At 42.1% G+C, this 529838-nt stretch overlaps 1 long non-coding RNA gene across 3 annotated transcripts; it reads left to right on the forward strand.

Annotated features, from left to right (window-relative positions):
• The first annotated feature begins 155907 nt into the window (after window positions 1-155907).
• LOC142831009 (uncharacterized) lies at window positions 155908-486697 on the forward strand. 3 transcript variants are annotated; one of them, XR_012906593.1, is made up of 5 exons: window positions 155908-156043; window positions 237760-237855; window positions 355056-355169; window positions 408810-408900; window positions 486640-486697. It is a non-coding gene; the product is annotated as an uncharacterized LOC142831009 (long non-coding RNA). The 3 variants fall into 3 exon arrangements; XR_012906594.1 differs by having other exon boundaries at window positions 355060-355169; XR_012906595.1 differs by lacking the exon at window positions 237760-237855.
• The last annotated feature ends 43141 nt before the right edge of the window (window positions 486698-529838 follow it).

Consider the following 529838-nt stretch of genomic DNA (forward strand, 5'->3'; position numbering starts at 1 on the left):
TCACTGTATAGTGTGGAATTGAGTAGATTTATAATTTTAAAGACTAGAAAGGACCATTAGATCACCTAATTGTGCCTCGTGTAAGAATTCATAGACTTTCATCCAGTTATTCCTGCAGTGAGCCCAATAATTTGTGACTTAGGCTGGGAGCATACTTTCCAGCAAGGCATTATCTCTTGATTTCAAGGGATAGAGATGTTTGTTCTGAAGTTACTCATGCCACTGTCCCACTGGATGAAGTAATGTAGATATAGCAAGTACAAAATATAAAAAGTGTAGCAGCAAATAAGGAAGCTCTTGTAACACAATCTACTTCTGACACAAGAGGAAATAGGAACGATCAGAAATTTGGGATGAGGTACATTTGGCCTTAGGAGATTTCCAGCCCAGGTCTGTAGACCTAAAATTTCAGGAAAGGGACAGATAGACATGCAAACTTTACTTTGTAGCTCTTGATTACATAGTGCAGATATGAGAGTTTTAACCTTCATTTTGGAAAGATATCCAGACATTTGAGTGTCTAATTCACAGAATCATAATCCTAAAAATGGAGGGCTTAAAGGGAGCTGTAGAGGTCATCTAGTCCAGCACATGCATGGAGGCAGCACCAAATTACCTAGACCATTCCGCACAGGTGTTTGTCCAATCTGTTCTGGAGATTCCACAACTTCCCTTAGAAGCCTTAGCTATTCGTACAGATGGAAAATTTTGCCTAATATCTAACGTAAACAACTCTTGCTTCAGATTCAGCTGATTAGTACCTATGCTACTTCAGGAGAACGATTGATTACCATCCTCTTTATAATAGTCTTTACTGTACTTTATGTACTTAGACTGTCATCTGGTCCCTTCTCAGTTTTCTTTTCTTCAGACAAAACATGCCAAATATTTTTAACAGGTCAGGTTTTCTAAATGGTTTTTGTTCTCCTCTAGACTCTCTCCACTTAGTCCACATCTTTTTTAAAGTTCTCCAGCTGAGGCTATTATGTCTGATGGGTTCTACGTCCCAACATCTTCCACAACCACTAAGATTTTTTTTAAAAACTCCTGGAAGCACTTGCTTTCTATTGTCTCCTCATCACATAATGGCCTTTAAGAAGAAAAGTTAAAGTGGAAGGAACCTTGAAAGGTCGTCAACTCCAGTCTCCTGCCCTCATGGCAGGACCAAGTACCATCCCTGACAGATTCACCCTACATCTCTAAATGGCCCCCTCAAGAATTGAGCTCATAACCCTAGGTTTAGCAGGCTGATGCTCAAACCCCTGAGCTACACCTCCCCCTGTTGAATCCACTTAGCATCCGAGGTCTCTTCCCTCTAATTGCAATGACCTTCTGCTGGCCTCAGAGAATTTATACGTGAATTTATATTCCGCAACAGCCATCGCAATTGAGCAGTTTTGTTGTTCTTCGCTTAGAAAATCATTTAGGTCCCACATTTTGTTGTTGGTTTAGACAATGATCTAGTTCCACAGCTGTGTCCCTGGAAAATCTACAAATAGGCTGCTTGAAAATGTTATGTTGAAATGCAAAGCAGCCTCACAGAGTGTCTGAGGCGTAAATCTTTCACCCCTACTCTAGCATGCAGTCAATATTATACAAATGACAGATGCTCTACTTACAGAGAACTGCGGTTATCCTTGAATTAGCATTATATGAATCCACTACACTACTAACAAAGTTCTTGTTAACTATTTAAAATGGGGGTTCTCAACCATTTTCTTTCTGGGGAACCCTCAATATGCTGTAAAAATTCCATGGCCCACATGTGCCATAACAAATGTTTTTCTGCATATTCAGGTGATTAAAAACCAGCAAACAGGGCAACTGCTCAGGGCCCCATACCACAGGCTCTAGAAAGCTAGGTTGCTTGGGCTTCAGTTTTCAGCCCTGGGTCCCAGCAAGTCTAATGGCAGTCCTGCTCTCTGCTTCATTTTTGTGTATGCCCTGAAACTGGGTCCTGGAACCCTGGTTGAGAACCACTGGTTTAGAGGGACACTGCTATCTATTTCTTCAAGATTTTTCCTTTCTATTTTGCCCTCCGAGAATTTGAAAATTCACTTGGTTTCTGTGATGGATTTGCCTTCTCTTTACACAGTGGGGTTTTTTTTTTTTGCTACTTTTTTGCTACTTTTTTCTGTTTACTTGCTGCAAAATACCATCCTCTGGCAATGTTTTGCATGTTGTGCACTAGCATGAACATATCACGAATGATGGATGTAAAGACATATGCAACAGCTAAGCCAGATTGTGGCTTTTTGCTGCAGGCTTCATTGTATGTGTGAAGGGCCCATACTGTAGCAGAAGCCCTCAAAAGATATTGTGGCTGACTTGTTGAGAATTCATGGGTTGCCGCTGCTGGAATGGGTGACGAGCCACTCAATGAAAGGAAGTTGTACTTACCCACCACTCTTCTCAGGGCTGGCCTTAGAGAAAATATCACCTGGGAAAACCTGAATTGTGGTTCTGCTGTCCTTTGCTGCCGTCCCAGACTCCCCATCCCACCCCCATTTCTTCAGCCACTGCTGCTGCACCACTCATCGCACCCTAGCCCCTTCTGTGAGTTGCACTCCAGGCCCACCCTACTTCTTGCCTCTTAATCCTGGCCTTCCCTCCTCCTGACCACATCATCCACATGTAGGACCAGCCCTCAAAGACACATGGGACATCCTGATAACAGACTGTGTGCAACCTGGGAAGCAGGAGGAGGGGCTTCCTGGGAAGACAAGACGAGGAGTTGGGAGCACTGCAAGGGAGGCTGGAAGTTGAGGGCAGAGGGAGGGGACCCCGGGAGCTGAGGGTGGAAGGAGGAACCCCATGGAAGCTGAGGCACAGGGTCTGGGTCCGCTAAGACTTACTGATCTCTTTGCACTGCATATTTTTAGCTCTTTTCCCTTCCCAACCTGGAGGAGGCTGGCAACTTTCCAGCTGAGATCCTACACTCACCTTCCATTGGCTGCCATCACTTTCATTCAGGCTGCCCATGGAAGGAGGAACAGCACAGCCGGGGAGGGTGCAGGGCAGGGAGAAGATCCTGCCAGCTCTCAAAATGTGGAGGCAGAACTTGGAGCCAGGCTGTGAAATGATGAAGGTCTTTGCCAAATGCAGTTAAAAATATGCAGCATTAGGCTTGCCTTCCCTTTTAAAGGAGTGTTACAGTTGTGGGTTGAGGGGCTTTTTTATTTCAAATTTCCTGCCAACAGCTGTGATTGCTTATGCGCCATGAGGAGGGTGCTGACTGGGTCACATACACTCTGCACTGATCTTTTCTGTGTGTCTTTTTTTGCATGTGTGGGATTCCGCACAGAGGGAGACATGGGGCGGCCAACAGGGAGCCTCCTCCTCGATCAAGGAAATGGGTGCACCTCCCAGGCAGTGAGAAGGAGCCCAAGCCACTTGCTTGCCTCTGCTGCACCACTCCACCCCCCTGACTACAGCACCATTGGCACAGGCGTCCGGTTTGCTCTGCCCCAAGTCTGGCCCTGTCCCATGCGATAGATAGGCTCTGAGAGGGCTGGAGTCATGGTCAGTGTGAGACTGTTAAGTTAGAACAGCCCCATCTCTGTAGCCATGAGTGTCCGGTATGCTGGGCGGGGGAAGGCTTTGCTTTCCCAAACCACCAGGCATAGCCCTGCCCAGAATGCCTGTGGTAGGTGTCCGGGGAGTGGAATGTTGCTACCTCCAGTGCCTGCCCTCCCAATGCTCTGGGGCTGGAGAGGCTGGACCAGGCCACGCAGCCCGTCGTCCTCCCTTCCTCCGTGCTCCAGGGCCAGAGAGTCTTGGCCAGGCCACGGGGCACGCCCATCTCCCTTTCCCGGTGCTCTGGGGCTGAAGAGGCTATGCGGGGCTGGGCTGGGCCACATACCACACCCACTCCTAGGTCTGGGGAGGCTGGGACCATGCTGTGTGCCCTCCATTCTCCTCCTTCCCCGGGGCTGGGGAGGCTGGGGCAAGCGCATGCCCTCCTACTGCCTTCCTTTCCCCAAGGTTGGGAGGGGGGAGTGTGCACATGACACACTGCCCTACCTGCCCATCGGGGGTGGGGAAGGGGCAGGACTTCAGCAGAAGGGGCAGGGTTGGAGGTGGGATGCATCCCCCAGCCCTGCCTTCACCAACCGCCCATGTCCCTAGCTGAATTTTATTATAGAATCCTAGGGCTGGAAGAGACCTGAGAAGGTCATTGAGTCTAATCCCCTGCCCAAATGAGGACCAACCCCAACTAAATCAGTCCATCCAGGACTTTATCAAACTGGGACTTAAAAACCTCTAGGGATGGAGATTCCACCACCTCCCTAGGTAACCCATTCCAGTGCTTCACCACCCTCCTAGTGAAATAGATTTTCCTAATATCCAACCTAGACCTCCTCTACGGCAACGTGAGACCATCGCTCCTCATTCTGGCATCTGACACTAGTGAGAACAACCTCTCTCAATTCTCTTTGGAGCTTCCTGGTAGTTAAAGGCTGCTATCCAATCCCCACCCCACTCTTCTCTTCTGTAGACTAAATAAGCCCAAATCTCTCTGCCTCTCCTTGTAAGTCAAGTTCTCCAGACCCCAATTATTTTGGTTGCCTTCCACTGAACTCTCCAATGTGTCCACATCCTTTCTGTAATGCAGGGCCCAGAATTGGACACAGACCTCCAGATGTGGCCTCACCAGTGCTCAATAGAGGGGAATAATCTTTTCTCTAGAACTGCTGGCAGTGATCTTCCTAATGTACCCTAATATGCCGTTAGCCTTCTTGGCTACCAGGGCGCACAGATTTGCATAAGTAGGATGGCTTCTTGCACCCTTTCCCCCCTTTACACATCCATGAAGAGCCACTGTAATTGGCCCTGTAGGTCTTTAGAAGCAGGTCTGAGCCCAGTCCCGCATTGCAAGGAGTGCATAGGAATGTACAATCCAGTTCTCAGCTTGCAGTGTAGAGTCCATCAAGAAAGGCACGTTTCTTAGAACTATACTTACAATATACACACTTTCCTGTCTATGAAGCATTTTTTCCTTAAGTCAGAATACTAAGATAAGTGCAAAAGAGATACATCACTTACCGTGTATCTCAAAATACACACAACCAGCCAGAAATGGAAGGCACTTCCAAATACATAAAAATAGATTACTTTCAATTTCTTCCTCCCTGCATATCACTGTCTGAAATTTCTTGTAAATACCAACTAACTGGATTTTCTCACCCCCACAAAATTAACATTTGTATTTCAGGAGCATTGCTGGTGGTTTGCTAATATTTGGATTCGTTTAGCTTATTTATTTTAATCACTTAAAATTCCTTTTTGGCACCACAGAATTAAGACACAAGTCAGTGATGGAAAGACACTGGAAGAAAATGTAAATGTAAAGTTTAATGCAAAATACAAAGACATTTCTCAACAGAGTTATTTTCTGATCCATACTGAACAATGAAATGGATAGACCAAAATGTAATAATTTGTTCTTAGGATATGAATTAGCCGCTCTTTCTTGCCCTTTTGAGATCAGCTGAACACTACAGTTACAGGATCTAGATGTGTTCTGTTTGGGACAACTGAGAAATCTCAATTCCCTATCTCCTTAGTTGTACTGCAAATCCTATTTAATTTTTCTAGGTGGATGTGCTGAGTGGTGCAAGGTGTGTAATGGATGTACAGGTTGGATCTCCCTTATCTAGCACACCCAACCAAAGGAATTTGCTAGACCAGGGGAATTTGCCAGACCAGTGGTCCAGGCCTCTGGGCTCTCCTGGGGTGTCCTTCCTGGACCCTGGGCCTGGACCACTGCTCCCACCTGCCAGCCCCACTTGGGCTACCATGGCTCTGCTGCCCCCGGCTGCTGGCCCTGCTTGTGCTGCCACCTGGGCTCCCTGCCCCCAGGTCACTTGCCCTGTAGGCTGCTGCCCTGCCAGGCTTGTCCCGCTCCTAGCTGCTGGTAGCTTCTGCAGCTGGGGCTCTCTGGTCCAGGATTCTTTGGTCTAGCAACATTCAGGCTGTGTCTAGACTGGCAAGGTTTTCTGCAAAATCATCTGCTTTTGCGGAAAAACTTGCCAGCTGTCTACACTGGCCGCTTGAATTTCCGGAAAAGCACTGACGATCTCATGTAAAATCATCAGTGCTTTTCCGGAAAAACTATGCTGCTCCCGTTCGGGCAAAAGTCTTTTTCCGAAAGACTTTTGCGCAAAAGGGCCAGTGTAGACAGCATAGTACTGTTTCCCGCAAAAAAGCCCCGATCGTGAAAAAGTCGATCGGGGCCTTTTTGCGGAAAACTGCGTCTAGATTGGCCACGGACGCTTTTCCGCAAAAAGTGCTTTTGCGGAAAAGCATCCTGCCAATCTAGACGTGCTTTTCCGAAATTGCTTTTAATGGAAAACTTTTCCGTTAAAAGCATTTTCGGAAAATCATGCCAGTGTAGATGTAGCCTCATGGTCTGGCAGATTTTCTGAGTTTCTGTGCTAGATAGAGAGAAGCTTATTTTAATGTTTACATCAGATGAGTCGTTACTGAGCCTATCCCAAGTAAGACCTGAAGGAAGGCTAAGCAGAATGAGTTGATTTATCAATTGCTTGGCACTCAGATGTTGTCTACTGTGAAGACTGTTGCGTCTGGCAGGATTTAATTATACAGTGCTTCCTTTGGATATGAAGTGGTCCAGAGAGGCTTGAAGTGGAGAGAGTTATGTACCCAGATGGCCATCTCTTTGCAGAGACAATTAAAGGGTGTGTTACAGGCCTACCATAGTCATAATTAACTTCCCATGCTCAGGCATCGTTTATGAAATACATTTCCTATCGTAGAGCAAATCTACTCTGTCTTGACTTTAAAAACATTAAAATTCATTTTCTTTGTATTGGACTAAAAATTCCTCTGATATTTGAGGATGTTCTATTCATATTCATAGTATAGTATAGTGAATACAAATGGTACAGTCCATATGTAAATCCTAAACCAAGTCAAATTATGGCAGATGAAGGGGAGTTAACACAGCATGTCATTACCAGGGCCTTTTACAAAGCCCTGTTCAGCCATGCCACTTATTAATTAGCTTTAACATGTCTCAAGAACCAAATTAAAGAGCAGCATGGAAACAGCTTCTGGATATGGAGTGAGGCTGCAATGAAGAAAGAAACTTACCAAAGACACAGAGGAAATGGGGCTGATACCATCATCGATTCTTTCTTCACTTCACACTCCCCTTCTCCCATGTGTGGAATTTTATAATAGCATATAGAAAGGATTTTGGGAACGAGGGGATATTTTTAACATTCTGCAATGGCAGGACTGTACATGAAGATTTCAGCAAGATACAAAAAAATGTTGTTTAATATGTGCCTCTATTTCAGTTATATTTGCACTCCTCCCAACCAATGTGAGTTGGCCATGATATAGATAGATATATTGATGACAAAGGTAAACTAAACAAAAGATCTGTGACATAATATTCCATATGCCTTTATAGAACTATGTTTATGATATGAATGTGACATAATTGAGATGTGCTTGATGCAAGATGGCTCAGGTGAGACATCACTGGAAAAGTTATGATTTATTGAATGAGACTATCCAGTTTGTAGGCATGTATTGTTTTTGTAAATGAAGTTAGGAATATTGACCTGTGTCTCTGTATTTCATATAGTTCCTTTGTGTCACTTACTCCCACTGCTGACACTTCAGGCACTGTAATGGCAAAGCAAGACAGAGCTTAATGGACTGTTAATTGAATTGGCCTTCCTGTGGACACTCCATAATGCTACTGACGCAGAGTCAGGTGACCTGGTCACCTGATACTCATCAACTCCCTGGTCTGATAAACTGTTCCATGAGGGTGGGGGGAATCAAAGGTTTCCTGCCATATGGAAATTCTATATAAGACAGGGAAGAAAAACAATGATTGTCTTCAGCTGGCTTTACCTTTGCCTTCCCAACCCAAAGGGTACTTGAAAATGCCTGGAAACAAAAGGACTGTAAGTGAAAGGGCAGAAGGAGAACTGCCTGTGAAGGACTCTATTTGTAGTACCTTGCATGGATACAGAATTTATATCTGCATCTTTAGCTGCAAAAATGAGCTGAGGATATCTGCATCCACACCTGTGGCTATAAAGTGGATAGCCACAGACTTGCAGGGCTCTATCAATTTGTGTTAGATTCCACTGACATAGGTACAATAGTATTCAGCATTTCAATCAAGCATAAGGTGAAACCAGAACTGATACGTGCAGAGTGACAGATGTTATTTTGGAACAGTCATTCTAAAGGACATAAAACAGGAGGGTTTATGACTATTCATGAAGCACAAATGTATTAATGGAATTCAGGATTGGTTTGCAAAATATAATTCACTTTAAAAGGGGCTACATTCCTAATGAAGTTCATTCATCTAAAATAATCTGACCAACACTGATAATTTCCTTTGTCGCTCCAGTGTGGATCCACTGAGAGAAACAATGTATTTCTTAGCTTGAAGAACCCATTTCCTTTAAGTCAAAGGTCCTTGGTTGTTTTTGCAGACCTTATCCAGGAACTGTAGCTACAGGAAGAGCAGAAGACTGAACTATTCTCTGGCCCAAAGGTAGGAATTGCTAAATTGCTGTTCTGCAGAGTTAGAAACACACATTTAAAGTATGTATGACCCGAGAGGTGATCAGTTGTTTTTTATTTGGGTTTTGATTTACCTTGCGTCAAAGTTTAAGGCTATGGTCCGAGTCCAAAAAATATTTTGTTTTACTCGATAGAAGTCTTGCAAGAGCACGAAACATTATCTGCAACTGAAGCAAAAAACCAAACATTCTTCTAGCATAGCTGGTACTAAATCCATAGAGGAGGGGGTGACATAGGAAGAACAGGAACCAGATCACGCCAAGGTCTTAGGCTTCATGAACACTTGCAGATGCAAAGCAGGAAATTAGTCATCTTTACCTGTGTGTTTGTATTATCAAAATAGATATTGGCTATCAAGTTAATGTGTTTAGAAGATTTATAAAATGCATGCGGGATGCTACATGCTAATTTATAACCTCTGTAGTAAACGGTGTAAGGTTATGTTGAGAGTTTGCACTGTAAGCCTCTAATTGTGTAACTCACCAAACAGGAAAAGAATAATTAGATGAGGTAAAATGCACATCCTGCATACAAAAATGGCCTATTAAAGCAAATGAGGTATTATCAAAGGACAAAGGCCTTGTTGACTGCATTCCTAAACACGTGTGGGAAGGAGGAACCAATAGATGGGGGTGCTAGGCATCTAGTTTTTGACTGGAACACCCAGTCAAAAATGGACACTGGGGGCTCTGGTCAACACGACTGAGTAGGCCATTAGACATCTGGTCGGTGGTGCATTGGGAACCCATGGGTAAGGCAGGCTCCTTACCAAGCTGCAGTCATCAAGTTTCTGTGGCTCCAGGCACTGGGACAGCCAGGGACAGGAGGATCGCACTCCCAGCTGGAGCCCTCATCTCTCCATGCCTCAAACTTCTGCTCCAGCATGGAACCTTTCACCACACTTTTAGCCCCTCATTACTGGCCCCACTGGAAGCCTGGGTGGGAAAGAGTGAGTGACTAGGAAGGGAGATGGTTCAAGGGAGGCAGTGAAGCTTCTCAAAGGAGTGGGGTCTTGGAAGAAAGTGGGGTCGAGTGTGTGACTTGAAAGTTGGCAACCCTACCCATGGAGGAACTCATCCCCATCAGTTCTGGAATCTGGAGAGGAGGGAATAAACATTTCAGACAAGGAGGAACTGGGGGTCTCTCATGCTGTCTGCACTCTGTGGTGACAAAGAATCTCCATACTTATTAGCATCAGTTAACCCTGAAAAAACATCTAAAGCTGAGAGATTATTACATCTCTATCACCTTTTAAATTACATACTGAAAGTGCATGTATTTTGCCTGCTTTGACCTGTACATAACTCTTCTTTCTTTTTCCTAGTTAGTAAACACTTAGCCAGTTTATTACAGAATTGTCTATGGGCATTGCTTTGGTAAGATATCTAAGGTACAAGGAGTGAGTGATTAGTTTATTGGGACTGGGAGAACCTGAATATTTTCCATCTGTGATGTATGTGACCATTTCATCACGTAGTCTGACTAGCCTGGGTGGGAAGATATAGAGCATCTAGGGACTGCCTGGGACTCCACTATAAAATTACTCTGGTATTTTGGAAATACACTATTTTGTTACTGGGTAAGTGGAATCTAATAACAGAACATACAATTGGTTTGGGGTGTCTGCCCTATGGTTGGCATGCTCAGTCATGTGCCATTCCAGGCAGAGCAGAACTCAACCTCTTTCCATGCTGAAACCTCTGAGAGGGGAGGTATCTGAGATTTTATTAACCAATCTCCAATTCAGAGGTGTTGTAATTGACTATTGCTCCCTTAATATTTCTGAATCTTTACATTTGCAAAAAACATGCTCTTTAGGCATCTGAATAAGTGGTGGAAAGAGAAACAGTAGCATTTCAGAGAAGTGAAATCAACAACAATAACTTCATATTATTTAGCTGTGCACTAGCATAGCAGGGATTGGACATATTGCTTGCAACTAAAAGTAATTATGAATTCTATTTGCCCCTAATTGAAAAGTATAGTTCAGTGCTAATCACACTGCTTTGAAATTAGCTTTGGTATCAGAATGTATGAAGCACAAATCCATCGAGACAACATCTAGCACTCTTACTGGTGCTTCTTAAAATCTAATGTTCTCATTGTTGTTCACCAGTACTCATGATTACACTGTACAGATTCATGAATGGCTATGAATTCTTAAGTCTCAAATCGGACATTCATTGTTAGATTAACACCTGTTTCTTTTCTCTTTGGGAATATCATAGAAATCTTGTCTCTTCCAATTTGAAATTGAACACATTTTCTGGAGAAATCTGCACATCAAAAGAAAAGGAAGGTTTCCTGACTCATTCATGTTTTGCCAAGAAATGTATGTCAAAATAATTTCTGGAATCTGCGGTAGCTGTTCTCCAAAGAGTTAAGCAAAAATGCTGCAATTGTTTGCATGGAAAAACCACATAAATCTGTGCTGAAGGTGCAGATAGTTGCCAGGGACAGCATAGCGTAGGATCAGCCTTGCAACATCCAGAGAAACATTTCTTTAGAATCATTACCCATCACTGTTGAGTAGCTAAATCCCTTCCAGTCAGAGATGAGCAACAATAAATTAATGCAGAGCAAGTCCTACTAAAATGAAAGGGCTGACTCACATGTGTAAAGTTAAGCATGTGCTACAGCTTCTGGAATAAGGAAAGACTTAAACACGAGCATAAGTGTTCTCGACTAGGGTCAATATTAGTAAGACTTTTACATGCATGCATCAAGATGAGAATATAATCCTTAGCAAAATATGATGATCTCCACTGGTAATAAATGCTCAGAAAATGTTATCCAGAAAGCACTAATCTTTTTTTCTATTTAAGCAAAGGATATATTTTTCCTCTGTGCCCGCTGCCATTAAGATTATGTACAGTGCTATATTTTAATAAGAAATTGTTAAAATTCATATTTGAATGGCCTAGCAGCTGGTCTAACATTTGTCACGCTAAGATATGTAGCTCTCCATAGCAGACTGACGGGCTGCAGTTGGAATGACTGAACCACTAATAGTTTTCAATATAATAACCTATCTTTTGTTTATACCCTAAGTGTGCATTTTTAAAAATAATATATTTTATTAAAAATGAATGATTTTTTCAAATATATTAGAGAAGGAGACATTCATTTTTCCCCCTGAATGGGAGTTGAGCAAATAGCTCATAACAAATAGCTGAAGAAATATTTAATCATTTTTCTGTTCTTGAATTATCTGTAAACAGCAGCTTTGCTGGGTGCATTCATTATGCTATGTTATTCACCAAACAATCAATGAAAATACTTGTTGGTCTCTCACTTGTTTGTGGGCAATTTCTGAGTCTTTGAAAGTGGTGCTGTTTTGGTGGGCATAGAGCAGGGGTGGGCAATAATTTTGATGGGGAGGGAGGCACTCCAAAATTTTGCAAAGTGGCCAAGGGCCGCACTCTTCCATGATAATGCCGGAAGAGGTGCGGGGTCTGGATGGAGGTTAGGTGCCAAAGCGAGCATGGGGTAAGGGACTGGGATGCAGGAGGAGGTGTGGGAGGGAGTTTGGGTGAAGGAAGCAGCTGGACTTGGGTGCAGGGATTTGGTTTGTGACCTAGGACAGGGGATTGGGGTAGAGGGGTTTAGGTTGTGACCTAGGGCAGGAGGGGGTTGTGACCCGGGACAGAGGACTGGGGTGCAGGGGTTTGGGTTGGGATCTATGGCAGGGGATTGAAATGCAGGGTCTGGGAGGGAGTATGGGTTCAGGAGAGGGGCACAGAGTTTGGGTGTGGAGAAGTGAGGCAGGAATTGGAGGCAGACGGTTGGGAGGAGTGGGATGCTGGGGAGCAAAGGCAGGCTCTGGTCAGGAGACCTACCTGAGTGACTCCTGGCCAGCAATCCAGCAGGGTTCTCAGACAGCTTACCTGCCTGCTCCTCCTCCGCACAGGCTGCAGGGGCCATGTAAGTTGGTGACTAGGAGTGTGAGGGGCGGGTTGGAGTGGGGCTTCATGTGCTGCCTGGTTTTCAAACAGGAAGCTTCTAGAAACCCACCAATGGGATTGTACTGGGGGCAGGAGCAGCACGTGAAGCACCACTTCCCCTTCCCCCAGGCTCGTAGCTGAGAGAGAGAAATGGCTGTGGCAGCCACTTTTCTGAGCAGGTGTGTGTGTGTAGCCAGACAGGAACCCCCTCCCCCCCCCCCCCCCCCCCCCGTAACATCCATTTTTGCTTTCCTGGAGCATACAGGGCACACAGAGTAGTAAAAGCCTTGTACAGAAGGCCTGGATATGGCAGGCTCAGTGACCCTGAATGGCTGTAAACAGAGATATGCCAATTGCTGACCAAGAGGCTGCCGAGGAGTGCCCTTGACTGAAACCCATATTGATACGAACACACAGCCATCCGCGGGGGGAGGAATCTCTCACCCAGTAAAAAAAAAAAAGTCCAGTACTTACAATTTAGTTCTCTCTCTTCCAAGTGTAAATTAACTTGAAACTTGCTTGTAAGAACTGGCGTCACAAAGACGGACCAGTACAATTTGGCATCTTAGATAAGAAAGAGGATATGGGCCCCTATGGGTATAAAGATGGGTCCAGAAGCACATTTACTCTGAGTGTCAATCTACCATCTGTCTGCTGGTTGGGTTAGGTGTTTGACCTCCCGAGGTTCCACGGGGACACCCACCTCGTATTCGTCTTTCCTAGGAATTGAGGGACTGGCCCTGGCTTGACCCGCTGGAGTTGAGAGGCATAGAAGGGGGTAAAAATTGGGATGTGGTCCTTTGTCTTAAGTGTACACACAGACTTAGAGCTCTTTAAAGATTAAGCTGTCACTTGGTACCATTATTTCTATTTTCTATCTTTATTTTCTTTGTAACCATTTTTAAGATCTATATTTGCCAGCAGTTAAGAAATAGAGCAATAGCCATTGTAACCATATGATTTATAAGCTTCTTTAATAAACCTGTAACTGTTTAAGCTTTAACCTGACTCCTTCAGTTGCTGTAACAGAACCAAGCACAATTTAAAAGACCTTCAGCCGGTCATAAGGGACAGATATAGGAAGAGCTTGGGCGTTTTGGATCGTGTCCCTCCCAGGGGACAGATCCGTTGGGGCATCTCTCAGTCTTCCCTAGACTGCCCGCTGCGCAGGGATCATATATCCTAGCAGTTGAAATCTGAGATGTAATAAGCTCTCCCTATAAACTCTGGGGCATCTGTCAGCCTGGTGGCTGCCCTCCACGATGGGACCCCGGTCCTAGCGGTAAAGGCACGGACGTTAAACCTTTTCTCGGTAACACACACACTGCCCTGACCGTCGGCTGACAGTGTGTGTGTGTGGGGGGGGGGGGGGGGGGGGGGAGAGCGGGGAGTGTGGGGCAAGCAGTAAGTCTGCCGGAGGCTCTGTGCTGCATCTATGGTCTGGATCTGGTTGCTTGGTGGGCTGGATCTGGCTATGGGGCTGTATTTTTGCCCAGGTGTAGGGAATCACCTCATATGTTTTGGTTCTCTAATTAGATGGGTTCTATTCTCAGCTCTACATTAGACATCTGGGGGACCTAGTGATAACGATTTAGTGCCTGATATTACATAGTGTATGAAGTGCTGTCAGCACCTCACAGCAGAAAGCACCCCCTTAAAGCCTCAGTTTCTCTATCTGTAAAATGAGTATAGTGACACTTCCCTACCAGCAGTCAAAATGCTTTGAGATTCTAGTAGTATTAATAATTTTGTGTTGTTGTTGTTGTATTATTGTTGTTGCTTTTATTATTGAAATACCTATGGGGCTTGAGGGAAGCTTTACAGACTCTCAAGGAAATGCATTAAGACTTTTCAGCCACTAACTAATTGTTCTGGGATTTTATTTTAAGAATTTAAACTAAATTGTTTAGATAGCCTTTTCAATTTAATTCCTCCAAATCCTCAGCGTACACTTTAAAATTTGACATCTCGTCATCTGAGGAAAATGCAGCCAAAAACATTGGATTGCCTTTTTGGAACATGTTGGGTTCCTGATGCTAGAATTTCTTCCTGCTTTAATCTGTCTGGCTTGAGGGCTCTCGAAGTGTTAAAATTTAATACAAAGAGGGTAAGGTGGATTCTCCAAAGCCTCTTAGAACTCTCAGAAGATAAAGCCTGAATCTCAGACAAGAGGTTTTTTTAAAGTATTGTATAGTAACTCTCCCAAAAGCCGAAAAAGCAACATGCTCTGAATGCTCAATACAAGGAAGGTCATTGCTCTCTGACTTGAAATCCTGTCTTCACAGGTAAAGCCAGAGCATCTGAGATGGAGGTCCACAAGGTTACACTCTGAAATAATGGGAAACTAATGGGTACATTTTCCTCTTGTTAAGTTTTGTGCCATCCCCTCCATCAGTGAAAACTATATATAATTAAAATTACCTCTTGTTTTCATTAATTAGCTATATATTGGATTGCTATTGAAGGAGAAACCACAGGAGAAACTATTAATTTAGCTTTTGCTGTGGAGGATATGTGACATGGGACAAATCCTTTCCAGGTTAATTGTCTACCAAAGAATTTAGCTGGGATAGGAATCTCACTATGGATAGTTCATATTTTATTCAAACCAGGGGAAATAACTCCTTGCTTTGGAGTTTAGAAATGTAGCAATAAGCTACATTCTCAGAGACTTAACCACTTTCTAGTTTTTTGCAGATCATTTGACTACACTGCGTCTGCATACAATGCATGCTTCTAAAGATATGTAAATCGGTACAAGAATAGGACCCAAGTGTGGAGCTGAAAGTCAGTGTTGAACTTTTGGTACAAATGTAATTATATTAACATATATCCATATGCTGATTGTCTCATTTCTAATGGTTGAACATTTAATGTCAGCATTTTATTTTTTTTCCTAAATAGTTTTCCTAAATGAGTCCAACAACATAACAAAGGCAGTTTAAAAATCTGTGAAAAATATTTTGGTTCATTATGGCCCCAATGGAAAGCCCACTGAATTAAACGATATCAGTGAGCTTTGGATTAGGCCCTGTGTATTTACCTTCTTGAATTCAGATCAGTAAAGAACAGTTTGACTCAGTTCAGAGATCATTATTTGAAGATGTGTTTCAAGAGACTTTAAACTAAAAAATATGTTCATAATAAGCTCTAAATCTAGCTTATCTTGTTTTTTATACATTCCCTATTAGTGTGGTATCTGATGCTTGTTGAAAATCTAATTGCATAATTTACTTTTTTATTTTATATTTTATTTTTACTTTAAAAAAGATTTTATTATCAATATATTAGAGTAGAGCAATTTGGGCCTAGGACAAGCTAAATCTGAGTGTGCAGATCATTTTCATTATATGTGCTGTCCTCATGGTGCTGTTGGAGGAGCCAGAGTCAAATTCCTGCTTTACCAATAGGAGCTGTGCTGTTGGAATGAAGAGAAACCACTAGCTTCCTCAATTAGGCCACACGGCCTTTTGAAAATCTATCTCCACTGTTTTCTTCTCTCATTTATGTCTCTGAGAAGAGCTGTAAAGGAGGCAGTGAAAGCTGCAGCCAGTTTTTATGCTTGGAGAAGAGTCAGCAGCACTTCTTTCCAGAGAGGATCAGGATTTAACATTGCTCTTTGGGGCGCAAACTGTCAACTTGTTCTGTGTTTGTACAATCTGCTGAGGCTTTAGTTGCTGTCACAATATGAGTAAATGATAATGATAAAGCTGTGACAGTTCATTTGCAAATGAATCTACCTCATTTTTTTAAAATTGCATTTACCTGCTTCTGGCTGCTAAAATATCTTTTTATATTTGAGAACACGGATTCACAAACTGGCCACACCATCCCAGCATACATAGATGATGCCACTTCCTTGTTACAATTGTCTGCATTTTTTTACCTTATGCAATTGCTTTCCATGAGGTTTCAAGGTCCTTGTCTCCAGTTTGTGTCTTGTTGTCTTGAAATCTTTTTGAATGATGACAAACTTTAATTTAATCTTTCTTCCCCAAACAATAAACAATCACCTACATCAAGTTTTCGGATCCACTTTTAGTAGCCTTCCTATGTTCCTGACTTTTTATAGTGTGTTTTATTGTCTGTCATCTCTTATGTTGTCTTCTGTGTCTAAGAACCAAATGATCACACAAGTGATATCAAAGCTTCCACCAATATGATTTCTCTTCCAACTGAACAGAATAGGGACCATAATATATTAAGGACAATATGTCAAGGCTATATCTAGAGCACATTAAAAGCATTTTATTCTAAGACTGAATTTTCTTGTGGAAGATATATGAAGAAAATACAGATTTTAATAGTAAGACTTTTAAAATGGGAGATCATTCTGGGGGAAAAATGTTTTTCTCTTAACTGGAAAACAGTATGGTATAATATAATTTGCACTGCTGGTGACAATCTCCCAGTAAACAATTTAGCACTGATGTCTTGCAAAATGAGCCCACTAGTTTACATTAACAATGTAATGCAAGGCAAGGCATGGTATAATGAAATTTAAAAACCTTAAAATGAGTAATTGAGTCAGGAATCTTGCCTTTGAAGTTTAGAGAAATAATGTTGTAATAAAGCAATTAGGAAATGCAAAATTATAATTCCATTGCTTTTTAAGCTTTATTTTAAAGTTAGGGCATGATTTTTAAAAACCAAGATGTCTATTTTGTGCACACATTAATGACACTTTTATAACAGTAGAGGTTTTTTCCTGACAAAATTTTCCTTTACACTCATGTACCAGTTAGTTGCCTTCTCTACCACAGTGGCATTTGCATTGCAATGGTTCAGGAAAGGTCGTGGTTAAAGCACTGGAATGAGACTCATGACATCTGTGCTCGTTTTCTAGCACTCACAGACTTTCCATGTGACCTTGGGCAATTCACTGTGGGCTTGGCTACACAATCTGGCAATGTGCACCGTGTGGTGTAATATTTAAAGCTCTCTAACATATTGCACTTCAGTAGCTCCTGCTGGTACGTACTGAAAGTTAACTATAGGTTGAACCTATCTAATCTGGCACCCTGGGGACCTGACTGGTGCTGAACAAGAGAATTTGCTGGACCCTGGGAGGTCAGTATTGTCTAGCAGCATTACCCACACTTACAAGAATCCAGTAAGCAGTAAAAGGCATTTAAGGAAAACTTAGAGCTCAATAACATCACAGAACACTGAGGCTATGTCTAGACTGCAGGCTTCTTTCGAAAGAGGCTCTTTTGAAAGCATCTTTCGAAAAAGCCTCTTTCGAAAGATCGCGTCTAGACTGCAGGCGGATCTTTCGAAAGAGAAATCCGCTTTTTCGAAAGAGAGCACCCAGCGAGTCTGGATGCTCTCTTTCGAAGACGGCCTCTTTACATTGAAGAACGCCTTCTTTTGAAAGAGGAACTTTCGAAAGAAGGCGTTCTTCCTCGTAAATTGAGGTTTACCGCCATTGAAAGAAAAGCCGCGTTCTTTCGAAATAATTTCGAAAGAACGCGGCTTGAGTCTGGACGCAGGGGAAGTTTTTTCGGGAAAAGGCTACTTTTCCCGAAAAAACCCCTGAGTCTGGACACGGCCTGAGAGACTGGTGGCTGTAAACAAACTTTATGGGACTGTGGAAAACTTGGCCTCAACCACGATAAGCAGACATCCAGCTAACTAAAATCAAGCCGGACCACAGATGATGCCAGACCCGAATGTGCCAGACTACAGAGGTTCAACCTATAATGTGCTTTAATGCTTGATGCATACTACATTTAAGTGTACCAGAGAATAAGTGCACACCAGAAGGGTCTACCTGGGCCAAGTAACATGCAATACATTAGAGCATTTTGCAAATCACACTTGGGGCTGCTGAGGGGAGTGGAGTGGCAGGAAAGGGAACAGTTGCCTTGGGGACCAGAAATTTAAAAGGGTCCAGGGCTCTGGGCCCTTTAAATTGCTTCTGGAATCCCATGAGGTAGTATCTGGGCAGTGCTAAGGCCTGATTGGTGGAGGTGCAGGCAGGAGCGGCTTGAGGAGAGCTGCTGGCAACTGGCGCCCTAGGCGGAATGCACGATCGGCGCCCCCACCTCCATAGCCCTCAATGGCGTGACGTCATCAACTGCCAAGGTTGCCTACATCCACGGGCCGCCCCTGGGTGCAGGGCAGTCCTGGAAACACTGAGGATTGGATACCCCTAGTTCTATTCCTTCCATCTGAGGCCACTCCCCTTCCAGGGGCCCTGTGCTGCCCTCCTACACATTGCTCAAGGCCCAGCAAGTTGTCTGTCAGTCTGCTCTTGTGCACATTATCTCACTCTTTAGACAAGCCCTTATTCTTTCTGTCTCTCAGGTCCTCATCTGTAAAATAGCGATGGTAGTAATAAATGCCTATCTCAGATGGGTGAAGTGAGAGTGACGAGGTCCTGGAAGCAGATACTGAGTTCTTTGGAGGTGTGACGGGGCGAGGCAGCCCCGCACTGAACCTACAGGGCCCAGCCAGGGTTACCTGGCTGCAGAGGCCCCTCCCCCACAGCCCTACCGAGCATGCCCGGGCTGCAGCTATAAAAGCCTGGGCTAGGACTCAGTCGGGGGGAGACAGCCGAAGGAGAAGGACCAGAGAAGGGAGCTCTCCCTCAGCGGTTGCCAGGGACTCCAGGAGAGGCTGGAAGGAAGGCGGAGGCGAGTTGGTGCCACCCGGAGACTGCCTGCCGAGGGGACGCCGGCCTGGAGATCACAGCCAGCTGGGCAAGTCCAGGGGAAGGAAGCCCGGGGATCCAGGTAGGAAGTGGCCATGGGCAAGACCGGGACGACCCCGCCGAGGGAGTGACCTGGTACCTGGGACCCGGTGGAGTAGGGTGGGCCCAGGTCCCCTTACCTGGGGTGCGTCCCCGCTACAACGATAAACTGCTTTGTGGACTCGGCCTTGCTTAAAGGGCCAGGGATAAACTGCTTTGTGGACTTGGCCTGGCTTAAAGGGCCAGGGATGGACTGTATTACAAGGGTGTTGGGGACCCAGGCGGGAGGGGCCCGCCACAGGAGGGCAGAGACCATCTTTTTATTCTGTTTATGCATCAGAGCACAGTGGGACTGTGGTTCATGACTGGGGCTCTAGTATCTAAATAACCATAAATCTGGGATATTTCATGATGAAAAGCCTTACTATTTCCAAATGTACACTACCATGATGATATTTTATGCAATAAAGACTGTGTGCTGCAAATCTATTTCTGGAAGATTTTTACTTGAAGACATAGCAATGTTGCACTTTTCTGCATATTTCCTTTTTAATCTCAATAGCAATAAGTATAGTAATTACCTTTCAGAAAATTACGTGTTCAAAGGGGGCTTAATTGTATAAAGTCAAGTATATATATAAGCTGATAATTTGCTTACACAAGGCCTAAAGCAGAGCCAATATTTGAATAATTGCGGTTGGCTGGGAGCCTATTATTTTGTAAAAGAGGCACAGTTGGCATTTCTACCATGTATATTTCTCTTCCACCTGAATGACAGTGTTTGTGTAAAGCATTCATAGAAAAGCTCAGACGGAACTGTGGATAAACAATAAACTAGAGCTATTCCCTATAGGGGATTTGGAGTCATAGCTCATTAAATTCATTGACATAGTACAAGTTATTCTTTTATCATATAAAGCACAGGTAATTTTTTCTGGGCTCTGATTCATGCAGCATATACAGTTTATACCAAGATGCACAACTGAAAATACTTAATCAGAATTATAAGGCATAATGCTATTACTTTGAAGTTATATAATGTCTGAACTTGCTGAATTATTCTGCTTTATTTCACTTCAAATTGTCAATGATTGTCATTAGAGAGCTTGTAGATCCTCTTCTAAAATTACTGTATATGCACGGATTTGATTTACATTCTTGTTTTTTTCTTTTTTCTTCCTTATTACTGTGTGCTGACTGTTGTCAAACCATCAAGAGATTGTTGACACACCACTTTCAATGCAAACCATTCTTTTCTCTTGAGAGAGCTGTATTATTTTGTTGTATAAACTTACAACTTACATTTATACTACATATACCAATACTGTCCCTAGCAGAATGTTATGGAATGGCTGTAATGACTCCACAGTATATCACGCAGTCCTGCAGTCGTTGCTTATTTAATTTATTGATTTACATTTTGGTATTTTCTTGGAACCCCAGTCTTGGACTGGGAGTGGGACCCCTTTATACTACGTGCAATACAAACACAAATATGTGGTATGACTGCAGGATCAGCCCTAAGGTTGTATGGTACTTCACTTCTTGTTATATGGTGAGTGTGGGTTGGCTTTTGATTTTTTTTAATCCTATAATTTCCACTCAAAAAATCATCTTCCCATCTGAAGCTTTTTGTGCAATGTAATCCTATGTGATAATTTATTTTCAAAGTCAGAGTATTATTGCAAAGATATTGGTCCTAGGATATTAGAAAGACAAGTTGTGTGAGGAAATACCTTTTTTTGGGCTGACTTCTGTTGGTGAGATTGTGTGACTTGAAAGCTTGTCTGAGTTCTGTCTTGTTTGGGTCTGGCAAAATTACTCAGCTAACTCCAAGGTGGAATAGTTTATTTAGCAGACGTAGTTAACACATATTGGGCATGTCTGCATTAGTAAATAATTTTGAAATAAGTAAAATCAAAATAATTCTGGAAATAATGAAATTGAAACGGCGTGTCCACACTATGGGAGAGCATCAACATTGCTCAGAATTATTTCAAAATAGTGTGTCCACACTGATTGCAGCCTACCTCAGATTTAGAGCTCCCCGTAGCACTCTGGGGAGGGCACCAGGAGGGCAGATGTTTCCTGTGGCTGCTTGGTCAAGCAAGCTGCCACGTGTGCTTTCAGGGGCTCCTCTCTACGGCCGCATTTCACACATCACTCCCCTACTGCCAAACGGACACAGTGTGCTCTGGTTGCCCTTGCGGACACCACAGCACTAATACCTTAGAGCCAGAGCTACTGGAAAGCAGTGCCAGGTTCACAGGTCTTGTGCTGTGCCTGATGGTGGGATAGTTTGTCCAAACTATCCATATGCTGCTCCAGCAGGAAGACGATCAGCCTGACCTGGAATTGCTGATGTTCCTACTGCCGCAAATGCCCCTAAATCCTCTGGACAAGGATGGAGAGAGGCCAGTTCTGACTGGTGGGACTGTATCATCTTGCAGTGATGGGACCACCAGCAGTACCAGCTTCATGGAGCCCTACGAATGGCTTACCGCTGCCCTCAGACAACAGGACACCTGATTGTGACCTGCCATCCCCCTTCAGAAACATGTCGCCATCGCCCTGTGGTACCTTGCCATGCTGGTGGGCAGCTACTGTTCGGTTGGGAACCAATCTGGCATGGGGAAATCCACATTTGGGGCCATGCTCCTGCAGGTAGCCAAGACTATCAACAACATCTTGCTGCAGAGGCAATGGGCAATGTCAACACCATGGTGGAAGGCTTTGCCGCCACGGGCTTCCCCAGCTATGGGGAGGGGCATAGATGGTACCATATCCCCATCCTGGCCATTGACTACTATGTTTCAGACTATATGAACAGGAAGGGGAACATCCCGATGGTGTTGCAGACTTGAACGTTGGGTGGTCGGGGAAGGCACATGATGTCTGCATCTTCCAGAACTCATGCCTGTTCCAGAAGATGCACAATGGCACTCTTTTCTCTATCAGCACCATCAAGGTCAGGGATGAGGACATGCCCAGCTGCATCCTGGGCAACGCAGCCTACTGCTTGCTCCCCTAACTCATGAGGCCCTACAAAGGCAGCCTGGACCCCACCAATGAGCACTTCAATGACAGGCTGACCAGATGCCGCATGGTAGTGGAGTTTGCATTTGGCTGCTTGAAGGAGAGGTTCAGGAGACTCCTCACTCACCTGGACCTCAGTGAGCTCAACATCCCTTTTGTGGTGGCAGCCTGCTGTATGCTCCACAACCTATTCAAGAATAAGAGAGACTTTTCTACCAGGCTGGGGGGGCAGAGGCTGAACAGCTGGCCAGGGCTTAGGATCACATTGAGGAGTGTACAAGCGGGGTGTTGGGGGATCTGTGTGTGAGTGGCAGAGGCTGCTTGCTGGAGAGAGTGCTACCTGGTTCTCCCTTCTCTTCCTCCCCTCTGCAAATTACCCTGCAGGGGATTGGTCTCCTCCATACTGCTACACTAGACTGGATGCTGCCTGAGTGCGGGCATGAGCCTGTGTGGTGAGTGGCACCGTTGTGTAGTTCCATGATGCCACTCCTTAGTGGTGGCTTGTTGTGGGAAGGTGTCCCATCAGAGAGGCAGGCAGGCCTCTCCAGGGACCTTGTGAGAGAGACTGAGGGGTTCCTGAGTGAGAGTGTCGTGGGGCTGAGTGCTCCAGACTGGTGCTCTATGTGCACCCACATGCACAGGTTGTTGTGTGATTCCCCCCCCCCCCCAAAGGCCCAGTATACCAAGTGAGGAGCTCAGAGCCCCTTACAGCCCATCATCTGCCCCAGAGTGAATATAGGGAAAGTTATAAAACTCACCAGAAGTGCCTTCCCCGGGTTTGTCAGATGCTTGCGAGAAATCCTGGGAGGAGGGGACTGGCTCAGGGTTGAGGAGCAGCTCCTGGCTTGCATGCATGGTTACCTGGTTGGCCTGCTGCTCTTCCTCCTCCTTGCTGTCATCATCCTCCACAGCCTTGCCCTCATGGCAACTGACACCAGGCATGTCATGGCTGGACTCAACAATTCCGGGGAGGGAGGATGACCAGCCCTCCTACCAGGATGGCACTGAGCTGGTCATAGTAATGGCATGTGTGAGGTACCACCCCAGAGTGTCTACTCTTCTCCTTACCTTGTTGTAGGCCTGCCAGAGCCCTTTTATTTTCATGCAGAGTTGGTTGAGGGTCCATGTGTGTCTTTCTTTCCCCAGGCTGGCAGCTATCTGGCCATAAACATTGACATTACTTTTTTTGGTGTGGAGATCCTGGAGGTTGGTCTCCTTACCCCAGATGTCAATGAGATCCAGGATTGCTGTACCAGTCCAGGGCAATACTCTCTTGCATCTGTAGTCAGGGACAGCTGAGAGTGTTGCAGGAGTGCTGGCAATCGCGTGGGGCTCAGAGGGAGCGTTCGGGTCTGCCATGGCTCCTTTGATGGTGCAGTGTGGCACGGGGCTGGCAAATCTCTCCTCGTGCCACAAGCCCTTTTCCTGCAGCCTGCTGCTTTAAAAGCTCTGCAGGAGAAAGGGAGCAGTAGAGCTGGCATGTGTGGCCACACTACTGCTATTTGAAAATAACAATTTTGAAATCAGCATTATTCCTTGAGAAAAGCAGAAGTTCAGATTTCAAAATAACTAGCCTGTTATTTCAAAATAATGGGCTTGGAAGTGTGGATGCACCACTTATTTTGAAATAAGAGGGATTATTCTGAAATAACTCCCTAGTGTAGACCAGGGCATTCCGTCCACCTCATATTTAGCTTTGGAAACATTTCAACCTTTTTCTGTGTCCATCTATATACATCCTACTTAACCTTAGCAAAAAGAAGAGGGTTGTTAGTCTTGTATCATTACTTCAGACGGGGCTAGAAATGGATGTATGCAGTAATTATTGAAGCAAGCTGTTACCTCAAATAGTGGGTCAGTTAGAGATAGAATCAAAGGAACTAAATTCAGAAGGGAGGAAATTAATACTGCTTCAGATTTATTAGAGTTTATTTTAAATCCTGGCAGTACACTGAATCGTTCTATATAGATCAGTATCTTGAGGATACACATTTCATTACTGGAGACTTTTAAAAGTTTTCCATCCAGCTATGGTCCAGTCATCTTAAGTTTTCTCTCACACAGGGTGAATTCTATTGAGCTCCTGAAAAAAAGAGAATCTGCACTTTCCTTCAAGGCAGATGATATTTTTAACAGAGAGGGCTGTTTTTAGTTAGAGTGGTGGCCCAAATCTATGAGTTGCTCATATGGTGATGTCATATGAATCTTTCTCCATATGTGGTCTAGCAGAACATCCTTTAGGAGCAGGGTATGACAGTGAAACGCTGCAACCCATTTGTGTGGTGGATATTGTCACCATGGTGGTTACAATTAAGCTTTCTAAAGAACCTGCCATGTTGAGGTACCTATCTAGCTAATATTCAGTACTTAGTCTCCATCATTGTAGCATTTGAGAACCTCACAATCTTTGCTGTATTTACAATAGCCGTGTGATATAGGGAAATGCTATTATCCCCATTTTACAGAGTCACACAGAAGCTAAATCACTTGCTCAAGGAAGTCTGTGGCAGAGCAGGGAAGACATTGTCAAGTGCTCCCTAGAAAAGAAATGTCTAAAAGAGGTGATAAGGTGGTACCTTCTTTCCTCAATATTTCTATTCTCTTTCTCAATATTTATATGATCACATACTCATTTGGATGCTTCTTATTCTAACAATCATGACATAGGGACCCCTGACTTAACCATCTGCTCAGTTACTGCCATTTCTCTACCAGCTTGTGGCAGGATGCACTTGCCTCACAAGGGGCAAGAGAGGGTGTCAGCTGATGGTCAGGGCAGTGTATTTGTGTGTGTTACACCCGAGTCTTCAACTGCTGGGACACAAGGTACCGTCGCAGTGGGCAGCCTAGGGAAGGCTGTTGGGCACCCCGAGAAGTTTAACATCTGTGTCTTTGACCGCTAGGATCGGGATCCCTTTGTGGTGGGCAGCCAACAGGCTGACAGACGCCCCAGAGTTTAAAGAGAGAGCTTATTACATCTCAGACTTTGACTGCTAGGATACATGATCCCTTCGTAGCGGGCAGCCTAGGGAAGGCTGAGAGATGCCCCTACGGATCTGTCCCCTGGAAGCGACACGAACCAAATGCCTAGCTCTGCCTGTATCTGTCCCTTATGACCAGCTGGAGTTCTTTTAAATTGTGCTTGGTTCTATTACAGCAACTGAAGGAGTCAGGTTAAAAGCTTAAACAGTTACAGGTTTATTAAAGAAGCTTATAAATCATATGGTTACAATGGCTATTGCTCTATTTCTTAACTGCTAGCAAATACAGATCTTAAAATGGTTACAGAGGGAAAAGGATGATAGAAAATAATGGTACCAAGTGACAGCTTAATCTTTAAAGAGCATAAGTCTATGCATGCACTAAAAACAAAAGGACACATACGGGTACAATTTTTACCCCCTTCTGCTTCGCTCAGTCCCAGCGTGTCAGGCCAGTATCGGTCCCTCAATTCCTTGGAAAGACGAAATACGAGGTGGGCATCCCCGTGGAACTTTGGGAGGCAATACACCTAACCTGACCAGCAGGAAAAGGGTGAATTTGCACTCAAAGTGAGTGTACTGCTCGACCCATCTTTATACCCATGGGGTCATGTATTTCTCTTTCTTATCTGTGATGCCAAATGGTACTGGTCCGTCTTTGTGATGCCAGTTCTTACAAGGGAGTTGTGAACTTAATTTACGCTTGTAAGAGAGAGAACTAAATTGGGAGTACTGGGCATTCTTTTCTCAGTGGGAGATTCCTCTCCTAGGGATGACTGTGTGTGATCGTGTCAATATAGGTGCCAGCCAGGGCAGTTCTTGCAGCCTCGAGGTCAGCTTATTGCCTTGATCACTCTTTCTCATATCTATGTTTTCAGCTTACCCAGGGTCAGATGAGCCAGCATATATGGGCCTCTTGTCAATGCTTCAAAGACTATGCTGATTTTTATTGCTCCTTCTCTGCCCTGTATGCAAGCACCTCAGAGGGGCAAACAAATGGATGTGACAGAGGGGTGGCCTGTCTGGCTACAGAGGGTTAACTCAGTACTGAGAGCCAAGGAAGCCATGCCTCTTCTGTCTTACTGGACATGCTCCAGCTTCACAGATATAAAAGAGCCAGCTCAGCTCATTTGGGTTTGATTGCCAGAGGAAGTGGATCTGCACCAGCGCAAACCCAGATATAGAGTCTCCATAACCCAGGATGCAGGTTAGAAGCTCTCCAGAGGCATCAGGAAGTTCATACACCCCGAGAAGTGGACCATTCCAAACTAGGCAGAGGAAACAGAGACCTGCACCACAGCTATGGAGGTAGCGGCAGGAAGTAGCCTGGCAGAAGGTGACAAATAACCAGGCTGTGAGCCAGTGTGTTTCAGTTGGAGCTCAGTGACAGTGGCTGGAGCTGTAGCCACTAATAGAGCCCTGGGCTGGGGTCCAGTGGAGAGGGAGGGCCAGGACTTCCCTGCTGGGAAATGTAAATGTAAACCCTTCCCCTGTCTCTAACCAGGAGGCCTTACTGCCCTGGGAACTGGAGCAAACTTATTGACTTGGGCCAATGGACCATCTTATCCTGTGAACCCTGGTGAATTTATTGACTCTGGCCATTGGGCCTCACTATCCTGCCGATTAGGGCGAGTTTATTGACTTTGGCAAGGGGGCCACACAGTCACAGGGCTAAGGGTGGACCTATAGACATGGGTTGGGGAGAACAAACCAGAGAACTGCATGCGTGATCCACAAGAAAGACAGGCGCACTCACCCCGCACCGAACGTTGTCATCCCTAACTGTGTCACTATGCTCTGCTAGCTTTTGTTAAAATAACTTTTCTGTTTTCTGGTAACCAACTAACCAACCTTCTTGGTCTTAGTGTCACTTTTGCCAGTACTCAATAAAGTGCATGTTTTTTTTAATGGATTTCATTAACAGGTTGAAACAGTAACTATTAATCTTCCAAACTCAGGAGAAAAACCTAAAACAAAAAACAAACAAAACCTTCCAATAGATTTTGGTTTCTGGGAGAGACCCACAAGGAAAGAAAAAGTGATAACCCACTGTTAATGGATCCAGTATCAATAGTTCATTATCCAAATGTTAAATGGACCTTTTTTATTGACAGGCATAAAGCATTAGGTCTGATAAATGATCTAAAAATAAGACCAAAGTCAACAATAGTCAATCAAAAAATTGGATCTGAGCTGCAGAACAAAAGGAATAATCCAGCTCTCTGGAGAGGGACCACTCCAAACATCAGAAAGAATTAAGTAGTTTAGGTCCTTTGGAAAGGAACAAAAATACCTGTATATGACTGTAGGGCAGAAACAACAACCAACAGCAGAGAGAAGGGAACAATTAAAACAGCTCCTAAAGTCTGAAGAGCGAAGGCTATGGCTGCAAACCTTGGTGATGTCTTAGAATGATGATTGTGTTATAAGGAAATGAATACCAGGCAATTAAGAGAAGCAGAAATGAATAGAGGAGATTATTTTACTGTAAATAGATGCAAAGTGGAAATAAACAACAGCTGTGAGGAGAGATTGAAGAGACTGGGGGGTACGTCTACACTAGCCCCCTAGATCGATCTAGGGAGGCTAATGAGGGCGACTGAAATTGCAAATCAAGCCCGGGATTTAAATATCCCACACTTTATTTGCATGTGTCTGGCTGGTCGCCATTTTAGAAATTGACTAGCCTGAAGTAACTGCCCGCGTCTACATGCAGCAGTGAAACGGGATTCCGATTTAAAGCCCTAACTCGAATTAACTGGTATTCCTTCTGCAATGAGGTTTACCAGCTAATTCAATTTAGGGGCTTTAAATCGGAATCCCATTTCACTGCCGCGTGTAGATGTGGGCAGTTACTTCGGGCTAGTCAATTTCTAAAACGGCGACCGGCCGGGAACATGCAAATCAAGCCTGGGATATTTAAATCCCAGGCTTGATTTACAATTTTGATCACCCTCATCAGCCTCCCTAGTTCGATCTAGGGGGCTAGTGTAGATGTACCCAGGGACTTTTTAGCTTGGAAAAGAGAAGACTGAGGGGGGATATGAGAGAGGTATATAAAATCGTGAGTGGTATAGAGAAAGTGAATAAGGAAAAGTTATGAGGAGTCCTGTGGCACTTTATAGACTAACTGAAGTGTTGGAGCATAAGCTTTCGTGGGCAAAGACCCACTTCGTCAGATGCAGATAGTGGAAATTTCCAGAGGCAGGAATAAATATGCAGGTCAGGATCAGGCTGGAGATGACGAGGTGGATCCAATCAAGGAGGATGAGGCCCACTTCTAGCAGCTGATCTGGAGGTGTGAATTCCAAGAGAGCAGAAGCTGCTTTTGTAGTTAGCAAGCCATTCACAGTCTTTGTTTAATCCAGAGTTGATTGTGTCAAACTTAAAGATGAACTGTAGCTCAACAGTTTCTCTTTGAAGTCTGGTCCTGAAGTTTTTTTGCTGCAGGATGGCTACTTTTAGATCTGCAATTGTGTGTCCAGGGAGATTGAAGTGTTCCCCTACAGGTTTTTGTATGTTGCCATTCCTAATATCAGATTTGTGTCCATTGATTCTTTTACGTAGGGACTGTCCTGTTTGGCCGATGTATATAGCAGTGGGGCATTGTTGGCACATGATGGCATATATTACGTTGGTAGATGTGCAGGAGAATGTATCAGTGACAGTATGGCTGATCTGGTTAGGTCCTGTGATGGTGTTGCTGGTGTATATATGTGGGCAGAGTTGGCACCGAGGTTTGTTGCAAGGATTGGTTCCTGAGTTCGAGTTATTATGGTGTGGTGTGTAGTTGCTGGTGAGAATATGCTTCAGGTTGGCGGGTTGTCTGTGGGCAAGGACCGGCCTACCTCCCAAGGCCTGTGAAAGCGAGGGATCATTGTCCAGGATGGGTTGTAGATCACTAATGATGCGTTGGAGAGGTTTTAGCTGGGGACTGTAGGTGATGGCCAGTGGTGTTCTGTTGGTTTCTTTCTTGGGCTTGTCCCGTAGCAGGAGGCTTCTGGGTACACGTCTGGCTCTGTCAATCTGTCTCCTCACTTCCTCGTGTGGGTATCGCAGTTTACAGAATGCTTGTTGAAGATCTTGTAGGTGTAGGTCTCTGTCTGAGGGGTTGGAGCATATGCGGTTGTACCTCAGTGCTTGGCTGTAAACAATGGATCATGTGGTGTGTCCGGGATGGAAACTGGAAGCATGCAGGTAAGTATAGCGGTCGGTAGGTTTTCGGTATAGGGTGGTATTGATATGACCGTCACTTATTTGTATCGTGGTGTCCAGGAAATGGACCTCCCGTGTAGATTGGTCCATGCTGAGGTTGATGGTGGGGTGGAAGCTGTTGAAATCATGGTGAAATTCTTCCAGAGTCTCCTTCCCATGGGTCCAGATGATGAAGATGTCATCGATGTAGCGTAGGTAGAGAAGGGGTGTAAGTGGACGAGAGCTGAGGAAGCGTTGTTCCAGGTCAGCCATAAAAATGTTGGCGTATTGTGGGGCCATGCGGGTGCCCATAGCAGTGCCACTGGTCTGGAGGTATATGTTATCACCAAATCTGAAATAGTTGTGTGTGAGGATAAATTCGCAGAGTTCAGCCACCAGTTGTGCTGTGGCATCATCAGGAATGCTGTTCCTGACAGCTTGTACCCCATCTGCATGTGGGATGTTTGTGTAGAGAGCCTCTACATCCATGGTGTCTAGGATGGTGTTTTCTGGAAGATCACCAATGCATTGTAGTTTTCTCAGGAAATCCGTAGTGTCACGAAGGTAACTGGGAGTGCTGGTGGCGTAGGGTCTGAGCAGAGAGTCCACATAGCCAGACAGTCCTTCAGTGAGAGTGCCAATGCCCAAGATGATGGGGCGTCCAGGATTTCCAGGTTTGTGGATCTTGGGTAATAGATAGAACAACCCTGGTCGGGGCTCTAAAGGTGTGTCGATTTGTTCCTGTGTTTGTTTAGGGAGTGTCCTGAGCAGATGGTGCAGTTTCTTCGTGTATTCCTTAGTGGGATCTAAGGAAAGTGGCCTGTAGAATTTGGTATTGGAGAGTTGTCTGGCAGCCTCCTTTAGGTAGTCAGGCCTGTTCATGATGACAACAGCACCTCCTTTGTCAGCCTCTTTGATTATAATGTCAGAGTTGTTCCGGAGGCTGTGGATGGCATTGCGTTCTGCACGACTGAGGTTACCAGGCAAGCGATGCTGTTTTTCCACAATTTCTGCCTGTGCACGTCGGCGGAAGCATTCTATGTAGAGGTCCAGACTGCCATTTCGGCCCTCAGGAGGAGTCCATGTGGAGTTCTTCTTCTTGTGCTGTTGGTGGGAAGGTATCTGTGTGTCAGTGCACTGTTCAGTGTTGTGTTGGAAGTATTCCTTGAGACGGAGACGGCGAAAGTAAGTTTCCAGATCACCGCAGAACTGAATCATGTTGTGGTGGCGGGGCAAAAAGAGATAGAACAGATTCTTCTGTCGAGCTGAGTGTGTAGTTGGAGAGATTGACGATATTGCTGGGTGAGTTAGGGGTACCATTGTTGTGGCCCCATGTGGCAGGTAGTATTTTAGACAGGAAAAGTTATGTACTTGTTCTCATAATATAGGGGCCACCAAATGGCAGGTTTAAAACAAATAAAAGGAAGTTCTTCTTCACACAGCGCATAATCAATCTGTGGAACTCCTTGCCTGAGGAGGTTCTGAAAGCTAGGACTATACCAGGGTTTAAAGAGAACTAGATAAATTCGTGGAGGTTAAGTTCATAAATGGCTATTATTAGCCACTATGGGTAAGGAATGGTGTCCCTAGCCTCTGTTTGACAGAGGGTGGAGATGGATAGCAGGAGAGAGATGGCTTGATCATTACCCATTTGATTCACTTCCTCTGGTTCACCTGGCATTGCCCACTGTTGGCAGATAGGGTACTGGGCTGGATGGACCTTTGGTCTGACCCAGTATGGCCATTCTTATGTTCTTATTACAAAGGATAATCCTAGCTCCTGCTGTGACCTTATGTTCTTACTTGCAAATACCTATTTTCTTAAAAGGCTACTGTCTTTACAATAGGTTGCCCCCAACAATTTAGGAGGAGGAAATACCCCAAAGAATGTGCAAAGGGAATAAAAAGCAAGGTGACGCAGAGGGCCATGTTTATAGTTGCAGTAAATTATATGGGATGAGCTGTGCATGGCTTGACTTGGGGTGTCCATAGTTCGTTCTTAGGGTACGTCTAAAACTGCACGCTAATTTTGAAATAAGCTATTCCATAATAGTTATTCTGAAATAGCACATTTACACTGCTTAGAAGCCTCAAAATTAGTCTGAGGCAAGCTTCCCTAATGTAGACATGCCATCTCAATTTAGAGCCCCAGGAGGCACTGGAGAGGAATAGCTTAGAATGGCTCTGATGAGGGGCTATTTCAAAATAGCAGCAGTGGAGCGTCTGCACATGCCTTATTTTAAAATAGCTATTTTGGAAGATGTGTTATTCCTCATAGAACGAGGTTTACAGATTTAGGAATAAGCCGTCTGTTGTTCTGAAATTATTTTGAAATAACTGAATGACTGTGGTGATGCTCGCATTATTTTGAAATAATGCTATTTATCTCAAAATAATGGTTCAGTGTAGGCACACCCTTCCTCTCTCTACTGGGTATAGGAGACATGCCTGTAAAATCTTAGCAGACTGGCTTTGTAGCCTTTTACACCTGTTATAAACAAGTCTGACTGACTACATCAAGGTGACAGGTGGGAAGCAGTAAACCCTCTCTGTGTATGATTTAAAAAAATTAGTTTAAGAATCTGTATTTACAGGATTGTGTGCTCCGTGCTATTCAGAACTTTGTTATCCTGTATTTCTAACCTTCATTGGCAGTTTGATTAATTTTAGTACAGTGTATCATTTGTATAATCATGTCATATTATATGTTTATTTGGCAGATGTTGTAAGATGAGAACTTTTAATGAAAAAAACTTTGTGATGAAAATGTTGATTTTTTTTTTTAAGGGGAGGGGTTAGGGGGAATTCCTGACTCAAGACTCTTTCCTCAGAGTCCCTATGGAAGATGTGCATTTTTATGATTAAATCCAATTTGAGACACAGCTTTCTTCTTATTTATTCTAGGCTATAGCTGCTGTTCTAGATGTAGTTCTAGATGCAACTGCTGATTGTAGAGGCAAATGCAATACATATTGTTACTTTTTATCCACACTATCTACAATGTGCAACTTACCATACAAATCATCATTTCACCTGGAGAACACATTTGAGCTGTTTAATACTTGATCAGTTCCCTGGAATTTGCTATTCAACATAAAATTGAACAAATAACTGCATTTTGGGTCAAGCGAGTGATAAAATGAAATCATCCATATATCTCAAAGGTAGGCAAACTTTAACACTAATAATACATAACATAAAACTATCTGAATAAATGTCTAATTTTGGTATTCAGTTCATTGGCTTCTAGTCCTTAAAAGATTAGTTTCATAAATATATTCTGCAGTGGTGTGGAAATTATTACCTCTGGAAGTATAACACATTTACAGGAGAGCCCTTTGAAAGATTCAACAATATGCTCTTCAATAATATGCTTTAGAGATGCTGATCTTGGATAAGTGTATCTGGGCCAGTCATACTGATTGACATATGGGAAGGTAAAGAGAACACAAATAGCACAGGAGCCATTTACCCTAATAAAGTTAATTTATGGTTCCTGTGGCAGTATGCAATAATTGAAAAAGGTTTGTTGTTATTGTTCTGGGCCATGTGCATTCTAACAGTAACTGAGGGAGGCAAATTTGCTTTTTGATTGCTATAATGCTGGTTTGAGATAATGTGAGTTTTGGAAAATCATTTATTCAAAGCATGTTCTCTGAGTTATATATATGAAAATATACACTAATCAGTCATCCCTTACATAGCAGTGTGTGAAATGGTCAAGTAATATTGTGTGGGACTGAAACAGTCTCCTACAGGCCAAAACACACAATGGTCAGCACACATCAGTGGGATACGAAGGTCCTCAGAAGCATCTCACAGGACCAGGCCTTCCATCCCTTTCTAATTCATGGAATATAGGGTCTTTTCTGCACCATTGAAGTCCAGGATTGTTTCTGGTATTGTTTTTAATAGAAACAGAGTCAGAGCACCAGGGAACCTGAGCTTCCAGGCTTCCAGCCCATTGGCAGTCCAACTGGCAGGCTACTCTTGAGCTGGGGCTCTGGGACTTGTCAAGCAAACGGCTAATATACTACACCTGAGATCTCTCACTGAGAACAAGAACTTCTCTCTGCTACAGGGGCTAAACAATACATTGAAGGGTGGTGATAGTAGGGAGGAACAGAGAGACAAGTTGGATGTATCTCTGTTTTCAAATGACAGCATACAAAAGATTTAAAGGAATCTGCTGTATTTGGTAACTTTGGCCAGTGCCAAACCAGAGAATTTGCCAAAACATGGAAGATCAGTATTGTCTAGCATCATTGCCAACATTTCCACTGCTTACTCAGGGAACAATCTTCCCAGCATACATTGCTCCAGGCATTACCAACATGGTTGAAGTGTGTGGCGCTTTGGTATCACTGCTTATTCAAGAAGGGCCAAATTCTGACCACAGAGTCACTTACACAAATCTCTAGAAGTGGAGATGTGCTGTGTGCATGGATATCATGGAAGAACTGGGCTCTAAAGTCTTGGAATATTCAGTTATGAGCAAATTTCAAATTCGTAAGTCAGAGTTTAAATGTTTCCTGAGTTCTAAAACAATAGCAGAATTGATAGGACTAACAGTGTAAAATGATTTTTAAATAGTGACTACCCCATTCTTCAGTTGGTAATGATGGAAGTTTTAGCCAGAGACAGGAAGCCCCACATTATGAACATTTAGACATCAGAAAAATCTCCATTTTAAAGCACTCTTCCATTTCAAAGGCTGATAAATCACAGCAGCTAAAAGTCACATAGAATCAGTTTAGTCTTTTATTCTTGAATAACTTTGTGATTTCATTCTTTCCTTAGTTCCAGAATGTAGAAGATTTACAATAGTCATATGCAGTGCATATAGTATATGAGAGCATTAAAATATACCGAATTGAATCACATATTTTTTCCTTTTGTCATCCATCATCATAAAAGGCTGTCACGAAAGGGATAAAGCTCATGGAAAGAAAAAGAATTATAATGCAACTTTTGAAGAGAATAGTTTTGTATTTATTAGAAATTGGTTAGGTTCGTATTGTAGTTTATACAACCATAATCAATTATAAATCCTGGCAGCATTTCATATGAAGAATTTATAATTTCTTCAGGGCTTCTGTAGTGAGCATCAAGGACAGACAACCATTTACCATTTTTTGAAGATCTGTTTTGCCTCTGTTGATTCTTCAATAGCAATGGCATTGTCATAGTTCACTTTTTACTCAAATGTTAATGTTACTTGGACTTGCTGATATTTTTGAAGGCAAACAATACAGAGCATTACTTCCTTCCCAGCATTGTAAAGATTCTGGGTGAAATTGTGGCCTACTGAAGTCAACGGAAAAATTACCACAGAATTCAATCGAGTTAAGTCTTCATCTGCTGCATTATGATGTCCATAGCAGTACTTCATATAAAGGTAGAACAGTTAGACCCGTACTCAGAGCACACTCTGTAGTTGGAATGACCAAGCACTTGGCAATGGGTAAATGGTTTAGGACAGGCAGGATTCCTCTGTAATCCGCCTGAATATTTATTATGCCGCAGTTTCTGTTGCCCCTCACAGATTCACCACCCGCAGGCAGAAAGACTGAATCAGCAGGGCTGTCCAAGTCTTGTCCTTTCTGTTCCAGGCTGTTTGTGACAAGGCAGCTTGTACCTTGCATGCAATGGGTATTGTGTCTTAAATGCTACTAGCAATTTAGACAGATGAGAGAAAATGCTTCTGCCTCTGCATTACTGTTTCTGAATTTAAAGAAGGAAATTTCCATCACTCAGTAGATAAGAGTGGAAAACTGTTGCTATAGAGAAAACACCTTTTGTGCAACTAGATAAGGCCCTATGTTTTTACCACCCCTGCACTCCTGTCATCCAAACTGCAGTGCCATAAGTAGAGGTCAGACTATCTTCACTAATCTCTTTTACACTACACATCTCTAAACAACCTATATCTCATTTCAATTCCATTCTTTTTAATTAGATGTCACTCACTTTTAAATTCAGTTCAATCTAACCAAGTTTCTATGAAGGAATATCAGATGAGGGTCTGGCCCTTACTGTGAAAATTAAACAGTCCAACTAATCTCTAGTTTTACAAATTAAAATTAGTTGAAAACACATGAAATATATTCTACTACATCTCAAAGTTATCTTAAAGTTACCTTAAAATAATCAGCTTCTGACACATCCTCTTCTACAAAATTGTGTCATGTAACAACTCTATTATTGGATGACTCTCCACGGAGGGTTAGTCATGATGGGCATAAGGTGCATTAAAGTGTTTTTTTGAAATAGTATGCTGAATGCAATCTGATTTATGAATGTAGGCGGAAATTAAAGTGATATGCCATAGCAAGTTATTTTTGTTTTTGACTTATTATATTTCTAACTGTCATAAAACAAAATTGTCTTTTGATTGTTGTAATATGCATTGAAATAACCTGTAGGAAATTTATCTTCCAGAGCTTATGAAATCATTTTTTCCCCCACTAAGAATGAATGTGTTGTAAAAGTAGTTTGCCATCTGAATATTTCATATGGGAATTAAATGAAATTGCAGGCTGTACAGTTAGGCTGGGTCACATGTTAACCAAAGAAAGAGGGAAGGGCAAAAATTAATGTTTCCCCTCCATAATATTCACCTTGTTTGTTCGTTATGGGGTAGCTTCATGGTTCCAGCATCAATGATTCCTAAAAATGCCAGTTAACGAGGCCTAATTGGTCATCTGTTCCTACACACTGGAAAAGAGAGGCAGGCTCTTCTGTAGAGTGGTTAAAGTACTGTACTGGGACTCTGGAGTTCAGGGATCAGTTTCCAGCATTGTTAGACACTTCTTTAGTGGTAATGTCAAGTCCACCATCATCACGACAAATCCCAAAGCACCATCTGCATCAATCTCTAGCTAGGTCCTTCAGCTGGTCTGGCTAGATATTCAGTTTATGTCCATCACTGAGGATCCTATCACATTCCCACATGACCATCAGATGTGTTGTAACATTCCATGGTAAACACAGTTTGCAATTTGTTGGTTTTTCCATTCTAATAATTTGTCCATACCATGAAAGATGCCACAACTGAGTCAATTAGTATATCACTGGGTGTGTGTGTGTGTGTGTGTGTGTGTGTGTTTGCGCGCGCGCTTTGCTCCTTGTCTCAGGGCTTGTCACCAGGAGTACTTATCTTGATGTAATGTGTAGAGTAGTGCAGGAAGTTCATAGTGCTTGGTGCACATCAGTAAATATAACACTGACCACACGTGTATTAATTTTGTGGTGCTTGTGGTACATTTATGATTATGATATTGTGTTTATTACTGATCCTCTGACTTGTGTCACACTATACAGTAACAAGAGGTTGCTTTCAGTACTAACAGGCTTTCTGCATGTGTTTGGAACAAATAAAGATTATTTTTCAAAAAACAGAGTTTTGATTAACAAAATCACGGCAGAAATCTGTGCAATTTAAAAGCAAATACATAAAATGTAATAAATAAATAGAACAGAGCTTAACAAGGGGAGAAAATATTGATCTTCATTTTGGTTGTCCATAGTGCAATCATGCTTTGCCTCTCACAGGTTAGTGTATTTGTAGCTGTGGTTGTTTTTTCTGTTCTCTGGGGTGGAGTGGTAGTTTGGATGCTGCTTGTGGTCACATTCCCAGGAGATCCAATATCTCCTGTCCGCTCCATGCCAAAGCATGTTGTAGCTGGTATGGTTGGTCGGTCAGTCACACACAACAGAGGAGAGTTGCTTGGGCTGCTTGCTAAGCTGGACAATCAGGAAAAAGCATTTCAGAAATTCACAAGATTTTAAAGGGCAGGGTGGGACTTGTGGTCTTAGTAACTGGTGGGCAGTAGAGTGGTTAGAGTCAGGCATTGCAGGACCATGAGGGTCAGCAGAGGTAACACAGTGTCTACCCTCACATTGCATCAACCTCAGTACACCATCCCTGGCTCATGGAGGAGGTGGTCTAACTGCATCCTTGTAACAGAGTTCTTACATGGATGGGAGACAGACAGAAGTGTAAACGCATTCACAGGTAGGTTGACACAAGGCAACTTAGGTCTACTTAATACATAGTGTAGACGAGGCCTCGTGGCCTCTGTATCTCAATTTCCTATATTTAAAATTGGAATAATAGTATTTCTTTTCTCCCACCCTTTGCCTCTCTTGTCTATTCAGAATGAGAGTGGTTGGCAGGGAGTGATGCTTATCCCGTGTTTATACAGCACCTAGCATAATGGGGCTCCTAATTTGAGTTGTGACAGGGAGGTGCTACTGTAATACAAATAATCTCCCTAAGGTAGGATTGTTCCTTGTCTCCTTTGTCAAGCCTGACTTTAAAATGACTCAGGCGATAATGTTTCTTCCACTTATTGCATTAGCAAAAGCATAGTTAACTGTGGGCCAGATGTAGAAATGTAGACGGTGTGTATCTATTTTTATTGGTAACATTTGCACAGGTACACCTTAATGACTAAACATAACGGTTTGGACTAGGGGATGCTATAACATGGCAAAATTACAGCCCTAGTTTAAGCCCAGGCAGAAGCTGTTGTCCAAAAATCATTTAAGCTTTTGCTTACACAATGGAAAGTTCAGAAACACTCAGCATCAGGTCCACTCTGCTGCCATTAAAAGGAATAGGAGCACTGCGAGGCCAGGTAAGTGCTTTGGGGAATCCTATTTTTAATGTTGAAGGAAATGCCTAGGATTTAACTGTCTGAAACAACCGCCCCCCCATCTCTGTAACCCCCAGGAGCTCAGTACTGGTCTCCCATTGCCAGACGTGGTGGTGCACAGTGTGCAAGGATGGGGGAGGAAATGTGGTGCATGAGGAGTGCCCAGGTCTGGGTGAGGAGATCCCCCATTCCAGGCTGGTCATCATCCTCAAGCAGTGCCAGGAGGACAGCCTGCATAACTGCGCCACAAGATGCAGCAGCAGGTCTAAGAGCCAGTGGCTGCTTCGCAGCTGGTCCGGCTCTATGGTGGAAGTGCTGTGGCATCCGCAAGGGTAACCAGAGCATGCGCTGAGGCGTGTGCTGCCCCTAAAAGAGTTAGGAAATGGGGAAGAGTCTGAGACATGGGAATAGAGGGGAGCCCCGTTAAACTCAAGCCTCAGGCTCAGCTCCAGAAAGTGACGGCCGTCCTGATGCCCTGCCCGAAGTGTTTCCGGGGGCCTTAAATGAGGTTCAGACTCCAATCAGTGTGCACACACTATTTTGATATAGATCTGCAGTATTTTGATGGGGATTTGTAGTGTGGATGTGTCATTTCAGGAGTAGTTATTCCAAAATAACTCATTTTGAAATAACGCTGTAGAATAGATGTGCCCAGAGATGCCACAGGATGACTCATTTTTAAAGTTACAGACTAACATGGCTACCCCTCTGAAAAATTCTGTTTCCCTTTTTCGGAAACAGATATTTTTTTATTTGTTCCTTCCTATGAACAGTTTTGAATGTTTGTCTTTTCAGCACCACGCAGGCTGAAAGAGTTTTCAAAAATTCAGAATTGCTCCTGGGAAGGAGAGAGTAGTTTCCTGATATCTGTAGTTAGGAGCAAGTTCAGGCCTCCCCCAAAATTTGATTTGTCCTTAAGATAGCTGGATGATTTTGTTTGTTATACTCAAGGGTGTTTTTTAATATCTGCCAATGAATAGTGGTTGTCCCTGGTCCCTCAGGCAGCCCGCTTCCCCCCTTCTCCTAAATGACTCCGATTGTGTGTGCCCAGATTGGGACACTGAATGGGTTTCTAAGGTACACAAAGGAACTAATTTGGTCCTGCTGGCAACTGTGCTCATGCTACTTCATTGGGACTTGCCAAACATCTTTCCTTCTGCAATAGCACTTCAACTACCCCGATGTCAAGTCCACATGGAATTCGGTGCAAAGGCACTTGTATCCCTTGTGTTCTATTGGAGAGTCTTTGAAGCCAGTGGGGCCCAGGGCTGCCACAGGAGTCTCATTGCAGGATCAGAGCCAAGTACTGTCCCCAGCTGTGATGGCTCAGTTGGGGTTCCCCCCGATCCTGCACCCTAGTAGCAGCCAAAACAGTCTCCACCAGTCAGCAGAATAGAGAGGGGTTTATTGATTTTCCAGAATACAGCACAGCATAGACGTGATGTGGCAATAGGAGGGGGGGCTAGGATGCTCCAGACCCCTTAAGGAGGGGTGCCTGAGCCCCTAGTCTTCAAGCCCCCTCCCTAGGCTGTCTCCATCATGTTTCCAGACCCAGATTAACTCTTCCTCCCCCCACGTACTTCCTTTGTTCCAATCTCCTTCCCTTCCCCCAGTCAGAACCAGTCCCCTGCTGGGCTGTGCTCACAGACAGGGCCAGTCGGGGACAGCCTAAGCCTAGCGACCAGCAAGATGCCCCACTTCATCACACCAGCACAAAGTGCTCACACCTCGAACAGTTCATACACATGCCTCAAATTGATCATGAGCACTAGGTACCTGTGCTGTAAGGGATGAGAGTCTGGCCACACCCCTCAGAACCAGGCATATCCGGAGTCCAAAAACAAAATCCCAGTCTCCCATATAATTTAAGTAATCCAAGGCAGTGTTCTCAGTCATGACAGTCTGTCCCAGGGGGCACTACTCAGAATTCCAGTGGCACAATGGGTCTCCCCCAAAACAGCCTCTCCCACATACCTTCAATGTGGGCTTGCAAGTGGCTCTGTGCCTGTGACACTTAGAGCTGCCTTTACTAAGGAAATTCTCACCGGGCAGTGTAGGTCTCACCCACTGTGAGCAATGGGAAGGACGAGTCTGAATGGTCCTTGAATGTTTCCAATGCTGGGTCACCAGAAGCCTTCTCTGCAATTTGAACCTTTGCCTTCATGACACAGGTCAAGTATAAACTTAATTTTAATGGTGGATGTTATGTATCATGGACCAAATCAAAATGGACTGATTTATAGTCTCTAGGAAAATGACATTACAAAGAACCTTCCCAAGTGGTACGAGAAGGCAGCTGGCCTAAGAAATTATTATTCTGTGTTGCCCAGTGCATATCATGGCTAATGAATTAAATCAAACCACCTAAGGTTAAAGCTGTTTTAGAGGTGTAAAAATGCACTGAAAATGAGTTTTTGTATTAAAAAATGTCATGACTTGGCTGGTGTGTTTTGCTTCAGCCAGAAACATAAATTAAGTAAGTAGATTGTTATGTTTATATTTATAAGACAAATGCCATTACATTGGGCACTCTATAATCTAAATGCCTCAACAAATCTCCAATTATTTTCACACTTCCATCGTAGCTGAAGTGGATTTTCATAATGCAGCCGTGTCATGAATAATATGATTCCCAAATATTGACTTTATTATTGGAGATTTTATGGTAAGATTACTCATTGAGAAAAGGAATGCCCATCTGAACAGTGGCAACTGATGCAGAGACCTGCTGCTGTAGTGAAATATGGGGAGGTGTATGTGATGATATCCATCGCCATTGTAATGATAATCCCTTCAGTATATGTATTTTTTTTTTAAAAAGAGAGAAAGTGTGTATGTGTCCATTTACTGTGTGTTGGAATATGGTTACACTGTGCAGATAGTGAAGCAGAATAAAAGACTCATGTTTTTCTTACCAGCTCAGTACAATTTATTGTGTAAATTATAACTCCTTATTATACAGAAGTTGTTCTGTGACCTGTCTATAAATATGATGAGCCAGAGCCTCAGCTGGTATGAATGGGCATAGCTAGTTAGCTAGCTGATCTGGTTCAGTGGGCATACAAACAGAAATGCATGTGCACAATAATAGCTTGACCAAATTGAACAGAATGTGTCAAACCTGTTGTGTGTTCAAATTTAATAAGTCATGATGTCAAATAACTAACTCAGCTGAAGTTTTATTTAAATAAGACAAACAGACAATACTTAATACAGTACTGCACAGAATACATAAAAGGAAACATTCATACCAAATCCAAGGCTGGAGAAGTGAGGAAGCCTATTTGAATTCACTTCTGACAAACTCCCTCTAAAATTCACCTCTTACTTGTTCAAAACCAAAATCCTGGCTCATGATTGGTCTTGTTTTGAATCACTAAGTTATTTGTAACTAATCTATCACTACTGAGACTGTTGGTGACCACAATCAGCACTTAATATTTAAACATTAATCCATACATCAATATTTTGCTGATACATTGATTATAGAACACACCCTACTTCACCACATTCCTCATCCATTTTGTCAATCACTAAAATTATCATTGACAGCATTCATGAGAATTCCTTATCAGTTACTTCATTTGTCCATTCCAGCCATTTGTCCGTTCAAACAGTCATAACAGCCATCTCTTTCTATACAATGTGTGTGTTTGCAGAAGAGACAAAGAAAATGAACTATAGATCTTGCATGGCTTTTCATGATATCTGGTTTACACAACTGATAAGATAAATACTTTCCACTATTTTATCAATTACAAAAGATATCTATAACCAAGGCATTATGATACAAATCATCACAGTAATTCCTGATGAACTAAAATCACCTTTCCTTGATGATTATTCTATTAATTACAGAAAACCGTGCCCCCTATAGGTTACCAGTGGTTCTGTTGTGGTCATTTCCCTATGGATTAAGAGTTTAGAATAAAAAGGACACACAATCCGTTATTTACTCAGGTTATGTCTATACTATGGCACTATTTCATGATACTTCCAGTATCCCGAAATCACTATTTTGCATTTTTTAAACAAGCTTGTTATTTCAAAATAGCTTTAGAAATAACGGGCTTGCTATTCTGATGTTCCTGTAAAACTTGTTCCATGAGGATTAAAGGACATTTTGGAATAGTGCTCCTTTTTGAAATTTGGCACTGTGTAGACAGTGCCAAATTTTGAAATAAGTTATTTTGAAATATACTTGAAGTAAGCTATGCAATCTGTGTAGCTCAAATTGCGTATCTGATTTTGAGCTATGGGTCCAGTGTAGACACACCCTCAGAGGTTAACGGCCAGCTCCGATTCAACTGATTGATAACACACTAGGGTCAGCTAAAACTCAGAAATAAAACCCAAGATGACAACATTATTTTTTTTTCAAAATATTCCCCTCCCCCTTTTAATATTAGAGTCTAGCCAGCACCTTTGATTAACACAGAAAAGATTCTGGGATGTCTAGAAATGATGAGAGTGTAATATAAGTAAAAAATATTAATATTTACTAAGACCACATTACATTTATTCTTTTTATCCTTTTTTAAGGTGTTTTGTTTTGGTTCTTTTGCTGGGAGAAAGCAGTGCCAAGATAGCTGTTCTTCACATTAAGACATAAAAAGGGCACTAAAAAGTGCTTCTAAGAACAGTGTTTTTCTCTCCCTTACAATTTGTTGTACATCTTTGTCAAACTGCTTTGCAATCCCTTAAAGAGCATGCCAAGTCTTCTCTTGTATCCACCCTCAAATGTATAGACCTGAAAGAAAATTTTAGAAGCTAAATGATAAATAGACGTAATGCCATACATGGTTATACTAATATTTGTGTGATTACCACGAGTGATAAACTACTCTGCTACATATTTCTATTATGTACTTAAGTGAACTCTGATGAAAATGGTTTATTAATGTTTTCACTTTTAGGCTTTTACTTTTTATTGATTGATTTGATTTTTAAAATAGTGTGCTTAGCAAGATAGGTCTGGTATAATTCCCTATTTATCTAAATCCCTATAGTTCAGATTGCATAGGTGTTTCCATTAAAATGTTTTTTTCCTGAGGATTATAACTTGGGAGCAAATGATCTTATCTCAGGATGTTGTGTGATGCATAAGATAGTTCATCGTGGGAGCCACTGTTCTTTTTCTTGCTTTTGTTTTATAACATAAATTACCGTACATTGCTATTTGGTGCATGGACTATTTTTTTAGTAGAATTAAAAAAATAAAAATACTTTTATGCTCCTATAATTGTACAAAAATTAGAATACTTTAAAGCTTAGTATTGCCGCTGATGAATTCTTTGTTTAGAACCTGGGGAAAGTGAGCTGTTAGCAGAATTTGAATACACCCCAATGGTTTTCAACAAGTGTGCTAAGGATTTTTTTTTAACCATGTGAGTTTAATGTAAAAGGAAAGCAGTCACATTGAAATGATTGACAGTGCTAGTTCAGAATGATCCATTCTGGACTGTCAAATGAGCAATCTTTGCATTAAAAAGGATTTACCCACCAGACCATAATAGCTTCTTTCAAAAGCTGTTTCCACTGATCAATTTAGAAAAATGCACCTTCTGAAGAATGCCAAAACATTAATGTTAATGGAAGCCCTATTGCATTTAGAGACAGAAAGACATGGTAGACTAATAGACTTATTTGTGTGCATCTATAACAAACTCCAATCCTCAACTAGCGCTTGTGTGCATGGGGACACACTTCTCAGGAAAGTTAAGGTGGAGCATGGATCAGTGTTCACGTCACATGCCTTGTGAATATGTGGTCCAAAGATTGTGATGAGTCCTGGTCATGTGACACCCAAGGCACGTTGTGTATTGCTGTGAAGAAGAAGGTGAATCATTTGAAGATGTAGGTCAATGTTCATAAATTAAAACACATTAAAACTCCATATAGAAAGTCTTACAAGTGACTGCTCCTTGAAGCAAGATCTCTCCTGAATGAGAGTGTCCACTCAGGGGCAACACACTTGAATTCATTTTCATTGGCCGTATGCCTTTAGATGGTTCACGTAAGTGCTCTCATGTAGATATGACCCCCAATTCTTGATCTTAAGACTCTGGTCTGAGTTCCCTCTTGGTGTCTCTGTCTAGGTCAAGTTTTTCAAATGATAGCCCATCACTTGCATCTACGCAGTTTTTAGGTAAATAGCACTAGTGTACAAATGATCCTGTGTCTCCACTAGATCCCCCAGTGACTTTGGTTTGGTTTGGGGTGGACCCACAGTGTTCTAACAGGTGAAGAGGCAAATACTTTCTTGATGCAAGAATTTGTAAGAGGTCCTGAGACATTTTCCTCCCTTTCACCTCACTTCTGTGGGTTTTCCCAGGGATGGGAGAATGATATGAGCTGGGCCTCCCATATATTTTTTCACTTATTTCACAGAAATACAACTATATGTGCACAAACAAAATGGAGATCACAAAGGGCAAGTGATGCCACTTCCTATGGTGTCATCTCATTGATCACGGGTAGCTCACATTTACAAAACATACTACCATTTTATTGGTACTGAATAGTGACCATTATTATTTAGGAGTGGGTTGATCTGTTCTCTCTTGTCCCTGTGTATGACTTCCCAGTCTATGACTTCCCTCTGAAGCTCATATTTACATTATAAATGGTCCAAAACTGAAATCATGGGTCCAAATACTCACCAAACCATGTGAAATTCAGACCTGGAACTGAATTTTACTGTGTGTGTGTGTGTTCACATGTATAGACACATACTCTGGATCTGAACAAGCAGATGTAAAGGCTTTGGAGGTCTTCACATTTGTGGTCTGAATTTTATAGTGTAGGTTCATTTGTGATTCTGTCCTATATAGAGTCTTATTATACAGTGCTCTTTGCTATACTATCTAAGACCATGCTCCTCAAAAGGAATCAATGGATGTGAGATCCTTAAACACTTTTAAGGATATGGGCCCAAGAACCTTCCATTAGTGTATGAAGTCAAAGTGACATGAATACCCACAGTCAAATATTCATTCTCTCATCCTCTTCCCCGGGGGAGAAGTGTGTGCAAGAGAATGTTTTGTTTTTTCAGTATTGTTTTGGTTTTGTTTCCTTTAACATACATGCTGTTCTGTGTTTGTCAAAGAAATGTGCCTTGCACTCAGAGAGTTTATGGGAGAGTTGATTCCCCAGTTTTGGACAAGCCCCCAAGAAAAATCTCTCTCCGACATAGATGGGTGTTACCCTCATTGTATACAGTTCCATTGTGCCAGAAGAGCAAGGGGGGAATTTTGGGAGGGTAGCAGTCATGTGCTCTGGGACATGGCTTGCTTTTCATCCCATTTCCCGGACTCTAACAGAGTGAGGAGAAAGTACGAACATTTCACACATGCCTCTCTCACCTGGCTGGTAAGCTCCCTTCAAGCTCCTTTGCAAGTACTTTGTCCTCACTCCCTTAGTATCTGGGGAATGGGATGAAAAGCAAGCCACATCCTGAAATGCATGGCTGCCACCACTCCTACCCTCCTGAAATAGCGCCCTGAAGAAGAGCAAAGTTATGAATGAGTGGAGTAGTCAGCGTGAATGTGGATGAGTCAATAATCCTCTAATGACTTTAAATACAGTTCTTTTGAAACACTATAGTACTGGCAGGTATAACTTTTTTTGGTGCTGCTTAGATAACTGAGAAGGACGGAGTGTTTATGCAGTCCCTTGTTTAGCTAAAGCTACTTTAATTAAGGTATTCAGAAAGACATTTCATCTTGAGATGAGTCATCCATTTGAAGAAAACAGATTTCGGAGTGAGTAAATAACCCTTCTGCCACAGTCATCATTACAATAGCTAGTAAACTGACATTGCTTTGCACTCTACCCTGTTCTTCAGTTCTATTGTTATAACACTGGTCAGAGGTGATCTCTCAAATGGCAAGGATTCAGCAGAAGAGAGGAGTTGGTTAGAGGGGACTCTGAACATATTTTTTTCTTCTATACATATGCTCATTTTAGCCTTCAAACACAATTGTGATTTTGGCTTTTTTTTTTTGTTTTAACTTTAAAACTTGACATTTGAAAACTGGATTCCTTGGGCCAGGTTCTCAGATTGCCCAGGGGCCCAGCAATCCTGTTGGCTCCCCTGAACAGAGAATATTTACAGTCAGATTAGTGGCAAGGGGCTCTCTCAAGCTCACAAACTCAAGCCATTGAAACTATGGCAATCTGAGGTCTCAGATACCTTTTGTGGCTGCTGCCTGACGCTAACTCCTGACCTGATGCCCTGCCAGAACCAGTTCCGGCTGGCCTTAAATGCAATTCAGCATCCAATCCGTGTGGACGCGCTATTTCAAAATTCATTTTGTGTCTAGATGCGTTATTTCAAAATAAGCTATTTTGAAATAAGATATTTCAAAGTAACGCTGTCATGTAGACATACTGTAACACATCGGGGAAAACCATGGATAAAACCCACTTCCTTTGTTTACATGTGTCCAGTATTTTGTGGAATTGCCTATGATGTCTACAGTGATTCAATGATAAAACATCAGTAAGTGTAATTCTATGTTACCTGACATCTGCCATTGTTCAGGATACCCTCCCTTGCTTTCTGGGTCCCTCTGCTGAGTGCGTATACACACACACAACGTACAAATCAGAGCACATTGTCTGTAGTTCATTATGTTCTGTCTTGTCTCACTTCAATGCCAAGATGCAACAATAGAAATTATCAACTACATCAGACTAATGGTATAGTTCAGTATCTTCTCTTCAACAGTGGCAAATATGAATGTTTCAGAGGAAGATATGAAAATCCTAGTTTTATACGTATCTATCTCTGGCTCTACATATTTAATGTCCCTTTATTCCCTACCTTCCATAGTCCCTTTCTCTAGATCCCTACTTGGCAAATTTTGATTTGACTTGACCTGCTCATGTGCCAGCAGGCTTGTGCAATCTTGGCAAGTCATGAATGACTTACAACTACTATAGCAGAACCTTTGCGTCAGGCAAACTGACTGGGCATGCATGACAATAGTCAGTGGAATGCTAGATGGACAGTGGCAGCCAAATGCAATACTCTGTAGATCTGGGTAAAAGTTTATGGACAAAACTTTTTCACCAGAAATGCATATTCAGGTTAATGAAAGCACTGAATAAATCCATGCCCAAATTTGTTGAATTATTTACGTTTAAATAAACCCTCAAAACAAATACAAAAAAATCTTAACATTTCATTCTGGCATTTTTTAAATGAAATATTTCAATTTTTTTATTCAAAATGACTTTTCATTTCAAATTTTGCTTCAATTTTATTTCAGATGGGTAAATAAACATCAAAAAGTAAATGCAACATTTTGTTTTGAGTTGAAAAAATGTTTCTTTTGACCCAAAACAAAATGGTTTTGGCTATTTCCGTGAATCAAAAAATGTGGATTTTTTTGCCCTAAAAAGTTGATTAAGCCAGTGTGATAAGTGGGAGGGGTAACACAATTTTCTGGACATTTAAGCCTTTGGTTAACTAAAGTCTTCACCGTGGCTAACTTTTGAAATCTAATCCTAATTGCTTTATTCCCTGACTCAATTCAGGTCTCCCAGGCTCTCTCCTGGTCGCACGAAGAGTGGAACAGTAAGGTCACTGCTTCCAATTCAACAGCTCACACTGGCTGTGTCTACATTGGCATCCCTTTCCGGAAAAGGGATGCTAATGAGACACATTGTAATTGCAAATCCGCAGGGGATTTAAATATCCCCCGCGGCATTTGCATTTACATGGCTGCCGCTTTTTTCCAGCTTGGGGATAAGCCGGAGAAAAGCGCTAGTCTAGACGTGATTCTCCGGAAAATAAGCCCTTTTCCGGAGGATCTCTTATTCCTACTTTCAAGAGAGATCCTCCGGAAAAGGGCTTATTTTCCGGAGAATCACGTCTAGACTGGCGCTTTTCTCCGGCTTATCCCCAAGCCGGAAAAAAGCAGCAGCCATGTAAATGCAAATGCCGCGGGGGATATTTAAATCCCCCGTGGATTGCAATTGCGATGTGTCTCATTAGCATCCCTTTTCCGGAAAGGGATGCCAATGTAGACACAGCCACTCTGTTTTCATTGGCTCTCCTTGCTTTATGCCAATTCATTTCCTGCTTCCCTAGCATTCCTGGAGACTCTCTAGGACTCACGTAAGATAATTAGGGTTAGGTTTCAAGAGTTAACCACTGTGAAAAGAGTTTAGATAACTGAATGGCTGGAATGTCCTGAAAAGGGTATTGACCCTTGCATTCATGATAACCAGTGAACTGAAAAATCAGTTACTTGCACATCTCTAGAGCTGTGGTTTGGTCTGACCAACAAATTCAGCCCATACAGGAAAGGAGTCAGTCAGACTCAGGACATGTCTACACAGGAAATGATGTTTACAGGTTAGCTTGCCTGAGCTAACCTGAATCCAGCTAGCATGTATAACAACAGCTGTGAAGTCAGGGGCTTCAGTGTGGGCTAGCAAGCTCAGTACACATGTAAGGCCCACAGGCTATGTCTAGACTGGCATAATTTTGTGGAAATACTTTTAACAGAAAAGTTTTTCCATTAAAAGTATTTCCACAAAAGAGCATCTAGATTGGCAAGGATGCTTTTGCGCAAGAGCATCCGTGCCAATCTAGACGCGCTTTTGTGCAAGAAAGCTCCGATGGCCATTTTAGCAATCGGGCTTTTTTGCGCAAAAAATTAAGGTGCTTGTCTACACTGGCCCTCTTGCGCAAGAATTCTTGCACAAGAGGGCTTATCCCTGAGTGGGAGCGTGAAAGTATTTGTGCAAGAAGCACTGATTTTGTACATTACAAAGTCAGTGCTCTTGTGCAAATTCAAGCGGCCAGTGTAGACAGTGGCTGCTTTTGCGCAAAATCTTGCCAGTCTAGACACACCCACAGTGTACTGTCTTAATTGCTATTATTACCAGCCCTAGCTGGATTTGGGCTAACTTGGCTAGGCTAGCCCACGCCTAGCTTTTGTTTTCCCCCATTCCTTCTTCCTTTCCAAGGCTAGAGAAAGGTTTGCTGTGTGTTTACTTCTCTAAAACATTTTCTTGCATTGCCTTATGACTAGATAAATGGAGCATGAGTTTTGAAAAGCCTGACCCCTTCCAGCCTGAAGTAGCTGACAATATTAAATATTTCACATCCAAAGTACACAATGAATTTACTTCTCCTGATCCAGGCAGCCTCAAGGGTGTGAAGATAGTGGTTCTGGAGGGAAGAAACAAGGAACTGAATGATGCCTTTTTGTGAATATTGCTCAGAACACATTTACAAGCCCTGGTTAAATCAAGCCCTTTATCCACAGTCCTTCTGAAAGAGACAAGCTTGTCTCTCTTGCCAACCGAAATTGACCTGATAAAAGTGTTGCCTCACCCATCTTGTCTCTTAAAATCTGTTGACAGTGGCAACCTGTGTCAACCAGCTCCTTCCTCAATTCAAGTCCTAGATATTTTAAAATACCACCCACATGGCAAGAATTATAGCAAATGAGATATGAGGAGCTTTTTCTCTTTAACAGATTTGTCTAGTGTAAAGGGTGTACTTTTGGGAGCCAGGATAATCCACTAAATCTGCCCCTCCCCCATTAGCAAAAATGAATCTAACTCACAGAATGAGGTTAAAGGGTCTTTGCACCTGTGGAAAGTTTGCTCTTCAGAGGAGTGGTTTGTGACTCTGGGCTAAAGTTCTGGATACCCAAATGCGCCAACCTTGGATTTATCCAGATTCCATCTCTTCCATTTTATGTGCATAAGATCTTTCTGGTTTTGGACGATCAGTGACCATATCTCTCATCCTCCCTTGCTAACTAGAGTGTCAGAAATACAACCATATAATTACAATGTGACAAACTGCCTGGTTTTTGTGGCTGTGCTTCAAAAGTGATAAATTAAATGCATTAAATACAAGGCAGGCAGTTTAGTTTCCCTGATGAGTTGTGATAACTATCAGCCAGCTAAGAATTAAATGTATGTCTGGATGCAGAAGAACAGATAAATATTTATGTATTTCAATGAGAGGTAAAATAGGATACATAGGGCATAGGCTGAAGCTAAAGAATACTAATAGGGTTGGCTTGTAATGAGATTATATGTCTTATAAGCACTAACAATTATATTCCCATTACTAAAATATACAGTGAGAATGAAGATGATTATACTCCAGCCACTGTGGGACTATGAACACGTTAGAGCACGCAGTGGAATCAGACATATACTTTACAAGTTGGTGTCTGAACCTGGGTCCTCATGCTGGTAGAAACCTAGAGTATTCCCAGAGAATTTGGAGCAGCTACAGCAATGTAAAACTGTTCAAATCAAAGCAGAAACAGGAGCTTTTGAGTTTATATTTTGAGAAAGAGAGCTCAACGCAGAATCACTCTCATACAAACACAGCTGTGGCTGTGTAAGATTTCATTTTCTTGAAATTTAACAACCACTTTGGTGGAGTAAATATGCCAATACTGGCATGTGGGGCTTGATTTTTAGCTGGCTCTAGCCTTGGCTTCCAATATGATGGCAAGAAAAGATTGTGCCTCTATCCTTACAGCCATTTGGATTGATGGTGACTAGGCAGTGGTTGTACTAAGATACTTCCCTGTCCTGCTAACCCATATGATATACCACATTCTTGTGCTCCCCATACCTATCATCTGTTTAGACTGTAACTCTGTGGGGCAGAAACCATATACAGCCTCTTCCCAACTTACAAACCGGTTACGGACCAAGCAATTGGTTGTAACTCGGTTCGTTCGTAAGTCGGACCCCCATAGAGTTACACGTGACCGCACTGTTCGTAAATGCGGAGTGCGTTCGTAATTCGGGATCTGCCATTTATGACCGCTTTGGTCGTAACTGTGAATGGTCATAAATTGACTGTTCGCAACTTGGGGACCGGCTGTATTTCTTCCATGTTTATACAGTACCTGAGACAGTGAAATCCTAGGACATGACTGGGGCTTTTAGCTGCTACTTCAATACAAATAATAAGTATTAATTAATAACTACCTGATTGCTGAGTCTGATCAGAAAGTTAGACATCAGCAGTGATGCAAGTAACTGTGTCTGTGATGCTCTATAGACAAGTTTTTAAAAATGTAGGTAATGTCTTCGTAGGGATAAAACCCTGCAGCTGGCCCAGATCAGCTAACCCAGGATAACATGGCCTAGGTTTCAGGGCTGAAAGATTGCCAGGTAGACGTTCATTTTTTGAGGAATTATGGTTCTTGCTCAAAAGGGGTTTTTTTTGCACAAAATGGCCCCGTTTACACTGCGTTTTTTTCCTCAAAAACCTCTTCTGCAAAAAGGATTGGAAGAGAATATGCAAATGAGAGCATGAGAAATACTAACGAGTGCTTCATTTGCATTTCCCTTTTCCACAAAAATGATGCAGTGTAGACGGAGCCTAAGAGTGGAGTGTCCCAGAGCTTAGGCTCCATGCCCAGCTGTAGTTGTGATGTGAGGCTTTTTATCCCCATGTTGGCATACCCTTAGAGGAAATTTCACCCATAGGACCAGGAACCATAAAGCTAGATTGTGTGCAAGAGTGCTAGAGAAAATGTGCTGATTTTGCTATTTTCTTTTTTGGGTGTTTTCTGACCTATGCCTGTCACCTTTGATTCTGCTACATGTCCAGTAGGCATTATCCTTCTTCCTGCACATTCAGATGGATCAGGCTCTGTGTAGTCATGTTACATGAAGAATTCTCATCTCTTGCATGCTAGTTCATCAGAACTCAAATGTCTTGACCTTCAGGGGATGCCACAAGGCCTGTCTCAAACAGCAGGGCACTTCTTTATTTAGCAATAAAATGCCAGGAAAGGGGTGTCAAATGCTAATATCTATGAAAGCCTATATTGAATAGAATATCCAGCATGATCAAGTGTTCCCCATGAAGCTGCTTTGATGCTTTACAATAGGAGTTAACTTTTTCTTTTGAATTTTTCCTTAATTTTATATGTACTACTGCAAGAGACTCTGGTTTTGATCGATCGATCTATCTATCTAATCAGTGAACAGAAGGCTGCTGTTATTCCATGCAACCACTAGTGGAGGCTGTGCACTGAATACAGGTAAATCCCCATCCTTTTAGTCACCCATTTCCTTACTCTTAAGCAGAGTGAAGAATAAACATGTCCGAGGAGACGTGAGTATAAACCAAACCCGCAGTGTACAAACAAGACACTTATCTATGTGCTCCATTGTTTGGCTTCACTCCTGAAATTTTGCACGTGGAATTTGGCAGCTGCACAATAGAATATTATAACATAGTAATAATATATTAATGCTATTGCTTTTCAGTTGCCTCAGTATTTAAATAGTACACTATTACCTGTCCTAATCAGAGGAAATTCTGTAATGATATAACCTGTTTATCAAAGTCAAATCCAGGATGTGTGGGATTGTAACGGGGCTAGGCCTTAAGGCCGAAAGGGCCCTAGAGAAGTTCCCCAAGTAGCGAGAGTGGCTAGGAAGAAGCAAGCCAACCAGGGGCCAGGAGAGACTATATTAGAAGATGGAGGATTTATGGCAATTCATTTGCAGCCTAGACCTGGAAGGAAGAATATTAGGGATGGTTGGCTGACAGAACCAAGGACAGGTCAGAGTGGGGAGCTGTTTAGAACATTTTCTCCAGGAGGAGAAGCCCTGGAGGCATCACTCTGATATGGAGAGGGGAAACAGACTGAGAGAACGGACTGGACTCAGAGACATTCTGGACTGGGATGGGCCCCTGGTAAAATATACCAAGAGACATTATAGGGGACACCAGGATGGATGAATTATATACCTCAGAAGGGGTTGTGGTTTCACACAGGAATGTGACCTTCAGTTGGAGGGCAGAGTATCCAAAACGGGATTTTGAAAAGACCGTGCAGGCAAACATGCTCAACCAGACAGGGATGCTTGCGGGAGGTGAGTGCTACCATGTAACAGGGGTAGTTATTGTTTGTCTGGGATTGATCGGTAAGGATATGTCAACACTACAGCGCTGTTTCGAATTAACTTAATTCGAAATAGTTAATTTGAATTCAGCTAATTCAAAATAACACATCTATACACAAAAAATATTTCGAAATAGCATTTTGCTATTTCAAAATAGCACGTCCACACCGAGTGGACCCTGACCGAAGTTAAGGCTGGCTGGAAGCAGTGCGGGCAGGGCATCAGGTTAGGACTTAGTATGTGGGGCTGCTGCCTGAGGCTAAATGAGCTCCATGCTTAAAGGGACCCTACCCCCACCCCGGAAAGACAGTTCTCAGGCTTCCTTGCTTGTTTGTCTATCTTGATGAGGGACAGCAAAGCAGCCCTGTCTTGGAGTGCCCTGATTGCCCGCGCTCGGGACACCACAGCACTTGGCCACATGGAGCCAGAGCTGCCCCTGGGCACGCCAATGTGTCTCGTGGGGTCGTTGCCATCAGCCCGGATGTACTTTCTGCAGGCTGCCACCCGGGGGGTCCATCGGGGGACTGTCAGGATCCAGGAGGCCCTGCCGGAGAGTGTCCACCCCGAGGAACCCTCAGAGCCTCCCCGGTCCTCCCCAGCAGGGGCTCGTGCCCCATTCCTCCCTCACATCCTTCCACTTACCCCTCCCTAGCCCCCTTCCTGATGTCAAATAAAAGACACGTATGTTCAAAAATAGAAACTGGGTTTATTGAACAAATCTGGGGGAGGGGGATGAACCTCTGGGGAGACTGGGAAAAGGATGTGGGAGAGGGGAAGAGAGAGGGTGGGAGAAGGGACGGGGAAACCTGGGAGGAGGGAGCTAGAAGTGGGAAGCAAGGGAAAGAAAGGGGAGGAGAAGCTCAGGGCTCAGGGCTGGGGGTCTCGCCAGACCAACTTGACTTTCATGCTAACCTGCTCCTGGGTTTGCATGTGGCTTTTGGTGGACAGGCTGGCAGCTATCCTGCCATAGACAGACACGTTTCTCTGTCTAGTATGGAGATCATGGACATTGGGGGCATCCCCCCCAAACCTGAATAAGGTCCATGATCTCCAGGAAGGTGTCTGCCTTCTCCAGCCCCTGTCATGCTTCTGGGAGCTGGCAGACTGTTCCTTGGGAGTGGTGGAGGGCTGGCTGCCAGTGGCTTGCTGGCTCATATTTTGGGGCCTCTGGGTAAGGGGCTCCGGTGGCCCCTGCTGGCTCTGGGCTAGCAGTCTTGGAGCTGGCACAGGCACTGTGGCCAGGGTCTACTCCTTTAATGACTCCGGGGCTGGGGGAGAGGAGAGTAAGTTTTCCTGGTTGTGCCCAGAGTGGCCACCAGGGCTCCATGGGAAGGACTGGAGGCCCCCTATTTCAAATTAAGTGTCTACACAGCACTTAATTCAAAATAGTTATTTCTAATTTGGTGTTACTCCTCATAGAATGAGGTTTACCAAATTTGAATTAAGCGCTCCGCTATTTTGAATTAATTTCGAAATAGCAGTTTGGATGTATAGATGCTATTAAAGTTAATTAGAAATAACGGTTGTTATTTCGAATTAACTTTGCAGTGTAGACATACCCTAAGGCATTTACTTTACTTATGGCACTGCTCAGACTTCATACATACAACATAATTTTGAACTTATAAAAATCTTCCACTTTGTTTAACCCTTGGTATACTTCAGGCAAATACAAAATTCAATACATTGTCCTTCTAAGTATGAATAGGTGAAAATTTTCCAACATTTTTCCAGCAGAGAAACCTGTTTAGTCATATTCCCACTTTTCATGGGGAAAGTGTCAATCTGAAAAAATTTCAATCCTTAAAAATGTTGTCAATTTCAACATTTTGAGAATGGAATAATAGATTTTTCTAGCTTCACAGTAACTTTATTTTGAAAATTATTTGATACACTTAAACATTTAGAGCAATAATGGAAACAAAACATTTTGATTGACCCTAAATGATATTTGATTGAAAAACTCATTTGTAAGGAAATTTCAAAATTTGATATTTTGTTCTGATTTGGAACAAAAACAAATATAGAAATCACAGAATTGCCTGTAAAATGGAAATTCTGATTGCCACATAGCTATACTGTAGAGTAATCCTTTGCTGGCTGTCTGGAAAACAGCTGCATTTTAAGGGTTGTTTTAAAGTCTTATGGGGAATTCATGGAGTCCATTTCCCATTAGAAGTAGGCAATTTTCCATGGCAAATTGGAGAAAAATGCAAGCACCAAAGGGGGCTCCTGTCATGGTATATTCCTGCTTTTCTATTGTTCTCATCACTGTAAGCAATTGTTTTCTCTCCATCCCTCTGCTGCTCATACAATGAGGAGGCTAGAGGGAGCTGCTAACTAAATTGCTTCCTACACTTGGAATATTTGTGTGTGTCAGACAAAATCTGATTTAAGCATAGTTCTAGTCTCTGTAGTGTTGATTTAAATCAAATCAATATATCTGTTAGCGGAGACATGATAGGAAGTATATTTACTTTGCTGCATCCTCTAATGACCCTGTCATTTAACGGCAGCTCCAGGCGCATAGGTAGGAGAGGAGCAACTGAATGAAAATTGCTTTCATGACAGAATGTTTTCCTTTGGCTCAGATACACAACTGTGTTTTCAAAAAGAAGAGTGACCCTCAATCTGCAGGTGGAAGCAGGATTGTTTGCCTGGCTGTTGCTTCTACAATTTTTTTAAAGATGTCATAAACCCAATTTTACCATTTTCATAAGATTTTTGGACTGAGCCCATATTATTCCTAGGGCTGAAAAAATATTGATTGCTTTCAATGGATTTTTTTGGGCAAATTTTGATGCAGGAATTTAAGATTAGCAGATAGCCAATGTCAGCTTCAAATTTCACTGGCCATTTTAGGTTGTCTCTTAGACAAAGAGAACCCAATCTAAGAGGATATTAGAGCAAGTTTGGGTGCTCATGTTGTAATATCCTGAGGATTTGTATTTTTAAAAGTGCAGTTATATGTACTACTCACTCTTTGCTAGCCTTTAGGTAGTGAACAAAGGCCCTATTTTAGAATACTTCAGAAAGCTTTCCTCCTCAAGTTGCCCCTTATAAGGGAACTTCTGTTCATCTTGGATTCAAGATTCACTAACTATAGTTTGGTATCTGATTTTAGTAAACACTTGTCTTTTTGCTACTTTGGCAAATAAACCAAAAACCTATTCCTCAAGTGTTTGCAATGATCATTCAACCTATAAGTTGGCTTCTTCAATAATATTTCTCAGTTTTTTTCATCTTCGTAGAATTGCATGAAGGTGACAAAGTCAGCATAAGATGGAGAATCAGGATACAGATTTGGGAAATCCTATTCAAATATCATCGCTCCTATCGAGATTTCTTATGTGGCTGTGTCGGGTTCAGGATGTGCATTCAGCAAGTTCTCTTCTCTGGTTTAGCATGTCTGTGATCTTCCGTTCTGATGACCCCCTGTTAGTGGGTCTCAGCAGGGGAGCCAACAGTCTTGCTGGGCCCTTGGGGAAAGTGTGTGTGTGTGGGGAGGTGGCTCCATGTGCCTAGAAGGCACATGGAGGCCTCAGGCAGAAGCGGTGTGGCAGTTAATCCTTAGTTGTGCTGGTACTATGTTGTCCCTCTTCCCCACCCCTCCCAACCTCAGTACTGGCTGGAGCACGCCCTGCCGAACCTCCACCTCCAGAGGCAGCCCTAAGAGCCAGCAGTATGGTGGCAATTTACAGGGTCTGGAACTCCGGGTGCTGCCACTGAGCCTGGGAGCCCTGAGCCCTTTTGGAGCATTGGGTCCTGGGCTAACAGTCTCCTTTGCCCCCACACAGGTGGGCCTGTTTTTTTGAGTTACAGGAAGTTTTTTCAGTTACAGTGCTCAGGCCAAAACACTGTCTGCATGTTAACCAAAATAGAGCCAATCTGGGAGATACAGTCCATTGGCGCCTATCTCAGTAGCCCTCTGGTGTCTCTATAGCCATCCCTGGACATTAGTCTTTAAGTAGATAAGCCCTCATATGGAGCCGTATCCTCAGGGCATCCTCGCTGGAGACATGACTTTCCCATGTCTCTCCTCCAGGCTCAGGCCTTGTTCAGTCCCAACAGCCAACCAGGAGCTCCCTCTACACTACCAGGTTATTTCAAAATAATAACTCCCCAAATAACTGTTTTGGAATGAGCTTATTCCTCTTCGCAAGCAGGAGTTACTGATTTGAAATAACAAGCCCATTATGTCGAAGTAACTGGTTAGATGATATGGACGCTTGTCTTGTTTTGAAAAACGGGGAGTTATTTAGAAATAATTTCCCAGTGTAGACATGCCCTCAGTGCCCCCTGGTAGCTGCTATCAAACTGTCTTTGGCTCAGACCTAGCAGTCAGCCAGGTGCATCTTGTTCTTCCGGTCCCTGTCCACACTGAGCTTGCCGTGGTCCAGCTGCTCTTCAAGGCAGCCAGGCTTGCAGTCATTTTTGATTCTCTAACACCAAGCAGCAACCAACTACTGTTGGGTCCTTCAGTTCCTTTTATATGGTCCTCCTGGATTCCGACTGGCTGTTTCTCCTGCAGCTAGTCTAGCTTGCCTGGAGGGTTTCTCCACTGCTCTTTTCCTGAGATGGGTGTGGCAGAGCTCTGCGGACTCCAGCAGTATCACAGTAGCTTTGGGCAAGACCTTTACTCTATCATAGCGTTCCTATCTATAAAATTATTTACAGTCTTCACAAGTGGACATTTGATTAATTAATATTAAGAGAGCATCTTTGAATGCAATTCATCCATATAGGGAGCACTTATTAAGTCCTTTATGTCACTTGAACTCTGTATGAAGGGTGAATTTTATTCCATATGAGAGCTGAGTGGTACTATAAGTGATTAACTACACTTCCTTGATAATGAAATTTAGCACCAAGAAATTTAAATTCACTTCTCAAAGAAGAAACAGGCACAGGCTGTGCATTTAGCAAGGGCAGAATTTTGGGAGGGTAGAGGGGACAGCAGCCATGCGCTCCGGGACGTGGCTAGTTTTTCATCCTGTTCCCCGGATGCTGAGGGAGTGAGGGGAAAGTGCTTGTATTCCGTGCATGCTTCTCATGCCTAGCTGTCCAGGGAACAGGATGAAAAGCAAGCCAAGTCCTGAAGTGCACAGCAGCTGCCCCCTCTACCCTACTGAAATTCTGCCCTTGGCATTTAGCTTTCATAGAAAAGTATATACAAAATAGAAAGAGAAAATAGAAAGAAGCCTCATACTCCTGGTAAAAATCTTGGGTGTTAAAAATTTGAGCAAATGAGCTCTTGCCTCAAACTCTGCGTACTTGGCAGTTCTCCTACTTTTAGGTTCACTTGCAATTTTCATATATCATTGGGTCATAAGGATTTTTTTTTACCAAATTCCCTTACCCCATAGATTCAGCCAGATGAGGACACTATTATTATGCTTTCAATATGGACTCAAAAATTGCAAGTTAGACCATTGGCTGGTCTATCTAGGCTGTAACCCCTGCCTATCACTGATACTTTGAGGGAGATGAAACAAAGCAGTTCTACCCATATAGGCATAGATCACTGAAATAATGTCATAAATGAAGATCTAGAGGCCAAATATTCTCCATTGTCTCGTTCTCAGCTTCCAGATCAAACACAGTTCATAAAATGCATTGCTAGAAATGTCCTTGTGAACAAAGATAAACATGACTTCATATCTGAATTCTCAGAGAATTAATATTTACTGTCTGTTTTATCTAGACTTTTTCTAACCATTATCAGTGATACAAGATCCCATTATAAGGATAATGATACCTTTGTATTAAAGGACTATATATTTTTTACACAGCAGTTACCTGTACATTCACAATTACTGTTACGTTTTTTGAAGGTCCGTGACAGGGCATCAACCCCACACTGGCCCTTTAAGGGTTAAAACCCAGCCCTGGGAGTGGGCTGGAGTGGTGGAGCGAGCAGCTGAGGCAGAGACAGCCAGTTCAACTCCAGCTGGGGCTGCATAATAAGGGTTCCTGGAGGGGTGGAGACAGACTCACTCTTACTCCAGCTGTGGAGCAGGAGGGACCTAGCTGCTAGGGAAGCTAGAGGCTTCATGATTTAGAGCAGGATTGGGAGAAGGCAGGCAGAGCTAGGGAGTTCTGGCCAGGCCAGGCAGTCCTGAGAGTACTAGTGCTACAGGGAGGCATCCACATCCCCTTGCCAATGGTGAGTGGCCATTTCAGACTGAAGTTTGCCCTTGTGACAGGGGCTAGATGAAGACTGGCAGGGAATCATTGAGGCAAGGTGGGCACGGGGGATGGGGGGCTTTCTGATGGGGACGACACCTGGAGTGTGGGGGCACTGCAGTAGGGCAGTACTAGGAGGGGGGAATGCCACAGCCTGGAAGGGACATGGGTCCTATAACAAGGTAGTAGAGCCATCAATAGGTAACAGCAGGTAAGACACTAGCCAGAAGGGGCGCTCCAGTACTGAAGAGCTAATTCCTGAGTGAACAGCAGGAGGTGCTGTGGTGGTGAGTCACACCCTGTTACAGGGTCCATATGTTCATATTTATGCAACTGGTTCATCCATGTTTAAGTTAAGTCACCAGATTTCATGTAATTGTTGACTTTCTGAATAAGTACAAAATGCCACATAATTAAGACCAGGTTTCAGCACAACAAGATTAATTGAAGTTGTCTCTCATGAAGTTGAATGTGATAAGTATATTAAAAGTGTCATATGTATCTATTGATAGTCAAAAGGCATTGGTGCCTGGTCTCTCACACTCATGGTGAATGAGCTTTACAAACCCAGATCCTCACTCCTATTTCTGTTTTGAATTTATACAAGGATCATTTCTTCCCAAACTAGTTTTCTCTTTCTATTTTTTATGTAAGTTGCAGACGTTCAAGCAATGTGTATATTCTAGTGTTTTGAGTTCTGTCTCCTGGACTAATCAGAATAAATGCTTATTTCCAAGGCCCTGATTGTCATTTAGGTGCCTAAAGATGCAAATAGGACCTTAACCAGCTTAAATGATTCTGAAAATTCCACAAGGTGCCTAACTCCCATTCAAATCAATGGGAGTACGTACCTAACCATCTCAAGCACTTGAGACATCTGGTAGGATGTTCTAGCTATCCCATTAAGTCCTCAGCATAGAAAAGATGGTTATAGGAGAGCCAAAAAATTTCATATTTCCCCAGACACTGATTGGTAGAGAATAGCATTAGCAATCTTTTCTGGGAATGTACTTGGAGGAAAATTTCCTATAAATAGTTACTAAGGGTTTTATTTTAAGCATCTGTACCAGACATTCACTTCCCACTGAGCTAACTGTGTTTCACTTCCCAGGGGCACCTTAAATTAAGGCAGCATGTTATTGACCTTAACCTTCCTGTTGAATTGCCTTTAGTTACCACTCTCTGGTAACTCAATTTGTGTGGGTTTAGGCTTACCCTGGGACACATGGGTAAGACCAAGTGCATATGGCTTGTTTGAAAGGGAAACTTGTTGTGTCTGGATGTTTATCCATGACGTCTGGTGGTCATTATGGTGGTAATAGCAAGTCCCAGGGGAAAGGCTGCCATTGGGATGTCAGTTCTAGCTGTCCAGAATCTTCATTTTATTTTGTATTTTTCTGCTTGTTGCGCCTCCGTGTGGTGTATTGTCCCATCTAGTGGCACTGAGACCATTTAGCAAGAATGAGTCCGATTTATAGCCATGGCTTATAGTTGGCTTTTAGTTCATGCATCAGAGGCTCATACGTTAAATTCCAGAAGTCCCAGGTTTGATTCCACCTGTCAGTGTTACAGTAGGAAGAAGAGGGTTAAATTATGGACCTGGTTTGTCCGATGCACACAGGAATGATAATAGCTTAAAGTCTCTTAACTGGTATGTGTTTCAAAACTACTTTTAAAGTCCTGAATAATAAGGCTAACATTTAAAATAAATAGTGCTAGGATGGTCAAGAGAGCTTAAGGGACTCAGGTAGCTGATTTGCCATTCAATCACTGAAAAGTCAAAGGAACTTGGGCTTTTGAAAATCCCTCCCTTAGACTCCTGAACAAGGGTCTCATTTTCATAAGTACAGAACTGTCAGAAGTTTGCAAAGGCACTAACAGCTATTGGGTACCTTGTTACCTTTTGTACCTTTTGAAAACCTCTGTTAACTTCAATGGGGAATGCTGGATGCTCACCACTCTTGAAAATGAAGACACTTAATTTAGAAACTTAAATGTGGATTTGGGAGCCTAGCTTTAGTTTTGAACCCTAAGTTTTTTTTTTTTGTTTAACTTTCCACAAAGCTTTAGACCTATATGAGGCCTTGCCAAAAATATTCCTGCCATTTCTGTCCCTTCAGTTTCCTGCTGACTCTTCAGAATATAAACAAACCAGAGTGTGTGTCTGAATCATTCAGTGCCCATTGAAGTATGCAGCTCTCATACATAAGGGAACTAGGAAATGAATGCTGACACCTTTCCATTGAAATCTAGATTGATAATTGAAATAATTTATTACTTTGTAATCAGAAGCATTAGAAATAGGTGCAGCGCTTGACCTTGTCCTTGTCATGAACTACTGAGGTGTGCATCTATTCCATTTACAAACACCACGATCCTTTCCTTGTGGAGAATCACACTGAGGTAATGCTGTTGGTCTGCTGAGGAGGAGTTTCTTCTCCCCACTGTGCCTTTTAACTGGCTATTTTGCTTAAGGGAAAAAGTTATTTTTAACTAATGACATTCACAGTTTTGTATAACCAAGGCTAATCTGAGTGTTGAAATATCGTACGGGTTGAACCTTTCTAGTCTGACTCTCTGACCTGGCAACATATGTGGTCTGGCATGATTTTAGTTAACCAGATGTCCACTTACCATGGATGTGGCCAAATTTCCCATGGTCCCATGAAGTTTGTTTACAGCCACTGGTTCTGTTTGTCAGTGTTCTGGGCTGTTTAGCTCTAATTTATCCCTAAATGTTTTCTAAAAGCCCACTAAAGCAGTGGAAGTGTGGATCATGCTGCTCGACAATATTGACCTCCCATGATGTGGCAAATTTTCTGGTTTGGCACCAGTCAGATCCCAAAGGTGCTGGACTACAGAGGTTTAACCTATAATATATTTTGTAATAACATTATAGTTAATATCAACCTGGTATAGTTGCTGTCTATTTCCCCCCTTATTATTTGACAGGATCTATAGACTTGATTTGACCAGAGTATCTGATCTGATTTTTTTTCCCTTTTAAGGAGTTATTTTTTAGGATGGCTAAGGTGCAGAAAACATGTCAAAACCACTAACTCCCAAAGGCTACTGGTGATGCTAATGGACTGTAAAATGGGATGCCCATGCATAATTTAATGTTATAAATCCTTGGCAGTGAGATTACTTTCCTTAGTACCATTCAATCAAGATATAATGTGCTTTATCTTAGAGCCTCCTGCCTAGAGAAAGGGACAGAATTAGGACCATTACAGAAGTGCAGGAATATAGTTGTTTAAGGAGAGAGGGAAATGGATGGTGAATGCTATTGCAAAAGTATAAGTAGGTTAAAATTATTTTTGTTAGTTCAGGGGGGATAAGTCCATCAATGGCTATTTGCCAAGATGATCAAATGTGCAACATTATGCTCTGTGTATTCCTAAACCTATGAGTGTCAAAGCTGGTACTGGACAATGAAGGGGATGAAGTACTTGATTGCCTGGTTCTGTGTATTTCCTCTGAAGCATCAGGCACCAGTTACTCTTGGAAGTTAATATATCGGGCTATGTAAACCATTAGCCTCACCCAGTATGGCTGCTATTATGTTCTTATGCTGATAAACAGCTATACTAGGACTTCATGCTACTCAGCCAACACATGGTGGCCATGACTCTCTTCACTGTTCCAATCTATGCTATTTAAAGCTGGGGCAACACATGTTACAGGAAAAGAAGAGAAATATAGGAGAATGGGGTTACAACGTTGAAAGAAAATAGAGCTGTGCTTTGGAAAAGGCTGAGCCATCCAAAATGATTCCCCCCCCCCTCCCCAGGAAGAGTGACTCCAGCAACCAGAGGCCTGGGTGCTCAGCCTGCCCTCAGCTATGGGGGATGGAGAGGCCAAGCAACCTGTTGTAATTGGGCCCAGCAGAGATGGAGACAAACACAGCTCTCTGCTATGATAGTTGAGGCTAGCAAACTGAAACCTGAAAGAGAGACTTTGCATTGGGGATAGGAGGGTGACCAATAGTTAAAAGGACAGAACCTTCTAGCCTAGTATGGGAAGGCTGAATGACCCAGCCCTCTGGCCTTGGACAGGTAGGGAAGCAAAGATACTGGGCATGGAAATTCAGCAGTCCATTGGAAAGCTTTTGTTAATTTAAGTGGCAGAAGGTGAATTAATGCCTTCTAGGAGGGCAATCAAGAAACAGTTGTTTTGATATACCCCAGAAAGTTTTGGCTTTGCAAAAAAGGCTCCCACCTCCCTCTCCCCTCCCCCCCAAAAAAACTTACACTGAGGGAAAAATCTTTGACCAGCCTATTAGAAAATATGCATAATAACAGTTCTGCTACTGTTGCAGTCTCAATCCTGTTCCCATTGGGGATACTGGAACCGAAGTCACTGAGTATCTGGAGGAGGGTCAAACTGAACATATCTGCAAAAATACCCTATGCTACTTCAACTTCCATTGACTGATGGGAGTTGAGGGCATATATCTTTTGGTAAGATCTGGTCACAAGTGAATTCTGTTGGCTCAGTTTACATTTTGTGGGGTCCCATTTTGTTGGCATGCCTGACCTACAACATTGATTATCAATCACTAGGGGTAAGTCTGTATTACATTCCTCTTTTGAGAGAGGAATGCAAATGCAGATGAATGAAATTGCAAATGAAGCAAGGATTTGAATTTCCCATGCTTCATTTGCATAATCGCATCCAGGTGCTATTTCAAAATACCCTATTTTGAAAAAAGAAATGCTGTGTAGACGCTGTTATTTTGAAAGAAAACCCTTCTCTTGAAATAACCCTTAACCCTTATAAAATGAGGTTTATTTCGAAAGAAGGTTTTTTTTCAAAATAATTGCATCTACACAGCATTTCTTTTTTTGAAATAGGGCATTTTGAAATAGTGCCTGGACACAATTATGCAAATGAAGCGTGGGAAATTCAAATCCGCACTTCATTTGCAATTTCATTCATCTGCATTCCTTTCTCAAAAGAGGAATGCAATGTAGACATACCCTAGCAGACATGATAGCCATTTTCAGGTATAAGGAGGAGGGAGAAAACTTGTTCATCTTGGCCTCTGGGGATAGAACAGGAAGCAATGGGCTTAAACTGCAACAAGGGAGGTTTAGGTTGGACATTAGGAAAAAGTTCCTAACTGTCAGGGTGGCTAAACACTGGAATAAATTGCCCAGGGAGGTTGTGGAATCCCCACCTGTGGAGATATTTAAGAGTAGGTTAGATGTCTATCAGCGATGGTCTAGACAGTATTTGGTCCTGCCATGGGGGCAACGGACTGGACTCGATGACCTCTTGAGGTCCCTTCCAGTCCTAGTATTCTATGATTGATTCTTATTTACATTTTCTCCTCTGTGGCATAAGGAAGACATTTGCAGCTGCAGTTGAACATTTCTAAGGCTTGTTAAAATAAAGGCTTAAAGGACTACCTACTATGTCTGCTATGGATTTGCTTTAAGCGGACATAAATAAATGTTCACTATAAACTTGTATCTCTACCTTAATAGATCTTGTTGAAACATTTAAAGTAACCAATGTTTGGTTGTTCTGAAATTTTAATTAGCATTTAACAAGAAAGCAATGGTGCATCCAATTAGAGATCTAAACAATAATACATACACAGACATTTTCCAGCAATTATAATTGGTAACTAGCTTACTGTGGGTTATCTAATAATAAAATGAGAAAACATTGAGAAAATTGAAAGCACTGATGCAAATGAATTATACATTTTGACTTTTCAGATTCATTGACCATGTTATCTAATCTGTCAAGAACAGAGAAATCCCAAATTATCCTAAATACATACTCAAGCAGACTAAATAATCCCTAAAGTGCCACATGTCAATATCTGAAAGCTTTAATGGCTTTTGTGAAAGAAAATCCTAACACAATGGAGAAATTTGCAAGACAATTTGAGTGAGGTCCAGTGGCACAGCAAAGCAGTTGATACATTTCTCTCCACTGATCGGTGTCTATTTGGCAGATTGGTTTTTCTTTTTTGTATGTTTGAGACAGTAACACTAAACACTAGTATTGGAGGTGCATGTTGAAGCTATCCAATCAACTAGCTCCACATCTTTCCCAGGAAGAAAAATCTCAGCCCAGTTGGAAAGCAAAAGGCTCACTTTGCCTTTGTTGTAGCATTAATGACAGCAGGAGATAGGCGTTCCAACTTCTGCAAGCTACAGAGTAAATGAAATGCTTGCCAGAGAAGACTATGGGCTGGCAAAATTGCTCAGTTGGTTTTTAAGTGAAAATTGAAACCATTCTTCTACTGGATGAAACGGATCATTGAGAATAATAGGACTTACAAACAGGAAACATGCCCAAAATTGACACTTGAAGCATAGCAATCATGAGTACACTATGGCTGTGTCCAGACTCAGGGTTTTTTTCGGGAAAAGTAGCCTTTTTCCGAAAAAACTTCACCTGCGTCTAGACTGCAGCCGCGTTCTTTCGAAATTAAATCGAAAGAACACGGCTTTTCTTTCGACGGCGGTAAACCTCATTTCACGAGGTGTTCTTGAATGTAAATAGGGCTTCTTCGAAAGAGAGCATCCAGACTCACTGGCTATGTCTAGACTGCAGGCTTCTTTCGAAAGAGCCTGTTTCGAAAGCATCTTTCGAAAGAGCCTCTTTCGAAAGCATCTTTCGAAAGAGCCTCTTTCGAAAGAGAGCGTCTAGACTGCACGGAGAAATTTCGAAAAAGCGGCTTGCTTTTTCGAAAGAAAGCATCCAGTGAGTCTGGATGCTCTCTTTCGAAGAAGCCCTATTTACATTGAAGAACGCCTTCTTTCGAAAGAGGAACTTTCGAAAGAAGGCGTTCTTCCTTGTAAATTGAGGTTTACCGCCATCGAAAGAAAAGCCGCGTTCTTTCAAATTAATTTCGAAAGAACGCGGCTTGAGTCTGGACGCAGGGGAAGTTTTTTCGAAAAAAAGGCTACTTTTTTCGAAAAAACCCCTGAGTCTGGACACAGCCACTGGGTGCTTTCTTTCGAAAAAGCGGCTTGCTCTTTCGAAAGTTCCGCGTGCAGTCTAGACGCTCTCTTTCGAAAGAGCCTCTTTCGAAAGAGGCTTGCAGTCTAGACATAGCCCAAAGGAGTAATTCTAATTTTGATTCAAAGTTCATCTATTTATATCTTCCTCATCTGGACAGAGAGTAAGTTGAAAGTATTCAAGTTCTATTAGGCTTTAAACGTTAGCTATACATCTGGACAGAGTATCTCCTAAAAAACTTTCTGTTTATTTTTCAGTTCCACCATCACCCTCAGCCCATGCACAACCATTTTTAGCACATGCTTTTAAAATATTAGAGATTACAACCTAAAGACACCGGACATTCTCAGTGTTTAGTTGTGGGTTTTTTTATGGAAATATTCTCAAAACACTATTGGCATGATTCTCTTCTGGTTTTATGCTATTATAAACCAGGAGTGACTATTGAAGTCAGAATGTTTGCTAGTGCAAAAATGGTGTATTGGGAGAGGAGACTCAGATCTAATATTTGGCTAGGTCTAACCAAAGAAGGAATTTGGTTTGAACTGCTAATAAATTCTACAACTGCCCACCAGTGAAGTTTTGAAGGTTATGGGGCACTTTAGAATGCAAATTGCAATTCATTTTTTTTCTAAGGTGCCCCTCCTGCTAGAGTTCCTAAGGGCACAGAGGGCTGGAAAAGCAAAGGAAGAAATACAGCTGTGATATGAAGCCACAGATCCTTTGTCTGCACTTTTGCTTGCCCTGGAGGAGCGCTCAGGAAAGGCTCAGTCCGTGATGGTATAGAGCAGGGGTGTAGGGCTTAATTGCAGAAGAACTTTGTACATGCAAGTTTAGGGGTGGTGAGACCTGCATTTTTTCCCCTCTTTCCCTTTTCCCTATATCTGATGAGCCAGAAGCAAGTCTTTGGGAACATATGCCATTTAAGATAAACCTTGTTGCCAGTATAGCAAGAACAAGTATAAGAAAGGTAAAGGGCAAGAACACAAACAATTCTGTTTACCCTAACATACTGATCACGTAAACAAAGCCAAAGGACAAGTAGAACTAGATCAGAACCTGATCAATAACTAACAGCTAAGCCATACATCAGCACATGAGTAACCCCTGGAAATTTCCAAACTGCAAGACAACTGTATTTAAGGCTGCACCAAAGTACTGAAATTTGGACCTCGCCGATGGGCTTCGGGTACTGGCACCTTGGAAGCTGAGACAAGCTCCCACTTCGTCCATAGCCAACTTGGGATCCCTGGCTAGCAGGAAGGGATGTAAGATATGCTGCTTCTTTGTTATGCTGCCCTTCTAGTTAAGGAGTGCAGCTGTTAGCTGTCAGGAAATAAACTACTTGTGTTTGACAAATACCTGTGTAGCATCCTTTGTACTTTGAGAACCCAGTGTCGGACCTGAGACTTACTCTTGCAGACAAGGGGTCTTAAACTAAACTTAAGGCCAGTGGCAGTCCTCAAGTCAGTGGGGAGTCGGGTATCCTTGCACCCCTCCATACATGCCAGCCTGTGTGATTACCCCCTGTGTGTCTCCCTGTTTTGCCTGATACCCTCAGGTGATTGAAAATGCTCCAGGGCCACCATCTGCAGCACAATGGGGCTTGGGCAGTTCCTTGCTGGCACATCCCTGTGGCCTGGGGAGGTATGTGCAGAGCTGTCTGGTGGCAGTTACATAGGCTTTAATAGGATGCTCTGTGTTGGCTTGATTCTGTGCTAACACCAATGGTGATTGGTGAAACTCCTGCTGAGTTCAAGAGAAACAGAATTAGTGCTCAGTGATGCTTTTTTGAAAGTTCTTCCCCTAAGGCTCTGAATAAGTAATGGTAGATGCAGGAACTGCAATGATGCAAGAAGCTAAATAACTTTATGCATACAGTACACCTGGAATTGTGAAACATTTTCCTTGAGATGCTTGCTTCCACTTTTCTCTTCACAGTTCCAATAGGTTCCCAGAATATCCCAGCTAAGAACTCTAGCGGCATATATTTCTATAGCAGCTGTCACTTTGCATATCATCAGAGAAGGTTTTTAGAATAAAATATAGATTGTCATTCTGCCAGCAGGTATGATAAATTAACCGATTTTTATGGTTGTACTTATGGAAACTTGTGAAGAGTGCAACTTCATACAGCTCTTATTGGGTAAATAGTGTATTAAAAGAACATCAGGGGTTTGAGAATAAAATGCAAATTAGGAAATACTTGCTTAAGGGTCCTCAACACCTGGCTATCAAGCAAGTAATCCAGCAGGAGCACTATTATAGCTTAATATGCTTTGTGTGTGCAATAAGAACAATTTCTTTTGTTCTATATTCTTTTGGAGCCTTTATGTTCTCTTAATGTACTTTGTAGGGGGCTAATTTCCTTCACTTTCCTTTGGTTTTAAAACCAATGTTAGCAGAGTTATTTCTCTAAATAGCTGGAAGGATATCTACTTAGAATGGCTACCTAGAAGGGTAGCAATGTTAATCTGTGTATCCCTCTTGCAAGAAGTTATTAGCACTCTGCTTTAGTGCTTGATCTCCTTATTTCCCATAGAGGGGGCTCTGTTAACAGACAGTTTTGAATACTGGGAATGTAATTTCACTCTAATGTTCATGTTGATACGATCACACACCAAGTGGGATACAAGATCTGATGGATGAAAAAGTGAAGTGTGCTGCCTAATAGAGAATTCAGAGGTAGTGGTTCATAAAGTCTTTCCCAATTGGCAATCAGATGATACCGTGAGTAAGACAACCATTTGTAGCACTGCATGCAGAAGACAAGATATTATTCTTTCATTCTGAGGCATATAGCAGAGCAAAAGTATTACATAAATAGTTTTTTTTCCCTCTTAAAGTCACTTCATTTAATCTTGTTTGTTAAAACCATAGGGCTTGAGTTAAATATTGATAAAGGATAATAAAATTCTGTTCAATCTATTCTATTTAATCCTTCCCTTTCTAGGGGTTTTGAACTCATTAGATTACTTTTGTCATGAGCAACAAATCTCCTTGAGCTATTAAATTCCATTTCTCATGTACAAATTTTGGTTAAAAGTAATAAAGATGACCCTCCAGACCTGTTAGCTAATCCAATCTGTCCTAGTAGCAGGTTTGTACAGAGTATCCTTCAGTACATTATCAATGTTTAAAAAAATTGTGAAACTGCTTTCGTCATTTCAATTGACAGAAGATTTGTGTTCTAGATACTAGACACTTACTTGACTATACAGTTTATCATCTCTGGAAAATTTCATTCTATTGTATCTCCATATACCCTCTTGCACTATTATTCTTATTTAAATCTTTGTAGCCACGAATTAAACCTTGACCCCATTGAAGTCAATTGGTGCTTTGTCATTGGGCTTACTAGGGATTTTCCAAGTAATATGGCACAATTATATTGCTTCTCAGTTGCTAAGATGGAAGCAGGAGATTAACTAATCATAGGTTTATAGAATAGATAGCTATATTGATTTGCTTGCATTTAATCTTCTCTTTACTATATTTCTTTTTCCACACAGCTGAGGCTTGATTCATTTGTCAGGAATGTATGCTCTAAACTGCCAAATGTTTTAATGTATCATGTTCAAGGTTGCAAAATATATAATTCATACATTCTTTATAATTCAGTGCCAAGAGTTCTGAAAAGATCTCTTTAAGTCCCGTTCCTTCTAGAGCTGTGTCACGCTTTAGCCTGAATGTGAACTATAAACAATATTCAACAAAGGACCTGATTTTGCTTCCATTGAAGTCCTGTGGCTGAATTTCCATTGATGTCCATGTAAGCAGAATTGGACCAAAATATGCAGGATAAGCAGGTGCATAGGTTCATGGTGGGTTGCTTTTGTGTGAACATTTAGAAATGTTATGAGACTTTGGAGCTGAAGGAAAGTTGGGACCTTTGCCCTATAAGCTTTCAGCCTTCGTAAGAGTTGTTCCTATGAGCTGGACGCATATCTGATACTTTATATATTTAACGGAGTGCATAATGTGGTGATTATTAGAGCTGAAATGTTAATTAACAACATTGTTCATCAAATGCTTTGTCAGATGGCAGTTGACCATCTCTAATCATCATACGACTTACAGTTTATAGGGCAGAAGAGATTAAAGTTTCTATTTTTAAATTTCACACCAAAAGAAATCACCATTTTATTCTGGGCTATTTAACAGACCCGAAGTATTTTATTTACATGAAGATGGGCAAAATGGTTATTTTTAGAGCTAAGTATGTATTCTCTCTGGGTAGATTATGCAATGGATGTAGGCTGTATGGCTCCAGGAATAACTGCAAGCACATAGCAATTTCACTGAGTTGTATTTATGAATCAAATCTCTCTTCAGAACTTTTTACTCTATGGATTGAGCTACTGGGATGTTCATGACTGTCTAAAGTACAGCTGTAGACGCTTCAGGAAATGCTATATGTTGCGTTAATTTATTGGTGTAAAATTAACATAAATACAATTAGAAATAATTTGTATTTTTCTCAATATTTGTCGCTGACTTAATTTTTATTTTCTAAGTTGATTTCCCTCTCAGTTAAAAACTTTAGTTGATGGCATGTAGCATTCAAATGTGCAATCAGATTCTGAATTGAATTGCTGTTGACTTATATTGTCTGAATATTTCATTTTACACTTCAGTCCAGCTTGCAAGAATTAAATAAACATCTACCTATCTATAGCAGGGATCGTAACATGTTGATAATATCATTCAAATTAAAACAGTCCTTCAACTGTATGGTCTAAATGGTCTTCTCTGGTCCCCTACATATATATTTTTTTTTCCAGTTTGCCAGTAATTGTTTTCTTCCAGCAGGGTGCATTGTGGTAGTGCAGTTCACAATTCTCCCAAACATCAACTCTGCTTAAAGGTAGTGGCTTTTGTTTTTGCAATAGGTGCTTTTCAGGGAAATCATTAGCAAACATTAAAGAGAAGGCATTCTGTCATTTCTGTAAGATATGCAAAGAATGACTTCCAGCTGAGGCAAGCTTAGCAGGAGCTCTAACAGATTCCTACAAAAAGAATCTGTCTTGGTTACCTATAGAACTGATGTTGTCTGCAGACTCAGAGGACCCTGATTCTGTGTAGGGTGTGGTAATGGGCAGGACCCAAAACACTGAGATGAGAACTGTTCAAGCTGGTTATCTTTCTTCATGTAGGACTGTTTGTAGGGCTTCTTTAAAATGAGTATGGTCAAAAAAAATTCTCAAAACAGTTTAACAGGAAATTGGGATACAGGAAGAAAATACTTCTCAATGTGTCTACTTTCTATGGAAAATTTTAATTTCATCGAAACACTGAGAGTACATCTACACTGCAATGCTATTTCAGGAGACCAGAGGTATCCCAAAATAGCTACCCCATGTCCTTTGAACATGTCTACTATTGTGCAATATAGTAGATGTGCAATTTCAGCATCCTCATAAACCTCATTGAACTAGAGATAAGGGATGTATCAAAATAGTGTTTTATTTCTAAATTTGGCCGTGTACATGAGTATCTTATTTTGAAATTTGCATAGTATAAATTGCATATCTTATTTCAAGCTAAGGTTGCAGTGCAGATGAACCCCAAACAGTTTCCCCCAAAATATGTCATCCAAAACCAAAATACAGTAAAACTCCGATGGTCTGGCATCTGACGGTCCGGCACTCCTGATGGTCTGGCACCATCAGGAACCCAGAAGTGCTCCGGGCAGCCGGACCATTGGAGCTGCTCTGCCCCCAGCTTCCCCAATTCAGCTGCTGCTAAAACTGACCAGCGCTGAATCCGGGAAGCAGGGGGCAGAACAGCTGGAGTGCTGCTGGGTAGGTCCAGTAGTACTGCCCCTGGGGGCTGCGAGACCAACCCAGCAGCACCCCAGCTGTCCCGGATTCAGCTGCTGCTGAAACTGACCAGGGCTGACTCTAGAAAGCCCAGGGCAGAGCAGCTCTGCCTCTGGCTTTCTGGAGTCAGCCTCTGATCAGTATCAGCAGCGGCTGACTTGGGGACACCTGGGGCAGAGCAGCTGGGGTGCTGCTGGGTTGGTCCAGTAGCACCGAGGAGCGGTGCTGCAGGACCAACCCGTCAGCACCCCAGCTGCTCTGCCCCAGGCGTCCCCAAGAGCAGCTGGGGTGCTGACAGGTTGGTCTCACGGCACCAAGGGTCGGCGCTACTGGACCAACCCAGCAGCACCCCAGCTGCAGGTGTCCCAGATTCAGCCGCTGCTGAAACTGACCAGCAGTGGCTGAATCGGGGACTCCTGGGGCAGAGACGGACTATCAGAAGGGAGAGCTATGAGGGGGTCTGGGGTAGCATCCCCCCACCCCACCCCAGACCCCTCATAGCCCCCCCTTCTGATAGTCTGGCATATCTGATAATCCGTCACCCCCTGGGTCCTAAAGGTGCCGGATTATCAGAAGTTTACTGTATTTTATTTGGATATGATTTCCCAGTACCTTGTGGAGACTGTAGTTTAACTTATCTCATGCCATCCTTCTCTATGGGTCTGGCTCTCTTGGTTGGAGTACATTTTCCAGAAAGTAACACCTTCCCTTTCTAAGGGTATGTCTACACAGCAGTGTTATTTTAGAACTAACATTATTCCAAAATAACAAAGAACGCATTTACACTACAAGCCTTTATTTTGAAAAAAAAATGTTGAGTTGGAAGACTTCTTACTCCAATTCGTGGTAACCTTCATTTTACAAGGAGTAAGGGAAGTTGTAGGAAGAGTATTCTTTCTTTGACTTCCTGCTGTCGAGACAGTGCCAAAAGCTGAATTAAGCTATTTCAACTTCTGCTACGCAATTGATGTGGGAGAAGTTGCGTAGCTTATTCCGACTTCAGCCCTGCAGTGTAAATGTGCCCTAAGAGACGAGATCATGGGACATGCAGTATAAGCAGAAGGTGCAGCCCACAGAGGAGCATGAAGCACAGGAACAGCTTGTCAGAATAAACTTTAGTTTAGCCAATACACTTAGGTATCCAAATCCCTGCTGAAAAATTGAGTTGATATTCAACTCTTCCATTTTCTTGTTAGCTCCATTATAATAATGTCTCAGCATTTATAACGGCCCCATCACTATAAACACCATGTCTGAAATAAAAGAATCACTAATTTCAGCCTGGTATGGTTATACAGGCAGTCCCAGAGTTACGCGGATCTGACATGTCAGATCCGCAGTTACGAACGGGGCCCTCTCCCTGGTCTCCAGCAGACTAGGGAGAGGAAACAAAGCGGCGGAGCACGCGGGCAGCGGACAGCCCAGACGCGTCTGGGCTGCCCGCGTGCTCCGCCTCTTTGCTCCCCGTCTCCCTGGTCTGGTCAGCGGCGGCTGACTTGGGAATACCTGGGGTTCTTAAGTTGAATCTGTATGTAAGTCAGAACTGGCGTCCAGATTCAGCCGCTGTTGAAACTGGTCAGTTTCAGCAGCGGCTGAATCTGGATGCCAGTTCGACTTACATACAGATTCAACTTAAGAACAAACCTACAGTCCCTGTCTTGCACGTAACCCAGGGATTGCCTGTAGTTTTACAGCATTTTATTAAGTTGAATCCTCTTGCTCACTGTGGTTATTCCACAGTTGAAGTTCTTTCACTGAGGCCTTGTCCCCTCCCCCCATTGTATCCCATTTGAAGATGTAGAAACCAAGCACTTGATACTATAAAGTGAATCCAGGAATTGATTGGGAGCACATGAAGGTTGCTGCATGCTGAGGTGACTTGCTCTCTCCATGTAGCCAGCCAGATCTTTGGTGCAGCTGTTCCCTTCTAGCCCAGGCAGAGCACAGCACAGCAAAGATACAAATGACAAGAGCCACTACAGTGATCTTCCACAGTAACTACTTTGTGTTAAAATCCCTGTTCACTGTGCTGCTTTAACCAGAAGATAATCATTCAATCTGGGCATCCTTGTGTCAGAAAAGCCTCAGCAGCCCAGGAATGTACATTTACCTTAAAAAAATAATACCCCATGTTTCAATCCTCAGAGTCCCAACACACTCATCCTGACAATATCCTTGTGAACGGGAGTTAAAAATTAGTGGCATGGGGGGATTGGAGGAGGGGCACCAATTCTCCTGTCATCCCTTCTGCTCGCCTGCTGTGCCTCCTCTTGCCACCACCGCTGGAACCTCCTCCCCATGTCTCTGCCCCCAGCCTGACTCTCCTCCATCTCCACCGATGGGTTAGTGCGTACGGGGGCCCAGCCTCAAACTGGAGGAGGCAGGGGAAGATGTGGTACAAGCTCCCCTCCTCCTCTCAATGTTTGACTCAGCTGTGCGCTAGGTTCGGGCCTCTGTCGTGTGGCAGTGTAGGGTAGAGGAACACAAATTTTGCCTTTGCCCCGGGCATGTAACACCCTTGCTATGCCTCTGGTTATAATCCCAACTAAACTGATAGGGAAGCACAGGAGTTGAGGGCCAGAGGTCTACTGATATTTGTGTGTTTATGAAGCTGTGTCTATGGATTAGGCCGCCCCATGGCTAGTCTTGCACCACCTGGTTATCAATGTAGAGCAGAAGTCCTAGTTCAACAGGATGAGTTGCCTCTTTCATGCACTGTTACCTCTTTCTTGATAGGTTGACACTATAGAAGGGATTAGAAGGGATAAAAAGAGGTAAGAAGTTCTCTCTGAGCATCTTCTTGGCCTCTCAGGCCAAATTTAGCCTGACTTCTACCTGCATTTACCTCTCTTCTATGCAGTTCACAACCTGCCTCAGTTTCCTTTGTTGTTAAGGCATTTGCTTGAGTTGCAGAAGATTACCCCTCTCGCTAATCTCTTTGGGTATATTTACACAGCTCTTTGACATTCAGGGTGTTCTAAAAGTTGACTATAATATATTATTTCAAGAAGAAAAGAAACATTAGAAAATTCTTAGAGAATGTTCTCCAGAGAATATTCTCACATCACTAGGTCTGACAAACCACTGACCCCATCCTGTGCATGTTGTTCTCGAGGAAGAAATGTCCTATTTCCAGATCTTCTCTTTTCCAACAGGAAAATGTTGATGTGTCTCCTCCCCCTCCATGTTTTCTCCGGAGGGTGGTCAGGCAGCCAGCTACCCAGTCTAGTACCAATCATATTTACATGGGTATGTTAGGTTCAATCCCTACACTTGTGCATGAGGTGTTTGGAGAAGGAAGGCTGGGAGTCTTGACCCACCTCTTTGTGGCAAACGTTCTGGCAAGAAAGCAGTGCAGAGATTCCTGGGTCTCATTTAATATTTTTAGTGTTCTAGCACCTTCCATAGAAGATCTCTTTGTGTGATGGTTTGTAGGCAGGTCATTTCTTCTAGCAATACTCTTCCATGGGAGAGTATGGAAGGTTCTTCCTCTATCAGTTGTGGCAGGGTCAGTCCCATTCCTGGGCCCCTGACCACTGTTCAGCCCACTGTCTAGAAGTCACAGTAATATAGCTTACTCACCTTGGTTTGAGATTTGTTGTCTCCCTGTAGTCTTTTAACAAGATCGATGCTGTTCTCTTGGTTCCTCCGCTGCCTTTCTCTCTCCAAACTCCTCCTCCACAGCTTTCCAAACTCTCTGTTTTTAAAACTCCTTTTCAATTCATTCTCACATCTCTCCAAACTCCTTCCCAGCTCTCCCCTCACCCACAGGGAGGGTTCTTAAATAGGCGTCCAGGCAGCCCCAATTGGTTTCACCTGGGCCTTAATTGATTTTGCAGCTGCCCTGTCTCAGCTGCCCCTAATTAGCCAGGATTGCTGACTCTCTCTGCCTCTTTTCCCTTCCCTCAAGCTCTTTAACCTTCTGGACACCAAATAGTCCGTCACACAGTAAAAGTTCAGGGTTGTTTCCTTAACCACATGAGACTTTTAAAGGTGTCATGTGACCATTTTACCTATGGAAGGAGTAGGTTCCAAGGTAAATTTTACCTGCTTTGCCTTTCTTTTCAGCATATCTAGTTTTTGTACCTTCATTTGCAGCTGTAGAGAAAATGAGCTTTGTGAGTGTGAAACCAGCTCCGAATTGAATCATATGTGGATTAACATTTATATACTGCAAACTGTTTCTTTTATTCAATGATTATGCACAGACTCTAACAATATATGCCAATACATGTAAGTAAATGAGAGAATGCAATTAAGAGCAGTGAGTTTTTTGCATCTTGAACAATTCAGTCCTAAGTGCTTTATGCTTTAAAAACCTTGGCTTTGCAAAGCCCATGATAAAATATTGCTTTTTATGGCCTCTGAATCAAAGATTCTTGACAGTCTAATAATGGGCTACTCTGCTCCTTGTGACAAACATATTGCACTGGCAGCTATTAGATATTGCTTCTATCATTGCTGCAGACATTGATTAAATTTAGGTTTATATTCACATTCTTTGCATATAGTGCTGCAAGACAGAAAGGACAGGCACTTGGATGAAATAAATTTAATTGCAATGCGGAGGTGAATGTTTGGGTGGATTTGGAGCCTTGAACAAGGAGGCTCTGAGCAATGACTTATTACGAAAACACTGAGCGGCGTCTGAATTTACAACAAGGACATTTCACTTTCTAATGTGGCCACACTTCAGTCTTCATTGCTGCAGTGATTAATCCTTGCTCTATTTCTATCAATGCACTTGCTGTTCAAGACCCAGAGCTTGCCCAACAAGATGAATCTAAAGGTGGAAAGTCAACAGTTAAGGCAGATGTTACTATGATAAAAACAGGTTTGGTGTATAACTCCATGGCTACGTTTACACTGGCATGATTTTCCGAAAATGCTTTTAACGGAAAAGTTTTCCATTCAAAGCATTTTCAGAAAAGCATGTCTAAATTGGCAGGATGCTTTTCTGCAAAAGCACTTTTTTCGGAAAAGCGTCCGTGGCCAATCTAGACGCGGTTTTCCGCAAAAAAGCCCCGATAGCCATTTTCGCGATCGGGGCTTTTTTGTGGAAAACACTACTGTGCTGTTTACACTGGCCCTTTTGCGCAAAAGTCTTTCGGAAAAAGACTTTTGCCCAAACGGGAGCAGCATAGTATTTCCGGAAAATCACTGACAATCTTACATGAGATTGTCAGTGCTTTTCCAGAAATTCAAGTGGCCAGTGTAGGCAGCTGGCAAGTTTTCCCGCAAAATCACGATTTTGTGGAAATACTTGCCAGTCTAGACACAGCCCATGTGCTTTTAAGGCAGTATCCTGGAAGGTGATAGAGCAGCGGTGAGCAGCTTTTGGGCTGTATGCAGCCCATTGGGGTTTTGTGTGTGGCCCACAACATTTTGTTTACAGGTGCCCACACACAGGGGTGTCAGATTCTGCTAGTTTCCATCCATGTCTGTTTTTTCCTACCCCTATTACTGAAGTGACATGCACATCGAGCAAAGAAGAGGTAAAGTGAGGTGTGTGCGCACGATGCTGTGAGAACCATGCTCTCCCTCTCCTGTGCATCCAAAGCAGTGCTGTGGTTTCATTGGCACACCCCACAAATTCTACATATGTAAGCACAGTTAGTAAAGCTACCCTATCCTGGGAGCCCATCTCAGTTACTACAATCTTGCATCCAACTGAGATGAAGGAGGGCCACTCACGTGGGCCACTCACTAGCCTAGGTTGCCCCTCACCGTGCTAGACATTCTGGCCCCAGTCTAGTGAATTGCTTAGGCATTGACTTTTGACTTCCTTGTTTGGAATGGGCTTAGATCAGTGGTTCTCAAACTTCTTGGCCTGTGGACCACCTGGCTCAATGCAAATCTTTCCATGGACCACTAGTTGCTAATGGAAACTCCTCATTAATTACATAATTATACCTAAGCTATTTTGCTAGTGCTGCAGCTGGGGAGAATGGTTTAATTTAAATTATTAAACAGATTAAGTGTTTTAACTTTCTCATGTTACTTTATCACACTTCATTTTAAATATAGTAAAATATTTATTTATGCCCAACAAAAAGGGTTTAAAGGGGTTGGGAACCTTTTTTGGGTCAGAAGCCACTGACCCACAGAGAAATCAGCTGGGGACCACATAAGTGAGAAGCAAAAAATGTCTCCAAAGAATCCCAACCCTCACTGATGTGACCCCACCTTCTCTGGCACTCCAGCCCCCTGGGGCAAAGGGAAGGGACAAGGAGGACTGAGGTTCAGGTCTTCCTATAAGCCAGATTTAATTTCTGGGGTACCAGAGTTAGTGGATGTTGTGGACCTCCTTATGCTCTGGAGTGGGGACAAAAATGAGAGGTTCAGTGTGTGGGACAAGCCTGTCAGCAAGTGGGATAGTGATGGGGGTGCAGGACCTGGGCGGGAGGTGGGATGCAGGAGGGGATGAGGGTGCTAGGTCTGGGTGGGAGGTAGGGTGCAGAAACAGGCTGGGAGTAGGGTGTCTGGACAGGGGGAGAGAGCAAGAGCAAGGGAGGGTGCAGTGTGTGGCCAGGCGGGAGGGTTCAGGAGCAACAGTGGATGCAGAAGCAGGGTTGGGGTAGGTGTCTCGCCAAGGGGAGGTGCAGGAGCAGAGGAGGATGCAGGAGGGGATTGGGATAAGGTATCAGGAGGGAATTGGCAGGAGCAGGCAGTGGGGAGGGTGTCTGGCCAGGAGCAAGGAGGGTGAGGAGCGTGGCCAGGAGGGGGAAGGAGCAAGCTGGGGGTGCAGTGTCTTGGCAGCAGGAGGGAGTGACTGAGGGCGATTAGAGTGCGGGGGTCTGTGCATGAGGGGGGAATGCCTATCAGGATTCATGCTTCCATTGCTCCCAATGGCTGGTGGTTTGTAGAGAGCTGCTCCCCTCTAAGACTGTGCTACCAGTAGCAGGAACTGTGTCTATAATATATTGCTACAAGATGTAGCAGAATCCTACAGGCTATTGTTCCTAAACAGAAAACCAAATGTTTAGAAGTGGTAAAAGAAGGCGGGGCGGGGGGGGGGGGAAGAGAGGGGGCTCCTCTGTTATCCTTTGCACTGGCTTTCTGTTTATGGCAACCCAGGTGGTACCTTGCCAGCACAGGAAAACCTGAATGGTGGTTTTTTTTTTTTGCTGTGGTACAGAGCAAACTGGGGGGTGGGATGCACTGGGCACAATGCAACAGTGAAGTATTTCTTGGTTTACCAGCTCCTGGGTGAGGGGTGAAGGTGGGGGATAGTCTAAGCTTCTTCTGGCTGCATCACCCCCGACCACCTGAGCAGACAGGCAGCCCCCTCCCCTGGCTTGTGGAGGAGCCCCGTTCTGCGTGGCTGCCCTATAGAGCAGCCCTCGATGCCTCAGAAATGCAGCTGCCTGCACCACTGAGCAGAAGGCAGGATGGGCAGGTTCTGCAGGGGGAAGGACTTCGGGCTCCTCTGCATGCTTCCCCAGCCCTACAGTACGACGGCATCATCCCTGCCACTTCCATGGCCTCCCCAGCAGCCAGCGTGGCACCTCTCCCAGGCAGTACCAGGAGGTGGCGAGGCCCATGGGCAGATGCCATGGTGCAGCGTGGGGAGGGGGATGCCAATCGGCAGTCTAGTAGAGCCAGCTCCTTGGACTCAGGGCTGGATGATGGGTTGTGGTGGTGCTAGAGGCCTCCTGACAATGGTGCAGCATGTGGGCTGCTGCTTCCCCATTGTGCACTGCCGCGACTGCTGCCCAGGTAGCACTGGCCAATGGAAGCAGTGGGGAAAGCCTCACTGCCATTCCCCCAGCGGGGGAGGGAGACGCGGGCCTCCTGCCTCCCTCTCCTCCCCTTCCCCTCCACCCCCATGCCATGCAGCCGTAGGCAGCACGGCCTCCATACTGTGTATGTGTATGGGGGGGGGGGCTGAGCTCAAGCCATGGACCACCTAGAAGGCGGCTGTGGACCACTAGTGGTCTGCGGACTGCAATTTGAGAACCATTGGCTTACACGTTTTGCAGGACTGGGGCCAGCCTGTTCAGCACTTTGCAAGATCAAAACCTTTCTTTGCAAAGGATCATACGTATGTTTTTGACACTTCCAATCAGTGTCGGTTTTTATGCGGCCCAGAAATTTGGCTGCAGCATATATGGGTTCAGATAAAATTGATTCCAAAGTGAATGTCGGAGAAAAGAATTTCAGTTTTACTTGGTTTTGAACCTAAAACATCTCCAGTTTTCAAAGAACTGGGCTTGATATTTTTGCAAAAGATTTGTGAGGCTTACTGAGTCTTTGAGTGCACCTGGTCTGAGCCTCAAATTTGTAGTGTAACCAAACTAGTGGGGTTTTCATGTGGTTTGAAGATGTATTGAAAGTGTTTTGTGCAGCCCTGGTTTTGTAAAAGATGTGCATTTGCAGAATTCCTTGTAGACTTCAACCCTAATATGCATTTTCATATAGGCCTCTACTGCATGGATATTTTGAAATAAACTACAGTATTCCAAAATATCTTATTTCAAAATAGCACATCTACATTGAACAGAAGCCTCAAAATTAGTCTGAGGTCTAATGTAGACATGCTATCTCAATTTAGAGACCCAGGAGGCACTGGAGAGGAATAACTTAGAAGGGCCATGGTGAGGGGGTATTTCAAAATAACAGCAATGGAGCATGTACACACACCTTATTTTGAAATAGCTATTTCAGAATAGGTGTTATTCCTCATAGAATGAGGTTTACAGATTTCAGAATAAGCTGTCTGTTATTTCAAAATTATTTTCAAATAACAGAATGACTGTGTAGATGCTTGCATTGTTATTTTGAAATAATGATAGTTACCTTGAAACTAGCTTATGTAACCCATACGTTGCAGGAGCAAACACCTGTGTGTTGGTTTGAACACCGTCATGTGCTCATACATTGGAATCTGCAGGTATAGAGTTGACAAAGTATATTTGCAAATCCGAACTCTTGTGCAGTCAGGTGTTTGAACTGATAAGTGCTGTACAGGTATCTTCACATGTAAAATGCAGGTGTATGAGCATGCAATTTTGTATTCACACAATTAGAGACTAGGAACTGAAAATAAGGCCTCTTTTATGTTATAGAATAGCTATAGAAGACTCCATTCATTCAATTAAAAAAGTCAGCGTTTTTTTTGTTTTGATAGGCCTTCAAGCCTGTTTTTTGAATAATAACACTGAAGCTGTAATAAAGGATTACATTTTAGAACAGTTTAAATCCTATATTGTATTTTTATTCTGATATCACTTGAAACAGTGCTTGATACTCTTAAAATACATAGGTATGCATAAGAACTGTCAAGTAAATATGTTTTAAATTAAAAATACTGACATTAGGTTTGATGGGTTCCGCAAATTAAACATCTCTCTGATGTTTCCATGGCAATCAGGCCTGGTAGTAGGGTAACACTTGATGGATTGTATATGGAATATGTTAAGAAGACCATTTGTGGCTTCTTTCTTGCTCTCATTCCAGCTCCTGGTATTGAAAATCCATTATCATAGGATTTAGAGATCCTTATACTTCATAGAGCACCTTTTGGATTTTCTGTCGCTTTTTAAAAAAATGAATTATTTACCATTTTGGGAATCTGCTGCACATAATGAGACTCTGGGGTCATTTAAAAGGCTTTAGTCACCTGGGCCCTTTTAAAATCACTAGGCCCCAGAGCAGCTGCCTTCTTCTCCTTCCCCCATTGGAAGGCCTGCCATTCCCACTCCCTTATCCTTATGAGGCTTTCAACCACCTTTTCCTATCCCTGTGTTTCCATGCACTCCCCCCGCCATGTAGCCCTACACCCTTTGCCTCTCTACTCCTGTGGCATTGCTTCCCTTAACCAGTACCCAGTCCTCCTCCTTTCCATGTGTCCCTACTGCTCTGTCCCCACATTTCTCTGCATCCACTTAGCCTACCACTTCCCCTATAGCACACCCTCCTCCCCTGCCCTGCTCATATGGCCCTACACTTCCCTCCCCCATGACCCTGTGCCTTCATTCCCATTCAGGCCCTGCCCCAGTCTGTTCTTCCCCATGAGCCCTTTTGACTTTGTCTGACCCCAAGTAGCCTCACACTGTCTCCCATATTGCTTATCTCTTGACCTGGCTCAACAGGTGAAGCAGATATGCTCTTTCTCTTCCCTACGGGTATGTCTACACAGCAACATTATTTCAAAATAGTGTTAGTTATTTCGAAATAAACTTAGTCCACATCTAAACAGCAGGCAGTTATTTTGAAATAATGTTGAAATACTGTCAAGCTGGAGGACTTCTTATTCTGACTCCTGTAACCCTCGTTGGACGAGGAGCAAGGGAAGTTGGAGGAAGAATACTCTGATTCTAAATAAGTGCTGTGTAGATGCGCCTAATTTCGAAATAGAGCACTCTTCCTCTGACTTCCTTTACTCCTCATCCAACGAGGGTTACTCCTCATCCAACGAGGGCTACAGGAGTTAGAGTAAGAAGTCCTCCACTTGATAGTATTTTGAAATTACTGCCTGCTGTTTTGACACGGACTAAGTTAAATAATTCTAGTTATTTTGAAATAATGTTGCTGTGTAGACATACCGTATGGTAGCTGGCTAACCAGGAGCAGCTGCTTTGTTCTAGCACCACAGTGCCCTCTGAAGGGCAACTTGTGAAGTATTTTAGACTGGGAGAGAGTTTCTGGGAAAAATTAAATGTGCGGTACATGAAATGAGCACTTGTACAGTGGTGCAGAATTCCCCTACGAGTATTCTTTGCTTGTTTGCATATGTTCAGACAAGTTGGCTGTTTGCAAACACAGCAGAAAGGAGGAAGCAGGCGTTCTGGGCAGACGCTTCTTCGGTTGTGGCATTCTGCGAACTTCTCTTGAGAGCTATGTGGTTCCATCTGAAGCAAAATGTACCCAAGTTCACCTGTGTCTAGGTGAACTTTGTTCCCCTTTAAAATATTTGCTTATTGTTTCTTCTCTTTGATCAGGCAGTGAGAGCACTGGATACTTGTGGCATACAAGATCTGTATTGCCAATATGTCCGTTTCCACCCAACAGAGGAGGAGAGACAGATCTAGAGGGAGCTGAATAAAATACAGCTCTCTGCAGTGGTTGTAGCTTTACAGGTTTGGGTTACTGTTCTGTTGCCAGAACAAAGTGAGGATTTTCACTGGAGATGGGTGGAGTATAGATTGCCCAAACATTTAAAGGAGCAGCACATCACACTAGGAAGCACAAGAATATATATTGTGGTAACTTGATTCCTTTGGCTCCTTTTGGGTGTCTTTTTAGTTTGAGTAAATGTGCTGCTACCTCTTATTTCAACAAAGCCAATTCATCCACCCTGATTTTTAAAACAAGGGTCCTATGAATAAACAAATGTACATGGAATTTCAATGTGCTAAATGATTTAGAATATGAATCCACTTTTGCTTATTTGCCTAACAAGAGAGAACATGAAAACTATAAACTGTTCTGCTTGAATGTGATTAATTTATTTCACTGTCTCTTATTTCTAACCCCCTAACACATTCTACCTACGGCATGATGTTATGTCTAAATACCATTTATCTGAAAATTACTTATGTGCATAGCAGTTTATTAGCATGGAGGCATAGATTTATTTTTAGCATGAAGGGAGTGGTAAAATGTATATAACTTGTTCTGGGAGATCCATTAGCCACAATTTACAGAACTGCTACCACAATGTATTAATTGTGTTAATCTCAATGAATAGGGGAGGCATTTTGGTTATTGGAAGTGGTACTGGATGTTCATGATACCTGATCTCAGAAAACATCTGATGAATGGGATATGCACAAATTTAACTGTTCTTCGTTTTGATTGAAGTTAAAGATTTTGCAATATGTTAAGGAAAAATTGCTGCCCTACCAAATCCCTTTTCCTTTAAACATCCAGGGTGTCCAGAACATCCAACACTCTGGTCATCGGAAGAAGTGGGTTGTGTCCACGGAAGCTCATGATACCATCTACATGTTTTGTTAGTCTTTAAAGTGCTACCAGACTATTTGCTGTTTTTTAAGTTTTTCTTGTTACAGACTAACTCGGCTACCGCTCTGAACCTCTTCCGTTAGCTTCTTCTTCTTTCCCCAACCCCATTTTTATCTTGAATTGTGTAATTTGCAATCAACCAATTTAAGTCCAATCTAAAATCCAGTGAGTCAGTGGAAATCTTTCAAATGACTTCAAAGAGCATTAAACCTGGATCCTGAAAAGTTAAATTTTTGCCAATGAATCTTCACAGAATTAGGACTTTCACTGTGAATAATTTTCACGGTTAGTCATGCAAAAAAATCCCTGTGAGTGTGTACTTTGTAAGTGAACTACAACCAACCTAAAGATGGCCACTTTTCATTCTCATTCATTACCCAAGCTGGTTCCTAGTAAGCAGAGTATTACATAAAGAACAGATATCCATTCTTACAGCCCAAATAGTGGGTATGACAGGACTCTAAAGAGAAGTGTTTTACTCTTTTCTCCCCTCGGTGGTGGTGGACATTTTTCAGGAAGTTTGGAAAACAACAGAAAAGTCCCGTCTAGTACTGACCCAGCTTAAGCGGAGTCAGGATTGAAATAATCATCAAGGCAATGTACCCCAGAAACACCTGTTAATAATCACATGATGGCCAAATTATGGCCACTTTTTTTCACACTAATACTTTGCTTCACGTGTTGTTTTATTGACCTCAGTCTCAATGTGAATAAATCTGGCACAGTGTGGTCCATAAGTGCTTTAAAGCACAGATATAATTTAAATAATGTAATTATACATATTTACCCACCTTTATAATCTTGCCGGTCAGCAAGTTTTCACTTTATTTGTAAAAGTCAGAGGTTAAGTGTATCAATGGCTATTAGTCAAGATGGTTGGGGGTTGCAACCCTATGCTCTGGATCAGTGGTTTCTAACCTTTTTATTCCCTGGACCGGCAAACCCATTCACAAACTTTTGGTGAACTGGTAACATGTTATTTGCATATTCATTATGCAAAAAATGAATATTCAAATATGAAAATGTTACTAGTCTGCCAAAAGTTTAACTGGATTTGCAGGTCCACGGTATAAAAAGCCCTTGCCCCCAGACCCAGCCCTAACCCCTAGAGTCCCCCACTCCTCCACTACCCCCTAGCTCCAGCCACGGACCCCAGAGTCCCTTGCACCCAACGCTTGCTAGTGTCAACTCCCCATCCCAAATACCTCAGTGCCCTCCATCTCCAGGCCCCTCAGTACCAGCCTTGCTCCCATAGCCCCCTCACTACTAGCCCCACCTCTAGAACCCCCCAGTGCCAGCTCCCACCCCAGATGCCCCAGTGCCCCACAAGTCAGCCCCCTGCCTCTCATGGCTCCCCCACCCCTTAGAATTTCCCAGTACTAGCCCCCACTATTAGGTTTGCCCCCAGAGCCCTCAGTGCCTGTCCTGCCTACCCCCACCCATCACCTAGCCCTGCACTGCCTCCCAACTGCCAGCTGAGTGCTGCTGCCCAGGTCATGGCTGCTCTAAGGCTGTTGTGCTGGGCTCTGCTCGGCTCTCCTGCTGTGCAGTGAACTGCATTTCCATGACCAAGATCCCACCCGGTGCTGGTTGGCTGAGAAGTGGGGCAGGACACGCCTCTCTCAAGAGCTGCGGTGGGAGGTTGAGGCACTTGGTGGTGTGCTCTAGCCCCAGCCCCCAACAACCAGTGGTTCGTGGCTGGGCACTAGACTGTGGCCTGGTGGTTGGGAACTGCTGCTCTGGATGACACTACATCTCCAACTGCCAGAAGCTGAGATATAGCAAAAGGGGATAGATCATTTGATAATTACTCTGTTCTGTTAATTCCCTCTGAAATTTTTGGCACTGGCCTCTGGAAGCCAGGATGCTGAGGTATTTTTTTCTGACCCATGGTGATCACTCTTATGTAAGAAGAAATAATTGCCGCCGACAATAACTTTTTTCAGTCTTTCTGAAGAGGCAAAGAAGTGAATTCACAAAGGATACATTTAATCTCATAAATTCTGTATTTGCTTGCCATATTCTAAGACACTTATTTTTTTCACGTTTATAGCTGTCATATTTTAACATTACCAAAGAACATCCAAATGCTAATTACAGCTTTTTTTATGTCTCCTTATAGTTAATGTCATTCAGAAAATCAAATCACTTGGAAAAAACTGAGGAACAATTCCACAATTAGAGAATTTCTGTGTAAACAAAATATTCTGTATAAAGATGAATATTCTGATTTGTCAGATCAACAGAATAATGATTATACTAAGTGAAAAAATCTAACAACTTGTTTCTTTACCCCTTGAATGCTTTTGTGAATATAATAAAGCTTTTTAATGTGGAAGGGGTAGTTGAATTTTTTTGATCATTACCTTATTGTGCAGTACAAATCAACTGCTGCTGATAAATTTGCAACAAGACTTTCCTTGAGTGTTGATATTTGTAAGGATATTTCTTTTGAAAATCACGTTGTCGCTATTTGAAGACTGGGAAACAAGACACTACATTCATGTACATTTCTTAGGTAGAGACCAATTGATCTCTGTCTAGGTGCTGGTATAACCCTCAGTTACTATAATCTCCCATATCTTTGAGGCTATGTCTACACTACAGAGTTTTTTTGAAAAAACGGCTGTTTTTCTGAAAAAACTTCACTTACGTCCACACTGCAATCACATTCTTTTGAAAAAAAATAATCAAAAGAACAGAGGGGTTTTTCTGACATTGGTAAAGCTCTTTCTATGATGAAGAAGCCTTTTTCTGAAAGAGCTCTTTCGGGAAAAGGCATGTGCGGATGGGGAAGTTCTTTCGAAAGAGGAAAAAGCACAGGTGCCTTGGTGGCCACTCCATCCATAGTAATCACAGATTAAATGTGAAACAGAGTCCATTCAGGGTGGATGCTATCTTTCGAAAAAGCAGATCGCTTTTTCGATGCCCTTGGGCAGCGTGAACACTCTGTTTCAGAAAAAGTTTTTTCAGAAGATCTCTTCCACAAAAGCTTCTTCCGAAAGAAGCCTGCAGTCTAGACGTAGCCTCAGGAGAGTTTGTTTGTCTGTGCATCCTCCTAAATGGAAAGAGCTAGAAAAACTTAAACAATGAATAGTCTAGCAGCACCTTAAAGACTAACAAAACATGTAGATGGTATGAGCTTTGGTGGGTACAACCCACTTCTTCAGATGAAAGGAGTATTAAAAGTCCAGTTGCAAAATAAATAGGATATGGGGAGAGGAGAAAGAAGGGAAAAATAGTGAATTAGAGTGTTCATGTTACATGTAGCTGATAGAGAGGGTGAAAATTGCTCTTAAGTACCCATTATTTGTTTTTTTTAAGTCATCAGGATGTGGAAGGTTGTGTGCTAGCCAGGTAATGTCATTATTCATACCTTTGTGATGGGCCCCAAACATGTAAATGAAGTTAAGTTCCAACACTTCCCTGTGTATTTGGCTTGTGGAATTGACCTGTAACAACACGGTGACTTTGAGATCCGTTAATGAGTGCCCGGGCTGGTTAAAGTGTTCTCCAACAGGTTTCTGCGTTTTGCCTTTCCGGATATCTGATTTGTGTCCATTAATTCTTTCCAGTAGAGACTGTCCAGTTTGGCCAATATACATGGCAGAGGGGCATTGCTGGCATTTGATGGCATAGATCACATTAGTGGATTTGCAGTTAAATGAGCTTCTGATTTGGTGGTTGATGTGGGTTGTGCGAAAGAGCTAGGACCATCAAATTTGATATGCAGCTTCTTCTTATCATATCATAACCTTATCAAGGTCAGGGTTTGGTTGTGCCAGGAAAATGGGATGTTTCCATAATGGGATTTCCCCAAGCCTTGTACCCCCAGGACCCTTTAGGGAGGAAAGGGGAGGAGGGCTCAGCTCACCCCCTTCCTATTCATACAGGGATGCATAAAACCATACGCAAAAGAGACAATCACCAGGCAGGTGAAGGGGGCTGGTTGGGCACATCCCACACCATCTGGGACTGCTCCAGCCATGAGCATCTTATCCCCAGGTGCCCTTTACTGATCATGGAGGGGGATTGCAACTCCTCTCCTCTCCCTCAATTTGTATGGGAACATTGCTCACTGTTTCCCCAGGGGAAAGTAAACTGCACTCCTCTCTCTGGCTGGGAAGCACAGGAGGTGGACAAATCTGGACCTGTCCCAACTGGGAGACATGGACCCTTCTCCTGGCTGTGCCCACTGGAGCTGCAGCAGCCATGAAGAGGCATGTTTCACCTGGCTTCAAGCTGCTACAGTGAGAGAGAGCTGGGGTTGTCTTCTCTTCCCCAGGGAAGCCTGAATACTGAACCCCTCATCCCCAGCTCCACCATTTTATTTTCCCCAAACCAAAAATGACTTGAGTTAAGGACCTGAATTCCAGATAATTCTTCTAGTTTGCAATCTATTTCACAGTTCAGATGTCTCTCATGGAGATGGATCCATCAATTTACATAGGGATTTATATTCCTCCTCCCATTACTATAATAGCTGATGCAGTTCACATACTCCACTTAGGCATTGTCCTTACAGGACATTTTGTTGGTATAACCTAATATGTGAATTTATATAGATATACCAGTCTAACCTCCTTGTGTGGACACTTATCCGGTATTCATCTGTAAATATCAAAATACTTCACAAATGGTGGTTAAGTGTCAGTGACTGGGATGTGGGTATTCATGTTTATTGGCTGGAACAGGAATTGGTCCCCAAGAATAAGAACGTTGGGTCAGAGTCAGAAGCCAGATGCCTGAGTTGAGCATCAGAACCAAAGACAGAGGCCAGAGCTGGGTTTACCAAAGGGAGGCAAGGCAGGGAAAGACTGGGTTTGCAGCAGACAGTATCAAAGCCCAGAGGTAAATGCTTTGAGCAGCCATGGAACAGCTGCTGATCTGGGCTTAAGAGCAGATCTGCTGAGTCTTCCAGCCAGTCAGTCAGGTGGTGTAGCCAATTGGAAACTAGGTGAGACTGTACTACCAAGAGGTTGAATGACTTGCCCAAGCTGACAAGAGATATGTCTACACATCAAAGAAAAAGCTGCAGCTGGTTCAGGACAAGCTCATGGAGCTTGGACTCTGTAGTTATTTCATTGCTATGAAATACACTTCTGGGCTGAAGCCCAGGGTCCAAAACACTCCTACTCCACAGGGTTTTAGAGCACCAGCCAAACAGGTGTTTTTCTTTGATGTGTAGACCTACCCAAAGGGCTTCGGTGAGTGAGCTGGGAGCTTGTTCTCCCAAAGCTATCTCTGTTTGCCAGACCACAGTGAGATTCCTGAGGCCTTTAATTATCTACCCAGTTCAATAGCTCAGTGCTTAGATGGCCTCCATCACGGCAGCACATGGCTCCCCATACCCTAGCCTGGTAGGAAGGTTCACAGCGGCGTCCATAGGAAGGTTCACAGCAGCATCCATACTTAATTGAGTTTCACATCTATTCATAAGAATATGAAACACCCTCTCACTAAGTGTTTCCCTCCCTGGCTATGTCTATACTACAAAGAAAAGTCGGAAAAAGATACGCAAATTGCAATTTGCAATTTGCGTATCTTTTTCCAACTTTTCTTCTGAAAGAGGCTTCTCCAAACTTCGGCACATTTACACAGTGCCAAATTTTGGAAAAGCCACCTCTTTTTGCACATCCTTTATTCCTCATAGAGTTAGGTTTACAGGGATGGCAAAAGAACACATCTGCTTTTCTGAATTTTTTTTCGGAAAAGCGGAAGCATTCCTCATATGAGGCAGTGCTTTTCCAGGATACCTCTGGTATCCTGGAAAAGCTCTGCAGTCTAGACGTAGCCTCACTTCCATATGTTATGTGGAGATTATTCTTAATATGGGGACAATTTTAAAAATAGTTCCAGAAATCAAGCTAATGCTGCACAAAGCCTGAAAAATAAAAAGTTAACAAGGATGGGACTGATGGGAATTTTGGGGGGATCTTTAAACACAACCACAGGAGATTCAGAACGTTCAGTCTAAATACATGAATCTATCTATCTAGGCTCTGTAGCCCCATGATGTTCTCTCCAATCCTGAATTATGAATGTTTATGCTTTTTTTCTACCTTGAAATCCAAGAAAGAAACAAGGAGAATAAAAAGAGCAAGAAAGAAATCCTGAAGGAAATGGATAGAATTAAGGCATGTAAACAGCCATAATAATAGAATATGAACATTCCAATTCTCTTTGTGAACTTATTTTTAACTTGTCCAGCCATTGGCACGGTAAACATTTATAGATTGGAAGAAAGTCCTACACCAAGCTTATTATCTGTACCTGCGTGTTGTGGGCCAAGTGGAAGCAAAAAAGAAAGAAAGGGGAAAAAGTTCATGGAAGAGACCATGATTTAATATGCTCTTTGGAGAGTTGCATTTGAGAGGATTGATGGAAAAAAGTCAACATAAGCTCCTTATCCTTAAAAGAGGAATCCTTCGTGATAGGGATGAAATCACTGTTAGACTTCTTTCTACTTCTTTAAACTCTCATGCCAAATACGAATACCTGGAGGGCAAAAACATACAGGTGAGGTGAACCAGAGATGCAATGCATAGGAACAGTAGAACTGTAACTTACCTAGACCCAGCTTTTTATATTGAGTTAGAATGAGCTGAAAAGCAGACAGGGAAACAGTGCAAGGAACCAAAATCTTTTTATCCTTTCATGGATTTCTCAGTAGGATCAAAAGTAACAAGTTTTGATTCATTCTAGTACTGTTTATAATGAAATTGCCAAATAGGCTGGAACAACAATCAGCCCATCAGACTGATCAATTTCTGTTTGGCTGTTTCACAAACTTCAGTGGGCAACTTGCTGTTACTGAAATTTGAAATAATTCCTTGGGAAGCTATTTAAGGACTGTGGGACGGATTCTGAACTTCCAAGCCTAAAAGCTGCATGTAACTCCACTGCCTTCCATTGAGGTACCCTGATTTACACGTTGTTCCTGACATCAGAGCATGCTTTAAGATTTTCTTTTATTAACATTTTAGCATTCATGCCTCAGAAAAAGCACAGTTCCTATACACTCAAAAAACTCCACAGTATGGAACATTTTGTTTTTCATTCATAATGGATCAAATCTCCATCCAGTGTAAGTAATCATCATTGCTTCATTAACTCAATGGAATTCATGCCAGCTGAGAATCTGGCCTCATAGACTTAATGATCTACAATAAATTAAAATCTCAGTACATACTGATCGAACCAGGAAATATATGGTTTAATGTTTAGATAAGGGAATATGCAAGAAGACAACGCTTGCAGAAAATAAAGTATTTTAAAACGACTACACTAGATTTGTGTACATTTGAAGAGGAGATGCAAACAAGTCGTAGTGTATTCTTTTGGGTCTATTATATTTATCTGGAGAAACATAAACAGTTGATCTTCTTATCCATAACAGAAGAACACTATCCTGTGTATCACAGTTTATATAGCACCTGTCAGGACATTTGATGTTAAAACAAATTTCTGAATGAACACAAGCTTTAGTTGAACTTGTCATTTGTTATCAGTGGATCTTCTTTAGACTCTTTGTAACTTCTGTGTCATTCAGAATTCTGGACTTTCCTGTTGCGTAAGTGGCAGCTCATATCATCCCTGTTGCCTGTTTACAGTATTTATTAGATCTGGTAGAAGTTTAGAACCAATGGTATAGGTTTGGATGAAATCAGATGGGGTATGTCTAGACTACATGGCTCCGTCAACAGAGCCATGTAGATGAGTTTACTAGACATAGGAAAATGAAGTGGCGATTTAAATAATCGCTGCTTCATTTACATCAAAATGGCCTCCGCACTGTGCCGATCATCTGTGTGGCAGCACAGGGGGACAGTCAAGTGAAGCCTTTGTTGACTGCTCTGTTATGCCTCGTGAAGTCAACTTTGACATTAAGATAATCAGTATAAAATAGAACAAAAATATTATCACAATTCCATTTTTGTCTATGGTAAACTTCTCAGTTCATCTTTTGTTGACTGCCACTATAAACCAACTGCTTCTGATAAGACAGTATGAAACCATATCACTATAGTTTCTTCAGGTTACATGTAATAAGATGTCAGCAAATGTTCGTATAAGATTTCATACTGGGCCTAAGCCTTCTTCCATTGGTTGGGTGCAGGATCCACACAAATTTTAGCCTAAATCTTCAAATCCACAGTAAACAGAGGCAAGATTTTGGGTGTACTAACTATGGCAACAGATTAACGGTAGGTTTTAATCAAAGGGGAAAATGAGTTAAACTCAAGGAAGTCAACACTTCATTATAGAGTGGTTCTCAACCTTTCCAGACTACTGCATGCCTTTCAAGAGTTTGATTTTTGACTTGTATTGCCCCAAATTTCACCTCACTTAAAAACTTACAAAATCAGAGAAAATTGCAAAAGTGTTACAGCACACTATTCCAGAAAAATTACTTACTTTCTCATTTTTACTTTCTCAAAATTACTTACTTTCTCATAAATAATGTAGAATATAAATATTGCACTTCCATTCCAGCATAAAGTATATACGCTGGAATGGGTGACCCTGTGGGGACAGGAGCGTTGCCAGCCTAGGGCAGGTAGAGTGTGGAATCTCGGGATATAGCAGGGCCGCTAGGGAGAGCCCCTGGCAACTGCAGGGCTGCTGTGCAGAGCATGAAGCTCTGGACATGGAGCTTCTGGGGAGTGTCCCTGGCAGCAGCAGAGCCATAGGTTGGAGTGTGGAGTCCCCATTCCCAGGTGGCAGCAGGGAAAAAGTGGAGCCCAGGGTGGCAGCAGAGCTGCACGAGGGGGAAATGAAACCCCCCAGGTAGCAGCAGGGTGGCCAGAAGGAAAAGTGGAGTCCCTAGTGCATTGACCTCCCCTGGTCCTGCAAATTCCCTGGTCAGGGATCAGTGAGGTCTCGAGGGTGCCGGACCAGGGAGTTTCAACCTGAATTGATTTTCCTAGTGCTTTTTATGTAGCCTGTTTTAAAACTAGGCAAATATCTAGAGGAGTAGATGTACCTCCTAGAAGACCTCTGTGTACCCCTAGTTGAGAACCACTGCATTAGAGGAACTGATGAATTCTGGAGCAGTGTGAAAGACACAATAAACCAGTCCACCTGACACATACCTCATTTCTTCTATTGTTACAAAGAACAAGGCATATCAAAAAGCTTTGCTAAAGTTCAAGTACCTTTCCAGAGAATCTAGGCCTTTATGGATTTTTGTATTTAAGCGATGTAGTGATTGCAGTGATTTCTAGAACCATGTGATTTTTAGGCATGAGCAGCCAGCTAGTTAATTCTCTCCTTGTGTATATTGCTTCTGAAAATACAAAGAGCAAATTAAAAAAGGGGTTAGCTTGGCCACTGGAAATCCAGTGTGACTTTAGCATTAGATGCCCAGAAATTTCCTTTATCTATTTGTTTCCCTGAAAAGCTGAATAATTTTTGTTTTGGCCACTATATGAGAATTTTGACCAGTGATGATAATTTACATTTCTTTTTGATTGTGCATGAGAATATGTAACTAGAAACTTTATTTGACAGCGAAAAAAAAGCTTTCATGAAATATATGACATTCTAATATAGTTTATTATTTTAATACCGACTATTAATAAGGACGAGAAAATCGAAGTTCTTGTATGTATTTGGGGTGTGAATAATCTCATAAAGATAACTTTTAATATAATAGCCAAAAAAGGAGAACTTGCAGTTAAAATATTTAGTGTAAAATTGTGGCCTTATTAAGTTCATGGCAAAATTCCCCTTGACTTCAGTGGTGTCAATATTTTGCCCTTATTGTAGACCAGCCATACAAAGTGTGGAGTGTTTTTAGTTCTCATTGATGCCAGTAGTAGATGAGGATATTTAGTGCATGGCAGGTTGGTGGACTAGGCTTTCAATAGGCTATTTTAATGCCAGCGTGAGGAGGGGAAGCTTGTGAAAAAATTAACATTTTAACAGAGCTCCTATGGATTATGGATTTTGTGGTACTCGTGGGGTATGAGTTGGAGCTGCATGTATTAAAGAATGGGCAACAACAAAATCCTTTAGGGAAATGTACATTGTAGTATTTTGTTAAATGGCAGAACTTTATTTCATAAGTATCACTTTTAAAAGCGTGTGAATGGCTATTATGGCTAGAAAGGACCACTGTGGTCATCTAGCCTGCCCTCTTTTATCAAACAGACAATGGAATTTCACACATTATTTTATTCCACTGCATTATTCCACTTGTAGGTTTAATGTTTGTCTAGGATGTGGCTGAATGGGTCTATCTCGCTTCTTGTGTATTTTGCTTGGGAAATGTGTCGTAAAGGACTCTTCTGTCTTATAGCTGACTGCATCATCTATGTATAATGGTCCTGAGCCTTCAAAACACAATGAATAATTTTATGTGTATGAAGAATCCCATTGACTTGACAACTCTACATCTACACTGCCCTCTCTTGCGCAAAAAATATGCAAATGAGGTGAAGTATGGAATATCGCTGCACCTCATTTGCATAATGAATTAGGCTCTGTTTTTGCACAAGAGCCATTCTTCTGCTTTTTTAAGGAAGAATGGCTCTTGTGCAAAAGGGGAGTTTTGCGCAAAAAAGAGCCATATAAACAGCTCCTTTATGCACAAAAATGGAGCCTCATTAATTATGCCAATGAGGCATGGCAATTTTTTTGTGCAAAAGAGGGCAGTGTACACGTAGCCTTGGACTTTTAGTTAGGTAGAGGCAGGGCACTGGAGTAAGTCAGAAATATTAAACAACTGGTCAAGGAATAATTATGGGAACTTAAGTAAACATATCTTCACTCAAATGCCACCAAAAAAAGCTTAGCTAAGGGCAGTAAACAGTTTTCTGTTCCATGACTACTACTAACAAAACACATCCACCTGGCTTTGATTATTTTTGTGTACTGTCCTATATAAAAATAACTATTGTCCTTCAGTGTCCCCACATGAATGAAATTATAATTCAGTTTCACTTAGACTTTCAATGTATCGAACCCCAGGTGTTGAGCTGTTAGGTATTTGGTATACATTTATCCATCTCATGTTGTCTCTGGGCACCTGAGGTTATTTCGCTGGCGTATGCTGTTATTTGGATCTGTTCCACGGATGACTGGCTCATCAGTCTTTGAATGTAGTATATTTGTATTACCAAAACAAGAAAGGAGAAAAGAAGGAGGGAGGAACTACACCAACAATGTGGATTCCTACAGAGCTATATAATCAAAAGTATTTTTTTCTTTTGCAGACGTTCAAAAAGAGGAAAACAATGTTCTTGGAGTTTTCTGGCATTTCCATTGTTTTAGGTTATTATTCTCTATTGGTTGTTGTCAAATAAAAACAAATAAACAAAAAAACCCTTAAAAAAAACTGCAATAATATCCTGCATCTAGTTAATTTTTTTCCCCTGCTGTGACTCATTGCTTATTTCTTTTTAGTTTTTTCACTCTCGTTCGCATGGCCTGCTGGGCCAATTTTTTCCTTAAATAAAACACTTGCATTTTCTTGTGTTGTGTGTATGAAAAGGAAAGTTATACCACCAGTTCTGATCTCCATTGCACTGGAGTAGAACAGACAGAGCACAATTCAATGGAGTTACTCTCCTGAATTGCTTCACTGCACAATGGGCTGAATCTGACCTGTAATGTATACTATAAGTCCTACAGCTAGACAGCTCTCTGGGGAGCAGCAAGGAGAGATGTTATGAGTCTGTAGGGAAAAAAAATATGAAAGCTGCTCTCTCAGATCTGCATCCTATGTAATTTGCCATTGGGAAATGCTGTGGATGTGGCCATAATCAATCAATTGGTTAAGTGACCAGACCAGAGAAGGAGAAAAGAAGGTCATAAATGTTATTCCCGAAAGAATATTGTGCCATTGCCCAGTGCAGAATTTTTCAGGAATTCATGTTTTTGGGCATAATTTCCTTTCCCCCACAGAAATGGGCTGCACACAATTCAGTTTTTTCCAAATTTCAGTTGTGTTGATGTACCTCCCAGACTTCTCTCAAGTACCCCTAAGGGTACTCGTAGCACTAGTTGAGAAACCCTGGTATAGTGAATGTGGTGATTCTGGCTTTTACTGCTTAGGAGTTCTCGATCAAACAGATGAACTCTCTAAGGGTATATCTACACTACCACCCTAGTTCGAACTAGGGTGGTAATGTAGGCAACTGGAGTTGCAAATGAAGCCCGGGATTTGAATTTCCCGGGCTTCATTTGCATATTGCAGGGCACCGCCATTTTTAAATGTCCGCTAGTGTGGACTCCGTGCCCCGCGGCTACACACAGCACGGACTAGGTAGTTCGGATTAGGCTTCCTTTTCCGAACTACCGTTACTCCTCGTGGAAGCCTAATCCGAACTATCTAGTCCGTGCCGCGTGTAGCCACGGGGCACGGAGTCCGCACTAGCGGACATTTAAAAATGGCAGCGCCCGGCAATATGCAAATGAAGCCCGGGAAATTCAAATCCCGGGCTTCATTTGCAACTCCGGTTGCCTACATTACCACCCTAGTTCGAACTAGGGTGGTAGTGTAGACATACCCTAAAATATATAGTAGGCTAGCCAACTAGCCCACCATAAGACGGGATTTTCAGGTCTTCTCTCCTGAGCTCTCTTGCTCTGTCTCTCTCTCTCTCTCGCTCCCCCTACTGCCTCCCCCCTCTCTCTCAGCTCTCCTCTGCTTCCTGCCTCTCTCTCTTTATTTCTCTTCTCCCCCTTCTGCCTCTCACTTTCCCTTTCTCTTCTCCTCCTCCTCCTGCCTCTCTCTCCCCTCTCTCTCTCTCTCTCTCTCTCCCCACCCCCTTCCCCTTCCCTCCCACCCGCCATGGTGCTTGGCTGAGTGCTGCCTGCTCAGCCGGGTTGCCGCGAGGGAGGGGGGTGGGGCATTGACGTACACGGCTAGGGGCAGGGCTGTGTATGTCACTGCCCTCCCTTCCCCTTCCACCCCCAGGGGAGCCCAAACAGCCCCTTGTGCTGCTGGCGGCCCGGCTGAGGGGCGCAGCACTCAGCTGAGTGCCACAGTGGGAGGGGAAGGGGGCGGTGACGTACACGGCCCCGCCCCCTGGCAGTGTATATCACCGCCCCGCCCCCTTCCCCTCCCTCCATGGTGGCTCAGCTGAGTGTTGCGGGCTCAGCCATGCCACCGTGGGGGAGGAGGAGCGGGGCGGTGACATACACGGTCGGGGGCGGGCTGTCTACGTCACCCCTCCCATGGAGGAAAGAGAAGCGGGGCGGGGCGCCATGCAGGGAGGAGAAGGTGGACCACTCAGCTGGGCCCAGGGTGGAAAGTGGCTATTTGGGGTCCGGGGCCCAGCTGAGCAGCGCAGCGCTGGGCCGAACTGCCACGGAGGGAGGGGAAGGGGGACGGGGCGCTGACGTACACGGCCAGGGGCGTGGCCATGTAAGCCAGCGTTACAGACTCACAGACAATGGGCTACTATTTATATGATATGAGAATGTACACACTTTTAAGAACTGCCTGTTTATAATCAGACCCTGGGCTGAGCATAAATTGGAAGTGGAATATTTAACTTGAGATTTAAACACAGAAGGAGAAAGAGAGAAAGAAAGTTGCCTTATTTTCTGCTGATTTGCCTTCATGTCCATTCTCTCAGTTCTCCTTCCATGATCTTTGTTGCTCCCTTTTTCTTCCTTTTCCCCAGACTACCTTTGTTGTTGCTTCCTTGCCTATAGGCATCATGATATGGCCTTTGATTGCATGATCACATAACTCAAGTCAATCAGACCTTCCCTTATAATAAATATTTCTTCTACAATTGTGGGTTACCACGTGTTGATTCAGCACTGTTTCCTAAGGAATCTTGCTGCTGTTAGAACCTCACTCAGAACCAACGTTGTTCTCTCTCCAGAGGAGTGTGGATGTAGTAATAAAATTAACACTCCTTTGAGCATTAGTGGCTTATGCTTGGGTGCTCTTCAGAGGGGAATTAGTTGTGGAGAGCAACTGCAACTCAACTTCTCCCTGGCTGACACACTGCCTAGCCCAAGACTGTCATTGTGTAGGTGGTGTATAGATGATTACAATAGCTAGGGAGATCTTGCAGTGTGAGATGCCCTTCCCCCTCCTGTTGGTTTTGGGGCATTACCACCCTATTATGTATCTATATTTATACCTTTTACTCACATTGGTGTGCACACACTCATGTGCATCATCTCATTGGGCCAGATGCTGATACTAAAAATACTGGAATCAATTAGACTAATTGTGGAGTCAGATACTACACAGTAGAATTGAATGGTAAAGAGTATTATCATAGGACTGGAAGGGACCTTGAGAGGTCTCCTAGTTCAGTACCCTGCACTCAAGGTAGAACCAAGTATTATCCAGATCATCCCTGACAGGTGTTTGTCTAATCCACTCTTAAAAATCTCCAGTGATGGAGATTCCACAACCTCCCTAAGCAATTTATTCCAGTGTTTAACCATCCTGACATAAGTCTTATTCCGTATGTCCAAGCTAAACCTCCCTTGCTGAAGTTTAAGTCCATTAACCTCTGAGGATATGACAAGAAGCAAAGAGAACAATTTTTCTTTGTCTTGCTTACCACAACCTTTTATGTACTTTAAAACTGTTATCATGTCCCCTCTCGGTCTTCTCTTCTCCAGACTAAACAAACTATTTCTTCAATCTTTCCTCATAGGTCATGTTTTCTTGACTTTTAATATTTGTTTCATTCTTTGGCATTTCTCCAACATGTCCACATCATTCCTGAAATGTCATGCTTAGAAATGGATGCAATACTCCAATTAAAGCCTAATCAGCACAGAGTAAAACAGAAGAATCACTGCTCGTCTTGCTTACAAAACTGCTGCTATTATATCCCAGAATTATATTTATTTGCTTTTTTTGCATTAGTGTTACACTGTTGACTCTTATTTAACTTGCCCCCCAGATTCTTTCTGCATTATTTCTTCTGAGACAGTTACTTCTCATTTTGTATGTGTGGAGTATGTTGCATTTTTCCTTATTGACTTTCATTCCTATTAATCCTATTAACCATAGACCATTTCTCCAGTTTGTCCAGATGATTTTGAATTTGAATCCTATCCTCTACAGAATTGGAAACACCTCCCAGTTGCATATTGTCCGCAAATTTTATAAATGAAAACAAACAACGTTGTTTAGAAAACATGCTATTATGTAAGTCATTGATGAGAAATTGAACAGAACTGATCCTTGTGGGACCCCATTTGATAGGCCTTTCCAGCTTGACTTTGAACTACTGATAACTATTTTCTGGGAATGCTTTTTCAAGCATTTATGCATCCACCTTAGGGCTACGTCTACACTACACTGTTATTTCAGAATAAGCTATTCCGGAATAGTTATTCAAAAATAGCTTATTTCGAAATAGCACATCTACACTGCAGAGAAGGCTCAAAATTAGTCCGAGGCTTCCCTAATGTAGATGTGCTATCTCGATTTAGAGCCCCAGTAGGAATAACTTAGAATGGCCCTGCTGAGGGGCTATTTTGAAATAGCAGAAGTGGAGCGTCTACACACGCTGTATTAGCCATTATTCTGAAATAATTTTGCTTTGTAGACACATCCTATAGTAGCTCCATCTAGGTTCTGTTTCCCTAGATAGTTTGTGAAAGTCATGAGGTGTTATCAAAAAACGTACTACGATCAATATATCCTACATTTACCACTTCTCCCCTATTTCTCTTTCAAAAGAGCTATTAGATTGATTTGACATGCTTTTTACTTGACATCCATGCTGACTGTTAGTTATCTAATTATCTTCTAGGTGTTTGCAGATTAATTGCTTAAATAGTTGTTCCAGTATCTTTCCAGGTACTAATGTTAATTGGACCAATCTGCAATTCTTAGGGTTGGCCTTATTCCTTTTTTTATAAATTGGCACAATATTTGCCATTTCCCTGGCATTGTTCTTGTCTTCCAGTACTTCTAGAAGATAATTGATAATGGTTCCAATATTTCCTTAGTTGGGTCCTTGAATATTCTAGGATGTATCTCATCAGGTCCCGATGACTTGAAGGCATATTTGTCCAAGTAGTTTTTAACTTACTTTTCATTTTAGTCTCTTAACCTGCCTCATTTTCAGTAATTTTCATTGTTAGCTGTCCAATTGGTACTAAAATTTTTGATGAACTCTGAAATGAAGAAGTAATTTAGCACTTCTGCCATTTCCACATTTTCTGTTTTTATTTTCCCCCTTGTGGAGTAATGGGCCTACCTTTTCCTTGGTGTTCCTCTTTTTTCCTATTGTGTTTGGAGAATGTTTTCTTGTGTCTTTTACATCACTAGATAATTTAATCTTATTTTGTGCCTTGGTCTAATTTTTCCCTTACATACTTTTATTTTTTATTTATATTCCTCCTTTGTAATTTGACCTATTTTCCACTTTGTGTAGAACTCTTTTTTTTTACTTCGAGATAATTGAATATCTCTGTCTTTTGATATGCTTTCTATCTTTCCTACACAGTGGGATAGTTTGCTCGTATATGCACTTGCTTAATGATGTCTCTTTGACAAACTGCCAGCTCTATTGAGCTGTTTCTCTCCTTAGACTTGCTTCCCATGCCATCCTACCCACCAGCTCCCTGAGTTTGCTAAAGTCTGCCTTCTTGAAATCCATTATCTTTATTGTGCTGTTTTCCCTCCTACCATTTCTTAGAATCATGAACTATCACTTCATGATCACTTTCACTCAGGCTACATATCAGTTTCAAATTCTCAACCAGTTCCTCCCTATTTGTCAAAAACCTATAACAGCTCTCTCCTCTAGTGGCTTTCTCCACCTTCTGAAATAAAAAAATGTCTCCAATACATTTCAATAGTTTGTTGGACACTCTGTGCCCTGCTGTGTTGTTTACCCAGCAAAGGCCTGAGTAGTTGAAGTTCATCACTACCAGGTCCTATACTTTGGATAATTTTGTCGGTTATTTACAAAAAGCCTCATCCACTACTTTCTTTTTTCAGATGGTCTGTAAGGGGGTGTCTACACTGCACTATAACTTGATGTAAGATATGCAATTTGAGTAATGCAATGTGTGTATCTTATTGTAATGCTATTTTGAAATAGCTTATTTCTCCATTTGGTGCTTTCTACACAGCACCACATTTTGAAATAAGCGCTATTCCAAAATATCCCTTACTCCTCATAGAATGAAGTTTATACAGACATCGGAATAGCAAGCCGTAAATAATAGGCTTTAATAGACCCCTATCATATCACCATTTTATATGCATTTTATCTTTATGCATTGACTTGCAAGAAGTCTGTCTCCTGTTTCAGTCTCAACCTCAATCCAAGTGTATACATTTTTTTATATATAAAGTGACACCTCATCTCTCTCTTTTCTGCAGGTCTTCCTGAGTAAGCTATTTCTTTGTATAATAATATAGCAGTTGTGTGTTATCCTACCAAGTCGCTGTAATGCCAGCTATATCACAGTTGTGTTTATCAACTGGCTTTACTAGCTTTTCCTGTTTTTTCCTCTTATTTCTTGAATTATTATACACACACCTAAGATACTGATTTGGTTCTCCCCTATGTTTTCTCATCTTTCCCTGATCTCTGCTATAACGTCCCATTGCTTCCCCCCCCCCCTACCCACTGCCATTTTTCAACCCTTTTCTGAGGTCTACATGTTTTTGCCTCCTGCCTTCAGCAAACCTATTATATACACTTCTGACACTAGGAGGTGCCATATGTAACATTCTTTAGTTAAGCCTACAAGGAGCATATCTGGCAGTGCCTTAGGATCACATTGAAAACACATCTCTAGTATCAGTGAGACAACTAGTTCAAGAAGCACTCACCAGCGCAAGTAAAGTTTCACAATAGATCCACTGCATTTGATGACAATGTAGCTAAAATACACATTTTCTTTTAAAAATTGTATTGCTTATTTTAAGAGGAAAAAAAGGTGGAAGGGAGATAAAAGGAAGCAAGGAGGATGTACGGGTGGGTCTTTTTGAGAATTCCATAAAATATTAAACATGAGCCAAAGCTGTGTGATTTGAACAGTAACAAAACCTTGCTGATTGCAGTGGAACTACACATGAAATTAAGTGCTACCCAATGGTGGCAGAATCAAGTGATAAATATTTTCCCATCCTTACTCAGCGTACACACGTGCATATATGAAGGCCAATGATAGCTCTGATGCAAAGCTTAGATTTTTTTTAAATAAGTCTAATATGAAACTTTCATCAAATGTGAACACCAAAATCAGTATGTTAACTTTTGATTTCAATTACTCGTGTCTAGCTGAAACCAATCAGGCATTGTGGGTTGACAGATCTCTGGTCGTTTTATTAGTTGTTTGCATTAGAGTCCTATAAGTTTGTTTAGCAGTATGCAATGAACATCTGAGGTGAACAACTGTTCATGGATTTTGTTCAATCTATAATTTGAGTTAGGGTGAGTATGTGGGTGGGGGGGAGAAAGAGGGGAGACTGAAGGTCAGAGGTCTGTAGCACAGCAAACAGGAAAACAATGGGATTCATGACTAGCAGTGATGGGGAAGCCCTGGGGCTCAGTTCAAATAAGAACTTCAGAACTAAAGGCTTGCATTGATTCAGGAGGTTCAGACATTTCCACAAAGAGTTGACTTAACGGTGGTGGATATCTCCTGAAAACAAGGATTTTAATGATACTCTTGTAGTTCTGTTTTTGGAGGAAACCAGAAAGCGTAAAGTCATGAAAAAAATCAGGAAATATAGGTTATGCAGTGTATTTAACTTCAAATTGAGTGAAATCCTAGCCCTGCTGAAGTGAATGGAAAACTTCCACTGATTTCAATGGGACAAAGATGTCTCCCAATGTTTTTGTTTAGTCAGCACTTTCCCCCAGAATCCTTAATCTTTTCACTTAGGGTACATTGTAGGGTTTTTTTTGAAAGGTATACAAATTGTGCTAGCATTTGTGCTAGCATTTGCATATCTTCTAGGTTTTTCTTTTCAGGAAAAGGATTTTCCAGTATTTGGTCCGTCTACATGGGGCCAAATGTTGGGAAACACTCCTCTTTCAGAAGCCCTTATCCACCTCATTTTACGAGGAATAAGGGGACTTCCGAAAAAAGGTTTTTTCCCGACATTTGGCCCCGTGCAGATGAGCCAAATATCGGAAAATCCTCTTCCAGAAAAAAAATGAAAGAAGATATGCAAATGCAAGCACAATTTGCATACCTTCTTTGAACCTCTCCCCCCCCCTCCCACACACACAGTGTAGCTGTACCCTTAGTTTTTAAGAAATTGGTGTAATATAACCAGTGGTCTTGGGGCACCGCTGAGAGGGTCAAATCAGGGCAACTTGCTTAGAACCCGGGCTACTTACAGGCCAAAACTGGAGTCTTCCTCTATAAGACACTAACCCAGTCACACACAGCACTTCAGCTGCCAGTCTGGTTATCAAGAAACTGTACAAGCAAATCCCCTTAGACGCTCGAGCTTTACCTGTGCCACAACCTGTACCACACCTTACACAGATGAGGTTATGAAGAGCATCTCACCAACTCTGAACACATTCTCCCAGTCCCAAAGGACCAGCCACAGTCCCAAGTCAATTTATACCTCAGATCTTACCCAAAGGAACATGGAGCACCAATCCTTTAGAATCTAAAAGCTAAGGGTTTACTAATAAAAAGGACGAAAATGTTGAGAGTAGAATTGTTCAAGAACGCACGTTACATAAATCAATTATCAACTTCCTGATGCAGGTGCTTAGCAGAAACTTAACAAACTAATAGCTTAAAAGTCTCTGGAGTACATTCTATGTTAGAATAGGTCAACTCTCTTTCCTGGCCCACTATCCTTAGCAAAGGTGCTTCTGGAGTACAGAACAAGAGTTAAGACAAAGATGGAGGCATCCCCAGGATACTTTTATAATCTTGCCCATGTGAAATCCCTTGTTCTCCTGAGTAAAGCTACCACTCAAAATGGACCTGATCACATGATAACCATCACCTTTTTAGGCACAGAACCACGGGCTGCCCAGGTATGTCCTCCTTAGGCAAGGGGCCATTGTATGCTCCTCATGTCAATTTGGCAACGCTCAAGAGCCATTGTCCATGCAGCATTCATTGGACCACCACCCCTGGCAATAGATGGGTGACATCTGGTGTTATCTCCCAGACAGAAAGCGCAGAGCCCATATTCATAACTTTTCACACAAAAATCATGCATGCATATGAGCAGCACAATCAGAATCTGCAAAGCATGAGCTTTTGTTGGACACCTCACTTGGCCCACCTTGCATAGAGTTAGGGGCAAACACATAACAGTGGGTGCAACAATGATCTGCCTGCTCATATTAAAATCCAATAACCTGACACTAGGTCATGCCTTGGCCTTATGTGGCCAAACAGGGGAATAGGAGAGAGAGTAAGGACTCACTGTATCTTCACCCAACACTTTGGCAAACTGCACTAGGGATACTGCTCTTAGGGGAATACAGACTTTCTACCCTAGAGAAACTGATTAAGGAGAAGGAGCAAGGAGTGAAGGGAAAGAGCCATAGATGCACCTCTAATGCCAGTCAGCAGAGCTGCCCGGCCACCAGAGACGACCCTTGCCTGCCAATATCGTGTGTGTGTGTGTGGTGTACAGTGATGGCATCTGACTTCAGCAATGCTTCTAAGCACACTCAGACTATGTATGCTCAGTACAAGTGAAGTAGAAGATCTAGGGGGAGGAGGGAAAGGGCATGTGACCAGCATGCTCCCCTGACATGTTGCCTCTACAGGTGACACTGAAGAGTATCTTTACTCCAAAAGGCCATAACTGGGAAACCACAGGAGGCATTGTGACTCAGAAGTTCTCTTGGGGCAGTGTGTCTCAGAACATGCCTAAAGCCACAATCTAGCATTAAACCCATTACTGTCCTTAGCCCAATCCTCCTCCTATTGAACACAATAGGAATAGTCAATGGGAGGAAGAGCAGATCAAAAGACCTATTAGCTTTAAGGTACTATGCATGTACTGTGCACGGTAGGTACCATGACTACCTACTTCTCATTTAAGATGCCTTCACTATTGAAATGATTCCAGCAGCTGGAGAAACAAAATAACTCTCCCAATGTGATAGGGCCTAGTAATTTGCCGAGATTAATTTTGCACTTGACATGGGGTCAACCCAGGGAAAAATCCCACTTGGGAGATATTCCTGCCCCACTACTTCATGTTGTTTTGTATTGATTGCTCTCAGTGTTAGTGAGGTGCAAGGGACCAAGCAGTGTGTATTTTCCTTCACTGGGAAGACTGCAGGAGGGTTGGCCTTCCAAACCCGTAGCAGGGCTGAGCATGGCAGAGAAATCCTAAAGATCTGGACCAACTGCAGCAGGTTGGGGCATGTGCGTGGGGGCTCAGTGACTCTGCACTTCTTTTGGACAGCACAGCTGCCTTTGTCATCTCATTGACTCACAACTTATATCTGCCCTAACATTTCTCAAACCCCGGATTTTGTTGAAATCAGCTGGAGTTTTACAATGGACTTAATTGGGACAAGGACTTTGCCAAAAAAAAAAGGGATCTTACATTCTGTGCTACAGCAGCCCCGAAAACTATTTTTCTCAGCTCAAGTGGGCCTTTGCCATGGCAAAGCCATTGTTTGTGAGAATCTGTTCCTTTTATTTATTGTGGAAAGCAGTTTAAGCAGAGTACTCATTGCCAAGCTGTTGAAACTCTTTATTTATATAGCCTTGAAACTCTTTTTATGCTTACCTACGGGGTTGTCTGCATAGCACAGCTATTCATTCCAAGGGGGTGTAAATTGTAGCATGCTCTAAAGTATGGCCCTCTCTCTGATCCAGGTGGACCATGCTGATGCATTAATGTAACGCTGGTTCAAACGTGGCTGCATCAGTGTGTACTGGGTACTTTTTACAGCACACCCGTAGGGGCTAGATGAGGCAATTGGAACACACCACTTTGGCATGCTTTACAATTGACATCCCTTGCCAACTTTCTGTTTTGGAACAGGCGAAAGGCTGCATGGTGTTCCTTAGCTAAATGAGTCAGCTCTAGTGACAAGAATGCAAACCTACGACTGTTTATATTCACAAGAAGAATGCGTCCTAGCCCCACGGTAGTAAAGCATTTATGAAAGTGTATATATATAAATGCTCTGCCGAGTTCAGGCTTTTTGCACTTTAATCCTCTCCCAAAGACCAAGTCCTGCTTCTCTTATTCTCATGGGGAACTCTGATTTCACTGGGAGCAGAACTTGACCAAATTGTGTCAGCTGTTCAGCAGTATGGAATTGTGAAGCTTTTCTTTTCATGTTACAAGCAAATTCCACAATAATTGCCCATTACACCATGCATGTAATTCCCATTAATAGAGGCATGCAATCTTCATTAATATGATTGCATGTTAAATATGTATATTATAAATGCAGTGCTCTTCCCCCCTTGAAAGCCATTTAAAAACATAGATCTGAATATGTCACACATTTCTTCAGTGTTTATTGATTAGAAGATTTACCCAGTGTTGCTCGGATCCTTAACTCAATTAATTTTTGGTTATTGAACAATAAAATTAAAATATGTATGTTTCATTTAAATTATTGCTCTTGGGTGGGGTTGGGGAGGAGGGGTTCAGGATGCAGGCTGACCTGAGGAGAGAGGACAACCCCAGCCCCCTCTCTCCACAGCAGCTTGGGGCCAGGTAAGAAGCACCTCTCCATGGCCACTGCAGCCCTAGTGGGCAGAGCTGGGAGAGGAGTGCATGTCCCCAGTTGGGGCAGGTCCAATTTCATATGTCCCTTGTGATGCCAAGCCAGAATGAGGAATGCAGCAAACTGTGCACTTTCTCCTCACTCCCTGACAAAGGGGAACAGCCGGCAATGTGCCCATATGAATGGGGGGGGAGGGAGCTTCAGCCCACCTGCACTTCCTAAGAGGCTCCTGGCAGGGGAATCTGAGAGCTTGGGTAATCCTAGACAGTGGGGTGGGGTTATCAGCCTGGTCATTCTGTCTCTTTTCTATATGGGTACGTCTACACTGCATCCCTAGTTCGAACTAGGGATGCAAATGGAGACAACCGAAGTAGTTAATGAAGCGGGGATTTAAATATCCCGCGCTCCATTAACATGATCTCGCCGGCGCGCTAGTTCGAATCACAGCTGATTCGAACCAGGAAGTGCGCGCCGGGACGCATTAGTTCGGACTAAAGCCCTTAGTCCGAACTAATGTTACTCCTCATTTTTTGAGGAGTAACATTAGTTCGGACTAAGGGCTTTAGTCCGAACTAATGCGTCCCGGAGCGCACTTCCTGGTTCGAATCAGCTGTGATTCGAACTAGCGCGCCGGCGAGATCATGTTAATGGAGCGCGGGATATTTAAATCCCCGCTTCATTAACTACTTCGGTTGTCTCCATTTGCATCCCTAGTTCGAACTAGGGATGCAGTGTAGACGTACCCTATGATATTACAAGAAGCAATCCTATTCCAGACACATCCCATTTTCCTGGCACAACCAAACCCTTACCTTGCTTTTAGTTATAAGAGGAAGCTTCATACCAAAATTGCTTTAACCATTTAAGAGGAGTTCTTGAACAAACAGGTAGATACACCGGTTTACAGACAAACTTTTTCAAGTATATAGTAGAAAACAAAGTAAACTTTGCACTGTAACTGTATAATACTGATGGAATACAGCTCTTCCTACCATTAGTCTTTTCTATATTCTGATTAATAAATAGTGCCCTTTTCAGGCATAGTCCTCTTGCTGTAAAATATTATCTGCAGTATATATTTTCCTCTATTACTTTCTAATTAATTTCAAATTTTCTCTCTCTCATTTCTCTTTGTAACTTTCTTGTTATGAAAAGCCCCTGTTCTGAGAGGCATGAATGGCATAACTTCTTAGCGTTAGGGTTGACAATTCTCCCGTACCGGATACCATTGCCTCAAACAATGTCCCATCAGGAAAGCTGGCAACCCTACGTTGAGTCCGGGCTTACACTTTTAACAGGGGGAAGCGCTTTACTTTATTTCCAGGTTGTATTTACAGCCAGAAGCTAATTACACAAGACTAGATATTGCTGCTCTTAGTTACCCGGATGTAAATCTGGAGTAATGCCACTGGTTTCCAATAAGTCATTTCAGATTTATACTACAATAACAGAACTGAAACAGGCCTGTAGTTACCGTGTAGAGAAAAAAGCCACATGGATGGCCAGTAAAGGGAATGTGGTCACTATTTCAGTAAACTGAATAGAAAAACAAGTTATTCAAGGTAAAAGATACATTGCTGCAGCTTTTAATAGTATTTCTTAAACATTGATAAAAAACATGTGAGATGGTGATAAAGAGAGGACAGATTTGTTTAACTGTGGCCATTGTGAAGGAATGTGCTACCTCTTTAGGCAGCAAACTGGACCCCACAGGTAGAGTAACTTGGGTTGTAATCAAGGTGGCCTCAGGCTCTATAAACAGGAAGAGGAAGGTGGTCAAGAGGAGGAAGTAGAAGTTGTGCAGGTTAGGGGAATCGCAGATGGTAGTATGGCAGCCTGACTGGAGCTTTTGTTTGTAGATCCTAGGTAGAGAGACTGATCCTGGACTCTGAGGTGAGGACCTTTTGAATGGTTAACATGAATGGCTCCTGTCCTGAAGCCCTGTTAAAAGAGTACATACTATTTTGGTAGCCTGTGTTTGATTCTCCTTCCCTTTGTCTTTTCAGGGCTGATAAAGTGAACCTATTGCTGTCACAGGCAGGGAAAATTAATGTGGAGCACATAGGTACGCTATGCTGGGCTGCAAGAGAGTGGGCAGGGACTGCCTGCACCTTTACAGCTTCAATACACTTAGCTGCCACTTGGGAGCACCAGAGGGGGCATTTTAGTGTCCTAAGTCAGACTGACCTTTTAAAACGGACTCAGAGAGACTGAAGAAGGTGCTAAATGAGCTCCAGGGAAGCCATCCACAGCTCCCAGGAACCATAGAGATGTAAATAAACTTTGAAAGTAAGTAGAAAGTGGGGTGGGGTGTACAACTGACACACTGAAAAGGAAGGTGTTAAAGAGCTGTGTTGGGCCAAGGTGCCCTGCCCCACTGCACTTGCAAAGCATGCACAGGCTGGAGGAGTAGGTTTAAAAAAAGGAAGCAGAATACTTAGTAACTGGCAGGCCATGGAGGGTAGTTTTGAAGGAGCATCGCAAGAGCTCGCTAGCTCTGAGATTGGGTGATTATGGCCTTGTCAGGGCTGTTCCCCACTCTGAGTGCAGAAGATGGGGGCCCAGAAGGGATCTTAAATACCTTGCCTCTATAGGCTTTGCTTATAAAATCTCCCCAGAGTCACAGCTTTACTAACTTTGGGGGATAGCTCCCACCATCAAATGATTTAACCCTGAAAAACAGAAAGGAGCCCTTGAATTCCTTCCCCCATGGACACCCCAAGCTCTTTTGCCCCAAGATAACTTGAACAAGAAGCAAAAAGCACAGAAAAACAAACAGTATCTCTATCTGACTTCCATGGCTAGACTGACACATATAGGGCTCCTGTTGCTTTTCAGGACACAAGAACCAAATCATCGCCTTAAAAAGGTGATTTTATTAATAAAAACAAAAAGATATACTTGATAAATCATACTCAGTTGCTAGGTGTTACAGAGCAACTAAGAAAAGAACAGATAAAAACCACAAAGAATCAGAGTTCTTTGAACTGTGACTTAAATGGTGAGTGGAGGGAGGGAAGGCATAGATTCACACAGAGAAGTTTAACCAAACAACCAAAATAAAGAAAAATACCCCGATTGTGACTAAATATATGTTTCCCCTCTCCTCATGATCTATGCTGATTGGCAGGGCTTGACAATCTCGCCTGTGGTGAGTAGATTACAACCCAGAAGAGCCGGGTTCGGGCGATCTGCACATGCGCAAAACGATCTGCGCATATGCAGATTGCCGGACAGCACGGCTGGTGAGCGGAGCTCGCCGCGGCTGGCCGAGCCCTGCTGATCGGTACTTCAAGGCCTAGTTCATTCCCATGTCCAATATTTCTTACAGCCATGGTAATTCTGATTATTGCATCCACTTCCTCCAGCCTTCAACTTAGAATTTATTTTTCACAAGGAGAGCAGACAAGGTATCTAAATAGAATTCAGATTTCAGCACTGTATCCCCATTGGTTCTTCTAGACCCCGCCAACATCCTTACTAGCTACTTGTGTTTAACCCCTTAGTCACTGGTTGCTGAGTAGCACTACTCCTATCCATCACATGCCTTATGCCCTTATTACGCCAACAAAGGGTACGGCTAGATTGCAGGGTTTTTGGGGATATCAAAGGTATCCTGAAAAAACTCTGCCATGACCAGGGAAGACATTTGCTCTTCTGCTTCTTTTTTCGGAAGAGCAAACATGCTCTTTCAGAAGCCCCTGTATTGATTGTTCTACAAGGAAGAAGGGAGCTTTCAAAAGAGGGTTTTTTTCGGACATTTGGTCCAGTCTAGCTGGGCCAAATGTCAAAAAAGCCTCTTCCAACAAAAGAACTGGAAAAAGATTCGTAAAATGCAGAATGCATTTTGCATACCTTTTTCTGACAACTTGTAGTCTAGCCGTACCCAAAGAGGGTAACTGTGCTTGTCCAAGTTTAGCCTTTATGTTGATGACCATTTCTTTTCCTGTTAGAAAGTGGTTGGGGGGAGGGAGATTGGGGCAGTTGTACAGCACTCCAGAGTGCAGAAGGTTGGGCCCTAGATTGGAGCCCATTGTAGAGGGAGAACCTAGTTTCCCTTCTCATCCCCTAAAAAGAGACAACTACCAAAGTCTCTCGTGGTAAGGAATCTAGTTACAGGAAGACCTGCAGATACAATGGCCTGGAGCACGCGACTCCCATCCAAGGGGAAAGCCTTGAATTTCTTGTTTAATTCTGAGGATATGGAGTCCTCAAACCTACCTTTTTGGTGTATGTATAAAAATTAGATGTCTGGTAAGTTACTGAGGGGATAGATTGCTGCAGTGTGGAGTAGAAGTGATATAGGGGGATGTCTGGGGTGAAGACAACCTGCCATACCCCTACTGAACCATTATATGTTGTGACAGTTTCCTTCACAGTGAGTGATGCTCAAAGGCTTTGTATACACTGGATTTTTCCTCCTTGGAATAATCTAAGGTGTGAATGTAAACCAATATAGGTATTCTGGGATAACGCTGCATATAGACATTCTAATTCTGGTATAAGAGTTTCTTTGGCATAGTTTCTCTTGTCAAGGGTTTAAGCTAAATAGGAACCCCCCCCCCCCACACACACATATATAAATTAATTCGAACTAAGCTAATTCGAACTAGTGCATCTATACCTAAAAACTAGTTCAATTAGCATTTTGCTAATTTGAACTAGCATGTCCACATTGAGTGGACCCTGAACCGAAGTTAAGGCTGGCCAGACCAGTGCCAGCAGGGCATCAGGTTAGGACTTAGAGCGTGGAGCTGCTGTCTCAGAGTGGCCACCAGGGAAACCTGGGGAGGGCTAGCCTCCCACTAGTTCGAATTAAGTGTCTACACAGCCCTTAATTCGAACTAGTAAGTTCGAACTAGGCTTAATCCTCGTGGAATGAGGATTACCTAGTTTGAACTAAGCGCTCCGTTCGTTCGAATTAAATTCGAACTAATGGAGCACTAGTGTAGCGCCTATGAAAGTTAGTTCGAACTAACGTCTGTTAGTTCGAACTAACTTTGTAGTGTAGACATACCCTTATTGTTATATATATTTTTATGCTCACAAGTTGCCAGAGATATCAGCATTTTAGCTTGGATGTGGTAAAACTACCAAAACATGTTTTAATCTTTGCCAGACACTCTTCTAAAAATCCATACAGGAAGTTTTCATCTGAGCAACAATTTTGCTTTTCTGTCGACTATTTCAATGAAGAGGTGTATTTCTCAGTGCTTGGATCTTGCAACTGTGAGACGGACTTTGATCTCGTTTACTCCAGTGCCAATATAGAGTATCTCCATTTCAGTCACTCCATTTTGTACTGAAGTTGGAAACTTTTTGCTGAATTGCCATGCTGCAGCTAGGATCAGAATCTGGCCTTTTGCTCTGTGTGTGTGTGTGTGTGGGGGGGGGGGGGGGAGGGAGAGGGAGAGTAAAAACACGCACGCTGTAGTTCATATCCTGGGTATGTTTTTCATGTGTATAGAGTCTATGAGAAGCTCCGTAACCCATCTGTCAGTAGCTAGGATTTGGATGATAGAGTGGCCCTGCTAAATTTAAATTGAGTTAATGTGACAGCAAGAAAGTCTTTCAGTTGTTGGTTGAATATCATTAATTTTGATGTAACATATTTCTTACTAATGGGAGAATTTATATTTTCAAAAAGCAAGCAAGGACATAAACAACTACTACAACATCAATATTTTGAAGGGAGCACTCCATATGACTACCATTGCTATTATTTTTATTGATTAAGTTTTAAAAGCCTTATTCTCCATCCCTCTTTCAGGCTAGGAAAGCACAGTGAAGTGAAAATTAGCATCATTGCAGCAAAAATGAACTGGCAATTGTAGGAGTAATTTTGAAACATTATATATGGATGAAGTGAGAGCTGTGTAATAAAAAAGAGCCCAGAGAGGACATAGAAGTAAAGCAGTTATGGGGATTATAACTTATATACAACTCACAATAATTATTTATGAATGCAGAAATAATTGGACTTATGGGCCAGATTCACTCCAATTAAAGCTGGTGTAACTCTATTGATTTCAGTGGAGTAATGCCATTGGGGATCATGCCCTTTGTGCTAATACAGAGAAAACTTCAAAGGCAAAATCTTAAGTTCCCCTGGGGTCATCACTGGATGGGGGAGTAGCAACTGAATGGCGATTGCTAGAAATAACTATGCTTATGGAGCTCATCTAGCAGTCAAAATTTGTGGGGGGCTTCAGAAGTGAGTGACATGACTCTCATGTCTCCATGTACTGTGTCCACTACTGTCCTGCCTCAGGGTGCCAGGGAAGGAGGCTGGATGCACTAAAAAGCCCACAAAAGTTTCAGGCAACTTATGAGGGATCTCACGTCTGCTCTCCTTAATGCAGTGGTCACCAACGTGGTGCCCATGGGCGCCATGGCACCCACCGGGTCATTTCTGTGCGCCCACCGAGTGATCAGGGCTGGCCCCACTCCTGAGCGCGCGGTGCAAGTGTTGTGCCAGACCCTGGGCGCACAGCGTATGGGTGGTGCCGGCCCCGGGAGCATGGCATTAGGGCATCCCCACTCCTGGGCGCGTGGCTCAGGAGTGGTGCCGGCCCCTGGCACGTGGCACATGGGCGCTGCCAGTTCCTGGGCGCGCGGCACAGGGGCTATGCTGGCCCCGGGCATGCAGCGCATGGGCAGTGGTGGCCCCACCCTCAGGTGCACAGCACATGGGCGCTGCCGGTTCCTGGGCACACGGCACAGGGCCGGCGCAGGCCCCGGGCATGCAGCACATGAGCGGTGGTGGCCCCGCCCTTGGGTGCATGGCACATGGGCTGTTCTGGCCCTGGGCGTGCAGCACATGGGTGGCCCTGCCCCTGGGCATGCGACACAGGAGCGGCGGTGGCCCCAGGAGTGTGGCGCATGGATGGTGCCGGCACCGGGCGTGTGGCGTATGGGTGGCCCCACCCCCAGGCATGTGTGCGGCCCCACTGTCGAGTGCATGTGTGGCCCCACCCCCGGGTGCCCTCCATGTGAGCAGCCCCGCCCCCAGGCGCCTGGTAGCCCCAAAAGGTTGGGGACCACTGCTTTAATGTGTCAAATCAGAACTCTATGAGAAAACACAATATAAAAAATGAGATCTAACAGGCAGATGTTTGAGGAGAATTCTGCCCTCAGTACTAAGAATCTATCTTGTTGACCCATCACAGTTAATATAGTATTTCTAGTTTTCTTTTAACTCTGACAGATAACCTGTTATCCTTCATGCAGGAAGAATGAGGGCACCTCAAGTCTATAGCACCTCTCGGTCAATGTTTTCTTTAGAGAGAAGCCCTCAGCTTCAGCCATCATGCGTACAGAAGACAAGAAACGAGTTTGCAAGATAGCGGGAATGATGATTTGTTGTTTTGCTTCAGTGTTAAGGACTGATTTTTGCCTTCTAGGAAATGTGAAAACAGTAACTACCAAATTTTAATTTCAAATTAATTAATATGGCCCATTTCAGTAGAAAAATAAGTATTTCCTATGAACATTTCTTTATAGAATTCATAAAAAAGAAAAATGTATGTAAGATTCCCACTAGGAAAGATTTGGCTGATTCATTTTGTGCAATAAAAGTATGTTCTATAATCCATTATACATCATTTTTGCTTTATATGTTGTGATTACAGTCAGTCTTGAAATGTAATTGTATAACTAAATGATGCCAATATTAACACTCTATGGACATAATGTAACAGTTTAAATGATCAAGGTTCTGTTACAACCTAGACAAATTTAGGCTAGTTTCAAAGGGGGTGGGTGACAAAAAACCACAGATAGGTATTAAAAATGGTGAGACTAAGGGTTTGTCTACATTGCACCATTATTTCAAGATAACTAGAGTTATTTTGCAATAACAATGTGAGTATCTACACAGCCATTCTGTTGTTTCAAAATAATTTTGAAATAACGGATGGCTTATTCCAAAATCTGTAAACCGCATTCCATCAGAAATAACACCTATTCCGAAATAGCTATTTTGGAATAAGACGTGTGTAGATGCTCTACTGCTGCTATTTCGAAATAGCCCCTTAACAAGGACATTTTAAGTTATTCCTCCCCAGTGCCTTCTCGGGTTCTAAATCGAGATAGCATGTCTACATTAGATAAGCCTGCTTCAGACTAATTTTGAGTCTCCCTTGTAGTGTAGATGTTCTATTTCAAAATAATCTATTTCCGAATAACTATATTGGAATAGTTTATTTTGAAATAGCCATGCAGTGTAGATGTACCCTAACTGAGGATTAGATTTTGGCAGAAGGACTGGAAAATTATAATATAGCCATAGAGCAAAAAGGAGAGATAACAGTGGGGAAAATCTGCTCAGCATCTTAGAACCCTTGTACAAAAAAAGGCAAGGGCTATGGAAATAACAAGAAAACTGGAAGTATTAGCAATACACTAAATTAAGACTTAATTGACAGCAGAGAGAATGCATCTCATGAGTGGAATATTGATATGGAGGGTGTAATGGGTGGCACTCACTTCCCAAGAGTGCACCAATCTGGACAGGTACATGTGCCTGCGCTCCCTGAGTCTGTCAGCTTTTTTGGCTATTCAGCCTCCTGGCCAAGTCACACCAGGTGTGAATCAAGCCCTTTCTGAAGTACACCTTTAACAAGGGCCCATCCCAGTGTCCTCTTGTATAATGTATTTGAGTTTGTTTCTTACTCAGAGACTGTGGTGGTGCCTCCAGGACTTCTTTTCCTGGAGACTGCTTCCTTGCCCTTACCTCAAGGCTTCTATCTCTCCATGGTGCTGCTGCTCACTCAGCTAGCCAATCAGCAACATGCTATACCTCTTCAAGGCTCTAGAGACATTGAACTGACTCTGGTCCTGCAGCTTCTTCTTATAGGCCTTCCCTGATAGGCTGGTTCCTCCTGCAGCCACTCTAGTATCCTGGAGGACTTCTCTATGGTCCTATTTCTGGGACAGGGTGTGGCAAAGCCGCAGGCCTCCAGCAGAGGGTTTACGGCCTGGTTCAGCCCATCACAGAGGGAAACAGCTTATTTAGGAAGGAAAGGCAGGGGAAAAAAAGAGAAAAGGTGTTGAATTATACATTAATGACATATAATTTTCTTCTAAGGTTCAGAAAAAGGTGAAAGGCAGATCTGTTGAATGTTTCTGGTGAAGATAAAAGGGGGAAAACAGAGGTGAGGTCATAGCAGAGGTCTACTACTGACCACCAATAAGGGTGAGTAGTTGGCTGAGGTATATTTACAGTATATAAATATCCAGAACATAAGAGCTGATGGTAATAAAAATCTTTAACTACCCAGATGTGTTGGAAAAGTAATATGACAAAATACAAATTGTCCAATAAGTTCTTGGAATATACTGGTTATTTTGTTTTGGAAGGTGGAGGAAGTAACCAGGAGAGCAGCCATTTTAGAATTCATTTTGACTAATGTAGAAGAATTGCTTCTCAATCTGAAAGTGGAAGACAGTTTGGGTAACAGTAATCATACAATGATTTCATGATTCTAAGGAAAGGAAGGAATGAGAGCAGCCAAATAAAGACAATTGATTTTTAAAAAGCTGACTTTAATAACTCAGTTAATTGATTCATGATATCTCCTGGAAAGCAAATTTAAGTGATAAAGGAGGTAAAACTACTTGGCAGTTTCTCAGACAGAAAATAATAAAGGTTCAACCTCAAACTATCGCCATCTGACTGAAAGAAAGGAAGAAATAGCAAAAGGTAATTATGAATCCATTAGGGGCCCTTTTAATGACCTGAAAATCAAAAAAGGAATCCTATCAAAAGTGGAGAAACATGGACAAATTACTGAAGAGTAATTATAAAAGATTAGCACAGCATGTAGGGAAAAAAACAGAAAAAGCTGAGTCACAAATGAGTTACACCTAGCAAGGGATGTATAAGGCAACAAGTTCTATAAATACATCAGTAGTAAAAGAAAGGTTAAGGAAAAGTTTGTCCTCTATATAGTGAGGAAGCAAAGCTAATAATGGATAACCTTAATACTAAGCTGTTCAATGCCTATTTTTGCATCAGTCTTTGCTAAAAGGGGTTAATGGTGAGTTGTTATAATTTATTATAACAAATATTATATATATATAACAAATAATATTAACAAAGCAAGCCAAACTAGGGAAAGATTATAATAGGTAAATTACATGTAGTCAGGTTGTCAGGATCTAATGAAATTCATGCCAGGATGCTTAAGGAACTAGATGAAGCAATCTTGGAACCCTTAGGGTATGTCTACAATACCCTCCTAATTCGAAATAGGAGGGTAATGTAGGCATACCGCAATTGCAAATGAAGCCCGGGATTTGAATTTCCCGGGCTTCATTTGCATAAAGCCGGCCGGCGCCATTTTTAAATGCCGGCAGTTCGAACCCCGTGCCGTGCGGCTACACGCGGCACGGAGTAGCTAGTTCAGATTAGGCTTCCTAATCCGAACTAGCTGTACTCCTCATTCCACGAGGAGTACAGCTAGTTCGGATTAGGCTCGTGGAATGAGGAGTACGGGCTTCATTTGCAATTGCGGTATGCCTACATTACCCTCCTATTTCGAATTAGGAGGGTAGTGTAGACATACCCTTAGTGATTATCTTTGAAAACAGAGTAGGGCAAACATAGTACAGGTTGGACCTCCCTTGTCTGGCACCCTTGGGACCTAACTGGTCCTGAATGAGGGATTTTGCCAGACATGGAGAGATCTCTCCCAACATGGTCCATGCTGAACTCCTGCCCCCATCTAGGGCTCCAGCCTGGCACTGCTGCTGTCTGCCCAACCGTGGCTCCCCAGGCTGGAGCTCCCTAGCTGCTGCTGGCAGACCCCAAGCTCTACTACTGTGGCCAGCACTCTGCAGCTGCTGCTGGACCCTGAGCTCTATGCCTGGAGCTCCTCAGCCATTGCCAAATCCAAGCTCTGCGGGCCTGGCCTGGAGCTTCCAGGTTGCCTCTGGGGACGGAGCTCTGTAGCTGCTGCCAACCCCTGCTACCTCCCGGCCACAGAGGACAGAACTCTCCGATGTACCACCTGCCCCTCCGCACTCCCCTCCCCCCACATGGGGCTTCCATCTGAGTCACTCTTCCCCTGCAGTGCTCCTGCCCCACTCCCTATACCTGGGCTCTGTGGGCTATGAACATCCCTGGTCCTGCCAGACCTTGACTGTTTCTGGATCACAGATTTCCGGTTAAGGGAAATACAACCTGTACTTAGCTTTAAAAGAGGGAATAAAAAAGACTGTGAGAATTATTCTGCTGTATTGTTGTTGAAGTATGGTATTACCATTGCTGTACAAGAACCTGTCCTCTTTCATACGTTTTCAATTAGAATGTAGTTCATAAATGCACAAGGCTTCTGCAGATGTTCACCGAGTGCTAGAAAAAAAAAAGATTTTTCTTTTGTATCTGTAGTACAAACACACTGACCCTCTGTTATGCAAGACTTCCCACTCTGGTGACTACGCACACTTAATCCAAGTTGTGCTCTCACAAATGCGAGTCTTTTATAAAATGGAGTGAAAGGAATGAGGGGTGGGGAAGGAAAAGCAGGCAGACATTGTTACCATGGCATCTAACTCTTGCACAGATTCTCTTCTATCATAGATCCACTGCAAGTGGGGAAGTAATCAAAACTGAATACAATACAGAAGATTTCTGAACATGACTTTAAGATGGGGGAGTGGAGCCACCTCATCCAGCAACAAAATTGTTATCTCACCAAAAGAAGGTTTACTCCCAGGCTTTATTCAGCAGCTTTAGTGGGCACAAAAGGATTTTATGTAACTATGGAATGTCCATAGATTTGCCTGCATTCTTGTCACATCTAGTGCCAGAGTTAAATTCCTGCTTGACAATGCTCAACGAGGGCCTCTCTGACATATCACACTGATGAAGGAGAGAGGAGTTACATAACATTTGGCACATAAGTTCCTGGTAAAGTTTAAGGGATTGGCTGTTCAACCTACTAAATGGACTGTGCTTTTCTCACTGGATCATGCTTCAGCAATTGCATTCTTTGGAAGCACTTACACCAGAACTTGCTTGGCATAAGACAAAAGAGATGACTGGTTATATTCTAAGAATGGTGTTAAGCAGAGCTCAGGATGTGCAGTGGGGCACATCTGTTCTCCCAGACTTTTTCTTGGGTGGTTGAAATGAAGTGTGTCATGAGTAGGAGCTGCAAAGGAGAATCTGGTTTACCTGGACAGCGAGGAAAGGGTTAAGTTAACTTGGAGCTGTACCTGAGGGATGTGGTTTTGGGCATTCAGCCAATAAAATACAGATGAGGAATTTCAAACGAGAGGTTGTTTTTCTTTGTTCTGGAGCAAGCAGCTGTTTTCTCCAGGTACAGAGCAGAAGAGATGGACTCTCCTAGGAACAGTCTCCTTGAATTCATTACAATGTGTAAGTAAAGAAAAGTTTAGCTAGTCCATCAGGTTTTATTTATTTTTCCTTGTTTGGGGGTCTGGAAATCATGTCTGAACTGGTTAATTTTGTCTCTCTTCTCTTTTGTAATTAAGAATTTCAGCGCATGGAGAGTCCCTGAGTCTATTTCAGTTTATGGCTTTTAACACCCAGTCATCTACTATGCTTGCAACAGTGGTTTTAACAATAAAAGTGTTTTTCTTTTTGTCTTGGTTAACCAGTACTGGTTGTTTTTTGTGTCCTTAAACCTATGTGCCTAAGGGAAACCTAAGTGAAATCATGTTACCTGGGGGAAGCAGAGCCCCATTGTTCTCTGCAGATTATCTGTTTGTTTTCCCCCAACTCCAAGCAAAATGGACATTGGGGCAGGAGGAGAAACTGTTTCAGGGAATGGATTCCAAGTGGTTTCTTCCCTGGAAAAGGCTTATATAATATTTTTAGAGACGCTTGGTAGTGGCTGTGATCAGTCTTTTTTTTTTTTTTAAATCTCAGGTAAACAGACTGGACATGTTTGTCTCTGGGAGTTACCGAGACAGGTTCTTACAGAGTTTATTCTGCTTGCCAGCCCCCATCAGCTATACTCGAAGTGCCAGGTTGTGGAATTGAGCTGTGACAAAGTGCAATAATAATACTTAGCTTTTTTCATGGCCCAGAGAGAGATGAAATGACTTGCCTAAGGTGACACACTAGACCACTGTTAGAACTAGGAATAAAACTCAGGTCTCTGGATTGTCAGTATAATGCCCAGTCCTCTGGAGGCTTCAGAGTGAGCTTGGGTTCTATGTCTACAAAACATTTGTGTGTAGGATCTTCATCAGGCACAGTCAGTCAAATTTATTCATGTGGGGTGGCTTGGGATGCTCCTATTATTTGTTATAAATTTTAATTTTTACGCATACAACTAAAATCAAGACAAGCACACAGATATTAAGACAACAATGATGACATGAAAAAATGAGATGGAAATGTATGCAAGTATATTATTAAACTATAATAATGAAAAAGGAAAAAATAGCTGGTATGGGGAGGCACTTTTCAATACTTATTGAACATTAATATGTAACTTCAATGCCATACAAAAATGAACTAATCTGTGTAACTCACTTTTTTCAACTGTAAGATTTCACAATATCACTTACAGAGGTAGCAACATCTAAATCTCTATCTTCTCATGTTTAGTCATCTCTGAATATTTTATTCTTCTACCAGTCCACGACAACGCTCTTACTCACTTGAAATAGTATCTTAACACCATAAGTAGTCCTAATGAAGTCAATGCAATTACTCATGGAAGAATGTGCTATTCTAGCTTGAAATAAAACCCACTCTAAATAAAAAACAACAAATGGTCTGGTAGCACTTTTTAGACTAACAAAACATGTAGATGGTGGTATGAGCTTTCATGGGCACAAACTAACTTGGCTAACCCCTGAAGCTTCTAAATAAAAAGTTGAAGTAGGGATGGACATGACCTAGAAAGTTCATATCTGAATCTTGATCAGACTTTCCTAAATGTGTTTGTGTGGAAGTTTATTTGGCTCCCTTCTAAAGCAGTAAGCTAGTTTGATAGAGAGGTGTCTTAGATCTAAATCCACAAAGAGCCACAAAGATTGTGAATGCTCAGTTTGGTCCTGCTAACATTATCAGATTTTACAAAGATTGGAAATTCCCAGAACATCTTGATTTGGACACACCTAAAAGTTTTGTCTCAGTAATGTCAAGCACAATATAAAATATGCTGTGCTAAATAAACGCTTGGCTACCAGGGGTCTTTAACTCTATCTGCTATCATATGTGAAAGCTGTGAACTTAACTTGCATTCTCTTACCAAATTTTAGCTAACATGAATTAGGAACATACCCTTTTTTTTCATACTGAGACATCAACCAGGAGCCTGAGCTGGAGAAGGGCCCCATTGCTGACAACCTTTAATGGCAATCTCAGTAAAAAATAATCCATTGTCGCTGAAGTGATTCATATGTATAAAGGCCGGAAGGGATCATTTCATCATCTGCTCTGACCTATATAGCATCAGCCATAGTATTTCACCTGGTTACACCTGCACTGGGCTCAGTAATGTTGTATTGTGGATATTTATAATTATTTTGGAGGCCTGAATGGAACAGGAACTACATGGAATTTATTTTAATCTAATGCTTAAAAAGCAATTCAAATGGACAATTTCCACTGGTTTTTATTTTAATTTCCTTTTTCTTCTCCCTATTTTTCCTAGATTATTCCTTATATAATACAGGTCAGACCACAGGAGGGCAATTCTCAAAGTACTGCTAACAAGTCATTGTATTTCTTCTAATCTGCATGCAAAAGATCAAATCATTTAATAATTCAGGACACAGTTTTATCTGTGTTGAAGGAAGCCTTCAAAGCAATTTAAACAATTGAGAATGATATATAATTAACTTCACTAAAATAGCAGAATAAAAAATTATTCACAAGTCTGGGTGCAAGGCACCAGCTATTAGCTTTAGAAAGTCAGTCTGTATTTCCACACTCAAGGCTCAGTGACTGTATGTAATAATGAGAGTGGGAAAGTAGAATGGATGGTGCTTTGTCTCCATCTTCTCAGTGCACCTGCTAGCAGGGCTTTAATTATCATACAATAATTCCTGGAGTCTGCCATGCTTCCCATTTGGGGCTCTGGGCTTCAGGTGGAGAATGGGGGTGGGGTGTCTTGGGGCTTTAGCCCCATGGTTTGTGTGTGTGTGTGTGTGTGTGTGTGTGTGTGTGTGTGTGATGAGATTTGAGGCTTTAGTCCCATGAGAGCTCTGAGGCTTGGGTCTCTAGCCCAAGAGGAAGCGCTGGGGCTTGGGGCTTCTGCCTTATGGGGCATGGGCTCTAGTTTATGGCTCTGTGGGGCTTGGGGCTTCTGCCCTGCAGGTTTAAAAATATTTACCAGAACTCTGCTCAGGACAGCTCTTCCTGAATTTCAGCTCTGCCTGCCAGCACAACTGAGCTAGTTCAGAAGGGAAAATAAGCAAGCAATGCCACAACCGGGCTAATAAAGACTTCCTTGTTTAGTGGAGCAAGAGAGAAGCTCAGAATCACAGTGTGTTTCCTGCCTACTCCTAACACAGAGGGAGTTACGGTGCTTCCATTACTCCGATGGATTGCAGAGTGCCCAGGGTATATGGTGATAAATGTACATAATGAGATGATGCACTGAACTTCATAACTGGTACTTAGCAATAACAGTAGGTGTCTCACAAATGTTTGTTTGAAGATGTAAATAAATTGCCTTTCCATCATGTCCAAGCCCTTTCTGTGTCCACTTCCTGTCAATATTCAACCCCGCTGATTTTGGGGCACAAATATTTGGTGACAGTGAATTTCAAGTTGTTTCACACAGGGTTCTTACGTAAGCACCTATTTGGTCTTTTTTAACATATCCTTGTACCTCATATATATGCAGATTTGGGCATTAGTCCTTTACTCACACTGAACAGCTTATTATTATTATTATTAATATTTAATTAATTTACCACAAATTATTTGCCATAATGCCCATAATACCATTTTTTTTTCATGGACCTGAACCCTATTGTGCTGTAGGCTGTATGAACATGCTACAAAAAGATGGTCCTTACCCCAAAAGACCAAGAGACAACAGATTGATGCAGTTGGACTAATAAGTACAAGAAAACAATGGGACACTTATTGGTCAGAATGACAGGCCATGGTATTAGAGCTCCAACAGCTGAACAATTGTCACATTTTTAGTAGGTGAAGTAGCATTTTGAAAGAGTGTCATGAGGTATCATTGTGGAGGTTTACAAGGGCTCCTCTCAAGCCTGAGGAGCAGCATGATGTTCTGGGGTCATTCTCAAGAGGCAGCCAAGATGATAGTAATGACACTTAGATTATCACTCAATAAGGGAACAGAAATATCACAGGTATGGCAAAGCTAAAGCAAAAAAAAATTATTTTTTTAAAATTGTTTGGAATAGTAGAATAGGATGTTTTGATCACTGTCCTTGATCCAGAGGAACAATTAGAAACAAAGTCTGGTAACATTGTGTATACATTCTGTTACAGAGCAGCTGCTTCTGTACTGATCCATAGAGGATATGAAGTGTGACAGTCCTAAGCTATAAAGATTGAGCTCAAGCTAGCATGCTACATGCTGTTACATCTGGAGGTCTTGGGGTTTAATTCTTTAAAATGGTGATTTTAACATTTGCTTTGTCATGAGAATGTCAAAATACTTTATTACTAAAGCTGCTTAATATTTTTAATTAGAGACTTGCTTCTTAGATGAAAAATGCTCTTTTTCACAAATGAAAAGTTTTGCAGAATTTTTTTTTAACATTTCTGATTTGGGGATGAAAATTCTGAAAATTTAAGCATTTTATAATTTTTCTTGTCCTATTTTCCTTGTCCACTCTTTTCTCAGCCACACAACAGAAACATGGTAAAAATATTGGGGAGGAAACTAAAAATAACACAAAGTATTTAATTTTTTATCAAAAAATTGGAAAAAACTGATTTTTTTTCCATGGAAATGATTGAGAAATTGAATTTTAAAAAATTATTTTTTGTGGAATGTATTTATAGTTTTTCCATCCTTGATGATAATTAATTAAACTTCTCATCACCCTGTAAAAAACTTCTAAAAACTGGGGGATAGAAAATTAAGGCCAAGTTTTCCAAAAGCCGTCCTTATGCATGAGTAGTAGAGTTTCTTGAAGCCTGACTAGAGATACAATTGCCCAGATCTTCACAGGTTTCTAGACACCTATTTCTCATTGATGTTAGTGGAAGTTGGGAGCCTAAATACTATTTTAGAATCTAGGTCAGTGGACCTCATCTTCAGGAGTTTAGCATCACTTTAACTGAAGTCAATGGGAACTACAGTTGTTTAGCACTTCTGAAAATCAAGCCCAGCATATTTCAAGATAGATATAAAAAAGTGAGAAGGTAAAAATTAAAGGCAAGTTGGAAAATGTCAGTGAATGACACACAATCAGACCTTGATTGCACAAGTCGGTGGCCTAGTTAAAAATAGAACCCAACTGTGCTAGACTCTTAACTCCCACACCCCTCATTAAACTTCCTCTCATGGATGGAGTTAACACTAGCACTAGCAGTCTGCCTCTTAAAGAAAACAAGACAAATGCAGCTAAATTGGGAAAGAGAAATGAGTCACAAATATTTCTAGAAAAAATGGAAGGGTAATAGTGCTAACTGGCATGGAAAATGTAAATTCCACTTCATGGATCAAATCCCAGTGGACAAGGCTGAGATTTTATGCATAAAGCGTACAAAACAAAACATTCATAACATTGACAGGAGAAAGATATAAGGAACCATATTCATAGCTTCTCACTGTTTCATATGTCCCTCTCTATTCTCTCATCCTTCCCATTCCATCCCACCACTCTTCCATCACCTCTCACCCTCCTTACTCTCCTTTTTGCCATCTTCCATTCTCAGTTTTATGCTTACTCTCCTAGGGCACATTTACACAGCAGCATTATTTCAGAATAACTGATGTTACTCTGAAATAACAAAGTGAGCATCTACACAGAGAGCCCATTATTTCAAAATAGTATCAAAATAATGGGCATCTTATTCCAGATTCTGTAACCCTCATTTTCTGAGGAATAATGCCTATTTTGAAATAACTATTTCAGAATAGGGTGCATGTACATGGAGCAGATGGAGTGTAAGTAGCCTCCAGGAAATCACACTGTTGCCCTGGTAGCCACTCTGTCAATGCAAGGGGTAGGCCCCAGACCCAGCATGCGCCAGGACTGAGCTGGGCTGCCTGCCCGCTCAGCTTCTCATACACCTTGAATGCAGAGCCACAGCAGGAGTAAGTCCCAGACCCGTTGCAAGCCAGAACTGAACCAGGCTTCTTCCAAAAAAATTACTGGCCGGGAGAGAGGGAGAGGGAAATGAATGTAGTCTATAGCATTAACCTAAAGGCTTTTGCTTCTCAGTTAATTGGTTAATTGACTATACTATTACATCCCTAGTTCAGGTAGTTCTGTTGAGCATGCTCCATCTCAAGACAGAGTTGAAAGGGGCATGACCCAGCTCAGCAGGAGAAGGCTGGGGAGGAGTACAGACCTTTCCCTGAAGACTTCTGACTAAGGGGATAGAGAAGCCTCCCTTAGGGTACAAGCCAGTAGGCTGAACCTATCTGGGGCTGACAATGTTTTCTTTTTTTGTTGCTGTTTCCCCCCCCCCCCTTCTCTGGGGCTAGAAGATAAGGAAGGAAAGCAGTGATAGGAAGTGATCCAGGAAGGAAAACCCAGAGGTCCTCCCAGACCCTGAGAGGAAGGGAAACCCCAGTGGGGCTAGACCCCACTGATCCTCCTGGGGTAGGTGGGCCTGAGCACTTCTGTCATTGCCTCAATTTCTAGGTGGGTGCTAACCACTAGGCCATTGAGCCCACACAGACACTGTTACAGTGCCTCTGGAAACACAGGTCTTGACATAAATACATTTCTTGGTCTTTTATGTTATCTGTTGGAAAAGTGGAGTTATAAGAATCTTACTGGAGGTGCTATTTCCTCAGAATTGTTTTTTCAGATTAAGGAGGAGGAATTCAAGGGCAAATTTGGTCCAAGAGGTTCAGATAAGTTTCAGTTGGGCTTCTTACCTTTCAAGTCAAACCTCTATACTTTTTGAGAATTAATCATTAGTTTTTGATGTCACAAGAAACAAGTTTGACAGCATCAGCAGAAAATTACCGTTTTAGAACATTTTGACACAACAAGTAGCAGTGAACTTCTGAACTTGCAGACAACTGAAAAACGGCATGAAAAGATTTTCATGAGATAGCAACAATGAAAATTCACTTTAAAGCTGACATGAAGCTTTTTTAAAAAGGATGAACACTTCACCATCTATGAAAATCTGACTACACAGGAATAATTGTACGCTTTCTATACAGAAAGAAACCTTTCTTCTGCAGAATTAGAATAAATCTCTCATGTCAGAAATTTAAAGCCGTGGTAAAGTTCTGTATGACCCATTTCTTTCTATGTCTTCTTTTGTTGTTTTTCTGCTTATTTGGGGAGGGGGGGTTGCTTTGAAATTCCTTCAGTGAGACCCACCATAGATGTCAGAATCAAAATGATAACAATATGAATGAAGATTGAATCTTTTCAGTAGGGGAACCCAAAAGTACTGTACAACCACCTCCCTTTCCCCCTCACTCCATTGTCTCTATCCCTCTAAGTCTTGTGATTGGTGGGACCCAAGGATCAGACCCTTTATGGTCTATACTGTAATTTACTGTATATAAGGCATTAGAGCTTGTATTTTCATTGACTACATAAAAGCACGAAAACAGTGGCATGTTCATGGACAACTATACATGGTTAGGATGACCAGATATCCCATTTTAAGAGGGATAGTCCTGTATCTGAGCTTTAGAATCATAGAATCCTAGGGCTGGAAGGGACCTTAGGAAGTCATCAAGTCCAGCCCCTTGCCCAAAACAGGACCAATCCCAACTAAATCAACCAAGCCAGGGCTTTGTCAAGCCGGGACTTAAAAACCGCTAGGGATGGAGATTCCACCACCTCCCTAGGTAGCCCATTCCAGTGCTTCACCACCCTCCTAGGCTATGTCTAGACTGCAAGCCTCTTTCGAAAAAGCGCGTCTAGACTACAATACGCGGATCGGAAAATTGATCCACTTTTTCAAAAAAGAGCGTCCTGACTGCTGGACGCTCTTTTGAAATTAAAAGCCACCCAGAACCGCTTCTGCCAGGGCATGGGGGCAGCATTTCCTTCCGGGTGCTGCTGCCTGACCTTTGCAGAGACGCGTGGTTAAAGGGACGCCCCTGAACACCCATTGCTCTGCTTCTGCAGCTGCCTTTGCTGTCCCTCTAGGAGGTAAGCAAGGCATTGCAGTGCTGGTTTGGAGTGCTCAGCTTCCTGGTACACCCCAGCAGGTTTTTTGTTTGGAGGTTTTTCTGTTTTAGACCCGTTTTTTTGGTATGGAGCCAGAGCTGACCCTGGGCAGGCGATGGCCCCACACCATCATACTGCAAGTGTTGCTGCATCTGCATGACACAGTCATGAGGCTACTTCCCCATCTGCACCCAGACCAGAGGTACGAAGGGATCGTCCATCATGCAGCCCCACTGCCCTTGCCTCCAAACTTCTTTGTGGACAGGTGTGTTTGTAGGCTTGACACCAGCTCTGACTGGTGGGACCGGCTCGTTATGGAGCTCTGGGATGACCAAGAGTGGCTACGCAACTTCCGGATGCGAAAGACCACTTTCCAGGAGCTGTGTACCTGGTTCGCCCCTGCTCTGCAATGGCAAGACACCCATCCCCGTGGAAAAGAGGGTCGCCATTGCCCTCTGGAAGCTGGCAACCCCCAACAGCTACCGCTCCATGGGACACCAATTTGGAGTGGGCAGGTCTACTGTTGGATACATCCTGATGGAGGTAAGTCATTGTCTGGGGACAGTCACAGTTTGGGGTGGAGAGAAGGGAGACTGTCAGGAAGGGCAAAGTGGAGTGGGAGTGGAAGGGAGCTCCTCCACTCACCCTGAATTGTTGGGAGGGGAGTTCTGAGGAGGGGATTCCCAGGGTGTTTGAGAGGGAAGGTGGGTGGTGGGTTCTCCTCCTAAGAGATAAGGCACCCCTTCTAACATTTTGTTGTCTGTCTCTTTCTGCAGGTGGTGAGGGCCATCAGTTCGGAGCTGCTGAACAGGCTCGTCTGTCTAGCAGATCTGGACAGCGTCGTGGCCGGCTTTGCTGCCCTTGGCTTCCCGAATTGTGGAGGAGCGCTCGATGGGACACACATTCCAATCCGAGTACCGCCCCATCGAGCAGCCCAATTCATTAACAGAAAGGGCTACTTTTCTATGGTCCTCCAGGCCCTGGTCGACCATCATGGCCAGTTTTCTGACATTTGTGTTGGGTAGTCAGGGCGGGCACAAGATGCCCGCATCTTCAGGAACTCGTACCTCTATCAGAGGCTTCAGGCAGGAACATTTTTCCCGCATCACGACTTTGCGGTTGGGGATGTGCACATGCCGGTGTGCATAGTGGCTGATGCCGCCTACCCCCTGATGCCGTGGCTGATGAAGCCCTACACCGGCCACCTGGATGCGAGCAAGGAGCAGTTTAATACTCATCTTAACCGGGCTCGCAACCAGGTGGAATGTGCGTTCGGATGTTTAAAATGGAGATTCCGGTGCTTGCTCACACGCCTAGACATGGGGGAGCGCAACATCCCTGAGGTGGTGGCCGCATGTTGCATTCTCCATAACCTGGTGGAGAGGAAAGGGGAGGCCTTCCTACCAGGGTGGGGTACAGGTGCTGATGGTCAGGAGAGGCACTTTGCCCAGCCCCGGACAGCTGCTATCCGCCAGGCTCACCGGTCTGCTGTTTGCATACGGGAGGCCCTACGGGAGCAATTCTCAATTGGAGGCCACTGACTCTACTGAGGGGCTTCTGCCTGGGGACTGGGCCCTGGCCCAATAGAAGCTTCCCTCCACAACCCATCTCCTGACCCTGTTTGGAGAAATAATAAACACCAGGGTTTGTCTGGGTGCGGGGGTAGTGTCCTTTCTGGGCCAGGGCCTCTGCCATGCAGCCATAAATGTCCGCATTTCGCTGCCTGCTTTTTAGGGCTTGTAAGGCCTCCTCCTCTCCCCAGAGCTCGAGAAGGGTCTTGAGCTCTGGCCCAGACCATGATGGTGCCCGGTGTTTGGAAACAAACTGATTGGGTCCCCAGAAGGATCTCTAGAAGGGCCAGGAGAGTCTTGGGGCTGGGACATGCTGCACTTAACCAGCCGTGTGCTCTGGCTGCTTTGCTGCCACAAGTGGCTGTGAGGGTGCCTGTCCCTTTAAAAAATGGCTGCAGACAGGAATCAGAGACATGCAAGACATGCCCCAGATTGTCCACCAGGGCTTCTTCCTGGAGGCCATTATTTTCAGAAAAATGGCCTCCCTGCGTCCACAATCACTTATTTTCGATGGATCTCCATCAAAAAAGGCATTCTTCCTCGTGCAATAAGGTTTACCGCTGTCGAAAGAAAAGCCGCGATCTTTCGATTTAATTTCGAAAGAACGCGGCTGCAGTCTAGATGCTGGTGAAGTTTTTTCGAAAAAAGGCTATTTTTTTTTAACAAAACCCTTGAGTCTGGACACAGCCCTAGTGAAATAGTTTTTTCTAATATCCAACATAGATCTCCCCCACTGTAACTTGAGACCATTGTTCCTCGTTCTGCCATCCGTCACTACTGAGAACAGCCTTTCTCCATCCTCTTTGGAATCTCCCTTCCGGAAGTTGAAGGCTGTTGTCAAATCCCCCCCTCATTCTTCTCTTCTGTAGACTAAATAAACCCAAATCCGTTAGCCTCTCCTTGTAGGTCATGTGCTCCAGCCCCCTAATAATTTTTATTGCCTTTTGCTGGACTCTCTCAGTACATTCACATCCTTTCTATAGTGGGGGTCCCAGAACTGGACACAGTACTCCATACGTGGCCTCACCAGAGCTGAATAAAGGAGAATATTCACTTATCTAGATCTTCTGGCAACGCTCCTCCTAATGCAACCTAATATTCTATTCGCCTTCTTGGCTACAAGGGCACACTGTTGACTCGCATGTTCCTACTTTTGCCTGCAGATGTCTCTACTTTTGAAAAAAAAATGGGCCAATTGTCCTTCATGTTTGGTCTGAACCCACCAGTACTCTCATCAGTACTGGTGGGTTCTGCTGCTGGCCAGTGCCGTGCTCACCAGCTTCCCACCCACCAGTGGATAGTGTATGTGTGGGTATCTAGTAGCTGATGATGGGGTTGGGAGCACAAGGCTGGTAGCTCGGCACAGCGGCAGCTAGGGGGAGGGAGGACCTGGACCCTCTCCCTGTTGTTCCATCAGTGCAGTGCCTGCTGCTGGTGAATGGGTGCTGGTGGTGGCTGGTTGTGTATTGCTGCCCAGTCATCAGCTCTTTACATGCTTGCCCTCTCACTGTCATCTCCCTGCTGCGCCCATTCATCCCCAGCTCTGCTGCTTCTCCATATCCCTTCTCCTTCAGGCAGGATGTGTTCCGTTCCACATGCTGTATGGAGAACAGACCCTGGTTGGATCATTCAACTCACCAACAGCCTGGCTGGCAGGCCCCTTCCTTCCCCCACTGCCTCTGGCTGGGATGGACCTCAGGGAAAGCTCAAGATCTTAGGGCCCAGGGCATTGGTCAGGAGGAGCCAAGCCCTGCATGTGCCAAAGCCCTGCACAGAGCTGCCATGAGGAAGCTACTGTGTCCATCCACAGCAGACTCCCCAGGCAAGGGCATAGCATCCTCTTCACACACTGCCCCTGCCGTAGATTCTCTCCCCAGAGCATATTGGGCTGCTTTGTCCCCAAGGCACCATCCCCTGCTGAGCCACCTCTCTGGGCAGGTTCACAGAAGCTCCCTCAGACAGATTCTCTGAACCCCAGTGCACAGTGCATCCTTCAGGCTTAACCCAGGGGTGGGCTGCTATATTTTCCTGCACCTCTGAAAGTGCAGGAAATTGAAGCTGCCATGGATCGCTGTTCCCAGACAATGGGAGCTACAGGAAGAGGTGTCCTTCTCCTCTAACCCTGGAAAACCACTGCCATTTTATTGCCTGTTCCTGGCTTAACCCCTTCTTTCCTGTGCTGTAGCCAGGGAACAGGAGGCAGCTGGGTTATGTCAGTGGCCAACAGCAGCTTAGAGATGTTAGCTGCTTTTCTACGCTGTACAAGCAAGATGGGACAAGCTGCTTCCAGCCACAGGAGAACAGGGTGGGGTTGGGGGGAGGGAAGAAAATGACCTCTCCAGTGCACAGGTCAGGTCATCCTTACCTCTCATCCTCACCTCCCTGAGGCTGGAAGCAGCTCCCATTCCTTCCCTCCTACACAGTGCTGAAAGGCTGCTGCTGCTCTTCTGTGAACCCTGACAAAAATCTATGGAGGGCTATGATCTTGTGTGCTACCCTTCCATAGGTTGCCTCGAGAAGTTGTAGCACCAGGAACCAGGAGAGGTGGGTCCATTCTGGGTGCCCAGCTAGATGTGGAGAGTACTGGGCAGGGAAGGTTCAGGCAGGCCAGTCAGTCACCCTCCTCCCTGTGTAAGAGACATGTATCGGAGTGTGTGTTTGTCACTTCTCCCCCTACCTTAAAGATAAGAAGGTAAATAAAAGGACTCCAGCTATGCAGCATTTTTAACAGGTGCTAAGTCAACTTGATGTTAATTTGAATGTTTGTACTGCATAGATCTGATTGACTATCTTTGAACTCAATTGAGTACGAGTAATTTTACCAGGTGTCCTTGTCAAGGCTTTTTCCTCACTCTGGCACAATAAATGCAGAAGTGGGGGCCTGTAAAAGTACCTCAAACCCTTATATTTCCAGGCTTTGGTATAAAATTTTTCTCAAAAATCTTAAAAAACAAATTTTGGGGATAAAAATCCACTGCCACCACCCAAGTAATGATAAGGAAACCAGGGAGAGACCACTTGGGAAATCTCAGCCCCTAAAGTAAAACCAGGACACAAAAATTAACCAATACCAGGTTAATAAAAAGAAAAGAGAAAGAACTTTTATTATCCCCACAATATTCCTGTTACAAGCATAATGACTAGATGGAAAAGTCACCAATTAATAAACTTATGGGAAAATACAACTATGGGCCGAAACTTAGTTTAAAAAAAAAAGAGAAAACCCCATTTTTAAATGCACAGACATCAGATTCCCATTCCCAACCCATAAAACAATAAAACCTAACAAATATATTTAAACTTTACCCTACTTACAGATAGTGAAGAGTCTTTTTTTGGAGACAGACATGATGTCTGTCTCCCTCAGTAGCTGGAGAGAAACTGCCTAGGGACAAAGGAGGGAACCCCTCCCCCCCCAAAAAAATTCCTTTGTCCCAGTTTGAAATTCCTATGTACATTCTTATTGGCTGACTCTACCTGGCTTAGGTAAGGGGCATAGTTAACCCCTTAGTCCCCAGGCTGCTGGCTAACCATCATGATCACCCACATTCAATATAGGGAAATATGGTCACCTTAGTTCTGAGTTGCTTCAGAGAATTCTTTGCCAGCTGTCTGAGTGGTGGGTTTTGCCAAAATATTCATGGTCTGACTGACCCCATGTTTGAGGCTGGGAAAGAATGTTCAATGGGTCAGATTTGCAGAGACCTCAGGGGTTGGGTGGGCAAGGTTGCTTTCCTCTGCAGCATGGGACATAGATCATTTTCTGGTTTCAGTAAGCGCATATAGAGGATTCTCTATAGCTTGGCACTTTAAATCATGATCTGAGGACTTCAGTAACTCAGAGACTGTGGTCTATTACAAGAGTGGATGGATGAGGTTTTGTGGCCTGCATCAGGCAGGAAGTCAGACCAGATGAACATGATGGTCCCTTCTGCCCTTGAAGTCTAAGTAAATGAGTCCTGCCTTTTGGCTCGCTCTTTGACTCCTGACCCCAGTTCTCACCCATATCTTTGAACCTTGATCTCTGACTGCCACTGCACTGACTGCTAGGCATGTCTATCCTAGATAAGTATAAGGCTATGTCTAAACAACGAGGCTATTTTAGACAGAATATGTACTGTGCCACATTGTTCTGGTTGTTCCTGGGCTTGGGTCCTCCCCTGCCTGGTGAAGGAGATCTTGTATCCCGTGGACTTGCCTCACATTTAGAGGCTCCAATGGATATAAGTGGAGGTGTGGGATCCACAAGGCTCAGTGATGGGGATCTGAAGCCTTGGCCCTCTGGCCGGTTCACCAGCTGAGTTCCAGATGTTAGAGCACAGGGGTCTGTAGTCTTAGCAAAGTCTGGTCCGAGCTAGATGCTGCAGGCAGAATCAGTGCTGCAGCCAGGACCCCTGCAGCACCCTTTTTCAGCATCTCCCCAGGTGAGTCTCTCATTCTCTGTTGTCTCTCCCTTTTGGAACTGTCTAGCTCAGAGAGGTGGTACGTCAGTGCAAGGGTGCAGCCCCTGCCCAAATTGGGGAGGATGTGAGTCTGGCTCTCAGCTCAGTGGGGATGTCAGTCCACTCCTCATGTCCAATAATCAGGAAATTGACTCTGTTCTCAGGTCTGTCAAGGGGGTTGATTGGTTGGCCTCTTCTCCCCTTTCTGGCATGTTGTTCCCACATGGCTCTCTGTTCCCTGCTCCTACCTGCTCGCTCCTTCTTAGCAGCCTCATCTGCCTGCTTCCCAGCCCTTTGATCCTCCCAGCTGCTGTTAGCCTGCCAATCAGCAGTGTCTGGCAGTGCTTGGATTAATCCTTTGGTTTCTGAGCTAGCATGTGGGAACATATATCCTGTGACAGTCTCCTTTTGAAAGTTCCTCCAGCTGGCGTGGTAGGGTGGGATCTCAGTGACCCAGGCCTACTTTCTATCCCCTCCTGTCTCAGTGTGGGGTTCTACATCCCATCAGAGGGACCCTGAAAGGCATAGACTCTTCAGGGCCTTGGCCACCTGGTGACAGGATCACATGGAGTGGAGCTGGCACATCACCATGACTATGATGTCCTCCAGTCTCAAGAGAACAAGGGCATGTCAGAGATTTGGAAGCCCCCAGGAATCAGGGAGGATTAATCATAGAATCATAGAATCATAGAATAATAGGACTGGAAGGGACCTCAAGAGGTCATTGAGTCCAGCCCCCCGCCCTCAAGGCAGGACCAAGCTCCGTCTACACCATCCCTGACAGATGTCTATCCAACCTGTTCTTAAATATCTCCAGAGAGGGAGATTCCACCACCTCCCTTGGCAATTTATTCCAATATTTGACCACCCTGACAGGAATTTTGTCCTAATGTCCAATCTAAACCTCCCCTGCTGCACTTTAAGCCCATTACTCCTTGTCCTGTCCTCAGAAACCAAGAGGAACAAATTTTCTCCTTCCTCCTTGTGACACCCTTTTAGATATTTGAAAACCGCTATCATATCCCCCCTTAATCTTCTTTTTTCCAAACTAAACAAGCCCAGTTCATGAAGCCTGGCTTCATAGGTTAATGGCAACTAGCACCTTGATATAGACTCCACTTCCAGATACCCCACCCCATTGTAGGAGGAGCTCCTGCCTCCATTCCCTCCACTTCCCTATTCCTTAACAATATCTCATCAGATTTATCTGTGTGGTTGTGGTGGCCGTGTTCTTCCATTCCCATTGCATTTCTGGCCCCACAGAATAGCAGGGCTCCCTACAGTGAGTGGAGTATCCTTGGTACCTTGGTAAGGGGTTAATCCTAAATGGAGTAGGTGGAGAAGGAGAGAGACAGACTCATCCTCCAGGTGTGGCCAGTCTCAGAAGACTTGGTGAGTTTCAACAGGGCTGCCAGTATCCAGTGGGGGACAGTCTCAGATGGAAGGTGGATCATTTCTTCAGGAGTCCTATTGCCTGGCTTCTGTCAGTGTCACTTTTCCATTAGGCCCTATTTCCCAGCTGGGTTTCCTTACCTCTGGCATATCAGCAGTTTTTAAAGCCAGTAAATCAGCTCCCTGACTAGCTGGTCAATGTCCTTGTCTGGGTCACTGGTGGACGGTCACAGCTAAACCACCAAGTTCCCTAGTTTGGGGAACTGTGCTGAGTTCTAATGGAAGGGAAGGAGAGGGGGCTCCATTAGCATTCTACTGTCAGCTCCCAATCTCCCCTGGGCCAGGCGTCTTTCTCCCTCAAGTCCCTCTGCTAGAAACACTGAGGGGAGATGAACTAGAGCTAGACCCTCAGCTCCTTCTGCCCCCAAGGGATAATGGAGCATAGGACTTGCACCCCCAGCTAGTCCAGGAGGACCCAAGGCCAGGCATGAACCTGGCTGGTGCAGGGGTTGTAACGATCCCCTTAAAGTCCCAGGATCTCACTGAACCAGGAGAAGAAGAACTTGACTCATGTCTATCTCATTCCCTGCTCTGATTCTGCCTATCCAAAGGAACCCTCCTACCTCCCACTCACAACCCCTACAGTTGCAGGTCCTACAGCATATTGGAGCCAGTCTGCTTTTGCCTAGCACCAGAAAGTTAGGGTCACCATCTCCCAAATTCAGGGAGGGGAATGGTGAATCAGAGCAGGACTACCCATTTCACGAGGAGTAACGGTAGTTCGAACAAGGAAGCCTAGTTCGAACTACCTAGTTCGTGCCCCGTGTAGCCGTGCTGCACGGGGTTCGAACCAGCGGGGTTTTAAAAATGGCGGCTCCCTGCTTATGCAAATGAAGCCCGGGAAATTCAAATCCCGGGCTTCATTTGCAAGTGCGGTATGCCTACATTAGCCCGCTAGTTCGAACTAGTGGGGTAGTGTAGACATACCCTCAGAGACCTAGATCTTGGTATTTACATCAGATACGGTTTGGATGGTTCACTGTTTGATTTGAGTCGCCTTACTGCAAAGACCAAGACACTGGAGAGGCTTATCACTGAAGCACTATTTGCTGATGACTGCGCCTTTATGGCACACCAAGAAAACTACCTGCAGACCATCACTGACAGATTCTCTGAAGCATCCAAACTGTTCAGTCTCACAGTTAGCCTCAGAAATACAGAAGTCCTCTTCCAGCTTGCACCAAACAGTGCTCCTCCACAGCTATGCATTGGTATCAGTGGTATACAACTGAAGGTAGTGGACAGCTTTAAGTACCTGGGCAGCACAATATCAAGTGATGGATCCATTGACAAAGAGATTACAGTGAGGATCCAGAAAGCTGGTCAGGCACTTGGGAGATTGCGTATTACAGTTCTCCAGCACAAAGATATTCTCCTTTCAACTAAACTCAAGGGTTATAATGTCGTGGTCCTCACCTCTCTCCTGTATGGCTGTGAAACATGGACCCTGTACCGTAGGCACAGCAAGCGGATGGAGCAGTGTCACATGAGCTCCTTACGATCAATCATGTAAGTACTCTGGCAGGACCAAATTACTAATCAAGAAGTGCTTGATAGAGCTAGTTCCACAAGCATTGAAGCCAAGATCCTCCAGACCCAGCTTTGATGGTCTGGCCATGTTCTCCACATGGATCACAAGGCAGCTGTTCTATGGGGAGCTGGAATGTGGTAGTCACAAACAAGGATGCCTGAGGAAGAGAGATAAGGACAACCTGAAGACCAACGTGCAGTGGACAGGCCTTCAACCTCAACAATTTGAACTAGCTGCTGCAGACAGGACTAATTGGCGTTCTCTTACGAGGAACGCAGTGACAAAGTTTGAGGACGATGGCTGCCAATGCCTCGTAGCTGCATGTGAAAGACGACATAGAGCTGTGTTCTCTCCTGTCCTGACAACTGGAATCCCATGCCCTATCTGTAACCGCATGTGTGCTTCGACCTTTAGGCTCAGGAGCCACATGTGTTTCCACAAATGAAATGCACAATATGTCTTCCTTGGCTTCCAAGAGACAACCAACAACACCAACACTGCTCCCACAGCGCAGCCCCTACTGTGGCCAGGTTTAGGGAGCCCCCAGCTGGGCAACATGGCCCTCAATGCAGCCAGCCCATGGGATCTGCCATCCTGGCAATGCAACCTCAGCCCCAGGGAGTTGCTGTCCTGGCACCACGACCCTCACTGGTTTCTGCAGCCTCCACACACCCAGCTCTGTTCCCTGAGTCCCTCCTCACCCCCCCAACCCTGGTTCCAACACACTCCCCACAATACCCCCTGCCCTGATCCTCTTCTCGCCCACAAACCCTGACTCCAGCACCCCTCCCCCCACCTCCAGACCCCTCCCCTGAGTCCCTCTTCACCCACGAACCCTGACTCCTGTACTGCCCCACCTCCAGCCCCCTGCCTTGAGCTCCCTACATCCGCAAGCCCCTGTTCTGACTTCTACACTCTTCCTCCCCCCTCCCCCACACCCAGCCTCGACTGCTTAAGAACTTGAGTGATGCCGGCTAAATCTTTTAGGGTATGTCTACACTACCACCCTAGTTCGAACTAAGGTGGTTAATGCAGTCATACGAACTTGCAAATGAAGCCCGGGATTTGAATTTCCCGGGCTTCATTTGCATGTTGCCGGGCGCCGCCATTTTTAAATGTCCACTAGTGCGGACTCTGTGCCCGCGGCTACACGCGGCACGAACTAGATAGTTCGGAATAGGAAGCCTAATCCCATTATATAAATCCCCCCTATATAAATCCCATTCAGCCAGGGCTGATGGAAGGTCAGTGTTGGAATGGAATGTGAAAAATTGTATATAATTTGGGACTGTTGTGGGGGTAACTAATCATGCTACACCTAAATGTGGGAACTGTAAAACATGCCACCAGTGCTTGCAGGAGAGACACCACCATCATGGTAAGAAGTCTCGGAAGAACAAGCCTCCCCCCTTCCAGAGTTGAGTGAACAGATCTGGGGGAAAGGGTTAAAGGACTTGAGTCAGCCTGCTTCACACCTGCCAGGTGTGAGCTATAAGACTGGCCCAGCCTGCACCTTTCCCCCTTTGTTTTAAGGACAGACCTAAAGCAGACTCCCTGAGGAGTCTTTTCTTTTGCTAGTCCAGTGAAAGCTGGATTCATTTGGCAGCCCAGCTGGTGGCTAAAGAGTTGAAATCACTGAGAGCTGAAATCACTGGTTTGGCTGAGATCCAGACCTATTGCAGCCAGTGAAGTGGTGGCGACCAGCGGCGTGGCGTGGAGCGGCGGCAGGCGAGGAGCGGCCATCAGCGGCGTGGCGTGGCATGGCGGCAGGCGAGGAGCGGCCATCAGTGACGTGGTGTGGAGCGGTGGCAGGCGAGGAGCGGCACCAGCGGCGTGGCGTGGAGCGGCGGCAGGCGAGAAGTGGTGACCAGTGGTGGCAGCAGACGAGGAGCGGCGGCAGGTGCCCAGCAGAGCGTCCAGAGACGTCGGACGAGACAGCTGGTGGAGTGTGGAGGAGTTTCATACAAGGTGCTCCCTATCTATTCCTCCACCCCCATTTCTACCCAGGTTGGGAGGTGAAACCCTGCGGGTGAACTTTGGGACTCTGGGTGGCATGGACCAGGGACAGAGACTTTTGGGGTGTCGGACTCTTTGGACCTCGAGCTATTCTTGGCTGGGGTGGGGGCTTGGCTCATGTTTGGGTTATGAACTCTGTTTGTGGTGTTTTCCCCAAGTTAATGATGTATGAATTCTCTCACTGTTTCATTAAATGTTTCTTTCCTACACTCAGTCTCAGTGCTTGTGAGTGGGGAAGCCTTGCCTCTCAGAGGTGCCCAGGGGTGCGTGAATTTCCCAGATAACTGGGTGGGGGCTCGAGCCGATTCTTTGTGAGATTGACCCCAAGATATTGAACCCAGCCATGGTTACTGCCAGGCCTACCTGGCAGAAGGATTACAGATAGATAGATAGATAGATAGATAGATGGATGGATGCAGTTTTATTGTTGTTTTTTCTGGGGAATAGCTTTCCTGAGAAAGGGGGTCATAAATTTAGCTCTAAATGCAATTTCACGATGTTACTACTATTGACACAGTTTGATGTTAATTGGTTAAAAGTCAAGAGGCATTCTGTAAGTATGATGCAGGACCTATTAGGAACTGCTTTTTCATGTTAGATGCCCAGTTTTCTGTGAGGGCTGTAGAGTTATCTAGGCACTTCTTCACTTCACTGCAGTACTTTTCAATCAACACGCAAATACATCCCTGTTTTCCCAAAAGACCAAGACTCCAGTGCTTCCAATGCACAGAAGGCTCAGAGTAATACTCCCTGTTTCCCATTTATGAAAGAATCAACTTGATCTGAGCGTCTGCTTTCTGGGGTTCAATCATTTTTCATCTTCCAATTCAAAGAGCATTATTTATAATCTTTTTGGAAATTCATAAAAAATGCTCAATTTTATCCCATTTAACTTCCAGAAATAGATGCTCTACAATGCACTTTCTCAAATTATGTGCGGGTGGAAGGGGAGCATTTCCTGCGGGAGTTGACAACCCAACCTTGCTCATTAACTCACACTGAGCAAAGCCACCAGAGCCCTTCTTTCACATGAGCTACCCACACTCTCTCTGTTCCCCTTCCTTCTCATAGCAGAGATGTGGGCACAGCTCAAAAGATGATAATGGGAGGATATGGCTGAGGAGTGAAAGAGAAAAATGGTAACAAAGGGTCGAATTTTATTTATAATAATCCTGATAGATATAGAAACAAGGGGCTTTATCACCTCCTTTAATACCACTCCATCTACACTGCAGCTGGGAGCAGGCTTCCAACACAGATAAATGCGAGGTCTTCTTAAGTGACTTCAGGGGGTAGCCGAGTTAGTCTGTTACAGAAAAAAAAAAACAGCAAGCAAGTGCTACCAGACCATTTGCTTACTGTTATTTTTCTTCTTAAGTGAGCTTGCTAAAAACTAGCAGTTTACCAGGGATGCAACTTGAGCTAGCAGCCTTAAGCCCCTGAGCCACCACAGTGTTTGTGATCGCACACTAGATTTGCTCAAGGCTTGCCATGTCTGTCTCCTCAGGCTAGAAAGTGTCGACATACTCTGAGAATATTGCCCCATCCCCATTGTTTGCATAGGGAACCACATGGAACCACATTGATTCAACTCTCGTGCATGAACAGAATTGGAGGCATGTATGGGCTGCAATATACTATGGTGTTCAGCTCCATCATAGAAACCTGCACAGTGGGATAAAGCCTGGCCTTAGTCTGAGGTTTCTACTAGACTTTGCTTCCATATACAATGGATCCTCAAGCCTGCATTATCAGTTACTAGAGGACTACTAGGTTTTGCCTGGGGCCAGGGCCAGCCCAGGATGGGGGAAGGAGTGTACCGGCTGCCTGCTGGCTTCTCCTCAGGACTGGCCCAGAGGGGTGGGGGGCCATGTGATATGGTCAACTGGGGGCAACCATGGGGCAACAGGGCCATGTGATGGCCAGCAGCTGCTCCTTTGGGCAGACCAGGATACTGGGGACTGTACTGCCAGCTAGTGACTGCTCTATGGAGCTGGGGTGCTTGCTGCCCCTTATGGTAATTCATCAGCATAACTGTACCCCATGCCTGCTGCCCCCCTGTGGTCATTCTTGCATATAACTATCCCTGCTATCACACCCCTCTCTTTCCATTAGATGCAAAACAGTTGCATTTCTGGCACATCCCATTGTCCTGGCACAACCAAACCCTGACCTTGCTTTAAGTTATGATAAGAGGAAGCTGCTTTTCAAATTTGGTAGTCCCAGCTCTTACTGTTTAGGAGTAGTTCTTGAACAAATGGACTCACCGATGGATGGATGGACAGACAGACGTATAATTTTAAAATATTTAGTATGAAGATGAAGCAGTCTGATTGCCATTCAGCAGCTTCATATTTATCCACACTAGGTTCTGCCTGTTGTCCTCATGAACTCCTTGTGGTAAGGATGGTCCCTTGCAGAATATCCAGGAAGCAGTGATGGATTATACTGCTGATGGGGGAAGAATTCCAGTCACCAACTCACATGTACTCCTTCTGGGTATGTCTACACTACAGCGCTAATTTGAACTAACTTAGTTCAAATTAGTTAATTCGAACTAGCACAGCTAGACCTAAAAACTAGTTCGAATTAGCATTTTTCTAATTCGAACTAGCGCGTCCACACTGATTGGACGCAGGGGCGCATTTAAGGGCACCTGAAACCAGTTCTGGCAGGGCATCAGGTCAGTAGTTGCGTTGTGTGGCTGCTGTCTGAGGCTATCTGAGGCTTGTGCTTAAAGGGACCCCCCTGGACAGCCGGTTCTCAGCTTTTCTGCTTGCTTGCCAACCTCGCCGAGGGACAGCAAAGCATTGGTCTCTGTGCCCGTCTGTGTCGGTGCTTCCCTTCGGAGACGCCGCTGCAGGTGGCAACATGGAGCCAGAGCTCGCCCTGCACCTTCTGGTGCACTTTCTGGACTTGCTGCTGCAAGCCTGCCAGCAATGGCTCAAGGCTGCCTGGCACCACCTGGTGCACGTCAGCCCCCTGCCTCTCCGCCTGGTCGCCCTGGGGGCCATGGAGGAGCTGCGGCGGCGCCCGGACGCCGGCGTGCCCCGCTGCATCTGGCATCTGGACACCAGCAGCGACTAGTGGGACCACATCGTCCTGGACCACTGGGAAGACCGACAGTGGACCCAGAATTTCAGGATGAGGAGGGACATCTTCCTGGAGCTCTGCGAGTGGCTCGCCCCTGCCCTGCGCAGAAGGGACACTTGCATGAGGCCCGCCATCCCCCTCCAGAAGCGTGTGGCCATCGCCCTCTGGAAGCTCTCCACGCCAGACAACTACCGATCCATTGGGAACCAGTTCGGTGTGGGGAGATCCACCGTCAGAGCAGTTCTCATGCAGGTACGGCACTCATCGGCCACTGGACCGGGGGGGAGGGAAAGGGGGCTGCAAGGAGGGGATGGGCCACCCCAGGGAAAAAAGGGGGGGAAGGGAGGAGGCTAAAGTGCCCCGCACTGGTCTCTCCCGGCCATAATACACGCCGCCCGGGGGGGGTTTGCTTCCGGGAGTGGGGCACGGGGCACTGCCAGGGCACGAACACTCCCAGCCACCTGGGCGCCCCACTGATTCGTGCTTTGCTGTGTCTCTCCGCAGGTGGTCAGGGCCATCAACCAGGTGCTGCTACGCAGGGTGGTCCGCCTCGCCGACCTGGACGCAGTCATCCGGGGCTTCAGCGCCCTGGGCTTCCCCAACTGAAGGGGGGCCATCGACGGGACGCACATCCCCATCCGTGCCCCGGAACACCAGGCCTCCCGGTACGTCAACCACAAGGGGTACTTCTCTGTGATCCTGCAGGCCATGTGTGACCACCGGGGACAGTTCACGGACATTAATGTGGGCTGGTCTGGCAAGGCACACGACGCATGGGTGTACCACAACTCCTCCGTGTGCCAGAGGCTGCAGGCCGGGACCTTCTTCCCCGACCGCCACATCAGGGTCAGGGATGTGGACATGCCCGTCTGCCTGGTGGGGGATGCCATCTACCCCCTACAGCCGTGGCTGATGAAGCCCTACACTGGGCACCTCAATCCCTTCCGCCAGGCTTTCAATGCCAGGCTCACCAGGGCCCGCGTCGTGGTGGAGGGGGCCTTCTGGCAACTGAAAGCCCACTTTCGATGCCTCCTCACCCGTCTGGACCTCGCCGAGCACAATATATCTCCTGTAGTGGCAGCATGTTCTGTGCTGCACAATTTGTGTGAGAGAAAGGGGGAGGCTTTCCTGCCAGCCTGGATGGCTGAGGCTGACTGCATGGCTGGCCACTACGCTCAGCCCCGCACCGCCGCTGTCCAGGAAGCCCACCGGGGGGCTGTCCGGATCTGGGAAGCTCTGCGGGAGAGCTTCCTGGTGGAGGAGGAGGACTGAACTCTCCCTGCATGCCCCACTGGGGCCTTCTTCCACCCTCCCCACCTTCCCCTTTCCCCTTCCTAACCACCCTTCCTAATGTCAAATAAAGACACCTGTTTTGGCAAACATCATCTGTTTTTATTTAACATAAGTGGGGTGGGGGGATGGAGGAGTGAGGGTGGGAGAGGGGAGGGGGAAACCTGGGATGAGGGAGCTGGAAGAGGGTGGAAGGGAGGAAGGGAAAGGAAAGCTCAGGGGTGGGGGTCTGGCTGCCCCTCCCATATTGCAACAATGCGGGTGAGGGAGCGTCGGGGAGGAATGGGTGTGGAAGTTGGGGCAGGAGGGACGGGGGCTGCGGAGGAAGCAGGAGCAGGGGGAGCAGGAGCAGGAGCAGGAGCAGGAGGAAGCAGGAACCGGTCGAGGAGGCTCTGGAGGTGGCCTCTGAGGGCACGGCCCTGCTCCTCCAGCGCCTCCAAACTCCGCTGGCGCAGCCGAAGGTCCTCCTGGACCCAGTGGTCCTGGATGCGGAGCTGGTGATCCAGGAAGCGGAGGTGCCGCTGCTGGTACTCCTCCTGGTTCCTAGCTCTCCTGCTGGCCCGGGCGCGGGCAGCTGCTGCAGGCGGGGTGGTGCGCCCTGCAGGTCCAGGTGCTGCGGCTGTGGTGAAACAAGAGCAGCGGTCAATTCTCCCTGGGGCCCAGGTGGGTGAAACCCAGCCCCCCTCTGCAAGGCCAGGACCCCTGCATGACACCCAGCTGCTGCTCCGTGGTGGGCAAGGCCCAGGCGCACGGGCCCTGGGCTCCTTTCCCTTCAGCCCCCCGTACACATAAGGGGAGCATGATGGTACTCACATGTGGAGGCCTCCCCGGCCTCGGACGACACAGGCGAGCGGCTCAGTGGGGTGCCTCAAGGGTCCTGGGTCCTGGGCAGGCTGCCGACAGGCTCCTGGCTCTCGGCGTCCTCCTCCTCCTCCTCGGTGTCAGGGAGTGGTCCCTCTGCCCCGGGGTCAATCACCACCCGGGGGGCAGGGATGGCGTGAGCCCCCAGGATGCGGTCCAGAGCCAGAAAGTGGGGGCAGGCCTCCAGGTCGGCCCCTGGCAGGCAGTCCCGGGAGTAGGACTGCCGCAGGTCCTTTATCTTGCAGCGGACCTGCTCCCTGCTGTGGTGGTGGCATCTGGCGGCCAGGCTGGCAGCCATGCAGCCGTAGACAGCCACATTCCTGTGGCTAGTGCGGAGATCGTGGACATTGGAAGCTTCCCCCCAAACCTGGATGAGGTCCACGATCTCCGCACTAGACCACGCGGGCGCCCTCCTCTTGAGGCCCCGGGCAGGCTCCTGGGAGCCGCCAGGCTGGTCCCGGGAAGAGGGGGAGGGCTGGGTGGCATCGGGTGGCTGGCTCATGGGGTGTCAGGTGCAGGATCTGCTGGCACAGTGCTGGCAGGCTTGCAACTCGCACAAACACTGTAGCCAGCCCGTTCCCCTTTAAGGGCTCCGGGGCCGGGAGGGGGGTAGTAGAGTTTGCCTGGTGTTGGCCAGAGTGGCCAGCAGGGCAAGCTGGGAAGGGCTAGCCTCCCACTAGTTCGAACAAAAGGGCTACACAGCCCTTAGTTCGAACTAGTAAGTTCGAACTAGGTGTTAGTCCTCGTGAAATGAGGTTTACCTAGTTCGAACTAAGCGCTCCACTAGTTCGAATTAAGTTCGAACTAGCGGAGCGCTAGTGTAGCGCCTATCAAAGTTCATTCGAACTAACGGACGTTAGTTCGAATTAACTTTGTAGTGTAGTCATTTCTGTGTCCAAACCTGCCTGCTCAGGAAAAACTTTGCCCCATAAAGATTAAGTTAAGCAGAAGCTCATGAGGAAAGGAAGAAAAGTTATATTAGAGGTCCTAGATGCCAGGGTCCTCTGGACAGACCATTCCAGTACAGATAGTTGAGAGAGAGCTGTCCTAGAGACCAAAAAGTAGCTTTTCCCCTTAGGACATTGGTTTACATTTCCTGAAGGAGGAAACTAAAATAAGACTCACGTCCTATCTTTAGTCACTGAAAGCAGTATGTTGTAGCATATGCCACAACCTTCTAATAAGACATTTTCTCCTCTCCCAGCTCCAGCCAGAGAATGTGGGTTCTGCTCCTTCTGCCAAGAAAGATTAGTTCATTTCTGGCTGCATAATGGCAGCAAAAACTTGAAGCCAGGTGCATTTTTGTCAGATTTTATGTTTAATTATACAAATTGTGTATGGATCCACCAGTCTGCCTCTCCCAACATCATCAATCTCCCTAAAATGCAAGTGTCCTACAATCCATTCTAATTTATATCTTAGATATTAGACAGTCCCTTTAATTCATTCCCCTCAATACTCCTGTTAAGAAGCCCCAAGACACCAATACAATAAATGACATCAAGATATTTAAGTACTGCCCTGAGTCCTGAGACACAATATGCCAGGTAATCATCTAATGCTCTAGGGCAGGGGTCTCCAAACTTTTCAGCCCGAGGGCCGCATTAACTATCAAACAGCAGTTCGGGGGCCGACTACACACTTGAGGTCCAAATAAAAAACAATCAAAACATGGATGTTGTTTTTAATTATGTATTTAATATTATTTTATTCAGTTATTATTTAATAACACATTCATACACTACACATGAACACCTGTATTAGTGTGAATGGTGAAATTGTTTCCTGGATGCCAAAATAGCAGACATTTCTGGCTTTAGATTTGTTGTCCCTAACATCAACAGTGACCTGAGATTATCATCGGACAAGTTTGTTCTCAAATTGTTCTTCACGTATTTCATTCTTGAAAATGTTTGTTCACACAGGTATGTTGTTCCAAAGATTGAAAGGTACCTTGATGCAAAAGTTTTGACATTAGGAAAGTCTTCCTTGGGCAAAAACTGGTAAAAACCCACCAGTCCTATTTTGAACTTGTCCCTAAGGAGGTCATTTGCTTGCAACTCAATGACTTCCAGCTGCAGTTCATCTGGGCAACTGGCCACATCTGCTTCAAATGGGTTTTGAAACAATCTCACTTCTTCTGCCTTTGAATCCAAAAAGGTCTCCACGGGCCGGATGAGAGGGCCTCGCGGGCCGCATCCGGCCCCCGGGCCGTAGTTTGGAGACCCCTGCTCTAGGGTGAAGCTGTTTAGTTACTTGCACTGTATGACTGTGTGATCCACTGCATCTGCTAATTAGAGCTGAGCTTATTAGGATCATCTAGCTATTAACTTACTTGGTAGTCTCATATTTTCTTTTCAACACTGGGTACCGCCTTTTATATGATTATAATGCCCACTCTACCACCCATCAAAGGTGTAGCCTGATCTAAGATTGCTTATAAATCTCCAGTTACCCCCTTTAGGGTTGACAGGTTTTATGTCCCAGGGTCAAGCTCAGTATTCAATTATTCTATGGTTGGGAACCCAGAGGTGTATAGTCACTCTGTAGGAACTCTTGTATATTTAGTTAATTACAGGCAGTCCCCGATTTATGCGGATCCGACTTATGTCGGATCCGCACTTACGAACTGGGCTTTTCTCGCCCCGGAGCTCACGGGCGGCGGGTCACCACCCGTGTCCTCTGGGGCGAGAAAAGCTTCTCCCCCCAGCAGACCAGGCTTTTCTTGCCTACCCCTGGGGTAGAGCAGCTGGGGGCTGCCGGGTTGGTCCCGCAGCGCTGCTCCGGACCAACCCGGCAGCACCCCAGTTGCTCTGCCCCAGGCTTCCTGGAATCAGCCGCTGATCAGTTTCAGCAGCAGCTGACTTGGGGACGCCTGGGTTTCTTAAGTTGAATCTGTATGTAAGTCAGAACTGGCATCCAGATTCAGCCGTGGTTGAAACTGATCAGTTTCAGCAGCGGCTGACGCCAGTTCTGACTTACATACAGATTCAACTTAAGAACAAACCTACAGTCCCTATCTTGTACGTAACCCGGGGACTGCCTGTAATACATTTAGCACAGTCACAAACACCCCAGTTTCATAAGATAGATAGGGAATGTAGATCTATAGTTCCTTATCATATGCTCACACTATTCATTCTAGAACAACCTGAGATGCTAGCCATCATCTTCCTCATCACCTGCACCTTCCCCATCATCACCAGGGGTACGTCTAGATTACATGACTCCATTGACGGAGCCATGTAAAGTAGTTTACTCAGCATAGCCAAAGAAGCGGGGATTTAAATAATCATACATTAAAATAAAAATGGCCGCTGTGCTGTGCCGACGATCAGCTGATCTGGCACAATGCAGCAGTCTAGACATTGCGTGGTCAACAAGGGAAGCCTTTGTCGACCGCTCCGGTATGCCTCATGAAACGAGTCTTCCCTTGTCGTCTTTGCGAGAGGGAATTCTCCAGGTAAAAGAGGAATAAATATGGGACCCTTGTGGTAAATGGCTGTCTGTAGTGTGTGTTTGTGTGTGTGTGTGGGGGGGGGTTATTTGCTGTGTGCTGAGCTTGTGTTTCTCTATTTGTTTGTTTGTTTGTTTGTTTGTTTGTTTGTTTGAAGGAGCTTCTAAAAGGTTTGAAATCTAGAAGCCTCTGTTAATTGGCTGAGTCTCAGTCGGGGGGGGGGGGGAGGCGGGGCTACCAGGGCTTTATAGGCCTGTGAGTCAGTGACCAGGGAGCTTGCAAACAGGAACAGCTAACAGGGAGTTTGGAGAGGGAGGTTAGAGGGCACTAGTGACTTCTGACCTTCTTTAAACATAACTTTTATAACAATCTATATTCCAGACATTTAATAAGAAGCCCAGTTTATACTTAAACTTATTTATAAGAAAAATGGAGACAGAAGCCCAGCAGCAGAGTGGGAGCTATCCTGTTTATTGCATCGAGTGTAACATGTATGATTACCTGCCCTGTGGGCGGGTGGCATATGTGTGCACCCTTGGAAAGAGCTCCTGACCCTCAGAGACCGAGTTTGGGATTTGGAGGCTAGCGTGGCTGAACTGGAGGAGCTAAGGGAGGTAGAGAGATATGTTGATGAGACTTTCCGGGACACTGTAGTACTGTCCCACCTCCAGTCTGAGAGCCCTAGTGCTCTTAAAGAGGGTGAAAGTCTCAAGGGAATAGAGCATTCAATGGGAACAGAGGGAAACCATCCTGTAGTTGGGACCCTCCTTCCAGAGGATGTTGTGGTATCTTCTCGCACTGAGGATACCTCTGAGGGGGAAGGAATGCCACTTATTAGGAAGAGGCAGGTGTTAGTAGTGGGTGATTTGATCATTAGAAACACCCGTTGGGTTTGTGATGACCGGGAGAACCATATGGTCACTTGCCTGCCTGGAGCGAAGATTGCAGATCTCTTGAGGCATCTAGATAAACTTATGTGTAGTGCTGGGGAGGAGCCGGAGGTCGTGGTACATGTAGGTACCAATGACATTGGGAAGAGTAGGAGAGATGTCCTATAGGACAAATTTATGTTGCTAGGAAGGAGACTGAAATCCAGGACCTCTATGGTGGCATTCTCGGAAATGCTTCCAGTTCCACGCACAGGGCCAGGTAGGCAGGCAGAGCTTTAGAATCTCAATGCGTGGATGAGACCATGGTGTAGGGAAGAGGGGTTGGGATTTATTAGGAACTGGGGACACTTTTGGGAGAGGAGGAGCCTAAACAAGAAGGATGGGCTCCACCTAAACCAGGGTGGAACCAGACTGCTGGCACTAAACATTAAAAAGGCCGTAGAGCAGTTTTTAAACTAAGAGATGGGGGAAAGCTGATTGGTGCGGAGATGCACGTAAATTGGATGGAGACTTCTCTTAGAGGAGAATCCATTGATAGAGATTCTCTAAGCTGTAGTCAGAAAGAGAAGAGGGGAGAGGACAAACCATGGGCCAGAGCAGACAAACCACCACATAGAAAGGAATCCAATGCATCAGGGAAGGGCAGACAAATAAGCAGTGGCAAATTTTTAAAGTGCTTCTTCACAAATTCTAGGAGTCTGACTAATAAGGTGGGTGAACTAGAGTACCTCGTATTAAAGGAGGAGATTGACATAATAGGCATCACTGAAATTTGGTGGAATGAGGAAAATCTGTGGGACACAATCATACTGGGATATAAAATATATCGAAAGGATAGAGCAGGCCGGGTGGGTGGTGGAGTGGCACTGTCTGTGAAAGATAATGTAGAATCAAATGAAATAAAAATATTACATGAATCAACATGTTCAATAGAATCACCATGGATAGTAATTCCATGCTCCAATAATGAGAATTTAGCAGTTGGGATATATTACCGACCACCTGACCAGGACAGCGATACTGATATTGAAATGCTGAGGGAGATTAGAGAGGCTACCAAAATAAAGAACTCTATAATAATGGGGGATTTTAATTATCCCCATATTGACTGGATACATGTCACACCAGGAAGAGAAGCAGAAAGAAAATGGCTTAAATGACTGCTTCTTGGAGCAGCTGGTACAGGAACCCACATGGGGAGAGGCAATTCTCGATTTAGTCCTGAGTGAAGCGCAGGATCAGATCCAGAAGATAACCATTACAGGACCGCTTGGGAATAGTGACCATAATATAATAACATTTAACATTCCTGTGGTGGGAAGAACACCTCAGCAGTCCAGCACTCTGGCATTTAATTTCAAAAAGGGGAATTACACAAAAATGAGGAGGTTAGTTAAACGGAAATTAAAAGGCACAATGACTAGAGCCAAATCCCTGCAAGCTGCATGGAAAAGTTTTAAAGACACCATAATAGAGGCCCAACTTAAATGTATACCCCAAATTAAAAAACTTAGCAAGAGACCTAAAAAAGAGTCACCGTGGCTTACCCACCATGTAAAAGAAGCAGTGAGGGACAAAAAGGTATCTTTTAAGAAGTGGAAGTTGAATCCTAGTGAGATAAATAGAAAGGAACATAAACACTGTCAAATCAAGTATAAAAATGTAATAAGAAAAGCAAAAAAAGATTTTGAGAAACAGCTAGACAAAAATTCAAAAAGAAATAACAAAATGTTTTTTAAGTACATTAGAAGCAGGAAGCTTGCTAAAAAACCTGTGGGTCCCCTAGACAATCGAGATATAAAAGGAGCAATCAAGGATGATAAAGCCATTGCGGATAAACTAAATGATTTCTTTGCTTCAGTCTTCATGGCTGAGGACGTTAGGGAGATTCCCAAATCTGCACCATCCTTTGTGGGTGATGATCTGAGGAACTGACACAGATTGAAGTATCATTAAAGGACGTTTTGGAACAAAGAGAAAAACTTAAAGTTAACAAATCTCCGGGACTGGATGGCATTCATCCAAGGATTCTAAAAGAACTCAAATGGGAAATTGCTAAACTATTATCTGTGGTTTGTAACCTATCCTTTAAATCGGCTTCCATACCTAATGACTGGAAGGTAGCTAACGTGACACCAATATTTAAAAAGGGCTCTAGAGGTGATCCTGGCAACTACAGACCGAAAGTCTAACTTCAGTACCGGGCAAATTAGTTGAAACAATAGTAAAGAATAAAATCATGAGGCATGTTGACAAAAGTCAGCATGGTTTCTTTAAAGGGAAATCATGTCTTACTAATCTATTAGAGTTCTTTGAAGGGGTTAACAAACATGCAGACAAGGGGGATCCAGTAGATATAGTATAATTAGATTTTCAGAAAGCCTTTGACAAGGTCCCTCACCAAAGGCTCTTCTGTAAATTACATTGCCATGGGATAAGAGGGAAGGTCCTTTCTTGGACTGAGAACTGATTAAAAGACAGAAAACAAAGGGTAGGAATAAATGGTAAATTTTCAGAATGGAGAGGGGTAACTAGTGGTGTCCCCCAAGGGTCAGTCCTGGGACCAATCCTTTTCAACTTATTCATAAATGATCTGGAGAAAAGGGTAAGCAGTGGTTAAAGTGAGAGGTTAAAGTGACTGGGATTTTCAGTTTAGAAAAGAGGAGACTGAGGGGGGATATGATAGAGGTCTATAAAATCATGAGTGGTGTGGAGGGGGGCCGATAAAGAAAAGTTATTTATTAGTTCCCATAATAGAAGAACTAGAGGACACCAAATGAAATTAATGGGTAGCAGGTTTAAAACTAATAAAAGAAAGTTCTTTTTCACACAGCGTGTAGTCAACCCGTGGAACTCCTTGCCAGAGGAGGTTGTGAAGGCTAGGACTATAACAGAGTTTAAAGAGAAACTAGATAATTTCATGGAGGTTAGGTCCATAAAAGGCTATTAGCCAGGGGATAGAAATGGTGTCCCTGGCCTCTGTTTGTCAGAGGCTGGAGAAAGATGGCAGGAGACAAATTGCTTGATCGTTGTCTTCGGTCCACCCTCTCTGGGGCACCTGGTGCTGCCCACTGTTGGCAGACAAGCTACTGGGCTAGATGGACCTTTGGTCTTACCCAGTATGGCCGTTCTTATGTTCTTATGACAGAGCTGTGTCTAGACTGCCGCGCTGTGCCGGATCAGCTGATCATTGGCACAGCACGGTGGCCATTTTTATTTTAATGACGGGGGATTATTTAAATCCCCTTTTCTTTGACTATGCCGAGTAAACCCCTTTAGTAAACTGACTATGCCAAGTAAACTACTAGTCTAGACATACCCCAGGGGCCATCATTTTGGCACCTCCGAAGGGCTACATCTCTTTCTCCTACTGCCCCTAGCCTGGGATGCTACTTTTATAATATGTTCTGATGACATGGTTATTTTTTATACATATTCAGTAGGGGATGTTTCCTTTTCTCCTTATTTGTATTTCCTCACCTTACTGATGGTGAAGAGTCTTTTCCCCATTGATCAGTAGGTCACTGATCTCAACTTATCACATACATCAATTTGTTACCATAGGACTTTTGTGGTTGTCTATCACATTTGTTATTTCTGTCCTTTCCCATTACTCAACCTACTCTTAACTGGTTATTTTGGGTTTTTCTATGTAATGATGTACCTGCTAAGTTTGGGGTTATTCTTGTCAGTCCCCATGAAAAGTCCCTTTATCTTACCATCTATACAGGTGAAAGATCCCAAACATAAGTAAGTCATGTTTGCTATCTGAGTGAATGGTCCCAGACAAAGTACTGACTTTGCCTTAACTGAACCTATAGGCTACGTCTACACTGGCCCCTTTTCCGGAAGGGGCATGTAAATTTCATGAGTCGTAGTAGGGAAATGCACGGGGATTTAAATATCCCCCGCGGCATTTAAATAAAAATGTCCGCCGCTTTTTTCCGGCTTTTAAAAAAGCCGGAAAAGAGCGTCTACACTGGCCCCGATCCTCCGGAAAAAGTGCCCTTTTCCGGAGGCTCTTATTCCTACTTTGAAGGAATTCCTACTTTGAAGTAGGAATAAGAGCCTCCGGAAAAGGGCACTTTTTCCGGAGGATCGGGGCCAGTGTAGACGCTCTTTTCCGGCTTTTTTAAAAGCCGGAAAAAAGCGGCGGACATTTTTATTTAAATGCCGAGGGGGATATTTAAATCCCCCGCGCATTTCCCTACTACGACTCATGAAATTTACATGCCCCTTCCGGAAAAGGGGCCAGTGTAGACGTAGCCATAGGGTGTGGCCTGTAGGTCCCTTGTGTTACAGCCAAATTTCCACTATAAACCTACTGTAACTTATTATAATGAACATATAAACAAAACCATAGGGAAAAAATAAATCTGTATATCTATAGGCAAGCAAGCAGGGTCATTTTGAACTTATGAGAGCTAATTCTCAACTTATCTGAGTGTTAGATTGGGCTGAGAGCCTGCTATCATGGTGTATCTTTAATCAAACCTATGTGAGCAGCCTATGGTAGTAACAATGTTTAGCACTCATTTCAAACAGTGCACACACAGTAATTTATTAATCCTCACATCACCTCAGTGAGGGAAGTGAATATTTATTGACTCCATTTCACAGAGAAGGAAATATTGGGAAAAGTAATTTGATAAAAGCTAATGCACAAACAACCTTATGGGTCACAGTGAAGTCAATGCCAGAACTCCCATGGAATTCAAAGGTAGCAGGATCAGGCCCCTGTAAAGTACTAATTAAACAGATGACTTTAGACAGATGTTTTAAAGTTCTCTTGTCCACTGGCAGAATTTGTACAGCAGTGTGCATGTTATGGGCCTGCCTTGTGTTCTCCTTTGCTTCTTCCAGTTTTCTCTCTCTTTTGTACCTCACTGCATGCATTAAGCAGAGTTTAGGATAATCTTGGATCTATTCCAGATATTTTTGACTAAAAGAAGGTGGTTGTGTAGAAAATAACATTGCTCCTACTTAGCACACATGTTGATCTCAATGCGCTTTAAAAAGCAAGTAGGTATCATTACCCTAGGTGACATAAGCAAAAAGATCCCCATTAAAAAGTTAGCATTCATCTTCACTTACAGGGAAGTGACATATTTGGCTATTACTGATTATATTATTCTAATATTGAAAGTCTCTGGTATGTCAATGGCTGCGGGGTGGAAACTGAGGCTATATGCTGCTTTTATTAATGGGAATCACAGTACTGATCACCGACCTCTAGCAAGAATAAGTTTTACACCATTCATAAAGCAATTTATAGAATTCAAGCTCGCTTTTCATTCATGGTAAGAAAGATCAAGCTTCTTGTGAGTACAAGTAAAGACCTTCCCCTCCCAACAATGTATACAACTAAATGTAGCAAACACTCAAAATACTTTGCTAAATGCAGAAGGGTGGTGAAGCAGAGACATTGCACTCAGGCTCCAGATTCAGGAGACCCTACAATTGTATCCGCACCAATAAAGCCCCCGGCACAGTGCACAAGTGATGAATCTCTAATATGAAACACACGTGGCATGTCATTACTGAGCACTCCTAGCAGCACCACCTGCAGTTTCCTCACGGACATTTTGCATGATGCTAGTAATAGGATACTGAACAGAAATCCTCTATAGACCTCCCCAGGACCACGCTGTGGGAAAGGATTGCACTTTAGCTGCCTTCATGCTGCCAGGTGATGTGAAATAACAAAGTAAGCAGTCAAGATGAGCAAACAAATAGGATATTAAAGAGCTTATTCGTATATGCTGCCTTCTTCCCATTTGTCACTGTTTCACCCCACTTGCTGGTGCTGCTGCTGCTGAAAAAGATTCTCTCAATGAAATAGCTTCCAGGCACTATTGGCTTTCAGATACTACAAGTGAATATCAATATCTGTTTTGCATGGCTTAAATGTATTTTAAACAAGACATTTCCAAACGATTACAGTGTTGCTGTGGTCTCTGTTCTATAGAACACCAGTTGAAGGTCTGTCAGTATTTCCAGTGTACTCTGAGGTTCATCATTCTATTGTAAAAATTCATTCTAAGCTGAAAACTGGAATGTAAAAGCTCAGACTGGGAACACTTTTTTTGTTTAACCATCTAAATAATTTAGCAGTCAGTGAACTGAGTGCTAATAAAATATTGCCCCCTACCATGTAAGAGTGTAAGACACTGGGAAGTAGAAAAGCTATTTCAAGTCCATATACACAAACCTCTTTTGTGTCTCTCTTAAACAGTGGGAATGTGAGGAGAAGGTACCCAGAGAAGAGTTTTAGTTGCTATGAGCCAGTAGGTTCAGATGCTCCCCACACACCTTGGTTTGCCTCCCTGACTCTTTCCCAGACAATATGTCCTGTTATAACTTCTACTTTCTGAGCACTTCTCCTGCCTCTTGTGGGCCCCCCCCAAATTTTGCAGGATATAAGGCAATCACATATAATGTTCTATATACTGACCCAAGTCCCCTAAACATGGGCACATAAAGTTTTCAGTGGCCCAAATCTTCTACTGTTCCTTTAACCCAGTGGTCCCCAACCATTTGAGGTTGCTAGGTGCTAGGGGGCATGGCTGTTTGCCCGCTGGGCACCAGGGGGCGGGGACACTTGCGCGCTGGGGGGCGTGACGGGCGGGACCCCCCCCCCATAGCCGCATGCCCGGGGGAAGCCCCCCCAAGCACTGTGCGCCTGGGGCCGGCGCCCCCCCTCCAAGCACCGCGTGCCCGGGGCTGGCATCCTCCCCCAAGCGCCGCGCACCCAGATTGCGGGCGGCCAATCTGCGGCACTTCTGGGGCCGGCGCTCACTGTGCACCATGTGCCCGGGGCCGGCTTCGGCACCATGCATACGCCACGTGCCCGGGGCCAGGCCAGCCCCGAGCACTTGGCGGGTGCACACTTGGCGGGCGCACACCGTGTTGGGGACCACTGCTTTAACCAATTTGCAGCTGGAGTAAACTTAGGTGCCCTGAAGATAGATGCTTTGCCCTTCCTATAATTGATAGAAAGACTCTAGGGCTACATGTACATTGGCAAGATTTTGAACAAAAGCGGCTGCTTTTGCGCAAAAACTTGCCGCCTGTCTACACTGGCCGCGGGTTCTTGCACAAGAACACTGACGTTCTAATGTGTGAAATCAGTGCTTCTTGCGCAAGAACTATGATGCTCCCGCTCAGGAATAAGCCCTCTTGCACAAGTGTTCTTGTGCAAGAGGCCAGTGTAGACAGGCAACATGAATTTCTTGCGCAAGAAAGCCCGATGGCTAAAATGGCCATTGGAGCTTTCTTGCACAAGAGAGCGTCTACACTGGCATGGATGCTTTTGCGCAAAAGCACATGCCAGTGTAGACGCTCTCTTGCGCAAATACTTTAACGCAAAAACTCTTGCGTTAAAAGTATTTGTGCAAAATCTTGCCAATGTAGATGTAGCCTAGAGGTTTCCAGGGGCTAGACCACTAAAGCTGTGGCTTTCAATCGTAGGGTCATGGAATGTGAGGCACTGGGTCTCGTTGCTGCTGGGTGACCAGTGGCTACCCACCTCTCCTAGCAAAGCAGGCTACACTATGTCCTAGAAGTGGCCAGCAGCAGGCTTGGCTCCTAAGTGGGGGAGGTGGAGCTAGTGCATAGAACTCCACTCTCTCCCCCCCCCCCCCCCCATCTCTAGTTCTGAACTCCCATTGGCTGGGAACCTGCTGCTGGCTGCTTCCGGGGTACAGCTTGGTCTGCAGTGCCAGAAGGGGAAGGAAGCCTGCTTTAGCATGCACGCTGTACCTCTGACAGGGAGTCGCTCAAGGTAAGCCCTTCCTATCCCAGCCCTAACCCCCTGCCTAATCTGAAGCCCCCTTCAACATCCCAAAGCTCTCATTTTCAATCCCACCCTGGAGACCACCCTCTATTCAAATTATGTTGGGTTGCAGGCACCAACAATTTTCTTCAACTAGGTCATGAGAAAAAAAGTTTGAAAACGACTGCACTAAGGCATAATAGGGTAACAATACACCTGAGCTGGTGTGACAGTCCAGCAGAGGGCAGTGGTGATGCATACACACTAGGTAATTGGAAAACTCATCTTTTAGTATTGGGGGGGGGGGGGGGGGGGTTAAGTATTCTCTTTATTTAAGGTCTGCATATGTTTCAATCCTTTGGCATTTAACAGATAATAAATTATATGGGATAAATATGGATCATTATGCAAAGTAAATAATTTCTGTGGTTATGGGTCTGATTGTGCAAGCTCTCACTGAAGTCAAAATTGAGGATAAGCTATATGTCCCCCAGCCCTGTGGGAACTTTGAATAGGTTAAATCCACTCACTAATCAGCCCTTTAAGCTGCCAGGCCTGGGAGGAAGAGCTGGCAGCTGTGGCTTATCCTGTTGCTGGGAGGAGAAATGAACAGCTGTGCTTCCTCTGTGTGGGAGGCCCATAGGAAGGAAACAGAGAGTAGTAGGAAAGAGAAAGGAGAGTAGCTTTTTACTTTTTTCCTGCTGTAGATGAGTGTTAAGTGCTGGCCTAAGAGGACCATGTTTCTACTGGAAAATACAACTACAGTAAGATTTTTTTTAAAAATTTTTTGTTTCTGGAGAGAAGGGACAGCTGACTCACCTGTGCTGTTGTGTTTGGGGTTTGTGGCTTGTGGCTTGTGGCCACCGGGGTATCTCAAGATTGACTTTTCCAATCTTGAACAGAGGGTCAAATAGCAAATGAAAGAACAAGATGCTAGACCCATTAAAGACAACCTAAATACTTAATTAATATCTGAAATACTGTTTTATAGAGATGTTCTGTGATTCCAAATGGGAAGGGCTCTGGTCTCTGAGGCTACTTCTAGAGCCTAGGGCCCAAGCCCCATTTCCCAGGGCAGAAGCTGAAGCCAGTGGGATCCCACCTTTGGAGGTGGGGGTTAAGGTTACAGGTCCCCTGCCTGGTGCCAGAGTCCTGGGGCTGTGGCTTTGGCCTCTTTCACCTGGGGTGGTGGGGCTCAGGCTTTGGGTCTCAGGGCACTCAGGCTCAGATTTTGGACCCCTCCCCCCCCGGGTCAGGTAGTAAATGTTGTCAGAAGGGTATCATGGTGCAAGGAAGTCTGAGAACCCCTGGCCTAGTGGATAATGGTTTGGGAGTTGGAAGGTATGGTATCAGTTTCCACTGGCTCTAACAGAGAGTGATCTTGGGCAATTCACTTCTCTTGTTTATTTCTGTCTACCTTTTCCCCCTTACGTTTAGACTAGAATGTATTCAGATTAGTGACTGGTTTCTCATGGTTTGTACAGCACCTAGGAAAATGGGCACTGATCTTTGTTGGGACTCCTTGCAGGCTACTGCAATGCAAACAGATATGTACAATTGCATTGTTTTTATTATATGTACTATATGTTACGTTACTGCCATGACCATTTATGTTGGCCAATTAACTGCTGTCAGGCACATCTATTCAATTTTCACTTACAGTTGTGGCATTTTCAAGGGTAAAGTAGGTCTCCTTTTCACACACCTGGACATTCTGGTTGGAAGTGCCTGATTCTATCCCCTCCCCACTGAGTTACTAAGTATTTACAACTCCCACTGATTTTAAACCAAAGCTACAGAGTTCAGGATGTGTGTGTGGGGGTGGGGAGAAACCTGAATCCTAGAGATGTGTGTGTGAGTGCAAATGACCTTTTTGGAGTTCTTTGAGCACTTCTGAATTTGGTAGTGACAAAAACACTTGTTTTGCTATTTAAAATTGTCTGGTCATTACTCCTCAGTGTGAGCATAAGATAAGGCCTTAAGTACAGAGGTCAGCAAAAAATACAGTGAGAATGCTGGGGGGAGGGAAAAATTTGCACACCATGGGCTTTCTGACACACAATACACAGTTGTCACATTTGCTACAGTTGTTTTAGTCACCCTGAAATACAAAATATTCAGGCTATATTTGTTTCACATAAATTGAGCACCATGAGCATTCACCTTGTAGGAGTTGGGTTAGTCTTAAGAGTCTAGAAAGGGGATCCGGAAAAAAGAAAATAGAAGAAATAAAACATCAAGTTAGAAATCTGCATTGTAGCAGTACTTAAAGCTTGTACAATTGCTAGGTAAAAGAAACATGTAAGAACCGTTCACCTGGAGTGTCTCACTCAAATATCACTGACTATGGCATGATCCGCCTGTTACGTTCTAGTTGGAAGTTAGGTTTTTCATCCCACGTACGTTACCTTACAAAATGTGTGTACTTAAGTTAAAGCTCCCCTTGTTTTAAAGCAGTGGTTTTCAAACTTTTTTTTTCTCATGACCCAGTTGAAGAAAATTGTTGATGCCTGCGACCCAACATGACTAGAGTGTGGGCTCCAGGTTGGGGCTGAGGATGAGAATTTTGGGGTGTAGGAAGGGGCTCTGGCTTTGGGGGTCATGGTTGGGGAAGAAGGCGCTCCTGCTCAGTGGTATAGCTGGGGGAGCTAAGGCAGGCTTCTTGCCTCTCCTGGCGTGTCAGACCATCCTGCGCCCCAGGAGCAGCCAGCAGCAGGTTCCCAGTACTTGGTTGTGACCTATAGTTTGAAAACCACTGCTTTAAAGGGCTAGGATTAAGGACTTTCAAGCTGTAGGTTGTACATAAGATTTGATTCAATAACATCTGTTTGAAGCCACTTTTATGGTGAATGGACCACATCCAGCTCTTCCTTAAGCTGGTGCAAGACCCATTAGGCTTCAACAGCTTTGTGTCTGCTTACCTGAGGGTTGACCTTTCTTTTACCTCCTCAACAATGCTATGGTGTAGAATTCAGGCTAGCTGTACTCGAGTGCTGTGCTGTTTGAGTTATGAATGTGAAAAAAGACTACAGTTTGCAATTCTCAAAACCTGGCTTCAAAGCTATCGGTTCATAAAATGATGCAGCTGTTTCCATTAGTATGGAAATAAGACTGCTGTGGAGCACTGATTTTTCACAACTTGTTGGGAGCAAAGGGTTTGGAGGAGTTAGGTCAGAGCTTTATAACTATGTGTTTAACAAAGCCCTACTGCTAGAGATAAGTGTATGAGGACTGTCCTGTTTTTCAACCAACTTTTGAACGGATGCAAGAAAGGTAGAATAAGACTTTTTGGCCAGTTGGAATGTGAATGTTTTATCTTGTAAAAGGAAGTAGAATCACACTTTACATTTCTACAGATTCTAGTAATACTAAGTTTAACATTAGTTTCCAGAAAAAAATTAATAAAAAAATCTTCCCCATCCCTGCTTTTTGTTAGGGGGACAAATCATTATAAATGGAAATGTTTCATTTTTGTGTTTAAAGAACTTTGAAATGTTCAATGTAAAAAATGGGGAAGACTTTTGCATTGCCTATTTTTCCTTTGGAAGTTTTCTTTGGCTGAAAAGTAACTTAGACAGTGAATTTTCCCTCCTAATTTTAAGAGAATATTTTTTAAAAAAACAAATGTAATAGGTATTTGAATAATTCTACTTAATGCATATTATTGGTGGATGATGGCTGTACCAAAAAAAGCCTTGTGAAAACTAATATAAAATTATATTCACAAGTTTAATCTTGGAGGAAAATGCAGCTCCCTTTAAAACTTCATGGCAGTAGCTTTGATTTAATAAGGCTGAACAAATAAATCTTGTATAGCTAAATCCAGGGTTCTCTCCACCCTTACGCTCCATTTTAAATTTAAAGTCTGTATAGAATCTGCTTTGTCTCTGCCTGTGTCATGGATCATGCACTTTGCTGTTAAGTTTTCTTCCTAGGCCATTTACTTTTATGGCTTAATAACCCATTTTTGCCCTATTTGTCATTGCTGGTAGGAGACATAGGCTTCTGTTCCCAAGTGCCATTTCCTCCATAAGAGCAAGGAGGAGACCTGGGAAATTTTTGGACACTTCACCTTGCTTTGTTTTTATCAGCAGATTTGTACAGCTGAAGAAACATCTGCAACTTGGAATGAAAATATCCTTAGCTCTAATTGTTTCCTAAACCCTATAGGGATGGAACTGCTGTAAGGTACCCATAGTACATGGAAATCTAGTACGGATTGTACCTCCTTAACTGGAACTCCTTGGGCCGGCAACATCTATGGTATGGCATCGACCACGGGTGTTCTTGGACCACAGAGTCCCAGAACAGGGAGGTCTGGTGGCAGAGCAGGAGGGCTGTAGGGGGCACCGGCAACTCGGGTAGGAGGTTCCCCAGTGTCAGGGAAGTGGAGGAATGGGTGGCATGGTGGGGATCTCCAGCCCCAATCCCAGCGATCACTAGGGCACTTTGGCCCCAGCCACAGAACTATGGCCCCAGTCCTCCACTTTGGCCCTGGCTGTGGCACACCAGCTGCGGAGACAGGTGGCTGCAGATCTCTGCCCTGGCTGTGGAGCTAGCAGCATCTACAGAGCCCCAGAGGATTGGAGCAGCAGCAGGGGCAGGCTGTCAATCTAACCTGCTGACTGGACAGCTCAGGAGGGGAGGGACCAGTCAGAGACCAGTTAAGTCCCGAGAGTGCCAGACCAGCAAGGTCCAACCAGTACTATTATTGAGTTTTCTCAGTGTCCAAACCTCGAAGTGCTCTGTACACCTTTAACTCTGTGTGTCTGACTTAATGAGGACTCAAGATTGTCAAGTAACAGGCTCAATTGGAATTATTTAACCGAAGATCCTCTCTTGTAGATTAGTACAGAATAGAAACATTCACACCCTTTGATGTGATAAAGAGCTGGCTGTCTCTCTCCTTCATTGTAACTGGAGGGACGTGTAGCTTCATTCCCTAGCTAAATTTCAACACAAGTATTAGTTATCAAACAGACTGTATGCCAAAAAACACACTTTCTGATGTCACTTCTGTACTTTCTTAGTTTACCTAATTTGTGTGAAGGCATCATTTACAATGGAGAGGACTAATGATTCTTCAAAATGTCTTTCAGTGGGTGGGCCTTTGCCCACAATCGTTCTTCCCTATATGTTGTAAAAATCATCCCTTATCGGTGCTTCAGAATATAAACTTAAGGGGATGGTTTCCAGATTAAGCTTATGTCTACACTACCAAGTTTTGTTGAGAGAGTTTACATCAGCACTCCAAAATTAATAAAAACAAAAATCACTAGTGGGTGATCACATTTGCTCTCTGAGACAGATTGTGTCCCCACAAGGGGCACCATCGTCAACTGTGAGTAGTGCATTGTGGGTATATATCCCACATTGCAGTGTTGTGGGAAGGGAGAGCTGATCCCTGGGCATCTTGGGATTCCTTTGGTGTTCTCTCTCAGCTGCCGGGAGCAGCATCATGAGTAGCTCTGTGATTTCTCTGTGCTGATTGATGTCAAAGCAGCATGTCTCTGTCCCCTTCTCCCTGCAGCAGCAATTCTGCCGTACACTGGGAACACAGCAGCAGGCAAACAGGAGCAGTCCAATGACTTGCTCTTCTGTCTCCAAATGGAGGAGTACACTCAGCTGTCAGATACTTCCTGGAATTTTGAGGGGGAGGGGCACATGCCTTTAGGGTAGCAAAGATCAAAACCGAGCAGAGCCATCAGGGCAGGCATTGTGGGATACTGAGCCTGTTACTTGAGCCTGTGGGAAGCCCTTTCTATCAACAAAACAAACATCAGCATCTAAACTGGCTCTTTATTGACAAAGGAACTGGAGGCAAAGGCTTATAAGGGTGGAAGCTTTTTGTTGCTGAAACTGGTCATTTTCCTTGACACAAGTTTCATTGCACTGTGTAAGCTCTCACTATTTTTGTGACCAAAAGGCAATTTTGGCAACAAAACTTGGTAGTGTAGACAAAGCCTAGTTTGATAGGCAATGAGATATAGTTAGATGGTTAGATATAGTGAACTGTATAGAATTACTTATTTATCATGGACCAGTCGTCTTAACCTTACAATTCAACCGACTTTGCTAATAGTAGCTATTCCATACTCTATATAGATGAATCAGATGTACAGGAAGGAAGAGAGAATGGACCAGATGAGTTGATAATTATCGGCCTTTAATTTGTATTGCTCCAAGAACAAGTGTATCTAGCAAAAATCTGTCAAGTCTAAAGAAGAATGAGAAATCCCCTTAATAAATTGGCCTCCTGACAGCCCATTTTGTGCTTCAAGTTGATTTAAATCTCCTCCCTGAAACACTGGCTAACACCTCTTTTTGTGGAATATAGGCCACACTCCTTAAGTGATTTCCAAGAGAGGTTATCAAATTAACATTATTTTTATTGAGCAAATAAGCATTTCTGAATCTGCCAAATGGTATTCCTTTTAAAGTCTGAAGATTCTAACTCTGCACTAAATCATTCTTTCTAGAAATAAAGTTGTAGGTCTGATTCAGTGCTAAGTCAAGGTAAAGGCTGATTACATTAGCTGATGAATCTGGACTTTAGCTGGTGCTAGGTTGCAGGTTTTTTCCAAGGGAAAAGGGAGTTAAGTGTGTGAGTCCCAATGAATTGCAATGGGATTTGCAAACTCCCTTGGAGTCTAGAAAATTGTAGCCTATATTTCTACAGCCTGTATACGGGAATCTTGGCCTCCCTTTCTTATACAGTAGAATCTCTGTTGCGAACACCTGAGGAATGGAGGTTGTTCATAACTCTGTACAAAAACTTAGTTTTATTAAAAGTTTACAGCTGAACATTGACTTAATGCAGCTTTGAATCTTTACTGTGTAGAAGACAAATACTTCTTTCTCCTTTTAAAGTATGTTTTACACAAGTAGCATACTATATTTACTATTTTTCTTCTCTGCTGCTGCCTGGTTATGTTTCGCTAATTATGATGCCTCTACATTCCTTTCCATTACTCATTCCATCCTTGATTACTCATTTAGTTGCTTCCCCCACACGTGCCTCATGTTGTCACCATAATGATACAGTACTTTCTCTAAATGCTCTGTTGCAGGGGAGGCTTACTACTTTCTCTTTCATGGTGCTCAGAGTAAGTCAGTTGTCTCTGATGTGTTTTGTTTTTATGTTCTGTTTTGTGAATTTACTAAAAAAAACACCCATCATGACACATTCATGTCTTATGGTGGCTCCATGTCATTACGAGGTTATTGCTGTAAAATTATCCCTCTCCCAATTCCATCTCTGATGCCAACATTTTAGACTGCATGATCTCTATTACAGGGTCTCTACTGGAATCCATTCAAATTATGGTACATCTTGGATCACCATTAAAAACAGCAGGTGCACTAAAATTTATACGTGCGTGGGTAGGTGACGGTTTGTTCAGAGTATGCTGAAAGCTAATGTTAATCTTAGTAATTACATTGACTGTGAAGGAGTTAACCTATGAGGGATTAATGGAACTCCAAGCATTGTAGAATGTTCCATCTCTTTATCAAGTGAGCTAAAGATATAAAGGGGAACATGGGAAAGTTGTAGGGGGGGGGGGGGCAGAAATAAAACAAAAAGTCGTTCTCATAGGATTCGAGTGCCCAATATTTTAGTAGGAGAGCACACAAAGGTACCAGACTCCTTCACATCTCATAATCTTTGTAAATATTCAACTAAAGTGTGACTACCTTTTGTCTCTAGTTTCTTAAACACTTGGGCTGTCATTTGATAGATGGTTAAAAGATTTGTGGTCTGTCTTTGGAGAAATGCATTGATAATTCAGGGACCACAGCACTGGTATCTGTGCACTTGTGAGGAGGTAAATTACAGTAGTGTTACTCTGTGTTTTGCTTGTATTATGGGTAATAATGTGGAGAGAACCACTGTTGATACTAGTCACTATTGGATGAAAAGGAGCAGGAACTGGTTTGTCTGAACTTCATGTGCCAGTCCTCACAGCTGAGCCATCACAGGTTAGGAGGGGGAAGAGAAGGTTGCTGCATCCACTTGGGAGGAGACATGTGTGGCTCCATTGAATTACCTCAGTCTAGTTCAAGGCAAATTTAGTGCTCATGGAAAGGGTGCTGACTGACTGTTAGAAATAAGTCTGAACACTCTGGATGTGGTGAAAACAGGCAAGACGGTTTATTACATGTAGCACTGGTGGAGTACTACCAGGGGTTAAGCTGGTTAACACTGATTAATCAAAACATTACAATAGTTCATATAGGGGGCTGATGGACGGAGGGGAAATGATTCAATAGCAGCAAAATGAAATGAGCACATAAGCTAAGAGAGATTACATAGCATCTCCTCCCATTGTTAAACACCTTATCGCTAATAGAGGTAGTTATTCCTAACAAGCTAAATAAGACAACATAAACAAAACAGACAATTTAAGGGCAACTTTTGTCTTTTTGAATTATGATGCGTCTACAAAAGGATGGTGTCACCGCACGCTGGCGTGATCCTTGGGTCATGGGCCCATTATCTAGGATTAAAGAAAAATAGTAAGAACGGATCACTTTCACTAACATTAACATTGGTTTTTTTTTTTTTTTGGTACCAGATGGTGTCTTATCTGGTGAGGCCCCTTGGAATGCAGTTACCAGGGCAACTATGCCTTTCCCAGGGTCATGCTAACTGCCTGTGCTGTTAAGTTTACAGTCCTGTCCCTGTCTCAGATTTTAGGGTTGAATAGAGGGTTCTTAGCGAAATACCGTGGGCTGCCTCAGTTTATCCTACACTGACAGCCATACAGAATGACATTTTCAAGCTAGTTCCAGAGTGAGTCCTTACATCTAGTTCTTCACTAATGTGGTAGGATCACTGCTGTGGATGAGTGAGTAGTTGTCTTCCACCTTCTCAAATTTAGAAGAAAGCTATACACTGTTACAGTGGTTGAGGCACAAGGGATATGGTGTGTGCATTTGCTAGGAATTAGATATGGATCAACAACTCCTTTCACATACATATAGAAAAGCAATCTGATGGTTACAATGTGCATCTGCCATGGTGGGTTGATGAAAACAGTGCCCTAAGAGATGGGGGATTTCTTTAATTCCTCTCTCAGAAGATGAACATAGGAATGCCATAATTACATTGCAGGCATTATTGAGGGAAACACAATATGGCATATGTTATGCAAGAGATCCGTGCTACTTAATCACACTCTCACAAACAGACTGATCTGCTGAATGTCCCTGAAGTTAATGGATCGACCCTCTTGGACTTCATTGGGCTTTCAATCCGACTCCTTTTGCTTGAATTTCTATCACAATTTTTTCTGTGCTCTAGCTTATGTGCAGGTTGTATCATTTCACTTTTTCCTGGGGGCAATTCATGAATAATTTTTTGCTGGTGGAAATGAGGTGTTATACAGAAGTATTCTGTATTGAATTTGTAAAACATGCAAGCTAATAGCAAACAAATTGGTATGCTGTAGCAGGAGAGACCTGCAAAAATAGCTCTCCAGGTCCTCAATGTACTCTGAATAGTTTAAAACGTTTGTTTTTCCCCATTCTTTTTTACCCATCACTATAACTGAACTCATGTCACACAGCATGATGCATACTTAATGGGAAGAAGGTGCCCACCACCACTGGGAAAGTAAATAAGAGGTTTATGAGCTTAGAAGAACTACAGTGATACTGTATGTAGCAATTACAGTGCTTTTTTGCTTGAAAATGCTTTAAATAACTACTCTTCACTGGGCACCTGGAAGGTAGATGGTTATTATAAGATTAAACTAATGATGAAGGATTGAAAAGGAAAATACTCATCTTTACTCTGCTGGAGGTTGTGCATAGTACGCTAGCTGTTTCTGCTGGCTGGCAGGTGCCAGGTTAACTTCTGGAATAGGCTGCTCCGTCAACTAGGTTAACACCATTTGTTTGGGATCAGGGTTGCTGGAATGAAGAGGCCATTTAGCTGAAAAACTGTACAAATCCCATAACCAAACACTCGTGTGAACAAAAGATGAGTGTTTGGTCATAGTAACAGGTAGGATGCAGGTGGAAAAGAAGGAAGAGATGCTGGGAAAGAAGACCGATGGACAGGGAGGAATAGGGCAAAATAGAACTATTTTAACTTGAAGCGAGGCCATGCCTTTTTCACCCAAATATGCATATGCAGTGGGAGCTTTTTTTTCCTCTCCTTTCTATACCTCCTATTCCTATGAATGTTGGCGTGCCCTTTTATTATAGGTTATATTAATAATCTCAAATGAACATAGGCATCAATTCATTGCCATGGCACGCTCGTGATAAAACATCTGGCCCATCATATATCGTCCATAGGCCTAAAGCCTCATGCTATTGGCAGAAGTTAATGTCTTGTGTTGAATAAGTCACTAAGTTCCTCGTGTTACTGCTAAATAAAGCTAAAGCTAACTGTGTGCTACAATAGCTCCATGCCCATGCTGGTGTGTAGCTATGTGTACCAGTGAGAGGCTCTGGCAGGGGAGGAGGCAGCAGAGAAATAGCCCAGTAGTGGCATGGTCTTGGAGCATTTCTCCACAGAGGGAAATTTGGGCAGCAGGAAGCTGCCACAATTTCCTGCAGCAAGAAAAAGCTCCTGTAATGAGATGCTGCTGCTACTCCCCCCCCCCCCCCCCCCCCAAAAAAAAAAGCTGTACATAGGGTGGTGTTGCCTGGAACAGTAGAAAGCCCTGTAGGATGGGGTGGGCAAGACACAGCATGCCAAGCCTTTGAATCTGGCCTCTGGCCTGCCCCACTGGGACCCTCCAGCAGGGAGTAGCCTCAGACCACTCAAACCATGTGGCCGCTCCATGTGCCTTTCCATGCCACTCATGGGGGTAGAGAAGCTTTGTGCACTGCTCCTGCCCCAGCACAGTCTTTCATCTCCTCTAGGCCAGAAACCTCTCTTGCTGCTATACCCCCTCCTGGACCTTGCACCCCAATCCTCTGCCCCAGGTCATAGCTCTCTCCTTCACCCAAACTCCCTCTGAGACCCCATGCCCTCTCCTGTACCCCAGTCTCCTATTCTGAGCTCTGTTTGGCACCTAAACTTGATCCCAGACACCCCCCCCCATACAAAAGTGAAGCCCTTAACCACTTACCACAATCTTAGTGACCCCCCCCCCCCATCAAAATTATTGTCCACCCCGGTGTAGGATGTGTCCTGCGGTACACATCCATAGCCTTCAGGCATGACTCACCTAAGCCACACATCAATGTCTACACTGATATTCATGCTTATGATGGAAGGAGTAATCCTTTTTATGAATACAATATGCTACCAAAAAAAGTGTGCAGTGGAGACATAGCCTTAGAGCTATTGCTCCTAGCTCTTTACAGTTTCTCAGATCTTTTGTATCAATTAACCTAAGTGAAGCTTTCTTTTTTTCTTAATCATAATAGCTAGAGACTTTTTCAAATGAAAACTATTTTAGGAAACAAAATACAGGTTGGACATCCCTTCTCTGGGATCGCTCAGGTCCCCAGGGTGCCAGACCAGGGATTTTGCCAGACACGGTAAGGTCATTTCTGGCCCCCCTGGCCCAGGCTTCCGGATAGATCCCCACCTGATGCCTGCCCTGATACCCCACTGGGCTTCCTGACCCCACTGTGGCATGCCAAGCAGCTTGTTGCTGGCAGCCCACTGCCCTGCTGGCCCTCTACTGGGACTTTCTGGTCCTGGAACATGTGGCGTTTGGTGCATTACTTTGCAACTACAAGACACGATGCTCCTTCCAAGAGGTTTACCAATTCACACCAGTCCTGCATTGCACTGCATGTAGAGAGACAGCTGCACCTGAATGGTGTTCTATTGAACTCAATAGGGCTCTGCATGCAGTGAGTTGCAGGGTTCTGGCCTAAACAGAAGCAAACTTAGGCTAACCAGAATCATGTGAATGGGGAGTTCGGTAATTCAGCATTAAATTTTCACTTGGTGAGGTTTTAAGAAAGGTGGCCAGGTATTCCTAGAAGACCAAGTGGAGCGGGAGTAGCAAATGGCAGGGGAGTGCTGCTTACTGAAATCTAAGCAGGCCTTAGCCATATACCAGGACTAAGCAATGTGACTAGAATACAACTGATGTATGAGAGCAGCTACAGTAACTTTATTATGTGTATAGAGTGGGACAAGTCATAGATATCAACATGTGGAATTGAAGCAATAGATGAGAACATGCCTTAGGTTCTCTTCACTATCTGCAACTGAAGTTTTGGACATAAAATTTAAATATATTATTCATTGCTTCCTTCCACATATGGTTGGGTTTCCCCATAAGAGCAGTCCTTGTCCTGCAAAGCTGAGGCAGATGAAAGAATGTTACTGTCTTCAGAGATTGCTGATTGAAGGAGCATTGAGCAGCAATGTTTCTCAGATGCTATGGGAGCTAAGTATTGCATCCCTGTGCATTAATAAGCATATGTTTGTTAGTGCTGGAAATGGCCTTAAGCCTTCGTTGGGGGCAATGTTGTCCATGTAGGCCCTGATCCTAAAGCTAATGAAGATTTCTATTGATGTCAGTGGGCTCTGGATTTAGTTGATTAAGCTTAAATTGAATTGGTACGCTGTTTATTGCATTTACGCACTTTATGGTGCTATTCTGGGAATATTTTTCCTGTGTAGCTGCAGAGAAGGCTGATAGACTTAACAGTTTCAGTTTACTTTGTGTACTATAGATGACTACTCTCTAATTTACTTGGGGATATTTTGTAGGTTTGCTTAAACTTAATGGCTACATCTAGACTGGCATGACTTTCTGCAAATGCTTTTAATGGAAAACTTTTCCATTAAAAGTATTTGAGGAGAAGAGCATCTAGATTGGCACGGACGCTTTTCCGCAAAAGCACTTTTTTGCAGAAAAGCGTCCGTGCCAATCTAGATGCGCTTTTGTGCAAAAAAGCCCCGATCGCCATTTTTGCCATCGAGATTTGTTTTGCGCAAAAAAAGCCCCAACTGTCTACCCTGGCCCTCTTGCGCAAAAGGACTTTTCCCAAACGGGAGCAGCATAGTATTTTCGCAAGAAGCACTGATTTCAGACAGTAGGAAGTCAGTGTTCTTGCTGAAATTCAAGTGGCCAGTGTAGACAGATTGCCAGTCTAGACACAGCCAATGGGATGACTTCCACAGATGGAAAAACTGATACTTGGCTACCTAAAAAGGAACTCTGTTTAGAAACAGGAGCAAATTTTGAGGGACAGAATTATAAAAATATAAGTTGCTTCATAGAGCTCATTGTATTGGTTCTAGAAACTGCAGAAATTTTGCTCTGCAACAAGTCTGTCTGCTTAGGTAAAGATCAAGCTTTCACACCTGAGTACTATGTTTATGAAGCATAGTAACTGGGCTAAGTTTACCTATCAAGTCAATAGCTGCACCTGGGATAACAATGGCTTCCTCTGGGTAATTAAAGCTCTGTTGGGGATAGTGTTTTTACCTGTTGGCACTTGAGTGAATAGTGCAGAACACTCAAAGGGTTAAATCTTTGTTTTGGACTATAGGGTGAACCTCTCTAGTCCAGCATCCTTGATACCTGGCCAGTGCTGAACCAGAGATTTTGGCAGTCCATGGGAGGTGAATATTGTCTAGCAGTATTATCAACACTTCCAGGCTGTGTCTAGACTGCATCCCTTTTTCGTAAAAGGGATGCAAATTAGACGTATCGCTATCATTAAGAGGGATAAGGGATCTTTCGTAAAAGGCTTTATTTTCCAAAAGATCCACGTCGAGACTGGCGCTTTTTTCCGGCAAAGCTCCGAGCCGGAAAAAAGCGGCAGCCGTTTTTATGCTAATGAAGCGGGGGAGATTTAAATCCCCGCTTCATTTGCAATAGTGATACGTTTAATTTGCATCCCTTTTACGAAAAAGGGATGTAGTCTAGACACAGCCCCACTGTTTACTGGGCTCTGAGAAGACATTTGGGGATAAATTAGAGCTAAATAAAAGTACAGAAAACTGAGAACTGGGACTGATGGCTGTAAAACTTTATAGGACCGTAGGAAACTTGACTACCCCTGTAAGTGAACATTTTGTTAACTAAAATCATGCTGGACCATGAATGTTGCTGTGCCAGAGAGTGCCGGACTAGAGAGGTTCAGTCTGTAGTCTCTTAACAAGGAGCTGGGGGCATTAATGAACAGCAGTGGACGACGACTGATTGATGCTAAGTGGGGATTTCATGCACTAAGGCCCCATGGTGCAACTGGATATGGGAAGATGGACTTGTGTTGTGATGAAGAGCTAGCTATGAAATTTTACATGGATTCAGGTGCCCTACAGAATGGCATGGATCTAACCATAGAATCGGAACCTGTATTGAGAAATGCTAAAAGTCAATTAACTTTTCACTGTGATGCTAAATAGTAATCTCTTGATTCACATTGTAAATATCCAATTTAAGAGGTTTTGCAAGATGGAAGGAAACAACTGTCATTCAGAATGGATGAAATGGATGACAGTGCACTCTTTTTTATACTTCAGATGGGTGGATTTCCCTAGTACAATAAATTTAAGCATAAGCAGTTCTGTGTGCATACGTGGGGACCCCTTTGCAGATTGCCCATTTTCTTCTGGGGTAACAAGATCCCAAAGATGCCATGTTTTACCTTCAGTTGTATGTGTGATCTACAATATTTGGTCAGGTGTGTGTGTGTGTATATTTAAAATTAGAAATAACTGTAGGATCAGCTTGTACTCTGTGGTGTTCAAAGGGCAGACAATGCAACATCCTCAGTTATTCACAATGCAGAAAGTGCATCCATTTACCTTTTCATCTTATACTGTTCAGATCCCAGTGTGATTATATTTCCATTTGTAGGAGACTTTGATGTTTTATCCCCCTCTACCCTAGCAAAGAACTTCATGTGCTGCATACCTTTTTTTATTTTATCCTAAGAGGAAGGACGCTCCATGTCCAGAAGCCATTATGTAGGCAATGAACTGTAGCTAAAAATTATTAGGGAACATTTTTAGCATAGTCCACAGGAGATTATTCACACAACTCCCATTAACAATGTTCAAACAAGTGCTTGTAACTCTCCGCTACCCATATATGCACAGAAACTGCCAGCTGCATTCATCCAATTGATTGTACTTTTCCAAAGATAAGGACTGAATGCTTAGCCAAACTAATTTTCTCTGCACCAGGGTAAATGGGGGGGGGGAAATATTCCTTCCCCTTCAAAAGCAACCACTTAATATAATGTTTTAAAAAAAAAACTCAAAAAACCTTGCATGTACTCCATAAGTCCCTGTGTGTTTAAATTATAGAACTGGAAGGGAATTCTAGAGGTGTCAAAAGGTCCAGTCTCCTGCACTAGATCATCCCTGAGAGATGTCTGTCTAATTTTCTCTTAAATATTGCCAGTGATAAAGATTCCAGAACCTCCCTAGGCAATTTATTCCAGTGCTTAACCACCCTGACAGGAACTGTTTCCTAACATCCAACCTAAACTTCCCATTCTGAAACTTAAGAGCATTGCTTCTTATCCTATCATTGGAGATTAAGGAGAATTATTTTTCTCCTTTCTCCTTTTAACACACTCTTAGATACTGAAAGCTATAATCATGTCGCTTTATCTCCTCTTCCAGACTAAATAAATCCAATTATTTCCATCTTCCCTCATAAGATGTATTTTTTTCTAGATCTTTTAAGAATTTTTTGTTGCTCTTCTCCAGTTTGTCCAAATCTTTCCTGAAATGTGGTACCCAGAACTGGACACAGTACTCAAGTTGAGGCTTAATTAGCACAGAGCAGAGTGGAAGAACTAGTTTTCACATCCTGCTTACAACACTCCCACTCATCTCAGAATGATGTTTGCTTGCTTTGCAATAAGTGTCACACTGTTGACACAGGGTATGTCTACACTACCACCCTAGTTCGAACTAGGGTGGTTAATGTAGGCATTCAAAGTTGCAAATGAAGCCCGGGATTTAAATATCCTGGGCTTCATTTGCATCTTGCCGGGCGCCGCCATTTTTAAATCCCAGTTAGTGCGGACTCCGTGCCCGTGGTAACACGTGGCATGGAATAGGTAGTTGGAATTAGTGCAGACTCCGTGCCCGCTTAGTAGGCTAACAAGGTATAACGGTAGTTCAAAAGCCTAACGGGGATTTAAAAATGGCAGCACCCGGCAAGATGCAAATGAAGCTTGGGATATTTAAATCCCAGGCTTCGTTTGCTACTTCGAATGCCTACATTAACCACAGTAGTTCAAACTAGGGTGGTAGTGTAGACATACCCTCATTTATCTTGTGGTCCACTATGACCCCTTAATACCTTTCCATAGTCCTCTTTCCTATGTAGCCATTTCTCATTTTGTATGTGTGTACCTGATTTTTTCTGCTTAAGTGCAGTACTTCGCATTTATCTTTATTGAATTCCACTCCCATGTTGACTTCAGACAGTTTGTCCAGATTACAGTATTTTGAATTATAATCCAATCCTTCCTAACACTGACAACCTCTCCAAGCTTAGTATCTTCTGCAGATTTTGTAAGTGTACTATGCCATTATCTAAATTGTTGATGAAGATATTGAACAGAACTGGACCCAGCACTGATTTCTGTGGAACCCTATTTGTTATGTCCTTCCAGCATGACTGTGAAACATTAGTAACTATTCCCAGAGAGTACTTATCCATCAGTTATGAGACATGCCGGTTTCCTTTTTTCCCCTAGGATCGTCACTTCAAGGAGAACATTATTAAAGTTACCTATTGCTATGTGAATGTGTATCTGCTTCCACTCTAGCCAGGCTGTACTACAAGCACCTCAGACAGTTCCAATTATTACTAATTATAGGCAAGACTTTTATAAGTGTACAGAGCAGTTAGGCCTTGATTCTTTTGACTTGAAAAGCATGTGCAACTGCCCTCTGAGACATTGGCAATCTTTGAGGTTTACGGTAACGTTTACTGTGATGAGAAGCCTTTCTGGGTACCTGAGGACTACCTCTGAGCTCACAATTCTGTCTCTTCCTAGGAATATTTCTGTGACATTGGAGAATTTGTTGAGGGGCTCAATTGCCATGTAGAATAATTGACTTTGAATGGGACTCAAGTGCTTTTGAAAATTTTATCTGTAGTCTCATTGACTTTCAATAGGGCTTAAGCTCCTTACTGCTTAAACCAATTTGATCGCTAGTGAAAATCTTACCCTTTGTCTTCACAGTAATGCTATTTCTTTTAGAACAAAAGAGGCAAACTTTTTTTTTTCCCTCCCTTTTCAGTTACACTGGTGCAATACCATTTACTACTTGTACATAGCAACACTACTGAAAGCTGAAGCTGGCCTAGAAAATGTGCTAGGAAGTATATTAGACTTCAAAATATGCTTGTGGATTTTTTTCCACCCATTTCTAAGAGGTTACATCTGATGCTATGTTAAAGCATATATTAAAGGAACACATCAAAAGATCTCAGCAATGCATTTAAAACAAACTTGTTATGCTTTGCCCTTGTAATCGTGATACTCTGCAAACTAATCTCAGTATATTTCTATTAAATTCTACAGCAAAGGGCTCATACTGCTCTACTTATCTTGCCTTATTGATTAGATAGTTATAATTGTAAAGTCTTAAGATAATGACAGTTCAGTGAATCTTAAGGGGAGAAGTGCTTAGTTCATATAGTACCATGTACATCCATTCCTTACCAGAAGAGGTGCATTATATTATTAATCAATGCAGATTATGTTCTTATGTTTGGTCTAGTTTATCAATCAGCTTTTCATTAAAGCATCTGGATAGTTCCAAATGATGCTTTGGTGTGCATGAGTGTGTTTTACAGGCTAGATGCTTTTCTGTTAAACCAACCTATGAAAAATGAGATCTTTGGCATTCCTATCCAGTTACTTACTGCTTTGTGATGAATCCGAGCTACTCAAGGTATTTACGCTAATCTGAACAGTGGAAAATGTTAATCTTTGACTATCCAGCTAGAAATTAAAGATTCCAGCACTCATTCCCAATAGAACAGAGGCTGATGTATGATTTCCACGCTGGACAGTATCAGTGACTGAAACACCTTCCTCATGCTGTATGGCACTAGCTAATACTTTTTCAGAGGAAAATAACACTTTCTGTCACTGAAAGGAACTTCATGCACCATGAGGCATGTCCACTCTAGCCTTAAATCCTGTATTCAGACTTGAATGTGGAATATACCTTTTGCCGTGAACAAGAATCTCACACTTAGAAGCATGGAAAATGATTAGTCTCAGAGCAAGGATGGTGTAAATAATAGCCATAACTATATAGCTCTTATTCAAATCTAGTCCTTATCAGAGCCAGGAAATCCTGGCTGATTTCTATCTTACTAAAACCCTGCCCTTGCAAATAGCCCTTGGCATGTGCATCCTTTTGACTCTAATGGGATTGCCAGTTGGGGCAGGGAGTTTCTGCTAATGTTACAGCTGGACAATTTTCATCTGGAATAGTTTTTTCAACAAAAAAATACATGTTCAGCAACACCTAAATGTTGTGTCAATATCACTGACTTGTACATGTCAAAACTAAACAACTCTCCCACCCAAATCTTAGTTGTTGTTCAAAATAATACTTTTTAAAAAGTAGAATGAAGTAAAAATGAAAATTTTGATCAAAACACTGCACACACAATTCTTCTCCTTGCCCCCCCCCCATCCTCTGCTTCCCCCAGAGCTGCAAAAAAACCAAGATGTGCTAGTTAGCGCTGCATGAACATCTATGTAAAGGCTAATGGACTAAAATATCTGTATGAATTAGTAGTAGCTCAAACTGGAAACGACACCATTAGAGTCACTCTGCTTACAAAGCCTGAATCTTATCTTGCTTACCATTGCTTCTCAGCACCGTTGTCTCGCTATGCACCAGATCATCCACTACTGTAAACTAGCATCACTCCACAGAAGTCAGTGGAAAGCTGATGATCTCAGAAGATGAGGATGCAGCCGAATTGATGGCAGTGGCGTAAATGCAATTATTTCAAAATGACTGAAAGAGCTTCTTTCATTTGATCCTCTTGGTTAAAAAGGTGTTCATCTTAAAAACTGTTCTCATGATTTGCATGCAGGTCAGTGCTTTGGAATGTTTGAAGGATCTATTGTTTGAAAAGTTTGCTATTGGAAGTTTACTAAATTGTCCATATCTTTGAATAATTTTTGGTTTCCCCGTCTTTGACTACTGCTTATGCCTCATTACTTGAACAAGAAGTTGATTTTATTTTGAGCTGAGTTTTGTGAGTAAGGGCTGAGGAGGAAGTGTTGAATAGGGGGTCTTTATTGTCACTGGTGGGATTAATCATAATACATCTAATTTATTGTACTAATTTGTGAGTCAGCCTTTCTTCAGGAAAGAATTATCTTAACGCTGCCCCTTAAGCCGCAAATCATAGTGCATAAGGAAAAGCATGGAGACACTTGACTAAGTAAGGTATTGGAAGTCACTTAAGGGCTGCTTATTGCTCCTTGACCAAGCATTAGCATCAACATTGCTCTTTACTCAAGGCCGTAGGTCATACTGCCCCATACATTGGGCTATCCACATAAAAGGGAATAAGAAGTCCAGTGAGGAAAAGGAGCATGTGAGCTAGAAATGGAGCAGAAGTTATCAGATTTACAGCATATCCCTAATGATGATGATACTCCAATAAACGTTGCATGTTTATATTGATAACTTTGATCTCTTGTAGCAGCTGAGAACTGCTTCTTTAATAATGTTTTCCATTAGTGACTGGTTCAGTATCATGAAGCTGGTTCACAAATTCTTCAATTATTTATAAGTGGTATTTATTGGGGAATGCTATATGGGGATTGTAAATTACTGATTCATATCTCTGTGAGGACTGATTTTTAGCAATAATAGTCAGGAAATATGTATCATTTACAAAACTCATGGGTTTAAATGTGTGCATTCTAAAGGATTCCTTTCTGCCCACAATTGGATTGAAGTTGGGGAACAAAAAAACGACAAAATAAATGAGAGGCTGAGAACTAATACAAACCACAAAGCTTCCAAAGAGCAATTAAACACACAGAGAAGTCAGGTAAAATCACTCAACCTGCAACTTTCTCTAGCTTTTGTGTCTAGGGTCTGTTTTGTACCTAGGGAAAACACTCAGCTATGTGAACATCTTTTGTAAATTCTGAAGAACCATTCTTACAACACTTAATTTATCAGTTGTCTTGGACTTAAAATTAGGCTTTCCACGAATTCTGCTTTCAAGGCCTTACACTCAAAACATGCCCTTTGCTCATGTTTTTCATGTAGAGGGGGAAAAAAATGTTACATCAAATCAGAATATTTCTGTGCTTTGTTTCTCTTCTGAATAAAATAGCATGGCAACTGGACATAAAAGATTTTTTTTAAACCCTCACTAACATGACTAATCAAAGGCTTCAAGTAGTCCCTGTGACCCTAGGACCTCTTAATACCAACATGCAAGGGCAATGAGGGGGAAGCTGTGACCCACTGGAGCTCCACCTGGATCTCCTGGCTGTCCCCTTCCCCCACATCAGGTGCCTGCCTACTTCCTACTCCTTCACCTCTTTCCCAGCATTTTCAGAGCAGTTGAATTACCTCATGCTATCCCTACTCCCTCTCAGAACTGAAATACTGGACTCTGCTGTTGGCAATGTTCCAGTGCTGGGAGGGAGAGGAGTGGGAACAGGGCACAAATCAGGCGATCCACGCACTTTGGAAGTGCTGGGATGGGGGAGGTGCAGCTAAGTGCAGCACTCTGGTGTCCTGGTGTGAGGAAGGGGGGCAGACAGGGAGGCCATGGGATCCCAAGTGGCATGTCAGTGGGCTGTGGGTTGCTACAACCCACTGAAGTAAAGAAGGGCTACTCATGTGGCTCACCCACCATTCCTAGTTGCCCATCCATAGGGAAGGGAATGCTGAGGGGTTCCAGGGATCGCTCTGTGCTTAATGTGCCAGGTCATAGTCCTGGCACCTCTAGGTCTGGCAGTTCATAGCTCCAGGACCTGGGCTTGCTGCATCAGGTATGCTTGAGTCCTGGCATCTCTTCCATTACAACTTAAGCACTGATATTTTTTTGATCTGGAACATACGTTCTTAATCAGCAAAGGATCATGTGAGGTCTTGAATAAAAGTCACTGTCACTGGTTATCTGTGTCATGGAACATACATATGGATGTTTAATAAGATGTTATACATGTCTGTGTACATAATATAAATACATATAGCACAAAGGCCATGTCTAGGTACAGGTTACTAGCAAAGAAACACAGGTTTATTTGTGGACCAAAAAAAAAATCTAATTGGTGCCTTACACATAAATTAGTATGGTATAGTTCACATTCAGTGGGTCTCCTCCCACCAGCCAACTGCATGCTAGTGAAGGATTGTAAGACCTTCAGAGAACATTCGCAGGAAGACACAAATGGAGGTTGTAGGATAGTGCTATTTTGACATACTCATCAAAGAGTTGGATCTACCACACTTGGGGGAACCAAAATAACCTATTCACCAAAACATGCACTGACTTCTTGCTAGTCTTTTTCTTTCTTTTCCCTGTGTTATAATTTGTATGAAGTTGGCTTTGAAAACAACCAACTCGTCTTTAAATGTAGGGCAGTTCCATTCAGCATTTTCTTCAACCAGGCTCCAAGGGCTTTTTTGTCTCTGTGAAAAATGGTCTTGGGTTTTGTGCTGAAGATCAAGCAAGGGGCTGGAGGAACGTAATCCTTTTTCCATGCTGAAGCCATAATAAGGGGCAGTGGCAAAGTCACAAAACCGTCCATTGTGTTGCCAATCCCCTATGGAGGATCTACATATTCTATTAATAGATTCATTCTTTACACAGAGTGATGTACCTGCTATTTAAAGTTGTGTCTACAAGGCAATTGCAGGGGCTGATTTCAGCTTCTGTGGACACGTCTTGGAGGTACTGGAGCAGTGGAGCTGCAGCAGAATACACTTCAACATGAGAAGCCTACCTGAAACCTTGTGTAATTATTCCTGTAGCTAGCCTGTGCTCAAGGCTATGCTGCCACAGTTTTGCTGCTTCAGTAGTGAAGAGAGCTAGATTGCAAGAGAGCTGGGAACTGTAATCATACTGCCTATAGATGAGCTCTTAGAACATGATTTTGCATAATTCAGATTGCTTCTGTCAGAAATGGTACAGAACAATGGCTCTGGAAAGATGTACTAATTCTCAACCCTTCCCCAACTGGGGATTACTTACAAATTTTAAAATAAGAGACCATTAGACCTAATCTGCATTCAATTATATGGTGGTGGTAATTTGTTTATCGGTTGTGCTGGGGTTTGAATATTATAAGCCAAAGAAACAAGTACGCCAAAGAAATAGGGTATTGGGGAAGACATTTTGGTTGGGGAACTCTTTGTGGACCTCTGTACTAATCTGATGGATATTCTGAAAAGTGATTTTACAAAATTGGGTCACTTGCTAGACTTTCCTTTTGGAAGACAACAGGGGCAAATGTTCAGTCTTATCAAAACATGCCAATTGGACACTAAGAATGGAAAAAACATCAATTTGTGTTAAAATATTTCAAAATAAGAAAGTTTTATCCTTTTATGTATTGGAAGATGAAATGTCCATGCAAATACAGTTGGTAAGATTTGTCGCAACAAAACATTGTGCCTGATTTGAAAAGAGATGGTTTCTGGGTGGGTTTTTTATCCCCCTGTGTAGAGAACTTCAAATTTGGGAGTCCTGTTCAGATTCAGAATAAAGCCAAATTTCAATATCTTAGTCCTTTCATGAAACGTCCATCCCCACAGCTCTACGAAAAAAACCTTTAGAATTGAGACCATTATGCTACCTCTTTCATTAACCTATTAAAATGCACTGGTCAGTTACGTAAGATGCACATTCTCGCAGGGGAATCAAACATAGCGATGCAGCCGATGATCAGCTTAGCCCATATGTGTTAAAATACCCTTTTGTCCTATCGTTAATCTTTGTTTCCTTATAGCAATCCTTACTCTTGAATATAATCTCAAAGCTCGGTGGGACATTTGGTTTCTCTTTGTATAAATAACTGGTGGATTTAAGCAGTCTTTGTATAGGTCTGTTTTGAATTTCTTCATATATACCTCTCCTATGAATGGATGAATATGCTTTTAATATCTGCTTTCAGATAGACTGGGGTGATCTGTCTGTTTTTAATGGGATATAGAAAAAACAAAGGCACTTGAAGGAAATGTGGAAGCTGAACAACCCAACTACACTATGTATTTGTAGGGGAGGAGGTGGTGATACTTGGGAGCCCCAGTCATGGCCCAGAGCCAACTGTACATATCCCAATAAATGTACCCCTTTTCCTTGAGCAAGGATGAGTGGAGGAGTGTGTATCTGTCTGCGGAGGAGAATGGATCTCTGAGTCACTTCTTTTCTTTCCATCTCCTGGTGCAGTCTAGCTATCTACTTCCCCTTGCTACGGTTGTCTCTTTAGAGACTCTTATATACAACATCTGTTCCATTTTTGTTCTATTTCATGTACTCTTGCACTGTCTTGTCAAAATGGCTCAGAATATCTTTGACCTAGGGTGAGATTCTACTCTGTAACACTTGTTAGAAACCTGAAATGACTCACTTAAGTGAAACTGATCTGAATCTATTACTTTTTAAACATTCTTCTCTTCAGAACTGTTTTTGTAGCTTTTTCAGCAGCAGACCTTTTTCCTTTCAAACCAGCTTGGCTTTCCTTAATTGTTCAAGATTGTATATGAATGTGATTTTAATATCCACATTTGAGCAGACTGATGTGAGGGTGTTCAGGGGCTATTGCCACTTCTGTAACTCTAAAACCAGTTTTCATGTTCTCACATCCCAGTTCATCTTTTCCTAGATGAAGTTCGGTGAATTAGTCTAGTGTGTCCTAACGTTTCCAGACCACTGTACTCCTTTTTAGCAATCTGATTTGTCTTGAATACCCCCCAAGTTTCACTTGACTTAAGCTAGTGGGCTGTGCTCACGAAAGCTCATGATACCATCTACATGTTTTGTTAGTGTGGCAGCACTTTATAGACTATTTGTTTACGTTGACTTTTTAAAAATCAGTTATTCGGTGACACTTTTTTTTTAATACTATTACTGAAAAATGGCCTGCTTTCTTGTTTACCATATAATTATAAAATAAATCAATTGAAATCTAAACCAATCTTTGTCTGTGTGGAAAACGTAGTTTCTCCTGTCTTATGTAGCCTGTTGGAAAACTAGACAGATATTTACAGTACAGGGTAACCTCTGGTAAATCTCTACATGCCCCTGGGGTACGCATACCACGGGTTGAGAACCATTGAATTAGACAGTGACTACCAAGGTAGGCGGCCTACAGATGGTAGGATATAACTTGGTGAGTATACCTATGACTTGCACCTAAGTTCGAACTCCTATGGAAAACTGGGGGTCAGACTGAGACGCTAGTGGAGCGGTAGTTCTTCTGGTGACTCACCCTGATTATATTTAGATTGCATGATTTTCAGAAAGTCAGCATTTAATGCTCTCCAGTAAAAATAAAGGTGAAGGAAAGCTTTAGATTTCATTATTTTTATTTGTTTTAAGTGGAATCCTGCTTCACGGGGGTTGTTACCTAAGAATAAAGACAACCCCATGAAAAGGGAAATTTTGGACCATATACATGTTTGCTGTGTTAGAAGGTCAATGCTAATATCCCCTGTTAATAGTGGCTTTCATAGCCTGTTCCTTGTACACACAGAATAATACAAATAGCTAGAAGATGGTCTCCATGAGCAACTAAAGGGCATGGGGAGACCTGCTTTGCTCAGCAGTGCCCATAATAGCTTTTTTTAAAAACATTATCTTGTCAACCAATATCAGCTATCTTCCTCCTTCTACCCTCCCTTGCCTTCCCCACTCCCATGTAGAGTCTTATTGGCTGGCTTTTTTGGACTTTCTTTGGGATTCTGCATTTCAACATACCATAAATCTGAACAGAAACTAAACCAGAAATCTATTAGGCAATATCTCTTATTCCTAAATAGGCCTTCAGCTCTAAAATGTCTGTTTTATATAATTTCATTTAACTATTGTTCTAATTTTCTCTAGTAATCTTCGTTACCTAGGACACACAAGCCATTCTCCCTCCTGCCTTTCCCTTTTCTAAGCAACCTTATGTTCCTGCCAGAAGGGCTTAAGTAACAAAAATCCCTTTTTGAAGCTGAATATAGATCTTGTTTGCTCACCTTTTTGCTCACATTAAATAATGGGCTTTCTCAGATTTTTGCTCACATCAGATAATAGATGCGAAATAGCCCCATTTAGCACTGCCACCCCTGAGAGAATGGGATTCAGAAATGTGCCCCTGAGACAAAGTTCACTTCCAGTTGTACCAAGCAGATTTTTTGTGATTAAAAAGAGGCAGTGCAGTTACGTTGTGGGCATTATTGAAAGCTTGCAAAATGCAGCTCTTTCTCTGCCATGAACAAGTGGTGTTGGCCAAATATTGGCTAACACTTTTAATTTCAATTGCACGCACAATGCCCTTGAACTAATGAGGTCCCACTGAGTAGTTCCACAACTGGCAGTGAAAGTATCCATGTGAATTTGTATGAATGGAAAGCTCCAAGTTAAGTAAACCATTAACATGTAATGGTTTCCATTATGGTATTTGGCCTTTTCTTGCTACTGTAAAATTTCAAGTCTACTTTCCATTAGAGGCCCACTTTGGTGGCATAGCATAGTATTTGACCTTCTATAAGACTGAAGAGAAGGTGTAAATCCAGAAGCATGGAATTTAGATAGTGTTCTAATTTCATACTAATGCTCAGAGCTTCTCAAGCACTCTTCTAGAACCACACATCCATTTAATGACTAATGGACTGCCATGTACAAAGTAATAATTTGTTTTGTTGTTGTTTCTTGCTAAGGCAATCATATCATTCATTGAGTGGGATGAGTCTGTGTGGGGGAAGACTGTTGAAAACTGGTTTGTTAGGGTAGTGTGTGGATTGTTTCATTAACCTTTTTGTTTGATTTCAAACTTGCACCCAGTTTCCAATCTTTGGGAAGGGTGTCGGGTGTTCGATTTCTACTGACCTGATTTTCCTGCCCTACTTAACAGTTGTCCTATACACTATCCCTTCATGAGGCTGAATTTAAAGGTGCCAGTACTAGTAGTTGGATCATTCAGAGAATGGTACTCTGATAAAGAACCTCTCATCTATAATCAGAGTAGCTGAAGCCTCAATTAAAACCAGGATCCCGAAGGGCTCAATCCAAAATGCCTATGGTTATACAGAGAACATGTGGCAGAGTTGAAAATAGAAGCCAAATCTTGTTCCTATCAGTGGCATAACCACAATCTCATTATTCCACTGTTACTAGTTTTTTCACGCACAAGTCTTCTTTGGAGATGTAGTATCCATTGTCTGGACTGTAAAGAGCGAGTATTTTCCATACACATTTTCAAGACACTTATGCACAGGGTTTTAAAAAAATGTTCATAAAAATTATCTTAATGGAGGGAAAGGGAGGAATTTTTGGGTTTCCATTTGAAAAAAAGACTTTTTGGTGGTGGTAGTAGTACAGAGAGGCTGTCTTTTTTTTATTGTGGGAAGGGCAAAAGAGTTTGACAGCTTTCTGCCACTTCCCAAAATCGTGAGAACTGTCACCTGGCAGACAGTCACAGCAGAGGGGCCCAAGGTAGAAAAGACACAGACCTGCAGGCAATCTGATATTTATTTTTGAGAGAAGCACATGGCAATCTCCATATAGTTAGGTTTTACCTTCATGCATAGATGATGCAAATTTGGGTAGGGAGGGGTCCTTGTTTGGGTTACTGGTCTTTCTCAGCAGTTGCCTCCACCAACGTCAGAAGACAGGACATGGCACTCCTTCCATCTGTAGCTATCAGGAAAAGAGGTAGAACACCGTTACTTTGTGTGTGCGTTTCTTTTTTTTTTTTTATCCAGTCCTCCAGTTAGTTAATCCATCATCTTTCCTTCAGTCCCTTCCCTTAGGGAATAAAGCGTTGGTTGACTTCCATCAGAGTGGGGTGTTTCGTCAATAATTTAGCTCTGATAGATGGACTGTGGGGGAACCTAGCAGGAGGTACTGTGAGGCTCTCCAGCATCTTCTGAACATATAGCACTTGCAAAAGGGAAATTCGTAGACTGGAGGTGAGTCATCCAGGGTGGGTTGAGGTTGGTTGATGGGATTGTAAGGGGGAGCTCAAATGGTTGACATCTCTGCTTTTTCTTCTGGATTGAAAGTAGATGTTAATCTATGAATGCTAAAAACTCTCACTTTATGTAAATCATAATGAAATGCTTTTAAAGCAAACAAAAAAGCTTTTAAGCTCACCCTTAATTCCAGTTTACAACATTTGTGAAACTGAGACCAAATATTGCTTTATTGCACTTTAACGGCTTAAAGTACAATGATCAGTTCCCCAGACCTTTAAATTTTCAACTGTCTTTGCCTGGCATTCATCTGTATGTGAGCAAACTTGTATGCTGACACCTTGCACTTAAATTGCATATAAATGGCATACAGCTACTATAACTTTCAGAAAACATTTGCTTCTTAAATATGTCATACCAGCCGGTGTTAGGTGTCAGCATTTGCACCCATAAAATCCATTTCTCTACATGGCCAGACAGTACATTATATGCAATTCAAGGACTGAAAAGCCAACTTTCTGCTTTCAATAGGGTATATGTAGCCTGAACTTGTATGTTTGTGCACACAGTTGAATTGTGGGTGCAAATCCAACAGTGGTCCAAGTGCTTTGAATTGAACCCACAATTCATCTTTGCAGGTGCCTTTTTTTAAGTTGGAACTGAGTGTGACTGAAATCTTAGGCCTGACTTTTTTATTCAGTGAATCATTCTGAGAGCTCTAACCTGTTAAAATATTTAATCCTTTCTGTTACTTAATCATAGGTTGTCATATTGCATATTAGCCTTTATTGATTTCTTATTGGATGTTCTTATAAAACTAGGTAGCTGCAGAGAGGATTCATTTTAAGCCATCTCTGCCAGATGGCAGATTTTTATCTTTAAATCACATGCAGCTCAGTCAAGGGTGTTCATGGTTTTTAGTCTATAAAGCAGTTGCTGTAGCTTGGATCAAAGGTGGAGGGTAGGGGAAGAGCTGCATTTTCTGATTACCTTGAGTACTCCTGCTTTGATCAGTGTGTGATTTCAAGAGACTGTTAACTTACTATTTATCTTTTATTTCCATGGTAGTATTGTAGGTGATCTTAAATGGTGATTATTTGTCATGCTCATCAGTGAATCTTTTCTATACTGTTGAAAAGCCTGGCTTATTAGAATAGATTTTGTTCCATATTGGAAAAGTGTAGCTTCCTAATTTAATACTTTGGAGTTCTTTTAATTTAGTAACCTGATCTCTCTCTCCCCCCCCCCCCCCCCAGTGATCTTTTTTAAAAAATACGCTTAGTGTGTTGTAGCAGAGTCTTGCAATGTGAAGTAGTGTGGGTCAGTGCATTGGTCATTGGACTGGGATTCAGGTAGGTAACATGGTTTTGCCATTAAATCTGTGGTCTTGGTGAAGCCATTTAAATTGCTCCAGAAAATTTTAGATGGATGTCTTTTTGTGGTTTTTGAGGTACTGTCTAGCAGAAAGCTGATAGTGTCTTAAAGATCTACCCACAAACCTCTATTTAAATGTCTGCATCTGGAAACCGATGCTTATCCACCATGGTAAAATGCTATAAAAAGAACTTAGTACTATTCTTGGTACAGCAAAACTCTGATGGTCCGGCACGCCTGATGGTCCGGCACCATCAGGAACCCGGAAGTGCTCTGGGCAGCCGGACCATTGGAGCTGCTCTGCCCCCAGCTTCCTGGATTCAGCTGCTGCTAAAACTGACCAGCGGCTGAAGCCGGGCTAGAGCAGCTGGGGCGCTGCTGGGTAGGTACTGTAGCGCTGTCCCTCGGGGCTGCGGGACCAACCCGGCAGAACCCCAGCTGTCCCCGATTCAGCCACTGCTGAAACTGACCAGTGGCTGACTCCAGGAAGCCCGAGGCAATGAGGGGTCTGGGGCCAGACCCCTCATAGCCCCCCCCTTCTGATAATCCGGCACCTTTAGGACCCAGGGGGTGCCGGATTATCAGATATGATGGACTATTGGACATTTACTGTACTACTAAACCAATGACATAGGACTGTGTATTAAAATCTAAGGGAAGTCAGGTGCATGCTGACTTCATCTCACTGAGGCACCAATTGGGTAATGTATTTCTACTATGGGTTTATAAATTGAATGTATGGCAATCAGGTGATCAAATGCAGTATTTAAGTGTCTTCAGAGTAGTCCTATAAAGACTTAATGATTGCTCCAAAGTCCACTCAAGAGCACTTCCATTGATCTCAAAAGATTTTAGATCAGGCACCATAATCTGTTGACTGAGAAAAACATGTTCAGTGCCTGCAGCTGTCACAGTAGAATGTTTCTAAATCACTGTTCCTCCTCCTGGCCTGGCCAACTCTTTGCTGGCACAACCCCACAAGTGTCCAAGGGAGGGTCTTTGCAGTGGAGGTGGGGTCACCCCCAAATATTGTCTAGCTCTTTGTAGAACTGGCAAGTCATTGGCTCAACACTAGAGCAGCAGTTTTCCTCCCACGTCTTTTGGTAGGTTTTTCACAGCTCCTTTGCTTTGATGCCACACTGAAGTGCAGCCTGGTCATGGCCCCTTTTGGTCATGTATCTTTATCTGCCCTTAAGTATCGTAATTCCTGTGGCAGGAGTGCAGGTGGGTTAGACAGCCTCCTCTCCCCAAATGCTGGTGAGGTCCAGCACCTCCACATGGCTCCAAATAGGGGATCATCTGGTGTGTGGCGCAGACACGGTCACCTGGAAAGATGAGCAAACAGGAAGAGGACTTGCCAAATTCCCAGGGAAATAGAGTGGGCCTGAGGATTGGTCATCGAGAGGCAGGGCAGTAGATTTCCAGCCGATGGCCAGAGAAGCCAGAACAGGCATTGCGGGACAGGCACTGGAGGGCAGTCACAGCATTGTAATACATCAGGGCATTCACACTAGCACTGCAGTGCTGTAGCTGCTGCATACAAAGCTCCCTGTCTCTCACCAAGGTGATGTTCTTAGTACACACAAACTCTGCAGTTGGTACGCTCCAAGTGCTTTGCCAGTGTGGACACCTCACCTAATTTACAGTTCTGTAACTTTCCAGTCTAGACAAGGCCTTTTTGTTGGTGATTTTGGCTGGAGGATTAGGACCCATCTCTAGCGCACAGATGTGTGAAAAGTCAAGGAGACTTGTTTTGGGGAAAAAATGTGAGGCAGAAAGTGATGGTAGCACCGTTTTATTACTAACCGGTAGCTGTGGAGCAGCTATCCGTGCTCAACATATGAAAGAGAGAATACCTATGCATCTTTCTTAGATTATATGCCTGACAGAGAGGAGGCAGTTCCAGTGTTCTCATAATCTAGTCAGCAGTCACAATAAAAGGAGAACATCAAACTAAGGAATTCTTAAGTTACTTAAAAAAAAAAAAATCAAAGCCTTTCAAATCTAAAACTGGATTCCTATCTAATGAAACTGACAGCCAAACAGATTGCTGGCTATTATATACTGAATCAAAACCTAGTCCCATCTACCTTTATGCTCTTGACTGGTTGAAGCTTGTGGTAAGTGCTTCGGTAATGCAGCTATTCATTATGGGGACAATAAGTAACTGTCATTCAGCTGCATTGACATCAGAGACAAACGAGAACATCTCCATCAATTATTTGTTGGAAAATAAATAGACAATGCAATCAAATGCAATTACAGGATCAACGCTTCCTACTTTGAAAAATAAGGTTTGGCTTTGTCCTGACATGTTTTCCTGTCAATGTCTCAACCTCATTCCAGCTGCTATCTGACGGCAAGAGACCATTATACCTGAACAACATTCTATTCCCTGACAACATCTCTTAAACAAACCAATCGCTCTGATGTTCCTTCCTCCTGAGTGTCCTTTACTGTACTCAGAAGAGCTGTCTTTCACAATGAAGTATGTGCAGGGCAATTAGTGTGGCTGAATCTGCTACCTTGACTAGGAAAGTAAAGTTTTGACGCTTCTACATAGACTCCCAGAGCTCTGACTTGAGAGGTACAAAATGTCATCTTTTATTCACAGGGTCTAGTGGACTTTGGCCATGTGACAACATTCCCATTCATTTTCCAGTGCATAATCATTAACAGATTGATGTCTGCCTTTTGTGTAGCAGTTTGTTTGATCACAAAGTGTCTTGTAGAAATCAAAATGCAGGACAATGTAGCACTTTAAAGACTAACAAGATGGTTTATTAGACGATGAGCTTTCGTGGGCCAGACCCACTTCCTCAGATCAAATAGTGGAAGAAAATAGTCACAACCATATATACCAAAGGATACAATTTAAAAAAATGAACACACATGAAAAGGACATATCACATTTCAGAACAGGAGGGAGATGGGGGAGGGGGGGAGGAAGGAAGGTAAGTGTCTGTGAATTGATGATAGAGGTGGGGAGAGTGGGATGTTTGTGAGTTAATGGTATTAGAGGTGATAATTGGGGAAGCTATCTTGGTAATGGGTTAAGATAGCTTGAGTGTTTGTTCATTCCTTTTTGGAGAGTGTCGAATTTTAACATGAATGCCAGTTCAGAGGATTCCCTTTCAAGTGCAGATGTAAAAGGTCTTTGTAGCAGAATGCAGGTGGTTAAGTCATTGAGAGTGTCCTTTCTGGTTAAAATGGCAAGAAACTGTTTTCTCTTTGTGATCTTGTCTGATATCTGTTTTGTGGGCATTAATCCTTTGGCGAAGTGTCTGAGATGTTTGTCCAATGTACATAGCAGACGGACACTTTCGGCACATGATAGCATAGATTATATTTCTGGATGCGCAGGAATGTGTGTTCACTTGGTTAGGTCCAATAATGGTATCAGCAGAATGAATATGTGGACAAAGCTGGCAACGGGGTTTGTTGCAAGGGAAGGTACCAGGGTTGGTATTAGTGTGGTATGTCCTGTGGTTGTTGGTAAGAATCATCTTGAGGTTAGGTGGTTGTCTATAGGAGACTATGGGTCTGTATCCCAGAGCCTCTTGGAGTATGGTATCCTATTCCAGTATAGGCTGTAGTTTATTGATAATGTGTTGGACAGGTTTAAGTTGGGGGTTGTAGGTGATGACAAGTGGTGTTCTATTGTTGGTTTTCTTGGGTCTGTCTTGAAGTAGATGGTTTCTAGGTATTCGTCTGGCTCTTTCAATTTGCTTTTTTATTTCTCCGGGTGGGTAGTTGAGGTTTATAAATGCTTGGTAGAGATCGTGAAGCTTCTGGTCTCTGTCAGTGGGATTAGAGCAGATGCGGTTGTATCGAAGGGCTTGGCTATAGACGATGGATCGTGTGGTGTGTTCTGGATGGGAGCTGGAAGCATGTAGGTAACTGTATGAGTCGGTGGGTTTTCTGTAGAGAGTAGTGTCTAATTTTCCAGTGTTGATTTGTACTGTGGTGTCCAGGAAGTGGATCTTTCCTGTAGAATGGTCCAGGCTGAGGTTGATGGTGGGGTGTAGGTTGTTGAAATCTCTGTGGAATATCTGCAGTGTTTCTTGGCCATGCGTCCAGATCATAAAGATGTCATCGATGTACCGTAGGTAGAGAAGGGGAGAAAGGGGACGGGAGTTGAGGAAACGTTGTTCTAGGTCAGCCATAAAGATGTTAGCATACTGTGGGGCCATGCGTGTACCCATGGCTGTGCCGCTGATCTGGAGGTATAAGTTGTTCTCAAACTGGAAATAATTGTGGGTGAGAACAAAGTTACATAGGTCTGCTATCAGGTTGGCAGTAGTGTCCTCTGGGATAGTGTTTCTAATTGCTTGTAATCCGTCTTCATGTGGGATGTTGGTATATAGAGCTTCTACATCCATGGTGGCAAGGATGGTGTTATTGGGGAGGTTATGGATGTTTTGTAGTTTCCTTAGGAAGAAACCCTTCGCAACCAATACCCCCCGCTATCTCCGAGACACTACTGACTTCCTAAGGAAACTACAAAACATCGATAACCTCCCCAATAACACCATCCTTGCCACCATGGATGTAGAAACACTATACACCAACATCCCACATGAAGACGGTATATATGGTTGTGACCATTTTCTTCCACTATTTGATCTGAGGAAGTGGGTCTGGCCCATGAAAGCTCATCATCTAATAAACCATCTTGTTAGTCTTTAAAGTGCTACATTGTCCTGCATTTTGCTTCAGCTACCCCAGACTAACACGGCTACATTTCTATCACTATTGTAGAAATCAGTGATTTTTAAATTTGGCTTCAGTGCCACCCCTCTCTCTAGATAAAGGCAGGGATGAGCATTGCCAAACAGAAAGGCACTGTCATAATCCCGGATGAGCGGATGGCACCTTGGGAGCGCTGTAGCCAAACAACATAAATTAGACCCAAGGCTGCTACTCAGTAATAGGGAAGCACTGAAATGGAGCCAGAATCAGAACTGCGTCCAGATACTCTGTATCTTCCTCTTAGGGTATGTCTACACTACAGCGCTAATTCGAACTAAATTAGTTAATTCAAACTAAGCTAATTTGAACTAACGCATCTAGAACTAAAAACTAGTTCGAATTAGCGTTTTGCTAATTCGAACTAGCGCGCCCACATTAAGTGGACCCTGAAGCAGGGTTAAGGATGGCCGGAAGCATTGGAGGACTTAGAGCATGGAGATGCTGTCTCAGGCTAGCCGAGGGCTGTGCTTAAAAGGTCCCGACCCCCACCCCGGACAGACAGTTCTCAGAGGTGCCCTGCTTGCAAAGCAGTCCTGGCTTGGAGTGCCCACACTGGGCATGTCACAGCACTCTGCCATCAGCCCGGCTGCACTTGCCGCAGGCTGCCATCTGGGGAGAGGGGGCAATTGGGGGGCTGCAGGAGAGCTTCCACCCCCAGAAGCCTGCAGAGCCAGCCCAGTCCTCCCCATCGGGGGCTCGTGTCCCATTCCTCCCTCACCTCCTTCCACTTACCCTTCCCTAGCCCCCCTTCTTATTGATGTACAAAATAAAGATAATGTGTGTTCAAAAATGGAATGGGTCTTTATTGAACAAAACTGGGGGAGACTGGGAAAAGGAGGTGGGAGAGGGGAAGAGAGGCTGGGAGAGGGGAGGGCAACTAAAATGATCAGGGGTTGGGAACAGGTCCCATATGAAGAGAGGCTAAAGAGACTGGGACTTTTCAGCTTAGAAAAGAGGAGACAGAGGGGGGACAGGATAGAGGTCTCTAAAAGCAGGAGTTGGGTGGAGAGGGTGCATACAGAAAAGTTCTTCATTAGTTCCCATAAAGAAGGACTAGAGGACACCAAAGGAAAGGAATGGGTAGCAGGCTTCAAACTAGTAACAGAAAGTTGTTCTTCACATAGCAAAGAGTCAACCTGTGGAACTCCTTGCTGCAGGAGGCTATGAAGGCTACAACTAGAACAGAGTTTAAAGGGAAGTGAGATCAAGTCATGGAGGCTGGGTCCATGGAGTGGTGTTAGCCAGGGGGTAGGAGTGGTGTCCCTGCCCAAGGTTTGTGGAAGGCTGGAGAGGGATGGCACGAGACAAATGGCTTGGTCGCTGTCTTCGGTCCATCCCCTCCAGGGTCCCTAGGGTTGGCCTCTGTCGGCAGACAGGCTACTGGGCTAGATGGACCTTTGGTCTGACCCAGGACGGCCATTGTAAGCTCAGGGTTGGGGGTCTCAGTGGACCCCCTTCATTCTCTTGCACACCTGCTCCTGGGTGGCCAGGCTGGCAGCTATCCTGCCCAAGCCGGCCACTTTCCTGTGCCTAGTGTGGAGATCATGGACGAGGTCCATGATGTCCACACTAGCCCAGGCGGGTGCCCGCCTCTTGCGGTCCCGGGCAAGCTTTTCTCGGAAAAGCGATGTAAATTAAACACTTTAAAATGGTAAATGAAGCCTGGATTTAAATTTCCCATACTTCATTTGCATAATAGAGGCCTTGGTTTTTTTTGGAAGGGGGCTTTGATAGAAAAATGGCAGTTTAGTTAGGGATCTTTTGAAAATAAAACCCTTTTTTGAAAGATCCTGTACTCCTCAAAAAATGACATTTACAGGATCTGTTGAAAAAGGGTTTTATTTTTGAAAGATCCCTGTCTAAACTGCCGTTTTTCTATCGAAACCCCATTTCAGAAAAAACCGCAGCCACCATTATGCAAATGAAGCATAGGAAATTTAAATCCAGGCTTCATTTACCATTTTAAAGTGTTTAATTTACATCGCTTTTTCGAGAAAAGGGATGTAGTCTAGTCACACCCTGAGATGGGAATTGTATCTGGGTGGCAGCTCAGGCTGGCTGGCTGATTACTACTCAGCATGCTAGCTCTAACAGAGCTTGTAGAAATAACATCTCTGTCCCACCGAATGCTTCCTTGCAGACCCAGTCAACACACTGGCACATGTGGTCTGTGCAACTAAAGCTGGCTCAACAATAAGAAAATACATCATTGCTATATTTTTGACTTCATTTTTATAAATGTCCTTTATTTTTTTAAATAAGCACAACTGTACTAAGTAGAGAAAATGAAACTGTAGCAAGCAACAAGCACTTGAATATGACCGTGTCCTTCCTGGGGCTATATCACTTCCCTTGTGTCTCTTCTCTGCCACACCAACTTGCCTCAAGAGTTGTCAAGAAGTACAGTTTGCCTGACCATTGTGACTCCCTTCTTGGATTCTCTAATTGCACCCCATCTACCTGTCTCTTGGGCTGAGAACTCCCCCCCCCCCCATTCCTTTTTGTTTCTAGACTAATTTGTTCCTGTTTTCAGCTGATCCAAACACAGATAAATTGGCCAATGGAGTAAATCTTGTCTATGCAGAGTCTACTCGACTTATTCAAAGGGGAATTTGCAGTGTCCTTGACACAGAGTAAGAGAGGCCCCTACCCATCCTCTTGACCTGCTATTCCCTCCCAATTCTTCCCATTGCTCTTGTTGGGGAAATGGTGTTGAGACTTTCCCTGCTCCCTAGCAGGAGCAATAAGTAGGTGCCCAGTTGGCTGCTGCCCTTGGGCAATGGCCACTGTTCCTGTTTCCCTGGGAGTATTCACACTGCTGTGACAGGCTAGTAATTTATACGATGCCTTGGCAGCCTTTGGGACTGAAAGCCAAGATTTTCAAAAATGGGTGCTCAAAGCTGTATTTTTAATTGTAAATTTGGGCACCTACATAGGTGTGGGCTTCAAGTTGAGGAATAAACACACCAGCCCCAATGTTAAGCTTTACAAATATTGGCACTCCCTGGCTTCCACAGTGGCACAAAAAATGCACAGGTATTTCTAGGGTAGCCAAAACCACAAAGTATTTGTTTGGCCTAGCAATGAAAGACATATCCACCAAGGAAACGGATAAGCAGGAGTATTTTAATGTGTCTAGCAATCTCCCCCTCCTTCCCCCATCAGTGTATTTGCAGTGTTAATTCCATAGCTGGAGCGGACATACCTTGATTCAAGTTTCCCTGCTGTCCCCCGGGTTTGTGTGTGTCAGGAGCAAACACTCCCATTGGCTTCCCTTACTCCTCACAGGACCAGGAGTACTAGGCTTCCCTTACTCCTCACAAGACCAGGAGTACTAGCCATCGACAGAGGCATCTTCTGAGTTTGACTTAGTGGGTCTTAACTAGACCCACTAATTCAAACTCTGGAAGATGGACTGCAATAGCATCAATCTTCCCCGGAGTGTAGGTGTGGCCTAAAAGCAGGGAGGGGAGAACCTTTGGTACAGTAGATACTGCTTGAATCAGCCGGGATTCTGCAACTGTGTTTCTAATGGAGGTTGTTGTAAACCCATCTATCTAGTGATGCGGTTGATCCACATTCATCTTGTTAATCTGAAAATATAATGAGCAAGTAATTTTTTTTATCATTTAGTGCTATGAAATATCATGCAAGGCTAATGATATTTTATAGAGATAAGGTAATATCTTTGATTGGACCAGCTTCTGCTGGGGAGAGAGACAAGCTCTCAAGCTGAGTCACACATTTGAAAACTTGTCTCTTTCACCCACCTTGTTTCTGTAATCTCCTGAGACTGATACAGTTACTGCAATGCTGCATATACATTTTTATGTTTATTAAAACTGGCAGTGGAGTTCAGTACTCACTGTCCTTAATCCAGCTGTGCTGTTCTGTGTCCTCGCTATACTCCACACTGAATCTTGTACCTGCCAGTCTGTTGCACAGTTATCCTGATGGGTTAGCAGTAATTGGCACTTCTTCTGTCAAGATTGCTTCTCCAGATCGTGGGTCATAATATCAACTCTCATTAACATCTTCTCATCTGTAACTGTGCCTAATGTAGCCTTTAGGAGCCATTCTCCAGAGGCACACATAATTAATCTATTTTTAATTCTGAAGTGGACATTGTGGTCTCAGCAGGTATGTCTACACTACAGAGCTTTTTTCGGAAAAATTGTAGTTTTTTCTGAAAAAACTTCACTTAAGACCACACTGCAATTGTGTTCTTTTGGAAAAAAAAAAAAAAAAAAAATTGAAAGAACAGAGGGGTTTTTCCGACAGCGGGAAACCTCTTTCTATCAGGAAGAAGCCTTTTTCCAAAAGAACTCTTTTGGAAAAAGGCATGTGTGGATGGGGAAGAGGGAGCTCTTTTACAAAAAGAGGAAAAAGCACAGGTGCCCTGGTGGCCATTCCGCCCATAGTAAGCACAGCTTACATGTGAGAGCTTTCACAGTGTGGATGCTCTTTCAGAAGAAGTTCGTTTTTTTTTTTTTTTCAGAAGATCTCTTTTAGAAAAGCTTCTTCCAAAAGAAGCCTGCAGTTTAGACCTAGCAAGACTTTGAGGAGCATGGAGATGGAAATATCTGGTCTCTGTTCCAGATTTCCCATGGGCTCACTCTTACATGCAAAGTGTCTCAACTTTCATCCCTCTACTCCTTTTATCAACTGCTGTAGGACCCTGCTATGAATGGTACTCGGTATATGCTACTGTTTTCGTATCCAAATATCTTCTGTTACAAAACATAACTAAAGGAGGCCTGCCTTTTAAATCTAGGATGACTGGTCTTTCTGTGAAAGAAATCAAAAGAAAAAGGTCACAGATTTTTCATGATGATAAAATCTCTTAATTGGAATTTTCTGAGGCTTTTCAGTCTGCAAACAGTTGTGAATCATCCCTTGCCGTGGTATGCCTCACTGGAGGGGCTCAGAGGGAGGAAATTCTCTTATCTCGCCCTCTCCCCACTCTGCAATTTCCCCCTCAGCCCATACTATCCAATCAGGAGATGGTGTTTGCCCCCTGCAAATAGACTATGGGACCTTCCCTGACTGTGGTGTATCCCCTGTGATCTGTGTGAGCCTAAGGTTACCTTAGTAGAGTCTTTTCCCCTCTTTCCATAGGGTCTTGTTCCAAGTACATTGGAGTTAGTGGGAAGTCTTCTTTTTACTCCAGTGACCTTTGGATGCTGCCTCTCAGCTTTGTGGCAGAATAACTCCACTGGAGTCATAGTCCCAATGTCTTCCATAGCCGTGAATGTCCTAAGCCATCTTGAAACCCTGCATCCTTTTTGTCATCCCATGCAAAGGGCTCCAAGGCCAAGATAATACCCTGATTTTTCTTGTGACAGGCTGTGGACTCAGAGGGAAAAAATATTTGTGCCTTCCCCAAGGAGTGCAGGGAAGTGTGCAGTTTATTGGTGTGGCACATTGGGCTCTTAATGTATTCTTGCTGCTGTTAATGGCTGGGCTCTTGATGGTCTCTCTTCATATATAAATCATATCAGAGTTTTTATCAAGGTGTTTAAGGTTTCTTTTTATATTGCTAGTAAAAATATCAATAAATATATTTTAAAATGGCTTAAATGAAGAGCATTCATATCCAAATATCTCTGTATTCCACTCTGGTAATATCCTGTTTAGAAGCTAAATGACAATAAAAGGGCACAACTTAAGGAATTGGAAATCTGTGCCTTTAATACACTTGAACCTCTTTAATGTGACAACTCTGGGAAACCAAGATATTCTGGATTAAGGAATTTGCCAGGCCAGGGAGGGTGTTGTGGGGTCTGGTCATGGAGGGAATGGGCACTTATTTGGTGCCCCTCTACCAGGGGCACATGTGGCTCCATGCTCCCAGGCACTACCCTCCACCGTCACAGGAGCAGTGGGGGGGAAAAGCTTCAGAGGAAGTGTCACTGTGCTGATATTCCCCCAGTTGGGGGAAGAGGGAGCAGCAATGCGCAGAGCCAATTTCTCCTCTGCCTATTAGGGTCCATTCCAAAGGTGTCCCAGGGACGCCTGGAGTATGGACGTACGTGTGTATTCTGATACTTTTAAAATGCTTATTAACACTTTTATTCTGTTCATAGTGAACTAAACTAATGGAGATATAATTTGAGAAATGAAGGGCCTAAATATTTTTCATATCAACAGTGACTGCTTTACTTGCGTACTAAAAAAGCGCCAATTCTTTGACACTAATGCCTTCTTTACTAAACACCCCCTATTACATACAAATTCCAATTCACTTTCACCTTCTGCATTAAATCTATTTTTTATGTTCAAACAAGTGATGTTATTACTATTCAATAGCTTCATTAAATTACCTAGAGTTCCTTAATGCCAATTTTACAACCTGCTCCTGCTCATGCTGTCAGGGGAATTGAGTGCTTAACCACTGAAACAAAGGTTTGCCAGATCGGGCCCATGATGATCAAATATCTCATATGGAGCTATTTTTGCTCCAAGCAATGAGCTGATACAAACAACAATTTGCACAGCCCTGGCCTGCTGTTTCCTGGGTTGAAGTCACACTAGCAGGAAGGCATATTGCTATGCAACAAATGTCTCCTCTGGAGTTTCCAACAAGACCTCCCATGGGCTCTCCTGGACTGCATTAAGATGGATTTCTACTGGCTTCATTGGACACGGCCCTTCTTCAGTAAGCTCTGCTATGTAGCATAGTTAGGAAGAGCTCTGTGGATGCGCTTAAAATTCCTTCTGGTTTTGAAATAGAAGAGATTTCACAGATGTTTTGTACCTAGCAACCCCAGGAGAACAAGTGATCTCTGTAGAATCAAAAGTGCGCCTGTTGTGGTCATACTCACTGAATGACATGAGCCTGTGTCCTTGCAAATCTAAACTTTCCATTGGAAGGGTTGGGCCTGTCTTTATGTAAATGACATTAGACTATATCAGTCTGGGACTTGGAAGATCTAGGTTGTATATTCAGTTCTGTAACAGATTTCCCAGTTCTGTGGGCAAATCTCTTGCTTTACATGGCTATGCTCCTGGCTCCCAGTGAATTTAATGGCAAAACTCCCATTTACTACAAGGGGGAAAAGATTGCATCCTCTGTCTGTTCCCCATTTGTAGAATGGAGATAAGGAACTTACTTATTTTGTGGAACATTGTAATTTTAGCTACTATCTATACATAGTTTTATATTAAATTTCCATAATTTTTGGAGGATGTTAATGGATTAAAAGCTTTCAAAATATTTAAAGTCAATTTGGTTACCTAGTAAGCAAAAGGAAAATCAAACCCAGTGTTTCGGCACTGATAAACTCCAATGTATAATTCCACTCTTTATCTCCAGCTTTAGCATTACACAATAAAATATGGAACTAGACACTCCTCCTTCCCTCAACAATGTTCTCTCTAATCTTCTCCATCCATGTGCAGAACAATTTTTGTGTGCCAAGGCGCATGTGCATGTGCACCACCAACAGAAACCTAAAAACCTCGCTGTGGGCACTCTAATCAGCCAGGCGGCATTTGAATCCCTCTTGACCGGCTGTACATGTTTACTGCCCCCAAACACTAATGTAAAATTGAGGAACAGCTGTTAGGCATGCCAGGAAATTGAGATCCAACTTCTTGTTTTTAAGAAAATAAGACTAGAACATAATACAAGATCTGTGACCGTTTTGTTGTGGGGCGGGGTGAAACCTTATGGGTTGAATTAAAACTCAATTGAGAATGAAAGGTGTAGGGGATTATGTTTATAGTTGTGCATGGGTGGGGGGGGGGCGCGGAAGGACGTGTGAAAAAATAAATGAATTTATATAGTAATGTTTTTGGTGCAGGGAAGGATGTACTTTTGGGAAGACATCACAGAAATTGACAATAGATAAGAATGGCAAAAAGCCAGACCAGAACCTGCAAGCACACTATGTGCCTGGAAAAAGCTAGAGCATGTTTTGAGCCTGTTGTTGGCTAAAGAGTCTTAGCAGCTAAGAAATGGATCCATTTCTTCTCTGAAGCTTCTGCATTCAGAGAAACAGAGCCGTATATATTCCTTGTAAATAATGAAGATTGCATCAAAGAAAATACCAGCAACTTCAATTGCTTCTTCCAAATGGAATATTGTCCAGACTCTGAACTTTGACTAGTTGCTTGGATCAAAAAGAGGTATCATTATATGAGTAAATGCCTCAGCAGCCACATACATTATGATTGATAAAGGCATGGTGAATTAATTACCTGAAGTAAAACCTCCTTAAGTGTAAAAGTCTTAATTCCATAGGAATGAGGCAATTAAAGTTGTAGGCCTTTTGCCAATGATCTTCATTTGCTTTAACAGAGTTTATTTTGACTTTTTATGATGCTTGAAGACTTTCTTGCAATTGTTATTTAAACTCCCTTTCTAGGCTGCAGAATCCTTAATAGAAATTGGCTCACTTCTTTGATAGCAATAGTTATTCACAGAAAATTGGGGAAACAATATTCCAAATTCATATTGATGCAAGAAGTCATGGCTTCATTGACTTGAGCGGAGCTGAGAGAATGCATTATATCTGAATGTTTGAGTCATCTTTGTCTCATGAAAAGTTTCTTACATTTAAATAGAACCTGCTTTTTCACATCCATTTATATTCACTGTTTCAGTGCAACTATTACAAATGTGGTGTAATTTGAATCATGGTTCCCACCCTGATTTGAGTTTTACCGATATACAACTATTACTGGAATAGCAGTAAATGCTCTTCTAGCTTTAGGGTATGTGTGCACTTCTAGCTAAAAGTGTCAAGGACACATACCTGTGCTAGCTTAGAGCTAATGAACTAATATAGCTTGTATCTGTGGTTGCAGGAGGACTAACCAACCCTCTAATGCTCTATGCAGGAGCAGACACCCAGCCCCTCCTGCCCTACATGCTGCCTATGGCTGTACCCTATTTTTAGTATGCCAGCTTGATCAGAGGTAGCGCAGGTATGTCTTAAAGCTGGAGCTGGAAGTTCCAACACAAGAAGCGTAGAACTAAAGAGGTACTTACTTAAGTTGCCTTAGGCTTCCTGCTATAATAAAAGGCAAGGTAACACTACCATGAAAAAAAATACCTTATTCCTGGAACTTGATGGTGGCAAAGAGGAGAAACCAGGAAGGATGGTTTTTGCAGGTCAGTGTTCTCCGTTCAGCACTGTGGTGGTGTCATTATATATATTAGTGTCCATAAAATGCTAAATGCTTTCTGACGATTTAAGAAAGATATTCCCTGGCCCAATGAATGTAGGGACAGAGAAATGTGAAGAATTAAGGGGATCAGCAATACTTTATATACAAGTCACTCAACACATTGTAAGAAGTGTGGAAGATTTGTGTATTTGAGGGACTTAGTTGTGGACAGCGGTGAAAGTGTCTGAAATTTCTTACAGGTACTGTCCCATTGCAACTGGGCCCCTGCCAGCTCTTTATAAAGCTCCCTGCTGGGCATACCCACTTACCTTCATCTCTGGTGTGGACAAGATAATCTTGTGAATGAACTGTACTGATGCATGTGCTCAGTCTCTCTGTCTCTCTGTCTCTGTCTCTCAAAAAAAAACAACCCAGCTCCAAACACACACGAGAGAGAGAAACTATAGAAATAATGGAAATCCACACTGGCAAGAATTTCCAGCTTTGTAGAGTTGGTCAGATATATTCTGTTATTTCAAAAGTTGAAAATTGGATTTAAATGCTGATGTATACAGCATAGGATTAATCAGTAACACTGACTATTTCAAACCTACTAAAGGTTGTACCTCCAATAACTGGCACTTTCTGGTCTGGTAACATCCTTTGTGTGGTGGGACCATGGATGCTCCAGGACCAGAGAGCCGAGGGCCAGCCAGCTGGGGCAAGAGGGTTGACAGCCTGGCTGGGGGCAGCATGAGACCAGGGCCAGAACCCTCTGGCAGCCACCAGCAGCCTGGGGCAGTGCAGAACTGTGCTGGAATCCCCTGGCAGCATGGGTGGGTACTTGGCTGGAGCCTCGTGGCAGCCCCTGGAAGATGGGGGCGGAGGTCAGAGCCTCATGGCAGTACAGGGCCAGAGTCCTCCGGCACCTTCTTGGAGCATGGGGCTAGGGCTGGAGCCCTGTGGCTGCCTTCAGATGCACAGGGCTGGAGCCCTGTGCCAGGAGTCAGAGCCTCTATTGTCCAGGCAGCCAGCAGCAGCTGGGCAAGCAGCCCAGCCAAGGTGGGGGAAGGCGAGGAAGGATGCCTGCTGGGGCAGTGTGCCAGGAGCAGGTGATGGGCTTGGGAGCCAGTGGCAGGAGACCTCCCCAGTCCAGCAGATTGTCTTGTCCCCATGGTGCCAGACCAAGGAGGTCCAATCGGTAGCTTATTACGAAACCAAACTTGTAATTGGTTTTCCAACAAACAAAGTAAAGAGCTGACTTGAGTTTGATCTGGTATGAGGCTGATTTGAGTTTACCTTTAATGATCTTTAAGTATGGCATGGTTAGGTGGTGGTAACTCACCATGTAATACGAACGTTAGCTTATATGTAGCTGGTCGTAAGTTACTGGTACAAAGCTCAGTTTTTGTTCTAGGTATCCTTATTTTTCTTACTGGAAGCTAACTGCCTTGTTTTTCGGTTATCAGCCAGATATTTGAAGTAGCTGAATTATATTAAATATAGCAAATTCTGGCTTCACAAGAATGAGGCTTATAATAATTGAAGCAAAATGCAGGACAATGTAGCACTTTAAAGACTAACAAGATGGTTTATTAGATGATGAGGTTTCGTGGGCCAGACCCACTTCCTCAGATCAAATAGTGGAAGAAAATAGTCACAACCATATATACCAAAGGATACAATTTAAAAAAAAATGAACACATATGAAAAGGACAAATCACATTTCAGAACAGGAGGGAGATGCGGGCGGGGGGGGGGGGGGGAGGGAAGGAAGGAAGGTAAGTGTCTGTGAGTTGTTGATATTAGAGGTGGGGAAGTTAGATGTCTGAGAGCTAATGGTATTAGAGGTGATAATTGGGGAAGCTATCTTGGTAATGGGTAAGGTAGTTGGGGTCTTTGTTCAATCCCCCCCGGAGAGTGTCGAATTTTAACATGAATGACAGTTCAGAGGATTCCCTTTCAAGTGCAGGTGGTTAAGTCGTTGAGACAGTGTCCTTTCTGGTTGGAATGGCAAGAAATAGTTTTTTCATTGTGATCTTGTCTGATATCTGTTTTGTGGGCATTAATCCTTTGGCGAAGTGTCTGAGACGTTTGTCCAATGTACGTAGCAGACGGACACTTTCGACACCTAATAGCATAAATTATATTTCTGCATGCGCAGGAATATGTGTTCTTGATCTTATAACTCGGTTGGATCCAATAATGGTATCAGTAGAATGAATATGTGGACAAAGCTGGCAACGGGGAATATGTGGACAAAGCTGGTCCCTGTTGCCAGCTTTGTCCACATATTCATTCTATAGAAAGGATGTGGATGCATTGGAGAGGGTCCAAATGATTAGGGGACTGGAGCTCAAGATGTGTGAGGATAGACTGAGGGATTTGGGTCTGTTTAGTCTTCAGAAGAGAAGAGTGAGGGGGGATTTGATAACAGCCTTCAACTTCCTGAAGGGAGGTTCCAAAGAGAATGGAGAGAGGCTGTTCCGTGGTGATGGATGGCAGAACAAGAAGCAGTGGTCTCAAGTTACAGTGGGAGAGGTCTAGGTTGGATATTAGGAAAAGCTATTTCACTAGAAGGGTGGTGAAGCACTGGAATGGGTTACCTAGGGAGGTGGTGGAATCTCCACCCCTAGCGGTATTTAAGTGTTGGCTTGACAAAGCCCTGGCTGGGTTGATTTAGTTGGGATTGGTCCTGCCTTGGGCAGGGGCTGGACTTTATGACCTCCTGAGGTCTCTTCCAGCTCTGAGTCTGATTATCCAAGCTGTTTAAGGGAATTGAATACAAAACTCTCCTTTTAATTTTAACATGAACTAGATATCAAAATCTCCAAGCTGGCTTCACAAAATCTCGACCAGGAAGGTAAAGAACCTTATTTAATTGTAAGTTCTCTTGGTCAGGGCGGTCTCTTCTGTCTGCATTCATACAGCACCTAACACAGCAGTGCTGGTGTGTGACTAAGGCGCTGATGCACTATTACAATACAAATATCTGATCTTTTTCCTCTACTGCTAATTTACAGCATTGTACTTGCTTTCGTTTGCCTAGATAAGTTATATTAGATGTTAATTGGTGCCACACACCAATTAGAAACCCAGGAGCTCATTGCACGTCCTATGAAAACTAATTTTGCACATGGATAATTGCCATTCTACTGGATTTATTATTCTTAACAGAATTACTCAGCTTGTATTAAAGAAAAACCTTCAGAATATGGTCTATGAATGTCTATGCAAGCAAATCAAATTAAACACGGACAGGAGGTTTAGTGTCCAATTTAAAAATGTGTAAAAATGAACAACCTTGCACCTGTGCCACCCACTTTTAAACTCTTATCCCATGCACATTATTTTTCAAAGCGGAATCCAATAACTCTCACGTGGCAGTAACCTATCAGAATATTACAGTGAATGAAGAAGGGCGTTGAACTTGGTTTTTCACTCATCTGTCAAATGGGGAGGTTTTTGAGGAAATTTACGAAAGCTGCTTTTAAACAAATTAACTTAGCATCAGAGGATCTTTTTTTCCTCAGTATGTTTATACTTCATAAAGTCATTTCCTCTTCCTTTCTTTGATTGTTGGTGCTGAAGCTTCACCTCTTTAAATATTTGTGTGTGCTTAGCTTTAAACAGAGTAATCCTACTGAAGTCAAGATGGTAAAGATATACTATCCATATAGGGTTCTATCTCTTTCTTTAATAAAAAGCATGCTTTCAGGGGAGATTTAAATCAAGGGTGGGAACCTTCATTACTGGGCAGAGGAGACTGTTCCAGGTATTATGAAGGAGGCACTATGAAGATAAAATTGAGAGGAAGAGATGAATGGTGGGGAGGTAGGCATAGGAGCAAACAATGAGAAGTAGGACTGTATGCAGCTGTTACTCTGTGGTAAAGATGAAGAGAGATCTTGAGTTTTATCTAGTTAATAGAGAGATTGACAGCAGGAGGCCACTTGCTCGGAGTGAGGGGGAAACCATTCTGTTGATTTATTCTGTTAGTATAAATTAAGAATAGCTCTTCTGCTGCCAGTGGAGTAAAACTGGTGTGAGATCAGAATCTGGCATCCTTCATGAACTCTGAATTCACTGTAAATATGTATAACTTTGCACGCGCTCTCATATTGATTTTTTTTAAATGAAATGAAGTCCCTCCATGCATTTCAAGAGTGAACTTCTAAAATTAAAATTTCTTTAAGGTACATTTAGCCTTAACAATTATTGATTTTAATACAATGAATTTGGCTTCCATTTGTTTGCCTCCAGTGATTTTTCTCCCTCCCCTAGATAAAAACACTACCGTAGACTACATTTTATTCTTTTAACCTTTTCTTGGCTGATGGAAACCTCAGGCTTCAAAGAAGAGAGGCTGAAGGAACATAATGAGCTTTGAAAGACTTTCTGTGGAAAGTCTTGAAGAGAAGCAGAAAAAAATCGTGGGAAATGAGGGAGGCATGGAAACCTGCCCTGGTTCCTGCCACTGTGTCCTCTCCTCATGACCTCACCTAGTGAGCTAACAAGGAGCCCTAACTCTCAGAAGGCTGGTTTCTCAGACTATACTACCTTATAAGGCAAACTGCCTTAAACCCAAATATCCTAAGCTCCCCACCTTTCAAGCTTGACCCAAAACATTTGGCATTCTGGGTATTTTGGGAGTTTTGGGCTAATTACAGTTGTGAATAGAATCATAGAATACTAGGACACGAAGGGACCTCAAGAGGTCATCGAGTCCAGTCCCCTGCCCTCATGGCAGGACTAAATACTGACTAGACCATCCCTGAGAGATATTTATCTAACCTACTCTTCAATATCTCCAGAGATAGAGATTCCACAACCTCCCTGGGCAATTTATTCCAGTGTATGACCACCCTGACAGTTAGGAACTTTTTCCTAATGTCCAACTTAAACCTCCCTTGTTGCAGTTTAAGCCCATTGTTTCCTGTTCTATCTCCAGAGGCCAAGATGAACAAGTTTTCTCCCTCCTCCTTATGACACCCTTTTAGATATCTGAAAACCGCTATCATGTTCCCCCTCGCCCCATCTTCTCTCTTCTAAGCTAAACAAACCCAATTTTTTCAGCCTTCCTTCAGAGGTCATGTTCTCTAGACCTTTAATCGATCTTGTTGCTCTTCTCTAGACCCTCTCCAATTTCTCCACATCTTTCTTGAAATGCGGTGCCCAGAACTGAACACAATACTCAAATTGAGGCCTAACCAGCGCAGAGTAGAGAGGAAGAATGACTTCTCGTGTCTTGCTCACAACACACCTGTTAATGCATCCAGAATCATATTTGGTTTCTTTGCAACAGCATCACACTGCTGACTCATATTCAGCTTGTGGTCCACTATAACCCCTTTCTGCCGTACTCCTTCTTAGACAGTCGCTTCCCATTCTGTGTGTGAAACTGATTGTTCCTTCCTAAGTGGAGCACTTTACATTTGTCTTTATTAAACTTCATCCTATTTACCTCAGACCATATCTCCAATTTGTCCAGGTCACTTTGAATTATGACCCTATCCTCCAGATTAGTCACAACCTCTCCCACGTTGGTATCATCTGCAAACTTAATAAGCATACTTTCTATACTAATATCTGAATCATTGATGAAGATCTTGAAGAGAGCCGGTCCCAGAACAGACCCCTGCGGAACCCCACTTGTTATGCCTTTTCAGCAGGATTGTGACCATTAATAACTATTCTGAGTACAGTTATCCAGCCAGTTATGCACCCACCTTATAGTATCCCTATGTAAGTTGAATTTACCTAGTTTATTGATAAGAATATCATGCGATACCTAGACTTTAGTAAGGCATTTGATATGGTATATCTCACATCCACCGCTTCTCCCTTATCCACAAGACTCATTATCCTATTAGAGAAAGCTATCAGATTGGTTTGGCATGATTTGTTCTTTACAAATCCATGCTGGCTGTTGCCTATCACCTTGCTACTTTCCAAGTGTTTACAGATGACTTCCTTAATTACTTGCTCCATTATCTTCCCTGGGACAGAAGTTAAACTGTCTGGTCTGTAGTTTCCTGGATTGTTCTTATTTCCCTTTATATAGATAGGCACTATATTTGTCCTTTTCCAGTCTTCTGGAATCTCCCCTGTCTCCCATGATTTTCCAAATATGATAGAGGCTCAGATATCTCCTCTATCAGCTCCTAGAGTATTCTAGGATGCATTTCCTCAGGCCCTGGTGACTTGCAGGCATCTAACTTTTCTAGGTGATTTTTGACTTCTTCTTTTTTTTTATTTTACCTTCTAAATCTACCCCCTTCCCACTAGCATTCACTATGTTAGGCATTCCCACAGACTTCTCGGTGAAGACTGAAACAAAGAAGTCATTGAGCATTTCTGCCACTTCCAAGTTTCCTGTTACTGTTTCTCCCTCCTCACTGACCAGTGGGCCTACCCTCTCCTTGGTCTTCCTCTTGCTTCCAATGTATTTTAAAAAAGTCTTCTTGTTTCCCTTTCTTCCCATAGCTAGTTTGAGCTCATTCTGTGCCTTTGCCTTTCTAATCTTGCCCCTGCATTCCTGTGCTGTTTGCCTATATTCATTCTTTGTAATTTGTCTTACTTTCCATTTTTTATGAGACTCCTTTTTATTTTTAGATCATGCAAGATCTTGTGGTTAAGCCAATGTGGTCTTTTGCCATATTTTCTATCTTTCTGACAATCGGAATATCTTGCTTTTGGGCCCTTAACAATGTCCCTTTGAAAAACTGCCAACTCTCCTCAGTTGTTTTTCCCCTCAGTCTCAATTCCCATGGGACCTTACCTATCAGCTCTCTGAGCTTACCGAAATCCATCGTCTCTATTTTGCAGTTCTGCCTTCTACCCTTCCTTAGAATTGTGAATTCTATGATTTCATGATCACTTTCACCAAAGCTGCCTTTCACTTTCAAATTCTCAACCTGTTCCTCCCTATTTGTTAGGATCAAATCTAGAACAGCTTCCCCCTGGCAGCTTTATCAACCTTCTGAAATAAAAAGTTGTCTCCAATGCAGTCCAAGAACTTACTGGATAGTCTGTGCCTTGCAGTGTTATTTTCCCCAACATATCTGGATAGTTGAAGTCCCCCATCACCACCAAATTGTGGGCTTTGGATGATTTTGTTAGTTTAAAAAAAGCCTCATCCACTTCTTCCACCTGGGTAGGTGGCCTGTAGTAGACACCTAGCATGACATCACCTTTGTTTTTAATCCCTTTTAGCCTAACCCAGAGACTCTCAACACTTCCATCTCCTATGTCCATCTCCACCTCACTCCAAGTGTGTTCATTTTTAATATATAAGGCAACACCTCCTCCCTTTTTTCCCCGTCTATCCTTCCTCAGCAAGCTGTACCCTTCCATACAAACATTCCAATCGTGTATTATCCCACCAAGTTTCTGTGATGCAAACAATGTCATAATTGTACTTATTAGCACTTCCAGTTCTTCCTGCTTATTTCCCATACTTCTTGCACTTGTATATAGGCATCTAAGATCTTGATTTGACCTTGCCTCCCAGTTTTGCCCTGACCCTCCTTTCTCTCTGCCGTTGTAGCCCACGGCTCCCTCCCATTTCCGACCCATCTCCCAGGTCACCATGTTCTCCATTTACCTGTGGGCTTTGCTCACCTGTCCCTGTCAAACCTAGTTTAAAGTCCTCCTCACTAGATTAGCCATTCTGTATCCAAATAGGGTCTTCCCCCTCATCGTAAGGTGGACGCCATCCCTGCTTGGCAGTCCTTCCCATTGTCGAGGAAGCCAAAGCCCTCCTGACGACACCATCTTTGCAGCCAGGCATTCATCTCCAGGATGCACCTGTCTCTGCCCAGGCCCCTACCTTGGACAGGAAGGATCGAAAAGAATACCACCAGCGCTCCCAACTCCTTTACCCGTGCCTCCAGAGCCCTGTAGTCACTCTTGGTCTGCTCAGTGTCACATTTCACGGTATCATTAGTGCCCACGTGGATGAGTAGCATGGGGTAGTAGTCAGAGGGCCAGATAATCCTCGATGATGCCTCCGTAACATCTCGGGTACGGGCCCCTGGCAGACCGCGTACCTCCCTAGATGAAATATCAGGGCGACATATGGGCTCCTCCATCCCCCTCAGAAGAGAGTCTCTGACCACCACTACCCTACGTTTCCTATTCACAGTGGTGGCAGCAGACCTCTCAGCCTTGGGGGTATGGGGCTTCTCCTCCTCCGGTGTAGGGGGTGATTCCTTATCTCCTGTATAAAGAAGAGCTTAACGGTTTCCTAGTATCACAACGGGAGGGTTCGGAGCAGGGGTGGAGCAATGCCTGCTGCCAGAAGTAACCAGCTGCCACTGTCCACCCTGAGCCATCTACTTCTCCACCAATGGTGTGTCCACAGTCCTGTGTACCAGGACAGCTACCTCAGCTGTCTCCTCATGAACACGGTCCAGGAATTTCTCATGGATGCGGGTGCTCCTCAACCTGGCCATCTCTTCCTGTAGCTCTGCCACCTGCTGCCTGAGAGATTCCACCAGCAGGCACCTTTCGCATTGGATGATCTCCCCAGCCTGGATATCAATAAGTGGGAATTGCAATCCACAGTCCCTGCAAAACCACACCAGGATCCGGGTAGAGGCATCCATGCTCAGGTGCTCTGTCTGGCTACAGGTGCCGGTGGAGGAGACAGAAGCAGTGTTGGCACAGATGTTACGGGTCTTCCTGACCATCCTAGGCCTCCCTCAGTCAAACTCCCTCTCAAACTCCCCTGTCTGCAGCTCCTGTCCCACTTAGCTCCCTGGTTGCTCTGCCTCTGGCTTTTTAAGCCTGCGTTCCATGCCCGGCCTGCCCCCTCATGAGTCACATGGGAAGGCTGACCAGATGCAATCAAAAGAGCAATTGAGGGAACAAAGGGTCAGGCACTCAGTCCCAACTGCCACAGCAACTGAAACTGCAGTTACCTGAAATCGGATTCAGAATTCAACAAACAAACAAATTTCGAACAGTTGAGCAAACTCACTCACACCAAAAGCGAGTACACTCACCAAGTAGCTATAGTTGAAGTGGTGTGTGTGTGTGTGTGTGTGTGTGTGTGCCCACGCCCAGCCAGATAGATCAGGGATCACTTGTGGACCCATGAAATGGACAGCACAGACAACAGAAGTGATGCTATTCCCATGAGGAGAAATGAGACACAGATGCAAACGGTGTGCTAAAATGAGTCCAGTTTCCTTGGATTTCAATTGGTCTTGAATGACTTAACCAAGGCCATGCATGAACTCAGTGGCAAAGCCAGAAATCATGGGCACCAATTTCTACTCTAACAAGAGGGTGCTAGACCCTTCTTCCCCGCCCCCGCCGTGCTCTGCACTGGCTCCACCCTACCTCTTCTTGCACTTGCTCTGCCCCACTGATCCCTCTTCCCCTAAGTCTCTGCCTTGTCTCTTTCCACCCCTTTCCCTGTGCACGCTGCATCCTCACTCCTTCCGCTTTCTCCCAGTGCCTCTTAAAGCTATGAAAGAGTTATTTTTTTGGTGGAAGGAGGCACTGGGAGGGAGGAAGAGGTAGGTCAGCAGGGTTACTGGTGAGCAGAAAGTGCTGGTGTAAGGGAAGTCCTGGAAGTGATGGGGCCTTGGGTGGAAGGCTTTGGGGGTGGGCAGCCAGCCCTCAAAGCCACTTGGACCATGCCCCCGTGAAGTCCATAGTGTGATGCCTTGGGCTTCAGCAGTGATCAAAAGGGCCCCTGCTGCAGTAATCATGGTGGCAGCCAGGAGCCTGGGCTGCTTTTGAATCGCTGGGCCCCAGAGCAGCTGCCATCCTTTAGCTTACCCCATCAGTGGGCCTGCTTGTCCTAAAGCTACACAAGAAGTCTGGAGGAGCAAGGAGCTGAATGCAACTCTGAACCCTAATACTACTGTTGTCACCACTGGCTCACCCTGCCCTTCCAGGAATGTCCATTGCCTTCATCACATACTTCTCCCTGTGACGAATTGCAGGTCGTGTTTGTGGGGTGGGACTTATTAGAATATGACAAAGTTTAGTGTTTCACTGGCATGCTTCTTTGAACTCAAAGGCCTGATCTACACTGCTGAATGAGGTCTATGTATGGCAACTTACGTTAACCTAACTATGTCAGCGTCCACACTATAGACTTCCCCAAAGGATGCAAGTCCCTCCCACACTACGTCTCCACAAGAGGTGTAAGGCTATGCCAGATTCCTTACATCAGCTGTCCTTGTTAAATTCATGGCTCTGTGCAGCAGCCTGAATGCTTGGCATGGGGGTATGTGTGCCCCACACATTGCCCTTGTAAGTCAGTAGAAGCACTTGGGGTGGGGACATGCACCACTGACAGATGTTGGGTACTGTGGATGTGAGACAACTTGACCTCAGGCAGGTCGACACCCCTAAGACAGAGGGAGGCGAACCTCCAGTGTGCCAGAAGTTCATCAGGGTTAGCCTCTTGTGGGCTGTCTGACGGTTTGTTTACCCAAGAATCCACAGGCAGCTTACCCTGATGAGCTGCAGCTAGCCCAGGGGCCAGAGGTTCCCCACCCCAGCCCTAAGGCAATGGCCACAAGCAGGTTTGTTACAGCGTAACCAATAGTTAACAGGACAGCAATACACCTCATCCTTGTTCAAGTCCACATGCTGATTGCTTATCCTTGCTTTGTCTCCCACGCCTTGGGATGAAGGTACAGAGGCTCAGGGAACCGCAAGAATGTCTTTTGTTAACACTGTGACTTGTACGGATGGAACTCAATTCTTGCGGCTCCTATTTAGGTGCACGAGAAAGAATAAGGGTTGAAGAAGCTGCTTCCAGCTTGCTTCCCTCCTTTCAAGGATACTGCACAATAGAGGCAAGGGGACTCTAGACATGGCCATGGCCCCTGAACCCTCTCAGAAGGGGAAAGGATGATGATATTTCATAACTTGTATATCAGCCAAGTGAAAGAGATGGATTTGATCCAGCAAGGTGTGAGTATCCCTTCATTTCTCAGTGAAATCAAGGAGAACCGTGGAAGCTAATGGCATAGAGTGTACACTTACAAAGTTTGCAGGTGATTCAAAGCCTGGAGGGGTTTCAAGAAAGTGCTCTGGACGATAGGGTTGTAATTCGAAATGGTCTGTGGTAAATAGGATGAAGATCAATAAGGACAAATGCAAACTACTTCAGTTAGGAAGGAATAATTAGATTCACACACACAAAATGGGAAGTGGCTGTCTTTGGAAGGAGTACTGAAGAAAGGGATCTAGGGGTCATAGTGGTCCACAAGCTAAATATGAGTCAACAGTGTGACACTGTTTCAGGAAAAAAAGTCAACATCATTCTGGGATTCATTGACAGGAGTGTTGTGAGCAAACATTCTTCAACTCGACGTGCTGATTAGACATACTACCCCAGTTGAGGCCTAATTCTGGGTACCATGTTTCAGGAAAGGTGTGGAAAAATTGGAGAAGATCCAGACAAGAGCAAGAAAACACGGTCTGAGGGAAGACTAGTTTTCTATGACTTTTATCTTGGCACTGAGTTGCTGGAACTTACGGAATAATTGGAGACTCATTCTCTGCCATAGTTTGCTGTAAAAGTGGAGAGAAGATGGAGGATTATGCATCCATTTCTGGGAAGCAAGTGAAGAGGAGGAATGAGGAGTAAGCATAGAATCTTTCTCAGAGAGAAATCAAGGATTTGCTAGTAATTTAATTTCACGAATTCCCAAGTTAAAAACCAATAATCTCATTTAGCTCACATTTAGCTAGCTTTTCTCTTTGCATACTTGTAAAAGTCACAACTCTGCCATTTCCCTCTTCCCTCAAAGCTGTCTTGTCTTGGCAGTCTCACAGCCATCCCCTTTCTTTACAATTTCTCCACTTCCCAGTTTCTTTCCTATTGGATGCTTTCTTTGTATTCTGTCACTTCATCCAATTTTCGTATGTCTCCAGTTGTAATTGAAGTGTACCGGCTGCCAGTCTCAGCAGAGCCATTTTACCTGGTGGCTCCGTCTGACAGTGCCATTTTTGCCTTATACACCCGATAAACTGGATTTTTTTTCTTTTGGTCTCCTTTTCACTCTGGCGTTGGAAGTTCTTTGCTTTTTGCTTTAATGCTAGACAGCTTATTTTTGGTGTTGCCTGTTTTTTTGCTTGCTCTTCACTTTCAATTTTATTTTTGAAAGCATGCAGTAATTTTTTGTCTGTCTATTTTACTTTTCCTTTCTATATCTTGCTTATGAGCCTCTATCAATTTGTCTCCACTTTGATTTACTTGAGTTGTTTTCTCTGCACTCCTTTTCTGTCTTTCTCCTAGAGATGTGAAAACTATTGAAATAGCTATCTGTGATGCTGAAGTCCATGAAAATATCCTTACTCTAAGAGGAAAGTTAAGGAAATCAGACAAAATAAGAGCATTACAAAGAAACTATCCAAGAATTCTAAAGTTAAATAACTCACCACTTAAAACCACAGCAAGCAGAATTCAGTCTAGATGATCTAATGTAGTAATTGGGAACATCTTGATTTTTTTTTCACTGAGATTATACTTATTTCATATCTCAATTCTGGGAGTGTATACAAGCAATAATAGGATAATGCAAATGTTGCTTTTACTTCTTCTTTCAAAGCTTTTCTTCCACTGACATTCCCATTTATCTTACTATAGGAGGGAAAAACTTGAGAGAAGCATTTGAGAAGTTTGTTGAAATTGTCCCGTTTGTTATGAAAAATAGACAGATAATGGAAATCAATATTCACACCAGATTATCAAACCAGATTATCGAAGGATAGGTACAGGCTAGAGAATACTTCACTCTTCCACCCCCAAACATACTCACAATTGTAGGCACAAATGCAAGTTAACTAATCTAAAGTCAACCACTAAACATGGAGAAATGGAGGGAGCACAGCAAAAGATAAGTTGTCCCAAGTTGCTGTCCAGCACCGTATATATTACTGTTTCAGTATAGGTTGAACCTCCTTCACCTTTATGTCCTAGACTTCCTCTTTGCATGAACAACACCACAGCTGGTAGAGGAAGAAAAGATAGCAGGAAACAAATGTTCTATATAATGGAAGTTCTAGGAAAGCCACAGAGGTATCCAAGGAAAGTAATACTGATGATTTAAAAATTATTTCCCACATGGAGCCTTCTATTCCCCTTCCAAATTCATTTAACAGCTCTTATTCATATATAAGAACCTAGGGATATTTAGACTTCCAATAACTAACCATTTGTCTGCTGGAGATATCCTTTGTAGAGATGCCTCAAAGTCCGTAGAACTAGATAACTTACATATTCAGTGGGGTGGGATGTTTGCATGTCCTGAGTATCCCTGCATCCATCTTGAGCCATACTGTGTCTGGTTCATTCTCCTGCACATCTACTAACATAATATATGCCATCATGTGCCAACAATGCCCCACTGCTCTATACGTCAGCCAAACTGAACAGTCCCTACATAAAAGAATCAATGGACACAAATCAGATATTAGGAATGGCAACATACAAAAACCTGTAGGGGAACACTTCAATCTTCCTGGACACACAATTGCAAATCTAAAGGTAGCCATCCTGCAGCAAAAAAACTTCAGGACCAGACTTCAAAGAGAAACTGCTGAGCTACAGTTCATCTTCAAGTTTGACACAATCAACTCTGGATTAAACAGACTGTGAATGGCTTGCTAACTACAAAAGCAGCTTCTCCTCTCTTGGAATTCACACCTCCAGATCAGCTACTAGAAGTGGGCCTCATCTTCCTTGATTGGATCCACCTTGTCATCTCCAGCCTGATTCTGGCCTGCATATTTATACCTGCCTCTGGAAATTTCCACTACATGCATCTGAAGTGGGTCTTTGCCCACGAAAGCTTATGCTCCTACACTTCAGTTAGTCTCTAAGGTGCCACAGGACTCCTCACCACTTTTGCAGATTCAGACTAACACGGCTACCCCTCTGATACTGGCATCCATCTTATAGGTGAAGAAGAAAATGGCTCACCCAGGTCTATGCAGTGAGAAAATAGCAAGCAGGAAATAAATCCTTGTCTCTAGACCACTCCTTCTGTGCACTGGCCCACCTGGTCAATCTCTCAACATATTTACTACCACTTTTAAATTGCTCTTCAGATTGCTCAATGTTACGATTTTCAGGCACAGCTCAGCGATAGCTATTCATGAAGGTTAGTACAGTATTCACAATCTTGAAAAATTGTACCTAAAATACTAATATTTTAGGTACACCCGGAGACGCGGAGCGGCTTTTCTCAGCAGACACCTCAGCTTGAGAATAAAGGACAGAGGGAAGTGAGGTGTGGGAGAATAAAACTGAGCTCTGGAGAAATGTTTGGCTAGAGTTTCCCCTACAATATGTACCAGTTCCGACTTACATACAAATTCAACTTAAGAACAAATCTACAGTCCCTATCTTGTACGTAACCCGGGGACTGCCTGTATTCTAACAGTAGGGTTTCTTGCTGCCTTACTTTTCATTCTTCTTTCACACTAGAGTTCTGATGGAAGAAACCATCTTATCAATTTTTCCACAGTTTCTTCTATTAATAAAACAAAAACCTAATCCCATTTTCATAGGAGATGCATTGCTTTCTTGTGTTGGGATATTTTTTTGTTTTCTATGTTGCTTTATTCTAGATATACCTTTTTGAAAAGACCTAAAATCACTGCCTGATCTGGTGTGTGGGGATGTTACCTATCCCAGAGACTATTTTCTGAAAACAGTCAGTTGATCAAAAAGTCTAGTGTCTTTGGCCAAAACAGGTCCTCTTTCCAACTGTTTCAAGTTATGCTTTCTGCCAGTTATGCATGTAACTGTCTTCTGGTGCTGAAGAGATTTGTCCATGTTCTTGTTTTCAATGTGTAGCTTACTGCATAAATGTATGTTCCATTTGAAAGGAATTTAGGAGGAGGAGGAATGTCTTATTGAAAATGAGGTGATTACCATCTAATAACTTTGTCTGAGTTTCACACAGTATTTCTTCAGACTTGGTGTATTACAATCAGATTAGTCTCCCAAACACTTAAAAAATTACATTATTGTCAATGGGCAGAATTCAGTACTTTAAAATGGAGTTGGGCTGAATAAATGTCTATTGTCAACGCTGTCCAAGTAGATACTTATACTGTAAGAACTATTGATGAAATGAGAAAAATCTTGTATGATAATGGCTGTGATGTGCCTTTCCCTTGCACGACCACAAGTCTTACCCCAGGTGGTATTTCATCTCTTACAGTGACTGCCTTCAAAATCAACAGATATTCAACCTATGATGTCAATACATTCAAAAAGACATGAAAAACATTTATTAGTCATGGATGTTAGAGGCTCATTATCTAGTTGGTTTCCTGGAACCCACCATGGATATTTAAGTTCTCCTAATTACCCATATTTTAGCAAATATAACCAGTGGGTTATATTCATTTTTACAAACCCCGCACCCTCCTGCGGGGTATACTCGGGTGCAGGGTATACAACCATTTTTTTTTTATTCACCTGGTAGTGAGCGCTCCCTCTCCCCTTCCCTCGCTGCACAGCCTCCAGGCGGAGGAGTGCTCCCCCTGCCACTTCCTGCAACTGCACAGAACCGGGAGATGAGCACTCCCCCGCCCGGAGGCTAGAGGCTGCGCAGCTGCAGGAAGGGGCGGGGGGAGTGCTCCTTCACAGGAACTGAGGGATGAGCACTCCCCCACCCGGAGACTGGCGGCTGCGCAGCCTCAGGAAAGAGCAGGGGAACACTCTCATTCCCCCACCTGGAGGTTGTGCAGCCACCCAGGGGGTTAAGTGCTCCCCAGTCCGGAGGGTGGCTAATTCTGCCCCCCCCCCCCCCCGATCCATAGAAACCCCCCCTCCCCTGCACAATTTGAAAAAAGTGACTTGTATACCCTGTGGGTTATACTCATGCGCGGGGTATACAAGATTTTTTTTTTTTTTTTTTTACTCAAACTGCAAAAACTGTGGGGTATATTCAGGTATGGGGTATACTCAGGTGCGGGGTATATTCGCTAAAAGATGGTAACTACCCTGGTCCTCTTAATACCTGAAGTATTTGAGGTAAGACAGCCAAGTTCAAGTACTTGGAAAGCTACTGTAACACATTTCTTAAAAATCAGTTTCTCAGAACCTAAAGGATAACAAGGTTATAAGGAATAACCAGTGTAGGGTCCAGAACAAATCATACCAAACCACTTTTTTCCATTTGCAAGATTATTTGTCTAGTGGATAGGACATATCTTGGTCTTAGTGAGGCTTCTGACAGTCCCACATTTCTGACATCCTCATAAGGAAAGTAGGGACATGGTATCTAACTGAAACTGGGTGGAAAACTTTTTCATTTCAAAATAGCTATCAATTGTTCACTGTCAAACTGCAGGGATGTATTAGAGTACCCAAGGGAGCAGCCTGAGTCTGGTACTAGTCAATATTTTCATTTCATTTCATTTTTGCAGAACCTTGATGCTACAGGTTGGACATTAGGACCTAACGGATTCTGAACCAGGGAATTTGCTTGACTGGAGAAGGTGGCTGGGAGATATGTAGGGAACCAACTCTGCCAGCTGGGGGTGAGAGGGGGAATGAGGGATTACCTACAATCCCTGAAGAGCTGCTTGCTGGGTTGCTGGCCCAGCTGTTGCTGTCCTGGCCAGACTGCCTGCCAGGCTCTAGCAGCCTGCACTGCTTGGAGCTGGCTCTGATCAAGCTGCCAGGTGCTGCCAAGTGCTTGGGCTCTGGTCCCAGTCCCAGTCCCATGGCAGCCTACAGGCTTTGGTCCCACTTCTGTGGGCTGTCTGGGGCTCTGGCCCCATGCTGCCAAGTGTTGCTAGGGCTGCTGCCAGTCCTGGTCCTGGTCCTGCTGCCTAGAGCTCAGACTTTTGTCCTGAGGCAGCCTGCAAGCTCTGGCCCCACTTCCATGGGCTGCCTGTGGCTCTGGCCCTGGTTCTGTGCTGTCCCAGGCCTAATCCTGCACTGCCTGGGGCTGCTCCAACCTGGTCCCAGGCCACAGGGTCTCAGGAGTCACCAGGAGCAGCTGCTGCTGCTGCTGGAGGCTGCTGCCAGCTGCAGCCTTGTTGCTAGGGGCTGTTGCCAGCACCAGTCCCGGCCCACTGCTTCAGCCCGGCCCCTCCGCGATTGCCCTCCTGTCATTAGGCTATCAGGGTTCTCTTATGAAGAAACATCTGTGGATGTTGCCTGACCAGAGAATTCCGGTTTTAGGAGGCGCAGACTGTATTAACAATTCACAAGTCTGAATTCTAAGACCATCAGGTGCTGGTTTTTACTTTTAGCACAATGGCTGATTAGAGTTCAAAAATGTTATACAATTAAGTATTGAACTGCGCTTCAGTGGTGCTGAGAAACTAGCTGTTCAGGGAAAAGGGCCCTAAAAACTAATGGCAAGTGTATTGAGAAGTGTGGGTGTGGGGTTTTTTTAAACTAAGAGATTGGGTGACGGATAAGGCGTGCCTATATTCTGTACTGTGTAAGAAATATTCAGATGCTTACTGTAATGGATGAAATAAGGACTCACTGAAAGATGTTTAACTTCTGAACTGCCAACTGCCACAACTGTCAGTAGAAATGATTGAACTTGAAATCTTTTTCCTCTGTCAGGTAAAGTGAGTAGCATAAATTTCATCAGTAATTGATATATCAAAACCAGAATGTATCGTGACATTAATTGTAGGAAAACTTTTTTTATCCATCACAAGGGAATTTCTTTGCTTTATTCTGTAAAAGGAAACAGGTTTTGAGAATGAGTTGGTGAATGCATACGTATAGCATTTCACCAGGTAATGAATGAAGAAATGGACCAACTTTTCACTGTATACAGAGCAGTTACACATTTTCTTTCTGCACAGTGCTGTATCAATAGTATTTGGATTAAGATTATTTGAGTAATTGTCAAAACAGGTCCAAATGCAACCTTACATTGTGATTAAATTCAGCTATGCAACGCAGATGATCCCACGGGGTTGTAAGAACTCAGGAGGACAAGATTAGAATTCAAAATGACCTTAAGAAATTAGAGAATTGGTCTGAAATAAAGATAAAATTCAATAAGTCACATGGCAAGTGCAACACTTAGAGGAAAAATCAAATCCACAACTACCAAATGGGGAATAACTTGATAGGTAATATTTTGGCTGAAAAGGGTCTGGGGGTTATAGAATAAACTGAAACAATAACATGGTGCAGTTGAAAAAAGGCAAATAGGGCACCGGAGTGTCATAAGAGAGACAGGGGAGATAATGTCCTGCTGTAATTGGCACTGGTGAGGCCTCATCTCGAGCACTGCTCAGTTCTGGGGGCCACTTGTTAAGAAAGCTATGGACAAATTGGAGGAAGTCTAGAACAAAAAAAAAATGCTGAACTGTTTAGAAAATCTGACCTGTGAGTGAAGATCTTGGGGGCATTTTTAGTTTTGAGAAAATAACCACTTACATGTTCAATTGTTGTCATAAAGAGAATGATGGTCAATTCAGTATGCCCTCTGAAGGCAGGACAGGAAGGATATGTCTACACTACAGTGTTATTTCAAAAATCTTCTTTCAAAATAGTTACTTCAAAATAAGTTATTTTGAAATAACGCGTCTACTCACAAAATGCATTTCGAAATAGCGCATCCACACAGAGTGGACACTGAATCGCATTTAAGGCTGGCTGGAACCAGGTCCAGCAGGGCGTCAGGTCAGGAGTTACTTTGTGTAGCTGCTGCCTGAGGCTGAGGCCTGTGCTTAAAGGGATCCCCCCAGACAGCCGGTTCTCAGGTTTCCCTGCTTGCGTGCGTACCTCGATGAGGGACAGCAAAGCATTTTGTCTCTGCGTGCTCTGATTGACCTCACTCAGGACACCACAGCAACATGGAGCCAGAGCTGCCCCTGGGCACTTTGATGCTTCTCGTGGATGTGTTGCTGCAAGCCTGTCTGCACTTTCTGCAGGCTGCCATCCAGGAGGTCCATCGGGGGGCTGTCAGTATCCAGGAGGCCCTGAGGAGCACTAAGAGCCTCCCTGGTGTGCCCCATGAGGGGCTTGTGCCTCATTCTTCCCTCACGTCCTGCCACTTACCCCTCCCTAATGTCAAACAAAATACACGTATTTTACACAAACTCTCTTTATTTAACACAACTAGGGGGGAGGAAATGAAACTCTGGTGAGACTGGGGAAAGGAGGTGAGAGGGGGAAACCTGGGAGGAGGGAGCTGGAAGGGGGAAGAGAGGCAAGAAGGGGGGAGGGGAGGCTCAGGGGTGAGGGGTCTCACAGGACCAACTTGCTTGTAATGCAGACCTGCTCCTGGGTTCACATGTGGCCTTTGGTGGCCAGGCTGGCAGCTATCCTGCCATAGACGGATGCATTCCTCCATCTAGTGCGGCAATCATGGACGTTGGGGGCATTTCCCCCCCCCCCAAAAAAAAAACCTGAATAAGGTCCATGATCTCTACCCTGGACCAGGAAGGTGCCCACCTTCTCCAGGCCCTGGCAGGCTCCTGCGAGTTGGAAGACTGCTCCTGGGGAGTGGTGAAGGGCTGGCTGCCAGTGGCTTGCTGGCTCATATTTCGGGGCCACTGGGTCAGGGGCAGTGACTGCTGGCTCTGGGCTGGCAGGGTTGAAGCTGGCACAGGCACTGTGGCCAGAGTCAACCACTTTAAGGGCTCCGGGGAGGGAAAGGAGTGTTCTTGGTTGAGGCACCCTGGGAAGGCTGGAGGCCCCCATGTCTACACAGCACTTATTTTGAAATAGCTATTTCGAATTCAGCATTATTCCTCGTGGAATGAGGTTTACCAAATTTGAAATAAGCGCTCTGCTACATCGAATTAATTTGGTAATTAATTTGGCTGTGTAAACTCTAGTGAAGTTATTTCAGAATAACAGCTGTTATTTTGAAATAACTTGGCTGTGTAGACATACCCGAAGTTACTTAATAGCCTAGATCTCCCTAGATGTATATCATTAGATTGTTTCTAAACTATGTGGAATCCCTGTCATTGGAGGTTTTTTAAAAACTGGTTGGACAAACACCTGCCAGGGTGGTCTAAGGTTTACCTGGTCTTGTCTTAGCACCAGACTGGATGAATAGATGACATCTTGAGATCCCTTCCAGGCCTAGATTTGTATGATTCCATAATTCTATTAATATGGTTATAATGGTCCCCTTGAAAGTGAAGTTTGTAAGCTTCTAATTAGCTAAAAACACCTTATTTAGAACAAATAGAAGTTTTGAATGAAACACAATCTCATTTAAAATATGATTGGAAAAAGTCCTTGTTTTACAAAATGTCAAAGCAAAGCTATCTCTCCCCCTCCTCCCCGTTTTTTCCAAAGAATGGCAAAGTGAGAGAGGGAAAGAAATTTGGCTTTGCTTTATTCCTAAAAGTTTCTGTGAATTCAAAACTGAAAAGTTATTCTTTGAAATTGATAAATTTTTGAAAATTTTCATTCTAATTAAATATAAGCATTGCTTTTTAGCCAGCAATAGTAACTAGTGTAGTTTAGATGACTTTTTTAGTGTTTAAGTCTTGCTGCAATGCCTACAGTTATGTGAATTAATGTCTTGAATTGAGTGAACAAGTCGGAACAAATACTTTTGTGTATTATGTTTACTATAGTAAACACTATAAATAACTTATTTAGCTATTTAAGGCTAATCAAAATTAACCAACACAGTTTGAATTTTAAATACTCATTACAAGCTGCTCATGAGCAATTTGCGCATTAAAATTATTCATAGACAATAACTGGCAGTTTTTTTTGAATAACAAATCTGAGAAAATTGTAGCTGCTGAGGTACTATTTAATGGTCAAAGAGGTTGAATTAATGAAAGAAATAACTTGCCCAAATCATCATCTCAACCTTGCAAACACTTATGCATGTTAGTAACTTCATGCCATGAATACCATTGAAACCAATAGAGCTAATCATGTGCTTAAAGTAACACTTTGAGTGTTTGCTGCACTGAGACCAACAAGCTGAGCTCCAAACATAAGCATGGTACCCAGTTGTGATATGAACTCAGGGGACCAATAGATTAACCAGGACCATGGGCAAAGTGGTAGAGGGACCAGCTCTGCACTCCAAGGCAGGAATGGGATTGGAGCCTCAGGCAGAAGAAGCAGGGCTGGGACAAGCCTTTCCCAGGCAGCCCTCAGTGCCGTCTAGACTTCACTGCACCATCAATGGAGCCATGTAGATGAGGATTGTAGGCAAAGGGAAATGAAGTGGTGATTTAAATAACATGGCTGCCGTGCTGAGCTGACAAACAGCTGATCAGCTGTTTGTCGGCTCAGAGCGCTAGTCTGGACGCTCCCCTGCCGACATCAAAGCCCTTTGTCGGCAGCCCCGGTAAACCTCTTCCCACGAGGAATAACGGGGCTGCCGACAAAGGGCTTTGATGTCGGCAGGGGAGCGTCCAGACTAGCACGCTGAGCCGACAAACAGCTGATCAGCTGTTTGTTGGCTCAGCACCGCAGCCATGTAAATTTAAATGAAGCGGCGATTATCTAAATTGCCGCTTCATTTCCCTTTGCCTACAATCCTCATCTACATGGCTCCATCGATGGAGCCATGTAGTCTAGACACAGCCCTGGTACTTCCCAGAGCATGTCCTATAAGGCTCTGGCTGTGATTTAAAGGACCTGGGGCTCTGACGGTGGCTGATTTTAAAGGACCTTGGGCTGAAACGCTGACACCCTGTACCCACCTGTTCCAGCCAGCCCATCTGCTTGCGTCTTTCAATGCTCACCCTGGGAGACCTCTGGCCATTGTGGAGCCATGTTCAAAGGATCCCACCTGCAGGTTGTGTATTGAGCCCTGTGTAAACTCAAACCACACCACGGACCGCAAACAGACAGGCTGTGGGTCTCATGTTGAGTAGCCCTGCATTAGATTGTGTTATACCTATCTGTGTTACATTAAGGAGTTCATTATTAAATATTTGTTCCCTATGTTGGTACTTAGTCTGTGACTGAGTGACTCTTATCCTTACAGTACACTAAATAGATATACTGATTGAATTCTGAGTCTACAGAATGACAAGGATTTAAAAATAAAAACATGCTTGTGGCTCTTCTGAGCCTTCTACAATTAATCAATATCCTTCTTGAACTGGAGGTAGTATTCTGCCAATGGTCACAATACTGGCAAATACAGAGGTAAAATAACCTCTCTACTCAGATTGCCATTAATTACATTATCCTTCTTTAATTCCTCAATGAGTCCCATAGCTGCTTTATTGTATTGTGTGGGTTTGCTCCTAGGCAAACAGAACTATAATTACCCAAGTCATTTTATTTACCCTTTTAGAGCAGGAAGAGGACATCATATTGCCCCTCCCTAAAATATAACAAAGCTGTAGTCTTAGGTTTAAACCCATCCTACTTGTCTGTCATTCATTTGTCTGCTTGTCCTCATTAAGTTGTTAATGCACTGCTGAAGACTATTTTCGTAAAATACATTCATTTCTTTTCTTTGGCTCACAAGGGGTTGCTTGACATTTGCCAGTTTGATAAATTGAGCAACTGTTTTAAAAGATGCCTTTAATTGAAAAACTATACTCGATATTCATTAATCTCTTATAGATAGTCCATTGCAAGTTTGCAAAAGAGCAGATCATGCTTCAGGGCAACCATTAGAAATTTTTTTTTCCATTCTAGTAATGAAGAACAGATGAGATGAAAGCCAGGTAACTGACCTTTAAAATATAAGGCAACAATACACACATGATGAACAAACTGCAAAGTCAGCTTAGTAAGACATTTTTCTTTGCAGCATAAATGCTGCCTTTAAATTCCATAAACCAGCGAAACAGCGTTCATTGCCAGTTCCAGATCAAACTCCTTCACAATAATGAATTGGGAAGAGGTGTTTATTAGCTGAAAGGAAATCAGATTTTCTACATCACAAGTTAATATTTATTTTTGTAATGGTCTGCTTTCTCAAAGATAGAGAAATCTAAGGCATACTGAGTTGTACCAACAAGATACCATGGGTCATATGTTGGATTAATTCATAGCGCTAGTCAAGTTTAGCACAAGTAAGTTTGTTAAACAATTCCCATCGTACTATTTTCTCGAGGTAGCTGGTTGTGTGGCTTTTTTTTAAATTTGTGATCTTTTTTTCAGTGAAATCTCAAAAGTACTGATTCTTTCTCTCCTCCCCTGTATCTTTAATCATAGTTATGGCTTGCCTTTGCAAGTGACTAGCTACTTTTCTTTTACAAGAATTTACAAGGAATTTAAGCCTTTTATTTTGTAACTGATTTCACAGGGCAGATTCAGGAGTAAGTCAGCTGTCTGTCAATTACAGACCCTTATTTGCCTATCAATATATAATTCACTATATTGCCTATTTTCTGCACTGATTTACTTGTTCCCAAAAGTGCCCATACTGTTGCCATGGTGTTAGTCACGGCTCCCAGCACTATGCATAGTCTTTTGCAAATCTATGTTCTTCTAAAGTACTCATCAAAGAGAAGTCAATCAGTCTGCACAGTCTCCCTCCTCGGTTAGCATTTTTACACAGGTGAAATCTGGTGTGGAGAGGAAACACTAAGGCTGAGGGGCAAGGGATGGTGGAGAGTCACAAGGTGGGCACCTGTGCATGAAAAGGGAGGGGGTCTAAGGCCCCTTGGAAAATGAATGCGATGAGCCTGGTGCTGCCATGTTCTGTCAGCACTTGGATGCTGGTAAGATGGCAGGTGATGCTGGGAGTAGGTGGGGAGGGGTAGATCAGGGTGGACTGGGATTGCGGCTGCAGCTTCCAGACACTTAGCCAGAGCCCTGCTATGGCCAGCAAGAAAAAGTGATACCACCTGATCCCACTAATGAATGCAGGTGCTGGCAGTTGGGGGTCAAGCCATTTCCCCTGCTAACCCTGTAGTTGGCCTGTTCCTCAAGACTCCCCTAACCCTACCCCCACTGGCCTAGTCTAGTGCTCCCCACACCTTAACTCCACACAACGGGGCTGGCCTAGGGCCCTCTGTATGACAAATGCACACTGAAACATGAGCCCTCCAAATGTGCATGTCCTGGAGTGATGGCCCTGATTTGCCATACCCAAGGCACGGCTCAGCCCACAGGTCATATGGTCTCTTAAATCCTGTTTTGGTGAGTGTTGATTTGAGAGTTCCGTGATTGTCTTGTGTTACCTACAATTACATGTGTTCACACAGGAAACTAGAATTAAGTCCTGGTCCCTTTGGAGTAATCACAAAATCTCTGTTCATTTCAGTGGTGCCAAGATTTTATCCTTTAGCTCCTTAGTTTCTCTCACCTCAGAAAACCTACCTTGTGACCAATGTGCAATCAAAACAGTGTATTTGATTTAGAATACCAAACACTTCAAATGAATGGGTCTCAAATTCTATAGATGAAAAATATTCAGCCAATATTTTAAAGAAACAAATTTGTAAAATTCCCAATCTTTGTAGATGGAACAGGAAAAAAAGTAGAACTTGCTGAATTGGATTACTTAACTGGAGGCAAGCAACTGTACTGTGTATTTCACTTTGTTTTGCACATGTAGATAAATACTTTTGCTGTCAGATTTACCATTCTTAAGTAGTTCCTCTTAATCAGTTAAACACCATACACAGCTTTCCTAGTTTATTGTGATTTGCAATTTAACAATACATATGCAGATGAAATTAGCGTTTTCAAAAATAATTATAGTTGCTCCTAGGAGGATTAATAGCTAAAGCCTGCCTTGCTTCTGTTGAGTTTAATTTAATTTTGATGTGTTTATTAAAGGAGGAAATTAATTATGTTTAGTATTGTTTGGCAGTTAATGTGCACACACATGAATACATGTTTAGTTACATTGAGTAATAGGGTCATGTGCAAATATTTATTTTTATGTCTATTAAGCTACAGATATAGACAGACTTGTTGAGAGTCTCTGGGTTAGATTAAAAGGGGTAAAAACAAGGGTAATGTCATGCTAGGGGTGTACTACAGACCACCTACCCAGGCAGAAGAGTTGAATGAAGCTGCGCTTTTTTTTTTAACTAACAAAATCATCCAAAGCACAGGATTTGGTGGTAATGGGGGATTTCAATTGTCCAGACATCTGCTGGAAAACTGAAAGCTGGGCACAGATTATCTAATAAATTATTAGATTGCATTCGAGACAATTTCTTTCTTCAGAAGGTTGTGAAAGCTACTGGAGGGAAAGCTGTTCTTAATTTGATTTCAACAAATAGGGAGGAACAGGTTGAAAACTTCCAAGTGGAAGGCAGCTTGGAGAAAGTGATCATGAAATGATAGATTTCATGATTCTAAGGCATGGTAGAAGGAAGAAGAGCAAAATGGGGAGAAGGGATTTCAGGAAGGCAAATTTTAGTAGATACAGAGAGATGGTAGGTAAGATCCCATGGGAAGCAAGACTAAGAGGAAAAACAACTGAAGAGAGTTGGCAGATTTTGAAAGGGACATTATTAACGGCCCAAAAGCAAACTCTTCCATTGCATAGGAAAGATTAACAAATATGGCAGGAGACCAACTTGGATCAACCAGAAGATCTTATGATCTAAAAATCAAAAAAGAGTCCTGTACAAAGTATAAACTAGATCAAATTACAAAGGATGAATATAGGCAAATAACTTAAGTATGCAGAGGCAAGATTAGAAAGGCAAAGGCACAAAAAGAGCTCAGTCTAGCTAGAGATATAAAGGGTAAAGGAAGACGTTCTACAAAAATATTAGAAGTAAGAGGAAGATCAAAGACAGGGTCAATTGCTCAGTGAAGAGGTAGATACAATAACAGTAAACTTGGAAATGGCAGAGGTGCTTAATGACTTTTTACAGTTTTCACTAAGAAGTTTGATGGTGACTGGATGCCTAACATAGTGAATGCTAGTGGAAATAGGGTAGTTCTAGAAGTTAAAAAATGAAGAACGAGTTAATAATTACTTAGAAAAGCTAGATGTCTGCAAGTCACCAGGGCCTGATGAGATTTATGTATTTATTTGAAATATTTTTACCCCACCTCTATTAAAATATTCGAGGCGGCTCACAATTTTTAAAACACAATATCAATGTATATAAAAATTAAAATACAAGACCCCAGAGGGACATAAAACCTACTAAGACATCTTGAGCGGAGGGACACACACACCAACTCAAACACCAATAAAAACATGAGTAAAAAGGGTGGGTTTACCCTGATGCTGAAAAAATGCTAATGTTGGCACCATGCAAATGTCCCGGGGGAGAGAATTCCACGGCCTGGGAGCAAAAGCTGAGAAGCCCCTTTTCCAAATATGACCGGATGCCAAGGATCTTATCTGCAAAGTGGTTCATGAACAGATCACAGTGGGGAGCCAAGTATTCCTCTATTTTATCTTGAGTGCTAGACTGTAAAAGGCCCCAGACCACTCAAAACAGTTGTTCTGGACGGCATTGTGTGAATGTGATATTGGTAGAAAAGTAGCTTTTCTTCACTGTCAGCACAGCTACAGAGTAAGCTTGCAATTCACTCTACCCTGCAATCTATCAGACTTAGCTCTAGTTCTCCTCTGGTGGTGTTCTAGCCATCACACAGACCATTTTGCTGCCTTCAATTCCCCAGAAAACCAGGGAGCAAACTTGGCTTGACAAGCCCAAAGAGGGCACTTAGGAGAAATCATGTCAATCACCCAGGCTACCTCACTAATCCATATATCAACTTAGGCATCGACAAGGCCATTTGCCATGATGGCTGAACAATCCCTCGGGGACCTCAGGAAACCCTCTGGCTCCATCAGCCGCTGAGGGCAGACCATCTTAATTGGTCCCCTGCTCCTGCAGAAGGGAAGGTCAACAGATAAACTTGACCAGGTAGTGATCAATCCATGACAAAGGGACTGTAACCACATCCCTTATCCCAAGAACTTATAACCCTTAGTCCAAAAGACCAGATTGAGCATATGACCTGCAACATGCATGGGGGCAATTATTTCTTGGGATAATCCTAAAATTGTCATGGTATCCATAAAATCTTGGGCCAGACAGGACAGCCTGAGTATGAATATTAAAGTCCCCCAAGACCAGAAGCCTTAGGATCCTCAATGCCACATCCAAGACCACCTTGGACAGCTCAAGCAGAGCATCTGCTATACAGTGACAGTAGTCACCCTACCTCCCCAACCATTAAGCTGGAGCTGATGCTGAACCAAAATCCCAACCGGGCACAATTGGGAAAGGTCAACGCCTCCCTTCACTTCCAACCAGGTCTCAGAGATACAATGCATCCTAGAGTACTCAAGGAGCTGATAGCTAAATGTTCAGATACCTTCTCTATCAACTTTGAAAAGTCATGGAAGTGGGGAGAGATTCCAGAAGACTGGAAAAGTGGAAATATAGTGCCCATCTATAAAAAGAGAAATAAGAATTCAGGAAACTACAGACCAGTCAGTTTAACTTCTGTGCCAGGAAAGATAATGGAGCAAGTAATTAAAGAATTAATCTACAAACATCTGGAAGATAAGGTGATAGGCAACAGCCTGCATGGATTTGTAAAGAACAAATCATGTGAAGCCAATCTGATAGCTTTCTTTGATAGGATAACAAGTCTTGTGAATAAGGGAGAAGAGGTGGACGTGGTATGCCTAGACTTTAGTAACACATTTGACATGTTCTCGCATGACCTTCTTATCAATAAACTAGGGAAATACAAACTAGATTGGCTACTATAAGATGTGTGAATAACTGGCTGGATAACCATTCTCAGAATGTAGTTATTAATGCTTCAGTCATGCTGGAAGGGCATAACAAATGGGGATCCACAGGGATCTGATTTGGGACCGGTTCTCTTCAATATCTTCAACAATTTAGATGATGGCATAAAGAATACAATTATAGAATTTGCAGATGCCACCAACCTGGAACAGGTTGCAAATGCTTTGGGAGAATATGGTCAAAATTCAAAATGATCTGGACAAACTAGAGAAATGGTCTGAGTTAAATAGGATAAAGTTTAATAAGGACAAATGCAAAGTACTCCACTTAAGAAGGAACAATTAGTTTCATACATACTGCATGGGCAGTGATTGTCTAGGAAGTACTGCTGAAAGGGATTTAGGGGTCAGTGGACCACAAATTAAACATGAGTCAACAGAGTGACACTTGCAAAAAAGCAAACCTGATTCTGGGATGCATTAACAGGAGTATTATGAGCAAGACACAAGTCATTCTTCCGCTCTGTTCTGTGCTGATTAGGCCTCAAGTGGGGTATTGTGTCCAGATCTGAGCACCACATTTCCAGGAAGATGTGGAGAACGTGGAGAAGAACAAAAAAAAAAGATTAAAGTTCTAGAAAACATGACCAATGAGGAAAGACTGAAAGAATTGGGTCTCTTTAGAAAAGAGAAGGCTGAGAGGGGACATAACCATTTTCAAGTATCTAAAAGGGCGTTACAACGAGAGAGAACAATTTTTCCTCCTCCCTGGCATCTGATGGTAGGATAAGAAGCAATAAGCTTAAATTGCAGCAAGGGAAGTGTAGGTTGGACATTAGGAAAAAATTTTCAGGGTGGTTAAGCTCTAGAATACGTTCCTTTGGGAGATTGTGGAATCTCCATCACAGGAGATATTTCAAAACAGGTTGGATAAACATCTATCAGGGATGATGTAGACAGTGCTTGGTTCTGCTATGAGGGCAGTGAACTGGACTCAATCTTTTGAGGTCCCTTCCAGTTCTAGGATTCTATATTGGTTAATAGTCTGTGAATAATACTTCTCCAGTACTTTTGAATGACATGCTGTAGTTATGATTAACATGTTGTCATTCACAACCTGAAAGAAATTAGTGTTACTACATTATAATGGGTATGTTTATACCATATCGTACAGGGGAAGTCTAAAACATTTAGCAAAGAATCAGACATTGTACATAAGATTTAGATTAATTTACAGAATGCTGTAGCAGGGCTAGAAATCACTTGAATTTGTATCTGACTCACCTCTTGGTTATTGTTGATTTAGGCCAGTGAAGTCTCGTAGTGGAGAATCAGGTCTCATGTGTTGGTATGAAGATTCTGTAGAAAGGGGCTGTCTGCTGATTCCATTCTGGGGTGTGTCTAGACTATAGGTTTTTGTGAAAAAAGTGGCCTTTTTTGAAAAAAACTTCCCCTGCATCTAGACTGCTGCCATGTTTTTTCAAAAGTAAATCAAAAGAACGTGGCAGATTTTTTTGATTGCAGAAAACCTCATTTTACAAGGAATAACATCTTTTTTCAAAAGTGCTCTTTCAAAAAAAAAAAAAGGCATTATTGAATGCGAACTGTGCTTTTTCAAGAGCGCATCCAGACTGCCTGGGTGCTCTCTTTTGAAAAAGTAGCTCGCTTTTTCGAAAGTACTGGCTGTAGTCTAGATGCTGTCTTTCAAAAGGGGCTTTTAGTCTAGACGTACCCCTGGAGTGTGCCAAAAATGACATTGGTAATTAGGTGGAAGACCAAGATAAAACTCTTCATAGAAATGAGACAGTTGTGGTGTTTGGGTGACATGTTGTATGTTAAAGCCTTGTCTACATTGGCATCAGCATGTAGAATGCATCTAGCTACAGAACACAGTGAAAACCAGGCTGCATCCACACTAGGCTATAGCTACAAGCAGCAGTGAAAAGCTCTGGCAGGGGAGAGATAAGAGGGGAGACTGTTAGTGGGAGGCTCTTACACACTTTCCCAGAAGTGGGACACTATGCTGCCTTTTTTTTAAAAGCAGCCTAGATATGGATGTTACTGTCTGGAGTTGTGTAGGGCATGTGCCTAAAGGTTTTTATTCTGTGCTGTGGCATCCTACCGGTGTGTGATCACAGCCTACAAGCTGAAACTACCATTTGCAGTTCTCTTGTAGGAGCCCTATTTGTGCAAGGAAGGGAGACTTCCCCCTACATTTGATCCTTCTCCATGTCCTCCCCAGTGCACCTGTTTCCTGGCTTATTCAGAAATTATGGCAATGGAGGGCATGATGACAAGCCACTGAAACTTAAGCGAGTTGTCTGATAATCACTCACCAACCTTTACTAAGCAACTGAAACGAATTTATCAAAATAGCAGTGTGCCTAAGCAAAGAAGTGATTTGGTCATGAATTTCTACCTCTGTCTGGAGGCTGACATCCCTAAAGATTGCTCAGACATGCTATCTCCTTCATGGATGGTGAGGAATGCTTTCAGCAATTCAGGTTGTCAGCAAGGGAATGAGAACAACTCCGGCACCCATGTGTATCTGTGTTCCGAAGGGCCTTCTGCTGAGCCTCCACCCTGTCACCAAGATAAACTTTGCCTTTTGAAGAAACAAGTAAAGGAAATATTTTCTGACCCTGTGTGCTCTCACTCTAGACTGTCATGTGCGATTTGATCAGATTGCCATGCATAAGCATGAATCTTAGAGCCAATCATCAACATCAACATTTAATTCCCAGTGAAATCAATGAGAATTGAGAGCACTCGGGTACCTTGCTGGATTGAGTCCTTAGTGGTCCTGTAAGTATTTGGTCATTTGAAAACATCTTGCAGCAGTATTTGAGCTAATAATCTCCAGCAGCAATGATTTCCACCCCTTGACTCAATGTTATATGAAGATGAAGTATTTGGTTTAAATGCATTGTCTATTAAGACAGCACTGATTTTTCTGAAATTCTGATGAGAATGGAAGATGGCAACGTTAAACAACAAGAGATAGGCAAAGCGTTTTAGGGAACCATCCCATAAACACCTTTTCTAAATCTGGCCCTTGTGAAGTAGAAATGAAATGAGGGTGGGAGGAAGAACCAAAAAGAGGCTAATGTTCAGCAGATCAGATTCTTCGCTCATGTACCATCATGTAGCTCCATGGTATTTCTGGTCTCTTTTGCAGTTTGTGCTCTCACACAAGTGCATTGCAACAGTCTGAGAGAATTATAGTCTGTTTGCACATTTCTGTGTGGCAGAAGTAAGTTAATTCATGCATGGATACAATGTACACTATCAAATTATTATGCATGCTGAATATATATAACAAAGCTATTCTAAAATGTCGTAGATTCAGTAGATTCCAAGGCCAAAAAGGGATCATTGTGATGATGCAGTCTGATTTCATATATAAGCCAGGCCATACAACTTGCTCACAATAATTCCCGGAGGTATCTCTTGGGCGGGGGGGAGAATCCAATCTTGGTTTCTAAGGTGTCAGTGATGGAGAATTCACCACAGTGCTTGGTAAATAGTTCCACTGAATTTTCCACCGATTAATCTCGCTTAAGAATATACGATTTATTTCTAGTTTGAGTCGCAACTTCTAGCCATTAAAAACATGTTGAAACTTTTTCTGCTCATTCGAAGAGCCAATTATAGATGTCTACAAGGGGAATGAATATTTAGAGTATAATCAAGTGACCCCTTAACCTTTCCGTTGTTAGACTTGGCTCCTTGAGTCTATTTAGCTTATCGGTATAAGGAATATTTTCATTTAATTCTTTCATTTGTATGATTCTTCTCTGTATTTTTAATTTCCTAACATCTTTGAATTCTGGGCTCCGGATTTCAGCAGTAGTCACACAAGTGCTAAACAGAGTAGCCTTTCTCCTCCTATTTGAGAATCCCCTCTTTTGGATCCAGCGATATCTATTATACAAGCAACAGTAATTAAATATGCATGGGACAGTATCCCATCTGTCAATGCATATCATTTGTGTACACTCAATGTAATTTGCTGCAGACTGTGGCTATCCTGCTTCTTTGCTTTTCATCCTGTAATTTTGTGTGTGTGTGTGTGTGTGTGTGTGTGTGTGTATTGGGAGAGAACAGAATCAAGCCTAAGTAATGTTTTTAAAATCCTGTGATTCATGTCATTCCACCCCTCATTCCTTTGGGCTAGCCAGAGGAATATAGCTTGGGACTTTTCCTACAGCACCTCTGAGATGTGGCAGTAATTATAGCAGCAGCAGGATCTTTGGTGCAACTGGAAGACATGACAAAAATACCAAATGGATAGAGTATTTGTTCCTGGAATAGATTCACAACATGTAGTGCCATCTCTGGGTTGGAGAAACTAGCACAGATTGATGAGAGATGGTTGCTATGCAGACCTCAAATGACCAGCAGTGGGAAGAGAATTTCAGGAGAGGGAAACCATCTTTTTGGAGATATGTGCTGAACTAAAAATGGACCTACAGCAACAATGTACCAATATGCAGTTGTCTAGAGCCATTGAGTGGGTAGCAATCACCATGTGCAAGCTGGCAGCTCCTGGATGTTACTACTGGAAAATCTCGAGTATAATGTGCACCTACGTATAGTGTGCACCCTGAGTTTAGACTCTTAAAAATCATGAAAAAACCGAACACCTGTGTATAATGCGCACCCATTATATAGGAGAACGATAGGGAAGGAACGGGAAGGAAACCTGCCCCCCGCCCAGCTGCTGGCACGCCAAGCTCGTACCTGCTCAGAGGAGGGTGAAGTATGGATGGGTCCAGAAGCTATGGAGCTCATCTCCCCATGCAGCAGCTTCACCCACTGCCTATGGACAAGCCTTACAGATGGTATCATGGTATGGGTATTGTGGGCCCAAGTAATACAGCTTAACAGTTCTCAGGAGGTTATTGATGGCTTTACATACATGGTATTCCCCAGCTGTACTTGTGCATTTTATGTGCACTAGCTTAAACAAGGGGTTGATCAACATGACCTGAGAGTGTGGACAGGGAGAGGAGGCACAGATTTTAAACAGACTGTTCAGTAACAGCTGCAAAGCTATGTGGGACAGTTGGAACACTACCAAAGCAACACACAGCAGCAATGAGCACCCATGAATCACAGACCAGATTAAGTTGTTTCACAGCAGAATTTAGTTTTACTTTCAAAGAGGATTGCAGAGTATTTGATAAATGTGGAGTCTGCGCTACAATGAATTGCATTAAGTGTACACAAGTGTTTGCACTTCTTGAGTTCATCCACTTTGTAGATTAAATCCTCCTTCTAGACACGCCATTGATGTACGATAAGAGACAACAGATGGCTAAAATAGACAAATAGCTTGTAGGCAGGCAGGACAAAGTACCCGTGAAACTATTAAGTGTGGAATACTAAGATGGAGTGCCAACATGTCCATTGTCTAGCCAAGTCGAGATTGAGGTTCTGAGTGTATGGTCATTACAGATCCCCTGGCATTCATTTCAAGACAGAGCACGGACAGTCAGCTTCTAACTTACAATTGCCTTGCTACCAGGATAAGCACTTCTTCCCTTCCCCTCCTCTCTGCTCCTTTTTTTTTAACTGAAGGAAAATGGATTCTTCCTACAGTGACGTGGGTGTGTTCCAGCCCATTGGAGGGTGAAGAGATACCAATCCATGCACCCTGAAGAGCATTTTTATAACCATCCTGGATTAAAATTACTCTACAGCAGTAAGGCAGTATTTATTAACAATGTTATTTAGGTGCTCCCGAGAGCAGTAAGATTCTCCCATAATAGAATGCTCCAGTGGAAGCTGGACACAATGTATTCTCAGAGGTTGTCCCTTGAGCTGTGTAGTTCTTAGCCAAAGGGGTGGAGAATGAACAGGCCTGACTGCCTTTAAGACAAAAACCAGAAGCCATCTTGCGTACTTCCATAGCTTTACTCTAACTCAGGAAATCAATTTGAATCTGAAAGTGAAGGGAGAATCTGAGTGATAAAAATCCATGGATTGGGAATTGTTCTCATATAGTAATTGGGACCACATAAGCAGATAGATCTATACTTTGAGGCACATGTACTACAATAATTGCAGCAGCGTAATTACCTACACCCAATTCAAGCATTGGTTCCATGCAGAGAAATCTGTGGTCATGTAGTGCTTCACTGACTTCAAAGGAGTTGCATATGGGTGTAGGGGCCTTCGCATCTGTAGCAGCTGGCTGGATTGAAGCCATAGGCAAGTATTTCTAGAGAGAATTCCAGTACAGAATAAAGAACCTTGGACTTCTATTGCAGTTATGTAGTGAAGGAGAACCAGGTGACTTAAGTTTTTGTAAGCTTTAACCTTGAAGCTTAGAAAAAACTGTTCTTTTGATACTATAGATCTAGACCATAAATATGATTTTGTATGAGAATAAATTTCACTTTTTCTTGTAGTTTAGCGTCCAGTTCTGCAGGCCTTTACATAAGCAAATTTCACTAATACCGGATGTTAAACTCATAATCTGTAATTAATTAGGGACAGTTCTGTCTATGCCATGCTGCAGACAAAAACTTTGGACTGCTCTGTAAATATATTATCTACTGTACCTGGCCAATGATTAGTGCTCTGTTTTATCTACTCAGTAGCTTATAGAGAACCCAAAGAAAAAGCTTTAAATACACAATTTAGCAGATGTAGATATCAAATATTCTGTCTAAATAATGGTTTAATATAGTTCGTGCTAATAAAACAAAATAATACAGATCATTAGAACCCTAGTTAGTCCCTCCCTCCACGCCCCCTGCCAGGCCAGTCTACTTATGAATTCAATTATTTTGATGTCAATTTTAATTTTGTCTTTGAAATGCTATTTTCCATTTAAAACCTTCACTTTTTTTTTTATTCTACGGTACTTTATTTTCTCCAGAAATACCAGATTGCAGATATAAAGCAAAGGGTTAAGTCGCATAACTGGATGTGGATGGATTCACATTAAAACCTATTATAAGGGTATAGTATATTTTTGTCATGAGCATGGTCTAAACCACGTGTCACTTCCTGCTGCCATTACAATCCTTGTCATAATATATAAATCTTAAAACCAGCAACATGGCTGGCTTCTCCTCTCCCTTCTGCCCCCATTCTCAAAGTTATACTCATAGACTTTTTAAAAAATGCACCAGATTTCTAGATTGTTGGAGGGGAAAGTACTGTTTGAATTTCCATTATGTTGTAATTGTAGTGGGAAGGGATATGAGAAGTAGTTGTGGAACGTTCCTGGAGGGGCTGGGGAAGAGTGGGCAATAAGAGGATTCTTCCAAAGGAATGCAGCTTGGCATGTGTTGACTTTCCATCCCTTATTCCCCGAAACGTGGCAGAGAAATCTGTACAGTACAGTAAATAAGCAGTTTATTCTAAGCCACCCCACCAGTTAACACAGTCTCGTTGAAAAAGGAGGTTAAAATTCTCCCACCACACATACATACACTCAGTTTGAGAATAATTTAAAAAACAACACATAGTCTAGTAACACCTTAAAGACTAACAAAACATGTAGATGGTATCATGAGCTTTTGTGGGCATAACCCACTTCAGATGACCGGAGTATAACAAGTCCAGACCCAAGAATAAATAAGGGAAAGGGGGGGGGGAGGGGAGAAACAGACAGTTCAAATAGTTACAAGAGGCTGTTAAGAACCATTAGCACCTCCGTTATTTGGATGGTTGGTTAAGTCATTAAAAGATGGAAGATAGTGTGCAAGCCATCTTATATCCAGGTTCAGACCATTTGCATAAGAATTAAACGTGTGAATGAAGTTAAGTTCCAATCCTTCTCTGTGTATTTGGCTTGTGGAATTGGTCTAAAACAAAACAGTGACTTGGAGATCCATTAATGCGTGTCTAGGAAGATTCAAGTGTTCTCCAACAGGTTTTTGTGTATTGCCTTTTTGGATATCTGATGTGTCCATTAATTCTTTCCTGTAAAGATTGTCCAGTTTGGCCACTATACATTGCAGTGGGGCATTGCTGGCATTTGCTCCTAAGTCACATTTACACTTTCTGTAATTCAGAATGGGTCTGACTGACTTGGATTTAGCATGGGAAAAGTTGATAATTAGCAATGTGGGCACTAGCATAATCTTCCATAAATAACTTTCTTTCAAAGGAAGTCTACTAGCTATTTCAGAGTGGTATTCTATGGCTGAAGTCAGACTAAAATATTTTATACAGGATTTTTTTGAACAGTAGAGAATGAGTATATGATACCATTGTAAGTCCTATGAGAATAATGACATGGTTCTTTTGATAGCTTTCTAGTATGAAAATACCTCAACATGGCTCATATAGTAAATCTCTGGTCTCAACAGGCAAAGACAATAGGAATGGGAAAGAGGAGATTTCAGACTATAATCTTGAATGTAACATCAATATGATGGTGGTGTGTCCAGCTGCTAAAAAAAAAGTGATTTTTGGTTTTTGCTACTGACTTGCTTCAAAACTGTGGGCATCTGACTGACCTACTTTATTAATCTATTGTTGGGTATGATGTATTGCCTGGATTTGAGATTCTTGGGTGAAAGATATGTGCAATCATTATGCCATTATTATCTTGTATGCTACATTCCTCATGATATGTCTCAATCAAGCAGGAGATCCCCTCTTGCATCCTAGAAATACCAGAGACATTGTCTAAAAATTTTCTTAGGGACAGATCTTCATTTTTTTTAATTCCTCCTAAACTTTGGGAATTCAAGATTGAGTCCCTGAAATGCTAACACTCTACCCACAAAAGGCAAAAAACCTACTGAAATCTTAGCTGGGCACTTCAAAGGACCAATACTTTAATTTAATTTGAGTAGTTGAGAAGTTTAGTAGTTGCTGTTTTCAAACAACATGAAAAACAGAATCCCCTGTTGGAGGGCACTGGGGAGGAAAGAGCTACTTACTAGCCTCAGAAAACGGACATGGTTTCCTATTAATACGTGCCACAGTAATGTAGTGGTTCAGAATTTTCCGTTCTTATCTTCGCAAGCAAAATGGCTACACTCAAATAACCCTGGCTACATTTATGCTGTCACAAATGAGCCACCCAACCCTATAGTAGTGAGTATGAGTGTACAGGTAAATAGACTAAGACTCAAGTGTAGACTTTCTCAGCTGGACTCAGACCCAAGCTCCCTGGTTCCAGCCAAAGTAGGAACATTTAGCCTGCCAATTTTAGCTCCACGGCATGGGCCCCCCAAATCCAATTTCTTGTTTTGTTTAGCATTACTTGAAATACTCAAATGACTTGACTTGTCTTGATCCCAGAACAAATGTGGAGACCTGGGTTCTTTGCTTTTTATTGATTATTCACCAAAAAGGGATCTATATGAATATCATGTCTTTAAGTTTAACTCTCACCGTGTCGTCTTCAGTGTTTTATCAAAGTGTCCTCTCTTTAATTTGGATCTATTTCTTTATTTTTCAGCGTATTTTTCATTAATTTCTCAAAATCATGTCTTAAATTGGGAGCATAGAGATTCTAATTTCCCCCCATGCTTTGGAAGACCACTTATGATCATGTACACCTATGATGAGATCCATTGTAGAAAACTGTACTGTCCCACCCTATCAAATGGACAAAATTTTTAAAAAATGGCCACTGATTTTGGATGACTCAGTTCTTCGGTACTCAACATGGGACAGGTTGGGTATGAGTGTTTTCAGATGTACTGAGCAATCTAGATGTCCTTCTGAAATCAATGGACCAGTAGGTGTGAACAGCTCAAGTTATATATGATTCCGGGGAAAACTACATACAACTTAAACACCTTTTTAATGCAGAGTAGATGGAGTCTGGCTCCAGATCTGAAGTCAGTAGATTGGGTCTGTCTCCTGTTTGTTATAGCTTCGCTGCAGTTCATTCATCTCACCCTCACTTAACAAAACTGACTGTATTATCTAAAAGTATTTTGGATAGATCCTTAGGTGGTGTAAATCTGCAAAGGTCCATTGAAGTCAATTGGGATGATTTGCATCCTTAAAGTTAAGCAAAGTGTTTCAGAGGTTTTTCTGAGTCACTGCTTAATTAAAGACTCTGGATGATAAAGTACATTTCTGAGGGTTTTTTCCTTTTCAGAGTATAAAAACTAAGCAATGTCAGACAAACATGAGTGAGGTCTCCTCTTGGGAACAGAAGAGGGCATTTAAATAAGGGATGAGCAAACTATTCAGTTGTTTATAATAGCTCCAAATTCATGTGAATCAATAGATTCAGAATAGTTTCAGTGACTAATAGCCCAACTCATTCTTGTCTCTGACAGACCCTCACCTAAGTGCTATAGTCTACCGGGGAAAGAAAGTAGCAAGTGGATTTTATTTTAAAAATAGATTGTGGAGAGGAATGACCATTTTTGTTTGTCATGAGGATGCAGAGATTTATGATAAGCTGTAATTATGTAACTATCTTATATTTAAATACTCCACAGTGTCCAAACTCTGAGGGCATCTGTAAGTATTACTTCATGTGATCAGAGTTGACTAAGAAATCCTCCTTTCTGCTCCTTTGGTATGTCTGTATTGGATTGTATTCTGATCTCAGCACTGCTAGGTGCATTGCCACCTTCCTGTTATGCTGTGTACATAACTTCAATAGCATGCAAGCATGATGGTATATAACCAGTTGTCTGTAGTTCAGTGTGAACCTTTGGAGCCAAATTCTGTTCTGACTGCTGTTAATTATTATTCTGAAGTGCCAAGTATGGATAATAGAATATAAAAGTGGGTGTACTGAGACTTGTTGTGTGGCTCTGAAAGGAGAGTTTTGACCTAGATGTTAGGAATTAATCATGACTACCGTATTTTAGTTCTAGCATTCTAACCTACCACAGTGATGAAAACTTTGCTAACCCAAAGATTTAGCAAGAAACATTTTGCCTGAATTTAGAGTTGGAGGGGAGGTCATGGTAACATGCCATTGTATTTGGATATATGGTGGTGGGGTAGAACACTTGTCTATGTAACACAACCTGCATTCTTTCCTTTGCAAATTAGCACAACTGACACAATCTTGAAATTTCTCCACTACTAGTGGCCAAGGCTATCTTCTCCCATAGAAATGGGAAAGGAAGTAGTACAACTCCCTACTTGTGGATCCTCAGGGTTAAATAGATTCCAGGAGAGGCCAGGGCCACCTGATCAGAGACCTCTGGGTCCCCTAGCATACTGGCATGGAGTTGGAGGAAGGCTATCAAGCATTGGTCCTAGCTGGGGTATTCCTCAGGTCCTTGGTGGAGTTAAGCACAAAAATCTTATTTCTAATTTATCCTATGCAGGGCTTGAGGGGTCACCAGAGAGGTAGTGCCGTGGAGGTGGCTGAAACTGCTTTGACAGTGGGAGGGAGGAGAGCCATACATAGAGGCTCCCTCCAGTGCAGATCGGGATGGGGAGGAAGATCCAGGTCATTCTGAGTTAAATTCTTTCCCAATAGGAATTAAGAGCTTTTGAGACTCTTGCTAGATTTGTGTCCCCATAAAGACTATTCATGATGTCTGAGGGAGTTATCCATTTGTTTGGCTCAATGTCTCCTTCAGAATTTACAATATCTATATTAGTAATATTTTTCATTTTTTGGTATTTTCACCCTCTAAGTCAAATAATCAATTTACTTCCATGTTTGTGAGCACTGTCCATTGTCTTTATCAGGGTTTTGAACAGGAAATTGGACAAATAATGTTACATTGATATTTTTGTCCCATTTCTCGCCTCTCAACTGTATGGATGTTTATAAATGGCCAAGAACAAAAAAGAATCAAAACATTACCACAAGTGCACATACCTATGCAGCAATTTAGTTCTAGCATTCATGGTCAAAAAAGCCCTCGGGAACACTATTAAAATGAGGTTTAACTGAGAGTAGAAGCTGCAATGTATGAAGCAGCAAAGGTTATGAAGAATATCCAGATTTATCAGCAATAGCTCAGAATAAGATTCGTTATCTGCTTTTTTGACAGCCAATCTTCTCCATATCTTCTATGTCATATATGCTCATTACACTGAATAATGCACTTGGCAGGGTTCAATAGCACATTGTTCCTCCTGAAAAAGACAGATGGGTATTCAGTAGGTTATATCAGATGGGTTGTTCCCCAAAAAACTTAGAGAAAAAACATGGATCTGTTCAAATGGCCTGTCTTTAATATCCCAGTTGGCAATTAAAAAAGGCAATTTTGGTTTCCCTGCTGACTTGTTCTGTTGCAGCTGTCTTTCTGTTGTACTATTGAAGTCTTCAGCAGTGTTTTGCAATGGTAGTTTTCTTCAGTAAAACTTTTTTTAGTACCATTATTGAAAATATTTAGGAAAAAAGTATCAAGATATAATGGCTTTTTAATAAAACTGAAGCAATAGTTGGCACAATTTTCACTGGAGTCATTGTGATTTATTTGGACTTCTTCTAGACCCCTCAGGCTCAGATGGGTTTGATTCCCTGAACTGAGCTCATTATGGACTGAGACATTATTTTGTGACTGAAGTTGAATCTGTTCTGCTGTTCTTCTAATTGCTCTTTATTGACCATTACTTGTATTCCCAGTGAACCTTCCTATCCACATGCAACTGAATTGCAAATAAGAGGGACGGATGTGTATGATTCTATGATTTCCAGACAGATGCAGGTCTCGCTCATTAGGTAGGTGATCAACTACTTATTTCAAGCCTCTTTACCATTTTTTATCAGGGATGGTTCTATTTTATGTGATCTGCCTGTTTTAAGTTATTTTTAGGTACATGGATACTGTTTGTGTGCTAATCTCCAATCATACTAAATTCTGGGTTTGAATAAGGTTTGACCCCAATTGGGTGCACCTTTTTGCATCATTCCCATATTCTAAATGTGTGTCAAAATATGCCTCTGAAATGAATCTAAGCTTCACTATCTGCATTCATTGAAGCCTATTGCATGTATATTGTTCACCTTGAATGCCTAAGTATACTGCCATTTTACAGTGGCCCATCGACATAAAACTATTCTCTTCATGATCAGAGTTTACATTCCCTAACTGATAGGGATACATACCTAGTTCAGATTTTCAAAGAGATTAAACAACACAAGGCTGCTGAATGATTCATTCCTTTGCTTCAGTCAGAGAACAATGCCCAGTAGAATTGCTAAAGGAAGCTTTCTTGGTTACTTATTTTAGAGCTCCTTGGCTTTTCCCTACAAATGGAGCTCTGACTGTAGCTCCACTGAGCAGAGCTATGTTGCCAACATTCGGCTGAGAGCCTGCCTTAAATGTTCTGCCACAGCTGGTGACACACAATGTAAAATGTTTCCCTCTTCCTCTTTCCCCACCCCTGAAAAATTGACTAATTTCATCCTTTACCCACTCTCCTATCTCTTTCCCCTCCCAATGTCTCTTGAACTACCATGCTTCTCCTTCCCCATTATCTGTGAGGCTGCCTTAGATGACTGCTGTAAGGGAGCAGAGGGAAATTAATGGGTGCTCTTGCGGCTTTTGCTGACAGTAATGAAGACATCCTGTGGTCTCTGGCTGGAATGTGATGTGCTGGGTGATTAAAGAATGGCCTGACTTCACTGCTAGGGAGAAGTCTTCTGTAGCTTGCTTCATAGCTGGGAAAATCAGTCTACCTGATGCTGTGGGTGAGAACAGGGCTCAAGTACTCTCCAAATATTGCCTCTTCAGATTCTGGCCTCACACTGGATGACTTAAGTTAGCAGGAATATAACTGTATTCTGGTTCCAGAGTTCTCATGGAGGACAGCCCTGACCTGGTCCCTAGTTCTCTCCTCCGTTTTGTAACTCTTGTGTTGGGTGTGGTGTGTTTCCTATGTGCTGGTAGAAGAACATAAAAAGGAATCCTCCATGCAGAACTGTCATGGTAGTGGCAATTGCAGATCAGTGTGGGATTGAACCCAGTGGTCCAGAACTCTACTGATGTAAATCTGTGTGGGTCCACTACATTCAGTATAACTATACTGACACCAGTTGAATACCTGGCCCACCTTTCATTTTTTATACCACCTGCAATTTTGTGCCCACAATCAATAGATCGCTTTTTCAGACAGTTTCTGAGGAAAAAAAGACTGTTTCCTTAAGCCACTGAAGCAGGGCTTGGCTATTAAGCAATTTCTTCTTGTTTCTCTTACCATACATTGATTATTTGAAAATTGTAAACTAGAGTAGTGGGCAAGCATTCACATGCATGTGTGCAGACCCTAAATGTAAAAAGATGCATCTCTTAGCTACCCAACACCTATTCTAAAATAATGATTTTATAGATTTATTCGATTCCATTTGTCACTGATAAAAGAAACAGTATCTCCCTTCACTTATTTTTTTGGGGTTGTCTTTCATATAAATTATTCATCAAAATATGAACATGGTTTTTGTTTTGGTTCTTAATTTTAACATGAAAAATCTTGCTTGAAATTGATATAGAGTTCAGCTTAAAAGGAAGGTTCTGATGAGCCTGATGAGACATCAAAATTGATACCACAAGAATCTGAAACTACCACACTTATCACTTTAAATTACTACACCTCTACTGTGCCATTAGAATGCAATATTTCCTCTGTAATCCAGTGAGAGGGACACTTACAGAAGCATATGTTAGTATATTAACTCACTAGAACTGGACAATCTGCTATGTAACTGATGGATTTTTCTGATTAAAAATTATATTGAAATTTGGTCCCAAACCTATTAAATAATTGGCATTTTATTTGTATAATTAAACAAAATACCAGTTTTAACAGTGAGGCTAATAGCCATCAGAACAGATTAGGAATTTCTCCACTGTTTCAGTCCTGCATTGAATATAAACACATTTATAATTGAATTCAAGAATACATCTTTTAGAAAAATATTCAATCTAAGGAACTAGTAGATGAGATTCTAGAGCCAGAAGAAGATGAAACTGGATTATTGGAATGGTCTCTTCTGTTCTTACCTCTCTGGAGGGGAAAAAACTTGACAGAAAGGAATGACTTTGAGAGTAAATGTCTGTGAAATCCTCATAATGCAGTTCGTATCATTGACATAGCTTTAAATGGTAAAGTAACACAAGCTGGTCAGAAAATGGGGAGGAGGGAGAGTCTGAAACATTTTGGATCTATTTCATCAAAAAAAATGTGTTCCGTGGACATTTTCTGACTGGCCGTAGGCATTACCCATACTTTTTTTTTTCTTTTTTTTTCTCCCCTCTGAATTTTCTGTCTATTTTAACCTGAAAAACAATGTGGTCCCAGTTAGATTTAACAAAGATCAATGAAACTCACCTGACTTCATCTCTGAACCACCACCCTCTTGCTCACAGGATAACTCTGCCCCACAGGCCCAATCTTCCCTTCCCTAGTGTAATCTTTTGGGTTTCTACTGTATCTTAAAATCTGGATGGGAAAATAGATCCTGGCATTTCAAAACTGAGAATATTAAGCCCCAGCTGTGGAAAGCACCTTCTCTGGGGAAGAGTATTTGATCGTGTGATTTACGTATGTGAACTTCAATGGGATCCTAACTCATGCTTATATTTAGGCATGTGCTTACATTATGCCATAAATAAAGATGGATTTAAGCATGTGCTTAAGTGCTTTCTTAAATCACAACCTTGCACATAACAGTAAGAAGAAAATTCTTGAGTGTTTTAGGTAGAGAAAAATTAAACATACAAGCAAAGCAGCGCATCAAAGACTTGGACTGTAGAGGATAACTTTTGATTGTCTGGACAGAAGAAAACCCAGATGGTTTTGTGAAGAGATTGTAGTATTAACTTTATTCAGTTCACTTGATCAAATAAAAAGATTTTACAATCCTAGAGAACCCATGTTATTTAATTACATAGATCCTTTAGGACAATATTTTCTGTCCACAGAGTGAATTTTAAATAAAAAACACACCTTAATCTTTTCCTACAACTTCAAATGGTTTCCAGGGGCCTGTTTTATGTTTGAAATTCCATAATAGCTGAGGAGAAAATTAAAATATAGATAACAGATCCATTTGGTTGGTTCCCAGGCACAAAAGCACAGATTTGGTGTGGAAATCAAATATGCCTAGATTAGAACAGTCAGTGATTTCAGTGTTAAAACAGTTAAGGGTGAAGAAAGTTAGGCATGTTGGAATGACATTGAATATAGCAATGTTATTGCATAGTACACTGCCCTCCTTCTTGGCTTGGAAAAAAATGATTTCAAGTAATTGAAGATAGTTGATTGGCTTTAAGCACAACACTGAATAAAGGGTGGCACCTAGTCTGACCCACTCCGGTAGTAGTCTCTGGGGATTTCAGTCACAACTTGTGACAGAGGAGTAGTTCATACCAGGTGTGAATTGTACTTCTTCCTAACCACCGTCTGCACCAGTGGGTTGTGGATGCTGTCTTGGCTTCATGCACTTCATGCTCCTTCCTCTCCCCTGCTTCAGGGCAGCAATGGGACTAGAACTCAGATTTGCTAATTCTGGAAACACTGGACCCTGTCACTTGAATCACTCCACCCCAGTTCCTTCGCCTTAGAGGATGAAGACAGATAGCTATCTGGGCAGATTGAACTCAGTCCATGAAGTGGCTGTGAAATATGTACACATTTCTAGATGGTGTTGCAATGTTACAGAGAAATTGAAAGCCTGAGGTGGAATGCTGGCCTCACCAAAGACAATGAGCCAGCACTTCATCCCAATAAGTGTTTAAGTCTATGCACAATTATGTGTGTAAAAATACATATCTAATGTATCCCCACATTACTAGGATTGAACATGGAAACTGGATTTTTGTCAAGCACCTATCTAGTTGTACATATAGTAGGGTGGTTGTTTTTGACCTTCCCTAAAATGACAATTTTAAAAATTATAGTTAGAATTGGAAAGTGGCTTAGTTTCTTGTATCTTCTATAGAAGTGAATACTTCAACTGAATTGCTGGCTCTAACTTACTACAGCAATTCTCTCCATCTGCTTCAGCAAAATGGCACTAGTGGGACTATTTGTCTCTTCTGCTGTCACTGAAGTCTGTACTACATCAAACACTAGTGCTTTCTCTATACTGTGTCAATGGATCATGCACTTAAAGTACAGACCCAAAATTGGCAAACAGTAGTAATGACATGTTCTAGGCTATGAGGCTCCTCTGGGCTAGATAACCTATCAATGGATATATAAAAATTGTGTGTGTGTGTTTTATTTATATAAAATAACTGAAAAGCATGATTATAATACACTTTCCATAACATGAATTCTTAATGCTTGACATGCAGGCACAGCTCCATATTTTGGCATTTTTTTTATCTCCAATGGGCTACGTCTACACTGCAGGCTTCTCGTGCAAGAACTTTTTGCGGAAGAGATCTTCCGCAAAAAGTTCTTGCACAAGAGCACATCCACGTTGCCATGTGATTTTGCGCAAGTCAGCATCCACATGGCCATGTATGCTCTTGGGCAAGAAAGCGCCGATGGCCATTCACAGAAACCCGTATGGTGATGAGGTACAAAGCTGCGTAAGACATTGTAAATGAAGTACACTGTGGTAAATGTACTTGAGTGTGAGAGGTTTGAAAAGGGAAACTCACAGTGAGGGAGCATGCCCTGTTATGCTGATGTATGATAGAAAGTTAGAAACCTAGTTATGGTATGTCTCTTAAAAGATGAACGAGGATGGAACCTGATAAATTCTCCAATATGATAAAAGCTGTCATAAAAAGAAGGATGTTCAATTGTTCTCCATGACAACTAAAATATAGGGTAAGAGGAATGGGCTAAATCAGTAGAAAGGGAGATGGAGCACCTGTGCTTTTTCCAATAGGTGTGTCCATCTACACGCACCTTTTTGCGCAAGCATTCTTGCGCAGAAAGGCTTATTCCTCATAGAAAGAGGAATAACACTTGCACATAAAGCCCTGTCTTCTGATAATCTACTGTACATTTTGTTGCACAAAAATGCGCTTGTAGTGTGGATGCTCCACGAGTTTTTGCACAAACGATATTTTTGCGCAAAAAGTCTGCAGTATAGACGTAGCCTCAATGTGTAGCTTTAAATACCTTGTTACAGATATGTAACAATTGTTAAACGAAAGGGCACAGAATGCATCTAAACCCAATAAATATCTAGACTTTTTTCTTTACAACTATGTAATCTGAAGATTAAATAACGTTTAAAGGCTCACAACAACTTGGACTTAGTTCTCCATGAATCTCATTTCATCCTTAATGTACAAAAAAAATCCCGTATTTTGAAATAGGGGTTTACAATCCATTGGATTACTGACCTTTACAAATGTTGCATTCATTGAGCGTAGGCAATGTGCGCATAATCTTTGTATATGTACCGAGAAGATGGAAACAGGCAGTGTCTTTATTCTGATTTAGTGCCCAAGCCATGCCTCTCCCAGCTAGCTGCTTCCTCGGGTTCATTCCTGTATGATTTGATTACTACTTATGCTTCACCTAAGTTTTTTCGCAAATAGGTCTTAGATAAAAGGGCTGGAAGGGATGTCAAAGTTGTCAAATATGACAAGTATGCTTCCTCACTCTGAATTTCTCTTTTTAAACCTCTCCACGCTCATGTACATTTACCACAGTGTACTTCATTTACAATGTCTTATGCAGCTTTGTGCCTCTTCACCATAAGGGTTTCCCTAAGCTTCAGTGCACTCCTAGGAATAGGGTGGGATAAGAGGTGTAACCTCTGACATCCTGGCCTGTTTTGCTTTTCTTTCGGCCTTCTTTCCACTTCCTGTCTCTCACTGGTGACAGTGGCATGTAGATTAGACTACCCGGCATAGGAGGCATACCTGGGAGGTCGACAAATGCCTTTGATGTCGACCGCGGAACGTCCAAACTACTGCGCTGAGCCGACAAACAGCTGATCGGCTCAGCGCGGCAGCCAGGTAAATTTAAATGAAGCGGCGATTATTTAAATCGCTGCTTCATTTTCCTATGCCGGGTAGTCTAATCTACATGCCTCTGTCGCCAGAGGCATGTAGTCTAGACGTACCCTTTTTACCTGTCCTCAGCACTGGAGCAGAATCTCCTTGCTAATCAGTTAATCACATGGTCCTAATCAATTATCTCCCCAATTTGACCTCTGCATGGAAGCTTACAGAATGGTTAGTCAGCCTTAGGCTGCTTCCACTCTAGCATCTTTTCTAAACCTTTTCTCTTTGGTGCTGGTTGTTCTCTGGACTCACTCCAATTTGTCCATCTTACCTAAAGGGGGGCACTCATATTAGAGACACTACTCCAGCTGCGGGTTCACCAATACCAAGTGGTGGGACCACTATCTCATGTGTCCCATATGACATTTCTGTTAATACACTGAGAAAGAGTAGCCCTTTTTACAATTACATGACATTACTTACATGCAAGCTGGGACTCACTATAACTCCCAGATCCTTGTTAGCATTACTAGCACCTAGACAGTTATTCTCCATTTTCTAGTAGTGCATTTGATTTTTTTCCTTCATACGTTTAGAACTTTCTGCTTGTCTGAATTTTGTTTTATTGCATTTAGACCACTTCTTCAATTTGTCAGTCATTTTGAATTCTAATCTTTTAAACTTCTTCCAGTTTGGTGTAATCTGTGAATTTTATAGTCCTATAGCCACTCCATTATTGAAGTTATTAATGAAAATATTGAGTAGTTCCAGGCCTGACCTCTGTGGGAAAATATTAAATGTCCTTCTAATCTGACGGTAAATCATTGATGTTTGTTCTTTAGAATACTAGAGAATTAGCCCATCATGAAATGGGATTTTCAGGTCCCTCCTCCACATTGGTCTTCTCTCCTGAGCCTCTGGTCTCTCGCTCTGTATCTCTCTCTCTCTCTCTCTCGTTCACTTCTCCTCCCTCTCCTGCCTCTCACTCAGGGGCCATGGAGCCCAAACGGCCGGGCTGCATGGAGTGTGCGGAGTCCAAATTGTCGCTTGTGCTGCTTGCTCCCACGCGGAGGCCTGGCTGAGCAGCGCAGAAGTCAGCTGAGCGCCACGGCAGGAGGCGAAGGGGGGGAGGGTGGGCTGTGACATTCACGACCAGGGGGTGGGACCTGGAGCAGCTGTCATGCCACACGTCACCGTCCCACTTCCCTTTGCCTCCCACCGTGGCGCTTGGCTGACTTCTGCGCCGCTTAGCCAGGCCGCCACGGGGGAGAAAGCGGCGCAAGCGGCCATTTGGGCCCCGCACTCCCCATGCAGCACGGGCTGCTCAGAGGGAACAGCCAGCATTTCAGGCAACAGCGCCCCCCAGAGGGAGCAGCCAGCATTTCGGAGTTAGACTCTCAGACACTGGGCTACTATATATATATATATGATGGTCTTTCAATTAGTTGTGCACCTATTTTATAGTAATTTCATTTAGGCCACATATCTGTAGTTTGCTTATGAGACTGTCATGTCAGACTCTTGAAAGCGTTCTACATATTAATATTTCTCATTCACTGCTTCCCCACTATTTATTTGGCAAATAAACCTGTCTTAGAAGGAAATTAGGTTGGTTTAGTTATGACTTATTCTAGACAAATCCATGTTGGCTATTTCTTATAAACCTATTGACCTCCAGATGCTTACAAATTAATTGTTCAACAGTTGGTTCCAGTAGCCTTCCAAGTTGCAATGTTATGGTGAGTGGTCTATAATTTTCTGCGTGTTCTTCATTCCCTTTTTAAAAAAACAGGTACTATGTTTGTTTTGTCTAGTCTTCTGGGACATTGCCCATCATCCAAGAGTTTCATGGTTCTGAGTGCTTTAGCTTGTTCCACAAGAACCTTAGGGTGAATTTCATCAAGTCCTTCTAACTGATGTACATTTAATTTGACCTATTATTTACCTATTTCAGCTTGAATGCCTTTCCCCTTTTTTGTTAAAATTCACATGGACTGATTTCCTTTTGTCCAGGTGGATGCTCTGTGCTCTATCTCTGAGCACACTTTCTCCTCCCACATTCCATTCCAGAGGATTCTTTTTTATTTTTTTTATTTTTAAATGTCTGCATTGTTTCCTCAACTACTTTGATTACAGGAGGAGGTTCATCAGGATATGTTGAGCTTGTCAAATAAAAATACTCTACTGATTTCACTTCCAACTTAAAATTTGTGCCACTCATGTATTCCCCAGCAATACCTACCCCAAACTGAGAGTTTGGTGGATTTTTCCAAATGGCAGTTCCCCAAAAAGTCTCATACACTGTCATTGATGCCAGTCATCTTTTGCCACTTGAATCTGTGCATTCATATCAGGCAGGAGTATTTTACTTTTGTACTTTGATCAGTCTGTCTTGGTGCTGATATGGGCATCGTGTTTTGGTATTGATCAGGTTTTGTGTTGTTGTGAGGTAAGAATTCAAACTCTGCCTTTTCCCAGGAGTTAATCTTTACTATCTGTAGTATTGTTTGCAGATATTCTCTGGTTTATTACTTGTGCGGAGGTCTGCAGTTTATAGCTTTTGTTCAGTTGTCTTGAATTCCCCTTGGGTTTCATGGGCTTTCAGTTTATATCCATACTAATGGATTCTGAAGATAATTGCTAGTTTTTTCTCACTTCACGGTTGGATATTTGGCTACTATAAGTTGTCATTTAGATCGTACGTTGGCCTCTTTTGAAGGTTTGACTTGTCACACCAGAATCCCATCTATCTGATGATCTGTTGAGGTGAATCTGATTCTGAGTCAGCCAATCTGGCCTTGGCCAACTCCATCACCTTACTTGTTTGTGCTTGAATAAGGTATTTATGATGCCAAATCTTTTTCAATCATAAATGGCATGAGTTGCCACTCTCTACTGTTTGTCTTGCTAGACCCACATTTCCCAATACAAGGGAACCATTCTGAGTAACTCTCAGGACCAGGGTATACATTGCAGTGACTTGGTACAACTGAGATCTCTCTATGGTGAGCAGCTGATAATTCCATCTCAATATCACTGTAGAACTTCTCACTCTCTTTATCATTACAGTTGCTAATGTGGCCATTATCAGTAGAAAACAATTCCTTCAAAAGGTTGGGCTACCACTGGCATGGGAGTGGTGTAAGGAAGAGATGTATGATAGCGCAGGGCCACCCAGAGCCACCTGTTCTCTCCTTCTTCCCTGTCAGGAGCTGTCAGTTAAGTGCCCAAATCCCTTGCTCCCTCCCACACTCTTGCATTTATCCAGCCTCTCTTCTACCACCAGCTCACTCCTGCATCTACTTCCTGCCCAGATATCACACCCAGCCCACCCCATGGCACACTGAACTGCTAATTTTTGGACCCATCCTGGAGTCTATGGGAACCCACAAAATCTAATAGCTCTGGGCCCTCAGAATAGTTTATCCAGCCCTGGTGGGGACCTGTTTAGAAATTCAGAACTTGTGAGGGTGGTGGGAATACACAATTCTTTGGATCTCCTGAAGTGGTTAGAAAGGGAATAATATGAGGACAGGAGATTCATATCACTTTGAGTCCTATTTTTTAAACTATTAACAATGAATAGAGATAAGAAATATTTGACTCCTCTGCTGAAGTGTTGAATAATAAAGCATTTCTGGAGCTACTTCTGAGTGCAAGATTAGAGTTTATTATGGTGTCTCTCCAAGACTTGTCCTTTTTTGAATTAAGTGATTTATCCCAACATATATTTGGTTTTTAAAAGTCTCTTGTATAATTGACTTCCTTTCACACCACAGAGGCCATGACATGTTATCTGAACAGCCTATATATGAATTTCTCTGGTACAGAAACAACTCGAAGGGTCAGATCCTCCAGTGTTGTAAATCATTTGAGCTCCAGTGAAACTGGTGGAGCTATAATAATTTACACAACCTGAGGATATGGCTTTTAGCTTTTAACCTCATATTCAGTACGTAGTCAGAATAACTTTAAATCTGCAAGTGACATGGTAAATCAATATAACTCCATTAACGGTAGTCCAATTATTGAGTAAACCAGCTCAGGGAATAAATTACCACAGAGTGATGACAGAAAACCTTGAACATTGCTATTAATGTTACCAAATACGATGCTGCCATTGTTCATTCAATTACATGCATCTCTGATGTCGGAGGTCATGGCAATGTTGTTGCTCAGATGCTATGATGGTTTGCGAATTGTAGTATATTGAGGAAAAACTCTACAATAGCAATAAATATCCACATTACTTTATTCCAGCAACAAATTCATCAAATTTCTCTTTACAGTTGGTTAGTCAGGCATGTTTTGTGTTCATGGTATTTGGTACTATATTGTATGGCAGAATTAAGTTAAGTAGACATGGTGGTAGTGTAACAGATTTCCCAGTTTATTCCTTTCTGTGAGAGAACTAGGCTGCATTGCTTTAATCAAGTTTTTTATTTTTGTTGCTTAAATTTACACAAAGGGAAGACCATATCCTAATATGGCAATATTTTATATCCAATACTTTTTATTGCTTTCAGACAACACAATCATGGTAGTGATTGCCTCATGTCACTTAGGTCAACTTACCTTTCTCTTTGATGCAGCATTGCGATCTGCAATGTTTTCTAATGTGTTGTGTACTCTAATTCTGAATGCCTTAAGTCATGGGGATTTTCAGACTTCTCTGGAGAGGATGATTCTACCACCTGAAGCAACACTTACTGGGAGCAACAATCTGACTGAAGAGGCTGGACAGCCTTAGGGTTCAGAGGAACATTAGATTCCCCTCCTTGTTTCTGAAGGAGGTGAAACAGGGAGGTCTATTCTGTGGGGGAAAGCATGTGTGAAGTATTTTCCATAGAGGGTCTTTGTAAAGTAACTTCCTATTAAGTACAGTAGAAAATGCTGTGTTGTCCTGTAACCACTCAGGCATATTGCTCCTTAATTCCACCTCAGCTTCTTCTATAAATAATTAAATCCATTTTAAACCAGATTTGGAAAACAATCAAGAATTGCAAATATCATACACCTGGGGCAAAGTTAATCATTTAATTTTTATTCCCTGTTTTTTTCACCGAAACTTTCAGTGTTTAAAAATGTCACTTACTTTTTTTTTTTTTTTTTTTGCTATTTACTTTGCTCCTATTAATCAAGAAGAAAACTTTGGGCACTAAAGATGTAATAGGTAATTCTGAATGAATTTAATTCTTGTGATCCCCTGAGTGACATTATTAATTATACGAGTATCTACAGTTACACATTTTTACCCAGTCTTCAAACAAGCCCTGAATTTCTTTGTAATTTCATACCAATACAACCCTATTAAAGTAAAAGTGCTGGTGATGGGGTCATTGTTTTAGAGGGGGAAAAAAAAAAAGAGCTTGAGAGCTCTTGTCAGCACCTGGTAAAAATTATTATTGAGGGAATACATGATATACTTTCCTCTGAAATACCATTGTTTCATTCCCAGACCTGCAAGGTACAATTTCAAATTACAGCATTTCATTAAAGTCTGCCAGAAACAGCCTGCCCTGAGTTTGTACCAGCCCCACTGTGGCAGTTCTTTCCTAGAATACCATTCTGTGGTGCAAGAACATCCTCTCACATGAGTGATGTTATGTTGACCTTTCAGTAGAATGCCAAACCAAGACAGAATACTGGAAAATGTAGAGCCAACCTTTCATCTAGTCCTGGGCAAAATGGACAGTTTGCACAATGGAAAGTAGTCCCTCTTGACACCAGCATACATATTCCAGCTTTTGAATGGTACACTAGAACTTACCATCTGCCTTTGTCCTTGAGAATTTGCAACTGAACTAAAGAAGCAAATCCACAATTCGTCTTTACTACTTTATAAGGTTAGTGCTGTCTGACAGCTGTTTATAAATGTATTACCTTTATTTCATTAATAATCCTTGTGGTGAAGTGTTATTTTTGAGTTAAATATTTGAGAGAACATTCATGCCTGATGTCGCTCCATTGAAAGCAATGGGACCAATATGGCTCTTTTGCTCTCTGGCCAAATAAGTGCTACAATTCTTGAATCAGGGAAACAGGTTTAACTTTCCAAAAATAGGCAAGGCTGACATGTGGTATAATGAAAATCCACAGCAGTCAGGCAAGGGTCCATTAAAGGATAGGCTTTAAATGCACAAAGCTTTAGTGATGTTGTCACAAGATGGCAGCACAACCTCCAGTTCTTTAATGCACACTTGTCCTCACTCTTTAATGAAGTGCTCCCTTCCCCCCTGCTGCTATGCACCATAATGCAGTCCTTAATTGACATCCTTAATACCTTGTTAAATATGTTGGTAATACAACAGTAGAAATGAACACTAAAAATCAACAAGCCCCGTGCCTCAAGTACCCAAAAACCTTGTATTTTCTATGAAACCTATTTTGTAATTTCATTGATCAAATTAAAGCTTTAGCTGTGCTGCAGTGACACAATAGGCTATTTCTGTGACAAATGGTTGTTAAAGTACTATAACTAGGAACACCAAGCATTATCCCCTACTAATTAATATTTGCCAACTGCCATAAAGTTGATGAATAGTGCTAGACAGCCAGAGGGCTGAGTTTTTTGTGAATGACAGAGGGGGAATGTATGCCATGTGGCTGCTTTGGTAATTGTCTTCTCGCAGTATCAAGTTCATCTGGGTCTCTTATGCACAGACAGTTCATTTCTCTCTATCAGTGCCACCTCTATCTACATTGAGTTTGCAGACAAATATGTGCTATAGCAGTGCAGAGGTGGCAGGCAGCTTCATAAATGACAGGAGAGGAATTGCAAAGTACTCATTCATCAGACTCAGTTCCATATTTTATTCGTTATGTGATTGAGTTATGCCAATTAGTCCTTTGCTTTTCCCAGGGTTGAAATCATTGCATTGTTGCTCCCTCTGAATTGCTACGGAGTATTGACCATGTTTACATTGGTTGAAAATCCATATATTACAAACCAATGTAAGACTAGCTGTTTGTTTTCCAGAACTTGCTCCTGTCTGGTGCTGAGTACGCGGGGCCCTGATCCAGCAAAACACTGAAGCATGTGAGCAATTTAATGGTGATTAGTAGGATGATTCCTGCTCCTTGTAAACAAATGATTTGCTGGATCAGGGTTTAGAATGCTCAGGTCCTAATAAGCTTGTGCTCTATAGGAGATTCTGAATGATGTAGGCAAAAAAGTCTTGCTTTAGGCACCTTTCTTAAGTTACATGAAAACAATTGGACCAGAAGTCCATTCCCTACTGAGTGAGGATACATTTGAAGACAGCCCCTTTGCCAGTGAACATCCTGCATAAGATGCAAGACAGACCCAACAGGTGAGAATCTTAAAAAGAGGAGAGGAGGGCAGGTCTGGGAGACCAAGTGAGTTCATGGCTACTCAGTGAAATAGGTGTCCATTGTGGCTCTGATTCCCCACTCCTGAAACTGACCGCCAGTTCTGACTTACATACAGATTCAACTTAAGAACCCCAAGCTTCCCCAAGTCAGCTGCTGCTGAAACTGATCAGCGCTGATTCCAGGAAGCCTGGGGCAGAGCAACTCTGCCTCGGGCTTCCTGTAGTCAGCGCTGGTCAGTTTCAGCAGCGGCTGACTTGGGGACGCCTGGGGCAGAGCAGCTCGGGTGCTGCTGGGTTGCTCCAGTAGCACCGCTCCTCGGCGCTACTGGACCAACCCGGCAGCACCCCAGCTGCTCTGCCCCAGGCGTCCTGATTCAGCCACTGCTGAAACTGACCAGCAGCGGCTGAATCAGGACCTGGGGCAGAGCAGCTGGGGTGCTGCCGGGTTGGTCCAGTAGTGCCCAGAGCGGCGCTGCAGGACCAATCGGCAGCGCCCCAGCTGCTCTGCTCCAGGGTCCAAAACAAAAGCCTGGTCTGCTGGGGGGGGGCACACTAGCCACGCCCTCCCCCCAGCAGACCAGGGACACGGGGAGCAGAGCCACAGCGGTGTGTCACGCCTCTGAGGCTTTGCTCTGGCAAAGCCTCAGAAGCGCGGGAACCCGCCCGGTGCCCCTGGTCTGCTGGAGACGGTCTCCAGCAGACCAGGGGCACCAGAGCAGCTTACGAACGGGGCTTTCTCGCCCCGGAGCTCGCAGGTAGCAATCCGCTACCAAAAACTCCGGGGCGAGAAAGCCCCATTCGTAAGTGCGGATCCGACATAAGTCGGATCCACGTAAGTCGGGGACTGCCTGTAGTGCTCCTTAGACCACTTAAAGCAAGAGATAAGAATGAGGAAGCTCTACAGCCTAAACAGAGAGCTAGCTGGCTTTATAGTGCAAGCTGTAGAGGGTCCTACACAAATCTCCAGAGTTCTTGGGTTCAAATCCACCTTCAGGTGGTTACATAGACTCATAGCGGACTAGTGTCACAGGGGTAGCCTTGTTAGTCTAAATCTGCAAAAGCGACGAGGAGTCCTGTGGCATATTACAAATTAATAGATTTATTGGAGCATAAGCTTTCATGAGCAAAGACCCACTTCATCAGATGCATGTAGTGGAAATTTCAGAGGCAGATATAAATATACAGGCATAAGAAAAGAGTACCAATCAAGGGTAAGGCTAGAGATAATGAGGTCAACTCAGTCAGGGAGGATGAGGCCCACTTCTAGTAGCTGATGTGGAGGTGTGAAAACCAGGAGAGGAGAACCTGCTTTTGTAGTTGGCTAGCCATTCGGTCTTTGTTTAATCCTAAAGTGTTGGTATCTAATTTACAGATGAACTGTAGCTCAGCAGTTTCTCTTTGAAGTCTGGTCTTGAAGTTTTTTGTTGCAGGATGGCTACCTTTAAATCTGCTACTGTGTGTCCAGGGAGATTGAAGTGTTCACCTGCAGGTTTTCTATATTACCATTCCTGATATCCGATTTGTGTCCATTTATTCTTTTATGTAGGGACTGTCCAGTTTGGCCAATGTATATTGCAGAGGGGCAGTGCTGGCACATGATGATGTGTATAACATTGGTAGACTAGGCCGTAGTGGACTAGAGTTTCTAGGCCAGGGCACCAGTGCCAGGGTTCTGTACCCCTTTTCTGCAGGTTAATCCTGGGACCTAACCATTAGACCACCCCACTGCCAGGGAGACCTGTCCACACAGGATTTTTCGTATGGTACTAAGAATGGGCACACAGAGGCAATGGGATTCGATACCAGTTGATGCATCACCAAAATAAAAGTGAATGTATATTCCAAGTGCTAGGCACAAAGAACCCAAAAATTAAATGCTAGTTAAGTTTATTGTGATAGCAGGGAGAAAAAAAAATCTTTCACTTGTAATCTGAACAATCTCCAAGACTCAGTTAAAGTAGACGAACTCCAGGATGTTGTTTTATAGGATTTTTTTCTTCAGTTTACTGCACTTCAGCTCCCAGAAGGCAAAATTTAAATTACTGATGAATAGATTAAGGGATTTTCCACCACCTGTTGAAATATTATAAACAGCAGATGTTGGACATAGTTATAAACTTGAATACTTAAGGTTCTATTTATTTGAGCTTTCTGAGTGATCTAGTAACTCAGATTTCTAATGATTTAATGAATTTACCAAAAAAGGAAGTTCTCTAAAATCTCTGACTGTTCCAAGCAGAGAGAACTCTGACTTAATTGCAGAGAGAATTATTTTTCTGGTGCTAACTGAATACCATATATTTGTAGTACTTGCTCAAGACAAAATGCTAGCAGCGAGCCTCAGATGATACAGTATCTTTTTCCATTTCTTCACTCTATGGGAATTTTGGCATGTCATTTGGGGTAGAGATAGGGAAGGTAGAATTTTTCCTGGATAACCAACCAATGCTTTATTTAAGACCACATCAAATTAACTTTTTTTTGTGCATGAACTGACTTTTGTTTATTGTAGAGAGTAAGTGATGTTTAAGTTATTGGCAACAATTGTGTAACTGCTTGAGAAATTACTGCAATTGCACATGCACAACTTAGCTGGCAATGTGAAAAAGTTAGTTTGCATGCAGTTGTAGTAATTGTCAGTTAGGTATGCAATTGTGTGTGGTCTTTTTTAGATTTTTTTTTTTTAAATAAGGTCATGTGTGTCTATTTCTTATGTGCCAAGAAGCAGGTCATTATTTTCTAAAACAAGATATTTTTGTGGCTGCTGTTACCTCCCATATTGTATCTATACTGTTACCAATAAAAAACACAGGCATCTCATAATAAGCACAGTGAAAATGTAACATCTAAACTATAATGTATTTTACATCCTGGGGAAAAATAAATACTTACTAAATCATAATACAACCCTAATTCGAGCTCTAATAGTTTCAAAATCATTCACCAAATACCTATACTTTGCAAATGGCTCCTGTCAAACATTTTTAAATACAGTGTTTGCCTTTGTTACTACCAATAACATTATAGGGTTAATAATACCTTTTCACCATTTATTCAACTTTCCTGGGAAAATCACCACAGTAGAGCATCTAGAGATATATTTGACTCTGGAGCATAATACCCATTTTATTTATTTATATATATATATATATAAAATAAAAGCAGCATGTAGTCACCAGTATTTTGGAACCAAAAAAGTTATAATATTTTGTTAGACTATTTAAAATTTCAATATGATTCTCTTGTATGTGTTTAGATGAGTCATTCAATTGCTAATAGTGGTAGAATAGCTTTTTTTTTTTATATATAGTGTCACAAAAGGAAGCCATTAGTACAATGCTACAATATTGTCAGTGTTTCCTAGGGATTTGTGGACCTGGATTGAAGAAAAATGAAACCAGTGCATTTAATTTATTACTTGTATTGACTTTTCGTATTACTTCAGAGCAGGAATATTTAAAGAGACATCAGCCAATAATTAAAAGGGAAGTTCTAGAATTGATGTAGGAAAACAAAATGCCAAATTTGAAAGTCATTGTTGTTAAAATACACCAACACTATTAAAATGAAAAAATATACAGGTTGGACCTCCCTGGTCCGGCACCCTCAGGGCCTGACCGATCCCAGATAAAGGATTTTGCTGGACCAAGGGAGGTCATACTTGGCTCCCTGCTACTGGCTGCTCCCAACTGTAGTCTAGCCACCAGCCCCCCAGCTTGCTCCCTCTCCCCAGCCCAATCCTTGCCCCGATGGCAGCCCAGTTTTCCCCCTCCTCCGCTAAGCGGGGCTCCAGCCTAGTGCACCAGGGTCCTAGCAGCCACTTTCTGGTGACTGAGCTCCTGGTCCCACAGGGCAGCCCAGCTGCAGGAAGCCTAGCTGCCAGCCCTTCACTGGACCACAGATGTTGATAGACCAGACAGTCCCGGTTTATACTTAGCTTTTCATCTGTTTATTTACAACTCTATCTAATGTTTGAAGGGGCCAAGCAGGCTTCTCATTTACATGACAAATAGAAGAGCTTCTCCTAAGAACAGAAATGTGCTGTTTTATACCACAGAATTGCCATGGAAACTGAAAGTAAATCTAAAACTAGCTAGGACTATGAATATCTGGTCTGTTGCATTAAGCTCATGGTGCTTCAAAGCTGAAATCCAAAAGTTTGCAACTGCTTATCCATTGTGGGAGATGGATATACAATAGGAGCACTCTATACTTCAGTTGGATATGACGTACTCAGAAGTACCTTTCTTTACCTATCTGGCTGCTTTAGTGAATGTACAGCTGTTTGCCTAGCTTATGTTTCTGTGTCGAGTTAGTCAGTTTGTGCAGTTGTGGGTTTATTCCATTATTCCATTATAAGTCTTGGATTAATCTTTGAGAATGTGGTGCTAGATATTTTGTTAGTGGTGCGTTTGTTGTTGGGGCAATGTGTTGATAAAGGGACATCATATACTTGGAGAGAAACTTTCAAATTAACTTTATCAGACATGGTTTTTCCAAATTCTTCCTTCTCTAATATTAAAGTTTCATTAAAATTCTAGGCCAAGATTTTCAAAACTAAGAAAGAAAAGATACATTGCTAAATAAATGAGACCGTTTTCAAAAATACTGATCAACCAGTGGACTCTAACTTGCATGGATGCCATTTCCCACATTCAAAAAAATATAAAATAGTATCTGAAAGTCCCTAATCCTCCAAAGACAGATGCCTATTGCCTATTTTATGTATTGTACGCAATGCATAGACACTTGTGTAAGCCTTTGAAGTATTGGGAATTTATTAAGATTTAAGGATTCCTTTTATACTTTTATTTGTCAGTCTCTGAATTTTTTTTACTGATGAAAATTCCAACTTCTCTATCTTTGAGCACGTGTATAGTATGGGACAAAGTCTAATTAAGATACGCAACTTTCATTGTGTAGCTTAAGTTGAAGTCGCTTAACTCAGCTTTTGGCACTGTCTATGCTGCAAGAAGTTGATGGAAGAACACTCTCCCTTCTGCTTTCCTTACTCCTCATGAAAGCAGGTTACCAGCATCGACCGGAGTGTCCATCTTAGTTCAAATTAACTAGACCCGCTAATTAGAACTCTGGAAGATTGACAGCAGCAGCTCCTCTGTAGTGTAGACATATCCTTGATGATGACCCAGGATAAAATTTTCAAAGCTGCTGACTAATTTTGGGTGCATAGGCACTGACTCTGTGGGTGGTCCAGGGTTGGAGTAGCCAAGGAAAAGAGTACTCACCACCCACCATTTCCTCTCATTGCCTCCAATTCCTGCCAGTAATCTGTGGTTTAGAAACATGCAAGTGGTTCTTGGGGAGACCATCTGGGGCTTAAGGGAAGGGATAGAATGCGGCCATGGCCTGGAATGGAGCAGGGGCCAATCACCCCCTGGGAACTGAGAAGGTTGGCACCCATATTGTAATAAATCTAGTATTTAAAATACAAGGGTGCAACACAGTACTCAAGTCAGTGGCAGAGCACCAATTGATTTCAGTGGATGTAGGTTTGTATCCCCAAAAGATAAATTCTTCTCCCCTGTGTGTGTCTCTTGAAATCCAGATTTCCATGTGTGAACTAGACCCTGGATATGGGCAATGCCCTCAGCAGTAGAGAATGATGCTCTTCTAAGGCTTCTACTTTCCTATTTTTAAAATACTGTTTATTTAAGAAAAAAAAGTGTTTAAAAAAATCCCAACCACTTGTAGCCCAAGGTCCAGTGTGTTTCAGCAGCAGCCCTGGGAACTACAAGTTGTGGACTACAAACTGCGGCATGTTCGGAGAACTTCCTAGTTCCCGCCAGGATGTGCCCTCTGCCCCCAGCAGGGTCTCAGCAAGGACTGTGCTAGAAGCAGCACACAGGCTGCATGCTGAGAGAAGAGGCTGCTGAACTGTTTTCCTGTTCTATGTTTTTTACAGAATAAAGCCTGTTCCTGGTGATTTGTCGGAGTGGGTCTGGTCTGAGGTGCACTCACACATACACAACGCAGAGCACACCGAGCAGCCTCAGGCCTAGCCCTCCCCCCACAGTGGTGTAAGAAGTCACAAGCTTCCCCTATGCTGAATAACCTCACACTGGGCTCGCCAACAGGAGGGGTTACACACTTTTGCTTGATTCCCTTGTAAGTGTGGTCTTCAGTATACAAATAAATTGGTTCATTACAGGCTCTTGTTTTTGTCTTCCCTCTTAGTAGGCAAAAGAAACATGGTAGCTGTACTGCACATTCTCACTAAGAAGGGTTGAATTCTCAGGTGGTCTTCCTGCTGTTGATCACACTTACCTTTTGCTTTCAAGCCTGAATGAACTGTACGATGGGTTTGACAGTAAAAACAGCAACACAATTTTATAGTGTGGGTGTAGTGAGCAATAGGTATTTTGCTATTTCATAATATCTAGTGTGCATATTATAAGGAATTCTCTCCATTTCAGGGTTAATTGTTGGTTTCTCTCGAAGTATCTGACCTTTTTCCTTTGGTTATAAGTGGGTCCCTTTATATTCTGCACAGAAATGTCACCAAGATTTAATTCATTTTCCAAATGCTATTCTGTCAATTCTGGCTTCAAATCCAGCAGCGAGGTCACATTCTACCTTGGAGGCTGAATCTTGCTTTCAGATCAATGCATTTTGGGGGGCAAGATCAGGCTTTCTTTCCAATGTCAGAAGGGGAAATAAAGTAATGATCTGTCTGACTAAGGACAATACTGTGATTGAGAAACGTCAGTTTCCTTATCTTGAAAAGGAGCCACAGGCTATAGAAGTCAGAACCTTCAAAATAGATTATTAAATTAAGAGCTTAAATTATTCTGTTTTAAATTAGTTTAAAATCTATAGGTCCAATCCCCAGCTAGTATAAATAGGACTTGACCGATTTATACCACTGGAACATCTGGTCCTTTTATTTAAAATATTTAAACTAAGGGCATTCCAATGAGATTAAATATATTGTCAACAAAATCCTGGGCAGAAAAGAGGAGCAGAAAAGTGAACTCTTGTTCATGAGACAACATATAACTTAGGCTCTTACTAAGTTTTGTAGTTTTGATGGTGCCATTTGCTCTTCATTATTGCTATTCTCCTCTTTGCCAGATCCACAGGGGATCTGAGTCTGTTATAGCTCTAAACCATGGAGCTGATTTCTTTTAGTTTACATTGTAGCTGCATATGGTCTTAGCTCAGGATGTCTAATGTCTGAATGCAAATAGTGGCAAGAATGATGGTCATTACAGTTGTTCCTTGGCAGCAGAGGAAATAAAAGGACCATTTCTATCCCGTAATTTGCATCTTAACCCTGGTCTACAAAGGTTTCTCCTTTGAAACAAGAAATGGTACATCCACACTACCAAGCCCGTTATTTCAAAATATGGAGCTGGTTATTTTGAAATAATTCCTGCTTTCCAAGAGGAATAATGCTTATTTCAAAATAGTGGTAGTGTGGATACTCCACAGTGGCTATCATATAGTAGCCCAGTGTCTGAGAGTCTGTAATGCCGAAATGCTAGCTGTTCCCTCTGGGTGGTGCTGTTGCTGAAATGCTGGCTGCTCCCTCTGGGCAGCCCATGATGCATGGGGGGGGGGGGCCGTGGAGCCCAAATGGTTGCTTGCACCACTTGCTCCCACGCGGCAGCCTGGCTGATCAGCGCAGAAGTCAGCCGAGTGCCACGGTGGGAGGCGAAGCGGGGGCAGGGTGGTGATGTGCGGTGTGACAGCGGCTCTAGGCCCTGTCCCCTGGCCATGAACATCTTCTCTCCACCCCCCTTCAGCTGCCGCCGGGGTGCTCGGCTGACTTCTGTGCTGCTCAGCCAGGCTGCTGCGTGGGAGCAAGCGGTGCAAGTGACTTTTTGGGCTCCACGCCCCCCATGCAGCACAGGGAGTCCGGAGCCCAAACGGCCATTTGGGCTCCGCAGTCCCCCAAATGAGAGGCAGGAGGGGGAGGAGAAGTGAAGAGACAGAGAGAGGCAGGAGGTGGAGGAGAGCTGATGGGGGGGGGGGGGGGGGCAGGGAGGGAGGTGGAGGAGGAGGACAGAGAGACACCCCAGAGGCGAGACCTGAAAATCCTGTCTTATGATGGGCTAATTGGCTAGTTTCAAAATAACTACTCCACAGAGTCATTCAAAGCACTCCCCAGTGCTTCCTGGGGTTCTCAGTCAAGATACCATGTCTTCAATAATGGAACTTGCCTCGGACTAATTTTGAGACTTCCCTGTAGTGTGGACACGTTATTTTGAAATACTTACTTTGAAACCATAACTCCTGAAATAACTATTTCAAAATAATTCCCTGGTTTAAACATGTCCTTAGTAAATTTCTCTGGGTGTGATGAGGGGATCTCTACACACATTTATCTGGAGCCTTTCTGAGGCAATCCATTTGACCAATGTAAGATATCTAATGTAGCTGTCCAGTTATTATAAAGCAAATCCAGGTTATTGAAGTCCTTTTACTATGTTGCTTGTGATGTGCTACAAAGCCAGCCTGGTAAATTAGGGAAAAACCCGAACGTTATATGTGGTGAACTTAGATTGTGTAAGACTGCTCACTGAGAGATCTCTCGACCTCCTATCTGGCTAGCAATAAATATGTCCTTATTCTCCATTGTCCTATATCTTGCACAGTTGTTGAGACCCGTATAATATAAATACAAAATGCTACCAAGTAAGAAAGATAGTATTCTTTGCCCACTCTTCAAGGTTATAAAAAATTACTCAAGTACAGGGCAATTGTGAATAAAGTTTTTATTTTTGTTTTAATTGTCTTAAGTGACTTCCTGTAAGTAATTTTGTATTTAGAGGATTAAACTTAAACTAGCATTTTAACTTCTTTTATTTTCAGCTTGTAGTAAGAGTATTGTATGTTCATCATGTCCAATAGTTGATCACAGCACAAGGGCCTGCACTGAAACCAGAAGGTATTTTTAGCAGAACAGCATAGTTAGAAGGACTAGGGGGATGAGAAGGCCTGTGATGTTCCCTCTGACATTTGTCTTAACTGAACACCTTTCTCTGCATTACATTTTATTAAAAGGATGGCTTATTTTAATATGAGAACTTTTATTGGAACATGATCTAGAAACTTAAGTAAAACTCTATTTGTATCATTTTACTTTGCTGAAAACAAAACCGTAAACCTGACGTTTCTCAAGCTGTGCTTCTATTAGCAACCTAACCATTAATTCAGGAACCATGTTGCTTTCAAGCATGTTTATCCTATTGTTCCTATATCTAGCAACATGATGGTGCATAACAGTCTAAATGAACCTGGCAGTTTTGAATTATAGTATTAGCTAGGCAAATGATATACATTTATCTCCTGAACCTCACTTGATTCTAACAGCAGGAAATGGAGGACTGTTGAGGTCTCGTCATACGCTCCTCAAAATATAGGTAATTTATTTAATGAGCTTTCAGTAGCATGCATTATGTGGCTATTGAGAGCTCACCTACAATGAATGTCCTTAGTAGTATTTTTCTAGTTTCTTGGTATATAGAGTGACTAAATAAAAATACAAGAGGCTTACACAATTAAGTCTATATTACATTGCCAAATAGAAAAGCTTGTCAAATACCAATGGAAATATTTTTCTTTCTAATAGGTCCCAGACTGATTTTTTTTTCTCTCAGACCTGAAGTCACATAAAAGTATTACAAAATACAGGACTATGTAGCACTTTAAAGACTAACAAGATGGTTTATTAGTCTTTAAAGTGCTACATAGTCCTGTATGTTGTTTCAGCTACACCAGACTAACACGGCTACATTTCTACCAAAAGTATTACATTTATTATAGTAAAACAAGCAAAAACAAACACTCCCTGAGAAATTTGAGGGATATAAACCATCATACTACAAGCATAAAACTATTGTAAGAGGAGGAACATAGGAAATACCACAGTAGATATGAAACAGTGTATTTTACCCCTTATCCTATTGTAAAGGGCTCCACCCTTCTTGTGAGAGCCTCTCGGTAGCTGAGGGGAGTCTTGTAGTCTCTATGCCCAGCTGTCTGAGCAGTATGGGACCAGGCTGCTTCTTTCCCCCTGTTGTGGCTGCTAAAGCTTGCAGGGGGGACCCAGGCCTGCCCACTCCTCTGGCTCACAGCACAGGGACTCTATAAATTGCAGTTACCTGCTGAGTCTCAAAGAGGTCAGTTGCTGTCATGTTCCCTGGGCCACTTCCCTGGGAAGCTGCTCTGCCCAGCCCTTTCTCTTGGGCCTTGTAGTCAAGTACTCCCTCTCCAGGGTTCTGCCAAGTGTTGTCATTGGCTTACCAGCTAGTCTTCAGCCATTGGACCTGGTTCTGACCAGGTCTGAAGTTCAGCTCCCACTCAGAGCTGTCCAGAGTGGTGCTGTTCTCCCAGTCAGCCCTTAAGTCTGCCTGGGTCGAACTCCAGCAAGGAAAGGGCAGGCCTTGGTCCAGCAGCTTCTCTTATATTGGCCTGGTGTGCCCCTGATAGGCTGTAGCAGAAGCTGCCACTCTATTCTGGTTGGAGGACATCGCTTCTGCTCCTGTCATTGGGCAAGGTGTAGAAAGGCCTCCAGCAGGAATGTTGGGGCCTAGTCCACTCCATCACACCTTTCTTCAGCAGTGGTCAGTACCAGATCCTCCAGACGAAGGTGCAAGAACCATGTGGTAGTGAGGGGGAGAGTGTCGGATAATCTGCTCCTCATGTTAGACCTCACCCTGGTCTCTAGTTAGTAACGTTTGTAAGCCGTACATCATGAGGTATAAGACCCTTTTCAAAAATATTCTTAGAATTTTTTTTTGTTCTGTTAACTTACAGCACATAACAAAATAGGGTCCTGTTCTATGGCTAAGGCTCCTGGAAACTGCTATAATAAAAATAATAGACATAGTCCAACCACCCTCGTCCAGATTGGCCATTCCTAATCCGTTCTGGGCTTTCCAGGCAGCATAAGCATTGAAGTACTGTAGGTGGTAACTTGGATCTTACAGGCAGAGAAAATTGACCTCTGAAAGCTTAGTTTTCCTCCCATTTACTTGAAGCTGCATCTGGAATAATGCAAAATCCTTGTCTGTAACTGAGACCAGAGTCTGGATCTTAATTTTCTTTGTTAAAAGTATATTCTGAAATGTGGAGTGCCTCCTCAGCTCACATAAATAATTGCTGTTGCTTTGACTTCAGTTGATAGATGCTGGCAGTTTACCCCAGCTGACGACCTGGCTAAATGTATCTGCTATGAAGAGTCCTTCCTCAGTCTTTGAGTTTCACGTAATGCCGTTATTCTATTTGGCCTTATAGCATTTTTTATTTGTGTGAGTGCAACAGTAGACATCTTCGTCATGTACTCATCACAATTTTTCAGTTGAAGGGGAGTCGAGAAAGTTACAAATTCTTCAATGTGTTAATGCCAAGTTATTGATTGTCTCTGTGTCAGACACTGGAAATGTTTAGAAATGGATCTGAGGGTGAGCTGATAAGGGGCTTTTCAAGTTATTGCTTTGACATTTTACTTAGGACACATCATTTATCTCTGTGTGTCATTTGAAAATGTGTTCACAAAAGTACTGAATGTAACAAGAAGTCTATTTGAAAGGGCCTCCTCTATTTTATGTTAGTGTGCAAATACTTCAGTATTTCCTTTAAAATTAACGTTTGTTTGATTGGAACTTGATCTTTGGAAATTCTGTCTCTCATAAAATTGACTAGTTGGAGTTATCAAACCCACTGAAGCATAGAAAATTATTGTTGATCAAATAAATTTAAAATATAAAATGCAATGAGAGGCAACTTCTCTTCCGTATTTTGCCTTATGTCATCTTGATTCCTTGAAATCTCAGTTAGTTTGTTTGGTTCGAAATAATGATGGCAGAGTCCACAAAGCTAAGAATGCGTCTGATGAAGTGGGTCTTTGCCCATGAAAGCTTATGCTCCAATAAATCTGTTAGTCTATAAGGTGCCACAGGACTCCTCATCGCTTTTGCAGATTCAGACTAACACGACTACCCCTCTGATACTTGAAAGCTAAGGATGTAACTTTGGTTCATTAACTCCCAAAGGAGTCGAGGCTATTTGAACTTCTTTAATCTCAAACATCTGTCATTGTTATATGATGCACTAACATCTTCTGTTATAGACACATTAAACTTGCAGTGATGTAAGTCTTTTTTTCAGGAACATAGTTTTGTATATTCCCTGAGCATCTGATAGGGCAAGTGAGCAGGTAACTTCTGTCTCATGCCCAAAGTTAAAAAAAATCTAGGATTAAATTGACATTGCATACATACAGTACGTAAGCAATTGTTCTACGTTTTTTATGGTACCTTTCAAACCATATTGATCCAAGTTCTAAAGATGACTCATATGCCACTCCATGTTAGTAGTATAGGTCAGAACATAGTGTGTGGAGTATATCAAGTGGACAGTTGCTCAAGCAATATAATTACTTCATCTTGTATTATGTTCCGACCAACATCCAGTTACAGCTGACAATTTGAACAGTAAATTAATAAAGTACTTTAGAAGTTAATATAGTAGAAACTCATTTATGAATGCATCAGTGATGGAAGCTGTTCATAACAAAACAAAGTTTGCAGATGATACGAAGTTGGGAGGGATTGCAAGTGCCTTGGAGGATAGAGTCATAATTCAAAATGATCTGGGCAAACTGGAGAAATGGTTTGAGGTAAATAGTATGAAGTTCAATATGGACAAATGCAAAGTACTCCACTTAGGAAGGAACAGTTTCTTTCACACACACAAAATGATGACTGTCTAGGAAGAAGTACTGCAGAAAATTCTAGGGGTCATAGTGGACCACAAGCTAAATACGAGTTAACAGTGTGATACTGTTTCAGAAAAAGCAAGCCTCATTCTGGACCGCATTAACAGGAGTGTTGTGAATAAGACGTGAGAAATCATTCTTCATCTCTACTCTGCACTGATTAGGCCTCAACTGGAGCATTGTGTCTAGCTCTGGGCACTGCACTTCAGGAATGATATGGAGAAATTGGAGGGGGTCCAGAGAAGAGCAAGAAACCTGATTAAAGATCTAGAAAACATGACCTATAAGGAGGAATGAAAATTAGGTTTGCTTGGTCTAGAAAAGAGAAGACTCAGAGGGGACACAACAGCTTTCAAGTACCCTTTAGGTGTTCCAAGGTGTAGGGAGAAAACTAATCCTCTTTAATATCTCATGATGGCATGGGCATCTGGTAGCCAAAATGGGGGAAGGCTTTGCCTTTTCAAATACCAGGTGTTGCCCTGCTCACACTCTATCCCTAGAATGCCGCTTTAGGCATTTTGGGGGTGCAGTGTTGCTGTCCCCAGCACCCACCCTCCAAGTACTCCAGAGTTGAGGCTGCACTGCACACCCTCCTCCCTGCCAGGGCTAGAGAAGTTTCATTGTGCAGCATGCCTGCCTGCCTTCCTCCCCTGGTGCTCTGGGGCTGGAGAGGCTGAGGAGAACATGTGCCTGCCCTCTCCCCTCCTATCCCCATGACTGGGAGAGGTGTGCTGCCCCACTTCCCTGTGTGGGGAAAGGTTGGGGCCTCAGCAGAAGAAGTGGGGCTGGGGGCTTGCCTCTGCTAGCCCTGCCTTCACCAACTGCCCATGCGTGATAAGAAATATTTAAGAGCAGGTTAGATAGATATGTTAGGAATGATCAAGATGATGTTTGGTTCTACCATGAAGGCAGGGGACTGGACTTGATGACCGCTTGAGGTCCCTTCCAGTTCTGATATTCTATGATTCTATTAAAGTTTTTACCAAATATTATAATTGTCTTCTGTAAAGACTCAGCTGTATTAAGTTAACGTTCAAAGGGTGCTTCCCCTTTTTTAAATTTAAATTGCACAGTACTGTACTGAATTTGCTTTTTTTCCCCTACTTGATTGCATAATTCCAGTTCCATTATGAAGCCTGTGGATGACTGGTAAGTTTGTCATTCTGATCAGAACTCTGCTGTTTTACTGCACTGCTAGTGCTAACCACCCATGGCAGAGTTCCACAAGCTTGACCTTCTTACTGCAGTACAGTTACCGCAACTGCATTGATCCATTCAGTCACAGGCAGTGTTATGTATGGACAGCAAAGAGGTGCTATTGACACATTAAGAAAATAAGCTTTCCCTTTGTGGCCTGATCTCTCTTCCTCCATTTTACTGAAGCAAAGCTCCCACTGATAACTATTTTTGTATTAATATGACTAGCAACTACTCTTTCAAATTTTCATTGTATGGCTCTCTTGGTAATATTTCTCTTTCATATATGTTTAAATGGTTAGCCTGTGAGGATGGAGCACTGATAAGGCAGTTATTTGCTGAGCTTCACAATTTGACCTATTGTACAGTTCTTATGATCTGAAACCAAGGTTTTTCAGAATCTGAATTTCCTTGAATGTTTGCATTGTTCTTGTAGAAAAATAGAATCCGAGTTAGGGATGTGGCTTCCTCCAATACAAAGGGCTTTGTTCATGAACTTAGGCAAACCTTATTAAAGTTACCAAACTGCTGTAAATTAGTACAGAATTCTTACAAGGATAGAAATAGTCAATGTTACTTGATTGGAATTAAGTAAAAAATACTGTACTATGTCAGGAACTTTTTTCTTCCGTGTTTTGGCTCTTCTAATCCTCTTTGGAAGTCAGGAGTATAGACCGAAACAGTAATAGATTTCAGTATAGTTTGCAGTCAGGCTTGGCTTTAATTTTAGGCTAGAAATTCAGGTCAGACCTTACTTTAGCTAAACCACTTCTTCTATTTCTAAACAATCAACCTCGTAATCCATAAAGGCATTTAAGCATGTGCATAATTCGAAGCTGATCCATTGACTTCAATTTTTGTAAATGTGCATGTGCTCAAATGATTGGATGGATGAAAGCCAAATAGTTTTGAGGTCTACTGCACTGTTATGCATTGGTTCTAAGAAAAAGCTGACGCAGAGAAGAGTTGGTAGGAGGCAACTATTCTTTATTTCTGGGACCCAATGACGTGATGTGAATCGGGGTTACCAAACATTAACACTTCCATTCAGTTTTTTGTGCACAATTTGATTATAAATAAAAGAAATCAAGCTAGCTTCAGTACTTCTGACCCTAAGGGTACATCTAGACTATGGCATTATTTTGGCATGCTTCCGGTGTCCCGAAATAGCTATTCTGCATCTTGACAACATGCTTGTTATTTTAAAATATCTTTTGAAATAATGGGTGTGCTATTCCAACATCCCTATAAACGTTGTTCTATGAGGATTAAAGGTGATTTCGGTGTTGCATAAAATAGCCTCTGCCTGAACTTACTTGATTTTATGCATGCATTTTCTGAAAAATACACTAACTGTAAGGTCTAAGGTTTTAAACTGCAACTCAGTATAATCTTTGTCAAACTTGGTAACTCAGCAACTGTGCTTTATAGGTTCAGAAACTTACTGTAAACTGCAACTTTGTAATCTGTGTAACTCTCAGCCACTGTTTGTAACTTGCTCTAAACTGCGTTCTCCCCTGAATGATGGAGAGTGTGTGTTAGGAACTACAAGGCTGGAGCACATGGTGATGAGTCATCAGAGATTGCTGCTTTGCTGGATAAAGGGAAGACTGAGCATGCTCCCTGGTGACAAGCTGGATGAGTTACAGGCCATTCAGACACAATATAAGGAGGGTGAGCACACGTGAGACTCTTCTCTCCCCCCCCCCCCCATGCTCCTGAGAAGGTCTCCTTGCTATAGCCAGTGTCTTACTTGTCCCAGCTCCCCAGCCATGATGAGTAGACAGACCCTCAAGGATCTATATGCCTTGGCTCCTTCTGCAACCCATATGCCTGTGTGAGTGCCTAAGGGCAGGAATGAATGCGTGAATGGGTCTGTGTGTGAGAGCTAGTTCCCTCTTGAGTTTAAACCTTTGGTGGCAGCACTGTATCTTCTTTAGTATATACCTTTAGTGGCAGCTCTATCTTCTTTAGTTTCTCAATAAACCCATGCTAGCGTAACCCTGGGTGGTCTCCAGTGGGATTTTTTTGGGATAATGTTTGGAACAGCGGTTTATTTCAAAATTTGGCACTGTGTAGACTGCTCCAAATTATGAAATGAGCTATTTTGAAATACACTCCAAATAAGCTATGACCTTTGCATAGCTCAAATTCTGTAGCTTATTTTGAGTTAAGGGTGCAGTGTTGACACACCCTAAATGCGGTAAAAGGGTTTTCAGAATAGAAAAAATATAAAAGGAATGAAGATTAAGGATTCTCAGATGACCTATCGAGGAGGAAAAATTAGAAGCAGGTGACAATATTCCTTTACAAATATATGATATGGTTGATGTAGGTGAATTGAGAAGCTGGTGAATTCAGTGTTTATGGTTTTTCCCTCTTTGGTAGAACAAGTGATGCAGAAAGTCCATTGATTATTTCAGAACCTGTAACCCTGTCTCTATTTCACTAGGATGCTAGACTTTATAACACCGTGACATTGTGTACAACTAAGGTGCTGCCTTCTGCACAATATATAATCTCATTCAGAAGTTCCTGTTTTATGGGACTGGATTGAAAGAGTAATTTAATATGGAACTATCATGCCGAGAGTGAGGAAAATCTAGAGCAATTAATTCATTTGACCACCTCAAAGCATTTCAATATGAACTTCATTCCTATTCACAATTTTATAAAAGCCAGCAAGTCATCAAATACTTGCTGCACATTGAAAAGCAGATTGTTTTTCCTCTCTCTCTAGATTGTAGTTGACCTGACTTGTTCTTGTTTATGTAGAAACCAGGTATGGCTTTAGAGAGAGGCTGGATTGGGCTCTGCATTTCAAGAGGGCATCATGACTTTGGACATAATTTCATGACCAAAATAAGTTGTTCAGTATGAAAGACCAACACTTCACAAGCCCAGTCTCCCATGCTAGTCTATTCTTGCTGTCCTAACTGGTCCACATATGCTGTGCTCTGGGCCACATTCCAGGACTCATGTTGTAAGGGAGAAGCCAGCTATCATAAGAGACCACTTTCCTATTTTATCACTGATCCCTCCTCTCTTCATGTATCAGGCTTAACATTCCAAGAATAGAGAAGAAGAAAAAAGAATGAAGGTAAACATTTTTGACTGGAAAAACAGAGCATCAAAAATTCCACAACCATTAATTATACTCACAGGATTGTATGTGACAAATCTGTTGTCAGGGCTGTTCCCCACTCTGGCACTCCAAGTGCAGAACGTGGGGGCTGGCAAAGACCTTAAATACCTTGTCTCTGTAGGCCCAAAACAAAGAGAAATACCCTGTTTGCGACTAGATTCACTTTTTGCCCTTTTACTCTCAATCTCTTCCTGGCATGGCATCTTATACAATTCAAATTTCAGCAATTCCTCATTGGTTTTCTGGCCCCCTGCCAACACATGTCTAGCTAACTGAGTTTAGCTCCTTAGTCATCAGGTGCTGGCTAGCACTCTTCCTATCCATCACACCTGTGTGTTAGAATAAAGTTGTTTTCTTACTTAAGAGCTAAATATTTGCCATGACTATCTCCTACCTAGCAGCTCTGTCAGACAAAGTTTTTCCACATCTTAAAATATATAGGAAGCATTATTAAAAGTAGTTCCCAAATACACAGAGGTTTTTACAACTCAAATATTTAAAATATACTTTGTTTTAGAATAAGCACCGCATTTAAAAAGAGAGCATAAATATTGCACTATTTCCCTGTGTTACTCAGTATAATAGTTAATTATTGTGCAGTGATATCACTACATCCAGAATGTGCACAGCTGTCATCTTCCCAAGACTAATATGCCAGGATTCATATTTTATTTTGACCAGCTAACCAAAATGAAGCTCCTTGTATTAAAACACAGTCCCCATGTAGTGGTAGCTATCTGAAAGAGATGAAAGAGAAAACCCATCTATTTACTATTTTTCATTGCAGAAGTAAGTAATATGCTTTCTTTGAAGCATATTAATATGGACTGTGACATATTATAAATGAAAAAACATAGAATCTGCAGCCTTATGAATCCTTTATTATGTATTTGGGAGCCATGTGATGGCTTAATTTCTATAAGAGCCTGCTTGCTCTCATCTTGCCCAGTTTCATGCATCAAGGTTCAAACGCTTTGACCCTGCAAATCCTTGTGAGATGTCCAAAGTATTTGCACAAGTGTAAAATGTGGCAGTAGGAGTGGGTAAGTAGCAGGCATACTCCTCCTTAAGCATATTGCAAACCTCCAAGCTGCTGGCTTTCTTACTTCTAAGGGCACAAGGTTCAAAAGAGGCAAGTGGAGGTGATGCCCGAGAAGATGTGAGCTTGAGTATGATCCTCCTCATGCTGTGCTGTTACCTGCTTCCTCTTCCCACCCAAGTGTGCTCACGCTGGCGTCAGTGAGTGTTCCACTACCGATTTCAGTAGGATAAGAACCATAGAACTTATTCATGGTAGTAGGCAGACTGAAATTGGCAGCTGCACAGCAGATCTTATGAATTCAGAGCTATATTCCTTGGTCCTTGATTGTCACTTATCTAGGTGCTGCTCTGCACCAGTATGGAACAGAATGAAACCCAAAGCAGTTTAACAGAAATCATTATACCAAAATATGTACTGTTTTCAGGCATCCAGCAACACAATCTGAGTGGGTAAAAGTATATTAGAACACTAAAATGGCCCACATTTCATTCCCTTGCTTAAAGTGAACCACATTCTAACTCTTTTCATGTACGATTCCAGGGACACTACCTGCTTTACCAATTGCCTACCTAGAACTTTCCTCCTACCCCGCCTTTCCAGTTATGCAAGCTTACCATCCATCAGCAGATCCATTGCTGACTAGTGGTGTCTCTGTACCAGAGTGCCTGGTGCTTTGCACCCATATTGTGGGTTATCGAGAGACACTGAAACCACTATTGGAAATGTTCATTTGAAATTTGGGATCTTTTTCTAAAGTTCTCAGACCCAACTCCCACTGGATTCCATAAGACAGCCTTTCAACATTTTGTTAAGGTAACTAGAGCGTGGGATGGTGTTCTCTTATAACCCATGCCCTCTCACTGTGGAGAAGTAACTTGCTCTAATGGAAGGTGAACCACTTCTAGAAGTTAATCAGCCTGCTACACAGGTCTGGCTAACAGATGTTGATGACCTAGTTCAAAGCATAGCATCGTGTGGCTTTGTGACTCTCAATACTTCTGGGTGTAATGTACTGTCCCATCTATGGCACTTAGATCTCTTACAGAGGGAAAGAAAGAGTTTGCTCTATAGCCGTAGCTGAGAGCCAGCTGTTTTTTTAGCTCAAGCAGTAGAAGCTAATGCATTAAGCTCCAGTGGTCCCAGTTTCAGTTCCACCTGCTAGAAGCAGAAGTCTTATTCAATCCCCACTGCTAATAGTCGTCTCCAAGGCGTTGCATTATACAGAGAGAAGCAGCTGGTTACAAAAGAGGGTAATGTAATGTGGGAGGAGAAAGGGGAACTTTCTATGAGATATAAACCTGACAACGTTAGTGTCACATTAGAAGCAAATTGATTAGTCAGCTATTTAAAGCACTCGGATGGCACTCCTACCAAATTCAAGGAAACTTTACCATGTTCCACAATGTAAACAAGGTTCATGAATATAACCCTGTTTCAGAAAGTTACTGCAGCACATGCCAAACTATAATCAAGTGATTATCATACTGAATTGGGATCTACATTTGCGTTTTGCTGTTAATCCCCCCGGATGAACTATTGCTTATGTGTTAGACTGTTTTGTTCCTCTTTGAATAAACTTTTTCTGTTTTCATTCAGTAAGTAACAGACATTGTTTTGACAAGAATTAGCACAGTTTTTTTGTGGTGTACATTGTTTTTATTGTGTTTGTAGATGATGCTTTGAAAGAGTAAATGAATTGTTGCAATGAAAGGAACAGATACTACAGATTTAAATTCCAGAAATCAAGGCTATGTATTGTAAAAAACACTTGGGATAACTCCTTTGTCTGCCCATCGCTTTGCTTATTCCTGCAGTCTAATTGCTTCAGCTTGGCTGTTCCTAGGGAAACCCTGCTAAACTCTTCAGCTGAGTCTTGCCTGTGAAGCAGTACAGTTTTACTTCTCCTTAAAATGAGCCGATGAATAAGAGAATCAATGTTTTCTTTTCACAGCTATTCACTAGAGCTTACAATAGGTGAGATTAGAGATTTTTGGAAGACTGGAGGGGAACACAAATAAAAACCAGGAGGTTTTATTATTGTCTCGTTATGTGGACTTAAAAAAAAAAGTAGCCTTCACAACATGCAAGAACTTTAATGATAAAAAGAGGAAAGCTATGCCTAAAATTTGTCCCAGGAGTCACTAATAAATCCTGACCATGAACTAACTCTGTAGGGTGGGTAGTTAATTTTATTAAACTCTCCTGAATTTTAGGTGCTCAAGTGCAGTTGTCCTCCTTTGACTTTCCTTAAAATTCGCATAGTGTCTAAAAGACCTATGTTCTAGAGGTCATTGATTATGATGTCTTGCGCTCCTACCATGTTCTTGGGCTATTGATCCATGACCTTTGGGATTCCTCCAAGAGCTCCAGTAATCACTGGCATCATCTTGGTTCCAGTTTTCCATAATTGTGGCAAAGGTTTTTGATTTCTTTTGCTGGTGTCGCAGTATCCTTTAACATGGTGCAATGAAGTTTATGGACCTGATAGTAAGACTGAAGGAGTGGTGGAGCAGTATTGGGCCAAGAAAGCCCTGTCTCTCAAAAGTTGCAGAGCATGCTTCAAATGGAGGTCTTACAGAAAAGAGAACTCTAACAGTTAAATTAGGGTGGCGTGGAGAGTGGTTGTAGAGTCTGTCTGCTCTTAGAACGCAGCTAGGCTGTAAGCTCTGGGAAAGGGTGATTACAGGCAACAGTCCTGGATTGCAGATAAGGTCAGGGAGGTCAAAGGTCTGATCCTTTTTTCTCCCACCTTCTCCCTGAAACTATTCATTGAAAAAGAGTTGGGAAGCTCTAGCTAATGTGAATTGTTGAGACTGAGAGCAACCCTTTTCTGAGAGGGCAAAAAACCGTGTGTCAGGATCATGCCCCAAACTGAAGGGAGAATAGGGTGGTAGATGGAGGAGGTTGGTCCAGTATCAGCTAAAAGGGCACTTAGTCTCTCCTCCCCTCTTGTTCCCAGAGCCCTGGCCTGGACGCAGGTAGAGAACAAGTACCTGAGTCCCTCCTCCTCTTCCTCTGGCCGACTGAATTTGCCCAGCAGGGCCATCCCAAGGCTCTGGGAGACAGCTGAACTGGCCTCCCCACCCCAAGTGAAGCTGCCCCCACATGATCTTGTCATCTTTCCTACAAACACCATGTCCAGCCATTTTGCACTGTGGTGATTGCCAGACCCCATAAAATCATCACCACTTTGTCCTCTGGAGGGCTTTCAGTTAGATAGTAATTGTACAGAATTTGTTTAATTCGGTACTTGTCAGAGACTCCAGTACAGACACTTGGTGACCTCATTGTGTCTGTTCGTATATTCTCTCCCAGCCAGGCTCCTGCAGGCACTCAGTACAGGCACCATTGTCTCTTCCTTTTTGGAGCACATTCTGTAATTTGGGGAACAGTTCTGTTGGTCATTTTTGTTTAGAAAGTAATTAAGCCTTCAGGATTGCTCTTCTGCAGACATAATGAGGCTCTGTTGTTCTATCCTTCTATAAGTCAGGTATTTGTTGTTCTTTATCACTGCTGGACTGAATTTCTTTCCACCTCTGTCCGTGCATTGATTTTTCTGTCTCTTTCAAGATTTTTATGTTTTTTGCTATTTGGTTCATGCTTTCTTTGGCTGGGATGTATGTTTGGTCACTGCTTGTTAGCACAACCAGATGATACCTTACTTTGGCTCTTAGTCCCATATACTTTGATGTTACGGTCTTCACTGTCAATTGCTTCTTCTATAAATAGCAAACCTTTTCCTCCACTGCATTGTTGGATATACAGCCTGTCCATGTTTTGATTGATATTCATTACACTATTTGTTGTCTTGAGCTATCTTGTGTGGATTTGATATTTTTCATTCTTCTCTTGATCACTCGGGCAGTGTACTATATATTTGACGTCATCCATATATTAATGGTTTGGAATAATTGCTTTGATTTGAATTTTATCCTAAGAATAGTTCTTCTTCATCTGTAATCTCTTCTCATTTCTACTTTGACTTCCTTATGTTGTTCTGTTTCCTGATTCCATATTCTGTGATATCCATTCTGGGAGAGTGCTTGGATAGTATCTTGGGGGTATGTCTACGCTACAGCGCTATTTTGAAATAACTTATTTCGAATTAGTTAATTTGAAATAACACATCTAGACACAAAAACTAATTCAAAATAGTGTTTTGCTATTTTGAAATAGCACATCCGCACTGATTGGACACTGGATCACATTTAAGGGCAGCTGAAACGGGTCCCAGCAGGGCATCAGGTCGGTAGTTGCTTTCTGTGGCTGCTGTCTGAGGCTCATGCTTAAAGGGACCCCCCCTGGACAGCTAGTTCTCAGCTTTCCCACTTGCTTGCCTACCTCTCTGAGGGACAGCAAAGCGTTTTCCTCTTCGTCTGCTTTGGTTGCTCTCCTTTGGGACACCGCAACACTCAGCACCATGGAGCCAGAGCCGCCCCTGGGCACTCTGTTGCTCATGCTGAACGTCTTGCTGAAAGCCTGGCAGCAATTGCTGGAGGTTGCTTGGCACCTTCGGCTGCAGGCCAGCCCCCTGGCCCTCCCTCTGCCCCCACTGGGGGCCCTGGAGGAGCGGCGCCCGGATGCCAGCGTGCCCCACCGCATCTGGCGACTGGACACCAGCAGTGACTGGTGGGACCACATCATCCTGGAACGCTGGGGAGACCAACAGTGAGCCTAGATCTTCAGGATGAAGGACACCTTCCTGGAGCTCTGCGAGTGGCTCGCCCCTGTTCTGCAGTGATGGGATACATGCATGAGGCCCACCATTCCTCTCCACAAGCGGGTGGCCATCGCCCTCTAGAAGCTCTCTATGCCAGATAGCTACCAATCTGTGGGGAACCAATTTGGCGTAGGGAGATCCACCTTTGGAGCGGTGCTCATGCAAGTAAGGCACTCACCGGCCACTGGGCCAGGAGGGGGGGGGGCTGCAAGGAGGACATGGGCTGCCCCAGGGAAAATGGGGGGGAGGAGGTGGTGTAAGTGCCCTTCCTGGGAGGGTTTGGTCTATCCCAGCCACGCTACAGACTGCCCGAGGTCACCAGGATTGCAGTGGGAGTTGCTCCTGGGAGTGGAGCATGGAGCAGTGGTGGGGAACAAACACTCCCAGCCACCCCGGGTGCCCCAGTGACCCTCAGTTTTATATGTCTCTCTGCAGGTGGTGAAGGCCATCAACAGGGTGCTGCTCTGCAGAGTCATCTGCCTCACTGATGTGGACGCGGTCATCCAGAAGTTCGGCGCCCTGGGCTTCCCCAACTGCAGGGGGTGGGGCAATCGACAGGACACATATCCCCATCCATACCCTGGACCACCAGGACACCCTCTTCATCAACAGGAAGGGGTACTTCTCTGTGATCCTGCAGGCTGTGTCTGACCACCGGGGCCAGTTCATGGACATCAGTGTGGGCTGGTCCGGCAAGGGGCATGATGCGCGGATGTACTGCAACTCCTCTGTGTGCCAGAGGCTGCACGCCAGGACTTTCTTCCCCAACTGCCACATCAGGGTTGGGGATGTGGACATGCCAGTGTGCCTGCTGGGAGATGCGGCCTACCCCCTACAGCCCTGGCTGATGAAGCCCTACAAAGGACACCTCAGCCCCTCCTGTCAGGCCTTCAATGCCAGACTCAGAAGGGCTCACATCATGGTCGAGGGGGCCTTTGGCTGACTGAAAGCACATTTTAGGTGCCTCCTCACCCGCCTCGACTTCTCCCAGCACAATATTCCGCATGTAGTGGCAACGTGCTGTGTGCTCCACAATTTATGTGAGGGGAAGGGGGAGGCTTTCCTGCTATCCTGGCTGGCCAGTGTACACAGCCCCACACGGCTGCCAACCGGGAAGCCCTTCAAGGGGCCGTCTGCATTCGGGAAGCCCTGTGGGAGAGCTTCCAGGTGGATGAGGACTGAAGTCCCCCTGGCGTGCCCCACTGTGGCCTTGTGCCTTACATTCCACCCCCGCCTCCTTCCCCTTCCCCTCCCTAACTCCCCTTCCTGATATAAAATAAAAACACCTGTTACCACAAAAAAAATCTCTTTATTTAACATAACTGGGGGAGGGGGAGAATGAGGGTGGGAGAGGGGAGGGGGGAAACCTGGGAGGAGGGAGCTGGAAGGGGGAGGTGAGGGGAGGAAGGGGGAGGGAAAGCTCAGGTTTGGGGGTCTTGCTGGCCTTCCTGTCTCGCAGCATTGCAGGTGTGGGGGCCTCGGCGTTCCTTGGGGGGAGTGAGTGTGGAGGGTGGGGCAGGAGGGACGGGGGGTGGAAAAACTGGGAGAGGGTGCAGGGGTGGGAAGAGGAGTGATAGCTGGAGCAGCCGTAGGGGCTGGAGCAGCAGGACACAGCAATTGTTTCTCCAGGGCCTGCTCCCGCAAGCTCTCCCACCACACCTGCAGGTCCTCTTGAACCCACTTCTCCTGGCTGTGGACCTACCATCCCTGTAACTGCAGCTGCTGCCTCTGGAATGCCTCCTGGTTGCAGGTGTGCCTGCTGGTGCGGGTGGATGGTCCAGGTGGGGTGGTGTGTCCTGCACTAGCAGGTGCTGCAGTGAAATAAGAGAAGTGGTCAGTTCTTCCTGGAACACAGTGGGTGAAACCCAGCCCCCCTCTGCAAGGCGAGGATGGCAGGTGTCCGCACCATCGCGTCCTGCTATCCGCGGGAGTGTGAGCTGGCCCATGACTGCACCCCAGCCCCTGTGCTGCCTCTAATGTGGTGTGGGCGGGGGGGGGGGGGAGGGGAAATGTGCCTGCCTCTGTGTAGAGGGAGGGTCTGGAGGGAGGGCAGTGTGCAGTGTGTCTCCTTGGGGTCAGGAACCTGTCATGTACCTTCACGTGTGGGATACAGGCCAGGGCCCCTGCATGGCACCCAGCTGGGACCACATGTCATGGATGGCACGGCAGATGCACAGGTTGTCACCTGCTCTGTGGTCATCAAGGCCCACATGCACAGTCCTTGGGCTCCTCCCTCTGCCCCACATAAGGGGACCATGATATCACTCACATGTGGAGGCCTCCCCGGCCTCGGATGAGGCTGCTGACGGGCTCTCCAGTTCATCTGGGGGATCCTGGGTGCAGGGCATGTTCCCATTCTCCTGGCTGCCATCATCCTCCTCTTTCCCTGTGTCGGGGCAGGGCCCTCTGCCCCGGGGTCAATGATCTGACTCTTCAGGATGTGGTCCAGGGCCTCATAGTAGGGGCAGGCCTCCAGGTCAGCCCCTTGTTGGGAGGCCCTGGCATAGGCCTGCCACAGTTCTTTAATTTTGCTGTGCATGTGGCCTCTGGTGGCCAGGCTGGCAGCCATCCGACTGTAGACTGCTGCATTCCTGTGCCTAGTGCGGCGATCGTGGGCATTGGAGGCCTCCTCCCAAACCTCAATAAGGCCCACGATCTCCACACTAGACCATGAAGGTACCCACCTTTTGCGGCCCCTGGAAGGCTCCTGAGAGCCGCCAGCCTGGTCATGGGGAGCAGTGGAGGGCTGGCGGCTCTCAGGATTGCTGGCTCATGCTGTGCCAGGTGTACAGTCTGCTGGCTGTGTGCTGGCAAGCTGGCAACTGGCACAGGCACTGTGGTCAAAGTTGGCCACTTTAAGGGCTTTGGGGCTGGAGAGGGAGCAGACGAGTTTTCCTGGTTGTGGCCACCAGGGCTCCCTGGGAAGGGCTGGAGGCCCCGTAATTCGAAATAAGTGTCTACACAGCACTTATTTCAAATTAGCTATTTCGAATTAGGCATTATTCCCCATAGAATGAGGTTTACCTAATTCGAAATAAGGGCTCCACTATTTCTATTTTGAAATAAATTTGTGGTTTGTATGTGTAGACATACCCTTGGTTAACTTGTATGCCAGCTGATTGTATCAGTTTTTCCATCTTAAGCAATGCCAGTACACATTCAGCCAAGCCAACGTACAGCATTATGCCTTCACCAAGCTTTTGTACACACCATCCATCTCCATATCTTCTTTCATGACCAACTTCATAGTTTCATATATATCAAATGATTAATTGGCTGTTGCTATGTGCTGATCCAGGGTATGTCTACACTGCAGAATTTTTTTCGGAAAAACGGCTGTTTTTAAAAAAAACTTCACTTACGTCTATACTATAATTGTGTTCTTTCAAAAAATTTCAAAAGAATGGAGAGGTTTTTCTGACACTGGTAAATCTCTTTCTACGAGGAAGAAGCCTTTTTCTGAAAGAGCTCTTTTGGAAAAAGGCAAATGTGGACATGGAAGAGGGAGTTCTTCTGGAAAGAGGAGAAACACACAGGTGACCTGGTGGCCACTCCGTCCATAGTAATCACTTAAATGTGAGAGAGAATCCACACTAAATGGATGCTATCTTTTAAAAAAGCAGATGACTTTTTTGACGTGCTTTTGCTGTGTAGGCGCTCTCTTTCGGAAGAAGTTTTTTTTGGAAGATCTCTTCCAGAAAAGCTGCTTCTGAAAGAAGCCTGCAGTCTAGACGTAGCCCCAGTAACTACAATCTAGTCTCACATAGCGTCCATGTCTACAATAGCATCACTACCTGGAACAACACTGGTGATAAGGAATCTCCTTGAATGGTTCCTTTTTTAATTTGGATCTCAATAACAGCTCCTTCAAAGGAAAGTCAAGTGTTCTAGTTAGTCACAAATTAATTGTTGCAGCAATGAACTGATCTTTGGATGTGCGTTTTCAGTGTCTTGTGCATCCATGAATGTTGGATGCTGTCATCAGCTTTTGAGTAGTCATCTACAACATCTGCTGTGATCCTCTAGTTAGCCCGTAAGTTGTCTTTTTGTGCCTTTTGTGTTCTCACTGTGCAGTCATTTTGCACTGAATGTTTTAGCGAGAAATGTCATTAGACGTTAACATGAAGTTGGTAAAAATACGATCCGTCTTTAACTCATATGATTACTGCACCTTCTCTTTTTTGTTTCTCTATGATGACAGTGTGACAGATTTGGTCACAGCAATCCCATTGAGGCTGTGTCCAGACTCAGGGTTTTTTTCAAAAAAAGTAGCCTTTTTTCGAAAAAACTTCACCTGCGTCCAGACTCAAGCCGCGTTCTTTCGAAATTAAATCGAAAGAATGCGGCTTTTCTTTCGATGGCGGTAAACCTAAGTCTATGAGGAAGAACGCCTTCTTTCAAAAGTTCCTCTTTCGAAAGAAGGCGTTCTTGAATGTAAATAGGGCTTCCTCGAAAGAGAGCATCCAGACTCGCTGGGTGCTTTCTTTCGAAAAAGCAAGCCGCTTTTTCGAAAGTTCCGCGTGTAGTCTAGACGCGCTCTTTCAAAAGATACTTTCGAAAGAGCCTCTTTCGAAAGAGGCTTGCAGTCTAGACATAGCCTGAGATTGCCATTTGATGTGCTGATCATACAGATGATCGTACCATGAATCCCACCAACCTGCTTTCTAGAGTGCCCCACCACTCTGTCCTCCTGAGCCGGAACCTTTGGTCTTTGCCACGCAGTTGAGGTCATTGCTCACAGCAGACCGACATAGATACTGAGATCCACTCAGTACTGGAAAGGCTCAAAGTGACTTAACACAGTACCCCAGTACAGAGCCCCACTGTGACCTAAACCCCAGATAAATCAGTCTCACTGTGCATAAGGTTTATACCGAATAAGCTCATAAGTTGTTTGTTCACTTTATCAATAAAAGAAAGAGCTGCACAGCTGTCTCCAGTTGGTAACAATTATTTACACTGGGTTTAATAATAAACAAAAGTGATTTTATTAAGTATAAAATAGGATTTAAGTGGCTGTAAGTGTTGACAGAATGATCAAAGTAAGTTACTAAGCAAAGCAAAATAAAACATGACAGCTAAGCCTAATACACTAAGATAAGTTATTACAAATCATTATTTCTCACCCTAGTTCTTATTTCAGACAACATCCTTCTCAGACGAGAGCTGTTCTTTCTGACCTGGGCCCAGAAACTCTTTTCCACCCCGGTCATTCCAGTTCTTTTGTTTCCAGCTGTATTCATGTATACTCTTGGGCTGGGCAAGGGGTTATTGACTCTCATTGTTGACTTCCCTTGCCTTACATAGAATTTCCCTGAGGTGGGAACCCTTTATTCAATTCCCCACACCTCTGTGGAAAAGTTGAAAATTCAAGATGGATTTCTGTATCAGGTGGCATGGATGCATGTCTTTGTAGCATGTCTCAAGAAGCCCATTCTCCCCTACTCAATTGTCACTCCTTAATGGGCTATTAGCTCTGTCAGGCTTCTTCATTGTTGTTCCTGATGGGCTGGAAATAGGTTTTCTCAACATGAGCAGGCTGATAATAAATTCAGTCAATATTCTTAATTTCAGATACAGAAATAGAACATGCATACAACTAGAATATACACATTCAGGGAATTACAAGCATTCCAAAGATAGGTCAGATGCAATATTTTGCATAAAGCATATGTGAGTTAGTCTTATTCATATTTATAAGCATGTTCTCATAAATATGAAATACAGCATCACAGACAGTTTTCTCTGTTGACATTTATCTTGGACATCCATTCTTCAAACGTTTATTAAGTTCAAATAAACTGTTTGTGGCGCATTATTAGGTGTTTTAGCCATACAGACTATTTGGTTTGGGTGCTTGCCAATGTTTTGTTCCTCTCAGTAACTCATCTTTCTTTGATATTCCTGTGCATTCATCTATCATGTGGCTTTTGAAACTGCTTTGTTTATATGGATTTATTTGTTGTGAGAACGCTCTTTGAAATACACCTCCATTTGATTGTGGCATCCAGACTTGAAATAGACATGGTTTAAAAAAATGGAGTGTATTTTTGTCTTTCCAGCTACTGTAAAGTGGCATTCAAATTTATGCCAGCCCAGAGCAGTTGCTGATGTATCTAGAAATGTTTGCTCCTGTGACATTGGGAGATGCTAACATGTTACCACATAGATATAATCACAGTCATACAGCCTGCTGCAAATCATGTATCGGACCAAAATAATATAAGCTCCAGCCTTTTCACTGATTGGAATGAAAGTAACATGAAATGGCCAACCCTTTCAATATTCCCTCCACCCCCGGACCTTACTAGGACATCAGATGTTAAATAACTGAGGGTATGTCTACACTACCCCGCTAGTTCGAACTAGCGGGGTAATGTATGCATACCGCACTTGCTAATGAAGCCCGGGATTTGAATTTCCCGGGCTTCATTAGCATAAGCGGGGAGCCGCCATTTTTAAATCCCCTCTGCTTCGAACCCTGTGCAGCGCGGCTACACGGGGCTCGAACTAGGTAGTTCGGACTAGGGTGCCTATTCCGAACTACCGGTACACCTCATTTCACGAGGCGTAACGGTAGTTCGGATTAGGAACCTAGTCCGAACTACCTAGTTCGAGCCCCGTGTAGCCGCGCTGCACAGGGTTCGAAGCAGAGGGGATTTAAAAATGGCGGCTCCCCGCTTATGCTAATGAAGCCCGGGAAATTCAAATCCCGGGCTTCATTAGCAAGTGCGGTATGCATACATTACCCCGCTAGTTCGAACTAGCGGGGTAGTGTAGACATACCCTGTGAAACGTAATGATCAATAAGCACAAACAGCAAAAACTGAGATACTATCATGGCATACTAACTTATCCCTTCAGTAACCCTTATCCAGAGGCTTAGCCACAGGTATTGTAGCATACCTATCCTGTGTGTAAGGCATCCTATATGAGGTTGTCCATAAGGCCAATATATCACTTTCACTATCTCTTAACTTCTCCCTATTTACATCGCCCAAATCATGCACTTTGTCTTTTTGGGTGAAGAGGAGACAAATACTTATTAGTTCTTTGCTTGGAGGGCTGCATTTGTGGCATAATTTTTCCCTTCCCCTAGAGTCCATAGAAGGCTGCAGCCTTCAGAAAAGTGGTGAGGTGCCCACAGCGCAAAGAGGGCACCACATGATGAGTGAACTTATGCAGACCATGGCAAGAATAGGAGATGCTCTGCTAGAGAAGGGCTGTAAAAGTACAGGGTAAACAGTGAGGCTACTGTTATGGACTTTGTCACCTATGCAGAAGGTGATGGAATTGGGACTTGTTAGTTCAACTTAACTTTAGTTAACTTTAAGCTTGTGATAGGGACCAACCTCCCTAAACAAACTCCCATTGACACTACATGTCTTATGTGCATGCTTTTTGCATATGGGTATATTTCACCCTATGTAAATCAGTCAGTCATATTCAGTGTGTGCTAGAGAACAGATGTGTGCGTTAGTCTGACTGATTTAGAAATAAATCTATTTGTATGCAAATAACTCTCAACCGTGTTTCTCCTCATTAGAGTATGGAGGAGATCATCTGCAAAAAGACTTGGTATGCTTTATCTTTGGCTTAGTAAATTTGTCTTGTCCCAACAGCATTTTAACAACAAAACCAATTGAATAATGCAAAAAGAAAGCACAGGAGACAAATGGTTTATGTCACTTATGTTACCTTTACTGTGCAAGGTGGGCATGAAATTTTTTATGGCGAGACAAAAAGATGATGTGCAATTAACTATAAACTCATGGAGCGGGTTTATCTTATGCCCAGTTCATCTATCTGCATCTGTCTCCAGCGGACTCATGAGTTTCATCAAGAAAACCATTTGCAAGCCAGCAGACCAAAACAGATCATTTTCAGCTCCAAATTCACTCAAGGTTTTGCCCTAGTTTTGCCTTCTTTTTAAGATTAATAGTCACTGCGTGCACGCACTCGCGCGCGCACACACACACACACACAGAGGAATAAAAGATGGTCAGATTGTCTTCATTGATTCTGGAGGGTCTGTATAATGAAGTACATCCCATTAGGAACCGGAATCTGCAAGCACCACTGCATGTGAGTAACTTTAAACATGCAAATATTTCCAGTAGACTCCATGGAGTGAAGTGGAAAATGCAACATGAAAATTCACATGAAGTTACAACTTTCTAATTTTGATGCTGATCCTGCTAAATTCGTCTTAAAGACTGGAAGGAGGAAGGATGACCTTGTGGCTAAAGCATTGGACTTAAGAAATTGAAGTTCAGTTACCAACACTTCCATGGCCTCTTTGTGTGACTTTCAGCAAATCACTTGATCTTTGTGTCTCCATTCCCGATCTATAAAATAGGGACTATGTAGCACTTTAAAGACTAACAAGATGATTTATTAGGTGGTTAGTCTTGTTAGTCTTTAAAGTGCTACATAATCCTCCTTTTTGTTTCAGCGACACCAGACTAACACGGCTACATTTCTATATACAATGGGGGTAATTATACTTTTCCTTGTCTAGCGAAACAGCACACTTATTGGGGGAGAGACTGACTGAGGACACCCAATGTAAGCATGCCCCAATTGCATTAGATTGCTGTAAATGCTTCTGTAATAAAAATACTGATTGGCAATTGAATGCTTACCTTTTAAGTTCAGGGCTACTGGGTGGTAGCCCATTCAGATCAGCTGTGACCAATGTTCCCTTTTTTTATTTTTTACATGAATGCACAGAATGAATATTATGTGAACCGAAGCATGTGTGGATATGCCCCACCAGTAGAAACACATGGTGCTGGCTGTGGGTGCTGTGGATACTCTGCTATTCAGCTGGGCAGCACCCAAATCTTTCCTAGGTCACTGCCCAAGTGCTCAGTGGACAGGAAATACTGGCAGTGACTGACTAAGCCTGTTCTTCAACAGCTATTCGGTGGCCCACATAAAGTGAATTGGTGGTCTTACTCCAGAATCTTGGGATTCCAATGATCTGCAGTAGGTTATTAAATAAACAATATCAATATGCTTAACTGGCAGTGTGGTGTAGCTCTAGTGGGTAGTTTGTTTTCCTTTGCTGTTCAATTTTTGCTCTTTGAGCAGTCTTACTGCATGAGGTGGTAACTTCTATCCAGAGGGAACCAAGGCCTAGGGCTACAAAAGGACTTAGGCGCCTAACTTTCACTTTAGGTCAGAGCTAGTCCACACGCAATTCGTAGGCCACATGCGGCCCATGGCCCATTTATTTGTGGCCCATGAAGTGGTTTGGGTTTACACAGAGATCAACAAATAGCCTGCAGGTGGGATCCTTTGAACATGGCCTCCACTGGGAACAGGCTACGCAATGGCAAGGCATCTCCCAGGCAGGGTGAGCATTGAAAGATGCAAGTGAATGGGCTGGCTGGAAAAGATAGGTACAAAGTGTCGGCTTTTCTACCCCCCCAGTGAGGAGGTGCTGGGAATGCCAGGGCATTGTGGGAAGTGCTTTATATTTATACCCATCAGTGTGTGAGAAGCTATTTGCATATACATTTGCATGTATAGTCAGAAACACTTAATTTGCGGCCCTTAGCGTGTGCTGTGAGTGTCATTGCGGCCACTAAGGCTTCCAAAGATGAGCAGACTTGCTTTAGGTGCTGAAATCCCAAATTTAGATCCCCAATCCCCTTGCTCAGATGCCTCCTAATTTTGGAGGTGTCCAAAATCCCTTGGAGCCTAAACTTTTGCTGTAAAAATTTCATTCAGAATCAGTCAATAGGCACACACACTGTGTTGTAGATGATTGATGCTTTGGGGTTTCTCACAGACCAGAAAGGTATTTTGTCTCCCCCATCCCCCGCCTTGCAGTCCTGGAGCGGATTGTGCTGTTGTAAAATGACAATTTTGCCAAAATTAAGCTTGTCACTAGAAAGTCTTGTTGCTTTTGTTTTCATTTGTAAATTTTCCTATCTTTGATTAAGTTTAAGTGAGTATAACTATTAATGTTTACCATTAATAAACTTGTTTTCTTACAAAACTATGCCACTGCTATGTATTAAACTGAAGTGCAGGTCTTTGGTCAAATTAACAGGCTGATGTGTGTTCTTTCTCTGTGGAGGCAGTGTATCTTCAGGTAGGGATAGATGCTATATGGAAGATATTTTGGAGGAGACTCAGCAATAGAAGTGCTAGTGGTATCACCCTGCAAGGAGTAACCAGGGTTGGGGGAAGCCAGACTGAAACCATAGACTGCTGGTGTAAGGGCTCTGAGTCAAAGCAACATAGCACAGAAGCACCCAGGGCAGACTGATATAACCCCTTACTCATTTGGGTGAAACTCAAAAGCTTCACAAGATATCTGGTGGCAAACTCACACTGGAGTCTCATCAGGATAATCAAAACAGGTGACTCCAGATGTTTTCCTTCCTCTCTTACTTGTGGGCTCAACCTGCTGAGTGTTATCAAAGTATGCCTGACTGGACTAGAGTGTTGCTCTGACATGTGCATTGTCCCAGTGTATATTTAATTATGCAAAGCAGAATGACTTCGACAGGAAGGGGAGGGAGACTAACATCACAGAATCCCAGAACTGAGTTGTTAGGATACTCACCTGAGTGTGTGTGTGGGGGGGGGGGGGGGGGGAACCAATGTTCAAAGCTCCTCCCCTCCTTTTGGTAAGGAAGAAATTGAACCGAGGTCTCTCACATTCTAGGTTAGTGTCCTAACTACTAGATTCAAAGTTACAAGGGAGGCCTCTTCCTCCTTCCTTCTCCTCTGGCTCTTTCCGGTGGAGTTGGGTGTACATCATGATTGTCCTTGTTAGAAACAGCATAGGTATCTGATGCCCACAGGATGTTCCCAGTTATGAATCTCATGTTGCCTTCTCCCAGCCTGGCTTTAATTGCCTAACTCAAGAAAAGGATGAGGTTTAAGACCCCTCTCCACCGTCCGCTATTAGTTACGTAAGGTGAACGCTCATCTACAATTTTAGCTTTTGGGGAGCCTGCTATTTGTTAGTTGTATATCTCCCCATGGGTAGCGATACAGCAAGCAGTCTTCACTATCCTGTTTTCTGTCCTAGTCATGAATGACATCTGCTTTTGCTATCACTGTCCATATAATCAATGAAATTTTTGGGGTAAATCCACAGAGGGACTTGGATGTTGCAACCCTGAGTGTTGCAATATCTGACTCTAGGCATCCAGAGGAGTCCAAAACCTGGCGTTAAGCCCATAGGTTCTGTATGAAATTTGTGAGGGGGAGAAAGGCACCTAACAATGGGTTGAGCCATTAATGGTGGTGCCATCTAAGTCCTTTCTTCAGAAGTGGAATTATTTTTTAAAAACAAACAGGACATGTCTGTCAACATCATAAATAGGGCTCTGTCATTTAGATTTTTTTCTTCTGGATCATTACTGGAAGATATCTAAAAATAAATCACTTCAAGCACTGCAACAGTGGCCCAAGATTTAGAATAACGTATAGGTTGTAGGGAAGCTTTAAACTAAATACAAATGGATGCTTTTTGTTGTATATTTACATTGCATTAGTGTTTAAGCTCCCCATCATTCTTCTGTGCAAGCTCTGTACAAACACTTAACAAACCGATTACCCAAAGAGGTATTTTGGTGACAACACCAAAACATGGCTAAGTTCAGGCTGCTTTTTCCTTCCATTTGTTAGTTTTACATTCCCTACCTCTCAGGATGGGGGGAGGGAAGTTCTGTGAAAGTGCAGAGTGATGCAGCTAAGCTGCTGTCTTCCAAAAAAGTAAACAGAACTCATTACAACCACATTTACAGAATCTCTACAGATAGACTTACTCATAACTGCTGTATCAAAACTGGAAATGAGAAAATGTCAGCTGACACCTTGCAAAAATTGGGTGAAGATTGGTTTGACCTGTGCAAAATTAAGACTGAATTATTAAAATAAATATTTCCCTTTTTATGTATACGAATGCAGAACCAAATGTGCTGCTTTCCCATCTGTCTTTATGGATAAAATATAATGTAAGTGCAAAATTTCACATCTGTTACTATAAGCGTTTGCCTTTTTGTAAGACAATGTAAATCGAAGAATGAACCATTTTGTTTTCAAATGAGCTATGGGCCAGATATATTTCTAATCTCTTTCCACCATCTGGTGTGAATGGATGGGTTAGAACGTCTCTGTTTTGACTGGTAAATACACTTGGGTTTCCTTTGTAAATTTGCTCCTTTTCTATTGTCATTTCACAAGGCATGATGATATATTCTTAGGTGAGATCACTTTCCATATTATCTCCTTTTCTTTTTATCACAAAGACCCATTTTTTCTTTTTTTTGCTATCAAAGTGAAGGTACTTCTGACAATAAAAATCCAGATAAAGCCATGAATGCACAATGTCAGGGTGAGGACATTATGTGGTGGTATGCTAGCTTGGAACACCAGTGGGACCATTCACTACAGTTAGTTGTATCAAATGGCTCTTCTTCCAATGACGGTGACTGGTTAATTGTAAGACATGTGGGAGATAAATGATGCAGGAGAAGGCTTATTCTGGAGCACCAATGACTTTACTTAAACATGGAGGGTAAAATATGGTATTGGGCAAATATCAAAAGAATCCAAGTGTGAGTTCAATTGAAAGCACTCAAAAGTAGGCTGGTTACATTGGATACATATGATGGTCACTCAGACTGACATTTTTCAAGGAATTTAGGTGTTGATGTATTTATTTCAATGGGAATTTTGTGCTTATGTACATTTCACATTTGAAAATCCCACTGGGTACCTAAGTGCACCTAAATAGCTTTAAAAATTGGTGTTCAGTGTTTGTCCAGACATTCAAATAGGTCTTGGTCTGAAAAATATATCAGTACAAGTATTATCATGAGCGTTCTGATTTTAGATGGAAATATTAGGAGTATAATACTCAGAGCTACTGATCACTCACAGTTCTCATTGTGGTGCTGAGAAAAATATCAATCCCTTTGACAATAGTTGTTCCTATGACACTAACATTTCTGGTCTTAGAATGCCAGTGCAGAAGGTGACTTGGACAAAATATATTTTAAGTTACCTAAATATAGTAACAACAGCTTGGGATAGGAACCTAAACTGCAAAATGTGGACCTTTTGCAAATTTCATACATGGCTGGAAAACCCCCAAACCATCTGAGTGAGATTCAAATTCTCATTTTCTCCCTGATTCAAACCCCAGAAAAGTCAATAGAGAATTAAAAGAGTTTTCTTTTGTTTGCTGTAAGAAGGGGTGTTGTGGAAGAGACGAACTCTGAGTAAAATCATTGCTGCAATAAAGTGAGCGACAATTTGGCCATTGATCACAGTAGGTTAGGGATTTTACCTTTGAGCAGTTTATATTTTATTCTAACAATAGCTTTATGAATGTACGAGCCATTTTTAGCTCCTGATTCTGGTTTTCGAATAAAGAAACATAATCTGAGCAATTTGACGACAATTTAAATTCATCCCTGAGATTCCTCCACCCCTTTTGCCTTTTTTTCTGTAATCAAGTAGGAAAAATTATGAAAATCCTGTGACATGCTCAGATTTAAAAACCTAAGAAATTGGGCAATGCAGCTGTCTCTGTATCTCTCTCTGGCTATGTCTACACTGCAGGTTTTTGCGGGCAGATAGTATGCTAATGAAGCGCTCATTAGCATTTGTTGTGCTGTCATTTGCATATTCTCTGCCAATGCTTTTTGCGCAAAAACCTCTTATGCAAAAAGCATCGGCAGAGAATATGCAAATGACAGCGTGACAAATGCTAATAAGCACTTCATTAGCATACTCTCTGCCAGCAAAACCTGCAGTGTAGACATAGCATCGTTTTCTAAATATTTTTTTGATACAGCAAAGTCTCTACCAGCTTTAAAACTTAGATAAATACAAAACTTTGGACTACCGAAGGGAGGAAAAGGGAAGGTAAACAACAAAGCTGCTCTCTACCTTAAAATATTGTTGCATACAATTTCACCATGACAGACCTTGCTGACTTTACTCTTGACGGTCTTCTATTGGAAACTTCTGCCTATCTCTTGTAACCATAAATATTACAGCCTAAATCCTGAAGATCTTACTCATGCAAATCTCCCTTTAATTCAAGCAACTAGATGAGGAATGCAGTAGATGGACTGGAAAATGGAATGATCATATCCCTGGAAGATAATTTTGTCACCTATTAGAGAATGAGTGATCTTTGTTCAGTGAAAGCTGAGCAGTTCAAATGTCACAAGTCAATAGGCCAAATTCTAATGTGCTTTTCAGTGTGAGTAACTAGCAGAAACTAGCCATAAAATTTAAAAGCTTAGTAGTGTGTTGCTATCTCTAATTTCAAATCCAAGGTATTCAAGTATGAACATGTCACAGTTAATGGTTCAACAGCATGCCTTTCCTCTATTCCTCTGTTTTATTTAGATGAGGAACTATTTCATACTGAGGAGATTCAGCTTAAGATTGTTAACTTTCTCTTGTATTTGTTACTCTGAAATGATTACAAGGACATATTTTCATTGACATGCGCTCCCAGAGTTTGTCTTTTGATACCTTTCACTGAAGAAAAATAAAATGCCAAAATACACAGATATGAGTGTGGTATTTTCACCTATTTCATGCATTGTTGTTTCTTTACAAAATGATTAATATTACTGCAAACATTCAAGTTAATATTTCATTATTCATAAAGCAATGATAATTGTACATGTATAAAAACCAAATATATAGGATGGCGCAGAGTTCTAGGAGGCTGGACTTAACTCCACAAAGTTTCTCAGGTGTTGGAAGTGTGAAGAATGCAATGCCTAAATTTTAGATACCTAACTACCTCGCTGAATCTACAAGTAGGTACCTAGGCTTCCTATACACTGCTGATGAGGAATAGATGCTTAGTGTGGGATCCACAAAACCCAGCATGCTAGGTGGGAAACTACCTAACCTAGTAAAAAACAGAAGTCTAAATACTTTTTTTTTGTAGGAACAGCTGTGGTGAGTGCTTATCTCCACACTACACAGCCAGAGGTGAGGTGACCACCCTTATAACCTGGAACTCAGGGGTGGGCAATAAACAGCCCACAGGGTGGATGTATTTCACCACTGGATGCTTTATTTACCTGTGTGTCTGCATATATGGCCACTCACAGCCACCACTGGCTACAGATTGCCATTCCTGGCCAATGGGAGCTGTGGGTGGCAGTGCATATTGGGACACCTCTTCCCACAACTCCCATTGGCCAGGAATGATGAACTGTGGTCAACTTGGAGTTGTGAATGGCCATACTTGCAGACGCACAGGCAAATAAAGCATCCAATGCCCCACTGGGGGCTAACCCTAGTGAACTGTATCTGTCATGCAGGCTGCTTATTATCTACCCCTGGGATAGACACTCAGTCCAAGAGACCCCCTACCCCCAGTTCAATTCTCCCCTTTGCTAGTGAAGAGAAGGGATTTGAAAATGTCTTTCCAATCTCTCGTGTGCACCCAGACTGCATGGTTGTTGACTATTCTAATGTGAAAATCTCTCCTGTTAAAGCCATTTCCCTGTGTAGAAATAATTAAATATGGTCTGGGACAGAGACAGAATGAGTTGGAAAACTCTTTTTGAAATCCCTTATTCTCATCAGGTTATATGGGAAATCATCTTCCCTTCCCCAGGCCATTTTTTGGGGCTCAGGCTCAATAGTCAATGCATTACATAAGTGAGAGAGAGAAATTAGATAGCCTGGGGGATTTTTACATCAGAAATTTAGGTGCATATCTATCATGGTTTAGATAGCAGCTGAATGTTTTTATCGATTACATTGGTACTTAAATCCTTTTGTGGATCTGAGTTACCAAGCCTGTCTGCCATTCAAATTCCATTATGTAGACTGGCCATTGCTCCATCCAGCCTACATTTTTTGGTTCTGTTCATACAGCACCAAGCTGGATAGGACCATGATACACAGCTGAGACTTAAGTGACCATAATATAGACGAGTAGAACTACATAGGCCCCGTTTTACAACAGTTAAGGCCAATGATAACAACCTTATCCACTCCATCAGTGTAGGCCCCAATCCTATGTAGCAAGGGCTGCTTGTACTATTAAGGCTTGCAGGATTTGGCTTAAAATGACTGCAAGTCATTGATCTTTGTTTCAAGCCAATATGGCATCATGTAGCTTTTCAGTGCTGCAGACGTTCTGTTCCTGGTTTTCCTGCCCATATCAGATTAATGCATTTATCAGGTACTCTGTATAGCCAAAGAGAGCATGCAGATCAATGAAAGAGACAAACAACTGTTTCCAGCATGCTGGAAAAGTGTATACAAATTTTCAGAGTTCATTACCTTTGCAGCTCTCAAATAATGTCAGTCACTTTCAGGAACTTCAGCCATAGTTAATTTAAAATAATTATCTACAGACTGAAAATACCTTTCCAAAGTTTTACAGTATAGTTACTAAAATGTTTGTTAGCATGTAAAGAATGCTGATTAACTTTCTTCCTCTTCTCCAGCCCATTATACATAATACTTTTCACCTCTTAATTAAAGAATGCTAACACTCCTTTTGTGGCCCAATCCTCTGTAGATAGAACATTAATTTCAATGGAACTACACTGACCTATACCAGATGAAGCTCTCTTTCTGAACAGTTTGGTTGAAAGACTCTCTTCTGCTCAAGTAACTTTCCTTCCACTATAATCCAGCTCTACAAGAATCACTAACCAGGATTTAACACTAACAATGGGAGTAATAGGAAAGAAAAATGTAATCTCATAAATATTATTCTAAATACTAATCCCCGATAGGCTGTAATGTATTAATTAAATAATTTTTATTTAGTTTGATCCAGTAACTTTTATCAATATCAATTATCCTATAGATATCCAGGATCTTAAAAATATTTCTCTCCCAGCTGACTTTCCCCGCTTTTAATTAAAGGATAGCTTTTCCAGGGCATTATTAGTAGTATCCAGAGGAACTTTGTTCCTGCAAAATGAAAATGTCTGCCCAAATTGCTCTCACTCCAGGATCAGGGCCAAAGTTGTAAGTGGGGTGTTTTGTACGATTAAATTCTCACATTTATACATGCAAGTAGTGTTTTTTCAAGCAGTTACTGGATTCTATATAAACATTTTTATACCTCTATTTATACATTACTGAAGATTTTTTTAATTTGGTTACTATATGTAATTTAAACTTTTTGACTGCCTGAAGCAAAGGTGAAACCCTTCTAAACTAGAAACATGAGGATATATAAAAAAATTATCACAATGCAAATTATGCAGTTGGATTAAAAGAGTACTTGTCCATAAATTGTTTAATAATAGAAAACTCATAATGGTCTTGGATTTGCCAGTTTTACAGTTTTTTTTCCCTTGGTGTTATACTGCCATAGATCTATTCAGGAGATGCTTTGAGAGTGGTTTATAAGGGACAGGGCTGGATCAGGAAGTTCTATAGCCTGTATTACATTGGCCATCAGATGGGATGATCACAATGCTCCCTTCTAGGACTCTATTAATGAAGTAGGGTGACCAGATAGCAAGTGTGAAGAATCAGGACAGGATGAGAGGGGTAATAGGCATTTATATAAGACAAAGTCCCAAATAACAGGCTAACCCCTATAAACCTGGGACATCTGGTAACCTTATAATGAAATTAGATTATTTTTGTCAGATGCATCTGAAAAGCAGTAAGAAGTGACTTCTCTATTTTCTTAGAGAAGCAATACTCAATGGGCACTATGCAGCAGTCATGGTAACCATAGAGTGGCTCTTTTCATTTTGCCAGATCAAATAAAGGGAGGAGGACCGGATTCAATTCCAACCTACGTTCATGAATTCCTGGAAGTAATTTATTTCAATTCTGCCTCAGTTATCCATCTGTAAAATAGGGATTTTTTTCCTCATAAGGATATTATGAAGATAGTTATCAATGTGTAGGTGATCAGGAATTGCTATGATAAGCCAGGTAATCAGACATTTTCTGTAGGCTTTTTTTTTTTCAAATATGCTGAATATATAAAATAACAGCTGAAAGGGGCTAATGATTTAAATTAAATGATCAAATAATAAGCTTTCATGAGTGAGTACATACATAGCTAATAAGATTCACTGAATATATTTTAAATAATTAATAGTTGATTGAGTATCAAGTAGTCACTATTTTATGTCCTTACATTCTAATTACCTAATGAAAGTTAATGATTATTTTACAACGTGTATTAAGATTGGACAGCCCCGAAGTGGGTGCACAGCTGATACTTAGAGCCCAAATCTCAGTAAATAGGTTTTGATAAATGAATTATTTTTTAAAACACAAACTAACTGTTTTATAAAGAAAAATGCAAGTAGTTAATCTTTGGGAGCCTTAACTGCAAGCACTGCTCAGATAAGAATTAAACAATGGGCAATGTGAATGCTGGACACCCTGGAAAACCAGGCCAGCCTTAGTTTCAGATGGAAACAATTTTTTTCTCTTTCAGCAATAAAATCTGAAAAATTAAACTGTAGTAAATGGCATTGTTTATTTTGGCTGGGTTGCAGTCAGAAGGTACACACAACCAAATGTATTCTATCGAGAGCTTCTTACCAAGTTCCATGCTTGGCTTATTCGGGACATTGTAAAGCTATATACTGTAGTTACTTGATCTTCTGGGTTTCCAAATATATGAATATAGTCTTATACACTTTTTCAGATGCTCATGCTAGAATATCCATATTTTATTCACAAAACAAATATCCATATCAAATAGCCGGAGGTGGCATTTTTGTCAGTAGCTAGTCCATCAACACCTTAGATGCACCATTATTTTGAGAGAACTAGCTTTATTTCGAAATAAAAATACAAGTGTCTCCACAGCCATTCCGTTATTGTGAAATAATTTCTAAATAATAGATAACTTATTCCGAAATCTGTAAACCTCATTCTGTGAGGAATAATGCCTGTTCTGAAATAGCTATTTCGAAATAAGGTGTGTGTAAATGCTCCACTGCTGCTATTTTGAAATAGAATGGCCCTGGTGAGGGGCTAAGTTATTCTTCCCCAGTGCCTCCTGGGGCTTTAAATCAAGATAGCAAGTCTACATTAGGGAAGTCTACCTCAGACTAATTTAAGGCTTCCCAGCAGTATAGACGTGCTGTTTCAAAATAAGCATGTAGTGTGGACGTACCATCGATTTACTCCTGTAGATGCTGATGCCAAAACAATAGGGCCTTATTGTAAAAATTGAGACCTTTCCATTTGCTTTGCTTCATCTTGAGCATTACTGACATTGACACATTTTCAATATTTTATCTATCAAACACTTAAAATATCTGGTCACTTTAGCTATTCTGTCACAGTTATGATAAGTAAATGTTCTTCTCTACTCCATGCTAATTAGGAGTCAGCTAGAATTGTGTTCCCAGTTCTGGAGGCCATGTTTCAGGAAACATGTGGTCAAATTAGAGGAAGTCCAGAGAGGAGAGCTGCAGAAATTAAAAGTCTAGAAAACATGATGAGCTACAGAAGATTTACCTGGTGTTAAGACCTTAACCCAATTCATTTTTGTTTTTTTGGAAAATAAAATTAAAATGTTTGTTCTTCATTTGAATTATTATTCCAGATTGAGGATGGGGATGAGGAATTCAGGATGCAGGCTGCCCTGGGGAGAAAGGACTACCCCGGCCTTTCTCACTGGAGCAGCTTGGAGCCAGGTGAGAAATACCTCTTCATGATCACTGTAGCTCCAGCAGGCACAGCCAGAGGAGATGTGCATGTCCCCCACCTGGGGCAGGTCTAGGTTCATCTGCTCCCTGTGCCCCCAGCCAGAGTGAGGAATGCAGCAAACTGTGCACTTGCACCTCACTCCCTGCACCTCACAACCAGCAATGTTCGTGTATGAATTGGAGAGGGGAGGAGGGAGCTGCCTAAGGAACATGGAAGGCAGACGATCCTGGACCTACCCCAGCAGAGGGATGTACACCCCTCCCCCAGCTGTTCTTGCTGGAGTGGTAGCAGCCATGGATTAGGCCTGGGGAGTCATAGGGAGTAGAGAGCAAAGGGGTTGGATAGGAGAGAGGGTGCTGGGGGTGGGGAACCCTATGCATAGGAACCCTAATCCTAGGATGAAATCCCTTACCCATAGGACCCTGACCCTATCACCAAACCCCCCTGAATTTCCTGCCGTTCATTAGAGATTGCAGAATAAGAGCGGTGACCAACAACATATCCTGCATGTTCTATATAAAGAGGAGAAGGAGAGCTCAGTCACATACACTATACACTGAGCCCATAAAACTTGGAAACTGGTGTATCTGACACAATTTCCAACTCTCAGCTTCGTACTTACCTGGTTCCGAGAACACCACTACAGATGAACTCAGCAGGCATTTTCCACAAGACCACAAATGGGAGCCGAGGAATTCAGTGCTACAAACTGTTTCCAGATGATGGGGCCACCCAGTTATAGATCTTTTAGCAACAGGCTGCAACATCAAATGCCCTATGAATCCAACTTAAATTCCTCCCCAAAGTTCACACTTCCTTCCATGCGAATCAACTCTCAAAACTTCCAACTTTCTTTCCCAAACCTCGTGGGAATTCAAGGGTATGTATAGTAGTCCCAAATGAAGTTAAAAGAACACTTGGTTTTTACACAGAGAGAACAAAGACAGAGAACTTCACCAAAACTCTTTGGCTGCTGTCTACACTGGCCGCTTGAATTTCCACAAGAACACTGATGATCTCATGTAAGTTTGTCAGTGTTCTTGCGGAAATGCTATGCTGCTCCTGTTTGGGCAAAAGCCCTCTTGCACAAATGCTTTTGCACAAGAGGGCCAGTGTAGACAACGCGGTATTGTTTTGTGGAAAAAAGCCCCGATCGCGAAAATGGTGATCGGAGTTTTCTTGTGCAAAACCGCGTCTAGATTGGCATGGACTCTTTTCCGCAAAAAGTGCTTTTGCGGAAAAGCATCCGTGCCAATCTAGACGCTCTTTTCTGCAAATGCTTTTAATGGAAAAACTTTTCCGTTAAAAGCATTTGCGGAAAATCATGCCAGTCTAGACGTAGCCTTTGTGTTGATTGCTGAATGCTCTAAAGGTAAACCCATATCCACACACAGACTCTAATTAGATAAGCTGGATGTATTTGGTTATGCTAAGAATTGAACAGCATACATCTACCTCATAGACCTTGTTGAATCAGTCTTAATTCTATGTCAGCATCCACAGGAGCGCATCTCTCAAAGAAGAGAAAGTTACTCACTGATGCAGTAACTGGGGGTATGTCTACACTACCACCCTAGTTTGAACTAGGGTGGTAATGTAGGCAATGAAGCCCGGGATTTGAATTTCATTTGCATAAAGCCGGGCACCGCCATTTTTAAATGTCCGCTAGTGCGGACTCCGTGCTGCGCGGCTACACGCGGCACGGACTAGGTAGTTCGGACTAAGGTTCCTAGTCTGAACTACCGTTACTCCTCATTTTCGTTTTGTTTTCAGCCCTCCTCCTCTCTGCTTCAGAACCATGCTCTATGGTAGAGAAGGAACTGAGGTCTATGGGTCACATGTATGATACTTCAAACTCCAACAGCACGTGAGGCAGGCACTGTACATGCATGACCCAAATGGCCACTGCTGCAAAACAGGTTGAGTTAAGGCACAGGGATGTACCAATGCTTGGATTGGAACACCCTCAAGGCCACTCATCTCAAAGAATCTCAGTTACTGCACAGGTGAGCAACTCTCTCTTCCACACCCAGTGGAGCCCTACAGCTAGGAATCCTATTCTAGAGCAGGAAGCCCGACACAGAGGAACCTTAATTATAAGCCCAAGTCCTTCACCAATAGGAACCCCAACCCGTGTCCCAAATCCACTACCCATAAGAATTCTAACCTTAAGGCAAGGAGCCCTATGCACAGAAATCCTAATCTGAATTCCTGTTGCCCGTAAGTACCAGAGCCCTGCAGCAGGAAGACCTACCTGTGAGTATCCTTTGGTTAGGGTAGCTATTGGTAGGAATTCCCATCATCTGGTTAGGGTTTCTGAAGATAGGGGACTTTTGGCAAGGGTGAAAGTTAAGATTATTCACCCTATGGTTAGTATACCTATGGATAGGGCTCCCTATCCTAGATTTAGGGATGCTATGAGCTGGGTACTTGGTGTAGGGTTAGGATTCCTCTGGGCAGAGCACTCTGCTTGCAGGCAATTAGGGCTAGGGTTACTATTCCTATGGGTAGTCTCGGTGCTCTAGTATTAAATTTGATCTCAGTCTTTGAAGTGTCTACTAAGCTTCAGAGGAGGTTTTGCAAAATCTTATGGAACCTGCTCAATCCACAGTGAAGATGGATAGGTACTCGATGCTGTCAGTACATGAATAAGGTCTTCTGTTCTACAGCAGGGCTACTATTCACACCGCCCATTTGTTTGGGGCTTGTGGTGTGGTTTGGGTTTATGCGGGGCTCAACACGCAGCCCGTGGGTGGAATCCTTTGAACATGGCCTCCACTGGGAACACGCTCCACAACAGTGAGGCATCTCCCTGGTGGGGTGAGCATTGAAAGATGCAAGCGGATGGGCTGCTTGGAACAGAATGGTGCAGGGTGTTGGCATTTCTAGCCCCTAGAGAGGAGGTGCCAGGAGTGCTGGGGCATTGTGGGAAGTGCTAGCCGCCTAGCCTTGTGGGCAAAGTCTGAGAGGTGCTGACTGGCTCTCACCGGTCACACTTGGATATGGTGCCATAGCCGGGCAGCCCTTCCTCTGTCCCGCACTGAAAGACGGACTCTTGCATGGGGACTTCAGCCCTGCTGGAAATCCAGGACTGGGCTCCTGGGACCTGTCCCTTTTTTGCCTCTCGTGTCTGGCCTGACTCACCCAGCTCCCTGTCCACTACAGGTTGGAGTGCTCTGGTTTGGAAACTTTTTCTGAGGAAAATCACTCCAAGAAACACACAACCTTAGTGTTCAAGCTAAACACCCAAAACACTAGTATACAATTTTCTTTTTAAAAGTGCTCCTTAAAAGTGCTGTCATATGGGTGGCAATCTGGTGAACGTTGCATTTTATTAATATTAGCAGAACTGACTTGAATGGGGCCTGAGTGTTGTGTAGTCTTGCCTTAATCATGCTCATGCCCGCCAGTGTGAAAAGTTATTTTAATATATTTGCATATATATGCATGTATACATAACCACACTTAAGTTGTGGCCCCTCACCATGTGCTGTGAGTATCATTGTGGCCCCCAGGGCTTGCAAAGTTGAGAAGTCCTGTTCTACAGTGTTCTTGTATTTTGGCTGAATTCTTTACTATGGTATGCTCTGATATGGCTCTGGATGTAGACAGGCCTTTGATGATCTTATGAAAAACTTTCCTATGGTACTCACCTGACAGGGATCTGTCTGCAAGGCTACACATGTTTGTCTCCCTAGATTGGGTCTTAAGAATTTTTCCTGTCCTATGGTGAAAGTTTCCATGGTTAGGAGACTTTGGGAGAATTTTAGCATACCTAGGGGAGGGCTTTCAGTCCTAGAGTTAAGGTGCATATGTGTAAGGTACTTTGCTATGCTACAATTTGGAGCTCAGTAATGTTGCTTGCCTACAACCATAAATTGATTATCAATTTAGTTGGTTCAAATGGGTAAAAGGGGATAGCTCACCTTGCTGGAATAGCCAGGGGATTTTACCAGGGAATTTGTCTCCGACCTGCAGAGAACTGCCCAGAGCAGGGTAATCCTGCTAACTCTTAGGGTTCATCTAGACTGCAGAGAAAACAGCTGGTTTTCCAAAAAAAACTTCACTTATATCCACTCTGCTATTGCATTATTTCACAAAAAAATCGAAAGAATGCAGGGGGTTTTCCAACATTGGTAAGCCTCATTCTATGAGGAAGAACACCTTTTCCGAAAGAGCTCTTTCAGAAAAAGGCATGTGTGGACACGGAAGAGGAAGATTTTTTTAAAGAGGCCTCCAGGAAAAAGCACAGGTGCCATGGTGGCCATTCCATCCATAGTAATCACAGCTTAAATGTGAGATAGTATCCATTCAGTATGGATGCTATCTTTCGAAAAAGCAGATCACTTTTTCGATGCTCTTGGGCAGTGTGGACACTTTCTTTCAGAAGACTTTTTTTGGAAGATCTCTTCTGAAAAAGCATCTTTCGAAAGAAGCTTGCAGACTAGACATGCCCTTAGAAGGACACAGATACAGCCCTCCCCTCAAAGGTTTGACAAACAAGTAGTTATTCTTTGAAAACAGAATCTTGTTTATTGAAAAGAAATAGGTAGGTACAATATTTTTAATAAAGCAGGAAAGAAAACATTATAGTGTAAAATAGATAGTAGGCACAACAATTTTGTATTGAGATTATATATTTAGGCAATTTACTAGAATAGACCCCAGTCACAGTTGCTACAATGTTGTGATAGATATACACTGACCATTTCATTAATATGCACAAGGCCCTCAATTATGTAACATTAGGCTTGTTACAATGTAAAACATAAATTGCCCATGATAACATAAAACACTATTAACACACACACAAAAAAACCCATTAGAAGCATTACATAACGGAATAAATAGGAGACTTATTTATGTGGTTGTGATAAACTACTTAATATACACACAGAATCTTCTCATATGCATATGTAGTCCTCTCAGTATTTTGTGATCCTATAACATTGAATCTTCACTGATAGAACGCATAGAACTTTACACTTATGTATAAGAAAACACTGCAATATTGAATAAGAAAAATACCTGCATTTTAATACTGATATTCTGAGAGTGTTGGCCAAACAACTAGGCTGTGTCTAGACTGGCCAGCCGCTTTTCCGGAAAAACTTGCCAGCTGTCTACACTGGCACTTGAATTTCCGCAAAAGCACTGACTTCCTACTGTAAAATATCAGTGCTTTTTGCAGAAATACTATGCTGCTCCCGTTTGGGCAAAAGTCCCTTTTGCGCAAAACTTTTGCGAAAAAGGGCCAGTGTAGACAGCTGAGATTTGTTTTCCGCAAAAAAGCCCTGATCGCGAAAATGGCGATCGGGGCTTTTTTGCGGAAAAGCGCGTCTAGATTGGCCACGGACGCTTTTCCGCAAAAAGTGCTTAAAAGCATTTCCGGAAAATCATGCCAGTCTAGACGTAGCCCTACAGAATGGGGGGAAAGGGGATCACAGTCAGAAGCAGACATTCACTTCTGTTTATAGGCATAGATAGCAAGTTCTCAAGAATCACCATGAAAATCAGACTTAAAATCTTTCAATAATCTCTCTGAATCATCTGGATCCATCTGGATTGTCAAGTATGCTACTGCTGCTTTCTGGTCGTCCTTTCATTCTGTCCTCTTCTCTGGCTTTCTCCACTCTCACCCACACCAAATCTATTTTTGGCCAGTCTTGTATTCAGTTTGTGGTCTCCTCTCATTGGTTTCTCTTTCAGATTTGGGACAGAGCTTTCTGGTGTGGTACTCCTCAACGTGGCTCCAGATGGTGTTGGGGAGGAGGAATTGCAGTGCTGCATTTCCCTCCTCCCCTCCCCAGTACTAGCCTGGAATGGAGCAGGCAGGAACTTTTAGGGGTTGCAGCCCAACTTAGTCTGTGGCCCTGAGTGCCCCCTTATCCTCAGCTGCAGCCCTTAACCCCCTTTCTTAATCCAGTCGTCATTTGTGTGAGTGCAGTATGTACTTACAAATGAAAAAAAAAAAACCCACCTAGGATAGATTTCATTTCATGCTGATAGAAGGAATAAAAAATGGGGTTGGGAATGAAAAAGCTTTTGGTGATTTTTTTTGTTTGTTTTAAGTTTTAAGAGGTTATTTTTCATTTGACTATCTTTTCCCACCAAGTTTAATAACTTCCCTTTAAAAAAAGGGGGCGGCGGTGGGGGAAGACAATGCAGAAAAGGGCTGTACTATTGTAAATCTGTCTGACCAGTATTAAAATAGGACAGAGAAGGAAAATATTTTAACCTTCCTATACAGTAATTGAGATTCAACCCTGCTGTTTAAAATTTCTTTTGCTATTTTATGTAAATTCATATATTTCTCAGTAGCTTTCTGGATAGAGCAGCCTTTCTAACAATTCTCAAAAGCTGGGCCCCAGAGGTAAGGTGTTCTGAGATCTGCTTCTTAAGTTGTGACACTTAATTAAAATGAACGAAAAGATTGTTTTTTTTCCTGCTCGCTTTCTTGCTCGTTCAACTCTTTTGATTAGTGTCTGGACATCTTTTGCGTGCACGTACGTAAAAAAAGGCAGGCATGTCATTGCAGTAGAGATGAATGGCAAATGTTAGCATTAAAAGAAGCCTGTAACAAAGCCTGCTATTCTCTTAGCAAGCTGTGACTAGAAATAGAATTGAGAATTTTTAAAGAGAAGTTTGAAAGTGATAACATGCCAGTGAAAATAAAATAGAGAGGTCTGTGAGAAATATAGCAAGGAAAATGAATCCTTGTTCTGAGGGCTAGAACAGGTGCCAGAAACTAGTATTCTAACCTTGATTACTGAAACACTGTGGGCTTGGAGATGTTGTTAAATCTTTCTGTACCTCTGTTTTCCCCCTCTGTAGAACAAAGTTACTCGTGTGCTTTCCAACCACTCAAGTATTGTGAGAATTCAGTATTCATAAACTGCTTTGAAGGTGAAATATGCTAAATGAATTTTAGTCACTATCATGGCAAAATATCTGACTTATGCTTAGCAAAAGTTTATTAGGTGTCTGGGGTTCTATTACTGGTTGTGTTACTGCCTTGCTGGGTGACTTTAGGAATATCCTGTCACTTGTCTGTGCCCCATTTGTAAACAATGAAGAATGAGTCTTGCTCATCTGTGTCAAGGGCTCTGGCAACTCTGGACAGAACATGCTACGGCAGTGTTAAATATTAGTAAAAAAGTGATCAGAAAATAATAGCGAATGACACGTGACATTATGAAATTGCTGAAAGACTGGAGATTTCCATGCTCTGTCTCTGTTGGTGACAATTCATAGCCCCTTTCTTTTTTTGTCTTATAAGCACTAAGGTAATTCTCTTTAATTAAGGTTTATGCTACTATTGGTACTGGTTCCTGTCACTCTTCGCTATTGTATGAGTGCTTTCCATGTAGAAAAGAACTTCGCCACCCTCAGCTGGGGATGATGGCAACGTAGTCTCATGTCTCTAAATTTGGTTTGTTTTTCCTTTATAGCGTGTAATGATTCTCTTTTTCCAAATGAAGTCCAGCTCATTGACCAAGAGCTGCTTCCTCTGTTTAATTAAAATGAAAGTTCTTCCTGGAAAGTTCTTCAAATCATATATATAGTAGCCCAGTGTCTGTGAGTCTGTAACGCCGAAGTGCTGGCTGTTCCCCCTGGGGGGTGCTGTTGCCTGAAATGCTGGCTGTTCCCTCTGGTTGGCCCATGATGCATGGGGAGTGTGGGGCCCAAACAGCCGCTTGCGCTGCTTTCTCCCCTGCAGTAGCTTGGCTGAGCGGTGCAGAAGTGAGCCGAGCGCCACGGCAGGAGGCAAAGGGGGGCGGGGCGGTGACATGTGGCGTGACAGTGGCTCCAGGCCCCACCCCTTGGCCGTGAACGTCACTGCACCGCCCCCCTTTGCCTCCCGCTGTGGAGCTTGGATGACTTCTGCGCCTCTCAGCCAGGCCGCCGTGGGGGAGCAAGTGGTGCAAGCGACCATTTGGGCTCTGCACTCCCCATGCAGCAGGGGGAGTGTGGAGCCCAAATGACTGTTTGGGCTCCGTGGTCCCCCGAGTGAGAGGCAGGAAGCGGAGGAGAGAGAGAGAGAGAGACGGAGCAAGAGACTGGAGGCGCAGGAGAGAAGACTGACATGGAGGAGAGACCTGAAAATCCTGTCTTATGATGAGCTAATTGGCCAGTGAATATATAATAACAAAAGCAAAACAAAATGGTGGCCGGGGGGAGATGACAAATCCTGTCTGAACCATTGTAAAGCTGCTGGCAAATTAGTTCCTAGGGAACAAATGCAATTTTATTAACTTCCTGAATGCTTAAATCATAGTGAGTTGCTTTGCAGAATTTCTGGTTATAATATATTCTCACATTGTACAACGGTATGTTGGAAAGGCTCTCATTATAAATAAGATTTTTTTGTCTACTCTGTGCTTCAGTACTGAGCTGCCTTCCCATTTCACATTCTCATTTATCTTGCTAGAAAATGCAACATTGTCTTCATGTTAAATTAAAAACCATTTTTAGTAGTCCAAGGTTCTCTCAGTTTTGCCTATGATGGAAGAGATGTATCTGAGCAGGCATCATCTGTAATCTCCTGTGGCTGAAATCAACCCACATAAGGCTTTCCCCGCCATCAGAGCCATATGTTGCCTCTCTGTATAATATCTCACTGGTCCCCAAGCTGCTTGTGTGCTAAAGAACACGCTACTGAAGCTGGATTTACAAGGATCCAATGGTATAAATCCTCTGCTTTGTGGGATGCAAATTACCTGAAGGTACACTCATAATCCAGTGCTCATTGTGTGTGTTCTGTTTTCTCCCATCCCATGCCCGATTCACAGAGGGTAAGACTCTTTTACAGCACCTAGCTAGGGGATTTTTTTCTTTAAGATCATACTCTGAGCTCTAGAGGGCCAAGTTTGTTTCGGGTGACAGCTGACATGATAACTTCCTATGCTGAAACATTAGCTGCAGCAGAGCTTCACTGCCACAACACAGACAACATAAGTAGTGCTAGATGTGGCTTCTTACTGTATTTCGGTGCTCATTCAGTTCACTGCCCGGAGCATGATTACTATGGCATTATGGGCATTAGACAGTGTAAAACCCAGTCTTCCTGTTTAGAGAGCTTAACCTTGAGCTCAGCTTCTTCAGAACCTCAGTAGCATGTTGACTCTTAGAACATTCTTGACTGGTTTGTTTGTTGCCTTCATAGGAATAAAAACAGATTAGCGTTTCATAAAATAGCCATGCTCTGAAGTACAAATGGCACATTTAAAAAGCAATATCAGAATGGAACCTAATACAACATAAAGTAGGATGATTATCTGTCTAATATAGATTTGTCAGAGAATTTAAAAATGTACTACTTATCCTAATCTCTTGCAATCAATTTCTTTAAACGAATTACAGTCCATACAAATGTAAGTAGGAAAACTGGCATCCACTCTCCAAGATTCTCAAAATTGTGCTGCACAGAAGTGGCTAAATGTACCCGTAAAGGGGTGGACACCCTTCAGTAGCCCTGCAAGAGCTGAATGAGGCTAGATGGGCCTGTTCAGCTAATTAGGGCTGGAGGCTGCTAATTAAGGACAGTCCAGAAATGGCAGGGTAGATAGGTGGCTGCAGAGATGGGTGCTGTGCAGGAAAAGGCTGCAGCCACTCCAGGAGTGGAAGGAGCTGGTAAACCCAGAGGCTTTGTCTTCACTGCGAGTTCTTCTGAAAGAAAATATGCTGATGAGGGACTTATTAGCATAATACACAATCTCATTACCATATTTTCTGCCATTTCTTTTTGCGCAAGAGGTTTTTGTGCAAAAAGAAGCAGTGTGGACGGGGTTTTTTTTTGCGCAAAACCCACATTTTGTGCAAGATCCTTATGCTTGTCCCAGGCTATGTCTATTCTACAAGCCTCTTGCTGAAGAGCAAATGCAAATGGAGTGCTCATTTGCATATGCAGTGCTCTCATTTGCATTTCCTCTTCCTTTCCCTTTTGTGCAAGAGGTTTTTGCGCAAAAAAAGTGCTGTGTAACGGCGCCTTTTTGCACAAAAACCCTCTTTTGCGCAAGAGCCGTTCTTCCTCAATGGACAGGATCCTGTAGAGACCTTAACTAATTGTTATAGGTTCCCAAGCCAGTGTAAAGAGCATGCTGGCTTACCTTAGCAGCCACTGGGGGGGTATAGCAAAAGTATTGGAGGCAACAGGCAGATGGTGGGTCTGGAAAGACTTTGAATTCCCTGAACGGGGAGGACATTAGTGACCTGGCTGGAGAACCTAGCCAGAAAGCAGACACTGCAGTGAAAGGGGCTGCAGGGTGAGACATCACGGGGGAAGACACCCCTGGAGGGGGGAATGCAGTGGCTGGCAAAGCTAACCAGAGTGAAGAGCAGTGGGCACTATTAGCAATCAATGAACCTTGGGAAAGTTTCATGCTGGTATTTTTAAGACATTTTCTCCCTTTTAGGATCTGGCTTCTACTCTTCCATTTTCTATTGAAAATCGTAGTGATTGCGGGGTTCCTTAAATTACAAACAAGTGAAAGAGAAAGGAAAAAAAAAACTTTAATAGCCACAAGTTGTTCTCAACACCTGCCTTTGGGGCACCTCTCCAAATTCCTATGTTTATAATACTGTCCCTTATGAGGGAGCTCTCTAAATTATAATCTCTTACAATCATATCTCTACAAAAATACAATGTAAAATCAGAGCATATAACACAGGACTGGGATTTTACTGAAGTATGTAGCAGAAGGAATTCTGAGCAGAATTCTGTATTTGGTCACAAACATTTTTATAAATTTAATGAGGGATATAAAAGGAAGATGGGACGAGTTGGAGGATTCGCTGCATTTCTTTTGTAGAAAAAAATTAATCTCGCTTTGCAAACTTGCTCTACTATGAATGCCATTTCCTCAACAAGAGTTCTAAGGGTTTTTTTAAAATATGGCTATGTTAGTTATTTCCATACTGTTGATGACTGTATGTAACTCAGAAGTAGCAAAGCAAAACAGAGTCACTAATGAAGATCAGCAATAAGGAGTTAAGAAAATGTACTCTCAGTCATTCCACCTGGCCTTGTATTGATGCAACAGGCTTTTAAAATGTCAGATGATTTGTAGACCTTTTGTTATTGTCTTTTGGCACTAATCCCACTCACTTCCACCAGGGTGCATATTGGCTCTTTTTACTGGTTGTATTGTATTCTTTTCTACTGGATGAAGCCTAGTAGGGGCGGGAAATCTGCTTTTCAAGAAGTGGGGAGCCCAAGATTTAATGGTTCTAAACCAAAACCTAATTGAAGCTGATCATCTCATCTCCTTGGCCACCATAGTTAGGTGCACAGAAGGAGGCTGAGGAAGACCTGCTGAGGGTGGAACTAACTGCTCAGGAGCAGAAGTGGCCATGGCTCCTCTAGGCTCAGAGATGATCCTGGTGCTATTTATAATTGGAACCTTATGCATTTTGTGTCTGCTTTCTTGGTCATTTACCCTGACCTCCTTTCTCTCCCTCACTGTCTCTCATGGTAGTTTTTGACACCATCCTTTCCTTCTTTCTCCTTCATTATGAGGATGAGAAATGGGCATCCTTGCCACCCTGGTCAATTGATATTCTGTATCCCCTTGTATTTTGGCCTTTTGAATGAGCACTTCAGGATAGGAACTATCATTGAGAATGTTTCTACAGTGTCCAAGCACAGAGAAATACCAGTCCTGATCACCCTTTAGGTGGGACTGTCATAAATATGACAAAGGGAATGTCTTATGTATGGCACAGGGGAAAGAATAGCATTTCATGGAAGTAACATTCCCTAATCCAAAAAGTCTACATTTGAAGGCCCTGAAATACTGCATTCTGTAAAGAAAATTACTTAAATTCTTTGAGAAAATACTAGTGCATATTTAAGATGCAAGTAGAAAAATCAAGTGACATTAAGAAATTTAATTTACTCTCCTTTCTTATAAATTCCAGGTTCTTTGGAAGAGATACTACTGTGGTCATAAATTATGAATCATGTTGCTCCACTTCCATTATGTGGTGTGTCAATAGCCACCAGCTGCCCACTGATAACTAGTCAAATAGCTTGGGCAGCCATAAAATGGTTTATGGAAGGCACTGAGGAAATACAAATGGTCTACCCAAACTAATTCTATTTATTTTCTCTAATCTTAGAGCCGTGATCCAAAAGATTGATGATAATCAAGCCATTACTTTGAAATTTTTACACAATGCTAACTTGCTTTCTTCTAGCTTGTCAAACAGCTTTTGGTTATATTGTGTGTGTTGTATGCCTCACTAGTTTCTTTCCAACTAGGGTTGCAATTTTGTTTTTCTTTCCATTTTTGAGCATTGAATTTGACTTAGTGAAGCATATTTGACAATGTTTTTTAGCACTGCAAGACTGCAAATCTCAGCGATAATTTGGAATCAAGATGGGTGGAGGGAAGCCAATGGTAGAAAAATTAAATAGCGTAAAACTGCCAGTCAAAGAAACTCGGGAATTTTCCAGTCTACTACAGATAAACTAAATTTCACAGTATATTTATATCTGAGCTGTAAAATCAAAGCTCCAGAAATGCAGGAGGCTGTGTATTTAGTAGGGTGAGCCCTAAATTTAAAAAACCTAGACAATTTCTGAGTTTGAGGAAAGTTCATTTCTCATGTTTGCACCAATTATTATACTGTCATTGTTGATTTAGTGTTAAGTATAGAGTAGACAAGGTAATATCACTCAGTACTGAATATACAATTCTTGATAATATGAAGACATGTCCAGTTCTTAGGATGGTTTACATGCCATCAGCTCATGGTCTAATTAATATTCCCAACCCCCATGAGTTTGTCTTTCTATAATTAGCAATGAAAGAACCTGTAGCCACGATAAATGGCATGGGAATCTATCTGAATAATTTAGGCTTATGCTGAAACACTAATTGTTGCAAAGGTACTCTTCTGAGTATGAAAATCTCGTTGTTGTTGTTGGGGTGTTTTTTCTGGCTAATTTAGATGCACTCTATAAGACACACTTGCTTATAAAAATATATACCTGATGTGTTCTCATGTACGCATGCTAATTTAGGCTAGATTTTGTTTGTCAAAAATGTGGCCCACTAGCTTTAAAAGACATTAACTGCACACAATACCTATATTGATGTTGTCTCTGGAGCCATTTGATAACTTAAATGTAAATTCTGATAGTTTTGGCAGAAACCACCATGTAAGCTGGAGTTATTTACTTCAGTGGGATACTACTGACTTGACTCTTGGCCCTGCCAATGTCCAGTTGTAGTGCCATGTATATAAAATATAATTTTTGTAAAGCATTTATATCTCCCACAGCACTTCCTACCAAAATGCCAGAGCACTTCTTCAGAAATGACTCATATGGAGGACTACCTCCTACTGAATGTCTAGCAGTACTTCCTGGAGAGCTGTGGGATCCCATTGAAAAATGATTCTTCTGAGATCTTAAGATCACAGTAGTTTCAGAATCTGTACTCCACTATACAGAATTGAAATACTTCCATTTCCTTTGACTTCGCTTTTTATCTGAATTGCAGAGATGTTGATCCTTTTGTTCCGACTGAACGTTTTAAATAAGTAAACGAATGCCTAGCTATAGGATGTTTCTGTTGTTTATTAACTCATGAATGCTTGCCTGAGTCCAAAATTGTGAAATTCCATGGGAACCTGAACTTCCTTTATGAAAAAAATTACTTTTTCTATCCATTACAATTCTGCGTGCATGTAGCCATGTGTTGGAATTAGAGCTGGGTGACATTTTTTGGCCAAATGCTTCCCTCCCACCCCACACTGAAAAATGAAAGTTTGTATTGATTGACTAAAAAAAATTTTGGTTGAATTCTCTGAGTAGAGTCAGTCTCCGCCAGTCCCTTTGCCCTGAAATATAGAGAAGTTTTATTTCGACATTTGTAAGTGAACCACTTTTTATTTAGAATGCCTTTTCCCTTTGACTTAAAACTTGACTTCAAAATACAGGACTATGTAGCACTTTAAAGACTAACAAAATGGTTTATTAGATGATGAGCTTTCGTGGGCCAGACCCACTTCCTCAGATCAAATAGTGGAAGAAAATAGTCACAACCATATATACCAAAGGATAAAATTAAAAAAATGAAAACATATGAAAAGGACAAATCACATTTCAGAACAGAAGGGGGATGGGAAGCTAGTTTTCCCCAGCCAATGTAAATGTATTTGTGCTTACCTTATTTTGCACACACCTAGGCTGTGTTCAGCTGCTTTTGCGGAAAAACTTGCCAGCTGTCTATACTGGCTGCTTGAATTTCTGCAAGAACACTGACTTCCTACTGTCTGAAATCAGTGCTTCTTGTGGAAATACTATGCTGCTCCCGTTCAGGCAAAAGTCCTTTTGTGCAAAGCTTTTGCGCAAAAGGGCCAGTGTAGACAGCTCAGATTTGTTATGTGCAAAAAAGCCCCGATCGCAAAAATGGCGATTGGGGCTTTTTTGCACAAAAGCACGTCTAGATTGGCACGGGCGCTTTTCCGCAAAAAGTGCTTTTGCAGAAAAGCGTCCGTGCCAATCTAGACGCTCTTTTCCGCAAATGCTTTTAATGGAAAACTTTTCCGTTAAAAGCATTTGTGGAAAATCATGCCAGTCTAGACGTAGCCCTGATGTAGAAAAATCACTAAACTGTTGTGGTTCTGCACAGTACATGCTAACTTCTTTTCTCTGCAATTTGGGTCAGTTGCTGTGTGTGTGTGTGTGTGTGTGTGCGCGCGCGCGCATGCATATGAGGGAAGATTGCTGCTGAATTCTGTATAATAGGGGAAGTTGGATACAAAATAAGATAACCATTTCTTTTTCAGTGCAATGGTGAATGGGTATTGTAGGATGAGGCAGCAGTAATAGTTGGAGTTCCATAATTCTTCTCTTCCTCCTCAGTGCTATCACTTTTTGAGAATTGCACTATCCTGGTAATCCAGGTTTGGATACTGATTTTTGAGTAGATTTCCTAATGGCAAAACTTATTAGCATGGTGACTTACATGAGAGAGCCAATTTAATCATTGCCTTGGCATAAAATGCCACGATGTCAGATGTGTCATGTATTTAAGAACTTGATACAGCCTTGCAGTAGGTGTTACAATATAATTTGATGATTAGGTGTTTATCACCCTTCTTATTAATGTTAGCGCAGATATGACTAGGAATGTTCATCTCCCTAGTGGATGGTTTAAACTGCAGTAATGAGAAATTTTCTCTCTTTAATTCATATAGTTAACTTCTACTAGGTTTCTTAGTTGTGCAGCTTCCATTAAAGAAAGAAAGAAAAATATTTACTGACAATATGCTTGCGGGTTAAAACTGAATTTATGATGCTCAGGAGAAAAGAATATAGTGTGTCATCATTCATTTCAATTATAAAATGTCATTCTTAGTGAATGTGTCATTTGTGACCAGCATCATTATTAGCTATATCAAATTTACGACAGATGGAAGGATTTAAAAATCTCACAATGATGATTCTTCTTTCTCTATCTTTTGATTAATTTGAATTGGCAATTTGAAGCTCTGCCGTACCTGGAAGGCATGCCAGACCATCTGAACATAATTTTGATAACTTCAGGTTCTAAGGATCAGCTTCTGAGCTAAATTACCATTATTAAATATTTGAGTAATGCCACTGACTTCCCCATAGGGTGGGAGTGAATCCTGAGATGTGAAGGGAGCTATCAAAGGGATGCATCTAGGTCACTGACAGAACTCAGAATAGATTCTAGGTCTTCTGACATTTTACCCACTAGACTATATTACTGCCCAGAATCTTCTCAAGTTTAAGATCAAACATAGCCAACTCACTTCTAATCTAGATGCTCAGTTACAAGACTAAATTAATATCAGCATTAACATACATTGCCATTTTTTCCACTGGTGATATCTGTAGGCTATTTAATAGTGGGAGTAGTTTGTAAGCAGTTTATACAGACAATAGAAGTAAAGTTTTGCCAAATTTAGACTTAATCACATCCTAATAAATATTATGTATAAACCTGCATCGACTGAATATTTATTCAAATCTTATCTAAATGGAATTCAGTTTCCAAGTCCTTTGGAGGCTTTCCCATTATTACTAGGAAGAACCAACGTCTGAAAGAAAATGAAATCAATCAAGGCAGGAATCATTATTTCAGTTCTAAAAAACTAGGTGGTTGATTACTCAGAACAGCTTGTTCTGTTAGAGGGGAAAGAATGAGCTGAGACTTGCTTCTTTTTGCAGATGGTGGAAACTGTAGTATTGTGTTACTCAGGGCTTTCTCAAACTTTATAGTATTGTAATATTCTGACAACGAAAATTACCGCATGACTCTAGGGATGGGGCCCAAACTCTGCTGCCCTGGGCTGAAGCACCCTGAATGGTGGGATTTGAACTTTGGGCCCTAACAGCTCTAAGAGCAGCCCTGGTGACCCCATTAAAATGGGTTTGCAATCCACTTTTGAGAAGTGCGGTCTTAGTCAGACTAGCCCCACCAAATCTCAGTTTGCAAAGCCAGACACCAGCCATGGAGTTTCTTCTGCTGAAGAGGTGAACTGAACTGATGGCAGAGATCTGAATGAAGGACTTCACCAGAGTGACCAAATCCTTCTGACAGACTTGTACAAACTTATGCATATTAGTACTATCTTGGAACCTGATCCACCATTCAGTGAAGTTATTGGTAAATAAGCCAATTGAGCTCAATGGTCTTTGGGATGGGCCCTTATTACTTGCTCCTTCTTGGAGTAGTTACCCTAGAAGCGCATGAACATATACTGATTATAAAGGAGACTTTATTTTAGAGTCCTCTGAGGCCTAGAAGATGATGCAGGCTGCCTTGCAGAGAGCACACAGTAAAATGTCTCATCTAGAAATTTTCAGAGCATATGACACATGAATTCTCTTTCCTGTTTTCTTTCTCTCTTGTTTGGTGACCTTGGGCAAATACCAACCTTTTCTGTCCCTCACTTTTATTAATTTGTATATACTAATTAACCATGATTTAGGCCACGTCTCTACTTAGGTGCTGGAGATTGATCCTCCAGTGTTTGATTTAGCGGGTCTAGTTAAGGCCCACTAAATCAAACCCTGAGGATGACTCCAGTCAGCTCTGGTATTCCTCAGTCGTGAGGAGTAAGGGAAGCCAATGGGAGAGGTTGATCCCACTGTAAAAATGGTTTTGTTTAAAGTAAGCTAACTCCAGCTACATATTTTACATAGCTGGAGTTGCATACCTTAACCCAGTCTTCCAGTATAGTGTAGACATGGCCTTAGGGTTTGCAAGACTGTTATAACCAGCCCCCTCTTTATATAAAATGGAATTATTGTTCTCCAGAAGTTTTCTGAAGTTTTAATATTTGTTTCCTTTCTGATATGGAACAGAATTAAGATTTTTCTTGTGTGTGTATGAGATAGACACCCATCTTGGAATACCAATAGCTCATCAATTAGCCAACTAGTGACTAGGCTGTTTGCCTGATTAGGGGTAGGTACTGAAATTTGATTCTATTACATCCCAGGTGAGTGCCCTACCTTACTGAACTATTGGCTTCCATTCAGAAACTATCCTCATCCAAAGTTTTATTTGAGATATCATATAGACCTCAGAGCAATAAAGCTCCACAGTGCATGTTTAACATTAAGTTAAGGAATGCTGAAAAATCATTCACATAAGCATGTCCTCTATTGGTTACTGCAGCACAGGGCCTTGTTTCTGTGTTTTTTTTGTTTGTTTGTTTTTTAAATGCAGTATCTTGGGACAAGAGTGTGAAAACAGGGCAAATAGTGACAGTAAAACAGTTAAAATAAGTTGGGAATGCATTTATTTGAATTGAACCTTCAAAATAATATACAGAGGGTTTTTTTAATGTGATGATCAAATTAGGAATAAAAGCATAAATTAAAAAACCATTTTGTGCAAAGTGAATTACCATATTGTGTTGTCAGCTTGATAGAATCCATGGGGGGAATAACTGGATGCTGAAATATGTTAATTTCTTTGAAACAGGTATGGTACGTGTTCAAATAAATAATTACAATAATTAAATAATGTTTTAAATATGAGCCAACATTATGTGCTGCTCAGGTTTGACCAGAGCATAAATAGGAAATAAAACACCCAACAAGTTTGTTACATCTCTACTGAAAGTCTTGAGGCTTAATTTATTCAACAAACTGAATTAAATCTCCTATTACGGGGATGTTTTTAAAATGTGTATTTTTTTTAAAAAGTGACTTTTACACTGATTGTTTGGTGAACCATTCCTAATGAATCGTAGTTCATTCCAGCAAGCTTTCAGTTTTGTCTTGTCTGGTTTACTTCAGTTCTAAGCTCAAATATTGCTGCCTGGGAGGAGTTTGATTTTTATTGGAGTGTTTCCAGAATAAATTTCACAAGGGGCTAGGTGAAGCTGAACATGCATTCTGTTTTTCAAAATATTGTGTTTATTGAATTAAAAGTAATATATTATTTCACCTTTCCCCTTTCCTGCCCCCCATAATACTTCAGGGTTATATGCCTTTATATGCCAGCTGTCTAAAAATTCAATGTCTTATATTTAATACACCTACTTGAGACAGTATTTTTCCTGACACTTCCTTAGGCAGCATCATTGATTAAATCTAACTTGCCTTACTTCCTGTGTTAGACTTTCTGAAGTCTATAGCTATACCAGCAACCTCTTCTACTGGAAATGCAGCTTACACCAGCAAAAGAATGTGGTTTTTTTTTCCATTATAGGTCCACAAACAAAAGAAGCCACATTCTACAAAAGTATAGTCTACAGGCATAACTGCATCTATACCAGAAAAGTTCCTGGTATAGAAATTTTGGATTTAAAAGTAAAGATCATACCCCTAAATGACATTACTGTACCAGAAATAAGTTTCTAATTAGATGTAGATTGGGCTTGAATAAGAGTAAGGCCTTGTCTACATTTGTAAGTTGATACAGTTAAATTAACTGTAATGATCTTAGTATATTAAAATCATTAGAACCCCTGAGCGTGGCCATATCACACTGGTATAGCTATTCTCATTAAGAAAGGGAAAGAACTGTACCAGTCTAACTATGTCAATGCTAGGACTTGTGCTAGGATAACCATATCAGGATTTTTAAAATTTATATCCCAAACTGAGGTAAACCAAATATAGGCCAAGTCTAACAGAATTCAGCCTGCTGATTACAAAAAAAAAATGATTTGTATGGGGCATAATTGTACCCTAGAGTTCTGCTTTGTAACTGACAGTATGCAGGTGGATTTTCATATCTATGTGAAGTCCTCTGGAAGTTTAATGAGGCTGAGTGTAGTGCCAACAGTCTGTCTATATCTCCTAATTGCAGGATATTAGCTGACAATTATGTTTTACAACAGTCAGCATAGTTTTTGGTACATGTTTGATTAATATTGTCTAATCTATTTGAAATTTTTACAAAATTTTCAGACAGCATAAAAATGGGTCAATTTCAAACACTTCAAAACAATACAACATGAACAATCTTTGTAAAAATATAAGACTTACAGCATGTGACCAGCTGTAGGAGACAGAGGTTCTAACACCTGTAGCTGCTAATAACTGGGCCATAACTACATATATCTGTCTTTGGTATATAACAGACTGCAGACCAGGTGTTTAAGCTCAGGCTGATTTTCATACCCTGTTCAATCCCAGCTGATGCCAACATAATTGCCGTTGGGTTATAAATTAGCTCCAGTTCTAGGTGGGTGGGTGTAAAGTGTGTGATTTTTATCTTGCCTAAATTTGCTTCATCCCCTGCCTTTATCAATTACAGTACAGCTGGCAGTTTCCTTAGGCTTTTTTGTGAAGACGTAAGTCTTTGCTTGCTTCAAAAGGCACTGACCACTGGTGACCAATAAACTTTCATGGATCAGTGATGTAGTAATTGGTCTCCCTTTACATGGGACATTGCATAACAGGTTAGCTTTGTGTGATGTGAATGGAATCTAATTGTTTAATTGAGTTGGTTACTCAATTTGCATTTTCTTTACTCTGCTTACTTTGTAGGTGAAACATCCTATCTATTTGGATTCTGGGATTTTCAGGTGTAGGCCGATTTAATGAGTGTGTGGACAACTGCCCAAACATCAGCTACTCTCTCCCCTAATGAGGAGAAAAATGAAAATATTTGAGTAAGAGGAGAGAGAGAGATTTGAAGAAAGCATTCTGTTTTTTATTGCTTTCTTAGTAAATATGATGGTATTCCTTAAAAGGGACTGCAGCAGTTGAATAATTATCTTCTTAACAGCTAATTGTGTCAGCAGTAGCCTTTTAACATTAATCATGCTTCCCTGCGTTCAGCTTTAGCAGCTACAGTCTCAAGTTCAATAAAGTTATCTCTGTTTGTTCTAGATCTAAAGTCCACAGGAACACGGGAAACCATAGACAAGCAACACGTATATTTGCAAGAGCATCTACCTTTTAGTAGTTTTATTAAAGTTGTCAATAAAATCATACAAGTTAAAGCATTTACAATTCTAAATAAAGATATTTACTGTGCTCTGATTGTAGCTATAGACATGCTAAAATCCTCCTAGGTGGTGTTAATCTGTCGGCCCTCTCTAAGTCTGCCCCCCCTTGCATGGATTGTTGTCATTATGGAACCGGTTCCTGCTGGGATTTTCCATAGGAAGCTCAATTTGCTTACTCTGGGCACCCTTTTTTCTGTCTATACCTCTGTTTTCTGCGTGTACGTAACATCATCATCACTCTTTCATATTGGTCCATGTCCTCTTGGAAATACAAGGGACCCTGAATTCTATAGGCTGTCTAGATTAGTGGACTATCTTTGTCTTGCACTTAAGGAACATGTTTATAAGTGCATTTTGTTGTTAGAGCGTTTTATGATTTTTAAATTTAACTTTTCCAATGATACTTTCCCAAAATGTTAGGAAGTGCTCAACCCTGGCTTTGCCCCAGGCTCTGCTTCACCACATCCCTTTCTCCAGGGCCCCACACCCTACCCCATCTCTTCCTGCTCCTGTTCCACCCATATCCCATCTCTTCCTGCCCAGTTTCAAGGGCACCATTTCAGCAGAGTGGGGGCCAGAGGAGTGGGGGCAGCAGCCATGCGTACTGGGATGCCACTTGCTTTTCTTTTTATTCCCCTGACTATCAATGAGTGAGGGGAAAGTACTTGAAATCTGTGAATTACTCCTCTGCCTCTCCCTTCACCAGCCAAAAATAAGAGGCATGCACGGAAGGCCTGTATTTTCCCTTTTCTCCATGACAGAGGAATGGGAATAAAAGGAAGCTGCATCCTGGGTCATGGCTGTTGCCTCCTCCCTCCCCTGCTCTCTCAAAATAGCACCTTGGCCCATTTCCTTGCACTCCCACAAGTGTGCCACGTTCTCATTCTCTCCATCCTCTGTAGAGCTTCTTGAAAGCTGTGAAACAGTTGATTATGGCAGACAGGGAGCGAGGGATGCCGGGGGAGGGAGGGGCAGGGAAAGGAGGACATGCTGCTCCATGGGGCCTGCTGGTGGGTGTGAGGCACTGAGGGGTGCTCGGCACCCATCAATTTTTCTCTGTGGGGGCTCCAGCCCTACAGGACCCATGAAGTTGGTACAGTAAAACTCCGATAGTCCGGCATCCAATTGTACAGCACTCCCGATAGTCCGGCGTCAAAATGGCAAGAGCCTAGTGAGTGAGCTTTGGCAAGAAATTAGTCACAAGACAGCATCAGCATCCGCTGAACTGAGCGAAAAGGGTAAAAAAGGGTTAAAAAACTAAAACATTACAGTATACTACATGTATGTACAATAAAAAGGGTTTAAAACACTTTATATACTATATACAGTATATATATAACCATTTTATAGTACCTCCTGATAATCCGGCGCCACCTAGGTCCCAAAGGTTCCGGATTATCGGAAGTCTACTGTACCTATGATATTTGCAATATTAATAATTTCTGCCTCCTTCTTATAATTTCAAGTTATTTCTTGGTCATGGATTTATGCCATCATGTCTTCTACCCAAGGTCTAAAATAGCTAAGCTAAACTCTTGTAGGCTTTAGCCTACAGTTTTCTTGCATTTCAGCTTTTCTGACTTATTTCTACTACCTATTTCCTCTAAATATTGATTCATCCTATAGAACATAGAATACTAGAACTGGAAGGGACCTTGAGGGGTCATCGAGTCCAGTCCCCTGCCCTCATGGCAGGACCCAGTACCATCTAGAGCAGGGGTCTCCAAACTTTTCTGCCCAAGGGCCGCATTAACTATCAAACAGCAGTTCAGGGGCCGACTACACACTTGAGGTCCAAATAAAAAACAATCAAAACATGGATGTTGTTTTTAATTATTTATTTAATATTATTTTATTCAGTTATTATTTAATAACACATTGATACACTACACATGAACACCTGTATTAGTGTGAATGGTGAAATTGTTTCCTGGATGCCAAAATAGCAGACATTTCTGGCTTTAGAAATCACTGTTTGAAATTGGGGGTGGTGCTTGTCCTAGTCCTGCAGGAGGGGCTCCAGAACGGGGAAACTGCTGAGAACTCATTTCCACCTGCGCAATGTGATGAAAATTGTAAGCAACATAATCCTGGCAATATGTTCAGCCTAAGACACTCACACTTGAAGAGATGTGATCGCTCTCCTATCATGCAGGGAATGAGGTGACAATTTGTAACATAGCCCCATGGAACAAGGGGCATGCATTTTAATGGGAAAAGCTGGTTTGAAAGCAGACACGTTATCACTTGGTAAAGGAAGTTGGAAAGCAGTGCCCAACGCTCCCACAGACTGATACCCAGCAGGGCGGTGCTGCTCTGGGTTGTGGATGAGAGAGACCAGACGTGGAAGGGAGAAGGATGTTTCTTCAGGGCGCACTGCAGGGACCAGGGCAGAGCGCTAGGCACGGCACAGCGTCACCCAGAGGCTGTGCCACAGCAACCAGACCGCCTCCTGCAATGGGCACCAGCTCCTCAGCCCCGCCCCCGGAGAAGTAGCCCCTCGCTCCTAGCCCCTGAGAAACCACCGTCGGGTTTCCTCCCCTCTGTCCAGCCTCCCGCGATCCTCCCCGCCGGGTCTGATCCGGAGCCCGCCTTCGAGACCCCCCTTTTTCGCCCGCCCGGCCAAGCGGCACGCGGAGCCGTCCCTGACCTGGGCTACCTGCTGTCCCGTGCGCGCGCTGCGGCCTCGCGCAGCCGCCTGCAAATCCATTTCTCCTGCTGACACCAATGCTCGGACTCAAGCTCAGGGATAATCTCGCCGGCACGCGGAAGAAGGCGGGGCCAGACAAAAAGGTCTCCACGGGCCGGATGAGAGGGCCTCGCGGGCCGCATCCGGCCCGCGGGCCGTAGTTTGGAGACCCCTGATCTAGAGCATCCCTAATAGATGTCTATCTAACCTATTCTTAAATATTTCCAGTGATGGACGTTCCACAACCTCCCTAGGCAACTTATTCCAGTGTTTAACCACCCTGACAGTTAGGAAGTTTTTCCTAATGTCCAACCTAAATCTCCCTTGCTGAAATGTAAGCCCATTGCTTCTTGCTCTCTCCTCAGAGGCTAAGGAGAATATTTTTTCTCCCTCCTCCTTGTGACACCCTTTTAGATATCTGAAAACTGATATCATGTCCCCCCTCAGTCTTCTCCTTTACAAACTAAACAAGCCCAATTCTTTCAGTCTTCTTTCAGAGGTCATGTTCTCTAGACCTTTAAACATTTTTGTTGCTCTTCTCTGGACCTTCTCCAGTTTCTCCACATCTTTCTTGAAATGCAGTGTCCAGGACTGGACGTAGTACTCCAATTGAGGCCTAATCAGCACAGGGTAGAGTGGAAAAATGACTTCTCATATCTTGTTCACAACATTCCTGTTAATGCATCCAGAGTCATGTTTGCTTTTTTTGCAACAGTGTCACACTGTTGACTCATAGGCTGTGTCTAGACTACATGGCTCCACCGACGGAGCCATGTATATTAGACAGATCGGCAAAGGGAAATGAAGCTGCAATTTAAATAATCATGGCTTTATTTAAATTTAAATGGCTGCTGTGCTCTGCCGATCTGCTGTTTGTCGGCAAATCGGGGCAGTCTGGATGCTCCCGCGCCGACCTTAAAGCCCTTTGTCGACCTTCCCCTTATGCCTCGTGGGATGAGGTTTACCGGGGAGGTAGACAAAGGGCTTTCAGGTCAACAGGGGAGCGTCCAGACTGCCCCAATCTGCCAACAAACAGCCTATCGGCAGAGCGCGGCACCTATTTAAATTTCAATGAAGCTGCGATTATTTAAATCGCGGCTTCATTTCCCTTTGCCAAATAAATAAATCTACATGGCTCCGTCGATGGAGCCATGTAGTCTAGACGTACCCATATTTAGCCTGTGGCCCACTATGACCCCTAGGTCCCTTTCTGCAGTACTCTTTCCTAGACTATCGCTTCCCATTATATATGTGTGAGACTAATTGTTCCTTCCTGAGTGGAGTACTTTGCATTTGTCCTTATTAAACTTCATCCTATTTACATCAGACCATTTCTCTTGTTTGTCCTGATTATTTTGAATTATGACCCTATCCTCCAAAGCTCTTGCAACCCCTTCCAGCTTTGTATCATCTGCAAACTTAATAAGTAATAAGCATACTCTATGCCAATATCTAAATCATTGATGAAGATATTGAACAGAATCAGTCCCAAAACAGACCCTGGTGGAACCCCACATGTTATGCCCTTCCAGCAGGTTTGTGAACCATTAATAACTACTCTCTGAGTAGTTATTTTGAGTCTGGATATCCTAAACGCAAAACTCCAGTCATCTGAATAAGTCGTCTATGTCCACGAAAGCTCATGATACGATCTACATGTTTTGTTAGTTTATAAAGTGCTACCAGACTATTTGTTGTTTAAGTTTATTCTCTATGGAGTAACTTGGCTATCCCCTGAAGTCTCTTAGAACGGTTATCTAGCCAGTTATGTGCCCACCTTATAGTAGCCCCATCTAAGTTGTATTTGCCTAGTTTATTAATAAGAAGATCATGCGAGACCGTATCAAATGCCTTACTAAAGATTAGGTATACCATGTCCACTGCTTCTCCCTTATCCACATGTCCTGTTCTTTACAAATCCATGCTGGCTCTTACCTATCACCTTTTCTTCCAGGTGTTTGCAGATCAATTCCTTAATTACTTTTTCCATTATCTTTCCTGGCATAGAGGTTAAACAGACTGGTCTGCAGTTTCCTGGGTTGTTCTTATTTCCTTTTTTATAGATGGGCACTATATTTTCTCTTTTCCAGTCTTCTGGAATTCCTACTGTCTTCCATGATTTTCAAAGATGATAGCTAAAGGCTCAGATACCTCCTCTATCAGCTCCTTGAGTATTCTAGGATGCATTTCATCAGGCCCTGGTGACTTGCAGACATCTATTTGTATATTCCTATAAATCAATTCTGAATAATATGTAATGAGTATATGGAATATAACATATTGATTAATCATAACCTCACATAGTAAATGAATACTGAACTAAAATCATCAGCTATACATTTTTATTTTTCATAGCCTAAAAGCATTCCACTTTTCCTTCCCCATTTCTGTTAGCAAAAACAGTAGGTCTCCTATTGTCAAGGCTAAATCCCCACTCTGGCACAATGAATGCAAAAGTGGGGGCCTGAAAAGTACCCCAAAACCTTATCTTTCCAGGCTTTAGTATAAAGCTTCCCCCCAAAATCTTAAAAACCTAGATTTTGGGGATAAAAATGCGCCGCCCCAACCCAAGTAATGGTAAGAAAACCAGGGAAGAGATCACTGGGGAAATCTCAGCCCTAAAGTAAAACTAGGACACAAAAATACCAGGTTAATTAAAAAAAAGAGAGAGAGAATTTTTATTATCACCACAATACTCCTGTTACAAGCATAATGACTACATGGAAAAGTCACCAATTAATATACTCATGGGGGACCCCCATGGGCCAAAAGCTTAGTTACAAAGGAGAGGAAACTCATTTTTAAATGTACAGACATCAGATTACAATTACGAAAACATAAAACAATAAAACCTAATGGATTTATCTAAACTTTACCCTACTTACAGATAGTGAAGAGTCTTTTCTTGGAGAGAGACATGATATCTCTCCCCCTCAGTATCTGAAAAGAAATGCTCAGAGACAAAGGAGGGAAAACCCCAAAATTCAGTTTGAAATCCCTATCTGCATTTCTATTGGCTGACTGCTACCTCGCTAGGTACAGTTAACCCCTTAGTCCCCAGGCTTCTGCCCATCCCTCATGGTCATGACACCTATAGATGAGGATTTAGGCCTTTGTTGTTGTTGTTGTTGTTTTTTGGAATGTGAATTTGTAATCAGTCTTCATTCTCTGATGAGAAAGTGAATTTTAATCATCAAAGTGTTTATTTTATTTGAACAGTGCAATGACTAGACATTAAGGATTATAGTGGAAAATATATAGGGAATGTGGAAAGCACATTTGTCGCTTTTCTTCTTTCCTTCAGGCTTAATAAGCATTTCATCCCCCCCCCCCTTTTTTTGGCTGCTCTTTCTGTCCTTTGTCACTTAGCTAGGGTATTTAGTTCTATCTTCCTCCTGAAGGTCAAGCTACATTTTGCTAGAGTTGCGGTTCTGGACAAATGTGATCAAGAGGGAACTGACTCATCACCTTTTCTTGAATCTTCTGGAGTAGTTCTGGCAACTGTCCTAAAAAGGAAAGAACAGGGTCATATGATTTCAATTTGGATTTCAAGGAGATAGCCTTATTTGATTTTATTGTTGCAGCAGTAGGCACTCTTTCATTGACTACCATCATATGTTTCCTTTAGTGGTGCATTTAACATTAATACCTATCAACCAATAATTGAATTGAGATGATCTATTCATTTCTAACAGTCTGCTGAATCACATTCCCTAAAATTTGGCCAATAACAACTTGAGCTTGATTTCAAATGGCAAACTACAGCCAATAGTCTCCTGTGCACTACTGTAGTATATGCATTAGGAGTATTGAAGTACTGCATCTTCCATCACCAAACCATTGCTGTACTATAGAGTCTCTTCTATTGACATATAAAATCAGGCAGATGGTTTAAGTAATATGGCTTAGAGTGTGGAAGATGTAAATGCAAATGTTCACAAAAAATAGGATATAAAGTTATATGTGAACAAAAATTATGGTGGCATGCAGCACTGTTTGACAGAACTTTACTATATAAAATTTTAAATTTATTGATAATGTCTCAGAGCTGCAAGGCATTTTTTTCCTCCTTGTAGAAAAGTCATCAAATTTCAAAGAATTTCACTGACATTTTAACTTATTGTATATTCTTTTTCGTAGTAAGTAATAATGTAAATCAAAGGTAACTGATATCCACACAAATTTGATACAAATGAATGACTACAATTGCTGGGGATGAGAAAAAGGCATTAACATATTTGGTCATTATTTTTTCTATAAAAATAATGTAATATGATGCATATGGCTTGTAGGGCATGAAATTGTACATAGACACCTAATGAGTAGGTTGTGTACAGAAAAGCAATAACTCAATGTGGCTCAATGTGGGTATGTCTACACAGCAAAGTTATTTTGAAATAACAGCTGTTATTATGAAATAACTTTACTAGCGTCTACACATCCAAATCACCATTTCAAAATTAATTTGAAAAAGCGGAGCTCTTATTTTGAATTTGGTAAACCTCATTCCACGAGGAATAATGCCAAATTTGAAATAGTTATTTCAAAATAAGTGCTGGTAGACACTTATATTGAAATAGGGGACCTCCAGCCTTCCCAGGGTGCCCTGGTGGACACTCTAGCCTCAACCAAGAACACTCCTCTCCCAAACCCCTCCCCGGAGGCCTTAAAGGGGTAGAGTCTGGCCACAGTGCCTGTGCCAGCTCCAAGCCTGCCAGCCCAGAGCCAGCAGTCACTGCCCCTGACCCAGAAATAAAATATTTCGAAATAACGCTGTAGTGTAGACATTCCCTTAGAAATAAAGTATTACCCCAGGAGTAAGGATCACGGTATTCTCATGCACTGTTGAAACGATCATTTACCACCTAAGAGATGGCTGCCTTTTAGCAGTGGGTGATGGATCTCTCTAAAGAGAGAGCAAAATTCTGCTGTCATCAATAATATAAATAATTTCAGTGCTTTCATTTGGATTTCTCATATGGATGGAGAAAAGAGGATTTTCTCAGTTTTTTTAAAATGTAGCTAAAAATCAGAATTTTGATCAAAACAGGAGGTCAGACTTTGACCCTGTTAAGCCAACTGTACTCACACTGTTATTGGCAGACACTAGGGTTTTGTCAACACTGCAGGGTTTTTGCACAAGAAGCTTTTTTGTGGAAGAGATCTTCTGCAAAAACTTCTTGCGCAAAAGCACGTCCACACCTCAAAAGCCCATTACAAGAGCAATGTGATTTTGTGCAAGAGTTCATCCACACTGCATGGAACTTCTTGCACAAGAAAGTTCTGATATCCATTCACAGAATGGCCATTAGAGCAGCAGTGCTTTTTGTGATAAGCTCTTTCTGTGTAAGAAACCCGTTGAGCATCCACACATACCTTTTTGTGCAAGAACTCTTGCGCAAAAAGGAGTTATTCCTCATAGAAAGATGTATACCTACACTGCAAAAAGCCCTCTGTTCTGCTGTTTTACTGTAAAATTTCTTGTGCAAAAATGCGCTTGAGGTGTGGATGCTCTGTGGGTTTTTGTTCAAAAACCCTTAGTATAGACATAGCCTTGTAGTCTGTGGAAAAGTGACTACAATGATAAATACATTGATAATTTGCTAATTTTACTTTTCTGTGTAAACTGTAGCTTACAGATTCTCAGTAGCTGTCAGAGGTAAATTTAATGGTAAAGGAAGTTATTCATGCCATTCTGAGTGAGATGAAAGGTAGTTAGAAGCCAGACAATGTACTGTCATGTGGTTATGCACAAAAGAACAAAATGGTTGTTAGAAGTCGGGCTTCCCGGTCCTGCCGGGCAGCCCCACAGACACATGCCAAGCTCCTGGTCCTGTGGAGCAGCCCCATTGCCAGCAGCCCACTACACTGCCAGCCCTTAGGCCTCCCAGCCACCATCCCTCCACTAGAACTCTATGGTCCTGGAACATCTGTGGTCCTGCCGGACCAGAGAATCTTGGTTTAGAGAGGTGCAATCTATATTAAAATTCAGCTGTTTAAAATGAATCTGGTATCTGATTTAAATGGTGATCTTTCCCATTCCAAGATTGAGGAATATTTGAATCCATATGTTTAATTCAGGCCATCCGTGGGTGAAATTGTAATTTTTTTCTTTAATATTGGGCTGCAATATGTTGGACTGGGTTTCCCATATTGGTAAGAGTGCAAATTTAGTCATTACATTTATGTCCTTTTCCCTAAGTTCTGCTCCTTTCTTTTATAAAATACTTGCAGATTTACTAACATTGCTCAAATCCTTAACATAACCTAATTAAGGGTTTTTTTTAAAAATACATTGAAAATACACATCCTTTATTTAGATTATTGTATTTTTCAAAAATAGTGTTATTTTTATTTTGTTTTTATTCTAGTTGTCTTAAAAAAGGGGATTATTAAAACTAGCCAGTTTAATATTTTGTATTAATTTTTTTGAAATGGGAATTCCATCAAGTGTATTTTTTCTTTATCCCTATAAATTCTTATCATTTGCCATATTTTAACAGAAAAGAGCTACAGTGAGTTTGGTTTCCAATAACATTGTCTTCTAGTTTTCAAACCTTAAGCATTGATTTAACTGTGCCAAAACAGAGCACAATTTAAATTGTTCGATTTATTTTCTCTCTTTTCTGTAAGGTTTGTTGAGAAGCAATCCTGTTCCAGGTCCATTTTATGTTTCTGGCTCATGTTGGTTCAGTCTTTCAGCTTTCGCTCAGTTATGTCAGTTTTGAGGACTACTTGATTTGGTGATTCTGTCTCTATTCTCTTTCCTTTTAGGAGAAGCAATCCAATTCTGGGCACATCCTGTTTTTCTGGCACAACCAAACCCTGACCTTGCTTTAAGCTATGATACGAGGACTCTGTATACTGAATTTGGTGGTCCTAGCTCTTACTGTTTGGAGAAGTTTTTAATCAAACAGACAAACACTATAAAATATATAGTAGCTTAAAAAGAACAAAAAAGCTGTTTGACTTGATGTACATCTGGGAGGGGGCTTTTTGAAAACTAAAATACAGCTCTGTGAAGATTCAATCTCCTATATTTCAGGTAGAATTCAAGATAGGAAAAATGTTCCTGTAAGGAAAGGGCAATGCTTGTCTAATCTCTCTTGATCTGTACATATTTGTTGCCATGCAGTAACTTCAGTTTCAGATTTATGCAAACCAATCACATTTAGGTTTTGGTTTTGTTTTACTAGAAGGGAGGTTTTAATGTTGAAATTAATTAATTCCATTTCGGGGAGCGGGGGAAGGAGGAGGGGAGGGAAGCGGTACAATAGATGAAATGCTGTTGTGATTTGTAACATTTTTCTGGGTTTGTTTTTTTTTGTCTTTATCGCCACAGACTCTCTATTCTGTTTGACCTTGCGTTTCACATTCAGGGTAGTAGAAGATCTAGTCCCTTCACTTCAATTTGTCAGACAAGTGAAAACTTATTGATTGTTTAAAATAACATAGCAAAATGAGAGTGCATGACTGGGGCAATAGTAGAGAAAGAGGAAAACATGGTGGGTGTGGTTTGAATTTGTAAATTTTTATGCATATTTCTTTTAATTTCTGTGCATTTTTGTGTGTGTAATGCCTAAATTCTACTGTGCTTGAACTGATTGTGTAATTGGAATTGATTTTTGTATTTCCATCACTCACGGTACTGTTGTGGAAGGGAGCAAGAGAAAAACAGACAGGCACACTTTTAAAGATGGTATATATTGGATACAGTTTAGTCAGTTTATATTCTTTCAGTGAATGTACCTTGGCAAGACAATTTATAGGAGATTTTGTCAAAAACTCAATAGTTTTCCTTCTCGGGTGCTGAGAAGAGTGTTTATTTTTGGCTCGATGCATCCCCCTGCAGCCAGAATTCACTTTTGAGTTTGCTATCCAGTGAATTGAAACTGACAAGTTTCACCTGGTTTCCTGGTGGGACTGAGGACTTTGGATAATTTGGGTGGCACAATGGCGCAAATGTTTTCTAGAACCTGAGCACAGGTTTAGTCCTAAGATTATCAACACTTGAAGGATCCTATTCTGAGTGTTAAGTTTCAAATGGAATCAAAAGCATGAAGAGACAGAAGGATGAGTGGGTAGAGTTGGCAGATTAGAAGCTGAGTTTCAGTCATGGTAAACTTAAATTGACAGGCAAGACTTCCACAATGGGTTGTCGAAATAGTCAGGGTACCAGAGGTATGTGCAGGATTTTAAATTTGACCCCTCTTACCGGGTAAGGGGGGACACAGAAGCTCATTGCCTTGCCCCCACCTCCAGGTGGAGCTCACTGCTCCCTTCCTCCACCCAGCCCCAGCAGAAGCTCAATCTTCTCTCCCTCCAATGGCTGTGGGACTGAAGAAGTTTTGTATTCTCAACAATTACTGGGGGTGGCACGGGTATACTCCCGCATGCCTTCCTTGCACAGGCCCCATTAGGTACATTACAAACAGCAATTGCGACCATGACTGCAGATGATGTCACCCCCAGATAACGTAAAAGTGAGATGAGGAGGGGACCATAGAAACTGTGAATGTCTATCTCTGTCACTCAGCCTCTGCTTTTTTATTCTCCGTATTCTCCTGCATGTCTCAAGGAGGAGGCTATCTAAAAAAAGGCACTGACAGGAACACCAGAAGGGTAAGGGGAATACTAAAGACAGGGCAGTAGCCCAACGGCCTGGGAGGATACAACGTCAAGAATGGAGGCTATGATCAGCACCCTCAAGAGCAGCAAAGAGGCCAAGCAAGATGACAATGCAAGTTTTTTAAGAATTTGTCATTCTTATTTCAGCTGTGTTAGAGGTCTGTGTTTTGCTGTATCATGTAGCCTCCATTTGCACCCCTAAATGAACACAAATCAATCGATAACAAAAATTTTAGGACATCATACTCCCTTTAAGAAAACTGTCAGTCACATAGGAAAAATGATACAGAACTCACCCTCAGGATGGAATGCATTTTGTAATTTTTTGATATATATTTCTCACTCAGATATATTACAGTGAGCTATAGATTTACCTAAGCTATAGATTTTTGTTCAGGTCTATACTGTGTACAGCACATGACTTTGGTGCTAGAAAGGGAACACAGGCAGTGAGGTTCTCAGATAGATCTGCGAGTAATATCCGTAACACACTTTTCTTAAGCAGATTTGAAGACCTGCATAGTAGTCACTGAACTAAGACTCCATAACATAAATGGGGATGGGACAGTCATTTGTGGAGTTTTGCAGAATCTTAAGCTTTTTTTTTAGGTTTCCATAAATAGTTTGCAGGTCTGTTTTCTTAGTAATTGAAACCCATGTTGCTGTCCCTCACACCCTCCATACCAGTTTGGTGTTTGAGCTGGTAAAACAAAGCTCAAAGCAACTGGCACATTTCTCCAGTAGTGGCAAAATGTGAATAATTTATTCCTCAAAGAGCATTGACATCATTTAATTTAAAGAGAAAGTAAGTGACCACATTTTCAAAAGAGTTTAGTTCCCATTCAGATGCAGAAACAAAACTCTCGTATTTACAAAGCTGTTCATTGCCCTTCAGTTCCCATCATTGTCTCAAGTAAATAGCAAGCCCATAGATTCCATTGTCCTCCACGGAGCTGCTGGGTGCTGAACAATGTTGGGAAAATCAGTTGTTTCTTCTAGACACTCAAATGGCCAATGTGGGCTCTGGGAAATATTCAATGAGATTTGGATCAGGCTCCTTTTGAAGAGCCTAAATAGGAGCCGTGGGATGGTAAAGTGTGAAAATCTGTCCCTAAAGGTGGTTTTTTTTCTATATTGTGTGGCTGGAACAACTCAAGCAATGTGATCACCATGTTTATTACTGATGACATTTGAGGCACTCGTCCCAGGTGGCATCAGGATGAATATTTTTACTTGCTATTTATTTATACAGTCCTTATAAATAGACAGACAAGGTCCTTGCCATGTAGAGGTCACAATCTGATTTTAGACATCCTTTGATAAGAGAGGAAATAACATTTTAGGGATTAGTTGAAGTCAGGAAGTCATGGCATGCAGCTATAAGTTCAGTTAATTGGTTTGTATACAAGAAAAGGGTGACCCGGATATCAAAATAAAACCTTTATAATAGTGTTGTTGTTGGCATAGTATTTATGGGCATTGTGGAATGTATGAGCCTTGAGGGGGAACTTCAATGACCCTCTTTGCAAAGTTATGATATGGTAGCATTCACATTACTCAGTTGAAATAGCATGCATTCCACCACATCCTATGACTCTGAACTTGATCAACATGGAAGTGGAGAAGCCCATGTGGAAGGTCAAATTATAGCAGACTTCTGGTCACTTAGCTAGTAAAAGACTTAGATAAAATATTGTGTTTGGGTTTGAACTTGAGTCAAACTTTTAAATCCAGAGTGCTATATTCAAGGCACTTAATATTGGGCCCAGTGGTGTCTAGTTCATCTGCCTTAAACTTTCATATGCCTGTCCCTCTGGTATTTTGCTGCTGGAAAGGTACAGGAGAATTGCTACTCACTAACTACAAATTTGTTTGTTTGCTGGGGATGAGAATAATTTATTCAAATTAAGCTTCTTTTTCTGTACATAGTCACAATGAGCTCAGAAAAAAACTTTCTCAAATGTAGCAATTATTTTAAATGTTTTCAACTTTTTCATTAATTTTAATTATTTACATCTTGCTGTGTGGTCTTCCTATAAGTAGTTTCATATGTCTTATAATTTTTATCTAGTTCTGATAAATGTAACAAAGACAGATTATTCAAGATTGAGGACACGCAGAAAGGAAATGAAACGTACTTTATTGACACATTTCCATGTGAGAGCTCATAATTTAGGTTTTCTAAGTATTAGCGCTCTAGTGAGGCTTGATTACATGATACTTATGCAAAATAAAGTGGCTGAGGTGTATTTATTTTAGAAATTAGATCAAATGTTCACATAAATTGTCTGCATGCATTCAGTAATTGTCTCTAAGATCTGTTAAGGAAACTACTGTGTAGGTTTATGCATATATTTGTTAGAGTAGGCAGTCCAGTTCGCCTTTTGATGAGTGTTGGGTTCTCTGTTGGTTACTTTAATTTAAAGTCAGGAGAAGAGTTGACAAAGTCCTAAACCATGTAAAATCTAACTGGCATCGAGTTTCACTACAAACTCTTGGCTCAGAGTTGAACACATTCTGCTGAGGTTTGTCTATCTAATGAGTAAACAAAGGCTCAGATTCCATTCTGTGTGGCTTTTGCATTAATCATCTGAAATTCATGGTTTCACCTACTTGTATCGGCTTTCTATGCAAAACCAGGTGAAATTTAGAGTTTTGGATTACAGGGGTGTTCTATAAGCAGATTTTATAAACAGAACAGTCGTCTATAACTCCATGAGGAAGAAAATCAAAGAAAATGTTTGCATAGTACTTTCTGAAGAGAAACAAACTGCACCACACTTTCCATTATCAAGTCAGAGAAATGGCAATCAGAAAATAAGCCATGTATGTTTGCTTTTTATAAATATGGGGCGCAGTTTAATTATGAATTTCACATTTTTGCTTTCAACTCAGCCTGAAGAGCGATGGCACTATGTGGTGGCAAGAAATATATGTTCAGGAGAACCTATGTCATTCAGGGACATTTCTGATGGAGATTTATATATGTGGTGTGAAAGCATAATGTGTCATCCTGAATTATTTGGTAGTAATGGGAAAAACACCTGCTTCCTAGGTGTATTTCTTTCTTTCAATTACCTGGAAAAATTCTTGTTGGTGATGTATTATTTAAAATGGCAATGACAAACTGATGTAAAAATTATTTCATTTTTCGTGCTTCTTGTTTCATTACTTTACATTGAGTACATTATTCTGCATTCTGTTTTATCATATGATACTAGCATCCACAAAATGAAATAAACATGTAACGTTTTTTAGCCATTACATCCACATATGCATATAGTATACTAAGCCTTTTGGGATTCGCTATAAAGCAAATGTTCTTTTTAATTATAAATATGCATCAAATATGTAAAAAGATAAACCTGATAGGCTGAAAGAGTAGAGCAAGAATGAGAAAACTGCATAGTGCAGAATCATGGGAACCTAGCTGAGCTTCGTTTCAAGAGCACCGATGTTAATAACTTGGTAGGCTGTATTGAATGCCATTTTGGGATGCAAGTCACCCCATTATGGAAAAAGGTAAAGATTAATGGAACAAAATATCCTTGCTTATTTGAATGCTGTGACTTACTATATATTTAAGAAAGTTTGTTGGTCTGTTCAAGAACTCCTCCCAAACAGTAAGAGCTAGGACCACCAAATTCTGAATACAGCTCCCTCTTATTATAACTTAAAGCAAAGTAGAGGCTTGGTTGTGCCAGGAAAATGGGATGTGCCTGGAATGGGATTACTTCCCATAAAACCATTCTGAAAAGAGATGGAATAATCAGGTATGTGAAAGAGACTGGCCCCATCCTCTCCTCTCTGGGACTGCCCCTGCCCTGAGCCTCCCCTGCCCTGAGCCACCCCACTGAAGATGCTGTTCAGGGAGGGCAGAAGAGGTGAAGTTTCCCTCCCCTCTGATTTGTACGGGAACATTGCTGGCTGGTCTCCTTAATCAGGGAGTGAAAGGAAACTGCACAGTTTGCTGCATTCTTCACTCTGGCTGGGGAGCACAAGTTGCAGTTGAGCTCGAATCTGCCCCAGCCAGGAGACATGCACCAATCCTGTGGCTGACCTGCTGGAGCTGCAACAGCTATGCAGAGGTGCTTCTCACTTGACTCTAAAATGCTGTGGTGACAGGGGGTTGGAGTTGTCTTCTGTCTCTGGGCCAGCCTGCATAACGATATTGAACCCCTCATTCTCAGCCCCACCTCAGAGCAATGATTTAAATAAGGCTGGTACATTTTTATTTTATTTTACAAAAAAACAAAAATTAAGTTAAGGACCCAAGCAAGGCTGGGTAAATCTAGTTAATTTGTATTTTAAAACATACCTTGATATAGAGCAGATTTTATGTTGAGAGAATTATGTATGCCCCATCTCTTTAAACTTGATGGCAAAAGAGGCATAGAACTGTCTGCTAGATTGACACTATCCTCTACAATTTTATATCTCTAGGATAGATTTTTGCACAGTGGTAAAATGATTGAACAGCTGTTTTGTATTAAAATATGTGGATTTTTAAAGTATTTTCCACAGAAAATTACTAATCTCAGTCCTATCAAATTCTCTATAGTTTACCTGAACAAAGATATTTTGTTTATTGGAGGGGAAGCGCAGTCCAGTGCGTGATATTGTGGCATACATGCCATACGTTTAAATATATACATAAGTGGATATAGCTTATTTCGACTTCAGACGCTGTCTACACTGCAGGAAGTCTGAGAGAGAGAGAGAACGCTTCCTCTGACTTCCCTTACTCCTCCTAATGGGAGTTTTAGGAGTCAAACTAAGAAGTCCTCCAACTCAACATTATTTTGACATTGTCAAAATAACTGCTTGTAGTGTAGACGCGGACTATGTTATTGCAGAATAACATCAGTTATTCCGAAATAACACTGCTGTGTAGATGTATCCTATCTCCCCACTCCACCCACCCACACCCACACACCTCTCTCACAGGAGAAGCTTTTAAAAGGTCTGCAGCAGGCCAAAAGTGGAGTCTGCTGGCATTAATTGCTTCGTAGTAGTCTGGTCTCTAATCTTCCTGAGAGCTCTTTGTCAGCTGCTCTAATTGGCCCACTCCTCATTAACAAAGAAGATGACTTTTTCCCTCCCTTGTAGGGCTGCCTTTCTCCCAGTCTGTTGCAGCCTTCTGACCTGACTCTGTCACAACATGAATAAGCGGGAGGGAGAGGAGATACAAGATAACTCTAGGTTGGTATTATTTTTGTACAACATGAGAGTTATTCCAATTTGGTCACTAGGTTCCATGTACAATGTGAAAGGTGAAGTTTAAACGGTTCTGCAGAGACCTTTCCTGTGCAAAATATAATTCATTAAAGAGAAAATGTCACTACTTGTTGCTATAGTTGTTACAATCTGGTATTTGTTGTCTTTAACAACTATAATTAGGACCACATCATGTTCTTGGATGTCCACAAAATGCCACATAAAGGCAATGGAATCACATAGGTTAAAAACAAATTCCTTAATTGCCTAGGAAACCAAATTGAAGTCCATGTGAAATGTCTTGGCATAAAGAGTATGGCTTTTGAAACTTGGAGTTGTACTACAAGTTTCAACGAAGAGCCTTTAAATAGGTAGCCCTTTTTTTTCTCTTCTATTAATTATTCTAAGTTCTAGTTATGGTCTGCTCCAGGAAGCCAAAAACGCCTTTAAGGTTTGACTGAATTATGCTTACAGAACATAACTGTTGTTAGCAGTGCTTTTTTTGTGATGGTACTGCCTGGTACTCAGTACTGGCACCTCCGGACGCAGTACCAGCACCTCTGGTCAGATTTCAATAACTTTTCCCCTGGAGTACTGGCACTTTTTTTTTTTTTTTTTTTTTTTAAAGCACTGGTTGTTAGTCTTGCTTTAGAGAGGATAGTAGGATTTGGTCCTGTGCAGATATAGTATCTGATAATCTGTCATATGCTACATTTTTAAGATGATGTAAATATAGAGTAATACCTCTGAGATCTACATTTACATTAGAATAACAGAACACCATTTGGCTCCTAAGGCCTGATCCAAAGGTCTTTCAAAGCAAATGGAAAGAATCCCCCATTAACCTCAATGGATTTGGATCAGGCCCAGAATACCTATATCTGCTTTAATTAATACCTGTTTAGAAGGTCAAATCATCTCTGATTGTCATAAAAACATTATATATAATGATATTATTAGCGTTTGCTTGACCTAAATTAATATGATAGCAAGAAATGCATAAAACAAGTTAAAGTACACATTAGGAGAAATCACAATGGACACTTTTCTATGAATATTTCATAACAAATATTAATAATTCTGTTGGAATATGAAGATCAGAAAGTGACTGCTTGAATCATGTAGGGCATTTATGTATGGTTCATTTCTTTGTACATGCTACAATAGATATTTTTCATTCATGAAATTCAAGTCCTGTATAAACAGAAGTGACACATTTCCTTAATTTCTTTCAAATATATTTTTATTTAGTTTACCTGAGACTGATAAAGGCACAGCAAGTTTTTCCTCTTACTTCCTAACAAAAAATTCCCAACCATGAAGAGTACACTTTATGGGCAATGGAATATTTCATTTATTAATTATAATACAAAAGCTGAATAACTCAATTTTTTAATTAAAATACGAATACTCGCTACATTACTCTGCATAGCATAAAAATAAACTCCAAAATACTATTTGGTTGTTCTTAGCCCCCTTTCCAATTGTTGTTTCTGTGAATGTTGCATCAATTCAACTTTGAATCAGCCATGGAAACAAAAACTTTATGAACTACAAACATTAATTAATCAAAAAAGCCATATATATAATAAAACAGATTATATTGACAGCTCTGCATTTTCTGGGAGTAGAGTCAGTGGGACTCCATTCACACAGCCTTTCAGGGGACATTATATTCCCTGATTCAGGGAGTATCACAAATCTACATGAGCTTTCATTGGCACAACCCACTCCTTCAGATGATTGGAGTATTAGAAGTATAAGAACAAATAAGGGAAAAGGGTGGGGGAGAAAGAGACAGTGAGTAGACTGAGGCTACATCTACACTGCACTTCTCTTGTGTAAATGAAATACGGACTAGCATATTGCCATGCTTCATTTGCATAATTAATTAGGAGCTGTTTTTGCGCAAGAGGCTTTTCCGCAAAAAGAAGCTGTGTAGACCAGTGGTCCCCAACCTTTAGAGGCTGCCGGGCGCCAGGGGGCGTGGTCGTTCGCCTGCAGGACGCCAGAGGGCGGGGACACATGCACACTCGGGGGCGGGCAGTCCCCCCCATAGCCACGTGCTCGGGGGCGGGGGCCCCCCGCAAGCGCCGCGCTCCCAGGGCCAGGCCCCCCCTGCAAGCGCTGTGCGCCAGGGGCCAGCGCCCCCTCCAAATGCCGCGTGCCCGGGGCCGATGTCCTCTTCTCCCCCAAGCGCCGCGCGCCCGGGCCGGTGCTCCTCCTAAGCGCCGCGCGCCTGAGGCTGGCGCCCCCCCCTCAAACGCCGTGTGCCCGGGGCACGAGTGGCCAATTCGCGGCGCTCCCGGGGGCGGCTCTTACTATGCGCCCGGGCCAGCTCCGGCACGATGCATGCACCACGTGCCCGGGGCCAGGCCAGCCCTGACCACTTGGCGGGCGCACACAAAGGCGCCCGTGGGCACCGTGTTGGGGACCACTGGTGTAGACTGTTCCTTTTTTCGCAAAACCCCCCTCTTGCACAAGAGCCGTCCTTCCTCATTTTTTCAGGAAGAACAGCTCTTGCGTAAGAGGGGAGTTTTGTGCAAAAAAGAGCCGTCTACACAGCTCCTTTTTGTGCAAAAGCCTCTTGCGCAAAAACAGCCCCTAAGTAATTATGCAAATGAAGCCTGGTAATATGCTAATCTGCTCTTCATTTGCATAAACTTCTGTGCAAGAGAGGTGCAGTATAGATGTAGCCTGAGAGTGAAAAACCCACTGTACTCTACATAAACAATCTACTCACAGTCTCTTTTTTTTCTGTCCTCTCCCTCTGCCCCACTTTCTCTTATTTATTCTTGGATCTGGACTGCTAATTCTCCAGTCATCTGAAGAAGTGGATTGTGCCTATGGAAGCTAATGATACCATCTACATATTTTGTTAGTCTTTAAGGTGCTACTAGACTTTTCATTGTTTTTTAAGTTTTTCCTTTTACAGACTAAGTTGGCTACCCCTCTGAAACATCTATATTGTTCTCTAAACATTGTTGCCAACTACCATGATTTTTCTTTGTCTTGCAATTTTTGGTGTCTTTTTACAAGCCCTGGCTCCTGGAGTCAAATGAATTGGTGAGAATCTCATCTTTTAATCCATAAAAAAAGTGTATTTTCTAGCTCACATAAAGGGGGAGAAAAGATTGAAAACCTGACTTGAATGGATCCTAAAGGGTTGAAAAGCAGAAAGTAAACAAGAGCTACAACTTTATTATATTTTTAAAAATCTCAGTTTTCAAGGCAGTCTCATTTTGGAGGGCCTGAACTTGTTCAATTTTAGGGGTGGGCAAAGATGGGGAGCCTTCCCAATTCTTCTCATACTGCTTGCATGAAACATGCAGGGTAGCTGGCAATCCAAAGAATGAAATGTAGATTTGAGTGGGGAGCTCGGGGTCAGAGTATTAATTAGGTCAGTTATTAAAAACTACAGAGAACTGTCAAATCTAATCTGACATCACAATATCTCATACAATAGAATGCTTTTCAGGGTATGAAATAAACTCATGTACAGGCTGAACCTCTGTGGTTCAGCATAATTTTAGTTATCCAGATGTCCACTTATCATGGGTGTGGCCAAGTTTCCCCTGGTCCCATAAAGTAGCTCTCAGTGTTTGGTGCTGTTATTTAGCTATAGTTTATCCCTAAATGTCTTCTAAGAGCCCAGTAAGCAGTGGAAGTGTGGGTAATGCTGCTAGACAATATTGAACTTCCATGGTTCGGCAAATTCTCTTATTTGGCACCAGTCAGGTCCCAAAGGTTTCTACCCCTTAGCCTCCACCCTTCTGCCCAAATATATGAGAGAACGCAAGCCTTTGCATCATTTTCTGAAGGTTAATAGATCCAGGTCCCATGGGGTTGGGAGAGGAGTGAATTCTAAAACTCAAGGTCCTACAGAGAGAACACCCTCCCATAACCAAGCCATATTTCATTTAGAGAAAGGGCATTGTTAAGACTTCCATTGATTCCCATCTTTAGCAGTATGGCACACAGAGAAATTGCCTCATGCCATTTTTTAGTTTTAGATGTTGGCCAACTAGAACAGTCCAAGTGTGGAGTTGCAGTGCCACATTCTGCAAGGGTTTCCTTCGCTGAGTGATATAAATGTGTGGATCCATGTAGAAATCATTGTAGATCTTTAATCTCAGGTGGTATGTCTACACTACAGCGCTAATTCGAACTAACTTAGTTCGAATTAGTTAATTCGAACTAAGCTAATTCGAACTAACGGATCCAGACTAAAAATCTAGTTCGAATTAGCGTTTTGCTAATTTGAACTAGCATGTCCACATTAAGTGGACCCTGAACCGGGCTTAAGGATGGCCGGAAGCAGTGCCGGCAGGGCATCAGATGAGGACTTAGAGCATGGAGCTGCTGCCTCAGGCTAGCCGAGGGCTGTGCTTAAAGGGTCCTGACCCCCACCCCGGACAGACAGTTCTCAGGAGTTCCCCACTTGCAAAGCAGTGCTGGCTTGGAGTGCCCTGAGTGCCCACACTGGGCACATCACAGCACTCGGCCATCAGACTGGCTGCACTTGCCACAGGCTGCCATCTGGGGAGAGGGAGTAATTGGGGGGCTGCAGGAGAGCTTCCACCCCCAGAAGCCCACAGAGCTAGCCCAGTCCTCCCCATCGGGGGCTTGTACCCCATTCCTCCCTCACGTCCTTCCACTTACCCTTCCCTAGCCCCCCTTCCTGATGTACAAAATAAAGATAACGTGTGTTCAAAAATAGAATCTCTCTTTATTGAACAAAACTCGGGGAGACTGGGAAAAGGTGGTAGGAGAGGGGAAGAGAGAGGGTAGGAGAGAGAAGGGCAACTAAAATGATCAGAGGTTTGGAACAGGTCCCATATGAAGAGAGGCTAAAGAGACTGGGACTTTTCAGTTTAGAAAAGAGGAGACTGAGGGGGGATAGGATAGAGGTCTATAAAAGCATGAGTGGGGTGGAGAGGGTGCATCAAGAAAAGTTCTTCATTAGTTCCCATAATAGAAGGACTAGAGGACACCAAAGGAAAGGAATGGGTAGCAGACTTCAAACTAGTAACAGAAAGTTGTTCTTCACAAAGCAAAGAGTCAACCTGTGGACTCCTTGCTGCAGGAGGCTGTGAAGGCTAGAACTAGAACAGAGTTTAGGGAAAAGTGAGATAAAGTGATGGAGGTTGGGTCCATGGAGTGCTATTAGCCAGGGGGTAGGAGTGGTGTCTCTGCCCAAAGTTTGTGGAAGGCTAGAGAGGGATGGCAACAGACAAATGGCTTGGTCACTGTCTTCGGTCCATCCCCTCCAGGTTCCCTAGGGTTGGCTGCTGTTGGCAGACAGGCTACTGGGCTAGATGGACCTTTGGTCTGACCCAGTACGGCTATTGTAAGCTCAGGGTCGGGGGTCTCAGTGGACCACCCTGATTTTCATGCACACCTGCTCCTGGGTGGCCAGGTTGGCAGCTCTCCTGCCCTAGACGGCCACTTTCCTATGGCTAGTGCAGAGGTCGTGGACGAGGTCCACGATGTCCGCACTAGACCAGGCGGGTGCCCGCCTCTTGCCGTCTCGGGCAAGCTCCCGGGAGCCGCCAGCCTGGTCCTGGGAAGAGGAGGAGGGCTGGGGGGCATCGGGTGGCTGGCTCGAGCCGTGCCAGGTGCAGGGTCTGCTGGCTGGGTGCTGGCAGGCTTGCACCTGGCATGGGCACTGTAGCCAGCCCGTGCCCCTTTAAGGGGTCCGGGGCCGGGAGGGGGGCATACAAGTTTCCCTGGTGTTGGCCAGAGTGGCCACCAGGGAAAGCTGGGGAGGGCTAGCCTCCCACTAGTTCGAATTAAGGGGCTTACCCCTTAATTTGAACTAGTAAGTTCGAACTAGGCTTAGTCCTCGTAGAATGAGGTTTACCTAGTTCGAACTAAGCGCTCCGCTAGTTTGAATTAAGTTCGAACTAGCGGAGCGCTATTGTAGCACCTATCAAAGTTAATTCGAACTAACATCCGGTAGTTCGAATTAACTTTGTAGTGTAGACATACCCAGGGTGAACAAGATGTGAGTAACTGGCAAGGTCCATCATGGAGAGTAAAGATTGTCTGTAATTAACAGAATTAGGAATCTGAGAACCTTTCAGTGATCTAGGTTATTCAGTAGGCTTTATTTTTATTCTATCCTCATCATGTATCAGTGTGTAGCCATTCGTCATAATATGAACTACCAACTGAATAATTATTCATGGGCTTTAGTCTTCTCATCTGTTTATGTAATAGCTAGTCAAAGATGACCATCAGAAGAATACTTATTTTGCTTTTCTATGCATAATTATTAATTAAGGAAATCAATAAACTGTTAACAATTGTTTGTTGCTTGGTTAGCTTTCGCCTCTAATTCACTGTAGTAAAACTAGAGTGTATGATGCCTTTACACTGTAGCTCATCATTTTTCACTGCCATATCTGTTTTCCAATGTCAAATGTGATATTAGAATATAAGTTTTCACAACTGTACTATTGGAAGAGCTTCTATTTTTCAATTAAAAATCATTGGTACAACACTGCAGATTTCATTAAAACATATGGCCCTCCAGAGATAGGGCATTACTGATCGTAAGCAAGCAAACCAAAAGGTGAGGCTACATTCAGTTGTGTATAAACAGAAGGCCTGCTGATAAGAGGGTGATAGAAAGGGGCCCTGAGGCCTGGTGACAAAAGGGCCTGGAGCTCCCATCTACTGCTGTCACTACTGTGGCAATGGCAGCAGCTGCAGCCTTAGGCCTTTTATATTTTAAATGATACCTGGAATCAAGGTCTGAACAAAGATCTGAACTGGATGGACTGCTCCATTCCACGCCCAAATGACATAAAAAGCTAAGCACCAGGCACTCAGAGCCCACTTTATTAGCCTCATTTAGCATGGACACTCTAATTGACAAGATTTTTTCCTATTTTTTCCCTTCACTTTCCCTCCCCATCCCCTCTCTTTCTCTGCTATTTATTTGTACCCTGGATCCCTTAACTCCTTTCCTCTGAAGAAGTGGGTTGTACCCATGAAAACTCATGATCCCAACTTCATTTTTTGTTAGTCTCCAAGGTGCTGCAGGACTATTTGTGGTTTTTTAAAAAAAAATCATTTAGACTAAGGGTGTATCTAGACTACAGGGTTTTGTCAACAAAAGTGGAATTTTGTCGACAAAACTATACCTGTGTCTACACTGCCGCTGAGTTCTGTCGACATAACGTTGACAGAACTCAGCAATTTTTTCGACAGCTGTAAACCTTATTCTATGAGGAATAACGCCTTTTGTCAACAGAGTTCTGTCCACAGAAGGCGTTATTGCATCTACACTGTCCTTTGTGTCTACACTGTCATGTCGACAAAGCGGCTTGCTTTGTTGACAGAATTGGCTGTAGTCTAGATGCTCTTTGTCAACAGAAGCTTTGTCGAGTATCTGTCGAAAAAAACTTCTGTCGACAAAAGTCTGTAATCTAGACATACCCTAATATGGCTACCCCCTGAAAGTAATGTAGCTTGTATAGGTCATTGAGTGGGTATGCTTATATCCTATACGAGAAGCAGCTGGGAAAGGAGAGGCAGCACTAACATCAACCAAAATGAGATGATAAATTAAACATAGGATGCAACAGATTAACCAAAATCACAGTAGATACCATAGTGTCTGTGGTGGTTTCCAAAATTATTGCCTATTTTAAGTGTAGAGGAACACTGAGATACTACAAATACCACTGCTGCCTCTTGGAAAAATGCTGACTTTTTTTTAAAAAAAAATGATACTTTGTACTTTGCCATTGTGCCTGTTTTATATTTTGTTTAGAGCTGATGTAAAACTTGCAGCATTGCTTCTGATTTAGTCCCCAACATCATGGAAGCTACACCAGCTTCTTCTATAGTGAATTGGGTATACTACATTAATTGCCTTAAGCTCTCTCTAGGTGTGGATTCTAAAAGGTGGTTTGGTTTTTTTTTTAAATGTAATATCTGCATAAACAAACATGTTAGCCATCAGTTACCAGTTACATGATCCTTATTTTGGGTCACTACTAATGTACCACAGCCTAGTGGGGAAGAATTCTGAATCTAGGAGCTAGAATTTAGATAATATTGTTATTCAGGGAAGTACACCAGTTTCTGTATCTTATTTAGAGAGGAGGTGAAACACGTTAGGTAGAGATGGACAAGTCCTTCCAGTCTCTGAATGGCAAGGATTATCACTTCTAGAAACCTCTGATTTTACACTGGGTGGATGGGCAAGGTGCAATGTTGTTTTCACCGTATAACTGCCCCATGTTATGTTTTATCATGGTTCAAGTTGGGTAGAGTAGAATTTTACTTCATAAGTAGCATAAGGAAAGAGCAATCATTTGCTCCCAACATTGCATTCCTTTCTTCGTAGTTTTGCAATCTCTTTAACTATTCAATGCCTAGATAATTGAAATTCCCTTTATCAGTTCTGTGACATCTCTGCAATCTTCCTTTATCTGTGTAACCATTTTCCAATCTATCTTCTTTCCAGCTATAACTGTAGCCTAGTGTCTCACCAATCATTTACCTAATATTTTAATTCAAAGTGACTCCACACTCTCTACTATAATAATAGTTCTGCATGTGCTATAATACCTTTCTCAGACACAATATTAGGTTTTATCCATAGAGCCATAAATCCTCCCATCCTCATATCTATATCTCTTTCTATAGGTTATAAAGCCTTTTTAATTTACCACACTATTTCAAATCTCATTTTTCATATTTTGTACTTGGCATTTAACAATTATTGACCCTTTTAAAATATGCTGAGAAATCCATAACATCCATCTTTGACTGGCAGGAAAACTTAAAGTACTTTACATGTCAGTCATCACATACTGTAGGATGTTTGAATGTTATTGTTAACCAATGTTTTCCATTACATTATTCATTGCCAAATGTAGTATCACAATGGAATTTTTATATGCTTTGAAATAAAACCTACTTTTATTCTATGTCCTTAACCTTTATGCCAACAAACATTCTGTGGCTTTTGTCAATAACTACTGTACAAAGAAACACTGCTATCACTTTTCTTTTTCTCCTCCTTAATCAGACTTCTTCCACATTCAAGTTTAGTTTCAGCTAGTTTTTCATTCATTCTATAGTGGGCCTAGCTCTATTGCCTACTCCAAGGCCAAGTCTACACTAGACCCGGCAGCTCAGCTTAAGGGACACAACTCCAGCTACGTAAATTACATATCCAAGGTTGGAGGTGTCCCCACAGCAGGAGGCCAAGTGCTTCCATTGGTTTCCCTTACTCCTCACAAGAAAGGAAAATGGGATGCTGGGAGGGGGGAGCTCTGAGTTTGATTAAACGAGTCTTAACTTGACTCACTAAATCAAACTCTGGAACATCGATTGTGGTAGGGGCGATCTTCCATTGAGTTTAGACAAGGCGTGAGTTATCCCATCTTTTCCTTCTATGTTTATTTACTTATTCCCTCCCCCTGCATAGTTAGTGCTACATCCTCCTGTGAATTGTTTTCTTATTTTTCCTTTTATATTCTAAAAAAATGGAGAAGGGGATAATTATAATTCAGAAAACTTTCATTTAAAATGCAATGAAAATTTTCAGATGAAACACATTTTTAATAAGCTCAAATGAGGAAAAAAACCTACAGATGTTAACTTTGTGTGAAGTAAACTTGACACCTTACTTTTCACCATTAACATCTTTATAATTTTACCTTCCTGCCTAATACATATTATTGCCATACTGTGGTAATCTTTCTTTTTAATATAAGAAATAATATGGTTAGGGTTATTACTTGTGAATGACAGCCATAAAGAATTTAATACTAATGTTCATATTCATTATCAAGGGCAATATTTCACAGTGGTAATGACTCATAACCAGACACTATTTCATTGTCCCTGGCCTAATTAAATAGTAGGTATGCAACTCTTATTTGGGTGTGCTGAACTAAACTTCTTGATTTTTGGAAGAAGATAACTCAATAGAGCTTACAAAAAGGATTAAATCCTTCCAGTGAGCTATTACTGGAGATCATGAACAGTTTTCAAATCACAAAACTTTAATAAATCTTGTCAATTTGCAAGTTTACTATTTGACCAACTTAAGAGTTGACTTGATGTGTGGGGAACTAATCAAATTTCAAACTTTTTATATTGTGATGAAAATAGGGATGGGGTGAAAAAATAATTTCCCCCTCTTTTTGATCAATTCAACTGGCTTTTCCCCTCTATTAATAACATATGAGTAAATCTTATAATGTTTAAGACCATATGAAATGTCAAAACATTGCAAATCCACAGGTGAAAAGTATGTATATATAATCTTAAATGTTTAACATTTTTATATTACTTGATATATTTAATGTCTTAGTGTATTTTGAATACACAGTAAAAGTTCAATAATGCATATATACAGTAAGATTAGTACCAAGTGAACATACTTCACCTTCAGATGTTACTGAAAATCCATCTACTGTAATTACCTAGCATTGGAGTATTTTAAAGCAGCTGGAACTGCTACAGAATTTACAATATACTTGAGCTAACTGTTATCCTCACAGCTCCCATTTAAAACAAATGGGGACATTTCTATACTTCTTGAACTTTAACCAAGTTGCCATTCAAGACTTAAATGGCAAAACCAGAAGATAGTTTGTCTCTTGATCAGATGTTCTGTTCACATGAAACCTCATGAATGAATGTAACGGGAATCTGAACAGCTGTCTCGAGAGGACCACAAAAGACTGTCCTCTAGAAAAGTTATAGGACATCATAAGGAAGGCTAAAATGTTTCAGTATCAGCTATGTTTTCTCCAGTCATCAAAATACATATTTGTTATTGTGACTCTCATTCAAATGAAAGGAATTTTAACACCATCTCTCAAGCAGGGGTGTTGATTTTTCCCGTTTTTCCTTTGACTTCATTTTATATTGAAGAAACATATGAGGCAAAGAGCTGAATGAAGGCAACTATAGAATCCTCTGGATACTGGATATAAAAACTAGGTTTTTTGATATTCTAATCTCCTACCTCTCTGATCCAAACAATGTTCACAATCCTGCACCACTGCTTATAAAGGTTGCTCCATTTTTGCTGGAAATTGTACATAATTGACTAGATTTTTAATAACTCCTAAGTTAAAATGCATCAGTTCATCAACAATAGAACAAGCTCTGATCCTGCTGAGTGGAAACATTCACAAGGTAGATTCAGCAAATCCAGAAAAATGTCAGATTCCAGACTTTTTATCCTCATTCACTCTGGCTGTGTCTACATTGGCATCCCTTTCCAGAAAAGGGATGCTAATGAGACACTTCGGAATTGCAAATCCGCGGGGGATTTAAATATCCCCCATGGCATTTGCATTTACATGGCTGCTGCTTTTTTCCTTCTCGGGGTTTTTGCCGGAGAAAAGCGCCAGTGTAGACGCGATTCTCCAGAAAATAAGCCCTTTTCCAGAAGATCCCTTATTCCTACTTTGCAATTCCGAAGTGTCTCAATAGCATCCCTTTTCCGGAAAGGGATGCCAATATAGACACAGCCTCAGTGTGGTAGATGATGGAAAGAAGAGTCCATCAGTTCACGTTGTTAAACTTGCTAATAATGCTGTCAGAAAAATTTCCACTGAAACTGTTTTTCACTGGGTAGAAATGGCTTTTTGATTAAATACATTTCCTGATAAGTGTCTGCTTTTAGTTTACCTTTTGTTCAAAAAAGGAAAACAAGATCTTGAAATCTTTTTTGGATTTCCACAAAAAGTCAAACAATTTCATCAACATTTTCTGAGGGTCAGCAGGAAATAGGAAGTTGATCAGATAATTTGCTTGTACTGAAATAATTGAATTTTGTCCATTTCTGTGGGCAGTGACATGAGGAGACTAAGGGGGGATATAATAGATGTCTATAAAATCATGACTGTTATGGAAAAAGGAATAAGAAAAAGTTATTTACTTATTCCCACAATATAAGAACTAGGGGGTCACTGAATGAAATTAATAGGCTATTAGCCAGGCTATTAGCCAGGATGGGTAGAAATGGTATCCCTAGCCTCTGCTTCTCTGGAGGTGAGTTACAAGGGAGGAATCACGTGAGGATTACCTGTCATGATCCCTCCTTCTGGGGCATTTGTAATTGGCCACTGTCGGCAGACAGGACACTAGGCTAGATGGACCTTTGGTTTGACCCAGTATGGCCATTCTTATGTTCTATGTTCTTAACCTGACAAGTTTACCTGGTGGGTTTTTTTTTGGCTTACTCTTAGTGCCTTTTTAAAAGTAGCATTAGTTTTAGAAAGATTTCTGTCCCTTCTCTGCCTACATGAAGTATTTTTCAGTGGATGTTATTGGAGTTCTTCATTGGACTCATGACCTCTTTCTTCTTCTTGTACCTGTGGGTTTTTTAAACCATCAAAGTGATCATACATGCGAAAGTTCCTATAGGTATTGAGAGACATAACAATTTTTCAGCTCAGCTCCTACCATCAGACCCCTTTCCCAAAGCAGAAAGTGAAAGAGCAATTTTTTCTTCCCTCTTGTCAAGAAGTGCTACTTAAAATGAAAATGTACAAAATTACTCTAAATGAAGCATAGTCCTTGCTGCATAATTCTTACATACAAAAATAAACAGGACTGCTTGCCACTATGTTAGCAACTGCTCAGTGAGCAGTAGAAGGAAAAAAACATGGCAACAGGAATAAGCAAGTGTCCATCAATCTTTTCCACCTGTATTTTTAGAGAAGAAAAGAATACCCCACTCTTTATAATTTGCAAGCTTTGAACAAATAGGAGAAACTGTCACATGGTAGGGAGTACAACTTTCATTGCCACATTAACACTAATGTCCATCAGTGAAAGCTTTATTTGATCCTCTGTTAACCAGAAAATGTTGTTAGCTGGCATTACCCCGAACCACAATACCACCATGTCCTCAAGCAGGTGTGTCTCACTCCTGCTTGTCCAGCCAGCTGTTGCAGAGCTTCTGAGAGTTGGCACTGCCAGCTGACATCATCAGCAGGCACTTTGTTCCCCTTCAGCCTGCCTTGAGCTGCTGGGAGCTGGATCTGCTGGTAGGGGATGGGGAAGAGTAATAAGCTTTGTTATCCAGCACATTTAGTTAACCGGAAATCCCACATTCTGCATGCATGTTCAATAACAAAATTTCCACTGTACAATGAAAAAGCTAAAATTATAAATGTGTACAAGAAAAGAGCATAGAATCATAGAACACTAAAACTGGAAGAGACCTTGAGAGGTCATCGAGTCCAGTCCTCTGCCCTCACGGCAGGACCCAGTATCATCTAGAGCATCCCTGATAGATGTCTATCCAACCTGCTCTTAAATATCTCCAGAGATGGAGATTGCACAACCTCCCTACACAACTTATTTCAGCGTTTAACCACCCTGACAGTTAGGAAGTTTTTCCTAATGTCCACTCTAAACCTCCCTTTCTGCAGTTTAAGCCCATTGCTTCTTTGTCCTTCCCTCAGAATCCAAGGAGAACAATTTTTCTCCCTTCTCCTTGTGACACACTTTTTCCAGAAAACTGCTATCATGTCCCCTCTCAGTCTTATCCTTTCCAAACTAAACAAGACCAGTTATTTCAGTCTTCCTTCATAGGTCATGTTCTCCGGACCTTTAATCATTTTTGTTGCTCTTCTCAGGACCTTCTCCAATTTCTCCACATCTTTCTTGAAGCATGTCTACTTCCCTGGTGTCTTAGGGATTGATGTTATAAAGGGACTGAGTGTTACCAGCTTCCATTAAAAGCAAAGTCATATCAGATGACCAAAAATGGGTCACTTGTTGTTTGTGACTTGTTTTTGTGTCCACTATCTTACAGATCTGGCTACCACTTCTAGAACATGGACACATCGCCTAACATTTATTTCAAGGCTACGCATCTCTGTGTCCAAACAGAGAGAAAAGGGAACAGAGACCAGAGGAGATAGAGTAAGCACTGTTGAGAATTTACTCAGTTGTTCCACACTCACAGAATTCTTTCCTGGTTGCTTGGTCTGAGTGCTGACTGTTTACCTTTGGCTCTTTAGCAAGGTGATTGTCTTTCATTCTGTGATAAATAATACAGAGAAACTATGTGGGAATAGTGAGATCCCAAATAACAATATTTATTAGATATGTACAATTACGTCAGCCTTCATTATAAGTGTACCGGGGCTCTACCTAGCTTCAAGGCTTATCTTCATGGCAGAGCCCAGCACAGGACTTTTTAAATCCTACTCCTGCTCTTATGGCAATGACTCTTGCAGAAGCTGCAGAATCCCAGTCCCTCTACAACAGTGTTTCTTAAACTTTTTAAGACTGAGGAACACCAACCAATATATTTTTTATGGGGAACACCAGACCTGGGAGACCTGGGGGTCAAAATGCACCACGACCCCCGTCCCAGGAAGACTACCCTAATAACAGTCTGGTACATGGACCTGAAAACATAGACCACAAAAAAGTAAGGATAACAACAAACAAATGCTAAATAAGGTCATGTATCTAGCAAGGAGGGAGAGTAAAGGAGGGTCTCGAGGCAGGGAGTCTGGCCAGGAGGGAGAGTAGAGGAGGGGTGTTGGGGCAGGATGTCTGGCCTGGAGGGAGGGTGCAGGAGGGAACTTGGGGCAGGGTGTCAGAGCAAGCTGGGAATGCGGGGTCTTGGCAGGGGGAGGGGAGTGAGGGGGTTTGGGTGCGGGGTCTGGGCACGAGGAGGGATGCTTACCTGGCTTGGCACCCTCCTGCAGCAGGGAAAGCCTCCAGGGACCATGCTCTTGTTCCCCAGAGGTGGGGGTTGGAGAACTCAGTTCCTCCTCCATCCCCCACCCATGTAACGGGGAGCCCAGTGCAGCTGCAGCACCAGGCCAGGCTTCCCACTGGAAGGGCATGGGGAGGGGGAGCAGGGAAGAGTAGAAACCCGAACCATCCCCTCCACATTAAACTCTGCCACTTCCCCAGTAGGCTGGGGAAGGGCACAGAGGAGAGAGAGCAGCAGCACATGGGGGACAGCAGAGCCCAAGCATGTCGCAGGTAGGGTAGAGGGGGCAGCAGAGCCTGAGCCAGGTCTCCACAGGCAGCAGTTTTAAAACGCCGAGATCCAGGAGCGCAGCTCCAGCCACCCTTCCCCCTCCCTGCAGCAATGGCCACTGTAAAAGCTGCTGCCTGCACATGTGAAGGAGGAGGAGGCTACGCAGCACCAGAGGCCCTATGGGACAGGGACCATCCTGCAGGCTGGAGCATAGGGGGGACAGCTGCAGTGGGAGCTGTCTACGGGCTCTGCAGAGGGAGGGGGAGCAGATTATTTTCTGTTCTTTCTGCGGCACACCTCTGACTGCCTCGCAGCACACTGGTGTGCCACAGAACACACTTAAGAAACGCTGCAGGACAGGGTTTTATGCTAGGTTTGCGCAGGGTCCCACAATTTCAGAAGAGGGCACAAGAGGGGTTTGATTTGTAAAGTGCATGAATTTACTGAGCTCTGGGTGCACAGAACGGTTTGTTGCTGTTTGGTTTCTGTTGTGCCTGGGCAACTGGGGACTTTGAGCATTTTCTCTCTAAACAAGAATGTATCAAAGAATGAACCTGACTCATATAGTTGATTTTTCCACCCATGGAAACAATCCTGTAAGGCTCAGAGTGTTGTCTAGCATCTCTGGCCAAAGCAGGAATATCTGCTTCATAGAATGTCCATCCCTCCCATTAGGGTATGTCTACACTTGCAGCCTATTTCGGAATAGGGCTGCAAATATAGGCATTCAGAATTGCAAATCAAGCCCGGGATTTAAATATCCCACCCTTGATTTGCATCTTCCTGGCCAGGCACCATTTTTGAAATTTACAAGCCCGGAATAATTGCCCAAGTCTACACGTGGCAGTGAAACGGGCATTTGAAATAAAGCCCTATTTCAAACTACCTGTTAAACCTCCTTGCAGGAGGAATAACAGGTAGTTCGAAATAGGCTTTTATTTCAAACGCCCATTTCACTGCCGCGTGTAGACGTGGGCAGTTATTCCGGGCTTGTAAATTTCAAAAAATGGCGCCCGGCCAGGAAGATGCAAATCAAGGGTGGGATATTTAAATCCCGGGCTTGATTTGCAATTCCGAATGCCTATATTTTCAACCCTATTCCGAAATAGGCTACAAGTGTAGACATACCCTTATAGTCTTTCTAGGTCTGCTTCACTCCTCCCATCTTTATTCTCTTCTCATCTGCTCTTCCCTTCAATGTCCCCTCTCCCTTCACTTTTCTTTCCATTGTTCTTTTCTCTTCCTAACTAGCCCCACACCTCCAAAATATTATGCAACTAACATAACATTTAATGTAATCACAATGTTTGCTCTCCTTGCATGTTATCATTCTTCCCCCTCCCCCCCACACACACACCTTTTGTCTGCTTTGTTTATTCAGATTATAAATGCCTCAGGGAAGGATGGTAACTGACAGCTATTCTGTGTTTCTACAGCACCTAGCACTGTGGCCCTGCACTCTTAATAGATCCTAAGATTGTGCTGTAATAAACATGAGAATAAAATAAAATAAAAAGCTCAGTAGAATACAAATGGGTCTTAAGGTGTGTGTGTTTTTCTCTGTGAAGTACTTGATTCATTTTTTCTCTACGCACATACATCACTGATGTAAACAGAGCATGCTAAAGTTCTGAGATTTGGGAGTTTAAATTAATGCAAGGAAAAGATTGAGAACAGACAATTTACTGTTGCCTTTCCCTTTTGTTATTTTAAGGTCTTATCTCTCAAAACATTGACGCTTTCAGTGTGCATTCATTGTGCACACTAAAAAATGATTCAAGGTCCTATTGATTCATAATGTCATTGTTACCACTTACCCTTGACCTTTGTGTTGAATTACGTTTTATTTTTCCTGTGCTTATAATCATAGCAACACTATTCAAAATGTAAGTGCAAATGAATTGTAAATAATGTCTCACTGCTTTCATCTCTAATAGGTAACATTTTAATTTTTTTTAAACTGGCAGAAAAATATTAGCTTTTGTTCTTGTAAGCATTACTTCAGGAAAATAGACAGGGAATTTCAAAATTGTGCAGTACTGTCCTAATTCTGCTGCCCTTGAAATCAGTGGTCAAACTTCCTGTGATATCAGTAGGAGCAAAACTACACAATTGCTAAGGACTTTTGAAAATCTGCTATAAGGGAATGTGTACTTTAAAATTTCTTCCCTTATTATATCTTGGTCCTACAATTGACGAATAGTACTTATGCTGTTTGTTATGATTTGGTTTCTGTTATTTCCACTCCAACTCATCTGATGAAGTGGATTTTACCTATGAAAGCTCATGATTCTATATATTTTTGTTAGTCTCTAAGGTGCCACAGGACTACTTGTTGTTTTTAAAGTTACAGACTAACATGGCTACTCCTCTGAGACTTCTTGACTATTTAACACATATAGGCTACGTCTAGACTACATCACTTTTTCGGAAAAGGGATGTAAATTAGACGTGTTGCAATTGCTAATAAAGAGGGGATTTAAATCCCTTATTTCACAAGGGATAAGGGATCTTTCAGAAAAGGCTTTATTTTTCAAAAGATCAGTGTCTAGACTGGCGCTTTTCTCCGACAAAACTACATGCTGAAAAAAAGCGGCAGCCATTTTTATGCTAATGAAGCGCGGGAGATTTAAATTCCCACTTCATTAGCAATTGCGATACGTCTAATTTACATCCCTTTTCCGAAAAAGCGATGTAGTTTAGACATAGCCATAGTGTCTTCTCAGACAAATCATATAAACTAGAATCTTTGTTACTGACAGGTACATTTTAGCTTACTAAAAAAGAGCACACTGAATTTGACTTCAGGAAAGAGACAACATTCTCTTGCTAGTAAATGGAATCAGGATTTAGATTCCCATTGCTATGTTAGATGACATTTACTAAGCATACCATGACAAGTTGTGACAGGTTAATAATACATAATTTTATAATAATATAGCATGTCGTGAGATTGTCACTTTTCACACTAAAAATTTGAATTTGATTACTATACATTGACTATGAGAACGGAGAGTTCTCTATCAAGAAATAGTAGAAAGTAATATTTTGTGTCTGTGCTTCTATAACAAGTCTTCTAGACTAAATAGTGAGTTTCCAAGTAATTGTTAAAAATAAATTGGCATTCCTGTGGCAGTGATGATTACATGAACTAGCTTGTCTTTCACCTTTGGTAAATTTGATTTAAATGATAAATACAAGGTTGTACCTCCCATAACGAAGACTCTCTGGTTAGTCAACATCCGTAGTCCGGCAGGCCCACAGATGTTCCTGGACCACAGAGTCCAGGTATAAGGAAGCTGGGCTGCAGGGCAGGTGTGACAGGGGGGAGGGACTCAGCCAGGAGCCCCATGTTGGGAGATGGGGGCACAGCAGAGACTGGGTGGTAGTGGGGTGCTGCTGGGTGGTAGTGGGGGGCTGGCAGTGGCTACAGAGTCCTGGCAGCTGCAGAGCCTCAGCCCCAGGAGCTGTGGAGCCCTGGCAGCCACAGAGTCCTGGCAGCCACAGAGCTTCAGCCTGGGGAACAAGGGTTGGGCAGGCAGCAGTGGGGCTTTGCTGGAGTCCTAGCTGGGAGCAGCACAGGAGAGACGTCCTCTCATTCAGCAAATCCCCATGTTTGAGATCAATCAGGTCCGGAGGGTGCTGGACAAAGCAGGTCCAACCTGTACAATGAATTTGACATTATCATCTGCATGCTAAGAGAATAGTGCTGTCATATCGCAAATCCTTCTTGCAGTAATTCATGAAAGTTTTCTTGCAGGGATTTGTCCTACTAATCACATAATATAGCAAGATGTGGCTCTACATTAACTGAGCTTTTGCAGTAAAAGGTTGGCTCCTGTCCAAAGAGCCAAAACAAAAATATAAAACCCCTCTGCTCTGTAAATAATACATAATCCTTTGTACACAAGTGATGGTGAGGAATAAGAACATGGAACTGAGAATTTTTTTATCCAATACAATTGATAACTTGGGGGGAAGTGAGCCTACTAGTTAACTAAAAAAGAAATGTTTGTTAGTGTAGCAAGTAAAGCTTATTTGCTGAATGAAAAGTTACTGTTGCAACAGCTACAGGTTTTGCGGGTTTTTAACAAATTGCTAAATAATCATGTATTCAGAAACTAAACTATTATTTTGAGCTGAAATATAATTCAGATTTTCTCTGTATCAGCTCAGGTAAAAGCAACAGGGCAGTAACAACTGAGTGATGTGTGATATTGCTCAATTTGATCCACATTATGCAGACTTAAGAAGTTGGATTTTTATCATTATTTTTATTTTAGTGCCAATTGTTACCTCTACATGGGTGTTTCTTTGGTATTCTTCCTTAAGACAGAATGTAGTTGACAAGGCTAGCTCTAGCAAGACTCCAAGGAAGTCAGCTGACAAAACCTCTGGAACTCCTGAATCTCCATGTTCTCACATCTACTCTGTTGCTTTCATAGTAACATTACTCATAGAAGAGCTCCCTACATAGCTCGCTATTTAGATTGCTCTCTTCAGAACCCTTTCTCAAATACAGGGATCCATGTGGCTCTGAGAACTGGAGTAGACACCAACAACCCCTGTAGGTTTTGGGATTGCAAAGACACCATGGAGAACAGATATTCTCTTCCATTTCCAAGACTGTCCTCCCCTTCATTTTAACGGAGCCATGCGAGTAGCAGGACTGGCAATATCGTATCTAGCACTACACCCCCTGTAATGTCATAGTGAGAATCTGATCCACTAAGTCCATCTATAACTATCAAGTATGTACACAAAGATTCTTTTGTCTTGGAAAACGATTTGGGGCTGTGGTTGAGTGTCTGTTTGGGATAATTACAAGGCTAGTGTAACCTTTCTTCCGGGTAGGCCTGGCAGCAACCAGGGCTGGGTTCAATATCTTGGGGTCAATCTCACACAGAACTGGCTCGAGCCCCCACCCAGTAATCTGGGAATTTCACAAACCCCTGGATGCCTCTGAGAGGCAATGCTTCCCAATTCACAAGCACAGAGTCTGAGTGTAGGAAAGAAAAATTTAATGAAACCGAGAGAGAAGTCATATGGCATTAACTTGGGAAAATACCACAAACAGAGTTCATAACCCAAACATGAGCTAAGTCCCCCACCCCCAGCCAAGAATCATCCAAAGTCCCAAAGTCTCTGTCCCTAGTCAGTGCCACTCAGAGTCCAAAAGTTCACCAGCAGGGTTTCACCTCCCAACCTAGGTAGAAATGGGGGTGAAAGGATAGATAGGGGGCACCTTACGAGTCCCTCCACCACGCTCCACCAGCTGTCTCATTCCACACCACCAGACACTCTGCTGGTCACCTGCCACCGCTCCTCGCCTGCCACCACGCCGTGCCGTGCCACGCCGCTGGTCGCCTCTCCTCGCCTGCCACCACTCTGCACCACAACGCTGTTTGCCGCTCCTCGCTGGCTGCAATGGGTCTGGCTCCCAGCCAAACCAGTGATTTCAACTCTTTAGCCACCACCTGGACTGGCAAAGGATTTCAGCTTCTACTGGACTAGCAAAAAGACTCCTCATGGAGTGTGTTTTAGGTCTGTTCTTAACACAGAGGGGGAAAGGGGCAGGTTGGGCCAGTCTTACAGTTCACACCTGGCAGGTGTGAAGCAGGATGACTTAAGCCCTTTTAACCCTTCCCCACAGCTCAGTTCACTCAACTCTGGAAGGGAGGAGGCTTGTTCCTCGGAGACTTCTTACCATGATGGTGATGTCTCTCCTGCAAGCTCTGGTGGCATGTTTTACAGTTCCCACATTTAGGGGTATCATGATTTGTGGCCCCCCACAACAGCCCAAAATTATTTACAATATACCACATTCCATTCCAACACTGATCTTCCATCAGCCCTGGCTGAATTGGATTTACATAGCCACACCTCGTATTCCCTCCCCATCCTGGCATGAGCTGTATTTACATATCAACAGTTAACAGTTAATTATCTTGCACAGCTAAACAATTGTAGGGGGCACACCTACCCCAGGTCAGCTCTTTCCTTTTAGCTGGCTGATAGTAAGCAGCAGTTCAGTGCCTGCTTACACTAGCATAGATCATATTTTTCATATGTGAATTCTCCTCCCTCCCACAACCTCTACCCTTGCTGTTTACACCTGAAACTGAAAGATTTTCAATGCAGAAATAGCACTGATGCCAAAAAATTTTGTATTTATAAAAGCAATAAGTCTCTAAAGTGCCATAGGACTGCTAACAAATTTCTGAGGTTTCATGGGTAAAACCCACTTCATCAGATGAGTTGGAGTGGAAATTGCAGAATCCAGGGTATATCTGATAGCAAAAGAAATTACCTGTGAGTTTCAAGACCAGTGTTAATGAAGCTAATTAAGTCAGCCTGAACGTGTCTTATTTGTAGCATGTGATGTGGAAATGTGAATATCAAAGCTGGGGAAATTGTCTTTGTAGTATGTTAAGTAGTTAAGATCTTTTATTAAGCCTAAGATGATAGTGTTGAACTTTGTAAATGAATTTCGGTTCTGATGAATTCCAGCCCCCACTGTAAATGGGTGACAAAATTATTTTGTAGAAGAATGGCTACTTTTAAATTCATTATTGAATGTTCATGGAAGGTAAAATGTTCCTCTACTGCAGGGGTGGGAAACCTAATGTCTGGAAAGCCGGATGCAGCCCCCAACTTGTTGGCTTATTGAAATGCATCTGGCCCCTGAGGCTCAGGGCTCTTCCCCCCACAGCATTGGGAAGCCTGCGCTGGTGCTCCAGCCCCCCCCCCCCCCATCTCTCTGTGGGCTGGAGCACACAAAATCTACTAGCCTGCGTCCTCCAAGGCTTTGGTGTGTGAGGGAATGTGGAGAATGTTTTACTCCTTCTTATTCGGGGGCCACCTCAATGAGGGTTGGTTTCCCATCCCTGCTCTACAGGTTAATGTGTGTTACCATTCCTGATGTCTGATGTGTGTCCATTTATCCTTTGATGCAGAGACTGTCCAGTTTGGCCACTATACACGGCAGAGGGGCATTGCTGGTACTTGATGACATATGTCTCATTAGTGGATGTGCATGTGTATGGGCCACTGATGTAGTGGCTTATGTTGTTAAGTTCTGTGATGGTGCAACTTGTATAGATATGTGGACAGAGATGGAAGTAGGGTATGTTGCATGAGTAAATTCCTGTATAAGTATATCTATGGTGTGGTGTATGGCTGTTGGTATGTATTTGCTTCAGGCTGGGGGTCTATATGTAGGTAAGACTGGCCTATTTCCTTTGGCCTGTGAGAGTGAGGGATTGTTTTCCAGGATGAGTTGTAGAGTGTCAATGATATGATGGAGGGAGTTAAGTTGGGGATCACAGATGATGATCTATGGTGTTCTGTTATTTATAAAACAGAACACCATAAATCCTTGTTGGGCCTGTCTTGAAGTCGACCACTTCTGGGTACTCATCTGGCTTCATCAATCCGTTTCCTTACTTCTCCAGCTGGATATTTAAATTTTAAGAATATTTTATAAAGATCTTGTAGGTGTCTGTCTCTGCCTGTGGGGAAGGAGCAGGTCCGGTTGTATCTTGGGGCTTGGCTGTAGACAACGGATCGATTGTTGCATATTTCAAGACACAGTGATTTTGTATTATTTATTTAGGCTTTGCCCAGCTGACACAAATTTGACTCCAAGTGATTTTTCCATCTTTGGGCTCCAGTGAAACAACAATAGAAGTTCTGTGGTGGAAATAGGCCAATATGTTCTGTGATCACTTGCACACACAAATCCACCAGATATATTAATTTGGATAATACAAGTAACTGAAAGAAATGAAAATATGCTTTCTTGAACTGCTAACAGCAGGGAACAAAGTACATAGTAATCATCTCATGAAGTGTATTAGCATTTACTAAATAAGTGTTCATGTTAGTATGGTTGCATGTATTACAAGTGAGTTTATGCATGAAATCCTGACCCCTCTGAAGTTAATGGCAGAACTCTCACTGACTTCACTGGAATGAGAATTTTATTCCGTATATAATTTAACTGCCTTAGAACTGGTAACTGTATGATTGTTGGGTTATGTGGATCCACCGTTAAATCTATGCACTAGCTCATATATCCACTGGGGATATGGTTATGGCAGTACTCTGTTACAATGATCACCAGCTGAATTAGTCAATCCATTAGACCATTGGCAGGTAACACAGTCTGTGGGGTTAGGGATATTGTAAATTGGAGACAGAGAATTTTAGTGAGAATGTAGTATAGATTGGCCCAGGATAGAGTGGCGAAGACTGCTTATAGCTTCTTCCCACTCCAAGCTATGCAAAACGTACCTCAGCTCAAGATTAGAGACTCACTGCTAGCACAGGGATGCAAACTTTAAAACAAATCCCCACACAAATAAATCGAACCTCACAATGAATAATGCATGGGTGAGATTTGCCATTGACATGCAGATTTAAATCAGCATGGAGGTCCTTCCCTTCTGACGGTTCTGAATAGGGCACCTAGGTTTGTACTTTGCTGAGAGTGCAAGGTGAATGCTATGGCCATTCTATCCTAACCATATCAGCAGCACAATCTTCATCTCACTTTCTTGAATCACACTATTCCTATAGCTTATGGATGTGAATAGTACCTAGCCAACAAAAGTGAAGGGAAAAGATTTTTTTATTCTTCCCTCATTAGGTAGATTCCATTTTGGGTTAGTTGAAAGATTTAATGTGTAATGCAAGACCTGCTTTCAGGCAGGTTCAGGTACTTATAAGCACTTCTGCTAAATCATTTGTGTCAGTTTTCCAGTTGCCTCCATTAATGAGCACCATACTGAACTGAATTTCATAATCTGGAAGCAGAACTTTCAGCTAGCATACTAATACCATGCAGATCTGGCCAGCCTTCTAACATCATAAAGCTCACAGTGCATAGAAAGACAAAAAACACCACTGCCTTTAAAACCAATAACATGTGAAGAACTTTGGTCAGTGTGGAGTCTCTCTCTCTCTCTCTCTCTCCCCCCCCCCCTTTTTTTCTAAATAAAAATCTCTTTGATCCTGGTGACAATTACAACAGAAAGATGTAGGGCTTTTCTGCTGCAAGGTCATGGGACATAACAATTGCAACATTACCCCTGGAAAAGGCCAAGACAAGGGGAGAATTGTAAGATTAATTTGTTTTCATTGATGCTCCCTCTGTTTATAAGACAGGAAGCTGTGAGAAACATGCCATTTGTGAGAGTCCCTCTACTTTGAAATGGACTGCCATCCATTCCTGTAAAGCACTCCAAGTCTGGTGTCCTCTACCACCTACAGCAAAGGTAATCTTGAATGGACATTTTGGGGCTGGAGACAGTGTGGAGGAAATGAGTATTCTAACTTTGGCAAAATGACTTTGGTTTTCTGGGCTCTGTTGAGAATGTGTGTGGGTTGTTGTTGTTTTTTTTTTTTGTAATTGTTTTCAATTATTTTCATTCTTATATAATGTATTTTAAATATTTTTGTCAGAGTATTTTTAGTTAAAATAAAAATTATAATTAATGTTAATTTTATAATTTATAAACAATAAATAAAATAATGCAGGCAGCATCTACATATGTTTATTGGCATCATGACAATCTAGGTTAGGGTGAACAATAAGTCAAACGTAAATTGCCAAGGTTAGCCTCTGGCAGGCTTCCACCAGTTTATTTACCTGTGCCTCCGCGGATACAGGCACTTGAAGCTCTTGTTGTCCACAGATTGCCATTCCTGCCAATGGGAGCTGTAGGAAGTGGTATCCCAGTCCACGCTACTACCCATAGCTCCCATTGGCTGGGAACAGCAATCTGTGGCCAACAGGAGGCATAGACAAATAAAGCGGTGGACTAACGCTGGCGAACTTTGTCAGCCCTTGAGCCGGTTATTGCCCAACACTGATCTGAGTAAAAGAAGAATATTTGGAAAGGGCATGTCGGTAGGAATCTGGGGATTTGGGGTTTTGTTTTTTGGTTTGTTTTTGGTTTTGTTTTTTTGGGTGGGAAATAGGCCAGCTGTGAGAAGCAGAAAAGAATGCATGGTGAACTATGTCTAGTGACCTTGAGAGACTGTAAATCAGGATAAATACTTTAAACTGATCTCACTTCATACCAAGTCCAAGCTGAGGTCAAGATTTTTAAGCTATTGAAGAGTAACTCCTCTCAGTATTACAGTGCCTACGTCTCATTTTAAAAAGTGCTTTAGGTGCTTATTAGCTTACATTCCATTGATGTGCAATGTGACTTACGCCCCCAGGGCTAGATTTTTAAAGGTATTTAGGAACCTAACTCCCATTCAGAGCTATGAGTTAAATATCTTTATAAATCTGGGCTTGAGACATGTTAATACCCCTATCACCTTGACATTTTTTTCAGTTTGAATTTAGTGCCAATTATAGGGGATAAAATTGACTGGTCTGTGAGAAGGAGGGAAAATACAATTGTATGGACTGTTCTGCTTGATCCGTGCAACCTCAGCATGGCAAATCTTCTGATTGTCCTTAATATGAACCCTATATCATCTGTTAACCTGTAAACTAATTATCAAACAGCTTTTGCCGCAGAAAACATTGTTTTGGTGTTCCAACCTAGACCTGTTGATCTCTATATATTCACAAAATGAGGTTTTTTAGATGCTTTTCCTTTTAAAACTGAAAGCAAGTAATGAATACGTTTGACCACATAGAAACCAAAAAAAGATGCACTTCAATAAGGCAACATGGCAAGCTTTATTATTCTTACAAAGGGTGGTAATTGATATTATTGATTTAGAGCAAGGTGACCTACTTTCTTACAATGTAGGTCTTAGGGTCTGAAATTCATAACAGGTATGGTAAATAGGATTAACAGAACCAATTTGCTGTTCCCAGATAACATTCTTAACATAGCTTCATACAACTGGGTTTGTATTATAGAATATGCTATTATCTGATATAACACAATATAAGTATTAATGTGAAATTCAGGAGCAGTACAAAATTATGTCAGAGCCTTTTATTAAGGCATGTATGGGCTAGATCCTCAGGTGATGAAGTCCAATGCATCTCCTTTGATGTGATGTTTTCAGAGACAAAACATTATATAGATAACCAAGTTTATTTTCCATGGGCTTCATTTGCTTTCTTGCAAAATAGCCCAGTGTAAGGAGAGAAACCCAATAGCTTAGGAATCAGGAGGAGAATTTCCTAAAGAGAACTGGAGAGAGGATGACAGTGATTGTAAGCTCTTTGTGGGAGGGAACTTCTAACAAATTTCTGACCCAAGGAAATGATTCACTCATGTGAGTCAACTTGCATGAAAGTCAGAATGCAGTGGGTGTAGAGTGTCAAAGTTGCCAGGGCTCAGTGTTTACTTGAGTACTTGAAATTCTGCAACACCAACGATCCTTTTATTTTGCCAAAGAGTCAAACTTGATGAAATTTCAGTTGACTCATGCTGATTTTACAGTGGATGCCTTGGAGAGAGGGATCGGAGTACCATAACACCAAAGATTGGGCTTTAATAAAAAAAAACACACTTTATCCTATTTTACCTGAAAGATGCAACTTGAATTTTTCTTAAACATTTTTTTTACTTTACTCTCTTTATAGCAATTTTTCAAGAGCTGTAGATACTAGGAAAATGAAGTGCTGATCACAGACTTACTTCTGTGAGTAATCAAAACTCATACAAGGAATAAAATGAGACTCCTGTTGTGAGTGAGGATTACTTATTTTGATTAGTAAGTATTTAGAGAATCTGGCACTGTATTAACCCTTAATGACACCTCTACAATGTCAGTAAATTATCCAGTTTCCCATCAGCATATTAATGCAGATTTTTTAGAGAGTCAAGTGCCAGTGAAGAGATTACAAGAATCTCATTAGTTGGTTGGGGATGTGACCATCAGTTGAGCATTTTCAGCACAGTAACTACATTCCATTAGTTTTGTGATGGTGGTTGGCAGTATGATGAAACAGAACAAAAAAGGAAGATACTGAAATTTATACAAATACAGATAATCTGCAAGATATTATTGCATTATTCTCTTCAGGGTTGTCAAGATGGATGCTTCAAAGCTATTATGAACAAGAAGTTAACTTAGCAACCTGAATATTGGGGAGAATTACTAATCAGGTGGATGGATTTAATTGACTCAGAAGTGAACAGAGTGAAAAAACAGAATTTCTGCAATCAGTTTTACCCTAAACTCAATGAGATGATAGGGAATGATATTCCTACACAATCATGAGAACTGGCATTTAGATAATTAAATAGAATAGGGTTCTCATATGACAGCTAGTCTATTAACTTGTGTCATTTTGGCAGATCTATCCCACAAAAGGAGAAACATGTTTCTCCATAGTAATGGAATTTTCCCACTTATACTATTAAATTAAGTATGATAAAGTATCCATCCTACAAAAAAAATCAGGTTGCTGGAATCGAAGTAAGGAGATTGTGAATAAAGGCTATATAATTTGCTTGTTGTGTACTGCATATAAATACAAATAAAAGTGCTTTGGGCAGCATAATTATCTCTTTTTGTCTTCAGTGTGCCAACACTATAGAGAAAAATGTGTTATTTAAGTTAATAAATCATTCAATCGGAGTGTAGGTTTGTAGTCTTTGCATGACATAATGAACAAGATAAGCGGTGTATGTGGCATATCAAGGTGTAGAGATGACATGACATTAAAAGCAGGACAGCTTCCAGTGATTAGCTTTTGTTTCAAATTAGTTTCTGACTTTTACATGGTGGAATGTTAATCTGGGTTTTATAAACTAAAAACCTCTGTGGGGTTTAATTTCAGTACCATGAAAGTAATAATTTTCCAACTTGTGTTTTTGTGGAATTTTAAATTTGCCACATTACTGCTACAAACATAAATTCTGAGAACAACCTCCACCCCCAGGCATGAGAATGGGGGAGAAGCCTCCACAAGTAAACTAAAACTACAAATTGAAGCTTTAAAGTAATTTCAAGGCAGATGTTTCCTTGCCAAAATCATTGATATTCCCAAAAGCTTCATGTCTCTCCTATTAAATGTTTACAGGATCATGGCCTGTATTTGAAATCTGCACAAACAACGGGACTAATTCTGAATTTAGTAGGCATGATGGGAGAGCACCTTAAACAGTTTGTTCTTGAGTTATCAGCTTGAGAAAAGAACAAAGAGGCAGTTGGGTCCAGTGGTTAGCATACTAGTTTCAGACTTGCAGATGTGTATTTAATTCCCTGCTTTCCCATCAGGCTGGGAAGCTCCAAACTGAATTACACACTAGTTCAGGACTATGGAAGGTTGTACTAGGTGGACTCCTTGCTTGAGTACTAAGAGTGTTAACTCCTTGTTCTACCTTGTAAATTGCTGCATTTTTTGAGGTTACCATGATTTGTTTGGCATGTTTGAGGAAAGGAGGCTATCCTTTCTTTGTCTTTAATTGATAAAGCCGCCGCATAAACTGTTTAGAATCGGAGGCTGGGAAAAGACAATTAGTAGAGGTGTATTTAAATGTGAGACTAATGATACCATATGTACTATTACAATAATAGCAGGAAGTTATTGTATAATATGTAGAAAGACAAGCTGCTAATTACTGATTAGTGGCAAGATGATGTTCTTCATTATTGAAAGTCACCCCAATTAAGAATTTCAGCCTCACCATTTTAGTTAGAAATAAAAAGTCCCTTTGAAACTGTTAAATTGCAAATGGAAAGATAGGTCTTTGCTTGTCTTCCATTGTTAAAGCTGTATAAAGACAAGCAAGGCTGCTTGTTACTATAGGAGACAACACTTAACTCTGGCATTTCAGTCAGCAGCTTTAACATTTTTTTTGGAGTAATATTAAAAATGCTAATCATGAATGCTGCTAACATGCTTCTGTTAGGCTAACATGAATCTTTCAAAGACTCGAACTAATCTCTGTGAAAAGTCTGTAAAGTCTTAATAGAAAATAAATGCAAAATGCTTTTCTAAGAAATGCTTGCAGCAAACAGAAAAGAAAATCCTGCTACTGGGTTTTACTTGACATTATAATTAAATCAGACTGTTTTTAAAAGAAAAGACACACAAAAATCCTAACTTGAAAAACTTAAGACCGACTTTGGAAATGTGGCAAAAACATATGGGAAGACTTTGCTCATTATTAATCTATAAAGTCAGCATGGTAGATACCACTGTTTAGTGGTGTTACATGACTCTTTAATTCACAAAGTCTAGCATGATTTTTTATCTTGGTTTGAAAGGGATTTTCCCGTTCCTCCTGGCATCTGGAAAACGCAGATTACTGAGAGAAGCCCATTGCTGTTTTTGCATCGAGGATGAAATTCACATTCCTGTACAGAGGGTAAAATTCTCCAGTGCAAAGCCCACCTATTTCTTGAAACCTATTTGAAGGGCTTAAATGGTATATAAGACTGGTAACGGGCCAGACATGCATCTGTCGAAGTGGGTCTTGCCCATGAAAGCTTATGATCCTATAAATCTGTTAGTATATAAGGTGCTACAGGACTCCTTGTTGCTTTTGCAGATCCAGACTAACACGGCTACCCCTCTGATAAGTGATGGGGACTTTCACTTGGAGAAAACAGTTACCACATGGGGCTATTAATTTCTGTAATGTGGTATTACTCTTGGATTCTACTGGTTGCTCATCTCCTTAACACCATTTACTAATGGAGAAACTAAGACTCCATCAGGTTAAGGTACTTGCAAGGCCATTTGTGGAGCCTTTAAAGCAGCAGGCGGAAGGAAAAGAGCTTGTGGCATGAGGAGGGCCTTGCCAGTCCTGTACCACACAGCACCCATTGCAGGAGCCATGTTGGACCCCAGCAGTCCCTCTCCTCTGCCACGGCTGCCAGCACTTCTGCAGCACCCTTGGATGGCCCTGGCCAGAGGTAAAAGAGGGCTCCAGCCTGGACTGGTGGGGAGATCCTGGACTTCACAGAGGTCTGGGAAGGAGGAGATGAATCTCCACACCAAGAGGAGGAAAGCTGATGTGTATGGACAGATGGCTGCCAGCCTGGCTGAAAAAGGACACATGTGGACCCTTGACCAGGTCTGCACGAAAATAAGAGCTCCGACAGGCCTACAAGGCCAGGGACGAAAGTTGATACTCTGCCTCTATTACGAGCAGCTGAATGCCATCCTGGAAGGGGGGGGGGGGCAGTCACCTCCCTGCCTGCCCCATTGTCATAGAGTCCGGCAAGGACATACCTGGCTTCAGTCTCCAAGAGGGTGAAGGAGGATGATGCAGCGTAGAAGCAGACCAGCCAGGCCACCATGCCCGCCAGCCAGGAGCTGCTCCTCTCTCTGGAGCCAGTCCCAGCTTTCCAGGATGTCTGCCAGGTCTCGGACAAACCCAGGGAAGATACTTCAGGTGAGTTCTATAACTTTACCTATCTACATGCGGGGAGAGGGACTGCCCTCTGTATACTCTGCCTACTTGGCCTGGCCGGGGTTGAGGGGAATGGGGGGGAGGGTATCGCCTGTGAACATGGAGGGCCAGTCCAGAGCACTTCACGCAGGAACCCCTTGCTCCTTCTCATAAAGTTCCTGGAGAGACCTGCCTTACACTGGACTCCATGGTGGGACACCTTCCCATAACAAGCCACCACTAAGGAGGCTGAGGTCATGGAAACACTCAACAATGCCACAGAGAGCACAAGCTCATGCCCGCACTTGGGCAGCATCCACTCTTGGTCAAGTATGGTGATGAAGAGGAGAAAGTGAACCCGGGAAGACCTATTCTGGGACCAGCTGGCCTGCCTCCAGTCCCTTGTCCAGGGGATCGATGAGGAGCACTGGGACCAGACCACCGACTAGGAGGAGTGCCAGGCTGACCAAAGCAATGGAACACCATGTGGGACCAGTTGTTCACCAGCCACCTCCTTGCCCTCCAAACTCCCTGCCCTGCCACTCTTGGCTTCCCATCCTAACACCCCCAGAGGCCCTACATGTACAGCAAGGCAGTGTTCTTCCTTGCCTCGGAGGCCGCCGCCCAGGAGGCGATGGAGAGGGGCCTGGCGGTGGGGGGTGTGCACGTGCCCCTCGAACCGTTGGAGGACCTGGGAGTACGGGTGATCCTCACCTCCGTCCCGCCCTTCCTCCCTAATGCCGCCCTGCTGCCCTCCCTCTCCACTCTGGGGAAACCCATCTTGACCATCAGCCCTAGGAAAAAAAAACCCACCCCCAGAGGCCGCTGGGGTCTCTGAAAATGTGTCAGTGAGACCTCTCAGACACCTGAAGCCTCCTGAGCTACCCGAGGCAGGCACCAATCCCAACCCTATCCCTGAGATGCCCCCCACCATCATCCCCTTTCCTCATTCCAGGATCTTTCTCCAGTCCTTCCCCTGTTATATATCCCCCAAATAAACAAACAAATTTGGGAAATTTATTTTCCAAATGAAAAGGTTTTTTAAATTTACTCTGGAGGGAAGGAGGGAAGGTGGGAAGGGAGGCGTGAGGGAGGAAAGACACAGGGGCAATGCAGCAACCCCTTATGGAGAAGCCCAAGCAGAGAGTCTCACAGGTGGTCTTGGCTAAAACTCTCCCTCGTGGTCTCCCGGATGAATACAGACTCCTGATGTGATCTCTATATGGCACTGGTGTCTGGCTGCTCATAAGCCCTGGCCAGCTGATCAGCCTCTGCCCCTCACCCTGGCAGGAAAGTCTCCTTCTTGCTTTCACATAGATTGTGGAGAACACATCATGCTGCCACTACATAGGGGATATTGCACTTGCTGAGGTCCAGGTGGGTGAGGAGACTCCTGAACCTCCCCTTTAGGCAGCCAAAAGTACACTTGACAACCATGCAACACCTGCTCAGCCTGGAATTGAAGTTTTCCTTGATGGGGTCCAGGCTTTCCATGTAGGGCTTCATTAACCATGGGAGCAAGGGGTAGGTTGCGTTGCCGAAGATGCAGATGGGTATGTTGATGTCCCCTACCCTGATGGTGTGATTGGGGAAAAAAGTTCTGGCATACGTCTTCTGAAACAGACAGGAGTTGTGGGCATTGTTGGTTGGTCGGGGAAGCGTACATTAATGTACATGAACCGTCCCTTCTGATCCACCATGGCTTGCAGTATCATCGAGAAGTACCCCTTTCTGTTAATATTGCATGAGGCATAGTGGTCAGGGTCCAGGATGGGGATGTGTGTATCACTATGCCTCCCCGCACAGTTGAGGAAGCCCATGCCGGCAAAGCTATTCATTATGGGGTTGACGTTACCCAGAGTGACGACTCTCCACAGCAAGATGTTGTTGTTGGTCTTGAGTACCTGCATGAGTATGACCCCAGCTGTGGATTTCCCCACTCCAAACTGGTTCCCAATGGAGTGGTAGCTGTCCGGCGTGATAGGCTTCCATAAGGCAATGGTGACACGCTTCCACAGGGGGATGGTGGGTCGCAGTCCTGTTGCCTGAAGGCAGAGGTGAGCCACTCTCAGGAATTGAGGAGGGTGGCCTTCTGCATGAAGAAGTTCTAGAGCCACTGCTTGTCGTCCCATCACCGAATGACAATGTGGTCCCACCAGTCGGAATTGATCTTCCTCCACCAGAAGCATTGTTCAATGGCGTGCAAGGAATTGAAGGCCATTTGCTGCAGCAGGAGCACCTGGACCTGGGTGGTCCTCTAGTTGCAGCTGGTCATTGTCCTGCTGGAGCAGCAGGTGGGAAATTTAGATGAACAGCACCATGAAGCACAGCACAAGGCCTGTGAGCCTGGTACTGCTTTGCAGAAGCTCTGGCTCCATGATGTGAATCCTGTGACAACCTCAAGGGCAACCAGCTCATATAGTGAGAGTGGAGGAGTGGAGTGTGAGACACGGCTGTAGAGAGGAGCTCCTGTAAGCATGTGTCACAGCTTGCTAGACCCCGGAAGTGTCTGCCATCCTGGTACCCTCCCCAGAGTGGTGGGGCCTCCAATGAGTGTGGACATGCTATTTTGAAATAAATTTGAGCTATTTCAATGCTGCCTTGTATTGTGGAAATGCTGTTTCAAAATAGTTATTTTGGGAGTTATTATTTCACAATAATTTCTTGGTTTAGACATGCTGTATATTGGCTTCTTGCTGACTTAAGTAGCTCTTAAAAAAATTGTGCATGAAGATGGCTGCTTTTTTGTGCTTTTAGGTCAAACTTTCCAAGTTATGGAAACCCTCATAGAGAAATTGGGCAAAAGATTCGAAATCATCATGGCAAATGGTGTATTCACAATTTTTCACAAATGTTCTCCATTTCATAAAACATGTACCCTCTTTTGTCTTCCTGAGCAGGAAGACAACTATAATTTGTTTTATGACTTAACAATGTTTACTGCAAATATAATGTTTCCTAGCAAATGCTCTCTTTGGCCTGCTGTGTTTTATTTTGCAGTAAGTTATTATATCACTTTAGTTTATTAAACACTGTTCACATTCTTAAGACTTTTAAATTATAATCTTTAGTATTTTAAAATTTTCTTCATGACCTGTCAATATAGTATGCAAACAGCATTATTTGTGGCTTATGACAACTAAAATATAGGTAACTATGCTGATTTTTAAAATGCTGTAAATCTTCCTTAGTCTATGACAGTGAACCGTTTAAGTGCTCTGTGCACTGTATATGAAACTATGATAGCAGGAATTCTGACTGAGGTTTTTCTGAAACAGGTCATCTTCCGATTTCCATAACCTCATATTTTGCTTACCACAGTTCTCTGGTGAGAACTCATTATTTTTGCCATCTTTGTGGACCTTCCTTTCTCATACCCTACTCACTCATATATGGAATGAAGCAGACAAGCTAAAGATTTTTTTTGAAACATAATCCCTCATTAAATCTGAACTTTCTAAAATTCATTCCCGTTTGAGTGAATTTCACTTTAACAGGTGGCATCATTTCACATTCTGTTCTCTGTCATGCTTCATGTCCCTCATGGGAATAATAGTGACAAATTAACACAAAAATACCTGAGCAGCAATTTGACATAAGATGACTCATACAATGTCACAAACGTATACAATGTTTCTACCTTCAGATATTTCTAAACAGCTTTTTATTTTTGAAAGAAATGATGGGTTTTTTTTTTAATTGACAGATCATCTCCTTGATCCTGAAACGATCTCTGCAGATGGGGCTATGAACTCATGGCATATCTCCATGCCCCCCATACAGGGGTCACTGTGGGATTAAGATCCATAACATAATTAATAGGATCATGAATTACACTTGATGTAGATTTTTTTTTAAACGAAATCCAAAGTAAACTTTTTGCTTGTTTGTTCTAAGGTGAGGAGGGAAGGCAGTACTGTGATTTCATTTAAAATATAGTTTATACCTTTTTTGTTCTTTCTCCTTGGATGCTTCTAATGAAAGTTTAGCCAAAATGCTGAATGTTTTTACCAACAACCATTGCTAGATTAAACTGATGCCTGTTGATCATTCCCAACATTTTATCTATTGGATCAAAGAAAACTTTATGTATTTCCTCTCTTTGATTCAATTAGTAACACTTGTATCAGCATAGCATGAGGGTAGCACTATACATTAAAAGGGCAAAAGATTAACATGTCTCCATGAAAAACAAAATTATTCATATTCTTGTCATAGTTTCATCTGTAGTTTCTTTTATAGTAAGGTGATTTCTAGTAGATAAATAGAAATAATTATCCCATTTTACTCTGATTTGCCTCATAAAAAATGGCTAAAATGAATTTCTTTGCCAGAAGTGTTGTCCTTGTAGAACATCACTAAGGTTATCACTTGCCAAACAGTGTGGAAAAGATTGAATTGGTGATGCCCAAAGACATTTTGTTTGATATAATAAGCTGTAAAATCACGGTACTAAATCTTTAAGTTTTCCTCATCCACTTTCACCAACTTCTAATGATGTAGACAGAGGGCTCCACTTTCTAGATTGAAACTCATGCATAATTGCAAAACCAATTTTAAAAGATGGGGCTATTTTACCATGAGGATCCTGTTCATTACTGCAGTCTTATTAGAAAGAAAATTATTTACATCAAACTAAATAAAATGAAAACTAAGGCAAAGGCACTGAATTTCAGTTGGACTTTAAATAATCTTAAAAATATGGGCTAGTCATTGCAATACCAAAGTGTCATTTTCAAAAGTGTCATTGGCATTTAGGTGACTAAGTGTCAATGAACGTCTACTAGCTCTTTTTTGGGTTGCAACCTGTTCTATCCCTCAGATGAAATGATGAATTAAAGTGCCATTGTTCCCCCTTCACCAAGTGATCATCCAGATTTAAGTTAAATATTCCATAATACTACTCTCAATCAGTGGGGAAAATATTCTATTTCTAAGAAATAAATGTATTGAGAAACATTATCTGATGTAATCCTTTGGACTTGTGCTGTTCAGTGGCATTGTTCAGTGGCACTGAATTAATTTTTTTTCATATTTTACTGGTGGAGAACATGGAAAAGAGGATGAGTAAGTGACTTGTCCAAAACTACTGAGCTATTCAGTCTGTCTACACTTCAAACTGGGGTGTCATTTCCAGCTTAAAGAGATATTCACTGATATCATAGAATCATAGGACTGGAAGGGACCTTGAGAGGTCATCGAGTCCAGCCCCCTGCCCTCAAGGCAGGACCAAGCTCCGTCTACACCATCCTGACAGATGTCTATCTAACCTGTTCTTAAATATCTCCAGAGAGGGAGATTCCACCACCTTCCTTGGCAATTTATTCCAATATTTCACCACCCTGACAGGAATTTTTTCCTAATGTCCAATCTAAACCTTCCTTGCTGCACTTTAAGCCCATTACTCCTTGTCCTGTCCTCAGAAACCAAGAGGAACAAATTTTCTCCTTCCTCCTTGTGACACCCTTTTAGATATTTGAAAACCGCTATCATGTCCCCCCTTAATCTTCTTTTTTCCAAACTAAACAAGCCCAGTTCATGAAGCCTGGCTTCATAGGTCATGTTCTCTAGACCTTTAATCATTCTTGTCGCTCTTCTCTGTACCTTTTGCAATTTCTCCACATCTTTCTTGAAATGTGGCGCCCAGAACTGATTAGAATATCTCTAATCAAAGTAGAGTGCTAAAAATAGAATGTAACAATGGCGGCAAATACAGCAAGAGGGGTATGTACTTCGGGTGGGCATCCACTCCCGCCACTTGTCACCATGGCTACACTCCATCATTAGCTCTCATAGAATGAGCATGACTATCTTTCCTTGAATTGAGAATTGCACACCCAGCTTGAAAAATGTGTTTTGTTTTATGACCATTTACAATATATTGAGCAAGAACAGATGTGTATAGGAGTGTCGTAAAAAAAATATTTTTTTGAAAATTTTCAACTGGATGGCACAGGGGACATATTTTTTGAAAAATTTGTAAAAAAAAATCCCATGTTACTACTAGGTGTAACAAAAATCCTATTTAGGAATTTTGCTAGCATACATAATGGAGTCTTGTATGTCAATTTTGGACCACTAGTTGTCACATCTGACTTAACTTTTTTATCGGGGAAAAATGGAAAAGGCATTTTTAAAGTTCCCTCTATTATTTAATTTCATAAATGCAAATATTCATCTTTGATCCTGAATACATGGTCTGTTTGAGGAGCAGTCCCAATTATACCTTGATGCAAATTATTAGCACTTCATAAGATTTCGAGAGTGCATCATTCTGCTACAGATAACACAGGATGATTTGAATGCTTAGTCTTGCCTGCCATTTCAGGGGTTTCAGTCTGTTTGGAACTAATAATGTATTAATAATGTTAAAATTACAAAAAGATGTATAATATGCTTTCAGTATTGCTGCTATAGTGCATGTAACTTATACTCTTTATTAAGTAATAATCATAGTGGCTGTATTAGGGCGGTCAGCCTTCAAATTCTGGAGCCTCTAAACATCCACAAAACTATGTATACTTCAAAGAGATCATTGCCGTAGCCTTCATAATAGTAATGATCAAACTTGTTTGCATAGGTCTAATATGCCATCTAATAGAAGGCCATGGTCAGTATGTGCTTTGTAGTAGGCCATGCTAACAGTTATGTGTTGTTCATTGTGGCTCTACTAAGTAGTTGGATAGTTTAAAAAAACCCTGAAGCTATTTTCATTTTCCACAATTCAAAGCACTGATTTCATTGACTTTTGTTATAAATGTGTATTCCTTGTGTCAGCACCATTGTAGAAATTGTTAGCAAAGTTTTGTATAAAAAGTGTAATTTTGCAAAAATTGTTCATTTCTTTTTAAAAGGCCATACTTTGATTTTAAAAATTCATTAAAATACTGTCAAGCTGCTGTAGGCTTGGCACAGTGAGGTGCCCAATCTAACAGTGTACTTGCAAACTGTCTGGGGTGACAGTAGCCAGCTTGAATCTCTCTACCTCTGGTGAATGAAACAATGAAATAATTTGTTTCTGACCTGAAGTTCTTTTGTTTTTCATCTTGTCTGTTTAGTTGCTTATTTTAGTGTAGATAACCTTGCAAGAGATAGAGGATTGAGTCTCCTTTGCATTGGTGTAAATGAGTACACTAGGTGCAGAGCAAATTGGGAGTGGTTTTACTCCCAATTTGCCTTGCACCTAATGGTAGCATTTTAGTCCCGCTTTTCCACTTGCGTAAATAACAACACAATAACATCCATAGAACTTAGTAGACTGCTAAAGATACTAAGAGCACATCCCAGCAAGCACATTATTGTTCAGCTTACCATAGTGATGAGTGCAGCATAAATAAATAGAAAAAATTGACATTTCGAAGGGAATGAACATTGTACACATGATTATGGAAGCATTACAGGAAGAATGAAGCACAGCAGATCTATAGGAACCCCTGTTGAATTACATTGGGCATTGACTAACACTATTTTCTCTGTTGGACTTCTAATCAAAAATCTGAAATGTAAGTTTCTTCAGATTGCATCTTTGTAAGTGAAATAAGAACTGTCTCTTGAATAATTGATTATTTTGAAAGTTCTTAAATGTTCAGTTATTTCACCAAACAAGAATATGGAGTTGAAAAGATGAGCTGGCACCTTATTCTGAACTTTCACAGCTTGGACCTTCATGTGATTGTGTGTGTTTATATGACAAAATTAAAAGGGATCTCATTTTATAACTTTTCACAAAGCGGTGCTTAGGAAACTATATGAAGCTCTATGAAGTATATTATTTCCATGTCTACTGCATCTAAATGTAAAGGCTTGGTTTCTCTCTCTTTTTTTATGAAGATGTGATGCATCTAAAGATTATAAATTATTCAAAATTCAGCCTATTGGAATCCATTTCATTTGGTCCAAACCCGAAGTGAACTTTAGTGAATAGAATTTATTGAACATACTTTGCTGGGCATTGGATCAGACTCTGAAATTGTAACCATGTTCCTGTGGGCCATTTTGGCATTTTCATTACAAATTTTAGAAGACTTAATATTAGGATTATTTGCATTCATTTATTGTAAAGTAGAAGATATTTTACAGAAAAGTGTACACATGTGAAAATGACTTGAGCAGCTGGAATATTTTGGAAAGGAAGTAAAAGGTCCAAAACTGACTGCTTATATCAGTATCCAGACATTAGTGAGCAAACATTATACCTGAATATATAATTGGTGTTTATGTACATATGTAATTATGTAAATGCATGACTATCCAGATATGGTGGGCCAGATTCTGTCAGTATTACATTATTGAAGTGACTGGAGATATGCCGGATTAAATCAGGGTGTGAGCAGACATCTTTCCCAAAAGAGATTTCAATTCAAAATCACTTAGTTTGGATTTTTAAAAAGAACCTAAGAAAGTTCTTCTGTTTCACTTCTACTGAGGTTCCTGCCCCAGAAGTACTTAGCACACATCCTAGATTCTTTCTCAGTAAAACTACAACCACTACCTTCCTATCTAGTTTGAATGAACCATTTATCCCCAATAAATCAGAATTGTATCCTTTCCCAGTGTGATAAAGACTAGTTAGTAGCTAAACACTACCAAACTTTTGCACAATGGAACTGAGATCTGAAGTTGATCCTGGAAACAGCCTACCTGGTCTTGAGGTTGAATTATAAAAGTAACTTGGTGGAACATAGCCAGTTATCAGCATGAAGTTGAATTCCTCGATCATTTAAAATTCTCATTGAAATAGGGATGGATTAGCTGAGTTACAAACCAAAATGTCAGTGTCTTGTTACATTCTTGGATATCTACTGTATTTTGTAATGTAAATGTGATTTTTTTCATAAATATTTTTCTTAAATATTCAAAATTACATGAACCATAGGTATGAGTCCCCGCCAGGCAACAATGAAAAATGAGAATTTCCAGTTTTGCAATTACATGCTTTCCATTCTTTCTGTGGAAGTTTTTAACTTGTTATCCCTTATAATGGCCACTAATCTGTCAGACTATGCCCAAATATAAGAAGACAGATTGTTAAAACCGATGTTAGGAACTGCTTTTAACGTCCTGCCCACTCTTGATCTATATTCATCCTCATCAAACTTGATAGAAGTTTTAATTGTGCATGTACTGTAATGTAGGTTCACATGCCAGAAGTGTGCAATTCCAATGATGCTGCATTTAGTTGATACTTTATATAACTTGATATAAAAAAAGCACTGATGATGAGACTCATGTCCATATAATTCGCCAGGAGACTACTGGTGAATCACATTTTTGTGAACAAACACTAACCCTGAGCAATATGTATGAGTTTGTATCAGAAATTGAGTCCAATCATGACCTTAATGTCATGGTGGTTAAAGATGTAAAAGACCTATTAGTTTATTTAGTACTCATGTCCCAATGCAACATGATTCACTTCAGTGTGCTTCCCAGTACTTTTCTTTTGTTCAAGGTACTAGTTTTTTTAAGCTTGGTTATTATGAGCTGCAAGGTCACTTACCATGTAAAAGCTATGGGTAAAATTTATAACTTGAAGGTATAATTGAACCAGATTATCTCTGCTTGTGACCAAAACTGGAATGGAATTAGGATGATGTCCTAAGTGGCTGGAGTAAAATATTGCCATTGCAAAACCTACTGACCACTATGCTTACCTATATGCCTCCAGCCTCCATCCCAGACATAACATGTAATCCATTGTCTACAGCCAAGCACTAAGGTACAACTTCATTTGTTCCAACTCCTCAGACAGAGACAAACACCTACAAGACCTACAAGATCTTCACCACGCATTCTTAAAACTATAATACCCACCTGAGGAAGTGAGGAAACAGATTGACAGAGCCAGATGTGTACCCAGAAGCCTCGTGCTATAAGACAGGCCCAACAAAGAAAATAACAGAACACCACTGGCTACCGCCTACAGTCCCCAGCTAAAATCTCTCCAATGCATCATCAGTGATCTATAACCCATCCTGGACAATGATCCCTCACTCTCACAGACCTTGGGAGGCAGGCCAGTCCTTGCCCACAGACAACCCACCAATCTGAAGCAAATTCTCACCAGCAACTATGCAGCACATCACAGTAACTCTAACTCAGGAACCAATCCGTGCAACAAATCTCGGTGCCAACTCTGCTCACATATTTACACCAGCGACACCATCACAGGACCTAACCGCATCAGCCACACCATCACGGGCTTATTCACCAGCACATCTACCAATGTAAGGTATGCCATCATGGGCAAGCAATGCCCCTCTGACATATACATCGGCCAAACTGGACAGACTCTATGTAAAAGAATAAACGGACACTAATCAGATATCAGGAATGGTAATATATAAAAACCTGTAAGAGAACACTTCGATCTCCCTGGACACACAGTAGCAGATTTAAAAGTAGCCATCCTGCAACAAAAAAACTTAAAAACGGACTTCAAAGAAACTGCAGAGCTAAAATTCATTTGCAAATTTGACAATATCAGTTTAGGATTAAACAAATGACTGTGAATGGCTAGCGAACTACAAAAGCAGTTTCTCCTCTCTTGGGGTATGTCTAGACTACGTGCCTCTGTCGCCAGAGGGATGTAAATTAGACATACCGAAATTGCTAATAAAGCGGGGATTTAAATATCCTGTGCTTCATTAGAATAAAAATGGCTGCCACTTTTGGCCGACGCGGCACTTTTCTGGCAAAAAGCGGCAGTCTAGACGGGGATCGGTGAACAAGGAAAGCCTTTTCCAACCGATCTCTTATGCCTCGTGCAATGAGGTTTACAAGATCAGTCAAAAAAGGCTTTCCTTGTCAACGGATCCCCATCTAGACTGCCGCTTTTTGCCGGAAAAGTGCAGCATGGGCAAAGAGTGGAGGCCATTTTTATTCTAATGAAGCATGGGATATTTAAATACCCGCTTCATTAGCAATTTTGGTATGTCTAATTTACATCCCTCTGATGACGGAGGGATGTAGTCTAGACATACACTTGGTGTTCACACTTCCACATCAGCTGCTAGAAGCGGGCCTAATCCTCCTTGACTGAATTGACCTTGTTATCTTTAACCTTACTCTTGACTGGCTCTCTTTTCTTATGCCTGTATATGTATACCTGTCTTGGGAATGTCCACTACATACATCTGATGAAGTGGGTCTTTGCCAACAAAAGCTTATGCTCCAATAAATCTGTTAGTCTATAAGGTGCCACAGGACTTCTTATTTTTATTACCAGTGCAGTTTCCTGCTACTGGTCTGATAGTAAGTATGAACCCAAGGACTTTTTCTGCCAGTTACAAGGAGTTTTAATAACATCTTGCAACTGATTTTAGGGTTGCCTTTCTAAGAATCCTGCGGGCAGGCATAGTGTGAATTAACTATTAACTGGGCTTCAGATAATTTTGATTTATAAAAAGGGCAGGGAAAAAAATTGTACATTCTACTTCCCTGATCTGTCAGAGGTAGGCAGAAGACAAACCATGTGCAGGTTTGGGGAAGTATTCTTTCTTTCTCTTTAATAAGGGAGCAATGTACTGAAGCTTTTGATAACATTTAAGCAGACCTAATTTGGCCTTGCTTTTGCCTGGGACCTGGAAATAGTCAATACATTTTTGTTAGACCCACAGCCTATGATGCCGTGTCTCTGACATCTGGATCAGAATCACTCTTTCATCATTCAAGACAGAGGGGCTACATCTAGACTGGCATGATTTTCCAGAAATGCTTTTAATGGAAAAGTTTTCCGTTAAAAGCATTTTCGGAAAAGCACGTCTAGATTGGCAGGATGCTTTTCCACAAAACCACTTTTTGTGGAAAAGCGTCCATGGCCAATCTAGCGTGCTCTTCCGCAAAAAAGCCCCGATCGCCATTTTCGCGATCGGGGCTTTTTTGCGGAAAACAAGTCTCTGCTGTCTACACTGGCCCTTTTGCGCAAAAGTTTTTCAGAAAAAAGACTTTTGCCCAAACAGGAGCAGCATAGTATTTCCGCAAAAACACTGACAATCTTACATGAGATTGTCAGTGCTTTTGTGGAAATTCAAGCGTCCAGTGTAGACAGCTAGAAAGTTTTTCCGGAAAAGCATCTGCTTTTCCGGAAAAAGTGGTCAGTCTAGACACAGCCATGGGGCGAGGAGAGCTCCTAAAAAATTATTTCATCATATCAAACTGGGAAGCTGTTCAAAGCTGAGAAGTTTACTGCCCTTTAGTAATCTTGTTCTCCACTGCAAGTCTGAATACCCCTATTAAGCATCTCAAGAGGAACATGAGCCTAAAAGGAAAATAGTGCCACTATGCTGGCATGATATTCAGGCATTGGTCATTAAAAGAGTCAATTGTGATGAGAAAAAGAAAAATACCTATTCTGAGAGAATTCTCAATGTGGTTTTCATCTTACTTTTCATGTTAATTCCATGCAGGGACTGTAGGGAACCTTCACTCAAGAAATGTCCTTCATATTATTTCAAGGAAAAGATTTCCTGCCCCTTCTCCCATCCATGAAGAACTGGCAAAGGTACTCATCAGGGAGAGCCTGCCCTCACACTAAGGGTCTATTGTGTGCCTCTTCATTGGTTTCCAAGCTTTTTCCAAGCTTAGTGCATTATAGTTACTTCATTGTCTGCTCCCTCCCATGGGAGAACCAGCCTACATTAATGTGAGTCTAGCCAGGTTTGAGTTCAGAAGCCACTGTTTTCCTATCCTGATCTGTTGCTGCCCAGCCCTCTCCTTTGAAGGGTTTAGACTTCACAGAGCATCAGTGGAAGGAGGTTTATAGGGATAGAAAAATGAATGAATAAAGCCAGAGAGACGTAGCAATCTTCGCTTCTGCATCCCTGTCCAGATCCACCATCTTTTCATCCATTCCATGTTCGTCAGTCTATTGGTAGTTTCAGACCACACTAGGTGAGTTCAAAATATTATTTAGAAGAGAGAGGCAAAAACTCCAGAAATCTTGTTGTCCCTCTATCCTTGATATTAAGCCTCAGCATAATGAATTGGTAAGTTTACTCTGAGGATTTCAGTCAGGGTTGACATCCTTTGTCCTTTTAACATGGCTGATCTGATTCAGTGTTCAACTGCTACTGCTCTCTTTCCCATCCATGAAGATACTTCAGTCTGGCTCTGTCTGATGTCTGGATGAGAAAGACGGGAGGTGGGAGGGCAGGAACTATCAGAGAGTTGAAGAGAAAAAAATGACAGCAAGAGATACATTCACATTTACTGCAGCCATTGTTAGAGGAGAAGGAGAGGGTGGAAGTGCAGAACAATTGATTACTTGCAAGGGTGGACTGATGCAGGATGTGAGTTGCTGGAGAATATCCTATATTGTTTGGAATATTACTTACCTTTTGAGGTACCATGGATATAAATTAGTGCTCTAATTCAGCTTCAGCTTTCCAATGGTGCATCACAATTTCTAGATTTGGTGTGTCGAGTAATATCAGAATTTAAAATTTATATTGTTCCAATTACATGCTTTCCTGATGCATGTGTTCTGTACCTATAGAAGAAAATCCTAGCCTCTGACCCCAGCCTGTTTATCCCTGTTGCTTCTCAGCTTCATGAAAATACCCTGGGTGATGTATTATTTACTGTAACCCTGAACAGCACTTTTTCCCAATAAATTCCGCTGTTTAATTGCTTGTAATAGTGATTCTTAAGCTTGCTAATTATTTCAAATCATGCTTTGTCAATCAACCTTTCTTTCAATGGCAGTAAGCCCCCACAGTTCCTTGCAAAATGATGCAGTTTATTATAATTAAAGTATCTCAAGTAATTAAGATTTATTAGCAAGGGCAATAGAGGAGCATTTGGCTGTACATGTGAAACAACACACGGGGGGGGGGGGAAATGAGAGAAGAAAATGACGTTAAGAAATGCATAAAGCATTTCATTCAAATTAGTGGGATCCAGTAGAGTTTTAATTGTATGTCTAACCTAAAGTAGCCCAATATATGCCCTCTCATTAAAATTATTAGATGCCTGTGACACTGCTCAATGCAGTTGACAGTTGGAATTTTACTTTCAAGCAATTAGCATTGTGCCTACTGCAACAATGTAGGTCTCCCTCAGGAGATAATCCTCTAAGTCTCTGTAAACATACTGTATTTTGCTTCATGGCTCCACTTTTTCTTTTAACATCTCTGCAATTATTCTTTGTTCTATGAAATGTTACAAAATAATCCATGTTGGTTTAAAAGAAACTTGTGTACTAAGAGAATGCAGAATGCTTTTCATCTTCTGTGATAAAAATCCTCTGGACTGACTACGTTAAGAGACAATAGATTGTTAATATCATACGTTGTTGAATGGAACCAATATCAGAATTTTTTTTAAAAAATGAGGCACATATTTACAAATGCTGCAATTTTAATTAACCAAGAGGCATGCAGTTGACTGAAATATTGAACCAAGGTTTTGAAATTGGAGTGTCTAAAGGTGGGTTCCTAATTTCTTCTTTGAGCAGTTAAATGGCTTGATTTCAAAGGACAATATTCTGCTATCACAACAGAGGGCAAAGTTCAAAGACAGTTCAGTTTCCAACATGGATACCTTAATGGAGTGACCAGATTCCCAGTAATGGGAACTTCCAATAAGTGCATAAATTAAATATCTGGGCATTTTGTTTAGATGCCTAATCCTGGCCAAATAAGGTCTGCTGAGTGCTCAGCGCTTTGAAAATCAGGTCACTTCCTTCATGAGTGGTAAGACAGCCTGAATTAAGGTTCCTATTTATATAACTCCCATTCATTGTGGTCCTGCCCCATACAGCTTTATTTGGCAATTACACAAGGAAAAATTGTTTGTTTTCTGTTTAGTGTGATCTCATGCAAAGTTCTGCAGATGCATTTATAAGAAAGTCCTTTAACAAACATTGGATTGTTGTATTTAAATGAAAGTTACAGTATATTCACAGTAATTATCTCTGTAATTGTCTCATTATAATTAGGGATGGATATATCAGTTACCAACGTGGACGTAATAATAATGAGGATAGAAAATGTGCAGTATTTTTTAAATCCTGATATAGCACTGTACATTTAAATTATGCTTTCTAGGGCATGTCTTCATCTATTTGTTTTTCATTTCTATAGTGCTTTCCATCTAAGGGTCTTCAAAACATAGCGATAACATTGATTTAAGCATGCATATCTAGAGAAAGTTGATCGGCCTGTCAACTGATATGCATCAGTGTAGCTTAATTGAAATCAATGTCATTGGAGTCTACCAGCTAGGGATCTGGTTTTGGGAATTTGAATCTACATTAGATTTAAGAGAGGGTTCTGATCCATAATGGGTTTTAATTGAGGGCTCAGAATTTGAACTTCATCTTTCTGTGTATTTTAAATCATGACCGTTATAGTTGTATCTGAGCACTTTAAGCATGATACAGAAGGCAGCTTATGGAGTTTCAACTAATATAAAATTATGACGTTTGTGTTTCAAGAGAAAAAGTTTCTAACGGGCACAGACTACAGAATACAGACCTGCTGATTAGCCTGGGAAGGATAACAGAAAAGAATGTAGAAACCAGCAGTAATAATCTGGCTATTATAATAACAAACAAATACTGGGATTTTTAAATAGGAAACTAGAACACCTTAATTATAAAGAGGCCCTCTGATGGGGGAAGGGGATCAAAAGGATGCAACTACCCTGGGGGACAGGAATTTAAAAGGGCCAAAGTTTCCTTACCACCGCTACTATAGGGCTGTCAGAACCTCATGCCCTTTACATGGCTGCTGGAGTGCAGCGTGCACTCTGGGTGGTACTAAGAGCTGCCTGGGGAAAGAGGGTAGGGTGTGGTGTGATATGCTCCATGGCAGCACTGAGGGCTTGCTGCCCCCAACCCTGCCCCTTTTGCCTGAGGCTTCAGCCTTTGCAGGGGTCCAGCAAGTCTGTCGCATCACACCTTCCCCCCTAGTCATAAATGGATGAATAAAATGCTGGATGTATAATACTCTTCATAAACTTCCCAGAGTTGTAGCTGAGTTCCCACAATAACATATAATATTCTCTCTTCTTTTATGAATGTTGTCCACTATTAATGCATGTCTAATTGCATTCACTGCACAGCTGACTAGGCCTGAATTAATATAACACACTTCCAACCCTGTCATGTCCTATTGCACCCAGCCACACTCACAACTGTTAACTACAGATAAAAACTAGGTCAAACTCGATCATTTTCTTAATCTGATTTAATCCCTTTATGTGTATGTTTCCATCCTATAATCTACAAATACTGCTTTTCAACTGGCCTTCGTTCCATTAAATTCCTATGTACCTATTTAATACTTATTACATAGCGATTACTTTTGACCAAAAAAGTGATAATTAAAATCTAGGCTAGTTTCTCCACCTGACTTCTAGCTTTAGAAGGGGATTTTTAATAATGAATGCATATCTAGCTTTCACAATCTCTCACATCTCAATTTATATGGATAATCACATTATTAGTTAGTATAGATGTAAAACAGATATATAGCTCTATTTTACAATAGAGGTACTGTATATTGTACAGTATTTTCTAACTGTGCAATGTTTTGTTAGGATGTAGCATTTTGCTGTAAAGTACTTTGTAATTTGGGAAGGGCACCTGATATTAATTGATCCCATTGACTGCTGTCCCCCAAAATACTCTCATCATAATTTGTTATTTCTATTACAATAGCAGTACAGCACCATTACGCTGAACAAATGCAGAGAGTGCCTCTGCCCCAAAGAGCTTACAATCAGAATTGACAGCTGGACAAAACAAATAGTAATATCCTCATTTTGTAAGAAGGGGGCATGAGGCAACAAGACACTGAGAGATGCCCAATGTCACAAGACATTGATAGTAGTGATGGTGTCATCAGAAATTGCCCATGTGGTGTCCTGACAGGGATCTTGCTCAGTCAAATGTTAATAACCATTTGGCTGCATACTTTTGCTCCCTCCATTTACTCCCCTTGCTCTGCAGGGATAGCCAGCACAGCAGACACTGAGAGGACATGCAGTAACTGCAGAATTAGGTAAGGGATGAAGGTATCTGGCTAGGTTTATTGCCAAATGAAGCACAGTAATAATTGCCAGCAGACTCTACTAGACTTCTTTGCATATGTGTCCCCTGACGATGGACAAGCTCAGTCAGAGGTGGGATTTTCCGATGCCCCTTTGGCTAGACAAAGACAGCCCCTCTGAGATACATCTTAATACAGATACAATGTGCACATCACTCCTGATGTATCAGGCTGCCATCCTCTGATGTGGCTGGGTTCAACCCATTACCTTGTACATAATGGTTTGATTAAAACGGCACTATCTATCATGCTGTCATCATGAACCCTATGCTGAACTTGGGACAGTGTGTTCCTATTATCTGTGGGGAGTGTTTTGGTACCAATATGTTTCCTAATGGGGTGTTCTGATATCATTCTTCTCAATGTATTTTTGCATGACTTGTGCCTAGTTCCTCTTAGGTATGTGAGTTTCTTCAATGTTATCCTTGTTCTTGCCAAATTCTAGGCCTGCCTTTTGCTTACAGTTCAACTGTGTTTTATTTTAGCAAAGTCTTGAGTACTTTCACCTAGGCCTCAGGCATCACACCAGGCTTGTGTAATATGGACTTATGTTTCAGGCCCTCTTCTTACTACAGATGGAAATTAAACTCCTATTCCCTGCATCCCAATCCAGTACATTAACCACAAAACCAATCTTCTTCTCCTTTGTTCTGTTTAAATTGGGAGATAATTTAAGACCTGTTAGGAAATCAGCATCTACAATGCATTATAATTTTCAGTGACCTTTGGTTTTAGGTACCTCAATTTTTTTGTGCTCCACATGTGAGACCTTTGGCACCCCAAATTATCACTTTTAATGAACTTCCTGAAGATGCAGATATTGGCTAACTTCATCCATAAATATAATTAGAATTTCTGAGTCAGTTTGCTGCCACCTCTTAACACTTTTGCATGTAAATTGATTGATGTGTGTAGTTAAAGTTATGTACTGTCTAGGACTCACAGTGTAAATCTGAAACTGCAAACAAAACTAGCAACAAGTCTGCTTCATCAGCATTGGTGCAACTGTGTTGCATCATGTATTTGTGGTGGAATGCATATAGCTCCCAAGACAATCAGTGAATCTACATGGTTGCTCCATATGTGTACAGTAGGATTCTATCATGCTATATCAGTATGGTTTTAATCTGTATTGACCCAAATCACTCTCTACATTCAGATCTGAATCTGGAGCAAAATTTTTTTTTTAGTTGCATTTCCAGTCCATTTCCATTATCATTTTTGTTACAGTTTTCAGTGCCTGAAATATGTAGCCACACGTACACTTCTCTGTGTAGACATTATTTTAAGTAAAAGAGCTTGATTCTCTGATATCTTGTATATCACATATTAGTTTCCACTTATGCAAGAGAGTGATAAGAGGAGTAAAGCTGATGCTGGGAAATGGATTCTGTTTTGATTTGGTAACATATTGCTCTCACTCATATTATAAAAGTCTTCACACTTCTAATCTAATGTTCTTTTGAAGTTTTTCTCCTTTAGTGTTGAAATTCCACAAATATTTGAAACATTCCACATTTCTGTATGTGGAAACACCTTTATTCAGGTACAAGAGTGATTGTACCATTTTAAATTTGCATGTGCAAGAGTTCATATAGGAAGCGCATCTATGTTAATGCAGTCAGGTAACAGAAATAATGCCATGTGATATACTTCAACAATGAGAACTACGCAACATCACTTGAATGTCAAATAACCATGCTGAATCCACAGAGTTAAAAAAAAATCCCAAGGATATTGGAATTGGAATAAATATAAACTGAATAAAATTGATGAAATTAGCAGTCTGAATATTCCAGGAAGAGAAAAAAATTGTGGTGGTTTTCTGGCACTACATTATAATAATTGAGTTTCCTTAGGAACATATTTATATCACAAGGTATGTCTTTCACTCCTCAGTGCCTGAATTTGTGGCAGTCTTTTCTCCCCTTGGATTTAGGAAAAAGCAAATTCATATTTTTCACCTGTCCCTGGCTTTGTGCAAACATTTGTGTTCACTGTTGAGATATGGAAACTAGACTCAGATGCCTGTGCTGGAGATTGACAGAGATACTGACATTTTGGTTAATTTATCTCTAGGAACTTTAGTGATCACGCACTCAAGCTGTGTTAAACATGACTTCCCAAATCCATCTGAGGGAACAAAACACAAAACCCTTGGTATAGAAAAGTTGCCTACTGATTAGCATAATTATTTCACTGCAATATTTACTAATGTAAAATGGTTAGCGGTAGAGTATAAGTATGAACTGAAATGCTGAACTCCCAAACCCTGAAACTGTGAAAGGAAGCAGAATGGGATAGATTGGTGGAGGTACAATGGGGTTTTAAAATCCATATTCAAACCTTATTATGAGTTATGAAATTTGGGCCTTAACCCTGTTTAGAAGGTTAGAATTTAGGCTTGAGAGCTTTTTGGTTCTTTTAACTCACTCCAGTGATTGTATTCCCATCCACTTAAAGTGTTAGCTCACAGCAGCTAGCATAGGCAGTGTGCATACTCCCCAGACCTTTCCCTGCAAGCAGGTATATAGTTATAAAGTCCTGTTCCACAAGTAAACTTGACAAAAAATCAGGCTTAGAGTTGCAGTTCTTTGAAAGTCAAAGATAGTTGTTGCAGAAAGATTTCAGGATATGATCTTAAATGTAATGTCTTGTTTTCCTTCAGTAACTCCATTGACGCTTTTAGATGATCATATGTGGACAGGTCTGAAGAGGTTTTCAGTACTAATGTTACATTTATGTTAGACACGCTAATGTACATTTCTCTCCATAAACCTGGTTTTGGATGTCCGTTTCCCACAGTATTTAAATCTTATAGGCATCTTTGAACATCTGTCTAGAAGCTCAGGAACACTTGCACAAGTGACAAAACTTATTTGGCAACTGTCTGACTTGAGAGACTGCCCCCACAATATCCACACATACTCAGTAAATTTCTACTCCTCTTAATGGGAAACCACTCCCTGAAGCTACAGATTTTTGTCAGCTCTGAAAGAGATTGCCTGATAGCCATGGAAACTATCCGGTGAAACCTTTTATGGGAAATGGACAAAACTCTATAATGTGAATGAGAGAGATGAGTGTTTCCCGCTCTCATATTCTTGTCTTAACAAGCTCTTTGTTGTGTTTCAGGCACTATATGAGTTTATTTCAGACTTCCAAGGAGCCTTGTACTTTTGGGAGTCTCTAATCTTTTATTTCCTTGATAACTAAAACCATTAAAGTTAGGCAGACTACATAAACATGTTTGGTATATCTTCTGGTTTCAAATGTTGCTGCCTATGAGAACTAAATCAGCATGTCATAATGAACATTAGTCACATATCACCACCATAGCAGAGTTTGCAAGATATTCTAGACTAGCATGAGAAAGGGGGAGTGAAATCACAAACTTTCATCATAGTAATGAGAGAGAGAACATAGGAAGGAGGAATACTAGTAGACATGTCTTCATCTGAACTCATTTTTTATTTCTACAGTTATAATTTTTTCCCGTAGACCAGAAATGAACTTCTCTTAGATTTTCTATGTAGATTATATATACTCAGTGATCTATGAAAATACCAGATACGACAATATGCACTGAGCATTAAATTTGTTCCTATGTAGAGTCAACACAAGTTTGTCTCATATAAGCCTTTTGTTTTGAACCCTGAAGTGGGATATGATTGTTACACAGTACTAGTACTAGTCCTGACAAAAGGCTAAATTATTCTTGGTTACATGGTGTTCTTGCTTCCAGTTTATGGTGGCTGAGTACACAAAATGGCTGTAATTTATCAAATCCAGGTTTTTCGTAAAAAAAAAAAAGACCCATATCACCATTCTGTCCCATTTTAAATCTCTCCCCCTTAAAAGTCGTGTGGTACTGCAAACTCATGGTCTGGTCAACAATAATGTTGTAAGTTGACTGAACTTAGGCTATTTCAGTTATCAATGTAACATAGGCTGAATGATGTCTACATTGAGCTATGTCAATGGGAGATGATATTACATTGACATGGCTTCTGTCTCAGCTTCTGTCCCTTGAGGAGGTGGAAGATGGACACAGACACCTGTACAAAATAAGCTTATTAATATAGTTAGCTCTCCCCTTGATGCTGGAAAGGTATTCAGAACAAGCTTGTGTTATGGAAGGTGAGATTTTTTTTCCCCAGACATTTCACTCAAAACACCCTGGTAAAGATAAAACATAAAACAAATTTATTAACTCCAAAAATATTGATTATGGATGATGGCAAATAGATAAAAAAAATATTACCTGGCAAATGAAAATGCTAACTAAATCTAACACAAGATGAATAGAATTTGAATTAGCAATTTCTTATCCTAACTAATGATATAAGCAGTCCACCAAGTTTCCATACATAGGCTAGTTATCCCTTTAGCCTTGTACCAGCACTTCTCTCAGGTCAGTATGTGATGCGTTGGATCATGGAAGTCCCTTTGGGGTGGTCACACAGTATGCTGATCAAGCCACTGAGCTCACCTTTGTGACCTCTGGGACTCCCCACCACCCTATCCTGCTGGTTCTGGGTCTGCATTGCTCTCCTGGGGGACAGTAACCCCAAGTCTGTGCCTTGGCTGGTACAGACCAGAGTTTCTGGCTCAGGAGGGCAAGGTAGTGGAGAGCCCCAGAGGGCAGGAAGGCAAGCATCAGTGGCTTGAACAGCACACCAGTTGACAATCCCAATGGGAATTCTGTATCCAACCCATCACATCATGTTTGACCTGTAGGTGTTTCCAGGAGTTCTCTTGTGGGGAGAGAGGCCAAGAGGTGATGTCACTCTCCATCTTGTATAGCTTTTTGGAGGGAATCCTTTGTTTCAAACTCAGTTCCCAGTCCAACTTGTGGAGTAATACAGATACCAAAATGGAGTTCAGTGTCATGTTGTCTGGTCACATGCCCTTTCAGGCTTTGCTGAGTCATAACAGCCATTATCCACAGTCTGTCTGGAGCATTCTCAGGAAGGCTTACCAGGTGGGGGATAAGCTTCTCTTAAGACCTATTGTTTTTCCTAATGGTTTATTACCTTGAATAGGCCCTTCATAACCATGTGTCTAGACAGAAAATGTTTTGCCTAGCAGGTGTCACTCAGTTGTAACTACATCATAACTTTTCTATAGACACTTGACAAGACATATCTTGTAAAAAATGCATCATAATTATGATATAATCATGTCATATAATCATACAATTATGAAGAATAGAGAGTTCAGTAGCATGCCACTTTCAATGTGTCTGCATGTCTTGACTGCATCTGGAAGCGGAAGTGCGGAAATATCATGATTGATGCTGTTCTGAAAAGAGGACCTTCTGGTTGGGAATTAGATGAAAACAAATTAGATTTCTTCTTCTGTGACAGTTTTCCAGTGTGTCCATATACTTTTTTAGCTTTCCCATCTATAAAATAGGAATTGTATAACTTCCTTATTATTTGTAAATGTCTTTGATGTTTCTAAGTAATAGGAGATGTGGAAGTGCAAAGAAATAAGGTAGTTATTCTTATTACCACCAACATGAACATTGTCATAGTTGAAACAATCTCAACATCTAAGTAAATATCACAAAGTGGTAACTTGCATCTTAAGCTATGTAATTATCATAATGAAGTACCAATATCTCCCTGAGTAGGAATAGGTTAGAAATTAGTTAGCTAAATTTTGGATATGATTTCCTAGTCTCTACTATTTATAGACTCCAGGTCCTCTGCTACTTTATTTATTTTTCAAGCAGTGGTGGTAGTTTTTGCATTATCTCTTTTAAAAAAACGTCATTAAAGAACAAAGACTGCAGGCTTTACCCTGTTTGGTCAGAGTCAGCTTGTGAACATGTTTAGTCATTCTGCCCATTTCAGCTGGGGTATGTCTACACTACAAAGTTAATTTGAAATAACAGCAGTTATTTTGAATTAACTTTAATAGCATCTACACAGGCAAACCGCTATTTTGAAATAAATTTGAAATAGCTATTTCGAATTAAGTGCTGTGTAGATACTTAATTCAAAATAGGGGGCCTCCAGCCCTTTCCATAGAGCCCTGGTGGCCACTGTGGGCACAACCAGGAAGACTTACTCTCTTCTCCCCCAGCCCCGGAGCCATTAAAGGGGTAGACCCTGGCAACACTGCCTGTGCCAGCTCCAAGCCTGCCAGCCCAGAACCAGCAGTGGCCACCGGGGCCCCCACCCAGTGGCCCCAAAAACATGAGCCAGCAAGCCACTGGCAGCCAGCCCTCCACCACTCCCCAGGAGCAGTCTACCAGCTCCCAGGAGCCTGACAGGGGCTGGAGAAGGTGGGGGCCTTCCTGGTCCAGGGTAGAGATCATGGACCTTATTCAGGTTTGGGGGGGATGCCCCCAATGTCCATGATCTCTGCACTAGATGGAGGAATGCGGCCATCTATGGCAGGATAGCTGCCAGCCTGGCCACAAAAGGCCACGTGGAACCCAGGAGCAGGTTTGCATGAAAGTCAAGTTGGTCTGGTGAGACCCCCCCAGCCCTGAGCCCTGAGCTTCCCCTCCCCCTTCTTCCCCTTGCTTCCCCCTTCCAGCTCCCTCCTCCCAGGTTTCCCCCTCTCCTCTCCCACCTCCTTTTCCCAGTCTCCCCAGAGGTTCATCCCTCATCCCTCCAGTTTTGTTCAATAAACCCTGTTTCTATTTTTGAACATACGTGTCTTTTATTTGACATCAGGAAGGGGGGCTAGGGAGGGGTAAGTGGATGGACGTGAGGGAGGAATGGGGCACGAGCCCCTGGTGGGGAGGACCGGGGAGACTCTGAGGGATCCTTGGGGTGGACTCTTTCCCTCAGGGCCTCCTGAATTCTGAAAGCCCCCCCGGATGGCAGCCTGCAGAAAGTGCAGCTGGGCTGATGGCAACGACCCCACGAGACTTACCAGCATGCTTAGGGGCAGCTCTGGCACCATGTGGCTGAGTGCTGTGGTGTCCCGAGTGCGGGCACTCAGGGCACTCCAAGACAGGACTGCTTTGCTGTCCCTCATCGAGGTAGACAAGCAAGTGGGGAACCCTGAGAACTATCTTTCCAGGGTGGGGGTAGAGTCCCTTTAAGCACAGAACTCAGTTAGCCTCAGGCAACAGCTCCACACACTAAGTCCTAACCTGATGCCCTGCTGGCACTGGTTCTGGCCAGCCTTAACTTCAGTTCAGGGTCCACTCAGTGTGGACGTGCTATTTTGAAATAGCAAAAATGCTATTTCAAAATAGTTTTTGTGTATAGATGCGTTATTTTGAATTAATTATTTCAAATTAAGTTAATCGAAATAGCACTGTAGTGTAGACATACCCTTGGTTATGTGATTTCCATTTTTGTCTTCCTTTGAGGAACACACACAAATATATATGACACATCCTGGGGCCTCCGACTTTCTGTCCAGAAAAGAGAGAGAAAATAGTTTAGCAAGTTCAATCCCTCATTCAACTTCTACTTCTATTCTTTTTTTTTTTCATCAAAGTTGAGACACCTTTCATTTTGGGATAATCCACTTTTGGATGGAGAGAAAGGGGTAAGACCACATCCCAACCCATTTTACACTCCTCTTTAGGGTGTCTTGCACTACTCTCAGTACTGTGACATCTCCTCTCCTGCCCTTACTTAGAGAATGCAAGATACAGATAGGATTCTGCCTGCCTGATGTAATGAGCTGTATAGAGCAGGGGCCGGGAACCTTTTATCCTTTGTTCTATCAGAGATCTCTGACTCACAGACAAAAATCAAACATGGGTGACACACAGCCCTGCAGGGGGAACACAAGTTCAGGGGGGTTCAAGGTACAGGATGGGATGAGGGCTCTGGCTGGGAGTGAAGGTTTTGGGGTGGAGCTGGACTGTGGCGAGGACTCTGGGCTGAAAGCCAAGTGGTTTTGGGTGTAGTATCTGGGAAGAAGTCTGAGTGCAAGAGGGGGTTCTGATGTAGGGCAGGTGGTTCAGGGTGCGGGTTCTGGCTGGATGGAACATAGTCAGTGACACAACAGACCTAAGGCAGGCTCTGGAAGAAATTAAGCACTGGGCTGGATATGGCCTGCAGTCCTTAGGTTCCTCACATCCCTCCAACTATAGAGGGAGGGTTCTCTTTAGGAAGTTTTGGGGTGCTTGAAAAGGTGAAGTTGGTGAGATGTCAAGCAGCTTTCATTTCTGCACTTCCTCTGCCAATAATGGAGCCTTCATCTTTATTCTGTGTATGGTTTAAGGTATTCACAGTCACTTGTCAAGTTGATCTTATCAAATCCAACCCATTAGACTACTTCGCACCAGGTTGTCTCCGTCATATTGTGTTAGGTTATTTGATTGTTAATGCAACCTGAAGTAAGTCGCCACAATGCAGCATATGTCAACTGGAAAGGGAATTTTTTTTACGTGAAGCTAAGACAATCTTCCATCCTTCTGTGTGTTTTAAGTGAATTAAGTATTGAAAAAGTGTGAAGAGAAGTTGGGAGAGGCTGATGCAGGGATGTTTCTGTACAATAGAACATACTTGTTTTATTTTCTCCAAGTTTTTACTCAGATTCCACACAAGCAAATTTCTCATCATATCAAATTTTGTACTTATGAAAATTAGTTCTGCCTGTCTCAGGACTGAATTAGAGACAACACTGCTGTTACCCTTACTGTGTACACAGTGAAGTCAAGAGTAATATTGAGTGTTTGGAAAACCCAACCCAGAGGCGGTAGTGATTTGAAATGCTAACAGACTTTTTTATTTCATGTTATAATTTGATTATACTATAATTTTGTCCAGAAAATAAAACCAGAAACCTTTTGATACCATTCACACTACATCCTCTGAGAGGTCTATTAAACTGTTTTTATTTTTATATTGTTCCTCATTCTACCTTCTCTTCAGACTTTTACCTACTTAAAAGTATGAGATCTGACACATTCAGATATTGCACTTTTTTTTGAAATATCAAATGGTGCAACATGATTATAAAAAAGGCCAATAGTACAGATTTTTACCTTTAGTCATTATTGTATACTCTTAGATGCTTGCTATTCCAAAATCCAAAATAATTTACTTTGTAGCATGTAGAACTGTATTTTATCTACTTTATATCTGGGAATTCGTCTATGCTAGCCCCCTATATCGATCTAGGGAGGCTAATGAGGGCGACCAGAATTGCAAATCAACCCGGGATTTAAATATCCCGCGCTTGATTTGCATGTTCCCGGCCGGTCGCTATTTTAGAAATTGACTAGCCCGAAGTAACTGCCCGCATCTACATGCGGCAGTGAAACGGGATTCCGATTTAAAGCCCTAACTTGAATTAGCTGGTATTCCTCCTGCAATGAGGTTTACCAGCTAATTCGAATTTGGGGCTTTAAATCGGAATCCCGTTTCACTGTCGCGTGTAGATGTGGGCAGTTACTTCGGGCTAGTCAATTTCTAAAATGGCGACCAGACGGGAACATGCAAATCAAGCCTGGGATATTTAAATCCCCGGCTTGATTTGCAATTTTGATCACCCTCATTAGCCTCCCTAGATCTATCTGGGGGCTAGTGTAGCTTTACCCTGAGAGAGTATATCTGTCCGTGAGCAAGTGAGTCTGTCTGTCCATCTGTTTGTTCAAGAATTCCTCCTAAATGCTAAGAGCTAGCACCACAAATTTTGGTATACAGATTTTTCTTATCCTAGCTTAAAGCAAGGTAAGGGTTTGGTTGTGCAAGGGAGGGGTGCTGAAGCTCCCCTCCTCCCATTTGAACAGGAATACATAAAACCATACAGAAAAGAGACAGATTCACGAAAGGGGATGGCTGGAGACTTCCCCAGCCTTGGACCTCCCACCAAGGGTTGCAGCTGTTCCCCTTTCCCCCTGATTCATATGGGGACTCATAAAAGAACTTGTAAAGAGTAAAGGCATGTCTACACAGTGGGGCTAAAGCCAAAATAAGCTACTCAACTTGAGCTATGTCAATTGCGTAGCTTAAGCCAAAATAGCTTATTTCAGCTTTTGGTGCTGTCCACACAGCAGGAAGTCTGAGGTAAAGCACACTTCCTCCTTACTCTTCATAAAACAAGGGTTATAGGACTCTGAGGGAGAAGTCCTCCAGCTCGCCATTATTTCAGCATTATGTCAAAATAACTGTTCGTAGTGACTAGATGCAGGCTATGTTATTTCGGAATAATGTCAGTTATTCTGAAATAACACTGCTGTGTAGATGTACTCTGAGAGACCACCATCAAATTTGGGATGCAGCTTCCTCTTATCATAATTTAAGCAATGTCAGGGTTTGGTAGTGCATAGGGACATACAAAACCATACAGAAAAAGACAGAATCACCAGGCAAGTGAAAGGAGCAGGTTGGGAGCATCTTTAACTCCCCGCCTCTCCCACTCAGGCACCATTTAGGGAGGGTGGGTGGGCGGCAGATGCTTCCTCCCCCCGATTCATACAGGAACACTGCTAGCTGTTCCCCTCCATCAGGAAGCAATGGCAAAGTACACAGTTGGATGCATTCCTCAATCTGGCTGGGAACGCAGGGAGCAGATGTACCTGGATCTGCTCTACCCGGGGGACATGCTCCCATCATCTAGCTATGCTCACTGAAGCTGCAGTGGCCATGGAGAAATGCTTTTCACTTAACCCCAACGTGCTGCAGTGGGATAAGGCTGGGGTTGTCTTCTCAACCTGGGGCTGCCTGCTTACTGAATCCCTCCTTCCCAGACCCATGCTGAAGCAATGATTTAAATGAAGAAAAAAAAAGAGTCAAGGACCTGAGTAAGGCCCAGTAAGTCTTCTAATATAACATAAAACATTTTAATTTCCAAAGTAACAGAGGCCTAAATGATTTAGCTTTTATTTACAAAGGGGTCTCTCTTTCTAAATCACATTAAAAGTGTGAAGATCGACATTGGGAAGTCGATAAATGGATAAAAAGGGTATTTTAAGCTCTAAAGCAGAACATCTTAGAGTTGAACAAAGGAAAACATGCCAGAAATATTTTTCCCATCTCTGATAGTCTGTCAAGACATGTAGTGATATGTGGAGCTTCAATACAGTAATTGTTTTGTTTTTGAACTAAGAAAATAATTGCTCCAGCTATTAAAATATCACACATTACACCTGTACATGCCCTCTGATATTGAAAAATCAATCTATACCTATCACATATTCTAATGAGCAGCTTTTCTAGAGAACAATGTGATTTAAAATAGAATTGGCCAACATGATTAGTAGGAAACCAAGATAATGTATCTTTTGTTCTGAACAGTCCTAACAAAAAAAAAGGAAGAGAATCTATTAGTCATTCTGAGAACATCCTTACCTATTTTATTTCTTAGGCCTTACAAATAAATGATGAGAGATCCCTATTTCTACTTCTGGGGGCATGTATCTTCTTATAGGAAATTGTTTGTGCATGTGCAACAAAAGAAAGATGCCCAGTGAATTACTGTTCAAGAGGCTAAAGGAGAGAGAGAGTGGTCCAATTGCACTGTATTCTGCCCCTTCTTGCACGTGAGCTGGGGTCTTCCTTTGCCATTCCTTTAAAGACTTTGAGTGGGCATGTTGCTTCAGTTTGAGTGCCTGCACCCAGATGAAATTTGCTTTGCATTTGTTCTTACAGCCTACTGAATATTGTACAGATTGAAATTCTCTAGTCCGACACTCCATTGTCCGACAACATCCACGGTTTGGCATGTTTTTAATTAGTCAGTTGTCTGCTTATCATGGGTGTAGCTAAGTTTTCCCAGTCCCATAATGTTTCTTTACAGCCACCAGTCCTGGATCTCAATGTTCTGTGGTATTATATAGCTCTAAATTACCCCTAAATGTCTTCTAAGAAACCAGCAAGCAGTGGAAGTGCTGGTAATGCTGCTAAGTGTAAGCATGCTTTCTGTTTGTGCTTTACCTAATTACTTTCTTGTGGCAATACAGTAAAATTGTATAATAGCATTAACACTTAATTATGAAGAGAGCTGTGTATCCATTGTATCCATATATTTACCTTGATGAAACAAAAAGAGATCCACTTACCACACTTGACCTCCCTTGGTTGGGCAAATTCTCTGATTCAGCACCAGTCAGGTCCTGAGGGTGCAGGATTAGGGAGCTGAAAACTGTATAGCATTCTCCCTCATCCTTTCTGAAATAGATACTTTTTCTCATGTTAGCCATGGTCACAGATGTGCTGTGTCATAGAGTTATACTTAGGAACATGGATATTATAATCTACTGTAGCTGCTTGTGCTTTCCATATTCGCTTTTTTTCTTAACCAACATGTAATTAAAACAGGCACTTGTAATTAAACAAGTGCAGAAGGAGACCATTCTGAGAAGGGATTGAATTGAAGTGGCAGCCAGTGACTCTCTATTAGACATTTTGTTAATATGTTGTAAGGTGATTTGTGTTAATTGCCAGCATTATAACATATAATGCTTAATAAAGTAGTTCAATGTTTCTCAAAGTGGGTCACAGGTCCGGTTTGGGAAAGTTGGCAGTGGATCCAAACCACTTTGTTTACAAAAGGGTCTGTAGCCTTGTGACTCCTATTGGCTCTGGGTCACCATGCCCTGCCAAGGGGAGCCATGGGAAGCAACCACCAAGTGCTTTCCCATTGACTTGGGTACTCTACCAGAATGAGAATTGGAAAGGGAGCCAATGGGAGTTCATCAGCTCTGGACTTAACTGCAGCATAGATAAATGTGGTAAGTAGACCTAAGTATGTCAACTTCAGCTATGCTGTTCACATAGCTGAAGTTGTATAACTTAGATTGATGGCCCACAGTAGTGTCAACTAGGCCTAAACAATTGGACCACAGAGTGTGAGAGGCACTTTTCATCTCAAAAGCAGCAATGGGACAGGGATGCTGTCAGAAGGGAAAATACATAGAAGGTGGTCTAAACTTATGATGAAATGGAAGCCAGTGAGGGGTTCCTAGATCAAAGGCTGCCAGCAGTAAAGATGGAAAAATGATCTAATGTTTGCAAAAAGCTCTTTTAATCACATCTGATCTATAGCAGGGGTGCTTGGCTGACACAGTAATTTAAGTGACCAATTTGAATCTGTATTAATAAATGCATTTATTTGTAATCCCTAACATAAAAGTAATAGAAATACTTAGGAATCTATTTGAAGCTCCCCACCTGTGCCCAAGTCAGTTCTGTTGGCCCCAATAGATAATGCATTTTATATTTAGCATTTGGAAGGAGGCAAAATGGCATCACGGCTAGGAAGAAATGGTTGGGTTTGAGGGCTAAAGAGAAGAATATAATTGGGTAAAGCACCTCACTATTTAATTCCTATTCACTGAATGGGACTTAAGTGTTAAGCACATATGTAAAAGCTTTGCTGACCTGGGGCTGAAAAACTAAGTTTCAGTGATAAAATAAGAGAGCCCGTGAAAACTTTGCTTAGTTAATTTCAGCCAGGTGTCAAAATATTTTGGTATTTTTCTAAACTCAGGGTTCAAGAAAGCAGTCATTCACTGTTGCAAAAAACCTTTTTGTCTTGCAAAAGTACAGTTATAGCAAACTGAAACAGTAATTAAAAGCAAACCTAAATGTTTGTTTAGAAATTCTGACCATTTATTTCCCTTTTCATACTTGTAAAAATGACAAGATCTTGCAAGAAACATTTATGTAGTTTTATCTCCAAAGCTGTACTCTAATTTTGCACTGTGGTACTTCAGATATTCCTCAGCAGTGCTCCTTGTAAGCTGAGTGCTTGAGCGAGTGCTCCGGAGAGATGCAAATGCCACCCAGATGATTAGCAGAGTGCCTGGAGCTAGACACATGTGTTTCTACTGGTGGTGCACTTTTGCACATGCCTTGGTGCACCTGACAAAATGTATTCCACACATGGAAGGAAAAACTTAGAGGGAATACTGTTTGTGTCAGGTCGGGTGTGTCAGATTCTCACCATTAAGGACATACAGCAATGCTGTATATTCTGTTTTAAGTATACACTTAAATTAAATCCTTCCCATTCAACACAATCTGAGAGTTTTAATATACTATACACATTAGTTAAATAACCATATGTGGAATGGCACATCGCCCCCCATCCCCCCACTTTCTCTTTCTCTCTGTCTCTCTCCATCTCCAATGTTTTGTGTGATTTCTTTCTCCAGAGTCTCATAATTGTCCAAGACAGATCACAATTTATTTTATCTGAAATATGTGAAAAAATGTTTATATTTATAGTTGGGGAGTATTGGGGAAATACATATGAAAATGCTTCTTTTGAGCCAATTTTTAAAGGAGGCCATGTTTCATTTGTACACCTATAATTTTGCACATGGACAAATGTATGTGCTCTGTAAGCACTGTCACTAGTATGTGGGTCTTTCTAACTTTGTATCAAGTGGTATTGACACTTGTAGATATTATTGCCTACATGTGCAAACTCTAGACTAAATCATGTGAATTAAAAAAACAACTCCTCAACAGAAGCAATTCTATATCAGTAGATGAAGGCGATGTGGGTAGTGCAAGTTCACTGCATGCTTTGTATTGACTTACCATTAAGGTAAAATCAGAGCAAATCTCATTGAGAGGAAAAGATGAGAATAATTGTACTGAGAATAATAAGAGGACCAGCGGAGGCTTATCTTTAGCGCTTGGAATAGAACCATCAGTTTTTAAATCACAGGGTATGTCTACATTGCACCATTATTTCAGAATAAGCTGTTCCAGAAGGTATATTTCTAAATAGCTTATTTTGAAATAAAGCGACCACAGTTCAGGGAAGCCTCAAAATTAGTCCAAGGTAGGTTCCCCTAATGTGACTGTGCTATCTCAATTTAGAGCCCCAGGAAACACTGGGAAGAAATCACTTGGAATGGCTCTGGTAAGAAGCTATTGTGAAATAGCAGCAGTGGAGTGTCTACACTGCAACTATTTCAAAATAGCTGTTTAGGAAGAGGAATTATTCTTCGTGGAATGAGGTTTACAGAAGTCTGAATACGCTGCCCATTATTTTGATATCATTTCAAAAAAACGGAATTGCTGTGTAGACACTCACATTGTTATTTGAAAATAACGATAGTTATTCTGAAATAATGGTGCAATGTAGACACACTCAGTGGATATGTCTAGACTACAGGCTTTTGTCGACAGAAGTTTTGTCGACAGATACTGTCGACAAAGCTTCTGTCGACAAAGAGCATCTAGACTACATCCAGTTCTGTCGACAAAGCAAGCCGTTTTGTTGACATGACAGTGTAGATGCCAAGGACAGTGTAGATGCAATAACGCTTTCTGTTGACAGAACTCTGACAAAAGGTGTTATTCCTCATAGAATGAGGTTTACAGCTGTCGACAAAACTGCTGAGTTCTGTCGACGTTATGTCGACAGAACTCAGTAGCATTGTAGACACAGGTATAGTTTTGTCGACAAAAGTCCACCTTTGTCGGCAAAACCCTGTAGTCTAGACATACCATAGAGATTAAATACAAATGAGAATTCTGCTTAATGGGAATGTGCCATGTGTGGCCCCAAAATAATGAATTATAAACTACCAGGTACCATACTGTGACGGGGTCTGTGACAGTGCACTACTCAAGTAGGTTTCCTCACACATGTTTTACTCCTGTATGTTAGCCACTATTGAGGTGGGGAAACATAGATGCCAGACATCCTTGGCCTCCCCGAGGTGGGAATGAATGTGTTTGTGGGCTTTAACTCATCAGAGATGTTGCAGGATAGGTGGGTGAATGGATGGAATAGAGGGTGGGGATAGACTATAGTGCAGTATCCTTTCAGTCCAAATGTGGTGGAGTTTTTTCCCCAGTGATTGCTCTGACCGACTCAGACAGATGGAAGGCCTCCCATAGCTTATCTTCCTCCTCCTCAAATACTGTGTGACTGAGGCTATGTCTAGACTGCAGGCTTCTTTTGGAAGAAGCTTTTCCGGAAGAGATCTTCTGGAAAAACTTCTTTCAAAAGAGAGCGTCCACACAGCACAAGCACACCTGTGCTTTTCCCTGGAAGCCTCTTCTTTCGGAAAAAAAATCCTTTTTCCCATCCACAGACACTTTTTTCCATAAGAGCTCTTTTGGAAAAAGGCTTCTTCTTTGTAGAAAGAGGTTTACTGCTGTTGGAAAACCCCCTGTGTTTTTCTGACTTTCTGTTGAAAGAACGCGATTGCAGTGTGGATGTAAGTGTAGTTCTTCCAGAAAAACTCTGCAGTGTAGTCATACCCTTAGTAACAGGTTCACATTCCTAACGTATAATATTAACTTTCCTATTATAAGACAAAAGTTCATACCTTGTGTTTTTTCCTCCTCCCTCCGCCCATTCCAATCTAAAATATCAGCCTGGGAGAGATTTTCGCAAGCTCTAGCAGTGGGGGGAATTTATTTAGAAGAAGTCAGTGTCCTGAAACATGCAATGTTGTGGATGAGCTGGCAGTTGATTCTCACATAGCTTAGATTTAGTGAAGCATTTGAATTAAGGAGTCATTTGAAGATAGGCAATTTACAGAGCTGTAAAGCACAGAAGAGAAGACAGCTGAGAGGATGGATGAGAAAACAGAGGACGCTAAATTTAAGTAATGCCCACTTGGCAAGTTCCTATTACTTTCAAAACTACTAATAAGAAATTAAGGTAGCAGGAAAAGGAGAAGATAGTGTCTCTTGGCCCAACCCCAGCAGAAGCCATGGCTGCATTGATTACAAAGATGTAAAATGCTCAAGAGAAATATGTTCCAAATTATGGGAACTGAAGGAAAGCAGCATAAAACTTAAAATAAGGGCTAAACCACTGAAATGAAAAACATGGAATGCTCACTTTCTCACTATCTAGACCAGAAGCCCTCCTGGGTGTTGTTTTTGTTTCTATCATCAAGCACTTCATTCTTTCTACCAAATTAAGCATCCAGTCCAGCAAACCTTAGACTTTAGTGAGGCTATTTGTGTGAATCAAGACTATTCGTTTGATTAAGGGTTTGCTGGCTGATGCTCTAAACTTAGCACACAAATTCCAAGAGAAGCAGAGATCTGTGTGGTATTTTGTAGCCCTGTCATTATAAAATGGTATGTTTCAGTCCAGAGGGTTCTCAACATTTTTCTCTGAGGACCCCTCCCAACATGCTATAAAAACGAGGGATGTTAGATAGCGATTACTTGAATAGTCATGTAACCGCACAAAATATTACCAGTTACACAAATATTCAATAGTACCCAGAGGTGGGGCTGGCTGGCAGCCAGTGCACTCCCGGCTTCACTTCTGGGGAGCCCCCTGCCAGCAGCACAGGGTGGCAGACACCTCTGTCATGTTCCCCATAAGTATTGGCTTCCGCCTTCATCCCTCCTCCCCCTCATGCTGCTGCCTCTGATAGAGAGCAGCAGAGCAGGGGTTGGGAAAGCAGGTGGCTCCATGGCTCTGGTGCTTGCAAGGAGTTGGCTTAAAAGCCGGCGCCCGATGGCATCAACTTGCACTCCCCCTGCTTTACTGACTCTGATGCCCCTTTGTTATTTTGGAAGTCCTGATCCTAACATCTCTGTGTCTCATGTTTTGGCTTAGGAAACTGCACCCCAAAATCAATTACCTTAAAAAAGTGAAGTCAGTTACAAGTTAAATCGCTGTGGAATCATTTTGAGGTGTGGCTCTGATAAACTATAAGGTCACTGCTGCTGTCTACTCCTTTGAGTGGCTGCCAATATGACGAACACAGCATTCATATAATCACCACCTGCTGCACACTGCATAATATTAGGGAGGGGCAGGGGAAGTGCTTCCTCCCAACTGGGCTCAGGACAAGTCTGGCCTACAAACTGTAAAAAGTCAGATCCCACCCACAGGCATGTGCGTCTTGGCTTCCAAAAGACCAGGGAAATCAGAGATGTCATATATGCATAAATCTTGGCATGGTAGGATGGTTAAGGATGACATTTGCCTATATCTAAGACCACTTTCAAATCCTGTATAGCTGCTAGAAATGCACATCAGCAAACACTGATACTGTTTTTGGGCTACATTGCTTTGTGGAGGTTTTGTTCCTCTGTAGCTGAAGATCATTAGACCTTCTTACCTGTGATATTACACACATGAAAAACGTAGAAAAATAGTAGTGCTTTAAAAAAGCATGTGACACCATTCACTTCACTCCCTCTATCCCTCCCATGTGTCTGTATGATTTAAGATATTTCTGAACCTTGTGGGTGAGTGCAAATATTTTTGAGTCTATCATGGAGCATGATTTTATACATCATTCTAGTACATGAGGTAGGAAGCTTGCAGCCCATTCAAGAACAGCAAATAATTCAGTTCATCATTAGGAAGAAGGACCCCACTCAATGAAACAAACATTACATTTATTTCAAGTATGAAGTGTAAGGTTTAATGGAAATATTTTGGTATTACAACTACAACAAGGGTTTACAATGGCAAGCACTGCCCATAGTTTAATGTATTTGCACCCCTATTCTTCTCTTCCTCCTCCAGAGGGAATGAATGACCATAGACAATGATGCGCTGTAAGAAGTGGGGACCTGTTCTGAGAGTGGTGCCAGTATATTGGGTGCCAGTATTTTGTGATATTCTGGAGGAGGAGACAGCCACTGACAGTCTGCTTCTAAGGCTACCGTATCTGGAGGACTCTTTTGGTTGCTGGTTCAATGAATACTCATGTTCCTCATTTATCTGTCTCTTCCTGCTGAAGAGAGAGCTCCTTCCACATCCCAAAGAATACAAACTGCTCTTGGTTTCTTTGTTCCATTCCTATGAGCATCTCCACAAGGAGCCTTTTCTGTCTACTTCTGATGTTTCTGGAGTGATACTCTTGCCCTCTTGATGGCTTTTTTCTCCTTGGTAGCCCTAGGTGCTACCAGTTGATAGAGTAGAGGAATGTTATATTGTGGATATTTGAAAGAAGCTGAGAAATAACACTCACATAAATAATTTTTCACCTGATAACCACAATTTTGATTCTCTTCCTCATTCTAGTAATATGGCTATCTCTCTATCCTTGCATTTCAAACAACTTTTGCAGCTTTTGAGATCAGAGCCAGGGCTAGTACTGATAAGAAAAGTGTGCTAGTGTGTTAAAGAATTTAAAATGTCCACAGTGGCTCAATGGGAGTGAGGGGGCATGGGTAATTTCTTCCAGGGGCTGTTACACCAGTTTACAATATTTTTCCCTTAAATCTAGCCAACATTTTGAAAAATGCTATGGTCTCCAAGTAACAAAGTGGAAAAAGCTATGGCTTTGCCAGATCTTCTCCACGGGACTGAAATCTATGACAGAAACTGGTTTCTGCTAAAGGTCATCCTTCTACATATTGCTGACTAGATCGGTTCATTTAGTGATGAAGGTGGAAAAGCAGTTTTGCAATATTGATAATACTTAAGGACCAATTAGAATTTTGTTGGAACAGAAGTTTAATGGTATATGCTTATTGGATTGGAGGGCAATTCCACTGGAAATTGACTGTTATGTTTTAGCATAAGGAAGTTTCATTCAAAAGGAGATTGTGAACCACTCCCATTCAAACAACCCAGTTTTACTTGAAAATCTTGGTCTTGTGCCTACTTAACAATGATGAAATGGAAAAGGAAGGACAAACAGATAATTCATCTGCACTAGGTTTCCTGATCATTCTGGTTGGCTTTGTAACCCCTCTGTAGTAATCTGCACCACCTATGTTCACTCCCTTTACAGGTCCACAATAACTTCTGTATAAAATATGCCTTGTGTGGTATCACTTCAAAACTAAGAGGATACTGATGTCCTTGTCTCTGTTCATCTGAGGAAGTGGGTTTTGCCCACAAATGCTCATGATACTATATACATATTTTTGTAGTCTCTAAGGTGCTACGGGACTATTTATTGTCTTTAAATTACAGACTAACATGACTACCCCTCTGAGACTTGTCAAATGGGTGACACATAAAGTTAGAGGATTCCTCTACATGAAGAATAAATACTAAACAAAAGGAGGGAAGGGACACCATCTCTGTCTATGTCATCCACCACATCTGAAGAACCAAGGAAATCGTTTTGGACTGGAGGAGGGATATTGACTGAAAGGAATTCAGGCAGTAAGACTCAGTAAGACAGAGAGATACCTTTGCTTTGAATTCACTTTGTTTTAGTGTTATTTTCTTGTAACCAATTCTGACTTTTATATCTTATTCCTCATAGCTACTTAAATCCATCTTTTTTTAGTTAATTAACTTTTTATTTTATCTAATGAGTGTGTTTAGATTGAAGTGTTCAGGAAACTCCATTTGGGCTAACAAGATTTGTACATATAATTTTCTATTATTAAAATAACAGGCTTTATAAGCCTGTGTAGTCTAGGAGGGAGCTGGCCAATACAAGAAACACATTTATTGGGAAAGTTTGGGACTGGGAATTTTCTGCTATCGCTCTGCAGTGTCATTGAAGAATGGTTGGCTAGAGCACTCATAACTGGGGTATCTTACTTGCTGGAGAACTTGTGAGAATAGACTTGGGCTATGTCTATGCTACAATGATCTATCGGAAAAAGGCACACAAATGGCTGATGTCTACACTGGGCCAAATTTTGGAACAGCTTCTTCTTTTGGAAAAGCGGACACATTCCCTGGACGTGGCGGAGTTTTTCCAGGATACCTCTGGTATCCCAGAAAACCCCCGTAGTATAGACATAGCCTAGGAGTGGTAATCTCATAGCAGACTACTGTAAGAGGAACCCATCTTGGAGCACTGTGAAAACACAGATGTTCATCAGTCCAGACTGTATCATGGGTATCATGTATCACCCCCTCTTCTCAAATAACTGGAGAGAGAGACAAATGTTTTTAGCTGACTGCTGGTCCAGATCCTTCTCCCTCTCCTGCTACCCACTGGCTATGCATGAAAGACAAACGCTGGGAACAGAGACCATAACAACTTTGCAATCTTCCAAGGGAGAAAACACTGCCGTAACCAACTTTTCCTTAGACAACCAACTGTAAGTTTTCTACTCTTCCCTGTCGAAGCCCCCAGGGACCACCACAGCCCTCCTGCTGGCTGAGAAATGCACCAACACAGGAGTGCACTGATTTTTTTTCTTTACCAAGTGTGTGAAAAAATAATTTTGAAGCTAGTTAGATGCAATTGTTTATCAGAAATCAAAATAATCATGGAATCAGAACTCTGTTTCTGAAGGACCATTTTGGGGTAAAGCAGACTGTGGGCTAGATGGAGACCGCTAAGTTGGAAGACTGGTAAGGGAAGGCACATGACAATACCATGGCTATTGAACTGCATTTCAAACACACACAGATGTAGAAATACTTGGCATGTTATCCCAGGAGGAAAAGTCAGTACACTGTACTTCAAATGACCTTGATATTAAAATCAGAATTTGACACCAGATCAAGAGGGTGGTAGTGGTGATCCATTGCAATTTGTCAGCCTTAGGTCCAGCTGTGGCTTGGGGGTACTCTTCACGTTCATCAGGAGAGGCATTCTTCAACTGGCTCCTTTAGGAAGAGGAGGTAAATGGCATGTTCCTCATTCTCTGAGCATCCTTCACAGTCTGAGTGCATCCTTGCCCTGACTGTCATCAGCATCCTGGAGAACAGTGAGGCTGATGGGCTTGAGGAGCAGGTTATGGAGCCAGCATGATGCACCCTTTTATAGTGACTGTCAATCTCTAGCCTCAAGTGCTTGATAATACACGTGTGGCCAGCAGTCTAGCAGCATGATCTGAAAAAGAGCAGAAGAAAGCTGTTCTGATCTGGTTAGCATAGTGGGAATGAGGGTAGTACGTTATTGAAACTCCAGACTTGGTGCATGTCTTTTGCCTGATGCACAGATGGGGCATGTACTTACCCACACCCTTATATGTACTGGCTTCTCTCCCTCTACATGATTTCAGACATATGCTTCTGTGATTTAAGTGTGGATGATGTCACTATTATGGCAACTTAGACATGTGCATGGATACATGTACAGGTGTTAGTATAAATTCATCTTAAATGTCCAGGCTTTTGGTTTTTCATTTTGTTTTTTTTGTTGTTTTGTGTGTGTGTGCGCGCGTGTGTGCCTGTGTATAATCCATCCCACATCATAATTGTACGACAGTGATTTTCTTCAAAGAACATATAAGCTTTTCCAGCTTGTCCTTGGCGTTTGTATGTCTTACCATCTATATTTGTGGCTTTTTTGTCTATCATCAGCCAGACTAATTACTTTTTTTCAATAGCTCCCCCAGAATTGTAGAGGACTTTACTGTGAATGCCTGAAAGATACAGATGTTTAAAATCTGTTTCATAATATGGTCAAGAAAATTATTTAAAACATGCTCAGATGGGGTGCAAAGCATATCAAAAGAAGCAAGATGACAACTTGCAAGAAATTATCAACTATCAGTGAGAATAAGGACATTAAAAATAACCCAAATCTATATCTTGCTGTTGTACACATGTAAAAAAAAATAGCTTCTTTTTTTTGTAGCTTGCTACTAATGTCTGAGTTAGGTATGTTTTCAAATGGTGTGCTGTCCATTGTAAAATGTATGTAATGCAGTGTTTATGGTGTTGTGCACACATCACACTCTAGGCTCACTGGTGTCATTGCAGGTATGGTGCAGGCCTCAAAATGATATTCAAGACACTATAGTAAACCTCAGCACTACCATAGGTGAAATTTTGTGATGTCCAGACCCTGTTGACATCTTTCAATCTCATCATTTAAAAGCAGAAAAAGGGTGCATATTCTCAAAACGATCTTTTGTGGAAGATTTTCATTGAAAAAATGTTCTGTTTTATTCCAATCAAAAATGAATTTTCAAAAGCCAAAATTAGTTTTTTTGCTGGCTGAGAAACTAGAAAAAAATCTGTGGAAAATAGTGGGGAAACCCCCTGAATATTTTGTTTCTTCAGAATTTTTTTTGCTTACCCTTTACTGACTGACTCAAGTGATAATCTAAGGATTCCCCTGTGGATGATTATGTTTTGCCTTCAAGAAGCATAAGGACCTGCTTCTTTGAGCAAGACTATCCAATTATAGTTTTTTCTTTTATAAAATGTCTGCCAGTGTTTCTGACAATAGTCATATTTACAAAATAAACAAAATTAGAGGTTGTCAAGTCTACAAACATAAATGATGGTGTGGAAGAACAGATGAGCCCCAGGGTTTCATCATTATTGTCTGACTCAAGCTGTATAATGACAAGGCCTAACAGAGTTTTGCACTTTAACCACAAACTCATAATCATCTTTTTTTTACAGCTCTTGGAGACAAAATGGAAACATAAAGACAGGGCCAAGTTTTTCACAATTATATCCCTAAAATTTGATTTTCTAAGTCTTTGTTTAAAAAAAGTGGGTTGATTTTAAAAATTGCTGATGACCTACCAGGTCCTGTGAGTTGAACTTGAGCTTCTGTTCATCACTTCTGAATATCAGGCCATATTTCTAGGAGCCTAAAACTAATTAGGCACATCATTTCCAAAAGTACCGATGTGAGTTAGGTGCCCAACCTGTATTGAATGAAGATGGGATTTGGGCAGCTCACTGCCTTTGAAAAGCCTCCTCGGGGACCATCAAAATCTTCATCTAAGCAAACAAAAAGAAACATAATGAGGAAAGGAGAGAACTGTACAAACTCTTGTGTGAGAATGAATAGGGGAGTAAAGTCATGAACATGCTGTGAAGGTACCTTTTAGTCCTCTAAAAATCAAAGAGAAAAACATAACTAAAGGGAACAATACAGTCAGAAACAAAACAGGTGGTAGTGTAGGTGGGAGAACACTACACATGAGACATGGCAGCAACAAATAGCAGATAAAACCAACAGTGTGAGGAGGAAAGCTTGGAAAACAAAAGCAACAGGATGAGAGACACTAACTGTGGAAAATGAATGATCAGACATGGTGCCAACAGCTGATAGAGGACACCTAGGGAGGAGGTGAGCATTTCCCTCTGGTTCCAAATTTAACTAAAAGGGGCACCTGCGGGAAAGCTGTGCCCTCTCTGCAGGAACATTGAACTGATAAAGAGAGTGCTGTGGTTTAAAAAAAAACAAAACAAAAACAATGGAGACCAAATACTTGAAATGACTCTGAAACGTGGGAAGCTCTGGGTGTGTGTGTGGGGGGGAGGTAGTACAGGGAGGCAGGGATGGAATTTTTAAAAAAATGTTTGTAATGCAGAGACTGTGGGCAGAACAACTGTATTCTGTTTTAAAGGTCTGTATATGTGGGGCTAAAGAGAATGTTTAAGTAAACAATTTTTTCTATGGTGTGATCAGTAAACTGTGGGGAAGGGCAGTCACTTAGTTCCTAAGCAAATTTGAATTAAAAAAAATATTTTCTATTGTATATGGATAGTTCACGAGTAGAAAAATAAACTATATTTATCAAATAAATTATTCACTTCAAGTTGATCTCTCAGCTCTGTTGGCTGGGATCTTTTATACAACAAATTGAAAATATAAACTGTAAACAAGCCTCTCTCAGCCATGGAAGATTACTCAAGTAATTTCTCACTGAAAAATTGTCGCTTTAAAAATATTATGTTAATAAAGTCATGAATATATTATAAAAACGTAATTGCACATTTTAAAGCAATTATCCAGCTAATCTTATAAAATTAATGTTTAGTGGTATATTAGGAAAATATTTAGTATTATTTTGGAAAGTAATTTGTATATTGGTAAGAAATACCAGAATACATGAAAATAAAAAGTGGTTGCTAACTTGGCATCAGAAGCCTGTGTCATATTTTAATCATTATTTTCATGACAGCTTTTAGTAGTAGCACTTGTACATTTTGGTCATTTTTATACTATTTTTAGTAGAGGGGATAGAACAATATAATAGCTAGGAAAGTGATGGCTGGTACACAGCAAAATATTGCAATTTCCTATGAAATCAAAATTAAGGGACTGATGAAATATATAGCAATAGTTTACTTAGCTGTTAAGTCTCCCATATCCCACAAAAGAAGTATCTGAGTATTCCATTCAGGAATATTCAAGTCTCACATTCTTCCTCTAACAGAAGTGAGACTTGACTGTTCCTGAATGGGACAAAACAATACAGGCAGTCCCCGGGTTACGTACAAGATAGGGACTGTAGGTTTGTTCTTAAGTTGAATTTGTATGTAAGTTGGAACTGGTACATATTGTAGGGGAAACTCTAGCCAAACATTTCTCCAGAGCTCAGTTTTATTCTCCCACACCTCACTTCCCTCAGTCCTTTATTCTCAAGCTGAGGTGTCTGCTGAGAAAAGCCGCTCCGCGTCTCCCTGGTCTGCTGGGGGGGGGGGGGGGGTGCTAGCTTCGCGTCTCTCTGGTCTGCTGGGGAGAAGCCATTAGTGCGGGGTTGCCTCACCCCATTTGTAAGTAGGGATCCGATGTAAGTCGGATCCATGTAACCCGGGGACTGCCTGTATAGGTCTTCATTAGCAAACACTAAAACACAGAATATTAATGAAGGAATAATCTAATTGGAGGACATATCTATCCTACCTAAAACTTTTACTTTGCTTTATTACAGCTTCCTATTGACCTGTCTTTTCAAATGTCTCTTTCTATCTCTGACCTCTTAAACTTCCATTTACATCACCCCAAAGCAACCTGTAACTGTGTGTATAAAGCCTACACTGGAGAGGAAAGAGTTAGGGATCTGCTCTGGGTCTGGACAGCTCCATTTTTCTACATCTGCAGTTGTGGAGAAGCTTGTATTTACTGTTCCCACTTGCATGGGGAGGCTGGTAGGAAATAATTGAGGGAGACAGCAGCACAGCACAGCTGGGCCCTTCTTAGGGCCTGGATCAGATCCTAGTGGGCAGGTGGCTGTGATGTTCTATACTCTGGAGGAGTGCCCTGTAATCCCCATATTCCTCAGTTTGATATAATTGTGATCTTACATATTAAACGTGCCTTGTGCGGCATCAGGGGAAAGGCTATGATCTGCTGAAAGTCATTTCTCTATCTGTATAGGTATATCATGCTGTAAGTTGGGGAACCAAGCAGATTTTGGCTCCTCAGAGACAAAAGGAAGTGAAGAGGAGTAGCCAATGCTCAGGAGGGGTATCAAACAGCTATCAATGGCCTTTGTCCAGAAAGGGAGCTACAATGCGATAGCTCACTTGCATGAAGCCACAACTCATCTTTGCCTGGAGACTCAGCAATACCCCTAGCTATGCCTGGACTTGTGCTCCCCAAGGACAGGGGACTGAGGGTATAAAAATCAAACCCAGGGGTTTATGCTTTGCTTTTCTCTCTCCCACCATTTTGCTAACAATAAGGTCGCTCTAAAGACACCAACAGAGGGGAGAGGCCCAGATTTCATGGGCGAAATCTGTGTACTATTGGCTGTGATATCCAATAGGGTGAGAAAAACTGTTTGATCTAGTTGTTACACAGACCAGTCAGGTTGAGAATTTAGACTGCATGTTTAGATTTTATTTTGGTAACTACTCTGACCTTTTGCCTAACACTTACCGCCACTATGATTCCCTCTTTGTAGTCAATAGACGATTTCCTTTGCTGTTTATCTTTACCAGTGAGTTTGCATGAAGTGTGTGGCCAATATCTCTTCAGGTTTTACACAAGCTGGTGTATGAAGTGGTGAACCGATCATTAAATTGGATGGTATATTCCTGAGGTACAGTACTTGGAGTTGAGGTGGGGAGAGTTGACTGGTGCCTTACTCTAAGAGATACTAGTGGCTCTGGGAGTATTTATGTAATCTGGCGGGATGTTGGGCGCTTCATGCGGTCGTATTAATAATAGCTCCTGGGAGTGTTAATGTTGATCCCTAGCAAGGCATGGTGAGAGACAGCCAGACTGGAGACAGTGAAAGGGGCACAGTAGTTCCAGTTCCAGGCTGTACCCTGGGGTATCTCATTGAGCTGGTGGCTTGGGTTCTATTTTCTACACGCTGATGGGGCTGGAGGCAGGGCTGGATTATGAAAGGGGATTTAGGGACTGCAGCCCCCTTACCTCAGGGCCCTGGGCTGCAGCCTTTAAAGCACCTGTGTGCTGTGACTTGGCCTCATTTTTGGCCTCACACTGGAGCCCAGGGGACTCCACAAAATGTATTAGCCACGATCCCCCAGAAGAGTTAATCTAGCCCTGGCCTGAAGCAAAAAATCCATATCCCAGGGAGACCTGAAGCCCTTTCCTAGCCAGTGGAACTGGCCTTTCTGGACTTTTGATGTACCCCAGAAGGGGTGAGCACAACTTGTGGCTCAACCACAAGGTCAGAGACACAGAAGATTACAAGCAACTGCAGGGATGGCTGTCAGCAGGAGGTAGCAAGCCAGAGGAATATCTGACACTCCGTCTCCAAATGCTAGTTGGCAGCTGAGGGGATGGACCACTTTACATGCTCCTTCTCTCGTATCTCTGACACAGTCACCAGCCCATGTCTAATCTTGCCATGCACATGCACAACATTATCTGGCCCTCTGGTGGATCTACTAATACATTATTCATATTTATCTGTTTGAATTACCATAGTTAATTTTAAGTACCTGAGATGTTCTCCTGACTTCAACAGGACTACTTGTATGCTTATATGGCTTGCTAGACTGGGGCCTTAACATTTACTGCTCTTAGTGAAAATGCCTGAATTTCCTGTTTTACCAACAGTGTCATGTTTTGGATGGCTTTCTTTGGTTCTTCTCATTCCTCTAAACAATTATGAACATACTTACTGGGTTGTTAGAAAGTTTGCTTTCTCCTCTGAAAACAATAGCAACCTGAGAATAGTCTTTAAAGCAGGGGTCTTAAACTCCCAGTTTGTTGGCCATCCTCAGCTGGAGCAATTGTGCAATCCGGCCCTAATGGGAGGCTGTCCGTCACTGCTCCTCAAACTCCACCCCTTTCTATCATCACTCTGCCCTCTTCCCTATTTCTTGTCCCTCAGAGATGCAGCTTCCAGGATAGTGGGGGAGCCTGGCACCATGCAGCAGCAACGGTCAGACCTGCACACACTCCCAGTGGTGGAAAGAGCCACAGGGATATGGAAAACAGCAGAGCGGGTGTGCCCCCTGAGTACACTCTGCTTTCCCATGGCTTCTGCTGCTGCAGGGAGTACAGGAGGAAACAGTTTGCCGGATTAAAGATTTTGCTGGTCCAGGAAGAGAGTGAGGGGGATGCTTTAGAAAATAGACTTGTGGACACAGATATGCCTAACTCAAAGGTCCTTTGGACAAATTATCTCATGTAACCTATCAATCTTCTTGTCACAATCTTCTGGTTCTGTATATTTTATTTTGGTGCATGTATCATTCTTGTGTGTAAAGTTAAATATATGGAGTATGGAATGGTTTAGGGTTTTAAATGTGCAAATGAAAGCCATCAAGGGTGTTACCCTCAATGACTAGACCAGTAGTTCCCAAACTTTTTGGCATCACGCCCCCTTAGCAGCAAAACTTGTTGAGCAAAAAAAAGGAACAGACTAGAGCCAAAAAACAAAAATAGATTGACCGGGGGAGGGGAGGTTGGGTAACCTTGCACACCCCCCAGTTTGGGAACCCATGGTCTAGATGACCAAATGTAAACACCCTCTTTTTCCTTTAAATCTTACCAGTGGTTGGTCTTAGGAAGTTGCATCTCCACCCCAACTGGTAGGAGCAGACCAAGTAATTGTCCATGATGAGGTGGTACCTATAAAACAATATGAAGCTTGGAGTTTCTTTGTCTTGGGCTGCTGTGGCACACGTTAGAGAATAACTAAAGACCCCAGGGAAAAGGAGACTTCCCTGGTTTGGAGGCATAGCTAGAATAAGAATTTTAGGGTGAGTTCGTAATAAGTTTATGCTGAGCTTTTATTGTTAGAATTAGCTAAGTGTTTTCTGTTGTTTTAAATTTGCAATCAACTCTGCTCTGCCTGTTCTCACTTATAACTGCTTAAATCCTACTGCTTGTACTTAATGAAATCACTTTTATTTACTACCTAGCCTAATGTAAATGATGGTTACCTGGGGGAGCAGTCAGCGTGTGCATCCTCCTTGCACTGTGAAAGGAGACTTACCTTCCTAAATCATTTGGGCTTCTGATCCCATTTGGGGAGTGATATCCCAGGAAGCTGGACCCCAAACTGTATTTTCCTTGGACCTGAAGAGTTTCAGTATCTGTACTGCTCCTCTTTGTGGGGGGAGGAGGACGGCAACTCTGTGCCTTGGCTGGGGGAGACCAGGGAGCTGGCCCCACAGGACTGGGTGGTGAGAAGCCCCAGAGAGCAGGAAAGTGAGTTTCCGTGGCTTTGTCAACGCTCGGGAAGCATCACTAAGGGATCCACTGTGGCCTCACCCCATCACATGAGGAAGGGCCTGTGCCTGGTTCACTGCATTCCCTGCTGCTCCCAGACACTGCCTTTACATCTATGGGAGCTGCAGGGGAAAAGCCTGAAGCAGAGTTTGGTGCTACCATTTCCCTTGCTCAGGGAGTAGGAGAGAGGCAGCATACAGAGCCGCTTCTACCTTCGTCTGCTAGGTCTGTACCAAAGGTTTTCACCAATTAGAGACACCCAGAGTATGGAGGTTATAGTGCACTCAGTTCTAGCTAGGTATTCCAATCTGCTTTTTTCCCATGCCTGCTCAAACCCGCTCTCAGGATAGGTTTGCAGTGCAGCTGTTTGCCTACTACCCAGTTTGACAGCCATGGCCTAGTTCTGTTTGCATTAGCTCATTAAAAATAACAGTGTAGCTACATATAGCCTGGGCAGTAACTGGGGCTAGATGCTTCAATACATAAGCAGGGGTCGGGATTGATTTGTACTCAGATTGCTAGCCCAAGCGGCTGCCTGTACTACCTACAGCTGCACGGCTACCTTTAGAAAACTAGATTGAAGAGCAGTAGTGTGTATCTGTAAATCTGGGAAGAATGCTCCAAGCTGTTGTGCAGAGGTCTTTACAGACTGTCTCTCCATTTCTCAATCATTCTTTGCTCCTTTGTTTTCTCCTCCCCAGTCCCTATTTCTTTTCCTGGACACATCAGTATAGCTTTTACCTTTTTTAAAATTGTCTTCCTGATGCTGATATGCCACTTTTTACTATTTAAAAACATTTCTGATAAAACATACTCATTTGGAGGCCAGGCACTTGGAAATAAACTTAATATAGCCTAGTCTATGTGCCATTTTCTAAAGACTTTCAAGCACATCAATGCCGTTTAACCCCAGTCCCTTGGGGCTTAGACACTACCAGGGGAAGGATCGATCTTTCAGAAGGTCTTTTTCCGTAAATAAAAATCCAACTAATTAAATGAGTGGATGAGAAATGTACTTGCACATATCCCCACCTATTCCTAATGTAAGGGAAAAAAAGCTAACATCAGACAGCACTTTCATTTATGTGACAGATAATAATAGTGAGAATGGCTCAAGATTAATCTCATCTTGAGATGCTGAATACAAACAAGAAGGCAAAAGGAGGCAACTGAACTCCTCCTCTTGGGAAGCTTCTGACTGATTTATTGTAATCCTCCTTGGATAATTTAAGTGTCTTTGTAGAGATGTCTTGTCACCTGGATTATTGTGCTGGTTTCAGAAGGCATGAAGTACAAACTGGTTGCCCTTCCATATTTGTAGGCCAGATGTACCTTTCTGCCCACTCTTGATTTATTGTAATATGCATTTCTTTTTAACAGGAAGTGTTTGCAAAGTGTGTATATCAGCAGCATTAACTTTCTCTGAAAAGACGCTGGCTACATCTATAACCCAACTGGTTGATTTCTGTAGGTAAGTGTTGCCTGTAGCCTTGTTGCTCTAAATGATTGACTCGGGTTTTGCAGTTCATTAAATTCACCTGTCAATTTCCTGTGACGGTGTTTTCTAGGAGGTACTAGCTTTTCGTCTGAGGTCACCACATACTTCAAATCAATGTCACGTCTTAGGCAAATAATTAGGAATTTCTATTCCTATGTGGCAGGGTACCCTGGTTACATATCAATCTATTTTTACATAAGCTTAGTCATGTAAACCTGCAAAGCTTACACTTCACTTTCATTTATAAAAACGATGACATCCAGGAGTATGCTGACATTTAGGTTATTTTCTATCTGTCTGTACTCATGTTATACCTACTTGGTGCATGTTTTCTCTTCCTCCCTGCTACACCGTTATGTAGTCCTTATGTTTATCACAAGTCACCATCAATGTGAGCAGTTGAGAAGTTTACCAAGATTCCAGGTGGAGTAGCCTCAAAAAGAGTCTGGAAAGAAGACTTGTACAGAATAAAGGCTTGATACAAAGCTTATTGAAGTCAATGGCAAAGTTTCTGTTGACTGCTGGTCTGTAAGATTGGGCTGTGAGAGAGCAATAAAAGCATTTTGTAGACTGGCAACAGGGGCTACTATTTCCTATTCTGCTGCAAAGGGAATGTTATACCACCTCTGTTAATTCACTTTATATATTTTGTTAGATGTACTGTATATACACTTGCTAACCAAGAGCAGTACTCTATATGGTCTAGGTATTCCTGACATAACCAACCCCACAATATTAATGCCCAAACATAACCAAAGTGCAGCAACGCAGGAAAGTTATAATAATCCCTATGCTTATAGTCCCCTTCCCCTCTACCCTCATATTTGGATGACTGGGGATAAGACGAACTTTCCCATATGTCCTGGATCTTATCAGATTCAGACTATTTCAGATCATGGTGGGGAATTAATTCCATTGGACCCACACAGAAAATATGCAGCTTTATGTACCACTGGAGACTCCAATCCAGCTGATCTTGATCATAGGTCTCAGAGGGGTAGCTGTGTTAGTCTGCAACTGAAAAATCTTAAAAAACAACTAATAGTCCTGCAGCACCATAGAGACTAAAACAAATGTATCGTGAGCTTTCATGGGCATAAACCACTTTTCAGATGAATGGAGTTAAGGGGTCCAGGTTGCAAATAAATAGTAGAGAAAGAGGAGGGGAAAATGTCAGCTAGAGTGTCCATTCTAAATGAAGAGTGGGTTCTTAGTACTCTTAAGTACCCGGTGCTTGGCTTTTTATGTCATTAGGATGTGGAAGGTAGCAGGTAATCCAGTTAAGGTCTTTGTTTAAATTTCTATTGCAGGTGTCAAGACGCTGCCATGTGATTACAAGCCAATTTCAAAAACCAGCTTGATAAGGAAATCAAGAACTTAATTTCATTTACAAGTTTGATTACTGCAATAGAGGTTTAAACAAAGACTTTAACTAGATTTCCTGCTACAGTCCACATCCTAATGACATAAAAAGCCAAGCATTAGGTACTTAAGAGTACTAAGAATCCACTCTATTAGCTTCATTTAGCACGGACACTCTAATTAACAATTTTTTCCCATTTTTTCCTTCTCTTTCCCTCCCCATCCCCTTTCTTTCTCTGCTATTTATTTTGCAACCTGGACCCCTTAATTCCATTCATCTGAAGAAGGGGTTGTGCCCATGAAAGCTCATGATACTATTTACATTTGTTGTTAGTCTCTAAGGTGCCACAAGACTATTCATTGTTTTTTAGGCTTGATCATAGGGTTATGTATGGGAAGAGTATCTCATGTAGATAGGGCCTTCAGCCATTGAGGGCTTTATAGGTTAAAACCAAAACTTCAAACATTACCCAGAAACCTACAGGCAGCCAGTGTAGCTTCATGGAATATGGGATGAATCCTCTCATGTAAGTTTCAATTATCAAATAGGTAGCTGCATTCTAGACCAGTTTCAGTTTCTGTGTGATTCTAAGGTGTGTTCCCATGTGCAGCTCATTGCAGAAGACTGTTCTGAATATGACAAAGACATGCTTGATGGTCACACTCTCTGTGTCTATAAGGAATTGGTACAAACATCAGTAGACGATCAAAAGCCAACTTGGCCACAACAGCTATCTGATCTTGAAAAAGTATTTCAGAGTCCAATGAAGCCCTTTGATTATAGATCCAGTCAACACATGGTGGGTATGCACCTGCATTAAAATTGTAGTTAAAGTAACTAGATTCTTTGAGCATGTGGCACTGAGAAATACGTGTTGTTTGATTGTTGTGTGTCCAAAAAAAATTACAGATATTTTCCAAATCTGGGTCAAACGGTCTGCATGTGCCACTTGCTACTGAAGCTAACTGTGTTGACTAATAGCACAGCTTGGCTATTTCTTTACTGATCTGAAGCTTAGATGCTGTTCTTCAGGGTTTTCACCCAGGGTATGTCTACACTACAAAGTTAATTCGAAGTAACAGCCATTAGTTCGAATTAACTTTCATAGCATCTATACATGCAAACCGCTAGTTCAAACTTAATTTGAACTAGGTAAACCTCATGCTACGAGGACTAACGCCTACTTCAAATTAAGTAGTTCAAATTAAGGGCTGTGTAGCCACTTAATTCGAACTAGTTGGAGGCTATCCCTTCCCAGCTTGCCCTGGTGGCCACTCTGGGCACAACCAGGGAAACTCTTCTGCCCCCCCCCCCCCCCCCTCCCGGCCCCGGAGCCCTTAAAGGAGCACGGTCTGGCTATGGTGCGTGTACCAGTTGCAAGCCTGCCAGCACCCAGCCAGCAGACCCTGCACCTGGCATGAGATGAGCCAGCCACCCACTGCCACCCAGCCCTCTGCCTCTTCCCAGGATCAGGCTGGTGGCTCACAGGAGCCTGCCCAGGGACCCGGGAGCAAGTGTGCTGCAAGATCAAGGACCTGTGGCAGGCCTACTCCAGGGCCTCCCAGCCAGGGGTCGACCCGGAGGCATGCCCTCACTTCAAGGCCCTGGACCGTATCCTGGGGGCTCACACAGTGCATGCCTCCCGGGTGGTGATCGACCCCGGGGCAGAGGGACTCATCCTGCACACGGAGGAGGAGGACGCCGAGAGCCAGGAGCCTGCTGGGAGCCTGCCCAGGACCCAGGACCCCCGAGGCACCCCACAGAGCACATCAGCTGTGTCGTCTGAGGCCGGGGAGGGCTCCACATGTGAGTGCCATCATGCTCCCCTTATGTGTAAGGGGAACGTGGGGGAAGAGGGAGCCCAGGGACCATGCGCCTGGGCCTTGCCCACCATGGAGCAGCAGCTGGGTGTCATGCAGGGGCCCTGGCCCATTCCCCACACGCCGACCTTGCCTTGCAGAGGGGGGCTGGGTTTCACCCACAGTGTCCCCAGGGAGAACTGACCACTGCTCTTGTTTCACCACAGCCACAGCACTTGGGACTGCAGGGTGCACCACCCCACCTGCAACAGCCACCCGCACCCGGGCCAGCAGGTGCACCAGGAACCTGGAGGACTACCACCTGCGGCACCGGCGGCTACAGGAGCACCAGATCCACATCCAGGAGCACTGGGTCCGGGAGGGACTGCGGCTGCAGCAGCAGAGCTTGAAGGTGCTGGAGGAGCACAGCTCGTGCCCTTAGAGGTCACCTCCAGACCCTGGTGGACAGTTTTCTGCCTCCTCCTGCTCCAGCCCCTGCGGCCGCCCCAGCTCTCGCTCCTCTTCTCACCCTTATTCCCCCTCCCACTTCTCCACACCCCCTGTCCCTCCTGCCCCACCCTCCACACCCACTCCCCCCTGATGCCGCTGCACCCTCAGTGCTGAGAGACGGGAGAGCCAGTGGGGCATGCAGGGAGAGTTCAGTCCTCCTCCTCCACCTGGAAGCTCTCCCGCAGGGATTCCCGGATCTGGACAGCTCCCCGCCAGGCCTCCCAGACAGTGGCGGTGCGGGACTGCATGTACTGGCCAGCCATGTGGTCAGCCTCAGCCATCCAGGCTGGCAGGAAAGCCTCCCCCTTCCTCTCACATAAATTGCGCAGCACACAACATGCTGCCTCCATGGGAGGGATATTGTGCTTGGCGAGGTTGAGGCGGGTGAGGGGGCACCTAAATTGTGCTTTCAGGTATCCGAAGGCCCCCTCGACCACTATGTGGGCCCTAGTGAGCCTGGCATTGAAGGCCTGCCGAGAGGGGTTGAGGTGCCCCATGTAGTGCTTCATCAGCCAGGGCTGTAGGGGATAGGCCGCATCCCCCACCAGGCAGATGGGCATGTCCACGTCCCCGACCCTGATGTGGCGGTCAGGGAAGAAGGTCCCAGCCTGCAGCCTCTGGCACACGGAGGAGTTCTGGAACACCCTGGCGTCGTGTCCACTGTTAGTGCCTTGCTGGACAAGCCCACATTAATGTCCGTGAACTGGCCACAGTGGTAACACATGGCCTGCAGGAGGACAGAGAAATACCTCTTGCGGTTGATATACTGAGAGGCCTGGTGTTCCGGGGCACGGATGGGAATGTGCGGCCCATCGATGGCCCAGCCGCAGTTGGGGAAGCCGAGGGCGCCGAACCCCCGGATGACGGCATCCGGGTCAGTGAGGTGGACCACCCTGTGGAGCAGCACCTGGTTGATGGCCTTGACCACCTGCAGAGAGACACAGCAAACCGCGAATCACTGGGGCGCCCGGGTGGCTGGGAGTGTTCGTTCCCTGGCACTGCCCTGAGCCCCACTCCCAGAAGCAACCCCCACGGGTGGCACGTAGTACGGCCGGGACAAACCGAACCCTCCTGTGTGGGGCGCTTTCACCTCCTCCCTCCCCCCCCCCCATTTTCCCTGGGGCGGCCCATCCCCTCCTTGCAGCCTCCCTCCCGCCCGGGCCCAGTGGCTGGTAGGTGCCATACCTGCATGAGCACTGCACCGACGGTGGATCTCCCCATGCCGAACTGGTTCCCAACGGATCGGTAGCTGTCCGGCGTGGAAAGCTTCCACAGGGCGATGGTCACACGCTTCTGGAGGGGGATGGCAGGCCTCATGCGAGTGTCCCGTCGCCGCAGACCAGGGGCGAGCCACTCGCAGAGCTCCAGGAAGGTGTCTTCATCCTGAAGTTCTGGGTCCACTGTTGGTCTCCCCAGCACTCCAGGATGATGTGGTTCCACCAGTCACTGCTGGTGTCCAGACGCCAGATGCAGCAGGGCATGCTGGTGCTGGACGCTGCTGCTGCTCCTCCACAACCCCCGGGGAGTCCAGAGAGAGAGGCAGGGTGCTGACGTGCACCAGATGGTGCAAGGCAGCCTCCACCCATTGCTGGCAGGCTTGCAGCAGCAAGTACAAAAACTGGAGCAGCATGCCCAGAGTGAGCTCTGGCTCCATGGTGCCAACTGCAGTGGCATCCCCAATGGGAAGCACCGACACAGGCAGGCGGAGAGAAAAACACTTTGCTGTCCCTCGGCAATGTAGGCAAGCAAGCGGAAAAGCTGAGAACCAGCTGTTCAGGGGGGTCCCTTTAAGCTCGAGCCTCAGATAGCCTCAGACAGCAGCCACACAAAGCAACTACTGACCTGATGCCCTGCCGGAACTGGTTTCAGCTGCCCTTAAATGCGACCCAGCGTCCAATCAGTGTGGACGTGCTAGTTCAAATTAGCAAAACGCTAATTCGAATTAGTTTTTAAGTCTAGATGAACTAATTTGAATTAGCTTAGTTCGAATTAACTAATTCGAATTGTTAGTTCGAATTAGTGCTGTAGTGTAGACATACCCCCAGAGACATGAATAATCAGAGTCCTTAAAATATAAGCAAATGTATTACTCATTCAAAGTATATTATTATTATACTTCCAACATTAAGAGTAATGTTCTTCTGTGTGAGAGTTTGTGGAATGAACTAAAGATCATCAAAAACTTTATCATGTTCTGCTCCAAGTACAAGGCACATTTTTTAGTCTCTTTCTCTAACCTGCACATAACAACATATTTATGTGTTAATGGGCACACTCTCCCAGAAGAAGACAATACACTGCATGCACTAACCTGCTCTTGGAAGTGGAAGAGTGAAGAACCATGTGACAGACGTGTAATCATTTTATTTAATGCACTCCTGGAAGATGTTCAAATACAGGGGTAATGAGTGTATTAAAATAAAAACCTATATAGAGCCTTGGCTAGGATGAGCTTTTCATGTAGCTCAAAGTATAGTGGAAGAGCACATAGCTGTTTTGTCTCTGAGTGCATAAATCAGTCATGGGAAAAAATGCCAGCTGAAAAGGTAATACTTGCACCCTTGTGCTGCAGCAATAGTGGTGCTTGTGCTGGACCTCTCTGCAAGGGTAAATGTCACTCATTCTGCCACTACCTGTGTGAATCGAACATGTGTATGTACAATTGACCAGTGCACACATATAGCCACCTGCTTATATAGCCACGTCACATGCACACCTAAATTGGCACTTCTAAATTTGGTGCATAGTTTTGAAATCAGGGCTTAAGAATAGGATTTTTAAAGTCAAGTTAGTGGTTTAAAAGCATGTAGCCCTTTGAAACTGTAGGTGAGTTGTTCTGAAAAGCCCAGCCTTAATGTGCAATTTAGTTCTCCATTTAATGCCTGTTCAAGATGCGGTTTTATGTCTAGGAACCTAAGCATAGTGCAGTGTAATAATGATCATCACTAACAGTTGGATGGTATGCTGCTCTCATGCCAGTGCTTATTTTAAAGGTTTGCTTTTAAATGTAGGTACCTTAATAATTCTTTTTCACTAACCCACCTTTTTTGTTCTCCTATGGTCTTCTAGTTAAAAACCCTATGAAGATCTATTGGCTGGAAAACTACTTTTAATTTGGATCCAGTGAACTAGATTCTGGGTTTTACTACCATTTCTGTGCACCACTCCCTGGGAATTCTCGGGCTCTGGGCTATTTTAGCCATCTTATATTGAGATTTGATTGTATCTATTCTAGTACAGCCTCATCTGATACTTATTTTTGATTTTAGACTAAAAGTGGATCTACATTTTGCTAAGCTAAATTACTCAGCTTTGCGTCTCATTAATAATAGCTGTGTGCCACACAGCCCTGCAAATCATGTCTGAAAAGATCTAGCATTGCAGAACAAGCCATTTAAAAATATCTCTGCTTTTGATCAAATATTTGCAATTTATGTTGAAGAGTGGGGGGAGGGGAGGAGAAAGAGGTGCTAGTGAATACAGAAGGAAAGCCTTTTTGAAACACTTTCTGGGTAACTTTCAAACTGAGAACTTAAATAATTCATGGAAAATTCAGTGCAGATTTCTAATTAATACTAATTAGAATGATCCCATTTTATCACATGAAGTTAGTTTCTGAACAGTCTCTCTCTCTCTCTCTCTCTCTAAAGAGAAACAGTATTTTTAAAATCTGCAATAATCATATATCAAACAAATGTATATATACATAAAGATAGAGAGAAACACTGTTCAGAGACAATCTGCTTGTATATATGGATTTGTTTGGTCTGCTTTAAAATATTTATTGTGATCTTTAAAGCAAACTAGGAACATGTAATTTTATCTAGGTTACTATAGAGTGAATGCATAGCTTATTGAAGGCATATACTCAGAGTAGATACCTTGGTTCACTTTCAGATTAGAAGCACCTATCTAGTGAACCCCATTGGTGTCAATTCTGGGTCCGGAACCAGCCAGTATTTTCATTAAAGTCTCAGAAAATACATGGAAATGTGTGTATGACACAAAGCAGGGAGGGGTTGCTAGCACTTTTGAAGTCAGGTTTAGAATTTAAAATCACCTTGACAAATTGAAGCATAGATCTGAAATGAAAAGATAAATGCAAAGATTTCAATTAAGCAGGAAAAAATGAAATGTACAACTACAAAATGAGGAATTTTTGTCTAGATGATAGTACTGCTGAAAACGAGTTATAGTGGATCACAAATTGAGTATGAGTCAACAATGTGATTCAGTTGCCAAAATTCTAATATCAGTCTGGGGTGTTGTGATACTGTACATGGTACAGTCTGCACAGCTCCCATTGGCTGTGAATGGTAACCTGCGGTCAAATAGAGCAGCAATCACCCATACCTGTGGGCATGTAAATAAAATATCCTGGCTTTGTTCCATGACCTGGAAAATAATCAGCGTAACGGCATTGCGCAAGCGGGTTTTTCTTGCGCAAGAAGGGGCAGTGTAGACGCTCCTTCTTGTGCAAGAGCCTCTTCCGCAAAATGCTGGCTCATTAGTTATGCAAATGAGGCTCAGCAAGATTCCACGCTTAGCCTAATTTGCATATTTCTGGCTCAAGATCGCGCCAGTGTAGACATAGCCCTTGTGTCCAGCTAGAAGCTTGCCTTTATGAGCTGCAATCCAGAGTTTGAAAAACCCCAAGACCAAAAGAGACCAAAAATAGAAAAAGACTTAGGAAACCTGACCTATGAGGAATGGTTATGAAAACTGAGTGTGTTTTGAACTTGAGAAAAAAACAGGGGGATGAGGAACATGATTATAAGTCTTCCAATATATTAAGGGCTGTTGTAAAGAGGATAGTGTTCAATTGTGTTCCATGTCCATTGAAGGTAGGAAAAATAGTAGTGGTCTTAATCTTCAGCAATGAGATTTAGGTTAGAAGACCTCAGGGGAAAAAATCTTCCTAACCACGAAAGAAGTTAAGTTCTGTAATAAGCTTCCAAAGGAAGTTGCCGAATACCCATCACTGGAAGTTTTTAAAGAGCAGGTTGGACAAAAATCTGCAAGATTTACTTAGTCCTACCTCAGTGCAGGGGACTTGACTTGTTGTCTTATCAAGGTCCCTTCCAGCCCTACATGTTTGTGATTCCATGATAGAACTACAGAATAAGAAATCAGGACTTAGGAGAGATGTTTGTCTTCCCAAAGAGGGATGACCCCTTATTGGTCAGAAGTGCCTGGGGGAAGTTCATTCTCCTTCTGGGTGTTCCATTTCTGGATTCTTCTCAAATCATGCAAAAAGAGGCAGAATATACTGAGGCGTAAATCCTTAAGAAACCTCTAGCATCTAAACCCACCAATTCAGGATGGTAGTCAGGTCTGAAGCATGAGACTCCTGTGGCTTCCTCCAGCTTAAATGTTGTTCTGCTTAAAGGTTCCAGGGAATCGGGATCTTCATTGGTTTCTGTTCCATTAAAGCTGTCAAGACTTTGAAGATGCAGTTGGTTGGAAAAGGCCATTTGCCTGCTAATGATTCTAGAACCACATCATAGGCTCAAGCGGCACTGGTTCCAAGGAAGATGGTAAGAGAGAAGATGACATACTCCAGTTGGAGACAGCAGGTAGCAGTGCTAGATTCTGTACATCAGACGTACCAGAGCTATCTAACTCTGACATGGCTTATGTGGTTCTGACTCAAATCTGAACTAGTTCTTGGTTGAACGTGAAAAATCCATGCTGAATATCTCTTTGGACCTGATTTTTTCCAGAGCTCTGGATTTGGCTCAGTCTTTTGAGGCATCTGGCATTAGCCACTGTCAGAAGACAGAATATAGGCCAGATGGATCTTTGGTCTCACCCAGTATGGCCGTTACGTTCTTATGTTTTGTGCCTGTTCCAGGAGCATCCTGGGGTCTAAAGAGGACTTTTACAGTGGTGTCTGATGTGCACCTTTCCGTATCCCAGCATTCCTTAGATGCAAATAGAAGCCACTCTCTGGTTCCATTGTTATCTCTAGCACAGCCCTTAGCAGATTTGAGGTTGGGTACCAATTTAGAGTGGGTAGAGGAAAAATGATCTTATTCCTGATTTGTTATCAGGTGAACATATAGGCATGGCTTCTGCTGCTTCTGAGGGTGCTTTGCAGTTCCATGACCTGGAGATTTGTTTGGCACCCACAGTAATATTCTGACAGGAAGCATGTGTGTACCAAATACTCTTAACAGGCTGTAAAAGATCATCCAGAATTGGAAATTCCATCCTATTCCCAGAGGAGGGACCCAAATGTATTCATTGTGGAGTCAACATAGAAAAATGTTTTTCAGATCCATTTCTAGGGTGAAACAATGTGCTCCCTCCTCTTTATATCCATTGAATGCCAGGCCTCATATATGATGTGAGAACTAAGAATTGTGGATATGTCCTTTCCTTTATTTGGAAACAGGCTAGACCATTTTTTTTTTAAAAAAGGCTTATTATATCACAGGATACTAGAAAATATAAAAAACAACTAAATATTCAGTTAGAAAAACTGCCCCTGTTCCGTTCATCCTATTTTCCTTTCCTTTTCAGCGAAACTTCTCAGGAGTTTATTCTACTTTCAGAAATATGGAAATAGCTCTAGATAGAAGCTGTTACATAGGTACCCTATTGTCTATTGGATTGGCTTCTTATTCAAGGTACTTATTTGTATAGAAAAGACATGGAGATCTTTCCAGTTTTCAGTTTAAGAAAACTGATTAGCTAAATTTGGAAGATCTGCTTCCATATATTAACGCTAGTCTCATGTTGAAATCAAATATTGTTTTGGTAAATACAGTAGTAGATCACTGTACATGATAATGTTAGTATGTAGGGGCAATCTAATATCTAGCCTCCTTTAGGAAATGCAGTTCCTGGTTAGGACCTCTAATCTGGTTCTAGCTATGCTTATGAAACCATCTTTTGAACACTTGGCTGGCCGTTCCTTATTTACTATATCTATTAAAATGGTATTTAATGTTGCTATAATGTCAGCCAGGAGGGTGAGCAAATTGCATGCTCCAGTGGCTGATTTGCCATTTTATGAACCTTCATAAGAACAAAGTGGTTCTTAGACCTGCCCCCAGGTTTCATTGAAAATAGCATTTAACTTTCAGAAGATGAAATTTACCAGTATTTTCCCCAAAGCTGCATGTTGTTAAAGGGGAATATGTTGCAATTATTAGATGCTAAAATAATTCTTACATCTTATTTATATAAAATAGTTTTAGAAAATGACATAGGTTGGTTATCTATCCTTAGAATCATGGGGGTTCTGCTCAGTGTTTGCTCAGATTACTTCTAGAGGAATTCAACAGTATATTGTTGAACATTATGAGTTATCAGAAATTCCTGCACCTGCTGTTGTACAGCTTCATGTTACTAGCTGTCTTGGAGAATCTTTTGCTGGACTTAAACATGTTCCTTTTGGGGAAATTTGAAGGGCTTCTACTTGAAGTCAGCACCTATGTTCACTAAATACGCTCTAGATTTTGCTTGGAGAGCAGATGTCCAATTTGGCAAAGTAGTGATTCAGTCATTACTTAACTTTGTTCCCTCCTCCTGAGTTTTCAACATTGCTTGTTCAATTACCCATAATTGGGAAAATGCAGAGCTACTCAATGAAGATAACTTATGTCTAATTGCAGTTGTTTGAAATGGCTCTGCTTAGTCACGCTTCCCACCCACCTTTCCCCTTTTTCCTCACAGTTGTATTAAGTAAACTTAAAAAACAACTAATAGTATGGTAGCACTTTAAAGACTAACAAAAGACTATCATGAGCCCACTTCTTCAGATGATGGGTTTTTTCCAGATTAGCAATTAATGGACTTGATAATAGAAGTTATAGTGCCCCCTTATACAGTCTTTCACAATGTTTTTCTTGCTCTCACAATGTTTAAAAAATGCTGAGGAAAGACTAGGAGGTGGCTGATGCCAGTGCATGCTCCATAACTTGGAAAAGATTCTACTTTTAGGTGTTAATAGGTAGTGTAAGTAGCTATAAGTGTGAATATGCTGAGACATCTGGAAGAACTGGAATATGAAGAATCGTCTGGAAGAACGTTGGTTACCAGTAAATAACTATAATTTATTTCTCAGTACCACATGGCCAAAGGCTTCTACCGGACAATGCAAACTTTAAATGTACAATTTTAGAGACACTCTTATACAGACATAATTCTCTTACCTGTCTTCCTTATCACCTTCTCAACTCCCCACAGAACCCCTTCAAAAATGTGTGCTTCTGCATTAGAGAATACTAGAGAAGTCCTTAATTTTGTTAATGTTTTTTAAAAGAAGGGTGTTCAACCATGATATTCTGACCTAGTGCCAATTGGTGATTGTTAAATTCTATTTGAACAAACATTTCCCCTTTAGTTTCAAAAGGGTACAGTATTGATTGTTTTCCATCCTGTGCCACAATGTAGTATAACAATCTAGTTGTTTCAATCTAGACTTGGCTACATTTCAGGAAGGGTGATGTGAGAAAAGATGATTACTTTAGGTGGCTTGTAAATTTGCAACATGGATTAGAATACATCAGGACAGAAACCAACAGTAAATAACACCTTCTTATAATAGGACAAATTCATAGGATGATCAACAAGTTTTCACTGATTATCACTAGGTAAGTTAGAGAGTTGTTAGATTGTTTTAAAACTTGTTTTATTTTTGTTGAGCATGAAGTCTTACACAAAAGTAGAGCTCAAGATTTATATGTGAATTTAGTATGGTTTTATTAATATTTTATAAATATCAAATGTGTATCAAAAATATAATGAAACTGCCCAACCTTCAAAAATTTACAAATTGTTTTCAGTGTTTCTGCCTTCTGCTATCCAATCGTGTTTAAACACTAAAATAAATAAAATAAAAAAAATCATTATGGGACTATAATAGAAGAACGGTAACAAATTTTTTCCATTCACACAGCATTTAGTGCAAGACTTTGGTGTCTGAGTCAATCATTTAAGTAAAGCATTTATTTTAACTGTGTAACTATCAAACAGCATGTTTTGTGGCATTTTTTTTAATAAAGGTACGTACCAATTACTTATTTTACACTCAGTAAATACTATATACTGTCAATGAGTTTATTCAACAAAACTCATAAGCACATACTTAAATTTAAACATACGCTGGAGAGATGGACTTAAGCATATGCTTACAGTTAAGCATGTATTTCCTGAAACAGAGTCTTTGTGTATCTTTTCCTTTTTTGTTGTTTTGTCTTCCCAGACAGCGTCTAAAAATGAATAGCTCAAATGTATTTCTAAAGAACTCTTCCCATTCTTACACTCTGAATCCAAGACAGCCACAGCTCTAATCACTAAACTAACTTCTCTTTCACTAAAAATAATAAGCATTTTTCTTGTCTTACTGGGGGTGACCTAGCTATCTCATTTGTTGCATTTTTGGACAGGTGACCAGTCTTATCCAAGATCTCTCAATGAAGTACAAAGGGAGAGAGCAGAAGTGATGCCTCAACAAAGTTCCAAACTTCTCTTGTTAACACAGAGGGTTGTCACTTGTTGTGATCCCTGGAACAGTAACACACAGGCAGCAGGCTGTCCAAATAATAGCTCCATGGACTAATTGCTAATTAGTTCATGAGGATTAGCCAGAAACAAAATGATTCAACTACAAACAAGATCTGGGTCCATGTATATAGCAATGCAAATGTGTGTGTATGAGCGTGATTAACTCCAGTTAAAATCCTTCTGCCTTTTAACTCCTTCTAAGTATGTATACCATACTCCATCATCACAGTATCTGATAGGCCCACTGACAGGGGAGCAAAGAGGACAATTGCCCCAACCCAGCAATTCTAAAGTACCCGGAGCTCCCAGCTGCCACAGCTGCCAGTTGCCACTGGAGCACTGCACAGTGCACTCTGGGTGGCTCTACGAGCTGGTGGGGACCGTGTGGTGTGTCCAGGCTGCCCCTTAACCTGCCCCTTCTGGAAGCATACATCCACATACCCGCCATCTTGACCTGGCAGGGTTATTGGGTTCCCTGGTATCTGATGAGTCTTAGTGACTTATTTGGGATTTCCAACCGTCTTTAAAATAATGATCACTCAATCAGTGAATAAAAATAATACCATAATGGGGTTCAGGTGACTGCTCCCACAGCTGAAATATCAAATTGCATGTCCTCTTAGTGAACAAAAATTTCACTGAATAAACACAAAGAACTAGTAATTTCATATACACCATGATTTGTTCTTTGAAAATACTACAAATCATATTACAGGAATAGGCACTTCCATATTCCTCCTTTGAAATGTACGAGAGCTCTTGTACATTTCAAAGGAGGAATGCAGAACTCCGCATGCAGCCCAGGATGGACCCACATGGACGTGACAGCTTTGACATATACAAGAGTCCCCAGAGGGGGCTGTTGTGCATTTCAAAGCGTAAGTGCTCACATGGAGCCTGGGGTCAGTGGGGGACTCAGAGCCCCCCTCAGACCCTGGGCTCAATGCTGTGCTGCTGCTTTGAAATGCCACACAGAGCCTGCGGTCAGATCCCAGGTTCTGCATGGCATTTCCCCAGAACCCAGGATCAACTGGGGACTTTCCAGCTGATCCCAGGCTTTGCATGGTATGAAATGACATGCTGGAACCCAGGATCAGCTGCGGAGTTCCCAGCTGACCTCAGGCTCCACACTGTTTCAAAGGGAAAGTGTCACACAGCTGATCCCCGGCTCAGCATTTCAAAGTGGCAGCGCCACATGGAGCTTAGTACGGGCTCTGTGCGGCGCTGCCACTTTGAAGTATCCCCTCTCCCACTCTCTTTGTTGCCTCTATCTGATAGCATTTGCTTATCGGATAATTGACTAGTCCTTAACATCCTTATATACTCCTCTGTTGTCTCTCTGCAAAGTGTTCTATGGCAGTGTGGGCACAGTGAATGGAGACTGAACTGAGTGTGGTCCAGCTAAGTTTAGATGTATCTGAGTTATTGTAGTATAGGATTTCAGTAGATTGAAATGATGATGAGCATGGCTGAGGTGAGATGGCAGAATAGAAAACTTCATCCCCATTAGACTCCTTCAGAAGGAGGAAGCAGGGCTTCTGATCCTTTGGGGGTAAAACACAGGTTAATCAAGTTGCTGGATGGAACTGCAAGGGCCCAAGCCAGCAGACATCTCAGCAAACAGTGGTAGGAGACCAGCCAAGCAAAAAGAGTAAGCATAGGGAATGAGAGCCAGGAAAGCATGGTGGGGAACAGTAGGCATCAAGATTTGTGCTGGTGCCTGATCACAGCAGGAGAATAGTTGGCAGAGAAGTCAGCCAAATAAGAGGGCAGCAGGCTTCAGCACATGGACCAATCAAGCTGGCAAAAGTCCCAAATAAAGCAGAAAAAACATAAGTTTAGTGTACCAGAGTCAGCTAAGTTGGCAGAAAAAGCAGTATGCATTAACACCCATTGGTGAACTATTGCAGTCACAAGCAACAGCCAATTGCAGGCCTGGAGCAAATACGTTGTGTATGGGTGGGGAGGCGGGTAAAAGCAACTGTAGTTTATGAATGCTGGACACACTGTATATGAGAGCCTAATAGTTACAAATGAAGCTACTTGGAAGACCTTCTAGGATGTTTTACATATATATGAAAACACGCTTTCCTTGGCATTTGCAAGTATGTCATCACTTGGGCATGGATTATCATGCTGGGCATTGCTCCAATGTTCCTTGACTTAGCTGCATTTCAGACTCACTATAATACAGTATGCAGGAGCAAATAATATTAGTAGAATTATGTATAGCCTGCAAATACACTCCTAGAGAAATAATATATCTGATAGCAATTAGAACTGTAATCAGCAAAATATCTTTGCTATGTTAGCTCTGTGTTGTGTAAAGATATGAAATGTATATGCCAAATAATAAAATAAAATATGGTGTGATTATATCATTAGCATTAATCAATATTTACAGTAAAGTTTATTTTCATATTAGCATTCTTATTACACAGAATAAGCATAATTTAAAGAGAAAAGAGGTTTTGAGATGAGTTTTACAAATAGGGGAAAAGAGAATTTTCTAGCAAGTTGATTAAGCAGAGTCAAGCAGTTACCAATTTTTAGAGTTAGAACAGGTCAGAATTAACTGAAAACTAGAAATTTTAGAAACATTTTTTCCACAATTATTAACAAAAACATAAAAATATTTCCTCATTTATCAGATAGCACAACTCAGATGTTTACATAACAGAACCTAAGAACAGCTGGATTGGGTCAGACCAATGGTCCGTCTAGCCCAGTATCCAGTCTTCTGACAGTGACCAGAACCTGATCCATCAGAAGGGAAGAACAGACTAGGGAAATCCTCTGTTGTCCCACCCCAACTTTTGTCATTCAGATGTTTAAGGAAACCTAGAGCATAGGGTTTGGCATGTAGCAAATATTTGTGGTGGAGATAAATTAGTGGGCACACAAGAGGTGAGAGAGTCAAAAATATGTTACATTTATTTATCAGAAGACTTTTCAATTTATTACCATGGATAACACCCCCACGCCTGCATGTGCATTTATTATTTTATTTATATTACTGCGGCACCTACAGATTGCAACTGCAAATTGGACCCATTGTGTTAATCACTGCATACATATTAAGTGATACTCTCTGTCCTGAAAGGGAGAGGGAAAGAAAAGAGAATATTTAGTGTGAGGTAAGTAGCTCAGGTAGATTGGAAAAAAAAATCACTGTTGACTTTAACCTTGGCACTTTTTTTTCCTGTACACTACCAAAATGCAGTACACAGCTCTGGATGCAGAACATTTTAGAAATTGTATTTGTATTGTTGGATGCTTCTAATTGGCTTGGTTTAAGTTAGTGATGCTGTTCCATGAAATACTCCAGACTGGGTATTTGGTGTGATAGTTATGGATACACAGAGATTTCAAAATCTCATTTTTAATCCAGAGGGCCAGTGTCAGTGTCTCTGAATGTGATATCCTTCCATGGTTAAAATGAGATTCCATTAGAATAAATTGCAAAGCTGTGTATGATGATGAATCCTCTGAGGAATAATTTGGAGACACTAGCCAATCAAATGTGCAGCATTTCTGCTCTCAGGAGGGCGAGATACTTAATGTGTAGAATTAAGTTGAAAGCTGTTCTTGGGTTTGAGTTTTAGAGGTGAGAGGAAACATCACACCAGCTATTGATTTGTGCTACATCTTGCATAACAGTACAATCAAAAGGTCAAAAAGGCTGTGGTTTGAAATTTTATATTTACTAGCTTGTGGTGAACAAGTTTTCACTTAACTGTAAATGTGCATTGATGCTGGAACTAGGGTGACTGGGGATGCTGCCGCTTCCTCCCCTCCCATCTTGAACTGGTTTCCTTGAGATACAAGGTTTACAATTTGGTTGAATGTCTTTCAGAACCCCAACAATACACACTGTTCCAGCACCTCTGTAAACTGGTTGCTCTGACATGCGGTACAGTATTGAAAATTTTTATTAAGTGATAGAACTTGGAATTTTCTCTCCTTCTGATAAATTATCTATAGACTGAAAAATAGGGAAATTCATAGTTTTGTGTTCACACACCTTCCACTAACACTAAATACACCAAGGTCAGTTTTTTTTCCGGTGTTGAAAAAGGAACTCTGATCTACATCTGCATAGCACAAATGTCTAGATAGAAGAAGGAGGATTCTCTGCTACAGCAAAAATTGCATATTTGAATGGGAACTAAGGGGCAATAAAAAGCAATAAATCTTAATGCCAAAGAGCATACATTTGAAATAAACTAATCCTATGGAAATCAATAGCAACGAACTCTCTTGTCATCTTAAAGAAGAATTGGTCTTTAACATTGTACAAAAAGTAGCCAAACCTTCAGCCATCCAGAACAATACAAAAAAAAACCCATTGAAATGAAACTTTACAAGGATTAAGTTTTTTAATATTGACTAATGTTTATGCATTTATTTTGTAAAAAAAAAAAACTTGGCATAACTGAGGGCTTAAATGTGAATATCTACCTCTGGGCATGTGAAGTTCCTTCATTTCATAATCTTTCTGCAGGTGTCAGCATCAAATCTCTGTCAAAATCTGCCAAGTATTAACTTTCAATTTTCATGTTGTGATATCTCAGCTATTTTAAATTACAGAGATGCTAAAGAGGAAGTAGTGTCTGGCCATTGGGAATTTTTTCCTTTTTGGAAATAATCCAAGTTTCAGTCTAAGGGGTAGCCACGTGTTAGTCTGTATCTGAAAATAAGGGAGACCCCTCAGGACTCCTTGTTGTTTTTCCAAGTTTCAGTGACTGTAACCAATTAGTCTCTCACCCCCACCCAAGTCCAGGAGGAGGCGATACTGTTCCCTCATATCTAGAGACCCCTGGCCAGGCCTTTTGTCATAGCCGACGGGATCGGCCGCAAGGCGGGTCAGGGGGGACCGGGGAGGGGACTCGGGCCCTCCCTCTCTCCGAGTCCCGGCCCAGGGCCCTAAGGCAGGGAAGGTTCTCCCTTGCCAATGGAGGGGGTCGAGACCCCTTAACCCTCCATTCACGGGGTCCACGGCCCTGCCCTGGGCCTCTTCTCCCCGGTCTGAATTAGTTTACTCCCCACCGTGGGGAGAGACTCACCGCTCGTTGCCTTCTCCGAGCGGCAGCAGGAGTCTCCGGCTTCTCCGCGTTCTTCCCCTCTGCTTGCCTCTCTTGGCCCTTTTGAAAGGGCCACCATTCCATGTCCCCAGCTGGCTCCGCCCCTGCCTGCGTCATCCGGCTCCCTGGGAGTCCCGGGGTGACATCACAGGGAACGTCATCCAGGAGCGCCGGCCCGGGCCGCGGCCCCACCGCCATGGCCGCACCCACTGGGATCGATGCAGCCCCGGGCTCCCCCGCGGTTCCCCTGCCGCTTCTGACAGTGCGGGGCAGCATGGCGAGGCTGTCTGCCCCGTCAGTGACACTTTAGCATGAACATAACATGGACACTAAGATGTGTCTGCGTGTTATACAAGTATATGAGACCATCCCCCAATTCCACTGTAATTGTGATATTGCTGCCATCTTCCTTCACAGTGCATGTGTGTGGGGGGAGGAGTGGAGAGAGAGACCAAGAGGTGGGGTCAAGGAAGTAAAGAGGCTATATATGGGGAATCCACAGTCTTCAACTTTGCTAACTTTGGCTTATACCATATGTTTATTAATTTTGTAGTGATCCCCATTTACAAAGTCAGAATTGGTCACACAGTGGTATCTGAGGGTGTGTCAAGACTAAATGGCTCTGCAGACGGAGCCATGTAGTCTAGACACACCCTGAGATAGAACAGATACTTTGCCAGACTTGGATAGTGAACTCTGATAGTGAATTCCCCTCAGGTTCCTTTTTGGGGGGAATTGTGTACCACTGTGTGTGTGCAGAATTCATGACCTAATAGATTTCTTTGTTTCCCATCAGAAAAAAATTATTTGCATCAGGGAAGCAAAAGGAAGCCAAAAGATCAGATACTCATCCCTCTCTGGCTGTACAGTCATGTCATTTTGAGCACTGGGAGAAGTTTGTGGAGAGGTAAATCATAGCAGAGGAGTTGGGATGGGGATGCCCCAACTTGTGGCTTCTACCCAGCTGTAGGCTCAGCTTTAGACCTTGCTGGACTTAGGGCAAGGGATGAGGGAACTTGCTCTTCCCCTGCAAGGGGCAGGGACTGGGTCAGACTCAGCCCCAAGAAATCTCCCCTGGTTGCAGGAAGCCATCTCCCCAACACTTCCTGCTCCCATTATTCTTCAGCCATGGTGGGAGGGATCAGTGAATAGGAAGCTGCCCCCATGCATCCAGACCCTTCTGTTGAGGCCCACCTCTGAATCTGGAGCCCCACCCTGCAACTATCCCAGCCCCCAGAGTCCTCTGAACTCCTCCTCCCCCCACACTCATGCACCTGGACCGCTATCCCACTGAGCCCCAACTTGCTTGATGTGGACCCTAACCCCACCAAGCCTCATTACCTAACATCCAGAGTTCCCAGGCAGCCAGTGACCTGTGCTCCCCCACTGCCTTGCTGGAGCCTCCATATTTATTTATTGAAAAATAAAATACACTGAATTTTAAAATAATGTGGGCATATTTTTTGGTGCAGAATTCCTTCTGGAATACTGAATAAAAATACTTTACCCCACATAGGAGTTGTTATAAAATAAAACACAATAATAATAATGAATAGTATATTAGAATTTGCCCATATATAAGTATAGGTAGGTGGAAAAGGTAATTGAGTGTTTTCTTTTTCATTGCAAATACTTTATAGTAGGAAAGATGCATATCCACTTTTCTCTTTCTTATTTGTTTTTGTAGGGAAATAGAAATCCACTTTAAAATGTGTTAAAATAAATGAAAGAGGTTTTCTATTAATGTAGCATGCTGTGCTTTCTTGGGCAACAAAGAGAGTTTCATAAACACATATTTCCCCAAACATAAGAGAACCATAGAGACTCATGCCACTAAACGGAGCAGCACTAATCTAATTTCATTACTTGCAATAGAACAATGGAACTTCTAAGCTATTAAGCTCATCCAAGCATAATAATTTCTTCTTTTAAATCAGAAAAAAGGCGAGACAACACTTTTGCACAGACATGTCCAATGGAAACCATATTGGTGGGTTGGTCGCAATCTGTAAAGGGCTTTTCAGGATCAGCTTTTCAGTTATACTATTGAACATTGCAACTAAAAATCAAAACAGCTAGATTCAGAACATCATCATTTATTTTTATTAAGAACAGATGGATGGAAAACTCCTTTGAGCGCTTTGTTAGCTGCCTGCCATTCACTGACTGGCAGCCAACAATGCACTCAGTGGACTTTTCCATCCATCTGTTAGTCTATCCATCCAAATTTCCTTGGCTTAGGAAATATTTTAAATTTGAAACTTTGACAGCATAGTTAAATGTCAGATATTTGTAGCATTTATAAATTGATACTAGTTCAGGTTCCAGGACACTTTTTATGATTCATTCCTTTTCCTCCCCCCCCATTTTTATTCATGTTATTTTATTTAAGATTAACAGAACATCTTATACTTTGTACTTTGTTATAGTTGTGCACATAACTATAGTGCAAAAGGCTTAAGATAATGGCAAGAATTTAAGTAACACATAGTGTTAAATAGTTCACTGTTGCTTAACTTTAATTTACCAGTTCATTTTAGATGTACTGGTTTTTGCTAACAGATTCTACTATGTTGGCCAGAAATAGAAGGGTGTGTTTTGTTTGTGTGCATAGTTATTTTTGCTCTTTAGGGAAGTTTATTTAGTTCTGTTAGTCATTTACCCTTTGTCCGAGCATCTGTGGGAGGGGAAGATGAAGAGTTTGAGTTAAAATTCCTTATTTACTAGAATCAGGCATGTACCAATAGCAAACAGGTGATAGTTCATTAGAGTCTTGGGGCTCTATACAATATGAATATTGTGGTGTTAATGATTTTCCACATTGTATTAGTTCATTCAATATACTAAATGCTGTATCAACACAGAGGAAAATGGAATCCTTACGCCAAAGACATAAATCCCCAACCATTACTTGAGATACCAAACACACCAGTTTGATTTTGAGGATTGTGATTCAAATCTTAGTTGGTTCATGTATAATGATATTTTCTCCTCTCCTTTTCCTAATAGCCTGGTTTCTCCCCATCTCTAGTTGGGAATCTGGATTCTGCTGATGAAAGAATCTGGACAAGGTTATAAATCAGGGAAAGGCATGTACTATGGGGTATTCTCAATTAAGGTTGAAATTAATAACAAAAATTCCATCAAGGGGAGGAGGCGGCAGCATCACATGCTGGAATTTCCCACAGTGTCCTGATATTCATTTACTAATGAGTTGGAAGAAAACACAAAATCATCTCTGATAAAGACTGAAGATGACACAAATTTGTGAGAGTGGTAAATAATGAAGAGGGCAGGTTACTGATAGTCATCTGGATTGCATAGTAAGCTGGGCACAGATGGGACAGAATGTATTTTAATATGGCTAAATGTAACTGTATACATTTAGGAATACAGAATGTACACCAGACATACACAGTGGGGACTTTAACTTGGGAGGCAGTGATGCTGACAAAGATTTGGGTGTGGTAGTTGATAGTTAGCTGAACATGAACTTCTACGGTGACACTGTGGCCAAAAGGCCTAACACAATCTTTGGACTCCTAAAAAGGGGACTCCTGACTACGAGTAGCAAGGCTATTTATCCTGTGTGCAACCACTGCTGGAATGCTTTGTCCAGTTCTAGCATCCATAGTTCAAGAAGAAAATTGACAAGTGGGAATTGTTTGAGAGAAGAGCCCCAAGAAAGACTAAAGGATTAGAAAACAGGTCTCGTAATTATAGACAAAAGGAGCTCATTCTATTCAGTTTAACACTTAGAAGGCTAAGGGACAACTTGAATACAGTCTACAAGTACCTAAATAGAGAACAAATATTTAATGATAAACTCTTTCAGGGTCCACTGGTAAGGGAGAAAGATGGGAGTGCCCTCACCAGTCTTATTAATCTCTTTTCCTGTGGAAGCCATTCCAAACCCCTAATCATTTTTGTTGCCCTTTCCAGGCCCTTTTCTAATTCTAAAATATCTTTTCTGAGATAAACAACTACATCTGCAAACAGTATTCATGTAAAAGCAATATAATATTTTCTATCCTATTGGAAATCATTAAGAAAGGGTTAGATAACATTCAGTTCATTTTTTTGACTACCGCTGTACATTGAATGGATATTTTCAGAGAACTATCCACAGTGACTTCAAGATCTTTCTTGAGTGGTAATTGCTAATTTAACCCCCATAATTTTTTATGTGTCGTTGGCATTATCTTTTCTGATGCACATTACTTGTCATTTATCAGCATTGAATTACATCTTCCATTTTATTGCCCACTTACCCAGTGTCACTGGCCTACACAAACTTACTCCTGATCTGACTTACATAAGTGTGACAGCAGAATCAATCCTTTATTCTCAGTGAGTTGTACACTGTCCACTAGTCTTTTCTAAGTAATTTAACAGTCCTTTATTCAGCTTTTGAGAGGTTGACTGTTATAGCTCAATCTTCAGGTTCCTTCTATATTTTGATATATTTAGTTTCTTGGATGCTAAATACTGTTTTAGTTGCATCAGGCAAGAATTCATTGATCTGCAATTTATTCATTTATGAAAAGTAATTTGAAGTTGGGGGACAGTATCTATTTAAACTAAGATTAATACAATTTCTGTTGCTTGTGATTAGAGCTAGATTTTCAAGAACTTTGCTATATGGTACATAGTTGTCCACCTTACAATTCTTACAGGTCAGATAAGCAATGAGATGCATTCTATGTATTCAGAAACACGTTCTTAAGGTCCCCCTTTTTTCCTTCACTCAAGATCACCTCTTCTGAAAAGGTAGGTTGTGCCCACAAAAGCTCATGATACTATATGGTACCACAGGACTACTCGTTGTTTTTAAAAGTTGTACTATATCATGCCATTGATATGCTATTGAAGAAGCTAATGTCAATCAGGTCAACCAACAGCAATTCTGAGTCCCAGGGCAGAAATCAATGAGTCCCTTTCCGCCTTCAATAGGCTGGGGCCACAAACCTCCACACCCTACTTGTAGAAGCCCCAAGGCTATCTCCCCTCCCCCCCCCACCAGAGGAGCCCTAGGTCAACCCATCCCCATCCCCTACCTGTAGGAAAGAGCCTGGTACAGCACCTTTCCTCCTTTCCCTGGACCCACCTTGTCACTCTGGGGAAAGCTTCAACAGCATGTGTCTCTTCAGTCAAAGACACTTTTAATATGCTCTATGCAGAAGCTGAGGCCCAGTAATCAGCCCTGTGACTTGCATGGGACATATGACAAACGTCTTTGAATCAAGAGACACTTCTTGGCAGGGTTATGTGGCAGTGGCTGGAGCCCTTTTAAATTGATGGGTCCCTGGGAAATTGCCCCTTGTGCCCCCCATCAGTGGGCCCGATGTCAATACAACATTGTAATTCCATTTCTTTTTACTCCCAAAACAGATCTTAGTTGATCCTGCAGAATCTGCTTGTGTGATACAATAGCTGCCACACCCGAAAGAGAAAGGCACAGAATGTGAGAGAGGTTGGGTTTTTCCATTAGATTCAAGGGGAAGTTTAACTATTTTTTTTCCTAACCTTCTACTTGACATGACTTTTGCCTACTTGGATGATATTTATATTTGGCATTTCATGTAAATGGCTTTCTTCCTGGGCTTCATGTGGTCAGGTGGGCTGTTATGCCAGGGATGTTTAAGGAGCCATCCATTTACACACACAAAAAGGTGGTTCACTTTTAAAAAAGACTGTTAGGAATATTTAATCTCCCTTTCTGTTCTTTCTATTTCAGAGCCTATAAAGTGCATTGCTCTTAAATGGACTGAGCAAACTTAGCACAGCATAGGATAAAGGTGCTATACATCTTTATTGGGTCCACCTTAATTATCTGACTCTGCAGAGAATGCTGAATTTGCTGATTCAGGCACAAGCAAAAAGTCCATATGTTCTTTGCTCTGATTTTTTTTATCCCAGGTAGTCTAGTGACAGTGGGTCAGATTTTTACTTGAAGCTATCATGCATTGTATTTGATTGCATGTTAAATATGTTTAATGTGCACCTGGTGGTATTTATCTTTATTGCATTGCATAAGAGTTAGCATCAATGTAGAGTAATTTAAAAAAAAATCAAGTAAAGTTTGATATTACTTAAGACCAGTGTCCTGAAAAATATTTTGAGTTCATTGAAGATGAGTTTGGAAAACTGGTAAAAAAGAGCTATGCCAGTTTATAATTACTACTGGTGAATTGACTCCCATCCTGCTCTCCAGCCTCACCCCCTAAAAACCCAATTGAATGGAATTAGTAGTAATTACAGGCATGTAGATCTGGCTTTATATTTGCTGCCTGTCTTCTCAAGTACAGAGCACATAAAGGGGAAAATGCTTGCATTCCTTGAAAAAAAATTGCAAAAAACTATTGAGGAAGTCTTACAGAAGAAAAAATACTGAATCTCTAAAAGGTTCCATATGAATGTTTAGGAAATGTGTAGGGACAGTTCTTGTTTTATTCAAACTTGTTTGCCTGTCCAACTATTGAACCATTCTCAAAGCCATGACCATTTAATAAAAATATGATGAGGATGAAAGATTCTGTGAGGATTTACAAAGAAGTAACCTTATGTAGTTCTCTAGTACAGAATACTAAATAAATGCCTACTAGGGTTTGCTAGAAATACATAAAACAAAGACAGGGAGCTCATGGCAGTACAGAGATAATGGCTATAAAAATGAAGATCAAAACCTGTTTTAACAGTTAAAAGTATTCTAGTTTTAAAATGAATCTGAACAAGGGTGGATTATTTCGGAGTGAAGAAATTTATCTGGGCCATTCAATTAGTGTATAGGGATTTCTACTGATCCAAGACAAACTCAGGCAGCACAAAAATGGCTAACTTCCATCAATGTTAGGGACATCCATGGATTTATATAGCTTTGTAGCTATTATTATAAAGTTATCACTAGCTTAGCTGATCGAGCAAAGACCACGCATAAATTAATTGTAAAAATAAACAATTGGTTTGGAGAGAGTATTTTATAGCATAAATCCAGCAAAAAAATCAGGCTGTGAAAACATCTAATCTTGGCTAGCCAAAGTTTCAATACCATTTGATCATAGGTATACATGCCAGTAAAGTAGGGATAAGAATGGCTTCCCTCCAAAAACAACATAGGTAAATAAAGTTGGCCATATAATCATTTTAAACAACTTACAAGAGAAGTCAATCTGCAAACCGTAAAAGTGATTGATCATTTTCATTCATTTCATGAACTTGTTGAAGAGAATATGATGAATGAATTGAACTGCAGTCCTGTCTCATTCAATGCAAACATCATAAAATGTGCATTGGGCCATATACATTTGTGTGCACTGGACTGAGTCAAATACTATAAAGCATGTGTGTTTTTAAGGTGCATGTTTCAAATCTCCAGCTCTGAGAGTTTTATGTTTCACATGCTGTATGCTGAGTTAGAGTGCCTTCCCTCATTCATAGCATATTGTGTATGGTGCCCCCCAAGGCATGTGGGGACCTCATTCAGCAATACAGGTAATCAGTATGGCTGAGCTGTTCAGGTTCATTTCAGTGCAGAGTTAAAAGGGTAAAATCTGTGCAGTTTCTAAGGTGTGCAGAAGAGAAGCTTCCATCTCATAAGATGTATGAAGTGGAGCATTATGTTTGCATTAAGAATTTTATCTATCTTGATGGCAGAAAAAGAATCCTAAACTGAATGGAAGGAGGAAACATGAAATAAGAGACTGTCAGGTGCTTATGAGTGTATGTGCACGTGCGCATGTTGAGGGCAGAGGTAATTGGAAAACTAAGTAATTAAAGGACTGGAAAACATGCCTGATAATGAAAGCTTTGAACTCAATCTATTTTGCTTATCAAAGGGAAGGTTAAGAGGTGACTTGATCTGACTATAAGCACTTACATGGAAAACAGAAATTTGATAAAAGGATCTTCAGTTTATCAGACAAAGACATAACAGAATCAATGGCTAGAAGCTGAAGCTAAACAAATTCAGTCTAGAAATAGGTGAATGTTTTTAACTCTGAAGGTAATTAACCATTGGAACAACTTAGCAAGGGATGTTGTGGATTTTCCTTCGTTGGAAATTTTTAAATCGAGATTTTTCTGAAAGATATGTTTTAATTTAACTACAGGTACTGGACCTGATGCGGTGATTAATGCAGGGTAATCATATACAGCATGTCAGATTTAAACAATCAGAAATGTTTATTTTGATCTTAACATCTATTATTCAGAATTCATTATTCCTTGGAATTTACAATAACAAGAATCAGATTTATCATCCAGAAGAAGGGAAATGGTAAATCATGCCCTGGAAAAATCAAAGAAGATTTCTTAGTCTGAGTCAATGAACAGCATTTATTGCTTATCTGTTTCAGAGATAAGATTGTGTTAGAACTATTGTATATCTGCACAAAAAGGACATTAATGTATTACAGGACAAATCTAACTCCTACTGAAGTTAACGGAATAGCTCACATGGACTTAAATGGGACTTGGATCAGGTCCTGTAATAATTACTAAGGTATTAATACATTTATTCACTATGGAGATTAAATCATGGAACCACTTAAAAAGGCCTAGGCCTTCAGAATTGACCATGAGAAGTGGCCAAGAGAATAATTTTCCATTAACCAAACTGAATGCTGCATAGCTGATGTCCAGTGACAGATCATTTCAGAAACCTTGCTACAAAGTACCAGCAGCAACCATTAGAGGTTAAGGATGCATATAAAAATAGGTGGTATTATTTGTAATGGTTATAAAAGCAAATGAATAAATGCATTGTTATAATCTGCTAAAAGATTTAGAATAATAGAATCATAGGGTTGGAAGAGACCTCAGGAGGTCATCGAGCACACTCACAACAGGATTAGTTGGCTATATTGACTCTCTCCTCAGACCCTATGCTGCCAGCACACCTAGCTATCTTCAAAACACCACCAACTTTCTGAGGAAACTTCAGAATATCAGTAATCTTCCTGAAAACACCATCCTGGCCACCATGGATATAGAAACTCTTTATACCAAGATTCCACATAAAGACAGATTACAGGCTATCAGGAGCGCTGTAACTGCACACCTGGTTATAAAGCTCTGTGACTTTGTCCTCACCCACAGCTACTTCTGATTCGGAGTCAATTTGTATCTTCCAGTGAGTGGCAGAGCCATGGGAACCTGCATAGCCCCACAATATGCCAACATCTTTATGGATGACCTTGAACAACCTTTCCTCAGCTCTCACCTTCTAGCAACCTTACTCTAGTTATGCTACATTGATGATATTTTCTTCATATGGACCTATGGGAAAGAAGCCCTTGAGGAATTTCCCAGGGATTTCAACACCTTCCACCCCACCATCAACCTCAGCCTGGACCAGTCCACATGAGAGATCCACCCCTTGACATTACTGTACAATTGCATGACGGACACATTTCCACCACCTTATCCCAGAAACCTACCAACCACTGCACTTACCTTCATGCCTCTAGCTTACATTCAAGACACATTTCTCAATTTATAGTTTACAGCCAACCCCTAAAATACAGTCGGATTTGCTCCAATCCCACAAACAGAGACAAACACCTACAGGATCTTTATAGAGCATTCTTAAAACTGAAATACCCACCCGCAGAAGTGAAAAAACAGATCGACCAAGCCAGAAGAGTATCTAGACATGAACAAGCCAAGGCAGGCCAAGAAGAGAAAACAATTCAACTTGTCATCACCTATAGCCCACAACTTAAACTCCTCAATTACATTGTCAACAATCTACAGCTTGTCCTGGAAAATGACCCCTCACTCTCACAGACCTTGGGAGGAAAGGTCAGTCCTTGCCTACAGACAACCCCCTAATCTCAAACAAATTCTTTCCAGTAACCACGCAGCACACCTCAATCACAATAATCCAGGAACCCATCCCTGCAATCAGCCCTAGTGCCAACTCTGTCCACACATCTACACAAGCGCTTTCATCACTGGACCCAACCATATCAGCCACCAAATCAGAGAGTCATCTAACTGCACATCCACTAATATGATCTATGCCAGCAATGCCCCTCTGTCATGTATATGGGCCAAACTGGAGAGTCTCCATGGGAAAGAATTAATGGATATAAATCAGATATCCAAAAAGGCAACACACAGAAACCTGTTGGAGAACACTTTAACCTGCCCAGGCACTCATTAATGGATCTCAAAGTCACTGTGTTGGTTCAGGCCAATTTCACAAGCCAAACACACAGGGAAGTATTGGAACTTAACTTCATTTACGGGTTTGGGACCCATTGCAAGGGTATGAACAAAGACAATACCTGGCTAGCACACAATCTTCTACATCCTAATGACTTAAAAAAAAACCCAATAGATACGTAAGGACAATTTGCACCTTCTCTATCTGCTTCATGTAACATGAACACTCTAATTCACTATTCCTCTCCCCCCCCCCTCACACCCATACCCTATTTATTTTGGAACTGGACTTTTAATACTCTATTCATCTGAAGAAGTGGATTGTACCCAGAAAAGCTCATGATACCATCTACATGTTTTGGTGCTGCTAGATTATTTGTTGTTTTTTAAGCTTTTCCAATTACAGACTAACTGAGCTATCCCTCTCAAACCCTTGCTAAATGCAGGACCAATCCCAAATAAATCATTCCAGCCAGGGCTTTGTCAAGCTGGGACTTAAAAATCTCTAAGGATGGAGATTCTACCACATTCCTAGGCAACCCATTCCAGTGCTTCAGCACTCTCCTAGTGAAATAGTTTTTTCCCTAATATCCAACCTAGCCCTCTCCCACTGCAACTTCTTTATTCTAAAACCATGAGGTAAGCAAAACTAATAAATGAAGTGTTGCTGAGAGGTTTGTACCCAGGAAATTTTCACTGGAGCATCTATAGCTACTGAGCAAGTTTTTAATAAGTTATTCAGTACATGTATATGAATGTACATACGTCAAGATAAAATGAAAAAAAGCCTATTTCCTACTGTGTGCACCTTAATATTTTTATAATAACAATCCATTCAAAGATTACTAACAGCAACTTAGCATGTACCCCAAACATCAATATTAAACTAACCAGAGAGTAATTTAAACAGTTAAATATAGCCCATGACATTCATACCCTCAGCCTACCTCAAGCATTAGATAGCTAATAGAAGGTCTTTTCAGTGTGCTTTCCTGCTCAACAAGTGTTTGTGCTTTTGTGGACCAGGGCAAAGGAGAGCAAGTTCTAGAACCAAGGGGCCTCATAAGTTAGCAGACTTCTTCGCCAGCCTGAAATAAATCCATTGCCGCATACAAAAGTTTCTTTTCAGGCCCTACCCTGAAGACACAGGTTGTTAGTATTTGCAGAAACTCATAGGAATGTCTAAACCCAAAGTTATCCCACTTGGACATACAGGCTGCCACAGAGGAGCCAACAGATTCGCGGGGCCCCTGGCCATGGTCGGGGGGCAGCTCCATGCTCCCAGAAGGGATTGGGCTTCAGGTGGAAAGAGTAGGGCTGGGTGCAGCCAGCCCTCAGTGCTGGCTGAACTGTGCCACACTACCCAGCTCTCGGAGTTGCCTAGATTGCACTGATCAGGGCTCTGGTGGTGAGTACAAAAGGCTCAGGGCTCCAGCCATTGCTGCTGTAGTAACAGTGCCAATGGCAGCTGTGAGACCCGGGCCCTTTTGAATTGCCAGGCCATGGGGCTGTTGCCCTCTCTTCTCTTCCCACCCATTGGCAGGCTTCCTTTTCCCCAGAAACGAACACAGGCTTTCCTAGAAATTCCCACTGATTCACATGATCGATAGTCCTTAACCATTCTTTCCACTCGGTCATAAGCCGACACTTAGACTCCACTACCGGCAGCATCCTGTTTGACTGTACAGTGAAGGATACATTGCATGGCCATGTGATCGGTTCATCACCTTTGCTACCTGCAATCTGCTACTAATCTGAACCTCAAAGCATTTACCGACTTCCAGACCAATAAGCAGTATGTAAAGAGGGGAGGAAAACCTTTTTTGGGTCAGGGGCTGCTGACCCCCAGAAAGGTCAGTCTGGGGCCACACACAAGTGAACAAAAAAAAACACCCTGCACTAATGGACCCCCATCTGAGGAAAAAGATACTCCCCACATTCCACTTACCCACCAGAACCTAGTGGGTCCCAGCCTGGTAGATTTTGTGTGCTCCAGCCTTGCAGTGGGGCAGCAGGGGGCTGGAGCACTAGCACAGGCTCCCCAATACTGGTGGGCTCTGTGCCTCAGGGGCTGGATCCAGGCAAGCCACAGGCTGCCTCCAGCCCCCAGGCCTGAGGTTCCCCACTCCTGGTTTAAAAGGTGCCATTTTCTAGTAAATACCAAGCCATTTTGCACAGTTCTGGTTTGAAACATGGCATGACTTGTATCTGTAGGTGAGCTTCTCTTTGGGTTTGTTCATGATACTACATTATATATTTTTTTTTATTAGTGTTTGAGGACTGGATAGTACGCAGTCATTCAACCCAATAAACAAAGATATATATGGTTGACAAATCTCTTCTTTTCTTTGACTTCACCCTGCAGTGTTGTGCTGTTTGCCACAGTATATAGTTCAGGGGTTCTTGATCTTGGTGCAGTTACTCCTGACCAGAGCACTCTCTGGGTATGTCTACACTACCCTCCTAGTTCGAACTAGGAGGGTAATGTAGGCATACCGCACTTGCAAATGAAGCCTGGGATTTGAATTTCCCGGGCTTCATTTGCATAAGCGGGGAGCCACCATTTTTAAAACCCCGCTGGTTCGAACCCCGTGCAGCGCGGCTACACGGGGCACGAACTAGGTAGTTCAAACTAGGCTTCCTAGTTTGAACTACCGTTACTCCTCATTCCACGAGGAGTAACGGTAGTTCGAACTAGGAAGCCTAGTTCGAACTACCTAGTTCATGCCACGTGTAGCCGCACGGCACGGGGTTCGAACGAGCGGGGATTTAAAAATGGCGGCGCCCCGCTTATGTAAATGAAGCCCGGGAAATTCAAATCCTGGGCTTCATTTGCAATTGCGGTATGCCTACATTACTCCGCTAGTTCAAACTAGTGGGGTAGTGTAGACATACCCTAATGGACTCTAATAAAGAGGGCTGCCTCTGACTGGGTGGGGCTGATGAATCACCTGTGAAGCTGTGCTGCCCCACAACTTAGAGGGAATGCTGCTCCTGGCCTGACTCAGAAATCTCCATGGAGGCCCTGGCCTCCTGACCTTGTGGGGTGAGGTACCCTAAAAGGTTTTTTTTTGTAACATTGGGTCCCAATGTGGAGAAGGCTGACTGGTGCTATGCATGGCTCCCTTCAAATGAGTTCTAGTGTGAAAGTATGAAAAATGGCTGAAATTTTTAATACTATTCTATGAAAAGGAACCAAAACTCAGGGTGAGTGGGTAAAAAAGTAAGACTCGCTCCTTGCATCTGGAAGTAAATGGAGGAGTGGACATCAGCAGCAGGATCGTAATAAAGGAGATAGCGAAAGAAGGAGAAAAAGAAACTAACTATAGTCACGCCTTGTCTTTTATAAGTGAGAACCTGATCCAAAATACCTTAAAGTCAGTAGTAAAGCTCTCATTTTCTTCAGGGGACTTTTGATTAGGACTACTCTAATGAAGATGGCAGCTAGACTTATTGACCTACAATGCCATCTCAGGAGGGGGAGGGGGAAAAAGCTCATGTCTTCTACAGCTAACAAGGAAGAATGGGAAGAGGTGGTCCTTATTAAAGTAAGGCAAATTGCTAACCTTCAGTCTTTACACTGACATAACGAATTTAACAGAAACACATGTGAGACAGACGAATATTGTCTAACATGCCTCTTGTCCTGTTTGAATTGCATGTGGCTTACCTTTTACATCATCATCTGCTAATGAGATGGTAGAGGACACTAGAGGAACTCAGGTGAGGTTTCCCTCTCCCCAAGTAAGTCAGGGTATGTCTACACTACAACATTAATTCGAACTAAGCTAATTCAAACTAACGGATCCAGACTAAAAAACTAGTTCGAATTAGCATTTTGCCAATTTGAACTAGCATGTCCACATTAAGTGGACCCTGAACCGGGCTTAAGGATGGCCAGAAGCAGTCCCGGCAGGGCATCAGAGAAGAACTTAGAGCGTGGAGATGCTTCTCAGGCTAGCCGAGGGCTGTGCTTAAAGGGTCCCGACCCCCACCCCGGACAGACAGTTCTCAGGGGTGCCCTGCTTGCAAAGCAGTCCTGGCTTGGATTGCCCGGACTACCCACACTGGGCACATCACACCACTCGGCCATCAGCCCGGCTGCACTTGCCGCAGGCTGCCATCTGGGGAGAGGGGGCAATTGGGGGGCTGCAGGAGAGCTTCCACCCCCAGAAGCCCGCAGAGCCAGCCCAGTCTTCCCCATCGGGGGCTCGTGCCCCATTCCTTCCTCACCTCCTTCCACTTACCCTTCCCTAGCCTCTTCTTGATGTACAAAATAAAGATAACGTGTCTTCCAAAATGGAATCTGTCTTTATTGAACAAAACTGGGGGAGATTGGGAAAAGGTGGTAGGAGAGGGGAAGAGAGAGGGTGGGAGAGGGGAGGGCAACTAAAATGATCAGAGGTTTGGAACAGGTCCCATATGAAGAGAGGCTAAAGAGACTGGGACTTTTCAGTTTAGAAAAGAGGAGACTGAGGGGGGATAGGATAGAGGTCTATAAAAGCATGAGTGGGGTGGAGAGGGTGCATCAAGAAAAGTTCTTCATTAGTTCCCATAAAGAAGGACTGGAGGACACCAAAGGAAAGGAATGGGTAACAGGCTTCAAACTAGTAACAGAAAGTTGTTCTGCACAAAGCAAAGAGTCAACCTGTGGAACTCCTTGCTGCAGGAGGCTGTGAAGGCTAGAACTGGAACAGAGTTTAAAGGGAAGTGAGATCAAGTCATGGAGGCTGGGTCCATGGAGTGGAATTAGCCAGGGGATAGGAGTGGTGTCCCTGCTCAAGGTTTGTGGAAGGCTGGAGGGGGATGGCACGAGACAAATGGCTTGGTCACTGTCTTCGGTCCATCCCCTCCAGTGTCCCTAGGGTTGGCCGCTGTCGGCAGACAGGCTACTGGGCTAGATGGACCTTTGGTCTGACCCAGGATGGCCATTGTAAGCTCAGGGCTCAGGGTCGGGGGTCTCAGTGGACCCCCTTGATTCTCTTGCACACCTGCTCCTGGGTGGCCAGGCTGGCAGCTCTCCTGCCCTAGACAGCCACTTTCCTGTGCCTAGTGTGGAGATCGTGGACGAGGTCCACGATGTCTGCACTAGCCCAGGCAGGTGCCCCCCTCTTGCAGTCCCGGGCAAGCTCCCGGGAGCCGCCAGCCTGGTCCTGGGAAGAGGGGGAGGGCTGGGGGGCATTGGGTGGCTGGCTCGAGCCGTGCCAGGTGCAGGGTCTGCTGGCTGGGTGCTGGCAGGCTTGCACCTGGGACGGGCACCGTAGCCAGCCCGTGCCCCTTTAAGGGGTCTTAGGCCGGGAGGGGGGCAGAAGAGTTTCCCTGGTGTTGGCCAGAGTGGCCACCAGGGAAACCTGGGGAGGGCTAGTCTCCCACTAGTTCAAATTAAGTGGCTACACACCCCTTAATTCGAACTAGCTAGTTGGAACTAGGCTTAATCCTCGTAAAATGAGGTTTTCCTAGTTCGAAGTAAGCGCTCCGTTAGTTCAAATTAAATTCGAACTAATGGAGCGCTAGTGTAGCGCCTATGAAAGTTAGTTTGAACTAACGTCCGTTAGTTCGAACTAACTTTGTAGTGTAGACATACCCTCAGAGTGGTCTTCACAACACAAAAACTTTATTTTGTACACAATTACCAGTGGTAAAATTTGGTGTTGAAAATAATATCAAGAGCCTGCAGAAACAACTGTATAATTTTGTTTTTCATGTCTTGTTTGTATGAAAAATCCTTTGAATAATTATCCCAGTAAGTTCCTTTCAATACATAATGTGGAAGCAAATGCTTTTCTTTTACAGAACAATAAGCAATTGCAGCCAGAAGTGGGTAAAGAGCTGACAAACAATTCTTTGCTCCTGATAAATAACCAGCATTATTATTGTAATGCCTTTCATACAAACTGTAAACCTAATTCAGAAGCCGTCAATCAACAACTAAAAGATAGAAGTTGGCATGTCCTCTAGTTTGCAAATACTTGCTTTCTTAACATAGTAATATTAAAGACTGTAGCATCCTATTCAATAAGAGAATTTAGGTCTGAGAAGGATGACATTAAAACATTCAGATTCATTTGCATTGCTTCACTTCACTCACATAAGGTGACTGTCCTGAAGTAAAGAAACATTAGGCCACATTTAATAATGTTCATAGGTGGAATCTTTGTCAAAATTCATTTTAACATTCTTGAAATAATGTATTTTTACAAAAAAGTGGTTTGTAACTTAGAGCAATTAGGTGGTACCATCAGAGCATCTATTCCTACACGCTTTTTCTCCTGCACTTTCCCACTAAAATGTTACGGTTATGCCAATTTAAAGCTATGTGTGAGGGGTAAATACTTAAAAATTAGCAAACATGCACTTTTAGGGCACAAGCTCAGGATGGAGTATGAAAGATCCTGTGGTTTTGAACATTACTCCAAATGCTCCTTGAAGGAATTATTGTTTAGCCATTTATAGTTGTCAATTGACGCCAGCTGAGAGTATGGATGGTCAAATGTAAGACGTGATTTTTTAAAGGGTTTTGCTCAAGCACAAAGGTGACCATAGAATCGGGACCTCATCTGATCAATGTAAAACTCATTAAATCTCTGCATGAAGTTTTACTTGGATCAGCTGCAATTGAGTTTGTTCTTCCAGTAAGAAGAAATTATGAAAGGGTGGGGAAAACAATGAAAAAATAGAGCACAGAGTTGCTTAAACATAACTCAAGAAGTACCCAAACCTTCAAATTCCTTTACAGTTTTCAGAGGCCTGGGGAGGAATATTTTATGATCACACAAGGGGAATAACTAGGAATTGGGTTATTCAGAAGAGTTAAATTTAAGTGGAAAATCTTCTCGATGGTAAGGTCATTGTATTCACTGAAGGCAAGGATTAGAAAGCCAGTCAGTCACTTTTACAATTTATAACTAGAGTAGACAAAATATGGGAAGATATTCTGAGTGTTGCACTGGACAGGATGACCCAAGAGTGTTTTTCATCTCCTCTATTTTTGTAATAAATCATAATGGCTGTCCCAGTAAATATTTGGACGCATACTGAAAAGGACAGGAGCCCTACTGACTCATAAATGGGATACATGTTTTGCTGTCAGTCCCATTATTTTACTGCTTTGGTGTTAGCATGGTAATAGAAATCAATGCTGTTCATTTTTAGGGATGAACAAGCCACTTCTGGTATAAAAAGAATCAACTAAATCTTTCAGATAAAACTTCATGTTGTGTTCTAAAACTTTTTTATGTACATCTCTGCATTTTCTCAGTTCGTTTGGAAAATGAAATGCAGAAAAAAGTCACATTTTTGCAATAGTTTTGACCCAAATAAAAACCAGAAAAATGTTTCTCAAGATGGTCCAAATACTGAAGTTTTAATCTCTAGTGATACTGCATAATGCACAAAACACTCTGAAGTCCATGTAGCAGAGAGATTGTGGATTGAAGTCAACAGATGTTTAGCCTTAGTAGGAACCAAATAAAATTAAGTAAGGACTTCAGGATTTCACCCAAAATGTCCACCATGATTGTTGGCTGTATGGCTAGTGGGAAAATATGGTAAGAGAGACTGAATAATGCAAAGTACAGCATTATTACATTCCACTCTTATTATAACCATTTAATTGAAATATGCCTCTTCCTAATACAGATGTTCCTGGTTCAGTGCTGCCTGCAGTATGCTCTTACTGAAACACTGCATTAGGATGGCTGCTAAACATAAGGTGGTGTGTTTCTGACAGAGCCTTTACATTCTTTAAATTGTCATTTTTCTGAGCATCCAAAGCTTTGAATGGATTGAGGTAGATGACCCTCAACATTTCTTAACATTGTCCCATAGCTACTTACTGGGGAAAGGGTCAGACTCGCATTGGTAAACCATTACTCACATACGATCTTGCAAGCATTTGCCAGAGTATCTCTTTGTGACTTCAGTGTGAGTATTAATTTAAGTGGGGCATTCTCAATCCAGCCCTGCAGTTGGAATTTGTAAGCATATATGGTTTTAAAATTTACAAAACTCCCTGGTCTAAAGATGTAAAGGACTGTAGTTATTTTACTATAACTATATGGCTCCTTTGGCAAGGGACACTGTACCATTTTTATAGTGAATGTTGCTGGGGCGGAGGGCGTACCAAAAGTGTCTGATGGACGTCCATCAGCTTTCAAAAGTGTTATTGTAGTCTGATGGTTTTGAATGTCAGTAGGTGTCAGCATTCAGTTACTGTGTAATTGAACAGTGTGATTGAATACTCATGGCAATGTGCCTGTAGAATTAATGCCAAGCACTCTCCAAACTGTGCTTTAGGATATGATTATTCAACCAGAAGTTTCCTGATCTGCAAAGGGGGGAAAAAAACCCTTAAATCTGTGTTCTCTGTCCAAAAACCTAATTTAACAGCTAAAAATAACACCATCCTACTTCACACATATTTGATTAGGACAATTAAGAAATATAAGCATTTATCTCTTTGCTGTGTATGCTTTTATTCACTCACATGTGCTGGTTGCATCTGTGCAATTCAAGGTATTGGCAACTGGGTTTAAAGATTTGGTTATGTAAGATGTTGTTTTCCTCATACCCCACTGAGATGCAGAGATCATTTGGAATGCTTTTTCTTGTCAGTTCCTGGAGTAAAACTGTGAGGCTGGTTGCAGGGTGCACTCCTCTGAGCTCTGCTTCCTTGGCATTCACCCATCAGATCCTGCTGTTGCAGCTCAGGTCTGTGGAGTTTCAAAGCATATTTATTTTGTTTTGTGTTTGGTGAGCTGGCTGGAATAGTTGTGGTTTGTGTTCATCCGAGGTATGAAGAACTGAGTTCTCCCAGGGAATACATGGGAAGGTATTCTGTTTCAGAGAGGTTTTCTGGAGTGTTGGGGTGCTTAGGGAAGCACACAGACTGCAATGCTCTTTGGTCAAGGAGAGTGGTAGGTTCATGACTACATCTATCCCTCCCCCAGTATCTTTCCTGAAAGATGCTCTGGGGGGGTGAGGAAACAAATTGATAGCTGCCTTTGTGCTCCAGCAAATGCATGCACTGCAATTCTGGCCAGTTATAACATGGGTTATGCATGGAGGGTGATCCATTGAGGCTTTGTGGCACAAGATGTGTTCTGTGCCACCAAAAGAGATTATAGTGTAGGATTTGGTTCCATTGAATAAAGGGACGGACTGGGATAGAAAAGCCCTACAGCTTCTAGACATTACTGCTACTTTTAACAAATCAAGGCTTTGGTCCTGCAAACACTTATGCAGGTGAGCAACTATGTAAACACCTTGGTCCCTATTGACTTGACCTGATCTATGCACAAAGTGTTTGAGTTCAATGGGGCTATTGACCTACCCACAAGTGTTTGCAGAATTGGAGCCCAATCTATTTTACAGAAAACTGGTTTCTCCTAACTTCTATCCCCATCCTAATTTTATTTCCCCAGAGTTTAAACTAGAAAAATCCCAGACAAGCCTATCTGTCCCCTCTTCTTCAAAGCAGGCTGCTGCATCTCTGTTCTGATTTTGACTGCATGAGCAGCCATCTCATTTGACAGAGCTAAAGGGTGAATGACATTATGTGTATTAGCCTGAAGGAATCTTGCTCACCTCACTGGTCTACATCTCCAGAAGAAAGTTGACTGTAGCTCTGAAAATCCATTTTTTTAAAACGTCAGAGCTAGATTCTCTACTTGGTCAAGCTTTCAGTAGACAGAGCAGTGAGGAAGGTGATCAGAGAACTGGCTATGGCTTCTGAATCATAGCACCATAGAATCATAGGGTTGGAAGAGACCTCAAGATGTCATCGAGTCCAACTCCCTGAAAAAAGCAGGACCAATCCCAACTAAATCATCCCAGCCAGGATTTTCTCAAGTTGGGACTTAAAAACCTCTAGGGAAGGAGATTCCACCACCTCCTTACATAACCCATTCCAGTGCTTCACCACTGTCCTAGTGAAATAGTTTTTCCTAATATCCAACCGAGACTGCATCCACTGCAACTTGAGACCATCACTCCTCGTTCTGTCATTTGTCATCACTGAGAACAGCCTCTGTCCATCCTCTTTGGAACCCCCCTTCTGGTAGTTGAAGGCTGCTATCAAGCCTCACTCTTACCTTCTGTAGAATGAGCCCAAATCCCTCAGCCTCTCCTTGTACATCATGTGCTCCAGTCCCCTCATCTTTTTTGTTGACCTTTGCTGGACTCTCTCCAATGCATCCTTTTTATATGGGGGACCTAGAATTGGATGCAGTACTCCAGATGTGGCCTCAACAGTGCCAAATAAAGGAGAATAATCACTTCCCTATATCTGCTGGCAATGCTCCTACTAATCCTATGAATGGCCAAATGTGCATGTTAGGTCCAGCATCAGATGGCAAAGATATCTATGAAATTATCCACTAAAGGGTTGGCTGAGCACATTGTCAAACCTTTCAGCCTGACATGCTCCCAGCACTGAGCCTCTGAAACTCAGTTGGATTCTACAGATTCTGGAGAGTTGATCTGAGTTGATTATTCATTTGGAATTGGGGAGACAGTGTGGCCTAGTGGGACACTAGACTGGCACTTAAGATTCTATATTTTTCTTTTTTTGATCTGAAAGTGACCTGTTGTATGACCTTGAGGAAGTCATGTAAACTTTCTGTGCATCTGTTTCTCCATTGCTGACATGGGAATAATAATATATACTGCCTCTGTTAAGTGCATTGAGATCTGCTGCTGAACAAGAGGTTTTCATAATATTGTTGGGCTAAAATATTGGTAAGGGAGAAAAGAAATTGAAATGTGGTGTCAGTTTCTTTTAAAAAAAAATCTGGATGCATTATTAATTAGAGCTTCACTGAGCCGTTGGTATTAGATATATACTAACAGCCAGTATCCTTACAGCCTTTCATGAAATATGCAGGCTTGTCTCCCTCATTTCATCCATGCGGATTGTTTCTAGATCATTTTACCTTGCCTAAAGAGTGAAAGCTCTGGTCCAAACTTCAGCTAATCCTGACTGATATGGAGATCCTTTTTCAAGGGGCTCTTCGGTTTTCTTGGATGCCACAATGTAGCTCAGTATAACATTCAAAGCTCAAGATAATGACTTCAAGTTATGACACCAATAATTGTTCTTTTCTGACTTTAAATTATACCTCTTGCTTAGTTGCTGTCTGCATAGTATTTGAGCAAGCAGCTTTGAACCAGGAAACAGAGCCATCCTTAACAATATGCAGAATACGCAACTGTGGAGGACACCCAAAAATTTGGCCACCAATGGGTCTTAATGTCCACCCACTTGCCTCTTCCTATCCTTGTTCTGTGGCTCTGCTTCCTCCAGGGAGGATCTAGTTAAATTAAAAATGAAAAAGGCTGCCAGACCTGTTAGCAGAACATTGAACTTGTGAAAGAACCATTCAAGTGGCAATATAGGCATTTGCCAACCCCAGGTCTATACTGTCATTTTTGAATTTGCGGTGTTAGTCAACAGGACATTAGTTTACAGTTTGCTTTAAAATATTTCATCAGTGTGTTGCTGAAAATTATAAAATCACATCTCTAAAAAAATTCACCCCTACCCCAGATGCCATTGGGAATAGGGGCACCAGTTTAATAGCATTGCCTAGGGCCTGTACATCCTAAGGGTGGCTCTGCTAGGAACAGATGTATTATGAAATGACATGTTTTAATGAAATCATTATTTTGATGACAGAACATGGCAATGAAATATTATACAGCATCCAGTCTTTCTGATCAAAACCCTCTCGAAACAAAGAAACAAAAACTCTCTTTTATCAGCATAAGACTGGGAACATTGGTTACTTGCAGTGTTCATCAAATTCAAATGTTTTAGTTACTTTAAGATTTCATTTATCTTGACTATGTTCTCAATAGTTAATTAAAATTATTTATTATTATCTCTGGTCTCTTATGACATTGTCTGTGCATAGGAGCTACTGGTATTGGCTGTCAGGCCATTGCATTGGTTGGTGGAGTGGGAGCTGGGGGGGAGAGACTCTCAAAATTCATGAAGATCGGTAACATTAGGTAAAGAGACTCGTCCTACTACTTTCTGTGACTCATGGCAGAGCTTGCAATGAAACCTTGGGGTTCTGAAAAAATATCACAATGTTTTTTTAAATATTCACAAGATTTTTTTTTTTTGGCCCAGCTTTAATTTTCATTAATAATTTGGGGGGAAATCCACTGTACCTTTAGTTATCAAGCTTTCTGGGGGAGAGTTGCATGTAGACCAGGGCATGGGATTATAGGCCAGCTTCACTCTGTCTGCTTCCCTACAGCTGCTACTCCAATCCTTCCATCCCATTTGTCTGAAATGGAGCAGCCACTTTGGCTGTATAGCGGTGCATGCCTGACATACTGCTTAATCCAATCTGATGCCGTTTTGGTTATATGGCAACTTTCCAGTGATTCATAAGGGGTGCAAAACCTCCCCAGGCACCGAGTTCTCCCACTGTTCTTCCCCTTGTGGAACTTGAATGATGTGCAGGGTCTTCCGATGGCAGGGTGTGCCTGTTGAATCACACATGAAGAAATTAGTTAAGGCTAATCTGATTTGTATGCACCCATAATTTGAGAAGTGTGGGAGACTCCATTACTGAGTAAGACACATACTGGCACTGTGGTTATAATTACATAATTAAATATCAAAGGAGTTGGGGGCATATGGTGTTAGCACATTCTCCCTAGAACAGGAAACCGGCATTGTTAGGATGATTCCTGGAGGTAACCCATAACTCACGGCACAGTTTCAGAGTGTCTCATAACAGAGATACCAGTGGGACTGCAGCTCTTTGAAATTTTTTGCAGAGCTTTCTAAATGTTCCTTAAAATGTATCACTTGTATAATAAGCTAGCTCAGTCAAAAAGAAAAAAGTTAACAGCCAACCTACATTAGACCCTGAGCTGACATTAATTCTTCAGAGGCATAATACCATGGCTGTACTGATGTCAATTTCTTTTGCTTTCTTTCTCCCTTGTCTTTTCTATTGTTATTATTTTTTGTGTATACACTAATCTTGCATAAATTCAGATGCTCAGTAAGATATGGCAGCACTTCTGCATTGTTACTTAATCCCATTTTCCTCCTTTGTGTAAGCAGTTTACCAATGCATGCTGATTTGACTTTCCTGGCACCCCACTTACATTTCACTTTTCTTTATCAGTTGATTTACTGCTTCCAGACAGAAGATGAATAGTTTGCACTGTGTACTTTTAAATCAACACAGAATGGAAAAGACTGGTTTAATCGTATTTTATTCCAGCCCTACTTATCTCCATCACCTATTGCTTAGTCCTGTCAGGAATGATATGTCGGCAATATCCTATCTTCTGCTGTTAGCTCATCACCATATCAGGGGTTTTGCTTATTCATGAATCCAGCCTTGTTTCATAACAAAAGCTGCATAGAAAATTCACTGAACAGCTTATCTGTGAATGTGAGGGTCTAAACCATTGGCCAGGTTTTAATCAGGAATAATATTTCAATAATGAATAGCTATAATAGTGTAAGTATTATTTATTATATTGGTAGTAGTATAAATAATTGGCATAATATTTATTTTAATTATTCATATGTGAAAGTTAAGCACCCGCTAAAGTATCTTGCTGAATCAAGGCCTGAAGCCAGAAGTAGATTCACATTTATGGATTTGAATTTACAATTTTGATTCCTGTTGGATTCAAAGCCAGGAGTGAAGCGTTATGCCAGTTCTAATAATCAAATTGAATTTTTACTTTTTTCAAGTTTTGACCATCTAGTATCTTTAACACGGGGGAACAAAATCATGGCCCAGACTTTCAACCAGACTCTTTCAAATCTCTTAGTCTCATCTATATGTGTAAGCATCCTGATACACATGCATTTCTGGGAATTTGGGTGTATGCATTTGTAAATATTGGCAATGACTCTTATGTTTTTCCATAATTGGTGTAAGATGCACTGATGCAAATGCATATACTCAAAATGTAAAATCCACTGTAATTCAACAATAAAAAATGTTTTATGGTTAATTATAACAGTTTATTTTGGTTGAATGGCCTTTGAAATGTTAGATTTTAAATGGTAAAATTTCAATAGTGAAGAAGGGAAAGCTCCCACCCCCTTCAATGTTACCCCAAAAGGATTGATATAATCTAGCTGGCGTGCTGAAGAATCAGGACAATGATGTATTGATTTACACATTGAAGGCTATCTTTACAACCAGAAGGGAAAGAAGCAGAACTTTAGTTTAGACGAAAACTTCAGTTCTGCAGACCAAAAATACCTGTAGACAGTACCTAAAGCCATAAAATGCACAGACATTCCATGTTGTATTAAATATAATCATGACTTGAAAAACATTGTTTGTGAGAGAATTTTTCAAAAACAACTAATAGCCTTGCAGCATCTTAGAGACTAACAAAAAAGGTAGATGGTATCATGAGCTTTCGTGGGCACAACCCACTTCCTCACATTAATAGAGTTAATGGGTCGAGGGTACAAATAAATAGCAGAAAAAGAGAGAGTATGAGAAGGGAAAGAGAAGGGGAAAAATGGGGGGAAATTATTTAGTATGGACACTGACAATATTTTCCCCCATTTTTTCCTTTTCTTTTCTTCCCCATCCTCTCTCTTCCTCTGCTACGTATTTGTACCCTGGACTAACACAGCTACCCCACTGAAATTATTTGAGAGAAAATTACTGGTAAATAGGGTTGGTTTAAAACTTGAGATAGAAAAAGTATCTCCATATTTAAAAGAAATCCTTGTATTAGCAAGTACAGGTTGAACCTCTCTAGTATGGCACTTTCTGGTCCAGCAACATCCGTGGCCTGGCATGATTTTAGTTAACCAGATGTATACTAATCATGAGTGCAGTCAAGTTTCCCATGGTCCCATTAGGTTTGTTTACAGCCACCAGTCCTGGCTCTCAGTGTTCTGTACTGTTATTTAGTTCTAATTCATCCCTAAATGTCATCTAAGAACCCACTAAGCAATAGAAGTGTTGGTAATTCTGCTAGACAATACTGACTTCCATGGTCCGGCAAATTCTCTGGTTTGGAACCAGTCAGGTCCCAAGGGTGCTGGATTAGAGAGGTTCAACCCATATTCATAGAGGGCAAGTTCTGGGGCCCACTCCCTAGCTGTGCAGTGCCTAACCAAAAAACAAATGTCACATTCTTGCTGTGCAGGGAGCTCGGGAAGCAGGGATGGTCTAGTAGAGTGGACTCCAGATCCCAAAAGGATTTCAGTTTATTTTGAGGGAATTGGAAGAGGGGTTGTGAGAGGGCTATGGAGTAGAAAAGCACTATTGATCCATTACATCACACACCTGCTGGGGAAGTGAGCAGTACACTGGTCCTTGGATAGGGCACATGCAGTAGCACAGTGCCTGGTTTCATAAGTTCTTCACAAACTGATTCTAGGTTGATTTGTAATTTTTTAAATGTGCTTATCACATGTTCATAATAAAAATAACAAATGCACACACACACACAAGAAACCAAGATCAAACTCATCCCATCCAGCCCAGTATAAACCCATCCATTTATGCCTTCCTCAACTGATACTGCTGTAATTCAATTGAAAGCCATGAGCTTGGTAAGTGTGGCCTCTTACCCCTGCTTAGAGCCTCACTGGGACGTCAGGGACTATGCTCTGAAGTATTCAGTATTCATCCTATGGCAAAATGTGCACTCTTGGTCACATGGGTACCTTCTCTACAAAACACATGGTTTTTAGTGTAAAGCTTTCTTTTTCATGTGTCTCTTACATTGTATATAACCTTGTTACTGAATAAAGCAACTTTTGATGTATGTTTATTTTATTATAAGTGCTAGAGCAACATTGAAATAAAAGTGATCTTTGAACCGTTGGCTCCAGCAAAATCACTCTAAGGAGTAATGCACAGTAATGCTGCATATAGAGATACTTTCTAATGAAGATAATGTGGTTAGGGATATGCTTGATTTGATAACTGTCTGACAACTTTTCTATTAGCGCCATCGTGTACTTTTCCATGTTGTTTTTCTACTTAAAGTACATAGTGATGAACAAGGATCTTTTCTGGCACAAAACATGGACACAGAAGAATGACACAATTAGTAACTATCAGTCTTGGCCAGTTTCTTCAGCATTTTGGAAGTTTCCATCTCCCTAGCCACAGCTTTTGCCAAAGTGCCTTATGTAATGGACTTAAATTGCAGCAAGGGAGCTTTAAGTTGGACATTAGGAAAAACTTCCTAACTGTCAAGGTAGTTAAACACTAGAATATGTTGCCTGGGGAGGTTGTGGAATCTCCATCACTGGAGATATTTAAGAGTAGGTTAGACAGACATCTGTCAGGGATGATCTAGATCAGTGTTTCTGAAAGTGATCTACAAAACCACTTTGAGAAATCTGCTAACTGGTTACTCCAGTGTGTTTATTTACTGGCTCCACAGCCATAGAGCCTCAGGCTCCCATTTACTGCGATTTGCAGTTTGCAGCCAAGGGGAGCTTCCAGAAGTGATGGCCCAGCCCATGCCATTTCCCACAGCTCCCCTTGGCTGCAGACTGGAGCTAATGGGAGCCGCAAAGCTCCGTGGCTGCAGAGCTGGTAAACAAATACACCAGAACAACCAGTTAGCAGGTTTTTCAAAGTGATTTCACTAACCACTTTGAGAAACACCGATCGAGATGGTGCTTGGTCCTGCCATAAGGGCAGGTGACTGGACTTGTTGGCCTCTAAAGTCCCTTCCAGTTCTAATATTCTATGATTCTATGCTGAGCCATGGAACTCTGAATGAAAAAACAGAAAGCAAAAAATGGTTTGATTCAAAGTTAGGTGGTGATCAATGACCAGTCTCATGCAGTAATCAGTGGATAACATTTTTAAAAGTATCTCATGCTCCTAAATCCAATTTTCAAAACAGATTTAGGCATTGAGATCTGGATCCACAAAGATATTCTGACACCTATTCCCCACTCGGCACTGCAATCCACAGAACTCCTGCCCAATCCTTTCAGTGCCTAAAATCACTTGACACTTCAGTTTTTCCAGTACAAGATTAGCAGACACCTAAGTTTCTGCCTCTGGGCATGTACATTGCCTCTCCACTTTATGTATCCAGAAACCTGTCTCCTGTCTAAGCCCTACAGTGATCCACAAGTAGGGGGTGATTAACATTCTTCCATCTAATTGTGTGCAGGGCTTGGTATGGTAAGCAGGTCCAGAGGTTGCTTAATCAGATCCTATTCAAAATCTAGTAGGAAAATGAAATAGTACATCTGCCTTATAACTTTTTGCCAAGTGGCTAGAGCAGGGGTGGGCAAATACCGGCCTATGGACCAGATCCGGTCTGGCAGGCTTAGATAGCTGTAGTATGGGCCTCCACACTGCTGTGTTCACCTGCATCCACAAGTACGGGAGGTCACAGCTCCCATTTGCCATGGATCGCAGTGCCTGGCCAATAGAGTTGCAATCATCTTTATCTGTGGAATTGCAGATAAATGTAAGAGTAGTGGCCCACCAGGGCTAACCCCGGTGAACTGCTGCCATGTTATTGCCCACCCGGGGCTTAGAGAGCTCTACTGGAATGTGGGAGGCTACCTTCCTCCAGGGAGGATTTGAACAGGGGTGTTTCATGTCCCTGGGTGCTCTAAACACTCAGCTATCAAATATTCTGCTGGAGTCACCTTCAGTCTCTCCTGTTTGAGGCTGTTCCATTGTGCTTAGCATACTCGCTCTCTCTAGCCAGATGAGAATGACTCTGTAGCCCAATGGCTGGGGGTTCCCATCTGATACCTGTGTGCGAGGCAGTGATCCACAGTCAAGTGCCCCTCCTTCAATGACTCTTTAATTATATACACAAAGTGCAACAGCTTTGACAAGAGTTTGAAGAAACCTCACATCAAAATATTCTATAGCATCCTGGAAAGAATTCTCTCCTGAGAGGTCCTGGATACCCCTGTTCAAATCCTTTTGACCCTGCCAAAGGGTAGAACTGAACCAGTGTCTCCCTTATCTCAGGTCAGTGCTCTAATCATGGAGTTAAAAATTACAAGGTGGCTGCTGCCACGACTACCACCACCTCCTGCCATTTTCCATGGAACAAGGTGTCTGTCTCACTCCTTGTCATGACCAACTAAGGGGTTAACTGTACCTAGCCAGGTAGCAGTCAGCCAATAGAAATGCAGGTAGGAATTGCTAACTGGGACAAAGGAATTTTTGGGTTTTTTTCCTCCTTTGTCCCTGGGCAGTTGACTCTCCAGATACTGAGGGAGACAGACAACATGTCTCTCTCCAAGAAAAGACTCTTCACCATCTGTAAATAGGGTAAAGTTTAGATAAATCCATTAGGTTTTATTGTTTTATGGTTTGGGAATGGGAATCTGATGTCTGTGCATTTAAAAATGGGGTTTCCTCTCCTTTGTAACTAAGTTTTTGGCCTATGGGAGTCCCCCATGAGTATATTAACTGGTGACTTTTCCATCTAGTCATTATGCTTGTAATAGGAGTATTGTGGTGATAATAAAAGTTATTTCTTTTTTATTAACTTGGTATTGGTTAATTTTTGTGTCCTGGTTTTACTTTAGGGCTGAGATTTCCCAAGTGATCTCTTCCCTGGTTTTTCTTACCATTACTTAGGCGGTGGCAGTGGATTTTTATCCCCAAAATCTAGGTTTTTAAGATTTTGGGGGGAAGCTTTATACCAAAGCCTGGGAAGATAAGGTTTTGAGGTACTTTTGCGGGCCCCCACTTCTGCATTCATCGTGCCAGAGTGGGGAATCAGCGTTGACACTCCTTCTCACACAAAATGACTCAGAGGCCTAAGCAGCCTGATGCTGGGAGAAGGGTTCCCAGATGTGGCTCTCTAGCAGAGAGAGTCCCTTCCCTGTAGTCTGCATGTAAGCATCTAGCATCAGAAGAAGGGTGGGGTTTTGGACATATCCTTCTTTTCATCATCTTCCATTGGCTAGCTTAAGCAGCTTCCCCCATAGCATGCTGCTTTTGTCGATCCTAACCTAAAACACTTACTTCTCCCCATTCATTATACAGAACACTTGGGAATATAACTCAGGTTCCTGTGATTTTTCTAGGTACCTGCAAGATAGGTGCTGTAACCTTTGTGAATCCGAACTTGAGGACTCATATTTATAAAGGTCTTTACGCACCTAAAGATGCAGATAAGCATTTAGTGGAATTTGCAAAGGTGCCTAAGCTGGTTAGGCATCAAACACATATTAAAAGTCAGCCCAACAGGATTTAACCCTGCGTAGACACCTTTGTAAACCCCCAATAAGCACCTATCTGCATTAAGTGCCTAAATACCTTTATAAATTTAGCCTTTGAGACCCAAATCTCCCTAAAATTGAATGGGATTTAGGATCCCCAATACACACTTTTGAAAAATGAACTTAGGCTAGTAAGGTCACTTAAGTAATTTGAAAAACTATATCCAGGATCTTAGCATTTCTTTTAGTGGCAGTAAATTAACTTGAAAAGAGTAACTCATGTGACTTAAAATGGGCTAAAAGGGAGAACGGTCTGGCTCCAGTTGAAGATAATAGTATTAGCCACTAACTTTAGCATGCCAAGATTGGGCCCAAAGAATGCATGTTCAATTGAATTCCAAAATATTTGAATTGCACAAGACTCTAGTTAAAAATAGAATGCTGGCCAGTGGGGCTCTTCTGCTCTTCCCGAGCTTTACGTGCTATTCTTTCCCCCTCTTGCTTTGATAACATTTTCGTGGCATTCTGTTTAATCCAATTAATAAATGCCACTTGTTCTATTTTGACCATTTATGCTTTCATTATGCAGAAGCTTCTTTCTTCGAGTCAAAGGAAAGTATTGTCACACTGAATGCTGCCTTGCTGAGATAAAAGACAACTCTGAATTCAATCAGGCCAGTTGAATTATTGGCCACCTCTGCATGTAAGCTGTTGCATGAATCAACATGGAAGTGATTCATGCTGAACAACCACAGGCTTGCTAGAGAGGGTGATGAAAGGGTGGGATATGCTGTGAACAGCTAATGCCAGTTTCAGCCTTCTACATGTAAAAATGCATTTAGTTAAAGGTCTCAGCTTGTCCAGACTGAAACATCTATTTTTAAAATTATGTATTTACATTTATTCGTTAGCTTTGTGTAGCTAGAAGTTATGCTTTAGAGCCACAAAAGCCTCACATGCCTTCACAAAGCTGCTACAGGTCTGGCAACAGCTGTGGTCTGGCATTGTCAGGGACCCAAAGGCAGTTCCAGGGTTGGAGAACTCATGGGAAAAACTGGCACCACAGGGCCACAAATGTTGCTGGACCAGCAACTGACAGCAGAGCTCTAGGACCGGAGGCTGAGGGCTTGGAGTGGAGCTCAACAGCTGGAGCCTGGCTGGGGCCAATTGTCAGAGCCTGGTGGCCAGCAGCAGAGCCCATCGGAGGCTGGTGGCAGGAAGTTGGTGGCTGGGAGTGGAGCCAAACACCATGCTGCTGGCAGGGACACAATGACCGGGGAGTAAAGCCTGGCAGTTGGGAGTGCAGCCTGAAGTCAAGAGGCCAGAAGCAGAGGGACTGCCATTGACTCCACTGGTTCGGCAAGCTTGTGTAGTTCTCTACACAATTAAACCAATAAGCTTAGAAGTTGTTCTCCCCAGCACCAGCTCCACGGTACTGCCTCCCACCTCTTTTCCCCTGCACTGTTGCCTCTGATAGAGGCAGCAGCCTGAGTGGGGAGCTTTGGGACAAGTCAGGGGCCAAAGGTGCTGGCTTTGGGACAGGTCAGGGCCCAAGGGTGCTGGACCAGGAGGGATCCAACCTTTAATACAGCTGCAACTGGCATCGTATGGATGTTATGTTGCTCCATTATCTTCCCTGGCATAGAGGTTAAACTGACTGGTCTGAAGTTTCCTGGATTGTGTACATGAGGAAGAGTAGAGTGGATATTAGTCTAATGGGTCATATTGGAGGTACAACGTCCATGCCGAATTGGGTAAAGAATGTGAGTGAGGCCAAACAGCAAAAATTAAGATGTTTGTACACCAACGCGAGGAGCCTAGGTAACAAAAAGGAGGAACTAGAGCTATTGGTCCAGGAAGTGAAACCAGATATTATAGGAATAACAGAAACATGGTGGAATACTAGGCATGACTGGAGTACAGGTATTGAAGGGTATGTGCTGTTTAGGAAAGACAGAAATAAGGGTAAAGGTGGTGGAGTCTCATTGTATATCAAAGATGAGGTAGATTGTAAAGAAATAAAGAGTGATGGAATGGAGAAGACAGAGTCCGTTTGGGCAAAAATCACATTGGGAAAGAAAACTATCAGATCCTCCTCTGGGATAGTGCTTGGGGTGTGTTATAGACCACCAGGATCCAATTTGGATATGGATAGAGACCTCTTTAATGTTTTTAATGAAGTAAATACTCATGGAAACTGCGTAATCATGGGAGATTTCAACTTTCCAGATATAGAATGGAGAACAAGTGCTAATAATAATAATAGGGCTCAGATTTTCCTAGATGTGATAGCTGATCAATTCCTTCATCAAGTAGTTGCTGAACCAACAAAGGGAGATGCTATTTTTTATTTGGTTTTGGTGAGTAGTGAGGATCTCATAGATGAAATGGGTGTAGGGGACAATCTTGGCTCGAGTGATCATGAGCTAATTCAGTTCAAATTAAATGGAAGGATAAACAAAAATAAATCTGAGACTAGGGTTTTTTATTTCAAAAGGGCTAACATTAATAAATTAAGGAAATTAGTTAGGGAATTTGATTGGACTAAAGAAATTATGGATCTTGAGACGGAGGCGGCCTAGGATTATTTTAAGTTAAAGTTGCAGAAGCTGTCAGAAGCCTGTATCCCAAGAAAAGGGAAAAAATTTATAGGCAGGTGTGTTAGACCAAGCTGTATGAGCAAGCATCTCAGAGAGGTGATTAAGAAAAAGCAGAAATCACATAAGGGCTGTGTCTACACTGGCATGAATTTCCGGAAATGCTTAAAACGGAATACTATTCCGTTTTCAGTTTTTCCGGAAAAGGAGCGTCTACATTGGCAGGCTGCTTTTCCGGAAAAGCCCTTTTTCCAGAAAAGCGTCTGTGGCCAATGTAGACGCACTTTTCCGGAAAAGAGCCCCGATCGCCATTTTCGCGATCGGGGCTTTTTTCCGGAAAAGACTACTGGGCTGTCTACACTGGCCCTTTTCCGGAACAGTGTTCCGGAATAAGGACTTATGCCCGAGCGGGAGCAGAATAGTTTTTCCGGAATAGCGGCTGATTTTGTACAGTAGAGCATCGTTGCTTTTCCGGAAATTCCAGGGCCAGTGTAGACAGCTCGCAGCTTATTCCGGAAAAGCGGCTGATTTTCCGGAATAAGTGGCCCAGTGTAGACACAGCCAAGGAGTGGAAGATGGGAGGGATCAGTAAAGAAAGCTACATTATTGAGGTTAGAGCATGTAGGGACAAAGTGAGAAAGGCTAAAAGTCGGGTAGCGTTGGACCTAGCAAAGGGAATTAAAACCAATAGTAAAAGGTTTTATAGCCATATAAATAGGAAAAAAAACAAAAAAAGAAGAAGTAAGACCGCTAATTACTAAGGATGGAGTGGAGGTTAAGGATAATCTAGGAATGGCCCAATATCTAAACAAATACTTTGCTTCAGTCTTTAATGAGGCTAATGAAGAGCTTAGGGATAATGGTAACTAACAAATGGGACTAAGGATGTGGAGGTAGATATTACCATATCAGAGGTAAAAGCCAAACTTGAACAGCTTAATGGGAGTAAATCGGGGGGGAAGGGGCAAATAATCTTCATCCAAGAATATTAAAGGAACTGGCACATGAAATTGCAAGTCCATTAGCAAATTTTTTTAATAAATCTCTAAACTCAAGGGTTTTACCATTTGACTGGAGAATTGCTAATATAGTTCCTATTTTTAAGAAAGGGAAAAAAAAGTGACCCGGGTAACTATAGGCCTGTTAGTTTGACATCTGTAGTATGCAAGATCGTGGAAAAAATGTTGAAGGAGAAAGTAATTAGAGACATTGAGGCTAATGGCAATTGGGACAAATTACAACATGGTTTTACAAAAGGTAGATCGTGCCAAACCTTTCTCTTTTTTTGAGAAAGTAACAGCTCTTTTAGATAAAGGAAATGCAGTGGATCTAACCTACCTCGACTTTAGTAAGGCATTTGATACAGTACCACATGGGGAATTATTGGTTAAATTGGTAAAGATAGGGATTAATATGTAAGTTGAGAGGTGGATAAGCAACTGGTTTAAAGGGGAGACTACAGCGGGTCATACTGAAAGGTGAACTGTCAGGTTGGAGGAAGGTTACTAGTGGAGTTCCTCAGGGATCAGTTTTGGGGCCAATTTTATTTAATCTTTTTATTGCTGACCTTGACACCAAAAGTGGAAGTGTCCTGATAAAATTTGCGGATGACACAAAGATGGGAGGTATTGCCAATTCAGAAAAGGATCGGGATATCGTACAGGAAGATCTGGATGTCCTTGTAAATAAGAGTGATAGCAATAGGATGAAATTCAATAGTGAGAAGTGTAAGGTTATGCATTTAGGGATTAATAACAAGAATTTTAGTAATAAGCTGGGGACACATCAATTGGAAGTAATGGAGGAGAAGAAGGACCTCGGAGTCCTGGTTGATTATAGGATGACTATGAGCCGCCATTGTGACATGGCCGTGAAAAAGACTAATACGGTCTTGGGATGTATTAGGCGAGGTATTTCCAGTAGGGATAAGGAGGTGTTAGTGCCGTTATACAAGGCATTGGTGAGACCCCATTTGGAATATTGTGTGCAGTTCTGGTCTCCCATGTTTAAGAAGGATGAATTCAAACTGGAACAGGTACAAAGAAGGGACACTAGGATGATCCGAGGAATGGAAAACCTGTTTTATGAAAGGAGACTCAAGGAGCTTGGCTTGTTTACCTTAAACAAAAGAAGGCTGAGGGGGGACATGATTGTACTCTTTAAATATATTAGAGGGATAAATACCAGAGAGGGAGAGGAATTATGTAAGCTTAATACCAATGTGGACACAAGAACAAATGGATATAAGCTGGCTAGTAGGAAGTTTAGACTTGAGATTAGATGAAGGTTTCTAACCATTAGAGGAGTGAGGTTCTGGAATGGCCTTCCAAGGGAAGTAGTGTGGGCAAAAGATCTAGCTGGCTTCAAGATTAAACTAGATGGGTTTATGAAGGGGATGGTTTGATGAGATAACATGATCATGGTAACTAATTGACCATTCATTATCAGTGGGAAATAGGTCAATGGAGGGATGATAGGAGTTACTATAGAGAAGTTTCTGGGTTTCTGGCTGGTGAGTCTTGCCCACATGCTCAGGGTTTAGCTGATCGCCATATTTGGGGTCGGAAAGGAATTTTCCTCCAGGGTAGATTGGCAGAAGCCCTGGATGTTTTTCGCTTTCCTCTGTAGCATGTGGTACAGGTCACAGCTGGAGGATTCTCTGCATCTTGGGGTCTTCAAACTATTTGAAGGCTTCAATATCTGAGATATAGGTGAGAGGATTATTCTAGGAGGGGGTGGGTGACATTCTGTGGCCTTCATTGTGCAGGGGGTCACACTAGATGATAATAATGGTCCCTTCTGACCTTAAAATCTATGAGTTTTTATTTCCCTTTTAAATGATATGATAGTGTCATGACTTCATATGTTACTCACTGCTGCTCTCGGTGTAATGGAATAATATAAAATTAATACAATATTAATATAAAGTTAATACAAAATAAAAATAAAATCAAATAAAAAAATCTTTTTAAAATGACAATTTTGCAGAATTTTGGTTTCTTGGGAACCTGAATTTTTTTCTTCATTTTTATTACAAACATTGAAATGTTAAAATTTCATTTTTAACCATTTTCAATTGACTTTTGAGTGGAAGAATGGATTGACATTTTTCTTGTACATTGAAATCTAAGGTTTTCATGTCTGTTTCATGTTTGTTTGATTTGAGACCTGTCTGTCAGATGCTGAGATCAATATTTATTACTTTTACTCTTGTGACAGCTCAGTGCATCTGAGATAGGGAAAGTTTCACATATTACTCCATGAAATGTATCTTGGCTTGTAATTTTTCTGCATTTAGATTCAACAAAATATATGGCTTGTTCCAAGGTGTATAAATCATGATTAAGACCTTATAAAGCTTTTTAACCACACTGGGAAAATAATCTCAATTTTTGCTTGTTGAAAAATGGCAAAACTAACACAGCTCACTGTTTCCTCAAAGAAAGGGTTTCCATCTAAACCAAGCTAAAATAAAATTTTTTGACAGCTTTGCCTTGACATTCAGATCAAAGTCCAAGAGAAACACGGTTGCAAACCAAATAAATGAGCTGAAGCAAAAAAGCAAGTTTTCAATTAATCTAATTCTGATATATTTGTAGTTCTGTCTATCATATCATTTTTCTCCACTCTTGAAACAAGTAACTTCAAGAAAATATTCAACTTTATTGAGCTCCTTTCTCAATGTCAAGTCTTTTATATTGTTATCCTCTAGATATCACACACATCAGATTATACACAAAATGTCTGATGTCAAAAATAGACTCACTCAGATACATTTTCAGCAGAGCTCATAGGAGAGTTGTTATTTGACACAGCAACAGCTTATAGTATTGTTTAAAGTAATGTATTGGAAGAGTGATGTTGTAGGAAGTGAACAACTATAAAAATGCCTCTTTTTTTCAAATCCTTTCTACACTTATGTGGTCTGGAACCCACTTAATTAGATGGAATAAAGTGGGTTCCAGTCTACAAAAATGTATACCCTAATAAATGTGTGAGTTTTTAAGGACCCTTTGTTTTTGCTAACACAGCTACCTTCTGAAGCTTCTTTCCACTCCACCTCCAAATGTTGTTTTGAAGACTATAACTTGAATTTAGTTATGGTCACATAGTCTCATTGCTGGTGGTGGGAGCTGAACACACAATCCTTAACAGTAATGAACTGAAAATATACCTCTTTGATGGAAGCAAGGAAAACAGAGGATATGGAAGGTTTAAAAAAGGAGAAACCTCAAAACAACTGTGTTAGGCAAAGAGAGTAAATGGAGGAAGAGAAGAACCTTGCTTTTAGTCTTCTGGATGAGAAGTAACAGCCACTTTCGTGTGGCTTTGAGCACAAATCTAATGAAATTATTGCTGAATATGTATGTTTCCTTTGTCAGGGGCATCTTGCTGAGCAGTCCTCATGGACTGTCATGATCTGAAGTAGGTTTGTCTTTTGTTAACCATCAAGGGAATGAAAATACTGGGAGACACACACACACATCACTGTTATTACTTACATGCAGTCCCTGGAGTGACATCAGGAATAAAATCACTTTAAGAACTTTATGGAATTCTTTGAGCTTCTGCTAGCCCCAGAATCACACAAAGTACGGTTTCTTACCTTGCCATGTGTTTCGGGGATAAAGAAAACCGATACTGCCCTTTACCATTAGCAGATGACCAATCACCAGGGAAACAGCAGGGAGCAGAAGCAGGGAGGTAGTTCTCCCTTCTCTTCTGCTTGCAGTTAGTATTAGGGCTACTTGTAAGGTGAAGAGGTTTCTCATTCAGTCTTTTATGATCAACAGACAAATGATTTAGGAACAAAATGTTCCATTATGTGTTTGTAAAGTGGGCATTTAAGTAAGTAGCCGTACGGCATGTACAGAAGGAAGTATTTTGCAGAATGAACAAAGCATGATTATCCTTAATACTCTCTAGGCTGCGTCTAGACTGGCATGAATTTGCGCAAATACTTTTAATGGCAAAGTTTTTCCGTTAAAAGTATTTACTCATAGACTTTAAGGTCAGAAGGGACCATTATGATCATCTAGTCTGACCCCCTGCACAGTGCAGGCCACAAATATATTTGCGCAAGAGAGCGTCTATACTGGCCTGTGCCTTTGCGCAAAAGATTTGCTTTTGCACAAAAGCATCCATGCCAGTGTAGACACTCTCTTGTGAAAGAAAGCTCTCATGGCCATTTTAGTCATCGGGCTTTCTTGCTCAAGAAATTAACGTTGCCTTCTACACTGGCCCTCTTGTGCAAGAATACTTGCGTAATAGGGCTTATCCCTGAGCGGAAGCGTCAGAGTATTTACGCAAGAACCACTGATTTTGTACATTACAAAGTAAGTGTTCTTGTGCAAATACTCACAGCCAGTGTAGACAGGCGGCAAGATTTTGCGCATAAGCGGCCGCTTTTGTGCAAAATCATGCCAGTCTAGACGCAAACTCTAGTGTCTAACAATTAGCACAATTTTAAATGTTAGCTGTTGTAACAGACCTAAAAGATGTCCTATACTTCACTGTATTCCAATAACTTTCAGTACACTGCTCATGGAATTGAAATAGGTCTTAAATTTGTTCTAATGTACACCCTTCTTTTCTGCATCACTGTTAAAGCAATGCTGTAATGTGCATGTGATTAATTGAAACTAATCCTAATTTCCATTGTTTCATAGGGGTAGCTGAGTTAGTCTGTAACAGGAAAAACTATTTTGTTGTTTGTTTTTCCTATTATCTATGTAACTCTCCTTATGTCTGTTACTAAGTCTCAGGTTCCATATTTGCTTGCCTTTCTCTCTTTAATATGCAGTGATTATATTCCATTCAAACCTTTAGTTATGCATTTAGGGGAAGATGTATGCATAGGTAAACCCTGAATTCAGAATTTCCTTCTTGTGCATGAAAGGAGCCCCTAAATACTTGGTGCAGAATTATCTGTTTGAACTATGGAGCTGAAAACCAAAGTGTTAAAAGAAATTAATGAAAATTTGCATGCTAAAATGTGTGTCCAAATAAGATGTATATTAAATGTATTTTGACGAAGGTAGATCAGTTCTACCTAATGGGACTATGAGACAGGCATAGAACCCCAGCCATTTTTGTTATTTCAGAAGGTTACGTTAGCTAATACTCCCTTTTGTGCCCATCATATATAAATTGGTCGGAATTTTCAGAGTGGTTATAGAATCTTAGAACTGGAAAGGACCTCAAGAGGTCATCTAATCCAGTCCCTTGCCCTCATGGCAGGACCAAGCACTGTCTAGATCATCCCTGATAGATGTCTATCCAAACTGCTCTTAAATACCTTCAATGATGGAGATTCTACACAATCTCTAGGCAATTTATTCTAGTGTTTAACCTCCCTGACAGTTAGGAAATTTTTCCTAATGTCCAAGCAGCAGATATCAGAAATTAGAAGCAGCAGAAATCAATTCTAGTAGTGATAACCTTAATGAGCAATCTTTGGATCCAGTAACGAATAATTTACAAATGAAAATGCATATGAAGATAGTAGTTTAACTGAGTGTGCCATTCTTGTCAAACACCCCATTTTTCATTCTGTGGCCACTTTTTCTCTGCACTTACTCAGTTTCTCCTCACCGCCTATTTTCGAATCGCATCTGAAAACACATTTCTTCAGTGGTTATGCCTTCTAATTTCTCTGTTCTTCTGTTATTATTTAAACTTTATAACAGTATTATATAAGTCTACAAATTCTGCAAAATAAATTCTATAAAATACATTATGTGGAATAAAGTTGTAAGTAATTCATCCATAAATTCTTATCCCAGCAATCACACAGTAGGTCAGACTAATGTCTTTACACAACATTTGCTCAAGCTTATTAGGATTATGAAACTCAGAATATTACAGACTTGCCATTCAACTGTATCTTCAACTTGATGTATTTTCTTGGCTTCCATGAGAATTATTATAAAGAATGAGATTCCATAATAACATAACACGCTTGTAAATATTAGCCAGCTCTTTAAAAAGGTACACAACTGACAACGGGAATATTTAACAAGTGTGATAAACAGAGTGACAACATCTAATAGAACACATTGCCTAGAAGGGATAGTGGAATGAAATTTCCGAGAACAGTCAATTAAATTTGTAAGTGAATTCAAGTCTGAACTTACTCATAGTTTGTTTTTGAGTTCATTGTCTGTGAATATCTCTGAGGTTAAGCTTTTTATTGGTACCTATGCTTGTGCTTGAATAATCACTGAAAGAAAATGTCCGAATATATAATATCTGTAGTTATCTCTGTAATTCATATGGTATTGCATTTATTTCATGACTGGTTGTCTTGAATATCTAAGCAAAGGTGTGTAATTGCAAATATTACACTTTAACATGCAGTTGTTAAAACTTTTATTAAAAATTTGTGAGTTAATTCAGTGAGTTATAACTCAAGTTTATTTACATTAATTCAAGTTGTATATTTGACTGTTTTAGTAACCATTTGCACTTGCCACAACAGAAATACAAGAATTATTCACTCATGAAATTCATAAGTAATGAATGCATTTGAGAATTTTTTTCAGATGTATTCCAGAATAGGGAAAAAATAATCATCATGCATTGTTTAGCTGGTTTTCATTTTAGAGCTGAACAATGAAGTTAGTCATTAAAAATTTAGTACCAGGGTAAGTAGAACTTGAGTTAGCAGATCCTGGTTTATTAATTGGCTTGAATGCCAACACTAATTTGTAACCCTAAGTGAAGAATTATTGAACCTTGGGACTCAGCTTGGAACCCCAGTGTCATGCATATGCCAGATTTCCTTTGTACCCTCAGAATATGTTGTTTCTCTAGTCACTGCTCTTTTCATGGAACAGTGTCAGAAATCTTGACTGTCCACCAAACTTGACTGTGCAGAGAACAACAGACATTGGTCCATAGGATTGGAAATATTTTTGGTGGGCTCCCAGAACACAAGTCCAGTGGAGTTGGGTCCACAGTACAAAGCAATAGGGCTTGAACCCGGAGTCTTGGCTTGTCTCAGGCTCAACCTGTCTCTGAGCCTCAAGGGTCATGTTTTGAACCTTGAAATGACACAGATGGAAGTTGGGGCACAATTTGTGTACAGATGGAAGTTGGGGAGGTTAGGCTTGAATCTGACTTGAAACTCTGGGCTTATATTGCATTGTAGAGATACCCCAAAATACTGATTCACCAGTGTCTCACTGATTTCAAATGGGTTAGGCATAATGGTTCTTTTAAAAATCTGTGTATACTTAAATATCATTAAAATTCTGGCCCTAAGTTCTTTGGTAATTCAGGGTCAAAGTTAGAGAGAGTCCCTGTAGGGCCTGATTCTGCAACACTTAAGTGCATGAGTAATTTACCTTAAATGAATGAAATTCAATGCAACTACTCACATCTATACCTAACTGTTTAGTCTCTGTGGGTGTGTCTAGACTACATGCCTCCTTCGACGGAGGCATGTAGATTAGCCAGATCGGCAGAGGGAAATGAAGCCGCGATTAAAATAATCGCGGCTTCATTTAAATTTAAATGGCTGCCCCGCTCTGCCGATCAGCTGTTTGTTGGCAGATCGGGGCAGTCTGGACGCGCCGCGCCGACAAAGAAGCCTTTCTTCATCAGCACAGGTAAACCTGGTTTCACGAGGCATACCTGTGCCGATGAAGAAAGGCTTCTTTGTCGGCGCGTCGCGTCCAGACTGCCCCGATCTGCCGACAAACAGCTGATCGGCAGAGCGGGGCAGCCATTTAAATTTAAATGAAGCCACGATTATTTTAATCGCGGCTTCATTTCCCTCTGCCGATCTGGCTAATCTACATGCCTCCGTCGAAGGAGTCATGTAGTCTAGACACACCCTGTGTTAGTGTATTTTAAAACTCTTGGGAGAGGGATAGCTCAGTGGTTTGAGCAGTGGCTTGCTAAACCCAGGGTTGTAAGTTCAATCTTTGAGGGGGTCATTTAGGGATCTGGGGCAAATCTGTCAGGGATGGTGCATGGTCTTGCTGGGAGAGGCAGGGGACTGGACTAGATGATTTCCCAAGGTACCTTCCAGTTCTTTAAATATATATATCTCAATTATAACACCCAACTTGATTAATGTAGCTTTTCTTCAAGTTCTCATGACAATTGTCCAGGTAAAAGAAAAAATTTCCTGTACTAGTATGGACCAGTACAGTCTCCCCTCATCTTTCTGGTCACCCGGTGGGTGGGGATGAGTCAGCATCCTTATGCTGACATGTTTTGCCAGTGGAACAGAAAGTCACTCCATGACTTTCTAGCCCTTAAAGGGGGCACACATTTGAGTTGTTGGGGAAAAAATAACAGCTGTCCTCACACCACTGTGTGGTGATATCAATTTAGGAGGTTATATTCGTGATTCTAAAAAGTGTAAGGTATTTAATATATCATACTTTTTAAATTGTTTGTTAGCAGGAATTTTCCAGACTGTTAAAAACACTGTATTGGATACATCACCAAGAGGCTTCTATCAGTCTTCTTCTCTGCACAACTTCATTATTAATTCTGCCTGAACTAAGCATTCTTAACTGAGCACTGGCAGTTTTGGTATGTATACTGCTATCTAAGAGTACTGTCCCATGGTATTCATCTCCAGTTTCAAATCAACTGATTATTTTCCACCTCACTTCTGGGAATATGGTTGGTAAAAATAAATTAGGACTCAACTTCTTTCATGCAGCACCCACTCTAAACAATGCAATGAAACTTCTACTTTTAGTAGAAATGAAAATAGTTTTATATTGAATTAGAAAGCATTACCCCTTCAAAGAATAATGTGTTAGGGCTGATAAAAAATGTACATTGAAACAGATTTTAATGAAAAATTGGGGGTTTAATTCAATTTTCATTTGCACAGAAAGGATGATATTCATTAGACAAATGTTTAGAAGAAAGCCAAGAATTTTTACTGAAAAGTTTTTAGTTTACCACTGATTTTTTTTCCAGAAATCTGATGAATTTTTGAATTTCAGTCTTTGAAAAAAAGGTCAGTTTTCTAAAGGATAAGAAAATTCATTTTGGGAGAAGCTGTAGTGTGTGTGTGCCTGCACATATGTTTCCATAACACTTTGCCAGACCCTGATAATTGAGAAAGCACATAGAGTCTTCAAACATAACTGACATGATGATGACAAAGGAAAACAATTATTTGTCAAGCAAAGATTCCTATAACTAGGAGGGGAGGGGAAGAGTAGAAAATTCTACGAGGTCTATTAGGAAGTCTTGCCATGCAGATTTAATTTACCAAGGAAGCACTTAGATATGACATGAATAGAGGCTATAATATATAACAAATATTGTTCCATAATATGTGCATCCTGTACAAAATGTATGCTGGTGTGATCGAAAATTTTACACTTATTCATCTGCATAACTTGTCCTTGGCTTCAGTGTTTCTGAATAACACAATCACTCTGAACTCTTGCTAAGTTTGACATCGAAAAAGGCACATTTAGTGAAAAAAATCAAGTATTTTTAGCAGTTGTCTGTTTTTATTTATGTGAAAAGTTAAATTAACTTTCCCTCCCCTTAGACAGAAAAAATTAGAACCTTGGAACCCTTAGAGCTTTAGGGAGTTTCTGCACCTGCCCCACTTAGGTGCCTTAATTCTGATTTAAAAAGACCACCTGTAGAGGTTGAAAGAATCATTCAAAATCCATTTAGTCCCTGACCTTCTTGCTGAGTTAAGAGCAAGTAGAGTGTGTTTATAATGTGGACATCTATCCCATGGGGAATGGTCTAAGATAAAAAGGTCATAGGTGTGCAAAGAGACAACGGATTTATGAAATTATCTCTGCAACTATGAGGTCACTGGGGAGCAGAAGTCAGTTGCTTGGCAAACCACAATTGGTGCTTTGTTTGTCACTCTGGATGCTGGACATTTTTTATCACAGACTTTATTAAATATTAATGTGAACCAGCTGGAGATACATTAGTTACTTTAGAAAAACACACAGCACAAATCTGTATCACAGCAATGTAAGTAATGAGCGATATTGGTTCCTGATATGCAGATTAGTTTATTTTAGAACTGTCCTACTTTCAGTGACTATATCAGTGCATTACAAGGAAATGCTTCCTAGTGGATTAGTAATCCGTGAGTAGCAAAGCATTTTTTCCCTTGTATAGACCAGACTGTCATGCACTTTAATCACATAGAAATAATGATTAGGAGGAGTGTGCTTCTCTTTTAAATCAGATGATGCCTTAGCATTTGTAAGAAAATGGTAATGAAGAGATTTTCCTCAAAAGGTGAAGATTTTATTCTTAAAAATGGCAAAAACGCTGCAGTGTAGACATATCCACCATAACTGTTGTGTATCTTAAGAAGTTGAACTGTTAATGCTGTGCTTTAAAAAAATGACAACGCTTTTTTGTATTATCTCTTGTGGAGAGTCTCAGAATTTAAGAGAACATATCTGTAGGTGCTGGGTTTTTTTGAACAATCCTCTTAGATTACACACCTATGTAAAATACTATAGGTGTTTTTAAAACCCATAACAAGGATATAATTCTCTTTTAAATTTTATGATATTATTAAAAAACCTCATCAAAAGGTTGTCATGCTATTTTAAATTTTAGGGGCCTGATCATCACATACACTAAGCCTATGTCTACTCTCTTGCGGTGCATCTATACTGCAGCCTTATCTTGGAATAAGCTATGCAATTTGCATGACACAAATTGCGTAGCTTGGTTTGAAGTTTGAAGTTTGAAGTTATTTTAAAATAAGGCACGATTCCAAAATGTCCCTTTATCCTCATGCAATGAAGTTTTACGGATGTCAGAATAGCAAGCCCGTTATATTTCTATATAACGGGACTTGCTTTTAAGATGTGGAATAGCTATTTCGGGATACAGAGGTGTAGACGTAACCTAAGGCTGCTTTACATAGCTCTGAGTGTTTAAGTGAATGTAAATTCTCATCTCAGTTTTGATGTGACAAGGAGCCATAGATGTGCCTTGTAGGGGTGATGAGTGGAGGAAGGTGAGAAGAATGGATTTCAGTTGGAACCAGCTGAGGCAGTGTTTTATTTCTCTCCCCTTTCTTTTCTCATTCTTCTCCCCTTTTCTTTCAGACAACCTGCAGGATCTGCTGCATCTGTCTGCCCCTTTATTTCTTCCTTCTTCATGCATCTGGGCTTTGGTATTTGTCCTGCAGTGTGCTGCTGCCACTTGGTGGCCTAGGTGGGTGATCAGCTTCCTTTTGGTGGTAGAGCATGAAGGAAATGATTCAGTTTGCTTTGAAGGGAAACACATTCTGTGTTTTCCTATTTCAGCTCCATCCTTCCCCCTCTGAATTTAGGCTGGACCTCTTGTCAGGCTGATCTAGGTGAATAAATAGTTTGGGGGCATGAAGGGATTTTTCCCATCTGACAAAATTGGCAAGAAACTGTGCAGATTTTTTTGTTCATTTATTTATTTTTTCCCTCCATTAAACATCTCAAAGCTTGGTGACTTAGATGACATGTATCTCGGTTTTGGAAGGTTATAATGTAGTTGATGGTTTAGAAAATGTCAGATGAAGTTTCCTCTGACCTAATGGATTGCATGGATATTGGTCCAGGGCATGCCATTCCAAAGTGAGGGGGCTGTGCTTCTCTCTCATGCAGCTTTTGGCTCCCCTTACCTTTCCTACTTTCAGTCAGGAGGAGTGAATTGGGTGTGGGACTCTGACTTCCACTTAGGATTCCTTGTCAGGTGTGAGGGTGTACTCACCCTATGGTTCATAGTTCACCAGGACTCACTGTTGCCACGTGAGATCCAGAACAACCCTGGAAGGTAGTTTGGGGTAGTTAGCCCAGTTATATAATAGCTTTAAATAAAACTGAGGTTCTCTGAATTTAATGATGTTATGACTTCTGTGTCTCATTGTTTCCTGTTCCATATCACAGTGCTCTAGTAGAGTAAGATCTTACAATATGTCCTTTTTACACTGCCAGAGTGATACAAAAAGAACCTTAGAGTAAATCAGGACCTAAAGATTTAGACTTGTTTCTATAAAGCACATATTAAAATTCCCCTAGTTTCTTCTCTCTAATCTGTCCAGTAACTTATTTTGAGTTTCTTCTGTCATAGCTACCAATTTTTGAAGAAAACATACATAGATCCCTAAAATAAGTAATGTTGTTGTTGTGACCAGCACTTTGCCATTTTTCCAGTTTGTGTGTACTGTACATAAATATCTCAAGAGTCACGGTCTCCACGCTTCACTAGCTTAGTCTATGCAGTTACTGAATTGGCTGTACTTCTGCAGGCTTACTTCATTTTTATTATACAGTGAAGCGCAGTATTTTTACATTTGGGCAATCCAATTGTTACTTGTACTTAGCTCCTAGTGTGGCATTCTGTACCACATTTTAAAAAGCCTTGATTTGGTGAACCTTAATATCCTGTTGAATTGTATGTACTATCAGTGTTCGTGATGTTATGAATTACTGTTATCTGTGTTACTGAAATATGATGAGAAGTACCCACAGCTGACCGTTCAATAGTGACAAAGGATCAAATATCAATGGTCATTCAAGAAGAATCCACTATCCCAGAGAATCCCCAGAGAAGGCACATACACAGTGAGGGCTGTCTCTCCCTTCATGTCACAGCTGGGGGAAAAAAAAAGGATACTGACATCATTTGGCCTCTCTCCTCCCCCATCTCAACACCTGGAAGACCACTACCATTTTATCAAAATGGCAAATTAATTAATGAGATTACAATGATCAAGTGAATTTTGAGCTGTATAGTTGGCATATTTCTAGGGTGCAAAGCTGGGGACTTGGATGATTTTCTGGGGCTTCTCTCTCTGATTCATGAGTGGGTCAGGAAGCAGCCATACAATTTACCTGAAGGTGGGGTTCCACATGCTGATGGTTGAGTGATCACATAGCCAGGAGTGGTTTGCTGCTTCTCACTAGCATAGCTTTATGGAGTTACATCTACACTGTGGAGCTATTCTCCGTCTTAAGAGCAAGCCCATTATATCAAAATATAACAGGCTCGCTATTCCAATGTTCCCATAAACCTCATTGCATGAGGGTTAAGGGACATTTTGGAATAGCAATTTATTTCAAAACACAGCACCAAATTTTGAAATAAACTCTTTTCAAATTACCTTGAAATAAGCTTTGCAATTTACGTACTGGAAGTTACCTAGCTTATTTCGAGGTAAAGGGGCTGTGTAGACTCACCCTGAGACACAATCCAGTCTGGAAAGTTAAGGAGGCACAGCTGGCCTACAGTTCCAGGATGTCCCCCAGGGATCCCATAAAACCTAGTAAGTTGTTATGTAAAACTGATCAAAATCTTGAACTTTTTCATTTATTTTAGGTTTTTTCTATTGCATTCTGTGATCTATTTTTTAGATGTCACTGAAATTTAAATTGACACTGGTAATTGAACTTAAAATAAATGGTTTTCCAGGAAAAAAAGATTTTGAACTAAGGCTTTTAGATCTTAATGGTGGTATTCTTCTATTTAAATAAACCTTCATCATGGCCAGTTTTTCCACAGCCAGCCAAAAGGTGGAAATTTATTTTTTTTTGCTTTCAGAAGGATGTAAAATATTCTTCATTGAATGGAACCCTAATTGCAAACTCTGCTCAAATGTATTCAGATCCATGATTATGGATTATGAACAAGCAGAACTTACTATATCTGAATTTAACAATGGTACTACTCAAAAATTATACTCTGCAGCTAAGTAGAAAGAGTCTTATGGAGCTGATCCAAAGCCCATTACAGTCAACAGAAAGCCTTTCATTCATTCTGGTAAAGGGAGGATCAGGCTCTTAATGACTGGAAAAATCAATTCCCATGTTTCATTTTTCATCTAAGGTTTGAACAAGCAGGGACTACTTTATGAAAGATTTTTTTCAGTCCTCTGAATTGCTTCCTCTGGTGATCTCATGATAAGGTGGGGATTCTCAATTAGTGTGTGAATTACTTCTCTTTCTGGTCCTCATGATGATGTGAAAATCAGCCAGTTCAGTGAGTTCCAAAATTAGCACAGGACAAAAGTGAGGAGATGAAAGTAGTTTCTTGCAGAGTGTGTGCCTAAGATTAGCCTTGTGAATAAAACTGTACAGAACCGTGTCCTTCAAAGGCTTCTATTAGATGAGCTAAAATATTGGGAACTAGAACTTTTAAAACACAAAGAAGAATTCCATCAGGTGCTTCAGGGATTCCACAGAAAAAAAGTTCTACTATTCACTATCTGTTTCAGCACAATGTACCATAATGATCCAAGGGGAAGCTGACACAAAGGAATTTAATTTTCCTTTGCCTACAAAAACCCCAAATGTAGTCCAGATGCTAAGGTAACATGAGAGTGGTAATTAGGACATTATGGTCCGAGCAATGTGCTGCCTAAATAACATGAACTGAGAAAAGAAAGAATGTAAGTAATGGGGCAGAAAATGCATGTTAGTCTGAGATGGAATATTGTGGCAGTGTCTTACAGATCACTGAAATAAAGAAAAAATAAGGGTGCAAATTAAATACATTCCTGATTATATATGTTTTACTAACTTGCCTACCAGCTGTGTGTGTTTACATGTGTAAGAACCTGTGCAGACTGGAACTTGGGACCAGGGGGGTTCTGGGCTGCTGCTGCCAGTGGAGGTATAGGCTGAGGATCCTTTGGGTGTGTGTGCACAGTAAAGTTATTTTGGAATAATGGCCGTTATTCTGGAATAACTATGCAAGCATCTACATAGGAATTCTGTTATTTTGAAATTATGTCAAAATAATGGATGGCTTATTCTGACTTCTGTAAACCTCATTCTATGAAGAATAACACCTGTTTCCAAATAGCTATTTAGAAATAAGGCGTGTATGGATGCTTTATTTCTGCTATTTCAAAATAGCCCCTCACCAGAACCATTCTAAATTAATCCTCCTGGGGTTCTAAATCAAGATAGCATGTCTACATTAAGGAATCCTGCCTCAGACTAATTTTGAAGCTTCTCTACAGTGTAGACATTCTATTTCAAAATAAGCTATTTCGGAATAACTATTCTGGAATAGCTTATTCCAAAATAACTGTGCAGTGTAGATGTAGCCTATGAGACTGAGCTCAGCCAGATGTACCAACCAGCAAGACCTAATGGCGGCCCCTTGCAGCTCACTGATTGTCTGATACCACAGTTCTTAAGGAAGACATGAAGGGGAGTTTTTGAGCAACAGTAGAGGCTGCCCGACTGTGTCTGCTCCAGACCGTACTTGCTATTGACCCTAGTTTGTGGCTTGCAATCCAGCTCTGTCCTTCACTTCTTGACTGATTCTGTGACTTGGTGCTTGATCCCAATTTCCTGGTCACCTGACCTTGCCTGCCTCCTGACTATTGTTTTGTTCTCTGAGTCTAACCTATGTGAGGCATGTAATATATAAGATAATTGTAGTTCATTCCTATCACTCATTATTCTGAGGTTAATCAAAGAGTCTTTGATTATAGAAACTTCAAGAATGATATGACATATCAACAGAATGATACCTGGTAAGATTATGGGAGATGAAAATAAGACTCCACAATTGTCTTATAGTTTTATTGCAGCAGTGGGTCATATTAATGAAAATATCATATAGATACAAATAGTTTATAATACAAATAAGATAGTTACAGTAATGCAACAAATCCTCCATTTATGCTACTTGACAATTTTATTCCTATCACAAAACAGGGTTATCATCCACATAATGTATTTTGAGACATTCTAGCACAGGAAGGTCATGGTACTGTATCGGTTTATTTTTGAGTAATGAACAATTAAACCAAGGTACCAGTGCAATGGAATAGTGCCCTTCACAATCTGGCATATCAAGGTTGGTTTTGCAACAAAGCCTATGTCTTATAATATTAAAAAAGGCCCTAAAAGAGTTTAAATGTTATCACCATTAAATACTGGAGAAGATGAATCACCATAAAATAGAAACATAGAATCTTAATTTTAAACGGAGTCACTGAAAATCCTTGTTTGTAAAGGACAGGCTGATCTGAGGGCTGGATCCTGCTGAGTGTGGAGAGCACTCCAGTCCCATCAAAATCAGTATGAGAGAAGGCTCTCAATGGCTAGCAGGAGTGCTCACCATTTTTAAAGGCTCAAGCTCATGAACCTTACATTTCTGCATAGGGTGAGATTTTCAAAAGCATGAGACAATGGATTATCAGTGACCATATCTTGGAGGGGTAGCCATGTTAGTCTGTAATGTAAAAAAAATGGGTGGTCCTGTAGCACCTTAGAGACTAACAAAAAATACATATCGTATCATGAACTTTTGTAGGCACAACCCACTTCTCCAGATTAGTGCAGCAAGAGGCACAGAGAGGAATAACCCCCACCCCAAATTTAAAGCAAGCAGAAAAAGAGGGTCGAGGAGGAGGAGAAAAAAAACCCTGTCAATGATAGGGTATGTCTACATAGCAAAGTTATTTTGAATAACAGCCGTTATTTCGAAATAACTTTACTAGTGTCTACACAGCCAAACTGCTATTTTGAAATAGCGGAGCGCTTATTTCAAAATTGGTAAATCTCATTCCACAAGGAATAACACAAAATTTGAAAGAGCTATTTCGAAATAAGTGCTGTGTAGACACTTATTTCGAAATAGGGGGCCTCCAGCCTTCCAAGGGTGCCCTGGTGGCCACTCCAGCCTCAGCCAAGAACACTCCTTCCCCTCCCCTCTCCCAGGAGCCCTTAAAGGGGTAGACTCTGGCCACAGTGCCTGTGCCATCTCCAAGCCTGACAGCCCAGAGCCAGCAGTCACTGCCTCGACCCAGTGGCTCCAAAACATGAGCCAGCAAGCCACTGGCAGCCAACCCTCCACCCAGGTTTCCAGTCTTCCAGCTCCCAGGAGCCTGCCAGGGCCTGGAGAAGGTGGGTGTTTCCCTGGTCCAGGGTGGAGATCATGGACCTTATTCAGGTTTGGGGGTGATGCCCCCAACGTCCATGATCTCCGCACTAGACAGAGGAACGCGGCCGTCTATGGCAGGATAGCTGCCAGCCTGGTCACCAAAGGCCACATGTGAACCCAGGAGCAGGTCTGCATGACAATCAAGTTGGTCTGGTAAGACCACCAGCCCTGAGCCCTGAGCTTCTTCTCCCTCTTCTTACCATTGCTTCCCCCTTCCAGCTCCCTCCTCCCAGGTTTCCCCCTCCCCTCTCCCACCCTCTCTTCTCCCTTCTCCCTTCTCCTTTCCCCAGTCTCACCAGAGTTTCATTCTCTCCCCCCCCCCTCCAAGTTTTGTTAAATAAAAAGAATTTGTGTTCACGAAAATACGTGTATTTTATTTGACAATAGGAAGGGGGGTTAGGGAGGGGTAAGTGGAAGGACGTGAAGTAGGAATGAGGCACAAGCCCCCAGTGGGGTAAACCAGGGAGGCTCTTAGTGCTCCTCAGGATGGAAGCTCTCCCGCAGGGCCTCCTGGATACTGACAGCCTCACAATGGACCTCCTGAATGGCAGCCTGCAGAAAGTGCATCCAGGCTCGCAGCAACGCATCCACAAGAAGCACCAGAGTGCCCAGGGGCAGCTCTGGCTCCATGTTGCAGAGTGATGTGGTGTCCCAAGTGAGGGTAACCGGAGCATACAGAGACAAATGCTTTGCTGTCCCTCATAGAGGTAGTCAAGCAAGGAGGGAAACCTGAGAATTGGCTGTCTGGAGGAGTCCTTTTAAGCACATACCTCACAGTAACTCCTGACCTGGTGCCCTGCTTGAACTGGTTCTGGCCAGCCTTAATTGCGATTCAGAGCCCACTTAGTGTGGATGCGCTATTTCGAAATAGCAAAATGCTATTTTAAAATGCATTTTGTGTGTAAACGTGTTATTTCAAAATAACTATTTCAGAATAAGATATTTTGAAATAACACTGTAGTGTAGACATACCTATAGTGTCTGTGCCAAATGATTCTAATAGAGTGGGCTATACATGTCTGATACTTAGCTTTTCATATAGTTTGAATATAACAACCCATCCAGTTGTCTTTGTTCAATCCCTGGATGAAGGTGTCAAATTTGCATATGAAGGCCAGTTCCGCAGTCTTCTCTCTAGTTGGTTCCTGAAATTACTTGCAAAAGAATGTCTATTTTTAAATTTACTAATAAGTGCCTAGGCAGATGAAAATATTCCCAATGGGTTCCCGTGTGTTACCATTTCGAATATCTGATTTGTATCCATTAATCCTTTGCTATAGACGCTGCCCAGTTTGGGCAATATACATGGCAGACGGGCATTGCTGGCATATATCACATTACAGGATGTGCTGTTGTGTGATCCTCTGATGTGGTGGCTTATGTGGTTAAGTCCTCTGATGGTGTCGCTTATATAGATGTGTATTTAGAATTTATTGCAGGGGTAGGTTCCCAGATGAGTGTGTTTGAGGTGTGATGTTTGGAAAGAATTTGCTTCAGGTTAGGGGGTTGTCTGTAGACAAGGATTGGCCTGTCTTCCCCAAGGCCTGTGAGAGGGAGGAATCATTTTTCAGGATAGGATGTGGATTGTTAATGATGTGCTGGAGGGGCTTAAGTTGTGGGCTGTAGGTGATGACCAGTGGTGTTCTGTTATTTTTTTGTTGGGGACCTATCTTGAAGAAGCTGATGCCTGGCTTTTCATCTAGTCAGTCTGTTTTTTGACTTCCCAAGGTGGGTAATTAAGTTTCACAAATGCCTAATAGAGATCCTGTAGGTGTTTGTCTCTAGCTGTGGGATTGGAGTAAGTCTGGTTGTATTTTAGGGACTGGCTTTAAAGAGACACCAATTGTTGTACCCACGAAAGGTCATATGACAATATATGTCAGTGAAAGACATAAAGCAGAGATATGCCACTATCCATCTTTAATTTCCTCTTGAGAATGTGTTGACCTCAGTGTCATTGCTAGGGTAGTTGGTTCATCTGCAATTGGATGCTTTTCAAAGGTTATTTCCTGAATAATTTCCACAGAGACAGTCATACGTATAAGTGGTCTCTCCATTGCTGTGATTTCACCCAAGTCTTTGCTCCTTTTTAATAATGTACCTATCACATTCTCTCTTCACAGCTATGACCAGAGGTGTTTGTGATCCTTTTATACAATTGATTACTGTATTTCTTTGTAAGAGAATCCCATTATGTGAACCACTGTCATATCCATTACTCAGCATTACTGAGAGCTATTGAACTAAATTGTAAACCCTTTATATGACACAAACCTCTTCATGCCAAGGGGTAGAGCAGCACTTCCAGCTCCTGAGTCATTGCTGTTTCCACATGAAGAGAAAGTCTTAATAGAACTGAAGGTATTTAGTGTTGGTTTTACTATTAGCAGACTATTTACTTGACTATTTAATTTTCTATTACTTGACTTTCAGATCCCATGTGAGTATGAAGTACTAGTTACAATACTGCTGTCTAAACATTTATGTATGTATTCATTTTTATTTGTGTTGCCTTTTTACTGTTTTGATGAATTTTTTCAGACAACCTTCATTTGAGAAACATGGAGGGAAATTTCACAAATGTATGGCTGCGTCTAGACTGGCAAGATTTTGCTCAAAAGTGGATGCTTTTGCACAAAATCTTGCCACCTGTCTAGACTGGCTGCGAGTATTTGCGCAAGAATACTGACTTTGTACTATACAAAATCAGTTGTTCTTGCGCAAATACTCAGACACTCCCGCTCAGGGATAAGCCCTCTTGCTCAAGTATTCTTGCGCAAGAGAGCGAGTGTAGACAGCCAAGTTAATTTATTGCGCAAGAAAGCCCGATGGCTAAAATGGCCTTCGGAGCTTTCTTGCGCAAGAGTGCGTCTGCACTGGGCATGGATGCTTTTGTGCAAAAGCAAATCTTTTGCACAAAAGCACATGCCAGTATAGATGCTCTCTTGTGCAAATACTTTTAATGAAAAAACTTTTCAGTTAAAAGTATTTGCGCAAAATCACGCCAGTCTAGATGCAGCCTATATGTTTCCCATTTTTTTTAACCACCAGTAATTTTTAATTGTAAGTGGTGTATATTTTAGATAGAAATTCAATAAGTATGCAACACCATGATGTTTTTATAGTCTCTTTTCAAAGCAGAACCACACTTTATATCAATTCCTTGAGGGAAAGGGGTTTCTCACACTACAAGGACATTGGAAACATAGGTTATTTTTCAAGTTGTGTCACTAGGCATTAAACAGGGATGGGGGGGAATGGTAAATGAAAGTGTTCTTGCAGAAATTCAAGCAGCCAGTGTAGACAGCTAGCAAGATTTTTTCACAAAAACAGCTGCTTTTGTGGAAAAACTTGCCAGTCTAGACACAGCCGTATAGTATGCAGAAAGTGATTTTATAGACCTCTATCACATCCCTCCTTAGTTTTCTCTTTTCTAAGCTCAACAGTTCCAGACTTTATAAATTGTATAAACTTTCATTGTTCCATCTCCTAATAATTTTTGTTGCTCTTTTCCCACATTTTACTATTTTCTATCTTTTATTTCTCTTTCCTAATGGGTCTTAACATTCTGGTAGTTTTTTTGACTAATGCTACACATTGAGCAGATGTTTTCAAATAACTATCTATGATGACTCCAAGATCTGTTTATGGAGTTGTAATGGCTAATTTAAACTCATCATTTTGTGTGTATAACTGGGATTGTTTCCCAATGTTACTTTTACATATATCAGCATTGAATTTAATCTGCTGTTTTGTTGCCTAGTCATCCAGTTTTGTAATTCTCCACAGTCAAGTTTGGAATAAAGTATACTGAGTAATGTTTTATCATCTACAGACTTATGTATTTCCCTCTTTACTGTCTTTTCCCAAACCATTTATGGTTGAAAACTATATGCCTCTAGTCACTTGAGCTGGAGCTAAATGAGAATGAAAATGTTTGTTTTTTCTTAACTTTATAGTGCGTGTGTCACATAGGTGAGCGTTTCTGATGCTATCTAGCAGATGGCTGTTGTACACATAGACTTAGCCAAGTTTGCTAAAATTAAAAAAAAAAATTACAATAGAAATAAATTTAGCTGCAAGGTTGAAAATACAGAGAAAAATGAGAAACTAGAAAAATGAGCAGGTGTTTAATTCTAGATAAAATAGGTAGAGAAAGGAACTGATTGCCATTTCTATTCTAATGAAAAAAATGAACTGAACTTTAAAAAAAAGGAGTTAAGGTTATTGTGTTAAGTAAAGACATGGGGGCATGAAGAAAGGAGGTAGAAATAAGTGCTGCAAAGAATGAAAGACATGAGGACAGGAAATATATTTCTGTCTGCAAATGCAGTGCAAGTTATGGGAAGACTTTTTACCAACCTGCTGGAAGAGGTTTATCTTTAGTGCTTTTTGAGGCAAGTCAGAGGGCACAGAGAGATAAGGAAAGAAGAGAAATAGATTTATCTTTATCATTGAGATCTGTTATTTTGATGGGACACAGTCACTCTCATATCTGGAAAGAAAATTGTCATATTCACAGCCCATTGATTTTTACAGAAGTGGGTTCAATTGAGGATTATCCCTAATTGAAAACCAGATGTCTCTGGCCTCCTTCTTATACTCTTCCACTCTCTGTAAAATAAAAGTGTCTGTTTTTAGCATTTATGAGCCACAACTCAAGAAACTCATTTGTATTCAAGAAAGCACTTAACATATGCTTAGCTTTAAATACGTGTTAAATTGCTAAATGCCCAAAGGACAGGGGCAGGATTGATCTCTAAATGGACAAGGTGGCTGGACTTCTCTGACTGATCCTTGGAAGTGGTCCTTCCAGATCAAGCCCTAGGTATATTGGGGAAGAAGGGAGCAGGGGCTGCTGCATTTGTTTTTTAGATTAAAAATGCTTTATCCAAAAGTACTTACATTGATAGAAAGACTACCCTTTGGCTTTAGATAAGTCTCTAAGAATACATCTACACCTCAGTTAAAATCAGCTGGTACTAGCTGATTCACTCTAAAAGGTTGTTTATTTGCAATGTAGATGTTTAGGTTGAGATTGGAGCCTGAGTTTTAAGGTCCTAGCATAACTCCATTTACTTCAGCAGAGCTAATACTGATGTATAGCTTTGCAAGTTAGGAGAAATTTATTTCCTTCTTTTTACAAACAATAGAGGAGAATATTCACCATGTTACATCCTGGCTCTTCCTGCTCTCATGTTTCCATTCATGGTCATTCCATTATTGAATGTATGTTGGATTCAGATTTATTTTGCCAAGTTCTTCCTAATTGGTAAAACATCTGCTTTTGTTGAAATTAATCCAACTATTTTTCTGCAGATACAATATAGAAAAAAGTCTTGTCTGGGCTGAGTGCCAGATAGGCACTATGCTTAAGTAATAAGCACAATTATCATGCTAATAAACACAAACTAGGAATTAAACTCATGTTCGCAGTTATATAGGACACTTAAATGCTAAATGGAATTAATTAAAATCTAAAAGAGGTTCTGTCACAGACATAGATATAATAATAAATCATTGTGTGCTTTCACTGTCACAATTATCTCACTTTCTGCTCCTTTCAAAATCCAGTGTTTACATTTACTCACTCTTTTCACATGAAAAAGCTAAATTGTGACAGGTTTACACAAATAAGAGCTTTTTTTATCAAAATCATCCCAGTAAATTAACCAATACAGCTATGTAAAGGAAATCTTGTGAGAATATGATTCCTTTGCATATTCCAAATCCATGGGAAAGGGTATGTATGATTAATACCCAATAACATTTCATGTGCTCCTCTTGGGAGTCTTCGGTTAGATATCCAACTGAGACCTATTTAGTTCAGGTTAAATTACTTATAGAGCACAGTTCTCTGCTCTGATATTCATGGTGAATCTTTATTCTAGTATTCTACTCTTTCTACACCTACAGTTTCTAATTAGCATTAATGAGAGACTGCTGCATATAAGGAAAATAGGAAATTGGAGCTGAGAATGTCTGTGATGATTACATGAGACTATTGCCCAAAATGTCTGAGTGGGATGAAATTATTTTTCCTGAATGATTCACCAGTCCCTTGCAGTTTTTGCAGCCTTATATACATTAACAAAGTACTCTACATATTTAAAAAAGAGATTATGAATCATAGAGAACAGATTAAATTTATAGTTCAAAATCTTAGTAAGGTGACTTAAGGAAGCAGAACTATTTTGTTATACGAATTCACAATAATTTGTTGATCCTAGTTCTAGGGCCTGCCTATCTTGGAAGCAGAGCAAGGCTAATGCAGTGTCACTGCAGTTGCAATTGTAATGGGAGCAAAGTCACAGCCAGAAGTAGCACTACCTCACTGCAGGCCATAAGCAATATTTTTGAGGGCCACCCTCATACAACGCATCCTACACAAGTAAACAAGGGGCCCCTTGAGCTGCTCAGAGCCTTAATCAATGTCTTGTTCCGCTTATGCTTAGCACTGGCTCTGAGCACAGATGAACTGTGCTAGGAACATACCCACCAGTTTTAGGCTGTTTTGTACTCACTATGGTTAATTCATGCTTACATTGCCTCTAACATTGCTAGTGTAGCAACACTGCTATTTATACTAGTGTCATAGAGCCCATGTGGACATGGTCAGGGGAATTGCATCATTACCTTGTAGTGCAGACAAAGTCTATTTAATTTCTTTTCCTGTCAAGTTTCATGCCGTATTTTTTATCTCTGGAGGAGGAGAGGGTGACAGCTGCATGAACCTTCCTTTTAAGTTGCAGAATGTTTGTTCCACTTTTTATTGTTGTCATGGTTTGGATTTTTGTAGATATGTGTTTTATTGTATTGACTTAAACAATAAACCTTATTAATGGGGCTGTGTGAGATGCAGAATTCCACTTGTGTAGAGTTCGTTGCAGGGCCGGGGCCAAACTGTCCTGTTATGAAATGCTCCTCATTTACCATCCATACTATGTCCTTTATCTTCTATCTTTTTAGGTCTTCATTAGCTCTGAATTCTACATTTTTTCCTAGACACACTGCACACACACTCCTTTTTGCCCAGAACGTGTTTTTATCTAGGGCTTGCATTTTTTCCCTCCCTGTTGCATTTTCAAAACTTGGTCATATGCATGACATTGTGATTCACTGGCCTGACAAAGTGGCAGTCAGTGCTGCTGCTTCTCTATGACTGTCAGAAGATGCTACTTCTGGGCTTTTACCAGAGCTGAATAACCACACACACACACATCAGGAAATCTATCTTTTCTATTGCCCTGGTCATCCACCCTGTCAGAAGGGTGAATTGTTTGCTTGCACTTTCAGGGATGAGCTTACGTTGTAGGAAAACTGTGCATGGAGAATGAAAACAAAAACATTGAGAAGAAAACCTAAACGATCTGTAACAATACAAAAAAATGCCTTTTAGCATTTTAATTGGACTCAGTTGTGCTATGCAGTGTGGAAAACTGCTAATAAGAATGGAGGTAATTAAGCAACATTGGGTTAATAGAAAGCAGAGCAGTCAAATAAATGGAGCATTTCTCCCTGAGACTAAAGAGTACAATGAAGAATATAAATGGTACCAGGGAAAAATTACATTCAAAAGAACATTTCACCATTGTTAAGTTAAAGGAATATAAAATGGGGGGTAGAGGAAAAAATTACTACTATTCTCAGTGGTTTGCATAAACTCCTATTGACAAAATAAAGCACACGTTAGATACTTTCCTGGGTTCTCAAATAACTCAGATAGCTCATAGCTATTTATATTTAAGGTACAACATTCAAAGCTATTTTAACTTACACATTTGTGACCATTGTATTACATTCTGTGTGACAATGCACAAAGACTGAGGTGAAAACTGACCATGAGTTCTGTCTCTGCTGTAAAGCCATGGAGAGCGTGCCCTACGTGACAGATCTCTTTGAAGGGGAAGTGGGCTGTGGCCACAGAAATGCGTGTGGTCTGCACGCATATGTGCAGATGTCTGGGTGTGAAACATGATCCTTGTACATCAATCCTGGCATGCATTATTGCTGCTCTCAGCAGAAAGAGACTTTCTACACACGTGGGCCAGATGAATGCAGTTATACTCTCTTATGCAATGGGTATATCTGCAGTATGTTTGGAGGAGTTAACCCCATTTTCTCCACCTGGCCAAAGTTTTGCCCACTGTAGAGTGAAGTTAAAATATTGAAGAAAATGGAATTATAAAAGTAATAGGTACTCTACTTCATATACACCGTGGGGTTGCAAAGAATTAGCAAATGTTCGAGTATGTCACAACCTTCCATGCAGCTAATGTTTAAACAGTAAATGTCATGATCAGAGAAGATAAATGGCTGGAGGGCCACTTTCTGCAGAAAAGTCCATGAGGGGGAAATTGGGAGGATTCTTTAAGTTCCTTCCCAGTCATTCAGTGGGGAGTGGACATAGTTCTCTTTCCATGTGGGCTAGGCTACAGACCCATGAGGAACCCTTATGAGTCATGAAGAATGTGCAAGAGGCTGTCCAGGCAAAGTTCAAGCTACAGAGCCCTCATGCTTCTAGAGAACATGACTCCAATGCAGCCACAATGCCTAACCCCCTAGGATATGTCTGGCTACCAGGACCTGCTGACAAGAGTTCCACCCATAAAGGATCCCTTCCATGTAATTCACTGGGAGCAGCTCCAGTCTTAACATCACCAGGGCCAGATTCTGATACTTTAGTCACACTACTTACTATCTTACCCCATAAGTAACATTTAACATGGACTTTACGGGGACTGTTCTCAAGATAAGATAGCACTCAATTTGAGTAAGAATCTCAGTCTGGTCTGAGAGAGGCTGCTGTTTTTATGATTGTTTCTTACTTTAAACCTACTTACCTACACCAATTTTAGTTATGTTGGAATCAGATGTTCTTAGCAAGCCATTCTGGCTAATGAGCAGTGCTTTCTGTTTCACAATTAGAAAAACCAAGATAAATTGTCCCTTTTAACTAGATTAGCTCAATTGCATTTAACAAGAAGTGTGGAAGAAAAAGTTAATAGGAAGATGTAGATCTCAATGCTTTGGGGATGCAGGAATATGCTTCACCCCATTGCTCTTGAGACATGCCAGCAGTACGATCCCATAACGATTCTGCTCCTGCTAGTTGAAATGCTTTATGAAAATGGGGTTCTGTGTGACCCAATGCACACAACTTTTATTAATAGTAGTTATATTATCTGCCTCTCCAATAGTAATGGCCTTATCTTTCAGTGTGAGAACCACAACTTTGTAAATTATAAGTGATTACATAAAAATTTTCAGAATAAGTGATACTTTAATTCCTTTCAATGAGTTACATTGGACCTTGAAAAATATTTTGGTAATACCTTCTTGTAGTCAGTTTCCCCAAAAGGTCTGTATCTTTCCAGTCAATCAAATAGGGATATTCTGAACAGATGTGTTTATGAAACAACGAAGTTTAAATTTGTATGATTTATTCCACTCACTAAAAGCTTGATAAGTAGCTTTAAGGATCAAGTAGCTTTTAAGATCATGTTATCTGATAACTGCCATTAGAAGAATAGAAAATGGCATAATCACATCTTCCTGCATGCTTATCTGTATTTCCTTTTTCCAGATCATGAAGCCAGTATATCCCCTGGCACAGAAGATGCAATGATCACTGTTGGAACTAGGTGAGTATCTCTGCATGTAGCTATTATCTCAAATAAAAAAATGTTTCTCTCTCTTCATACTCCTTTTGAATTTGTTTTCTGTGACTATTTGAGCCACTGTGCTTATTACAGAGAATATTTGTAGACATAACAAATACAGGAGGCCTCCAACTTGTGACATGATTGGTTCTGGGGGAAAGGTTGCAAGTTGGGTACATCGGAATTCAAACCTTCATTTATGATAGGCACTGTGCACCGTCGTAAATGCAGGCCAAGGACGTAAGTTGGGGGTTTCTGCCTCCTTCTGCATTTACAAACATTGTTGTAAGGGCGGGGGGGTCAGAACTCCGGCAGTGACAAGATGGGGGCCTCCTGTATTAGTGAAGTTTGAACTCCAATATGATTGTTAATACCAGGAACCTATTTCTAAGAGTTACAAGAAACATTTCAATGTGATCTGTGTGTCTTTTCAAAACCAATTAACTCACATTTTGTATATTGAATATTGGCCACTAACAGGTCATAAAGTATAAACCAGATCTCTATGGACCAGCAATTACACACACAACTTTTTTTTTGTGTGTGTGGAAAATCCTTTACATTTAAGAAAAGAATTTTAAATGACTCACAGAGAATTTAAAGATGGGAACAGGTGCTCTGATGAATGATCTTATAAAACCCAATGTAGATGAACAGGTAATGCACTCAGGTCTAATCATTTTTATTGCTGGCCATATTTAGTCCATCTATTTAAAATAATGCTTTCATCCAAATAGAGGTAGAATTGTTTTGTTTTTAAAATCTGCCTATAAACTTTTCAAAGCAGCATTCCTCTGTATATGAGAGACTTGGGCTATGAAAAGGCTGCAAGCTATAGTTTGCCCATGGAATGATGTGGCTCATAAAGTAATGGTTAAAGCTGTTACTAGAACAGCCATGGCCAATAGGCGGCTCGCAGCTCTTGCCTCCCAAAAGTGCGGCGCACGAAGCTGCTCCTGTACCCCCCCCCCCAACAGTCTCCTCCCCCTACTGGATCCCCCCAGGATTCCCTGTGCTTACCAGGTGGGAGCTGTGGGGTTTTAAAAATGGCGTTCAAGATGGCGGCCATCTTAAAGGGGCAGCCTCCTTAAAAAAAATTTTTTTTAATTTTTTTGGTTTTGCTTGACAATTTTGTTCTGGGAGGCTTTTTTTTCTTGACAATTCTGGTGAGGTTCTTTGCATTTTTTCCCACCGCTGTTTTGGCTCTCTCTATTAAATGGGTTGGCCACCCCAGAACTAGGATATTCTGTATCTGAGCAGGGAAGGGGTTGCTTCCTCTCTTTTTTCACAGTTGCCAGGAAAGATGCATTCAGGGGTTATTTTACTTGAAGCTGAAGGTGTAATAAAGTGACTCCCACTTGGTCAATAGGACTCTATTATAGTGTCCATCCTCCTGGGCCCCTGCCACTCTTAAACAATCTCACCATCTGGGCAGGGTTCTTAAATTTTCCCTGTCAGCCTCAAGGATCTTGTTCCTGTCTCTGAAGTCAGGATCACTGTTCTACCAGGCACACATGTTCTATAGCACTCTCATGGGAATACAATTGTACCCTGTGATCAGGGATGGATTAATGATTTAGATCAGCAACCAAAAATTTAGAAAACATATTTCTTTAAAAAGGACAAATGCATCAGACCCTTCCATTCATGGGGGATTGCCAAGAACTCAAATTATTTGCACTTTGTTGATTATTATCCAGTGTTTTAACAGCACATCTGTGGATACAAGACTTGTTACAGTGTGTTGTGCTCTTTTGGATTAATGAGAGACATTTTTCTTTCAGTTGAGATCCTGTTTATTAGTATACAGTTGTGGCTTTTTGGACCTGTGACCCACACAACCTTGTTTATTTTATCAATGGTAATTTTGAATATTTTTTCCCTAAAAGCATTGCTGGATTCCTGTGATGTATCTGTTTTAGCACCATTTTATTAAGTGGTACAGAGAGCTTCCCCATGCAACATTTTCTGGCTGCATACTAACTTGTGCTGTTAGGGAATGGAGTGCCTAAAGCCCAGGCTTTCAGCCTGGTGAATAATGCATTTAAACGTTTGTGTTTCCAGTCTTACTATTCCCTTTAGGCATTATGGATTTGTAATAAGCTCTTTACTTGGAACTTACTGACTCCAGTTGCAACTGGTATCTGTTACTTAAATATATGTGGTCTGCCTTGTAAGGATTAGTACTAATCATTCTTGTTCCCATACTGGCTACTCCCCTCTGTCCCCCAAGATGCAGTGTTAGCTAAATATTCTGTTAATTTATGTTTCTCTTGTGATCTATGAGTTTAAGGATATGTAATCCTTGCCTGCAAGGGATCCATATTTAGAATGTCCCTTACCTATTGTAAACTAGACATTATTGTTTACTAGACTGTTGTAAACACTGGTATTGCTTGGGTCTTTGATTCAATTATTTTTTGTTTTTCTTCATTTAAATCACCACTGTGGGGTAGAGCTGTGGATAAGGGGTTCAATGTTCAGGCTGGCCCAGGGAGAGAGGACAGCTCCAGCCCTCTCTCACTGCAGCAGCTTGGGGTCAGGTGAGAAGCACCTCTCCATGGCCACTGCATCTCCTGCAGGCACAGCCAGGGGAGGAGTGTATGTTGCCCTGACTGGGGCAGGTCGAGGGTTGTCTGCCCCTGAACTCTCCAAGTAAAGAGTAACTGTACCATTTCCCCTCAAACCCTGATGAAGGGGAACACACAGCAGTGATCCCATATAAATGGGGGGAGCTATATCCTCCCTTCACTAAGCGTCACCTTGTGGGTGGGGGGGCTTCATGGATATGGGGGAAGGGATGCGTAGCCCCTATCACTTGTCTGGTGAGTCTATTTTCTGACTGGTTTAACGAGTCCCTGTACACATGGAGGGTGGGGAGCCCGAGCCTCCCCCTCCTGTACAGCTAAACCCATGCCTTGTTATGATAACAGGAAGATGTAAACCAAATTGGTGGTCCTAGCTCTATACATGGTTTCTGACCTGAGTTGTTTGCAACTTTCTTGAAAGGAAATATGACAAGCAATAGAAGGGTGGTGACAGGAGAGAGGGGAAACGCAATGAGAACATGAGGCTTACAAAGTGGGAAAGAAAACTATTCAGTTAAAATTGTTACATTCATACGTAACAATACCCTCTGGCCTTTTTCCTAGCTATTATTAGGGACCAGTTAGCTGCAACTAGAAGGATAGAAAATGGGTCTTCAGAAGGAATTTGAAGGAGGAAAGGGAAGTGGCTTTATCAGCTAGTTCAGGGAAGTCATGGGGAGTTTGCCATACACAGGATTTTCAGACTCTGTCCCATTAGCGTTAATGAGAGTTTGAATATTTCAGTTTAAAAATGTTGGCATTTTTATATTTTTATTGGGAGAATCTTATAAATTAGAAATGTTTCAGTACTCTATCCATGTAGCATTATATATGTGCAGCTGTACTAAAGGGCATCGATTCTGCTTCATTCTATGGCTTTCAGTTTGTCTACACATGAAAGTTTAAAGCTCAGCTGTGGCAGCACCTTAATGTAGCAGTTTGGTCCCTGCAAGGAAAACCAGCCTTAGGGCAAGGCGAGCAAGGCGGTTGCATTAGATCCTGCATCTTCAGGGCCCTGCACTGTGGATAGGAAAATAAAAGCTCTGTAAAGACCAGGGTGAACCTCAGTAGCCTCCACAGCCACATTATATTGCCTCCCTTTGCTGGCTTCCTTGGGCTCGGCACACTGCAAGTGGCTTCTCCTTCCTCCCAGTTTCTGAAGACCGTGGGTCCCAGCTGCCTGACTCCCAATCAGCTGCAAGAGAAGGGAAGGGAGGGAGAGAAGGTGGAAGGGTTTTCAGTGACACAGAGCCGGACCGAGGTTAGTCCTCACCCCACTGCCCAGGGAGCCACCACAGAGTGAAAAGCGCAGCCCCTCCACTGCCCCCGACCCCTGCATAGATGGTGCCCCCCATGCTGGCTGGCTTCTCCACCAGCCCACGGCGGCTGGCCAGCGGGTTCCCCATCACTCCCATGACTGTACCTTCCCAGCTCTGCCAGTGGTGCACAGCCCACCCAATTCACTGAGCGGTGGCTGAGGTTGCTCCAGGAAGCAGGTGATTCTCTGCAACCGGTGCTAGTGGGGGGCTAATAAGGAGGTTTCCATCGTGGGCTGTCCTGATGGGGAGCTGATTGGGGGTTCCCCTACAGGCTGATGTGGTGAGGGGTTAGTGGGATGTTTCCTCATGGGCTGTCCTGGAGGGTGGTGGTTGGGGGTTTCCAACTGGCTAGGCCTCACTGTCAACATGCCACCTTTGGCCCTGCAGACTATTTCATACCATTTTACACCTTTCTAGCTATATCTCCGTAACTTGCTCCTAACCTGCGTATTCACTAGCACAAGGTTGGGCAAATTCCAACTCGTGCTCCAGATTCAGGCCACATAGTTAATCCCTGGCAGTCCTCTACCTCTGTGTTTGTCTGTGTCTCTGCAGCTATCAGACTATCACAGCTGATGTTGACCATGGATCACTATTCATGGCTAATGCATGCCACTTCCCACAGCTCCCATTGGCTATGAACAACAATCCACATCCAGCAAGAGTTGTGCTTGTCCAATACCTTCAGAGGCACAGGTAAACATAGTGGCAGCAGCCTACCGGGGATTAACCCTGGTAGGCTGCCATTTCTTATGGCCCCACACCACCACTAGCATCAGATTTTCTAAGGTATTTAAATGCCTAAGAGATTCTGATGGCTTCTGGTGGAAGTCACACATCTAACCTGCTTAAGGGCATGTGAAAAATCTCTAAATACCTTCGAAGATCTGGCCCTTGGCATTTGTAGTTCAATAAATGAGTGGATCTATGTTGTGACTTTATTAACTATGTATACTACTTGCAGAAATATTTACATTACCAAAGACATTACATTTTGTTGGTGGCACCAAAAGCAAATCCTGCAAGCTAGGCATATTAAAGAGCATACAACTTTAGTAATCAATTGTAAAAGTAAATGCATAGAAGGAATTGCATTGCTTGGATTGAGAGCATTTTGATTGTGACTTTCTGAGAGGAAGAGCTTGATATTTGTATAACCAGGCATACATCTGAAATGACAACCATAAATGGGTTCCAAACTGCCACCTTCATCTTTTAATTAGTACAGATAAGTCTGTTGAACAAAATATGGTTATCACCAAGTTCATTATATCCCAGTGAGATTAAAGAACACTTGGTTTTCACTCTGTCCTAGGGGTATGATAATCCCTGTAATAACACTATATCATACACAGTTACTCACATATATCATCTCTAGAGATACTAGTATCTTTGGTAGATCATTTGAATACATTAAACAAATAATTGCTAATCCATTTTATTCTCATTCTGCAGCTCAGGGTTACTACTTTGTTATAAATCCACTGCAATTGCTTTTTACCTACATGCTATATTAATCACCCTGCTGATTATATCTATTGTATTCAAAATCTTATAAAAACTCGAGTCCAAGAAGCAGTGTTTAAAATGGAGTATCATGTATTGCCAATGTATAAACCAGACAGGTTCTGGTTACTCGTATAAAGAAAGCATTGAATGTTGCTGCAATGCTCAGTTAGAAGATACTAGTGCCAATTTTCCCCCAATGTAAAATAGACCTCTCTTCTTGCATTCTTTGTGGGTATTGTGAGAGGTAAAGGTTTGTTTGAGAGCTCAGGATGGAAGGTGCTGAAACATGCAATGCCATTATTGTTTAATTACCATCAGGACTTAGTGACCGAAGCTGCAGGGAGTAGTGTGGATTCTCACACCACAGCTTCATGTCCCACAATATTAGGAAACGCAGCTGCTGCAGCACTCCCAAATAATCTATACAGTCTGTTCTGCTCATCACCCAGCCCCTCTCAACTGGTGGATGCTGGGTAGGAGGACCATATTCCCATGAAGAGTGGGCAGCAGCACTAGCACTGTAGAGTTCCATTGGACTTGGCTTTGCACTGGGATTCCAGAGTGATGGAGGAATTTCTTGGTCCCTGTCTATTCTTATGTGTTCATCTGGGAGGGCTGACCCACTAAATGTTTGCCTATCACCGCACATCTTATTGATGCTAAGATACACCAGGGATGGTAAATGGTCACACTGGTAGATAACACCTGTTCTCAACCAATGACCTTCAAAACCAGCTGCTGGTACCTGCAGTGACCCCAGATCCACAATCCATTGTGGACGCATCCTATTGTCCCCTTTGGCCCATGGAACTGAAGCAAGAACTGAGTTGAGGGGGCTTTGATGGACCGCTGGCTGTGGGGAGGATGGGGTGACTCCAGGAATGCTGAAAAAGGTGGGAATGAGGGGAGTGAGAAAATTCAAGGTGGGCAATGCAGGTAGTGAGCCTCATGCACTTGGTGGGTATGTAGGAGAGCAGGGTACTGTTTGCCGGAGAAGAAGCTCACTCCTTCCTTTCCTTCCTATCTGTCTGTGCCATGCTTAGACACAGAGAGGTAACATGTATGGAATCATCTGCCTAGGTTCTAATTTCCACGGCATACAGCCCGCTTCACTTCTTCCTTTAGCCGTGTTTCTCTAGAGCTGGACACGGTACAGCTGATGGACAGCTACTGGGAGTGAATGTCCTATGAGGAAATTTTTCAAGTTTGGGGCATTTTTAGGTTAGAGAAGAAAAATACCTGGGGGAAAGGGAGGAGTGCAAATATGTGTAAAAGGTTTTATAAGAAGGATGGTGATCAGCTGTTCTCCTTGTCCACCAGGGTTAGGACAGGAAACAATCTGGTTAATTAGCCCCAAGGGAGATTTACATCAGGTATGGGGTGGGGGACTTTGTAATAATTAAGACAGTTACCAGAGGAGGCTGTGATTTTTAAGACTGGGTTACACAAACCCTTGTCAGGAATGGCCTAGGCATATTGTTCTTGCTTCAGTGCAGGGGGATGGACCAAATGACCTGTTGAGGTCACTTTCACCCCCTTTATTTATATGATTTTTTGAAAGTCTCTTCTCTCACTGGATTCTGGATGCTGCTGACTGGAATGCTGTTTGAAATATTTTTTTAGGAACAGATCTTGGTTGTTATCCAGTTGACTACCCTGCCTCATGACCTTTGGGCTGTGGTGGTCCCCAGGCAGAGAACTGCAGAACTACATTAACAGATGTATGTAGAATGAGTACTTAACATATTAAACAGTTAACGATCTGGGGCCAGATCTTCAGTGGTTATAAATCTCCATGAACATCCACAGAGTTGTCCCCATTTGTTGCAGCAGATGTGGTTTCCTAAACAAGAACTGCTGAGCAATGGTTCAAGATCAAAATATACATCTGCAAAAGTTGTGGCCTTCCGATACGGTTTAACTGAGCCCAAAGATTTGGCTGTCAGCGTGTTTGTTTCCCTTCCCCGCAGTGATTCACACTACCAGATTGATTCATTTCTACAGCACCATCAGATTAGAAAGAGTGAAGCAACACCTTTGCCTGCTTTTTGCCCCAAAACTCATGTTTTTCAACATATTTTTGGTCATGTCACTATGGTGTGGGAAGCACAAAGAAGAGCAAGCATCTGCATTGCAGAGGTCTTGTTGACATGACATTCTCCAAGCTTGTGTGTGTGCTATAGAATGGACTGTAATTGAGAACAGCTTCTCAACTGTGTTTCTGAAGAATATTCCTCTACCAGGGAAATGGTACCTGAGAGCAGGCTGAACATGAGAAATGATGCAAAGAAATGCACCTTATATAAACAATCAAAATTGCACAGGAATATGTGATGGTTTCTCTCTTCTTTCAGTCTGTGTACATGGATAGAGGGTAAATGAATTTCTCTCTATTTTATAAAATCTGAAAGTCATATGAAAGAAACACACAACCGCAGTTCTTTGCCCATCTCCCACTCAGCTGTGAGAGGATGGTGAAACAAATGACTCAAAAGGTTTTCCTTCTCCGTCTTAGTCATACATCAAATTGACTGCTTGTTTTGCAACAGACTAACATTGATGATTCCTGGGCTTGGAAATGCTGTGTTCGCTTTGCCTCCTACACTCTCCAAGGAACTACTCCACTCCCTCTACTTTTACATCTTCCCATATCTTTGGCATTTTTCTAGCATCTTGTTGATGGCTAGACAAATTAGAACATGGACTTTTTTGAACTCTGATTTTTAAGTTACTAGGAACAGCTCTTCAGCAGGTGTAAATCAGTGTCATTCCAGTAAAGCAAGTGCAGCTGCTCTGAATTACCCCAGGTAAGAATCTGGCTCTGAAAGTTACAATTTTGTAATTCATAGACTATGTGCATTTTGTTGGCTGCCTTTTCAGGAAAGATAGACCTCCTACAAGAATAAACACACAGCCAGTGAGTTAACAAAAATACTTTCCAAAGTGAAAATAACCCAGCAGTCAGGCATTTCAAGATGAAGGAGAAGAAGATAAATATTACTATCTCTGGAAGAATATTACACAAAAGTGTTCCTGAGACCCTGACGATTTGGCCTTCAACTTACAAATTATTTAAAAATCTGTGCTTCACATAAAACTATCATCTACCCATTCTACATGGTGAAGAATGGAAGACATTGTGCTGCTTATTTTTAAGTAACGTTATCTCATTTAAATCGAGGAGATGTGCTCACAGGATGGTCTGATGTCACAATTTGGCTGATATTAATTTTCAGTGACCTGTTGTGTAGTGCTGACCAAAGTGAATCTGGGACCTCTGTATGTGTAGTGAGCTTAGTGCAAGTGCCTCTACCATGTGGCTCCATGAGCTGCTGCTCCCCCTCCCCCTAGCTGGGGGAACTGCACAGTAGCTTTCCCTGCTGCTCCCATTGGCTGGAGTTGTTGCCAATGGGATTGATGCCTAGGAGCAGTGGGGGGCATGAAGATAGGTGCCCCCCATCCCTCTTATGCCCAGACCCTGCCCCTCATCCTCACTCATACACCCTTGCTTGCTCCTGCCCTTTGGCCAGGCACTCTGCTCCCAGCCTGATTCTGCACCCTCCTTCCCTTTCAGACTCCTCACTCTCAGCCTGTTTCTGCACTCTCCTGGACAGACACCCCACCTTCAGCCTCCTCCTGCACCCTTCCTCCCTTCCAGACACCCCATCACCAGTCCGCTCTTGCACTTTCCCTCCTGGCCAGATGTCACACTCCACTCCCTCCCGCACCCAAACTCCCAGCTAGACCTGCACTCCTAGCCCGCTTCAGCACCCTACCTCCCACCCAGACCCCGCACCCTCACCCACTTCTCACACTGAACCCCTCATATTTGGCCTGACCCCAGAACCTGAGGAGGGAGCTCAGAAAATCTACTAACCCTAAGATTCCAAAAGAGTTAATCTGGTCCATGGAAAACCCTGAACCTTGATCTTCCCTGTCCACTTTTCCCCTCCCCCCACAACTTATGGGGCTGGAGAACCAGGGAAGTGAGGTGTTTCAGTTGAGGGCCATATCAGTGAAGGTTGGTGAGTTTTCTTGTTTTTGTATTTTTGGGTGTGTGTTGCCTCTCACTTTTGTGATGGATTGATTTTTCTGAAAATCAGTGGCCCTTGACGCCCCAAAAGATCTCATGTCCCTTTTAAATAAAGATAAGGTTGAACCTTTTGTTTAGGACATAATTTAATATTTTACTTTATTTAAAATGAAGTTTGGCAAACTAACACTAAGCACTTAATCTGTTTAATTATTTAGATTTTAATTAATATTTCCTTTCTTACTGGTTATTTATATCCACACACTTACGTTATAGCTCCAGTAGCCTAATGTGAATAATTTAGTATTTAAGGTATTCAGAGATAAACAAAGGCATGTTGTCATCATGGAGGAGTTGGCTGGTGGTCAACAGAGAGATTTGTGGGGTGGGCTATGGGCCCAAAAGTTAGAAAACCACTTCCTTAGAGCAAACTCATTCTCTCTTTGTAAGTGGTCTAAAAGCCACTATCTGGGGCAAAATACACCACACCCAGGGATTGAGTGGGTTACAAATGTTAAGTGGGGCTCTGTGCTGGTGGTATGACTCAGATCAAAAACCACCACCAACAACAAATCAAAAAAGCATTAAGGGCTTTTCTTCTTTTACATTATGAGAGCAAAGTAAGGGTATGTCTACACTACAGCACTAATTCGAACTACTTAATTCGAACTAGGCGTTAGTCCTCGTAGAATGAGGTTTACCTAGTTCCAATTAAGTGCTCCGCTAGTTCGAATTAAGTTCGAGCTAGCGGTTTGTATGTGTAGTGACTATGAAAATTAATTCGAACTAACGGCTGTTAGTTCGAATTAACTTTGTAGTATAGACATACCCTAAGTTAGGCTAGCCAAAAAATAACCACAAAATCTTCCCAGTTTGAGGCTGGATCCATTCCTATTGTACTTCAGTAGAAGTCCAACCTTTTCAAAGATCTTCTCTGATAAAAGCACCGCCATAACCCTTTTCCTGATTACCTGCTCAAGGGAAGCCAAATTGGGGGTAACGCCTTGTGTACCGATGAGTCCAACTGCACCCTATTTCTTACACTTAAGGTGAGGAGCAAAGGGAGATATCCAAGGGTGCAAAGGAAAGGCAACCAACTCCCTTTGAACCCTCCCTCCCCAACAATGGTATGAAATGTCTTTCAGCCTCAATGACATGTCACATAGAGCACACATTTTTGCTGTGAAAGCTAAAGAGTGTTTTAAGTAAAGGGAGAGCCATCTTTCCTTGCAAACACACCTTTGATGTCCAGGATCTTATTCTCATTATCGGAGACAATCTGAATCTTTGCATATGCAAACTTTCTGTACTTTGATTTAAGAAAATAATGTGCCTCTCAGGGACAGCTGCATGACTCATCCATATTTGAATTTTGTGTGGTTGGCCCAATGGAAGCTCTAATTCACATGTACTTCAGTGCAACACCAACAATAGCCTGCTCAGGTTCAAATAGCAGACAATGAGAATCAGTCATTCTTTCAGCATCTTTATTGTAAGCAAGAAAGATTTAGTTTCTAATCACTTGATAGTCATGAGTGCTTGCTTTTTTATGCTCATTTTAGTTACATGAGTTTGAATGCCCAAAAAGGTACCCACTGGAGTTTGTTTTAGCAGGATTAACAGTTGTAGCAGAAATGGTCCTCAGTGATCCAAAGTTGAGATCTCAGACGTTAATAGAATAACAGTATTAATAATCGATAAATACCTGACACCTGTATTTTATCTGTAAATAGGAAACCATTTCACAAACGTTGGGAAATATTATTATCCCCACTTTTATAGATGGGAGAGCTGAGGCCTAGAGAGGTTGAATGATTTGCCCAAGGTAACAATTGGATTCAGTGGCAGAGCTAGAAATGGAACAAAGATCTTTTATCTCCCCCAAATCTCTGCATCTGCAAGACCATATTTGGCTTTCTTATGCTATTTGTCCATCAATGACATTGTCATGGGCTGGGCCCCCCCTCAGGCTTACAGCCCTGTCATCATTGGGGTTGCCTACCTGCGCACCTTCCCACCCACCCGTGTTTCCCTAAGGTCAGTTATGAGTTTTACGTAAGGTTCATGGCATGACTAGGAGTCCACTGAGTCCATGTCTCCCTAGTTGTTAATGGTCTGATGTGAAGGAGGAGTGGGACTTGGGCCCGCCCTCACTCCGGGTCCCAACCCAGGACCCTAAAGACAGCGATGCCCAGTCCCTGCCTGGTTGGTGGGGGTTCCCCCGCAACTCACCAGCCCTCGGGGCTTGGTTGAGGCACCACCGCTGTCTTCCGCCCCCATCCTGGGTTACGTCCTGCCCCTCACTCCCGGCCACCGGCTAATGATGTCACCGGTAGGGGGGTCCCTCACCAATGATGTCTAGGCCACCAGCTATCCTGTTACAGGCGGGGCACGTGAGCTGGGGCACCGCCCACGTGCGGCCACGTCCCCGGCTACCGGCACCTTCTGCCGCCGCGGCTGGTCCCACGGCATCCCTGCCAGTGCCTCCCTTGCCCCTCACGTGCCTGGGAGTGCGGGGTGCCGTGAGCTCCTTGGCGGCAGGAACCGGCGCCCCGTCACAGACATATTTTGCACAAAGTTTTTACTTGTATAGATCCTTCCATGTCTCACACTTTTACTATCTAAGCTTTTATATTTTGTAACTTAAAGTTACAGGCTACTTTGCTTTTCATAGCTGTCAAAGTGTGTGCTTCTGAATGCTGTGAAAGAATCACATTCATACACAATAGCTATGTCTACACTACAAGGTTTTTGCCCAAAAAATCACGGAGCGTCCACAACTCAAGCATGATTTTGCACAAGAAAATCTATGGTTAATCGACAGAACAGAGGGCTTGTTGTGATGTAGGTATACCTCCTTCTATGAGGCATACCTCCTTTTTGAGCAAGAGTTCTTGCACAAAAACATGTGTGTGAACACTCACCAGGGATTTCTTGTGCAAAAAGAGCCTATCACAAAAAGCACAGGTGCTCTGATGGCTATTCTGTGAATGCCAATCAGAACTTTCTTGCTCAAGAGCATCCATGCAGTGTGGATGCTCTCTTGTGCAAATACACACTGCTTTTGCGATGTGCTTTTGAGGTATGGACACACTTTTGTGCAAGAAGTTTTTGCGGAAGAAAATTTCCCTGCAATGTAGAGAAAGCCAGTGTGACTATACTATACCCAAAGGGTTTGTGTATCTGATGGGGAACTGTCTCAGTTACCACATTGGCAAACTGAAGTCTGACTTGAGCATACAACAAATCATGGATGTATATGCAAAAATCCACCTCTAAAGGCTGAATCACGTGTTGTGATGATTGAGGAAAGTTGCTGGAAAGCTGTTTATGGAGAGAATAAAGATGCAGAGCAGATGATGGAGAGCACAGTGGAACAGAATCCTTCACTAGCCCAGATATTTGCTAACCTACATGCTGAATGATGTACCTGATCCTATGTACACAGTACTTAGAACCCAATTGCTTTTACTGCCATGTTAGATTACTCTCTCGATAAAGTGTATGCTATCCAGCCACTCTGAGCACAATAGCTTCTAGATAACCTATGTGGTTACACAATCCTAAAATGAAGGACTAAGGAGATGAATTAGAAAAGCTGCCAAAAAAAGAAGAGAAGTTGCTGAACACTTTGGAGAGTACAATTTCAAGGCAGTGTGAACCAGTTTCCTGTACAAATCCCTTTATTGATTAATGGAATTGGTGCACACCACTCCCACGCAACCTTCTGACAATCTACCCAGGAGAATGCAGTGATTTAAAATGAATGATGTGCTAGGATTCAAACATTCCTCTGTTCAGTTCTAATCATGTGTGGGGAAATGCCTGCTGATTCCAGCAATATCTTCCCATGTGGTGCAATCAAACACTTAGGGAAAATTTACTGTACCAGAAGTGCTGGGAAAGCAACATGAGCAGCAGCAGCTGCTCATCTATTTGGCTCCTGCCATTTAACAGAGTTCAGGTATTGATTAAAAAAAACTGCTGCAAGATGGTTGTACAGAAACAACCTGTTCTTGGCAGAAATGGATAAATTAACACCGTAAGTCCATTGTCCAAGGAATTTGTCTGCTCATTGATAATGGTTGCACCGTTTTGGATGCAATTTATCACACAGAGACAAGAGAAAAGGGAGAACAATTTTAGAAAATGGTTGAGCTGTACTAGCAAATTAACAAAACCTTTGGCTGGAAGCATAATGATAAGTGTCCAATCTCCAAACAATGTTTGTAAAGCGAACCCAACCTATTACAATACAAAGGCTGCAATTCAGGTCTAGGATTCTGTATATAGTACAATATGCATTTGATGATCCCTACAGCTGTTACCCAAAAAAGTTCCTGTACTGTTTGTTCCTCTTCAGCAATATTCTGTTCTAATAACTATTTCTTTAGCCACATAGAGTCTGATCTTGCCCTGAGCCACAATATTTCAACTCCTATTGAAATTCTACCTGTGCATCTGAAGGCAGAAATGGGTTTAGTTGCTTGAATTCATCCCTAGCCTTCACCCGTTGGACAATCTGGGGTGAGAGGTGACATACACCTATCTCTGTCTCTATCCCCTCCTCCCCCCCCCCCCCAACATACACACCCTTGCCACTACTGGATTTTTAACTGCTCCCAGCAAACCAGAATACTGTTGCATATGGTAAAAAAAAAAAATCATACCAGAGTATTTAACCCAAGCCCACATGGCAGCAATTATACCAGCAGTAAAAGGGTTACATCAAGCACATAGCTCCTATGTTAGACATACAATACATTAGACACAATACATTCCCTTAAGTGAGCCTCTCTTTTCCAAACATGCACACACAGTTCCTGTGTGCTGGTCCCAAACAGCACCTGCCAGGCAAACAGAGAAGGTGGAGCATTCCCTCCCCCCCCCCCCCCACACACACACTTCATTTTCTTTAATTCTTATACTCTCTTTCCCCAAAAGAGTCACGTTTTAAAAGCCTGCCCAGTGGGCATGTAGTTGATAATTTTTACCTGATTAGTAATTTTGGAAGGGGCTTGGAGGGGTGGTATCCAAAATTTCATCCCACTTTTACGTACTCATTAATTCACTTTGGCTTTTGTGTGTTTTGCTGTTCGGTGATGATGACCAAGTCAGCTTGTGCTCCATGCTGAAAACTTCACTCATATGATATTTAGTTTTGCATGGGCCCATATTTACTGACCATCAGTCCAGTAGTGATTGTACATGCAATCCAGACCACAGTCTTTGCTACTTTGACTTATCAAGTTTACTTCAGTTCACTTGTGCTTAAAGAGGACCTGTTCCCACATCCTCTTACTCAGCCATGTTTGAATCACATCAATTCATGTTCACATAATTCATTCAGTATAGCCACCCCAATTTGGAATCATCCCAACAAGACCCTCTGTAGCAGAATAGTCCCTGCAGTAAACAGTGCCCACACTCTCCCCAATACCAGGGGCAAGCAAGAGGCAGAAGGGACAGACTTGAAATGGAAGTAGTTACAGCTGGGATATTGACTATTCTCCAATTCGTCTGCACTGGACTGTGTCCATAGGAATTTCCACATCTAGGAGGCAAATTCTAATCTAGACTGGTGGCCAAGATATCAGAATAGGGGACATGCTTTCCCTTCTCCCTTGGTGGCTGTATGAAGGTTAGCTCTAGCACAGGAATGCAATGAGGCTATATTTATTATTGTTTGTAGAACCCTCTGCAATTTAAGTGTATGCTTAATCCTGAAATACCAAAAAAACCTCATGCATTTAGGCTTCAACCAACATAAAGCACATGCTTAACATTAATTAGGTGGTGCCACTGGGACTATTTACGTCCTTACAGTTATGCTTACAAGGTTTCCTGGATTACAGGTTAGAACAGTGGTTTTGGTTCATGAAAAATAGTTTCTCAATATTAATAAGGTTGGATAAAAGTCATTGTAATATGAACTGATGTAATTTCTGGTGTCACTCCACTATAGCATATCCTACATTTTAACACTTTTCTTCAAGTCTCCTTAAAGGGGTATTTAATTTTTAATAATTCCCTGGAACTGAAGAAAAGGTAGGTTAAATTTAGGGGCTTCCTGTTTTTTCCTTCTCTCTAAGCTACATTGCTCATCCTGAGTGTATTCTCTGTGGCCGAGATTCTTGTCAGATTTATTTCTTCTGAGTCTTAAAGCAAGGCAGGGTAATGGGTTATTTTAACATTTTCTTAATAATGTTCAGCTATGCTATTTAAATATAAATTGTGATAATATAGAACCCCAGCTATTTGCACAGAATGCTAATACTTCATTTAATGTTTGTTTGTTTGTTTGTTTGTTTGAGGGTATCAACAAGAATGTGGGCAAGGGGGATCCAGTGGATATAGTTAACTTAAATATCCAGAAAGCCTTGGACAATGTCCCTCGCCAAACGCTATTAGATTATTTTACCACATTTTAGCCTAAAGGATATTTAATATTAGCAAAAAAATAGTCACGGGAAGTGTTTTCCACAAACTTCAATAGGATCTTGGTACAGGGAACTGCGTGGATGTGACAGGATTTGATTTATGAAAGAATCAGAGTTGACATGTAGGGTCAGCTATGGGTCCAGACTCAGCCACCTCTGTGACACTGTCCTCCCTTCTGCAAGGGGCTAGAGATTTGTGTGACAGGAGGGTAGGAAGATTTGGGATGGAGAATAAGCAAACACATGTTGACTTGGAGTGGTGTCTGGGGTCTGTACATTGGATATCTTCCTTCCTCAGGGACATTCCTTCCATGAAAGATCCTCACAGAACCTTCGCCTTGGTGTGGTATCCTCCAAGAATATCCCAGGGCTGCTGTGGCCACAGGAAATTGTAGATAATATAGTTCCATTTGATATCTGCTATCAGAAAGGAGATCCCACTGGGAGCATCTAAACAACCACATAGCTACAGAGCAGGGATAGTGAGGGGGTTTGTGATTAAGAGACTAAACTGGGCCTCTGGACATCTGAATTTCAATCTTTGCATAGACTTCTTTTGGAAACTTGAGGAAGTTACTCAGTGGGATTTTCAAAAGGCTCCAACTCAAAGCACCCAAATACCATTGGATGGATGGTATTTGTAATTTCCTACATTGAATTCCCTACTTTTTGGGAGTAGGGCTGAATAGGAATATTTCAATCAAACTTTTTTAGTAAGAAAATGCTCATTTGGTAAGAGAGAAACTTTTTTTTTTTTTGGTGGAAATGTATCAGTTTGGACAGAACAGTTTCTCAGAAAAGAGAGTGAGAACAAGATTTAGGCTGTAGTGTAAGACAAAGCTGGTGAATTCCCTAATCACCAAGCTAATGGCTATTCTAAAATGTGTCTCTCTCATTTTTTTTTTCATGAAAAATATTAAAAGTTCTTATTTTTATTTCTTTGGGGGACAAACATGTATTTCACAATTGCCAAAATTTTCACAAAACAACATTCTTTTGCAGCCGGCTCTAGTTAGGAGTCATCAGAAGTTGCTAGAATAAAGCAAACCTATTTAAGTATTGTTCCGGTCCTTTGTCTCTCTTATCTTTGGATGTGGTTTTATGTGGAAATTGATTTGGAAATTACCTGATGTTTTTCTGTAATTTTTGGATAATAATTGGCAATCGGTTTAAAATAAATGATAATCAAAATAAGGTGTAAGACTAGCCAAGTTGTGAATTTTTAGACAATTCTCACTTCCAGGTACATTTTCTAAACTTTTCTTTCCATAAGACGATTGAATTGAAAAGCAAATGCAGTGTCATCATCTTCATGCAATTCTATTAGTAAATTGTCATATTTCTTGCAGCAATGATTCACCTCCATTTCCACCTCCACATGATTTAGCAGCAGCCACGACATTCCTGGTCAATGTCCATGGAGCGACTGCTTGTCAGGCACAGGTGCCAAGCTGTGGAATATAATTTCCTGAAAACGTATTGTATTCAGGTGTGTAATTGTCTTCCTGACTATCCTGGTCTCTTATAGGCTCTTTAGTTATATCTCAGCTAGTAGTTTTTAATGACTGTGAAACTGCATCTCATCTCTATGGATTATCCAACCTCTGGAGCACAGATTCTTCAATTCTGCATTTCTTGCTCTACCTCACTTAAGGGTCTGCCCAGAAATATTCAATGTAAAATCTGTGATTTCTGTTTAAAACTGCTATTAAGCAAGATTTAGGTTTTTTTTAATTAGTGGGATGGGAAAGGGGTGAAATCATAAACATACAAGTGAACAGCTAATGCCAAAACTGAGTAAACTGAGACTACTAGTAACATCTCTGGCCTCTTCAAGCACTGTCAAGACAGATCATATCCCTTGTTGTATGCTCATGCAGTGAAGTAGTAGAGGCTAAATGTCCCACTTGCTGCCTGTGTCATAGATAGCTGTGGGTCTTTAATCCTATTCCCATATGGGTGAGTGGGGAGTGTGTGGAGCTTTAGATCCATTTCATCAGAGTGCTGGTGAGCACAGAAAGTGGCACAGAGGTGGGGACATAAGTTGCGCCAGGGGACAAGCTAGCACAGATTTTTTTTCTGCTCCACAGCAAAAAAGAAAGTAGTATGATTCACAATTTTGTCCCTGGCCTGCTTCCAGGACAACACAACCTGTCACTTGCCCATATTCAGGACAGATTGCAAGATGACAGTGTAGTACTAATTGATTAAGCTTCATAATATTATATGAAAGAGGTATAATTTCTATTATTACATATGGGGGGAAGTGAAGCCTTGAGAGGTGAATCAGACTGTGGGATTGAGTTTAGTCGACCAATTAGACATTTCCTTTCTTCCTCACTGCTGTAAAACAGAAAATATACATTGGCTTTTTAGTCCGACATATTATGTACATTCTAATAATTCAGTATATTTAGAAGATTTTGAAATTTGGAACTTGTTTTCCATAAAGAGATCTAGTCTTGAGATTGGATTCCGTAAGCTGCCAAATACCTCCTACAAGGTGTTAAATGTCCTCCTCATGAGGACTTTGGTGTTTTTGTTTGTTTAATGCTTATTTTTTAGCCCTTGAAGTACATTCAGCTCATACCCTATTTCAGTTGCATGGCTTCCCTAATTTCCCTCCATTCCATATATACCTGTTGTTATTTTATTTTATATTATTTAGATTTAGTGAAATCAGAACAGCATGATTCACAGAACTTGAGTTACATAAAACTTAACGCTAAGTGAATGGACTTCACATCAATGTTAGATTCTTCCTCTCCTAAATGTTATTCTCAATGTGGAGTCCTCAACAGACATTTCAAAGTCCTCTGAGTCATGGCTCGGTTGTGGTAAACTGAGAACATCTATTATAATATTATGCTAGGCAGCAGTCTCTTTCCAAATGATATTGATTGTGCAGATAATCATGAGTAATTTGACAGATTTCATCATTTTTTTGTGTTCACAGGAGGTTTTTTTTTATATAGTTACAATTTTTTTTGCTTATAGGCTCAATTCTGCAAGGTATTCAGCACTTCTGGTTAAGACTGGAGCTCTCTCAATAGCAGAAGAAGAGAATGGGAGTTATGGTTGCTACATACACATGGGGGGAGTGGAAGAGAGAGGATCAGGCTAGGCTCTTTGGTGCCTCATCCAAAGTCCAAAATAAATGAGAATCTTTCTGGTCTTATCATCAGGCCTCAAATCATGAGGGTTCTCTCTAAAGTTATGTCTACACAGCAACATTATTTTGAAGTAACTTAGTCCACGTCTACACAGCTGTCAGTTACTTTGAAATAATGTTGAAATTCAATCAAGCTGGAGGCCTTCTTACTCTGACTCTTGTAACCCTCATTGTATGAGAAGTAAGGGAAGTCGGAGGAAGAGTGCTTTATTTCAAAATAAGTGCTGTGTAGACACTCCCATTTTTGAAATAAGCTATCTTGAAACAAGCTACACAATTGACGTAGCTCAAGTTGCGTAGCTTATTTCAAGTTAAGCTCTGCTGTGTAGACGTACCCTATCTTGCATGAAATCGGTGGAAAGATGCACATAGACTTCACTGGGAGTTAAGTCAGCCCCCATCTAACTTGAACAATTAATTTTGAAAGTTCAGACTTCAAAATATGAGTTTCCTCAGTTAGTTACATAAGTGTTGGTCTTTTGTTTCTCTTCCCTGAGTGGATTGCAAAGATGGGTAAATTGTGTAGCTGGCCAGAGTAAGTCTAAGGTCCAACACTGGTTTCCCAAAGTACAAAATATGCCACACAGGTATCTGTAGTTTATTTTCTGACAGCTATCAGCTGTGCCCCATAAATGGAAGAACGACATAACAAAGAAGCAGCATATCTTACATCCCTTCCTGCAAGCCTGGGACTCCGGGTAGGCTGCGGACAAAGTAGGAGGTTGTCTCAGCTTCCGAGGCACCGGTACCCAAAGCCCATCGGTGAAGTCCTCTGAGGCAGCCTGAAGTACAGTTTTCCTGCCTTGTTTGGCAGTTTGGAAATTTCCAGGGCTTACTCATTACATGTTGAGGTATGGCTTAGCTGTTAGTTATCTATCTGGTTCTGATCTGGATTTTCCTGTCCTTTGACCCTGTTTTCGTGATCAGTACGTTAGGGTACACAGAATTGTTTATGCGTTCTTGCCCTTTACCCTTATCTCATACTTGTTCTTGCTATACTGGCAACAATGCTTATCTTAAGTGGCGTATGTTCCCAAAGACTTGCTTCTGGCTCATCAGATATAGGGGAAAGGGAAAGGTGGGAAAGAATGCAGGCCTCAGCGCCCCTAAACTAACACAAAGTTCTTCCGCAATTGACCACTACAATTGAAATCCATTATGGAATTAAAATAAACATCTTTCCCACTGTTTGCTCATCACCCTCAATGAAAGCTGCAAAAGAAAAGGATGTTCATGAATGCTGGTACACAGCAGTACCTCATCAGCTAAGGAAAATCTAAAAATCATATAAAGAGCTCCTCAATTTATAAGCCTTCCATCAATCCCAGTGACTCACTTTTAAAATCTAGTTCCTGTAGTAACATATTTCAATGTTCAAAATATGTATTCGTAGAATTGTTTCCTTTTTTGCCATTTTAGCATTTTGCTGAGATCAAGACTACACGTGAGGACTGCCATTTACCTCACTATGTAAACAAAGGAGCATAAATTTAATACTCTGCTGGTTCTTGTTCTTGCAGAACTTATTTATGATTCTAAGTCTTTTGAGTGGATAACACCTTGGCCCCAGCAGTGTGTCCCCCTCGCTCCTTCCTTTGGCATGCTGTAAACGGAAGAATAAAAACCCTGCCACCAAGCAACAAGAATTAACTATGTAAAGATTTAATAAATTTATACCTCATCAGATGGACTTTGACAGTGAATAAATCTTGTTGTTTTTCACGTTGTACAAACACTATAATCATGTGCCACAGTGGGAACTAGTCATTTATTTCCAACTTGGATTCACTGCAGTGGGAGATGGAAGCACTAAACATCTTGCAGGATGCTCTCAACATGTCCCTGACTCAACTTCTTATGGGCTAATTGGCGCAAACTTTCTGAGTTCCTCAGGGATCAGTGGAGGGTTTCATGTGTTACATATTGACAGTCTCTATAACAATTGAAAATACAATTAGGCAAGTAAGATGTTTGCATATTTTAAACTATGGATATAACATAAGGTAAGAAAAACCCCTCATGTAATAAGAATACAGCCATGCCTATGTTGCTATTTCCAGTGTTCACATCGGCCTATTAGTCAAAGCTCCAAGTTAGGATAACAGAAATTTTAGATGGGAAAAAACTGCAGGATTGGAATGTTTAGTACAGCTGATTATTGCTTCAGATCAAGGCATTTAAAAGAAAATGCTCTCTATTTTGATGTTAACCCTCCCCCAACCAAATCAACCCATTTTATCACAGTATCTTTCATAAAGACTAAAGATCATTTTGCTGCTCTCAGAATCATTTGATTTAAAATCATCTTATTCATGGAGTACAATAGAAAAAGAAAGGGAATCACCCAGTAATTTGCTTATGCTTCCAGTAGTTGTTCTTGACTTTATTACTTATTGCCAAATGCCAGAACTGACAGATTATCCAATAACACAAAAACGGAGGCAGTCTCCAGCTTTCTGGTCACTGTAAAGCAGGATTAGTTTGTAAAATATCCTTTCTGGGTTTCATTAAAAGAATAAATAATATACAGCAAACCTTTGTGGCTTCTAGTATGCTATTTCTTGTGTGCTGTTTCTGGAAATAAAAGGAGCAGGGGAGTTAGATGTTTATTTACTTGTCAAAATGGAAGAAATTCTTCAAAAAGAAAAATTGTAGGGTACCACAAATGTTTTAACAATTTGAAAGGAAACATATTGGTTTCTAGTTAGCTTGAAATTCTTTAGTTCTTTGGTAGTTATGTTCATGAATTGAGGGGGAAATATATATATATTTAGCTGCATTGTAATTTTTTAGATACTGTATTTATATTATCGCAATTAATATCCAGCTTTAAATTTGCTTAGATATAATGCATCGGAGTTGCTAGTGATGGCTTTTGGGTATTTGCTTTTACAATTGTGAACTGTAAGTGCCCTCTGATCTTTTAGGTATTAATGGATTTTGTTTTAGGTGGAAAGCAACACTCTGGGCCCAGTAAGGCAACCTGAAATCAGTAGAGTAATCAGGAAATAAGGCACCACTCACAAGGCTAAGGGGATAGAATTAGGCCCCAGGTGGAAGTTAGTTTTTATTTTAATTAAATTTTAAACTTTGCTAAATTGTAAAAGAATTCAGGCTAGACTGTGACAATATACCGAGCCGTGTGTGAGGTATGATATATAAGACTCATCATTTTAGGAGTCCTGTGGCACCTTGGCATATTAGAGTCTAGCAAAAAGATCTATATTATCATGAGCTTTCAGGAGCACTCATCTAAAGAACTGGGGTTTTGCCCACGAAAGCTCATGATATTATATATATAATTTGTTGGTCTCTAAGGTGCCACAGGACTGCTTATTGTTTTTAAAGTTACAGACTAATGCAGCTGCTCCTCTGATACTCTAGGAACAGCAACCAAGGGAATGGAAAGGGGATTTCTCTTTTTGTGACTTGGAAATTTCCCTGGATCTTAATTCTTCCCTGCTCCACTAATGTAGTAATTTATTGCTGGCCGATACGTCCAGCAAATTGACATCCTTCATATTAGCTCATGTGTGCAGACCAACAAATAGAGGGGTTTAACCTAAATTATCCAGATTTTTTTTCTCGTCTTCATCCACTCCTTGTGGGTAGGGAGAGAACAAAGCCACACAGCTCCTTAGTCTGAAGCTCTTGCAATTAATAAAACAGTTGGGCAGTCACAGATCTGAACATGGCGGGGGGAGGGGGAGGAAAGCGGGGACCAATTTTTTTTAACTAGTGAGTGCACCTGTAGCTTATTAGGATTACAATCACCCCTTCTAAAAACCTGATCTGGACCTGCCTTTAAACATATTATTTGCCATTACTTGGTTTGCTGTTTTTCAGTTGCCTGAGGAGGTTGTACGAAAGTCATTTTTTCCTTCCTATCTAGGCACAACTAGCTGAATCCTGCAGCCCTTACTCAAGCAAAATTCCCACTGGATGCAGTGAGAGTCTTGTCTGAGAAAGGACTACAGGTAATTGTTTTATTTATGTTCTAGAAAAGATTTGTATCCTTCCCACCATACAATTCCACAACAATCCTAAGCTGAGAAGTCTCTTCCTGTTTATAGTGTAATGCACTAATGAAATATTTCTAGAGAATATAGTATTTTGATATGTGTACCTGACATTTAAAACAATTGTTAAAGCAAAATTTATTTGCTACAGGCAAAATGTCCATAGAAACAAACATATTCACGTCATTTAACGGTTTGGGAGGACCCCTTTACTGTTAACTTTTACAGGAGGAGAGATTTTTTTTAATTATTTTGAAGTATAATACCTATTAAAAGTGCCTAGTAAGTCAGAAAAGTATTAAATGAAACGAGAACTCTGACAATTAATCAGAATAAACTAATAGGCTTTCTCATGCCTACTGAATGGTTGGTAGAGAATACCCAAGGATCTCTATCTATACTGCAATGTCTAGGTGAAACTCTTCCTTCAAAGAGTATGTCTATACTGCAGCATTTTTCGAAATAACGGCCATTATTACGGAAAAACAATAGCAGAGTCCACACTGCAGCTGCATTATTTCAACAAAAAGTAGAAATAATGGAGGACTTTTTCCGACAGCAGTAAACCGCATTCTATGAGGAATAAGGGTTTTTTCCGAAAAAGCTTTTTAGGAAAAAGGTGTGTGTAGACATGCAAGAGTGAGTTCTGTCCAAGAAAGAGGTGTCCAGGATATAACACAAGTGCTCTGATGGTCACTCTGTCCACACTCATCACAACTCCATAGTTCCTGTCTCCCTGCAGCTCTTAAATCTGCAGACACTGGGGACAGGGCTTGTGGCAGGAAGCTGGACCTGGGAGCTGCGACAAACCGTGTGGCTGCCAGTGCCTGACTTATGGGCACCAATGTCCCAGTCACAAGCCCCTCAAGAGCCCACTGACCCTCCCAGGGAGCATGCACAGGGCTTCCAGGACCCTGCCAGGGTCTGGAAAAGGGGTGCACTGTCCTGGTCTGGGGCAGAGATCCTGGCCTAAAGGTATGGAGCGAAGAGGAGACCCTCCAAAATCTCTGCTCCAGACACTGGCCATGAGGGGCCACACCAGGAGTCTTAAGCAGTTCAGGAGCAAGGTGAAGGAGCTCTGACAGGGCTACATCAGGGTGAGGGAGAGCAGCTCTCGCTCTGGGGCAGGACCCCACTCCTGCCCCTACTACGCAGAACTACACCACATCCCTGGGGGCAGTGCAGCCCCTTCCCCACCCCAGTGGTAGACTCAGGGCTAGAGATGCTTGTTGTTACTTCCTGGGGTCCTAGTCCAGAAGGGAGGAGAAGGATGAAATGACCAGCACGATCACCATCATCATGCTGGAGCCGGTACCCCAAGGCCTGGACGTTTCCCCGGGCATTCTCTAAGGCTGCGGAAGGATCATCAGGTGAGTGCTCTTAGTTTTTCACCCACACAGGGCAGGGGTGGTGGGCACGAGGGGTTGTGGTGCGATTGTCGCTTGGCCTTCTCGGCCTGGCCATCACACTATCGTCTGTGCACATGGATGGTAGCCCAGGAGCACCCCCAGGCTCTTGCTCACATGCCCTGGGGAGGCCAGACACACTTCTGACCCCCGGAGTGGGACACACTCCCACCACCAGCCACCGCTGAAAGTAGGTTGAGGACAAGGGCACACGCAGGCCCGCACAGACTCTGGAGTGTCGCACACAACACACAGGCTTGCCTGCATGCTTGAGGCACCACCCATTCCCGGGGACAGCGCTGCCAGGTCCAGTTGTGTGTGCAGTCCCGATGTAATCCCAAGTTGATTGAGGTCCCTCTTCCGCATATGGGATCCCAGTGTGGCCGGCCACTTCTCTTGATGGCTTGTCTGTGGGATGGGGGGAAGAGGAAGGAGGTGGAGAAGCATGGTCCCCTGGGGATCTGTGGGCGCCTGTGAGGCAGGACCCACTGTCCAGGCCACACATGGCCTTGTCCCAGGACATTACAGTCCTCTGCCCCGAGGACTGTTGCTCTCATCTCACTGATGAGGGTAAGGCCTCAGGGACAGCATCTCCAGGGATGACAGAGCACTTCTCTTTATTCACCCCAGCTGGACCAGCCATGACTGGATCATCACCATCCGGGTGAGTCGCTCGACCCCAGGGAAGCCGCAAGCATCAGAAGGACCATGAGGACCTGATGATGGAGCACGTGTCTATCCTCAGGGACAGGGAGCAGACGCTGGCCCAGAAAGTCTGGGATGATGCACAATGGCGGGCCCAGATGTGAACCGAGCTGCTGCAGCAGGGCCACAACATCTGTGCCACCATCCGGAAGATGATGGCCTAACCAGCACCAGTCCCAGTCCCTGCTCCTATCCCCCCTCTCCCTGCCATGCCTGTTCCCACTCCTCCTGTCATGCCAGCCACTGCCACCCCCATGCCTGACCCTGCTCCCCCTGCCATGCCAGACCCTGTTCCAGCCCCACCTCCTGCCTACTATCCCCCTGTTCTCCCAGGACCCCACCCGCGAGGTTGCCAAGGTCCCCAGACACAAGATGGAACAGCCACCTGAACTACACACCAGTCTCAGCCCCAGCTCTGAGCCACTCCTCCCCCCTGCAAGGTTCTCATCCTGCCATTCCATATCCAGGTTTTCAGCCTCCCTACCCCCTGCCCGTATCCAGTTTCTCAGTCCCCCTTCTGGTTACTTTTATCCCAGATAAAAAAAAAGGTTTTTTTTTTTACAAAAATAAACACTTGTTTTTATTTTGTTTGCAGGGAACGAAGGTTGTAGGGAGGAAGAGAGGGGTTGTTGTGGGAAAGGCAGAGAGTGGCAAGCCACAGTCCCCTAGTGGGGAGGCTCTGGGGAGAGTTATTAGGGTTCCTCAAAGAAACTCTCCCTCAGGGCCTCCCAGATGTGCACCCCCAGCTGATGGGCCTTGCAGATGGCAGCTGTGCATGGTTGCTTGAAGGTCTGTCCCTCCCAGCTGGTCTTTGTCCCCAACCGTAGAAGGAAGGCCTCTCACTTCCTCTCTACAATGTTGTGGAGAACACAACAGGCTGAAACTACTTGGGGGATGTTGTGCTGCCCCACATCGAGGCACGTCAGGAGGCAATTGAACCACACCTTCAAGCACCTGAAGGCGCATTCAACCTGGATGCGGGAACTTCCTAGGCAGGCATTGAAATGGTCCCTGTTTGGTCTAGGTGACTGGTATATGTCTTCATCATCTACGACATGAGGGGGGCAGGCCACCTCCCCTATAATGAACAGTGGCATCTCTACATTCCCAACCATGATGTTGCACTGGGAGAAGAATGCTGGCTTCCAACTTGTGGTAGAGGCTGGAGTTGTGAAACATGTAGGTGTTGTGTGCCCTCCCCAACATACCGATGAAAATGTCCAAAAACTGTCCATGGTGGTCGACCAGGGTCTGCAGGACCATAGAAAAATAACCGTTGTGGATTATATTCTGTGCTGCATGGTGGTCTGGGGCACAGATGGGGACGTGAGTTCCATCTATACCCCTCCCTCCCCCCATAGTTGAGGAAGCCCAGGGTGGCAAATCTGGCCATGATGGGGTCCAGGTCTCCCAGGCAGATGACCCTGCGCAATAGGATGGTGTGTATAGCCCTCACCGCCACCACCAGCAGGAGAAAACACACAAAACAAAGAAGCAAAGGGGGTGCTTGAGCCCTTCAGAGGTTCCAGAGCCTGCCCCCTCCCTAAACACCCCAGGAGGCACCGCCTATGGAGCCACCCCCCCGGAAGGGCTGTGTGAGGGAGGGACTGCAGAACCCCCCAGGGATGGGGCTTTCCCCCAAGCCCCAGCCCACCCCCTGCACCTTCAACCCTCCCTTTTCCTAGGGTCCCCCTATCCAGTGCTCCCCCCCTCCAGGGACTGCGGCCCAAGAGTGCCTACCTTCATGAAGAGGGCTCCAACGGTGGACTTTCTCACACTGAACTGGTTGACCACAGACCAGTAACTGTCAGGCACAGCGAGCTTCTAGATGGTAATGGCAACCCGCTTCTCCAGGGGGATGGCAGGTTGCATCTGGGTGTCACATCAACGGAGAGCAGGGGCAAGCCAGGCACTCAGCTCCAGAAATGTCTCCTTCCTCATTCTGAAGTTGTGGAGCCCCTGCTGGTCATCCCACCACTTCATCATCAGCCAGCCCCACCCGTCGGAACTGGTGTCCAGCCTCTAGAACCATTGCTCCATTGTGGGGGTGCGGTTGCAAGGGCATTGCTCCCACACACAGGCAGAGAATCTCAAGCATGAGCTCAGAGTCCATCTCATGCAGGACCATTAAGGCAGCCTGCAGAAACTGCAGCATGGCAGTGAGGGCCCATTGCATGCTCAGAGGCAGCTCTGGCACCGTGGCAAGGAATGCTGTGGTGTCCAAAAACAGGGCAAGCAGAGCACACAGTGCAAGTGCTTTGCTGTCCCTCAGAGAGGTAGGCAAGTAAGCAGCAGAAGCTGAGAAATGGCTGTCCAGGGAGGTCCCTTTAAGCATGTGTCTCAGCTAGCCTTAGGCTGCAGCACCCAGAAACAACTTCTGACCTAATGTCCTGCCCGAACTGGTTCCAGGTGGCCTTAAATGCAAGATAGTGTCCAATCACTGTGGATGCTACCTTTCAAAATTGCACATCACTATTTCATTGCACTTTTTGTGTGTGGATGCTCACCTTTGAAATAAGCTTTTCCCAAAGAACTCTTCTGGAAAAGCTTATTCTGAAAGAAGATTGTAGTGTAGATGTAACCTCAGTAACTGCAAAGGGAGTGGGAGTTTCAGATTCCCAATAAGATTTTTGGCAAGTCAGAACTGTTCGTTACTAGTTCCTGATGATTCAGAGAATGGGTGAACATAGATCCTGCTTTAGGATCTTCAGAATGTAGGCAAGATACTGGCCTATCCAGCACCAGTCCCCCCTGCCATGCCATCCATATTTCTCCCTTCCCCCTGCTGCCATGCCTGGTTCCCTTGAGACATCAAAAGGTTAGGAGAGGAAGCCTGAAACAGTGGAATGCTGGGGAAAGCCTACAGATTGGTTGTGTATGTGACTGATTCATTAGCATGTGACAATCCAGTGAATTGCCTGTCAGTTTCTATTTTTCCAAAGGATTTTGAAAAAGGTACTATAGTTATTCAGCCTGCTCGAGAGACGATGAGTTACTTTTTGAGAATGAACTCAACTTTTGGTTTCCCACACCCTGAGAAACTTAACACCTTTTGAGGTTAGAATCCTTGCTGTACAGGGAGGGGCACAAGAGGAGGAGGGCTACTCCAAATCAACCCCCCCATTCCACCTTGTTCACAAGCTGGCCCTGGATAAACTCCTGGCAGATCACTCACCTTCATCAGTATTTAATAGATTATCATTGATCAACAGGGTAGGAGCTGACCAATTTGTCCTATTTCTATATCTCTTTGGCTAGGTTTGTGGTAGAAATCAACACTAGAGGGGAAACGTTGGGAGGTAAATCTCACATTGATTTATTCATAAAGCTTTAATAATATGTCAGCTGCTGTATGGGCCTTGTCAAACCTCGACACAGAAACATCTGTTTTCTCAAAGCAGATGCCACTGAAGCAGATGTTTATTTTTTTAGACAGCCACCCAGCAATCTAACAGTTATGAAGTAGTGAGCACTGAATGAGAACATGTTTCTACTTCGTCTTTTCCTAGCCTTGCCTCATTAACTCTTTAATCTCTGCTGTTGGAAGGCGGAGTTTTTCTCCGTTGTGTTCTACATGCAACCTACCTAACCATTTCTCCATAGAGTATCTTCTATTTCCCTCTTGTCCATAAAATGCAGTGAAATTATGCTCCTTGCCTTCAGTTTCTCTCTTTGATTTGGCTCATGGTTTGATCCCTAACCAAAGGGGACACAGAATGGGAAATCCCTGAGTACCATCAAGCCAGTATGTCCCCTACTGTTCCCTACTCTTCCCAGCTGGGCTTTGCTGGGGAGGTTTGGCAAGGGAGTGAAGTCCGAATTCACTTCGGTGATCTGCTATTTGGCTGGGGATGCTCAATGTGGCCCCTGACTGGGTTGAGACTCAGGCAAGCAAACAGATGGGTATTTAGAATGGAAAAGAGAAGAGTGAGAGGGAACAGGATAACAGCTTGCAAGTATCTAAAAGGGTCTTACAAGGAGGAAGGTGAAAAAAATCTTCTTAAACCATGAGGAGAAGACAAGAAACAATAGGCTTAAATTGCAGCAAGGGAGGTTTAGGTTGAATATTAGGAAAAATTTCCTGTCAGGTAGTTAAGCCCTGCAATAAATTGTCTAGGGAAATTATGGAATCTTCATCATTGCAAATTTTTAAGACCAGGTTAGACAAACACCTGTCAGGGATGGTCTAGATGGTACTTCATCCTGCTGAGTGCAGGGGGCTGGACTTGATGACCTATTGAGATTACTTCCAGTTCTAGTAATCTATGATTCAGGGCCACCTTTTCTTCCCAGAAATACACTGGGTGCTGAGCTGAACACAGTTTAATCATTCCTGGGTTGTGACCTTTACTGGCTTGACTCAGGCTTGCTGTTGCTAGCAAAATTGGTACTTAATGTTAGGAAATAGAGACTTCATTTAAAAAAATACAGGAACTAATTGAAAATATTTGGTTCTGCACTTTAAACTTTTCTAAATCTGGAGGTTTTAGTATCTTTTGGGCTTGGCAAAACACAAGCTCTCCTGTTTTAATGCTTGAGAGTTGTAAGACCAAGGAAAAATGAGTTTCAAACAAGAATCCTTGACATTTGTATAGAATGAGCACCGAGTTCCAGACAGTTTATAAAGACAGGCCTCTTCATTAGCAGTCTCTTGAAAGACAGTGGTTTAAAGTAAAAGGCTTTTAGTGAATCTCAGGGAGGAAATTGTAGCAATAGCCCAGAATCATAGTCTTTCACATATTCCTGACAACTTAGAAGTTTAGCCATACTATCCAGTATAAAATGACACAAACATTGACATGCAGGTGATTATAAAGCTGGACCAATGAATTTGCTAAATGTTGTAGCCTCAAATGATTTTATTTCAAAGAATATTTTTTGTGGATGACTTCTGGCATCCTTGTAATTCCCTCAAATGTTTTCTGTTCAGCATACTTATTTATTTGTATGCTTGATATTTGCACTAGTTTTGTGCGTCCCACTACAGGTTCTTTCAGTAGAATCTCTGCTTCCACTATTATTTCTCCATTTTTTCAGGCAGTTGAGGGGTGTTTTAGAACAAATGCTCTTTATTTTTATCTTCATATCTGATCAAACACACTATAGACTTGGTTGGGCAATAATTTTTGCAGGGGGGACACTTCACAAATTTTGGAAGTGGTCCTGGGCTGCCCCTGAAGATGTGAGGGCTCTGGAGGACAGGGGCTGTACCCTCTAGGTGTGGCCCAGTCTTGGTGGGGGGAGGAAACTTTACATGCTTTTCCACCCCCAGATGTTAATTGGTCTGGAGGTTGGGGAGTACATGAAGTCTTTGTTCCCCACGCCTACCCTGCCAGGGAGTGTGGTGCCTAGAGAGAACCACCAGCTGTTTTGAACTGCTGGTGGTTCCCTATAGATGCTGTGCACCTTTGGCAGCAGGGGGGAGATTTTACACACTCTTCCCACCCCCAGGTCTCGATTAGCTTGGGGGTGGGGGAGCAGCAGAGTGGCTGTGGGCCAGATCAAATGGCTTGGCCAGCAGGATCCAGCCTGTACAGTCTATCTTGTCCAGCCCTGCCATAGACTGCAGCATAAGTGAATAGGCAAATATCAATTTTATTTGTGTTCTCATTTAGTATTTTAATATCTGCAGTGCATTTAGCTATAATTTTCTGCTTCTTTGATGTGTGACCATTATTATAACTTTCAGACATTTCTAAAATTTATTTATTTTTATTTGAAATGGGTTTTTTGTTTTGTTTTGTTTTCAGAAAAATAATATACTGGTATGTTTTAGTTAACATGGTTTTTAATGAATACCTGATCATTTGTTGATGAAAATTAAAGCATTTTCAAAGGGAAAAGAGAGCGTTTCTCTGTCAGTGCTACTGAACACACAAGAAAAAATGGTTTTTTTGGTTTGGGTTTGCCACTTTTTTCTACCATTGAATAGTTTCAGAAAGAATATTAACTGGTTGTTCTTTTAAACAACCCCTTTACTAGAAAGCTGGCATTGGTATTAAACATGGACACATCCAGGCTACAAAAGAGCAATCTGGACAATATATGAAGTGCCTAAACGCAGAGCACAGCACTCGTTTTCCCTCAGAGCATGTTCAGAAAATGCTCTTATGATGCTGCTCAGCAAATGAGAGGACACTTGAAGGTGATACAAGTGACCAATAACATCTTTCCTGATCCTGTATCATACATAAAAATTACCAGATTGGATGCTATTAGAGGAATAACAGAGATGACTAACTTTGACTATGAATTCACCTCCATGGATAATTCTGTAGCCCATACAGGGTTGGTTAAAAATGCCACAGATGGCCTTCATCTCCCATGATGCACTATGGCCATACAACTGGCCTGATGGATGATCGCTTCTCACCAAGCAGGGAAACTGTGGTACATCATGGGTGCTATAGTCCAACCAGTGTGCTAGGCCAATAAGACGTACATGAGACATCTGTCCTCCAGCTCGCATGAAGCACCTTGGCAACAAGCAGAATCAATATATCTGTTTTGGATTGTTTATTGAAAACACAAAATACTTGGTGGATGAAAAAAGACATTCCCACCATCTTTAGCCTCATACAGTGCTGGGGTGTCGTCTCATTTGTACTCCTATCTCGATTGACTTGAACTACTAATGGTTTACATCAGCAACAATGATGGGAGAATCTACGCCTACAGTATCTAAATTCTATGGCTATTACATGGATCAAAATGGCTTTGAACATAATCATTCAGCTGCACACAGCTGTGCAGTGAATGTGACTGATGGTGTTTGAGAATGATATAATACAGAGAAGGCTTTAAGGAAGAGGAATGCTCAGAGGTGGAGCTTTTAGCTCATTTGTGTTTGAAAGAGGCAATAAATATATAGGTTGTAAGGGACATAGGATTTCATTCTTTAGTGCATTGATACCTCCAGACTTGATTGTCTGCAGAGCATTTGAGGACACTGAGTGAGTGCTTTGCAGAACTGAGCTCACAACAGAAACTGTAGCAAAGTTGTTCTGTTGAAATCTATAAACAACCACTTATTGCCTCTGTGTTTCTGCAATTTTCTTATGAAAAATTGATCCTTATTGTTAGACTTCAGTGGCAAGAAATCGCATTATTGCAAGAAGATATGCACATTTCTCAGCTCACTTCACATAGCTCAGGAGGAATTGAACATCACCATTTCTGTTGCTTCCACCCTTATGACAAATAATTGTTTTTCTTATGATGAATTGTAGCACACGCATGAACAATGAAAGGAAACCATAGCAGAGGAAGCACAGGTTAACAATGGGTATAATATAAACTCACGAGTAGCCTTGTAAATAACAGATAATTCATAAAGTAGTCAGAAGGGTATGTGTGATAAGCCTGCAGTTGCAGCTTTGCGTATTTAGCATGCTTTGTACCATGTGGCCAGTTAACCATCTGTACAGGGATTGATTACAAAATTAGTAGACCATTCATAAAGTGTGTTTCACAAAGTATTAACTAATAGTATTAAGTGCAAGCATCTATATTAAAAATTACTTAGACAAATTACATGTCTTCAAGTCACCAACACCTGCTGAAATGTGTCTTAGAATACTCAAGGCAGTGAATGAGGAATGATTTGATCCATTCATGATTATCTTTGAAAAATTATGAAAGATGTCAGATTCCGGAAGACTGGAAAAAAGCAAATATAGTACCCATCTATAAAAAGAGATATAAGGACAACCCACAGAATTATAGACCACTCACCTTAGCTTTTGTACCTGGAAAGGTAATGGAGAAAATAATTAAGCAATCAATTTGCAACCATCTAGAAGATAAGATGATGAGTAACAGCATGAATTTGTCAAGAGCACACTGTGTGAAACCAACCTGACAGCATTTTTGATAGAGTAACAAGCCTCATGGATAGCAGTGAAGCTGTAGATGTGGTATATCTTGATGTTGATAAAGTTTCTGATAATATCTAACACAACCTTTATGGACTTCAGCTAGATTCAAATATTCCTTTTACACCCAAATGTCTTCAAAGGTGTAGAAATAGCACATCTAACTGCTTTCCAGTTAAACTGCATTTATATACCCTAGTGCTGGTAGGACTCACTATAATAAAAGGTGTGTCTATGGATGAATCTATAGCAGCTGTTCTCAAACTTTAGCAACCCAAGGACCCCCATTTTGAATTAACATATTTTGTGGACTTCCCAACTTCAGCCTCTCACTCAGTTCCCAGCCCTGCCCCCAATTCAGTCCTTCTCCCAAGGTCCTACCTCCACTCCACCTCTTCCTGCCCTTTCTCCACCTCTGCTCCTCTTCCCACCCTCTTCCATGAGCATGCCCCATCCCTGCTCCTTCCCTTTCCTTCCACAGTAGAACAGCTGTTCCCTGGTGTACAGGAGGCAGTGGGAAGGTGTGAAAGAAGTTGATCAGTGAGGTCAATGGACCCCCAGGAGTATTCTTACAGACTCTCAGGGATCTGCCTACACCAGTTTGAGAAATTCTGATCTATAGTATTCACTTTATCTTTGTTTGCCATTTGCTCTGGCTACTAATCCCACACTTTATTATTAACACCATTTAAGAAGCAGTTTGTAAAATCTATATAGATATGCCATTTTCCACTGGTTTCTGCTTTGTCTCACATGAGAGAGGACAAAATTCTGAGTCTTGGCTAGCAAAGGAATGATGGCAGTTTTATCTGGTTAAATGAGATTATGCCACACAAAAGCAATTGCATACATCTAATAGTCTTCATGATGGATATAATGCTTTAGAGGAAAATTATGGGTTGAGTGTGCGATTTACACAATGACATTGGCTAATATCAGGGATGGTGGATATAGCAAATTGTTAGGCTATTTTTCTTCTTCCTAAGGATTTCTTGCTAATCCAACTGGATGAATATGGAAGATAATTGTGAAATGGATCAGTGATACTGAAGTGCAAATACTTTGTTCAAGGCTAGAACATTAATTAGTTCCCACGCAGATTAAAAATGGAAACCCACTAATTTTGAAATGTTTATTGGTGGTAATTTAAAGTGGAGTTCTGTGGTGGGGAGGAAGGAGTGATTCTGGGTTCTAGAAAGCAGGTTTGGTCCCAGCTTGTTCAGAATTTCCCATTTCCTGGTTTGATGATGTCATCAAACAGCTCATTCCTTCTTTGGCATGTAGCACTTTACATTTCAAGTCAGGATCGAGGAAGGAAGACCAGCTTGGAATATAAATGATTCTGTATAGCAGGTAGAACTTGCAAATAGGAGAGGTCACAACTCTGTGTTAGGGCTGGAAAGGCTAGTTGCCTGGGTCCTCATATCTTACAGCAATGAAAAACTATATTAGTGGCCTCAGACTTTGCAGTATCACCATTGTAGCAATGATTGAGGTGAACCTTGTAAGATGCTCTACGTTTTTTTGTTTTGCAAGGAAAGGTTGGCTCATCTCATGTAAAGAAAAGTGAAAAAATGAATAAATTTTGTCCTCCTTGGTAGGTGATAGTGATAAAGCAAGAGTTGAGACAGAAAGATTGTAATTAGTGGAGACGGAAGAGTATGCTCTTCTTCTTTGCACTAATGGAAAAAGTGCTGCCTAAATCAATTAGCTATTTAGCAAGGCACAATTAGAGCTATCCTTTCCTGGCTCTGAGGCCCTACTTTGTTACATTAGTCAATACAAGAAATTGGGATAATGAGAAATGTTAATCAGTAAAAGAATAAAAACAAAAGGAAGATAAAGATGCCTTTCCAATGCTGTTAAACCACAGAGAATGAACACCAGATATAGAATGCTTTGCTGAAGCTGGTGCACAAGGTTAAATCTGCACATATTTCTCTCCCGCAAGCCTCATTAACTGTTTTGCTGAACATTACATTCATTACTCTTCTGTCAGGTTGTATCACATTTTTCAACTTTTTCGGTACAGACCTTAGAATTATAGACCCAATGAATCACACTGACTTGGGTGTTGGTTGCTGCTAAGGCCTCTCTAGCGAAGGAATGTTAGGTAAGTATCAGACAAATAGATTTGTTTTCAGTGTACTTCTTTGGGGCAGAAAGCAGGCAAATGCTCCCTGTGGAGAGGAAAGCAGGCAAAAGTAAACTAGTCTTCTAAATAGTTGACAAGACAGCCTCCTTTAGGAGGCATAGGTTAACACCCTATGTACTTTTGTACTGTCAGTATATGCCCTTTGGTGCTTGAGGCATCCAATTACAATGAAACATAATCTAGAATGCACAGCCCCCAAATAAGGCTAATTGTGCATTTCCCCCCTTGTTTCCAGTGTAGTGAATAAAATAAGTATCTGTGTGGAGAAGAGGTCATCCAGCGCTGCTCTCCAGTTCCATGGTATTAGAGTGACAGCATTTGGCAGCACACAATCACAGTTGCTGGTTGTGAGAACACCCAAAAAATGAGTGTGTCGTAACTCACTGTTGCATGTTCCAAAGCATACCTGACACAACTTTTTCCTTTGTCTGTTTAGAGTGGAATGTATTATTAGAAAGGGCTAATATTTAATGTCTGAAAATTCCACAGGCCTGATTCTCTAGTGCTTTGTGGTTTGTATCATCATATACACTTGTTCCAAAAGTGTATTAAGTGCTACCAAATCAAAATGACAACACTTCGTACCCTTATTACATGATTACACAAAGTGCTTGGCAAACGGAGAATAAGGCCCCAGGCATGCTATTTTTTTAAACAAATGGTGCCAATTAATAGATGTGTTTTATAGGAATTATCCTGCACCAATCTAAACCAGGCCGCTCTAAACAAGGGGTATAACTGTACGTTATGTCACCCTGCCTGTCTCATGATATTGAGTATAATTTATAAAATTAATTATTTATAGCAAAGATCAATATTTCTCCAAAGAACAAAGAGAAGGAAGATGTTAAAAGGGAAGGTGTATTTTTTGATTGGCTATTGCCCTCAGAAATCCCTATCAGATTGCATAATGTGGGAAAAGGGGACCATGTTTCACTAGAATAACTTGAGTGTGGGTGGTTAACTTGGTGGCAACAGCAATACCTAGTACTAACAAACTCCTTGCTTTTAGCGTCAGGAACGGAAAAATTTCCTAACCAATATATGTGATTTAATTAACTGTTTGGTCCTAGAGTTTAAACCAAAAAGTAATTAGTTCTAAACCTAATGCTAGTCATTTCCTGAGAAGGACAGTGCTATTACAGATTAGTTTTGGTCATTATGTCACTTTAAAAAAAAAGTCCGAAACGTAGAAGTCCACTTTTTTTTTCTTTTTAGTTTGTGAACTGTGGAGCAACACATCCATTGATGTGATCTCATCCCTAGCAGCTTTACATTTTGGGTTTAAATAACTCTGATCCAAATCAGGATCACTCTCATAAGCAAAAAACCCTGGGCATACAGTTTACCAACTATGTTTTTAATACCAGAGTCTGCAGAATCAATTTCCATTCCCATGTGGTGTCCTTTCCCAGATTGTGTTATTAAATAGCTATAGAAAAGGGGCAATAAAAGATTAGATCTTTCACAGAGGAAATTGCAAAACTAATGGAGTAATCTAATCCAGTCAGGAATATAGGAAATGCATTCCAATTTTTATAGCTATAACCTGTTACATTAGATATGTCAGTAATCACTGATGAGCCTGTGTGAGAAGACCCAATAATATCTTAAATTTGAAAACTACTAATCCATAGATGCAAAAGCTAAGAAATTCGTGTACATGTAGCTAGATTCTGGGAAGCCATATTTACACAACTAACTCTTAGGATATCCAGAAATAGCTACCCCACTTCTACACAAGCAACTCATTATTTTAAAATATTTTTCAAAATAAGGGAAGGATAAGGAATGGCTCGAAATAGTGCATTATTTTGAAATTTGGTGCTGTGTAGACGCACCAAATTTCAAAATAAGCTACTTCAAAATAGTTTTAAATAAGATACACAATTTGTGTAGTGCAAATTGCATATCTTATTTTGAGTTTAGGGTGCTGTGTAGATGTAGCCTTAGAAAAGACAGCAGCAATGCATAAAACTCAAAATTGGGTTCAGATCAGTTCAGGAAAGATGGCAGAATATGAAATGCTTCAATTTTTTTTAGGACCAGCAGAATTTTGAAGGATCCTAAATTTAATCCAGTTGTTTGCAAATTACTGCAACAATGGGAGTTTTGCAAGAGAAGAGAATTTATTAATGAAATTAAAAAAAGGAGAAAACTGGAAAGATACTTCATTGCTTTAAACCTGGGGAACAATGTTCCCTCTAATCATTTCCATCTATGTGCAGTTTTTTTCCAATCATGAACAGAAAAAAAATTAAGTGCACAGAGACATGTTCATGTGCACCACCAATAGAACAAAATACTGAGCTATAGGTGCTCTTCTCATCAGCTGGGTGGCATTGGAATTTCTCCTGAGTGTCCGTATAAGTGCCCAGCTTACCAGGAACACATCTGGGGAAAATTATTATTTTATATTTGTATTATGCCAATACCTATAAGCCTCAACAGAGATTGGAGCTTTGTGTACAAACACAAAGTGAGTGATCATTCTTTCTCTGAAGACAAATGGACAACACACAAATAAATAAATGGCCACCGTAGACGAAGATAAAAGTATTATCTTAATTTTTCATATAGCACAGAGAGATTAAAATTAAATGATTTGATTAAAGTTACACAAGAAGTCTGTAGCAGAACTGAAACTGAACTCTCTCTCTGTCTTGATGCAGTGCCTGAATTACATGAAATGACTCTCACATTGGGTTTTCTGTCATAAAATGACATACTCAGGTTTAAGAACTGGGAGTAAATTCATGTTCTTCCCTCCACCATCTGAAGTGGAACGCAAATATCATAACTAAATAAAAAATATGACAATTTCCCCAAATAATACCAGCAAAGTTGTATTGACTTGTGAAATTATGTAAGCATAAAAATTATATTGTTTTGTATTTGTAGAATAAATGCATAATTAATAAGTGCCTGTACCATGCAGATCCGTACATGGAGCTGGGACAAATTAGACTACAAAAAAAGCAGATGGTTATCAAATTTACAACAATACACATTGGCAGTGAACTTAAGAAAGACAGCATAATGTGACTGTTAGTTTTTGTAGTGCACATAAACAATGAGTTGACTGACTTACTTTGTAGGGAAATATTTTGATTGTTAACTTAATAGTATTTGTCAATTCATTGATATTCATTATTATTTTTTTAAATTGAAGGATGAATTGGAATTCCTACTGACAAAATAGTCTTGCATGAAGTCAATGCTTAAAAAAACAAAACAAAGAATATTACAACAGTCCATGACAGTGATCCAAAATAAAGAGGCAGTAATAGGCAATGCATAAGCAGACCTCAATTTTTGTTCACTTTATAATACAACTGTCTCTGTAGCTTTATGTCCCATTACTCTAATAGACTATCATCTCTTTTGGAAATGAAGAAATAAGAAAGCGGCGTTTTGCAAGAATCCAGAAAAACTTTTTCCTATCATAAATCTATAGGTCATTGATTGAACAATTGGTGAAGTGCAATGATATGATAACCTAATGGGAAAATTGTGCACTGTCCAAGAAGCAGCATCAGAATATGAGATTTGTTTTGGCTTTTTTCCAGTCTAAGTGATGGCAAAAAGTTGTGATAATTCAGAAAATATTAATAGCATGGTCCTAACCTCCTCGGGACAAAGCCAATCCTTCAGAAAAAGTATAATCTCCTTGAGACAAAGACTGTTGTTAGATTAAAAAAAAAAACATTAACAACCAGGACAATGTATGAAACACCGAGGAAACAAATCTCAGGCCTGCAGTAGGCCTAAATGTGGGCCCCAACAAAATAGAACTGTTCTGGTTGCTGATAGGCTGTATAGGGTGATTCCACAATCCTTGTGTACCACAGAGTAATCCTCTGTGGTAAGAGTCAGTGTGACAGTTATGGGGACAGGTTAGCATTGGGGCTACAGAGGGGCACTATTCAATGTCTTTATCATAGGCATGTAACACTGCTCTACAGCCAAAATTCTTCTGAAATAAATGTAGTCAAACTTTACTAATTCTGGTTCACTGAGAAAGAAAATTATGCTTAAAATTGTTCATCACACAGTTATTCACAATTTTAGATTAAAACAGGTTTTTTTTTTATAAACAGTGTTGTTATATACTTGAATTTTGTTTTTTTGTTTCCACCTGCTGGTCGGATGGTTACAGTGATAAGATTGAGGTGGGGGACTTCAGATGCAGTTACAATTACTTGTGATCTGATTACAGATGGGCCATGGTCGTGGCAAAACCATAACCAATGAATTCAACTTAAAATTCCGGCATTTTACTTCATGAATTTCAGTTAAGTGGCTTTTTTTTTTCCTTTTCAAATTTTGTGAATTCATTCATAGCACACAATTTTACTATTATATTATGAAATGCAATGCAACTGTTCACACTTTACCTTCATTTTAGTAATACCTCATTGCAGAAACCACAAACACCTTTACATATAATCAAGTTATATGTTTTGCTCTCCAAGTGTATAGATTCTTAGATTTTTTTTCTCTATGTATTTATCTTCTTTAGTTCTTCAAATGGTCATTTATAAAAAAGGAGATTTTAAAAAGCATTCCATATGTAAGATAATTCTGCTCCAATTTGAGACAACAGTAAAACTCTTGCAGACTTGAATGGGTGCAGAGTTTTGCCGAATATAAATGTTAAATATTCTGCCACAGGACTCATTTTTAACACAAAATGATATTAACAAAATATTAAGTTTGCAAAGTTAGGCAATACTAGATTTATTATTTTCTGTGCAAACTTAATTCAGCTCCCTTGTTCTTAAGGTTAAGAGAGACTTTGGGAAAATGATCACACACAATTTTTTCCATATGACCCCTGCCTCATTGTATGAATGGATAGTAATTTAAAATATCTTTGAAACTACAAAAGTTTGTTAATATCAGTGCCTATTTAAAAAACTGCAATTAAAAAAAACTTTTAAAGCTATTCATGACAGAATATTCTTCACGTCTATAGATGCATCTCTTGTATTTAACACTAACTGCTTGTGTTTATATTCTGAGGCCTGCTCTTTACTAGACCAGCTGAAGGTATGTCATCCAGCTATGCAAAATGCTGGTGAGGGCTGCTCTCGGCATTCAATTTAGATTACATTAGATCTATATTTGATCTGCTAAATTGAATGCTAGAAGATCGACCTTTAGAGGATCGATCTTCTCTATAGTGTAGACATGCCCTGTGTGAGCAGCATTTCTCAATTTAACTGGAAACAGACCATGAACCAATGAAATATGTTTTCACTGAGCTGAAGTAGTGACCTCAGTCAGTTAAAATCTAAACAATGTATCTTCATATGCCATATATTTCCAGTTTGGAGAATTATAAACTGACTTAGGAGAGCAAGCTCTTGGTCAGATAATGCTGAGTATTTTGTAGTAGTCAAATGATGCCCTTTCATGGGTTGTGGGTAATGAAGCTTAAACTATTTGGTTCATGACTGGTAGGGTATGTCTAGACTGCATCCCTCTGTCGGCAGAGGGATGCAAATTAGACAGGTAAACATTGCAAATGAGGCAGGGATTTAAATATCCTGTGCCTAATTTACATAAAAATGGCCACCACGTTTTGCCAACTCAGCACTTTGTCTGCAAAAAGTGGCATTCAAGAAGATTTACAGGATCTGTCGAAAAAGCCCTTCTTTCTCGACAGATCCCCCTTTAGACTGCCACTTTTTGCGGACAAAGTGATGAGTCAGCAAAACGTGGCAGCCATTTTTATGCAAATTAGGGACGGGATATTTAAATCCCTGCCTCATTTGCAATGTCAACCTGCCTAATCTGCATCCCTCTGCTGACAGATGGATGCAGTCTAGACATACCTGTAGTTACTTCCACTCTGGAAAGTTCCAATGTATAACACAATATCTATACATTTAAAGGTGTTTTGCATTTAAGATTTGTTGTGTGTTGTCTTTAGATGGAACCACTAATGCTCAGAAACTACAGTAGTCTTATAAATACATTCTATTTTTCCAACATCTGTATACTTATATAGTCCCTCTGTCCTGGGAATCTGCTTGACAATAACTTCACTCACTAAGGAATGTCCCACAAGATTGTGCCCTTTAAAAGGAAGGGTCAGAATCTGGAATATTTTAAACAAGACTAGACAAAGCACTAGAAATGCATTATCTGATATTTTGAGCACCAAAATAGGTGCTAATGTGGGCTTAATGTTCTGTAGGGAACAAATCAATACTGAGGATATATCTTTACATTTCTAGTTTTTTATCCATTCTTTAGCAAGCATTCAAAACCTCAGAACCAACTGGGCTTCCTCACTGTTTAAAAATAATAAATAAATAGGCCTACTTAATTCCTGGCACAATTATGATGTCCAGGCTTTGTGAGTGTGACTGAGCAATATGATTCACCCAGAGGATAATCAGCTTATAACAATTGCAGGTGTCAATTTCCTGACACCTTATTGGGATTTTTAGGGACTAACCTAATATAAATAATGCAGATTCTAGTCTGTTACATGTTTATGGGATTCACTTAGAAACTGTACCAGTTGTAGCCTATGGATATATTATATAGTTCAACAGGGATACACATGGAGTTTTATTAGACTGTGCCAAATCATTTTTTTTAATTTCAGTATTAATTTTTTTGCTAGTGCAAAAATGGAAATATTAGGGTTTTTTAAATAATCATAGAATCATAGAACACTACAGCTGGAAGAGACCTTGAGAGGTCATTGAGTCCAGTCCCCTGCCCTCATGGCAGGACCCAGTACCATCTGGACTATAATATGGATGATCAATTGTTTTTGTCCAAACCATTTTTCCAGTGGAAAATTCATTATTTACTGAATTAGCAAACACGTTTCACTAAAGTTCTTTGGAAAATTTTAGCTTTTACTTTTCAAGCAAGCAAACAAATAAAGAAAAATATTTTTGGACAAAACCTTCTTGATTTTCTAAAAAAAAATCAAAATTATCCTTTAATCTCCCCTCCCCATTGCTCTACTAGAAAACTAAATAATTTAGGGTCAATATTTGCAATATTGCCTGTCTTAACCTGAGATAAGACACTACTGAAACTGCTGCAGTAAAATTAGCTAATTATCTAAGATAAGTCTGGTAAGTTCAAAGTGACCACTGTTTTCATTCACCCATTGAAAAATGAACATATTCCTATGTCAGAGGCCAAAATTCATATTGCTGCTACCTTTCTCTCTTCCTCCCCTTTCCATATTTCGAAAATCAAAATTGGAGGATTATCATTCAAAAAAATCTTCAAAGTCAATTTGAGTTTTAGCAGATCAAGTACCTCAATTGTGTAGAAGCCACACAGTGCATTGTAAATGTGACTTTTTAAAAAAATAATTCATATAGGAAACTTTTGATATTCAAAGGATAATATGACAGAGTGTACCAAACCAATGGTGTGAGCTCCATTTTTGTGGTATTGATTCCTATGAGAGGTGCTTTCATTGGAGTTTAAATGCCAGCATGTAGCTGTGACAGATATTGAAACTCTATGCAGTACCTTTTTGTCTCCACTCTTTTAAATGACTGGGTTAGGTATAAATGTGCTCTACTCCAGGAAGAAGGGCTACCACAGCTCCACCAGAACCTAAATTCAGTATTGCTCAAGTGTGAGTGATTCTCTTTGAGATCCTTCTGTGAGATTACTGCTCCAGGGAAATAACAACAATACCACACACACACACACATGCATGCAGAATAATTAAATATTAGGATGGGAAAGATTGCAGTAAGGAAGAGAGCTGTGTGCCTTTGGAAACGAATAGTCCAGCCAAGGTAATCAAAATATTCATATTTATTTACACTCCGTTATGAGGTTCATAGGAGAAAAACTTTATAAACACTACAGGAAAGATGGGGACCTGTCTATTTTGCTGTTTATACTTCAT

Source organism: Pelodiscus sinensis, chromosome 11, assembly GCF_049634645.1.
Source record: "Pelodiscus sinensis isolate JC-2024 chromosome 11, ASM4963464v1, whole genome shotgun sequence".
Taxonomy (NCBI): Eukaryota; Metazoa; Chordata; order Testudines; family Trionychidae; genus Pelodiscus; species Pelodiscus sinensis.